The 574,474-nt window shown below is 49.0% G+C and overlaps 3 protein-coding genes, 1 long non-coding RNA gene, 1 other non-coding gene and 1 pseudogene across 7 annotated transcripts in view; 2 read left to right on the top strand and 4 right to left on the bottom strand.

Moving 5' to 3' along the window:
* HEATR3 (HEAT repeat containing 3) overlaps positions 1–38,927 on the bottom strand; it is a 39,462-nt gene extending 535 nt beyond the window's left edge. The window contains exons 1-15 of the mRNA NM_001078021.2: positions 38,647–38,927; positions 38,346–38,518; positions 33,737–33,824; positions 32,411–32,523; positions 30,048–30,157; positions 27,748–27,888; positions 26,023–26,300; positions 21,510–21,600; positions 21,247–21,404; positions 20,894–20,976; positions 19,235–19,371; positions 13,625–13,713; positions 8,565–8,708; positions 4,512–4,688; positions 1–232 (exon numbers count right to left, since the gene is read on the bottom strand). The exon at positions 1–232 is cut by the window's left edge and continues 535 nt beyond it. Coding sequence (NP_001071489.1) covers positions 110–232; positions 4,512–4,688; positions 8,565–8,708; positions 13,625–13,713; positions 19,235–19,371; positions 20,894–20,976; positions 21,247–21,404; positions 21,510–21,600; positions 26,023–26,300; positions 27,748–27,888; positions 30,048–30,157; positions 32,411–32,523; positions 33,737–33,824; positions 38,346–38,518; positions 38,647–38,781 — 2,040 coding nt within the window. The 5' untranslated portion in view covers positions 38,782–38,927 and the 3' untranslated portion in view covers positions 1–109. The remainder of the gene's footprint in view (positions 233–4,511; positions 4,689–8,564; positions 8,709–13,624; positions 13,714–19,234; positions 19,372–20,893; positions 20,977–21,246; positions 21,405–21,509; positions 21,601–26,022; positions 26,301–27,747; positions 27,889–30,047; positions 30,158–32,410; positions 32,524–33,736; positions 33,825–38,345; positions 38,519–38,646) is intronic.
* A 14,633-nt stretch (positions 38,928–53,560) lies between these two features.
* On the bottom strand, positions 53,561–68,227 carry CNEP1R1 (CTD nuclear envelope phosphatase 1 regulatory subunit 1). Its single transcript, NM_001034303.2, has 6 exons — positions 68,074–68,227; positions 66,950–67,021; positions 64,673–64,746; positions 59,867–59,976; positions 59,697–59,751; positions 53,561–54,921 (listed from the first exon to the last, which is right to left on the bottom strand). Exons 1-6 carry the CDS (start codon positions 68,096–68,098, stop codon positions 54,880–54,882), a joined length of 378 nt encoding a protein of 125 aa, NP_001029475.1. The 5' UTR covers positions 68,099–68,227; the 3' UTR covers positions 53,561–54,879.
* Positions 68,228–132,465: 64,238 nt separating this feature from the next.
* Positions 132,466–134,311, bottom strand: LOC786252 (armadillo repeat-containing X-linked protein 2-like; annotated as a pseudogene).
* Positions 134,312–195,016: 60,705 nt separating this feature from the next.
* Positions 195,017–195,883, top strand: LOC112442234 (uncharacterized). Its single transcript, XR_003030264.2, has 2 exons — positions 195,017–195,119; positions 195,535–195,883. It is a non-coding gene; the product is annotated as an uncharacterized lncRNA (long non-coding RNA).
* A 14,180-nt stretch (positions 195,884–210,063) lies between these two features.
* ZNF423 (zinc finger protein 423) lies at positions 210,064–555,911 on the top strand. 3 transcript variants are annotated; one of them, NM_001101893.1, is given in 8 exon segments: positions 210,064–210,265; positions 267,543–267,602; positions 317,013–317,213; positions 405,911–409,125; positions 418,811–418,895; positions 522,202–522,333; positions 523,964–524,079; positions 555,215–555,911. In NM_001101893.1, coding segments are annotated over 8 exon segments (3,879 nt in total). In that variant the 5' UTR covers positions 210,064–210,225; the 3' UTR covers positions 555,245–555,911.
* Positions 367,756–367,828, bottom strand: TRNAG-CCC (transfer RNA glycine (anticodon CCC)). The gene has a single exon. It is a non-coding gene; the product is annotated as a tRNA-Gly (tRNA).
* Positions 555,912–574,474: the final 18,563 nt, after the last annotated feature.

The following is a 574,474-nucleotide window of genomic DNA, read 5'->3' as shown; positions in this document are numbered from 1 at the left end:
AAATCATTAAAAAAAAAAATGACTTTCAGAAGAAACACCCTAAAAGGAAACCATCTAGTATTCTTCAGTGTTGAAAACTCTGGGGTGAGGACTGGTCTCTTTCAGAGGTTCAAGTAGTCAGTCTTTTCTCAACAGTTTCTTGATAAGCGACAAATCTTCTCAAATTCATCTTCACGTTGTCAAGAACACACAGCTGATCTGGACTGTATTTAGTTCTCCCTTCTTTTCGTATCTGCCAAAAAAATATCATATGAGATTTTTGGTATCTACCACTAACTCCTTTAAATAAGAAAGCATTTAATTTGGGGTGTATTTATTTTTAGAACAAACGGTTGCCAGAAATTGGTGGAACATTTTCACTTCCAAGGTGATGGAACACAGTACATGAGCTGTAACCAAGATAAATTAGATCATGCACCTTTTATTTTTTATTTATTTTTGGCTGTGCTGGGTCTTCGCTGATGTGCGCAGGCTTTCTCTAGTTGGAGTGAGTAGAGGCTACTCTCTAGTTGCGGAGCATGGTCTTCCCATTGTGCTGGCTTTTCTTTTTGCAGAGCACAGGCTCTAGGGTGCACAGGCTTCAGTAACTCCAATGAGTGGATTCAATAGTTGTGGTGCATGGGCATAGTTGCCTCTTGGCACGTGGGATCTTCCCAGACCAGGGATTGAACCCGTGTCCCCTGCACTGGCAGGTGGATTCTTAACCACTGGACCACCAGGGAAATCCTGTGCACCTTTCAAATGATACTGAAAAACTGAATTGTAGACTTTAAAAAGAATGAGTATTATGGTATACAAACTAACCCTCACCTCTAATCTTGAGCAGTGGTTCTCAAATTTTAGCATTTGGAAAAGTCAAAGTGAAAGTTGCTCAGTCATGTCTGACTCTTTGCAACCCTGTGGACTACACAGGCCAGAATACTCGAGTGGGTAGCCGTTCTCTTCTCCAGGGGATCTTCACATCCCAGGGATCGAACCCAGGTCTCCAGCATTGCAGGTGGATTCTTTACCAGCTGAGCTACCAGGGAAGCCCAAAAAAATACTGGAGCGGGTAGCCTAACCCTTCTCCAGGGGATATTCCCGACCCAGGAATCAAACTGGGATTTCCTGCACTGCAGGCGGATTCTTTACTAGCTGAGCTACCAGGCAAGTCCATTTGGAAGGCTTATTTAAAAAACAGATTGCTAAAGCTCCAATACTTTGGTTACCTGATACAAAGAGCCAACTCAGTGTAAAACACCCTGATGCTGGGAAAGAGAGGGAAGGAGGAGAAGGGGATGACAGAGGATGAGATGGTTGGATGGCATCACCAATTTAATGGACATTAATTTAGGCAAACTCAAGGAGATAGTGAAGGACAGTGAAGCCTGTCATGCTGCAGTCCATGGGGTCACAAAGAGCTGGACATGACTGAGCAACTGAGCAACAACAAGGCCGGTCCACATAGTTTCTGATTTTTGGTAGGTCTGGTGTTGGGCCTGAGAATTTGCATTTACAACAAGTTACCAAGTGATGCTGGCACTGCTGATACAGGGCACTTTGGAGGATGTCTGCTCTAGAGAAGTTCTTTAGTAAAATGCATTGTGCTGTGTTTAAATGCAATTTGGGGCTAAATATAAACCAAACAGCCTTTAATGCAACTGTGGTTTCATTTACAAAAGACAGTCATATAAAAAACTGCATGCTGCCATTCTGGCTAACAAAGACACTTCATCAGGGCTTTAGAGCTTTGAGAAAAGAAAAACACTCAGTTAAATAGCACCATCACTGCAATGCATACTAGGTAGGCAAATCAATCAAACAATGGACGTGCCAGAGATGAGGGGTTATTCTCCTAGTTCACAGTTTACGTAACTGCTCTCTAAGCATTTGCTTCTGCAGAGTCTGATGACTCTCAACCACATCTGCCTTCCCAGGGGCTGCAAGGAAAGGAGATATTTTCCTTTCCCTTCAGACTCCTTTTTCAGAGGTTTAGAGGGCCTGTGACCTTTAAGAACAATGTGGACACCCTCCATGTACTGGTTTAGAAATGTCTCTAGGAGACAGTGTGAAATGAAAGCGCATGAAGTACAAGGCTGTGAATATATTATGCTATAGTTGGATAATAAAGGGGAAAAATACTAGTGTGCATTTGTCTTTGTGCAGAGAAACACCATTTGGTTTGGTTACCCATGAGGCAGGCTGGGAACACGTGGGAATAAAACTTCTCACTGCTTAAAAAATAAACACCAAGGGAATGTCCTTGGAGGTCCCGTGGCTAAGACTCCATGCTCCCAATGCAGGGGGCCCAGGTTTGATCCCTGGTCAGGGAGCTAGATCCACCTGCTGCAACTAAAGATCCTGCATGCCACAGCGGAGACAGAAGATCCAGTGTGCCCCAACTAAGAGGCCGAGATCCAGCGTGCCCCAACGAAGAGGCCGAGATCCAGCGTGCCCCAACAAAGAGGCCGAGATCCAGCGTGCCCCAACTAAGAGGCCGAGATCCAGCGTGCCCCAACTAAGAGGCCGAGATCCAGCGTGCCCCAACTAAGAGGCCGAGATCCAGCGTGCCCCAACTAAGAGGCCGAGATCCAGCGTGCCCCAACTAAGAGGCCGAGATCCAGCGTGCCCCAACTAAGAGGCCGAGATCCAGCGTGCCCCAACTAAGAGGCCGAGATCCAGTGTACCCCAACTAAGAGGCCGAGCAGCGAAAATAAACAAAGAAAAAAAAGCCACCCCAAAACAAAAATAACCCCCCCAGCGTGTGGGGAGGGTGAAATGGGTCAAAGTGGTCCAGAGGTACACACCTTCAGTTCCAGATGATCCCTGAACACTGCAGGGGTTGGGGGGCCACGTCCCTATCCCTTGTTGAAAATCCAAGTGCAAGTTCACTGCTGGCCACCGATCCAACCAGCTGCAGATCATACAGTACTGCAGCATTTACCACAGAAGAAGATCCATGTGTTTAAGTGCATCTGCACAGTGTCACTCAAGGATCAACTGTGTAAGAGAACTAAGTCCTGAGGATGTAACGCAAGGTGACTCCCGTTAACAACACTATATGTATGGTGATGTATGTTAATTAAATTTATTGTGGTGACCATTCTGCAATATATATACATATCCAATCATTACGCTGCACACCTGAAACTAACACCATGTTGCAGTATGTCAATTATATCTCAAAACAAAACAAAACCCAAACCAACAAAACTAGGGGCTTAAACAAAGCATAATTAAGAGTAAACTGATTAATTTTCCCCCCTCAAGACTAAAGACACTTACTAGTGAAGCTTAACTCAATGTCAGCCGCTATATTACTATATTTTTAAATGTAAGATGTCAAAACATGAAAATGTTACAAGACAAACCAGTTATTAATGTTCCTAAATGAACACTGATATATCTGTGAGAATGTGCATGGCATGTGTGGCTATGTTTTTTTCTTCTGGAAAAGAAAACTATTTTTCACACCTTAAAAAAATTCAAAAAGTTTACATTTCTAGACATAAAATCATTTTACCTAAAAACTTGTCACAGAGTTCTGCCTATGGGAATTGAATTCTGCCTTTGACGCTTCTTAGAGAAAAGAAATACACATTGGAAAGCAACAAAAGTAAGCTAATTTTCCATTAAAACCTCTACTTTCCTGACAGAGATTTAAAGGTGAAAGTTTAATTCAAAATGTAAAGTCAAAACATACAAATATTTTTATTTCTCGAAATGAAATATATGGATTTAGATAAGAGGAGAACTGGCCAACTTAAATTTGTGAATATGTGATCAAAGTCTGTTTTTAAAATTTCCCATTGCTTTCCCCCAACCACCAAAACAGTTGTTTTTAATTGTCTTTTTGACTCCAAGTTAGCTTTGATGCTTCTGATGAATCAATCGATCGATCGATAAAAAGGCAAATGAAGGTAGCTGCATGCTCCATTACAGACCAGCTGGAGTTTGTTTGCCTTTTTGTTTTTCAAAGGACCAAAGGGAAACACATGAAGCCAGCCTACAACATCGGCATTACATGATATAAAATAAATTTAACACTGTCTCTGAAAGTGCTTTGCAGGCCACACTGTAGTGCTTACACATAAGCATCGTTAACATTGCTAAACCACCGCAGAGAGAGGAACCTGTCCACACCATTTTAGCTCAAGTCACAGTGATTCAACAGAAAGGGCTCAGTCGCCCTGACTCAGCCGACAAGCATTTACACAGAACTGGGGCTGAAGTGCTGTATGAATCACCAAGACTGCAAGTAGGGAACCACACACACCCTTGTCCCACAGAATGCTGAGACTTCAGCATTTCTAAATAAACCATTTGTTGTTTAGTCCCTAAGTCGTGTCCGACTCTTTTGTAACCCCACGGACTGAAGCCCGCCGGGCTCCTCTGTCCATGGGATTTCCCAGGCAAGAATACTGGAGTGGGCTGCCATTTCCTTCTCCAGGGGATCTTCCCACGTCTCCTGCGTTGGCAGGTGGACTCTTTGCCACTGAGCCAGCAGGGAAGCCAAATAAAATGTTACATACCTTCATTTTGAAGACTGGCTGGAATTCTTTCAGAGTAGATAACAATTTAATTTGAACTGAGGCCCTTTCAGCTTCTTTACCGTCTGCAAAAACGTCAAAGAGGGCATCCAAGGCCTCCCCTGCTACCACAAGACAGGGGTCTTTGGTGGCAACCTCAAGCAGAGAGTACCCGATGGTCTGGAGAAAACAAAACACAGCAAGGGATCGTCCAATATTCTAAGTCAGTTTTCAAAATAAGTACTAACTCTAAATGTGACAACAATTCACGCATAAAGTTTTACATACAAGTGCTAGGGGAAAAGTTAACATTTTTAAAAGACTAAAGACTTAACATATATTTACAAAAATACCAAGTATAATGTAAGCAAGATAAATTCAAAACCTTAGTTTATATTAGTGAACTAAGATCCATAAATGACCTATGAAAGACTAACACTGGAAATTATTAGATTTTCCCTTCTATCTATCTCCATCAAGAAGGCTTTTCCCATGGTGTCAAATGCATATAAACATTATCAGTAACAAACAAAAACTCTTTTTAAATTATATGAGGAAACACTCCGACATTAAAAAAATAAAGAACATACAATCTCATTTTGCTTCACTGTGATGATTTTTAACATCCACTCATTTTTTTTATGATTAGCTAGCTATAGGAACAAACTATTCCCAATCTGAAGAACTGGTCAAGAGTAAAGTTATTTTATTTTGGTTGTTTTGCTTCACCGTTTACATCTTTAAGGGCAATGTGCACACCTGTTATTATGGGTGAGAGAGTGAAAATGCTGAGTCTGAAATACAGCTCTCCTGTAAATAACAGGGTGACTCTGGGACCTTGCTACTCACTCTGGACTTCCATTTTCTCATCTAAATTTAAGTGGGCAAGACAACCTCTAGGAGAGTATTTAAATTTAATATCCCATTGGGACTTCTCTGGTGGTACAGTGGTTGAGAATCCGCCTGCCAAAGCAGAGGACACAGGTTCAGTTCCTGGTTCGGGAAGATCCAACATGCTGGGGAGCAGTTAGGCCGCGTGCCACAACCACTGAGTCTGCGCTCCGGAGCCCAGGAGCCACAGCTACTGAAGCCCGAGTGCCCAAGAGCCCGCGCTGGGCAACAAGGGAAGGCCCTGCAATGAGAAGTCTGCACTGAAACGAAGAGTTGCTCCCGCTCACTCCAACTAGAGAAAGCCCACACGCACCAACGAAGACCAAGCACTGCCAAAAATATAAATAATAAATACATTTAATATCCTATATAAACATGGAATGTACAGCATCACCTATGAAGTAGTCTTACTGAAAAAGTTGAACCTGAATCTAACCTAGCCTTTAGATCTAAACTCCACTCTGCAGGAAATTCAGAAGATAAAGGAACAAACTTAACGCCACAGGGAGGCAATAGGACAAATCAGCAAGGCTGAACACTAGGAGCCAACTGACCCCGAAGCTGCGGGAGAAAGAGGCGGCGTGTGGGAGGTACTAGACGGGGCAAAGCCCTCAATGAAGAGAGACTGCAGTCAGTTCAGTTGCTCAGTCGTGCCTGACTCTGCGACCCCATGAATCGCAGCACGCCAGGCCTCCCTGTCCATCACCAATTCCCCGAGTTCACCCAAACCCATGTCCATCGAGTCGGTGATGCCAGCTAACCATCTCATCCTCTGTCATCCCCTTCTCCTCCTGCCCCCAATCCCTCCCAGCATCAGGGTCTTTTCGAAGACCCCAAACCAAGCACAACATGGAGACCCGACTTAGATCCTGCTTTAAACAGACAGTCTATAAACAGTTATCTTGGGAACAACTGGAAGAATTTGAATATGGACCACGTATTAAACATATTAAGAAATAATTGTGTATGGCATAATAATGGTGGCTATACAAAAAGAGATCAGCCCTGGGATTTCTTTGGAAGGAATGATGCTAAAGCTGAAACTCCAGTACTTTGGCCACCTCATGTGAAGAGTTGACTCATTGGAAAAGACTCTGATGCTGGGAGGGATTGGGAGCAGGAAGAGAAGGGGACGACAGGGGATGAGATGGCTGGATGGCATCACTGACTTGATGGATGTGAGTCTCAGTGAACTCCGGGAGTTGGTGATGGACAGGGAGGCCTGGCGTGCTGCGATTCATGGGGTCGCAAACAGTCGGACACAACTGAGCGACTGATCTGATCTGATACAAAAAAACTGTGTTTTTAAGTCGTGCATATGGAATAACAGGGACACAATACCAGGATGTCATTAATTTAACACATTCAGCAGAGGAACTACTTTAAGTACATATGATAGAAAACTCATGACTGTTAAATACGCTTGGTGGCTGTACAAAATTCACTGTGCTTTCTACTTTCATTCATGCTTGAAAATGTGACTAAATAAAAACATTTTGGAAATCTTACGTTATGCCTGAGAAAAATGTGCTGTTCCTCTAAAGTGGGCCTTGGACTTGAGAGTCTTAAGGGTTGGGAAGAGACTACACCTACACGTGCTCACTGGTATGTGTGTACATGTACAGACTGATACAGCCGTGCTCTCTCACTTAGGTCTATATGTTAGAATCTCTGGAGTGACACATGAGGAATGGGTAACAGTGGCGGCCTCTCTGGAGTGGAACTAGGGGACTGGAACTTCAGGAGTGATGTGCCTTAGCTTCCCTGGTGGCTCAACTGGTACAGAATCCGCCTGCAATGCGGGAGACCTGGGTTCGAACCCTGGGTTGGGAGATTCCCCGGAGAAGGAAAAGGCTACCCACTCTAGTATTCTGGCCTGAAAAATATAGTCCATGAGGTCACAAAGAGTCGGCCATGACTGAGCGACTTCACTTTCACTTTTCACTTTCATGCATTGGAGAAGGAAATGGCAACCCTCTCCAGTGTTCTTGCCTGGAGAGTCCAGGGATGGGGGAGCCTGGTGGGCTGCCGTCTATGGGGTCACACAGAGTTGGACACAACTGAAGCGACTTAGCAGCAGCAGCAGCAGCAGCAGAGCAACTTTCACTTTCAAATGGTCTGGATGTGCATATATCATCTTTTTGAAACAGGCGTCTAAAAAATACCAGTCACACTGGTAAGCTCTTAGCAAGTTAAGAAGTACTTTAGGGGCTTCCCTGGTGGCTCAGCAGTAAAGAATCTGCCTGCCAGTGCAGGAGACATGGGTTCGATCCCCAGTCTGGGAAGATCCCACATGCCCTGGGCAACTAAGCCCGTGCACCACAACTATTGAGCCCATGCACTGCAACTAGCGAAGCCCACGAGCCCTGAAGCCTGCGCTCCACAAAAGAGAAGCCACCACAATGAAAGCCTGTGCGCTGCAACTAGAGAAAAGCCTGCACAGCAAAGAAGACCCACTACAGTCAAAAATAAATAAATAAATTAAATTAAATAATATGTAAAAAAGAAATAACTTATAATAACCAGTTTATTATCCACTACCAGTAACCCACGCTTTGCCGATTACTTTTAGCACAAAGAAGGGTGACTTCACTATTACTGTCCCTTTAGTTACTAGGCGGTACCTCTGGCAGTGCAGTTGCTGAGCAACTTGCTTGGATCAAGTGCTGGAAGCAAACAGGCTGCGTGAGTTCCTTGTGTGCGGGCACTACCAGAGTCGCCGCTTAAAATTTATGGAGTGGTCTTGGGACGAACTGGGTGGCAAGGTGCAGACTGCACTTCAGCCTGGTGTGCTGGGAAAACTGTTTGGATTGCTCTGTATCCGCAGGAGAATACAACGTGCACACAGTTTACGCAACAGTCAAAGCAGGGTCAACTTGAACAACTTTGAACCTTGGCCTTCCACTGAAGACAAATTTACTTTTGAGAAACATCTCCGGAATAAAGTTAAATGGCAAAATGCGACTCGACTCTTCAGTGTGACTCATGGAGTACGATCAGGCCAAAGGGTATACTTTATAATATATCTTAATAAACAACTTCTTGATATGATTTCATCTCATGAAATCCACAGGAGATTTTAAAATCCACAGGAATGATTTTTAAAGTCACTCTCCTCCCATTTTCAGTGATTTAATGGTTCAGGTTGGAAGCACAGTGTTTTACCTTGAGAGTGTCGAGTGTGCCATCTTCTTTGGCTAGGACGCTGCCTGTGATTCCTAAAATACTGACCACATTCACTCTCACCCCCACATTACTACTGCGGACGCCTGCTGTGCACAGCGTCATCAGCTGGTCGGGAGTCATGCACTGTTGAAAGAGAAGGACAGAGTGTTTAGCGTGTGAAACTCGGCCAATTCCAACAGCACATGCCTTGGGATTGGCGAGAATCTCTTGTACCGGCGGCAAGACTCTGCAAGTGACAAGAACACTGGGTGGGCAAGTTATTAAATATTCTAAACACTCCGAAAAACAACTAATTCTGCACCAGGATGAGGCCTGCTCACGTCACTGTCACCACTTACTCTATCATGGCTGGGAGCCTGTAAAAGAGCCTTCAGTTCCTGTTTGTCTCGTGTGAAGATTTTCGTTCAAATGTAGACAGACCAAAGAGATTCTAACTTCTGTTCAACATTGGTCACCAAAAAAAAGAAAACGTTTTGAAAATGGAAATAGGATCATGCAGCTTTACTAAAAATGGGCTGAACCTACACAAGGAAAGAGCTAACTCTTGAGATTTCTGTGCTATGGTAGATTATTAAAGATTGTAAAATGCTTTCAGTTACGTAGAGTTTCCATCACATAGTGATAACTTGTACTTTAAGCTGATTTGACTTCATTTTTGGCCGCACCATGCAGCATGTGGCATGTGGGATCTTCATTCCTCGACCAGGAATCGAACCCGCGCCCCCTGCATCCCTGCATTGGAAGCATGGAGTTTTAACCACTGGACTGCCAGGGAAGTGCCTTAAGCTGATTTGCACACACTCATGGATGCAGGTATCATAAGAGTGCAAACGTCACTTTCCATTTCACAGAAACTGAAGGTCAAAAGTTTTGTTCCTGGAAAAAAATTAAAAGAATAAAATTTAAAGATATACATTAGAGGCCAACATCATATACTATATTTAATAGTAAAACATGAGCGACTTTCTGTTAGACTCTGAAGGAAGGCCAAGTCTGGAGAGCACTGCTCTAGAGGCGTGGCCATGCAATGACTAAGGAAGGAAGGATGGAAGACAGCCCATAGGAGGAAAGGAGGCCCAAGAACTGCAAAGCCAGGTTCCTGGGAAGAGTCTCCACGTGGATTCTGAAATCACCCAGAATCATATGGGACCAGTAACAAACAACAGGGTCCAACAGCAGGAATCTTCAAGCAATGAGTGGCCCCTGGGGATGGTGGGTGACTGTAACTGAGAGGTAGGTGGCGTGGTCTAGTGACATGTTACTCAAAACTGGAGGATTTTAGAAAGGAAGAAGTGAGCATGCTTTAGATCTGTGATTCTCAAACATCAGTGTGTACGACCGTCGCCTGGAGAACTGGTTAAAACACAGACACTGTTGGGCGCCTCCCTGGAGCTTCTGCTTCAGTAGATCCTGGGATCTACCCTTTAATACAAAAAGGAAAAAGACCACCAACTCAGTAGCAAAGCTGGCAAAAGACAGGGAAAGTCACAGAGAAAGAATGCAAAAGCCCTCAAAAGACATGAAACGATCTCCAACCTCCTCAGAATAAAAGAAATGCAGATTAAAATTGAGACACAATTTCTCGCCCAACAAACCAGTAAAAATCCAACATTTTGACAACATAGTCTTCTGGTGAGGGTGTGACAATACAGGCACTCTCCAACAGTGCTGGTGGAGATTCGAAACGGCTCAGACTTCTAAGGGGGACGAGAGCAAAGCCTGGAGCAGAGCTACTGATGTGTCTGTTCTCTGAGCCGCAGCCCACCTCTAGAAATCGGCCCAAAGACATAATGGCAAAAACACAAGGGAACTTCGGTAGAAGTGCTACTCGTTGTGGTTCTATGTGTAATAGCAAAAGACTGGAGAGAACTAAAAAATCCATCAATGCCAACATGGTGAATAAATATGGAATATGTCCACAATGGAGGGCTATCAAGCTGTAAAAAGAACTGAGAAACAGGTCGACATACTATGATGACTAATAAGAGAGAAAAGCAAAGTGCAGAAGCATCCTTTTAAGAAAAAGGGTGAAATACAAATACACACATATTTTGCTTACGTTGTTCTTTTGCTAAGTTTTCTGAAAAAAGAACAACAGAATGATAAATAAAAACATCAATAAGGATGATTGCCAATGGCACAAAGGAAGGAACAGGGGCAAATGGACAGAAACTAGGCATCCCTCTACATATACTTGTGTGTGTGCATATAAAATATACATAAAACTTACCATTCCAACCACTTTAAAATGTATAGTTCCGTGGCAGGAAGTACATTCACACTGCTGTGTAAGCGACTATCACCACCATCCATCCCCAGGACTTTGTCATCATCCCATACTGCAACCCTCAACCTATTAAACGATATCTCTCTGAGCCCCTGGTAACTACTCTTCTACTTTCCGTCCTTACGAATTTAATTATTCTAGGTCCCTTATAGAGGATTCATATTATACTCATCCTTTTGTGTCTGGTTATTTCACTTAGCATAATGTCTTCATGGTTCGTCCATGCAGTAGTATGTACCAGAACTTCAGTCCTCTTTAGAGCTGAATAATACTTCAAAGTATGTATACACCATGTTTTCCCCTGAATATATCCTGCTTTAGTTTTAACTCTGAAATTGGGTAAATATTTTATATAATTAAAAAAGAAAAATTAGAGCAATCAAAAAATGCTTTTAAAAAAAGCTGAAACTGAAACTAACTTTATAACAAACCACACAAGAGAATTTGTTCAAAGCAACTTTAAAGCACAGTAATTTGTACAGTCCTAGAGGGATTTTTCTTCCTAAGGACAAAAAAAATCACAAAGAAATCTTAAACTGCATCCAGCAGTGTTAATGTTAGTAATAACAGCATTACTTTGAAACTAGTAACGATATGCCATACGATGAAGTAAATAATAATGAGTTCATAATGATACTTAAAAAAATTCACTGATGCTTTTTAGAGACTGCTAGGAAACCAACTCATTTTCTGGGAAAAAGGGTTGGGTGGGGAGAGAGACCCATATCCTACCTTTTTTGGTATGAAGTGTATTCCAAAGTTACCAAAAATTGATGAAATAACAAGTTCTTACTTATGGAAGAATCACAGCTAATCAATGTAAAAGGAACGACAAAATTAGGGTATCTTTATCTTGCAAACCCTGATGAAATAATGGATCTATATAATAATCACTGGTTGCTACAAGTGAATCTATAGATATTAAGATTTTAATATCATTATTTTACAACAGTGATGTATCACTTGTGATATAAAATATACATACACCACAATGAATTTTGTCTAAAAACTCAGATCCTGAATCTAATTAAGGCTCTAGACGTACCCCTCAATTTGTAGGAGGTATGGAAGACAGACAGACCCGTTAAATAAACAGCATTGTTTAGCCAGCCACATGTGAGAATGGGGGAAATTCTTTAGGACCAATGGTAACTTACTCAATGGAAAGATAGTATGAGGAAAGGCGGGCAGGTAGGGGAGATGTTTTAGATTCAGAGATTTAAGAATTTGTCAACATGCGAAAAATTGTTGTCTAGTTGCTCAGTCGTGTCTGACTCTTTGTAGCCCCATGGACTGTAGCCCACCAGGCTCTTCTGTCCATGGGCTTTCCCAGGCAAGAATACTGGAGTGGGTTGACATTTCCTTGTCCAGAACTAAAAATTACTGAATTACATACTTTAAATGTGAGAACTGTATGGTATGTGAATTATAAAAAAATATGTATTTAAGAGACCAAAATATCAACTAAGAACAATATGTGGATACTGCTTAGATGCTGATTTGAACAAACCATTAAAAAAGAGAGACATTTTTAAAGCAATTAGGGAAAACTGAACTCAGACTGCCTATTAAATGATAATTTTAAAACATCTGTTAATTTGGAGGTTTGAGATAATGGTAATGTGGTTAAGTTTTTTAAGTTCATTTTCTATCACAGACAACATAATGAAGCACACAATAGAACATTCATGGGTGAAATAACATGATTTGCCTTAACTATTCCAAGAAGCAAAAACGAAAATGTAGGGAAAGTGAAAGAAACAAGAAAGTCAAGACGGGACTTCCCTGGTGGTCCAATGGCTAGGAATCTGCCTGCCAAGGCAGGGGACGTGGCTTCGATCACTAGTCTGGGAAGCTTTATGTGTCACGGGCAACCAAGCCCGTGCGCCACAACTACAGAGCTCACGCGCTGCAACCAGTGAAGCCCACGCGCCCTAGAACTCGGGCTCCGCAACAAGAAGTGCCAACGCAATGCGAAGAGGCCCGTGAACCCCAACTACAGAATGGCCCTCACCTGCCGCAAGTCGAGAAAGCCTGTGCACAGCCGTGAAGCCCAGCGCGGCCAAAAAGAAAGAAAACAAAGACTGACTTGCTGACACTACGTGGAATGCTTGCAGGTAACTACTATCATCTCTGCTTTTCGTGATGTTTGAAAATTTCCTTCACGGAAAGTAAAAAAATAAAAGCGAAAAGGCACCTATCAGAGAGGCGCAGACAAGTCACTGTGGAGTACCTGGAGGACATGCTTGAAAATTTCTGTACTGCAGTATTTCAAAAACAGACAAATGGCTTTCAGAGAAAATACAACATACATATGTCAAATACATTATAGCAATAAAAAGAAAATTGTATAGGGGACTCCCCTGGTGGTCCAGGGTTAAGAATCTACCTTATAATGAGGCAGGGGATGAGGTTCAATCCATGGTTGGGGAACTAAGCTCCCTCGTGCCAAGGGGCAACTACTGAGCCCGAGCACCACAGCTAGAGAGAAGCCCCTGTGCCGCAAGGAAAATTATTCCACACCCGCAACTGAGGCCTGAGGCAGCCAAAAGCAAAACAAATGGATAAAACTATGCTCTGGTGGCAGAGTGGCGACAAGGAGATTTCATTTTTATGCTTCAAGTACTTTTGTTTTCACTTTACAAGGAACAAGCATTACTCTTCTAATAGAAATGCTTCAAAAAATTATTAAACTTTGCCTCCATTATACAGAAGCTTTGCTAGTTTCATATAAAAAACTTTAAAATCTTACCTGAGGAATGTTCTTGGAGGCCATTGTTTGCAAAAGGGCTCTCAAGGCACTACTTATGGCTTCTAAAAAGTCAACGTGCTTAGCAAAATCTAAAACACAAAAGTGAAACATAAATTTGTCTTTTCCTAAGAAGAGTGAGTTTTTAGAAAAATTCAAAACAAAGCATTGTTAAATGTTAATATATGCTACTATAATAAAAACACTTTGATATTTAAGCCCAAACTTGCAGTGAATAGCCCCCTGTGAACTGAATATTTGAGTCTGAAAGATGACCACAACTGAAAGAATCCTGACAGTCTTCAACTTGTAGATACTGAATTTTCACTTAACTCACACTTTAGCACACAATAAACCTGAGTGGGCCACTGTAGATGGAAGTCAGCTTTTCACTGATCGCTATCACTGTGCTGGGCAGACGGAGGGTGGAGTCGTCACCCAAATCAGAGTGCCGCCTGGCAACCCAAAGCCACTGCCCAGCCGCGAAGTATCGCAAGTGCGGGGCCAGGCCACCATGCTTCTCTGCTTTTCAGTGGCTTTCGTGGTTTTTACTGACCCACCTTCCCCTTCCCACTTTGGTTCATTTTTACTCCTTTTTTATTGTCCCTTCTTCTCATACAGGACAGAACACAACAGCAATCAACAATTATGCGAACAAAGCCATGCAGCAGGGTGAGGGCCACTACGTAAGCTGGCTCCCTCCCTGCTTCGGTGGGAAGGGAGAGTGACTGATGCACGTGATATGTTATGTTTTCCAAAAACAGCCACCACAGTGCTTCCAGTTCTGCATGATTCTGCAGAACCCTGCCACTTCCCACAAAGACATGGAGTCTATTTCCCCTCCCCTTGAACCTGGGTGGGACTTTGTGGCTTCTTCAACCAAAAGAATATGAAAAGTGGCAGGCTGGGTGGTAGAAGGCATGACTTCCACCCGATTCACATGTGTTTGCTCTCTCCTCTCTCTCAGTTCTTGCTTTTGGAAACGCCATCATGTTAAGGTCACATGAAGAGGTCACCTGTGGGTGTTGTGGCTGACAGCTCCACGCTACCAGACATGTGAGCAGACAGACCTCAGACGAGTCTGCCTCTCAGTCTTTCGACAGAGGCCCCGGTTAGGGTTTCTTAACCTCAGCACTGTGGACACTTTGGACCAGGTGACTCTTTGTGGTGTGTGTGAGGTGCCCTGTGCACCAGGATATTTAACAGCATCTCTGGCCTCTACCCTTTAGATACCAGTTGTTGCTGCTAAGTCGCTTCAGTCGTGTCCGACTCTGCGCAACTCCATAGACGGCAGCCCACCAGGCCCTGCCGTCCCTGGGATTCTCCAGGCGAGAACACTGGAGTGGCTTGCCATTTCCTTCTCCAATGCATGAAAGTGAAGAGTGAAAGTGAAGTCACTCAGTCGTGTCCGACTCTCAGCGACCCCACAGACTGCAGCCCACCAGGCTCCTCCGTCCATGGGATTTTCCAGGCCAGAGTACTGGAGTGGGGTGCCATTGCCTTCTCCTTAGATACCAGTAGCACCTCCCAAATTATAACAGCAAAAACTGCCAACAGACATCGACAGAAGTCCTAGGAGGCAAAAACTGCTACTAGTTGAGAACCTCTGTCCTAGACATCGTGGAGAAGAGAAAACCACCTCCACTGGACCCTTTCTAAATCCCTCCCCCATAGAAACCATGAGAAAAACATTATATGTGATTACTGCAGTTTCAAGCCACAAGGTTTTGGGGTGATCTGTTACGTGGCAGGAGACACCGTGGCTTTCTCCCCTGTGGGGCGTGTGGCCGTATAAAGATACTGATGCCCCCTCTTCGGCTGCACGAGAGCGAGGCAGCTTCTGCACAGACTGGAATCAAGGACTGCTATCTCTTTGGGCTCTCTCATTTTCAGATCTATGCCATGCACAGAGGCAGGGAATTCCTATAAGTATCACAGAACAGGTACCAGGATTCTTTAGGGTCAGACAGAACAGGGACAGAATGCAGCCTTTGACACGATGTGACCTCTCATCCTGGTCTTAGCCAGAGAATATTAGAAGCCAGAGAAGTGGTAGCTCCTCAGAAGGGTCCTTCCATACTAACTAACGTGACACCTCATACCACTCTGCTCTGAGTTTTTCCTGTCTGGCCAGAATGACATCAAACCTTTATTTATGTGAGAATGCAAACTCCATGAGCACAGCAACCTTGCCTATCTTGTTCATGCCTGGATCCCTTGGACCTAGCACAGTGCATGGCATTAAGTCAGTCAATAAATAGTTGTTAAAAGAAGGAAGGCCCCAAGGGCTTCCCTCGTGGTCCAGGGACTAAGACTCCAAGCTCCCAATGCAGGGAGCCTGGGTTTGACCCCTGGTGAGGGAACTAGATCCCACATGCTGCAACTGAGTTCACACGCTGCAACTAAAACTCCTGCATGCCACTACCAACTTTGAAGATCCCGAGTGCTACAACGAATACCTGGTCCAGCCAAATAAATAAACAAAAATAATTTTTTTAAATTTAGGAAAAACAAAAAAGGAATGCTCCTGAAAAACTTCCTAAACCTCTAAATCTCAGTGTCCTTATCAGGAAAGTGGGGTGATAATGCCTAGCTCATCAAACCTAGTACTTAACAGGTAGGTCCTCAAAAGCTGGCATAAAATTGTTACTATTAAAGTTCCAAAAGTCACCACACTGGCTCTGAAAAGTAACTTACGTTTGATTAAAGCTGTAAGTGTAACCCTGGATGTTTGTGAGCTGCACAGAACACAACTGAGATTCAAAACCCTAATCTAAACCACACTACTATTTTATATTACATGAAATTCACATGTTCCCTCTATTTGGAAGATTTTTACTTAATTCATATTTCTGGTCATCTACCCCAAATTAGGGGAGGAAGTTCAAATGACTCTGCCTTTCTGACAAATTCTCAGTGAAAGGTCAGCAACACACGATGTTGGCAAAAGAAGCTAAGCGATTCGAAATGTTTTTCACCTCTCAACAACTTTGTATAGGAGCTGAGAATTTGCAGCACACCTAAATGCAGGTAGTCAACCCACAAGTAATCAAGTCGCAAATTATTTTTAATTTTACAGACCTATTTTCAATGTTGACATGGAATAAAAAGCATATCCCAGGACGGGAGCTATGACTATTTTAATTGTAATGAGAAGAAGCTTTCTGCTTCCCAAAACCTAGGGAAACAGGGAATCCTAAATGATTTTAGAACCCATGTAATGGAACAAATGACAAACTGACCCAATCTGAAAATACAACATTGCTAAGAATCTCTTGATGTTCTGAAGATCAATATTTTAAATGGAGACAAAGATACAGGTGTTTTGAATGCAAGGGCCAGATTCTACTAAAAACTTTTTCCTTTTATCTCTGATGTCAGCCACAAAAAGCCTATACAGGTACGTATCACAAATTTTATAACTATTCAGACTGTATTTAAGCATTAAGATGAAAGTAAGTTAAATACAATACAGCTGTACCATCCTCATACATTACTTTCAAACATGGTAACACAAAAATGTAGAGAACTTTAGCTCCATTCTCCCCACCAAATTCCTCAGTAACAGTTCACATTATCCACCCAGAACTCACAGGGTTACATGACTTAAAAATCCCAAATGTCTGGGAGGACTATATAAGAATACTGTCTCTAAATATAAAATTTCACTCTGATAAAATGGTTGTATCAACAAAGCTATGAAAGTGAAATTTATTAAAAGATCAAAGTGTTTAATTATACTTTCCCACAATTCAGAAACTTTTCATTATTTCTCTAAGACTCGACTTGTTATGGTTTTGCTGTGACCTTTCCCGGCAATAAATGGGGATGTACCAGTGACCACAAGCAGCTGGCTGAACCAGGAGAAACACGCCTCAGTGTTTTCTCTACAGCAGAGGGGCAGAACACATCCACTTATTTCCTGTGAAATAAACTCTTCAGGCTGGCAGGAGACGGAGCCAGCGGGACCTTGACTGGACTCTCCTTGAGAAATGGCCCAGAGGGAAGAGATGGCAATACAAGGGGTCACTCAAGTTAAGCAGGTCTTGGGAGCACTAAGAGACGTGGGTAAGTCCTGCTCACCGGGGGCTTGGCTGTGGACCCTCCTGTGTGGCCCTGCTCCCTGCAGGGAGCCCACGGGAATGGGTGGACGGGAGCGGGCATGAGCGGTAGCAGCGCTCTGCCAGGCACCCTCCATAGGACACTCTGCTGGGCTGACAGGAGCCATCCCCTGTACTTCTCATGCCATCCAGGTCTCTTTAGGTTTACTTCCTAAAAAAAATTGTGGCGTTCTTCACATCGTGTGGAATCTTAGTTCTCCGACCAGGGACTGAACCCATACCCCCTACATTGGGAGGTGAAGTCTTAGTCACAGATCACCAAAGAAGTCCCCAGATATCTTAGGTTTATAAGACTGGGAAAGAAATACAAAGCTTTAGTCATCACCTGGCCAGCTTCCACGGACAGTCACCTCTGCACTCCAGAGCTGGCTCAGTCCAGGCTCGGAATGGGAATGGCACTGCTCATATCCTGTCTATGTCCTGTCTTACATATGGATGGGCCTGGTTTTCACATGATGGCACCAGCTAAAGAATACATAGCCTGAGATCACTTGAAAACTCTATCTATAAACTGACAAATGCTGACAACTATATAATGAGTTTCTGAACATTTATTTACTTAATCTTTAAAAATTAATCTAGAACTTCTAAAACAGGTACCATTAAATACACAGAACCTCTTCATAGAGAGCAAAATAGATGTTTTAAAGTATCAGGGATCCGGCTTCCCTAGTGGCTCAGTGGTAAGAATCTGCCTGCCAATGCAGGAGACACGGGTTCGATCCCTGATCCGGGAAGATCCCACATGCCTCAGAGCAACTAAACTCATGCACCACGCTACTGAGTCTGTGCTCTAAACCCTGGGAGCCACAGCTACTGAAGCCCCATGAAGGCCATGCTGCTCTGAAACAAGAGAAGCCACGGCAGTGAGAGGCCTGTGCACCGCAACTAGAGAAAAGCCTGCATGGCAGCGAAGACCCAGCAAAGCCAAAAAAAAAGGAAAGAATCTGGGAACAACTTTTGAAGGACTGTTTATACAGAAACTTGTATTTAGTCAAAAGTGACCTTATTTTGATCTTCTAAGAATTTCAGCTCTTGGATTCAGTGTTCTAAGAAGGGGAAATGTTAAAACAGTTTTGCAAAGAATTAGAGCAGATTCGTATCTCCCATATTAACCCTCACTCCAGACATACATGCAGGGTAAAGTAACATGGAGAATTTTCCTTTACTATGTAAAATACTCTATTTCCTCAGATGTACAAAGAGTCACAGGTGTAGAAAACAAACTTATGTTACCAGGGGGATGAGAGGGGAGGGATAAATTGGGAAATTGGGACTGACATATATACACTACTATTTATAAAACAGATAACTAATAAGGACCTACTGTATAGCACAGGGAATTCTAAATACTCTATAATGGCCTATATGAGAAAACAATCTAAAAAAGAGTGGATATATATATATGCACAGCTGATTCACTTTGCTGTATGGCAGAGACAAACACACTACTCCAGTAAAATTAAAAAAGAAAAAAATACAGCACATTTACCTGGCTGAGAAAAAAGCAGTTGTGACAGGTGCTGTGCAAGCGTCTGAAGGGCAGCAGGTCCTCCCAGATGGTCCACATCCAGAAGGGAGACGAGGCTCTGGAGACACACGAGGGCTCTGCACTGTATAGTGTTCATTCTGGAAAGGAAGAAAGAGAATGCTGTCTGGGCCTCTCACGGTGACCTGACAGAGCTCAGCACTGACGTTGAACCCAGGCATCCGGTTCTGATGGGGACCATCTATAAGCAGAAGGAGGTCTCGGGCAGCTGGCAAGAACGCTTAAGGTGAACTGTGAATCTGACCAGATCAAACTGCTTGAGCACTCAAGGCCTTGGAGGCACAGTAAACTGATGAGTCGTATGGAATCTGCTTGAGAAAAATTTCTGTGTGTGCCAGCATCTTTAAAGCCTATTTTTAAATGTGAAATATGACCCACATAAAGCGCTCAGGAATATATAGAGTTTGATAGTTTACAAAGCAAACACTGGTGCACCTGGATAAGAATGTTAGCGCTATTCACAATACTCAAGACACGGAAGCAACCTCAATGTCCATCAGCAGATGAATGGATAAAGAAGATGTGGCGTACTTATCCAATGGAATCTTACTCAGCCACAAAAAAGAATGAAATAATGCCATCTGCAGCAACATGGGTGGGCCAGGAGACTATCTTACTAAGTGAAGTACGCCAGAAAAAGACAAATGTATTATATTGCTTCTAGGTGAACTCCTAAAAAAAAAAGATACAAATGAACTTATTTACAAAACAGAAATAGACTCACAGACATAGAAAACAAACTTATGGTAACCAACAGGGAAAGGCGAGGAAGGGTAAATTAGAAGTTTGGGATTAACATATACACACTACTCCATATAAAACAGATATCCAATAAGGACATACTGTATAGCCCAGGGATCTCTATTCAATATTTTGTAATAACCTAGAAGCGGGAAATCTGAAAAAGAATACATATATATAACTGAATCGCTCTGCTTATACCTGAAGCTAACACAACACTGGAAACCAACCCTACTTCACTAGGAGGAGGAAAAAAAGAAATGCTTCTCGCACGCTCACAGCCACCCATCCCCTCCCTGTCACACCCACCTCCCTGACCCCCAAAGCGAGGGGGTCTGACCCTTTGTGACCCCATGAACTACACAGTCCATGGAATTCTCCAGGCCAGAATACTGCAGTGGGTAGCCATTCACTTCTCCAGGGGACCTTCCCAACCCAGGGATCGAACCCAGGTCTCCCACATTGCAGGCGGATTCCTTACCAGCTGAGCCACAAGGGAAGCCCAGGAACCATCTATGTATGCACCTCTCAACGAACTACTCACTATTTTGTGAGTGGTTCCAGTTCGGATGCTTTTTACTGCTGTATGTATTCTATTGTATGAGCATGTCGGCACTGACTTATCCATTCTGCCTCCGATGGACACTGAGGTTGCTTCCAAGTTGGGGCAACTGTAAGCCACACTGCTATGAGCATTCTCCTCCCTTAGGGCACATATGCGCTCACTTCTCTAGGGAACACACACAAGATACAGGACTAGAACTCTCGAATGCGGGGGGAGTCGGCATCTTCTGTTTAATGGTCCATCATTTCCGATAATAACATAATGACAAATGGTTTTGGAAGGAGAAATGTTCTTACTTTCTAATCAAAGGTTTCCAAGTGGGGCTCCTAGAGCACACGTCAACTGCAACGCTGTTTGGAAAGGCAGTTTTGTCAAAAATCTAAATTTAAGAAAGACAGTAAGGCAAACGTTACAAGGAAAGGTTTTTTTCTGAACACATGATTCCTTTATAAAATCCCAACTTCTAAGTGAGATGGTTAGGCTTGATAAGCTTCAGCCCACCTCCAGTGCTGTTCACTGTCTCACTTTCCGTATCTCACCCATCGCCCACACCTGGAGGGGATTAACACACTTCCTCTGTGCACAGAAAGAATGGCTTTCTGAAACCTTCTCGATGCTCTAGAGTGAGCCCAGACTGAAAACCGATTACCTTCTTTGGGAGGAGGTGGTGGGTGAGAGCAGTGTGAACCTCATGGGAGAGGCAGAGGGGAGAGAGCAGCTGCCCACCGCATTCACTGAGGGCATTCTCCATAAACGCGTCGCTTTCATCACTGCTAGAAAGCTCTTCCCATTCGTCGTCTGTGGGATCTGGGAAGAGTGCAGATCACAGAGAACTGGACTGTTTAAGATAATCTGCATGGAAGCGCCCGCCCAGTGCTGGGGAGGATATCTAAATGGGAACTGATAACACACCTTCACTGCAGCACATGTTCACAATGATTTCCAGAGCTGTCTGCTGAGCTGTCAGCAATGCTATGGTCTCTCTCAGCTCCTTGTCGGTGGGCTAAAAAAAAAAAGAAAAAAAAGGCAAACGACCAACGCTCACCCCAAGGTTTAGAAAACTATTTTCAGGTGGCTTTCTTTAGTTAAAGCCCACTAAATGGTATTTGCACTTGGAACAGGGGACCTGGTGGCAGGGGTGGGTGAGCAGAAGAAGAGTCCTAACGGGCTGAAGGACACGCAGGCATTACGATTCCGCGCGGCACTGTGAGCCACACCACTGTTCACTGGGTTCCCATCTCTCCGCACGGCTTCTCTAAGTGCTGCTTAGTTAGCTGGGGAGAACAGATAAATATTCAGGAATTCTGAACTGAATTCACCCTGAAACTTGATGTACTGTGTTAAGAAGTAGCTCAGCATACAAAGATTAAAACAAGGGTTCGTTATAGACGCCAGGCACTTATACACAACAAACCTGCCTTTAGATGCTTAGATGTCTTCTCGGAAAAGTCTGCACTAACCAGAATTACTAACAGGCCCTTATGTGACCAACAGAGCTTGGCTAAGGAGCAGACGGGTTTGCTGCATTCTGGCTTTCTCTGAAGACTGCAATAAAGCATTCCTTTAAGACTGAAGAAAAAGGGAGACTTTTTCTTGAGGAAATAAATAATGTGAACCTAACATCAATTAACAGTCTCAAAATGGGTTGCATAAATTTGTATGACCTTAATTCTCAAGTCACCTATGAAAAGCGAAATAGCTATACTGCTATTCCAAAGTAGTGCACATGTGAAAAAATGATGTATATTTTGTTGTCTGGATGATTCCCAATCTCAAAAGTTTCTATTAAAAATTGTCTTTTCAATGGTTGTGCAAAAGTCCCTTAAATGAATGTTTTATAATTTATAAGCATTCCTCTAGTGTGGAATAATTCACATTACTTGGTTATCTTATTTCCTCAGATTTACTGGATCAAAGGTTAAAAACACGTCTACAGATCCTATGACATATTTCTGTTCTCCTTTTCCAGAATGTTCATACTCATTTATAATCCTCTAGCAACTGTGCAATGAATTAACTGTAATTTTGAAACACACTCTTAAAAAATAAAAAAACAGACTGCTAATTTAGTAGATAGACTTTAGGAATCCCTATATTTATGTTCCTTTTATCACGGGCAAGAATGTATCCAAAATTTATTCTTCTGCTGTGCTGTGCTGAGTGGCTCAGTCCTGTCCGACTCTTTGAGACCCCATGGACTATAGCCCACCAGACTCCTTCCTCTGTCCATGGGGATTCTCCAGGCTAGAATTCTGGAGTGGGTTGCCATACCCTCCTCCAGGGGATCTTCCCAACCCACGGATCGAACCCAGAAAATTTATTCCTATTCACTTCATACATGTATGCTGAGACTCTAAATAAGACACACCCTTGCTGGCCTCTCATCCACTTAACATGTATGAAGATCCGGCATGAAACAACTCTGAAAGAAGTTCCATTTCTTTACCTGACTTTCCTGCTCAGAACAACCCCCTGCTTCTTACTGTTATCAAACTGACATAAAGAACCAAGCTAGAGGAAATGTTATGACAGCTGAGATTTGCTTCAAAGTATTCAGTAGTGAGAGGGGAGAGTAGGTAGGGAAGCAGATGAAAGAAAACAGACCATGATTTGATAATTGCTAACTGCGGAAGCCAGGGAAGGAGTGTTCTACTTCTGCGTGTTATGGCAACAACTTGGGTTGGTTCTCTCGTCCCGGTTTGTGATTACACTTGCACAAGCCACTGGGCAGCGTGCAAAGACCTGAGCTGCCTGCCTGTGAATCTGTATTTCTGGCACGTGGCAGCAGGATGCTTAGCACCCTACTGGCACCAAAACACTGGCTGCCTGACCAGCATGTTAATCACCCAGTCTGCTCAGCCACGGTGACAGACTTTGAAAAGTGAGCTTTTGTTAGGAGAAAACACTGCATTTTCTAAGCACCAAAATTCTATCTGTAAGTAATACTTGAGAATGTGTATCTCTAAATAACAGTTAAACACTGATACTTTCAAATAGTGGCACTTCATCTTGGTGGACTGGGATCCCAATCCCCACTCACCCATTCCCTGGAGGGTCCCCCGGAAGCAAAGCTGGAGATGGGGCAAACCCGCAGGGGTGGTTCTTCTCCCACCCCCAGCCAGGGACATCCGATCTCTCAGAGTCCCCAGGCAGCCCAAGTGGAATTCCCACTGCTCCCGATTGGGTTTTGGGGTGGGGAAACGCAGTACAGATGTGTCCATCAGGATAAAGTGACCTGGTCAGCGCGATGCCAGCCCCTGCGGAAGAGCCTCCGAGCGCCAATCTTTTACACCTGACGCTCCACACGAGAACCCCAGATCTGTAACTTACCTCCACGTGGCACCTGAGAAGGTGTTGCTGGGGTTCTATCAACACCCTTTGGGATGAAAAGGCTCACAGCTATGCCTTTGTCTATCTTGTTTACCGACTTTAAACTCTACCCACTCTGACTCAGATGCACAAGAGAGATATGATACAGAGTTGCCAAGCAACTCAAGGGCAGGAGGGACTTTTCATTTTTGTGTTCAACCCAGCACTTAACACAAAGCTTTGCACCTAACAGCCATTCACGGGGACTGAGAAAACAGCTCTTAACTACATTTGAGTGCTTTAGAACACCACCAATTCAGCTTTACAAGACTTCGTGAATGTAAGAAGGTGGTACGCTGATGAGTTTATGCCCATTAAGAATTCTTTAGGGACTTCCTTGGCGTTCCAGTGGTTAGGACTCTGTGCTTCTAATGCTTCTAATTAATGCTCCTAATAGGACTCTGTGCTTCTAATGGGTTCAATCTGTGGTTGGGGAATTAAGATCCCACAGGCCACGTTGCTGTTGTTGTTCAGTCACTAAGTCATGTCTGACTCTTGTGACCCCACGGACTTGTAGCCCACCAGGCTACTCTGTCCATCGGATTCTCCAGGCAAGAGTACCAGAGTGGTTGCCATTTCCTTATCCAGGGGATCTTTCTCACCTAGGAATCAAACCCAGGTCTCCTGCATTGCAGGCAGACTCTTTACCAACTGAGCTATGAGGGAATCCCACATGCCATGTGGTGTGGACAGAAAATAAATTTTAAAATGTTTAAAAAGAATTCTTTAAAAATAAATCTATCCAAACTCGAAGACACTGACTTAAGACACTTCTCAGGTTCAGTTTCTCATACACGAATTAGGACAGGCCACACGTGCAACGGTAGAGAGGGTGAGAGGACATCCCTAGAGTCCTTCCAGTTCAAGCATCACCATCCTTCCCTAGAATGACTTCGGCAGCCCCTGACTGGTTCTCCTGCCTCCAGGCCCCTCAAACAACACTAACCTGCTTTCACCATGCTGTCTGCCCCATCCTTTCAGACAGCTCCGGTCTGCCAAGCCTCTTCTGAGAGTCTCTTCCTTTCTGCTCCCATCAGGGCTGAGTCAGCTGTGCCTACTCACTCAGAAGTCTGGGCACAGACCTATCACTGCTCTTAGCACAGGTACTGTAATAAGTTAAAATTACGTGTCCATCCTTACAAGATGGAAAAGGTCCCTGAAGACAGGAAATACGTCTTATCATCTTTCTACCAGTAGCCTCTGGCACAGTGCCTGGGACTCAGCGTAAGCATAGAAAACGCACACCTCGATGAATAAAGCCCAGCTCGACGTCCTCCCTGGCTTTCTGAGGACTTGCTCTCCTCCTTGGGAAAAATGTTTTCCCAAAGAACAGCTCCATCTCTACCGATGGGCTCAGCTGAAAAGTTGCCTGCACTGGAGACTGGTCGCCCACACCCCAACATCACACCCAGCACAAGTAAGCCGCGATTATCCAGGCTGCAAACCTACAAACCATCATTAATTCTCAGGGTCACCCTACCTCCTCTGCTCAACAGTAGTGACTAAATATAACTTTGGCTTGCTACTTTGGCTTAGTAAGGCTAAACTCTAAAGTAGAAGAGACAAGGATACAAGGGACTATCTGAGCAAAGTAAAAATCCTTTAGTTTGAAGACAGTCTGGGAGAGAGTAGGAAACTTAAGTGAGATACAAATGTTAGGAAGAGGACCACATATTTTTCTTCTTGACCACACCATGCCACATTAGGTATCCTCGTTCACTGACCAGGAACCGAACTCATGTCCCACTGATCAGGAATCGAACCCAGGAGGGGAGCTCAGACTCTTCATCACATGACTGCATGTTTCTCAAATACTGCAAAAGTACTGGTCTACCCATCTTTCAACTTCTCTACTATATAAATGTTTCATCTCAGATTTTTTTTCTCCTTTGGGAGATTTCTGATGTTTTAATGAGAATTAATGGGAAAACATGGCTGTTTTTACGGAAATTCACTTCATAATTAATTGCTACAACATTTTCCTACGAAGCTTAGGATATCTATTGAAAGAAAATAGCTGTATTGATCTATGCTTGAAAGCACCAATCTGACTTACTGGAAGTAAATCTGAAATGAACGTTTTCCTTCTGACTTTCCTTCTGTGCGGAATTTCTTCCATTTCCTCATCTTCCATCAGGTCATCACCATTAGCACTCTGTAGTGTGTCCTCAGTCTCTGCAGCGGTTTTTATCCTTTGAGTTTCAGCCTCCTTCATTTGAATAACCGTTTCGCCAGCATCCATTTCCAGAACTTCAGATAAGATCTTTAGTATGGCATTTATGATTTCTGCCTGACTCTTGGATGGAATAATGTCCTTTAGATTCCAAACTGTGCCTGTGGAAAAAAATGAGCATGAGAACAAAGAAATCGGCTGTGAAATCTTTTATTAAATACAGTGTCTACCATATTGGTTCTATAAGCTCAGGCATAATTTCAAGAAATCTCAGTCCTACTGCCTTTGTTGAGTTCTTATTAAATGTCAAAAAGCTCTGCCCAGAGGCAGCTCCCTTTACTGCAGCGGTCCTTCATAATCGTCTCCCGTTCCTGGCATACAATGCCTTGCCCTGATAGAGAGCCAACAGACCGAAAAAACACCGATCGAGTTTCTTTTACAATGACGAATTAAGTTGCCTCGGCTTTCTTTCATCTTAACCTGAGATGCTCTCCTGAGCAGTTTCTTACAGTCCAAGAGGGGAAAGGAATGCATTAAAATTCCAAGATCTCATGGACAAACCAGGGAGCAGGTTCTTGGTGTTGCACTTGTGAAACCAGAACAACAGCTACTGCGAAGTACACTAATTTTTTAAAATGTGACAAAATAAGAATAGTTCTGCGGTATATTCTGCTATGTTAAAAAAGAACTGAAAGGAGTCAGACAGATCATTTGCAGATCCATATTAGCAGCATCATTCAATAACCAAAGAGTGAAGCAACCCAAGTGTCTACCCACGGACGGACGAACATACACGGGGAGCTGTTTAATGTGCACAGTGTCTCAGTTTTGCAGGATGGTTACACAACAGTGTGGATATACTTAACACAACTGTACACTTAAAGATGCTTAAGAAATATCATAAAGCGATTATCCTCCAATTAAAAAAAAAAAACGGTTAAGAAGCGGGCGGAGCTCTCTGCTGGTCTAGCGGCCAGGGTTCGGCGCTTTCACTATGGAGGCCAGGTTCAATCCCTGGCTGGGAAACTAAAGACCCTGCAAGCAGAGCAGTGTAGCCAAAAAAAGAAAAGCTTTAAAAATGGTAAAGATGGTAAATTTTATTTTGTGTGTATTTTATCAGTTTAGGAAAAAAACAAAACATCTCTCAAGATAAATTACCTTTGAAGACCAAACAAAGGGCAGGAGGAAAATACACAGTAAGTTACCTACTACTCACATGCCATCAGATTACTTCTGTATTTAGAAATTCTGGGGAGAAGCACTGGGGGTAAAGATCTTATAGGAAAGTGAGTGGTCACGTCTGAGATGCCTGCTGTCAACTTCTGAACTCACTGCTTCATAAATAAGAGGGGGTCCTGAGAGCACTATTTCTTTATCAGACAACAGGAGTTTGTTAAATTGAAAACACATCTAATCTTATAAGGCTTTGAAACTATGCAGAATCGCTTGAATTAAAGGTTTCCATTTAAATACTAAAAATTTCAGAACAGACATAAGCACAGAAATTCCCGATGTGGTGAAATGGGGAACTGACTGAATTTTGGCCTCTTCATTTCTGCCTGCTACAAGTCACTAAAATGCACACTATCGCAAGTGGTTAACTTTTACCTGCCACCAACGTCTTCAATAGAAGATACTCCATGGAACTGACAGGAGAAAGCATTGCTGATTCCAGCACGTGCAAGGCTGGGGTACTGAAAGATTTCAGTAGCTCTGGGTTATCTTCGGTCACCGTCTGCAAACAATATGCTAGAGAGACAAAAATCAAATATTCAGAAACAAGTGAATTCCGCTAGGATAATTTAAACCAAAATGACTCAGCAAAAAAAGTTTGCATCCTTAGAACTTCTCTGAACACATTTTGTAGGAGATTCACCCTTTTCCTCAAACATAGTTCGTGCAAATGAGGCTTCCCAAATTATCAGAGCTATGAAAGACTTTTCTTTTTTCTTAACTTATAATCCTTTACAGAACTATACTTTTATAAATTAAAAGGCTCTCAACTGCCGTGACAATGTGGAATTACTATAAACACTTATAAAGATTTGGCTTCAATTTCTGTACTCATCGCAGACCTGTAGCAAACAGCCTGTAGGCTGAACACCAGTGCATGGACAAGTGTTGTCTATGACAAGCCCTAGGTTTGGGGACATTTAAAAAATTCAGCATGATCTTAAAAGTTAATTTATGATACAGCACATTTAAGAAAAAAGGTATTTTATGTAAAAATATGAGTAAATTAAGAGATGGGTAAAGTATTAATAGACGTATGATTCATTCCGCACTTAACTCTTCTCTCGCAATTGAAACAAGATCATGGATTATAACTTGTAAATTAGAAATAATTAACTGAAAGTAGAAAACAACTGGGACTGCACGAAAAGCTTGACAGAAGAGACCTCTGACACACAAATGAGGAGGCCCAAATTTATTTTCTTTGAGATACTGCATTCCATAAAATGCATTTCTTTCCAGGTCTAAAAATTCCAAAGCAGATCATTTCCATCCAAATTAGTAGTCAAAATACATGTTATTATTGTGCTCTAGTCTGCATTCCAAAATACATTTATATACAAATCCATATGTATGCATATATGAACATATACATATATCCAAGTGTAATTTTTTTTTCATTAAGACTACTTAAATTCACTTTAACAAAAAGCCAAGGTAAGTTGTGATTGCTAAGACAGCATGAGCTCAAAGAAAGCTGTATTAATACATAGTATAGAATTTCAGAATTTCACTTTACTATATATAAACTTTGCTTGATTTTCAAAACAGAAGCAATCTGACATTTGCCTTAAAAAAGTTATGAACCTAGCTAAGTGCCGAAGAAAATACTGCTATACACTGTAAAGTTACTTTATTCTGATCCCTTTTAAAAGTTCTTTTTAAAAGTTCTTTAGGAAAAAAACGAAATAACCAAATCTACAAAACTTAAGGCCCAAAAAACAGAAGCGAAGTTTTTCTTTTCAAAGCTATGAACTTTCCTGAAATTCTCTTATTGTCATAAAGACTGTCCTCTGAGACTAAAAGTCATCTGCCAATTTTCTAGTTCAAGTGTTTTTAAAATCCACATTTACTCACAAGTCTCCCCTCTGCCAAAGATTCCATTTTGAGAAACTGATTTAAAAATATTTCCCAATAGTATTTATTCCACTATTATTTTTTCCTTCTCTGTTCTATTTCCACTAGAGCCAAGAGAAACATCGGTAAGGGGAACACACTTCAGTAAGGGGAATAAACTTGTCCTTGCCAGGAGAAAAGTGTAGTTAAATAAAAGGACAGATGCCTATAGTTATGAAGGGTTGAATAAAAAATGCTTCTTATCCATTATTTCTCCACTCGCCCCTCCCCGCCCCGCGTTCTATTGAGATAGAACCCACCCCCTGGTTTCTGCCTCCTCCCCCTGCTGAGTGAGGGCCCCCAGTGGCTTGTAACCCCATGGGCAGAAAGCGAGGGAGCCAAGGCTGCTAACGCTGCCAGACTCTGTTTTCCCTGTCTGGAAGGGAAGCAGGCCTACGTGAAATTCCAATCACTATCTTCCTCTCTCAAAAAAAGCAGAGGTTATCGTCTACATTCCAATTAACTTTGGCTCAAAGGCCTGGCAGTTGTGGGTTACTGCTTCTCCGTAAATGGGAGATGAAAACTTTCAAGAGTTAATAAAAACTTCTAAGAATGCTCAGACATTAGACACCACATATGCTCACATAATCCCTTTCCTCCCTCTTAGAGACAAAAGCAGGAAAACTGCATGAATAATTAAAGAATTAATCAAGATTCAGAATAGAACTCAGCGATTCATTTACATACAATGAGAAAAAAAAAATCACTCCCGTAGAATAAATAAGTTATGTCTGAATAAAAAACCTTGAATAAGGGCACACAAACTTTTCTTCACTTACCTACTGAAATAGCCAGGTCAACATTGGTGGAAAACCTACTTAAATACTTTAATACAATCTCCAAACACCCTTCTTTGTTGAATATAGATACTGCTCTACTACTGCATTCACTAAATTGAAGGGGGGAAAAAAAAGTTTTACTATTCACATTTTAACATTAAGAAATCAACCACAGAAATTCATGAGAAAATAATTAGGCTTTATAAAAGAACCAGAATTGTAGTCAACCCCCCACCATTTTTACAGATGAAGAAATTAATGCCCATTCATAGTCACTGTGCATGAATACAGCTGGCTATCTGAATTTTTATTCCCATTACAGTACAATATATTAGCCAATCTCTTTATCTACATGCCAGCTTCCTTACAGGAGGTTAAAGATGGAAAAGATCTTAGAAATCATTTGCTTCAATTCCTCTTTTTGTGAACAAGGAAACCCAGACCCCCAAAGGTAAAGTGATCTGTCTAATGATCAAACATTTTGTTAGTGGTGAGTCCCTGGATCCAGTCTACCTGTCTTTCCACTATATCACAGTAATAATAAATTAAAGTAAGGATTAAAGGCCTCTATTTTTATCATATAAAAAGCACACATTTAAAGAAAGTAAAACTAAGTTTTAATTATTCCATCTAGACTGTTATAATAATAACATTCTACAATCTTCGACAGAGAAACTGTTACAAAAAATATTTTTGAAATTATAGTATCTTCTAATACAAGAATCAGAATGAATGTAATCAATGCTATTAATTGACATATATGCTAAATATAGGGTAAACAGTTACTGATAACAATTTTATTCATGGTTCCAGAGAAGCATATTCCTCTAGACATACCACATACACACATGACAGATTAACCACTGACAGAGCTGACTAAATGATTAAATCCAATCCTGCTGTCTAAAGATAAACTGTTTTCTGTCTGCATATCCATCCATCCATCCATCCATCTAGTTACTGCAACACTGCTATGAACCTCCCCTCAAGAAGCCCACATCAAGCTCAGGTATAGTCAGGAAAATAAAGCATATATATGTTAAGATAATAAAACATATACATGTGTAAACATAATTTAAACATAAACTATGCAACTAAAGTGTTAAGAGCTATAATAACCAGAAATGATATAGATAGGGCTCACGGGCACTCAGGAAAGAAAGATTACTGGACCATTTTTCAGGCACTTTAAAAAAAAAATTTTTTTTTAATTTCCAAATTCAAAAATTAAAAAAAACCCCTGCAAATTCAACAATTTATATAAGTTAAAGTTATTAGAAAAACAGCACACACTAGCTTGCTTGAATGCCATTTCCTCAAATCTGACCTCTCCTATTTCCCTGGTGGAATGCATCCACTAGTTCAAAATGAAATCACAGGGACTTCCCCGGTGGTCCAGTGCTTAGGACTTTGCGCTTCCACTGCTGGGGGCCCAGGTTTGACCCCTGGTCGGGGAATTAAGACCCCACAAGCTGAGTGGTGCAGTCAAAAAAAGAAAGAAAGAAACCATAGGCAAGTTTGACTGCTTGTAGGTAGTCAAGCAGTGTAGGCAGCTTTCCAGGATCCAACTTAACCTTGTATTCTGAGAGATACCTCTAAGAGGTCAGAAATAACCATGGCTGTTGATGGAAAATAAGGAACTATGACAGACTCCAGCTAGAAATGTGGTCCAATAAAATGGGGCAGAAAAAAAAAATCCAGGTTGTGTTTCTAGCCATCTCCATTCCTAAAAGCATGCCTCCATCTCCAAGCCCCCTTCCACTGCTACAATGATGGAATGGCGCGTGGTCTCCTTTCCACTGGGGCCAAAGGAGCTCTTCTCGGACATCTACTTCCCTGTCAAATGGCACTCACCAAGGTCTGTGGTCCCTGTCTCATTCCAGATCAAAGTATCTATTGCACTGGAGCCTGGCCAGCTTTAAGACAACTGCTGCTTAAGGCACACAGGCAGTGGGGGAGGAAGGGGTGCAGGAACCACTAATGACCACAATTTCTCTTATTTCTGTCGGTAGCAATAACTGGATAGAAGAATTGTAAAGCAAGGAAAGATGTAGTGGGACTTCCCTGGCAGTCCAGTGGTTAAGACTCCGAGAAGCACTGGCACAGGTTCAATGCCTGGTTAGGGAACTAGGATTCTGCATGCCACACGGAAAGGCAAAAACATAAAAAAAGATACAGTGCTGCTACCAGGACAAGAGCTTGGGAAGGACAGTTGATCTTAGGTCACTTAACGAGATCTGCTACCAAGCATTAACAGATTTACAGGCCTATCAAGGAGAACAGAGATTCCTCTGCAGTTTAACAAAGACAGTAGAAGCCTGAGTAGTGTTGAAGCAGGAAGCTGCATCTGGAAAGCATCTTACCATATATTCCACAGCACGTTTATGGCCTCGTTGGCTATGTTTTCAATAGAATTTTTGTTCTGATCTTTTTTTTTCTGAGGAGACATCTCATTTGAATCCAGTCCAGTACTACACTGTAAACAAATACCATGATTAGCACCTTTGTTCAAAAAAATAAACAAGCAGAAATGCAAAAGGCAGTGAAGCATCACAAAAACTAAACATCAAAAATGACAGTTAACACCAGCCCATCAAGTTCTCACAAGTCACTGTACAAGCTGGATATAAAGCATTTCACATCTTAAGTGAAAATGTAAAATAAATACAAAATATTTTATCTAACTTGGTCAAGATAATATATAAGGCAAAGAAAAATAATCCATAATAAGAGCCAACATCTATACGGCATCTTGTAAGTGCGAGGCACTATTCTAAGCATTTCATGTCTATTAAGTGGGTGCTCTGAACCCCTCTGCAGTTCTGCCCCCTCGTACAATCCACGATACCCTCTCAATCAGGCTTCTCAAACTTGGCACTGCTGACATTTTGAACGGGATGATGCTTTGCTGTGGTGCATGTGGGACACTTTGCTGTCACTCCCAGTGCAGGATGCTTAGCGGCATCCTTGGCCTCCATGCACTACCAGGAGCAACCCCTCGTCCAAAGCTGAGACAATCAAAAATGGCTCCAGACATTGCCAAAGGTCCCCTGCAGGGTACATCACCCCTACGAGAATTACTGTTCTAAAGGGACAAGATGTATTTTCCCTTTGATGATGATGTCTCTTATCAAACCTGGATATTCTTCCTACGGCCTCAAGTGAAAATTACCCATCAATACAGAACAGTGGACCAGAGGCATGATAGGGGGAGAATTCCTTAATCCCTGAACTGCATCTTGCAATAAAGGTGGTACATTAGAAAATTTGAAAACTTAATCTAGTCTTCTCAGCAAATTCTTAACGTCCATGCTTGAGCTTCCTCATCTGTAAAACAGGAATAACAAAGAATACCTGCCAAATAGGACTGCTTTGAGGATTCAGTAAAATAAGACACATAATTAAGCATCCAGTAAACACAAATCATTTTCATCCTATGAAGTCTGAAGTCTAAAGGAGGCAGTCTATACTCTTAGGAAGGGTTTTCCAACAAGCAGATAAATAAAGGTAGCGGGGACAAACTAGAGACTAGTGTCAACCATGAGAGATCAGTGATTGCAGGAAAAGAAACACAATTCCTACAGAATGTTTTGAGGGAAGACAAAATGACACCAAAGTACTTAGAAACAAGACAAAACCCCACACTGTTCGAGTGCGTGCACTAACAGAGACTTGGGAAAGCAGCATACCTCTTTCAGCAGTGCAACCAGCGGAGTCATGATATCCTTGGTCACCATGTCATCACAAACTTCGAAACCGCCACAAGCGCTGAGATTTCTACACAAGAAGTTTAAAACACACCAGTTTCAGATCACATGTCATAAAACATACTAAGCACTCAAGTTTATTTCTGTCTACCCATACTTAACATTTCCCGTTTGAAATAGCTTTACAATTTCTGTAAGACACTGCAGAACCAATCCACAGAACTCCACCTGCTCTGATCCTTGCTCTACATGAAGTAAACAGATGACTCTGTCTTGTAACAGTGTAATTCTCAGGACTGAGGCAGTACTCAGGGAGAGGGGAGACTTCTATTTAATGTAAATCAATTACTGCCTGATCTTTTTTTATTTTTTTGGCCATGCCATGTTGCTTATGGAAACTTAGCTCCCTGACCAGGGATTGAACCTGCTCCCTCAGCAGTGAGAGCTCAGAGTCTTAACCCCTGGACTGCTAGGGAATTCTCCTGCCTGATCTTGTATGAAGGGACCTTTTCCTGGAGTCAAGACTTTCAGTGAGGCTACTGAGAATGACCTTCCCTGAAACAATCCTGACTACATTTAATTGTGAAGACACGGCTTACCCTGTGAGTGCACAGCACTGAGCTAGGCATTCAGGCTATGAAGAGAAATGAGAAGACGTCTCACCATCTTCCAGGAGCTCCCAGTGCGTGTGTTGTTTTCTCCATCAACTGGTTAATTCCCCCTCATCCCCCAGATCTTACCTCAAACATCAAGCCCTTAGTTTTCTTCCCCGAACCCCTTCCCACAGCACCTTTTGTAAATATCATTGGTTGTAATTACACACTTACATGATTATTTGCATAATGCTCGCCTCCCTCAATACTGTTAAGATCCATTAAGGACTGAAATTATTTGTCTTGTTCACTCCCACTAGCCCACTGCCTAGCACTGCAGGCCCTCAATATAAACCTACTACATTAATGAATGAAACAGAATAAATACAGAGCTATGAGAACTACTGAATTTAACTCAGATGACCATTATATCTACTACTGTGGGCAGGAATCCCTCAGAAGAAATGGAGTAGCCATCATGGTCAACAAAAGAGTCCGAAATGCAGTACTTGGATGCAATCTCAACAATGACAGAATGATCTCTGTTTGTTTCCAAGGCAAAAAATTCAATATCACAGTAATCCAAGTCTATGCCCCAACCAGTAACGCTGAAGAAGCTGAAGTTGAACAGTTCTATGAAGACTTACAAGACCTTTTAGAACTAACACCCAAAAAAGATGTCCTTTTCATTATAGGGGACTGGAATGCAAAAGTAGGAACTCAAGAAACACCTGGAGTGACAGGCAAATTTGGCCTTGGAATACGGAATGAAGCAGGGCAAAGACTAATAGAGTTTTGTCAAGAAAATGCACTGGTCATAGCAAACACCCTCTTCCAACAACACAAGAGAAGACTCTATACATGGACATCACCAGATGGTCAACACCGAAATCAGACTGATTATATTCTTTGCAGCCAAAGATGGAGAAGCTCTATACAGTCAACAAAAACAAGACCAGGAGCTGACTGTGGCTCAGATCATGAACTCCTTATTGCCAAATTCAGACTTAAATTGAAGAAAATAGGGAAAACCACTAGACCATTCAGGTATGACCTAAATCAAATCCCTTATGATTATACAGTGGAAGTGAGAAATAGATTTAAGGGCCTAGATCTGATACATAGAGTGCCTGATGAGCTGGGGAATGAGGTTCGTGACATTGTACAGGAGACAGGGATCAAGACCATCCCCATGGAAAAGAAATGCAAAAAAGCAAAATGGCTGTCTGGGGAGACCTTACAAATAGCTGTGAAAAGAAGAGAAGCGAAAAGCAAAGGAGAAAAGGAAAGATGTAAACATCTGAATGCAGAGTTCCAAAGAATAGCAAGAAGAGATAAGAAAGCCTTCTTCAGCGATCAATGCAAAGAAATAGAAGGAAACAACAAAATGAGAAAGACTAGAGATCTCTTCAAGAAAACCAGAGATACCAAGGGAACATTTCATGCAAAGATGGGCTCAATAAAGGACAGAAATGGTATGGACCTAACAGAAGCAGAAGATATTAAGAAGACATGGCAAGAATACACAGAAGAACTGTACAAAAAAGATCTTCACAACCCAGATAATCACGATGGTGTGATCACTGACCTAGAGCCAGACATCCTGGAATGTGAAGTCAAATGGGCCTTAGAAAGCATCACTACGAACAAAGCTTGTGGAGGTGATAGAATTCCAGTTGAGCTATTCCAAATCCTGAAAGATGATGCTGTGAAAGTGCTGCATTCAATATACAAGCAAATTTGGAAAACTCAGCAGTGGCCACAGGACTGGAAAAGGTCAGTTTTCATTCCAATCCCAAAGAAAGGCAATGCCAAAGAATGCTCAAAGTACTACACAATTGCACTCGTCTCACACGCTAGTAAAGTAATGCTCAAAATTCTCCAAGCCAGGCTTCAGCAATACGTGAACTGTGAACTTCCTGATGTTCAAGCTGGTTTTAGAAAAGGCAGAGGAACCAGAGATCAAATTGCCAACATCCTCTGGATCATGGAAAAAGCAAGAGAGTTCCAGAAAAACATCTATTTCTGCTTTCTTGACTATGCCAAAGCCTTTGACTGTGTGCATCACAATAAACTGTGGAAAATTGTGAAACAGATGGGAATACCAGACCACCTGATCTGCCTCTTGAGAAATCTGTATGCAGGTCAGGAAGCAACAGTTAGAACTGGACATGGAACAACAGACTGGTTCCAAATAGGAAAAGGAGTACGTCAAGGCTGTATATTGTCACCCTGCTTATTTAACTTACATGCAGAGTACATCATGAGAAATGCTGGACTAGAAGAAACACAAGCTGGAATCAAGATTGCCAGTAGAAATATCAATAACCTCAGATAATGCAGATGACACCACCCTTATGGCAGAAAGTGAAGAGGAACTAAAAAGTCTCTTGATGAAAGTGAAAGTGGAGAGTGAAAAAGTTGGCTTTAAACTCAACATTCAGAAAACGAAGATCATGGCATCCGGTCCCATCACTTCATGGGAAATAGATGTGGAAACAGTGTCAGACTTTATTTCTCTGGGCTCCAAAATCACTGCAGATGGTGACTGCAGCCATGAAATTAAAAGACGCTTACTCCTTGGAAGGAAAGTTATGACCAACCTCGATAGCATATTCAAAAGCAGAGACATTACTTTGCCAACAAAGGTCCGTCTAGTCAAGGCTATGGTTTTTCCTGTGGTCATGTATGGATGTGAGAGTTAAAGAAGGTTGAGGGCCAAAGAATTGATGCTTTTGAACTGTGGTGTTGGAGAAGACTCTTGAGAGTCCCTTGGACTGCAAGGAGATACAACCAGTCCATTCTAAAGGAGATCAGCCCTGGGATTTTTTTGGAAGGAATGATGCTAAAGCTGAAACTCCAGTACTTTGGCCACCTCATGCGAAGCGTTGACTCCTTGGAAAAGACTCTGATGCTGGGAGGGATTGGGGGCAGGAGGAGAAGGGGACCACAGAGGATGAGATGGCTGGATGGCATAACTGACTCGATGGACATGAGTCTGAGTGAACTCCGGGAGTTTGTGCTGGACAGGGAGGCCTGGCGTGCTGCGATTCATGGGGTCGCAAAGAGTCGGACACGACTCAGCAACTGATCTAATCTGATCTGATGAGAACTACAAATATTAACTTTACTCTGGCCCCCTCTACAGTCCATTCTCAGTGCAGCTACCAGCCCTTTGAAAAGGCAAATTAGACCAGTCACTCTAGCTTAGAATAGGTCCTTAAGCTCTGCACCACTGAGTCCTTATCTCCAGTTGCAATCCCTATAATGTGCACCCTCTACTCTGCTCAGCCACATAACCTTCCCTTTCCTTAACCATGCCAAGCCCTCTGCTGTTGCCACTCCCTGTCAGGAATGCTTTTCCCCTTGTGTGTCCACCTCTGGCTCTAGGCTACCTCAGCTCTTAGCTCACAAATGTTATCTAGAGATTATCCAATTTAAAGTAACTCCCCACCTCCGGCTATCACCTCCTTGGTTTCTCCATACCACCTCTTAAAACCTAATATTACGTTCCATCTGGTTACTAGTTCCCTGTCTGCATCAACATGGTTCTGTGAAGGCACAGATCTTGGCTGTCTTGTTCAGTGTCCTGCTTTCTCAAAATCCCTCGCATCTAGAAAATCTGGCACATACAATGGAAGAGTTCACCGAACCTCAGGACTCTATGAGGTCTCCTTGGGGAGGGTACAACGTGCCCTAATAAGCCTTGAGCAGAGGACGCTTGGCAGATGGCTACTGCAGTTGAAGCAGTCAGGCGGACAGATGGAATACGGGTAGTCCGGGGCTCATGAGGTCCTCCGGAATCCGAAGCCTGAGTTCAGATCCCTCCTCTGCAAACAGGAGAGCATAGCCAGTTCTTGGCCCTCCCGAGCTGTGCCTCAGACAAGAGCACTGAGGATGAAATCCATGAGCGACGGTGCCAGGCGCACAGGAGGCGCTGGCTGGACGCCAATGCCCGGATCCGAGGGCACCAGCCCGTATCCCCTTTCCCCGCTCACCTCAGTGCGCCGGTCGCTGTTTCCCTCACCGCCAGACTGGGATCGAGCAGCAGCGGCCCGAGGCGGCGCACGGCGTCCCGGCGAGCCAGGCTCGGGAGCACCGGCCGCTGCTGCACCAGCCGGGCCAGCCCCGCGCAGGCGCACTCGCGAACCTCGGCGCTCGGGTGCTGAAGCTGCGGGACAGAGTAAGTGGTCAGGGGGACAGCAGAGCGCACGCGCAGGGGCGCGCGGCACGGCTGGGGCCTCGGCGCCCCTGCTCCCCCGCCCCTCCCTGCGCGGCCCCGGCGAGCCCTCGCCTCACTTTTTCCAGCAGCTCCGCCGCTGGCCCGTCGTCCTCCTCTGGCTCCGTCCCGTTCGCCGCCGCCGCCTCGGCCTGACAGTCGCCCGTAGGCGAGAACTGAGGTCGCTTGAAGCGCTTCGTCCGGCTCTTGCCCATTGCGAAGTGCGCTGTGGTGGAGTGTGGGGGTGGGAAGACCGAGAGAGGAGGGCTACAGCAAGACGGTGCAGGCGGGCAGGAGGGTCTTGCAACCTAGAGGTTTACGTGCCACTGCTCAGCTGGGCCGGATGACGGCTCGCGCCCACATGGAGAAGCACTGCGCTTGCGCTTGGCGAGTCGGCGGCGGGGGCGGGGGTCAGGCGCGGGGAGCGCGCAGGCGTAGAGGGGACGGCGGGCGGGGCCAGGCCTTGCGGAGAGGCAGGTCCTGGGGACCTGCTCGGAAGAGGAAAGGTTGCGTTTGAACGATGCCACTGTCTCCTCCTCCACTGAGCTAGTGACGTCTATCAAGAAACTGAATCTGCCAAACCTTTACGTATTTCCATAATAATCGAGGGCGATTAAGGATACCTAACTTGCCTAACCTTAGTGTGAGGCTTAAAAAAATACCATGTAAAGCCCCTAACTCCAAACCTGATATGTGTATTATAGTTGGTACTCAAAAAATATTATCCTCTCCTATCCTTTGTGCTCAGTCCTATCCGACTCTTTGCGACCCCATGGACATGGAATTTTCCAGGCAAGAATACTGGAGCGTGTTGCCATTTCCTTCTCCAGAGGCTCTTCCCCGACCCAGGGATCAAGCGCACGTGTCTGGCATCTCCTGCATTGGCAGGCGGTTTCTTTACCATTAGTGCCCCAAAATATTAACCATGATTTTATTCGGTGCCTAGCCTAGGTCCTGTCCTAGACAAGGTCCATGTATTGGTCCATAAGATGGACTCCCTAAGAAGTTGCTTAATCTTCCTGCCTAAGTTTCCTCATCAGTGAAATAGGGGTACCAATAATATATACCCAATGAAGTTGTAATGAGAAAAACTGTTCTAATGTTTGTAAGACACTAAGACAGAGACTGGCACAAAATAAGCATGATATAAATGTTTGGTTGAAACTTTTACTTAACAGAAGGATTCTTTCACAAATATTTACTGAGTACCAGGTGCAGTGTGGAGCATTGAGATAAAGCAATAACCAAGACAGATATGGACCCTACCCTTGTCCTTATGGAGTTTACAGTTTAGTGAGAGGTGTGTTAAATAATATATAATTATATGAATAACTATTTAATTACAATTATGGTAAGTAATAAGAAAGGAGGAAAGTATAGGAGAATCTTACGTACTCTTTTGGAGAAGGCAATGGCAGCCCACTCCAGTACTCTTGCCTGAAAAATCCCATGGATGGAGGAGCCTGGTAGGCTGCAGTCAATGAGGTCGCTAAGAGTCGGACATGACTGAGCAACTTCACTTTCACTTTTCACTTTCATGCATTGGAGAAGGAAATGGCAACCCACTCCAGTGTTCTTGCCTGGAGAATCCCAGGGACGGGGGAGCCTGGTGGGCTGCTGTCTGTGAGGTCGCACAGAGTCGGACACGACTGAAGTGACTTAGCATAGCATAGCATATGTACTCTTTATAATTATGTGTATATATTGAGCACCCAATAGATACATAGCTTGCAGGTCAACAATGTATGGAAGAAAAGTTCCACTCCATGCAACCCTGCCCTCAAAGAGTTGACTTTCTAGTAAGGGAAATGATTAATTACTTAAGCATATTTTGGAAAATAATCATGGAGGTGTAACTAAAGTTGTATAGAAGCTTGTGCCTATCAAAGACCAGGTTTAGGTACAAGGAAAAGTTGAAACCCCAGGCATATGTTGGTAACCTTAACTTCCTAGATCTCTCTTATCTGGTTACTGATCTGTATACCTCTCTAGTCCAGGCTATTGTCTGCTCTTGTCTTGTCACATGGCCTTCTGGCCTTGCTTTCCCCACTCTGCCCATCTATAGAGCAGCTGGAGTGATTTTTTTTTTCAAACTGAAATATCCTTCCAACTTTCTCATATGTACTCCTTTGCTTGAAACCTTTCAGTGGCTTCACTTTCTCTTAAGACAGGGATCAAAACCTTGGCTGGCTGCAGTGTCTCATTCCGGCCTCCAGCTTCATCTCATGTCACCTCTTGGATCCAGTCCTTTAGCCACCCTCCAAAGGGCCAACCTCTCTCCTGCCTTAGGATTTTGGACAAGCCCCAGACCCAACCCGTGTCCTGGTAAATGCGAGAGTCGCTTCTTCATAGGTGCTGCCTCTGATTTTGAAGTCTGAGATGGATCTCTCTTGAAATGACATTTATCTTGTTCCTTTGCTTCAAAGCACAGTTCAAAATTACAACTATACACAAGTAAATTTAAGTTATAAATATGCCCATGCTCTGTCCAACTGCACACTAAACCTCGTGAGGATAAGACTGCCTGTTTTAACACATCACTGTCTTCTCAACACTGGCCAAAACCTGGCACAAAATAAGCATGCCATTTTTTTAAATGAATAGAGACCACCCTGATGCAGGGAGGGATTGGGGGCAGGAGGAGAAGGGGATGACAGAGGATGAGATGGCTGGATGATATCACCAACTCGATGGACATGAGTTTGAGTAAACTCTGGGAGTTGGTGATGGACAGGGAGGCCTGGTTTGCTGCAATTCATGGGGTTGCAAAGAGTCAGACACGACTGAGCGACTGAACTGAACTGAAAGAGTAGGGCAAGCAATCTAGACAGAATAGGGAGAGACAGATTCTTTCTATTTCTCCCACTGTAGGGATGAGCGCAAAAAAAAAAAAAAAAAAAAAGTTCAAAACCTTAAACCCAGGGATAACTTTGGGATCTATTTCATTACTATCTCCAGTAAGAAATTAACATTTCTGCTAAAAAATGAATGCTGAACTATTTAATGAGAGTTGGACCATAAGGAAGGCTGAGTGCTGAAGAATTGATGCTTTTGATTTGTGGTGCTGGAGAAGACTCTTGAGAGTCCCTTGAACTGCAAAGAGATCAAACCAATCCATGCTAAAGGAAATCAACTCTAAATATTCATTGGAAGGACTGATGTTGAAGCTCCAATCCTTTGACCACCTGATGCAAAGAGGTAACTTGTTGGAAAAGACCATGGTGCTGGGAAAGATTGAAGGCAGGAGAAGGAGACAACAGAGGATGAGATGGTTAGATAGCACTGCCAACTCAACGGACATGAATTTGAGCAAACTCCGGGAGACAGTGAAGGAGAAAGCCTGGCATGCTGCAATCCATGGCGTCGCAGAGTCAGATATGACATAGCGACTGAACAACAACAAAAAACTATTTAATGAACTTAGGAGCCCTTCCAGAACCCACATCAGTCTCAGAGGCAGTGCAACCTTTAACCAGTCTAATAATCCTTAAAGTGAAAGTGAAAGTTCCTCAGTCATGTCTGACTCTTTGTGACTCCGCAGACTATAGTCTGTGGAATTCTCAAAGCCAGAATACTGGAATGGGAAGCCTTTCACTTCCCTGGGGATCTTCCCAAACCAGGGATCGAACCCAGGTCTCCTGCATTGCGGGCAGATTCTTTACCAGCTGAGCCATAAGAGAGGCCCAAGAATACTGGAGTGGGTAGCCTATCCCTTATCCAGTGGATCTTCCTGACCCAGGAATCAAACTAGGGTCTCCTGCATTGCAGGCAGATTCTTTACCAACTGAGCTATCAGGGGAGCCCTATCCTTAACCAGTCATTAAAACAAAAAAATCCAGCCAAGCAATAATTGACATGATCAGTGTCAGTGATCCAGTCAACCATCCATACTCCTACAAATTATCTTTGTTAAGAGGGAATTTTTGAATTGGATTGCATAGAATCCTCCTCACTTTTGAGACAATAAAAATGCTTGTAATCAATTATCTGCAGACAAATTGTTTCAAATAAGAATGAGCTGTTTTCTCAGATTCCTATTTCTCACCTTTCACACTGTTGAAGGACAGGGAAGCGTGGTGTGCTGCAGTCCATGGGGCTGCAAAGAGTTGGGCACAACTTAGCAACTGAACAACATTAACACAACTACATTTTGGCAATTATAAATAATGCTGCTATGAAGATTGGGGTGCATGGATCTTTTTAAATTAGTTCACTCTATGTATATATACATATATACACATACATATATACACACATACATACATGAGTGCGTACACATATACATACACGTACACACATATGTATGTGTGTGTGTATCTATGTATACACACCCAGGAGTGGAATTTCTGGGTCTCTTTTTAGTTTTTTGAGAGATCTCCATACTGTTTTTCACAGTGGCTACACCAGTTTACATTCCCACCAACAGTGTGCAAGTGTTTCCTTTCCTCTATATCCTCACCAACATTTATTTGTGTTCTTTTTGATGGTAGCTTTGATGGTATTCTGACAGGTGTGAGGTGATATTTCACTGTGGTTTTAATTTGCATTTCTCTGATGATTAATGATGTTGAGCATCTTTTCATGTGTCTATTGGCCATCTGTATGTCTTCTTGGAAAAATGTTTGTTCAGTTCATCTGCTCATTTTTTAATTGGGTTGTCTGTTTATTGTTGAATTGTTTATTTAGTTTGGGTATTAACCCCTTAGTAATATCATTTGCAAATATGTTCTCTCATTCACTAGGTTGTCTTTTCATATTCTTGAGGATTTACTTCACTGTGCAAAAGCTTTTAGGTTTAATTAGGTCCCATTTGTATATTTTTGCTTTTATTTCCTTCGCTTTAGGAGACAGATCCAAAAAAATATTGCTACAATTTATGTCAAAGTGTTCTGCCTATGAACACAAAATTGTAAAGCAACTATACTCCAATAAAAATTAATTTTAAAATAAATAAAAAACAACAAAGAAAAAAAGGAGTTCTGCCTATGTTTGCTTCTTTCTAGAAGATTTATGGTTTCCTAGAAGTCTTCTTTAAGCATATTTTTCCTCAGTGACTAAATTTCTGTTCCTCCTTTAAACCAATGTTTCCATCTTCCTGGTTCCTTCATTAAGGAACTGACGCATGATCACTATATGTTTATATGATAAACACAAAAATTTAAACTTGTGGAAATCATCCTTTGACAGTGTTTATTCATAAGGCAAGAAAGGTGTTCACCAGATATGAAGTAAAATGGCAGGTTACAGAACAGCATATATAGTAAAATCCCATTTATAGAAAAGCACACACAGAGGGAATATCTCTGAAAGTATATATACCAAGGGCTTCCCTGATGGCTGAGATGGTAAAGAATCTGCCTGCTATGCAGGAGACCTGGGTTCAATCTCTGGTTCAGGACGATCCCCTGGAGAAGTGAATGGCAACCCACTCCAGTATTCCTGCCTGGAGAATTCCATGGACACAAGGAGCCTAATGGGCTGCAGTCCATGGGGTTGCAAAGAGTAGGACACAACTGAGTGACCAACACTTTTCTTTCACATATATACCAAAGCGTAACTTGTGTTTGACTGTGGGGGAACTAAAGGAGATTATCTAATTATCTTACTTTTGAACTATCTTATTTTGGAGGTTTTCTAGAATGAGCAGGTAGTCTTCGCATATATTTTTTAAATCATGAACAATTTAAAAAAGAAATGTGATTTGACTTCCCTGGTGATCCAGTGGTTAAGAATTCACCTGCCAAAGCAGGGGACATGGGTTCAATCCCTGGTCCGGGAAGATTCCACATGCCTTGCCACAACTAAGCCTGTGTGCCACAACCACCAAAGACCAGGCACCATGGAGCCCGGGCTCCTCAACAAGAGAAGCCACGGCAAAGAGAAACTCACGCTGCCGTGAAGAGTAGCCCCCACTCGCCATAACTAGAGAAAGTGTGCATGCAGCAATGAAGACCCAGCACGCCAAAAGAAATTTTTTTTTAATGTTAAAAAAAGAAAAAGAAATGTGACTCAATTTCCTGATGTAGTCCCTATTCCTTTCGTATTACCCAACTACCTGCCACAGATCAGCGGTTGCCCCTGGAGCCAGAGACTCTGCTGTAAAGACTCTGCCCCATTCAGGGCTCCTCCCATGACTCCTGTGTCTAGATCGGCATTTTGTATCTTTTGTTAAGATCAATACCATTAATATGAATATTGTTGAATGTTGTTTCCAGGTTAGTTGTAGCACGAGTCCCACGTAGTACAACAGTCTTATGTTTGTAGAGTTCTTAAAAATTTCTCACTTTAAAAAAATTGTAATTTCCCAAATAAACCCATTTAATTCTGCAGTTCTTTTTTCTCCAGACGGGCAACATTTTCTTCCTGTTGGTAGTTGCTTACTTTCTTTACCCAGCTCTTCATGAATCCATTCTCAGTCTAGGTGCTTCTACAGTCCGCGAGGTTGCAAAGAATCACACGTGACTGAGCGACTGAGTGCAAAGACCACAAGACCAAGCTCTCCAGTGAAGAGCTGGTGTATTCCCACGTGTTTTTTAAAATTCACTTGTCTTTTTTTTTTTTTTTCTGTCTTTATTTGGCTGTGCTGGGTCTTCCTGTGGAACACGGAAATTTCCATCTTTGTTGTGGCACATGGGATCCTTACCTGTGGCATGTAGGATCTAGTTCCCTGACCAGGGATGGAACCCAGGCCCCCTGCATTTTGGAGCCTGGGTTCCCAATTGTAGAGTCTTAGCCACTGGGCCACCCAGGGAAGTCTTCCCATTTGTTTTTAAATGAGCTTGTCAAGCATTAGCTTTAGGGCATCTAAAGATTATTGTATTTTCGTATATGTTTTATTTAACTGATCAGGGGATAATATCACTTAAGTAACTGTGAGTATATAATTTTGCTTTTTCATTACCTTCTAAGCCAGATCAAAATCAGGATTTATCAAATTCTCAAGTAAAACTGAAAGTAAGGAATTTTTTTAGATGACTGACAGTTTTTGTGTATCTCAAATGTTAAAAAATGTTACAAATTGACTCCCTAGGGAATCTGTATCATATGTGATAAAACATGCAAAATCATATGAATTAAAAGATCATGGTTAATGATACCACATTTTACATCCAAAAGAAATATATAGCCTTGAAAACAAGTGGGGCCCTGTGGGGCTCCCAGGCACAGAGGCCTTTCTCTCCCCCATTTCTTGTAGGCAAGACTCCAGCCATCATGACCTTCCCTGGGTTCCGAGGGTCAGATTGGAACAGCTGCTAATCAAAGGAGGAGTAGCCAAGGTAACACCTGATGCAGGATTAAGGGGACCAGAAAAGCTCATCAAGATTAGAAGACTGAACACCTGAGACTCTGCTCACACCCTCATCTTGTCAGAGACCCCACCTTTGACCCACTAACACAAAAGCCTTCATCAAGTTCTCTGGGGTAAGGGACACAGTTTTTCGAGGCAGAGCCTGGTGTGTCTTCCTTGGCCTGGCAAAGCAATGAAGCTGTCCTTTCCTACTTCATTCCAAACTCTGTCTCCAGAATTTGATTTAGCACTGGTATTATAGAGAGGCTGAGCTTTTAGTAATAGCCTCTCTATAAAAAGTTCAGGCTTAAATAGTCATTTCACGTGTTTAGCCAATAGCAAAAGTGACAGAAATAATACCAGTTGCTAATATAGCATTTCAACTTTTTTTATTTTGTCCTAGCAGGTTAAAACTTTCTTCAAATAAATAGCATTTCAATTTTTTAAAATTTTGTCCTAGCAGGTTAAAACTTTCTTCAAATAAATAGCATTTCAATTTTTTTAAATTTTGTCCTAGCAGGTTAAAACTTTCTTCAAATAGAGAACTAATATTAAAAAAAATTTTTTTAAGAAAGCTGAAACCTAGTGGTCTTGCCTAAAATGAGCCAAATCAATTTTGTGTTGTAGGATATTCACATTTCTGCCCTTGAAAGCTATTGCCTGCTTTGTGGGCTGTTTGGCTGAAATAAACACTATGAAAAATACCTAGATTGGAACATACAATTTCTACCTGATAGGATTTAATCCTGAGTCGCCCTAAACTCCATCTAACTCAACCAACCTTTGCTGCTGTTGTTCAGTTGCTAAGTCCTGTGTGTCCGACTCTTTGTGACCCCATGACCTGCAGCACACCAGGCTCCCCTGTCCTTCACCATCTCCTGGAGTTTGCTCACACTCATGTCCATTGAGTCCATGATGCTATCCAGCCATTTCATTCTCTGTTGACCCCTTCTCCTCCTGCACTCAATCTTTTCCAGCAAAGGGTCTTTTCCCATGAGTTGGCTCTTCGCATCCAGTGGCCAAAGTACTGTAGCTTCAGCTTCAGCACCAGTCCATCCAATGAATTAAGCCAACTTTTTCACTCTCCTCTTTCACTTTCATCAAGAGGCTCTTTAGTTCTTCTTCACTTTCTGCCATAAGGGTGGTGTCATCTGCATATTTGAGGTTACTGATATTTCTCCTGGTAATCTTGATTCCAGCTTGTGCTTAAAGCTCAACATTAAGAAAACTAAGATCATGGCATTCGGTCCCATCAGTTCATGGCAAATAGATGGAGCAACAGTGGAAACAGTGGCAGATTTTATTTTGGGGGGGCTCCAAAATCACTGCAGATGGTGACTGCAGCCATGAAATAAAAAGACGCTTTTTCCTTGGAAGGAAAGTTATGACCAACCTAGACAGCATATTAAAAAGCAGAGACATTACTTTGTCAACAAAGGTCCGTCTAGTCAAGGCTATGGTTTTTCCAGTGGTCATGTATGGATGTGAGAGTTGGACTTCAAAGAAAACTGAGCACTTAAGAATTGATGCTTTTGAACTGTGGTGTTGGAGAAGACTCTTGAGAGTCCCTTGAACTGCAAGGAGATCCAACCAGTTCATCCTAAAGGAGATCAGTCCTGAGTGTTCATTGGAAGGACTGATATTGAAGCTGAAACTCCAATATTTTGGCCACCTGATACGAAGAACTGATTCATTGGAAAAGACCCTGATGCTGGGAAAGATTGGAGGAGAAGGGGACAACAGAGGATGAGTTGGTTGGATGGCATCACCGGCTCAATGGACATGAGTTTGGGTAAACTCCAGGAGTTGGTGATGGGCAAAGAGGCCTGGCGTGCTGCTGCAGTCCATGGGGTCGAAAAGAGTCGGACATGACTGAGTGACTGAACTGAACTGAACTTCCAATGAATATTCAGGATTCATTTCCTTTGCGACTGACTGGTTTGATCTCCTTGTTGTCCAAGGGATTCTCAAGAGTCTTCAGCAGCACAGTTCAAAATCAACCTTTGGAAAGCAACAAACCTTAATGGTTTTGATCCAAAGAGAGTGATGGGAGTACATTTTAAGAGCATCCTATATACCCCAAAGTCAACAGAGTCAGCTATCCCCTAAACCAGTATTGTCAGTCTTTCTCATTTTAGCCTTTTTAGTGGTTGTGTAGCTCCTGGAACTCTCAAACATTGCTGGTGGGAATGTAAAATGGGGCAACTACTTCAGAAAACATTTTGGTGGGGACCTCCCTGGTGGCTCAATGGTGAGACATCTGCCTGCTAATGCAGGGGACACAGGTTCAATTGCTGGTCTGGGAAGCTTCCACATGCCTCGGGGCAACAAAACCCATGTGTCACAACTACTGAACCCATGAGCCTAGAGCCCAAGTTCTGCAACAAGAGAAGCCACTGTAGTAATAATTTGAGAAGGATAAAAATAAATAAATAATGAAAAAAAGAAAGATAACATTTTGGTGGTTTCTTATAAAGTTAACATATACTCAGCCTATGATCCAGGTGTTCCCAGAAAAGTGAATATATCCACACTGACCCGTAGATGAATATTCACAGAAGCTCTAGTAATAACAGCCCCAAACTGGAATACCTGTCAACAGGTAAATGAAAAAACAAAAAAGCAACGGAAGGGAATGAATTACAGATACATGTATTAACATAGATAAAAATCTCAAAAACATGTTTGGCAAAGAAACCAGACAAAAGAGAATTGTACTGTATGATTATACCATGATTTCATTTGTGTGAAACTCTAGAAATCACAAATCTCGTCTATAGTGACAGAGCTGCCAAGAGTTGCCCAGAGCCAGAGGTTGGGGATGGGAACTGACTGGCACATGGGTGAGGGAACCCTTTGGGGTGATTGTTCTGCATTTTCCTTGTAGTGATGTTACAGGGGTACTATATTTATCAAAGTTCATCAAACTGTACAGTTAAAATTGCATTTTATGATAAAAATTAGAGTTGTTTCATGTAAATTAACCTCAATAAAGTTGATTTTTTAAAAAGCCTGCAGAACCTATCCCTGGTTTGATCATCTCCCCCATACTCATTGGTAATTATAATGGATTCCATTCCCTATTTGGAGAGTGAGGGTACCCTTGACAGTATTTATTGAGCCATCGCTGTGTGCCAGACAGTGCTCCGAGAGCTCTGAGTGGATTAAGCTGTTTAGCCCATCAACAACCCCACGTGGCACCCACTGCCATGTCAGAGATGAGAGAAGCAAGGCACTGAGAAGTTACTTGCCTAAGAGCACGTGATTTCTAAATGACAAAGATAGGACTGACCCTACTCACACAGACTTGAACTGGCTCGAAATAACTCCAATACATTGTCTCCTAATGAATTTTCTGGTATCTACTGAAGAGCTAGCAAATTGAAAAAAAAACACAAAACACCAAAGTTTTATTGGGTAACACCAGGTAAAAGGAGGAACATAATGACTAAGTATAAGAGCAGAGCAAGGGCTCCCAAACTGGGCAAAATGCTCTAAATGTGTTTCATAAAATGAACTACTGCCCCCAGCAAACTTGTATTTATTTTACTACCTCATTGAAAAGAAGTTTCTTACATAAATGCACAATTTGAAAAGTTATAAAAGAACAGCAGTCCCTTGCTTTTCTTCTCCCCAACCCCAAGCCAATGTCTACTAGGAAGTAGACATTCTCAACTGTTTCTCCTGTTATTATCTCCACATTCCCAAGACTAAGCTATTATTTCTCTTTCTTTCTTGCCTTCTTGCCCTGGGAGGTATAAAGATTTTACTCTCCTGTACCTTCTCCTCCATTTCTACTTCCTCTGACAAAACCATACCACAATTCTTGGTTAAATCAGCTATCGCTATTCAAATTACTTGGACACTGCTAAATGTCTAAGTATTAAGTATTATTCACTCGGTCATGTCCAAGTCTTTGCGACCCCATGGACTGTAGCCCTCCAGGCTCCTCTGTCCATGGGATTCTCCAGGCAAGAATACTGGAGTGGGTTGCTATTTCCTTCTCCAGGGGATCTTTCCAACCCAGGAATTGAACCCAGGTTTCCTGCATTGCAGGCAAACTCTTTACATTCTGAACCATCAGGAAAGTTAAAATGTCTAAGAAGTCCACTAAAACCAGTCTCTTTCTTATACAATCCTTCATTTTCCTTGGACTTAATAATTGCCTTATTTTCATTACTTTGTCAATTGTATTTCTCACATGTTCACACATATCCATTCCAGTTTCTCCCTGTCATCCTTCTCCTTTCCTCCTGCCCTTATCCAGACTAGGAACTGTCTATGCTGCATAGCAGTCATACTGGACTTTCAAGGTGGATTGCATGTGGGTTCTCCATTTCCTTTGAAGTTGTTGATACATGGAAGAGATAGCAGTGGTGTTCACTGTGATAATGCTGTTTACTCTGGAAGCTCTTGACTGGAGTCACTTTACATAATTTATTGAAAAAATATTTTACATGCATGAGTTCACAAACGTAATCAGACATTCAGAAATAGGGATTTCAGAAACCCAGTCCCAGACCCTAGGTTGTTGTTTTATTTTTTTCCCCAAACTGTGGCTATTCAAATTTATCTGATTCTTTTTTAAAATTTCTTCAACAGTACCTGAATCCTACAAGTGGGATTTAGAAAAGGCAGAGGAACCAGAGGTAAAATTGCCAACATCCACTGGATCATAGAAAAAGCAAGAGAATTCCAGAAAAACATCTACTTCTGCTACATTGACTACACAAAAGCCTTTGCCTGTGTGGATTACAACAAACTGTGGAAAATTCTTCAAGAGATGAGGATATCAGACTGTATTACCTGACTCTTGAGAAACCTGTATACAGGTCAAGAAACAACAGTTAGAACCAGACATGAAACAACGGACTGGTTCAAAATTGGGAAAGAAGGACATCAAGATTATATAGTTACCCTGTTTATTTAACTTTTATGCAGAGTACATCATGTGAAATGCTGGGCTGGATGAATCACAAGCTGGAATCAAGATTGCAGGGAGGGAAAAAAAAGATTGCAGGGAGAAATAACAACCTCAGACATGCAGACGATACCACTCTTAACGACAGAAAGGAAGAGGAACTAAAGAGCCTCTTGTTGAGGGTAAGAGAGTGAAAAAGCTGGCTGAAAACTCCACATTCAAAAAACTAAAATCATGGCATCCAATCCTACCACTTCAAGGCAAACAGATGGGGAAAAGTGGAAACAGTGACAGATTTTATTTTCTTGGGCTCCAAAATCATTGCAGAGGGTGACTGCAGCCACCAAATTAAAAGATGCTTGCGTCCTGGAAGAAAAGCTATGACAAGCCTGGACAGTGTTTTAAAAAGCAGAGACATCACTTTGCCAACAAAGGTCTGTATAGTCAAAGCTATGGTTTTTCTAGTAGTCACGTATGGATGTGAGAGTCGGACCATAAAGAAGGCGGAGCACCGAAGAATTGATTCTTTCAAACTGTGGTGCTGGAGAAGACTCTTTTGAGAGTCCCGTGGAGAGCAAGATCAAACCAGTCAATCCTAAAGGAAATCAGCCCTGAATATTCACAGGAGGGACTGATGCTGAAGCTCTAATACTTTGGTTACCTGATGCCAAAAGCCGACTCACTGGAAAACCCTGATGCTGGGAAAGATTGAAGGCAGAAGGGGGCAACAGACCCTTTGTACCTTTGATAGTACAAAATTATTGCTTTACATGGGATACAGTATTGTTGACTATGTTGAAATATCTTTTGGAGATATTTACTGGACTATTTACGGTTTTAATGAAAAATTATCTAGGCTTTACTTCAAAATAATCCTCTGTGGGGGTGAGGAAATAGAACACAAGACACAAATTGGTTACGTTTATGTTGCTAACTGTTAAAGTTGGGCAATGTGTCCGTGGGTGTCCATTATATCACTTTCTCTACTTTTACATTTGTTTTAAAATTTTTCTTAACAATTTGTTAGATTTAAAAAAATGATTTTTTAGGGTAGAGCAGGGGCAAATGTCGAAAATTAGAATACAGAAAGCAAAGATAAACGATGTTTCTTTTGACTTAATGAAGTTATAATGAAGCTATGTTAGTTGCACTATGACTTTTTACATTACAAATCTTAGCATTTAGCCTTCTAACTGAAAATTCCCCTCATGGCTATCTCAACTGAGATATAAATATTAGTAAAGTAGCTATAACGAGGTTTTCTTTCAGTTCAGTTCAGTTGCTGTCGTGTCCGACTCTTTGCAACCCCATGAATCGCAGCAAACCAGGCCTCCCTGTCCATCACCAACTCCTGGGGTTCACCCAAACTCATGTCCATCGAGTTGGTGATGCCATCCAGCCATCATCCTCTGTCGTCCCCTTCTCCTCCTGCCCCCAATCCCTCCCAGCATCAGTCTTTTCCAATGAGTCAACTCTTTCTTTCTTTAGTGTTTAATAACTAGATTTACTGAGCATTGACTCTGTGCCAAGCGCTGGTTAAGTGCTCTCCGTGAATTAGTAATACTGGATATAAGCCTGGATGATTGGCAACACACCTTTATCTTACACACTGTGTCTTTCCCTATCTAGAAGACTGGCATCATGCCCATTTTATAAATGAAAAAACCAAGGCTACATAATTTGCCTAAGGTTACAAAAGTAGCAAGTAGTAGATCTGAGATCAGAATCCAGACAGTTTGGCACGAGAGTGTACATTCTTAACCATACCATTGTAATGGCTGACTTAAGTCACACACACAAACCCGTTCAATCTGAGTCAAGAGACTTAGTGTTGGTTGTCTTCAGTAAGTCAGGTGGATGTAAAGTCACTTTGCAAATCTAAGACTGTCTTTCCCACCTGTAAAGTTAGAGAACTAGTCTCAACAGTAATTTCCTAACAGTGTAGAAGGATATTCAAGAGTGACGGTGCTGGTGGTTAAGAAGCTAGCTTGGCAAGGATCCTTGGGCCATTTCAATCAGAGTAAAGACTTTTTTGGAAAAGAAATTGTTGTGCTAGAAGTTAAGGTATGAAAAGTCTTTGGAACTGTTACAAAAGTTTCTTTCTTGGAGCCACTGGATTCCAAGCAGCCTGGCATCAGGAAATCCCTGGAATCCTCTCCATGTACATGTGAAGTATATGCATTACACAGACACAGTTTTCTAGGGAAGGACAGTCAAGGCTTTTGTTAAATACATGAAGTAGCTTTTGATTCCATAAAGGATTAAGGACATATAAAATCGCTCTTTAGTTTTATACTCTTGGAGGAAACTAGCGATCAGTTTTTGAGAAAACCTGAATTTTAAGAGCCAAATGTTATTAGATAATGATGAATAAGAAATGGGGTTTCCCAGGTGGCACAGTGGTAAAGAATTCACCTGCCAATGCAAGAGACGCAAGAGACCTGGGTTCAGTTCCTGGGTCAGGAAAATCCTCTGGAGTAGGAAATAGCAACCCATTCCAGTATCCTTGCCAGGAAAATTCCAAGCACAGAGGAAACTGGTGGACCACAGTCCACAGCAGACCCAACTGAGTAACTGAGCACATAGCACACAGAATAAGACATATTAAAAGTACTGCCAGCTTGATAAACTGTGCACCTTCAACTGTCACTTGCAATTTGCTCTACTGGACCTACTGACTACAGTTAGAGTGAAATGTCTCATTTGGAACTAGCCTGTATCTGACACACAGTATGTTTAAAATTCTTTTCAGTTACAGACTTACACCAAGGAAAAGCCCAATCACTATGTATATATAAAGTATTTATTTTTATGCACATATTTACCTACAAAATTTACAGGAAATAAAACAATGAAGAATATATAGAATACCCTCTTAAGACTTAGTAGGAGCAGAGGGTTTATTGCTGCAGTTCAAAGAATAAAATTTTGTACATGTGAAAGCCAAGATGAACACATTTAAGATAAATGGCAGCCTTGTTAAAAATTTTTTGTCCTGTCTTTGAATTTTCAGCTTTACATTAAATGAAATTAAAAAGATTGCTCATGAAATAATTTAAACCTTTTCAAAATCTTCTAATAAACAGGTAAAAGGCACCTCCAGTTCTTTAAAATATTTACAGCAATCCCAATAGTTTAATCTTCAGGGTTATTATAGTACATGTGGCTAATATGCATACACAGTATGTCATTAACACTCTCTAAACAGTGAGAATTTTAGACTCTGGTTTGTGGCGCTGCTCCCAAGTGATCCCATGACGGAGTGGATGACCAATCACACCTGCACAATACTAGTGTAACAGCATGTCTACCACAGCATAAAATCCAATAATCTAAAACAATGACGGTCAAATTCCCAGACAATACGTAATTTATAACTAAATCTGTCTACTTAGAAGCCTTTGGAGTGTTCTTAAAATCATTTAAAAAAATATAAAGTATATTTAGCATTAAATGAAAACAATGAACCTGGAAAATAGCACTACAGTGGCTGAAATTCACTATCTGGTTTAACAAAAACTGTTTCTCAAAACATCTACAATTTCTTACAACATAATGGAGATGAATTTTCCTTAGCCTAAGCTCAATCCGATGTTTTTCCTGCATTATGATTAAAAGAGGAGTCTCAAGTGAAAGGCACAGCTATACGTAATAGCCGGTTTTAAAGAGCTGTGGAGATGGCAAGCGGATGTTCTTGAAATACTGGTGCAGGAGAACGAAGTCCACATAACATTTCCTCTTTAACATTGGCATTGATTGGCTATTTACAGTAGTTTGCAAAAATACATTATAAAAACTGGATGAGGTTCTGTTTCTAAGTTTAACTTAGTAACATATTACATACATACTTCATCTGCAAAAACCTTCGCAGGATCTGAAGTACTAAAGTGACACTAATACTGAAACACAGATAATCAAGGTACCACAGCACTGATAACGAGAGTCATCATCATGAAGATAATCTGGGGAAATATTGCACATTTCTTGTCTGTTGTTGCTATGACAGTCACATATCCAACTGTAAAAGGAATCTTTTATGGCTTTTTGCTGTATCACTTTTTGAAGAAAGGTTGTTTTAAGTCCCAAAACAATGAGCGTAGATTGTCATTGAACATGAGGCCTAGGTTTCAAAATTAGCTTTCCTGTCTGTAAAAATAAAAAGAAAAAAAGGTTAAGAGTATATATATATACAATTCTATTAAAACTATCACCACTTTCCTAAAAGCCTTATAAGGCATCAGAACATCCCTCAACATTTAGTCAAGATTAAGCAATTAATAGTTATATTTTCTAAGTGTTCTTTGTGTAGAATTTTCTTCTAAAATCTTTAGTACTTTAAAACACACACACACAGTCTTCCTGAAAATCAGCCAACCAACCCATTGGATAAAATAAAATCCAGACTTGTATAGGCTAATTTATGCTCCTTACCAAGTGGAGTCTAGAAAACATAAATAAAACTGTGTATCTGAACAAAAACTTTCCCATTTTCTAACATCAAAACTTTAATTTCCTCAAGTTAAAATGCACACCTAAGGTTGAATGACAGACACTCATATGCTGCTGGTACTCACGCACACGGATACAACTCTTCTGTTTCCACGTGCAGATGGGTACAGTAGGGCCCGTGCGGGGCCAGTGTCATAGTTACCAAAAAAAAAGGACGTACCATATAATCCAAAGAATTTCATTTCTAGGAACTTATCTGAAGAGATCCAAGTTTAAGGATGCTCATTTAAGTCCTGTTCTTTCATTCAGGATTGACTGAGTGCTTATCACGTGCCAGGCCTCAAGAGATGCTAGAAACCCAGTAACGGACGAGACAGTTTCCTGTCCTTGTGGAGCTTAAGCTCTAATGAAATATGCATAACATATACAACACGCAAAGTGTGGATGAAATTATGATGCATCCATAAAGTGGAGCACTACGTAATTAAACAAAACGGATGACATTAACTGAGATCATGTAAATAAAAAGGAAAAACAGGCCCAAGACCTTGTATACAGTTAATGTCCAATATATGTCAGCTCTGAAATCCTAACACTGGGTCAAAGAGCAGAATTGAAAACCCGGTAACACTGTTTAGAGGTTCTTTACTCATAAGCTTGATTATAACATCTTTCTCTTATAATAAGTACATGAGATACACAATAAAACATAAAACATGGTGATTATCTTTGGTTGCAAGGTTCTAGGTCAAAACTATTGTCAGGATTCTGGTTCCCTCTCAAGTCTTCAGTTCAGTTCAGTCGCTCAGTCGTGTCCGACTCTTCGCGACCCCATGAATCGCAGCACGCCAGGCCTCCCTGTCCATCACCAACTCCCAGAGTTCACCCAGACTCACGTCCATCGAGTCAGTGATGCCATCCAGCCATCTCATCTTCTGTCGTCCCCTTCTCCTCCTGCCCCCAATCCCTTCCAGCATCAGGGTCTTTTCCAAGGAGTTAACTCTTCGTATGAGGTGGCCAAAGTACTAGAGTTTCAGCTTTAGCATCATTCCTTCCAAAGAACACCCAGGGCTGATCTCCTTCAGAATGGACTGGTTGGATCTCCTGGCAGTCCAAGGGACTCTCAAGAGTCTTCTCCAACACCACAGTTCAAAAGCATCAATTCTTCGGCGCTCAGCTTTCTTCACAGTCTAACTCTCAAATCCACACATGACCACAGGAAAAACCATAGCCTTGACTAGACGGACCTTTGTTGGCAAAGTAATGTCTCTGATTTTGAATATGCTATCTAGGTTGGTCATAACTTTCCTTCCAAGGATTCGTGCCTTTTAATTTCATGGCTGCAGCCACCACCTGCAGTGATTTTGGAGCCCAAAAAAATAAAGTCTGACACTGTTTCCACTGTTTCCCCATCTATTTCCCATGAAGTGATGGGACCGGATGCCATGATCTTCGTTTTCTGAATGTTGAACTTTAAGCCAACTTTTTCACTCTCCTCTTTCAAGAGGCTTTTGAGTTCCCCTTCACTTTCTGCCATAAGGGTGGTGTCATCTGCATGTCTGAGGTTATTGATATTTCTCTCGGCAATCTTGATTCCAGCTTGTGTTTCTTCCAGTCCAGCGTTTCTCATGATGTACTCTGCATATAAGTTAAACAAGCAGGGTGACAATATACAGCCTTGACGTACTCCCTTTCCTATTTGGAACCAGTCTGTTGTTCCATGTCCAGTTCTAACTGTTGCTTCCTGACCTGCATACAGATTTCTCAAGAGGCAGGTCAGGTGGTCTCGTATTCCCATCTCTTTCACAATTTTCCACAGTTTATTGTGATGCACACAGTCAAAGGCTTTGGCATAGCCAATAAAGCAGAAATAGATGTTTTTCTGGAACTCTCTTGCTTTTTCCATGATCCAGCGGATGTTGGCAATTTGGTCTCTGGTTCCTCTGCCTTTTCTAAAACCAGCTTGAATATCAGGAAGTTCATGGTTCGCATATTGCTGAAGCCTGGCTTGGAGAATTTTGAGCATTACTTTACTAGAGTGTGAGATGAGTGCAATTGTGCAGTAGTTTGAGCATTTTTTGGCATTGCCTTTCTTTGGGATTGGAATGAAAACTGACCTTTTCCAGTCTTGTGGCCATTGCTGAGTTTTCCAAACTTGCTGGCATATTGAGTGCAGCACTTTCACAGCATCATCTCTCAGGATTTGAAGGAGCTCAACTGGAATTGCATCACCTCCACTAGCTTTGTTCGTAGTGATGCTTTCTAAGGCCCACTTGACTTCACATTCCAGGATGTCTGGCTCTAGGTCAGTAATCACACCATCGTGATTATCTCAAGTCTTACTTTCCCTTAATTTTTGGTAATACTTTTGTATCTTGGTAGAACTTTTACTAAGTTTTCTACAGTTTTACTGGGGTGTAATTCATATAAAATTGTTAACTTCTGACAAATGTATAGACCCAAGTTGCCACCTCTCAAGGCAAGCTACAGAACATCGTCACCACTTAGAAAGTTCCTCCATACTTCTTTCCAAGGTCAATGGAACCTGAGCTCCCGACATAACTGCTCACCATAGATTAACCTGCCTGTCTCTGACCTTTAAATAAATGGAACCTCACCGTGTGTTTTTCTGCTCCTGCTTCTTTCACTCAGTGTGTTTCTGAAACTCACCGGCGCCACTATGTTTCAGCACTTTTGTACCTTTTTAGCCTGCTATTATAAGATATGTAGTATTCCACTGTATAAAAATACCATGGATTTAATAAAAAGTTCAAACAAGACAAGCCAGTCATCCTTTCCATTTACCTCAAATTCTAGTCCTCTTACAGAAGAAAACAGTTTTAGCATGAATTCTTACATACTGTTTTTTTAATGGACTTATATTCACATATATGAATAAAAATTTGGTGCTTCTAACATGCTAATTAAGCGTTTCATTTCTAAATAACCTGATGATGGGGAAGGTGGGCAGGGGTACACATGACATAAGAATGGCCATGAAAACAAAAAAGAATGGCCAAGAGCTGATTTACTGTTGACACCGCTTGAGGATAAATGAAGTTCATTTAGCTCTTCTCTTTGCCTTCTTATGTTTGGAAATTTCCCTAATTAAAACTTAAAACAAAAAAAAGCACCAAACTGAGCATATTGTTTGTTAATTTACTTTTTGCTCCTACATTATGTCTTGGATGCTTCCATGTCTGTATTTACAGATTTACTTCTGATTTCCTATGATATGGCTTTCCCACAGCCTATTTCACCACTCCCTTGTTGAGACACAAAGATTATTTCCATTTTTTTTTTTCACTACTAAGGAGGTTATAATGAACAACCCTGTGTACCTGTGGGATGGTACCCCCAACCAGGGTAGAAGAAAAACAGAATGGTTAGGTCATGAGGCAAGCACATACTACGTTTTATAAGACTGATGAAAACTATCCTTCAAAAAGGGCTTCCCTGGTGGCTCAGATGGTAAAGTTATGTACCTAAAATGCAGGAGACCTGGGTTGTGGGTTCAATCGCTGGGTCAAGAAGATTCCCTGGCGAGAGAAATGGCAACCCACTGTATCAATGTATAGTCCCAACAAGCAGTGTGTGGCTGCATCGTTTCACCACCACACTAGTTATAAAGTATTTAATTTTTACTAATCTGACAGGTGATATTTATAAATGAACTGTTTAACTTTGTACTTCCTCCATGATAAATGAGGCTGTCCAGTCTTCACCTTTATCCATTTGTATTTCCACTTGTGCGATATGACTTAACCTTTTCCCATTTTAAAAATGTACTATTTGTCTTTTTATTATTAATTTTTAATAGGTCTTCAAATATCACGGATACTATCCTCTATCATTCTCTTTCACCAATCCAGTTGTTATCCTGCCCTAGAATTTTTTTGACCTTTTATTCTAATCTTCTATACTGGGTAGGTATTACTAAATAGTTTTTTTAAGTTGAAGGTAAAAATGCTTTTTATAAATAAAATCAAAATTGTGACATATTCTCATCATATTGATATGTGATTAACTTTTTTAAAAACACGGCAGGTTCATATGTCTATAGTCTATCAATTAATCTATTACTCTATTTAAAACTCTATATACACAACAGCATAAGATAAATAACAGTAGTTCATAAAACCAACTCCCAGAGAGTCATTTTTGGCCAATAATGATCACTGTATTTCACCAAATCTAAGACAGCTTCAGTTAGAAGGTGCATCATGACTTTCTGTCATTAAGACAAATTACACTCTCTACCAATTTAACTATGAGACACCACTGTTAGATATATCTCAATTTTCAGGGATGTTACAGTGTTTTTAAAAAAAGTGTCTTCAAATCAATGCTACAATGAATATTCTCCCTATTAATTCCATTGAGACAAATTATCTTTAATGCTTGTTTTACTTAAACCAAAGAACTTCAGTCCTTTCACATGTTGTCTACAGTTTTCTAATGAAAATACTCACATCATCACAAGACATGTTGTATTCCGCTAACACAGTTCGACATCGAGCAGCTATACTGAATAAATACGGTCAAAGGAAAATTTGTATTTCAAAAGTAAGCTTTTAACAACACGTAGAGAGGTGCTTTAGTTTAGTTCAGAGAACAAAATTCAACTCATGATGAAGGATACATTGACGGTGCGACCACTCTCTTGTGAATCCCAGCGAAGAATAAGCCTATTAGAGTGATGCAGCTAATGGTGAAAAACGGATGGTTCCACAAGGATGTGAAGAAGGACACCTGTCAAAACAAGATTTTGAAATATAAAAATGTTAAAAATCTTATAACAGTATTGGTTCCTACTTCTTTACTTGTACATGAACACATGTAACATTTCATTCTCTAAAGTACGAGAATTTGGTGAGTTCCCTGGTGGCTTTTGGGCTTTCACTGCCATGGCCTGCTCCTTGGAAGAAAAGCTATGACAAACCTAGACTGTATTCAAAAGCAGAGACATCACTTTGCTGACAAAGATCCGTACAGTCAAAGCTATGGTTTTTCCCATAATCATGTCTGGATGTGAGAGGTGGACCATAAAGAAGGATCAACGTTTTTGAATTGTGGTGCTGGAGAAGACTCCTGAGAGTCAGCTGGACAAGGAGACCAATCCAGTCAATCTAAAGGAAATCAACCCTGAATATTCACTGGAAGGACTGATGCTGGAGTTGAAGCTCCAATACTTTGACCACCTAATGAAAAGAGCCAACTCAATGGAAAAGACCCAGATGTTCGGAAAGACTGGAGGGCAGGAGGAGAAGGGGTAACAGAGGATGAGATGGTTGGATGGCATCACCAACTCAATGGACATGAGTCTGCACAAACTCTGGAAGACAGTGAAGGACAGCGAAGCCTGGCATGCTGCAGTCCATGGGATCGCAAACAGTCAGAGATGACTTAGCCACTGAACAAGGAACAAGAGGGATCTGGGATTCCGTAAGCTGCGAGGCAAGGCAAAAAAAAAAAAAAGGAATTTGAGGACTTTCCCAAATCCCAATTCTTCCTATTGTTATGCTACACAAATTAATGTCTGTTTTAAATCTTCAATGCAGCAAAACAATATAGTAATATTCCCTCCATTCATTCCAAATGCTTGAACCATTACAAATTCAATTCTATAATTAAAAAAATACCCTACTGACAACATTTACTGAACCCTTCCTAGTGAGAAGTAATTTAAAAAGCGTAAGACTACAAGTTCCGTGGACTTCCCGGGCGGTCCAGTGGTTAAGACTCCATGCTCCCAGAGAAGAGGGCTTTGATCTCTGGTTAGAAAAGATTCCACATGCCAAGTGCCATGGCCAAAGAGAAAAAAAAAAAAGAAAAAAGTTCTGCAGGCAGAGGGATACTGTTCTGGGCATGGCATTGCTATTTTCCCAACACCTGAAATAGGACTTGGCAAATATTGGTGCTCAGGGGCTTCCCCAGTGGCTCAGTAGGTAAAGACTCAGTCTGCAATGCAGGATACACAGGAGACAGGGATTCAATCGCTGGGCTGGGGAGATCCCCTGGAGGAGGAAAATGGCAACTCACTCCAGTAATCTCGCCTGGGAAATCCCCTGGACAGAGGAGCCTGGCGGGCTACAGTCCAAAGGGTCGCAAAGAGGTGCACACGACTGAGCAACCACCCAGGCACATATAGGTGCTCAATATTGTTGAATGAATGGAGATGAAGCCTCTAATCTCAACAAAAACACAAGTCAGACATAATCTAGTTATCTTCCCTGTTAAAAAGCAGAAGTGATCAAACTGCATACACAACCTGGTCTCAGTCTAATCACTACCATTTTCCTTTTCTCTCTTCACCTGGCTAGCTCCTACATATCCTTACAAGACTGAGTTTCAGCATCACCCTTTCTTTCTGAAAGAAACAAAACATGAGTTTGGTTTTGAAGTTACTAGATTTAGATGGCCACAGGACATTCCAGTAGAAGAGAATAATTAGTAGCTAGCCATAAAAAACTACAGTTCAAGAGAAACAAAGAGCTAATTTCAGATATGAGCATAATCAGATGGTAGAAAAAAAACAGAACCATCCACAATTCTGAGACTATGTAGAAGGACAAGGGAACAGGATCCAGAATGGGAACAAGCGTAGGCACTGAAGCCAGACTACTGGGAATCAGAATGCAGATGGAGAAGGCAAGTATTTAGAGTCTAGAAAAAGAAATCAAGTGGACTAGAAACTAAATGGGAGCAACAGAATCAAACTAAGGGCATCTGTGCTCCACTCTCATACTAAGATATGTGTACATGTTTCAAGACAGAGAACTAAACTTAAGGAAGAACAGTGGCCTAGCATGGTACTGCTTAAATAAATTTGTCAAGTGAAGAGATGACAGGTTGAAAACATCAGGAAGGAGAAAGCTCCCAGAAGGATGGGATCTTGAAGAAAGATTAATATTCCAGAGTAATGTCTTCTTAAACCCTTGAGGACAGTTCAATTCCCACAGGCTAGCTGTGTTTTATGAGCCCTGCACAATATTAGCACATACAGTGTTTTAGTTTTAATTAGGTCAGCATCCGCCTTCTTTCCTCCATGGCAACAGTCAACTGCACCCAAGTAACAATTTCCTCCTTTAGTCTGGGCACTCCTGTACTTTCCAGTTTGCCACATTCCCTCTCCCCTATGCCCCTCCACCTAGCCACTGGCTTTCGAGTCTGCAACTCTTCTTACAGACACAATCACTGTTTGTCAGGTTTGAAGTTATTAAATATTGAAATACAAAGTTGACATTTAGGCTAATACTTACATTCTCACCTAATTTAGAGAATTACATTAACTACAGAATTTTGAGCCTATTTCATATTACATTTAATTCTATGTTTTATTAAGATGTCAACTAGCTGAAATCAGCTTATGTTTTTCCCAATTAGAAGTCAGATTCATTTCCCAAGACAGACCTTTTTCTTGCCAGCCTCCTTCACTCTTCCCCTAAGGATGAGTACCAGCTATAAAGGGACACACAGGAGGGTTTCTTATCCATTATAAAAACCCCTCTATTAACGTGAAATCCCATCACCAACCTCCCCTGCTCCTATTCTTTTGTGTTTCCACCTCAGTGGATAAAGTCAGAGAGATTACATGGTAAATAACCCCCTGGTTGTCTGAACTGCCATTTAGACTGCTGACAAAAGTCTTATTAATAAGTTTTTCTTCTATATAACTTAACGGTTGTAAATAAAGCTACTGAAAATAGTTTATCTAGTTATAGTTTAAAAGGGGAAGGTTAATTTTGTGAAAATTACAATATCATTAATACCTAAAGAAAGCTGAACTGGGAGAAAAGAAACTTTGCTGAAAAACTGAAGATGATTACTTCCTTTAACAAAAAAGCTCAAGTTTTAAATTAAGGCACAAGTTGGCAGAAAGAGGTAGAAATTTCAGAAACATGCTATGTTTCATTAAAGGATGCTTCAAGAAATAACATTATGAAATCTGTTACTGCATTTGGCACAGCGATATTCTTGGTGTCCAATGGGAGATCTCTCAGTGTCTCCTATATTAAACTTCAGGCAGATTTTTTTTTTTTTAAAGATAAAATGAAGTTGAAAAAGAAAGGCTCTGACAGTTTAGGGAATTTACACATCTGTTCTCTTCATGATGAAAACCATGGAACTGGCAGTGACTTCAGTTCAGTTCAGTCGCTCAGTTGCGTCTGACCCTGCGACCCCATGAATCGCAGCACGCCAGGCCTCCCTGTCCATCACCAACTCCCGGAGTTCACCCAAACTCATGTCCATTGAGTCGGTGATGCCATCCAGCTATCTCATCCTCTGTCGCCCCCTTCTCCTCCTGCCCCCAATCCCTCCCAGCATCAGAGTCTTTTCCAATGAGTCAACTCTTTGCATGAGGTGGCCAAAGTACTGGAGTTTCAGCTTTAGCATCAGTCTTTCCAAAGAAACCCCAGGACTGATCTCCTTGCAGTCCAAGGGACTCTCAAGAGTCTTCTCCAACACCACAGTTCAAAAGCATCAATTCTTCGGCGCTCAGCCTTCTTCACAGTCCAACTCTCGCATCCATACATGACCACTGGAAAAACCACAGCCTTGACTAGACGGACCTTTGTTGGAAAAGTAATGTCTCTGCTTTTGAATATGCTATCTAGGTTGGTCATAACTCTCCTTCCAAGGAGTAAGTGTCTTTTAATTTCATGGCTGCAATCACCATTTGCAGTGATTTTGGAGCCCCCCAAAATAAAGTCTGACACTGTTTCTACTGTTTCCCCATCTATTTCCCATGAAATGATGGGACCAGATGCCATGATCTTAGTTTTCTGAATGCTGAGCTTTAAGCCAACGTTTTCACTCTCTTTCACTTTCATCAAGATGGTTTTTAGTTCCTCTTCGCTTTCTGTCATAAAGGTGGTGTGCCACTTCAGAGACCCTGGCAATTATGCTGGCCCAGATGGTCTATGGTATTAGTGAGCTGGTTTCCGTCCTGGTTCTGACGTCCTCCTGTTTTTTTCTGGTCTTGGCTGCTTAGTACACTTACATCTACTATTTAATCATAATGCTTACTGCAAAGTTGTCTCAAATGCTTTACGGGGTGAGGAAAGGCATTAACAAAAGTAACTCATAGAAGAAACTGTTGCTGTATAGTTTTTAAAAGTTGGTACTGATGATACTAAACGAACAAAACAAAATATAGTGTTTGAAATATGTAATAGGGAGATACATAACAACTGCATACAAGTTCAGAAATGAAAAGTAATTTAAGGAGTATTTCTTAGACCTTTTTCTTGGCAAAGATACTTGACCCGCAATAGCCAGCTGAAGTTTTTTTCCAAGCAAATTAATATAAGGCATATTTTTAACATGATTAATATCACTACTAGTACTAATAGGAAGCATTTGATTAATACTTTACAAAAAACAAAGCATTGCTATAGCCATTGTCTCACTTAATCTATGAAAGATTTTAAATCAAAACTTCTACCTTTTGTGTCTCGGGATCTATTAACCAGTTCCAGGCACCAGTAGCTGTACAGACAGATACCACTATAAGAAGCACTGATGAAAGATAAACACGAAATTAGTAAGGAAATAAGCCATTAATGTGATACTACTACCAGTTCTTAATAAACAACAGCCAGAGGATGCAGCACTTCACTAAAGGGAAAATGTACTCCACTCAGGAATTAGGGAAACTTGCCACAAGACCTTGGGGAATTCTCTAAAACAATGTGAACCTTAGTAACTGAGGCGGATACTGTCCCCCTGAATTCTTTAGTCAGTATTTCTATAGATTTATGAAATTAAAAGCAGTAAGAACCAAAGTGGTAAAACTTTAATGTAAATTTCTGTTATGTGCTTTATGCTTTCTGCGGATTCAAAACAAAAAACACTCCCCACCAAAACCTCATTTTTTAATGTAAACAAACCAAACAAAGACTCTTTCATGAATGCACTGAGAACCTGGACTAAAGAATTCTGCCTTGCAGACAACCGCCTGTTGTTGAATTAAACAAAGGTCAGTGTTAGGGAGTGTGGAACACACCCATCAGTATCAGATTTTCTTTAAGGGACTTAAGGAAAGTTGGGGTAGAATTACTGACAGTACAAGTTAGAAAGATTCTTTCTCCTCATTAAGGTAGAATTATTTTAGAAATTCGAGATAGAGCATAAGTAAAACCTGAGAATAAATAGTATTACTAAAATACTATTATACTATTAAAAATAATACAGGGGCACCAAGACCTAGTTAATGTTCTAGAGACCAAGACAGTTAACTTTCTTTCAATTGGGATGCAAACATTTTTAAAAATTTACAGATCAAGCTTCAAAGACCAACAGAAATACTGCGAAACCTTAATTATCTAGAACCTCTGGTGATGCACTTTTAGAAGAGGCAAATCACAGAAAAACAATCTCATTTTAGTTATTTAATAATACTCAAAATTTCAAATTTATGCTCTCAGCTCAGAACAGATTAAACTCAGTTTCTTACATTTCTATATTTCCAATAAGAAATATACTAAAGTATACAGATTTTTCTTTTCTTAAAATGAAGCAAAATCATAATCAAACCCACCAGACAGGACCTCATACAAATGGGTATACTAAACAAGCTGATGTCGTTTATATGAAAGCACTGAGACTGTGAACCAGAGAAAAAGTGTATTCATTATATTACATTTTATACTCCTATACATTTAAAAAGATTCCCAAGTAACAGTGAAATAAGGTTTTCGGGATAATTCCTAGGTAAACGGGAGAGCTTGAGAAAAATCATTACTAGTGAATTCTGACCAATCAGAATTCCTGTAACGTATGATTAGCACTTTGCACACAGATTTACTAAAAATTACACAAAAAACCTTGACATAGGAAAAGACCCCTGACTTCAACAGTGCTCTTCAGTTCAGTCCCACCAACTGAATCCTACTTCAAAATAAAGGATGTCCTTCTTGGGCTTCCCTGTGGTTCATCTAAGAATCTGCCTGCAATGCGGGAGATCTGGGTGTGATCCCTGGGTTGGGAAGATCCCCTGGAGAAGGGAAGGCTACCCACTCTAGTATTCTGGCCTGGAGAAGTCCATGGACTATAATAGAGACCATGGGGTCCCAAAGAGTGGGACACAACTGAATGATTTTCACTTTTCACTCTTCTTGGAAAAAATTAGACTTCAGCAATGAACAGCCAAGAAATTAAGACTCTCCCAACATAAGTTACCAAAGTATTCTGCTTACTGATCTTATCATTTATATATTTGTCTACATTTCCTATTTCCTATATATTTCCATGCAGCAGTAACTACAATTCTTTCAAGTCACATTTTACAGTATTGGTGAATATCACTTCCTTTAACAAACTTTACTTCAATAGTTTATAGGCAAAACTGTAAAACTGCTAAACAGATCACTGAAATTTTTATCACGTGTTCTGGTAACCAGATTTGCCATATATGTCTAACAAAATATATGTATTTTAATATAAAAATAAAAATTCAACCACACAAAATAAGACTATCCTTTTAGGGCTGTCAGTTTCTTTTCTTAAAATTTCTTTAAAATGCTGTTATTTACAAAATTAAATAGATCTAAAACTGTCAAAACAAAAGGGAACCTTATGGTTTAATAAAGCAAGCATTTGTTTGCTTTTTAAGCAAGCATTCGTTAATCAAAAGTTTTACGTGAAAGCAAATCACTGCTAGGTAGAATAAAAGTATCAACTGTCAGCTTATTTTCCTTTAAAAAAATGTCTAAGCACTTACTTCTCCAACGTCCAGTGGCAGGTTGCAAACAATGAATATATTCAGTAAGTCTCCTCTCGAAAGCCTTGAGATCTAAGTAAAAAGATTTCAATTTTGAAATTAGCTACTCTTACTAGTCTGAATCTATTACGATGAATTTTAAATACTCTAACTGCTTCAGGTCTTGCACACCAACTTACACGTATGACTGCACTGTTTACTTCTTCACTATGACACCTTTATGCACTTGACAGAAACACTAGGTTTCTATAGTTCCAATTTCACATATAAGAAAACTAGCTGGTTCCTCGTAAAATGGTATGTGGAAAATCAGCAGCAGCCTCAGTCGGCGCCAAAAGCTAGAAATTTGGGGTTGCAAAAAAAGGATCAAAATCAAGTCGAGTTTTAACTCTGTTGGAATCAAGAACTCCGTATTTGGATAATGTCTTTCCTAGGACCAAAGTCTCGATGCCCTTATGTTTAATTAACAGCTACGCTTTCAGTCTGCTCTTACTGGACTGATACAGCTAACGGAGGAGTAATGGAAAGACGCTCCCTTTTCCAGCCTCCCAAGAGCTTACAAGACGATCTATGTGGCACTTCTGGAGCGCCGACGCCTAGTTCTACAAGACAGGGGCGTTTAAGGTGTTCCCTCTGAATGAGCAAGGTAAGGTATCATTTTCAGTTGCGCTTTTCAAACTTTAAAAAGGAGAGCAAGAAGCACTCCCTTACCCCGGCAGTTACCAAAAACCAAGGCAGGAATTAGGGATACAACTCTTAACGACTATCAGAAAAAAATAAAGTGAGTTAGCGCCCTACAAGGCACAAAGTACAACCGTTTGCTAACGAGTAAGAAATAGAAGTAACCGGGCGAGAAGCTCCCTGGTCCACGCAGGGGGAATGAGGGGGGAGCTGACGCAGCGCCTCTCCAGCGCCGGCGGAGGCCAGGCGCGCCGGAAGCAGTGCCTGGCCGTGTCCGGCCGCCCCTTGGCCCCTGGGCCGGCCCCCGCGCCCCCAGCTCCGGGCCCCGTCAGTCCATCCTTCGCGGCCTCCTCTCTCCCGACCAGTTCCCACGATTCCGGCGCCTCGAGAGCCCCGCAAGCTTCCGGGAGGAGTTAGGGAAGGACCCAGGAGGCGCACCCTACCTTCCGCCTGCTCCAGCGAGTTCATGTCGGGCGGCAGCTCCGGTCACCGGCGCGGCCCCGTCCGCATCTCAGCTCCGCGGTCCCTACCCGGCCCGCAGCGCCAACTCCCACCTCTAACCGCTTCCCTCCGCCCCTCTTCTTGGCACCGCCCCTTGAATAGACCCGCTACTCTCATTGGACATTTCCGCCAGACCCTATAACTAAGACGGCTTTCTACTGGCTAGTTCCCTCACGGTCCTCGGGCACCGGCGTTGGACGGTCAGCCAGAGGGACCAAGAGTTGTCGGCGGCTGAGTTGACGTGACACTAGCGCCGCCTCCTGCCCTGGGGAGGAACTGCAGCCTGTCCCGGAAAGTTCATTCATTCGTGTGTGTATTTCTAGTTTCCGGCTTGATTCTTTCATTACTTAAATAAGCCTGGCGTGCTGCAGTCCATGGGGTCGCCAAGAGTCGGATATGACTGAGCGACTGAACGACGACGAACCCTTTAAGTACACATTTCTCCCTTGGTTATTTTTTCTCATGACATCCAATTTTCATAAATAGTAAAATGAGCAAAGTGTTCTGGAACTTTAAAAAAAATCTGTAAGGCATTGACTACATTTATATTTGATTAAAACGCTTTCTTGCTCCTTTCCTTGTGGTCACTCATTCATTCAAGAACTATTGCATGTCTGGCAGGCACTGTATTTATCAGGGATTCAGTTTAGCAAGATAGACAAGATTCCTATCCTCAAAATGGAAGGGTTACAGCAGACAATAAACATGCAAATAGATCGTTAATTTCAGATAATCTTGGTTCTGTGAAGGAAGTAACAGGGTAATAGGATACAATGAGATAAGAGTGGGAGGTGGATGGTGGGGTGGTTGGTGGTGGGAAATGGGAACTAGTTCTGCTGCTGCTGCTGCTGCTAAGTCGCTTCAGTCGTGTACACTCTGTGTGACCCCATAGACGGCAGCCCATCAGGCTCCCCCGTCCCTGGGATTCTCCAGGCAAGAACACTGGAGTGGGTTGCCATTTCCTTCTCCAATGCATGAAAGTGAAAAGTGAAAGTGAAGTCAATCGCTCAGTCCTATCGGATTCTTAGCGACCCCATGGACTGCAGCCTACCAGGCTCCTCCGTCCATGGGATTTTCCAGGCAAGAGTACTGGAGTGGGGTGCCATTGCCTTCTCCGAACTAGTTCTAGGGAAGAGCTATTTAATACATAGGGCGGGACGTTTGATTTGAGAGCCCCAAAAAGCAACTGGCTATACAAAGATAGGTGCTAAGAAGCTCCAAGTGGCACTGGGATTTTTTCACTGTTGGTATTTTATTTACTCATCCTTCAGTTTTCCTCTTCCCCACTTGCTATTAGAACTAACACATTCTTGCCCATTACTTCACTTTGTAGGTTCCTTTACCCTAACACTTCCAGAGCCTTCCTCTGAGCCAAACCCTTTACATACATTATCTCATTTAGCGCTCCAACACAATCTTTTTTTAAACTGTGGGTCAAAACCCCTGAGAAGATCATGAAAGGCATGAAATGAGCCATAATTGTTATTTTGTAAATATGAGCTAAAGTAAAACTTAAAATATTAGCATCACTAGAAGTAAGAATGTGTCATTTCATGATTCTTTATTTTGTTTGTGTGTGTATTACATATGTGCTATGTTCTGATCATAATGTAAAACATATATGTAACTGAGCATTCCAACAAAAAAAAAGGTTGAAAGCCACCAATGTAGGTATTAATAGGCTCATTTACAATGAGAAAAGTAAAACAAACTTGCCCAGAAGTGTGTGTATCAGTCACACACTCATGTCACAGATTCATTTTCATCTGTGTTCAAAAAAAAAAAAAAAACATTGAACATGCCTTTGAAAGGGTGTATATTTTTATCCTGTTATTGGCACCTGCATGTATGGATCACGGGGGCCTGGGGAACAGTGAGGGGAGGAAGAGAGGAAAATAGGGGCTCATAGCCAGGCTAAAAAATTTTAAACCTGAAGTAATGGGGAGACCAAAGGATATAGATTTGTAGAAACATTATATCAATGAGATTTGTCAAGAAGATAGTTAACAAATATTTAAGGAATACATGTTTCAGACACTGGGATATAAGCCGAGAATGCAAAGGTCTCCCTCTGGGGTCTTCTGCCCTGTGTAAAAGATAGTGTTTAGTGTAAAAACAAAAGAACACTGAAGACCCTTAAAACATCAGTGATAAGATGAAGATCTGCTTCAAAGAGGGATAGCCAATACAATAACTAAAGTTTCTTCTATTTTCCTGGAGGTCTGGTGCTATATCTTTTATAGTTCAGGAGTATGTAAACCTCCTTAAACCCCACAGCAGCAATATGAACCAAAAGTTGTTATCAAATCCATTTTAGGGTTGAGTTTAGAAATAGGCAGATGAGTTGATTAGCTCCAAACACTTCCGCTGGGATTATCCTTGACTCTCTCTCCCTCTCTCTCTCCACACGGTGGATCAGATTCTATAGCAAATCTCTTGGCTCTACCATCCACATCGATTTAAAATTTAATCACTTCTCACCACCTCTGCAGCTCCCACTCTAATCCAAGCCACCGTATAGCCTGGATTTACAGCTGTGGCCTCTCACCAGCCTCCTGTTCCCACCCTTTTGCCAAATAGTGATTTGTAAAATACTAAAAGATCACACGTTGTCCTCAGGAACCTCCAATGGCCCCTTGGAGTGACTACAACAGGGATCTTCCTGCCATCTCCATGGTGACACCTTCTAAAATAATTTTGACAAATTGTATGCCTCCTCACATGTTTCAGAAGCTACATCTGAGATTTTCATCATGGACTTGAATCCTTGTAAAAGATGTATTTTATAGTATTGTAAATATTGACATTTGGAAGTAAACTCTTATGTGACTCTTTTAAAGGTATTCAATGGAATCAAAATACCATGGCAATTTGACACCCACCATCATCCCTTTAAAAATACATGAATATCTGCTATGAATATGGACATAAAAATTCTTTAAAGAATTAGCAAATCAGATCCAGCAACATATAAAAAGGAGTATACAACAAGGTGAAGTGTGATTTATCCCATGAATGCAAAGTTGGTTTGACGTCAGACTTAGACAATGAACTTATGGTTTATGAGGGAGAAGGGTTAGGGGGAGGGATAGTTAGGGAGTTTGGGAGTTTGAGAGAACACATTGCGGTATTTGAAATGCATAACTGACAAGGACCTACTTTACAATTCAGTTCAGTTCAGTCGCTCAGTCGTGTCCGACTCTGTGCGACCCCATGAATCACAGCACGTCAGGCCTCCCTGTCCATCACCAACTCCTGGAGATCACTCAGACTCAGGTCCATCGAGTCAGTGATGCCATCCAGCCATCTCATTCTCTGTCGTCCCCTTCTCCTCCTGCCCCCAATCCCTCCCAGCATCAGAGTCTTTTCCAATCAGTCAACTCTTCTTATGAGGTGGCCAAAGTACTGGAGTTTCAGCTTTAGCATCATTCCCTCCAAAGAAATCCCAGGGCTGATCTCCTTCAGAATGGACTGGTTGGATCTCCTTGCAGTCCAAGGGACTCTCAAGAGTCTTCTCCAACACCACAGTTCAAAAGCATCAATTCTTCGGCGCTCAGCCTTCTTGACAGTCCAACTCTCACATCCATAACATGACCACTGGAAAAGCCATAGCCTTGACTAGACGGACATTTGTTGGCAAAGTAATATCTCTGCTTTTGAATATGCTGTCTAGGTTGGTCATAACTTTCCTTCCAAGGAGTAAGCGTCTTGTAATTTCATGGCTGCAATCACCATCTGCAGTGATTTTGGAGCCCAGAAAAATAAAGTCTGACACTGTTTCCCCATCTATTAGCCATGAAGTGATGGGACCAGATGCCATGATCTTCGTTTTCTGAATGTTGAGCTTTAAGCCAAGTTTTTCACTCTCCTCTTTTATCAAGAGGCTCTTTAGTTATAGTTTATTATTATTAACTACAGTCACCGTGCTGTACATTTCTAGAACTATTCATCTTATAACTAAGAATTTACACCTTTTCACCAACATTCGCCCATTTCCCCCATCCCTCAGTGCCTACAACCACCGTTCTACTTTCTGCTTCTATGAGTTCAACTTCTTTAGATCCTACATTTAAATAAGATAACACAGTAGTTTCCATGTCTAGCTCATTTAGAATTATATCCTCAAAGCTCATCTATGCTGTCACAAATGGCAAGATTTCAATCTTTTATATAGTCAAATAGTATTCCTCTGTGTGTGTGTGTGTGTGTGTAGCTCACGTTTTCTTTATCCATTCAACCACCAACAGACACTCAGGTAGATTGTTTCCACATGTTGGCTGTTGTGAATAACGCTATGATGAACTTGGGGGTGCAGATAGCTCTTTGATATACTGATTTAATTTCCTTCAGATATATCCCTAGAAGTGGGGTTTCTTTCTAGATCAAATGATAGTATTTTATTTTTATTTTTTTTGGCCATGCTGTTCAGCTGGTGGGATCTTGGTTCCCTGACCAGGGGTTGAACCCAGGCCACAGCAGTGAAAGTACAGAGCCCTAACCACAGGAGCATCTGGGAATTCCCTATTTTAAATTTTTAAAATTAAATCTCTGTACTATTTTCTAAAATGGCTCTACCAATAGCAATTTTATTCTTATTTTTTCATTATTATACATCTATGCACTGAAAAGAACTTCCCTCATAGTTCAGTTGGTAAAGAATCTGCCTGTAAAGCAGGAGACCATGGTTCAATTCCCAGGTCAGGAAGATCCACTGGAGAAGGAATAGGCTACCCACTTCAGTATTCTTGGGCTTCCCTTGTGGTTCAGCTGGTAAAGAATCTACCTGCAATGTGGGAGACCTGGATTAGATCCCTGGGTTGCAAAGATCCCCTGGAGAAGTAGAATATACTAAGAAGAGGTGGCAAGAATATACAGAAGAACTATACAAAAAAGATCTTCATGACCCAGCTAACCATGATGGTGTGATCACCCACCTAGAGACAGGCATCCTGGAATGTGAAGTCAAGTGGGCCTTTAGGAAGCATCACTACAAACAAAACTAGTAGAGGTGATGGAATTCCAGTTGAGCTATTTCAAATCCTAAAAGATGATGCTGTGAAAGTGCTGCACTCAATATGCCAGCAAATTTGGAAAACTCGGCAGTGGCCACAAGACTGGAAAAGGTCAGTTTTCATTCCAATCCCAAAGAAAGGCAATGCCAAAGAATGTTCAAACTCCCAAGCAATTGCATTCATCTCACACACTAGCAAAGTAATGTTCAAAATTCTCCAAGCCAGGCTTCAACAGTACATGAACCATGAACTTCCAGATGTTCAAGCTGGATTTAGAAGAGGCAGAGGAACCAGAGATCAAATTGCCAACATCTGTTGGATCATTGAAAAAACAAGAGAGTTGCAGAAAAACATCTATTTCTGCTTTATTGACTATGCCAAAGCCTTTGACGGTGTGGATCACAATAAACTGTGAAAAATTCTTCAAGAGATGGGAATACCAGACCATCTGACCTGCCTCCTGAGAAATCTGTATGCAGGTCAAGAAGCAATAGGTAGAACTGGACATGGAACAGCAGACTGGTTCCAAATCGGGAAAGGAGTACATCAAGGCTGTATATTATCACCCTGCTTATTTAACTTCTATGCAGAGTACATCATGCGAAATGCCTGGCTGGATGAAGCACAAGCTAGAATCAAGATTGCTGGGGAGAAAAATCAATAACCTCAGATATGCAGATGACACCACCATTATGGCAGAAAGTGAAGAACTAAAGAACCTCTTGATGAAAGTGAAAGAAGAGAGTGAAAAAGTTGGCTTAAAACTCAACATTCAGAAAAGTAAGATCATGGCATCTGGTCCCATCACTTCATGGCAAATAGATGGGGAAACAATGGAAACAGTGAGAGACTGTAGTTTTTTGAACTCTAAAATCACTGCAGATGGTGACTGCAGCCATTAAATTAAAAGACACTTGCTCCTTGGAAGAAAAGTTATGACCAACCTAGACAGCATATTGAAAAGCAGAGACATTACTTTGCCAAAAAAGGTCCATCTAGTCAAAGCTATGGTTTTTCCAGTAGTCATGTATGGTTGTGAGAGTCGGACTACAAAGAAAGCTAAGTGCCAAAGAATTGATACTTTTAAACTGTGGTGTTGGAGAAGACTCTTGAGCCTCCCTTGGACTGCAAGGAGATCCAATCAGTCAATCCTAAAGGAAATCAGTTCTGAATATTCATTGGAAGGACTGATGCTGACACTGAAACTCCAATACTCTGGCCACCTGATCTAAAGAACTGACTCATTGGAAAAGATCCTGCTGCTGGGCAAGATTGAGGGCAGGAGGAGAAGGGGACGACAGAGGATGAGATGGTTAGCTGGCATCACCGACTCGATGGACATGAGTTTGAGCAAGCACTGGGAGTTGGTGAAGGACATGGAAGCCTGGCGTGCTGCAGTCCATGGGGTTGCAAAGAGTCAATCCACACAACTGAGTGACTGAATTGAACTGAACTGAAGCACTGAAAAATCTTTTTCACAGAAAGAAGTGGATGGGCATGGAAGGAATTTTGTAAAATCAGTGTTACTCAGTTCTTTAAAGTCCTTTTGAGTCATCTGCCAAGATCATGTGATAATGCAATTAGGATGGCTAATGTTAAAAAGCGTTGGTGAGGATATGGAGAAATTGGAACACTTGTGTTGGTGGGAAATTAAGTATAAAATGCAACTACTGTGAAAAACGGCATAGTAGTTCCTCATAAAATTAAAAATTGAACTATAAAACCATGTGACCCAGCACTTCCATTTCTGGATACATACCAAAAGCATTGAAAGCAGGGTCTCAGAGAGATGCTTGTGCACCCACATTCCATAGCAGCATTATCCACAATAGGGGAAAAGGAGGAACATTTCCACTGATGAATGAAGGGATAAGCAAAACGTGGTATTTGTATATACATGGAATGTTATTCAGCTTTAAAAAGTAAGGAAATTCTGACACATGCTATAACATGGATCAAGGTTGAGGATGTTATGCTGAGTGAAATAAGCCAGCCACTAAAGGACTCCGAGAAGGCAACGGCAACCCACTCCAGTACTCTTGCCTGGAAAATCCCATGGACGAAAGAGCCTGGTAGGCTGCAGTCCATTGGGTTGCTCAGAGTCAGATACGACTGAATGACTTCACTTTCACTTTTCACTTTCATGCATTGGAGAAGGAAATGACAATCCACTCCAGTATTCTTGCCTGGAGAATCCCAGGGATAGCGGAGCCTGGTGGGCTGCCATCTATGGGGTTGCACAGAGTCAGACATGACTGAAGCGACTTAGCAGCAGCAAAGGATTAATACTGTATGATTTCACTTAGTGTGAGGCAACTAGAGTACTCAAGATCACGGAGACAGAAAGTGGAATAGTGGTTGTCAGGGGCTGGGAGAGTGGGCTGGGGAGTGAGTGCTTAATGCACACAAATTTTCAGTTTTACAAGGTGAAGAAAGTTCTGGAGATGGATAGAGGTAATGGAAGCACAGCAATATTAATGTACTTAGTGCCACCAAACCACAGCCTTAAAAATGGCTAGGATGATAATCACATGTATATTTTACCAAGTTTTTTTTTTAATTTAAAATCATATAATAGATTATTATCAAAAAGTATTTTTCTTATTCTCTCACTGGATTAGGTCCTAAGTTCTGTGGGATTTTCCTCTTTTGTAAAAGGATTTCTTACTCTGTCCTGAGACCCTGTCACCTCCTCAGTTCCTGGAATATATATCAAAAAGGCTTTACCAAAACTTATCAAATGAGAACTAATTTTACCTGGTTCTCCTTCACTTGGAGACAACTTGTATAACCCAATATGCTCAGAAACAATTGGGAAAATGGCAGTGCTGGTAATTTAAACACAGCTTTGCTAATATTTTTCTTGAAAAATAAAAACACTTTTATCTTCTACGATAAATACATTTTCATGAAAAGCTGGAAGATGCTGATTGAGCTCATTTAATTTCTAGACACTCTTCACCATTTACTGTAATTGGCCAAATCAGTCCTTATTGTCAAAACAATCAGCGAAATCACTCTTCATTTCTGTCAGAAACTTTCCTACCCTCTTCAGCTGTAAATCCCTGAGAAAAATCAACAGGAGCCCAAATTGCTCATGTCCAAACAGTGTTTCACTCTTAACAGAAATCTGACAAGACGAGAAAGGCAAGGGCATAGGATGGGTTTAACGTGCCTTGGTTTAAAAGGCTTCAAAGGTGTTCTATTTTAAATAAGATACCCTGACTGTTCCTGCCACCTACACCCCAGGCTTACCAGTGCCAGGACCAGGCCCCATTGTAATTCTGGAGGGTGGGGAGTGGGCCTTTCCTTTGTACAGTGGGCTTTAGGGCTTTAGATCAACCGTGAGAGAAGGGAGGAGAAGGAAGGCCCAAGGGAGAGGGAACTGGGCATCCTTGTTCTCTAGAGCCTCCCTCCCTCACTTTGTCAGTCCAGGAGGTGGAGACCACTCAGAGGATGTGCACTTACAGGGACTCAGCCCCAAACCTACTGTTTACCCATCTTCACCACAGCAGTCAATGACTCAGCGTCCACCAGTTGCTCAGCCAAGAACCTGGGGGTCATCCTGGAGTCCTTTCCCCACACCCTTTATCCCACCAATCAAGTTCTGCCACCTTACTTCCAAAATATATCTCAGGGACTTCCTTGGTGTTAGGGGAAACACACTGACTGAAACTATCCACCCTGGCCAGGCAACATAGTAAACATCTGCATGAGTTATTTTTCCACAGGAGATCCTAGTAAGGAACATGGAACTAATAAGCCACCACCAACCAGAAGAGTTCTGGAAAGGTCAACAGGAGACACCATGTGTCCTAGCGCCTCCCAGAATCCCTCTCGCTGGCAGCCATCTTGGCTGAGGGATGCGTACGCCACCAGGAAGGACCCTGAGTCAGAATGACTGGCCAAAGACAACCTGGAAACTGATCCCATCACCATAAAACACAAGACAGCTGACCACATGGCAGAGCAGTCCTCCTGGGTTCCCTTACCCTGCTCCTCTCCGCCCGGGTGCCCCTTCCCAATAAAGTCTCTTGCTTTGTCAACACATGTGTCTCCTTAGAGACATTTCTGAGTGTTAGACAAGATCCTCCTTTCGAGCCCTGGAAGGGGTCCCCTTTCCTTCAACAGTGGTCCAGTGGTTACGACTCCACACTTTCAATGCAGGTGTCCTGGGCTCTATCCTGGGTCAGGGAACTAAGATCCTAGATGCCAGCATGGCAGGAAAATAAAGGTGAAAATCCGATTTACATCCTTAAGTGCCTAGAACAGTGCCTGGTGCCTGTCAAGAGCTCAAGATGTGTGTTGAGCATGAATGAAGCTTCATGGTTGCCAGCTACGTGAATGTATCTAATGCCACTGAATTGTACACTTAAAAATGGCAAAGGGTGATATTTGTGTTATGTTTATTTTTGTTGTTGTTCAGTCACTCAGTTGTGTCTGACTCTTTGTGAGAGCATGGACTGCAGAGTGCCAGGCTTCCCTGTCCTTCACTATCTCCTGGAGTTTGCTCAAACTCATGTCCACTGAGTCGGTGATGCCATCCAACCTTTTCATTCTGTCGCCTTCTTCTTATCCTGCCCTCAATCTTTCCCAGCATAAGGATCTTCTAATGAGTCATGGTGGCCAAAGTATTGGAGCTTCAGCTTCAGAATCAATCTTTCTAGTAAATATGTTTATTTTACCTCCTGCCAGTGCAGGAGACATAGAGACATGGGTTTGATCCCTGGGTCGGGAAGATCCCCTGGAGGAGGACATGGCCATTCACTCCAGTATTCTTGCTGGAGAATCCCATGGACAGAGGAGCCTGGAGGGCTACAGTACATAGGGTCGCAATGAACTGGACATGACTGAAGTGACTTAGCATGTACCACAATAAAAATGCACACTGATGTCACATGATATGTAGTTGATAACTTACTTAGTTACCAAAAAAAAAAAAAAAAGAATGAATGAAGCCAAATTCCAGTATCCAGAGAGTGGTTATGCATTTGGAGAGTGGGGAGCCTTGGATAGCAGCTTTCTGGAGCTTATTACAGGACACTCACCTTTTCACTACCTTTCATTGGCAGGCATGCACACCTTCTCTGAGGAGGTTAATGGAGGTGGGGCCTGGGAATCCCAGGAGACCTGTGCAGTGGTTGAAATGCCTGAGAATTCTACCTTCTTCACATAGTACTTCAGGGGTGCAACCTGGACACATTGGGTTTGTCAGTCTTCCAAGGACAGAGTCTCCACAGCTGATCAATACCGTGTCTCAAGTAAGTTATCTGAACTTCCTGTGCTTCCCAATAAATGCCGACAGTCAGAGAAGCTCTCTTTCAGAATTGGTGTGAGGATTGGGTGGGATAAAGTACGTAAAATGCTTAGAAGAGTGCCCACCTCTACATAGTAATTGCTATACAACTGTGTGTTAGTCACTCAGTTGTGCCCAACTCTTTGTGACCCCATAGACTGTAGCCACCAAGCTCCTCTGTCCATGGAATTCTCCAGGCAAGAATACTGGAGTCGGCTGCCATTCCCTTCTCCAGGAGATCTTCCCAACCCAGGGATCGAACTCAGGTTTCCTGCCTTGCAGGCAAATTCTTTACCGTCTGAGCCACCAGGGAAGCTATTATTAATCTCTTTTTATTATCCATCCTGTTAGCTAAAAATAACTATTCATGCCCTTTCTCCACCCCCCCTCCATTTCCATTCTTCAAAACGTATCTTAAATCCATTTACTTTTTCTTCTAAAGGTTCTCAAGTTTTGCCTTTTACACTGATGTATTTAGCCTGTTCAAAGATATAATGAATTTCTCTCCATTTCCATATGGACTACTAGCACCATTTGCTGAATAGCTTGTTATGTCCCTGTCGATCTACTTGGGCAGCACCGTCATTCATCAAGTTTCTATGACCATGAAGGTCTGTTTCTGGACTCTGTTCCATTGGCCAGGCATTACTGATTTCCTTCCTCCTCATCCCTTATGTGTAACCCATCAGCAAATCCCTCCTACGTCTAAAACACCTCTTGAATCCACCTTTTCGACTTATGCCGTCATTTCCTAGCGGGACACTTGTGATGGCTCCCATCTGCTCCTCCTCCCCACTTCCACTCTGCAGCCCCCCACCCTTGGCTATTCTTCTTATTGCTGCTCAAGAGATCCAATCCCCTTTTAAAATGACAAAATGTTTGATTCATACAAAAACATAAAGGACCATGTGTGGAGGTTATGAACCATGGTCACAAAAAACCTTGTGAACCCATTTACTCTCTTTTAGATTCTTTTTCCATTAGAAATTGTTTTGAGGAGAGTTGACATCTTGATGATATTGACTATCCCGTCAATAGCATCATATAGTTATCCTTTAAAGAAATGAGATATAATTGACACATAACATTGTATTAGTTTTAGGTGTACAGTATAAAAATATGATAAGTGTATCTATTGTGAAGTGATTGCCACAGTAAGTTTAGTTAGCATCCATCACCATATATAGTTACAAAACTCCTTTTCTTGTGATGAAAGCATTTTAAGATTTACTCTCTTAGCAACTTTCAAACATACAATGTCACCTTAAAAAAATACACAACTTAAGGGTTGAGAATTATGTTTAATTTGGCAGGTTTTCTGAGGACTTCAGCCCAGAACTGCCTTTCAGATACCTCTGAAGGACTGCCAGGATATATAAGCATTTTTGCAACAAAAACAAGGTAGTCAGAACTTCAGAAATTCAGTTCAGTCGCTCAGTCGTGTCTGACTCCATGAACCACAGCACGCCAGGCCTCCCTGTCCATCACCAACTCCCGGAGTTTACCCAAACTCATGTCCATTGAGTCGGTGATGCCATCCAGCTATCTCATCCTCTGTCGTCCCCTTCTCCTCCTGCCCTCAATCTTTCCAGCATCAGGGTCTTTTCCAATGAGTTAACTCTTCGCATCAGGTGGCCAAAGTATTGGAGTTTCAGCTTCAACATCAGTCCTTCCAATGAACACCCAGGACTGATCTCTTTTAGGATGGACTGGTTGGATCTCCTTGCAGTCCATGGGACTCTCAAGAGTCTTCCCCAACACCACAGTTCCAAAGCATCAATTCTTTGACTCAGCTTTTTTCACAGTCCAACTCTCACATCCATACGTGACTACTGGAAAAACCATAGCCTTGACTAGACGGACCTTTGTTGGCAAAGTAATATCTCTGCTTTTTAACATGCTATCTAGGTTGGTCATAACTTTCTTCCCAAGGAATAAGCGTCTTTTAATTTCATGGCTGCAATCACCATCTGCAGTGATTTTGGAGCCCAGAAAAATAAAGTCTGACACTGTTTCCACTGTTTCCCCATCTATTTCCCATGAAGTGATGGGACCGGATGCCATGATCTTCATTTTCTGAATGTTGAGCTTTAAGCCAACTTTTCCACTCTCCTCTTTCATTTTCATCAAGAGGCTTTTTAGTTCCTCTTCACTTTCTGGCATAAGGTGTCATCTGCATATCTGAGGTTATTGATGTTTCTCCCGGCAATCTTGATTCCAGCTTGTGCTTCTTCCAGCCCAGCGTTTCTCATGATGTACTCTGCATATGAGTTAAATAAGCAGGGTGACAATATACAGCCTTGATGTACTCCTTTTCCTATTTGGAACCAGTCTGTTGTTCCATGTCCAGTTCTAACTGTTGCTTCCTAACCTGCATATAGGTTTCTCAAGAGGCAGGTCAGGTGATATGGTATGCCCATCTCTTTCAGAATTTTCCACAGTTTATTGTGATTCACACAAAGTGGCATAGTCAATAAAGCAGAAATAGATGTTTTTCTGGAACTCTCTTGCTTTTTCCATGATCCAGAGGATGTTGGCAATTTGATCTCTGGTTCCTCTGCCTTTTCTAAAACCAGCTTGAACATCTGGAAGTTTACAGTTCACGTATTGCTGAAGCCTGGCTTGGAGAATTTTGAGCATTACTTTGCTAGTGTGTGAGATGAATGCAATTGCTTGGGAGTTTGAACAATCTTTGGCATTGCCTTTCTTTGGGATTGGAATGAAAACTGACCTTTTCCAGTTTTCCAAATTTGCTGGCATATTGAGTGCAGCACTTTCACAGCATCATCTTTCAGGATTTGAAATAGCTCAACTGGAATTCCATCACCTCCACTAGCTTTGTTCATAGTGATGCTTTCTAAGGCCCACTTGACTTTACATTCCAGGATGTCTGGCTCTAGGCTAGTGATCACATCATCATGATTATCTGGGTCATGGAGATCTTTTTTGTACAGTTCTTCTGTGTATTCTTGCCCCTTCTTCTTAATATCTTCTGCTTCTGTTAGGTCCATACCATTTCTGTCCTGTATCAAGCCCATTTTTGCATGAAATGTTCCCTTGGTATCTCTAATTTTCTTGAAGAGATCTCTAGTCTTTTCCATTCTGTTGTTTTCCTCTATTTCTTTGCACTGATCATGAGGAAGGGTTCCTTATCTCTCCTTGCTATTCTTTGAAACTCTGTATTCAGATGGAAATATCTTTCCTTTTCTCCTTTGCTTTTTGGTTCTCTTCTTTTCACAGTTATTTGTAAGGCCTCCTCAGACAGCCATTTTGCTTTTTTGCATTTCTTGTCCATGGGGATGGTCTTGATCCCTGTCTCCTGTACAATGTCTCGAACCTCGGTCCATAGTTCATCAGGCACTCTGTCTATCAGATCTAGTCCCTTAAATCTATTTCTCACTTCCACTGTATAATCATAAGGGATTTGATTTAGGTCATACCTGAATGGTCTAGTGGTTTTCCCTACTTTCTCCAATTTAAGTCTGAATTTGGCAATAAGGAGTTCATGATCTGAGCCACAGTCAGCTCCCAGTCTTGTTTTTGCAGACTGTATAGAGAGGAAAGTTATGATCAACCTAGATAGCATATTCAAAAACAGAGACATTACTTTGCTAGCAAACGTCCGTCTAGTCAAGGCTATGGTTTTTCCAGTAGTCATGTATGGATGTGAGAATTGGACTGTGAAGAAAGCTGAGCGCCAAAGAATTGATGCTTTGGAGAAGACTCTTGAGAGTCCCTTGGACTTCAAGGAGATCCAACCAGTCCATTCTAAAGGAGATCAGTCCTGGGTATTCTTTGGAAGGAATGATGCTAAAGCTGAAACTCCAGTACTTTGGCCACCTCATGCTAAGAGTTGACTCATTGGAAAAGGCTCTGATGCTGGGAGGGATTGGGGGCAGGAGGAGAAGGGGACGACAGAGGATTAGATGGCTAGATGGCATCACTGACTCGATGGACATGAGTTTGCGTGAACTCTGGGAGTTGGTGATGGACAGGAAGGCCTGGCGTGCTGCAGTTCATGGGGTCGCAAAGAGTTGGACACGATTGAGCGACTGAACTGAACTGAACTGATAGAGCTTCTCCATCCTTGGCTGCAAAGAATATAATCAATCTGATTTCAGTGTTGACCATCTCCTGATGTCCACATGTAGAGTCTTCTCTTGTGTTGTTGGAAGAGGGTGTTTGCTATGACCAGTGTGTTCTCTTGGCAAAACTCTACTAGACTTTGCCCTTCTTCATTCCGTACTCCAAGGCCAAATTTGCCTGTTACTCCAGATGTTTCTTGACTTCCTACTTTTGCATTCCAGTCCCCTATAATGACAAAGACATCTTTTTTGGGTGTTAGTTCTAAAAGGTCTTGCAGGTCTTCATAGAACCGTTCATTCATTCTCTACTGTACAGCACAGGGAACTCTGCTCAGTAATAATATGTAGAGAGGAATTTGAAAAAGAATACGTATATGTGTATAACTGAATCACCTCTGCTGTACACCTGAAACTAGCACAACATTGTTAATCAACTATACTCCAGTATAAAATAAAAAGCTTTTTTTAAAACATCATTCAGTATCTGTCTTCTTGTGTTTGACATTTCGCTTAACATAATGACCTCAAGCTCCATACATGTCCTCACAAATGGCAGGATTTCCTTCTTTTTTGTGGCTGAATAATATTGCATTATATACGTGCATCATTCGCATTTTCTTTATCTATTCATCCATCATTGGACATTTAGTTTGTTTCCATGTCTTGGCTATTGTAAATAATGCTGCATTGAACGTGAGGGTGCGGGTATCTTTTCTGAATGATTTCATTTTCTTTGCATAAGTACCCAGAAATGGAATTGCTGGATCATAGATAGTTCTATTTTTAATTTTTTGAGGAACCTGCATACTGTTTTCCATAGTGGCTACATTCTAGCAACAGTGCACCGGGTTCCCTTTTCTCCACATAATTGTCAATACTTACCTCCTGTCTTTTCAATAGTAGGCATCCTAACAGGCATGAGGTGATATCTTGTTGTCGTTTTGACTTGCATTTCCCTGATGATGAGTGACGCTGACCACCTTTTCATGTACTATTCTTTCCCCACTGTATACTCTTGGCTTCTCTGTCATAAATTAATTGACTGCACATGTGCAGGTTTATTTCTGGAACTTCTTTAATGATTTGTCTTTTTTTCATGCTGTAGGTTTAAGAGAGAGTTTTTTTAAATGTATATTAGATCTCCTCCCTTTTCTGCTTATAACTTGATAATGACCTTTCCCCTGCCCTTAAAGAAAGCCTGAATTCCTTACCTGCATATGCACAACCTGGCCCTGACTACTTCAATTTTGTTATAAATCTAGCACCGTCACGCAGAACTAGACAGTCTCATGGGCTTCTGGCCAGTCCTTCTTGTTTATTACCTTAGGGAAGTTGCAATCACCGTCAGTGTTTACCCTCTACTACGAAGCCTTCATACCTAAAGGTCCCACCCTCTGTCTGTCTATCATTCAGCTCAAATCTCTCTCTTGCCAAGAGACTTATTTTTTGAAAATCCTATGCAGAGTCATCCAATTATGCCCTTTTACAGGCAGAGAGAGTGCCCTGTTCTTTTACCATCCAACTCTTGACAGTTGCTTAGTTCATTTATGTATGTGCTTGCCTAATGTCTGGTTCCCCTAACAGCCTGCAAGTCCCCTGAGGGACCTTGGCTCTGGTTCACCAAGGCATCTGGTGTATTGTTTAGCACATAATAGATACTCAATAAATGCTTGTTAAAGGAAGAAAGGGAAGAAGAGAGGAAGGGAGGGAAGGACTTCCATCCCATAGATAGGAAAGAAGCAATAAAGGGCATTAGGAGTAAAAAAGGGCCGGATTTTAAAAAGGTAGTAATGGGCCTTTTTGGTTACAACTTTAAAAAATTACATCATTAATATAATGTAGAATGCATTTTAGTGGTTGAAGATTCAAATGATACAGAAATATAAGAAATTTAGGTTTCCTTTTACCATCCCGTCTTCAAACTTACTTCTCATCTCAAGGGTAACCACTATTTATTGCTAGTTTGGCAAATATCTTAACACATCTATACACATGTAGACTTTTCTTTTTTAAAATCATGAATAGAACCATAACTTAATAGTTCTTGTGTGAAACCTTTCTCCTTGGCAGAAACCTTCCTTGTTACTAACAATGTTATTGCATTACTATGGTCTGTTCTCATCCCTTTTTACTGCAAGTCAGTAAGAGGAAGTTCCAAGGAAAGAGGATGGATATCTGTCTGATTACTCTGCTCTTATACACTGGCCTACAGGGCTGATCAAGGCTCCAGCTGATTCAGTTCCTGATGAGGGCTCTCTGCTTGGATTGCAGACAGCTGCCTTCTCACTGTGTCCTCCTAAGGCTGTTCCTGGGTGTGTGTGTGTGCACGTGCACACAGGTGTTTGTTTGCACAGGGAGGCACTAGGGGGAAGATGGGTAGCGGTGAGACAGAGAAAGAGGGAGGGAGAGAGGGAGGGAGGACCCTCTGATCTCTCTTCTCATAAGGACACTAATCCCATAGGAACAGGGCCCCATCCTTATAATCTCATTTAAACTCAGTTACCTCCTTAAAAGACCTTCCTCCAAATACACCCACAATTGGGGTCAGGGCTTCAATATGTGAATTCAATATATGAATTTGGGAGAGACATGAATGTTCAACCTATAACACGGCGGAATATTATTCAGCCTTAAAAAGGAAGGGAATTATGACACATGCTAAAACATGGATGAGCTTTGAGGACATTATACTAAGTCAAATATGCTAGTCACAAAGGGATAAACATTATATGATTCCAGTTGTTTGAAATACCTAGAGGAGTCAAAATCATAGAGGTAGAAAGTAGAAAGAGTTATGGTGATGAATGGTAGTGATGGTTGCATAATAATATAAATGTATTTTTTAAATCTTTTTAGTTTTTTAAAATTTTAAATTATTTTTTCTTCATTTACTTTTTTTTTTTTGAATGTACTTTTAATACCTCTAAATTGATTGAGGTGGTAAATTTTATGCATATTTTACCAAAAATTAAAAAAAAAACTCTCACTGAAAGCATGTATATTCTCTTGTATTTGGAGTGCTGAAGGAATAAAAGGTTAAAGTTTTAAAAAGGAAAAAGATCTTACAGATGAATTTAGAATAGTTCTAGGAAGGTAGAGTTCACAATCTATACCAATTGATTCATTCATTAGTCAGAAGCCGGGCTGCAAAAAATTGGGTAGAAAAGTTACAGTGGAAGGCTCGGAGGGTGGCCTAACAAATCCTTTATTGTGCAGGGATTCAGAGGGGTTTTGTAAAGCTGCAGGTGTTGGACAAGTTCTGGAGCCAATATCTTGTGATAGTTGATTGGAGTCATATCCTGACACACAAGTAAGAAAGGTGAAACCTCTGAAATATCAGGGATAGATTCTTTAACACCCTATTTGTTTGTTTGTTTTTAATGGATTTTAAATTGTATTAAACTACACATTGAATTTACTATTTTGACCATCTTTAGCTGTGTAGTTCTGGCCCATTTAAGGACATTGTCTTTGTTGTGCAAACTTCTCATCTTGCCAAACTGAAACTCTGTACCTATTAAATAGTAACTCACTCTCCCCCAGTTCCTAGCAACCACCATTTTACCTTCTACCTCTATGGTTTTGACTCTAGGCTCCTCGTATTAATGCACTCACAGAGTATTGGTCCTTTTGCGACTGATCATTTCACTCAGCACAACAAACTCAAGGTTCATTCATTTTGTAGCATACATCAGACTCTCCTTCCTTTTTAAGAGTGAGTAATATTCCACTGTATGTATATACCCCATTTTGTTGATCCATTCATTACCATTTGTTAACTAGACAACCATCTGAGAAGCCTCAGATTTCTCTAAAGACAAACAATATGGGAAGAAACATAGCTACTCGGTGACCATCAGAGCAAGTGGAGGAAATGGACGAAAGGTAGCTTCCACACAAAAATGTGGGTCAGAACCTCACTCTGTCTTCCTTCTTTTGCTCTTTAAATCTTTGGCTTATTCTTGTCATTCTGCTTTCATTCTCTGCCCACATACGGTTCAGTAATGTAAAGATGGAAATTATTACTTTTTAAAAATTATTTATTTATTTATTGGCCTGGAGTAGGAAATGGCAACCCACTCCAGTATTCTTGCCTGGAAAATTCCATGGGCCGAGGAGCCTGGGTGGCTACAGTCCATGGGGTTGCAGAGTCGGACACGACTGAGTGACTGTCACTTGGCTGTGATGGGTTTTTATTGCTGCCTGTGGACTTTCTCTAGTTGTGGTGATCGGGGGTTACCCTTTGTTGTAATGCAGGGGTGTCCCTTTGCAGTGGCTTCTCTTCCTGCAGAGCACAGACTCTAGAGCACAGGGGCTTCAGTAGTTGTAGCTCGTGGGCTCAGTAGTTGTGGTTCCCAGGCTCTAGAGCACAGGCTCAGCAGTTGCAGCACACAGGCTTAGTTGCTCCATCCTCTAATCCTCTCAGACCAGAGGTCAAACTCATGTTTCCTGCATTGACAGGTGGTTTCTTTACCACTAAGCCACCAGGGAAGCCCCAAAGAATTGCTTTTATGTTAACCTTTTCCCCCTTCTAGGTTTATGAGTGTGTGTGAGTGTGTGTGTGTATGGTAATTTCTGGATATGATATTAATAGCTGGTTACAAGTAGCTTTCTCAATAGCCAATACCACACCCCGCCCCCCCCAAAAAAAAAAAGCATCACAGTGTATTTTCATGTTGCTTTGTTGGGTGGTCACTCCCCATTATTCCCCATTCCATAGCCAAAACAAGTAAAACATCCCTTTCAGAGACAAGAACAACAGTTTTTAAATAAAAGACCTAAGGACTTCTTTGAAAGTCAGTGTAACCATCAGTTCAGTTCAGTTGCTCAGTAGTGTCCGACTCTTTGCAACCCCATGAATCGCAGCACACCAGGCCTCCCTGTCCATCACCAACTCCTGGACTTCACTCAGACTCTCGTCCATCGAGTCAGTGATGCCATCCAGCCATCTCATCCTCTGTAACCATAGACATGAGCAATACCAGCCTGATTCACTGTGTGATGTGATTCACAGAAAGGGAAAACATGTTCAGGGTAGAACGTGCATTTAGGCGTCTATGCCAGAAGGTAAGTTTAACTGCAATGCCCAGGCAATCCATGCAGCCTGCCCGATCCCTCTTTTTTTCTTCAGCTCAGAAGGAAAGAACTCCTTCTTTTCCAAATAACCCAAGTTTGGGGGATTTAAGATGGTCACAAAATCTTTGACATTCCTTACATCAAGAGGTCAGTCTGCATCCCATTCTCTTGCATCTGGGTTCTCTCTACTATTGCTTTCACCTCAGAATACAGCAAAAATGAATCCATGCTCAGCAAGATAAGGCTGTAAACCAATAACTAACTTTAGGGATTTCATCCAAGCCTATTTATCTGGATCGTTTGCTGGATGGGCTCTCTCATCAGGACCTCCATCAGGGTTGGTCGTCTGGGAAAACACCTTGCCTATTGAACAGCGGTTTTACTTATTGAAACTTGCTTTCAGACCTTTGCTTTGTTGTGTTCACCAATCCTAAAATGGTGTCATACTATGTCACGATATTTGCCCGATTTCAATTGATTCCTTTCTTTAAAGACCTGCTTTGAACTACCTAAGTATAGACCCCAACGCTTTAAGTTTCCTTTTCTCACCACCCCCTACTCAGATTGTCAAGATCATGTTCTCCGTCACCGCAACAAGTCTAGCAAAGTTAGCTTTGCTTGATAGCAGGTTTCCTGGTCATCTTTGGAGATGCTGACAGTCTACAAGATAAGTACTGTTTTGTGAAACGAGTTTCAGTTTCATGTATGTGCATATGTATGTGTCTGTGTTTACTGGAAAGTGATGTAAAACGTATTGCAACTGTAGGTGGTGGTAAAAATGATTGAAAGCCGTCTTCCGCTACTAGAATAAATGTTCTTCTCTGCCTTATCCCCCAATGTTTTGAAGAGTTTCTGGCACACAGATACTGGCTGAATGAAAGAATGAATGGAAGAACTATCTGACTGAAAAAAATGAAAGACAAAGGAAACAAAAGAAAAGGAGGGAGGGGAAAGGAGTGACAGAAGACAGGGAAAGGAAAAAGTAACAAGAAGAAGAAAGAGGAAAAGTCATAGGAAGTGGAAAAAACTGGACAAAGCAGTGCGTGGCCTGCGCCTCCCCGCCGGCAGGGGCGCTGTTGGCCGCTTTGCGGCCCCAAGGAGGTTCCGATGGGCGGGGCCGCAGGCAGGCGGGGCAAGGTGGGAGCAGAGAAGCTGGAGGGAAGGAGGCACGCGGAGGCTGCTTGAGGGAGCCTTGAAGCACCCTATGGCCAGGTCAGCGGCCTCCGAGGGCAGGCAGGTCTGGCTCGACCACACTGCAGCCCAGCCCCGGCGTGCCAGTGACCTCGAGGATAGGAGGCCCAAGCGGGGTAGTGCCTCAGAACCTCGGTTTTCCACTCCTTGGTGGCCTCAGTTTCCCCATTTGGGAAGTGGGTAGATGGGCGCGACGCGTTGCCTCGGAGCGAACTTGGAAGCTCCAGCAGCGCCTCTTTTTACACTCCTGGCTGATCCTCTCGACTTCTTGCCTTGGAGAGCCCTTACCTGGTGCAGGCTGGTGCTGTCTGAATCAGCCTTTCCTCGGCCTGCTGCCTCTTTACCTCTTTAGCAGAATTCCTCCTACTAACCTGTTGTGTCTGTCTCCATTCATTCCTTCCTCCCACATTTGAGGCAGCAAATTTGGCGAGGACACCAGGCTTCTGGTGTCAGGCCAGTCATGAGCCTGGGTGGATCACTTGTGCTGTGTGACCCTAGTTGAGTTCCTTTACCTCGCTATGTCTCTATTTTTTTCATACCTAAAAAATAGAATAGTAACAGAACTTACCTGTAGGGTTTTTTGATATTTAAAGAAGTTAATATGGATAGAGTTTTCAGGAGATGTCCTCCTGTTTCACCCCTAGCCTCATGCCTCTGCTTCCTTGTTCATTACCTCACAGTTGTGATTTTGCTTCTGTGATTTAATTACTCTTTTCACTGCTTAATGTTTGTTAATGAATTTTTCCCAGGACAGTGCTCTTATCTTTGTTCACCTTGTATCCCTTGATCTAGGTTGATATCTGCGTGGAGTCTGAAGCCAGCGCTGGCTGGGCTACAAGAGCAGTCAAGACAGTTCTGCCCTAGGTCTGAAAGAGGCATTTGAACAAAGATAGCAGGGTCGACTTGTTTGGGAGCTCGTGCCTGGGGAAAATCAGTTCAGGTCAATATTACTCATGTAGGAACTGGATCTTGAAAGCCCCAAACTGGCGTTTACTCTTTTGGGTCATCTTTGTATTTCAGTTTTTTCCCAGTCCCAGGAAAGTAGAGGCCAAGACCAGTTGTTTTGCAAGATAAATGCCTCCTGCTATAGCTCTTTTGTGATGGAGAAATGAGACGTGAGGCCACCCACAGTTCAGTGTTGGCTTTCAAATACTGCCCTCACTGTTGAGAATGATGGAATCCCCTGCGCTTACATTTGAGTACATACCAGTAACTTCTAGGGGGAGGTGTCATTTTCAGCGTTAAGAGTCTTTTACCTCTTTAAATTTATTCCTGAGTATTTTATTCTTTTTGATGTTATTTTCAATGGGATTGTATTCTTTTCTTTTCACATTGTTCATTGTTAGTATATAGAAGTGCAACTTTTTTTTCTTTTGCAAGTTGATTTTATACCCTGAAACTTAGCTGAATTTGTTTATTAATTCTAACAGGTTTTTTGTTGTTGTTGTTGTTCAATACTTATGAGGTTTTCTGTGTTTAAGATGACGCCATCAACAAACATAATTTTACTTCTTCTCGTCAAATTTGTTGCCTTATTTTCTTTTTATTGTCCAATTGCTGTGGCTAGGACTTCTCGGACTGTGTTGAATAGAAGTGATGAAAATGGGCATATTTGTCTTGTTCCTGATCTTGGAGGAAAAGTTTACAGTCTTACGACTGAACATGATGTTAGCTGTGGGACTTTCATTTATAGCTTTTGTTTTGTTTAAGTTGTTGATATTGTTCAGTCGCTAAGTCGTGTCTGATTCTTTGTGACCCCATGAACAGCCAGAACGCCAGGCTTCCCTGTCCTTCACTATCTCCCTGAGTTTTCTCAAACTCATGTCCATTGAGTCAATGATGCCATCAAACCATCTTATCCTCTATCACCCGCTTCTCCTCTTGCCCTCAGTCTTTCCCAGTATCATGGTCCTTTCCAGTGAGTTGGCTCTTTGCATCAGGTGGCCAAAGAATTGGAGCTTCAACTTCAGCATCAGTCCTTCCAAAGGATAGTCAGGGTTGATTTCTTTTAGGATTGACTGGTTTGATTTCTTTTGTGGTCCAAGGGACTCTCAAGAGTGTTTTCCAACACCACAGCTCAAAAGCATCAATTCTTTGGTGCTCAGCCTTCTTTATGGTCCACCTCTCACATCTGTACATGACTACTGGAAAAACGATAGCTTTGGCTATATGGACTATTGTCAGCAAAGATTGAGGTAGTTTTTCCATTTTGTGGGTGTTTTTTTTTATCATGAAAGTGTGTTGAATTTTGTCAAATGCTTTTTGTATCAGTTGAGATGATCATGTGGATTCTTCCTTCATTCTGTTACTGTGGTGTAATATTTTCCTATGTTGACCCATCCTTATATTGAAGGAATGAATCCCACTTGGGTATGGTATATAATTCTTTTAATGTGCTGCTGAATTGTGTTTGTTCATATTTTGTTGAGGAGTTTTGCATCAATATTCATAAAGGACATTGGTCTGTAGTTGGTTTTTTTTTTTCCTTGTAGTGTCTTTGTCTGACTTTGGTACTAGGGTAATGCTAGTCTTATGGAGTCAATGAGGAGAAATTTGGTGGAATTCACCACTGAAGCCATCTGGTCACAGGTTGTTCTTTGCGGAGGTTTTAAATTACTGATTCAATCTCCTTACTGCTTAGTTACAGGTCAATTCAGATTTCTTTGTTTATGATTCCGTCTTGGTAGGTTATATGTTTCCAGGAGTTAATTCCTTTCATGTTGGTTATCGAGTTTGTGGTGTATAATTATTCATAGTACTCAGATTTTTTATTTGTATGAAACTAGTAGCAATGTGCCTTTCATATTTGATTTTAAGTTTTTCTGTGTATTATCTCTCTTTTTAAAATCCAGCTAAGGGTTTGTCAGTTTTGTTGACCTTTTTGAGGAACCAGCTCTTGGTTTCATTAATTTTTCAAGTCCTTATTTTATTTATCTCTGATCTACTGTTTATTATTTCCTTCATTTTGCTAGCTTCAGGTTATTTGTTCTTTTTTTTCTAGTTCCTTAAGTTGCAAAGTTTGGTTGTTGATTAAAAATCTTTTTAAATGCATTTATAGCTATAATTGTTTCTCTTAGCAACCATACTGTATCTCAAAAGTTTTGGTAAGTTATATTTTCATTTGCCTCAAGTTATATTCTATTTTTCTTTGTGATTCCTTCTTTGATCTCTAGTTGTTTAGAAGTGTGTATTTCTACATGTTTGTGGATTTTCCAGTTTTCCTTCTGTTATTGATGTTTTATTCCGCTGTTATCAGAATTACTATGATTTCAATGTCTTTAATTTTATTAAGACTTATTTTGTGGTCTAATATGATTTATTCTTGAGACTGTTCAATGTGCACTTGAAAAATGTATGTTCTGCTATGCTGGGTGGAATTTTCTATAGTGATTGATTTCTCTTAAGCCTTCTTAAATCTATCAGTCAGTCAGTCAGTTCAGTCGCTCAGTCGTGTCCGACTCTGCGACCCCATGAATTGCAGCACACCAGGCCTCCCTGTCCATCACCATCTCCCGGAGTTCACTCAGACTCACGTCCATCGAGTCAGTGATGCCATCCAGACATCTCATCCTCTGTCGTCCCCTTCTCCTCCTGCCCCCAATCCCTCCCAGCATCAGAGTCTCAGTGAGTCAACTCTTCGCATGAGGTGGCCAAAGTACTGGAGTTTCAGCTTTAGCATCATTCCTTCCAAAGAAATCCCAGGGCTGATCTCCTTCAGAATGGACTGGTTGGATCTCCTTGCAGTCCAAGGGACTCTCAAGAGTCTTCTCCAACACCACAGTTCAAAAGCATCAATTCTTCGGCCCTCAGTTTTCTTCACAGTCTAACTCTCACATCCATACATGACCACTGGAAAAACCATAGCCTTGACTAGATGGACCTTTGTTGGCAAAGTAATGTCTCTGCTTTTCAATATGCTATCTTAAATCTATAAGTTCCCTCAATTTTTAAAAAAGTATTTTGTTATTGTTGAAGCGGATCCTCTGTCCTCTAGAGTTTCCTGAAGCCTAGATTGTGCCAGTTGCATCCTGTGGTGTCATTTAGCCTGTCTTTCTGCCTCTTGTATTTCCTGTATGTTGCATGCAAGTCTAGAGGTGTGGCATGATTTGGGTTCTTTTTTGGCAATATAATTCCATAGGTGATGTTCACTTTTGAGAAGTACTAAGTGCCTAGTGGTCTTTCTGTTTATATTGTTAGCAACTATTTATCTTTGTTTAGGTCCATTAATTCATTGGCTGTTATAAGATGTTGATAACCAATTCTATTATTCTCTCATTTATTAACTGTACAAATTCTGTAATACCCCTTATAAACTGTTTGTTTATTCTATTCTGAGATACAGTTCCAATTGGAGAGAAAAATCATTTATCGTAGTAGCTTTTAAGATGAAAATATACAACATTAAATTTACATATTAGTTCTAAGAAAGATCCTTAATTCCAGACATAAAAAAGAAAAATTGGGGACTTTCCTGGTGGCCCAGTGGTTAAGACTCCACCTGCCAATCCAGGGGACATGAGTTTGATCCCTGGTCCAGAAGATCCCACATGCCATGAAGCAACTAAGCCTGTGCACTGCAACTCCTGAGCCCACACTCTAGAGCCAGGGAGCTACAGCTACTGAGCCTGTGTGTCTGGAATACGTGCTCCACAGTAAGAGAAGCCACTGCAGTGAAAAGCCCACTCACACAATGAACAGTAGCCCCCACTCACTGCAATTGGAGAAAGCCCACATGCAGCAGTGAAGAGCCAGTGCAGCCAAAAATAAAGAAATAAAATTTTTAAAAAGGAAAATTGTAAGTCTTACATTTGAAAAAAAAAAAGTAGCTGATGGTGATAATTGACCTTAAATAGTCAATTAGACAGATAAATAATCAAAGACTATTTCAGCTGTTGGGGTTCCCAGGTGATGCTGGTGATAAAGAACCTGCCTGCTCACCAATACAGGAGGCATTAGAAATGCAGGTTTGATCCTTGGGTAGGGAAGATCCCCTGGAGGAGGGCATGGCAACCCACTCCAATATTCTTGCCTGGAGAACCTCAAGGATAGAGGAGCCTGGTGGGCATACAGTTCATAGGGTCTCAAAGAGTAGGGCACGACTGAAGCAACTTAGCACATACATTTCAGCTGTTAAGAAGGATGGGATGGGTCTGGTATGTTTTAGAAAGGCCCACTAGAAAAAGCTTAAAATGAAACGTTTCGGCACTGTATGTGTGTGTGTGAACCATCTTGTACCCCAATAATACTGGAAAATGAAATGCTACCATATGGGAATCACCTTTCCTAGGTGGAATCCCTAATGGTTTGGAACCAGATAGAATAAAAACGCATAAGTAAAAATTTCCTTAAGTCTATCAGCTTGACTTGCTTGAAGTTTCTGAATTATCTCAGAATATACGTTTGGCAGAGAATACTTCTGTGTATCTAAGAGAGTATTTGCTTTAATATTCTGTATTTTGTTCTTTGGTCATATATTTTCTTTCATCATTTCAATAGAATACATTAATTACCTAGCCCTTGGGGAGGTGAAAGGTATAAATTGTTACGGAATTGATTGAGGAGCTTCCCAGTTGGTGCAGTGGGAAGGAATCCGACTGCCAATCCTAGAGACGCAGGTTCCATCCCTGTGTTGGGAAGATCCCCTGGAGGGGGATATGGCAACCCACTTCAGTATTCTTGCCTTGGTGATCCCATGGACAGAGGAGCCTGGCGGGCTACAGTCCATGGGATCCCAGAGAGTCGGGCACGACTGAGCAACTGAAAACACACTGACATGGGATTGCTTGGTGACCATTAAGCCCCAGTATTTCTGTGGAGTTGCTTAGCAATGCTTCTCATCTTGCTGACAGTTTTGTTAGTCAGATTTCCCTGTGATCATATGCTGATAACTCCTGGAGAAGGAAATAGCAACCCACTCGAGTACTCTTGCCTGAAAAATCCCATGGACAGAGGAGCCTGGTAGGCTACAGTCCATTGGGTCACAAAGAGTCGGACAAGACTGAGTGACTTCACTTTCAATTTTTTATATGCTGATAACCAGGAAGTAGCTGAGGGATCAGGCTATGTTGTGGTTTTATGTGGCATTTGTTGTTGTTCAGTCACTTAGTCACATTCAGTCCTTTGCAACCTCATGGACTGTAGCCTGCCAGGCTCCTCTGTCCATGGGATTCTCCAGGCAAGAATACTGAAGTGGGTTGCCATTTCCTTTTCCAGAGGATCTTCCTGATCCAGGGATCAAACCCGCGCCTCTTGTGTCTCCTGCATTGGCAGGCAGATTCTCTTCCACTGAGGAAGCCCTTATTTCATAATAATGGTTCATTCGTTTTGACAGATGTGCCATACAAGTGTAAGATGTTAGTAATAGGAGAAACTAGGTATGAGTTATATAGGAGCTATCTTATATAGGTACCCTCTTTACAGTTTTTCTGAAAATCTACAACTGTTGTAAAAATATGAAGTTTATTTTAAAAAGGTGTGTGTATGTGTGATAGCAGATGTTGATGAGTGACAAGAAGAAAAATAAAACCAAGTCAGAGGGGCAGGGAGTACAGATAATGGGGAAGGTGAAGGAGGGCCCTGCAGAGAAGGTGACAGTGGACACAGCTCTGGATGGGAGCAAGGGAGCTGCCCGCATGGGTTTCGGGGGTGTGTGTTCAGGACCGGGGAAACAGCAAGGGGCAAGGCCCTGGCACGAGAGAACACGTAGGAGGCATGCTGGCTGCCGCTGGCGGAGCCTGGGGAGGACAGGTCAGACAGGCGGTGGACGCAAGCTGGGGAGGGGGCTGGGCCTCAGGAACCTTCTAAGTCCTGGTCAGGACTTTGGCATCAACTCGGGGCCAGATGCAGGCGGAGCCGCGGACCTGGCCTTCTTCCCTGTGGCAGAGATCCCACATCACAGTGGCCTGCCTTTCACAGGCTTTGAAAGCTACCACTTGAGGGCATCGTTAGGCTTTCGAGCAGGGGTTGGAAAACTACAGCTTTAGGGCCAAATCCTCTCCCACCCGTTTTTGTACAAAATTCTACCAAGTAAGCCCATATCTTTTCCCTCTCTCCCATCAGCAGTTGTTTCATACATTCGAAGTACAGTTTGTAAGTGTTTTGTCACATTCTGTACTCTATCCCGGATCCTCCTGACTTCCTAAATGCAAAATTTGCATATATTATCCTTTATCCTTTATCCTGTATTCAGTGGGTTTTGACAAATGCATTAAGTGTCATGTATCTTGCAGAATAATTTCACTGCCTGGAAAAAAACTCTGTGCTTCACCTTCTCAGCTCCTTTCCTTCCTGTCAAGCCCCTGGCAATCTCCCATCCTTTCCCTATCTCTACAGTTTTGCCTTTTCCAGAATGTCTTAATAATTGGAATAGTACATTATGGAGCCTGTTTAGATTGGCTGTTTTGACTTAGCAATATGCATTTAAGATTCCTCAAAGTCTTTTTGTGGCTTGATAGCTAATTTCTCTATTGCTTAAAAGTATTTGTATGAATGTACCAGTTTTTTTATTCACCTATTGAAGGGCCTCTTGGTTGCATCCAGTTTTGGGGCAATTATGAATAAAGCTGCTATAAATATTTGTGTGGATATTTTTATGTGAACTGATTTTCAAATCAGTTGGGTGTGATTGATAACTTGCATGATAACACGGTTTAGCTGTACACTGACCCTGCTTTTTAGAGTGTCATGGAAGGAACCAATGACTTCTTGGTCCTTTTAACAGTGCCATGTTACTAGGTACTCTCTTCTATTTCTAGCAGCTTCATTGAAATTTCTCTAGAGGAGTGTTAAAATTCAAATTGTTTTCAGTGAAATTTGAAATTATGATGGAACTTCCAAGAGTAGATTCTTAAAAATCTTTTTAATTTTAAAATTTATTCCCAGTGGGTCCTATGCTGAGAACTTAATAGATCAGCTGTCTAATAAGTTGAGTAATTGAGATACAACAGTAAAAAGTTAAAAATAATTGTACTAGCATTTCTAGAGGCCTTGGGAGTGACATGTACTTCTAATTTGAAATTGGGAGGGAAGTGTTTCAACAGACTCTGTCTTCATAGATGTATAAGGTGCTCTCTGTGTAAAGACATCAGAATCTACATGATTTCTGATTGGCACTAAGACCTAAAACACATTGAAACCTATTGATGTTAAAGAAGGAAAAAAATGAAGCAATAAAGAGGCTTGGATTTTTCCTGTTTTATTGATGTACAATTATTAATGTATAATATTGTTATGTAATACTATACTGCACATATTTAAAACGTACAATTTGAGTTTTAACATATGGATGTCAGAGCAGCACGATAAAGATAATGAATACACCTATTACTTTCCAAAGTTGCCTCACTCCTCCTTGTGTTCCCCTTTCTCCATGCACCAACTGATTTTTCACTTTTATTATTATAGATTAGTTTGGACTTTATATAAATTTATATATTATTATATATAATTTACATAAATTATTTAAATTGAATTGTACAGAATGTAGTAGTCCCCCCTTATCTGAAGTTTTCCTTTCTGTGGCTTCAGCTACCTATAGTCAATCAGAGTTCAAAAGTATTAAATGGAAATATTTCTGGAAAATTCCAGAAATAAACCATGCATAAATTTTAAATTACTTGCCATTCTTAGTAGCGTGATGAAATCTCTCACTGTCATACTCTGTGTTCCCTGGGATCCCCAACCATCAATATCTCGCACCTCCATTAGCCAGAATCAACAGAAGCAGATTATTCTCATTTTTACTTATCAGAAGGTCAGGGGTAGCCTGATGCTGTGTTACAAGGCCTACATCATCCACCTCACTTTATCTCATCATGCAGACATATTATCATCTCACATCATCACGAGAAGGGGAGTACAGTACAATAAGATATTTCAAGAAAAAGGTCACTTTCAAATAGTTTTCATTGCAGTGGTTATAATTAATCTGTATTATTACTATTGTAATCTCTGTGTCTAATTTATAAACTAAACATAGATATATATATTTAGGAAAAACATGGTATATATAGGGGTTGGTGCTATCTGAGGTTTCAGGCATCCACAGCGGGTCTTGGAATGTATCCCCTGTAGATAAGAGTAGACTACTGTATATTTATTTGGAGCAGAAGTTTCTGATTTCATTCAGCATAATTATTTTGAGATTCTTCCATGTCAGGTAGATCAGTACTTTCTTTTTTTAAAACATATTTATTTATTTGTCTGCATTGGGTCATGGTTGCATCATGCGGAATCTTTCGTTGTAGTGCGTGGACTTCCCAGTTGCGGCACACGGGCTCTGGAGTACAGAGGTTCAATGGCTGCAGCACGCGGGCTCTCTAGTTGTGGTGTGTGGTAGTACTTTGTTTCTTTATTGCTAGGTAGTTCTCTATTTTATGGTGCTGTGGCCTGGATTGTATCCCCTATAATTCATATGTTGAAGCCTTAACCCCCCAACGTGACTGCAGTGTGAGACAGACAGGGCTTTTAGGATGTGATTAAAGGCTAAATGAGATCAAAAGGATGGGGTCCTAATCCAATAGGATTGGTGGCCTTATAAGAAGAGGAACAGAGAGAGAGACATTTCTCTCCATGTGCATGCACCCAGGAAGGCCATGTGAAGACACAGCAAGAAGGTGACCATCTGCAAGCCAGGAGGAGAGAACTCAACCATGCTGACATCCTGATCCCAGACTTTGAACTTCCAGAACTTTGATAAAATAAATTTCTGTTGTTTTAGCCACCCAGATTACAATATTTTGTTATGGCAGCCTGAGCAAGCTAAGACATATGGATATACTACAGTTTGTTTTTTTTCATTCACATGGATATTTGATGGATATTTCCAGGTTTTGGCTGTTACAAATACAGCTGCTGAGAACAGTTGTGTATAAGTCTTTGCGTGGACATTTGCTATCATTTTTATTGATTAAAAATTTAGGTGTGGACTGGCCTGGTGTGGTTTTACTTTTTAGAAACTACCAAATCATTTTCTGAGGTGATTATACCATTTTATGTTCCCACCAGCAGCATACTAGAGTTCTCATTTCTCCACATTAGGCTTGAGGTTTGAAGTTTGAATTGCTCTTGCTTAGATGTGTGGAGGAAGACTCTTCACCTGCTGTAAACGGCCAGGAGAGGCGTCCCAGCACTGTGCAGCCTTCTCCCTCCTACTCCTTATGTTCTTAAATGAGAAACTTTTCTGTGTATGTGAATTTAGTTTCCATAAAAATATAAGATGACTTATTAATGATATCTTTATTCCTTTTACGCATCCTTCTTTCATTACTTTTCCTAACTTTTTTACTTGCAGACTTCCTGGGTTAACCTTCGAGTTTCTCGACTGTGAGATAATAAAAGGAACATGGTTTCTGAGTCAGACACACATGGATTTGGATTTAGGCTTTATAGCTTAGCTGTGCAGCAAGTCGTATGACTGAAGCTTCAGTTTCCTCATGTGGTTTTTTTTTTTAAACCCAGCCCCCTGGCAGTGAGAGCACCCATTCCTAACCACTGGATAGCCAGGGACTTCCTTCCTCATCTGTTTTTAAAAAGTGTGTGTGGAAAGGTTGATATTACCCAGATTGTATGCTTGTGGTAAGGCTTAGATATAATGCATTGAAAACATTTTCTGGGAACATCTGGGAAACAGTATTCACTTCCTTGGATGTATTTTTAAGTTCCATTTTCTATTTGATAGTGGTTAATTTGCTGCTCATGAAGTGAGTAGGAGAGGACCTGAAGTTTAATGGGTGCCACCAGTTAGACTGAGGCCACGGAGAACGTGGCGAAACACAGTGGCGTTGCCATGGCTCAGGGTGACCTTCCAACACTTAGTAATGCACAAGCCTTCCTTTGGCCATTTGAGTTATAAAGGGGATGTACTTCACGTGCATATTTATGTTCTCCCACAAAGGCAATTCCTGCCTGAGTGTATATCTGCGCGGAAGGAGGGATGTTTCCAGGCCTCCGGGATCCTCGCCGATGTGTGTGCCCTCCTTTCTCAGTGCTTGGCCTGCAGTGTTTGAGCCCCGGCCTTTTGGCCTGTGAAATCCTTTGTCCAGCTGGCCAAGTTGCATGAGGAGAGCGTGAAGCCGTCCCTCCTGTGGAGAAGTGGAAGTTGCTCTTTGATGGCTGGGCCAAACTGCTCATCTGAGGTTACTGGAGTTTGAAAGGTGGTCCTGAGAGGAGCTCTGTGTGGTTGGGTGGTGGGCATTAGCCAGGCCAGGTAGGCCAGAGCGGGAACCTCGAGGGGAATGAGAGGACCCGGGGAGGTGGGAGGTGTGGGTGTCGGCAGGCACAGAATTCGTTTTGCCAGGTGGGGGTATCTGGAGGCCTTCTCTCCCCTGCCCGACCGCTGGGTTCCAAGTATCCTGCAGTGTTTCTCCTCAGAGCCGGCTGGCTTTCTTGGCATCATTCAGTCTAGTTGCTAGGAAGCCGAATAAGGCAAATGCAACTTCCTTTTGACTTACTCACATTGAACCATCTGCTTATTCCTTCTCATGGCCTTCAAACTTGGCTAGGATCGTCGGGGAAAGGGTCGAGCGGAGCATCTGCGCTCCTTATCCTTTCTGGAAACAGAAATCTTTCTAGTAACTCTTTAACCCTCTCAGTCCGAATTGATAACAGTTAATCTTGTTTTGTTCCTTGGTGCTTCCAGCTAAATGATTTGCAGCAGGCACTTTCTTCTTAGGTTTTGCCTTTTATTTTTGTCTTAGTTTTGGACCTACGTTATTCGTTAACCACACAACTTCGAATGAGGAGGGAGGTGTCACTGTATGTTAAAATGTGTTTGGAGTGTAAGTATTTATAAGAGAAGTCTTAATTGAGGATGTTTAATACTTGCAGTTGATACACATGAGTCATTTAGGAATTTTCTTTCATAAGCTCCATTGTGGAGTTAGTGTCAGATACATTAAAGGTGTCAGATAATCCACGAAAATTTACGGTGCTATTGATGGAGCATCTGGCATAGAAAAGCTTTAAAAAAACACAACAGTGATTTATCGTTATTATTATTTTTCATAATTGCCAAACGCCACCAGCCTTGCATACTTACTCTGAGGTTTAGTTCGGCTCAGTGGGGCAAATCAGATTCATTGTGTCGATTCTTTGCTGTCAGTGAGTTTCAAATGGTCTTTTCTTGTGACAGAACCTAGCCTTCCATTGTCAATTCTGCAAACAAACTAGACAAAAATAGAAAAAGGCATTACAAAATAAACTAGGGGTTCTGAAAAAAAAAAAATCTGGAGAAAAACCATTGTTCGAGTTTTTAAAACCCAGCTGAACTGAAGACTTAATCACCTTTGAGTGTACCAGAACTGTGGAAACCAATGTGAGGACGATGGGAAATAATTTCTTCTTAAGTGTAATTTTGTCTTTGTTGGTTTTTTAGCAGTAAAATGTATAAACCTTTTCTGCCGACTTCTTATTCTCCCCAAGAGGGCTACTTAAAGGAGGGTGAAGACATGCTAAGGTAAAATTTTATTGTTGTGGCTCAATTTGCTAAAAGCTTTAGTAATAATTTAGATGTGGTCTTACTGTGCAGACTTATGTGTTTGTTCAAATTGATGTTATTAATATTTGCTTTTTGGGAAGTCCCTCAGGTCAACTTGATCATATTAAGCCATTCTACATTAACTTTTACCTTTTCATAGACCTTTGGGCTCTAGGAACTAAAACAGATGTACAGCCTGAGGGGACTCAGCCCCCAGGCCTTTTCGTTGTGGGTGGGTCCGTTCAGTTCCACGTGGGCGACCCACCTGGTGGGTTTTCAGTAGAGAGGCCCTACGTCTCTTCTAAGACTCTCCCCTCACACGCCTCCACACAGTCTCTCTGCTACCATCCAGCCCTAGGTATGTGCTCAAAAAATACTGATTTGTTCTACTATGAGACAGATCAATACTCCAGAGCCTGGTATAGAACTAAAAGTCACTTAATTTTTTTTTTTAAACCCAAGAAATGGGTAAATAGATGTAAAAGTGTCTGGTAATAAAAAGAGAAAATCCCGTTTCAGAACTCTCCCAGTTGTTTTCTGCTTGCCTGTAGCTTACATGGCTCACACTAGTATAATGTTCTGGAACGTCCTTCACTTAACACTATGTCATGGAGGAGTATTCATCCTCATTGTTTTTGACCACGGTGTAGTATCCCAAAGTAAGTCGACCAGTTCTGAAGCTTACCTTATTTAGTTTACTCTGCCTTACTACACCGAACAGTGGAGTTCTTCTAAGAAACGAAATGGATAAATCAACCTGGCAGCTCAGGATTCCTGGCCTGGATCTACCTCTGTAGTTTTGGTAAAAGCAGACTTCCTTGAACTGTATTTGCATTGATTTTTGAATGTATGAACCTTGACAGGGCTTCTCTCTTGCCTGCATTAAAGATGAGATTTGTGTCAGATTAGATTAATAATTCAAAATTGAAAAATGCTTTCCTCAACTGCAGAAGTGCTTGGAAGTATAGAATTCAGGAGTGACTATTAATGGAGGTTAGCTTCTCTCAGGCAGCATTTCCTGAAAAGGAGACTTAGAATGCTTGCACTGTTACATGCTCCTCTGAAGGAGAGATTTTCTTAGCCTTGGGCCTGACAGAAACCTAAAGGCAGAGGTGGATAATAAGGGCTTACATCTATCGAGGGCCTACTCTGCGTCAGGCACTGTTATATGGGAATTACCTGTATTAACTCATGTAATCCTCATAGCAACACTTAGGGGCAGGGTCTCCAAATATCCCCATTTCACAGGTGAGGAAACTGAGGCGTAACGACATAAGTATTAATATTGTGTTCAGGCTTCCCTGCTTAGTGAGTGAAGGAGCTGAGACTCAAATCCAGGCAGTTACAATTTCACCAATACACCACCTTTCCTGGATGAGGCCGCTTCTGGGGCGCCTCCAAATCCCCTCTAATTACTTAGGGGAGTGGGGGAGGGTGTTTACATGCCACTTCATTAAAAGAAAGTAAGTATATTACGTTTGAGAGAAAGCCAGCAAGAGCACAGTGTAGCAAAGGCTGGAGAGAGCAGACAGCCTAAGGAATGGCCTGTGGAATCAGAGGCAGCTATTGTGAGACAGCAAAGATGGAGTCTGCTGCGGAGTGGGAAGCAGGCTGGTGTAGCTCAGGATTCTTGGGGCAGTACGGGAGGCATGGACTCAGGCAAAGCTTTGCATCGGAAATCTGGAGCCAGAACTCTGCTCTGTTGGGAGGTCAGGTGTGGACAAGAACCCGAATGAAAATCGTCCAGGGGAAGAGCAAAGGGATCGACGCTGGTTGGCAGCTTGCTGAGTAGTCACGGTCTGACTGAGGGGTTCTGTGCCGCTCTGCCACGCAGCCCGAGGCCTCTGGTGAGAAAAGAGCTAATTGCTGCCTGCCCAGGTGGTTCTCTCCCTGGCAGGACATTCCTTGTGGACAGAAACATCGGCACCTGGATGCTGGGGAGCTGCAGTAAAAATGCCTGATTTAGGGGGCATCGTGCATCGAACGCCCCCTTTCTTATTAAATCACAGCAAAGGGGACCACTTTAGATGGCTGATGGATTATCCAGCATCTGTGCACTCTTGCATGCCTTTAGCAAGGGAACACAGCTTGCTCACAGGAGCTGTAGAGTGTTCAGGAGTAATGTGAGCAGATCTCGCTGATTCACTGTGCACCCATATCCAATAAGCGCCTTCAGAGATAGCTGCCCCTTCTTCAAGAGATGAACAGTTCAGATAAAATGATCTTATATCCTTTAGAATCAACACCTTAAAGTGTGAATCGCACTGTCTGCCTATATCTGAGTCTTCCGTGACAAAGATCAATGGCTCCATTTAGTACTTTTTGTTGTAACAGATGAGAAGAAATGAAAAGGGCAGAAAATCCCAGAAAATAATATTAATAGAATTCTAAAATGAGAACAGATTATTGAGTGTTGTTTTACCTCTGAGTTGACACAGTCTTTATTTAAGTGCCTGTCTGTCCTGCTTGGATTTCCCAGGTGGCTCAGTGGTAAAGAACCCACCTCCCAATGCAGGAGACTCAGGAGATGTGGGTTTGGTCCCTGGTTTGGGAATATCCCTTGGAGAAGGAAATGGCAACCCGCTGCAGTATTCTTGCTGGAGAATCCCAAGGAGAGAGGAGCCTGGTGGGCTATAGTCCATGGGGTCATAAAGGAGTCAGAAATGACTTAGGGCTAAACAGCAGCAAATATTTTGCTTGGTGATCTGGTATTTACTTTTTGGCTTTTGGGGACACTTATAGAGGGAGACTGTGTTTGCACAAAGTATTATATTTTCATGCATCCAACAGCATTGAAGAATAATGACACAAGGTGGCTGATTATTCCAAAGGGAATGAAGATAACCATGCGCTATTAAGTAAGAGCCTTGTTGAGAATCTTCTGTTTTCCTTGTCTATTCTTGGTAGACATGCTGTCTTTCATTTACACTTTGGTAAGAAACCACAACTGAAGCGACTTGGCAGCAGCAGCAGCAGCAAGAAACCCTGAAGACCTTTCTTTTGGAGAGTTTATGTTCACCTGTGCACTGCTTTTGGCCTTGCAAAAAGCATGAATATATCAATATATTCCAGATGATGCCAGTGGCAGGAATGCTCTGAAAGGGTGGTTTTTCCAGCTCTATTATCAAGTGATTCAGAAAGAACATGACCGAGAATGGTCTTTAGGGTGCTAATTATTGTTTCTGTCTACAAAGAGCAGAGGTAGATTTATTTCTTTTTAGTGTGTCAAATGAGGTTGTGTAAAACCAAATAACGAAGCCTTCAGCCTTACATACATAAGTTGCTGAGAGTTGAAATTCTCGAAATGCTTTGCTAGAACCCCGAGTTAGGAATTATGAGAATTATGCTGTTGGGTTTACTGAACCGGTGGTAGAGGCATTCAGTAGATGGGGAGATTTCTGAAGATGACGGTCTTATTCAGTTTTTCTGTATTGCCTGAGTTTTCTACAGTGAGCATCTATTAATTTTATAATCAGAAAAAAACCAAAGCTATTTTTAAGGTTGGGGCCCATGTGCCAGGCACAGATCTAGGCTCTGAGGATATTTGGATGAACATAACAGACAAACCCCTGCCCCAGGCACTGACTGTCTAGTGCAGCATGCTGAAAAATTGCTTTCACTGATCTTTCGAGAAGGGTTGTCTTGTTTCTTTTTCTTTTTAAAAATTACTTATTAATTTTTGGCTGCACTGGGTCTTCCATGCTGTGTGCGGGCTTTCTCTAGTTGCCGTGAGCGGGGACTGCCCTTCGTTGAGGTGCACAGGCTTCCCGTTGCCGTGGCCCCTCTCGTCGTGGAGCACAGGCTCTAGGTGCCCTGGCTCAGTCGTTGTAGTGTGCAGGATTACTTGCTGTGCCACCTGTGGAATCTTCCCGGACCGGGGATCGAACCTGTGTCCCCTGCATTGGCAGGCGGATTCTTATCTGTACCACCTGTACCACCAGGGAGGTTTTGGTCCTCTCATTTCTTAACTGCATGTTGAATTCCTCTTAGCCTCTGTGCTGTTTTGGTTTCGACATGGGATGCTGTTCTCTCTTCTCCGCCTGCCTCACTCACAAGGGCCGCTTAAGCACAGCTGCAGCCTGGTCAGTGTCCAGCTTGTACTCTGGGCTCCTGCAGGGCCCTGATCCTGCACACCATTGGCTGGCACTTGAGGGCAGATGGAGACTTAATATGCGAAGGTAACTGTGTCTCTGGATTATGTTGGGTTTCATGGTGCTTGGCAGAGAGTCTGGCTCGTAGACTCGTTGGCTGGAGGTGTGTACAGTTACTCCAGGTTAGGTAGGTACTGAGTAGGTACTGAGAGGGAAGATCCAGGCATGATGAGAACTGATAATTCCTGAACAGGAGCCCAGGCGTACACAAAACATAACCCCTCAGTTAAGGCAGCATTGGTTTTCCTACTTTTTTAAATATGAAAATATGCAATTTATGAGACTTCCCTGGTGGTCGAGTGGTTGAGAATCTGCCTTGTAATGCAGGGGATGTGCGTTTGGTTGGGAAACTTGGATCCCATGTGTCGAGAAGCAGCTGAGCCAGTGTGCTGCAACTTCCAGAGCCCATGTGCTCAGGAGCCCAGGCGCCACACCTAGGCAATCCACCTGATACAACAGGGATCCCATGTGTTGCAACTAAGAAGTGATGCAGCCAAATAAATAAGTAAATAAATAAATATTTAAAAAGCAAACAAACAAAAATGCAGCCCTGGTGCTAGAAGAAAGAAAGAATTTAAAAAAAAGAAAAGAAAGAAAACATGTAATTTAGACTTGCCTCAGAATTTTTATTCTGTGATATCTCCTCTACAGATATCTATTTGTTGGTAGCATCTTTTCTCTGAGTTTGTGAAAGCAAAATCATTTCGTTTGGAGGGTTATTCAGGTTGGACCTTGGGAGACAGCACAGTGGAAGAAATGAGGTCAGTCATAGCGTGCAGAGGGTGGGAGAGGCCAGTTCCCTTTACATTAGAAAAATTATGGAATTTCCCTTTAATAATTGAAAGACGACCAGGCATGCCCTGAATTAATTTGATCATGTAGTAATTTAAACTGATTTTGAACCCAGAGGCAGTAAAGACTCAGCATGCCTCGTAGCTTTGTTTTCCCTCAGCATTTGGCAACTTTACTACCATACTCTGCATCAGCCAGGGAAACTACGTTAATCTTGGACTGCATTTAGCTTTCTCAAAACTTGTAGCAAGAATCATACCCGTCTTGTGGCATCTTGCGCTTCTTTTAGAATCGCGAGTAACTCCAGCTGCTGTGCGATGTTCCCCACCCTGGTATTCTTGCCACCTTCCCATCTCCAGTATTAATTTGAGGGCAGAGTTCTGTGGGGAGGAGGAGTCCCGGGGAGTGCTCTTCTCTCTGTTCCATCTGGAGTGGAGGTCACTCCTCTGCCTGGCACCTAGCCGTGGAGTCGGACCCTGGTAGATGCAGTTGAGGCAGACCTGTGGGGTCTGCCTCTCCCAGGGAACTTGTGAACTAGGCCGTTCAGCTGGCCTGCTCATCTCTTCAGTGTCAGAAAGATGTGTAGTGATCAATTAGTTGGCTCATTCATTCCTTTATATTCCAAAGCAGTAATTAATTTTCAAATCATGTCGTCTAAATGTGAATTGTTTTTGTGATAGTTTTTTGTGTGTGATAATTTTGACTCATGGGCTGTTACTCTGAATATGAACTATGTCATGTTTTCCTTGTTTTCCTCTTGAATTTATTTTCTGAAATCATCCATGGAAAAAAAGAACGTGTAGCCACTCAGTGATGTCTGTCTCTTTGCGATCCTATGGACTGTAGCCCGCCAGGCAAGAATACTGAAGTGGGTTGCCATTTCCTTTTCCAGGGGATTTTCCAGACCCAGGGATCGAATTCCGGACTCCTGCATTGTGGGCAGACTCTTTACCGTCTGGCCCACCAGGAAGACCCGAAATCACCCATATTCTCCTAAATTGCCAGAAAAGCATTTTCCTTGCCATGATGTTACTTTTTCATTTACAAAATGCACATTTTATGTGCTGTTCTGTGTAAAGCTCTGTGCTGGGCACAGAGAGAAACCTAAAGATAATTAGATAACAATCCTTATTTGGACCACATGTAGTCTAATAAGATAATACCTGTATAAATAACAAGCAGAAGATAGCCTATACTCTAAGCAGAATATACATACAGGAAGAGTATTACCTTTATGGGGCCAATGAGTTGAATCAAGATTTCAGGGAATAATTTGAGCTGGGCCCTTGAGGTGAGGACTGTTAAGAGTCTAACAAACAGAATGGCAGGGAAGGCACAGCTGAGAAAAGTGTGAGAGGAGTTGGTTGTCCTGAGATCACAAGACTTTAAATTTGGGAAGAGAAACAAAATGTTTGAAGCTCAGTGGGTTACAAGACCTCTTATGGTAGGATGGAGCCCCCTTTTGCCAGAACTTGGGAAGCAAGCGTGAGAAGTTTAGGATGCTTAACAGTTACTGTGGCATTTTTGAGAGTAATACTCAGATTGATGTGTAGGATGGATTGGAGAGGGAAACAGAATCCAGGCTAGAAGATGTGGTAGGAGGCCATTGCAGCTTCTCAGAAAGTTTTGGGCAGGAATGGAAGCAGAAACACAAGGGAGAGGTCTAGGACAGATTCTTCAGGACTTGAGGACCAAGGCTAAGAAAGTGGGTGATGAGATGACCCTGGGTTTTTTGTTTTTTAAGATTGATTGATTTTGGGCTGTGCTGGGTCTTCGTTGCTGCATGGGCTCTTCTCCAGTTGTGCTGCCTGGGGCCAGGCTGTTCTTTGGTGTGGTGGGCAGACTTCTCGTTGTGGGGGCTTCTCTCATTGTGCAGCATTGGCTCTGGGGCATGCAGGCTTCTGTAGTTGCGGCTCAGGGGCTCAGTAGTAGCACATACTCCATGCATGGTAGGTGGGATGGAACCCGTGTCTCCTGTATTGGCAGATGAACTCATAACCACTAGACCACCCGGGAAGCTCCAATGGCTGGGTTTTGATCCAAGGTTAGTTCTGGGATGATAGTTGATGTTGGATGAGATGGTTAACTGCAGTATCATTCATTTATTCTTTAGCAAGTAATTGTCCAAGTGGTAATAACCTCAACAAGTATTGGTCTTTCCCAGGAACTAACTGTGAATGAGCAGTCTCTCATTTTTCTGAAGATAAAAGTCCTATCGGTTCTTTAAAACAGTTTAAAAATTTCTCTCATGGTCTTTAAATTTCAATTTAAATAATTTTGATGAATACTGTGGCCACCTGATGGGAAGAGCCAACTTACTGGAAAAGGCCCTGATGCTGGGAAAGATTGAAGGCAGGAGGAGAAGGGGGCGACAGAGGATGAGATGGTTGGATGGCATCATTGACTGATATTTTTGAATTTGAGCAAAGTCTGGGAGATAGTGAAAGACAGGGAAGCCTGGTGTGCTGCAGTCCACGTGGTCACAAAGAGTCGAATACTGCTGAGAGCGATCGAACAACATCAAATAACACGTGAATGATTCCATTTTGAAAAATGCCTCCCACATTCATGGTGCTTCCCACACAAAAATAAGGTTTAACATATTCTGCTTTCTTTATAAAATTATGTACATAACCAACCAAATGAGGGCACTACATTTAAAAAAAATGAGTTTTCTTTTGGTTGGGGTTGCCTCCAGTCCTCTTAACAGATCTTTTATCAGATGAATAACACACCCTAGAATGTGCTTACTCCTTGGAAGGAAAGTTATGACTAACCTGACAGCATATTAAAAAGCAGAGATATTATTTTACCAACAAAGGTCCGTCTAGTCAAGGCTATGGTTTTTCCTGTGGTCATGTATGGATGTGAGAGTTGGACTGTGAAGAAAGCTGAGCATCGAAGAATTGATGCTTTTGAACTGTGGTGTTGGAGAAGACTCTTGAGAGTCCCTTGGACTGCAAGGAGTTCCAACCAGTCCATCCTAAAGTAGACCAGTCCTGAATATTCATTGGAAGGACTGATGCTGAAGCTGAAACTCCAATACTTTGGCCACCTGATTCGAAGAGTTGACTCATTGGATAAGACTCTGATGCTGGGAAAGATTGAAGGCAGGAGGAGAAAGGGACGACAGAGGATGAGATGGTTGGATGGCATCACCGACTCGATGGACATGAGTTTGAATGAACTCCGGGAATTGGTGATGGACAGGGAGGCCTGGCGTGCTGTGATTCATGGGGTCGCAAAGAGTCAGACACGACTGAGCAACTGAACTGAACTGAGAATGTTTTCATTGTGCCTGGGAATGAAAACAAGTTGTACGGCATGCATGATTTTTAGAAAAATACATCTTCCACTTCACTTACCTAAATACAGTTAAAATATAGTATCTATCCCCTCACTTAGTTAAATCTGTGGTGCATCAAAGGGAACAATTGCTTTGAGACACAGATTTTTTTTCAGTTGTTTGATTGAAAGTAACTCACATTTTTCTTGCATTTATGGGTGTGTGTGTCTGTGTGTGTATGTATTTTTTTAAAGGGAATATGCAATAGTCATGGGTCATCAGTTGTAGGATCATGGCCTCATGGTGGAAATGATTCACCTTGCCTTTGAGTCAGGCCTCGCTCGGGCACTCCAGAAGTTAAAGATGATGGATCCCCATTTAGTATTCTTGTCAAATGGTCTAATATAAAACTTTTCCCTTGCACCATCATTATGCTTCATGAGTCTGTCAAAAGTAAGTCTAGCTCAATATAGAACAATTGCTTAAAATAGATCCTGCTTTTAAAATGTAATATTTTTTCTTTGTGTGCCGGTTCGCTTTGAAGGTTCACATTTGTCAGTAACTAAACTGAACCCAGTTTGGAAGAAGTGACTTGGACGGTTATCACAGAGTACTCTTCGGTGACTAGAGACAGTTGAAACTTAAATCGTCTTTACTGCTTATTATGTAAGAATCAAAAATATTCAACCAAAATATTATGTAATCCATTCAGTTCTCTTGTGTAGAACTTTTGACCAGGTCCCGTCATCACCTTTTCTACATTTGGTGATAATAAGACCCTCTGTTCATTGTCGCCTTCATTCTCTTACACTACCTTTCTTGCCAACTTTGCTTTCTCTGAAAGTGAAAAGTGAAAGTGAAGTCACTCAGTCGAGTCCAACTCTTTGCCACCCCATGGACTGTCCATGGGATTTTCCAGGCAAGAGTACTGGAGTGGGTTGCCATTGCCTTCTCCAGGGGATCTTCCCTACCCTGGCATTGAATCCAGGTCTCCTGCGTTGTAGGCAGACGCTTAACTGTCTGAGCTACCAGGGAAGCCCTTCTAGGATATCTCAAACATTTAACTATTCTTAGGACTGAAGTGACTTAGCAGCAGCAGCAGGTTCATGAGTCCACAGAAATGAACTCTTTCCCCTTAAAATACCCAGACTTCAGCAGATGCACACATCTTGAACTACCCTCTGCCTCTCCCTCCTGGTCAGAACTGCTACCTCAAGAGAGGAGGAGTGACTTCCCTGGTGGCAAAGTGCCTGCCAACACAGGAGACATGGGTTCGATCCCTGGTCTGGGAGGATTCCACATGATGCAGAGCAACTAAACCCATGAGCCACAACTAGTGAGCCTGCTCTCTAGAGCCCGTGAGCTGCAACTGCTGAGCCTGTGAGCCACAACTACTGAGGCCCACCTGCCTGGAGCCTGTGCCCTGCAGCAAGAGAAGCCAAGGCAATGAGAAGCCAGCGCGCTGCAGCAAAGAGCAGCCCCTGCTCTCTGAAACTAGAGAAAACCTGTGTGCAGCAGCAAAGACCCAGGGCAACCAAAAATATATAAATTTAAAAACAGCATACCCATTGACGATTTTTAAAAATATATATAAATAAATAAATTTTTAAAAAGAGAGGAGGGGGCCGGCTTGTGAAGGTCCTTAGTAGCTTGCCTAGAGCCATACCCCAGAGAACCATGGGTTTTCTGGTCCTCTCATCTTTTCAGGTGCTCTTGGAAATTTTCTGTTTGGTCCTGATGTGTTGAATTCCTCCTGCGCCAGGAGGTCTATAGGATGTCAGGCCAACCCTGCTTGTTTTCTCTGTTCAGGTGAGCAACAACCAGGCCCACTTCTCCTGCAGGCCCTGGATCATCAGTTCCAGCTCAAGTCTCCTTAGCAGTGTAGGGTTTTCATTGCTGAGTCAGGAGAAATTTGCTTTGGACAGAGACCTTGTGGAACACTAGTAGCTGAATTTATATACTGCTTATAGCTCCTGGAGCCTGCAGAGAGGCCCGTGTAGGACTGATGGTCTATAATCCAGCCATAATATTGGGTGTGAAAAGACGGTAGTGAAGAACACTTGCTTCCTGTCTTTGGGGGAAGGCCAGGATATCTTTTACTCTGACCATTCCATTTGCTTTGCCTCTTTGTAGCCACGCACAACCCCCTAGCCAGTTCTTACTCAAGAGTATGAAATTGCAATTTTTCTAAGCATGTGTGCATGTGTGCTAAGTCACTTTAGTCATGTCGGATTCTTTGTGACCGCATGGACTGTAGCCCTCCAGGCTCCTCTGGCCCTGGGATTCTCCAGGCAAGAATATTGGAGTGGGTTGCCATGCCCTCCTCCAGGGTATCTTCCCGACCCAGGCATGGAAACCACACCTCTTATGTCTCCTGCACTGGCAGGTGGTTTTTATTTTTAACCACTAGCATCACCTGGGAAGCCCCTTTTCTAATCATAGGAAATGTCTAATTTATTTTAAAGAAACAGTAAGACCAAACCATATTTGTATCATATATAAGTTCTGAAAATGTAAAAGAAAATTCAAGTTTTAATAAGTTTTTAGAAAAAAATTTTGGTGTGGACCCTTTTTAAAATCTTTTTTGAATTTGTTACAATCTTGCTTCTGTTGTTTTTATGTTCTGGTTTTTCAGTGGGTCATGAGGCGTATGGGATCTTAGCTTCCTAACCAGGGATCGAACAAACATCTCCTGCATTAGAAGGTGAAGTCTTAACCACTGGTCCATCAGGGAAGTCCTGAAAATGCATATTTTCAAAAATCACAAATCCCAATCTCCTGGGCTAGGATGGGGAATGGTGTAACTTGAACAGGTTGTTCAAAAGTCTAATCATATGTGGTTATTTGCATGTTACGTTCCTGCAAGATCGTTTAGAAGATTATCACTCAAGTAGATTGAATAATTTGTTAAATACTAAAATACTTTAAAAAAAACTCCAGCACTCCTTCAAAAAAAGCATAATCTATTTTTTGACATGTAAGAAATTCAGAAGATAGTTTCTTTTTCATGTCCAGAATAGTATGAACAGATAAGTGTTTCATTTCTTATCCATGAATTTAATTCCTGCACACAGATCATAGGTAAATAGAGCACGTTGTTTTCTCCTATAAGCTCCATCTATTTTAGCAAGATTTGTCTTGGCTGGGCTCTCTCTAACGATGCTTTTATAGCCAGCAGCTTGCTTCCTACCTTGCATGCAGCCATTATTCAAAAGTGTGTGGAGCTGCTTTTGCACCGAGACAAATATTTAAAATAGTCAAACAATGAACCTTCAACACCTGAAGAGAAATATATGTTCATATTGCTTCCTAAATGTAATTTTAATAAACATAGTTTAAGATTTAGCCAAGTACCATAATCTCCACTTTAGCTCCGTGGTGTCCCTTGGGTCCTAAATTTGTTCAGAAGCCAGTGATATATGGCAAGATAGGGTAGGGGCCTCCCACTTAAAATTAAACTTTTATTCAGTCTTACTCCCTGTAAATCAGCTTGGGAGAGATCAGAAGATACCTTGCATTGACTACAGCCAGAAAGTTCAGTTCATGAAAGCTATTCTTGGTGTCTAGAATTTATTTTTTATGTAGTAGTTGGAGCTCTGCTGATCTGACCTGGAAGGGCTTTCAGTACTGTTTAAGCTCTCATAGACCTGAGCTGAAGACAGGAGCCAGGTAAAGGATTGCGGTACTTGGACATAACTGAACGACTTCACTTTCACTTTTCACTTTCCTGCATTGGAGAAGGCAATGGCAACCCACTCCAGCGTTCTTGCCTGGAGAATCCCAGGGACGGGGGAGCCTGGTGGGCTGCCGCCTATGGGGTCACACAAAGTTGGACACGACTGAAACTACTTAGCAGCAGCAGCAGCAGCGTCTTCCAGTGACAGAGCCTGGAAGTCCTGCACGGCGTGTCTGTCTGTCTGTCTGCCTTTTCTCTATTGCTTTTACAAAGTTAAAAGATAGACACTAAAAGGTTCATAATGAAAAACATCAGCCCCTGCCTCGCTTTTTTTTTTCCGCCCTACTCTACTGTCTAAAGCCTGACGTTCTCAGGGCCTGGTTGATTCTTGTGAATCACACTCAAGTCATATACCCTGACTGCTGAAACCAAATGCAAACCTTCACATTTAGGGGTTTTGTTGTCGTTTTGTTTCTTACTCAGCTTTTCAAGTGGCCAGTGATGGTTTCAGTTGCATCCTGTCTTAATTTTAGGCTAGGTTTGTTTAACCATAGAAATTCCCATTGACTTGCAGGCCACCTATTCCTCCCTTCCTGCCTCTCCCATCTCTCATTCTTTCTCTTTCTCTCTCCCTCTGTCCCCACCCGCCCTTCCTAGCTCTCCCTTCCTTGCTCTCACTGTCTGTGTGTGTCTCTCTCATTAGCTTAGCATGAAACTACCCAATTATGAAGTAAGGGTTTGCATTCAAACAGTAAACCGAGCTGTCACATTCTGTCTCTTTGTAACAGAATGTACTGTTTGATTTTGAAATCCAACAGGGCACCTGCTGTTGAGGGTCCCAGTCTCTTGAACCAGTAGATAGTCACATCTGTACTGAAAGCTGAAACAGTTTCAACAGTATATCGTTAGGTTAACTATGTTCTTCTCTGATTGCTTTTCCCTTTGTCTTTTAAATGTGTTTTAAATGTGTAAATGTGTTTTAAAAGAAACTAGGGCACCCATTTGATGTAAAGCAGGCTCTTCTTGGTGGCTAGCGGTAAAGAACCTCCTGGCAATGCAGGAGAAATGAGACGTGGGTTTGATCCTTGGGTCAGGAAGATCCCCTGGAGAAGGGCATGGCAACCCACTCCAGTGTTCTTGCCTGGAAAATTCCATGGACAAAGGAGCCTGGCGGGCTACAGTCCATGGGGTCACGAAGAGTCGGACGCGACTGAGTGACTAAGCACACAGCACACGCGGGCTCTTGTCCCTGGTGCGTCGTCATGTGCCTTTGGAGAATGCCCTGGTGCTGACGGCTGAAGGATACAGGAGACTTTTTGCTAAATGGGAGCAGCAGGAACACATTGGCATTTCTCTGAGGGCTGGACATCTGGTAAATGACATTATGGCCCAGGAGTGCCTTACCAGCTACACTGTCCCTTTGGGCATTCAGCATCTTCTCTTCCTGTTGAATGAGGGCAAATATTTGTACAGGAATGAGCTGGACCTACTCATCGACTACCTGGAGACCAGGAAAGGACAAGTGGAAGGTATTTGGCCTTGTCCCTTTTCTTCTCTAATTAAGTAGTTTATTTTTTGAACTTTTTGTTTTGTATTGGGGTATAGCTGATTAACAGTGTTGTAGTTTCAGATGAACAGGGAAGGGACTCAGCCACACATCCACATGTATCCATTCTCCCCAAACCTCCCTTCCATCCAGGCTGCCACGTAACATTGAGCAGAGCTCCGTGTGCTATACAATAGATCCTTGTTGGTTATCCATTTTAAATATAGCAGCGTGTGCATGACCATCCCAAACTCCTTAACTGTCCCTTCTCCCTGGCAACCATAAGTTCATTTTCTAAGTCTATGAGTCTCCCCCCAAATTTCTTTACTACGAATCTATGTATGAAAGAAGAGAAGGCAATGGCACCCCACTCCAGTACTGTTGCCTGGAAAATCCCATGGATGGAGGAGCCTGGTGGGCTGCAGTCCATGGGGTCGCTAGGAGTCGGACACAACTGAGCGACTTCACTTTCATTTTTCACTTTCATGCATTGGAGAAGGAAATGGCAACCCACTCCAGTGTTCTTGCCTGGAGAATCCCAGGGATGGGGAAGCCTGATGGGCTGCTGTCTATGGGGTCACACAGAATCTGACATGACTGAAGCGACTTGGCAATGTATGAAAGAAAAGTAAGAATTTTTCATTCAATTAAGAGAATATACCTCTGTAATACAACGATATCTGATTTGAACATGTTCCAGATGGGAATACACTATTTTAATGTTTAACCTTTATAGGCTAAAATGCTTCTTCTGAAGCTACATTTTCTTTTGAACCAGAGTATAATACACAAATGGGATAGCCTCTTTATATAGATGGGCGCATAGGAAATAGTTCCAATTCTCTATCTGTTTATTTTTCTGATTCTAAGTTTGTTAATTGAGACATTTTGAAGAGTGCCTTGAAGTGCATGGTGAATGTGAAGAAGCAGTTCCTCATTGATTTTAAAAGCACTTCAGCTATAAGCCGAGTCCTTGAAGCAGTGACTTTTCAGATTGCTTGTTTTGAGTTAGGTAGGTGAGAAGAAAATAATACTCACTTGTCCCTTGTAGGGAAAAGTAGCTGAAGTTACAGGACCATGTTAAAAAAGCTTTAAACAAATTGTTATTCTTATTTTTTATTTTATTCATATTTTCATATTTTTATTAATATTTTCATTATTCATATTCAAAGAATATATTTTATTATTATTATTTTATTCATATTTTAAATGCAGAATGTGTTTTATTGAACTCACTTTCTCAGGGTGGGGAGGGAACTCATAAGCTTAAAATGTAACAGTTTTGTTTCTTTCTGAGCAGTTTGTCTTTATTTTACTTGAGATTTGACCCTTAACATTGATTAGTTTCAGCTGAACAACCTGATGGTTCAATATTTGTGTGTATTGTGTGGTGCTCATCTCAGCAAGTCCAGCTAACATCCTGCATTTGGATCACGGAAACTTTGAATTCCAAGATGTGAAGGTCTCCTAGAGTTGCCCGAGCTGTTCCCTGTGCAGCTCGCTGGCCTCTGCAGCAGGTGTTCGCCTTCCGTTTGTTTTCTTCATTTTTCCAGGCTTTGAGATGCCAAATCCTTTGGCTGGCAGTGATCATTCCTCATTTCCTCATACCCCCATCATGGGCAGCCTGCCTCCACTCCTTCCAACCCCTGGAAAGAGATGGTTCCCAGGCTCTCCTGACCTGGTCGCTGCCAAGGCCCCTTTGATAGGTGAGAGGCTGGGAGGTCTCCTTCTGCTGCAGGTCAGTGCTTCCCTGCAGGGCTTCAGTGGAGCGGTAGCTTTCTTGATTCCATGAGAATTTTCCTGAGGAAGTAGGACAGCTTAGAGGAGTTGCAGTGTCTGCTGTCATAGTTTTAATGAATATTACATCTGCAGAAGACCACAGGAGGCACTTTGTAGCTCACTGGGTGCTATTTCTCTTAGTGAGCTGCCTTAAGTTTTAATACAGGTAAGACTTTTAGAGAAGATCTTTGACCAAGGTTTGTAGCCACAAAGTGGGTTCATCAGGCATCTTCCCCTTTATGTTTTGGGTTTTGTTCTCTGCAGGATTGGTCAACCCCAAGGCTCAGCAGGTAAAGAATCTACCTGCAATGCAGCAGAAGACACAGGAAATGTGGGTTCAATCCCTGGGTTGGGACGATCCTCTGGAAGAGGAAATGGCAACCCATTCCAATAGTCTTGCCTGGAGAATCCCATGGACAGAGGAGTCTGACAGGCCACAGTCCATGTGGGGTCTCAAAGAGTCAGACACAACTGAGCGACTGAGCACAAAAGGTCTGTTTCCCCTTCCCCAATTCTGGCAGCCCCCTCCAAGGGGCCTCCTCCTTTGGGATGCCCCTCTCTCCAGCCTGCCAAGTGACCACTACTTGGGGAGAAACCATGCCTTTTAGCACCACTGCCAGACGAGTAGCCAGGTGAGCCGTGAGTGGTGTTCCAGGCCCACGCTGACCAGTAGAACTTTCTGTGATGGGAGGAGTGTTCTGTAGCTGCATTGTCCAACATGGTAGCCATTGCCACATGTGACTACCAAGCACTTGAAATGGGGACAGTGTGACTGACTCACTGAATTTTTAATCTTATTTAATTTTAATTCATTTAAATGACAATACTATAGTAATTGCATGGTAGTCATATGTGGCTGGTTGCTACTGTGTAATGGTCAGCATAGTTCTGGGCTGTCAGAGGTACCAAGAAGATATAGAAATAGGTAAGAAAGTGTGTTGTATTTTTACCAAGTAAAAATCTATTATTTCTTAGTCTTTTTCTTCCTCCCCTTTTAAAAAGCTGCCAATATCCTTAAAAAGGGAAATACTATATCTCTACCGTGAATGGATATCATAGTCAATTGCTATCAAATAGAAGGTAATCATAATGATTCTGAAAGAGATGGGAATACCAGACCACCTCACTTGCCTCCGGAGAAATCTGTATGCAGATCAAGAAGCAACAGTTAGAACTGGACATGTAACAACAGACTGGTTCAAAATTGGGAAAGGAGCACATCAAGGCTGTATATAGTCACCCTGCTTACTTAACTTATATGCAGAGCTCATCATGTGAAATGCTGGGCTGGATGAAGCACAAGGTGGATTCAAGATTGCCAAGAGAAATATTAATAACCTCAGATATGCAAATGACACCACCTTTATGGCAGAAAGTGAAGAGGAACTAAAGAGCCTCTTGATGAAGGTGAAATAGAAGAGTGAAAAAGCTGGCTTAAAACTCAACATTCAAAAAACGAAGATCATGGCATCTGGTCCTATCACTTCATGTCAAATAGATGGGGAAATAATGGAAACAGTGACAGACTTTATTTTTCTGGGCTCCAAAATCACTGCAGATGGTGACTGCAGCCATGAAATTAAAAGATACTTGCTCCTTGGAAGAAAAGATATGACCAACCTAGACAGCATATTAAAAAGCAGGGACATTATTTTACCTACAAAGTTCCATACAGTCAAATCCATGGTTTTTGTAGTAATTGTATATGGATTTGACAGTTGGACCATAAAGAGTTGATGCTTTTTAACTGGAGAAGACTCGTGAGAGTCCCTGAAAAGCAAGGAGTTCAAACCAGTCAATTCTAAAGGAAATCAGCCATGAATATTCATTGAAGGGGCTGATGCTGAAGCCGAAGCTCCAATACTTTGGCCACCTGATGCAAAGAGCTGACTCATTTGAAAAGACCCTGATGCTGGGAAAGATTGAAGGCAAGAGGGGAAGGGGATGACAGAGGACAAGATGGCTGGATGGCATCACTGACTCAATGGACATGAACTTGGGCAAACTCCAGGAGCTGGTGAAGGACAGGGAAGCCTGGTGTGCTGCAGTCGATGGGTTCACAAAGAGTTGGACATGACTGAGCAACTAAACAACAACAACAAATCATAATGAAAAAGAACACAAAACAGTGTCACTAAATTTCTGCTAGGTACTACCATTAATGTGGGTCTCAGGTGAAGCCCCAGGGGCCCAATGGAAGGGCTGACCTTAGAGGAAATCAAATATCTGGGTACCTGGGCCAAGGGGGGTGGGAATCTCCTGTTAGAGACGGACCTTCAGGTGAAAAGTGTTTATGATTCAGTGAGGTGGGCTAGGTGTTTACTGGTCCTTTACAAAATGAGGGCAGTCACCAGGATTCAATGAGATAATATGACTGAAAATACTTTAGGCTGTTAAGAACTGCACGGATGACTGCTGATGTTGCAACTTGGGTAATCCGATCTGTCCTGCAAAGGTGGGTGTGACTGCAGGACTGGTCAAGTGGAGTGTGTGTGTGTGTGTCTGTGTGCTCAGTCGTGTCTGACCCTGCAACCCCACGTAGCCCTCCAAGCTCCACTGTCCATGGGATTTCCCAGGCAAGAATACTGGAGTGGGTTGCCATTTCCTCCTCCAGGGGATCTTCCTGACTCAGGAACTGAACCTGTGTCTTCTGTGTCTCCTTCATTGGCAGACAGACTCTTTACCACTAAGCCACTTATATACGGGTTGTCCCCATTTTAACTTTTTTTTTTTTTTTTTCTGCACTGCACAGGCATGGCAGGTCTCAGCTCCCTGACCAGGGATCAAACCTGTGCCCTCTGCAGTGGAAGCATGGAGTCTTAACCTCTGGACTGCCAGGGAAGTCCCAACCCCCTTTCCAAAAAACAAACAAAAAAACATTTTTATTTTGGAGTAATTTTAGATTTATTGAAAATTTGCAAAGATAGTACAGGGAGTTCCCTTTATCCAACTTCCCCTTAACGTCTTATAGAACCATGCCCATTTACTAGGAAATTGCCATTAGTACAATAATATTAAGTATGTTACAGATTTTATTCATATTTAACCAGTTTTTCTACTAATGTTTTTTTTTGTTTCAGGAACTTGTTCTGGCTACCTCATTGCGTTGAGGCCCCTTTTAATTTTATTATGCTCCAATTTTTTATTATGAAATATTTTATTATGTAAAAAATTTTGAATGAATAGTACAATGGACACCCATGTATTCTATAACTAGATTCAGTAATTGTTAGCATTGTGCCATTTTAAAAACTTATATATATGCTCTATAAATAAAACTTTTCCTCGATCATAAAAATATTAATAAGATGTCGAGTTCATGATATGCCATCTTTAAATACTTCAATGTGCATCTCCTAAGAATAGAGACATTCTCTTATATAATTATGATACTGCTATCACACCTTAAAAATTAGTACCAATTCTACAATCTGTAATATCTGGTTCTTATATTTGAATTTCCAGTTGTCCCAAGAAGGCTTTTGCTTTGTATTTCTTGTGGCTCCTATGTTGGGTTCATTTACATTTATAAATGTCTTCCTTCTTTCTGAATGATCCCTTTATCATTATGCAATGTTCTTCTTTGTCTTTTATTATAATCTTTATTTTAAAGTCTGTTTTGTGTGATATGAATATAATTACTCCAACTTTTTTGTCCCAGGGATCCTTTTATGGCCCTTTTAAAAAATCAGGATTTAATTAAGGTTTATCCATTGCATTTGGTTTTCATGTGTCTTTAGTTTCTTTTAATCTAGAGCAGTCTTTTTACCTCCTTTTTTCCCCCTGCTAGTGATACTAAATTTGAATCCAAGACAGCTGTCTCATAGACCATCCTACACTGTAGATTTCTGTTTTCTCGTGGTGTCACTTACCTGTTCTTCTGTTCCCTGTATTTCTGAATGCTAGAAGTTCGGTCTAGAGACTTGATTAGATTCAGGTTCTGCAATTTTGGAAAGGATGTTTCATAGGTTGTGGGGTTTCATATTGCAATATATCAGAAGGCACATTCATTGTTTATCCATCTAGGGAATGTGTTAGTGAAAACTTCAAAGACTTTTTTGTCAGTGTGTTAGTTTCTTAGGTTTGCCATAAAAAAGCAGCACAAATTGGGTGACTTAAAAGAAATCATCTCACAATTTGGGAGGCCAGAAGTCTGATATCAGGCTTCACAGGGCTGTGCTTCCTCTGAAACATGGAGGAGAGAGTCCTTCCTTGATTCTTCTGGCTTCTGGCCTTTGCCAGCATCCTTGGGGTTCCATCATTCTCATCTCTGCCTCCGTCATCACTTGACATTCTCTCTCTTGTGTCTTCATGACATCTATCACCTCTGTGTATGTATCCTTCCAAAACTTAAAAAAAAAAAAAAACCCTATTTCCCTTTGTCTCAATTTATCTCCCTAGATTGGGGCCTCCCAGGTGACTCAGTGAGAAAGAATCCATATGCCAATGCAGGAGACACGGGTTCTATCCCTGAGTCAGGAAGATCCCCTGGAGAAGTAAATGGCAATTCACCCCAGTATTCTTGCCGGAGAATCCCATGGACAGAGGACAGGGCTACAGTCTGGGGGGGTCACACAGAGTTGGACACAAGCGAGCATGCATGTGAGCACGCATGCGTGTCCTCATCTCCCTAGATTGGATGACCTGGTAGGTCTTTTCCTGCACACTGTGAAGCCTGACATCTGACAGTGAGCTCTTCGGTTTTCCCTAGTACCGTGTAGTGTCCTGTCCTACCAAACGGATGACGTGAAGTGAGGTAGGAGCCCTACTCAGTAGCCACATGCCATGTTGCCGAGGGCTGGGAGGCTGAGACACATCCGTGTGGAGCCCTCGCATCCATCCTGAGGGTGTAGCCTCAGATGCTGGTGTTGGCTGAACATTAGTCACTGAGCCTTTCTTCTGCCTTAGAGAGACTCCCCGGGGGCACTGGAGCCTCCCCTGCACATAAATATACATAAACTTTCTAGAGACGCTCGGTGTTGTTGAATGAATCACTAGCATCTACAGGGGAAAGACTTTTTATTTTCTTATAGTTATCTAAATAATTTAGTAGAAGAAGATTAGAACAGTAACTTGTGTTAAGGTTTTGAAGACAGTTTGTATATTTTTTAAAAGCATGGATTTTTCTGGTATTGGCTTATTTCCTCTTTTTAAAAAAATTAGTCTTTTTAAAAGCAGACGATAGATACATATGGTACAAAATTCAAGAGAAAAGGTAAACAGTAAAAAGTAGTTCTCCCATTTCTATTTCTGAGCTTAACAGTTTCTTGTTTCTTTATCCATGGGCAAGTGTGTATAAATTTACATACAAGTGGTAACATGCTGTAAATGCTATTCTAGTTCTTTAATATTTTTTCCATTATGTCTTAGAAACGATTGTATCTTGATTGGTTGTATTACTACCTGTTTTTAACAATGCAGATTATTCTGGAGTTTTACTGTTTAGTCCCATTCAACTCTTGTGAGCCCATGGACTACAGCCCGCCAGACTCCTCTGTCCATGGGATTTCCCAGGCAAGAATACTAGAGTGTGTTGCCATTTACTTCTCCAGGGGATCTTCCCAACCCAGGATCGAACCTGAATCTCTTGTGTCCTGCTTTGGCAGGAAGATTCTTTATACCACTGAGTCACCTGGGAAGTCCATTCTGGAGTATAGATGTGTATTAATTTATTTCATCAGATCTTATTGATAGACATTTTAGGTCATTTCTAATCTTTTGCTGCTTAAACAAAATAGAATTTATTTTGATTTAAGTTGGTTTGCTCTTACGTTATAGAGTAACTCTATTTTAGAAGCTAATTTCAAATATTGCTAGTTGTTACTCAATAAGAAATAACAAGGACTTCCCTGGCAGGTCAGTGGTAAGGCTCTGTACTCCCCATGCAGGGGGCACAGGCTGGATCCCTGGTCAGGGAACCAAGAGCCCACAAGCCGAGTGGCACAGCAGTTCCACAGCCCCCCACCCCAAAATAAGAAATAACAAAAGTGTGTTTTTGCTATCAGGAATTTAAAGAAAACCTACATTGCAAATTTTATGAATGGAAGTATTTTACACACTCATGTTGGTCTTTAGATCATAAATTAGCATGATAGGCTAGCATTTGGAAAGGAGGTTCAATCAGGTATGCTTTCTGGCATGTAGTAAGACTTTTAATATCTTAAAATAGGCACTGATTTATATTACATGGATTTTAGATAAAGAAGAGGTTTACTAGATTAAACTTTCTAATATTTTTTTTTTCTGTAGTTTGCTAAATATACGTCAAGGCTGTATATTGTCACCCTGCTTATTTAACTTATATGCAGAGTACATCATGAGAAATGCTGGACTGGAAGAAACACAAGCTGGAATCAAGATTGCCAGGAGAAATATCAATAACCTCAGATATGCAGATGACACCACCCTTATGGCAGAAAGTGAAGAGGAACTCAAAAGCCTCTTGATGAAAGTGAAAGTGGAGAGTGAAAAAGTTGGCTTAAAGCTCAACATTCAGAAAACAAAGATCATGGCATCTGGTCCCATCACTTCATGGGAAATAGATGGGGAAACAGTGGAAACAGTGTCAGATTTTATTTTTCTGGGCTCCAAAATCATTGCAGATGGTGACTGCAGCCATGAAATTAAAAGACGCTTACTCCTTGGAAGGAAACTTATGACCAACCTCGATAGCATATTCAAAAGCAGAGACATTACTTTGCCAACAAAGGTCCGTCTAGTCAAGGCTATGGTTTTTCCTGTGGTCATGTATGGATGTGAGAGTTGGACTGTGAAGAAGGCTGAGCACCGAAGAATTGATGCTTTTGAAGTGTGGTGTTGGAGAAGACTCTTGAGAGTCCCTTGGACTGCAAGGAGATCCAAGCAGTCCATTCTGAAGGAGATCAGCCCTGGGATTTCTTTGGAAGAAATGATGCTAAAGCTGAAACTCCAGTACTTTGGCCACCTCATGTGAAGAGTTGACTCACTGGAAAAGACTCTGATGCTGGGAGGGATTGGGGGCAGGAGGAGAAGGAGACAACAGAGGATGAGATGGCTGGATGGCATCACTGACTCGATGGACGTGAGTCTGGGTGAACTCTGGGAGTTGGTGATGGACAGGGAGGCCTGGCGTGCTGCGACTCATGGGGTCGCAAAGAGTCGGACACAACTGAGCGACTGAACTGAACTGAACTGAAATATATTTTTATTTTCCAGGTTAGCCTATGATTTTTTTCCCACATCCCTTGGGTACAAAGCTGATCTGTCTGAGCTGCTGCGTGAGCCTAGACAAGAAGCTGGCTGGAGTCTGTGTCCAGAGCATTCAGATCCATCATTATATGGGTGTATTTGTTTCCTGTTGCTGTGTAACAAATGGCCACAAACTTAGCAGCTGGAAACAACCAGCTTATACATAAATAAATAAAACACATTTATTATCTCACAGTGTCTGTGGTTTCAGGAGTCTGGGTACAGCTTAGCTGGGTCCTCAGTGTCACTAGCCTGAAAAGCAATGTGTGGGCAGGGACTGGGATTTCATTTGAAGCTCAGACTGCTCTTCCTATCTCACTGGTTGTTGGTTAATTAATTTCTGTGTGGTTCTGTGACTGAGGGCCCCATTTGCACACTAGCTATCAGTCGGAGACACCTCTCAGCTCCTGGGGGCCATCCTCAGGTCCTTGTCATGCAGACCCGATCTTTTTGTAATGTGAGTGTCTTTTTTCTTCCAGGCTGGGAGAGTCTGATGCTTCGTCTTTTAAAGGCTTTCCTGGTTAGATCTAGTCAAAGCTATGGTCTTTCCAGGAGTCATGTATGGATGTGAAAATTAGACTCTAAAGAAAGCTGAGTGCTGAAGAATTAATGCTTTTGAACTGTGGTGTTGGAGAAGACTCTTGAGAGTCCCATGGACTGCAAGGAGATCCAACCAGTCCATCCTAAAGGAAATCAGTCCTGAATAATCATTGGAAGGACTGATGCTGAAGCTAAAACTCCAATACTTTGGCCACCTGATGCAAAGAACTGACTCATTTGAAAAGACCCTGATGCTGGGAAAGATTGAAGATGGGAAGAGAAAGGGATGACAGAGGATGAGATGGTTGGATGGCATCACCGACACAATGGACATGAGTTTGAGTGAACTCCAGGAGTTGGTGACGGACAGGGAGGCCTGGCATGCTGCAGTCCATGGGGTTTCAAAGAAAAGGACATGACTGAGCGACTAAACTGAATTGGTTAGGTCAGGCCCACCTGTCTAGGATAATTTCCCTTTTGATGGATTTAAAGTGATCTCCCTTTAATATTTTTTTAAGCTAACACTTTTTTTTTTTTTTCTTCAAAATTTGGCTGTGCCAGGTCTTAGTTGCAGCATGCAGGATCTGGTTCTTTGAGCAGGGATGGAACCTGAGCCTCCTGCATTGGGAGCATGGAGCCTTAACAACTGGACCACCAGGGAAGTCCTTCCTTTTAATATTAATTGGTCTCACCCTCATTCAAGGAGAGGTGATTATGGAAAGCATGTGCACCAGAGGGCAGGAATCTTGGTGGTCATCTTAGATTTCTACCTACCTCAGTGGGTGGTTATGAGCACTGCTGTCACAGGGGACCTGAGCTAGAATTGTTACAATTTTTTCTCTGTGAAAAAATAGTTCAGTTCAGTTCAGTCACTCAGTTGTGTCCGACTCTTTGCGACCCCATGAATCACAGCACGCCAGGCCTCCCTGTCCATCACCAACTCCCGGAGTTCACCCAGACTCACGTCCATCGAGTCAGTGATGCCATCCAGCCATCTCATCCTCTATCATCCCCTTCTCCTCCTGCCCCCAATCCCTCCCGGCATCAGAGTCTTTTCCAATGAGTCAACTCTTCTCATGAGGTGGCCAAAGTACTGGAGTTTCAGCTTTAGCATCATTTCTTCCAAAGAAATCCCAGGGCTGATCTCCTTCAGAATGGACTGCTTGGATCTCCTTGCAGTCCAAGGGACTCTTAAGAGTCTTCTCCAACACCACACTTCAAAAGCATCAATTCTTCGGTGCTCAGCCTTCTTCACAGTCCAACTCTCACATCCATACATGACCACAGGAAAAACCATAGCCTTGACTAGACGGACCTTTGTTGGCAAAGTAATGTCTCTGCTTTTGAATATGCTATCGAGGTTGGTCATAAGTTTCCTTCCAAGGAGTAAGCGTCTTTTAATTTCATGGCTGCAGTCACCATCTGCAGTGATTTTGGAGCCCCAGAAAATAAAGTCTGACACTGTTTCCACTGTTTCCCCATCTATTTCCCATGAAGTGATGGGACCGGATGCCATGATCTTTGTTTTCTGAATGTTGAGCTTTAAGCCAACTTTTTCACTCTCCACTTTCACTTTCATCAAGAGGCTTTTGAGTTCCTCTTCACTTTCTGCCATAAGGGTGGTGTCATCTGCATATCTGAGGTTATTGATATTTCTCCCAGCAATCCTGATTCCAGCTTGTGTTTCTTCCAGTCCAGCGTTTCTCATGATGTACTCTGCATATAAGTTAAATAAGCAGGGTGACAATATACAGCCTTGACGTACTCCTTTTCCTATTTGGAACCAGTCTGTTGTTCCATGTCCAGTTCTAACTGTTGCTTCCTAACCTGCATAGTAGTTAGGCAATAATTGATCCACCTTTTTATGTGAGACAGCTCTTAAATTACAGTGGACAAGTGGGCAGTTCTGCCTATCTCCACCTTAGTAGCCAGTTGCTTCCATGTCATTCAAAAACATAGACTTTCAGAAGGGATCTCTCCTATTCACAGGGTTTTCTCTGTTTCTCTCCTTCAACCCTAAAATGTCATGCTCTTTCCTTTTAACCAAATATCTCTTAGACAGGAAGTATTTATCATTCAGGATCTAGCCGGAGGAAAGTAATAAACCTTCTAAAGTAGTTGAGGAGGTGGCTTTTCTGTCCTGAAAAAAGTGGGTATGTTAGAACCATTGCTGGAGGGTCATCACCCCAAACCTCACCCTGATTTCTGCATTCAGAGGAGGGACGGCTTCTCCTACTTAGAACCCTGTCCCAGAGGAGTTGTTCAGTTGCTCAGTCATGTCCGAGTCTTTGCAACCCCGTGGACTGCAGCATGCCAGGCCTCCCCGTCTTTTACTATCTCCCTGAGTTTGCTCAGGCTCGTGTCCATTGAGTTGCTGATGCCATCCAACCATCTCGCCCTCTGTCGTCCCTTTCTCCTCCTGCCTTCAATCTTTCCCAGCATCAGGGTCTTTTCCAATGAGTTGGCTCTTCGAATCAGGTGGCCAAAATCCCAAGGGAGGGCTGGTGACAGACCAAGGTGAAGTGTGACTTCATTCGGTCTCTGAAGGTTTTGCAGCTGGGTTCCCAGTAGAATGAACGCACTGTGCTACTTTGTGAATGCTGGGAGGACAGGAAGGGAGACTGGCTTCCTTCTGCCTTGTTAACGTACAGCCATTCTCTATGTACAGACTCCCAAGTCTGCACCCTTCTCTGATGAGATGGGAAAGCTCTGGCTTCTGTCATAGGGAACCCTAAGACTGGTCCATTAGTCTGTCCACTGGGCAGCTCAGGAGATGGAATAAGCCTGCTGTGGAATCAGGACCACTTGAGTGTTTCCAGAATGATCTTGGGCAAGATGCATCAGCTCTCAGTTCAATATCCTCTTCTTGCAAATCAGCTTAACCCCACCGTCTTCCTGTGTGGTTAGGAGGAGTTGATATGGCATGAAAAAGAACTTTGGACACTTAACACAGGATTGTATTCCATCACTTTTTAAATTAATTTTTTAAAAGATTTTTTTGATGTGGACTCTTTTAAAGTCTTTATTTAAGTTGTTATATTATTGCTTCTGTTGTTTATGTTCTGGCTTTTTGGCCACAAAGTATGCAGGATCTTAGCTCTCCAACCAGTGATCAAACCTATACCCCCTGCATTGGAAGGCAAGGTCTTGACCACTGGACCACCAGAGAAGTCCCATCCATCATGTCAAAGATGTGTATTATTTCTCATTAGTCTCTCTGACATCATGACGTGTGTAACAGAAGGCATCTCACTGCAATAATTAGCGTTTTATTTCATATTCTAATAAATACTGATCAGTCTCACAAACCATGGTGGTGGTCATTATTAGAACAGAGAGTTACTGTGAATTACAGGTCAGGAATTGACAGGAGAGACTTGAATCTCTCCAAAGATTCCCCTCTGGAGTGAGAAGAGGTGGGAATGAAGCCCGCATCTCTCCACATCTTGTCCAGCCCTCCTGATTGGGTGTTCTCATCTCTCTTTTCTTGCTGTGAAAGTCTGTTCGTCCTCCCCCCACCCAGAGCAGCAGTTTCTGTCTGCCAAAGCTGTGCTCACTTAGCTTCATACTGTCTTTGGCCACGACTCGGGTTGGAATGTTGGTGTTAGTGAAAAGAACAGCAGCATCCTTTCTCCACATCCCCTGCCATACTGTGAACAGTGTGCCTTCTGCACAACCCCTTTCTGACAGCTCTTTCCTCTCTGCAGTCACCTGGGGCAGGAATCCCTGTGGGCTGTACTTCTGTCTTTTTCTTTGCTGGAAGATATGGACATTGAAAGCCTTTTGGCCTGTGATGGGTTCACACTCCCCTGTGGCTTGTCTCTGGGAGTCATTCTTCGTGGCTCACTCTTGTCCTTTGACACTGGTTTCCCCAGTGTGATGTGTGGACCACTGTTGTTTGAGGGGCATGTGGACACATTTTTTTGTGGACACATTTTTTAAATGTTCTTTTAGAATTTGCTTTTTTTAAAAAAATTTGCATATGGAAACATGAAAGACCTTGAATAGCCAAAGCAATCTTAAGAAAGAAGAATGGAGCTGGAGGAATCAACCTTCCTGATTTCAGACTATACTACAAAGCTACAGTCATCAAGACAGTATGGTACTGGCACAAAAGCAGAAATACAGACCAATGGAACAAGATAGAAGGCCCAGAGAGAAGCACACATGCCTACCGGCACCTTACCTTCAACAAAGGAGGCAAGAATATACAGTGGGGCAACAGCATTCTCTTCAATAAGTGGTGCTGGGAAAACTGGACAGCTAAGTATAAAAGAATGAAATTAGAACACTTCCTGATGCCACACACACAAACATTTTGTATTGGGGTACTGTTGACTTGCAAGGTTGTGATAGTTTCAGGTGTACATCAGAGTGAGCCAGCTCTGCATATACATATATCCAATCTTTTCTATACTGTCTTCCCATATAGGCCACTACAGAGTACTGAGTAGAGTTCCCTGTGCTATACGTAGGTCCTTATTATTAATAGTTATCTATTTTATGTACAGTAGTATGTCTTTGTCAATCCCACTCTTCTAATTTCTCTCTCCCCCCTCACCCTGTGGTGGTAGCCATAAGTGTGTTTTCTATATCTGTAACTCTATTTCTGCTTTGTAGATAAGTTCATCTGTACCCTTTTTTTCGTTCCACATGTAAGTGATATCGTGAGATATTTCTCTCTCTCTGACTTGCATCACTCAGTATGACAGTTTCTAGGTTCATCCATGTTGCTGCAAATGGCATTATTTCATTCTACTTTACGGCCAAGTAATATTCCATTTTGCGTGTGTGTGTGTGTGCGTGCGTGCGTGTGTGTGTGTGTGTGTGTGTGTGTGTACACCACATCCTTATCCATTCCGCCATTGATGAACATTTATAATAGTTCATCCGGCAGAAGACATTTAGTGAGCAATCCCCCCAAGCTTTCCAGGGTTGCATGTCCACCTGCGGTGATGTTCTTGGTATATCTTTTATAACAGTTCTCATTAAAAATTACAACCTACAGAAGAATAAGATTACAGTAAATTCCCATATAACTTTCATGCACATTCATCCATCACTGACATGCCGCCTCATTTGCTTTGTGTCTCTCTCACTCTGTGTATAATTAATACATACATCTGTATATGTCTGAATTCATTTGTTTAAAAAAATCTAGGCATTTGAGAGTAAGCTGCAGTGAGTGCCCTTCACACCTAGATATCCAGCACTCACCACCCGAGGATGAGGATTTTAGAGCTTCCCTGGTGTCTCAGTGGTAAAGAATCCACCTGCCAATGCAGGAGGCATGGGTTTGACCCCTGGTCCAGGAAGATCCCCCTTCCTGGTGAGGATGCTGTGGAGCAGCTAAGCCCACACACTGCCACTACTGAGCCTGTGCTCTAGAGCCCAGGAACCGCAACTACTGAGCCCACGTGCCGTGACTACTGAAGCCTGTGCTCTGGAGCAGGAGAAGCTACTGCAATGAGGAGCCAGCTCACTGCAAGGATGAGTGGCCCTCACTCTCCACAACTAGAGAAAAAGGCTGCACAGCAACAAAGACAGCATAACCAAAAATAGTTATTTTTTTAAAAAAGGAATAAGGATTGTATTCTCTTAGCCAGAGTGAAATTGTCAAAATTAGGAAATTTGATATGGATACCATGCTATTACCTGTGTATACATATGTACAGTTGTCCCAGTATCATCCTTAAACAACTTTCCCCCACTCTGATTCAGAGTCATACAAGGTACTCGCTTATCATGTCTCTTTGGTTTCCTTTCCTTTTAAAGAGTATAGGTCTCCTGTTTTGTAGGAAATCCTTCAGTCCAACCAGTTCATTCTGAAGGAGATCAGTCCTGGGTGTTCTTTGGAAGGAATGATGCTAAAGCTGAAACTCCAGTACTTTGGCCACCTCATGCGAAGAGTTGACTCATTGGAAAAGACCCTGATGGTGGGAGGGATTGGGGGCAGGAGGAGAAGGGGACGACAGAGGATGAGATGGCTGGATGGCATCACTGACTCAATGGACGTGAGTTTGAGTGAACTCTAGGAGTTGGTGATGGAAAATCCCATGGATAGAGGAGCCTGGTAGGCTGCAGTCCATGGGGTCACGAAGAGTCGGACACGACTGAGCGACTTCACTTTCACTTTTCACTTTCCTGCATTGGAGAAGGAAATGGCAACCCACTCCAGTGTTCTTGCCTGGAGAATCCCAAGGATGGCAGAGCCTGGTGAGCTGCCGTCTATGGGGTCGCACAGAGTCCGACACGACTGAGCGACTGAACTGAACTGAATGGATACTTAGTCTTCCAGGTACTTTCCTTTTCTAGTGAGTGACACTGGCTTTCCACTTGTGGTCATGTAAAGTTTCCCTTTAAAATAAATTTATTTAAAATTAACAAGGGAGTCAATTTAAAGAAAAATAGGAAGTAAATAACAGTACAAGAGATACAAGGAACCCACAAAAATGGGGACAGTCATATATCAATGACTGAGATTCGGAAAATTTGTACAGGGTCCACGATGTTGCTATCTCTTGGACCCTGGTGGTAGAAGAGACCATGGAAGCCTGTAGCCCTGCTCAGGCTCTGGGTTTGTGAGCTGGCGGTAGTTGTGCCAGCCCCAGGGAGGTCTCTCCTCCCACCACCAGCAGCCCCTTGCCTCGCCAGGCAGAACTCATCCCTTTGTTTTCCACCACATCCCATGGATGGTGTGTTCCTGGGATGTGGAATGGATGGTTTGCTCCTCTTGCTTTAAAGTCTTAAGTTCCATCTTGCCTTGAAGTCTTTCCTGTGGGGGTTAGTCACCTGGACTACATCTGCCCTTAATAGAATCCTACTTTTTCTGATGGACTTTTAAAGTTTTGTTCATGTTTATTTATTTGGCCACAGCATGTGGGGTCTTTGTTCCCTGACCAGGGATCGAACCCGGGCCCCCTGCAGTGAAAGTGTGGAGTTTCAACCACTGAAATGCCAGGGAATTCCATATTTTTATTGATTTCTTCATTTGTGCATGTGTGTATTGAGGTATGATTGATTTATATAAAAAAAGCTGTTTTGTGTTAAGAAACCAAAAAGAAATAAAGAGTACTCCTAATATCTCCTCACTCTTTCCTGATTTATTTTTTAAATTAGAGGTAAATTATATTTTTATTGTAATTCAGTGAAAAAATATTGAACAAAGTGAAAATAAGGAAAAAGTCCAGCTGGATGGCAAAAGTAGCCTTTGGAGAGACATGTATATTTTATAATGGGTTCTGATGAAAAAATATGCAAAAGAAAAAAAATAATGTATATGTTTTAATGAGTTTGAAGATAAGTATACACCCATGAAACCATCACCATACATAATACTCTGAACTTATTCATTAACTCTAGAAGTTTCCTCCTTCCCTCTTTTTCCCCTTTTAATGTGAGCATGAAACATAAGATCTACGCTCTTAAACTTTTTAAAGTAAGCATACAATACAGTATTAGGTATAGGCACTATGCTGTGCAGGAGAACTTCAGGAATTCTTCACCCTGCATAAATGAAAGGACGTACCTTTTGACCAGCATCTCCCTGATCCCCCACATCCCATGGCCCCTGGTAACCAACGTTCTGCTTTCTACTTCCACAAATATGACTGTTTTAGATTTCCCAATAAGTATATTCTTATGTATCTGACTTATTTTACTTAGCAAGTTCATGCATGTGGTAGCAAATGGCAAGATTTCCTGCTTTTCAAAGGGAAAGAAATGTGTGTGTATATATATGTGTGTGCATGTGTGTATGTATATATATATATATTATACACACGTTTTCTTTTTTTTTTTTCAATTGAAACATACAATTTTATTAATGATACACAAATGAAGTCTTTGGTGAATAAATTCAAGTCAAAACAGATGATAGAAGTATAGGCTATTCATGATGAACAGGTTCACTATCAATTCACACAGAGGAATCAGTAAAAATATTCCTATTCAAGCAGCACGATTAAAGTCACAAATGTGTTTTCGGGACAAGAGGACTATTTATTTGGTATTCATAAAATGGTTCAGCTTAAAACTGGAGATAGTCGCAGATAACATCACTCTGATTGATACATTATTCAAAACTGGCAGCTGAAAGGATCCCTTTACTATATGAGAGGGTGAAAAGCAGTAACTTTCAATTTTCATTGCTCCCAGACTGCAAAACCAGACATTTCTTCAAGTTTTCAAGAGCACAGACAATCAAAATTTGTCTACTAGTTTTACAACTTTCACTTTCACCAAGAGGTCATCGTGATCTGCTAAGGCTCGAATTTTCTTAACGCACACTCCAGATGCAGTACATAAGTGAAAATGGGAGCCTTTATTGAATTCTCTGTAGTTGAATACTTCTGCCCTGAGATTGTCATAGATGATCTCAAATAGAGTCAGGGCATTAATAAGAATTTCTGATTCCACATAAGAATTGTAGAGAGAACTAAATGATGATGGCACTTGGCTACTGAGTAATTTTTTTTTAACATATCTGGATTTTCAGCAAAATTCTACAGTATTTTCAAAATCTCAACCTTGATTTTTCCACCTCTCTGAGATAACAAACGGAAAAATTTGCAATAGAATTGACAAGCAGGTGCTGGTAGTCATTAGTAATAGTCATGTTTGTTAAAAATTTTAATCCAACTACCTGTACTGCTGAGTTCAGGTTAGAGGCCATGATGTCATCCATCACTTTATTCATGTATACCTGAAACCGGCCCTGATTTTCATAATTCTCACTCAGGTTATTCATGGCCATTAAGGCTTTTTCCTTAATGTGAGGGTCAGTTTTGTTGATCATGTTGGCAATAATTGGGAGGCCTCCCAACTTGCGAATTGTGTCTTGGTTGCATGAATAATCGGCATTATTGCTCAGAGTGAGCAAAGCTACCTGTTGGATGAAAGGATCATCCGACTTCTGAAGCAAAGCAAGGACTTTCCTGAGATCTCGGACACCCAGAATCTCATCAATTTCATAAGGAAAGGGGCGCTTCTGCATGGGAACAGGTCTCCTCCCTTTCCCTTTCTGCTGGGTCTCAGGCTCAGAGTCTGATTCCGATTCTGTGTCTGTCCATCCAGACTCTCCTTCCTCAGAATCAGGAACCTCTGCCAGGCAAGCCTGGCCCCCATTAGCAGACGCTGCCGCGGCTGCTGCAGCCCCATCTCTGGGCCGGAAGCCCAGCCCCAGTTCATCTACTTCAACCTTATTTTTCTTGCCTTTGCCCTTGCCTCCAGTCCGGGACCTGGTTACACCCTTAGCTCCACTTTTGGGTACAGCTCCAGTAGCTGACCCGGCCTTAGGTATAGCCCCAGTATGAACCCCGGGGGTTGCTTTCTTAGTGGCTACCACTGTTCTAGAGGACCCTGAAGGCCCAGGAGCCTCTGCAGTCCCAGAAAGCGCTACTACCCCTAAAGTCGCTGCTGTCCCAGTAGGCATTGCTGGTATGGAAGCCTCCACTGGCTCTGTAGGTTGTGATGCCTCAGTAGGAATGGGCACCACATGAGGCACCACTGGTGCCCTGGGAGCCTCCGCTGTGCCAGGGGCTTCTGCTAATTTAGGAGCCCCAACCATTGCGGGAGCCTTCGCAGCTGAGGGAGCCTTTGCCTCCCAGAGAGGTGGTGCCACTGCAAAAGCCATTGTGGCTACTGATTCAGCTTTAAGCCCCACCCAAGCCCCTTCTGTCTCCTGGCCCTTATTTCCTGCCCCGCTCTGGGTCTCGGCACTGGATGCAGCTGGGACCACTGCTTCAACTCCAGCAGTGTCCAGAGCAGAGGATTCATCCTGAGCCCTTTCCTCTGCCCCAGTGCGGACTGGGGTTGGAGGACTGAATCCTGGCCCAAGGTCAATTGTGAATCCAGCCCTTAGTCCAGCTCTAGCCCTGGCTCCAGTCTCGGCCACAGCCCTGGTTTTGGGTTTAGCCAGTCTCTTCTTCATCATATGGTTTCATCCCCTGGCATATTTGTAGACACAGTACCAGGCACTGGCCCTGATGACTATCCCAGCAGCTACGCAGCCAGCACCCCAAACACTGCTCATGATGCAGCTGGAATTAATTCTCTGATCCAGACGTGCCCAAGTGGGGTGCGTGCACATCCAAGTGAGACGCTTCAGCTCAAGCTCAAAATTCTGCTGAGGCTGCAAGAAAAAGCAGGACCAACCTGCTGGGAAAGCAGGAGCAATTTGCGCTTTTCCACCAGGCTAACAGTTGTGCAGGGCCCAAAAGGCAGAGAAACCTGCCCGGATCTGGGGGGATTTTCTCCTCCTCCTCCAAGCCTGGGTTAAACGCACGGCAGTGCACAGCGCAATAGAGTTGGTACCCAGAGGAGCTATACACACGTTTTCTTTGTGTATGTGTCTCCTATGTCCATGGAATTCTCCAGGCAGGAATACTGAAGTGGGAAGCCATTCCCTTCTCCAGGGGATCTTCTCAACCCAGGGACTGAACCTGGATCTCCCACATTTCAGGCAGATTCTTTACCATCTGAGCCACCAGGGAAACCCTGTGTATCTACTACTTTTTTTTTTTTATCCATTTGCCCACTGATGACCATTTAGGTTGTTTTTTGAATGATTTATTAGTATTAAATCTATTCTTTGGTAAGACTCATCTCTTGAGTCTCCAAGTAGGCTCCAAGTTCTAGGAGGGTAGGACCCCATTCTCCTGAGGGTCTCTAAAGCTTGGAGCTCCTGGCCTTGAGCGTAGAGGATGTCCAGGAAGGGCCTTTTCTCTTTCTCATCCTTATTGCCTCGCAGGTCTGCATCACTGTTTGCCTGACCCCTGCAGCTATCCCTTCACTGGTGCCCTCAGGCCAGACTCTCCTGACTTGTGTCAGCATCATTTTCTAGAACACTTAACATCTTATATAACACTTAGCGTCATTTTCTGTAACACTGAGACTGTGGAGACTGTGTAAATCTAATTCAGTCACCTTTGTGCTCTTCTGCACCCCAAATACATACTTAAAACCTCTCTTTGCCTACAGGAGTGTTTTCAGAGTAGGGACACAGACCCCTGGGAGTCTTCAAAATTGTATCAAGGTGACGGTGAATTCCACAAGGATATTTCGATCTTGTGTTTCAGTTTTAGTGATAACCTTCAAGACGTTTAAAATGTAAGCTTACACTGGATTATCGAATCACTGCTTTTCACTGATCCTGTTGGGTGACTCCAGGGCCTGCATTTCTGTTTAGTTTCCTTTGGTGACAGAGCACCCAAAGTGATGGGGTTTTAATTGTGCTTGCAGTGTGTTTCTCATACCCTGTGTGTGCTAGAGAGAGAGAGTTTGCCGCTTTGAGAAGCACTGGGCCATGGACTGGGCACGTCCTCCTCCATCCAGCTTCCAGGGACCTCCAACGTCAGGCTCCTGTTCATCTCTCGAGCCTCAGGTCTTACCTCTGCCCATGTGAGTCCTGTGCTATGGCTTCCTCCCTGATCCCCGTCCTTAGGGTGCCCACTGAACTCCTTTCACCTTCTCAGACTCAGCTCAGTTTCCTATCCTCCTGGAAGCCTTCTCAGACTTTGCCTGAGGTGACCTTTCCTCTCTAGTTTCTGTCCCTCAGTGACGACGTTTATCTCATAGATGCTACCCAGGGTCTACCTGTCAGCCTCCCCGGCACAGTGACTATGAGCCCCCAGCTGACAGGACTGTGCCCTCTGCCTTTTTGTGCCTGGAACCCAACAGGTGCCTAATACACACTTGTCACAGCTGTGACAACTGTGTTCTGCACACACAGGTTCTAGCACGTGTGTTCTGCAGCAAGAGAAGCTACCACAATGAGAAGCCTGCACCCCACTCGCCGCAACTACAGAGAGTCCTCGCAAAGGCAAAGAAGGCCCGGCAGGCCCAACAGAACCTTGTTGCAGAACACAGGATTTCACTTAAGCCCAGGAGCCTTTGAGCTCTCTTTTTGCAATATATTTCATCATGCGTCCTAAGGAGCTGGGAGACTTGCTGCTCTGAGTGATTGTCTGGCGTCCTGTCACATGTATGCTAGATACTCAACTAACATTTCCTTATTTCTCTGCTCCAGACTGAGATCGAGGGTAGTTTTCTTCCCTCCTGGGTAAATGTTTTGTAAAAAACAAAAAAATCAAAACTGTCCATTAAGATTCCCAAGAAGCATTGCAGGCATACTATTTTGCCGTTTTCCTTAAAATCTGCCTCACTTGGCTATAGCATCAGGGTGTTTGTTGGAGGACACCGAATAAGTTCCTTACAGACGGTTCTGAAATTTTTCTTGAATTATTTTCTCACTGTAGGCTACTCTTGTGCTCACTTGGCATCGTAACCTTTCCTGTGATGTCTCTGGTTACTCTGATTCACAGTACTTTTTTGTTTTTTCCTTTTTTTTTTCAGTTTTTGGCCCTACCGGGCCTTCTTTGCTTTTGCGAGGACTTTCTGAAGTTGCAGGGAGTGGGGTGCAGGCTTTTCATTGTGGTAGCGTCTCTTGTTGCAGAACAGAGGTGCTAGGCAGGCAGTCTCAGTACTTGTGGTGCTGGAGTCTAATTGCTCCCCGGCATGCGGGATGTTCCCTGAGCAGGGATCGAACCCGTGTCTCCTGCATTGGCAGGCAGATTCTTATCCGCTGCGCCACCAGGGACGTCCCTCCACAGTACTTTTCATGGGCAAGCCCCCAAAGCCTCCGAGTCTGTCCGGCCAGCCATGCTATTTGGCTGCCAAGGGGAACCGCCCCCGCCGCCTCTGTGGCCCACTCACTCTATGATGCTCATGTTCCCCGGGGCCGCTGGGCAAATGAATTGTCTTGAACTTGAGCCCTCTTCTCTCTCCTGTGCTTGTTTGTGTATGATAAACTTTCTGAAGATGTTTGAAAAGTAAATGTTTGAATTGCACATCCTTATTTGATTGACCTTTTACACTCCCCGCACTGTCTGTCCGACAAACAGGGGGCTGCCTGCCTCGCGTGCCGGCGGCAGGAGAGACAAGGAGCGGCTCCCTTAAGAAGGCATCTTACTGGCTCTCTGCATCTTGACTGTTCCCTAATACTCCTCTGGCAGAGGCTGGCTGTTAGGTAGAGATTCATTTCATGGGAGTTTTTGCTAGTGGAGCCCTGCACCATCTCTCCTGAGAATTACAATGCAGGGAACTGTAACCCCCGGGGGATTCTGTTGTCTCAGATTTGATACTTGAGCAGGGTGAGAGTGACAACCATTTTATAAAAATAACATTTCTTACTAGCATAGGAGTGATATACACTCAAGGCAGGAAAGTTGGAAGATTCAGAAAGATCACAAATAAAAAAGTATGATTTCAAGCCCTGAGGTGGTTGCCAGCGCCTCTTTCTTATGTTCCCGTCCACACTTTCCTTCCGCACATTTATGGCTTTATTTTACAAATGTGGCTTACTGAGTCATTCATTTCTCAGTAGAGCATAAAGATCTCACCAGGTCAGTATTTATTGCTTTACTGTATGTAGGTAGAACATTTTATTTAACCAATCCCTTGTTGGACATTTATTTACCTTGGTTTTAATTTTCTGTTGTTCTAATTATCTTGTGATAAACATCTTTATTGATGCATCTTTGTTGGCATCTTTTTTATAATTTCCTGAGGATAAGTTCTGAGAAATAGAATTCTTGAGTCAACCAAAGAGAGTAGATATTTTGTAAACACCAAAAGAAGAATAGATAAATTTAGTAAGTGTCATTCATGTGGAAAATTAGCACTTAATCCCGTAATCAGTGTGAATAGCTAAGTATCCTTTACAGGTCCTTTCTGCTCTGATGTGGACGGCATCATGTCACTCACACTGGGAAGCAAGTGAAAAAATGGGCCTCTGGAGCCTCACTACCTGGGATCTGAGTCCGGTTCCACCACGTATCAGCAGTGTGATCTTGCTGAGTCACTTTAGCTCGCCTCACCTCAGTTTCCTCCTTTACAAGATGGGAACAGTAAAAGTGCCCACCTCATAAAGTTGTAACAAAAAAGTGAAATGAATTGCTCTGGGTCAAGAGCTCAGAATAGCCCCTGGCACAGAACAAGTGCTTGCTGTTATTTCATCATCTAGTTATTCACTTGACAAGTGACTCTGCATGCGAATTAAAGTGGATCCAGTTACTGTTGTTGGTGGTTGTGCTGTATTTCATTATAAGAATGTGCCTTTGTGTGTCTGTATGTTTTCTCCAGTCTTGTACTCTTGCTGGTCTTCCGGGTAATAAATTCCTAGAGGTGGGGTTGACAGGGGTGCTAACTTTTAAGTATATACATTTCCATGTAGTACCTTCAAAGAGGAGCTAGCATGCATATGTGAAGTCCCTCAGTGAGGGCACTCAGGCTCTGCCCGAACAGTGCTCTCTGACCTTGTAGAGTTCATAGTCATGGAGAGATCTGGAAGAGGAGAGGGGAGGAAGGCCTTCTCAGAGCCTGTGCTGTTTTTCCACAGCAGCAAGCTGCCTGGTTTATGCATCTCCATTGTTCTGCTTATCTATTTGGTTTTTTAAGTCATCCGTTGTATTGCCAAGAGAGGCAGCCCATGCTGGTCGCTCTCACCCTGCTACCGACAGACCTTAATACCATACTCGTGAGTCGGTGACGGTTCCTAGGCATGTGTATAAACTGCATTAAGTGCTCATGCATGTCATTTCATTTCATCATCCCAGTTGCCCTCTGAAGTGGGAACATGTTATCTCTTCATAGAGGTTCAGTCACTTGGGCAAGACCACACAGTTCATAAGTAACCAAACTGCAAACCCTGCTGTGTGACCCCCATGAGTGGGGGACCCTGGGGGGGCGTCCCAGGCTCATGTCTCACTTTGGCTTTGCCTGTAAGCTCTCCTGTGTGTCTGAGGGTCAGTCCCTTTCCTTCTGGTTTTCGATTTTCCCATTTGAGCCACGAGTAAGGTTTACATCATCTCTAAGACTCTGACTTATTTTTGGTTGTGCTGGGGCTTCGTTGCTGTGAGCCGGCTCTCTCTAGCTGCGGTAAGTGGGGATTACTCTTCGTCGTGGTGCATGAGCTTCTCATTGCGGTGGCTTCTCTTGCTGTGGAGCACAGGCTCTAGGCACACGGGCTTCAGTAGCTGTAGCATGCAGGTTCAGTGGTTGCTGTGCATGGGCTTAGTTGCTCCCAGGCATGTGGAATCTTCCCGGACCAGGAATCGAACCAGTGTCCCCTGCTTTGGCAAGCTGATTAAGACTATGACTTCTGCTTGTGAGAATCCTGGCACATTTGATGTCAGGACACACATGGCATGTTCAGAGGGTTTTAACTGAAGAGAGATGAACGAGGGGACAGTTCCAGAGGTGTGAGAATCAGCAAAGGATGGTGAGGTTCACGGGTATCATGAAAAATGTGAAGATGTTGCCACCACTGGGCTGGGAGGGACCTGGAGAGGCAGAGGAGTTAGTGGAGCTCAGGAAAAGGAGGAGACAAGGGAGAGGGGTGGCTGGGAGCTGTGGCCTTGAACAGAGGGAGGCAGCCCCTGCCAGAGCCAGAAGTGGCCCGGGCCCCCCGACCCAGCCCCCACATATGTGCTCCACACTACACCACCCAGGAATGTTGGTTGGGCAGTTGGAAATCCAGACAGTGCAGTGTGTTCACTGCTGGCACAGAGCAGGCTGTGTGCAGGGGGCACACAGTAACCAGCAAAAGGATTTTTGTGGGGCTCATGGCCCATCTTTTGAGGCAAGAGTGCAGTTATAAAACTGACAGGCATCTGCTGAATGGTGGCACACCAGGAAGAAGCCACCTGCTGCCAGCCATGGGGCTGGGGAAGCAGCGGGCATCCCATGTCCCAGGCTTTTCTTTTCAAAATGGACACAGAAGTGGGCAGGCTCAGCCTTCCCCTGATTCTTGCGGGTAGTTCAGATGGTCCTGAATCACGTTTCAACCTTTCCTGGCATCCTTTCCTTCCAGATGAATGTGGCTGAATGACTACTGAATCTAGAATTTCCCTAGAAATAAATGTCCCTGCTCATTGAGAATCCATCTGAGGCTTTCCATTCCAGGGAGAAAAGGAGTCTGGACCACTCTGAAAACTCAAGCAGGAGGGGTTAGCAGGGGAGAAGTAACCACGTTGCAAGGCTGCAAGTTGTGGCTGTAGCACAGAGTGACTTGGTGAGTAGTTTGGGGGACCGTCACTTCCTGGTGTTTACCCTGCCTGCCTTTCAAGTCTCTCTTACTCCACCCATGATACAGGCATTGCTTCAGCATCCACCTGGAAGCAGCCCCCAGGACTGCCTGCTCCCTCCTCTCCCAGCCCCACGTGTTTGTCTACACTGCATCATCACCTGCATACTGGGGAGTTGGACACTGAGTTTTTTATTTTATTTTTTTTTGCCAGAGCCTCTTTCAGCAGCAGTGTTCAGCCTGGTTTTGTTTCCAAACACACAGGGGGCATGCTGGGAGACCAGTGCGGCATCTCGCCCTACCTGGTAAGGGAGGATCGATAGTCATAGACTTCCTATTAGGACATATTAGCAGCTTTAAAAACATTCTACTTTGATCCACAATTTCTACTTTTGGGTCTGTCTTTTAAGGAAAAGAAGAATTTGCGCTGTCGATGAAAATGTGTCTGATAAACTGGTAATAGGACTTAAGGTCGGAAACCTGATTCAAACTGAATGAAGCAAACACGGGAATGTATTAGCTCATGTCATATAAAAAGTCGAGGAATTCATTACTTATGAAACAGAAACAGTCTCACAGGCTTCAAGAATGGGAAGGGATCGCTGGGGAGTTTGGGATAGACATGTACACACGGCTTTGTTTAAAATGGATAACCAACAAAGTCCTACTGTATAGCACGTGCAACTCTGCTCAATGTTATGCGGCGTGGATGGGAGGGGAGTTTGGGGGAGGATGGATACATGTATAGGTATGGTTGAGTCTCTTCACTGTTCACCTGAAACGATCACAATATTGTGTGTTAAGCAGCTCTACCACCAATACAAAATAGAAAGTTAAAAAAAAAAAGTCAAGGAGTTCAGCATTAGGCGTAGTTGGATCTATGGGATGACTTGCTGCTCTTCGCTATTTCCTTGGTGGCAAGACACATACCAGCAGCCCCAGGCTTTCATCTTAACATACCAGGACACCAGAGGACAAGACCAGAAGACCTGTCTCTTCACAGAGGTCACATCTGTCCTAGAATTGAGTCTCTGATTCTGACTGGCTACATACTTGTCCTAGACCAGCCCTGTTGCCAGAGGGATGACAGAAGCTGATTGGTTGAGCCTTGGTCACGTGCCCTCTCCCAGAGCTGGGGAATAAGGCTGTCTCCACCTGGACCGTATTCTGAGGAAGGAGGGGCTTCCTGGGGAATACTTGGCGGTGCTCCTGCCAAAAGAAGGGTGAATGGTGGATGGGCAAAGACTGCTAAAGCCCATAACTTCCTCACAGCATCATGTGAAAAAGTGAGAAACAAACAAATGACCAGCTCTGAAAGAATAGCTTAAATTGTGGCTTTTTCATAAGATGGAATATTATGCAGCCACTAAAATACAGGTTAAAATGGAATTTATTGAGGAAAACTTAATGATAGGATTTGAAAAGAAAGGTTGCAATGTTCATAGACAGTATGATTTCCACTGTGGAAAATATGCATGCTTTGGAAAGTGTTGAAAGAAAAACATAGAGAAATGTTCATAGTAATTATCTCAGAGTGATATGGGTAAATTTCATCCTGTCATTTTTTTTTCTTTTTATATTTTAAAGTACTCGTTCTATGCATGCCTAAGGAACAAATGCAAACTTTCAGAATCCAAGCTACAAGGTGACTTCCACTTGACCAGCATGTGGCTGCACTGTGCCCAAGTGGGGACGGAAATGGGGGTGAGGAAGGGGGAAACGAGGAGGGGAGGGGAGGGAGGCAGCTCCACCAGGTCCAAAATTTTAAGCCTTGAAGGAGGCAGAGGCAGGTTTGGACCCAACTGGAAGGATCTGTTGGAGATGTGGCAGCAACTCTGAGCTCCCTTGGTAGGCAGACTGGCTTTTCACTTCTGAGATCTTTTCCATTCATTCATTAGTTCGTTCATTCAGTAGATGAGTGCCCCTGCGTGCCAGGGGATGCATAAGGAAACAGGACCTGTCCTTGTCCCCTGAAGTTAGTCCAGCGTGAGGACATGGCGACCTGCAGATGGCTACCACAGGCTTACCACGTATCATGGGCCTGGCGACCCGTCATCATCGCAGAGGAGCCTTTGGGGGGACATAGCAGCCGACTGTGAGGAGGTGGGAGGACCACAGGACCTCCACACATGAACTGAGGTGAACTCACGGCATGAGAGGGAGACCATAAACTAACCTCAATGCGACCTCCCCGGCTCTGAGCAAGGGGCTGAGGGTACCGGGCCCTGGATGCAGACCGAGCGAGGATATTGGAGAGCTCAGGGAAGACTGAAGGGGGTACATGGGCCAGGGGAAGTAGTGCTGGGGGGTCAAGGGGTCTTGTGGGTGGCCAGCTTCTGCTCAGAGTAAATGAGGCAAAGAGCAGCCCAGAAGTGGAGGCCTCGGGCTCAGGCACCCAGCTTTCCTCTGCAGCACACAGCCCGAGTGGTGAGACCCAGGGCATGCTCCAGTTTTCACATCTGGAAAGGGGAATTCATCCTGCTGTCCTTGGGGTGTTCCTGGGGAGCAGGGCTAATGACCTGAAGCACCTGGGCCCGAGTCAGGAAGACAGGGGTTGCACAGCCCCCGGGAAGAGATGGGAAACAAACCCAGGACCACGTCCCAGCTGGCACCTTGGCCTCGGCCACACCAGAAGGCAGGTCAGTGGGACAGACTGTGTTTTCTAAAGAAAGCCATGACTGTCTCCCATCCTCTGTGCTCTCTTTAACATGACCTGGACACTCTCCGTGCCTTCTGGAGGTAGGTCACGAAGCTTCCACCAGCTTCCATACTGTCCTTCTTCCCTCCCTGTCTGGCCTATTTACACACGGAACCCAGCTGCCGTGCTTCAAGAAAGCCCAGGACGTGTGCAGAGGCCACATTGAGATGTGTGGGCTGACAGCACCTGCTGAAGTCCCAGCGAACCTGAGGCATCAAACGTGAGTGAAGAAGCTGGGGCGGTGACTCTGGCCCCAATCCCTATCTGACTGCCGCCGAACAGGGGACTACAGAGTAGTTCTCTGTAGGAGAACTGCCTAGTGGAGCCCAGTCAAATTCCAGAACCGGGATAGATTCCACAAATGATGGTTGTTGTTGTTTAATAGACTTTATTTTTCAGAGCAGTTTTAGCTTCCTAGCAAAATTGAGCAGAAGGTACATTCCCCACATACCCCCTGCCCCGACATAATACAGCCCATCCTCTATCAAAATCCTGAACCAGAGTGGTACATTTGTTAGTTAATAGACCTACAAGGACATCCAATTATCACCCAAAGTCCATCGTTCACATTACGGTTCACTCTTGGTGTTGTAGATTATATGAGTTTGGACAAATGTGTTACGACATGTATCCACCAATATAGAATATTATTATTCTATAGGATATTAGAATATATTACCACTGCCCTAAAAGTCACCTGTGCTAAGCCTGTTCATCCCTCCCTCCTGGTACCCCTTAATCCTTTTATTGTCTCCATGGTTTTGCTTTTTCTACAATGTCATATCATTGTAATCATATAATATGTATAGTCTTTTCAGATTAATCTCTTTCACCCAGTCATATCTATTAAGTTTCCTTCATGTCTTTCCATGGTTTGATAGCTCATTTCTTATTATTGCTAAATAATATTCCATTGGATGTTGATTTGTTCATTTACCTGCTGAAGGACATTTTGGTTGCTTCAAGTTTTGGCAAATACAAATAGAAGTATTTGTGCATGGTTTTTTATCCCACTTTATATTTCCACCAGCAATGAATGGGAGTTCCTGTTCCACACTGTTTTTTGGCCATTCCAACCAGTGTTCTGTTATCTCATTGGTTTATTTCTCATCATATGATGACATATGATGTACAGCATCTTTCTTTTCCCCCAGATTTAATGAGATACAATTGATAGATAACGTGTGTAAATTTAATATAAACAATGTGATGATATGATACATGTGTGTATTGTGAAATGATCACCACAATAAGGCTGCTGTGTTGTGCTCAGTTGCTCAGTCGTGTCTGACTCTTTGTGGCCCTGTGGACTGTAGCTTGCCAGGCTCCTCTGTCCATGGGATTTTTCAGGCAAGCATAAAGGAGTGGGTTGTCGTTTCCTTCTACAGGGGATCTTCCCAACCAAGGGATCAAACCCACATCTCTCATGTGTCCTAGGTTGCAGATAGATTTTTTACCCACTTACAAAGCATTTTTTTTCTCTATGTTTCCTTCTAGGAATTTTAAGAGTTTAGGTCTTACATAGTCTACAAGTCTTTAATCCATTCTGAGTTAATTTTTTGTGAAGGATATAATACATGAGTCTGATTTCTTTCTTTTTGCATGTGACTATCCAGTTTTCTTGGAGAAGGCGATGGCACCCCAACACCCAGTTTTCTAAACACCATTTATTGAAGAGACCATCCTTTTTCCATTGATTATTCTTGGTTCCTTTGTCAAATATCATTATGTGCATGGAATTATTTTGGGGTTCCAAAGTCTATTCCATCAGACTGGACATATAATGTCTATATGTCTAAATGTCTAAAAGACATTTTATAGGCATATAATGTCTATATGTCTGCTTTTATGGAAGTACCACACTGATTTGACTTCTATAACTTTGTAATACAGTTTAAAACCAGGACATTTGATAGATACCTTTTCATATATTTATTTCCCATTTGTATATTTTTTTCAGTGAGGTGTCTGCTAAGTTCCTCGGCTCATTTTTCAATTGAGTTGTTTGTTTTCTTGTCTTTGAGTTTTAAGAGTTTTTTGTATATATTAGATAACAGTCCTTTATTGGCTGTGTCATTTACAAATATTTCTCCCACTCTGTGGCTTGTTTTCTTATTCACATAACATTGTCTTTTTTAGAGCATAAGTTTTTAGTGAATTCAGTTTGTGAATTATTTCTTCCATGAATTGGTGTTGTAATCTAAAAAATCATTGCCGTACCCAAGGTCACTAAGATTTTCTCTTATGTTTTCCTCTGGAAGTTTTATGGTCTGCATTTTACATTTAAGTCTGTGCTCCATTTTGAGTTAATTTTTGTGAATGGTATAAGGAAGATCTTGATCTGAGTACTGTATGTGTTTCAATCAACTTTTTTTTTTGCATGTGGATATCTGGTTATTCCAGAACCATTTGTTGAAAAGATGTCTTTTCTTCACTGTATTGCTCCTTCATCAAAGCACAGTTGGATACATTTATGTGACTATTTCTGGGCTCTCTATTCTGTTCCGTGGACCTGTGTGTCTATTCTTTTGCAGTTAACACTGTCTTGATTACTGTTGTCTTATAGTATATCTTCAAGTTGAGCAGTGTCAGGCCTCCAATTTTATTCTTCTTCCTTTGATACTGAGTTGGGTATTCTGGGACTTTTGTATAAACTTTAGGGTAAATTTGTTGATATCCACAACATTTCTTGCTAGGATTTGACTGAGATTGTATTGAACATGTAGACCAAGTTGGGAAGAACTGGCATCTGAACAATACTAGTCTTTCTGTCTATGAACATGGAATCATCTCCCCACTTACTTAGTTCTTTTTTGATTTCTTTCATCAGAGTTTCCTAGATCTCTTCATATAGATCTTATACATATTATGTTAGATTCATATCAAAGAATTTCTTTTGGGGGGAATAGCTAATGTAAATGGTGTTGTGTTTTTAATTTCAAATTCCACTTCTTCATTGCCACTAGAAGAAAGCAATTAGCTAGTATATTAATCTTATTTTCTACAATCTTGCTATAATTGTTTATTGGTTCCAGGAAGTCTTTTTTTTCCCCTTGTCAATTCTTTTGATTTTCTACATAGACAATCAGAACAATCACTTAAAAAAATTATACCCTACTTTGCTCCTCATCTACCTAGTGAGATATCTTGTTGGGAGAGAAGGGTCTGAGGAGGGAAAGACCCATCATCCTATGAAAGTGCATGATTATTATAAAAATTTAATATATTTACAGTATTTTGAAAGACAATATGTACCTTAGATCATTCTTTTTCCTAGAAACATAGTGCGCCCTGAACTACTCTTGGCATAGAAGATGTATCTATGTTGGGGCTTGGTGGTCTCAGGTCATCAGGAAAGGGGGCAGTGCTGGGAGCTAAGACCTCGGCTGTCTGGGGAGCTGTGGGTGTCAGGGCTGCCCAGATCTGCATGAGGCAAGAGCCTGATGTTCTGGGGCTGGAGAGTGATCAATGGCAGCTCCTCTCCACGCTGGGTCTTATTCTAGCAGCCAAGACAGGGCCCAGAGAAGTATCCAGTCCACAGGCCCACAGTTTCTCTGTATCTGTTTGGCATAAAATAGCAGCTTCCAGACAGAAAAGAGTCAAAACCAAAATATCCCTCCCCCCAAAACACCTGAGGCTGTCAAAAACATCCATTTTTTTTGCAGCAAATACCAGTTGTTTTCACCTGGGGTGATCTTTAGCTCACAGTGTCTTGATATCCCTTTGAAGCACTATTCTTTCCCAACTCTCAGCCCAAAGGACAGACTTCTCCAGGGTGGCAGAGGTGGTCATGTGACTTTAGCTTGACCAACCAGCATATGCCACTGGCTTGGCCTCTGTGATTGGTCCAAGGATGAGCCTGGCTCTCCAGCTGGTCCAATGAGAGTCTACCTCAGGACTTTTGTTAGAACTTCCTTGGGCCCCCACAAGTGTGCCCTTTCTGGTGGGGTTGTCAAATGCCATCCTCGAGCTGGGATTGGGAGACAGGCACCCGAAGCAGAGGCTGGGAGCCTGCCTGAGAAGAAGATACCACACAGAGGAGAGCATAGACAGGAAGTGGGAGACAAACTGGGGTGTGACAAGGTTGTCTGAAGCCCTGGGTCATACTGTGCTGAAAACACAGCATTTCCAGTGACATAAGCCAATGAATCCCCTTTTATATTTAATCCAGTTTGAGTGACATTTGTCAGTTAAAAGTGCAAGAGCCTTAACGGACATCCAGTGCAGAGGGCTATAGACAGCAGACCTCATTCCGGAAAGACAAACTCCAGAATCTGAGGAAAGAATCTGGTCTACGCGTTTCACTCTTTCCTAGACTGAGTCTCCCTCCAAGCTCCCTACACTCATACCTGGGGCTGACCTGTCAAGCCCTCTGAGCCCAGTGACCTGCCCGCGCCTGCCCTGTGGTAGCACTGAGCAGCACCTGCGTGATGTGCAGCTGTTGGGCATCTATCCGTCTTCTCCAGGAGAATGTGAGTCCCAGGGGGCTGGAGCCAGTCTGGCCCTCCTACCCCTGTAGGCTCTAGCATCCTGCCTGCCATTTACCAGGTGCTTAGTGAGCTGAATGGAGAAAGGAAAGCAGCCCAACAGGAGACAGGGTCACCTGGAAATCTGGACACGAGCAGGCTTGGGACAAGGAAAGAGCACTGGACTTGGAGTCCAAAAATGAAGGAAGGCATCATGGCACTGCAGTTATTCAGGGATTTGCTTGGGCCTCTTTGAACTCTAGCTGCCTCTACCCAGGGCAGGAAAGTCATGGCTGTGCCCCGGAGTGTCAGTGACAGTACTCCTGAGGCCGGCAAGTAGGGCTAAGATAGCCCCCTGTTCCCTGGGCACTGGCTTTGTGCTCCATACTGTATGTGTGCAATCTCACATATTCCATTCTGCTATTGAATTGAGAAGGCTGTGTTATTAGCCCCATTTTAGAGATGGGGAAATGGAGGCACAGTGAGGTGAGGTCACTTGCCCAGTATCACACCAGTCAGTGGAGAAGGCTGCTCTTGAACCCAGATCCACTGACGACAGAGCCTTTTGGCTTAGCTTTTAGGCTCTGCTGTCTCTGCAAATGCAGAGGCAACTCTGAACCTGTGCCAGGCTCCAGACCTCCTTGAGATGAAGTTCCTCCATCCTCACGTCACGGTTGGTATCTGGTCCTGAGCAGCATGCAAGGCCAGGCCATTTCCAGTTTTGAAGCTTCCTTATGTTAAAAAGGGCTTCCCTGATAGCTCAGTTGGTAAAGAATCCACCTGCAATGCGGGAGACCTGGGTTCGATCCCTGGGTTGGGATGATCCCCTGGAGAAGGGAAAGGCTACCCACTCCAGTATTCTGGCCTGGAGAATTCCATGGACCTTACAGTCCATGGGTCGCAAAGAGTCGGACACGACTGAGTGACTTTCACTTTCACTTCGCTATGTTAAAAAATTAGGAAGCGTGAAAACACATTTCTATTATTGTTGTATACTTAATATGAATAGGTTTAACAAACAAATGCTCTTAATACACACATAACAGTGAATTTAACTGTTCCAGGGTAATTAAACATTTTCCTTTAAACATTTGTATTTATAGGTCACTGAAGGCAGCGTGGCCTGGTAACGGGACACAAGTTTCAAAATAGAGAATGTCCTTCTCTCCATCCTGTTCCTGTGACCCTTGCATAATGGTGTTTGGAGAGAAGGTCAAAGGCATGCATTTGTGGCTCTTGTCATGGAAGGGAGGATGGGCCTCCTTCAGTCAGGGCTTGCGAGGGGTACTCAGGAGGCCATGCCAAGATGAATTTAGCCTAACACCTTCACCCCCATCTTCTGTGCTGGAGTTCCTGCCAGTCGGTGGCTTCCTGAGAATTTCCAGCCACCAGAAGGGGGCAGACTGTGACTTCTGAAGCTGGGACACAATGGATCTATGAGGAGGCAGGTGGGAGGGGTTGGAGGTGTCAGGCAGCCACCACTTCAGGACAAACTGGGTCCCCATAGGCTGGGCCTGGCTCCCTGAAAACCTCAGGTGTGGTCTGGCTCCAAGGACCCCATCCCAGGTCTGTGATTTGCATCAGGTCACTGACCAGGGCAGCCAGACAGACTGGGGGTTGGCAGTCTGGCTGGAAGCTGGGGCTGTGGGCTTGGCTTGCAGTGAAAACAGATACACCATCTTTACCTGATTGTATATTGGTGGCTGGAAGGGCTGGTGGAGATTTGGGGTGGGTTAAAGCAACCCTTGGGCTTCCCTGGTGGCTCAGACAGTAAAGAGCCTGCCTGCAGTGCAGGAGACCTGGGCTCAATCCCTGAGTCAGGAAGATCCCCTGGAGAAGGGAACGGCTACCCACTCCAGTATTCTTGCCTGGAGAATTCCATGGACAAAGGAGCCCGCCAGGCTGCAGTCCATGGGGATTGCAAAAAGTCAGACACGACTGAGCGACTAACACTTTTTTTTCACTTAAGCCACCCTTAGGCCTGGCCACTTCTCAGGGACACCCTTCAGGCCTCAGACACCTCCAGAGCCACCACGCTGTGCTGAGAGGAAGGTACAGGGGCAAACCTCTGAAAGGCCCGTGTGTACTGTGGCTCGAGGTGGGCGGTGCTGGGCGATGGGGGTGCCCCTCCTGCTCCCTGACGCCTGGCATACAGATCCTCTGCCATCACCGTCAGTGAAGGGCTGAGGGCTGTGTGAGGTTTTCCTCCTGGGCCTGACTTCAGTGACAGGTTCTCCTTGGGCCTGCAGCCAGCCTCCCAGACCTCAGTCCCCACCCCGACTGGGTCCTTTGTGGATTCCCTGAGCCAGGCAGCCCCCCCACCACCCCCAGCTCTCAGATGGCTCAAACAAAGAGAATTTTAAAGTGACACAGGCTGGACATGCAGTCTCGAGATGGTGTCTGCCCAGATTAAGGCAAGCTCCAGCGTGGGCCTTTGAAGGGCACTTGATCTCCCGGGGTGAAGATGGATTTTCACAATAGCATTAAGAAAAACCTCACCACCCAGACTCATCCGCTGCGACCCTCCCTGCGGTGTCGCTGGAGCTGTGGGGGAGGGTCGGGCACCTGATATTCTCATACCCCCACTGCACACGCCGCCCCAGGTGGTGGCCCGAACATCGGAGTCCTGACCTGTTTCTGCACCCAGTGTCCTGACCCCGTCCCATCCTCCCCTTGCAGCAGAATCGTCTTTTCCCAGCGCTAGTTCCACCAGGCTGATCTGCTGCCTGAAGCCTTTGCATGACCCCGGCTGCCTCAGGACACAGTCCAGGTGGTTACCTGCCTCTGGGAAGCCCCGTCCACTTTTCCTGCCTCTGGTCCCCTGCTGCTTCTAGTGCCTTGACCCCTAACCTTTGGACCATCATGCTTTGCTCTGCCTCTGCCTGGCCCCTCCTCTCCTGTGTGTGGCCCGCTCCTCTCCATCCTTCAAGTATCAGCTTCAGTATGTGTCTTCTGAGAGGCCTTCCCTGACCACTGGGCCCCTCAGTCCTGTTCTCTGAGCTCTGTGCTGTCATAAATCTCATCATTAGTTTGTGTCACGACTGGTCACGGGCTACCTTCTGAGTCCTGCAGCCTAGCTCAGTGCCAGACACATAGTAGGTGCTCCACAAATGCCTTTTCTGAAGAAGTGCAGGAGGAATGAGGGGCAGCTCCGAGCCCACAGCATCTGCTCCCTCAAGGAGAGGCTCGCTGAAGCTGGGGCTGGTCTCTAAAGCCAGGGGCACACAGAGGGCCATCTGAACTGTACCTGAGGCCTCCTACCTGCCCATGACTTGTTCCTTTCCCTCCCTGGAAATGCACCTTCCTCGTTTAACACAGACCTGGGGCCTTCTGCAGGAATTGAGCCCATTTGGCTTCCTGCAAATTCCCAGGCCGGGAGCAGCTGCCACCAAGGGTCCAGAGCCTGACTGAGGAATAAGACTCTGCTTCTCAGGCTCCACCCACTACACCCTCCTCAGCCCTCTGTCCCTGAGCCCACCTGCCTGGGAAGGCAGAGGTCCCAGCCCCACCATTCCCCTGAACCCCCACCTCCAGCCTCTTCTTGGAAGCCCACTGGCCAGATGGAACGGTGTCCCTTTAAGACACAGCCTGGGTCCCTCTGTGAGGCCTCTAGACTTGACATGTGGTATTTGGCCCATGACTCAGTTGCCATTCAGATGGTCCTTTGAACCACGCACAGTGTTCAGACTTGAGGGACACCAAGAGGAATAACCACAGTCCGGCTTCCCTAACCCAAGCGTATCCCAGAAGTTCTCATCCTTTCTGCTCTAAAAAAAATAAATGTTAATGGCTCATGGGAAGGACTCTGAGCAACTCTAAGGCACCAAGAATGACATGTCACCAGCAGAGGTGGGGAAGCAGAGCCCCAGCAGCCTACCTCTCTGCTGTCTGCTCAGGAGGTTCTTTGGTGGCAGGACAGACTCACCCCTGGACTGGCTGCCAGAGTTAACGGGCAGCAGATGCAGGAAGCAGGAGCAAAGCAGTACCCCGACCAGCCCCCACCAGCCCCTCTGCGACCCTGGTGTGTGAGTGTTAAGTTGCTTCAGTCGTGTCCAACTCTTTGAAACCCTATGGTCTGTAGCCGGCCAGGCTCCTCTGTCCATGGGATTCTCCAGGGAGGAATACTGGAGTGAGTTACCGTATCCTCCTCTAGGGGATCTTCCTGACCCAGGGGTCAAACCTGCATCTCTTAGTCTCTTGCATTGCCAGGTGAGTTCTTTACCACTAGTATCACCTGGGAAGCCTGTGACCCTGGACAAACTGTTAGATCAATGTTGCAAGTCAAATGGCTGCAGGGGACAGGCAGCAGCATAAATGAGTCCCTTGTGTGGACTAGGGAGAGCCCCACCTGAAGGATAGTTACTCCAGCCCACTGGTAATTGGCAGAAAAACGAGGTGCCAGTGTTTTAGATCTGATGATTGTTTTCAAGAAAATTATAAAAAATGAGTTGTTTTAGCAGATTTCCCATTTTAAAAATTGGCTCAGTTAAAACAGCACGTCATCAAGGCAACTGAAATATTTCTGTGGGTCCTATTTGACAGGGCAGTATCGGAGCTAAGCCCTTGGAGGGTTCTTACAGTAGAATTGCTATTTCTTGGCAGGGATGGCTGGGGAATCCACAGCTCCTCCCAATGAATCGGCTCCACCCAGAGGCCACATGACCCCTGACCACTGCTGATGGAACCAGGCTGGGCATTGACACAGGACAGCCAGTCCTGGGCTGGTGGTTTTTGCTGTGACTTGGGGCCAGTACATCAGAGATTCGGGTTCCATCCCTGGGTCGGGAAGATCCCCTGGAGAGGCAATGGCAACCCACTCCAGTATTCTTGCCTGGGGAGCCCCGTGGACAGAGGAGCCTGGCAGGCTATGGGCCCTAGGGTCGTGAAGAACTAGACACAACTGAAGGGACTTAGCACGCATGCGTTCGCGCGCACACACACACACACACACACACACGGCCACTACATACAGCCTTGGGCCACCCCATCCCCAGGCCTCATACTCCTGGTTCTCCCAAGCCCACCCCTTTGTCCTTCAGCTCTGATGGTACCTCCTTGCTGAAGCTTCCTCTCATCACTGTTTAAAGGGCCCAACATCCCAGGGAGGATTTTTTTTTTTTCTTTTCCATTTTGTTCTCTGTTGCATCCACAGCACTCAGAGTGGGGCCTGACATATCATAGGCTCGCTAAATAGTTGTTGAAGAAACTAGTAAGTTCCCCCTCCCTTATATGCCTTGTCGCTGCACGATGTCCTGTCCGTCCCCCTGCTATCCGCACCCCCCAACCCCAACCACCACATGGCTTGTCCCGGTTTCATTCTGGCAATCAAAAGAAGTATATTAAAGCACATCCTCACCGACTGTTACGCAAAGTAAAGGAGGGGACCCCATGACAGTACCAAGTGTAGACCCCAGCTTATAGTAGCCTCTCAGTCCACGCACTTATTTGCTTTGGGGGCTTTGCATTGCCTGTCTTGCATGAATGTTTCAATGTGACGGTCCCACAGGCCTCTGTGAGCATTTAGGAAACCCTTTGCGCCGTTCCCTGGTTCCACACTCTAACTAGATTTGGAGGTTTCCTGGAACCCCGCATCTGGGCCTGCTCGCAGTGTTCACTCGTGTAGGATGAGTGTCACCCCGCAGTCTATGGCTGATAAAGAGATCATCGAGCGGCCGGTTCATATTGCATGTCATCCAAAAAGAAAATCAATTTTGAGCATCAGATAAAATACGACAGGCGTTTTAAGAATGTATTTTACAGGCAGTGCGCTGCGCTAGGAACAGGGCTGGCGGACAGGTTGAGGCCTTGCCGCCGAGCCCTGTCAGTAGGATCTGCCGTGGAGCCTCCTAGGAGCGCCGCTGTCTCCAGCTCAGCTTCACGGCCCCAAATACCCAGACCGGAGGGCGCCTGCAGGCCAGGCTGCTGGCAGCCGGGGAAGCCGGCCAGAAAGGGCCTCACTCACCCTTGAGGGAACTGCCACACTGACTCTGGAATCTCTTCCGGATTGAAAGCAAGGAGGCTGGTGCTGAGTGCCATGGGCCAGTCGCTGTGCCTCTCTGGGACTCAGCCTTCTTTCCTAAGTGGGGATAACTACACCTGTCCGCAGGGAGGGGTAAATGAGATTGGGGGAGGGGTAGGTAAAACACTTTGAAAATCAATCGATCAGCTTACGGAAAAACCTGAACGAAGTTTTTGGCCAACCCAATATTTTAAACACGGAGGAACTTCACATGACGAAAATTTTCAAACACTGCAAAAGGCTCTAAGATACAGAGTACATTTCCTTCCTGCCCTGGGCCCCCTACTTCTCCTTTCCTCTCCCCAGAGGCAGCCGCTCTACTTCTTGAGTGTGTACGCCCGGAGAAGGGACACACGCGCATGCGCACTGTTCTGGGCTTGGCTTTGTTTCACGTTAGTTCCACTCCTAGAAGCTTTTCAATGTCCATGTTCAGAAAGCGGCCTCCTCCTTTTTGGTGCATGCCCCTTAACGTGTGGGCTTTGCTTCCAGCCCGCAAAACTATACCATGAGTTTCTTGCCCCTCCGAGGTGCCAAAGCAGGGCCAGTGGGAGAAACAAAGCGGTGGGCAGCGGGCAGGGGGATGCTAAGGAGGGGTAGAAAAGGTGCAATCTGGAGGGGAAAGGAAGGGCTGCCCAGGTAGCTCAGTGCTAAGGGATCTTCTTGCCAAGGAGATTCAGGAGACGCAGTCCGATCCTTGGGTTGGGAAGATCCCCTGGAGGAGGAAATGGCAACCCGCTCCAGTAGTCTTGCCTGGAGAATCCAACTGACAGAGGAGCCTGGCAGGTTACAGTCCATGGGGTCCCAAAGAGTTGGCCACAACTGAGCACCCAGGCTTGGGGGGGAAAAGGAAAGGGCAAATGGAGGGAGGAAAGGAAGAGGCAAGCTAGTGGAGGGGGAAGGAAGGGGCAAGGTGGATAGGAGAGGAAGAAGAAACAGAACGGGCTCTGCTCATATTGTCTGAGGCAGATCCTTGAGAGCTGGGAGGAGAGGAAGGGAAACCTTACACTATAGTGTGAAGAATAATAATTACAGCAGCAGCAGGTATTATTTATTGAAAAAAACCGACTTTGTGGATGCCTCTTGCTCTGTGAGCCAGTTCGCTACACCTTCAGACAACTGAGTGCCACAAACAGTGTCAGTCCATGTGCAAGCGCTTGGAGAGTGGAAAGCGTCAGGGAGACTCAGGTATTATGTCCGGGACCTACACAGCAACCCTCTTAACCTGGAAAGTCTATGCTTTTGTCCCTGATTAAACCACAAGGAAGGGGAGGTTAGGGCTCGGGGGAGACTAGGACCTGTAACGATGGTTTTAACTTTGCTGACTATTCATGATTCTTCTTCCACTGTCCAAACCTTATTTTGCCTCCTGTCTGTGACATGAGCTGAACCACCTACAAAACTGAGTTTTACAGGCATCCAGCCATTAGCCTAGAGAACATCTATGAGGACTCTACCAGCACCCTGGGTGAAGAAACTTCTGGATTCCCAAGAATCCACACTGAGGGGAGGGTGGGTCAGGGCTGCTGAACCCTATAGAGCCTGTCATGCCCTGAGATTCCCTCTCCTTTGGAAACTCCTGATGAGGGTGCCTGGTTCATGAGTGATTTCATAGGGGCTCTGCCCCACCACTTCCCAGTCTTCTGGAAGAGGTACCGCCCTCCCAGCTGTGGCCCTGTTCCAGCCAGCCACCACCAGGCTGTTTCTGGTGCCTCCCTGGGCCCCGCCTCTTCCACAGTTGATTGACAGCGAGGCGGGGCTCATCAAAGTAGAACTGGCTTGCTAGAGGGAGTGTGGCCTCACCCCATGGTGCTGTGCAGTAAACTCAACCAGATGGTCACCATTCAAGAGCCCTCACCACTAGAGACTGGGACAGAGCTGGACAGAGAGTCTATAATGGTTTCTAGTCCCCATTAAGATCCAGTGGAGGCCACTTTCAGGGTATACGGCTAATATTTGATAGGCTATCTGTATTGCTGTTGTTCGGTCTGACTAAGCTAAGTCGTGTCTGACTCTTTGTGACCCCATGAACTGCAGCATGTCAGGCTCCTCTGTCCTTCACTGTCTCCTGAGTTTGCTCAAACTCATATCCATTGAGTTAGTGATGCCATCCAACCGTCTCATCCTGTCTCCCCTTCTCCTCCTGCCCTCAATCTTTCCCAGCATGAGTCTTTTCCAATGAGTTGACTCTCCACACCAGGTGGCCAAGGTATGGGAGCTTCAGCATCAGTCCTTCCAATGAATATTCAGAGTTGATTTTCTTTAGGATTGACTGGTTTGATCTCCTTGCTGTCTAAGGGACTCTCAAGTGTCCTCTCCAGCACCACAATTCAAAAGCAACAATTCTTTGGCTCTCAATCTTCTTTATGGTCCAATGCTCACATCCATACATGACTACTGGAAAAACCATAGCTTTGACTAGATGGACCTTTGTTGGCAAAGTGATGTCTCTGCTTTTTAATAGATTTGTCATAGCTTTTCTTCCAAGGAGCAAGCATCTTTTAATTTAGTGCTGTCATCACCATCCACAGTGATTTTGGAGCCCAAGAAAATAAAATCTGTCATTGTTTCCATTGTTTCCCCATCTATTTGCCATGAAGTGGTGGGACCAGACGCCACGATCTTAGTTTTCTGAATGTTGAGTTTTAAGCCAGCTTTTTCACGCTCGTCTTTCACCCTCATCAAGAGGCTCTTTAGTTCCTCTTCACTTTCTACCATTAGAGTGGTATCATCTGCATATCTCAGGTTGTTGATATATCTCCTGGCTGTCTTGGTTCCAACTTGAGCTTCATCCAGCCTGGTATTTTGCATGGTGTACTCTGCATATAAATTAAATAAAGGTGACAATATATAGCCTTGATGTACTCCTTTCCCAATTTGGAACTAGTCTGTTGTTCCATGTCAGGTTCTAACTGTTGCATCTTGACCAGCAAACAGGTTACTCAGGAGGCAGGTAAGGTGGTCTGGTATTCCCATCTCTTGAAGAATTTTCCACAGTTTGTCGTGATCCACACAGTCAAAGGTTTTCACATAGTCAAGGAAGCAGAAGTAGGTGTTTTTCTGGAATTACCGTAGAAAAACTATGACCCAACAAATGTTGGCAATATGATCCCTGGTTCCTCTACCTTTTCTGAATCCAACTTGTACATCTGGAAGTTCTTGGTTCATGTACTGTTGAAGCCTAGCTTGAAGGATTTTGAACATTACCTTGCTCACATGAAATGAGGACAATTGTACTGTAGTTTGAACATTCTTTGGCATTGCCTTTCTTCAGGATTGAAATGAAAAGTGACCTTTCCCAATTCTGTGGCCACTGATGAGTTTTCCAAATTTGCTGACATGCTAAGTGACGTACTCAGTATGCATACTGAGTGCATACTTTCACAGCATCATCTTTTAGGACTTGAAAGAGCTTAGCTGCAATTCCATCACCTCCACTAGCTTTGTTTGTAGTAATGCTTCCTAAGGCTCCCTTGACTTCAGATTCCAGGATGTCTGGCTCTAGGTGAGTAATCACACCATTATGGTTATCTGGGTCATTAAGACCTTTTTTATGTAGTTCTTCTGTGTATTCTTGCCACTTTTTCATAATATCTTCTGTTTCTATTAGCTCCATACCATTTCTGTCCTTCATTGTGCCCATCCTTGCATGAAATATTCCCTTGGTATCTCCAATTTTCTTAGAGCTCTAGTGTTTCCCATTCTACTGTTTTCCTCTATTTCTTTGCACTGTTCATTTAAGAAGGCCTTCTTATCTCTCCTCGCTATTCTCTAGAACTCTGCATTCAGTTGGTTCTATCTTTCCCTTTCTCCCTTGCCTTTTGCTTCTCTTCTTTCCTTGGCTATTAATGTTTGTAAAACCTCCACAGAGAACCACTTTGCCTTCTTACATTTCTTTTTCTTGTGGATGGTTTTGGTCACTGCCTCCTATACAAGGTTATGAACCTCTGTCCATAGTTCTTCAGGCATTCTGTCTACCAGATATAATCCCTTAAATCTATTCATCATCTCCACTGTATAGTCATAATAGATCTGATTTAGGTCATACTTGAATAGTCTAGTGGTTTTCCATACTTTCTTCAAGTTAAGCCTGAATTTGGCAATAAGGAGTTCATGATCTGCCACTGCTGCCGATGCTGCTGCTAAGTCGCTTCAGTTGTGTCTGACTCTGTGCGACCCCATAGACAGCAGCCCACCAGGCTCCCCCGTCCCTGGGATTCTCCAGGCAAGAACACTGGAGTGGGTTGTCATTTCCTTCTCCAATGCATGAAAATAAAAAGTGTAAGTGAAGTTGCTCAGTTGTGTCCGACTCTTTGCAACCCCATGGACTGCAGCCCACCAGGCTCCCCCATCCATGGGATTTTCCAGGCAGGAGTACTGGAGTGGGGTGCCGTTGCCTTCTCCGTCATGATCTGAGCCACAGTCAACTCCAGGTCTTGTTTTTGCTGACTGTATAGAGCTTCTCCATCTTTGGCTCCAAAGAATATAATCAAGAATATAATCATGTGTAGAATCATCTCTTGTGTTGTTGGAAAACAGTATGTGCTATGACTAGTGTGTTCTCTTGACAAAAGTGTTAGCCTTTGCCCTGCTTCATTTTGCTATCCAAGGCCAAACTTGCCTGTTACTCCAGGTATCTCTTGACTTCCTACTTTTGCATTCCAGTCCCCTATGATGAAAAGGACATCTTTTTTTGGTGTTAGTTCTAGAAGATCTTGTAGGTCTTCATTGAACTGGTCAGCTTCAGCTTCTTCAACACTGGTGGTTGGGGCAAAACTTGAATTACTGTGATGTTGAATGGTTTGCCTTGGAAAAGAACAAGCATCATTCTGTCATTTTTGAGATTGCACCCAAGAACTGCATTTTGGACTCTTTTGTTGACTCTATGGGCTACTCTGTTCCTTCTAAAGGATCCTTGGCCACAGTAGCAGATATAATGTTCATCTAAATTAAATTCACCCATTCCCGTCCATTTTAGTTCACTGATTCCTAAGATGCTGATGTTTGCTCTTGCCATCTCCTACTTTACCATGTCCAATTTACCTTGATTCACGGGCCTCACATTCCAGAATCCTATGTAATACTGTTCTTTACAGCATCGGATTTTACTTCACCACCAGACACATTCACAACTGAGCATCATTTCTGCTTCGGCCCAGTCACTTCATTTTTTTGGAGCTATTAGTAATTGTCCTCAGCTCTTCCCCAGTAGCATTTTGGACACTCTCTGACCTGGTCTCATCTTCCAATGTCATATCTTTTTGCCTTTTCATACTATCCATGAGGTTCACCAGACAAGAATACTGGAGTGGATTGCCATTTCCTTCTCCAGTGGGTCAAGTTTTGTCACAACTCTTCACTATGACCTGTCCATCTTGGGTGGCCCTGCATGGCATGGCTCATAGCTTCACCAAGTTACATAAGTCCCTTCACCGGGACAAGGCCGTGATCCATGACGGGGCCAGTTTCCTCTGCAGACACTGACTATCCCACTGGGGAAAGGGACACATGCAGTGGCTTCTGCCTAGGCTTTGGGGAATACCACATATGAAGACAGTCTCCTCTAACAACTGTCCTTCCATCCTTACCACATCTGACCATCCAGGGCCATTTGGTCTACCCTACTGCCCCCATGGAGTGTAGTAGTGTAAGTCGCTCAGTCATGTCTGACTCATTGTGACTCCACGGGCTATAGCCTACCAGGCTCCTCTGTACGTGAAATTCAGCAGGAAAGAATACTGGAGTTGCCATTTCCTTCTCCACTGTCCCCATGTAGGTGTATACCTAAACCACACGTGGTTGGTCAATAGTCAGTCAAGGTCACCATAGCATTCCCACCAAAGACAATTGCTTCCCTGGACCTCCTGTGAACAAAGAACCCAGAAGGATCCCAGACACACCATTCTTAGTCTCCTTTCCTTCAGTCCATTCCATGGATTTACTTGGAAAGTGTAAATCTAATGAATTAGATTCTCTCTTTCTTTCCCCAAAAGAGAAATGGTAGATATAGTGCTGAACAGTCAAGACTTGAATGAGGGTATGTAAACATTAGGTTCAGATGTATATAATAGAAAACTTCAAAATAACAGTGGCTTAAGGAAGATAAAGCTCATTTCTGTCTTGTAAAACAAGTCTACATGTAGTTAGCCCTGGGGTAGGCAGCTCTACCGGGCTTCCCTGGTGGCTCAGCGATAAAGAATCTGCATGCAGTGCAGGAGATCTGGGTTTGGTCCCTGGGTTGGGAAGATCCCCTGGAGGAAGGCATGGCAACCCACTCCAGTATTCTTGTTGGGAGAATCCCATGGACAGAGGAGTCTGGCAGGCTACAGTCCATAGGATCGAACAGAGTTGGGCATGACTGAAGCAACTGAGCAGCAGCAGCAGCAGCAGCAGCTCTATCACCATCACTGACCCCAAGCTCCTTTTCTTTTGAGCCCTATCAACCTCAGCATTGGCTTCTATCCTCAAGAACATGTTCCAGGATGGCTGCCAGAGTTCCAGCCACCATGATTAGGATCACAGGAAGGTAGAAATGCAGAAGAATGAAAAGGGCTCCTCTCAGCTTTACCAGTTCCTTTTAAACCTCTTTCTCAGAAATTTCACTCAATAGTTACTTCTCATTGAAGCATAATCTCTGGCTGCAAGGGGAGCTGAGAATTGTATCTTTTATGCCAGGAAACAATACGATCAGCTAAAAAAAATCAAGATCTGATAACTTTTAAGAGAAAAGGAAGAATGGATGATGGGGAAAGTAACGGGTAGCTTCAGCCACAAGGAATTTGATCTACATCTTAGGTCAACACATTTATTGGGCAGCTAGAGTATGCCTGGCAAAGGGCGGAGCTGAACCATAAAAGAGATAAGACATGGTCCTTATCCCTCAGGAACCAGCAGTCTAAAGTGGATGGTCTCACGGTTATGAATTGTTTTGGCAACAGAGTGCTAAAAAAGAAAAAGAAATTCTGTTGTTGAATGGAGAATTCACATGTGATCTGGAATTTTGGAGTCTCCTGAAGCATTTGATGCTCCGGCAACACCGGGCCTGATTTAGATCATTGTGGCAACAGCTGGTTAGAGAATCAACTGCCCTCTAGAAAGAACCCTTCTCCTGTTTGTTGTGGCCCCCGAGATACCCGCACAGCCATAGCAGCATGTGAGTTAACCACCACTGCTTAGGAATAGCCAGGTGGGTCGCTGGACAGATTTCAGATGCCTCTGTGTGGACAGCGAGCAGACACCATGGAAATCACCCTGGTAGATGTAAACTTGGGCTTCCCAGGCGGCTCTAGTGCTAAAAAACCCACCTGCCAATGCAGGAGACCTAAGAAACACTGGTTCGATCCCTGGGTCCAGAAGATTTCCTAGAGGAGGGCACGGCAGCCCACTCCAGTATTCTTGCCTGGAAAATCCCGTGGACAAAGAAGCCTGGCAGGCTACAGTCCATGGGGTCGCAAAGAATTGGACACGTCTGAAGAGACTTAGCAGATGTGAACTCACTTGAACTTGTGCCTCTCAGAGAGAAAAATGGCTCTGAAATAAAAAGCCAAACCAAATCCACAGGCTTCCCAGAATTCCTGTGCTCTAAAGGAGAGAAGGAAGATGTGGAAACATCCTTTTTCAACTTCTCCTTTGTTTGAGATGGCGTCTCCCTTTGCTTGTGGAAGCAAAGGGAGGGGTGGGGGAACTGACAGAGACAGGCATGTCTCTCTCCCCAACAGACGACCCCTGTGTCAGGCCGAAGGTGGCCCTACCTCTCCCAGGCAAGAGCAGCTGCTGGAAGCTCCTCCCAGTTCAGCCGGGACCCAGGCTCCCGCCGCGGCTCACCTCGAAGCGGAGGCCGCTCATTAGTGCTCAGAGCCGTCTTTGCAGGCTGCCCCCTGGAGCCTTTCTCCCGAGCCCCGGGCTGGGCCGAGATCTTGCTGGAACCACATTCCGTCTCGCTTCAGAGCGCCCGCCTGGCTGAGACGACCCCGGCGCGGTGCAAGCCGCCCAGAGAGCGGCAGCCCATTCTGGGTGGCCTCCCTTCTGCCCGACCCAAGGGCGTCTTGCAGCTATAAAATGAGTAAATTGAAAATGTTACGAGGGTTGGAGATAAAAGAGAGAGCTGGGTGTCTCCATGAATAAAACATAGGAGGGAGGCCATTTCTTGGAAAAATAGAGAGAATAAATTGTGGCGGATCAATTTTATCTAATTTCTTGGCCAAGCTTCTGACATGCAAATGAATGTGCTCATAATTTATGAGTGAGCTATGGAGATTATCAGAGGGAAGGATTGCCTGGGTTTCTGGTGGAGGAAGGAGGGGCTTCACTAAGGATTTAGCAAAAGTCTATGAGGCTTTTTCTCCCGAAACCTAAAGATTCAGGAACCCTCCCAGGAACCTTCCCAGGGAAGGCAAAAGCTTGGCAGAATCCATTCTGGATGCCTGGGACCATCTTTGGAGTCAGTTCTTTTGGCTGTCAGTGGCTGTCCCAGGCGCACCAATGGCCAGCTTGCCCGCGTGGCCACCACACACACAATCTGGCGACCAGGCGTTTGCTCAGCTGGTCTCCATCTCCCAATACCCCATCTCACCAACCATATTCTCTGTCTTCACTCTTGGCTTCCAGCTTAAGTCCTCCCTGCTAGGCCCCAGGGAACCCACCCTTCTTTCTGTACTCTGGAAGGATGTGACTGCCTTTCTTGCTTTGAGTGACACTCTGATCTGATCCTGTCTATAGATGTGTTCTCCTTGGCCTGAAAATGACTGTAAAACATCTGAATTGGTTGCCAACATTGAGAAATTGGGAGATTTCTCATATATTCAGGATGCCTGGCTCTATTGGAACATCTGGTTACATGGCCTTGTGCTGGCATCAGTGGGCTGCAATTACGAAGCAGCCACTGGGTCTCCACGACAGAGGCGGATGCCCTAATTTGCTGCAGACCCTACTGCTCCCTTTTGCCTGTCTGGCCTGAAGCCAATGTCAGTGGCCCTTTATTATTGGGCCTGCACTATCATTTTATTAAGAATGGAATTAATGGAAGAATGGAGTTAATGGGAAAGTGAAATATCTCTTCTTGTGACGAATAAAGAGGGTAAGTTAGAGGGGCAGAGAACAGATTTCAAGAGGGAAAGGGCACTTTTTTCTTTTTTTTTGATAGGAATGCCTCTTTATAGAGGGCAGTGGTGGGAAGGGGTATAGCAGGCCGGCCAGCATCACTGATTTCCCTGCACAGACCTGCGGGCCCGTGTTTTCATAGTGCTCGTGTCCCTCTAGAAGCATCTGGTTTGCTTATGTTGCTCTTGTGTGTATCACCCCAGCAGTTAAGCTCCACGAGGGCAGAGACCTAATCTGTTCACTGTTGTAGCCTCATAGCCTGCACTTAGTAGGTGCTCAATAGTCATTTAAAGAATGAGAGAAGAGTGGCATATCCGGATGTCTGATCCAGAGGAGCCTTTCGAGAGAAGAGGTGTTGGAAAGAGGGTTCTCTGAGAAGGAGGCACAGCAACAGGGGAGGGGGCACTGGCACAGCTGCCTCTGAAGTGTCAGATGGGGGTGAGGCCTGGCTGCTTGCTTGGAGACTGTGGAAATGTCTGCTGGACCCAGGCTGGACCAGAGCATCCATATGTAGAGTGACGTGTAGCCCACCAGTGCAGGAGCAGGACTGGCAAGACCCTGGGAGGAGAGGTCACTGTGAAGGGGGTGTCATCCACTGGGTGGTCTTCACGTGAGCCCTGGGGTGTCCCCTTCATCACTCCCAGGGCATCAGCAGCAGCAATGAGAATCTGAGCATGTTAGAGCTGGGAGGGAAACTGAGGCCCAGCGTGGGGACTGAGCCACAGGAAGTCTCTGAAGACACAGGAGTCTGCTCAGGCTTGGACTCTGCACCTTGGTCCTCTACGAGTCCAAAGAGATGCAGACACTGTCATTTTGGTCTCCAGATAGATGAAAACAAGTAGCACGTGCTAAGTCATTTCAGTCGTGTCTGACTCTTTGCAACCCCATGGACTGTAGCCCACCAGGCTCCTCTGTCCATGGGATTCTCTAGGCAAGAATACTGGAGTGGGTTGCCATGCCCTCCTCCAGGGGACTTTCCCGACCCATGGATCAAACCTGTCTCTTATGTCTCCTGCCTTGGCAGGCAGGTTCTTTACCACTGAGCCATCTGGGAAGCCCTCAAAACAAGTAAAGAAATGCTCAAATAGGGTTTTTTTAAATGGTGGCATATTTAACATTTTTTGCATTGAAAAAACTAACACTTTTAACTCATTGAAAAAATATCACACAATGTAATCATGTTTTTCAGAAGACGATCACAGTGTTTAGAAATAACAGTCAATTCCTGCGTCCTGCAGGGGTGGTCTGGGTGTGATTGGATGTCCTTATACAATAGAATGGTCTTTATTTAATCCTGCCAGTTGATGTCTGTGACCCTGCGTAGACCCATTAGGAGACCCTCTGTGGCCTGCAATTGTGGTCATTGTGTGTGTATGCTCAGATGCTCAGCTGTGTCCAACTCTTTGCGACCCCATGGAATATAGCTCACCAGGCTCCTCTGTCCATAGGATTCTCAAGGCAAGAATACTAGAAAGGGTTGCCATTTCCTTCTCCAGGGGATCTTCCTGACCCAGGGATTGAACCCATGTCTCTTAAGTCTCCTGAATTGGCAGGCGGATTCTTTATCACTAGCGCCACCTGGTGGGTGGGAAGCAAACGCTGCATGGCCTCCCTGTGGCGGGTGCAGGTCAGAATCCCTCTAAGCCTGTTTTCTGTTCTAAAAAAAAATGAGCACCTTCCTTTGTAGCCCACAGGGCTTGAGCTGAGGATGACTGTGTGGAGTGCTTAGCCCTGCGGGCTGCTGCTTCAGCCATAGAGCCGGATCCTACCCCAAGGCTCCTGCTCTTTCTGCACCTCCCGTCTGTCCCCATAAGCTCATCTCTTGGGGAGGTTTCAGAGGTCTGCTAATAGGACCTATCCCTTGAAAGCAGAAATGGGATTTTTCTTCCCAAATCCGTTCCTTAGGGGAAGTCTTCAAAGAGAGTTCTTGTAATTTCCCGTTATAAAATTTTATGTGCAATTACAAACAATGAACTGTGAGCATTAATTGAGCAGACTGGGAGATTTTCTGTTTTTAAATCAGGACTATTTTAAAACCTCTCAGACCACGAGAAAATGGCCTGAGGAAATAAAGTTCCAGAGGGTGGCCCAAGCAGCATCCCACTCTTGTGGCCCCTCTCGTTGCCTCTGGGACCTTGCAGGAAAGGTGGCGACTGCACCCAGCAGAGCCAGAGGGGCCTGCTGCAGCAGGACAAAGCAAGAGGCTGCCCAGTTCTCCCGGCGGGCAGGGCTACGTGAATAATGGCTTTCACCCACTCCAGCTGCCTGGTGTGTAACTGATCTGTATCCATCCATCCATCCATCCATCCACCCATCCACCCATCTACTCGTCCACCCATCCAACCAAACACTATTAGCTAAGTGCCTGCCAGGTGCCAGGCTCTGAGCACATAGGTCTGTGAGCAAAAGACAAGCATTCCTGCCCAACTTGAGCTGACATTTTAACAAGGGAGACAGAGATAATGAACACAGTAAATAAGAACACTATACAGTATATTAGAAGGTAATAAGTGCTTTGGAGAAAAACTAAATTGGGGATGAGACAGGAAGGAGAGGGTGGGGGCAGGCCTCCTTGAGACCGTGACATTTGAGCAAAGATTAGAAGGAGGCTGGGAAGCAAGCCATGTGGCTGTCTGGGTGGAAGTGTTCCAGGTAGAAGAAAAAAAAGTGTGTTCAAGGGTCCTGGGGGATGCCCAGGAGGAAGGGGCTCTGTGCAGTCTTGCTCACCCTTCTGAGGACATTGAGTTGGCTCTGAAAGAAGTGGGAGCCATTATGGGGTTGCAAACAGAGGAGTAATGTGTGCTTACTTTGTAAAGTTTTTTTTTTTAATTAATTAATATTTATTTATTTATTTGTTTTGGCATGCTGGGTCTTCACTGCTGCGCACAGCCTTTCTCTAGTTGCAGAGAGTGGAGACTACCCTCCAGTTGAGGTGTGCGGGCTCCTCACTGCAGTGGCTTCTCTTGATGCGGAGCACAGGTTCTAGTGGGCTCAGCAGTTGGGGAACACAGGCTTAGTTGTTCCGTGGCCATGTGCAGTCTTCCCAGGCCAGGGATCAAACCTGTGTCCCCTGCACTGGCAGGCAGACTCTTAACCACTGGACCAGGGAGTCCCTGCACTGGCTTACTTTTTAAAGGACTGCCCTGGCTGCTGTGTTGAGATTAGCACTGCTGTCCACCACTGAAGCTACTGGACACAAGGCTGTCAAGTGCTTGACATATGGCCCATCTGATTCTGGATGGTGAAGACTTACCATGCAAGAGAGAAACTGTCTCATTAACTCTTTGAACACATTGATTATACGTTGAAATGATAATATTTTGAATATATCAGCCTAAAATATGTATTATTACAATTTATTCCATTTCACCTTTTAAACTGTGGCTACTAGAAAAGGTAAAATTCCATACATGGCTCATATTCTGTTTCTACTGGACAGCGCTGCTGTAGACAGTATGGGTCAAGGGCAGAAGCTGGGAGACACTTGGGAGGCACAGCCGTAATTCATGTGAGAGGCGATGGCAGCCGAGCCAGGGCACAGCGTGGTGGGAAGTGGTGGAATTCTAGATGGATTGCGAAGCGATGTTTGTGACTGGACTGCAGGGCGTTGCTTCACAGATGTGTGAGGAATGACTCACACATGGGCTCTGCCCGTCACACTGTGGTGGGGAGGTGTGTGGAAAGGGAGAGGGGATCCAGAGAGTCAGAATTCTCTCCTGGAACCCGAGTCTGGAACAACACCCCGGGAGAGACTGTTGGTGGTCGAAGTCAGAGAACTGGCTGTCCGCATGGGGGCAGTGTAGGACCGGGTCTCTTGTAACAGGTGGTTGTGAGAATCCAGGTCTTGATTTCCCCATCTGTAAAATGGGGGCAGAGCTGTGAAAGTTAAGTGGGTAGCCAGACTACGTGCGATCGATGGGGTGCTACTGTTATTACAGATACAGGGACTACGATCTGGAAGGAACTGGGGCTGGGTTCGCCTGCTGCCTCTCTGACAAGTCTGCTCTACTCTACGAGAAGTTCCACAAGAGCTACTTGTTTTATTAAAAGTATTCAGGCAGACTTAGAGAACAAACTTACGGTTGCCGGGAGTTGGAGGGAAGGTCGGGGGGAAGATAGTTAAGGAGACTGGGATGGACGTGTACACACTGCTGTATTTAAAATGGATGACTAACAAGGACCTACTGTATACACATGGAACTCTGCTCAGCATTATGTGGCAGCCTGGAGAGGAGGGGAGTTTGGGGCAGAATGGGTACACATATATGTATGGCTGAGTCCCTTTGCTGTTCATCTGAAACTATCAGATTGTTTGTTAATCAGCAATACAAAATAAAAAGTTTAAAAAATAATCTTATGTATTCAGTTCAGTTCAGTTCACACTCAGTCGTGTCGGACTCTTTGCGACCCCATGGACAGCAGCAAGCCAGGCTTCCCTGTCCTTCACCAACCCCCGGAGCTTATTCAAACTCATGTCCATTGAGTCAGTGATGCCATCCAACCATCCCATCCTCTGTCGTCCCCTTCTCCTCCCGCCTTCAATCTTTCCCAGCATCAGGGTATTTTCCAAAGAGTCAGTTCTTTGCATCAGGTGGCCAAAGTATTGGTAGCCTTTCCCTTCTCTAGGGGATCTTCCCAACCCAGGGATTGAACCCAGATCCCCCGCATTGCAGGTGTATGCTTTACCAGCTGAGCCACAGGGAAGCCCCTATTACATATTAATATATAATAAAAAAATAAATAAAAGCGCTCAGAGACTTCCCAGGCAGTCCGGTGGTTAAGACTCTGCCCTTCCACTGCTGGGAGCACAGGTTTGATCCCTGGTCAGGGAACGAAAGATCCTGCAAGCCTCCAGGCGAAGGAAGAAAGAAAAGAAGTATTGATCCCTGTCTGCCCAAGAGGAAGGAGACCCCCAGGCTCCTCCCAGGTCACTGCCAAGATGGTGGATGGAGGCCTGGGGGCCGCAGAGGAAGCAGTGTGTCCTGCAGCATCCTTGCTGGGTTGAAGGGCAGAATGACCATGAACCGCTGATTGGAGGGACTTCTGGAGACAGTGGTGGTCATGGTTTGGGGGAGCCCTATGGTGTAACAGAAGGAGGAAGCTCAGCTTGAGTAATGAGAGAGCTGCAGGCAGAGGAGAGGCTGGGAGTCATAGCCGCCCTGGACTCAGGGCTCTGCTTCTCTGGTTTCTGCAAGCAGGCTGGGGTGGAAGGGACTGCTGCTTCCTCTGCCACCTCCTTTCAGTCAGCATAGTGCCGAGCCTTGCACACAGTAGGTCCCGAATAAATCATGACTGCGTGGAATAAGCGAGGCTGTATTGGAATGCACTAGGATAATGTTTGTTGAAAGCACAGAAAGAAGAGCATTGGTTGGAAATATTGACCACCCTGCTATTGACTGAGTTATGTGCAACCTACATCAGTCCATCTGTCCACCCACCACTTCCCAGACAAAGGCCTCCAGCACCTCTCTCCTGGACACCCACTGTGGCCTCCTCACCTCTCCTTCCTTCTACTTTTGTCCTCTCAATTCTTCCGCCACATGGCAGCCAGTGGGTAAGATTTACATTTAAAAATGTAAATCAGGTTATGCTCTATCTCTGGTTCCAACCTTCTATGGGGTTCCCTTGCCACCAGCGTACAAGTCTGCAAGGTCCTACATGCTCTGACTCCGTGTTCCTGGCCAACTTCATATCTTAACATTCTTGCTGTCTATACCCTCTTTCCTTTCCTGGAACTCAAGCCAGGTGCCACCCCAGGGCCTTTGCACTTGCTGCTACTCCACCTAGAACACTGTTTCCTCCCATTTTTGCCTCGGTACCATCCTGTCCTATCTCAGTGCAAGCGCCTCCTCCTCAGAGAGGACTTCTTTGAGCCCCTCAGTCTAAGAAATCCTAAATTAATTCTCACTTTAAAATCTGCTTATCATATGTCACCTTCTACTGGTTTCTTGTGTATGTATTTGGTTGTCTGTGTATTGTGTCTCCTCCACCAGGGTGTAAGCTTCCTGAAGATTTCCCATCTTTGTCACCTCTCCTACCCAGCCCAGTGCCTGGAACATAGTAAGTACACTGTGAATACTGTTGAATGAAGAAATGTGAGTGTCTGTGCTAAGCTTGAGCACCTTGTATGTATCATCTCATTTAATCCTTGTAAGCCCCTCGGTTACCAAGGAGACAACTAAACTGTTTGAGGATTGAAATCTCACGTCTGACTCTGCAGTTTGTGCTGTTGATCCCTGCGTGACACTGTCCCTCAGATCCCAGTTCTGCCCTGGCTCTGCCAGTAACTGACTCTGTGACTTTGCTTATGACCAGCTTGGAGTTCCTTCTTACTCCAGTGGGGAGATGCCTGAGTGTTTCTAGTCCCTGTAGCTCTGAAGATCTTGGGCCCCAGATCTTGATGGGACCTGCGTGCCCCCTTGGGAAGGTTTATATTTGGGATATTCCTATGGGAACAGTTACATCCTGTCCCACTGTACTTGCTGCTTTATTATAAATACATGCGCTGATGTTATGCTCAGTCACTCAGTCATGTCCAGCTCTTTGTGACCCCATAGGCTATATAAACCACCAGGCTGCTCTGTCCATGGAATTATCCAGGCAAGAATACTGGAGTGCATTGCCATTTCCTACTCTAATACTGATGTTATATTTTATTTTTCTTCTTAATTTAGGGTAGAACTTAGGTTAGGCTTTAATTTTAGGGGAGTAAAAGGGGTGTTACAAAATACATCCTATAGGGAGTTCCATGGTGGCCTAATAGTTAGGATTTGGTGCTTTCACTGCTGTGGCTTGGGTTCAGTCCCTGGTTGGGGACCTGAGATCCTGCAAACTGTATGATGTGACCAAAAAGAAAAAAGGGCATGTAACAGAAGGGAGCCTTCATCATTGGTGGGGACAGAAATCAGAAGCTGAGGCTGGAGGCGCAGACCAGGAGCAGCATGAGGGGCCTGCTGGGGGCTGGGGGTCCTATGTCTATGCCTGGGAGGTCACGACATGGAGGTGCCCGTGTATAACCTTCATTGAGCCATACACCAAAGATAGGGTCATGTGAAACAGTAAGCCTTACCAGTTTTTAAAATTAAGTGAAATAATAAAGAATGAAATAAATAAATGACATAAAGTGAGCCTGGGGACAGAAGCCACAGGGGTCCTTCAGCCCAGGGGTCCTCCCAGGTCTTGTGAGGGTCTCTTTGATCCTTAGACTTGGCCCCAGCGCCTCCTCCTCCTCCCTGACACCATCTCACTGGGTTCCTGCGGGCAGCCCCCTCCCCATCCCCCATACTCCCTTCTTAGCATTACTCACAGGGTGACCTGGTGACTTGCTGGTGGCCCCTTTGGCTGTAAGCGGCTTGCTGGTGGGGCGTGGCTTCCAGCTTTGGTACCCAGGCTGCAGGCTGCAGGGGTGTTTGCTGAATGAATCAGCACCCAGCCCTGGGGGAGGCTGGTGCTCTGGCTCTCCCCAGGCTCCATACCTTCCAATCTAACAGGGGAGAATATGTACATTCCAGGTCTGCAGGTTCAGAGGAGGAGACCTGGGGAGCCTTGCAGGACATGCTAACGGTGTGAGTAGCAGCTACCACTAGGCTCGGTGTTCAGGCCTCATCTCGGGTGATCCTACCCTTCAGGGGTGGGTACCTGGACTCCACCGTGTTCGAGATGGGGCCAGCAGGTTCAGAGAGCTCCTGCCCCTTCCAGAGTTCACACAGGGCAAGGGGCAGCGTGGGACTGGTTACCCATAACTCCCTGACTCCAGAGCCCAGGCTCACATTTCCCTCTCAGTCTTGCTCCTGTAGAAAGATGAGAAAGAAAGAGGACAGCTCCTGCTTGGTCTCCTGAAACTTCCTTTCCTCCAAATGCTGGGTCTTTGAAAGTCTGGTCTTTATGATCTTTCCTTTGGATGCTGTGTTCTCAGGATAGGCTTTTACATGAAAGCCGGAGAGACAGCCGTCAGACTTAAGAAGGCACTTCCTGACTCTCAGTCATAAAATACTGCTCTGGGCAGGTTAGATGTGGTCAAGCTGGAAATTAGGGCCTGGACCCTGTGATATCTGAGCTCTTAGGCCCAGAGTCTGACTCTCCCTGAGCTCCTGGCTCTGGGGACCTACCTCGGAAAGAGTGAGGTTAGCCAGGCATTAGGCCTCCCAGGACCAGCATCCCTGTGTCCCCCAGAGCTGTGGTGCCCTGGAGGCCCAGAGCAACCTAGGGGGAGAGAGAGAGAGCACAGGTAAACTTTTCCTAGCAACTTTCCAGTGGCCAGAGGCTTCCCTGGAGGACCTGGCCTGCCGTGTCTCCGGGTCCTGTCTCCCATGGGTGCAGGCCCTGGGGAAGGGAGCTGTGGGTGATTGGAGCCTGGCAACTCCCAAGCGAGCCACAAGTCCCTCAGGGCCCCTTCCCAGGAGGGCCCTTGACCCCGGAGCCTCTGTTTCCAGTCCTTTTGCTCAGGGATCTGTTCCCTCCCTGCCGGGGCCCAGGTTGCCGAGCAGAGGCCACCAGAGACCCTGGGGACTGTGAGAAGCCTGGAGGAAGCCCAGAGGAGCTGAAGCTCCTGGGCCCCGTTGCCAGGCCCCCACCCTCCCCTCACTCTTGGAGGGTGGGGCCTCCCCTGGGCCCTGAGAGGCCTGGGTAGGAAAGGAAATATGCGATTAGCTGCAAAGAGCAGAAGGACCAGCCAGGAACAGTTGCTGCTGCTGCTGCTAAGTTGCTTCAGTCGTGTCTGACTCTGTGCGACCCCATAGACGGCAGCCCACCAGGTTCCCCTGTCCCTGGGATTCTCCAGGCAAGAACTTGAAGTGGGTTGCCATTTCCCTCTCCAATGCATGAAAGTGAAAAGTGAAAGTGAAGTCGCTCAGTCATATCCGACTCTTTGCGACCCCATGGACTGCAGCCTACCAGGCTCCTCCGTCCATGGGATTTTCCAGGCAAGAGTGCTGGAGTGGGGTGCCATTGCCTTCTCCAGGAACAGTTGCAGGGCCTCCTAAACACAGGCTTGGTTATTTGGATTTTCAAGGGGCAACTGCCCCTCCCCCACCCCCCAGCACTTTCCTCTGCTTCTCCCATCTCCTCCTGGTGGTCTCAGGTGTAATCACTCATTCATTCACTCAGTAAGGTTTTACCGAGCAGGGACTGGGCCAGCCAGGTGCCAGGCACTGGAAGAACAGTGCTGGACAAGGGGACAGGGTCTTTGATTGCGAGGAGCTGACAGCCAGGGAGCAGGTGAATAACAGACAAGTGACACATCTTCCAGAAGCGATCAGGACCATGGTGACGGTGAATCAGAGTGGTCTGACAGCAAGCGATGAGGTGGGGGAATATGAACGTGGGTGGGTGCACCGGGTCCCCAGGCAAGGGCAAAGACCCAAGGCAGGAAGTGGTGGGAGTTCCAGGAGCAGGAAGATAGGAGTATGGTGGTTAGGGGACACCTGCAAGGTGCGGTCAGTGGGGCCCCATCACGCTGTGCCTGGCAGGCTGAGGATGCAGGTTGACCTGGATTCTAAGTGTCAGAGAGTCACTGGAAAGGTTTAGCAAGGGAGTGATGTGATCAGCTCTGCATTTGGAGAACACTGTTCTGGAAGCTTCGAGGGGAACCATTTGGAGGTGCAAGGGGCTCGAGTGAGACCTGTTAGGGTGGAAAATGGATTGGGGGGACTCCCTGGGGACCCTGGAGTCTCTCCGGGTGCTCTGAGCAAGGCTTGGGTTTCCACTTCAGTCTCTAACAAAAGTGCCACCTGAAGAATCATTTTCAACTGGGGTTCACCCTGAATTTTAATTTACTACTTGTGGGACTTCCCTGGCAGTCCAGTGGCTAAGACTCTGTGCTCCCAATGCAGAGGGCCCAGGTTTGATCCCTAGTCAGGGAACTAGATCCCATATGCCAAAACTAAGACCTGGCACAGCCAAATAATTTTTTTTCAAAAAGTGTGGGCTTTTTAAGAAACAGGAGCTCATCCCCTCTGGGCCCCCCTGGGGGCCAGTGTACAGTGTGTGCCTGAGTGGGCGGTGGAGCTGAGGTATTTATATACCACCTCACATCACCCTTGGTTGAGGGCCACTCATAGGGGCACTAACTCTGCAGCACTTAGGTCCACCTGTGCATAGACAGAGTCAGCGTGGGTGACCTCAGGCAAAGAGATGGAAGTGCCGGCAGTCAGAAGTCCAAAACTCTGGGCCCTAACATAGCTCTGGGAGGTAAGGGTGGAATACCGAAGTGTCTGCTGCAGCAAGTTACTTAGCCCAAGCCTCACTTGCTTCATCCTTAACACTGGAATAATAACAGCAACCCTGTTTAAAAAAATAAGTAAGAAGTCTGGACTCCTAGGGTGATTGTGAGATTTAATGAGAGAATGCTCTTAAAATGCTTGACTCAGGGGTGCCTCATATGTGGGTATGTGGGTGCTTCATCCATTTGCTTGATGGGTATTTGCTGCATGGCTCAGGGTGCGAGGCCAGCCGGTAGGAATACCAAGGTCATACTACCAGCAGCAGTGTGAGGCCTCTTGGACTCCCAGGTAGAAGGACCATTCACGCTGCCTCCAGGGGTCCCTGCAGATGCCCCCGGTGGTCAGGGCATAATAGTGTGCCCTTCCAAGGCTGCCCTCCCTTCCCTACTCCACTAAATGCTTCTTGAGGCATTGTCTCCCAAATAAGCTGGAATCTCCTCTTGGGATCTCCTTGGGGAATTGGGGGGACACCCAAAGTAAAGCAGTTTATAACCAGGAGAGTGGGGAGCTAGCTTAGCTTTGCTTGCTCAGTCCCATCTAGCTCCCTTCACAGCTTCCTTGCCCCCTCTCCGATTGTCTTTCCTCCCTTCCTCCCTTTGGCCAACTTCCTGGCTCTGCTTCCAGGTGGGCATCCCATCACTTTTCCCCTAAACTCACCTGACGGTTTCTCTATCTCTTATTGATGAGGGTGTGCTCTTGCTTACATGATAATTTAGATCAACATTTTAATTGACTCGGTTTTTTTTAACTGTGATAACATATATGTAGCCATTAGAGTGGTATCATCTGCATATCTGAGGTTGCTGATATTTCTCCCAACAACCTTGATTCCATTTTGACATTCAACCAGCCCAGTGTTTCACATGATGTACTCTGCATATAAGTTAAATAAATAGGATGACAATATACAGCCTTGTCGTACTCCTTTCCCAATTATGAACCAGTCAGTTGTTCCATATAAGGTTCTAACTGTTGCTTCTTGACCTGCATACAGGCTTCTCAGGAGACAGATAAGGTGGTCTGGTATCCCTATCTCTTTAAGAATTTTCCACAGTTAGTAGTGATCTGCACAAAGGCTTTAGTGTAGTCAATGAAACAGAAGTAGATGTTTTTCTGGAATTCCTTCACTTTCTCTACGATCCAATGAATGTTGGCAATTTGATTTCTGGTTCTTCCACCTTTTCTAAACCCAGCTTGTACATCTGGAAGTTCTCAATTCATACACTGCTGAAGTCTAGCTTGAAGTATTTTGAGCATAACCTTACTAGCATGTGAAATGAGCACACTTGTACAGTAGTTGAGCATTGTTTGGCACAGCCCTTCTTTGAGATTAGAATGAAAACTGACCTTTTACAGTCTTGTGGCCACTGCTGAGCTTTCCAAATTTGCTGACATCTTGAGATTTGCTGATGATACTGTGCTAATGGCAGAAAGTGAAGAGAAACTAAAGAGCCTCTTGATGAGGGTGAAAGAGGAAAGTGAAAAAACTGGCTTAAAGCTCAACATTCAAAAAAAAAAAAAAAAAAAAAAAAGATCATGGCATCTGGTCCCGTCATTTCATGGTAAATAGAAGGGGAAAAAGTGGAAACAGTAACAGATTTGATTTTCTTGAGCTTCAAAATCAGTGTTGACGGTGACTGCAGCCATGAAATTAAAAGACTCCTGCTCCTTGGAAGAAAAGCTGTGAAAAACCAAGGCAATGTATTAAAAAGCAAAGATACATCTTTGCTGACAAAAGTCCCAATAGTCAAAACTATGGTTTTTCCAGTAGTCGTGTATGGATGTGAGTTGGACCATAGAGAAGGCTGAGTGCCAATGAATTGATGCTTTTGAACTGTGGTTTTGGAGAAGACTCTTGAGAGTCCCTTGGACTGCAAGGAGATTAAACCAGTCAATCCTAAAGGAAACCAACCCTGAATATTTATTGGAAAGACTGATGCTGAAGCTGAAGCTCCAATACTTTGGCTACCTGATGTGAAGAGCTGGCTCATTTGAAAAGACACTGATGCTGGGAAAGATTGAAGGCAAAAGGAGAAGGGGAAGCAGAGGATGAGATGGTTAGATAGCTTTACCGACTCAATGGACATGAACTTGAGCAAACTCCAGGAGATAGTGAAGGACAGGGAAGCCTGGCATGCTGCAGTCCAGGGGGTTGCAAAGAGTTGGACAGGTCTGAGCAACTGAACAACAACATATCTGTAACAAAGTTTACCATTTTAAAACATTTTAAGTGTACAATTCAGGGGAATTAAGTTGTGCAACATCGCCACCATCCACCTCTAGAACTTTTCCACCATCCCAAACTGAAACTCTGTATTCATTAAGCAGTAACCCCCAATTCTCCCCTCCCCCTGCCCCTGGTAACTTCTATTCTGCTTTCTGACTCATGAATTTTCCTTTTCTAGGTACCTCATATAACTGACATCACATAATATTTGTTTTGTGTCTGGCTTTTAAAAAAAAAGTATTTATTTATTTGACTGTACTGGGTCTTCGTTGTGGTATGTGGGATATTTAGTTGCAGCATATGGGATCTAGTTTCCTGACCAGGGATCAAACCCCGGAACTTGGAGTCTGAGCCACTGAGAAGTCCCTGTCTTGTTTCACTAGGCATATTTTCAAGGTTCATCCATGCTGTAGCATGTATTTAACCTTTCTATGGACAACTACTACTCTATTGTACAAATATACCACATTTGTTTATCCATACATCTGTTGATGGACATTCTGGGTTGGCTTACTTTTTTAAAAAGTTTGTATTGGAGAATACTTGATTTACAGAGTTGTGTTAGTTTCAGCTGTACAGCAAAGTGAATCAGTCATACATACATATCCATTCTCTTCCCATATAGGTGATTACAGAATACTGAGTTCCCTTTGCTATAGAGTCTGTCCTTGTTTTCTATTTTATATATAGTAATATATAAATGTTAATCCCAAATTTCCTAATTTATCACTTCCTCCACGTTTCCCCTTTGGTAACCATAAGTTTGCTGGAGAAGGCAATGGCAACCCACTCCAGTACTCTCGCCTGGAGAATCCCAGGGACGGGGGAGCCTGGTGGGCTGCCGTCTATGGGGTTGCACAGAGTCCGACACGACTGAAGTGACTTAGCAGCAACCTTAAGTTTGATTTCAAGATCTGTGAGTCAGTTTCTGCTTTGTGAATAAGTTCATTTGTATCATTTTGTATTAGATACCACATATAAGTAATATCGTGACTTCCCTGGTGACTCAGAAGTAAAGAATCTGCCTGCAATGCAGGAGTCACAGAAGACACAGTTTCGATTCCTGGGTCTGGGAGATCCCCTGGAGGAGGAAATGGCAACCCACTCTAGTATTCTTGCCAAGAAAATCCCATGGGCAGAGGAGCCTGGTGGGCTACAGTCCATGGAGTCACAGAGAGTTGGACATGACTGAGCACACATACCATAAGTGATATCTTATGTTGTATATCTTTCTCTGCCTGACTTCCCTTTGATAGTCTCTATGTCCATCCAGGTCTAGCGAGTGCCTGGTGCCTTACAGATGCTCATTGATTGCTTTAGGTCTGGGGCCAGGAGAAGCCAGAGCTGTGTTCCTTCAACAATCAGCAGCATCCTGGAACTCATGCTTCCACCAACTTGTGCTGAGATTTAGGGCTCCTCCTGGGCTCCTGGAGCCTGGTTACATCATCACCACCTGCCCCTGCCCGTGTTCTGTCGTCTTTACCTTTTCACTGCATCTCAGCCTGACCTCCAGCTGCCAGCCCCTGCATTCCTTAACCTGCCGGCTTTCTCTGGGTGCTAGAGCCCATTTTGCCACCCACAGTGCAGGCTGAAGGTGCCAGAGGATAAATAGCCCCTGGAAATAGCTTTTACCCAGTGATTGAGACTGTTGGTAGATAAAGTCTTTGGGAGGGAAAACCCTGGGGTGGTGCGTGGTCCACACTGGCTCCCAGGGCTCCCCAGCAGGCCTGAGCCTCAGTTGTACTCAGCGGTAACAGACTCTTTGCTGGTCGCTGTCCCCTCCCTGTCTCCATCCTCTCTTCCATGGGTACTTCCTGAGACCACCTCGCAAGTAAATAACTTACTCCAGAACCTTTGTCAAAGCCTCTGTGTCTGGAGGAACACAACCTAAGACACTGGAAAACATTAGATTTCAGCTCATTTTCCATAACCAGGAAACCCATTTTTCCTTTTTGATTGCTTTCAATACAGCAATTTGGGTGGGGGTCGGTTGCAGAGAGGACCAGAAATTGCCTCGATTTCCAGCCGACTGTTTTCCACAGGGGTTACCCCAACTGGCTAGAGCTTCTCAAAGAAATGGAAACATTGTAATTAACATACGAAATCCTTACTTCTGATGTTATTAAATTTGTTACGCTTATACGGTGCAGAGCATATTGAAAAGGCAAATTAAAATGTTATGTGTTAATAAGCTTGGATTAAATTGGGCTTTGAGAACCCCGGGAAGTGGAGTGAGTCCCACATGGACGCTGTGTAGGGTGTTTAAGGAGTCTCTTCCTCCCCTTGAAGCCGCTGCCACTGAAATTACTGGAGAAGACTCAGGATCTTAGGAGGAACCTTACGTCTGAAATCGCAGACTGGTGAATGTGTTTTGGTCAAGTATACGTTCAGAGGTGGGTTTCTCTACACTTTGGTCCCCCGACAGGGGGAAGGAAGGGGAAACTAAGCAAGCTCTCAAAAGAAATGAAAAAAAAAAAAAAAATCCACTGTCGGCCAAGTAAGCCCTAGAAACTGCAGACATGAGGGCCGCTCCACCCCCACCCCACGTACCAGCTCTTGGTGACTGGTGTCCCAAGCTTGGAGGACTTGAATGAACAAGCTTGGCCAGGATGGAGCTGCACTAGTCCCAACCCTGTAGGAACGTGAAAACCCTCAGCTGGAGGGACTCAGGACTGAAGCTGGAAGACTGCTCTCTCCCAGTAAGGTTGCCTAGGGCTCCATCCCAGTCCTCTTTCGGTTTCTTGGAGCCTGGAAAGCTCTCCCTGTTTATTGGCCTTCCAAAGGCTGCTTTCTCCCCTGGTGTCCTCCCACCTCTCTGATGGTTGCTCCTCAGACCCCACCTTGGGACACCCCTCCTGTGGTCATCTTCTCCTCAACCTGCCCCCTACCTAGCCCTCTACCCTCTCCACTCTACACATTCATCTTGGGTGACCTTTCCCACTCCTGAAGTTTCTTCTTTCACCTCCTCTTCTGATGATTCTAGATCTCTCTCCTCTATCTAGATCTTCCTCCCCAAACTTTAGGCCTGGTGCACAGGGGCTACCTCTGCCCAAGACCACCGAGCTCAACAACGGCCAGATGGAGATTACCTTCTTCCTCCATGACAGCTCCCTAGCTTGTGTCTCGTCTCTGCTAGTATCCAAACTGGCCTCCAGAAAGTGAAACAGTGAAAGTGAAAGTCGCTCAGTCGTGTCTGGCTATTTGCGACCCCATGGAACAGTCCTTGAAATTCTCCAGGCCAGAATACTGGAGTGGGTAGCTGTTCCCTTCTCCAGGGGATCTTCCCAACCCAGGTCTCCCACATTGCAGGTGAATTCTTTACCAGCTGAGCCACCAGGGAAGCCCAAGCTGGCACCCAGGGGACTGTCCTAATGCTGTATTAGTTATCCAGTGCTGTGTAACAAATCACCCTAAAAACTTAGCACCATTTTAACACAGTGAATATTTACCATCTCACACATATTTGGGCGGGTCAGGAAGCTGAGTGGCTTGACTGGGAGGTTTTGGATCAGAATCTGTCTTGGGGTTGCAATCAAGATGCTGGACAGGACTGCAGTTGCCTGAAGGTTTAACTGGAGAGGGAGGATTTGCTTCCTTGGTGCTCACACGCATGGCTGTTGGCAGGAGGCCTCAGTTTCTCACTGTGACTTTCTCCAAAAGCCTGCTTGAGTGTCCTCATGACACGACAACTGGCTTCATCCAGAGTCAGTGCTCCAAGGGGGCCCAGGAGACAGCTGTGATGCCTTTTATAGATCTAGACATACACCATCCCTCTAACTGTATTCGATTCGTTGGAAGCAAGCCACTCAGGACAGCTGTACTCAAGGGGCGTGAGTTAGCCTGCACCTTTATCGGGGAGGAATGTCAAGGGCTAATGGACATGTTTTCAAATCACTGCACATGCTTTCCTGCCACGTTTGTCCTTCTGCATCTGACCAGCCTCAAATCCCATTGGTTAACTTTTTAAAAAATTATAAAATACTGGTTTACTGTAAACAGTTAAGGGAATATAGAAAAGTAGAAAGTAGGGAAAACACCTCCAGTCCTACCACCAAAATAATTCTATGGTTTGGGGCACTTCCGTGCAGGCTTTTCTCTCTATAGTTGAACTATCGGGTGGGAGAAGGAGTGGAGTTACCAGGACCCCCAAGTGCTGGAGCAGCGGGTGGGAGCTGCCAGGAGCTGTGCCCTTCAACTGAGCCATTTTCAGAACCGTAGAGACACAGAGAGGGAGCCAGAGAAATAAATACCCTGGCCTCTCTCTTCTCCCACCCTCTGATCTCCCCTGGTGCCCCCTCTTTGGCTAAACCTCAGGAAATCAGAGGGTGGGGCGCTGCGGTGAGGCAGGCTATAGTTGTTAGACTCAGGATTTAGGCAGGGAGAAGGGTGAAGAGTATCCATAGAGGGGCAAACAGAGTCAATAGCACAGTAGACAGGTGCCCTTAAACAAACTGGAGTCATATTCTTATACGATTTTGAATTCTCTTTATTCTAAACGAAGCTTAAAATTACATATTGTAAGAATTTTTCCAAGTTGCTTGATTACTCTTCAAAATCATGATATTGAATGGCTGTGGACTGACACTCCTTGACTTCTCCTTGCAACCATTCCCTGTTCTCCCCACAAGCCTTCATCTGACCCCTTGCACTAACTTGCTGAGTCATCTCCCATCTGTGGCTTTACCTCCTCCAATCCGTTCTCTATCAGTCTCTGGAGGGACCATTCTGTGACACAGATCTGGTCATGTTATTTTCCTGTTTGTGTGCATGTGTGCTAAGTCACTTCAGTTGTGTCTGACACTTTGAGACCCTATGGACTGTAGCCTGCCAGGCTCCTCTGTCCATGGGATTCTCCAGGCAACAATACTGGAGTGGGTTGCCATGCCCTCCTCCAGGGGATCTCCCCAAACCCAGGGATTGAACCCGAGTCTCTTGTGTCTCCTGTACTGGCAGGTGGGTTCTTTACCACTAGCGTCACCTGAGAAGTCCCATTTTCCTGCTTAAGACCTTCAGTGGTTCCCCACTATTATTAGTGCGAACCCCAGACTCTTCTATGCATCTGGCAAGGCCCTGCAGGCTCTGGTGCCTCTCCCTCTCCAGATGCAGCTCCAGGCCCTCCCTGCAGGATCACAGGTCCAGCCACCCTGCTTTTGCTGATGGGAGGCAGAGTGTGTAGTGGTTAGGGCTTGAGCACTGTAGCCAGTCTGCCTGGGTCCACATCTCAGCCCTCCTGTTGCCAGCTTTATGATTTGCATGTTTCTCCACCTGGAAAATGTGAGTGATGATATGCCTTGGGGTGGAAGGACTCTGAGTTAATGCATGAAGAGAGTTTGGAATGGTCCTTGGAGCATCATGACTGTTCAGTATGTCTATATGACATTAGCATCATCGTTATCATTATTGCTCCCTGAACACACCAGAGCACTTCTAAAACAGGCCCTTCCATCAAAAGCCAGGGTCCATGGCTCTTCCTCCTGAATCAAGGTGGGCTTAAGTCTGCTTCAACCAGTAGAATGAAGTGGGAGTAATGGTTTGTGACTCGTGAGGTGGTGCAGCTTCTATCTTTTCCAATAGAATACTCCTTATTACACCCCCAACCTTCAAGTATGACTACCCTCAAGTGGCCATAATATGAGGAAGCCTAAACTGCATAGACAGGCCATGTGCAGGCACCGTGGCTGGCAGTCCTGGCCTTTGAATCATCCTGGCCCGTGCCAGGTAAATGAGTAAACGAGACCAGACAACTTCAGGGCGCTCATCTGAATTGCTCTAGCCTCAAGTTTTCCCGCTGAGGACCCCAGACACTGAGGAGCAGAGATACTCTGCCCTAACTGAATTCTCAACCTGCTATGAACATAATAGAATGGTTGTTTTAAGTGGTAAAATTTTGGCATAACTTGTTACACAGCAATGAATAGATAATCGATACATACATAACGCTCTTTTTCTCCCTTTGGCCAACTCCTACACATTCTTCAAGACCCTGAAAAAAATGTCACCTCCTCTGTGAAGTCTTCTCTGATTCTTCCCTGCCCTTTCTTCTGTTTTCTCACCCGTATCCACCTCTATCATCAGACCAGGCATCCTGGAGGCAGGAGCTTGGGTCCACATTTATCTCCCCAGCATCTGGTCAGGGGTGTACAGTGTAATAGGTTACATTTGCTGAATGAATGAATGAATGAAGAAGCCAGAGCTTTTTCTCCACAGGAGTTGGCCTGCATGGCAGAACTACCTGGAAAATATTGGCATAATTTCCACATTGTGGGACTAGATAAATATTGGTATAGTGAAGAAAAATCCTGACTTGTTCAAATCCTAAATAATCACCTGGGGAGCTCTAAAAATATCCAGCCCCAGGCCCCACCCCACATCAGCTGAATCATACTCTGTGTAGGGGAGGCCCAGGTATCCCAGCTTTAAGAATACTTTCCAGGTGATTCTAACAGGCAGCCCGGGTGGAAAAGCACTGCTGTTTAACCATGACAACAACGTTAGTGATGATGCTGGCTAAGGCTTTTTGAGTACTTACTACGTGCCAAATGTTGTTCTATGGTTTTTTGTGAATTAACTCACTTACTCCGCACTATCACCTTATGAGGAGACACTATAATCATCTCCCATTTTAACAGCTTTATTGAGGATTAGTTGACCTATGATAAACCATGCCTTTTAAAGTATATAATGTGATATTTTGGCATCCACACACTCACATCCACACACCATCAAGACAGGGAGTGTACTCATCTCTCCCAAACACGTCCTTGTGCCTACTGGTAATCCCTCCCTCCTGCCCATCTCTGCTTCCCTCCGTCCACAAGTAGCCACTGATCTGCTCCCTGTCACTACATTCATTTGCACTTTATTGAATGTTATATAAAATCATGCAGTATGTACTTTTGTCATCTGGTTTCATTCACCTGTAATAATCTTGCGATTCATCCACCTTGTGTGTGTATTGACAGTCCACTCCTTTTCACTGCTGGGTAGTATCCCCTTATTTGGGCTCACATCACCCCTGACTTGGATGAAGAGACTCAAGTTCAGAAAACTGAAGTGACTTGCCAAGGTCACTTGGCTGGTAAGTGGCAAACCTGAACCCAGCTGGTTGCCTCCAGGGCCAGCGCACTGAACTGCCACCTGTGAGTTCTCTCTAACTGGACTATGATGCTTTTCCCTTCGGTAGGCAGAATGATGCCCTCCCCCACCCCCCAAAAAAACTTGTCTATGTCCAATCTGTAGAAGTTGTGACGATAGTATGTAAAACGGCAGGGGTGGAATTAAGTTTGCAGATGAAATTAAGGTTGCTGTCAGCTGTGGACTTCTGTGGTGGCTCAGGGGTTGACTCCGAGCTTCCACTGCAGGGGGCATGGGTTTAGTCCCTGGTAGGGGAAGATCCTGCATGCCCCTTGGCACGCTGACCTTAAAGAGATTATCCTTGGTTATCAGGGTGGGCCCAATAAAATCACAAGGGTCCTGAGAGTGGAAGAGGGAGGCAGAAGAAGCGGTCACAGTCAGAAATCTGAAGAGAAGATGCTATGCTGATGGATTTGAAGGTGGAAGAAGGGGCCACGAGCCAAGGAATGTAAGTAGAAGACAAGGAAGCAGAGTCTCCCCTGGAGCTTTCAGGATAAGCATGGCCCTGGTAACACCTCGATTCTGCCCCAATGACTTTACCCTCTTGCAGACTCTGACCTCCAAATCTATAAGAAAATACATCTTTGTTGTTTTAAGCCACTAAGTTTGTGCTGATTTGTTGCAGCAGCCATAGGAAACTGATACAGTGACTGTGACCATTTGGAAGGTATGTCTGAGCCCCGGGAGACCAGTGAGGAGCTGCCCCAGGGGCAGCTGGGGCAGACTGAGCTTATCAGAGAACACAGAACCCTGGCAGAGTATTCATCTGCTCAGCCCCCACCCCAACCAAGCTCAGCCCCAGGCTCTGGCTGAAACATTCCCAAGGTCACACTGTCAGAGGGTCACCTGGGAGGAGGGAGATCCTGGAGCTCAGAGATATCCTTGCAGGTCAAATTATTTCCTAGTTCTTTGCAGGCCTAAGGTGAATGCAGGAGGGAGGCATCCTCTACCGCCTGAACCAGACAGACCCAGGCCCTAGCTGCAGAGGATGCTGGGAGTGTGGGCCTGCTGGCCCAGGGTCAGTCATGCAGCGGGACCTCAGACAACACAGAGGTTCAAAGCCCTCAGAGGAGGAGGGCTTGCGGGAGCCCATGGGAGTTGACAGCGAGTGAGGGCGGTTAGCACCCAGCATTCTAGGCAAACAAGGCCAAAGGCAAAGACCTGGTGGGGAGAAAGAAGCAAGGGTCAGCATATGATAAGGAAGGAACTGGACTTTCCGAATGGCATTTAAATGGATAATCATCAGATTTAAGTGCAAGAAAGCGGCTCTGGCTGTCTTGTGGCTTAGGGTTGCAGGGGAGCAAAGCAGGGGACCACCTAGGAGGGAAAAAGTGGAAACCGTGACAGGCTTTATTTTCTTGGGCTCCAAAATCACTGCAGGTGGTGACTGGTGCCATGAAATTAAAAGATGCTTATTCCTTGGAAGAAAAGCTATGAGAAACCTAGACAGAGTGTTAAAAAGCAGAGACATCACTTTGCCAACAAAGATCCGTATAGTCAAAGCTATGGTTTTTCCAGTAGTCATGTACAGATGTGAGAGTTGGACTGTAAAGAAGGCTGAGCACCAAAGAATTGAAGCTTTTGACTGTGGTGCTGGAGATTTTTGAGAATCCCTTGGACAGCAAGGAGATCAAACCAGTCAATCGTAAAAGAAATCGACCCTGAATATTCATTGGAAGAACTGATGCTGAAGCTGAACTCCAGTACTTTGGCTACCTGATGCAAAGAACCGATTCATTGGAAAAGACCCTGATGCTGGGAAAGATTGAGGGCAAGAGAAGTGGGTGGCAGAGGATGAGATGTTAGATAGTGTCATTGACTCAATAGCCATGAGTTGGCGCAAACTCCGGGAGATAGTGAAGGACAGGGAAGCCTGGCATGCTGCAGTCCATGGGGTTGCAAAGAGTCGGACACAATTTAGTGACTGAACAACAACAATCACCTAGGAAGGGAACTAAGAGTTCAGGTGAGGGAGATGGTGGCTGGCGCCAGAGTGGTGACAAGCTGGAGAGAAGGGGACATCGTCGGGGAAAGAGAGGGCAGTTGACAGCCCATGGGAAGCCCCCTCACCCAGAATGAATCCAGACCTAGCTGTGATCATAGCTTCAGCATTTGCCTCCTGGAGGCATTAAGGCCAACACCATGGGCTGCAGTCATCCCACGGTCCAGACCTGGCCAAACCCAGCCAAGTGCAAGGCTGGATGATGCTGAGAAGTCCTAAATCCTGGAGTGAGGGAGCTTAAGGAATCTTCTTACAAGTGTCATTGTCTCTGGCAGGCATGATTCCCAAGGAAGTTTAAGAAGGCCTTGAGGGGCTTCCCTGGTGGCACAGTGGTAAACAATTGGCCTGCCAATGCAGGAGACCTGGGTTTGACCCCTGGTCTGAGAGGATCCCATATGCAGTGGAACAACTAAGCCCGTGAGCCACAGCTACTGAGCCTGTGCTCTGGGGCCCAGGAGCCGCAACTACTGAAGCCCTTGCACCTAGAGTCTGTGCTCCAGAGCAAGAGACGCCACCACAGTGAGAAGCCCACACAGCGCAACTAGAGTGGCCCCCGCTCACCACAACCAGAGGAAAGTCCGCGCAGCAACGAAGATTCAGTGCAGATAAATGAATAAAAAAAAATGTTAGAGCCTTAAAAAAAAGAAAAGCCTTGAGGAAGGGCAAGAGTTGGAGGAAGCATCCTGGCCTGTGAGCAAGTTCTTGGTCCACGGTCCATCTGGGCAGGGGTGGGGAGGACTGATGAGCTGTCCAGGTGGTAATTGGGGCCCAGATGTGCTTTCTGGCCCTGGAGATGATGCCCTCCTCAGGGCAGGGTCTGGAGAGTGCCATCCACGGTGCTGGGCCACCAACTCCCATGTGAAAGGCTGAGTGTGTGAAGCCTGGCGGAGGGGACCCTACCCTCGAGGCTCCATCCTCAAGCTGGGACCCCTAACACCATGTCCAGGGCCCAAGCCTGCCCTGGCCCTCCTACCACTGACCAGGGCTCCAGGGAGCTGAGGGCCAGCCAGACAGGGCCAGGGGCCATCTGGGCAGCCACCACCTCTCCTTCAGCCCCACCCTTCTCTGCCCCTGCCATGGAAACAGATCCCCCATATGTCCCACTGAAATGGGCTGAACTGCGTCCCCTTAAATTGCATATGTTGAAGTGCTGACCCTCAGTACATCAGAAAGGGACTGTACTTGGAGATGGAATGTTAAAGAGGCAATTAAGTTAAAAAGATACCATAATAAAAAGGAAATCTGAACACAGTCACATGCAGAGGGGAGACAAGGCAAAGATTCATGGAGAAGACAGACAATCTACAATCCGAGGACACAGACCTCAGAAGGAACTGGCCCTGCTGACACCTTGACCTTAGATTTCTGGCCTCTGCAATTGTGAGAAAATACATTTCTGTTGTTTAAATCGTGAAGTCCCTGGTACTTAGTTACAGCAGCCCTAGCATACTGAGGTACCTACCGTCATGGCATCAATGGCAGTGACCATGTACTATGAGCTGCTGTGTGCCAGGCATGGTGCCAAGACAGAGCCACGTGTCATCACTCTTACTCCTCACTAACCCAGGAAGGCAGAGATTAGGGACCCCTGTCGGAGCAGCCTGGCTCTGCCACCTACCAGCAGTGTGATCTCAAGTGAATCGCTTTGTCTCTCTGGGCTTTAGTTTCCTTGTCTGTCCACTGATGGTGGAATAGTACATCCCACGGTCATTTTAAGGACTGATTTAGCTCCTGCAACATAGTTGGTGCCGATTAAATGTTGGCTATTATTGTTTTTTTTTTTCATTTTAAGCTAAGTCACTTCAGTCGTGTCCGACTCTGTGCGACCCCATAGACAGCAGCCCACCAGGCTCCCCCGTCCCTGGGATTCTCCAGGCAAGAACACTGGAGTGGGTTGCCATTTCCTTCTCCAATGTATGAAAGTGAAAAGTGAAAGTGAAGTCGCTCAGTCATGTCTGACCCTCAGCGACCCCATGGACTGCAGCCTTCCAGGCTCTTCGGTCCATGGGATTTTCCAGGCAAAAGTACTGGAGTAGGGTGCCATAAATGGAGGTTTGGAGAGGTGGTAACTTGCCCAAGGTTGTACAGCTGGCAAGTGGGGGTGGGGGCCAAGATTTTTTTTTTTAATTGGAGTATAATTGCGTTGTGTGGTTGTGTTGGTTTCTGCTGTAAAATAACGTGAATTAGCTGTCAGTATACACACATCCTTTCTCTCTTGTGCCTCCCTCCCACGCCCCCATCCCACCCCTCTATCACAGAGCACCGAGCTGAGCTCCCTGGGCTACACAGCAGCCTCCCACTAGTGATCTGTGTCACACACGGTGGTGTGTATATGTCCGTGCTCATCTCCCAGTGTGTCCCATCCTCCTCCTCCTCTGTGACACACGTCCATTCTCTACATCTGCGTCTCTATTCCTGCCCTGCAAGTAGGGTCATTTATACCATTTCCCCAGACTTCACATAGATGTGTCAATATACAATATTTCTTTTCTCTTTCTGACTTACTTCACTCTGTATGACAGACTCTAGGTTCATCCACATCTCTACAAATGACCCAATCTCATTTATTTTTATGGCTGAGTAGTATTCCATTGAATATATGCACATCATCATCTTTATCCATTCATCTGTCGAGGGACATTTAGGTTGCTTCCATGTCCTGGCCATGTAAACAGTGCTGCAGTGAACACTGGGGTACATGTGTCGTTTTGAATTATGGTTTTCTCAGGGTATGTGCCCAGAGTGGGGTTGCTGGGTCACGTGGTAGTTATCTGTCACATGTTAGTTATATGGTATCACACAAGTGACTGAGCAAACTCTACTCTGCGGCTGGCTCCCTTCCTACCCTGTCTGCAGCCCAGAGCGCACAACGGCCACCTCTGCGACTCAGTCTGCCATACTACCGGAAGTATGCTCGCACACTATGAAAACCATCTGTTTGGGGTTTGCCTTCTCTGCCACACACTGAGCCTGTCTTTGGGGCCGGGCCTTGTCTCGTGTGCAGGAGCACCACGGCTCTGAATACAGGCCTCTGCGGATATTTGGGAACCAGGCTCAGGTTGCACTCAGCCTAAGGTCTCCGGATCGTTTCTCCTTGCCCATCACTGCAGCTCTGTGTAGCGGGTGGGGCAGGGGCAGTGAGGTCGAGAGCAACCTGCCCAATGACACACAGCAGGGAAGCAGCAGGGCTGGGAGGAGAGCCCTGTTCTTCCTGTATCGCATCCTCTGGCTCACATACCAGGCAGTCCCAGAAGGAGGTGACACTGCACCTGGGGTCCTGGGAGGGGACAGAGCCTCTTGACTCTGAGTCGTCTACTGTCCTGGGCATGGGTCTGTACCAGCCAGGAGTCAACCTGACCTCAGAGCCCAGAGACCGGTAGGACAAGGAGGACTTCAAGGGACCTATCAGGGGATCTGTGGCCCTCACTGGTGAGATCTGTGTCTAGAATTGACATTGATCTGTCTCTTTGCCTGTTAAGGGGTGGTCCAAAATATATTTCCTGCATCCTCCATGGGGCCTAACTGTAACCTCCGCTCTCAGTGCAGTGGTTTCTGGTGCGTATTCAGTCGCCCAGTCGTGTCCAACTCTCTATGACACCATGGATTGCAGCCTGCCAGGCTTCTCTGTCCATGGAATTTTCTAGGCAAGAATACTGGAGTAGGGTACCATTTCCTTCTCCAGAGAATCTTCCCAACCCAGGGATCTAACCAGCATCTCTTATGTCTCCTGCATCGGCAGGGAGGTTCTTTACCACCAGCACCACCTAGGAAGCCCTGTTCAGTTCAGTTCAGTCGCTCAGTCATGTCCGACTCCTTGCGACCCCATGAACCGCAGCATCACCAACTCCCGGAGTCCACCCAAACCCATGTCCATTGAGTCGGTGATGCCATTCAACCATCTCATCCTCTGTTGTCCCCTTCTCCTCCTGTCCTCAATCTTTCCCAGCATCAGGATCTTTTCATATGAGTCAGCTCTTCACATCAGGTGGCCAAAGTACTGGAGTTTCAGCTTCAATATCAGTCTTTCCAATGAACACCCAGGACTGATCTCCTTTAGGATGGACTGGTTGGATCTCCTTGCAATCCAAGGGACTCTCAGGAGTCTTCTCCAACACCACAGTTCAAAAGCATCAATTCTTCAGCACTCAGCTTTCTTCACAGTCCAACTCTCACATCCATACATGACCACAGGAAAAACCATAGCCTTGACTACATGGACCTTTGTTGGCAAAGTAATGTCTCTGCTTTTTAATATGCTATCAAGGTTGGTCATAACTTTCCTCCCAAGGAGTAAGCGTCTTTTTTATTTCATGGCTGCAGTCACCATCTGCAGTGATTTTGGAGCCCAGAAAAATAAAGTCTGACACTGTTTCCACTGTTTCCCCATCTATTTCCCATGAATTGATGGGACCAGATGCCATGATCTTCATTTTCTGAATGTCAAGCTTTAGGCCAACTTTTTCACTCTCCTCTTTCACTTTCATCAAGAGGCTCTTTAGTTCTTCTTCACTTTCTGTCCTAAGGGTGATGTCATCTGCATATCTGAGGTTATTGATATTTCTCCCGGCAATCTGGATTCCAGATTGTGCTTCCTTCAGCCCAGCGTTTCTCATGATGTACTCTGCATAGAAATTAAATAAACAGGGTGACAATATACAGCCTTGATGTACTCCTTTTCCTATTTGGAACTAGTCTGTTGTTCCATGTCCAGTTCTAACTGTTGCTTCCTGACCTACATACAGGTTTCTCAAGAGGCAGGTCAGGTGGTCTGGTATTTCCATCTCTTTCAGAATTTTCCACAGTTATTGTGATCCACACGGTCAAAGGCTTTGGCATAGTCAATAAAGCAGAAATAGATGTTTTTCTGGAACTCTCTTGCTTTTTCGATGATCCAGCGGATGTTGGCAATTTGATCTCTGGTTCCTCTGCCTTTTCTAAAACCAGCTTGAATATGTGGAAGTTCATGGTTCACGTATTGCTGAAGCCTGGCTTGGAGAATTTTAAGCGTTACTTTACTAGCGTGTGAGATGAGTGCAATTGTGTGGTAGTTCGAGCATTCTTTGGCATTGCCTTTCTTTGGAATTGGAATGAAAACTGACCTTTTCCTGTGGTCCAGTGGTCCTTTTCCAGTGGCAGTCCTGTGGCCACTGCTGAGTTCTCCAAATTGAAATAGCCTGTAGTGTACAATTAAAATGGGGGCCTCTGTGTTCTGAGAAATGGGGTATTTCCTGCCATATCAATAAACAAAGGATGTCACGGTCATCAGCGATTGCAGCCACCATGGACAGTGAGCTGGTGAGCCCTGAGGGAGCTCAGGATATGAAAACACAGGGCACTAGCTCCAGACAGGTGAGGTGCAGTGGTTTATAGCAGAGCTGAGAAAACTGAGGAAATCCTGCCTGCTTGGAGGGTCCCCTGCCAGCCTTCCAGCCCCCAAGGCCTGCAAGTGGGACCTGGTTCTCTAGGTCACAGACTGTAATAGGCCCGGGCTCTTTGTGTGCCTCTTGCCCCCTCACCCACCTCGGCTTTGGGCATTTTGAAGGCTGTGCCTTTATTTTTCCTTGAAGGAGAGCTGAGGACCAAGACAGGGTTAAGCTGCTCCCAGGATGACATGGAAAGATAGAAGACATCAATCTCAACTGACCACCCTCAGATCCCTGTAACCTGGCCTGGGCTGGGGTGAGGGGGGTCCCTGGGTCTTCTTGTACACCCTATCTTTGTCCTAGTGCCATCATCTTTGGCCTGAAGAGCTGGGACGGTTCTTCACCAGTCTTGGCCCTTCTCACAGCCTGCACGAACGAGCTCTCTGGCCTCAGTTGGTCCTTTCCCTCTAAAATCCTGTAGAGGGCCCCAATTCCTCCATGGGCCCACCTGGAGACCCCATGCCTTGGGCAGCAGTACCAAACAATCATGGATGGCACATGAGATGAAACTCACCTGCCACCCTGAAAGTGTTCAGGTCCCAAGGTGTCTCTAGCTCTCACCTGCTGCTTTCTAAGTCAATTCCAGCCTCCGTTTGCCCTTCTGTAGGATGGGAGAGGAGACCTCTGCCTACTCCATCATTCTAAGTGGCTGAGAACATGAATCAGACTCTCCATCTTCACCCAGGCCTCTGTTTCCTCTGCCCCAGCTCCCACCCCATAACATTACCTTCCACTTAGGGATTTCCACTCAGACCCCTGACAGTTCCCAACAGGCAGCTGAATCCAGCTTGCAGTGTACCTACCTGCTATTATCAGGATATTTAAATGATCTATGTAGAAGCGGACTCATTTGCTGGAGTCTCTGAGTTACACTGTTATCCTGCAAGCTTTTGAGTCATGAAATAGGCACCTGGCTGAGGGTGCTCAGAGCAAGGCCTTCCCAGGCAGATGTACAAACACATCACTTCTGCTTCCAAAGGATTAAGGGGTGTCTTTCACACCCATAATGGCCTCATCTGAAAATGACTCAAGACTGTTTGTGGGGTCAGGGATGAGCACAGACTGAAAGCTGGGAGACCTGGTTTCTTTCCAGTCCCAGCTCTGTCTCTTGAGCCTGACCTGTGGGTATCCAGACAATCCCCTGCCCCTCTGACATCCGGTTCCCATCAGTGCAATGAGTGAAGTCAGAGAGGAAACACAGCCCGTGTGATGGAGTGGATGGGGCCCTGGTGAACTGGGTGCTTGTGCCAGGCCTGAAGCAGCTCCATGCTGTCTCTCTGCTCCAGTCAACTGTATCTCTGGCTGCCTTGTATACATGCATTCTACGTGGTCTAGGTCTCCAATGGTTGGAGAAGTGAAGAATATGGATTTTGGTGTAAAATTTCCTGATTTTTACCTGCTAACAATGAATTCAAAAGTTTATGAAACACTGTGAGGGCCAAAGAAAACATACCAGGGACTTCTGCTTGCTAACTTTGGACTGGAAAATCTTCTGACATTTAGTGCTGTGGTTCATCTGCGTTATACACCAAAATCACCTGAGGATTAGGAAAAAGCTGACCCTCCTCCCCCTCCTCCCAGAGATTCTGATTTAAGGTCTGGGGTGGGGCACCTCAGTGCACAACAGGCACCAGATGAAGGGCTGAGTCCTGTCTGTGCCATGCCCGGCTGGCGACCTGGGTAAGTTACATCACATCACCGCTGAGCCTCTGCTTAGAGATCAGACCAGTGGGGCTTGTGGACAAGATAGGAAGGATTCATTCGTGGAAAGGTCTTGGCACATAGATGGCATGCAGGGTGAAAAAGCAATTGGTAGCTGCTTTCGACGTAGTACCTTGAAACTAGCCTTGGAAAACAAGTTCATCTGCTGAGACGATGGAAGGTTGCCCAGAGTTGGAGGCTGTGGGACTGGGGTCCCAGCCCCACCTCTGGCTACCAGTGGAGTCTGGGGAGAAATTCCCAGAGCTAGGTATCATAATGTGTTGGCCAAAGCTCTCTTTTTGTTGTGAATACCCAAGTTCACTCAAACTGATTTGGGGGTGAGGCATGGACTGACTCAAGTCCAAGCTTCCAAGTGTGTGGAGGGTAGGCACTGCCCTAGGGAATCCTCCGGCAGTCTCAGAGAGTAGAGATAATCTGCCCATTTGACTGATGAGAAAACTGAGGGTCAGGTAGTGTGATTCCCTCAGAGAGACATGGGCTGGGAGGATCAGAGCTAGTTTCAGACCTTAGGATAGAAGGATATCTGACCCCCAAGAGTAGGGTGGGAGATGCCCTCAGGGGCTGGACAGATAGGCAAGTAACAGAGAGAAGAGCTGGGTTCATAGTCAGGGTGTGGAGATGACAAAGATTGTCTCCAAGACCAAACTCTAATCAGGCTTTTCCAGTCTCTTTTTAAACTAGGGCTCGACTTTTGCACTTCTGTGCTCCCCTAAACCAAAGGAACCAGATTCCCAGCTTAAGGGACTCGCATTAAAACAAACAAAAACATCTTAGGCAAGTCTCCTGGCTTATGCGGGTGGTGAGCCCTTGTATCCCAGTGAACCTAGCCAGCGAGGTCTCCATGGGTATATTTCTCCGACCCCAGGGAGAAAGAGAGGAACTTAAGGTCCTGCGGAGTCACCGCCCACGGTCAAGCTACGGGGGGCGGCGCCCGTGCAGTGACCACTGGTTGTCGCTCCCTGCATCTCCAGCCGCCTGCCCAGAAGCGTAAGATCAGGTCTCTGGGGCTCGGCTCCCAGCGACCCTGAGCAGCGGTCCCAGCCCCGCGCCGGCCAGGCTGCACCTAGACCCCTCCCCTCCCCCCGCGCAGCCGCCTCTCGGTCCCCGCCCGCTGCGTTTGCCCCCCGACCCTGGGATCTGGCTCTGGCCTCCCGCTGCCAGGCCTTCCCTCCCCCACCCACCAGCTGGGCGGCCCCTCAGTGGGGGGCCGGGGCCTCCATCTCCTGCCCCTCCTCCGCGACCTCTATCCACCCGGCCCCCTGGCCCCTTGCCCTGCTCTCCCAGCTCTCTGGGGCGCCCCTCCTCTCCCCGCCTCCTCCCCTGCGGCGGCGGCTTCCTTCTCCTCCCACCCCCTGTGGCTCTGGAATTCCTGGTGGAACCGACTCCCTAGGCCCGCCCTGCAGCCGGGCGTGCAAAAGCGTCCCCTGTCGCTGCCGCCGAGGGGCACGTGGCTCGTGGCGGTCGTGGCGGTGTTTAGACCTAGCTGGGGTTTTTGCACGTGGGCACGTGTTTCTGCCTCCAACTGTGTTTATCCGTCGGTGTATTATTTTTGTGTGTGCACACACCCTCAGTCACACTTGGGGAAACTTCTCTGAAAATCCTGGGCTGGCAGTTTAAATATAAAAAGGCTTTGTTTAATGCCAGAAGCATTTCCCCCACGCGCTGAGAATCACGGAATACTCACCTGCTTCCCCCTCCTCCGTAAAGACCTGGCGGAGGAGGCTCTCTCTTTGTTGGGGTAGACTGAGGTTTCCCTGCATCAAGGAAAAGGTTCTTTTTGAGGTCCACCGATCCCCTCACCCTTCCATATCCGTCCCCCAAAAGGCTTTCTCGGGACCCTAAGCTCCCTAGTCTGTCTCTCTCTCCTGGGGCTGTTTAACTCTGAATCTTACCCCCTCAAGTAGCTGGGAAACGATGCCAGCATCACTCTGGCTGTGGAATCCAAGTTGAAATGTGGCCAGTACATGGAGAAGGCTGAGGAGCAGGGCGGGTGGGGGTTGTTTGCAGGGGAATGTGGGCAAAGGGAAGAAACAAAGGGGAAAGAGTGAGACCCTCAAGTCGATGACATTCCCTCAAGTCGATGACAAGTGGGGATGCTAACACCTGTCTCATGAACTTTAGCGTTTCATTCCTTTATTGTACGTTTAGCGGCTATACCTTTCTTTGTACGCATAGTAGGTATATAGACAACTGCATATTAGTTTGTTGAGGGTTTGCAAGAGGAGGTAAAGAATAGTGCAGAAGGGCATCCACTCTGGATTCTGGATTCAAATCCTGACCCCACAGTTGTACAACAGCCCCCCCCCCGCCACTATGCGCCTCTTTTTTTCTGTTTAGCAGAGTCAATGGCAGTGACAGACCTTCCAGGGTTATTATGAGAATGAAATGAGTTAATTTACATAAACACGAGAACAGTCCTGGCACTTACATTTGCTGTGTGAGTTTCAGTGTTTATTATTTAGAATAGGGGCTGGCACCACCTGTTTTTACATGCCCTCCCTCAAGCTCAGAATGGTTTGTATATTTTTAAATAGTGGTGCGGGGGATGGGGACAAAAGAAGATTAATATTTCAAGATGCATGAAAATGCCATGGGATTCAAATTCAGTGTCCATAAAGAAAGCTGTACTGGAGCACCGCCACGCCCTTTTCATATTGTCCGTGGCTGCTTTCACGCTACGAAGTAGTTAAGTAGTTGTGACAACTGTCAGTGCCACAGGTGCAGAGATTTTTGCTTGTTTGATCTTTAGTGTTTCCCCAGCGCCTGGGACATCATAGTTGCACAATAAGTTGTATGAATGAGTTTGGCCTCAGGCAAAAATGGGGTGTGACTTCAACATTCCTAAACTGGACCTGGGGGTCCCCACTAATTCAAGCAGATGTTTCTTTTGGAGATCAAAGGGGGGCAGATTTCCCTCGTTCACCCTTCTTAAGGGGAAACAAAGAATCAGACTGGCTGCCCAGACTGGCTGCCCACAATAGCCTTCCTTTAGGCAAGTCACTCACACACCTGGTTCAAGTGGACTCTTTTTATGTTGCCAAACCATGTGAGCAGGTCCTGGGGCCGGTGGTTGGGGGGAGGCAACTTGGGGCCATCACTGGGGGGGGGGGCCCATACCTTCCTTCCCACTCTGACCCACTCACTCACAGCAGACAGAAGTGTGACAATGGCTTCCTGAGAAGAATTTGATGTTCCTGGGCCAGGTGCTCCATGGCAGAGGTGTTGTGGGGTGGAGGAGGGAGGGGGATGGACCTTCATCCCCTGAAGGAAAGAGGAGCAAGGATACAGCCAGGCTCTTTGGGAGCACTCACAATGAGATTCCACTTGGCTTTTCCAAGGGGCTCTCCGAAAGTCCAAGTGAAAAGTTCCTATCAGTCAGCTCCGAGAAACAGACAAATAACCCAGGATAGGAACACATATAGGTCCGCATCCTGGGAGGACACACCAGGCTGCCCAGGTGATTGGGCTTGAGGGCTGCATAATGGAGTCTCCCACAGCTGGTAGAGGCTCCTTCCTTCATCTGGTGTTTCCTGAAGTCCTGCTGTGTGCTCGACGCTGGTGTTGTTGCTAGGAATAAGACACAGATCTTTCCAGGTGGAGCTCACAGCATTCTGGAACATAAATAATTATGATGCACTGAGATATGTGCGAGGTCACAGAGCTCCTCGAAGAGTGTAAGGGTACAACCAGACATTTTACAGAAAAGGAAACCAAAACAGCCAAAAACATGCAAAGAAGTTTGTATCTGGTTTCAGAAAAATGCGAGTAAGAGCCACATGAAATGCCTTTTAATGCCCATCAGATGAGCAAAATTAAAAATGGGTGATGTCACTTAGCTCTGATTCATAAACAAAACAAAAACCATAGCCTCTGTCCAGCAACCAGACTCCTGAGATTCCATCCTGGGACCTAAGGATAAATATACAAGGATACTTACGTTTTTTGAAGTGATAAAAACCTGGAAACATTTACTTCCAAGATGAAAGGTTAAGCTGTGATATGTCTACACGTGGAATATTATGTGATTGTGAAAAAGGATGAGTTGGCTTTGTTCTAAGTGCCCTGGAGGACTTCCATGGTATATGGTTAAGTAAGGAGAGCCAGAGGTGCACAAATGTTCCGTGTCTATGATGTGATGCACATTTTGATGCTAACAGCAGTCCTGCCTCTTCCCATGTAGGTACTTTTTCTTTGCATATGACCTGTAAGCATGGAGCATCCTTCTGAAGGCTACACACCAGACTACCAGCTTTGGAAGTGGAGACTAGAAAGAGGTAGATAATAAAGGAGAAATTAACTTGGTCAACAGCAAAACCAAGAGAGTATACACTGGCTAATGTTGATGGAAAATATGTGACTTAATGTTTCTACAGGCTACAATTGTAAATCTGTGAAAGCTAATTTGTACATGGACAATGAGAAGCTTGTGTTGTAGACGAAAGAAAACATTGCTTTAATCTTGGGTGGGTCTGTGGGTAATTTTCTTTCTGGAATTCTGTAGTTTCAATTATAATGTTTCTTATTCAGTCTTTATGATCATGTAATAGCAACATTATCCCCAGTTCCAAGCTAGGCAGTTAATTTGTCTGGGGTGTGGGAAGTTCAGGGGTTTCAACAGAGCCTCAGAAGAGAGATAAGATGGGACGTCCTTCTTCTCTGGGAAACTGGCTAAAAGTTGAGCCGGTTAGGGAAAGAGAACAACTGTCTACCCACCCCCGCCTTCTGGGAGGGTAAAATTGCATTCTTCACCCAGAGTAAGTATTTTAGTAAGTATTCTGGGAGGGTAAAATTGCATTGTTTACCCAGAGTAAGTATTTTAGTGCCTAGGCTGTTCTAGTCCAGTACTCTTGCCTGGAGAATCCCAAGGATGGAGGAGCCTGGTAGGCTGTGGTCCAAGGGGTCGTGAAGAGTCTGACACGACTGAGCAACTTTGCTTTCACTTTTCACTTTCACTTTTCACTTTCACGCATTGGAGAAGGAAATGGCAACCCACTCCAGTGTTCTTGCTGGAGAATCCCAGGGACGGGGGAGCCTGGTGGGCTGCCGTCTATGGGGTCGCACAGAGTTGGACACGACTGAAGCGACTGAGCAGCAGCAGCAGCAGGCTGTGCTAGGCTTGCTTTAGGCACTTGCTTTAGGCTCTTGCTTTAGGACAGGTAGTGAAGAAGATACAAAAGGTCCTTGTCCTCATGGAGCTTATAATCAAGTGGGAAAGACACATTAAACAAAAACAAATACATTGTTGTTGCTGTGGTTTTCATCCCCCTGCTTCCATTCTGTGGCTTTGCTGCAAGACCAAGTGAGGCCAAGGACCTGCCTAAGAGAAGAGGAAGCATTCCTAGCTTTAGATTTCCCCAAACCTTGGGATTGGCTTGACAGATACATTGGCATGAGGAAAGTCCCCCAGAGGTGTGTGTCTTTCTGTGCATGTTTCTGGATGTTGAAAGACGCCTAAACACAAGAGCCAGAGTCTACCACCTAACCCGGTGGACAGACCTCCATGATCGGCAGGCTGTTCATCATGCCTGGATATGCCAACTTGCCTGTCATCCCCAAAGTGACCTGAGATCACTCCCTTTCAACTCCCAGATGCCCTGCTGGCTGTCTCTGCTCCCTCCCTGCAGGAGCCCACCAGCACCCTGAGGCCCCAGCGGAGCAGGTAGAGCAGCTGGCCTCCAAGGGCCCTGCAGCCCTCTCCCTGGGTGGTTAGGCACAACCTGGCCCCTTTCCTCTCGTCAGGAGCTTTGCCCTCCCAGGGCTTCCCTGCTGGCTCAGCTGGTAAAGAATCTACCTGCAATGCAGAAGACCCCAGTTCGATTCCTGGGTCAGGAAGAGCCCCTGGAGAAGGGAATGGCTGCCCACTCCAGTATTCTTGCCTGGGAAATCCCATGGACAGAGGAGCCTGGTGGGCTACAGTCCATGGAATGGTAAAGAGTTGGACAAGACTGAGCGGCATTTACTTTCACTCTGGCCTCCCAGCCCCTCCCTCTGAAGGGGCCCCTTCCTTTCTGCACCCACTCTTCCAATGCAAGCAGCAGGCAAGCAGGGAGAGGGAAGGGAAAAAGAGAGCAGAGCTTTGGTCTTGAGCTTCAGATGGCATCCTTGCAAAATGCAGCCCTTGCCACCTCCACTGCCTGTTCACAAGGTCCCTCCCCTGGGGTCAGATGGTGCTGAGGTCTTCAAGATCCCATATTTCAGCTAAAGCCCCTGGAGCTGCCCTCCTGAAGTGTGAATACCTATATAATGGAAGCTTGTCCAGCCCTGCTGGTTACCCAGGGAGCCCCCTTGACCATGTAGCAGCATTTTTAAAGAAGAGCGACTTGAGTCTAGTTAAGGGCTTACCCGACAGTTCAGTGGGTAAAGAATCTGCTTGCCATGCAGGAGACACAGAAGATGCGGGTTTGATCCCTGGGTCAGGAGGATCCCCTGGTGTGGGAAATGACAACCCACTCCAGCATTTTTGCCTGGGAAATCCCATGGATAGAGGAACCTGGCAGACTACAGTCCATAGGGTTCCAAAGAGTTGGGCACGACTGAGTAAGCAAGCATCCATCCATTCAAGAAGGTCTAGTTGGAGAGGGCAGAGGGTACGTAGGACATCTGACTTGAAGCTACATTTGAGTAAGATCGCACAAACATCAGTTGTCCCTATCAAAGACCGTCCCCTCTCCAAAGCGGTGAATTTTATAAGTATTGGGGGCATATGGATATCTCCTATATTATTTTCTGCTTGTTTGGAATTTTCCCTAGTTAAAAATTAAAACAAAAGGATTTAGGAGTTGATGAAGATTTAGGGGAAGGAGAGAAGGCAACCTACAGTCTTCTTGCCTGGAGTATTCCTGAGGAGCCTGGAAAGCTACAGTCTATGGGATCGCAAAGAATAGGACACCACTGAGTGACTAACACATTCAATCCCTCTCCACAAACTTGACACCTGATACAATTGTCTGAAGTTCCCAGATACCATCTTTATCTCTGTATCTGCCTATGTCTTTCTAAACATCTATCTATCTAAAATCAACACGTCAACACTCCGCTTCAGGCAAGGTGTAGAAACTGAAATTAACTGACCGTGCAATGGAAAGCGTCCAGCTTTGGAAGGAAGTCCACCTGGATTTCCATCCTGGCTCTGTCCCTTAAGGGCCGTGTGACCTTAGACCAGTGAGTGACACAGCCTCTCTGAGCCTCTGTTCTCACCTGTAAAGGGAGATAATCACAGCATGTGGGCATCAACATGGGCACTGAAGGAAGAGCTCTCTGCAGGATGTCCTGGTTGGGCCTTGGGAGTGGGTCACTCGAGGAAAAGGTGTGGCAAGGGGGGTAGCTTGTTCCTGCCTTAGGCCAAGGGGAGAATGCTTCTGAACCCTCACCCCCATGGCCCCGCTCCTTTGATCTGAGGCCAAGTTTGTGGGAATCTGTGGGGTTTGGAGGTCAGAGAGGAGGAGAGTTTGTCCACCCTCCCCTCCCACCCCGCCATGGGGACCAGGGCTCCCTCTTGGCTGTGTGTCACCTCTGCCTCCATGGTACCTGGGAGGCAGCAGGGGCCCGGGGCTCTTCTGAGGATGTATCAGACCCACCAGGCAAAGGAAGTCACAAACTCTCCACCTCGGGCCCCATCTCACTTAAAAACATAATTAAAATACTTAAAACTCGTCAACATTCATGAACAGGGGCACACAAAGCTGTGTGGTTAAGCGTCTCACCTCTTTGCAAGGGTCTTCTCAGATCCCCTTGGGCTCTCCAGTCTCCTGGCCTCATCTGCCTGTCAGTTTTGCTCTGGAGACAACAATCTGTGACTCCAGCTACACTCTCCCCCTGGAGAACAGAGGAACTGGGGTGTGCTGGGTGACCTGGGCAAGACAACCCGCAGTGATCAGTCCTCTTACTTCCCCTGGACTGGACGTTTCCATAGCTCAGAGACCTTTCTGCCTTCCTTTCTGCTGGATTCCCCACCATGTGATCCAGAGCCCATCACGGAGCAGACCCTAGAGGTTGCAAACAAATTTTCATTGGGTGAAGAAAATGAATCTTTACGTTTACAAGTAATTGAAGCAGACTTTTTTGAGTACTCTTCTAAGCGCTTTACATATTGGCCCCTTTAATTCTCTTGTAGGCAGCCCTACAGGGCAGATACTGGCATAACCCCATTTTTCATAGATGGGGAAACAGAGGCACAGAGGAATGAAATAACTTGCTGGGAGGCAGAGGAGCGGAGAGGCCAAACCAGGTCGTCTGTTTTGGGGTTGTCCATGAAAGGACACCCCTACCCCATCTGGTAACCTCAGGATATTAAGGCTCCTCATGTGACCACCCTCCCCCATCCCCCCACCCCCACCCCCACCCCAACGAACATTTCTTCACTACCTAAGTCGGAATTGGGAGCCTTGGTTTCAGGCCAGCTCTGTCATTACTCGGGAATATAACCTTGGGCAAGTCTATTCCCATCCAGACATCAGTTCCCCCATCTTTCCAGCCGGGTGGTTGGACTAGATCATCTCACAGGGCCCTTTTCATTCTAAAGCCCTGAATTCTGGGACTGTTGAAGGGGGCCCCATCCTTTATTTTCTGCCCTAATGAACAGGCTCTCCAGAAGTCCTTGGCTTGGCCGGATGGCAGCTCTGCTTCCCGGGGCAGGAGAAGGTTTGGAGTGCTGGCAGAAGCTTCCCGAATCCTCCCCTCGCTCCTGCTGTGGCCTTGGCTCAGGCTGGGGGCTCCAGTGCCTCTCCCAGTGGGTGCCGGAGGCTGGAGCCGCCTTTGTCTGCCGCAGGAGGCCAGCCAGGCGGCTGCGGATGCAACCGGCCCCTGCCCAGGCCTGGGAGATGGTTTTTTTTCCCCTGTGTGTTGCAGCTGGGACCGTTTATAATAGAAAAAAAAAAAAAGAGAGAGAGAGAGAGAGCGAGAGAGAGAGAGAATGACCAGGCCAGCCGGCTGGAAAATAAAGAGACTTAAAAAGAAAAGGGCTAGGCTGTTCTTCTCCTGTGGAGGCTTTGGTTAAGCAGAAAGTTTTAGTTCCTTTCTGAAAGGCATTTGGGCTTTTGAAGTCCCCTGCGGGAGCTCCCTCTGGCCCCTGGGAAGCCAGGCCCTGGCATGTCCCAATGTGAACGACCAGGATGGGGCTGGGGCACTCAGAGGAGGCGACAGCAGGCGCTGGGAAATACTGCCCCAGGCCAGGTCCGCTGGGCTCCCAGCAAAGCCTCCCTCTGCTTCCAGCCTAAGCCCCACCAGCTCTCTTCGTGGTCTCTCTCTGCATTTCCTCTGCCCCTTCTGCCTTTGCTGTCTGGCCTGGTGCTGGTGGGGCCAAGGGAGGGAATATACCGAAACTTGCGTCTTCATCTAGTCAGAGAACCAGAGACATTTTACAAACGGGGAGACTGAGGCAGAGAGAGGGTTTGTTTGAGGCCACCCAGAGAACCTAAACGTACTGAGCAGTTATTGTGTGTGCTTTGCCTGTACTAACAGTAGCTGTGCTTCCCAGATGGCTCAGTGGTAAAGAATCCACCTGCCACTGCAGGAGATGCAGGAGACGCTGGTTCAATCCCTGGGTTGGGAAGATCCCCTGGAGTAGGAAATGGCAACCCACTCCAGTATTCTTGCCTGGGAAATCCCAACCCACTCCAGGATTTTTGCCAGGCTCCTGGAGGAGCCTGGTGGACTACAGTCCATGGGGTCGCAAAGAGTTGGACATAACTGAGCAACTGAGCATACACAGCATTGACAAAGCTGACGTTTATTAAGCCTGTACAGTACGAAAGGACCTGGGAATGAATTTAGGAAACAGGCAGATATAAGAGAGCTCCTCTTAGGCAGGCTGTCTGACCAGCTCTCTTTTCTGGCCTTTGCTGATTCCCAGCCTCGCCAGTGAGCTCTCCTCCCCATCAGCCCACCACCCCTCAGCAGGGTCATAGTCATCACCCTCACTGAAGAAGAACCACAGTCAAAATGTAACATTTCTCAAGCACCAACTGTGTCCCGTGCTGTATGCCAGGCGTGTGATGGCACTGCTCATTTCATGCCCTCCACACATGACTGAGGCAGGTCAACGGTGAGATTATCTTACGGCTCACAACCACCTATGCCATATTGGCATTACTCTCTTGATTGCTTTACCCTGGGATTCAAATCAAGGCCTGTCTGGCTCGAGAGGCTGAGCCCTTTCTCTGAGACCAGCCTCTATGGTTGTGGTGGCCCGGTGTGTCTTAGAGTCTGCCTCTGGCTTCTGGGGTCATCTTCCTTCTCCAGTCACCACCATTCACTGGGCATGAAGTGGGCACTGTGGCGTGAAGGAGATTCTTGTCAAAACCTGGGGATCTGCCCTGAAATAGCTTTCAATTCGACCTAGCTGGGTAGGCAAAGGTTTTTACCAATTGGTCTCCGTTGTCCAGCCAATGAACCATGTGAAAATGGTTGACTGCACAGAGATGTAGTGGGTATCTCTTCTGTATGCTGCACAAATTGAGTTTTCCTCCCAGTGTCCTAAGTTCTGAGCACTTGTGGGGCACCAGAAACATAATGGGGAGCATGGCAGCCTTAGCCCTGATGATCTCACTTCCCCCCTTCCTACCTGGGCTTTGGGTTCTTAATTGGGTGTGCCCAATGCAGGGGCCAAGGGCTTCCCAGGTGACGCTAGTGGTAAAGAACCCGCCTGCCAATTCAGGAGACATAAGAGACATGGGTTCGATCCCTGGGTTGGGAAGATCCCCTGGAGAAGGAAATGGCTACCCACCCCAGTATTCTTGCCTGGAGAATCCCATGGACAGAGGAGCCTGGCGGGCTACAGATGGTAGGGTTGCAGAGTCGGACATGACTGAAGTGACTTAGCACAGAGCAGGGACCACACATTGCTGATGCTCTTCTGAAATCTCCATGGTGTTTCTTTTAGGCCTGGACACCTATTAGGTTTTTTTTCTTGATGCTGGTGGATGGGAGGGAAAAGGGTGCGTGCACAGGAAACAACCCAATATTGTCTTTTTTTCCCAAAATTATCTTAGTGAGTTTGGTCCTGCACACTGTTAGGTCTTCTTCATAAATAATAGTGGTCACAAAAGGGGTTGGAAGTGGGTGAGCATTTGTTTTTCTTGTTTTGAAAGTTGTGTTTGCTCCTGGCTGTGCGGATCCTCGTTGCAGCACGGTCTTCTCTTCAGTTGCGGCAGGTGGGGAGGGGAGCTCCTCTCTAGTTGTGGTGCTTGGGCTTCCCGTTGCGGTGGCTTCTCTTGTTGCAGAGCACAGGCTCTAGGGCTCTCGGGCTTCAGTAGTTGTGGCTCCCAGGCTCCAGAGCACAGGCTCAGTAGCAATGGCACACGGGCTTAGTTGCTCCACAGCATGTGGGAATCTTCCCAGACCAGGGATCAAACCTGTATCTCCTACACTGGCAGGTGGATTCTTTACCACTGAGCCACCAGGGAAGCCCCAGCGTTTGCTATTCTTACCTATCTCTGCCAGGTGATGGTGAGCACAAGTCTCTGGCCAAATTCTGCCTTGTGAAAGTTGTGAAAGCAGGATCACCCCAAGACAAAATAGGCCCTCTAACCACTTCTGATATGAGAGATATGCTCTGAACAAGCCCCATCTCACTGACAGGCAGGATGCTGTATCCTCTGCTGGGTACCCTGCGGTGAGACATTATTTCTGATGGTGAGACCCAGGACCCTGAAAGGATGGAGCCTGGGGGTTGGGAGGAGAGAAGGGGTTTCCCCTAAGGGGACAGATTACCCCAGCCTCACCAGATTCATTCTCCCTGTGCAGGCAAGTTGGGGAGCATCTCTAGAACACTGTGCTCAACTGTACCTTGAATGCCTTGAATTCCACCAGTGAAAGCCCGTTTCTAAGTCTATCACTTTTTTGGACATCCTGTTTGCCAATTAGTAAAACATTGGTGGCTGATGGAGCTACCGACAGCCAAAGGCCTTGTGACTAGTTCTGAAATGTGCCCCTGCCTGATATAACCACTCTTGGTCAAGCTTAGAAAGCTGGACATTTATCACATTCATCATACACTGGATTGCTTTTTTTTTTTTTAATCAAAGTGAATCACAAAAACCTTGGAAAAGAAGCATTTTGAGAGTGACCGCAGGTTTGCATGTGCCACACACCCTGGGGCAATCAGAAGTTGTCTGGGTGGAGGTCTCAGGGTCGGGTCAGGAGTGTCAAGGTTTACCAGGGCGTGAGTCTATGGGGATCCTCATGTCAACTTGGTTTCTTTGCTGCCTGTGGGTGTTCTCTGCAAAGACTGCTGACACTTGAAGAATTAAATAATTATAATAATAATGATAAAATAGAAATGGCTTTCCCAGCTGAACAGAAACTGGAGAAGACAAGGAGGTTCCCACACCCGACTTATTGTTTTTGGCCCTCTACTCCCTCAGCTCCAGGGACACAGATGTCTGGGCCTGCCGCTGGCCACTTTGAATTGTGGTCATGGGCGGGGGACACTGGGGACCCTTGGGGAATTTCAGGAGCATCTGTAGGGATTTCCCTCCCCAAAACTCCAGGCTGAGAACTAAGAGCAGAGAAAGGGACTCTTTCTATTTTGACTTACTCTGTTCTGAAGTCTCAGAAGCTTCCAGACCAAGCGTTGGTCCTTCCAGACCAAGGACTCCTCAATGTTGCAAAGCCAGCTGTGGAGGCAGGAACACCTGACTAGTGGGTAGTGGCCAGTTCATAGTCAAAGTGACAGATTCAATCTGACAATCCTGACAGATTCAACCATGGGGCATAGTCATTGCTTCCTGGGTATCCCCAGGACAGGAGTGCCCAGGAAAACCTGGGTTCCACAAGTAGTGGGTCATTATCATGAAACAAAAATGCAAAAGAGACAAAGGAACAATCAAATTCTCTTGAACACAGAGCCTTCTCCGCAGACCTAAAGATGCTAGAAAACTTCTAGAAACCAGCAGCCCAGGGAAGGAGGCACTTGTCGGTGCAAGGAGAGAATTTGTGTAATTGGCTTCTCTCTCTAGAAATATTTTTGAACTTGAGGACTGGTAAAGGGGAGAGACAGGAAGGGAAAGGAAAGAAGCCTCGTGACCTTCCCTTGGTCACGATGGCCAGACCAGCAACACTTAACCAACAAGAAATCTTCGGGACAACCCCATGAGATTCACATTCTCTATAGTCCCATTTTTCACATGAGAAAATGGAGGCACAGGGTCCCTTCTCGAGGTCTCCCTGGAGGTAATGAGACTGGACCAGAAGCTGGATCAGATTGGTTCCTAAGCCTGGCAACCCCTGTTTCCTTGGGCCCTTAGCTCTGAACCGTGACAACTTTCCCTTGGAATCACCCCGTTCCTTTCCACATCTGGCCCTTAACGCACTGTTCACCCCATCAGGAACTCTGTTCTCTGTCCTTTTCCCTGACTTCTTCCTCCTCCTCCAGACTCTTGGCCAGACCACCACTGGGACCCTCTGATTTTTGGCCTCATTTGCACTATAGTTTTCCTTCTCAGGATTGTTCAAAATGGTAATTAAATAATTATTTATGTGGCCATTTAGTAAAAAGTCAGCCTCCGCATCATAGAACAAGACCCAGCAGGGAGAGACTGTGGTCCTTCTTGTTCACTGTCTTATCCTCAGTTTGGGCACACAGTAGGCATTCAATGAATAAATGATGGTTGAATAAACCAACAACAGAGGAGTGAACTTACTTCCTGGGGGGAAACTAGGGGTTCGTCTTCCCTCTCCAAAATGACTGTTTCTTACAGGCTGATGCAAATTTTTCCAGTGGAGAGTGTGATTCTCAAGTTATTAAAACGGTAAACAGGGACTTCCCTGTGGTCCAGTGGTTAAGAATCTGCCTTCCAAAGCAGGGAACATGGATTGGGTCCCTGGTTGGGGAACTGAGATTCCACATGCTGCGGGCAACCTAGTTGGAGCACTGCAACTACTGAGCCCACGCTCTAGAGAGACTGTGCGCTGCGACAAGAAAAAGTCCACGGGCCGAACAGAAGAGCCTGTGTGCCCCAAGGAAGACCCAGAGCAGCCGAAAACAAACAAACAAAAAAGCTAGCAAACAAAAGAAAACAAAGATCACAAATTCCAAATTGTAAACATTCAGGTGTCATTTAAGTGTATGCATGTGTGTGTGTGTGTAGTGGGAGAATTTGGTCATTCGGTCACTTATTGCAAAGTAACTCTAGAACAACTCTGGAGACTTCTCGAGGATACCAGTGTAGAGGTCAAAACGAACCCTATCTCATGTTACTTTATTGCCTTACCTTGTTTTTTTTGTCACCCACAGCCCCTTTTGCATTCACCAGACTGTTCTGGAGTATGCTTGCTGCTTTTTGAAGCTCAAGGAGGAACCTCATTTGCTGTGTGTCTGGGGATACATCATTAGAAGCAAGCCGAATTGGAGGGGAAAAGGTAGCACCTTGGGTGAGAGGCGCCTGTTCTCTGGTGAAGTTGCCCATTTATGTGAGCAAGGTCTTGTGCTGTGCTGTGCTATGCTTAGTCACTCAGTTGTGTCTGACTTTTTGTGACTCCATGGACTGTAGCCCACCAGGCTCCTCTGTCAATGGGAATTCTCCAGGCAAGGATACTGGAGTGGGTTGCCATGCCCTCCTCCAGGGGATCTTCCCAACCCAGGAAAAGAACCCAGGTCTCCCACATTGCAGGCGGATTCTTTACCATCTGAGCCACCAGAGTCAAGAATACTGTAGCCTATCACTTCTCCAGGGGATCTTCTCGACTCAGGAATCAAACTGGGGTCTCCTACATTGCAGGTGGAGTCTTTACCAGCTGAGCTATCAGGAAAGCTCTGAGCAAGGTCTTACCTGTTTTCAAAAAGGTTAACTTGTATTTTCTTTTACATTTATGATGGCGGCTCCTTACGGTTTACAAAGGGTTTTTCCCAGCCTCTTCTTTGGGTCGGGCAGAAACAGCTGCCCCTTGGCAGATGAGGAATTTCTCATGGCAGGAGGGGCCCAGACTCTTGGATCCCCTGTAGGAAGTTAGGCAGGTGGGACACAAACCATCACCTGAAAATGACCTTTTTCTGCTCTCAGGTCTCCAAGGCTGATAAGGAGCAGAGCCCAGGCGGCAGGCAGCTGGCCCTGCCCTCAGCTCAGTGCCCCTTGAGACCCTTTCAGTAGGAGTTCCCGGAGTTTTGCTGCTCTGGAATTTTCCTTAAAAGATCATTATTTCTGGAAGGAGTTAAAAAATGAAACAAGCTGCTCAGAAAGCGGGCCGGGTGAGGCAGGGAAGAGGTGGGGCTCCCTTGGCACCCTGACTGCCACTGAGCTGGGAGAAGGCAGCCAGGTCTTCGGTGGGGGGGTGGGCGTCGGGACACGAACGTGCGCGACAGCGACGCTGGGGACGGTGATCAAAAAACTTTGTGCACGTCTCCAGGACCCCTAGCCCTTGTGCATTAGTGCCCTCGTGGATAGACTATCGCCTGCCCGCCCCTCCCCCCCGCCCCGCTCCTGTTACCCCTGCCTCTGCCCTCTGGACCTTCTGCAGTTCCCCAGGGTGGAAAAAGGGAAGCGCCGCGGGTCTCCAGCCAGTCCTCCCTGCCCGGTGACCCCTCCTTTCCTCCAGCAGCCCCTTCCCCACCGCGCGTTCCTTTTGTCCACCCCCTCCCTCTCCCGGCTCCCGGCTGGGCACTATCCGCAGTCTCCAGCCCCCCAGAGAGCCCGGGAGGGCGAGCCGGGGGCTGTTCTCCGCCCCCTCCCGCTAAGAGAGGCAGCCCGCGGCGGGGGCACCCCGGAGCCGCGGCCAATCGCCCCCCTCCCCCAGCGTGTGCCATCTGCCGCCTGTCAGCCTCTCTCCGCGGGCCGCGATCCCAGGCGCCGGCGGGGGTGGGGAGCTGCTGCTTCGGCCCCTCCTTCCTGGCTCCTGCCCAGGCGCCTCGCGGCCTCTGCCCTCGCTGTGGCCCTTGGCACCTCTTCCCCTCCTCACCCCGGCCGTCCCTGGGCTGCGGGAGGCGGCTCCCGTTCCCCTCTGGGAAGGCCCAGAGATGCTGGACGCTCTAGGACGCAGGAGCTGGGGAGGCAGCGACCCGGGGCGGGGGAGGCAGCCCTCATGGAGGGAGGGGCGGCTCTCAGGGCCTGAGTCCCAGTCAGGGGACGGCTCTGCCCTGGCCCCTCTCGGGACACTCGCTATGGGTCTCCTGGTGGCAGGGTGTATGCCTCGGAGGCGTCGCGTTTCGCTGGTCGCCCGACTCTACCTCGGAGACGGCCTTGAGCGCGCTAGCTTGGTTTTCTCCCTGGATCCTGCCTCAAGGCCCATCCCAGCTAGCCCCCCAGCCGCTGGGGAGGTGGGGGTGGCATCTATCTCTGCTATCAGCCCAGCATGGGGTCGGGACCCGGAGGCCCAGAGAGGAGAGCGGGGCTGAGCGGGACTTCGAAGCTCGCCGAGGGGGCGCGGGCCCGGCTGGCGGGCGGGCTGGGAAACTGCGGGGCGCAGGCGCCCTGCTTGGGGCGGGCGCCGTTGCCCGGCCGGCCCCGGCGCGGCTTTCGGCGGGCAGCAGGTTCTTCCGTGAAAGGTTGCCCTGGGTAACTCGTCTCCGAGGGGACACAGCCCTCCCCTCTCCAAGTGGCAACTTATCGATCCGCGAGATTGATAACCCTCAGCGCCGCGCCGCGCACTCGCTCCGCTCTCCCAGCTCTGGGGCTCGCCGGCCCAAGGTGGCGCCACTCGCCCAAGGAAGGGCGGGGTGGGCTGGCGGGAGATGTCAGGTCCTTTTACCCACCCTGAACCTGGCCTCCTGCAGCTTGTGGGGGACGGAGGAGGCTAGGAAACGGTTTAGGGGAGCCTCTTGGAGATGACTTTTTCTAAATCTGAGCTTTTCCCCTGGAGGCTCCGAGACCCAAGCCTCGACCTGTTCAAGAGCTGCTAGGACCCGAGGCGCCCCCTAGTGGCTGGGGCAAAACTTTGTGTCAAGTAGGAGCTGGTCTATTTGTCAATCTCGGGAGGAGGAAGTGCTACTGCAACGTTTCGGGGCTAAGGTGTTTCTTTACAGTATTAGCGAAGAAACGTGCAACCAGACGCGGGAACTCTACAGATTCAGGTGTTGGGGTGAAAAAGATTTAGCCCAGTAGAGTAAGAGTTTCTGGGTATGGGGCAGGAATGGTCTTCAAACACCGATTGATGGGCAGAATCTGAGAAGGAAAAATCAGGTTCAGGGATAATGCATATGCGTGGGGTACAATTTGCAGAGCTGGCAGTGCCAGGGCAATTCACCCCAGTGTGCTCCCTTCCCCCCAGTTTCTTCACTTTTTGCAGTTTGTGATGCAAAGGTATCTTGGCGAGCTTGACAGCACGCGTGGGCCCTGTATGTGTTCCCTCCTCCCTTCCCCGGGGCCGCCAGCGCCGGAGTTGGGGCCCCGCGTGCGGGTGCGGTGCCCGCGCCCGCGCCGTGCCTGCCGCCGCCGCCGCCGCGGTCCGGGTTTTGCGGGCGGCCAGAGCTGTATTTCCAGCGCTGTCCATCGCTCGGTGCTGTTGGCCCTCTCTCCGTCTGATCCGAGCCGGAGCAGTGCGGGGCGCCCCACGGGATCAGAGCGCTCCCCCGCCGGGACTCCGCTCCTCACATCCTCCTGCTGGGACCCGGCTACATTTCCAGCCAAGCCTGGCTTTATTATGTGTCTCTGCAGTGCAGCCCCAGCAGCCGGATCGGGAGGAGGAGAGCCAGCGACCACAAAGAAGACAGGAGCGCAAGGGAGGCTGGCGGGCGGGCCGGCGCCGGCTGGAGCGCGGAGGAGCCGGGGCGCAGCCGCCGCCGCCGCTGCCCGGGAGGACGGGAGCCCGGCCGCCGCCTGCTCGTCCTCCTCCTCCGCCGCCGCGGCCGCCGCCTCCCGCCTCTCCGAGCCCCTGGTCCATGGAGGCAGCTAGCGGGGCCGGCGAATTGGCACCGGCCTGGGGATCGGCTGCGCGCCTCGCGCTGAGCACCGCAGCCCGAGGGCAGGCAGCGGCGGCCCGGCGCACGGGCTGAGCGATGCCCGGGGCACGGGCGCGCCTGCCTGCCGCCGCCTGAGCGCCCCCGCGCGCCCCTTCCTCCTCCGGGAGGCCGGCGCCGGACCGAGCCGAGAGCCAGAGAAGGGGGCGTGAGCCAGGGGCCCCGAGCTGCGGCTTCCTAGCGGCTGCGGCCGTTTCGAGCCCCCCAAGTAGGCTGAGTTGAGGGATCCCCGTCCCCATCCATCATAATCTCCAAACCCGGCGTTTGGGCATTTTAAAACCATTAATATTTATTATTTTTTTGGGCGGCAGGGGATAATTTGAAGGCTTTTTTTTTTTTTTTTCCCGGGGGGTACTGAGCTTCCGCGCTCCAGACCGCCTCTCGGTCTCCTCCCCTCCTGAGACCCCCTCGACTCCAGCCCCGTCCCCCCTCCTCAGATGGGTTCATTGTGAGCTCCGCACCGGGCTGCGTAGCCGGACGCCTGCAAACTTTGCACAAAAATCCGGCAAGGGGCGGAGGAGGAGAAGGAGGAGGAGGGTGAGGGTGGCGGTGGGGTGGGGGAGGGAGGGAGGGGGCCGCAGGGGCCGGGGGCCGGCGGGGGTGGGGAGGAGGAGGGGGGCGGCTTTTTTTTTTTTTTTTTTTTTTGCATAACTCGGCTCGGCCGAGTGGCCTCCGGACTCCCCGCGCCGCTGGGACCGCCGCTGGGACCGAGAGCCCCCGGCTGCCGCATTGCAACAGGCAGGGCCCCGGCGCGCCCCCCGGGCCTCCCCCCGCCCCGGAGCGGCCTCGGCCGGCCCGGGCCGCCCCCCCCAGGGAGGCCGCCCCGGACCTGCGATCCGCTCCCCACAGCTGCCGACCCGGCTGCAAAAAAAAAAGTTTCCGAGAGGCAGGAGGAGGAGAAGGGGGAGAAGGGCAGCCCGGAGCGGCAGGGGGCGGCGGGGGGAGCCGGCCGCGGAGGGCGACGGAGCGCCGGGAGCCCCGGACATGTCCAGGCGGAAGCAGGCGAAGCCGCGCTCGGTGAAAGGTGAGCGAGCGAGGCCCGGCGGAGGCGCGAGCGAGCGAGGAGGGAGGGAGTGAGGGAGGAGGGACCGGCGAGCGGGCGGGCGGCCGGGGACCCAAGCGAGCGAGCGGAGAGGAGGAGGAGGCGGCAGAGGAGGCGGAGGCGGAGGAGGAGGAAGAGGAGGGGGAGGAGGAAGCCGCGAGCGGGAGGCGGAGGCGGCGGAGGGGCACACCGCGGACACCCTAGCCGCCCGGACCCTCCCCGGGCCCGGCGCCGCCGCCCGCGGGGGACCCGGGCCTGGGGGCGCAGCCGAGGGGCCCTCGCTGCTCCCTCCGTGCGGGCCCCGGGCCCGCGTGGCCAATCAAGGGGTGCGGGCCCGACTTGGCGGGGATTGCGAATCTCGGCGGCGGCGGCGGTGACGGCGGGCGGGCGGGCGGGCGGGCGGGCGGCGGGAGGAAGGAAGAGGCGGTGAGGACCGGCGCCCAGGAGGCCGGTAGCTCCGAGGCCGCTCTCGCTGGGCCCGGGGCCTTGCCGCTTTTCCTCTGTCCACGCCTTGTCGCCCCGGGACGCCGTGGTCGTCGGGCGTTGCTTGCGCGCGCCCCGGGTCCCCGCCCTGGTCGCCGGGGGCCCCCTCCCTGACCGCTGCCCAGGCCGCCCTCCCGGCCCGGGCCCCCACACTTCCTGCCTCCTCCACCGAGGCCAACCGGGCCGGGAGCCTCCGCCAGGAGTTCATTGTCTGAGCAGCGCCGGCGGGACGCGGGTCCCCAGGGGAGCGCAGCGGCTGCCGCGCGCGCCCCTCCGCCGAAGCTCCCGGGACGCTACCCCGGGCACCTACATTCTCGACACCTAGGCCGGCTTCTCGAATCGGATCCCCAGAATGCACACTTTTGAGGACACACACACACGCGCGCGCGCGCGCGCGCGCACACACACACACACACACACACACACACACGTCTTCGTGTCCTTGCCTCGCTTTCTATTTCTACCGAGCGGGCCCCCTGGAGAGCACAGGCCCCCGGGGAGATGCCGCGTGAGGGCAACTGAGCTCCTCCCTTGCCCTTCTTTCCCCACCCGCTGGCCTCTCCAGGCCTCGCCTGCTGCTTTGTCCCGATTCCAGTGCCCCCGGGTGGGTGCCCGGCCTCCCGCCCGCGCTGGGAGATGATAGAGGAAGGACAGGATGAGAGCCGCTACATCTCTGGAGCCAAAAGTCCCGAGGCCCTTGTCCTCTCCCAACTCCCTTGATGACCTCTGGCCCGAGCCCAGTTCTGCTCTGAAAAGTTCATTTCCTGGAGGCCTGCGCGGGAAGGCGCAGGGGCCTCTGCTCCCTTCCTGCCAGCCTTGCTCCAGGCTGGAATGGCTGGGACTGAATCTGGCAAGGAGGGTCGTGGGACACCCGCCATTGCTCTCCTTCCAAAGTCCCAGGAGATCGCGGGCACTCAACAGAGATTCTCCTTGTCATGTGAGACGCGGGCCAGCTCAGTCCGAACTCAGCAATCTGGCTGCTCTCTTTTCCTCTCTTTCCTTGAGAGAAGTTGGTCTTGTTCCCCTCACCCTGGCAGGCATCCTAGTCCTGGATAGCCAGACCTGTTCCACAGAACTGGAGGGTCTACAGGGTGTTCTGGTTGAAACCAGAAGAGACAGACCTCAAGAGCTGGATAGGAAGACGGTAGATGTTTGTTCTTGTGCTGAATAGAAGGGTTCTCGGCCTGAAATAATATTTGATTTCTTTTCTCTTTCCCTGGCTCACTGCTCACTCCTTCAAGAACCACTTAAGGTGGCCCAGAAGAAAATGTACAATTGGAGTCTTGTTGGAAAAGGGATTTCTATCTAACTTGGGCAGTTGATTTTGAATTAAATCTGTGTATTGAAGCAGATTTTTCACAGAGGAAGATGCAGAACTTTTCCACCTCTAACCCGAACCCAAGCCTCCATACCTCCTTATTTCAGAAGGCAAAGGTAGAGCAATTTGCTGGGAGCAGATGGGTGGGTGTTTCAGAGTTGCTGGAACCTAATTCTAAAACCACTCTGTGTATCTCTGAGAAAGACTCAAGAATCAGACTGCAAACATTCATGAAATGAGCTTGGACGTGATTTGTAATGAATGTTTCTCTCGATGTATATATATATGAACGTATATAGCAGAGAATTCAAGCTGATCGTTGTTTTGTTGTTTAGTCACTAAGTCATGTCCTACTCTTTTGCGACCCCATGGACTGTAGCCTGCCAGGCTCCTCTGTCTATGGGTTTTTCTAGGCAAGAATACTGGAGCAGGTTGTCATTTCCTTCTCCAGGGGATCTTCCCGACCCAGGGATTGAACCTGCGTCTCCTGCTTGGCCGGCAGATTCTTGACTCAGTTGGTGGTGGGGAAGACAGCAAAGTGGGAACAAGGCCAGGGTAGGCATTTTGAGAAGCATTGTAAATATCAACCACACAGCACTGGAGTCTGAGATCCTGTTTCTTCCCTCAGTTCTTTGCATTTTCCAAAAGCAGCTCCAACTCGTGCCTCTCACCATTTCGCCATTTATTGAGTTTATTGGGGTGAATAGGGTGGAGATGCAGCCACTTATTCAGGGAGGAATTAAGAGAGAAGATAATTTGAATAGATAAGAGTTACAGCACATGAAGGATTTATTGCTTTTCAAGAACTGCCTCCCCTCTCCCCCCCAAAGCAATATTCAAAAGTGTTTGCTTGAGTGTGGACAGCTCCATACCAAGTGTTTAAAATGACAAGGTCTTCACCCTTAAAGATGCTTCTTAAGGAACAGTGGTGCCTTTTAAATTGTATTTGATTTTATTTTGCCTCCATCGCTGTGTGTCAGGGTTAAAGTAGAGGCATTGTGGACTACCCTAGCCCGCGCATTCTGCTGTGAAAGTCGCTTGACGGTATGGTTCGTAATTGATCTCGGAAATGTGAAAGCCCATAGCAGGAAGGAAAGACAGAAATATAACAGTTTCTAATGGATGCTCAGAAAGTATGATTTGAAAGCACGGCATTGCTGCTTTGAAAATCAAACAGGCCTTGGTGGGGGGGTTTCACTTCCCACTCACAGACACAGCCCCCCTTCTGGAGTGGGGTCACTTATCCCCCTCGGGATGTTTGTCCTTCTTTGGAAAACCCGGGGAGCATACCCAACAAATAGGGAAGGGGGCCGGGCAGTAGGGCAGTGGGGGGAATAGCCTCATTGGTTTTCAAAAACCTTGTGATTTAAAAAAAAACCCATACATACCATAAAACCTATGAATGTTACAAAAGTCACATTTTCTGACCGATTTTCCCCTCCGACACTATTCTCTCCTTTTCTGTTCCCTGATGGTGTGGTGTGGCTGTTGTGAGATGATTTGTTCTCTTTGATAATTTTGGCCTCATTCTCCGGGGCTGTTCCCATCGCATCTCACTGATGTTATTTCGGCTGATGATATCAGGTGGTTTGTTAACCTGTCTCCCTGTACCCACACTGCCTCTTCAGATCCACAGAACAGCCTCTCCATTTATATGGAAAATTAGCACATCTTTTTTTTCCCAGGCTCTGGCTTAAAACTTTTGAATAATTGGTAATGCTGTTGATTTTTCTCCATTGAGCAACTGCCTCTTAATTACAGTTCTTAATATTAATTAGCACTCAGGCTGTGTCCACGCACCCCCAACCCTGACATCCTAAAACGACCCCCAGTGACTTCTCTGTGCTCCCTTCCCCTGGTCTATCTTCCGCTCCTGCCAGCCTGTAGCTTCTCCAAAGTCCATCTTATAAATTTGGTGGTCTAAGGACTTGGGAACAGTGTAGTTCGACACTGCTTGTGTTTCCATGGAAATAATTGAGTTGTAATAAATAGTGGCATTCTGAGGTTACAGGTTTCTTGATTCAGCTGAGACCGTACAAGTGTAAATTGTTGAGATTTGTTTGGCTAAATGTACATGATCTTGTAGGAAGGGCAAAACAAATGCTTTATAGGTTCTTTAGCTTTCTATGTGGATTGGGACAGCTAACATTTAATCCTAATATTTAATTCCCCTCTCCTCAGTGAGATCACTAACTTCCAGCTTTGGAGGGACCTGTCTTAGTCTAGAAAACATCCTTTATGTGTAGTAATTGCCATTTAGATTCTTCCACTTCTTTCATGCAAAAACTTAATAAGCGATACAGTTTAACTATGTGTCTTGGACAGGAGTGTCCTGCTAAATGTTTAACCATAAGGTGCCGAGTGTGCATTGCATGAAAGGTGCAAGATGCCGGTGACTTTACAGTTGTGAAGAAACTGGGTAAAACCAGCCTGGCACTGTGGTGGCCTGCTACAGCATGGTAACAGAGGAGGAGGAGGCAAAACCATGGTAGGAGGAAACTCGAGTGCAGCGTCTGACATAGCATTCCTAGCTGGAGACTAAAGCTGCAGGTCTGGTTCAGTCTAATAGAAAGTTGCAATAATTGCTATATCGGTAGCCAACTCTTAAGCTGGTGGCTGTGGAATTCTTCCCCTGATGTAGGATTTAATAGTCTGGCAATTAGATGCATTGATTTCTCTTAACTGTTCATTTGGATGTGTAAACCAAAGAAACCCGCCACTGCTGCAGACAGCTGCCTGGCTCTTGGAAAAAAGGCTGATTTAGGTCATGGTGGTAGGAGGATGGATTCTTCAAGGCGGTGTTGGGGCCAGTTCCCTCTTCTTTTGGCATTTCAGCCCATTTTGCAGTAAAATGAAGAGCACCTGTTGTTCAGACAGTGTTTAAAAACCAACAGCGGTGTCCCGTTCTGTCTGAAAAGTAAACACACCCTCTTTTGCTGCAGACACGTATAGAGTAACATTTCTGTCTCTGAGTGATTGGACTCACTTGCATATTTTTGGCAGATGGTCGGTTGGGTACCAGAGGGAAAAGTCAACAGAACACCTTGGCTCCAAGTTCCAGAGGGACCTCTTGCCGGAAACGGAGTGAGTTCTCTCTCCCCTTCCTAGGGGCCTGGTGTTCCCTAGACCGCAGTGGCTCTGTCAAGCCCTGAAGAGATATGGGACATGGTATCTTGGACCCCTTGGCATGGTGGCTGTGACTTCAGTGGCTTGGCGAGGGGGTAGATAATGAACCCTTGCAAACGTTAACACCTCTTAACTCCCTGCTCCTGGACTTGCAGGTTTCTGTAAGTGTCACTAACTTCTTTTTGCAGGCATCTAAAACTGTCTTGAGGAGGGCTCTCTGTCCTCATGGCCCTATTTTTTTTTTTTCCCTTTGTTTAAACTGAGGTGGATGGGTGGGTTTAGTTAACTCTTTGTTTGTCCGAAGTTAAGATGGACTTACCGTTCCTGGACCTTTGGTATTTGTGAAGAATATTATCTTCACATCTTGAAAATGTTTGCAATGGATATCGGGGTTCCTTTCTTATTTCTGGGTCCAGGTAATTACAACAGAATATCTTGAAAACTGTTAGTGGGCTCCCTGTTACCGTGAGTAGCTGGGGAAAGCCTTGATACACCTTGATTGGTGAAGCTGACAATTTCTGCAATTTCTGCAAATGTTCGAAAGGGCATTTTGTGTATAAGCATGTTAGTCGGTAATCAGAGTAGTTTTACACCCAAAATGGACTAATTAAGTCTGGATTGGTTATATTCTGCTTGAAGTTTTTGGTACTGTCAGCTCCCCCTGACTGTGGGAGGGGTGGGGAGGACAGTGAGGGAAATGCTGATGGAAACTTTTGATTCATTGCTTACCTGCGGGGATCGGTGGCAGCCAACGATTGGGGTTGTACACTCAGTAAATAAAAATACTTTATCTCTTTCAAGGAGCGCCAATTAGCTGATTGCTCCATGTGGCTGTCTTTAAGGAGAATGCTGTCTTACCTATCTTCTTGTACAAAGGTTTGATTTTTAATGTCTTGTGAAAAGGATTCTCTTTGTCTTGATTGATGTCAGGAATAAAAGCATGATGGTAATATCCCTTTGAAAGCTATTGTATTGTCAGCCCTGGCTGACAGCGGGAGGGCCTCCCAGCGTTATAGATTAGCGCTGTGAAAACACTGACATTTTCTTTGTTACGTTGCTGTTGTTCTACTTGCAAAGTCAATTACACAATGTCGGAGCTCAGTTACAGAGTTGACTTTGGAAGTAGCAATGTCTTTTCATTCTCTTCTTAAAGATATAATTTTCCTGTGTGGTTGTTGTCATTGTTTTTTTTCTTTCTCTCTTTCTTTTTGACCTGCTTCCCTCTGGTGACCACCCCCTCTGCCCCTCAAGAGTCAGAACGCATTAGCTAGGCAAACACATTCTGGCTTCAGTTGTGACAAGTCAGATTCTAAGATTGCCACATCATTATCCCTGAATTCTTCTGCTCATTCACATTTCAGTGGCTTCTTATTGATATAGTGACTACAGCAGCCAAGATACATAAAAAGCCCATCAAATGAGATTACAGTATTGATAATCCCTTATCAAGTGGGTTGCTCTGGATTTAGGGTCCTTGCGCTGAGTGTGTGAGTATACTTATTCTCTAAGTTCATGTCCGACTCTGTGACCCCATGAACTGTAGCCTGCCAGGCTCCTCTGTCCTTGGGATTTCCCAGGCAAGAATACTGGAGTGGGTTGCCATTTCCTTCTCTAGGGCATCTTCCTGATCCAGGGATCAAACCTGAGTCTCCTGCATGGCAGGCGGATTATTTACCACTCAGCCATGGGGGTAGCCTTTGGGGTCCTTAAGTTTGGCAAATTCTGTTTTTTTTTTTTTTTGCTGACCCAGGTTGAACCAAGTTCCTGGGCTTTTGGGAGCACCCCTTCTGCCCCCCAGCAAATAGTTTTTTTTTGCTGCAGAAGATTTATAATAAACATTCTGATCTCACAGGCCAGGGCTGGTGAGTTTTGGACGTAGAATCCTGGATGACATCTTTATCTCGTAAGAGAACCTTGTAACCCACCCTTCTCCCATTACAGATGGCAAATGCGAATTATAAGGCTCTCCAAGGTGCCTTTACTCTGGGTACCCTTGAACTCAGGAGTGATTTTCATCCCTGTGTGAAATTCTGCTGCTGAAAGGGAGGCAGCCTTGACATGTCCAAAGCTAAAAGTGGTCAGGGTGGAGGTTTTTATTTACACTCCCCCTACCAGCATCCCTGCCTTCTTCAGGAAGAGCAAACTGGATCTCTGAACTTGGCCGCCAATGAGGCAGCTACCTGAGAGTGGACAGGACTCGCCACTGACTCCAGATGACACAGGTGCATCGGGAAACTCCGGCCGAGGACTCTAATTGTGGGCCCCCAAAGTTGTTATTATGAACCGCCAGACAGGAGACTGTGTTCGCCAGCAATTTGTCAGGACTAATTTTGTTTTTCTCCAATAATTGAAAATTAATGTCTTGAAGTGAAAGCAGATGTTCATGTCATCTTCTGAATTGGGATATAAAATGGGGCTCTGTAGATGGGCTCACTAATTTAACAGTAATTTCCCTCTCGCGGCTAATGGGGGTGTTGGAGCTGACGTCACCTGAGGCCAGAGTTGGGGGGTGAGAGCATCAGCTGTACCAGTTGTGCTGGCTGAGGTGTGGGAGCCTTGGTTTTGGAGGGAGAGCATGTAAATAAACTTATTTCCTGGGGCTGTGAAACTTGAGAGAATTCATTAGTTTGAATGCTCATGCGTGCAAGAGATGTTTATTGAGATAATTCAAGGCTTTATGCTGGAAAAGATGAGGAAGCCTGGGTGTAGGAAGACAGTGGATTCCTATAGGTTAGAGGATCCTGGGTTCATTACCATCACCTGGAGAGAGAGAGAGAGAGAGAGAGAGAGAGAGAGTGTGTGTGTGTGTGTGCATGCGTGTGCACGTGCAGTTGTGTCTGACTCTTTGCAACCCCACGGTTGCCCCACAGGCAACCCCCTGTAGCCCACCAGGCTCCTCTGTCCATGGAATTTTCCAGGCAAGAACACTGGAGTGGGTTGCCATTTCCTCTTCCAGGAGATCTTCCTGACCCAGGAAGCGAAACCACATCTCTTGTGTCTCCTGAATTGGCAGGAGAATTCTTTACCAACTGTAAAACTGGTTAAAATTGTAGATTCCCACTTTCAGAGCCTAGAGATGCTCGCCTAGCTGGTCTGCGGTAGGGACTAACCACTTTTCATTTTCTTCCCTTAAAAAAATTGAGGTAAGATGCCTGGTGACTCAGATGGGAAAGGATTTGCCTGTACTGCTGGAGACTCGGGTTTGATACCTGGGTTGGGAAGATCCCCTGGAGGAGGTCATGGCAACCCACTCCAGTATTCTTGCTTGGAGACTTCCTTGGACAGAGGAGCCTGGCGGGCTACAGTCCTTGGGGTTGCAAAGAGTCGGACACGACTGAGTGACTAACACACACATGTGCTGCTGCTGCTGCTAAGTCACTTCAGTTGTGTCCGACTCTGTGCGACCCCATAGAAGGCAGCCCACCAGGCTCCCCCGTCCCTGGGATTCTCTAGGCAAGAACACTGGAGTGGGTTGCCATTTCCTTCTCCAATACATGAAAGTGAAAAGTCAAAGTGAAGTCGCTCAGTCGTGTCCAACTCTTAGTGACCCCATGGACTGCAGCCTACCAGGCTCCTCCGCCCATGGGATTTTCCAGGCAAGAGTACTGGAGTGGGGTGCCATTGCCTTCTCTGACACACACACATACGTGATGTAAAATTTACCATCTTAACATTTTTAAGTGTCAGACTCAGTGACTTTAAGTACATTCACATCATTGTGCAGCCATCATGAACATTCATTTTTAGCCGACAAGCAGGTGGTGGTGGTGGGTTGGGGGGATCTTAGCCTATCACCCTCCGAGGAGGCCATCAGTTCAAGGTGTCCGTTTTCCAGGGAGAGAGGAGAAACAGAGGCTCCGAAGATGCAGTGACTTGGAGAACTGGTGATGTTTTTCCTTGCTCCAGTGAGAGAGGGGGAGACTGGTGTGCTCAAAGCGCACATCAGGGCTCCATCAGGGCTGAGATCCGGGCAAGACGGGGTGCTTCGGAGCTGTTGAGGGATCTAGTGACAACTCTCAGGATAAGAACATGCGTTCTCTCTCCTTGGGGGCACCATTCCTCTGGAGACTGAGACTGGCAGATGTGAGGTTGGCCCATGGCCCCCACACCTGCCTGCCAGGACCCAGACAGCCCCTCTGACTTAGCAGCCCTACACACTTCAGGCTGGTTTGTCTGTGATGGCGCAGGGGAGGGATAGCTGTTGTGGAATGGCCACTTAGTTGCCTTGGTTTGCAGTCCTAGAGCGCCTACTGCCTCTGACCCGCTGGCTTGGGTGCTACAGATTCTTATATTGTTCTCCCTGAGGTGCCAGCCACCTTTCCTCCCCCACTTTTTCCTGTAATTGAAATCTGCCCTTTCGTTACCTGGGCATGAATTATTTTTTTGCAGCGTTGTCATTCCCTGTCCTGCTGTGAGGTTTATCTCTTCTGTTGATCCTAATTAAATAAAACATACTGTTCACCTAACTCCTGTTGCACTGAATTTTACCTGCCTGAGGCAGAGTGATGGCCATCTGGGCTGGGTTAGGGAGCAGGGCATGGCTGGATAAAGGAGCTGGCATGGTAGGGGCTGGTACGTAAGGCCTGGGTGTACCCCCTTGGCCTGGGGGTGGCTGGCAGGACCCCATAGCTGCCAGCAACATACAGCATACTTCTGGTTTCTGAACTTGAGCTATTGCTTTGTCCTTAGCCCCATGAGGCTGCAGGTCTGAACCTGGGAAGAGAAGAGACAATCACCAGCTCCAGAGAATCCCCAAGGAGAGGGTGAGGAAGGAGACCAGGCTCCCAGGGTGGGGGGGATGAAGAGAAGGGGCAGGCTCTGGTCGCCTGGGGTTGAGGCTGCAGTGAGCGCTGGGTTCCCTGGGGAAGCAGGAGCAGAGTGCGCATTCTCAGTGCTCAGGACCGCTCTGCAGATGCCCTGTCTCCTCAGGGAGAGAGGGACAGCCAGGGGCCTGGCACATGTGATGCGAAGATTCAGACCTTTACTATTTTTGCCTTTGAACTTCTCAGAATCTTGAAAATCCCAGGTTGAAGAGGAACCTCGGAGGCCACTTCCTTCAGCCTTCCCATGTGTTTGTGGCATCCTGAGTCCATCCAGCCTGGACTCACACATTTCAGTCTCTGGGAGCTCACTACCTCTATGGCACAACTTGTGCCTTTTTAGCTTGAATTTCCCATGTTTCTCTTTCCATGAAGCTGCAGTCCGCCTCCTGTAATTTAGGTGCGATGGTCCTGGGTCTGTCTCTTGGGGCCACAGGGAGTAGCTCAAAGCTCCAGTCCCCAGGGCAGCCCTGTTAAGAGTCAGCAAAGCTGGCCTTGGTCTACTGGCCCAGGGGGAGAGTAGCTTTGCATGGGATGCAGTCAGCCTGGTGGGCTTCCGGGAGACCATGCTCACTTACAGATGACTGCAGATGACCTTGTCTTGGGCTTCTGAGTCCTTGTGTTTAAATAGATTTGTTAGGTGAATGAGTAACTGTGTAAGCTATTGAAGGAATGAATGAATGAGTAGACAGGTGAATGAGTGAATTGTGAACAAATAACTGGTTAAAGACTAGATGAATTCCTAAATGAATGAGTTAGTGAGTGAGTGGGTAAACTCACAGGAACATGTCACAGTCCATCTCTATGTAAAGAAGGCTGAGCACCAAAGAATTGATGCTTTTGAATTGTGGTGCTGGAGAAGGCTGAGAGTCCCTTGAACAGCAGGGAGATCAAACCAGTCAATCCTAAAGGAAATCAACCCTGAATATTCATTGGAAGGATTGATGCTGAAGCTGAAGCTCTGATACTTTGGCCACCTCATGGGAAGAACCTCTCACTGGAAAAGAAAGACGCTGATGGTGGGAAAGATTGAGGGCAGGAGGACAAGGGGGCCACAAGGGATAAGATGGTTGTATGCCATCATCAATCCAATGGACACGAGTTTGAGCAAGCTCGGGGAGATGGTGAAGGACAGGGAAGCCTGGCGTGCTGCAGTCCATGGGGTGGCAAAGAGTCGGACACGACTGAGGGACTGAAAAGCAATATCTTGATGGGTGACTTCGGCTCCTGGCTGGCATCTCTGGTGGTCTCTCCTGCCTCCTTCCCCTCCTCCGGAGATGCTCCTCCTGGAGGACTGGGAGCCCTCACACCCCCCTGGGGCTGGGATGCTCTCTGCCTATTCTCCCCCTTCACCCTTAGCCCAAGGGTGGGTGGGTATGTAGTGCTCTCCTACATGTGAGATTGTAGCTACTGTGGCAATCATTGTGCTAGTTTGTAAACCACTGTTTTCAAAGAATAAAAGCAATATGAGATTTTCATACTAACTTTAACTACAACAGAACTTTTAACTGAATAAACTACTCCCTCTTCCCTCTTCCTGCCACAATCCTAAGGGGGCTTCAAAGCCCCAGCTCAGTGCTGGCCAGGACTCTGCGGTCCCGTCTCCACTAAGTGGCCCTCGGGTCCTTCAGCATCTTTCAGGGACGGTTTGTCCCCACATAGCACTAGGAGTGAGGGATGGGTTGGGAGAAGGAAGGAGGAAAACAAGATGTGTTTGCAGGGAAAACTGCCAATAAAATAAAGCAGCATGAAAAAGAAAGACCCCTGTATCACTGAAGGTCTATGTTAAGATTGACTTATTTCTCTCGCATGGGAGGGTTGTGGTTTGGAGGAAGCATGCTCTGTGATCTTGGGCAGGACAGTGCCCTCTGTGGGCCTCAGTTTTCCCATCTGTGAAATGGAATGGAACTGGTGGGGCTAGCTAGCTGTCTTACATGGTTTAAGATTTTAATCCCCGGAACATAAGAGTGGGAAAGCACAAGATGCTTTGGCTTTAAAATAATACAAACTAGAAAGATATTTTTAGGTCTTTTCGTGGTATTTTTTTAAATGCCTTTTTAAAAAGCTATATATTTAATTGTTGACTGTGCTGGGTCTTGGTTGCTGTGCGAGGGCTGTCTTTACTTGTAGTGAGCGTGGGCTGCTCTCTAGTTGCTGAGCGCCGGTTTCTCCTTGCCGTGGCGTCTCTTGCTGCGGAGCACAGGCTCTGGAGCATGCGGGCTCAGTAGCTGTAGCGCATGGGCTTACTTGCTTCTACATATGGAGTCTCCCTGGACCAGGGACTGAACCAGTGTCCTCTGCATCGCAGGCAGAGTCGTAACCATGGGACCACCAGGGAAGCCCCTTTTCAAGGTACTTTTTAAAGCGACCTGTCCACAGGGTGAGAAGTCTGAAGAGGCAGATCTGGGGGATCCTCCATCAGGGCATCTGGATCCTTTCTTGCTCCCTGGGTCCTGTGGTGGATTGAAGGGAACGTTGGATAAGAGAAGACATGTCAAGGGCTTGACTGTGATGTCAGTGTCTTTTCACGTGTCTGACAGTTCAGCCTGAGGTGTCCCTCGCTCTTTTGGCCCCAGGGCCTTTGCCAGGCATCCTTGGAGTAGGCTGTCTCGTGCTCCTCTAAGCCAGGGGGCAACGTGGACGGAGAATGTCCAGGCCCCACATATGCCCATCAGAGCCACCAGCACGGCTGGCCCGATGCTGGGGAGGGTGTGGAGGGGCAATCGTGGCCAGGCACTCGCCTGTGCCAGGCCCTGCTTTCAGCTCCTCCCGCCTGTCCCCCTACTGGTTTCCTGATTTATCTCCGTTTCACAGATGTACAAACTGAGGCCCAGAAGTCCCTTGCCCAAAGTCACATGGCTGGAGGCGGGCAGAGCTGGGATTAGCCCAGGGCCTGAGTCAGTAACCATTACCTTATAACTGCCCAAGGATCCCCAAAAAGACAACAGTGAAACTCATGCTTTCTCCATGGGCTGGAGGAGTCCCTGGACCCTGGGAAAGAGAGAGGGTCACGAGTGAAGGCAGGAGGTCTGTCCTGCTCCCCACCCATCCGTGTTCTCTCCTTGTGGGCTGTCAGTATCCGCATCTTTAATAACTGATTTACACATCTTCAAAAATAATTTAACCCCCTCCTCCCCCAGAGATGAGCTCTGTTATCCACAGTTCTCTTTCCTCCCAGACCTCTTCTGTGGTGAATTTATGTGAAAACATATGTATATGCACCGATGGATATGCAATTTTAAACTTAGATAGTATCATATACTGGTTGGCTATGCTTTCTGTTATTTGTTGTTTTCATGAAGCAGTGAGTTTTCAGTCTTGGTTGCACATTAGAATCATCTTAGACACTTGAAGAAATAACATTACCTGGGACCCACCATAGACGAAATAAGTCAAACTTTCCGAGGATGGTCCCCCGGGTGTTTTTTTTTTTTTTTAAGCTTCTAGGGTACTTTGGGTGTGCAGCCAGAGTTAAGAACCATTAGTCTAGGAGACATCATCATGTTAGTGTCGCAGACTATTCCACTTTAACAGCCATAATGCTGTAGGGTGGGTTCTTAGTCCTCTATTGATGGATGTTTAGTTTTTTCACTGTTATAAACAAGGATGCAGGTAACATTCTTGTTTATAAATCTTTGTGTTTCTTAGGCTAGATTCCTAGAAGTGGACTTGTTAAGTCAAAGAGTGGTCACTTGTAACTTTTGAAGGATATTTCTAAATTGCTCTCCACAAAGGATGTACCTTCAGTACCAGTGTGTGAATACATGTTTCTCCTAATCCTTGTCACATATTATAGGTCCCTTTTTTCTTTTTCTTTCGCTCTCCTTCTCCTTCTTTTCCCTACTTTTCCTTTTTGCCAATCTGGCAGGCAAGAAATAGCCCGTTGTTTTAATTTGTACTTTCCTGATTACCAGTGAAGTTGACCATTTTTCTTATCTTTATAGGATACTTCTTATTTCTTTAGGAAGGGGAACTGACAGCACTCTGAATGTGGAGCATGGGGGAGTGAGCTTTCCTTTCCGTCAACTAGTCCTGTAGTCGTGTCTCTTCTTTCTTCCATCAAACATCCATCTACTCATCTGTCTTCCATCCATTCTCCATTCATCATCTATCCATCTTGTCATCCATCCGTCCTCCTCTCCCATTCCTTTTCTTCCTTTCCATTCCTCTGTCCCATCCATCCACCCATCTTATCATCCATCCATTTTCTCTCCATTCATCTGTCACTCATCTCTTCTCCACCCGTAATCCTTCCATCCTCTTCTCTCCTCCCCTCTTTTCCTTCACTTTCCTTTCTTCCCTTTCCATCCATCCATCCATCCATATCCCGAGTGTCTTACCCTAGTGAATATGTTAGCCTGGGCTCCAGGGAGGCTGTAGAGATGAACCGGTGGAGGCCATGCTGTCAGGGAGCCCACAGTTTGGAGTGGACACAGAACCCTGACCAACCACAGGACCCGACAGGGCAGCCCAAGACAGAGGTGCAGGTTGAAGGCCAAGAGAGGTTGGAGGAGTTCCTTTGACAGGAGGAATGAGGCAAGACCTGGAAGAGGGGATAATGTTTGATTTGGGCCCAGAAAGATAGAATTACAACACCCAGAGCAGCTCCCGTTTCATGAGCCCCCCTTGTATGCAGGCACTGGGCTATGTACTTTTCAGGCAGTATCTCATCTCAACACTCATTTCTCACCACTCAGTTGGGGGCCTTAGGCTATTTTTTTTTTTAATCACAAGACATAACAGATTTAGAGAAGCATCATCTGAACTCCCTTGTCATGTGAATGGTCAGACTTTCCCAGAGAGGGTGAATCAGATATCCAGGGTCATACAATGACCTTGTGGCAGAATTGTGCCCAGGGGCAGGACAAGAATGAGCTGGGGAGATCTTGCTGCTGTCACTGACCAGGGTGTCACTAACCAGGCCAGGGTCTTTCTTGGGAACCACCTGGACCTCCAAGCTGTGGGGAGTGTGGGGGGATTCTGAGCTGGCGGACCTTGACTTCCACTTCTTATCCCACCCACTTCTTCACCATGTGAGCCTCAGTTTCATGTTTATGAAATGGGGGCTCCCCTCCCAAGAAAGGTGTGAGAAGGAGCTTTGTAAAACTGAAATGGCCATCTGGATGGTTGCTGTTGGACTCACACTCTGGAGCGGCCTAACCTGGCCATTCTCTCTCTCACCTGTATGTGTGCTTAGAATGCAGTGCCAGAGAACATGTGCGGGAAACACCAAGCTTTTAATCTGTCCCCTGGAGGTGCCAACAGGTTGTGAATGCGGTTTCTGTATGCCTCATTCACCCCACCTCACCAAGGACAGCTGCCTTTTTAAAGGGGTGCACTGGCCAGGCACATGGAAGGGGACTGTGTGGGCTGGTATATGCCCCAGAGGGGGTGTGCATGTGTCTGTATGTGTGCCAGTGGGTATGTGTGTGTGCGCACACATGTGAGTCTGCACATGTGTGTACAGGTACGCACACATGTATGCATGTGCATGGACGTGTGTGTGTGAGCCCCAGCCTCCACAGTGAAGAGATTCTTGTTATTGCTTGCATGGTTCAGACCATCAGCACAGGGATAGAGAAAATGCACATCGATGACAGACTTTGCTCATGAATTTAGTTTATATCCATTCACTGGAATACTTTTGGAGCACCTATTAGTATATGCCAAGCACTGTGCTAGACTTGACTTTGCTGAAAAAAAGAGGCAAGTTCTTTCTCCTTGCTAAGATTCAGTTGACATCTGTAAAATCCTGGTTGTGAGTGTGAGAAATGAGTTTATATTCTTGTTTCCCAAAATGTATTCCAGGATTTTGTTGATGTTCCACCAAAAGAATAAAAACTATTTTTTCTGGCCAAATACATTTGGCAACCACTGCGTTCAACAGAGTTACACGTTTTAAACACTTTTCAGGGCTTCTCAGAGTTTTAAAATACTAACGTGGGATTCTCTCAGACCTGTCAATAGTTTCTGACTTTCAAACTTGCTTGTTCACTTGTCCTGGGATCGCGTGACCTGGGTCCAGTTTGGGTTTCTAGGCTTTGAAGGTCTGCTGTCGTTTACTAGTTTGCTCATTCATTCGTTCATTTATTCACCTAACGCAAGTTTACTGAGCACCTACCATGCACCAGCCACTCTTTGCAGTGCTTGAGGCCACAACAGCGAACAGACAGATGTTTATTCTAGTGGGGCGAGAGGCCACCGACAAGTCCATGAGTCAATAACAAGTTCTGGGAAACAAAGCAGGTCCTGGGATAGGCAGGGAGTGGTGAGGAAGGCTGTCCAGACAGGGCCATCTGGGAGGTGACACTTGAGCCCATGGTGATGGAGGGGGACGGCAGGCTGGAAGCCTTGCAGCTGGTGCTTTGGAAGGGCTGAGGGATGTGTAGGGGGGTGGTCCTTCCCTGGACCACTTTTCCAGAGAGGGTGAAAGCTGGCAGGGCACCCCACTGGCCTAGCCCTCTGTGGTTTCTATGGCACAGTCAGACCTCAGAGAGATGCTTCTCTGAGTGGTGAGTCAGTCTGATGGGGCTGTTTCTGAGCAAGGGCGGCTTCTGCCTCCCTATCTCCCCTCTAGGAGCTTCTGAACCACGGAGTCCTGTCTCAGTGTAACCCTGCCCAAGTCACCACGGAGGCCTTGGAGGGTCCTCACCCTGCTGGCTGCCTGGCTGCAAGCACCACCTGGCAGAGCTTCTGCCTGTCCCAGTCACTGCCGGGTCCCCAGTGCCTGGCACTGTACCCACATTCCCATCCCCATCTGACAGATGGGAAAATGAGGCCAAGAGGCTCCCACAACCCGTTGCCTCAGAGGCCCAACCCTTTTCCAAGCCAAGGTTGTGACCTCAGGCTGGTGGGGTGGGCAGGGCAGACACTTCTAGGAAGGGAGGTGGGATCTGGGGGCCTTAGGCACCCTCCCTCCTGGCATTTGTCTGCAAACCTGCTCGGTGTGACTTGGGTCCCGGGAGATGAGAGAAGGGGAATTGGAAATGGAGAGTAGCGAAGGAGAAAGAGGTCGGGTCAGTAGGGGAGGGCCAGGAGATCCGGGGGGGTGGGGGCGGAGGCAGGAGAACAGATGGGGAGGGGGCATGAGGGAGGGACCTCGGGGCCCGTCCCGCCCAGCGAGCCTCGCCAGCCGGCCAGGCGCTTGGGAACGCGGCCCCTTCCCGGGCCCTCGTCTGCCTGCCCCGCGGGGCGGCCCGGGGACCCCTTTGAGGCGGCCGTCCTGGGAACGCGTCGGGCCGCCCCCCGCCCGGGAGGGCTCCATGGCTGCGGCGCAATAACTCAGGCCCAGGTTTGGGCACAAAGCGGCCGCGGCGGGGGGCTGGCTGGGAAGGCGCGGGCTGCGGCGCTCGCTCGCGCTGCCCGGGTGGGGCCGGGGCTTGTTCCGCACCGCGGGCCGCCCCCGCCGCCCGCCCCTCGGAGTCTGGGGCTGGCCAGGCCCAGCTGGCGCCCCCAGGACTCCTGAGTCCCCGGCCCAGAGCGCGGGGCGGGCAGCAGGCGGCGGCGTCTAGCCCACAGCCGGGTGCCACCGGTGGGTGGGCTTCGGCCCCCGCTGGCCAGATGTGCGCCTTGGAGGGTTGCGGGGCGGGGGCATCGGTACCGACTGCGGCGCAGATTGGCTCGCTGCTTTGGGGCGGAGCCGGGAGAAGGCAGTCGATCGCTGTAGGGCCAGTCCTTGGATGTATATATACAATAAATAAATAAGTGTCCTTGATTGCTTTTGAGCACTTCACTTTTAACTTCAGAGCAGCCCTGTGAGGTGGTACTGTGATTATCCCCCTTTCACAGAGGAGGAAACTGAGGCACACGGTGGCAAAACTAATTGCTCAGTGTCTCACAGCTGGGACGAACAGGACTTGTACGCAAGGCCCCAGACCCCATCGCCGGGGCGCCTGTGTGGGGATTACGGGCGTGGGAGTGCAATTCTGAGTTTACTTATATATGTTGAAGAAATTACAGACACAAGCTCTACAAGCACAGGTACTGATTCTGGGTTTCACTCACTCTTTCACTTACTGAATGGGTACTTTCTGACTTCATTCATTCCCTGGATGTGTGTTTCTGATTCTGGGCTAGATCTTATTGTTGGGTGCTCAGTGCCAAGTGAAAAGGGCTGGGTCTTTGCCTTCAGGGAGCTTGCAGTTTAGTTGGAGGTGGGGTAGTGAGACTGACAATAAAGAGTGAGCAGTTACACTCACTCTGCAGGTGGGGTGGCCTGTAGGTCCTTTCTGGGGAGTCCCCTGGCAGGCCCCTGGACCCTGAGCTTGAAATCCCTGGAGGTATGCACGACCTCTGAGCATAGAGTGGCTCTAGAGGGTCTCATGGGCACCTCCAAGTACCCAGGGAAGAGGTGGGAGGGGCACCTCCTGATTTGCCAGATGAGGAAGGGTGATCCAGGGAAGCCCGTGACCTGGCCTTGGCTCACACTGCACATCTGTGGCAGTAGTTATTAGGCTACTGATTTCCAAGATCCCCGTGTTCCACAGACAGGGGTCCTTACCCCCAGGCCCTGTCTCTAATATTAGGGCCCATGTCCTCTGCACAGACTTAGGGCTGGAAGTGGAGGTACGTACTGATGCTTCGTCGCTGGCACCCAAATCCCTGAGCTGTCCCCATCCTTCTGGCCTCCAGCCAGGCCAGTAGAAGATAGCTGCCTTCACGCACCTACTGCATCCACAGTGCGGTCTGAATCGGATAACTGAATGGGCTTTATTCTGAATTTTGTGTCTCCACTGCCTCAAAATATCTGTTGTTCTGGCTTGCCCTGGGAGTGCAGGCCTGCTGTATGTTCCGGGTCTGAGCTTGGTGTAAGGTTAGACCTGGCCTCAGACCTCTCTGTGCATTTCACCCTGTCTGACTTTTGTTAGGAGAGTTCCAAGTGTGCTCTGTTCTATGGACAGAGGTCTGGCAGGAGGGGGTAATGTTTACTGAGGCTTGGTGCTTGCTGAGCGCTTTATACATGTTTTATCATGAATACCCTCAACAGCCCTGTGAGCCTGGTCCCATTACACTTGCCATCCTACAGGTGAGGATGCATGGTGGGTCAGCCTGAGCTTCGAGATTTTGTGTCATAGCCCGGCTGCCTGACACCAGGTGCCCGCCCTCATCACTCCCAGAGCCACCTTCCTTCCATACTCTTCCCCAGGAGCCGGGCTGGGAGACAGACCCATAAACAGTGATGAACTCTGAGGCTGGTAACACCCAGCTGGTGGCCAAGTCCACACTCCCCCACTCTCCTCCCCAACTCCTGCCTGCCTGGGCCTTCTCCTCAAGTTCAGCCTGGGGAGAAGCAGCTTGCACAGGCTGGGGCGGGAGGATGGGGCCAGCCCCTGGGAACACTCGGGGTGGCTGGCTGGTGGACAGGGCTGTACCTGCTTCCTGGTTTCGTCGGAACTGCACAGCCAGGCTGACCCTCTGTTCTGTCGGGTGGGAGGTGCTTACTTGCCGCATTCAGGGTGGGGAGTCCTTCCTTCTGCTGTCCCCCACCCATCCCCAGGCCCCAAGAGTCCAGCTGGCCCAGCCCAGAAATCTGGGATGTGGTGGTTTGGCATGGATGGCCTTGCTGAGGGAACTCAAAGATTTAAAGGGCCCTGTCCTCTGGACCTCTCTCTGGTTCCAGTCAAACTGCCCTGTAAGCCCAGGACATGGCTGGTGGGCCTGCATCTTCCTCCCCACCAACGTTTTCCCCAGAGCTTGGGTTTGAACCCAGGGCAGGAGCCCCTCTAGGGGTGGGTTTCCAGGCAGCCCTTTAGCAGATACCCATCGTAGCCAAGAGGCCCAGGAGCAAGCAAGCTTGCCCTCCCTTCTGAAGTCCCTCTCTCTGGGCACCGACCCTCTGCATTCCCTGCCCTCCACCTCCTCCTGCTCAGGCTTCCTGGAACCCAGGGACCCTGGAGGTTTCTGGGCCATATCGAGTTGCCTGGGTGGTTGTTTCCTTTTTTTTTTTTAAGGCCACGCAGGGTGGAGGAGCTGGGAGAGAAGCCGATGATTGGGCCAGGGCCAGCCTGGGGTGGAGGCTGTCTAGAGCCCGTGCCTCCCAGAGTTGGGCTGTGGCCCCCAACCCCTACCTCAGAGGGTCCCAAAGCCTGGCCTCCCCTCCAAGCTGGGACCAGCCCTGCCTGGCATTTCCTGTCTCCCTTCCTTTCATTTTGCACCAGGCTCCCCAAGGGCACCCTGGGGGGCGGGCGGTGGGGCCCACTCTCACTCTTCTCCCTGGTGCCCGGGGCCTGACTTGACCTGATAACGCCACAAACCTGCTGGGCTTCTAAGGGTGGGCTCCGCTGGATTGCTTCTCCCCAGGTTGCCCCTCCTGGCTGGACTGTTGGGCCAAGCTGGGCCCACCTTCAGGTCTGAGCCAGGAGGCCAGGACTGATGGAGAGCCTTGTAAGAGGGCTCCTTACAGACCCCCGGTGGGGGGTGGGGCTCTGGCAAAGGCCGGGGGATTATGGGGAAAATGGAGCCCTTGAGACCAAGGGGAGGGGGCAAAGGAAGGACCTCTGGGGGAGTAGGAACCTGGGCTAAGGCCCCTTGGAGTTAATTCTGAGATGATTTTGAGAACCCCCAAACCCTTGGCAGCTCTGCCCTGCCCGCCCCCAAGGCCCACCACACACACGGTTCTGCTTTTCCAGGCATCCTCCCCTGGTCGCCTCCCTCTGGGTGCCTCCTGAGCTCCTCGGGCCCCTCCCCCAGGCCTCCTGGGCCCCCTCCTTCCTCCTTGACCCACTTTAGTCCCCTGTTGCTGGGGGAGGGGAGCACGCAGCCGGCGGCTCTGATCCTGGCTGCCTCCCCCGGCATCCCTTGGGGCGGGCTGTGGATGGAGCCAGCAGGCTGAGCCGGCCTGGCCCCAGGGACTGGCACACAGCGTGCTCCGAGTGGCAGCTCCCTGCCCCCTCCCTGGACAGATAGTTCTGGACAGCTGCCCCTGCCCCGGGCCCCTGGGAGGCCCTGCCAGGGCCGGGCTCCGGTTTCCCCCAACCCCAGGGAGCTGTTGCTCCAGAGGTCCCTCCTACCACCGCCTCCTTGCTGAGCGCACTTCCCAGAGGGGCCCTGGGGCAGCGCCAGGCCCTAGCCTCCTCATTCTTCTAAAATCTCTGCTGGAGAGACTGGAGCTGGGGGTCAAGTTCCCTGTCTGTTGTTGATCTGTGTGAGGTGGGGAAAGCCACCAACCTTCTCTGGACCTCCTCTATGGGACAAAGGATTTGGACCAGGTAGCTAACCTTTATTGAGCATTTACTATGCTCCAAGGACCTGGCTAAGCATTTTATGTTTATGATTTCAGACGGGCATGGCAACCCACTCCAGTATTCTTGCCTGGAAAACCCCACGGACAGAGGAGCCTGGCGGGGTCGCAGGAGTCAGACACGACTGAAGCGAATGAATGCACACAATGTTGTTACAATGATATCATGGGGCATGTTTTCCTACACTCTGTTTTAGAGATAAGGCAACTGTTTTACAGAAAGGGAAAGTAACTTGCTTAAAGTCACACAGGCTGTCCATGGTGGAACCACAGGGGTCAGAGCCCAGGTAAGCCTGATGAGATGAGTTTTCATTGCCCTGACATTTTAAAATCCATGCTGATACTAGGCTGTTAACTCTTTCTGGGACTCTTGCATGGCAGTCTAAGGACTTGAGATCCTCCTCCAGGGGTCCTGCCTGAGCCCCGTCCCATCATTTCATCCTGCTCCGGTGTTGCCTGGGTCCCCAGGCCTACCCCCTGCCCTGCAGCAGGCTGTGGGAAGCCAAGGCCCCAGTATGCCCGCCAGCTGGGATCTCACTCCATCCTGAGTCGTCATTCTGTGGTCCAGGGGCCTGGCCCCATGTGGGATCGCTCCCCGCACAGAATGTGTCCTGGCTTCCGGCGCTGCCAACTGTAGGAGCCATGAGCCAGCGGGAATTTCCGCATGCCCGCCCTGCTTGACCACTGGCCCGGCCTTGCAGATCCCCCTGCACCCTGCCCCTCCTCCTTTCCCATGGCCCCACTGAAAAACACAAATGTGAAAGATGGGGTGGCAGACCCTGCGGGGTGCTGTTCAAATGTGGGACCCGTGCTTCTCTCATCTCTGCATTTTTTTGCCTTTTCCTCCTTGAGTCTTGACATCTGTCGGACCTCTGGGGATCTTTTCATTTCATTGTCTTGCTAAACAGAGGAGGGGGTGGGTGGGTGGGGGGCTCTGGAAGCAAAGTCAGGATATCTATTCTTATTTGCCTAATTTCCTCACTTAAATGTATCTTGTGATTAAACATTTTCTTAGCGAGCTTGGTCAGGGCTGCACTGAGTTTCTTTTCATAAACATTGGCAAGTGAATTTAACAGCCTTGTTTGTATTAGCTGGAGGTTTCATTTGCATAGTGATTGTTCTTATGAAACAAAATAATCACTTGCAGTTTATGAAACTGTATAAATACTGGGGTCTGGAGCCGGGTGCGTGTGCAGGCCTTTTTCTTCCCACATGGAAATCCATCCATCCGGTTCAGGGAGGAAACCCAGGCTTCAGGAAGAGGATTTTCTTGCTGGAGAGGTGTTTCTAGGGCTGTGGGCATTGCCTGGTGGGTGGAACTTGTGGAGCCCATTCAGGGGAGGGGCATGGGAGGGAGGGGGGCCGAGGTGAGCGCAAGGAAATGTCCAGACTCCAGTATCTGCTCCTTTAATGTTATATTCTTTCTGCCTTTTTGATTAAGGTTGCATTCTGGTGGCCTGAGGCCCAGTGTTGCCCACAGATATGTTTTGATTGGGTTGTGCTGTGTCTAAAAGAAATAAACCAACATTGAAAAATGTGGAGATTTCACAGAAGCATTCATTCAGATTTCTTGCTTCTCTCTCCTAATAGCTGGGTAGACTTGGGACCGCTAGGCCTGCTGTCCTGCTTGGTGACAGTCCCGGTGGTGTGGGGGTGGAGGCTGCTCCAACAGGTGGGGTATATTCATCACAGCCCCTCTGCTCACGTCATCCATTTACGTGCCTGCTGGCCCTCGGGGATTAGGGATCCTGATTGCAGTGGGTCTGTCCTCTCAGTGTCCTGCAAGCTTGAGGCTCCTGTGTTTTACTGAAACGCTCTGTAGGCCCCTGCTGATCTGTTGTGAGATGTCTGCTCAGCCTCGGCCTATTTGAGGAGCTTCCCCTGGGCCCCCTGGCTCTGCCCCAGGGGCTCTGGGTTCCAGGCCTCCTGATGTCCATATTGGCCAGGGGCAGAGATCTGGAAAAGGAGCCACTTTGGGAGGTCACACCCTTATTCCCAGGAGCTTGCCTTTGCTCAGAACATTCCTGGCCTCCTCTTCAGCAGCTCCCTTTAGAGCCTACTGCCCCCAGAAGACAGGCGTTTCATGATCTCACGCTGTTTTTTAGACTCAAGCAGCATCGCCCAGCTTGGTCAGCAGGCTTGGACCGAATAACTTCTTAGCTGATTCTAATACATTTTCAATCTACTTGTGTTGGGTGGGCCCAGAATAATACCTGTAGAGTTGCAGATGGTTTGACAAAGGATCTGGGCTGCAGTTGGCTTTAGAGCTAAGGAATGGTGCCTGCTCCCCACCCCCCAGATGACCCAGCAGAGCCCTCAGCTATCTGGTAGCCTTTCTGAAGCCCCTTCACATTGTAGGAGGAAAAGTCAGAAGTAACAGAGAAAGTGGGTGAAACAGATTAATGCCAGCAACTTCTTCATTCTGCAGAACTCTGTCCCTTAGCCTGGGTATCTTGAGCACTGGTTAGAAAGTAGCTCCTGTAAATCCCATTGTACCTCCAGGCCTTCATCATGTATATCCCTGGTTGAAAACTATACTCTGGGTCTGGTGTCCTTTATATAGTGTCTCATGTTATCCTCACAGTAGCTCTAAGTGGTAGTGATGTTATCCCCATTTTATAGATGAGCAAACTGAGGCTCTGAGGCCCAAGGTTACACAGCTGTTGAATGGAGGAGCTGAGATTTGAACCCAGGCCTCCTGGCTCTAAACCCCACTCTCCTAATGTCTATCTACCTATCTATATATCTATATCTATCTATATATATATATACACACACACACATATAGTATATATGTAGATAGTAGATATATATATATATACATATATAGTAATACATATATATGTAGGTAGTAGATATATATACACATGTATAGTATATATGTATGTATGTGTGTGTGTGTACACACATGGGAGTATTACAAGGATAAAATGACCTAAGATCTTATTGTTACGTCTACTGAGACTTCCCAGGTGGCTCAGTGGTAAAGAATCTGCCTGCCAGTGCAGGAGACCATGGAAACACAGGTTCAATTCCTGTGCAGGAAGATCCCCTGGAGGAGGATACTCCAGTATTCTTGCCTGAAAAGTGTCATGGGAAGACGAGCCTGACGGGCTACAGTCCATGAGGTTGCAAAGAGTCAGACATGACTGAGCACACACACAACCTCTACTGATTAGAGCAGGAACATGGACTCAGGCATGGTGAGGTTTTTCTTTTTTTAAACTATTATTAGATGGTGTCATTAAGCATGATGCTTTCTTCACTTTTCTATTTTTGATCATTTCACTGCTCTGAACAGAATTTTCCCCCAAGATCCTGAGGTTATAAATTTCCTTTGGAGAGGCTTGTACCTCTAACTGTTTGAGGCAGGGAGGAGCATGGAGAAATCTGTAGGGTCTTCTGGAAAGAGAAAGAGCAAACAGCTAAGCCAGACATTCTGTTTTGATAGAACTGGCTGGCTGAAGAGGAATCCTATCAGTTGGGATGGAAGACGTGAAATACAGGTTCAAAACAGCTCAAGCATAAAGAGGATGTAGTATCTTATACGACCTGAAGTCTGGAGAGAGTGTGGCTTCAGAGTGCTTAGTGAGGCATTGAACACTGTCAGCAGTAACTCAGGTGCCTTCTGTCTTTATGTTCTGTCCTGCTTAATATATTGGCTCTTGCCCACAGATGTCTCCTCATGGTGAAGAAATGGCTGCATTGGTGCCAGACATCACACCCTCACTCATCAATGTCCTAAAACCAGAAGAGAGAAGCTCCCTTACACAGGTCTGTCTTTAGAGGAAGGATACTTTTCCTAAATGGCCTTCTGGTCCCTCCCTTGTGTCTCATTGGTAAGAATGGCCTCCCCTGCAGATCCGAGACCCACACAGGCTAGAGTATAGAGCATCACTCCTGGGGCTCATGAGAGCCCCAGCTTTCCTTAGATTTAGTGACTTCTGGAGATAGACAACAAGAAAGAAATGGATGTGGGGAGGTACCCAGTGCTGTTTGGGGACAAGCAGTCTCCAGGAGGCCTGTGCCAACGCCTGTGTCTCTTTCCATGCAAGGTTCTGGAATACCTCCCTCATCTCACTATGGCCCTCTCCCATATCCTAATCTTCCTAGTCCTTCTTTCCCTACTTCCTGTTCTAGGACTACATCATTCCTTTGTCTGTCTTTCCCTCTGATGGAATCACTCGCCCCTCTTTCTTGTCTGATTGGTTCATTCTCATCCTTCTGGACTCAGTGCAGTGCCGCCTTTCCTAACTACTTATCTCCCAAACTGGGTCCACTGCTCTTGATCTCTATTTTTTTAAAAATTGTCATGTTAGTCTCAATAGGAATTTATTTTTGTGTTTAGTTGTGTACAGTCTTCCTTTTGCACTGGACTCTCAGCTCTATCTGGGACAGGGACTGAGTTTGACTTGTCCACTCTGTGTCCCTAGGCTTCAGGAGAAGGACCAGTGGGGAGGAGGAGGGATTTAGCAAGAGCCTGGCATGGAGCAGGCATTTAGTAAATATGCAGTGAATGGAGGACCTACCCGAATCCCCCGTCTCTTTCCTCTGCCTCATCTGTTTCTGTATCCCTCTCCCTTGGACTCCAAATTCCTTCCTGTGTTCTTGGCTCTTTGAGGAAGCAGAGAGACAAAATATCTCCATGAGTCTGTGGACCATTTTCTCTTTACAGTGGCCAGGTTGCTGACGCCTGTATAGATGCTTGGCCCAGTGGCTGAAGCCAGTGGGCAGCATGGATGCACGTCTGGATGTCTGGATCTGACCCTTGCCCACGTGTGTCCCGAGGACTCATGGCTTTGCCCCAAGGAGGCAAAGGGGGTTATATTTTGTGGCTGGGAGCTCCCTCACCCGTGAAACTGAGGAGCTGGCCCCTTTGCAGGGGCCTATTGGGTCCATCCCATTCCTGGCAAAGCCATTTAGTTATTAGTCTTGCTGCTGTTAAATTGTAAGGCTGGCATGGGAGCCAGCTCATTATTTTAGACAAGTCAAAGGTGGAGATGGTTGGCTGTGGTTCTTTGAAGTTTAAAGACAGGGAATCTGAATACTTTTGAGGAATTTTTTGACCTTTGACTCAGATGAAGTGGATTCTAGGGGACACTCCCATGATGTGTTACCATAGGACTGGGCGGGAGGAGAGAAGAGGGCAATCCTTGGCTAGGTTGGCCAACACTGAGGTTTGGGTGAGGGCACAGCAGGGGTCTTGACCCAAAGGTGGTGGGTGGGACAGTTTAGATGTGCTTGAAGCTCTTCCTCATTTGTGTCCTCAGAATGCCAGAGACATCACTCAGTGCTTTAGGCTGAGGTCTCTCCTGCAGGGCAGAGAAAGAACCTGCCTGCGGCTGCAAACCTCTTCTCCATGGCTGGTTGTACAGCAAATCATAGCCTTGCTCCTGTGTGCAGGCGAGACCCAGCGTGTGTGTACATGGGTCCACGCGGGCCTTGCCTGGGGCCCGGCGCCCACCCCAGGGACCCTCTGGGGAATGCGTTGGCTGCAGTTTGAGCCTAATGAGCAAAGTGTTAGGTGGTGGGGCTGCAGGTTCCCTGCCGGAGCTTGGTCTCCCCGAGGCCCGCAAAGTGGAGCCATTGAAGACGGCGGAGGCTTTCCTAGCGCCTGCTGTTGCTTTTAGGGATCTTGCTTATGTTGCCTTTTCTTTTTCAGTGGGAAGTGTCAGTGTGAGTAATTATATATATTTTCACAAACTTGAACTATGCTTCATTTAAACTTCTATAAACATGTCTGTATAATTCTAATTAACTGCTCGCATAAAGCCATCAGAAAGTTACACGGGGAAAGCTCATTTGCCAGACTGTTGCCTAAAAGCCAAGGAAAATATTATGTTCTTCCAACAAACGGACTATTCATGTAGGCCGTTCCCAAGATAAACAGGAGATATTTGAGGACAAGTGAGATTTGAATTGAAGCAGGGATGGCCGAGCCTCTTGTAAGTGGTGTTCAGCAGTGTTGGCAGGGTGGGTGGCTTGATTGAGTGATAAATGCTCTTCAAGAAAAATGCCTCGGACTTGGAATGTGGGGTCAGGACCCTGGAGATGGGCCATCTTGTGGTACTCTTGTTAAAGTCTGTGGGCAGGAGGCCACTCTGAATTAGTGAAAAGTCTGAATCAGAGAAGAGTCAAGCTCTTTCGGTAGTTTGTGCTTAGGTTACTAAGAAAGTGTGGGCAAAAGAGAGCCTTGGGGCTGCTTTAATAAGGGGGTCGGGATGACTTAAAGTCAACCTCATTCATTCCTTCTTTCATTCACTCCTCCAGTCGATTATTGCTGGGCACCTGGGCACCTGACCCAGAGCCACAGTAGGGCTCTGGGTGTGACAGCCGACAAAATGTCAACATCTGTGCCCTCCTGATCCCATGTCTGGTTGTTGGTGGTGGCGGAGGGGTAGTGAACATGGTAAGTGAGCACCCATTGTGTGGTGTGTTAGTGATCAGGGCTCTGGGAGAGAGTGAAGGGGGAGAGGGCTGGGAGCCCGACTTGGTGGGTGTGGTTTTTGGTTGAGTCAAGGAAGGTCTGCCTCCCTGAGGAGGTGACTGTGAGTGAAAACATGAAGGAGGTGCAGACTTTCCGGGTAGTGGGAACAGCATGTGCAAAAGCCCTGTGCAGAAGAGTGCTTGGGTGTCTGAGAAAGGTGAGAAGGCCCAGGTGCCTGGGGCTGAGCAGGTGATGGGGAGAAGTGGGTGATGACGTCGGACAGCTGATTGAGGGGCAGGGAAATGTAATCCAGTCTTTTGTTATATGCAAGAAGACACTTTTTAAAAAAACTTTTTGGCTGCACCTCTTGGCACGTGCAGTCTTAGTTCCCAGACCAGGGATCGAACCTGCTCCCCCTGAATTGGATGGCAGAGTTTAACCGTTGGACCATTCCAGGGAAGTCCCAGAAGAAGATACTTCTGAACTGCTTTTCCTTTACTTCATAAGATGAAAAAGACTTCAACATTTTGCCACACTTGCTCTATTGCAGATGGTGTGAATAATACACAAAAATATAGAGAAGAAAATAAAATCCTCCCAAATATCCCTTTGCAGGGAGGCAGACTGTTTCATGTCTGGGATGCTCCTTTCATGCCTTCTCATTTTATCATCTCCTCTAGCTTCTTTCCTCCCAGCCTTTGCGAAGGTTGTTGAGAAATGCTCAGTCAAACCCCGGCTTAGTATCACAGGTGACTATTTTGAGATGGAAGATTGAGGAGTTTTTTTTTGTGCCCTTAAAAAACTTGAAATTGGAGTCCAGGTAGTTTTTTAGGTGGTTTTCGACAGCTGAAAAAACGGTTGCAAAGGAAGCCTCTGGAGGGCTGAGGGTTCTGTGTAGACACAAACTTTCAGCGGTAACAGTGAACTTTCTTTGAGTCCTTACTAGGTCCTAGGTGCAAGACATAAGTATTTTTCGCTCAGTTCTCTTATTTTTGCCAATATTTTACTGTGGGTAAAACACACACACACACACACACAAAGAAAAAAAAACAAACAGATCATAAAACTTCCTCTTTAGACCATTTTTGAGTGCACAGCTCAGGGTATTAAGTGTGTTCACGATGTTGTGCAGCCTTCTCCACTATCCCTCTCCATAATTTTTCATCTTGTAAAACTGAAGTTCTCAACACGTTAAACAATGACTCCCCACTTGCCTCTTCCTGCAGCCCCTGGTAACTACTATTTTCGTTTCTGCCTCTATGGATTTGACTACTCTCAGTACCTCATAGAAAAATGGAATCATACTGGGGACTGCCCTGGTGGCCCTGTGGTTAAGGCTGCCTGTATCCATGGCAGGAGGTGAGGGTTCCATCCCCGGATGAGGGTCCTACAAGCCGTATGGCTTGACCAAAAAAAAAAGAGAAAAAAATGGAATCACACAGTATTTGTTTTTAGCACAGTGTCCTCAAGGTTCATCCGTGATGCAGCATCCACTGAGGAGGTACGCTGTTATTTTGCTGACCATTCATCTGTCAGTACACACTAGGTTATCTCCATCTCTGGGCTGTTGTGAACAATGCTGCTATAAACATGGGTGTGTGTGTGTCTGTTTCGCACCCTTCTTTCAGTTCTTTTGACTATATACCCAGAAATAAAACTGCTGAATTGTATGGTGATTCTACTTTCAATTTTTCTGTAGTGGCTACACCATTTTATATTCCCACCAACAATGGGGAAGAGTTCCATTTTCTTCACATCCTTGACACTTGTTATTTTCTGTTGTCTTTTCTAACTTTTTTTTGATAGTAGCCATCCTATTGTATGAGGTGGTGTCTCGTTGTAGCTTTGATGTGCATTTCCCTAATGATCAGTGATGTTGAACATCTTTTCATGTACTGTTGACCATTTATAGGTCTTCTTTGAACAAACATCTATAGAAGTTTTTTATTTATTTTTGAATCAGATTTTTTTTTTGTTGTCGAGATTTTGGAGTTTTCCATATATCCTGGATATATAATTTGCAAGGGCTTCCATGGTAACTCAGACGGTAAAGAATCTGCTTGCTTTGCAAGAAACTGGGGTTCGATCCCTGGGTCGGGAAGATCCCCTGGAGAAGGGAGTGGCTACCTTCTTCAGTATTCTTGCTTGGAAAACCCCATGGGCAGAGGAACCTGGCTGGCTACAGTCCATGGAGTCGCAAAGACCTGGATACAACTGAAGTGACTGAACATGCACGATTATTTACAAGTCTTTTCTTTCAGTCTGGGTCAGTTGTCTTGTAATTTTGAAATAATCTCTATGAAGTTGTTGTGATTATTATTATTGATAAGAAACTGAGAATCAGGGAGGTTCTTGACTTTCCCCAAATCACACAGATAATCAGAGCTGATAATGGGACCTCAACATTTGAATCCTAATTCTGGGCAGGAGTTGGGTTCCAGGCGTCACAAGGCCATCTGCATGGAAACCCATGTGAAGGCATTCGGGGCATCCTTATGGTGAGGAGCCTGGCTCCCCCCCCACCCCCAGGCTTACCATGTGGGCCCTGCTGCCCTTCTTCCCTGGGCCATGTCAAGGTGCTGCCTGTCTGCTGTGTACTCTCAGGAGAGGCGCCTTGGAAGGTTCTCTCTCGGTCCTGTGGGCTGGGTGGATCAGAGGTGGATGCCTTCACGCATATCCGTTCAGCCCAGCCCTTGGCATGTGGCAGCCCTTTTTAATAAGCAGAGCTTTTATTACTAGCAAATTCTTCTAAAACCCTGTCGGGCCTTAGAAGAGGGATACCTGTAGCCCTCTGTGTCTCAGGGGCTGAGTGAATTAGACTTGGATGTGAGGGTCAGTTTGTAGCTGCTTCATTCATTCACTCCCTCATTCATTCATATCCTGGTGTGATTTTTTTTTTCCAGCAAGGAGATTCCCCTGGTCTCAAGTTTCCGGAGGCACCCGGTACAATCTAGATTCCAATTAGCTTAATTGCTTCATATTAGACTTCTTAGAAAAGATTTTTTTTTCCTGCTGATGGCTGCGGTTCCAGGAATGTCTACCCCCACCGCCTTCCTTCCTGTCTCCTCCCAAGCTTGTTTCTTTCAACTTTATTTCTCCAGGACTGGCCTATACCTACTAGTCTCAGGGCTATAGCGTCAGTTCATGTTGGAGAGGCCAAAGCAGGGTGGAGAAATAGAAAAAATAGAAACAGCGTGGACACCAGAAAGAAATTGTATATAAGATACATATATATATATAAAATGTATAAAACCTTAATATGAAATTTATATGTATCATACACATATCTTGATACATTCATGTATCTCTTTAAACAGAAAATTCCTCCTTAGTTGTGTGTGTATGTATGTTTCAGTGAAAGAACTTGGACACAGACTCTACCCTGAGTTCTGACCCTCTCCCTTTTCCTTTTGCCATCAACACCAGATTTTTTAAAAAGTACTTTCAACAACCAGAGGAAACAGTTACATCCTGATTGACACACAGGATGTTGGAGCAGCATTCTTGCTGTTAAGTGATCAGGATTTCAGCCAAGGGAATATAATGAAATCCACATAAAAATTTATTTACCTAATGAAAATCCTGGAGTAATGCATAAGTGGTTCTCTGATAATAAAATGCAAATCTAAAACTATAACCAGGAGGACAATAATCTTCATTAAACGTATTGTCTAGAGGAAGCCCATGACATCCACTTAACAGTGATTTGATTTGTTCAGTAATTTCCACGTAATATTTAAACTTTATTTCGAGCCTTAAAAACCCACCCATGAGTTTCTTTCCCATCGGCAAGGAGGGCGGCTGCTGGTGGGTGAGGGTGCTTGCCTGGCGAGTTTCATGGCCTCTGCAGTGGGCACCTAGAGCACAGTCCTTTTCTAGGCGACTCAGTGTCTGCTGGAGAGATGGGGTTCAGGGAGAGACAGCAAGGGGTCAGGTTTCCTTCTGTGGAGGAGACCCAGAAAAGCTCCTCCTATTCTGTAAAAAAAGTAAGATCAGATGACTAGAAGGGTTTGGGTGAGCCTCCCAGGTTTCTCCCTGAGCCCAGTGCTCCTGCCTCCTGGAGAGCTAACCAGGGCTGAGGACTTCAGTGATGCTCTCCCATCACTCGAGTGCTGGTGGACATCTCTGCAGATGCTCCCAGGACCACCTTGCAGCCTCCGTCCTTTAGGATTGAAGTGAGTGGACATTGGAAGCAGGTTAGAAGCGCTTTGGAAGCAGGCTGACCTGGTTGGGAGCCTGGCTCTGCCACCTGTAAGCTGAGTGACAGTGGGTATGGTCCCCAACCCCTGGGAGGTGCAGGGTCCTTGTCTGGGAAAGGGGAGCTCTAGTTCCCACCTCCAGGACCAGAGCTAGAAACATGTGCAGAAGCCTGTATAGTGTTGGGTTGGGGCCTACGGTACCTTGCTCAGAAGCCTGTTGGGTAGCTTAGACACAGGATAGGAAAGAATTTGTGTCTGGGTGCGTGCATGCGTGCTCATTTGCTTCAGTCTCGTTGTTGCCCTGTGAACTGCAGTCCACCAGACTCCTCTGTCCATGGGATTCTCCAAGCAAGCATACTGGAGCGGGTGGCCATGCCCTCCTCCAGGGGATCTTCCCGACCCAGGGATCGAACCTGCATCACCTGCGTCTCCTGCTTTGCCAGGCGGATTCTTTACCGCTGAGCCACCGGAGAAGCCCTTGTGTCTGGGTCCTTTTGTCCGATTTGAAACTGATGATCTATGCCCTAGAGGACCGAAATGAACCTTTGAGACTTTGAACAATCATGAAATCCCAAATAAACAGCAGATTAAGGCTACTGTGTGTGTATGTGTGTGAAGTGTTCTCATCAAAGAAAATGATATTAGCATTCTTCCAAACCTTTTTTTCCTCCTCTTTTCTTTTCTTATCAAGTTGCAACTTTGTTTCCCTTTGACTTGATGCAGTGTGCCGTGAAAATCTATTAAAATGAAAGGAAGAGAACAAAATCAGCCGTAATCTCTTTCTAGAGGGAGCATGGGACCGCGGCTAAGAACGGAGACCTTTTCAGATGCCGGCCAGCTTAGGGCTCACTAGCCGTGTGCCCTTGTCCTTCCTGGCCTCAGTTTCCTTGCCTAGAAGGCCGCATTAACATGGTTTTTCTGCACAGTAGTGAAGATTAAACAAGATAATGTTTGTAAAGTGCTTGGCAGAGTGCTGGCACTCAGACAGCGCTTGATAAACGGGAGCTGCTTTGTTGTCTGAGAAAAGGTTGCGCTGAACAGAGGCCGGTGAAATGGAGAAGTGAGGCTCTTATCCAGGTGGTGCTGCCAGCGGCCGGCAGGCCGGCCAGCCCTAGTGCCCAGAGCTTCCATCCAAGGGCTGGCTCAGGTTACTCCCGGCCCATTAACAATGCTGGTCCAAGCTTGGAGCCTCTTAAGTTCAAGGTCGATCACAGGCCTTATCCCCCACCGGGCCTCTCTGCTTTGCCGAGTCATTAGTCACCAGGGTGGCCTGATGAGAGCGTGGGGATGACTCAGTGAGGCTGATCCCCTCTTCTGGGCCACACCCCAGGGCAAGGCCTTGCTGGCAGAGGGTCCGCAGTGTTGGCCATCCAGAGAGATTGAGGTTCCATTCACATTCCTGGAAAAGTAGTTAAATCCTGGCTTTGCATATGACTAGCCGGACAAGTCATTTCTCCCATCTGAGCCTCAGTTTTCTCATCTGCTAAATGGGGGTAGCAGTAGTATTTTATCTCAGAAGGTTGCTTTGAGGAGGCTAGGGGATGGAACAGGCTTACTAGCCTGCAGTGAGCAATCCTGCTGTTATCCTCCCAGGCAGACTTCCTGGAGAAGGAGGGCTCCGACCCCCTAAACAATGAAAGATGGGGATAAGTGATGGATAACCGAAAAGAAAGGAGAGCAAGGGAGAGCTGTGGGCTGAGGGGTGGGGGCAGAGGAAGCAGGGAGATGAAAGGTGCGAGAAAAGCTGTGCTCGCTAACAGTGTGGGTCTCATCCCTCCTGACCCGATGGGGGGCCTAGCGAGGGGCCCTGCCTTTTGCAGGAGAGAAGATGAGGCAGCAGCAGCCTCTTGGCCTGGACTAACTTGTCTTCAAAAATTCCTGGAGGAGAGACTTAGGCAAACGAGTCACCTTTTAGCCCAAATGCACCCATGATTCTTGTGTATCGAGTGCTGGCCCCCAAACCACAGAGTTTCTGCCCACACTCTTGTTGGGGTTAATTTATCAGCTGGCCAGCCAGGGAGATGTGATGCTGATGGGTTTACCCCATGGGACCATCTCTGGGGTAGGGAGAGAACCATCCAAAGACACTTGGTGCACCCTCCAGTGCCCTTTTGTGGGTGTCAAGGCAAACTCGTGGCCAGCCGCCTGGCTTTGAGTGCAGCCTCCTTTGAGCACAGCCTCTGAGGCTGCAGAGGGCCTGGGGCTGTGGGGGGTTGTAATACCCTGAGGCCTGTGGAGCCCACAAAGGGGCCTGAGTGACAGCCAGACGAGGGCTTCACACACCGGCAGCCAGGGGGAGGGAAAGAGAGAGAGAGTGCGGCAGGGGCAGAGGGGGGCTGCCAGCCAGGGACAAAGGCAGAGAGGAGAGAAACAAAGGAAGGGAGAAAATCCCCTCTCGTTACAACCTGTGAGTTAAAGAAAAATGTGGTCCGTTACCCCACCATGCTTTAGCGTGAAACTCAGTTCATCCGATAAAAAAATACCCGGACCTTTCAACTTGCTGCACCTCCAGGCCAGGTGTGACAGCCTTGTCGGATGTGCCCTTCTGGGCTGGAAACTTCCCCCACCCATGCATGGAATCAGTTGAAAACAAGAAGAATCAGAGGCAATCAGCTGCTGCCAAATTTCGGAGCAAACATTTTTCTTTCTGGATTTAAATAATTGCATTGCATCCCCAGCTCTGGTTCTCCTCTAAAACCAGCCCCAAATGACATTTGGCAGGCTGTCGATGGTCTGGTTTTCTCCCCCTCCGCCCTGTGGGGCTTTCTCAGAATATTTTCTTCAACGTCTGGGTAGCTGGCTTTTAAACCAGTTCATTTTTTTGGGGGGGGGTGGTTCGGTCTCAAATTTTATTAAATTTAAATTTTATTCCATTTCAGGCTATAAAATCTCCAAAAGTGGCTTTGAAAGTGAACAGGTTTTGGCATGTTGGAAATAGGTTACCTCCAATGCAAATAAAAGCGTCTAGCTTCCGAGGAGAACAAGGCTCCAAGGGTTGGGAAAATGCGTGGAATGGTTAGAGACCATGGCAGAGAAATGGTCAGAGACCAATTTAAAAGCACATATATTTTAAATGGAACATTTTGTGGACATATGGAACCAATAGCTTTGCCAAAAGCTCAATTCTGGGGATCAAGTCTTAAGAGCTAAACTTCTCTTCAACTATCCAAGGTGATTTTTAGCAGACAAATGAAAGCTCCTTTTCGCTTTCTAGTCTAAGGGGAATCTTAATACATTTTTAAATTATTTGGCATTTTGAATTAATTTTCTTAGAATGAAACGAGATTCTTAAATTGGGATCTTGTAGGGAAAAGACAGCCAGGTAATTAGTGAGCTGATCTCCTTTTCTGACACACGGAGGAGAGGGGGGAGAAGTTGAACTCCAACCAAGGTGCACACAAAATCTATTTTAGAGCAAAAATTTCAAAGTAAGCAACACCATCTGTTCTTTAATTATTTCTCCTTATAAAAAAAAAGTCGCTAAATTTATTTGGGTTACTTAGTTGGAAATGTCTTTAAGACACTCAGAACTGGGGCTATTAAAGGCAGGTTGTCAGCGCATGTTTACTAGGCATCCAGGAACTCAAAATAGTAAGGGCCGCTAAGAGCTGACTTTCTTTTCCGACACAGCTTTGCTTTTGGTTAGGCATGGTCATCTGGCACCTGGGGGACCAGTCTTCTGCTGCTCATATCTGGGGACACGGGCTATGGGATGGAGTAGAGGGTTTATGCTCCACCAGGATAATCAGAGAAGGCAATGGCACCCCACTCCAGTACTCTTGCCTGGAAAATCCCATGGATGGAGGAGCCTGGTAGGCTGCAGTCCATGGGGTCGCTAAGAGTTGGACACAACTGAGCGACTTCACTTTCATGCATTGGAGAAGGAAATGGCAACCCACTCCAGTGTTCTTGCCTGGAGAATCCCAGGGATGGGGGAGCCTGGTTGGCTGCCTCTATGGGGTCGCACAGAGTCGGACACTACTGAATTGACTTAACATTAGCAGGATAATCAAGGGTGGCAAAGTGTAATGGGAGCCTGCCCCCCAGCGTTGTTCCTGCCCCTTCCAGAGTCCTCACCAACAATCCATCCATCCATCCGTCATTCATCTAATATTAGGCCAAGTCCTCATGGAAGGTACAGTCCTGTGGAAGAGATGACAGTAATCAAAGCCTCACACAGAGGAGCCTGTGGTTAACAGAAGTACGTGCTCTTTGGTGTCTGTGCTATAGAACTTTCGGTGATGCAGGGAATGTTCTAGGTCCGTGTTGTCCAATATGGTAGCCACAAGCCACAGGTGGTTATGGAGCATTTGTGCCCAGTGTGGGTGAAAAACTACTATTTTAAATTTTATTTAGTTTTGATTAATTTTAATTTTAAATAGCCACTGCAGGCTCGTGGCTGCTGGATTGGATAGCACAGGATTGGCAGCAACGTCTCCTGGTAACTTGTTAGAAACGCAGACTCTCAGGCCTCAGCCCAGAGCTGCTGCATCAGAAATCTCTGTGCATGGAGCCCTGGACTCTGAGATTGAACAGTGCCTCCAGATGACTTTTATGCGGCTTTGTTGAACAGGGACGGTGACCGTGGGTGTGAAGCTACAATGCGACTCAGCAGAAGTATGTCAAGGGATAAGGAGATTGGATTTCACATTGATAGGATTCCCAGGGAAGGGTTTCCCTGGTGGCTCAGCTGGTAAAGGATCCGCCTGCAATGCAGGAGACCTGGGTTCAATCCCTGGGTTGGGAAGATCCCCTGGAGAAGGGAATGGCTACCCACTCCAGTATTTTGGGCTGGAGAATTCCATGGACTGTATAGTCCATGGGGTTGCAAAGAGTTGGACATGACTTGGTGACTTTCACACACTTGCCAGGGAAAGGGGTGGTAGAGCTGAGAGTGATCTGTGAGGAACTTGGTGAAGATGGTGGGTTGGCCATGGGGAAGGGTGTTAGTGGTATTGCTAATAGTGCACAGCTTGTCATCCCCAAGAGAGTTGGGCACGTCTGATGCACACTGGAATGGCCAGTGTGTTGGAGCACAGAGAAGGGAGGTTTGTGAACTATAGTTAGAGAGGTTGGAGGATAGAGGACCTGGTACTGCCAGCTGTGTGATCTTGGATTAGTGTCTTAACCTCTCTGAACCTTGATAAAAATGGAGATAACCATCCTTTGCTACTTACTTATCTAATAGGGTTAGAGGACAGATGGATTATAACTTCCTGTGCAGGTAACAGCTACTGGGATAGGTGGATGGCCTTGTGGTCTTCTTTTTATTTTATTTTCTCTTGCTCTTGAACTACCCTTTCTCCAATTCTCCTACCTTGAAGATCACAGCTCAGCTTGAGAATCCTCTTCCTTGCCAGAAGAGCTACTACTTACCTCTTCTCATTCAGCCTAAGTCACATGGTAGTCCCTGTGACTGTGGGGTCCAAACCCCGAGTTGTTATTGGGGAGCCATGTTCCGATTTCTGCTCTGCCTCCTGGGAGATCCTCTCCTGGCCTCTTTGTCTCTTTATGGAGTTGATAATCTTGGAGACCCTTCCCAGAGTCCTCATCTGGAGGCTTAGGAGGGGCCAGCCGAGAGAGTGGACCTCTGCAAGTGTGTTTTAAAATCAGATGTACCCAAATGCCTTTTGGGGAAAGACTTCCTAGTAATTTTAGCAGCATCTTTTCTGTTGTCTAGACCTAAGATCAGCATTTTAGGGAAAAATGTCGAGATAAACTTGCCCCTGCCTCCCTCTGCCCTCCCCTCCCTGCTGCCAGGACTCCATGCACACTCCCTTCCCCACAGAACGTCAGGTGGCCAGAGCCTCGGCCGTGCCCCAGCTATTTGGCAGCTGAAAGTTTTGTCCCTGGAAGATGCCAGACTTATTTTGAGACAGCAAATGTGGTGGATGCTTCTCTTTTGGAAAGACACCAAGTGTCTGATCTCGGCTTGGGGTGATATTCTGGGGGGCACCTTAAATGGCTACCCGCTCCAGTATTCTGGCCTGGAGAATCCCATGGACAGAGGAGTCTGGTGAACTACAGTCCATGGGGTCACAGAGAGTCGGACACGACTGAGCGACTTACACACTTAGCAGCTCCTTATCTGAAATAGACCTGTGCTTTTCTTCGCTCTCAGAAACCTTTCCAGACAGCTGTGTCCCCCAGTACAGGGGAGAGTGCCTTGAGCATAGTTATTGCTCAGTTTCAGTTCATTATTGCTATTGTTTTTATTGTTGATGTGATGATTATTAATTTGTTTTTCCGGAACTGAAATGTTGGCTTAGGTCCCTCCTCTAGACAAACACTTGGGTTCTTCTTTAGAAGACTATCCTGGGAAAGCCCTGTTGATTCAAAGGAATGAACAGCTAATGGTAGAATTTTAGCCATCCGGGTGTGACACTGATTTGTAGGGGAAGATACCCTCCAAGCACCTCTCATGTCATTTCGACTCAGTGCCAAAAATCATACTCAGGACCTGTGCTGAAATACCAGAATGGAGGCTGCAAACTGGTTATCCAAGGACCATATCAAGGGCCAGAGTGTTTTGCTTATTGGCTGCTCAGGCTGCAACTTTGTTGGGAAATAGAATGTGACACTTAAAATTCAGAAACATTTGTACAATGATCCAGATTTATAGCGTTTGTTCAGAGTAATCCAAAGATGTGGTCTCATTGGCCCTGGTTCCTGCACAGCAGGGATCGGCTGGCTCTGCCTGTTTCCGTGAGGCTGTGGAAGGCCACGGTTCCCATCGCTTCCTGTTGTGTCACGACCAGCCCTCCCCTCCTGTCTGTTATCTGTCTGGCCCTGGAGGCCTCAGGCATTGCCAGCACTCCGAGGGTTAAATGAGCTGCCGCAGTGATAGCGCCTGGTCCAGCCCTGTTTCCTGTTGGCTGTGTGGCTTTGCCCTCGTTGCGCCACCTCCCTGTGCCTCAGCTTCCCCATCTGTCCAATGGGATGTTAGCTTGGATCAGTAGTCTCTCACTGTTCCTGGATGACTAGCCAGACGGAGGCTGAGAAGTAGGATGCTGGGCCCCTAGTTCTCTTTCCCCTTTTATGAATTAGGGTTATGCATTAGCCTTCTCATGGAAAGGTCAGGGAGCCCCACTTAGCAAAGTTTGGGAAACCCCGGAGTGCTTCTGGTTCTGCCCGTTTGTCAGAATCTGTCTTTGTCCAGTTGCTGCCCAGGGACTTCTTATTTTTTTCCTTTTCCAGGAGTAGTTGCAGGTGTCAGGGCAAGAAACATAATAATATTAATAGTTTTGTTGATAATATCTATATGGGAAAATAACCTAAAAAAGTGGATATATGGATATGTATAACTGATTCACTCTGCTGTACAGCAGAGACTCACACAACATTGTAAATCAACTGTACCCCAATAAAAATTAATTAAGAAAAATAATGGCTACCTTTATTAAGCAGTGTTATTCTCCCCCTAAGGTAGGTGCTCTTCGGTCCTCATTTTGCAGATGAGGAAACAGGTTCAGAGAGGTGGGGTAACTTGCCGAAGGTCACCCAGCTGTGGGCCTGGATTTGTCTCATTCCAGACCCCGAGGCCCTGACAGCATGCTGCTCCACGTGCTGTGGCTCGGGAAGGGGGGCTTGCATGTGCGCAGAAGGATGCTGGGCTGCAGAAGGGAAGCCGGCGCCCTGTGGCCGCTTCATAAGAGGCCCAGCCCCCTCCCGTCCCTTCTGTCTGTCTGGCCGTCCACACTCCCAGGGAAGTCTGGTCTCCTCCTGCCTCCCAGCTCACGTGCCTGGCTTCCCTCCCTCAGAACCCCCCGTCTGGGGCCGTACTCCTGGGTTCAAAGCAGGTGGAGAAATAGCGTACTGGACCTGTCCATCCGTGAGCTCTTTGTGTGTGTGTATTTTTAAAAAAATTAAATTTTTTACAGTATTGGCTTACAAAACTGTCTGAATCAAATTGTATAGCCAGGCCAGTTAATTTGGTTGTTTAGGGGAAATGCAGAGGTTTGCGGGGAGATTCGGGAGGTTCTCAGGACCCGGCATGTTTCCTGTCTGAGCCTCAGTCTGCCCACTCGAGACAGGGCCTCCCCACTGTGTCGTGTTTGCCCTTCAGATCCTACACCATGTTGACCGAAGTAAGTATGACTTAGTGGGGCTCATGGCGTGCCCGGCCCTTCATTTACCCCTCGAGGATTGGTCACGTCCAGGTTCCAGGTGGTGCTTCAAAGCGCTGTGTTACTGGCCTGGCCCGAGGTCTCACAGCCGCCGAGTGCCAGGCCGTGACCATGGCCCAGGGCCTTCTCTGCCCCGGCTCTTGGCCCCTGGCAGCCTTCAACTAGACCCTGGGCACAGCTGCACGCCTTTCCTGGCCGTGTTGCTTCCTGCCTCCTCTGGGGTTTCCAGGAGGAAGTGGGGGTTCGGCTGACCCTGCTGATGTCCTTGAGTGAGGAGGTGTTTGCTTCCTGCAGCTTCTTCCTGGGAAGCCCAAGTGAGGACTTCTTTGAACTTTATGAGGAGTTTAGGTGGGGGGAATGGGTGTGGAGCCCTGGTTCCTGCCTAGAGAGCTCTTGGTCTGTTCAGGGTGGGTTTCTGGGTGGGGGATGTTGGTGGGACCACCCCGATGATCTCAGCTACTGTATGACTTTCCTGTCCATCAGGGTTCAGTGGTCACACAGGACAGAAATGAGCTCTGGACAACTCAGGCTAGGATGAAGTTTGATGGGAGGATAAGGGAGACCTTAAAAAAGGCTGAGTGCTGAAGAATTGATGCTTTTGATCTATGGCGCTGGAGAAGACTCCTGAAAGTTCCTTGGACTGCAAGGAGATCCAACCAATCCATCCTAAAGGAAATCAACCCTGAATATTCATTGGAAGGACTGATGCTGAAGCTGAAGCTCCAGTACTTTGGCCACCTGATGGGAAGAGCCAATTCATTGGAAAAGACCTTGATACTTGAGGAAATATTGAAGGCAAAAGGAGAAGAGGGCGGCAGAGGATGAGATGGTTGGATGGCATCACCGACTCAATGGACATGAGTTTGAGCAAGCTCTGGGAGTTGATGATGGACAAGGAAGTCTGGCGTGCTGCAGTCCATGGGGTTGCAAAGAATCGGACAACGAGTTAGTGACTGAACAGCAACAACAGGGGAGAGCTGATGGAATGAGTAGGAAGAGAAACAGGACCCAGACAGGGTAGCTTCGGAGATGAGAGGAGCTAGATGGAATGGCTGTTGTCTTCAGGGAGTTGCCCCTGCAGTCAAAGAGCCCCCGCCGGCTCTGTCTTCTGTGTTACTTTGCTCAAGGAGCCATCTCTGGGAAGGTCTGAGCATCTAGCCTGGCTGTGTCCGGGGGAGGGCGGAACATTTTGACTGACGATCCATCAAGGTCCAAGTGGATGAGAGATTGTTCCTTAGGGCACAAGGAGGGTGCTTAATCAGAGGTTGGGGCGGTGGGTACCTGGTGGGCAACACCCTGCCTGACTGTCATGTGGCCCTGTGGGTTGTCCTGTCTTGGAAGGTCCTGAAGTCTGGGATAAGGGCCAGGGAGGGCTGAAGGTGGAGGAGGCAGTTGCCCATTAGGCTAGCTTTGGGCCATGGAGTCGGATTCTTCCAGTGATGACATCCAGGGCACCAGGATTGGAGGGACCCCTTGGGAAACCCCGTGTGGCAGTGCCCATGGGGACACGGGTGCCAAGAAACACAGGAGTTTCCCCAAACTTTAGTCCCTCAGCCTAGCAGGGCCAGACCTGGGAGGGGACCGAGAGGGGCTGACATAGCACTGCTTCCCAAAATGCACCTTGGGTACCCCTGGTGGTATGGCAGGGGACTTTAAAGTAGAATACATATAAACATTAAAAAAAATTGCTAAGAAACGCACAAGGCACAAAATTAAATACACCTCCAACCATGCACTTCCCCTCCCTAGAGGCCGCTGGTGTTACTCGATTCTTGTGCCTAGTTCCAAAGCAGTTCCATGTACGTGCACACGTATGAATAATGTGTGTTCTCTCCCCTCTCTTTTTCCAGTCTGTTAGACGTGACTTCAAATTGGTTAATTTAGTGCCTCCTCAGTGCTTTTAAAGTTAGCTTTTTATTGTTAGATCTGCAGCTGTGGTGGCTCAGAAGGTAAAGAATCTACCTGCATTCAGGAGCCCCAGGTTCGATCCCTGGGTTGGGAAGATCCCCTGGAGAAGGGAATGGCTATGCACTCCGTAGACAGAGGATGCTGGCAAGCTACAGTCCATCGGGTCGCAAAGAGTTGGACACGGCTGAGTGACTAACACGTGCTTTTATTGTTAAAGTTTCACGTACCAGTCATAAGGGTTCAGCTCAGGGAAGTTTCATAAACTGAGTGTATCTGTGTAACCAGCATCAGATGAAGAAAAAACCCAGCCAGCTTCCTAGAGCCTGCTCCCGGCCCCCATGGCTCTTCCCAAGGGTAGCACAAACATTTTAGGTTTGAATACCTGTGTATTTATTTTAATGTGTTTTTGAAACAATGAAACCAGCCCATCCAACTTGAGATTTCCCAGGTATGATTGCTGTGCTTCAAGAACATTGTGCTGGGCCCAAGCTCTTAACTTGGGCGTCAGAATCACTGGGGTGCTCAATTCCAGGAACAGTGATGGGACCAGTCCTGAGGTTACCCCTGGGGCCATGGGGGTCTTGTCCAGCAGCTGGAGCTGCTAGCCTTAACCCCTGCCCCACCCCCCACCCCCCATTTCTTACAAGACACTGGTCATCTGCTGTGGATGCCCCTGTAGGACTTGCAGCTCAACATCTCAGTCTAGCACATCCCACTCTATGCTAGTACACTGACTCTGTCCTCTCCCTTCCCGTAGCCAGTCAGGCCCCAGGGACCTGGACCCCATAGAGCATAACCAGGTGGAGAGAGTATGTGGACGCCTGGGAGCCCAGTGGTGTGATGTGGGGTTTTAGAGAGTTGGATAAACCAGGTTTGAATCCTAGCTCTGCCACTTGTTGGCTGTGCGACCATGGGTGAGTGTCTTGACCTATCCAAGGTTTCCTCGCTTGTGAAGGGAGGATGGTTAAAAGCGTCCCTGCAGGGTGACTGTGAAGATTACTTCTGCGAGGGTTATATGAGCCCCCGTCGTGTGTAAACACCCAGTCCGGTCGTTGGTGTTCATGTCAGTGAACAATCATACTTGTCACCGTTTCGGTGATTGTGCCTCTGGAGGTCTTCACCCGTTCCGCAGGCCAGGAGCTGTAGGGGGAGAGGGAGAGGAGACTGGGCACAGGGGTCTGCTTCTCTGCCCCTGTGGCATCCATCCCAGATGAGCAAATGGTTCTCAGTGGGGCCTGGGGAACATAATCTCTCCCTGGCTGGCTGTGGCCAGCTAGCCCCAGGGCAGCTGTCCTGTTCCCAGATCTGGGGTTCCAGGCTTGGTGGCAAAGGCAGGCAGTTTGGGCGGGGGCTGGGCAGCTGACAGAGCCTCCAGGGGGGCTTGGAGGCCAGCTGCAGCCCTGGAGTGAAGCAGAGAGCCAAACCATGCCTTAACCCATTCTGTCCCTGCGAGGATGGCTGCTCTTTGAGGCCCTTCCCTTTCAGCTGCCTCATGCGTCCTGTGAGTTCCCTGTTAGTCCAGGGGTCTCCAGCATGCAGGGCAAAGATGCTGTCTGGCCTGTGACAAGTTTACAGTTGTTCAGTCGCCAAGTCGTGTCTGACTCTTTGTGATCTAGGCTTCCCTGTCCTCTGCTATCTCCCAGAGTTTGCTCAAGTTCATGTCCATTGAGTCAGTGATGCGAGTCAGTGAAGAAATTTACTGGGCTTGTTTAAAAGTTGCAGTGATTCATATAAATAGTCAGACCTCTGGCTTTCTCAGAGAAGTCAGAAGATCAGAACTACTGAGCATACTCTGGGTGGCAGCTTTGACTGGCTGCGGGGTGGGTCACTGACAGCCCAACTCTCTCGCCCTTCCCCCTCCATATTCACCTCTGGTCCTCCTGAGGCCGTTTGAGATTCTGGTCTAGAAAAGCCTGTCAAGGTCAACTGTAACTTCTTCTAGCTGAGCCTTGAATTTCCCTGGTGTCTCCCTATCTGCTTGACCCCCTCCTACGCTAGCAGCCTCACTACCTCCCGAGTGGACCTTCCCTTGCAGCCTCTGCTGAGGGAATCCTATCTATTCCTCCTTGAAATCTCCTGGTAGTGACTTCTACTGGTTGGTCCCGGTTTGACCCCTTGAGGCCACATAGCAAGCTCTGTCCCTCTTCCCCATGACAGCCCTTCAGATGCCTGAAGACAGCTGTGGTGTCCCCCTGAGCCTGTCCCTCTGGGCTGAACACGTCCATTCCTTTGCTTTCCCTCCTAAGACGTGGTTTCAAGACCCCCCCATCACCCTGGTACCCCTCCTTGGCCACCTCTCCCTGGGCCCATGGATTTTTTTTGGCCGGTTTCCAGAGCTGCCCTGCACACCGGGGTGCCATAACAACATAACTGGGATCCCACTTTTGTTTAAAGAAAAAGAAAACGTAATGCATAGAAAGTGTTCCATTAGGCCAGCCACTCCAGAGTACCTGAGGCATGTCCAAGGGGGCATCAAGGGACAGTTTTATATTGCTTTGTGTGCCCACCTGGGTTTAAAAATTTTTTCCCCCTCTACAATCTGGGGAATTAAAAAAGTTAAAAAGCCAGGGCTTGGGATGAATTCACTTTAACCAGCGGTAACGAGTGCTCCCTGGCTAGAGAAGGAGGTAGGGTGGGTCCTGGCTTGGAGGAGCTCACAGCCCAGGGCTGCCTCACGTGCTCAGGGACCCCAGCTGAGTCGGGCACTGAGAAGGGAGGAGGAGGAGTAGGGGGGGAGGGGATCTACTTATGCAGGGGTCTGCAATGGATAGTGGAGATCAGGTGGGGCCTCCAACATGGAGAGGGGCGTTTTAGGTGATGGCTGCACCAGTAGCAATGGCCTCGAGGCAGGAGGGCCTGCAGATGCATGGGCTGGAGCACGGCTGTGTGAGCTGGGAAAGGGTCCCTGCGGGCAGAGGGGCTGGGGGTGGGGGGTGGACGCAGGCAGAGGACGCTGAAGGTTGTTCTGAAGGTGATGAGCGCGACAGCAAGAGTGGTGAGGACTGGAATGGCAGAGCTGGATGACTGGCTTCCCCAGTCTGCAGCTGCGTGACCGTGAACAAGTCATTTACGATTCTCAAGCCTGCATGACTGTGAACAAGTCATTTATGATTCTCAAGCCTCAGTTTTTTCATGGTGATTGGGATGAAGGGGCTGTGGAGAGTAAACAAATGCCCTCAAAGTGCTTAGCCTCCTGCCTGGCACCTGGGGTGCCCCCATGAGGGCGCCTGCTCTCCACCTGTCCCAGGTCTTCAGTGTGCTTGTGGACGCTTTTAAGCCTTATAGTGAAATGACTGCTGCCCAGTTCTCCGTTCCGGTACCGGTAAGGAAGTACCGACTGCGTTAGCTTCTTGGGGTGCTGCCTCTGTCCCCGACACACCCCTAAACTGGAGTTCATGATCAGCAGTGACTAGCACAGTAGGCCATGCTAACAGCAAGGGTGATCTGGCAGGACTGTGGAAAGAGCCCAGCCTTGGAGTCTGGACTAGGCTGGGGGACACCCAAGTGTGACCTGCAGGCTCTTTACCCCTCCGACCTCACCTTTCTCTTCTGTGACACGCGACACACTGTTGCCCATCCTCCAGAAACAAATATGATTCCTTCTGGCTGAGAATGTGTGTCGAATGCAGTAAATCTCCACGTGAACGTTCCTGGAGGGACCTTGGCTGGCCTCTTGAGCTAAGACGGCCACTACCAGTTCCCCTGGGTGGGCACCATTTACGGGCTTTCACTGATGCTGTGCTCCGCATCCTCCCACATCACCTCCTTGCATCGCAGTACCTCCCAGGGCTTGATATTCATGTCACCCCATTTGACCTAGAGAAACCCAAGGATGGCAGTAAACCACTGCCTGATTTTGCCCGCCTCGTTAGTGTTGGAACCAGGCCTTGGAGCCCAGGTCTGCCCGATTACAAAGCCTGCGCGCTCAGCTCTTGGAGTTTCCCAACAGGGAAATACAGGGATGAGCTTCCTTGCAGAGGCGTGAAGAAGAGTGCAGACGGAGGCACCCAGACCAGAGAGCTGGGTGTGGCAGGGCAGGACCAGGGTTCTGCGCTGAGCTCCGTGTTACGGAATCCCCTCAGTGGCCGTCCACAGTGGGGAGAGGAGCCTGTGAGCAAGGGTCATGCCCCGGCTTCCAGGCTAGTCTGCAGGTCCCCAGGACCCCCCTGCCCACGTGGCCCTGGCTGCCCGGGGTGTCTGTGGGCCTCTTCCCGTGATGGGTGGACGGGTCTTCAGGATGTTCCTCTCCAGGGGGCGGGGAGTGCTGTTTGCAGGAGGTGGGGCCCAGGAAGGACTTGGCTATGTGGGTGCCCCTTCTCAGCAAGGGAAGGGGCTGAGGGTGAAAGAGAAAGTGGGGTGGGCTGTCGGCTGGGGGCAAATGTGAGAGGAGGCCTGAGGGAAGGCCTCGATGCCTCAGCTGCATGGCTGAGCCTGCCTGGCGGGCAGCGGGGGAGCTCCTGTGTTTGCCCTGCGGTGGGCCCTGGTGGCCACTCCTGCTGCAGGCTCCTGGACCTTACTGCCAGCCTCGGGAGATGCTTCAGGGGCCAGGGGCCTTGGTAGTGGCCCTGAAAGCAGTCCGCAGGAGCGGGGGGCATGGGTGTGTGAACCGTCCCTGAGGTCGCCCAGGAGCCAGGGCATGTGTGAAGGTCTCCTGTGGCCACGTCTGTACGTGCAGGTGCAGGACGGGCACCTGGGCCCTCGCGAGCCTTCCTTGAGGACATTCCTTTCTTCCTGTCGTCCTCCATCTTTTTCTCACCTTCCTCAGGGCCTGGGGGCAGGGAGGGGCCTGGCTGTGAATTTTGGTTCCCCTCCCCAGGAGCTGCACCATGGGTCACCTGAAAGCTCTCTGAGCCTTTGGGCCTGGTTGAGAGTGCGACAATGGATGCTGCGGGGCGCCCGGCCCTGGCTGGCCAAGCCGGGCGTGTGTAGCAGCTCAGCCGCCCTGCTCTGCACGGAGCAGCCTTCCGAGAGCCCGGGGCCAGCCCCTGCCAGCAGCGGCCCAGATGTGTTTTTTCGGATGGTGCAGGGGGATCTTCTCTGTGTGGGTGTCCTCGCATGATGTGTGGGCTGTGATGTTTTGATCCAAGGGAGCCAAACTGATTTTCCTGGCCCATCTCCTCTCCATCCAAAGCAAAAAGTTAAATAAACACAGCCAAGTATTATCACAGGACGCGGGGAAAATGAACTCGGTCCCCATGGGCGGCCCACATCTGGCAGGCTTCGGGCCTCTCAGGACTGTGGGATGAGACAGATGTGGTTGGGGTAGGAAGGGCTCAGTGCACCCCCTCCCCAGCGCTGCGCTTCCTTCCAGGGCTCTTTACCAGCCTCGGGGCCTGGGGGCTGCAGGCCGCCTGCCTCCAGCTACATCCCTTGCCGTCTCCCTGGCCCTTTCTGGGGCCTTGCCTTTGGTGGGGCTCCCTGCTGCGACTTCCTGAGGCTGGTTGCCCCCCGGCTCAGCCAGGTGCTTGCACTGGGCAGTGGTCCCAGGCTGGTGAGGCCCCTGTGCTCGGGCCCTGCCTCATACAGGGAGGTGCATGCAGGCACACTTGGGAAGCTACTGACTTGCCCAGATTTTCCATCTCCTGCTCAAGGCACTGGTGGGCCCATGAGCTCCACCTTGGGCGGTGGGGGTTTGTAGTTGGCGTGTCTCCTTCCATCCTCTGGCTTCGCTGGTCGCTCAGTGGTAAAGAATCTGCCTGCCAATGCAGGAGACATAGGTTCGGTCCCTGGCTTGGGAAGATGCCCTGGAGAAGGGAATGGCAACCCACTCCAGTATTCTTGCCTGGAAATCCCATGGACAGAGGCGCCTGGTGGGCTATAGTCCATGGTATCTCAAAGAGTCGGATACAACTTGGCAACTAAACAACAACAGCAACGGCCTTCCTCTGCTCAGCACTACCCTTAAGTGAACTTAAATGGGCTGGGTGGATTTCTGGAGATTCTGTATAGGACAACTGTGATGCAGTTTTGGAGTGGGAGGACGTGAAGCGATATGCCCCCTCCCCATTCATTGCTTTATCAGAGGTCACCTAGCACCATCCAAGCCTGTTTTCCCCAGATGTGACCTTCCACATCCCTGAGTCCTGTGGCGATACAGCTGGTTGATAGGGGAATGACATTTTTTTTTTGTTTTGTTTTCCCTTCATTCTGTATATATTTATTCTACTCTTAGGAAAATGTTACTTTATATGTTTGTTCTAATAGCTATTAGAAAATTTGTTACTACCACACCAGAATGTGTGACTTCGTGAGTAGCACTGCTTAGAAGGAGGTTAGAAGATAAGGTATTTAAGTAGAAGGAGGAAGTTGATGTGAAGAACAGCGTCTGTCACACTTGGTGTAGGAGTGTGAACCAGCCAGGCTCCTGGGGGAGGTCTGGGGAGGCCCTGCCAGTCCTGGGGACCTCCGAGAGCTGGAGAAACTACCCCCCTACCCCGAGATGCTCATCCCCTCGGGAACCTTGGGCAGGTTTGGGTGATGTGAGGCCTGTCTTGGGGAGACCAGCTGCCAGATGGAGGTGCTCAGGACCTTCTGGAGGCCTCCACGTGTGTTATAACCATGGTGGGTGGGCAGTGGGGCTGAGCTGGGGGCCACATCTGTGCTAATGAAATACCCCGCTCCCAAATCAGACTTATGAAAAGCATCGACTCCTTAAACTGTAAAGAGTTACGATTGCCCCTACCCCTGGGACATCCCTATGGAATTACAGCATGTTTGGAAATGGTCCTTACAGTTCATTCCTGGGGAAGGCTTGGGGCTTTTGGTATGAAGAAAGAGATGGTCTGTGTGTTGAAAATGAAATGAAAACACTAACGCACACACGCATACCCACATGCATATGCACACACACACCAGTTTTCAATAGCAGACTCAGTTTCCTCTTTGCTTGTGTCTAAGATAAACCACATGTGTGACAAGGTACTGATGTTTATTTATAGTATGTTAGCACAGAGAAGAAGTTGTTAAGGGGTCATAGTCTCTTACTTATGGTGCTTCTTTTTAAATGCAAGTAGAAACAAGGCAAGAGAGTGGAACTCTGGTCTACTCTCTCTTTTCTCCCCACACTAAACAGTGAATAGATCTGGGCGGGTGCTGTCTGGGGGGCAGGGACTCCAGGCTGACGTTCCCTGACCCGGGGGCCTTGGTGCCCACCTTCATGTCCCTAGCACTCAACAGGCCGCTTCCACGCACCCTTTGTGTGGGATGTTGTCACGGCCCCTCTGTGCATGGCAGAGCGTGCGCTCGGCTCGGTCACCTTCCATCAGAGCTGGACAGCTGGTGGGTGAAAGCCAGGCTGGCCACTGAAACAGGATGTGGGAGCCAGACCCCGTCATAAATTCGCATTTATATGCTGTGTGTTTCTGGTTAACGAGTCTGTGCAGGGGAGACTGTATGAAATGAAATATATATATACAAACAGGGACACTAACCTCAGGGAGAGGCGGGATTCAACATGAGGGCATCCTGGGGGGCCTGGGGCCCTCCAAGTGTTTAGGCGCAGCAGGTGGGACCCCAAAGGGAATTTACAGGAAACCTCCCCACTCCGAATGGATTTGCTGGGGGCACAGACACGATAGTCCTTTTCAGTGTTCTCGCTGTATGCCAGGCACCGGACTAAGCTCTTCATATGTGTTATTTCACTTTGTCTTCACAACAAATGGAATTTTATTACCCCTGCCTTAGGAGTGGGGAACCAAGACTGAGGCAGAATCCAGGCCCTGGGGAGCAGGGGAGTCTGCCCTAGGCTGGCACACTCAACACTGACTTTGCAGGCTGGTCTCTGGAGGGTTCCAAAAGAGGAGTCATTTCAACCCCACCCTTCCCCATCAGCTGTGGCTTTTCTGAGAGGGCACAGAAGGCCTGGGAAGCTCAGGCCGTCAATTACCGTGTATTCAGCACAGGCTGAGAGGCAGGTGGGTTGGCGGTAGTGTGCAAGCTTTGGGGCCACGTGAGATTTGGCTGCAAATCTGAGCTCTACTCCCATTGCTTGTATAATTTAGCTCAGTTTTTAGAAAAATCATTTAGGCCCTGGTTTCCCCTTTGAGATGGACACCATCACCCTTTGTCCGGCCATCGGGAAGATTAAACATAAACATGGAAATGTGCATGAAGAGCATAAGTGTTTGTTGTTCCTAGTGTCACTGATACATTGCCTCTTGTGTCAAAGGAGCTGGCGGATGGGAGGAAGAGGAGAGGTGGGGGGTCTCCCTAATGGGACTGAGAATACACTGGAAACAGCACATTATGCTATACGGTCATTTTTCTTTGCCGGGCACCTTGATATTGGGCTCAGGACCGTGTGCTTTCTTAAAACCTTCTTATTTTATGCTACCTTGCAGGTAGGTTATGTACAGAGAGGTTCCTTCATCTGCCAATGTCACACATCAGTCCGTGCCAGATGGGGATTTGATCCTAAGGCATCTGTCTTTGGCAAACCGCTGCTGCATGATGAGGCTCATTGAAGGCCAGGCCAGGGTGTCAGGGAGAGGGTCTTGAGGAGGTGGACGTGGTGGTTATGTAGCTGGTGGTCAGGATGACCCTGGGAGCTTGGGCAAGAGGCTTGAAGCCCTGGGCCTACAGGCAGGATCCAAAGTAGGGCTGGGTGGGGCCAAGTGGAGCTGCTTTAGATTCCCCCAGGTTTATATTGGATTGGCCAAAAGGTTCTTTTGGGTTTTCCCATAAGATTGTATCAAAAACATGAATCAACTTTTTGGCCAATCCAATATATTTCTTTGCTTTGTTGTTGTTCAGTCACTCAGTTGTGTCCGACTCTTTGCGACCCCACGGACTGCAGCATTTCAGGCTTCCCTATCCTTCAGTGTCTCCTGGAGTTTTCGCAAACTTATGTCCTTTAAGCGGAGCAGGCAATGCCAACCCACTCCAGTACTCTTGCCTGTAAAATCCCATGGACGGAGGAGCCTGGTAGGCTGCAGTCCGTGGGGTTGCTAAGAGTTGGACATGACTGAGTGACTTTATTTTCACTTTTCACTTTCCTGCATTGGAGAAGGAAATGGCAACCCACTCCAGTGTTCTTGCCTTGAGAATCCCAGGGACGGGGGAGCCTGGTGGGCTGCCGTCTATGGGGTTGCACAGAGTCGGACATGACTGAAGCGACTTAGCAGCAGCAGCAGCATGTCCTTTGAGCTGATGATGCCATCCAACCATCTCATCCTCTGTCACCCCCTTCTCATCCTGTCTTCAATCTTTCCCAGCATCAGGGTCTTTTCCAATGAGTTGGCTTTTTGCAGCAGGTGGCCAAAGTACTGGAGCTTCAGCATCAGTCCCTCCAATGAATATTCAGGGTTGATTTTCTCTGATTGACTGGTTTGCTCTCCTTGCTGTCCAAGGGACTCTCAAGAGTCCTCTCCAGCACCACAGTTCCAAAGCATCAGTTCTTTGGCACTTGTCCTTCCTTATGGCCCAGGTCTCACATCCGTACATGACTACTGGAAAAACCATAGCTTTGATTATATGGACCTTTGTCAGCAAAGTGATACCTCTGCTTTTTAATAAGCTGTCTAGGTTGGTCATAGCTTTTCTTCCAAGAAGCAAGTGTCTTAATTTCACTGTCTAGTGATTTTCGAACCCCCAAAAATAAAATCTGCCATGGTTTCCACTTTTTCCCCATCTATTTACCATGAAGTGATGGGACTGGATGCGATGATCTTAGTTTTTTGAATGTTGAGTTTTAAGCCAGCTTTTTCATTCTCCTCTTTCACCTTCATCAAGAGCCTCTTTAATTCCTCTTCCCTTTCTGCCATTAGAGCAGAAATAGATTGCTTTGAGTCCTAGACCTGTCCTCCTGGTGGTGAGGTGCTCAGGTGGCCGGGGTGTGGTGCATAGAGTCTCACCCCTCCTTGCGCCCTGGCTCTGTGTGAGTGCTCATGGAGGACCATGGCACCATTTGAAGTGTTAGTTTCTTCTCTTTTCAGGAAGTGGCCAGGGAATCATGAAGTTAAATAAATGGGTTTGTGATGTGACCCTGTCATGACAACTGGGCTCCTCTGAGGGTCTGACCTTCGTGCGGGGGCTGGCGTTGGGGGCTCAGGTGGCTTTAGCTTTGGCTACAAGGAGCCTATACTATTCCATTCCGTGACACCCCCACCCCCATCCCCAGCCCCTCCCCATCCCCATCCCCACTGGAGAGGAACCTGGAGAGTGTGGGCCTACTGGCTGGATTTGCTTGCCCCCAACCATGGTCATTTGGCCCCAAGCCTTATGCCAGAGCTGGCCATGGGCTATGCTCTATAGCACATCTGTGTGAATTAGAAAAAAGGCCAGCAGTGCCTTTGTGTGGAGAAGGCAATGGCACCCCACTCCAATACTTTTGCCTGGAAAATCCCATGGATGGAGGAGCCTGGTAGGCTGCAGTCCATGGGGTTGCGAAGAGTCAGACACAACTGAGTGACTTCACTTTCACTTTTCACTTTCATGCATTGGAGAAGGAAATGGCAACCCACTCCAGTGTTCTTGCCTGGAGAATCCCAGGGATGGGAGAGCCTGGTGGGCTGCCGTCCATGGGGTCACACAGAGTCAGACACGACTGAAGCAACTTAGCAGCAGCAGCAGCAGCAGCATGCCTTTGTGTAAAAGCAAGGGGTTCCGCCTCCTCTGGGCATTCATAGCTCTGCACCAGGACACACTGCTTAGTGGACAGACTGCGGGCTAAATTCAACCCTCTCTCCCCACCTCTGGTGGCCCGTTTGTGCAGTGCACAGCTTGTCCATCCATATATAGTGGTCTTTTCTGCTTTTCACTTTTTTGTTTGTTGAGTTTGTTTAGTATCAAGGCAGGAGTGATGCTGCATTTTATGCCTGATAAGGAGAGTCTGGGCTCTCAGTGTGTCCTTTACTTTCCTGGGCCCTGGCCTGGTGTGGGTAGGAGGGTCTCCCTAGGGATGAGCCGAGGCAGCTGTGTGCTCCTTGCTGGGCTCCCCACCTCCACTGGGCAGGGACGCCTCTAGGGAGTCTTTGTCAGGCCAGGGTGGGCCCACCGTTTCCTAAGGATAAGATGGCCCTGGGGCCAAAGACAGAAAGCATGGAGTGGTCGCTTAAGACCCTGAGAACGCCAGCCAGAGGTGAGGCCAGCTGAGAAGCCTCCTCAAATAAAATCTTTTTGGCAGGGGAGGGGCGGTTGTTCTAGATCTTTGTGATGAAAACTATGGATCCTTTCCCCAGAAAAGTGCCCAGCTGTGTACATATCCAGAAACTTACAGCCAGGGACAGGGCCTTCTCAGATCCTCAGACAGGCTGAGCAGCTGGCCTGGTGAGGATCTGGGGGAGGGGCGGGGGCCTTCTGGGCCCTGCTGGCCCTGCTGGAGGCCTCCCTGGCCCTCGGCTCAACGCCCGCTCCGTTTGTCACTCTCGTTCACTCCCGACACTGCCTGCCTCGGTTCTCACACTTGAACGTTCTTGCCTCTTCCCTGCACCTTGTCTGTCCGCCCAGGCCCGGCCTGATTTTGAGCAGTCCCACAGCACTGCCCTCGGCCAGGTTGTTGCCAGCCCTCCCCACGGGCCCCTGCCTCCCTTTCTTTCCCCTTCCCCAGCTCCTCCTCATCTTCAAGGTAACGGGGCGCCCTGGGGAGAGCTCCCTCCTCCCAGGCCAGCAACAAGTGCCCTTAGCACCACCTGCCCCTGTTGCTGGCTTCCTGAAGTCCAGAGGCCCAACACACAGGCTTTGGGTCTCACTGGCATCTCATCGACGGTCATCAAGATGCACAGAGGGCAGGCTACGGGTGCTCCCAGAGTAGGAGGGCTGTGGTCACTTACGAACCTGCTGCTGAGCTGGGGAGACAGCATCTGGTGGGGCTCACAGGTGTATACACCCACGGGGCAGTCAGCCATCTGCAACTTGTGACCCTAGAGCAGAGAGAGAACACGGAATGTTGATTCCTCAGAAGCCCTGAGACAGCCTCAGAAGCTTTCTTAACACACTCAAGGAACCACAGTGAATGCTCTGTGTCCTCTTCCATGTGAGCATAAGCCCTATACCTCTGTGCCTTGCAGGCAGACTTTGCATGTGTCCCCGCCGTGTGTACACACTTGCAGCTACACCCCTGCCCTGTGTGTTCACACTTACTGTGTGCCCCCTCCCCATGTTTACACACTTGTCCCCCCTCCTCCACTCCCTTTGTGTACCCACTGGCCTTACATGGCCCACCCCATGCTTGCAGATGCCCATCACCCACAGGAGTGGGTCTCTCTGTGTTTCCCTTGAGACTGGGCAAGGCTGGGAGTGTGTGTTTTGGCCTCAGTGATGCCAAGTATCTTATAAATTAAAAAGTTAGAGTCTGGAGTCTGCGGAAGTCCCCAGAAAGCGCCAAGCTCTCCTCACCAGCTGGGCAGCCCCTCTGGGTGTTGTCTGTACTGGACGTTGAGCTGATCAAATTTTCTCTGTGATGCTCACCCCTCCGTGTTCATTGTGCTTCTCTAGTGGAACTCCGCTTTGGGGATAGCTCGGCCTCCCCGCCCCACTCCCCCAGCAAGTGCCTGGCTCCAGCTGTAGGGCAGGCCTTCCTTCCTCTGTGCCTGCTGCCCCTGCCAGTTATCTTGTTGTTGAAGAGACCTGCCTGGGCAGAAAAGGCCAGCTGGAGGGGAGGAGAACCTTCTCACGTTCAGTGTCGGCTAGTGCACGGCCGCGTGATGGTGGTGGTGGAGTTGGGCGTTCCTTCTTCTCATCAAGAATCTATAAAGGACAGTGTATTTATACCTTCAAAAAGATGTGGGCCAGCAGTTTTCAGAAAGCGCGTTCGTGCCCATGTCACTAGGCGAGTTGGCCTGTGGGCTCCTCGCTGGGAGGGGTGTGGTTCTGGGGGTGCTGGTGCGTGATGCGGCTGTTTGCCTGTAATGACGTTCGCCACTTTGAAACTCCCCAGCCAGGGCATCGATCTGCTCTCCCCCTCTTCCCACCTCTGCAGGCTTATTGTCCCCAGAAACAGAAGCTTGAGTCCTCCCAAGAGCTCCAAAAGAGCAGGTGTTTTCTTCTTCTCTTTCCCATGAAGATGGAAGTCAGATCTTAGGGAGGGAGGGACTGGGCATCTTGGGGACACCCTCCAGTTCAGTGACTCGGGAGGTCACACTTCCCAACCAAGGAACACTGAGTTGCCCAAACGTGGGGCCTTTTGCCCTGATACTGGGAGTACGTTGAGGGCAAAGGGAGAACTGGGAACCTTGCATTCAAGTCTTGGAGCTTGTGGTTGACAAGGTCTAGGGACCCAAGGCAGGTCTTGTCGAAAGTGTCCTATGAAATGGTACCATGGTGACCTTACACATTGGCAGCAACCTCTTAATAGAAGCAATACCTATATTCCATTTTAAAGTGAATAAACAGTGAAATGTGAAAGAAACTGATTTTTAGGTGTAGCCATGAAAACTGCTGCTCGTCTCATGCACGGCCTGCTTCTGATTGTTCTAGCGTTATCTGCCTGTGTTTCGGAGGCTATTTGGCTGCAATCAGCCTAGTGAGTAATATCAGTTTTGTCTGACTCAAGGTCTTAATTCATATTTACAAAGCTGCATATTTCAAAACCCCACCCCAGCTGTAACTGGCTAAGTCAAACAACCCAGATCCCAATCCAGATCATCTCTGCATTTCAGTGTCTCAGCTGCTGATTTCTCCTCTTAGGATGCAAATCTGGGAAGGAGGGCTCTTGGTTAGCAATCCTTGGCCTCTGCTCAGTGACGTGGATGTGCCCTCCTGGGCAAGCTGTTTCTAAAGGTTAAAAGAAAACCTGTCCTGCGAGGCTCTGTGGGGAGGGGGAAAGATCAGGGGTAGAGGATAAAATAGGGGTGGGGCCGTGCTGGGCTGGACTTGTTAATTCCAAGAGTTGTTGTAGTCTCGGCAATAAACCCACCTGAGTGCTTGAGTCTCTGTTCCAGTGGATGACAACCATCATCCCATGGAATTTTCCCAATAATCTGTGGCTTAGGTACCATTTTTGCCTGTGTTTTTGAGATGAGAGAACTGAAGCCTAGAGAGTAAACAGTTTACTCATGGTCATACAGCTAGGGGCTTCCCAGGTGGCATGAATGGTAAAGAATCCACCTGCCAGTGCAGTAGATATAAGAGATGCGGGTTTGATCCCTGGGTCAGGAAGATCCCTTGGAGGAGGAAATGGCAACCCACTGCAGTATTCTGGCCTGGAAAAATCCCAGGGACAGAAGAGCCTGGCGGGCTACAGTTCATAGGGTCGCAAAGAGTCAGATACGACTGAAACGACTTAGTGTGCACACATGTATACAGCTAGTTCGAGGCAGGACTGGGATTTGAACCCAGCGTCTGACCGTAAGCCAGCCTGCTTGTTCCTCCCCCAGGCCGACTGCCCTGCATGCTGTGTCCCTGCCTTCTGAAGGGTGGGGTGGGCTGCTGCTCTCTAGCCCCCAGTTGCTAGGATTCTGGATAGGGTCCTCTGTGTCTCAGGTGGAAACATGAGCAGCCTTTGAGATGGGCAGCCGTGGGTTTCAGGCCCAACTCTGTAGGGACTCTTTCTAGCGTAGGACCTCAGGCCTGTCCTGTCACCTCTCAAAGTCTGATGACCGGGAGTAAACACCCTGGGTGCAGGGCCTGGCTCACAGTGTGTGCCCGCAGAGAGACAGCGACATTGCAAAGAGAACTGGGGGGTACGTGGTGGCTTCAGCACGCACGTGTGCAGAACTTCAGAGCCCGTTAAATCTGAAAAATACTACGTATGCACATTTTTGGCTTAAACAGAGTTCCATTTTACAAAGTCTATAACCCAGCTTTAATATTATTACATGCCCCAGACTGGGATTAATTCCAGGATGAGAGTTTTATTATGCTGTATAGAATTTCTCCCGTGTTCTCCTAGTGCGTGGCCACCACCTCTACCCGCCTCGTCTCACACAGCAGGATGTGGGGTGGTGGGGACACTCCGTCCCTCCCCAGCTTGGTTCTGTGGGCTTGGGGTAGAGTGGAGAGGTGAGTTGCACTGTGGCGTCGCTGGCCCAGGACTGCTGACCACGGGAGAATCGACTCCAGCATGTCCTGAGGTCTGTCTGTCAGCACTCAGTGTAGAGGATAGCACCCCACGCTTTGCCAACCTCTGAGAGTGTCTTGTTTGTTTCTTGGAATAATCGAGAAAGCCTTCACATCTCAGTGGTGATCTGAGGGGCTCTTGGTAGGAGGTCAGTGTCTGGAGGACCGGGGGGAGGTCTGGGTCTTCACTCTACTTCTGTGAGGGGTACATGGCTTTATCTCAAGTGGATACTCTGATTATAGACAGTAATGGCCTGTAGCTCTGTGTAGAGAAAGAATCTGACTCTGCATCTGATTCGAGGCAGTGCTGTGATTGATTTGTGATGTCTGCTGGGGGCACAAGGATGGGGGAACCATACAGACACGGCCCTTATTTGCTGTTTAGGTTTTGTTCTGAGTATTTTACATCTCTGTGAAACCAACAAAAGTCTCTTTGTAGACTTGATCCTTTCACCCTTGATCATGGGTATCATAGGGACTCCCTAGGGACTCCCCCAAAGGATTCTTCCTCTTTGCCCTGTGTCCTGCACATACCACGCCCCAGCCCCTGCCCCCCAGCACCAATGACCTGTTTGCACAACTTCAAAACTCATAGGCCCGTCTCTGTTCTCTCTTTCAGTTGAAGAGGGGGAGGCCTCGGACTTCTCGCTGGCCTGGGATTCCTCCGTGACAGCATCAGGTAAATGCCCAGGGGCCGGCGGGAAACTTGGTGGGCGTCCTGGGGGGCTGGCTCAGGAAATTCAGAAAGCCACCCAGCTGGTTATGGAAGTCATATTCTTCCTGTCACATTCCTGTCTCCAGTCCAGATTACCCCGTGCAACGTGATTTTTATATCAGTTCCATATGGTCAATAAAATCTATTACATACGGAGACTAATATGCCCTTATTCCCCTGGGGGCCATGTTCCCCTCTTGTGGGCATACTCAGTTGGGCCACCGCACCCCCACTACACAGGCTCTGAAGCTCCCTGCCATGGGCGTCGCTGCACATTCATTCCAGCCTAATTGCATAAAAGCCACTCTAATAGGACCTTTAAACTCCAATCGAAATCAGAATTCCTTTATTTGCTTTCCTGGAAGTGGCCCCATTGCATTCTCGGGTGGGCAGACCCGAGCCCACCCCTCCAGGGGGAGGTAAGAAGGAGCGGTTAGAATTACGGGGGGCATGGCCTTTGGACGGAGAAGGCAATGGCACCCCACTCCAGTAACTCTTGCTTGGAAAATCCCATGGACGGAGGAGCCTGTTAGGCTGCAATCCATGGGGTCGCTAAGAATCGGACATGACTGAGAGACTTCACTTTGACTTTTCACTTTCTTGCATTGGAGAAGGAAATGGCAACCCACTCCAGTGTTCTAGCCTGGAGAATCCCAGGGATGGGGGAGCCTGGTGGGCTATGGGGTCGCACAGAGTCGGACACGACTGAAGTGACTTAGCATGGCCTTTGGAGGGTGATGGGGTGACTAGGCTGTCAGGGGACTTGGGTTTTCCTGCTCAGTTCTGCCCTTGCCTAAGTGCCTTCTGGTGCCTCAGTTTCCCCAGCTATATAAAGAGGTGGATGAATGAGGTTTATCTCCCTATAAAATTCTAGAATCTGGAGCTGCCCCTGGAGCTTGGGGTTGCAGCTGGCTTGGGGTCCTTGGGAGCTCCGGAAGGGAAGGCACCACTCTCCCATTTGCTGTGCAAGTTGTCAGCCTCTGTTGACAGCAGGGCCCTTGTTCCCGGTCCAGCAGGCCCCAGACTCTCCCGCCTTGTCCCCTGTCCCAGGATCCTGGCCATCTGTCTCCAATTCCACGGGGGAGAACCTTGGGCCCGAGAAGACCTGCGAGGGAGCCATTTAGTTCAGCCTCCTTGTCTTTTAGGTGTGGAAATTGAGGCAAAGAGGGAGGTATGCTCTGGGTTAGTCATTGCAGAAACGAGGCGTTAGGCATCAGGCGTACCAACGCTTAACACTTGAACGGTTACACATCGAATTTGTGATTTTATGGCTGCGTGTGATTTAAGACGATGCTGAAGTCATTTAATTGAGAAAATTGTGTTGACAAAGTTTTTAAGTAATAATGCTTGGATTCAGGAAAAAATCATGAAGATGGTTCCCAGGTGACTGAAATCTGGGGAATGCTGGTACAGACTGAGCTGAAGGCAAGTGGGGAGCCAGTGCCTGAAACCAGGTTCCGGGACTCCTGGTCCAGGGCTCTCTGTAGCGGGAGCTGTGCTGCTTGGAAAGTCCGAACAGTCCTGGTTGGGTCCTGGCTGGCTCAGGTTTGGGCACTGTGGTGTCTGCAGGTGCCTGGTCCTTGGTGGCAGGGGCCCCCTCCAGGGCAGGGGCCAGGTATGAAGCCAGGGTGGGGTGGTGCTCAGGTTCTCAGGAGGAGAGCCCTGGGTTAGGGCAGGCCTTGGGGGCTACACTTTAGGCAGGATAGGGGGAGGTGCTGGATGGCCCGTGCCCTGTCTCTTTCTGTGCGGTCGAGATGCATTCCCCACAGTCGGAGGAACACAGCGAGGTTGTGAAACTCCATATCTCATCCAGGTGTCCTGACGGATGTGGGGGTGCACATGCTCAGGCTTGCAGGGTCTGATGAGGGCCCCCGCTGTGCTCCAAAACCCCACACCAGAAAAGCGCCCAGCCTGGTCATGTCCGTATAAGGGCCTCCCTCCCAGCTGTGTTCCCAGTGGTGCGAGCGGCGACGAGGACAGACCAGGACAGCAGCAGCATGTGGGAGGGCGCCGACGGTGTGGTGGGCATGGAGCTCTGTGCAGGGGGTGTCAGGGCCCGGGTGTATCTCCTGTAGAAAGCAGGGGTGATGCCGAGGGCTGTGTGCGGGCCTGGGGTCCACAATGCTCTGATGCTACAGTGGGACCGCCAGCCTTAGGGCCTTCGGGCACTCTCAGGAGTGGTGAAGGTCGTGCAGTTTGCAAGTTTCCAGTCAAGAGCTGAGCGCACCCTACATGCACAGGCAGGAGGAGGTGCTCAACTCCTCATGAGTCCCTCCGGCCCTCAGGGGACTGGTGCCTGTCAGCTTTCCATCATCCGCTCGGAGGTGGGAAAGGGAGGGCCAAGCATCCTGGGCATTGGATAATCCACAGCCGGGCAATGGATTGTTCTGTTTCCTTTGGCCTGATTCTGATTATTTCTTTTTGACAGTGCATGTACGTGATAGATTTTCCTTCCCAATCCTGTTGGACTCGGGCTATTAAAGTCAGCTTGTATTCCCTGAGCACGAGACTTGTGAGATGGCACAAGTCCCTGGTGGTAGGATGAGGCTGGTGGCAGAGACAGTCCTGGACGTGGGGCCTGGCGTTTGGTGAGCACATACTTGGTCTGTGCCAGGACACAGAGCAAACGTGTTTTACCCCCCAGGGTCTCCCTGAGCCATCATGACAACCCTGGGAGCTGGGTGGTATTTCCAGCAGCAAGTCCACAGTTTCTCCATGGGCTGGTTCGGGGCTGCCATCTGGTAGAGGACGGGGCCAAAGGCCTGGCTGAAGCTGCTTTAGAATAACGCTTCTCGTTAAGCTGAGAAAATGTCACTTGGCTGCATCAGAGAATGGGGGCAGGTGCCAAAGAAGATTATGGGGGAGCAAAGCCTCCCCAAGCCACCCTTGGCACCATCACTGAGAACTGCTGTCCTCATTTGGTGGATGAGGGAAGGAGGCTTGGAACGGTGCAGTCGCAGATCCGCCGTCCCCAGCCAGGTTGCTGTGGAGCAGGGACTCGAACCTGAGTCCTCCTGCCACCAGAGCCTGGGGTGTAACCTCCATGCTGCCCGCCACTGGGAGGTAGATAGCTGAGCAGAGACCTGAGGCCTCATGGGGGCTCTACAGTGGTCCCTGGAGGCAGAGGGCCCAAGGGTGGCCATGGAGGGCCTTTTGGCTCATCAGACCGGAGGAACGCAGGGTGCGGCGAAGAGGGAGGCAGAGGGCATCTTACTGGGAGTGCAGAGCCGTGGACACCGGGCAGCTCCGCCTCCTCTCCCCAGGGTGCCGGCGTCCCCTCGCTGGCTTTTCCTGGCTCTGGGAGCATGATGGAGAGCTGCAGTAAAGAAGCAGGAGGCACAGTGGCCTCTGCTGCCTGTGGGGACCCGGTGGCCACCGCCCCCAGGAGCAACCTGACCTGCTGTCTGTGCCCTTGAGTCAGGGCCCTGACAGTGATGGAGAGCCCCGCCTGGCAGGGCGGCGAGCAGTCTCCCTGCAGTTCTCCCTTCTGGCCAGGGCGTCATGGGAGGAGGGGGCCTGCCCTTGCCTCTCCTCTGGCAAAGATGGGGCTGCTGGTGGCAGAACCTGGGGGAAGGAGACTGTTTAGAGCTGAGGTATGGGGGTGCCTGGTGGATGTAGGGTTTAAACTCATTTCCCATTGCATCCTGTTTTTTCTGATCCATAAAAAGGGGGATGAAGGGATAGTATCTTGTGTGTGTGCTAAGTCACTTCAGTCGTGTCTGACTCTGTGTGACCCTGTAGACTGTAGCCTACCGAGCTCTTCTGTCCATAGGATTCTCCAGGCAAGAATACTGGAGTGGGTTGCCATGCCCTCCTCCAGGGGATCTTCCCAACCCAAGGACTGAACCTTGTCTCTCCTGTCTCCCGCATTGGCAGGCGGGTTCTTACCACTAGTACCACCGGGGAAGCCCCAAGCATCCAGTGGAAGGAAGTGTAGATTCTCTTCCCAAAGGCACAGAGCATTGCGCACGTGATTTCAGGGGCGGGGTCATAGATTACTCTCAAGCTTTTCTTCCTACCTTGCCAGGCCGTGAGTTCAAATTCCTTAGGGAACTGTGAGGGTCCTTTGTGAAAGCCCACAAGGATCCCAAGCTCAAAGGCTCACCTGGGGCAGGCTGGTGGCACAGGTGAGCGGGCAGGTGGCAGGGAGGCGGTACTGTGCACTGCACCCCAGGCCTTGCCACCGGGACAGCCATACCTCAGTGCCAGCTGATTGTTGACAGGGCACCTGGGCCCAGAATCCCCACGTTCTCTGAGTTTTAAAAAGAGAAGCCAGAGAGCTGGATTTTTATGTGGTGTTCTTAGATTAAAAAATTAGCAACTCACGTCTTTTTAAAACAGCTCATATTGAGAGATGAGGGTTCCAATGTTTCCACATCCTCATTAATATGTGTAATTTTCCTTTTTTTGTGGATTCTAGCTTTCCTAGATGTGAAATGCTATCTCATTTTGGTCAATCGGTATATTTGAAAAAACACTGCTCAGGCCAAAGAATGTCCCTCTGCCAGCTGATTTCATTCTGGCCACCATTAGAAGGTTGCCAAGTGCGTCTCTACCCAGGGGCCACTTTCCAGGCCTCTCTGCGCCCCACCGTCTGCCTCCAGCCCAGCTCAGTGGGGAGGTCCTTTTTCCCTCAGTGCTTCTTCTCTCTTCCCCCAGGCCCTTTGGAATGAACCATCTGAGTGGCAGGCACCAGGATGATAGTAGCCTGCAGTGGGGGGTTTCAGGGAACCAAACCAACCACGCTCCGCTTTGCCTCCCTTCTGCCGGTCACTAAGTCTGAGCTGGGAGACGAAGGGGCTTACCTCTGTGTAACTGCCTCACCAGAACCTCCTGCCTCCCTGGATCAGGTTTCAGGGCAGGCTGGGCTTCCTTCCAGCATGGCTGCCCTGGACCAAGCTGGGGATGGAGCACGAGGAAGGTCTGGGGCAGTCTGGTGATGGAAAACAGTTTATTTGCTGACAAACACTCACTGTCAATGCCGGGACAGGTGAGTCAACTTCACGTCTGGCACGGTGACACACACACTTGCGGTTGGAGAGAAACAGTATAATCGATTGTGTGTGAGTGGCCCAGCAGCCTGAGACCTTGCTGGTGTGATCAGAGTTTCAGGCCTTCCTGCCCCGTTGTAGGTCTCATCGTCCTGGTTAACGAAACCATCACTCCCATGCATGAGTCGCTTCTAGGAGCCAGTTCTCCTTCTTGGTGCCTTTCACATACAGAAACCGGGGCACGTGGATGCTAGTGACTTGCTTCAAGGTCACACAGCTAGGAAGTGGCAGAGCCGGGATTTGAACCCAGACAGGTGGCGCAGTTGGTTAAAGAATCCGCCCTGCCAGTGCAGGAGATGCAAGAGATGCAGGATTGATCCCTGGGTTGGGAAGATGCCCTGGAGGAGGAAATGGCAACCCACTCCAGTATTCTTGCCTGGGAAATCCCATGGACAGAGGAGCGTGGTGGGCTATATAGTCCATGGGGTCGCAAAGAGTTGGACACGGCTGAGCGTGCGCACACACACACACAGCTCCAGCATCACTGTGGCACTTAAATTGTAAATGGTAGGTCTGCCTGTGGAATCTTGGTCCAGGCTCTTTGTGTCAGAGGGGAACCAGAGGCTCAGGGCTAGGGTCAGCTTAGTGTGCAGGTCCCTCCTGGGTCAGGTGGGAGTCTTACGAGGGCCAGGCCTCCCGGATCGCTGCCGGAAGGGAGAGGAGGTGCCTGTTTAGAAGGCCTTGAACACACTTCCCATCTTCAAAGGCCAGATCTGGAAAACACTGTGGGTCATGCTGTCCATAGAGACTCCCACCGCCTGACCCCAGCCCGCCTGCCTCTAGGCCCCCCTGCATGTTGGGTGTGTGTGCAGTTTGCAGTGGGGTGGTGGGTCTGTGTTAGGGCTGCAGGCTCAGAGACCTGCTCAGAGGGGGAAGATTAGAGTGGCATCTGGATGTCCGGTGCCTGGGGGCCCCTTGGCAGAGGGAGGCTGGAAGCCTTTCCTTTAATCTGACTCCGGTTAGCTGTGGGGTGGGGGAGTGGTCAGTGCCCCCATCACAGACAGAGGTGGCAGCCTCCTCACCCGCTGCGGTCCTTCACCTCCACGTTTCCACCGTGGAGTGAACTTGACAGAAATGTCTGGAAGACCGGACCTTTCTCTTCAGGGAGTTGAGGCTCCTCGGTGCAGCCCAGCCTGCTCCTCTGAACCTTCTCGGGGCTTCCTTCCCACCCTGCCGGTGTTGTCCTAGAGCACGTATTTATTATTTCAACTACTTCACGGAGACTCCACCCACCACTCTGTGCTCCTGCTCGCTTGCTGTTTACATTTCTCTTGGCCCGCTTTCCAGCTCCATCCCTTCTCTCGAGGTGAAGAGCAGACTGAATGCACTGGTGGGCTCCGTGGAGCCCCCGTGAGCCCCGAGCTTCTTGGAGACCTCTCGATCCACACACCCTGCCCTCAGTCACCACATCGGCATCTCTGGGAGGATGGGCAGTCATTGCCTCAACTGCCCTTCCCCGCTGGACACTTGAACCGCGTTCAGTTTTGAACTCATGAACAACACTCTTACTAATGCCTTTGTGTCGGTGGTCTTTTTCCCCTTTGGAGTTGTTCTTAGGGGCTCCCAGGACTTTTTGACTTCTTCAATCCTCAGATCAAGGCTGGAGAGACTGTCTCCCTCTCTCCTCTCCTCTCCCCCAGGGTTCCCTCACCCTGAATTTTCTCCTGAGTGACTGCCTTACCCTGGCTCATCGGTGAGGGTATCCTTACCCCTTCCCGCGATCCTGGGGCTGACGAAGGAAGATGCCCCTGACTCCCGGCTGGCTCGGCTGGTGCTGCCCACCTCCTGCGCTTGAGCCCCCAACCCAGTCATTTCCTCCACAAGGACCAGGGGACATTTTAAAGGAGCAGGAAAGTCCTAAATAGATGGAGAATTTCCTAGCATTTTAAAGACTTATGAAATGCGTTTTTATATGGGGCCAGCTGGGGAGTTTCTCATTAGCTCTGCTGGGGCGTCTGTGGGGAGTTGAGCTGAGTGGAGCCAGGCAGGCGGGGTAGGAAGATGCGGTGGCCCCGAGCTCACCGGGGGAGCGTGGCAGGCATGCGCCGACTGGTCTGTACCGTGGACCCCTGGCCAGGCGGGCCTTTGTTAGCGCTGCTTCCCCCAGCTCAGGAGGCCTCGGAGACCTTCAGGTGGTGACTGGAGCTGAGAGGTGGCCACTCTGTTACCATGGTGAGCAGTCCACGAGGTAGGGCATCTGTGCCCCGAGTGCACACGGAGGCATGCACTTGTGTGTGTGTGTGTGTGGTGTGTGCGACTGTGCCCAGGTGCCTCGGCCCTGACTCAGACTCTTGGGGGCTCTGTGGCCTCCGCACCCCTCTGTGCTGCATCCCAGGCCCTCGGGGCTGACTTGGCCCAGCTCTCCGAGGGGATGTGGTATTTCCTGCCCACCCTTTCCTCTGGCTCTGGACCAGCCAGGGGCCCCGCTGGGCTGCACTGTACATTGCTTCCTCTGTGCCACGTCTGTCGTGCACGTGTGTGTGCACATGTATGCTGGTGCCCGGGGTACGTGCAAGGGAGTGTGTGTGTGTGTGTGTGTGTGTCTCTCTCTCTCTTCTGACTCTTTTTTTCTCTCCCCCGTGGCCTGACTGATGGCTTCGCTGGAGGGGGGTTTGTCTTGCTGAGTTCACCTCCAAGGGTGGACTTGGAGCTTCCTCGGAGGCAGGGCCTCTGTGCCATTCGTCCTGTACCCGCAGGCTGGCATACAGCAGCTGCTCTGCCATTGTACCCTTGCTCTCTGCAGTGAAGTTGCAAGCTCCCAGCCCTGCTGACTGGGGACTGTCCACTCCACGAGCCCAGTGTATCTGCCCTCGCCTCTCCTGGGGCTCTGGAATTTTTCACAGGCACCAATGATGAGGGCTGTCCTGACGGAGGGGCTGGTCCTACTTTATCCAACCTTGGGTGCTCCCTAGGGTCTGGGCCCCCACTGATGGATGTTGGAAATCAGCAGTTATTTTGGTGACTTGAAGCCTGGCTATACACCAGGGCCACAGTCGGGCGTGTGTGTGGGTGTGGGCCCCGGGAGTGATGATGACATTGTTCCTCGGGATTTGGGGGAGGTCTCACCGTGGTTTCCAGGCGTGGTTTACATTGGCCCTGCTCAAACTTGACCATGTAGGCAAATTTGGTGATCTTGTTAAAACGCAGGTGCTGACTCAGCCGTTCTGGGGGGGGTCTGAGATTCTGCATTCTAAGCCAGCTCCAGAGTGGTGTTGATGGCCCACCCACCACCTGGAGTAGTGAGGGCTCAGAGGGTTTGATGAGTTAAGCCCTTTCACCCACTCCCCTTGACTCCTGTTCTGGCGGGGGCCGTCTGCCTATGGAGCTCCTCCTTCAAAGCTCAGTCTACATGACGCCTCCTCCAGGAGGCCACCACGATTGCCCTGCCATAATTACTGTGCCTGCTCCTGAGTCTTGGGAGCTGACTTCCTCCTGGTCCTCATTGCTGTCTGCTTGGTAACGACGTTCCTCCTGTATGTGCCTGGTTCCCTTCCTGTTCTGCTCACTCCCTCAGGCAGCGACCATGTCCGATTCTCCCAGAGCTGGGCCCTGTCTTTGTCACTGACAGTCACTGAGCCAATGTTTGCCAAGGTGGAGAACTTCACTTCTGCCTCTTCATCTGTGTTTTCCCTTGGCAGCACAGGGCCAGATTGTTGTTCCCTTTGTTAAGAGCAAGAATTGGGTTTGAGGTTGAAGATACTACTTGTGTGACCTTGAGTAAGTTACTCAACCTCTCTGTGCTCTCCCTGTGCTCATCTGAAGTGGGGATGCTTATCCTGCTTCCTGGGACCATTGTGAGGACGATATGAGGGGATGCACGGAGCTTAGCCATAGCCCCCAAGGGTGGCAGCTGGTGCTCTCCCCTCTTACTCTGTAATATATTGACAGCACGTTGAGGGAAGCTTGGCTTGGAGCTTAGCTCCGAGCCTTGATCTGTGTGGGCCACAGAAGGCTCCGACAGGCCCCTCCCTTCCTCCTTTTCCTTGTCTCGATCGGCAGTCTTTAGGCGTCGCCACAGTGGGCAGGGTACTCACGCCTTCACCCCCATGCAGGGTTGGGGTGGGACTGAGCTCTCAAGGGACCATCCTTTCTCACGCTGACCTTGGAGTGGGGCACTGCCTGTTTCCCCTGTGGAGAAGGCCGGGGTGGGGTTGAGGTTGGTAGGGGGGTAGTGGGCAGGGTCTGAAAGCCAGAGGCTCTGAGGCTATCGTATGATCAAGCTCCTTCCCTGGGTGGGGCTTGATGCACCCACCGTGTGGCCATGGGTCGGTGCCCGGCAGGAAATGGCCAAGGTCAGCCCAATCGTGCAGCCTGGCTGGTCCTGGCTTCCTGGGCGGGCACTCTGCAGGGCCCAGCTTCTGGGATGGGTATGTTTAGCACCGCGTCAGTCACAGTCCTGTTGTAGGCTGTGGGAGGCCTGCAGGGGTTAGGCGGTTGTCCTCTCTGCTGATCCTCTCTTAAAATTCTTGAGCGTGAGGCATGTGTGGGTACGTGTATAGGCTCTCTCTCCCTCTCTCTCTCTCGTTCCGTGTGTGTTAGGTTGAGCCTGGCTAACTGATGCCTGTCTAGTTCAACAAACCCATTACCTTGCCCACACTGATAGATGGCTCCTCTCTTGTTGTTGCGCTTGGTTGCTTCAACGGATGGCTGCTGGCTGTACTTAGTAATAGTTAGCACATCAGACTGACACTGAATCGAGTAAAAAGGAGACACTTTTGCTTCTGCTGTTCTATTTCTCTGGGCTAAATGCGATTGTGGAGGCAAGGGTAGTGCCTGCTTTGCTCACCATTGTATTCTCAATAACCATAATTATAAGCAACTGTAATAACAATAACCATGATAAAACCCAACCATCTAGTGAGCATTTGCTGGGGCCAGGCAGGGGCCATGTACCTGACATGCATCTTTCATTTAACCCTCTTAACCACAGGTGGTAGGAAGTAGTATCATGCCCATCTCATGGATGAGCAGCTGAGGCTCAGAGAGGTTGAGAGATGGATGTAGGCTTTCACAGCTGATCCGGGCCAGGGCAGGATTTGAACCTGGGTTGGTTTTGTCTGAGTCCAGGGTCTGTTCCTCTGGAGTTGCTACTTCACGGTGACCAGGACCCAGCGGAGATGTAAGGCATCTTTGTCGGGGGGACATCCCCAAGGATGTGCTAAGAACCCTAGAGGTCATGGTGGTGACACACACTTCCAGGGTCAGTGTGAGGGTGATGACTGCTGATGGACACAAGCCCAGGAATGCTCTTCAACAGTGATGTGTAACAGTGACAAGTCATTTTGCCTGCACGCACACACACTCATATACACTTGTTCACAAACATAAGTACACTGTGCCTACACATTCTAGACACACGTACATGCCCACTTCCCCACACAATGCACACACACATACAGTGCACATATACAGACATTCACATGTTCCTCCATACCTCACATGCACACACATACACTCAGTGCAAATGTGCACACCCCCGTATATGAATGCTCACACACACATACACAGGGCACATATGCACACACTTCCAAACATGAGCACATACCCAGACATGCACACACAGGCACCACACACCCATCCACACCCCTAGGCTTGCAGATGAGCAGAAAGAGCTGCTTCCGGGATCTCTTTTCAAGGATGAGGACAGTTCTCCCCACCCGAGGAGGCTCCCGAGATGTCCAGGTCACCCGTTACTCTCACTCTGCTTTCCCTTTGTTGTACACTCAGGGCTTCAGACATTCTTTCCGACCAACGATCCACACCCCTGCTGTTGGGCCCGGCGCCGGGCAGACCCGGGTGCAGACAGAGACCCCAGTGGCCATCTGTCCGCGTGCCTGGCCCGGCCTGCGCTGGCCCACGTGCACCCCACCCCTAACTTGGACGTGACTTCATTTCCACTCTGCACCTGCCGCTTTAAGAGCCCAGGGCCGGGTGGGCCTGTCCCCAGGGTCGGGCTGGGGGAGGCTGGACAGCTGCGGGTTGGGGGAAGCTTTGTTAGCTCCCAGGGGCCTCCTGGAGTCCGGGCTAGGCTGGGGAAACTGCAACAAAGGCCGACAATGGCCTCCTTCCCTCCCTGGGCGGCCTCGGAGCAGGGCCTGGCTGGGCGGCCTCTGGGGGCCCCTGTTATTTCCTGTGCTGGCTGCGGGGCTCCTGGCCAGCCGCAGTGGGCAGGAAGCGGGGCTGGGCATCTCCTCCCCACCCGCTGGGCTGGCTCTCTCAGGCCAGAGGGGCTGCTGCTGTGAGCCGGGCTAGCGCGGCCCGCCCGCCCCGCCATCCTCTGCTCGGGTCTGCTTGGAGGCCAACCCCGCTCATGTCTGCCCAGACTTCCCCGGACGGGAAACCCGAGCCCATCCCCACTGCCCTGACCCTGCTGCAGACCCCACGTGCTCCACCATCTGCCCCCCAGCCTTTGTGGTCGCAGTGCTGGCCCCACAGAACTGAGGATGGGTGGGGCTGGGAACACTGGGTTGGTTAATGCTGAGTTCATCTGGGATTGTGTTAGAAGGAAGCTTAGATTTAGTGTTAGGGTTAAGGTTAAGTAGTCGATTTAGTATTAGGGTTAAGGTGAGGTTTACCAGCCCTCAAGGCCAGAAAGAGGAGTTTTGCACAGGGTTGAAGCAAACAGACCTTTACATCAATCCTGGCTTCCCTTCCAATGTGTTCATCACCTAATCCTCAGGGGTCTTCGGCCACAGACACGCAGTGGTGACCCACCCTCCAGGCTCATATTCTAGAATGAGGAGACTGGGGGGCAGCTGAACACGCATGGCATCACTCTTGGCTTCTTAGCTGTGAGTATGGGCTTGACTCAGTTATTCCCCAGGGCTCAGTTTCCTGATCTGTAAAGTGGGGAGCCTGAAGCCCTACCTTTTGACGTTGTTATACGAATGAGAGAGGGCAAAGATGTGTGTTCACACAGTGCCTGGCACATAGCAAGCATCCAACAAACACCAGCTCTGGTGATTGTGTTTTATTCGGCTGTGCCGCATGGCGTGTGGGACCTTGGTTCCCTGACTAGGAGTTGAACCCGTGTCCCCTGCATTGGAAGAGCAGAGTCTTAACCACTGGGCCCCCACGGTAGTCCCCAAACAGGAGTTAGTTATTGTGTGTACCTTATTTTTAATTAGTTTATGACATTTTGGTCACACTGGTTGGCATGGGGCTTGAGGATCTTAGGTTCCTGACCAAGGATTGAACCTGTGACCCTGAATTGAGAGAATGGAGTCTCAATCAGTGGACCACCAGGGAAGCCCACCACTTCTGGTGATTATTAATGAAACAAGATGAAGTGCCCAGGTGTCATTGGGCAGTTAGTAATTGATGAAAGAACTAATTATGTCAGCAGCCAAGGGTCAGGGTCACTGCCGGTGAGCTTCCTGGCAGCTGAGGCCAAAAGAGAAATAGGATGAAGTAGACGCCTCTGTCTCATTCAAGTACTTGGGACTGACGACATTTATCCCTGGCACTAAATGCTGAGGAATTTACCGCGTGGATCCTCATTAATCATTGAACAAACAATAGCTCTGTCTCAATAACAATTTGGCACACAATGCAGAAACATCGTTCCTCGATTTCTTTCTTAAATTGACCCTGGAAAATGCTCCGGGCCTAAGTGCACAGCACAGCCGTGGAGTTACGTGCAGTACAGCCTGGAGGGCATGCGGCAGAGACGGGGCGTCTCAGCTGGCTGCGTCCTGGGCAGCTGCTCAGGTTACCTTCCTAAGTGCCTGGTTAAGCGCAATCAGGCGGCTTCCTTTAAGGCAGAGCCCTTGGTCTGCAAGTGGTTGCTCTCAATCTTGGGGAAGACTCATCAGATTTTTTTTTAATTGAAGTATAATTGCTGTACAATATTATATAGGGTAGGTGTACAATATGCATGTGTGTGTGTGTGCTCAGTCGTGTCCAACTCTTTGGAGCCCGCCGGGCTCCTTTCTCCATGGGATTTTCCAGGCAAGAATACTGGAGTGAGTTGCCATTTCCTGCTCCAGGGGATCTTCCCGACCCACGGTTCAAACCCAGGTCTCTTGCATCTCCTGTATTGGCAGGCAGATTCTTTACCCACCTGGAAAACTGTAGGTGTATAATATATAGTGATTCATAATTTTTTAAAAGTTCTATTCCATTTATAACTATTATAAAATATTGCCGTGTCCCCCATGCTGTATAAGATATCCATGTAGCTTTTTTACACCTAATAGTTTAAACTTCCTAATCCCCTACCCCTATATTGCCCCTCCATCCTTCCCTCTCCCCCCGTAACCACTAATTTGTTCTCTGTATCCGGGAGTCAGCTTCTTTTTTGTTATTTGTGTTTGTTTATGGCTGCACTGGGTCTTTGTTGGTGCTGGCGGGCTTTCTCTAGTTGTGTTGAGCGGGGGCTGCTCTCCGTTGCGGTGCACAGGCTTCTCCTTGCATTGACCTCTCCTGTTGCCGAGCAGGGCTCCAGGGTGCGTAGGCTCAGTAGTTGTGGCCTACTGGGGTCTTCCCAGACTAGGGGTCGAACTTGTGTCCTCTACACTCGCAGGCAGAATCTTAACCATGGACCACCAGGGAAGCCCTTCTTCTTTTTCTTTTTTTTTAAAATTTTAACCTCAGCAACTCCTCTCCCATTTTTGAGGAACATGTATCCCTAGCTCAGGGCGTCTTGGAACACATTTTGGGAAGCTCTGTTTACATATTTATGTTTTGAGGTCAAAGCCCAGGAGACACCTCGCCCACTGGGTCCCCACCTTCTCAGCTTGGATTATCATCAGGCTGTGGTTAGCATGTGGGGCCTGAGGGCTTTTCAACCAGCGGAGCCCACCCCTTGTTCACTTTTTGCCAGATTACTGTATTTACTTATCTGAGCAGAGCTCAGCCTTCAGGAGGGACACAGCCAGGGAGAATGAGGCTCAGAAAGGCTAGGAGGGCACACGGCTGGGGCTGCTATTGCAGGATCTGTCCATAGACGCACACGCCCAAATGCACACACGCATACCGAGACACGCTCACACTCAGCCGCTCTTTGCTTTGCACGTAAAGTGTGAACAGTGTTTTGTGCCCGAGATGGAGAAAGTCCAGCTGCAGCCCCCTCTGCCCCCTCCCCTCCCAGCTGGCAGAGTGGTGGGCCTGGCCCCGGGAAGGTCTGCCAGTGGCCACTCGCCCCTGTGTCTGGCGGGCGCCCCGTGGAGTTTCCATGGTGAGCTCTCCTTTGGGGGCCCCTGGGTGGGACTTTCCATCTGGGTGGAAACCTGACCCGCAGGCCCCGGGAAGGAGGAAATGCCTTCCCCAAATGTGGAGAGAAAGAACAGAGAGGCAGCCAGCCTGGGACTCCAGCCCGAGCCCCCGACTCCTGTGAAGCCGCAGAGCTTGGGGACCCGGTGGGATCTAGGGCCCGGCTGCTTGGGACCCACCCCCAGCGAAGGCACAGCCTAGGCGGGGTCGCAGCCTCACACACTGCGATCTGCTTGGGGGCTGACAGCCCTGTGTCCCTGCGGTTCCGGGGGCCTCGAGTGTGTGCGCATCTCATCTTCCTGGAGAGATCCAGTAGCCGATTGGTAAGTGGCTGGTCAGGATTCAAACTTGGCTCTCTCTGTCTCCGAGGTCCCCTGTACTTGTCACTCCGCACCCCCTGGACTCCCTCAAGCAGGCATTTCCACAGGTATCATCTCACTGAATCTTTGAAGCAGCGCTTTGACATTGGTATTGGTATCATTCCTATTCCCCTATGTGAAAACTGAGCCTCAGAGAGGCTAGGGGTCTTGCCCAATGTCACACAGCAAGTTTGTGGCAGAGCCGACAGCAGTCTGTGCATGCGTTCAGATCACGACTAGCTCAATTCTCCCACTTTGTACGTGCTGAGTCGCTTCAGTCATGTCCGACTCTGTGACCCTGTGGACTGTAGCCCGCCGGGCTCCTCTCTCCATGGGATTCTCCAGGCAGGAATCCAGGAGTGGGTTGCTATGCCCCACTCCAGGGGATCTCCCACGTTATATGCTCATTTATCAGGAAAAGAGGGCAGTAACAATTTAAAGAGAGCTGGCAATTGCATCAATGGGGGGCTCTGTAGGTGAGTCTGGGATGCAGGTGAGGGTCTGCCTGGCCCCTTGCAGGGCATGTGGCTGTGACCCTGTCGCTTTAAGATGGGTGTCTTCAGGTCTCACGCCTGACCCAGGAGCCAAGCCCTTCCTGGCCAGCATCCTTGTGCGTATCCCATGTCATGGCATCTGCATCTCAGGGCATTTTCACCTCATAGGCTGACTTTAGAGCCTGGCACCCCCTTTCCCCTCCCCAGCCCACCCCCAGGCTGAGACACCATCCAGGGGCCAGGGACGGGCCTGAATCTGACCCACAGGTTTGGGAAGGGACCACAAGGTGAGGGTGGAGGATGGAGCCGGGTGCTGAGTTGTCTCCATCACGGGTGTTGTCTTTGGTCCTCCCCGAGCACCATCCCAGACTGTGTCTTGGGGCCTGACCGGCTGGGAAATGCCTGTTTGGGCCCTGACAAAAGTTTCCCTAAAGGGAACTTGTCTGGTGTCAGGGAGAGATTGACCCCCCGCTCCTCCACAGCCAGCCGGTACCCTCCATCTCTGGCCTGGGAGAGGGCAGGGGGGTGCTGGGCACCTTGGCCCCCTGCTGCTATGGGGGATGGGCTCTTGTCCTTGTGTTCTGCAGCACAATGGCCTCCAGGGTTCAGGTCAAGGTTTGGGGATGCAGATGAAGGGGGAACTTGGGGAGTGCTGAACGGCAGGAGCACTAGACTGGGAGTCCAGAGCTCCTCGCTCCAGGCCCAGCTCTGTGGCTGGCCGCGTTTAGGGGCCCTCAGCAGCCTGGGCGATTGTGGTACCCTGAGGCAGGTGGTCCCACGGAGGATCTCGCTGGAGCATTTTGCTGGGAGAGTCGAGGCAGGTGGAGGACTCTACAATCCCAGATACGTTCTCTTACATATAATTGAATAGAGGTTTGAGTCCTGTGTCCTCATTTCCAGCCCTGTGCCCTGGCTTGGGCTGTGTCCCCATCCTGCAATGCCCTCCTCATCACCTACCCCAAAGCTGCAAGCCCTTCAAGGCCCAGCCCATTGCCCGTCCTCTGTGAAGCCTTTGCACATGTCTCCCGGGGGCCTGCTCTTTCTGTGAACTCCCGTCCTGCCCTTTGCAGTCTCTGAAGGACCACATGACAGCTTGTCCCTTTCCCTTAACTGTTCATAGGCTCCATCTCCTCCATTACTCCACCTCCTCTGACGCTTTCTCTCCCTCCCACCCCTAGTAATCCAGCCTGAGGCTCAAGTTGGGCTTTATTCGCTGATGGACAGTTTCTCAGAACATACTTCACCAGGAAGTTCCACTGAATGTCTAACCACCGTCTCCGTTGCTGCTGGAAGAACATCAGTGCTGGAGCTGCAGGACCTCTTGGTGGCCAGTGATGGCTGTGAGCTGAGCCAGCTCACAAGTCACCAGCCGAATGACTCAGCTCAGCAGCTGAGTCACCGCTGGCAAGGTCCCAACAGGCTGCGCTCCATCCGTCATAAATGTCACTGAGCACCTACTAAGTGTCAGGACTGTTCTAGGTGGTGAACAGGGCCAACGAAGTTCCTGCTGTGGGTCTAGTTGGGGAGATGACGCAGGCACAGTACATAAACCAGTAAATAGATCATGTGTTCTGTATTTCTGCTGGAAGGGCACCAGCAGGGTTGCCAGTTAGAGATGATGGGGTGATGGGGAGCAGAGGCCTCTGCCGAGGAGGGGGTGTTTGAGCAAAGGGGGCATGTGCCATGCGGAGTGGGTAGGAGCAGTGTTCTAGCCGCTGTTCTTCATGGGAGTGAGCTGGGCTCATTGAAAGACAGAGAAGGGAAATAGCATCACTGTGGCTGGAATAGGGAGAACCAGGCGCAGCGGAGCATGGAGTGAGGTTGGGGAGCTGAGAAGGGAGGCAGGCAGCAGCACTCACAGAGGGAAGCCACGTGGGTTTTATTCTGAGTTGAAGGGGAGCTGGGGAGGGGCCCACTGCTGTGTGGGCAGTGAAACTTACTTCATACCCATTCCGTTGAGAGACGGAGGGACTGAGACCAGGGGCAGGAGGTGAAGAGTTCAGACTAGGAATTTCTTTTGGAGAAGGTCCAACAGAATTTGCTCCTGAGTTGGATGTTGGGGATGAGAAAAGAAGGGGACCCATGGACAACTCCAAGGTTTTTGGCTGAGTGGCGGGATGGCCAGAGGGGCCCTTCACTGTGATGGCAGTCCTGGGAAGAGCCGCTGGGGTCCAGATGGTGGCCGTGGGCTCAAGAGTTAGACGGTGGCCTTAAGTTTGAGATGCCTCATAGATATTGATGAGCGATTGAATCTGTGTGGTCCTGCGATCTGGGGAGGATGATTCCAGGGGTGCGTTTGGGTGTCATGAGTGTGTCATTAGTACCTAACCCTGGAATGGATGCACCTACCAGCAGCGTGAGCCTGGACTGAGCAAAAGAGTTGAGATCTGTGTCCAGGAGGCATCAGTATCGAAGGCTGGGGTGAGGAGGAGAGACGGAGGAGAGAGATGAGTGGTCAGGGAGGTGGGAGGAAACCCAGGAGAGGCTGGGTCCTCACCACACAATGAAGACGGAGTCCCTGGGCAGGTTCAGAGCTTTACAGAGCGGGGTCCTGTGACCTTGCGGGGACCAAATCTTCTTACAGATGTGGTCAAGTTGCTTGCGATTTGTGCGAATGGGAAGGAAGACCCGCCTCGCGACTCTCACACTTGGTGGGAGCCAGAGCTGCTAAAAACAGCCTTTGCTTGAAACCATTCTGGGGCGAGCAGAGATGGGGATCAGGGGTTAATGAAATGAACTCTCGTCTGCAGACTGGCCCATCTGGGGGTGTCAGCACTGAGCCCCCCCCCTTCCTGCCTCCCGCTCGGGAAATGTACCCACGGCTGGACCAGAGGTGGTGTCTGGGAGCTGCAGACTGTCCGCGGCGGAGTCCAGCTGTGAGCGAGCCCTCAGCGCTGAAATTGCCAGCCTTGCGCAGCCCAGAGCCAGCCCGCGGAAGTGGGCCAGCCGCACCTCCGTACAGGATTAGAGGGATGTGTAATGGATTAAAGATCAAAAATGTTAATTAAGAAATGGTCTTTTCTAATAAGATGCCTTCAAGGGCACAGGCCTGAAAAGGAGGGGATTTCTCATTTTGGCAACACAGTTTCTGTTGTAATGAAATTGGTTCACAGACAGTGGGGAGGACCCGACGTTAAGTCTCGTTTTAAAGACGTCTCCATCCAAATTAATTAGCAATAAAAAACGGAGGCCCGAATGTCAGGCTGGCAGGCAGGCATTGTGTGGTGGCTTGGCAGGAAGGCTGCATGGACTCCAGAGAATTTCCTCTGTAGCCCAGGGCCGCTGGAATGTTATATCTGGGGGCACATTCCAGGAGGCTTAGTGCGGTCTGACCGTCTCTGGGGTCGAGAAATGAAGCCTGGTTGGATGCTAGGTCTAACTTGATGGGAGCTTGCTGTGTGACTTTTAGCTGCCCATGGCCCTTTCTGATCATTCCTCTAAATTTCCTTTCTTATCAACTGTGGATGACAATGAAAACTCTCTTATCTACCTTCGTGGTCTGTTGGAGCAGAAAGATTCTTAGATTTGAAAACTCTAAACCCTCTATGTGAATCAATGAGATTATTGCTAAAGGAAGGTTTATTCTTTGTGTACCTGGTTCAGCCCTGGCCAGGCCACACATTTTGTTTGCTCATTCATTGGTCAGTGGAGACTTGGGCTATGGAGTCCCTTAGGTTGCTTGCATGTCTCAGAAGGGCGCCATAGCCTGATGGTTAAGAACTGGGCTCTGCCTGTTATACAGAGTGAAGTAAGTTAAAAAGAGAAAGACGAATATCATATATTAATGCATATATATGGAATCTACGAAAAATGCTATGGATGAACCTATTTGCAGGGCAACAGTAGAGACACAGACATAGAGAATGCTTGTGGGCCTCCCTGTGGCTCAGCTGGTAAAGAATCCGCCTGCAATGCGGGAGACCCGGGTTTGATCCCTGGGTTGGGAAGATCCATGGAGAAGGGAAAGGCTACCCACTCCAGTATTCTGGCCTGGAGAATTCCGTGGACTAGTCCGTGGGTCGCAAAGAGTCGGACACGACTGAGCGACTTTAATTTCACTTCACTTCACTGTGGGAAGTAGGAGAAGGAGAAGGTGGGGCGGATTGGGAGAGTAGCCTTGAAACATATACATATATGTAAACATTTACATATATGAAAAATGGATTCTCAATGGAAATTTGCTGTATGGCACAGGGAGCTCAGCCCGGTGCTCTGACAACCTAGAGGGGCAGGATGGGGTGGGAGTGGGAGGGAGGTTCAAGAAGGAGTTTGTATACCTATGGCTGATTCATACTGATGGACGGCAGAAACCGAGACAACAGTGTGAAGCAGTTATCCTCCAATTTAAACAAATGTTAAAAAGAACAATAAATTAAAAAAGGAAAAAAAAAAAGAGTTGGGCTCTGGACTCTGCTGGGTCATCAACATGTACATAAGCTCTGCCTCCTGCTTGGGAGCCCAGCGGAGCCATTCGCCTTCTGTGAGCGTCAGTCTCCTTGTCTGTGAAATGTAGCCAGTGTCTCTGTCTGCTCGCACTGCTGTGATGTGTGAGGGGAGAGAGCCTGCAGTGAGCCTGAGCGCTCGGGAGGTGTGGTGTGGTGAGCGGTGCTGGGCGCTGGGGCTTTTCTTCTTCAGAAGCCTTGGGATCTGTGGGTCGGTTCCAGACTGATCCTGAGTTGGAGACCGGCTGTTTTTGAGTTTCCTGGACCCTCCGCTGTGCAGAACCTCATTTTTACAAGAAGCCAGAGGAAGGAGAGTCCTTCGGAGCCTGGAACTTGCTCTGAAGGTTCCAAGACTTGAGAAAAGTGTGGACCCACACGTCCAGGGGAGAGTCTCCCCCTGCTTCTGATCAGAACTTGCTCTGTCTGATGAAATCGCGTGTGTTTTCTTGCCTACCACACATCTTGTTTTCGGTGGCAGTGATGTTGGGGGCAAGACAGAGAAGGGAGAGAAGTTTTTTTTTTTTTACTGTCTTCTTTTCTCTGGTTGGAGATTGTACACACTTCTACTTCTTGTTGCCACTTTAATCTTACTGTGGCTGCAAACTCTCACTTTATTTTTTAAAAAATATAAAAAAGTCTCATTGTTTTATTTAATGGTAGTTGCCTGAAACTGAATTTTTTTCTCATATTAATACCATGAATTGTTTTCCTTTTTCTTGCATCTGCCTGCCTTTTTTCAGGATTTTACTTTTTTTCCAAAAAAAGTTATGATAAAATATACACAACATACAATTTACTGTCTTAGCCATGGTCGAGTGTCCAGGTGTTGTGTCCAGGCAACATGTGACATTAGGAGGGTTCACACTGTTGTGTAATCGTCACCCCCATCCATCTCCAAAATTCTTTTCACCTTCCCAAACTGAAACTCTTGAACAGTTTTTGTCCTTTTGTGTCCAGATTGTGTCACCTAGCATGTCCTCATGGTCATCGAAGTTGTAGCACGTGTCAGAATTTCCTTCTTTTTTAAGGCTGACTAATATTCTGTTGTATGTATACTCCACATTTTGTTTATCCATTTATCAGTCAATAGAGACGTGGGTTGCTTAATTTTTTTGGAAAAACTGCCAAGTGGCTTTACCATGTTACAACACCCACCCCTAAAGCTCTGTCTGAGAAGGAATGTGGAGGGCATGGACCTTTCTCGTCTCTCACCTGGATAAAGGACGCCAGTGGCAAGAGGCTCGTTGGGTGTGGCTCTCAGCGGTGAGGGGACGATGAGGTTCCCTGCGTGGAGTGGAGCACGCTCCCCAACCCTCCCAGCTCTGGCGCAGCCTCCTACCCGCCACCACCTGGCCCCAGGAGCGGGTGACCCTCAGACACAGCGTCTTCCTGCCCTCCCCGTCGCACCGAGGCAGACCGTCTCAGCGCCCGTGGCGCTCGGAGGAGAGCGGGAGCTCTCTGCTCAGCGAAGCGTGCTTGCCACTTGTGGGCATGGAGCTGCTTTAAACCTCAAAGCGGCAACTGGACAAGGACAAGTGGCAGAAATACTGGGATGAGCTGCCCTGTGGTCTAAGGTCTGCCCTTAGTGACACCGACCGCGGAGAGAAAGGGCAGGACTGGACCTGACCTTTAAGAAAGCAAAGCTGAAAAGTATGGCCCCGGCAATGAGGACACGTGGCCGAGTGCGGTCCCCGAGTATTGGATGAATGGCCCAGACACAACACGGAGTGAGAGGAGCCAGACACAAAAGGAGCGTGCTGCATGCGCCCGTTATGTGGCATCCAGAACTGGGCAGCACGGTGTCTGGTGACCGAGGTCAGGCAGTCACTGGCCTTGGGGCACGGCTGGCAGGGGGTGTGCCGTCTGCGGGGCCTTGGGAAGGTCTTCTGTAAAAATGTGCCTCCCAGTTTGCTTAAGATTTAAGCACATTACTGCATCTAAGTTGTTTCAATTAAAAGGGGACATGAAAATAAAAATAAAACATCTTCATTTCAGAGATGTGGAGGCTGTGGGCTCTTTACTTAATTTATTTCCCCATGAGTTTATTAGGGTCTGTATTCCAAGATCCACTGCTGGGTTGGACTCAGCCAGGCTTTTACGCTGAGGGTGAAGTTCCTGAGGGCGGAGGGTACTGGGGGACCCGGCCTGTCCTGTTAACATCCTGTGTCACAGGGGAGGGGGCTGCGAGCCCTTCACGGCTCCCTACCATTCTTGGAAAGTAGGGTTCAGACCTCAGGCCAGGAAATTGTTCTAGCATGGGATCCAGGATGCCCATCTTTTCTCTTCCTTCCTGGCCTGACCTCGGGTGAATTGCCCGCCTCCTGTGAGCCCCGGTTCTCTGGCCCAGATGCCAGGATGGCCTCAGTGTTGGGAAAGCGTGTGGGGCATCTGTGCACCTCTGAAGGGCTGGGCACAGGCTGCCGAGTGGGGAATCCTGTCCTGGCACCTGTGTGCCTCCCACAGCCAAGGTGGGGGGAGATGCGGGAGGGATGCCGCCCAGGCGGTGTTCTCAGTGGGGATCACTTCCGTGACGGGCAGGGCTGGGGGGGAGGTTTTGATTCACAGGGCTGTCCTGCCATAACTGTACCAGCACTGCCCCTGCAGGAGTCAGGGCCCCGAGGCTCTGCTTCTGGATCTCAACTCCGTTGCTTAGTGGTTTTTCAACAGGGGTTTCTCCATTCATTCATCTCCTCATTAAGCCTTATATGAACACTGTTTCAGTGCTTCCGGGTGGGGGTTGTGTCCCAATGAATACTGTTTGGAATTAGCCAGTCATGGGAGGAGAGGAGGGGGGATCATCTTCTTAGCGTCCTCCACGTGCCCAGCTGAGCGCCAGGGGTTTCTGAACCCGCGTTGCCCCATTTAATCTGAGTGACTACTCTGTGCATTGGTTGTTATCGATTCCACTTTACAAGGGAGGAGACCAGGTGTTGGACTAACTGCTTGCTACTCAAAAGTGTGGTCCACGGACCGGCATCACCCATCAGCTGGTTTGAAATGTCAGCATCTCGGGGCCCTCCCTAGACCTGCTGAGTCAGACGCTGCCTTTGAACAAGATCAAAGGAGGTCTGTGTGCATGCCCAAGGCCCTTGTTGACGAAGCGTGAGCAAGCTGGGGACACACTCGGCTTTGCCTCTGCCCTCTTTAGCTATAACGATGGCAGTCAGAAGGAAGCTTTTTGAGGTGACAGTAGCCAGCGCTGCGCTGAGCTCTTGCCGTGGTTTATGGTCTGTTATCCTCTGATAGCTCTGTAATTCAGGCCCTGTTGTCATCGTCTCCCTTTCACCGTTGAGGAAAGGCCTCAGAGAAGTTAATAACTTGGCCTAAGTCATGCTGCATTTGGCAGGCCAAGCGCCTTCTTGGGGTGTGTGTGCGCGTGTTTTGGAGGGGAGGTGGTGATCCTGGCATGATGTGAGGATTTGGGGATGTGACTCCTGGTGGAATCAGCAGACAAGGCAGATTCTTTGGGGAGACCCTGGACACTTCCTCAGAGGTGCTGCTGGCCTCCCAGGGGGGAAACTTTCTGGCTTTTCCTTTGAGAATCAGCTCCGTGTCCTCTCTTCTGAGAAGCCCTTTCTGATTTCCCCCTCCTTTCACCCTCCGCTTATTTTTGGCCGTTGCCTTTATCACATGGTCTGGTTTGTGCCTCTATTTGCTAGATGAGGAGGTCCTTGATGGAAGGACCATGTCATGTCTTGGTCAACTTTGTATCCTCTATCCCTAGAACAGTTTTTTTTTTCCTTCATTTATTTTATAATTGGGACCTTCTGTGTGCTGAGTCCTGGCTTAGACACTGATGTGTGCATGGTAAGTAAGGCAGGTGTGGTTCCTGATCTCTGGAATGTAATAGGGGGGAAAGCTCTTGTGGGAAGCCTGACTTATTCATTCATTCATTCATTCAGCAAACACCAGACCCTGGCAGGGGGTTACAGTGCATGCAAGTCAGAGTGATCCAGGCCCTTACAGAGCTAACAGCCCAGTGGGGTGTCGCTGCCAGAAATCTGTCTTTATAGACTCAGCACAGTGAAGAGAACAGGGCTAAAGGGCAAGGCTCCCGGCCCCACCTAGGCAGGCAGGGCACCTTCCCTCGGGGAGCCCTGAAGCCTAAAGGGACACGTGAAGGAGATGTTTGGCCCCTCATTCTTTCCAGACCAACATACTTACCGAGTTTGGGGATCTTAACTTCAAACGAGCACAGTGAAAACAGGCAGGTTTGCTATAGCAAAGGTGTGCGTGTTTGTGAAACTGCAGTTCCAAGCCTGAAAACAGCCAGTGCCCAGCAAAGCTTGCTCTGAACTGAGGCCTCTCACACACCACACGCTGGTGGCGAGTTTGCAGTGATCCCCTGTAAGTCGACCCAGGGACGCCTTCTTGTCACCCTCCAGCCATCTGCTGGTCCTTGGGTTGCATCACCTCCAAGGCATATCTCAAGCTTGCCTTTTTCATTTTTGAGCCTATCTTATTGTAAAATGAAACACAGACACCTCGCAAAACAAATGTGGAAGTGAAAGTCGCTCAGTTGTGTCCGACTCTTTGTGACCCCGTGGACTATACAGTCCATGGAATTCTCCAGGCCAGAATACTGGAGCGGGTAGCCTTTCCCTTCTCCAGGGGATCTTCCCAACCCAGGGATCGAACCCAGGTCTCCCACATTGCAGGCGGATTCTTTACCAGCTGAGGGCAATCACAAAGCAAATGTACAACTTAGCAAATTCTTATAAGGTGAGATATCATTGAAACCCCCCATCTGTGTTCTCCATCCGAGACACAGCCCCCTCCTCCTTTTAAAAGTAAGCATTCACCTGACTTTTATGGCCATAACTCGCATTTCTTTAATGTTGTCACCTCAGTGTGCACTCCCTACTGCTACAATTTAGACTTGGAGTGTCATTCTTTAAGGAATTGTTGTGGTTTAGTCACTAAGTCATGTCTGACTCTTTGTGACCCCATGGACTGCAGTGCACCAGGCTTCCCTGTCCTTCACCATCTCCTGGAGTTTTCTCAGACTCATGTCTATTGAGTTGGTGATGCTACCCAACCATCTCATCCTCTGTCGTCTCCTTCTCCTCCTGCCCTCAATCTTTCCCAGCATCAGGGTCTTTTCTGATGAGTTGGCTCCTCTCATCAGGTGGCCAGAGTATTGGAGCTTCAGGTTCAGCATCAGTCCTTCCAATGAATATTCAGGGTTGATTTCCTTTAGGATTGATTTCCTAAAGGTTGATTTCCTTTAGGATTTAGGATCACCTAAGTGTGTACCCCCTGCCACTACAATTTAGACTTGGAGTGCCATTCTTTCAGGAATATGAGGGTGTAATGTTGTTAGAAAGGATGCTTATTTTAAGCATCCTTTAAAACAAGCCCCTGCAGTGGATCCTTCTGATGTTTAGGCTCCTGGATAAATCATTTTCCACCACTGGCAGGTGAAGGTGGAGCCAGAATAACATTCTAGTGTCCACCACCTAGCAGCTGTCCCCTGAGGGTTTGATGAGTGCCTACACAAGCCACCAGAGTTTGCGGTCTTTAGGGGAGGGGGTGACCCAGTCCTGTACCAGGGTGATGACGGCTGGAATGACTAACGTTGTGGAGGGGAGGAGCTGGTGAACTGTTCTGAGTGAGGAGTCATCCATCAGTCTTTCCTTGACTTGTCATTTGTAACATATTTTCTCTTCTGAGCATTTGGGGAATTAATCTCCTCACACCTGCTGCAGCAGGTGAACCCGAGTTTGCTGTTGGGGTGTCCGGGGTGTGCAGGTGTGTGTCTTTGAGACCATTCTTCATTAAAATTAATGGCAAGGGGGCTTTTCCTGCTGTGTCAGGCTCCTCAACACTCCCTCCAAGGAGGGACTCTCAGGCAGGTGGTCACACGTCTGGCTTGGTTTGAGTTCCCAAGAGTCATAACTTGCAGAACTGTGTTGAGTTCTAGAATTTACAGGCATGAGTTCTATGGGATTGGGCTAAGGTGATTTAAAAATAATGGTTAATTAAACAGTGGGCTTCCCTGGTAGCTCAGCTGGTAAAGAATCCACCTGCAATGCAGGAGACCCCAGTTTGATTCCTGGGTCAGGAAGATCTGCTGGAGAAGGGATAGGCTGCCCACTCCAGTATTCTTGGGCTTCCCTGGTGGCTCAGCTGGTATAGAATCTGCCTGCAATGCGGGAGACCTGGGTTCGATCCCTGGGTTGGACAGATCCCCTGCAGAAAGGAATGGCTACCCACTTCAGTATTCTGGCCTGGAGAATACTGAAGTCACAAAGAGTCAGACACGACTGAGCACCTTTGACTCACTCACTCAGCCTTTGATGTGGGCCATGCAGTCCTCAGCATGTAGGGCTTCCTCATGTCCTAGAAACTTACCTCAAGCAGGTGGATGACAAAGCCATCCTCTGACCAGGAGCTGGAGCTGTTCACTTCACAGACACTTGCGGAGCCGGCATGGTGACAGTGAGTGCGTGAACATCTCATAAAGGCTCCCTTGGCTGCAAATTCATGAACTCCTGAGGGTAAATAGAAGGAGAATGTGGGAGGTGTTAATGTAGCAAGTCAGTAAGCTGAGTGAATGGTAAGCATCACAAACCCGTGGAATCTGAAATATGATATTGAAAGTCAAGGAAAATGTGATTTTTGAGACTAGAAATTCTTGGCCTTGTTTGTTGACCCTCCTGATGGGGAGTCGGTTTTGTCTTTGGCACCGAGGATGCTGCGGGGCTGGATTTGGTCCCTCAAGGGGCCACGTGCCCCTTGCCCGTTGTTACACAGTCTAAGAGGAAAGAAATAACAGTCATTGTACAGTATGGCAAATACTTTAGAGAAGAAAAGCAAAATACCCAAGCACAAGATAATTTTGTTGTGTGTTGGTGACATGGAATGAGAATTGTCCTCTACCTTACTCTGGAGCCTAGAGCTGTGCTGTCTTTTGGCTGGACTTAGGCTTTTAAAAAGTCTCAATGTTTTTTAAAGTTTATTTTAAAAATATTTATTTACTTATTTTTGTCTGTTTGATTGTGCCAGGTCTTAGTTGCGGCATGTGGAATCTAGTTCCCCAACCAGGGATCGAACCCGGGCCCTCTGCATTGGGAGCCCAGAGTCTTAGCCACTGGACCACCAGGGAAGGCAGGTCTTACATACTTTAGAAGAAAACTCGAGAAACTGAACAGCTCCATGGATGAGGGCTCCGAAGCACGTTCATGCCTGCCCCCACCACTCCCCATCTGTCAGAGGTGCTCACAAGTATCCAAACTCAGGATGGATGTTGTCCCCGTGTTCCCAACCCATCCGTGCCCCCTTTCCTCCATCATCACATTCCATTGCCTGGCAGTGCCCTGGGAGGTGGTGACTGCCCCAACCACCTCCTTTCCCTGGAGGTGTACCAGCTGGCCCTGGAGAGCTCTCAGGAGGGATGCTGGAGGGTGTGGTGTTGACCAGGTAACAGATGGGTTGGATGAAGTAGTTTCTGAGGTGGATGAAGTGGTCTCCGAAGAGATGGGCAGGGTTATACAGCTGGAGGGGAAGATGACCCTGGGATATGGCTGTACCCAGAGATGGCTGTGACTGCCTTGGCCATTGGTAGGGTATGGGGATGGGGAGTAGGGAGCTTGCCTGCTTCTGCTTATTTCAGGTAGGGTCTGGCCTCCTGCAAGACTGTCTTCTGAACACTTGATTATTAAAATGCTTTGATTCTAAGACGTGCATTTTATCATTGTCTAACATTTCTGAAGTTGGAGGGGCATATTAATATCCATGCTGCTGTTGCTGCTAAGTCGCTTCAGTCGTGTCCGACTCTGTGCGACCCCATAGACGGCAGCCCACCAGGCTCCCCCGTCCCTGGGATTCTCCAGGCAAGAACACTGGAGTGGGTTGCCATTTCCTTCTCCAATGCATGAAAGTGAAAAGTGAAAGTGAAGTCGCTCAGTCGTGTCCGACTCTTTGCGACCCCGTGGACTGCAGCCTACCAGGCTCCTCCGTCCATGGGATTTTCCAGGCAAGAGTACTGGAGTGGGGTGCCATTGCCTTCTCTGATTAATATCCATGTGTATGTCTAATTCAGTGACTCTCCCTCCTCCCAAGAAAGCTATCACTGAGTTCATAGGTGTCAGGCATTTGGTGGCCTCTTGGACCTGAGGGACTCTGGTAATGGTGGTGGATGCCCTTGTCTGATGCAAGCAGATTCCTGGAAACCAGGGTCCGAGAACCTAGGCCTTGCAGACGTGTATGCCTCATCCTGGACCTGCGTGCTTCTAGGCCTGGCGTTCCTGGCCTCTTACCTTCCCACACACAGCTGCCCATACCACACAAGGCAGAGGGAGCCGTCAGCCATAGGCTGCAGGTCTAGTCTGCAAATCCTCCAGCCGCCTCTGTGGACTCTGCCTGGACCTTGCTTAAATGCTGCCTCCACTTCTTCCCTCCCTTACCCGCTCTTAGCCTTGCTGTTTCTTCCACCTCAAATGTTCCCCGGGTTCCTTTGCAATCCTCCTAACCTCCTCCGAGGCAGGCCTGTCTCTGGCTCCACTTCTGATCCACGGGGTACCCAGACAGGACCTGGCTGGGTGCAGGCTCTCCTGTAACACTCGTTGCCTGATAAATTGAGGTGACTACAGCCCAGCACTGAAATCTTGCAGGCATTTTATTACTGTCAGCATCTGGGCAACACAGCTCGAGGATCAAAGACAGTTACGGGAGACAATGAACTCTTAAGAATGGCTAATTATTATTATTATTATTTTTAACCAAATGCAATTTACTAAAGGGTGTGGAGAGGGAAGGAGGCACAGAGAGCACAGCCTCTAAACGAGGGTTAATTAGAAGTCTTCCGGATAGCTAGTGCTTCATCAGCAACAGAGCAGCATGTAAATAAATCTAATTTCCCTCCAACTCAACTCGTCACAGGCTTAATTACAGCAGTCACAATGTGTGCATGTGTGTGTTTTTTTCATTAGCGCAAGAGGGTCATTATTAGCCACGTCTGCTAAGAATTTTTATGAAGAGCCTGGTTCCACCCTCGATAGGTGTCCTCAGAGAGCAGAGAGGAACTTTCCGTGTGAACGAAAGAGTTTCCAATTAAGGTGGCTTGGAGGAAGCAGGAAGCGGCAACGCAAATTAGAAAAAGATTACAGAAAGGGAAAAGACTGCGAGTGCCTTGCTTGCTGGCGGAAAGGTTCTGGGAACCTCGGTTAATTACCGAATGGAGGAAGAGGTCCTTCCAGGGGGCTGGACTTTCTTTTTCCCCCCATTGTCTCTGTCCTGTCCTGAAATCTTGGGGCTGCAAGACCCCTCTGGGATCCTTTCTTACATTCTGGCCCTAGAGAGCTGAGAATGAACTTTACACTTGGGGAGGACAAGGCTTGACCACTTTCCCCCACCTCTTTGAGATGACTTTTCACACCCCTCACCCCCCACCTCGGAGCAAAGCAGCGGAGACCACACTGTCCCCGCCGCCAGGAAGATTGCCGCACTGGACGGCTGTTGCAGTGGGCGGTATTGTTCTAGAAATAAATAGCCGAAAACCCCGAGTCAGAAATTAGTTAACACAAAGGAAGTCGAACCCAACAGGCTGAGTTCCAATTGTCTGCAGGAAGTGCCCTGCCCAGGGGGGCCTTTGAGGGAGGATTTCAGTCCATTTCGCCTGGCACTCAACTCACAATGTTGGCAAAAAAGTTTTTCTTCCCTTGCGACCCCTGCCTGCCCGCCCCCAGCCCCCCATAATGATTACGTTTCTCATTAAGCATTGTAGGGGCTGCGCTTTGTGGTAGTTAATAAATCTCTAGTGACTTCGAAATCAAGGCGGCTGTCCGAATTCCAGGCACACGTGTCCGGCCTCAGAGACCACATCTGTCCTTGGCCGTCCAGCAGTGATGGGAGCTACTGCGCTCCCTGCCGCCACCCAGGCACCCAGCAGAGGGCAGATCCAGCAGCTCTTGGTATGGGAGGGAGCCCAGAAGCTCCCATCATCTAAGCCCCTCTTGGAGTCAGTTGTCCCCAGCATGTTTTCTTCCAGGCTCTGCTTGAATGCCTCCAGGAATGGGAGGCTCACCTCCTTACAGAGCAGCCTAGACCCTAGTGGCAGTCCCAGCCGTCGTGTGTATTGAGCACTTACTAAGGGAACCTGTTTAGTTTACTTAGTTAGAGTGAGTAACCATGAACTAAAAGTAGATAGGGTGAGGGGTGAGCGGTGCCGTGTCACTGTCCCGTTGGACAGGGAGGTTCAGAGAGGTTAAATAATTAGCCTGTGGTCACACAGCTTATGAACTGTGAAGCGGGGTACATCTCCAGCTTGTTGAAGGTCAAGCCCATGCTCCCAGTCCTCGCGATGAACCGGCGCCGGTTTCTCCCCCTGTTCAGCCCCGTGGGCTCGGGTTCTGTGCCTTGTGATCTCCTAGAACAAGCCTGCTCTTCTGTATTCTCCTCTTGAGTGGTCTGGGGACAGCTTTCCTGCTCTGCTCCCCCCCGCTTTTTTTTAAAGGACGAGATGCTTGGATTGATATCCCTGGCTAGAGTTCTCTGATGATGGTGCCACTGTCAGAGTGGGGACTGGTTCTAGCGGGGACTCCCAGGCCCTTGGATCTGTCAAGCAGCTGGTGCAGGTACTGAGAAGGCCAGCACAAGCTGTGTGGACAGGAGCAAGCATTGCAGCTCCTGATTCAGGGCTGCTGAATGCCCACCAGGCCCGAGCCCAGTAGGGCAGGGTCAGGAGGGGCCAGCGATGTGGTCCCCCACGTGTACAGTTGTTGGCTGGGTGGATGCTGGGTGATGCACCAGGTCATCTGTTTTAAAGGCTTTCCTGGGCTAGGTCACCCCCACATGGCCCCAGTTGTTAGATTCCTGGGCTAATGAATCGTGGGCAGAGGGGCTGACACTGTCACACAGTCATGGCCCCCTCAGTCCACCTTTCTTCTCCAGGTGCCCGATGTGGAGGCGAGCATCCTGATATGGGCTAGGATCGCTTGAGGGGGCAAGACGAGGAGTCCCACAATGAGCCTGCTGCTCTTAATTTGCTCTCTCCTTGCTGTGGGGTCTCGGCGAAGACCCTTGCCCTTGAGGAGGGGCAGAAGCCTGTTCACTGCCCTTCTTGGGTGGCACCTTGGCACTTTTATCTTTCCAGGGCTGAGTCAGTGGTTGAAAAGCTCAAGGTTGGGCACCCCCTCTCCACCCTCCTGTCTGGCACAGTTGAGCTGTTGAGGCCCATCCTGTCTTTGTGTTGGTAAGCAGAGGCCGTGTGTGCAGGGTCTGACACTTGCAAGAACCAGCATAGTTTTGAATATATTAATGATTTCATCTTTGATAAATCAGAAGACTTGTCTGGCAGTGGTGGGATTCAAACTCAGATCTGACCTCATAGCCTGTGTCCCAGCCATGGCAGTTTGCATGCTGTTGACATGGCCCTCTGATGTTTGAAGTGCTCATCAGTAACATCTGACCACGTTGAATTAGTCCGGAGGCTCTCACACAATCTTTAATTTGTACATGATCACCTTCATTCAATCTGAATCCACTCTGGATTTCTCACGTTTGCTTTGAATCAAGGGACTCACACTGACTCTGGGCTCCCTCCAGTCTTGGTCTGAGTTAGGATTTGATGGCTGTCCTGTGCCTTCCTCAGGCCCAACGCTGAGCTGCCTGCTTCCACTGTAGGTCCACTGACGTCCTCTTGCTTCTTGGAATGGACCCGATGCTTCATCAGAATCCTTGGTGTTCACTCTCCTTGCCCTTTTCCACGTGTCGATGGGCTGGTTCCTTCTGGTCCTCCAGAGCTCAGCTCATGTCCCCTGCAGAGGGGCCCTCCCTGCCACCCTGGCTAAAGCTGGCCTCCTCTAGTCCCTGCCCCGTCACCTGTTTTATTTCCTTCAAAGTCCTGACTTTGTTTCTCTGTGTATCTGCTGTCTTTCTCCCTGATGAGAGGGTAAACTCCCCAAGAGGGTCTGCCCGCCTCCGTTCCCGCTGTGTCCTAGGACAGTCCCTGGTGTGTCGTGGATCTTGGTAAGTGTTTTGGAAATAAGTGGATGTGTCTTAAATGCCCCTGTGTCTCTCTTCTGGAAAGGAGTATGAGGCCACCCTGGGGGCTTTGACCCTCCTTCCTGTGACTGTCTTCTGTGATTCAGAGCCGGCAGCTGGCAGACAGAGGGGAAGGTGTCTCCCAGGGGGCCTGTTTCCCAGAAGCATCCAGCTCACTTCCCTACCTGGGCTCCTCCAAGGGCAGAAGAATGAGGGCCTTCCTGGAAGCCCTTGTGGCTTGGCCTTTGGAGGGTGGGAATGACTTGGGTCCCATGCTTAGCCATTAGTGACGAAACCCAGGAAGCATCCTGATTTCGTGACGAGAAAGGGAAAAATCTCCTCTTTCTATTTGGTAAAGAGAAGAAAGGAAGCCGCCAACTGAGAATTCCCAGAATGGGAATTTCCTAGACTTTCCCTGGGATCAGTGGGTGTAGGAAAAGGCGCCGACTCCACCCCTCCTAGGCAGGAGTGTGATGGTCAGTGTGTATGAGTGTGTGTGTGTGGGCACACACATGAGTGACACCCAGAGACGGGGCTCGTGGGCCACAACACAGGCTTACAGGCTGAGGGCACCGTTCCTTTCAAGGTCAGCTGCCCAAACTCGGCAGCGCACAGCCACTGTCCTCCGCACAGGTACGGTGGGTAGTGGTGGGCCTAGATGGTGTGGAGAGGGGAGGGCTGGGCGCCGGGGAGCACCCCGACTCTCAGCCTCAGTGTTGCTGCACTGAGCAAGTTCTTTTTCTTAAGAGTCATGGTCGGCCTTTGGTCCAGTGTGGTGATTGAAAGACTGTGTTAGCGAATCAATATTACTTCCATTCTATTTAAAAGACATTAGGAGAGTATCTAGCGGGGCGGCATACAGAGGCTTGTTAGGCACAGATTTCCAGGCCTCATATTCAGAGAGGGGTGGCTGGTATATCATCTGGGATCCCCCTCCAGGCGATGCTGGCCCAGGTGGCCCTTTCACCCGCATCTCCAGAAACTCTGCTGTTAACCCGAAGACTTCAGGCTAAACCCATTTTCAGAGCAAGGAAATTTTCCAAGACAAAATAAGCCCACCTCTCCCCACTTCTTTACCGGGACCTGTTTCCACGTACCGAGAAGCTGGGGACTGTGAGATTTCCCTCTAGACGAAGCTGTAGAGGCAGACTCAAAGAAGTGGTCCCTGGAAGAGAGGATCTCGGCACAAAGTGCAAAATGGTTCCAAGCGGGCGTTCGGCTCAAGATCCCACTCTTATATTGCTGCGTGAGTACGGAAATACGTGATCTTGTTCATCAAAATGGTCACAGCGCAAACGTCTGCATGTGAGATTTCAGGTGATTTTTACTATTTTCCTTGTACTTTTCTGTGTGACCCTCATCGCAGTTATCTCTGTGCTCAGAGATAATAGTAAAAGCTCATTTTGTGGAAAAGAAAGATATTCAGAAACACAGAAACAGACCCAGGGAGAAAGGTAGGTGGGACCACTGGCTGGTCTGACACGTGGCCAGCCAGTCCCCCAGGCAGGCATTGTGGATTTCTGTTGGAAATATGGGCAGAGCACCCAGCTTGGGCATTTCTGGGCCGGCCTCAGTCTTTCTTGCCTCCACCCGGGGCCCCTGTGCCCTTTGTAGTTGAGGTCTCCCATGGGACCTCACTCCCTGGGCCCCCTGCCTTTAGTGGATCTTGTTGCTACTGCCCTTCTGGGGTAGTACCTTGGCTTGGGAAGGAGGTGACATTGCACCTGCCTCATCTCTTTATTTAAAATTAATTTTATGTATTTATTTTTCGCTGCTCTGGGTCTTTGTTGCTGCGCTCCCACTCTCTCCAGTTGTGGTGAGTGGGGGCTAGTCTCTAGTTGCGGTGCACGGGCTTCTCACTGCAGTGGCTTCTCTTCTTTCAGAGCACAGGCTCTAGAATTCGGACTCAGTAGTCATGGCGCATGGGCTTAGCTGCCCTTCAGCATGTGGGATCTTCCCGGACCAAGGATTCAACTCGTGTCTCCTGCCCTGGCAGGTGGATTCTTTACCACTGGATCACCAGGGAAGTCCTCGTCTCTTTATTTAATGTGGCAGAGATGGGATGGCATCTTGGAGCTCGGTGTTCTCCAAGTGGCTTGGGCTTCTGTGTTCAGCAATTTGTGCACCAGAGGAGTGAACCCAGGGGAGCCCAGACCCGGCATGCTGGGAAGCAGGTCTGTGCTCGGCAGGAGCTTCTTGGAGACTAGGATCCCTGCTATGTCACCCTCTGGCTGTGTGACCTCACCCTCTCTGTGTCTCCGTTTCCTTATCTGTAACTGAGGCCGCCGAGTCCATACCTCATAGGGTAGGTGTCACAGAAGGTCCCCAACAAGATGGCTCCTTTTCCTGCCCTCCCTGTGCAGAAAAGGGGATTTTTGCTGGAAAGATTTCCAGAAACTGTTTTGGACTCTGACCCTGGCCATATCTTGCCTGTAGCAAGTGATCATCTGACGTCGCCCGGTGTGATTTCTTAGCAACCGGTTCCTTTTGGTCGGCCCAGCCATCAGACGCTCTCCAGCAGAGAGAGTTTGAGTAATTTTTTCCATTCAATGTGCATTCATGGAAGAGGGGGGAGGGAAGGGATGCATTTTAGGCAGTACCTGGCTCCTCCTTAAATTAGACTGGTTTTCATTCTCATCTCTCCAAGGTGGCTTTCCAGACTCAGCCGTGACTCACAATCTCAGCCTGCCCACGGGAGGGTCAGAAAATTGGTGAGAAGTCAGAGTTGAAGCATTGATTTTTTTTTTTTTTAAGACACGAAGGTGGAAAATCAGCATTTGCTTAAAAACGACTGCCGTGGTGTGGTACGGCAAAGGGATTCTGTCCAGGAGGGTCTGCTCTAAGGAGTGGATGTACATGACTTCGGTTCATCTCAGTTTGTATTCATCCATTTATCCATCCATCCATCCATCCATCCATTTGGCACATGTGGTTGTTACTGTGTACCTAATATGTGCCAGACACTAATTGCTGGGGATTCTGCAGTGAACAAAACAGAAATTCCTGCTCCTGTACCAAGTCGTGGGGTACCATTTATTTTCTCAAGCCAGAAACTCCCTTCTCTCCTCCCTCTCCACCCCTGTCACATTGGATGAAGGGGGCGGAGCCCAGGGATGAGGTAGAATCTGGGGACCTGAGGACTAGCCCTGGCTCTGCCACCAATTTACCACGTGGCCTTGGAACAGTACCTTGAGTCTTAAATTCAAAAAACCTGGGCTTTCCTGTCCTTTCTCTGAAGGCTTCTCCATCTAAAATTCAGTGCTTCCTTGTGACTCCCCAATTCATTCACCATCTCCTCTTTTAAACATTTTTAGTGGCTCAATGATAGTTTTTTCTATCATGAAATAGTTCAGATACATAAAAGAGAATAATGACCACTCAAGTACCCTTCAGCAAGAGAAACAGAGCTCCGTTCATCCAGTGAAGCCCCCAGTCATCTTTCTCTTTCTCCCCACAGGGCCTGGCATTTATCATTTCTGTATTTGTCTTTCTTCTTGAAAAACATATGGATGGTATATCGATACTATTGCTATATATGTTTTAGATGTTCTGTAAATGTTCTATAGATATTCTAAAATGTTGTATTTTATCGTATCACCACAGTTTATCTTTTGCAACTTGTGTTCTATCTCTGTCTCTGTTATGTTTGGGAGATTAATCCTTGTTCATATGTGTAGCTCTGTTTTATTGGTTTTAATTGCTGCATGGTGTCCACTCTGCGAATGTACCACTGTTTATCTATTCATCTCTTATTCATGGAAATGTAGATGTGGTCTGATTGTGTGTGTGTGTGTGTGGCTATTACAAAGAATTCTGGGGTGGATATTCTCACAGTTAACTCTCAGGTACAGTTTTCTAGCAGGTAAAACCTTGATGTGAAATGACTGGGTCACGGGGCATGTCTCAAACACCATTTGCTCCCTCTCTCCATCTCTCAGCTCTGCTTGCCCCCATTCTAACACTGCAGGTAACTGCTCTCCCAGTGGTTCCAGAAAATGTCTTGAACTGTGTCTCAGTAGCCCCACTTGGGTCACACGTCCATCCTTGGATGGAGCTTGGAGGCGAGACCAGCCCCAAGTGAGCCTCAGAGTGGGAGTTAGGGAGGGTTGGCCCCATGGAAGATCAGGGTGCTATGGCTGGGGGCAGGAGAGCTAACTGTCGGCACTGCCCAGGGTAGCTTGGCCCCATGGTGTTAGGGGAAGGTAGTTCCTTTGCCTTTTGCCCTGAGTTTTCTTAGAAAGCACCTGTCTCTTTGGCAGCGACAGTGGGCAAGCAGATTGAAGAAGCCTCGGTTTGTATTTCACACTTTGATTTCTGAGCACAGCCCAGGGCAGTGATCTTCAGTGTTTCCTTTTTAAAGATGGGGAAGCTGAGATTCCAGGGTCTCAGCAATCCCCCGAGGTGTCTGTGGGACCCAGCAAACTGGGAAGACACTCTGCTCTCCTCCCCATTCTTTATCCCCACACTCAGAGGTCAGGTGGCTCCTTCAGTGGCTCCAGACTCAGTCTCGCCATTTCACAGGTGGGAGAACCAGGCCCTGAACAGGACGGGGGTAAGGCTTCAGCTTCTTTGTTTCTAGTCACTCAGTTAATATGCTGAACACAGTGTTGATGCAGGATGGTGTTACAGATGGGGAAACTGAGGCTCAGAGAAGGGAGGTGACTGGACTGGCCCAGGGTCATGCCAAGAGTTGGGCGTAAAGCCCAAACAACAGTGTAGGCTCCTCCTTGGTCCTCTCCAATGCTGCATCCATGAGCCCTCCTTACTTCTCCACCCCAGAGGGATCTGCGTTCGCCACCCAGACCCCAGTTGTAAATTCAGTGGTGGGAGGAGGTACTCCACTGGGTGTCCTCAGCTTCATCCCTGTGGACTCCCCACAGAGAGTCCTTTCCTGCCTTCGATGCAAATTCTTACACTTTCCTGATAATATTCTGGGCTCTTCTTAACGTGAGGGGGTCAGCTGCGAGGCATCTCGGCAATTTATAATTCTTGAGAATTCTGTTTGGTGACATGAGTTAGCATTTAACAGACACCCTGCCACCTCCTCTCTCCCTATTGTGACAGGCTCCTGGCAGAATCCTTTTGAGACTCAGGGTAATTGCACCACGCTGGGTCTGGGAAGACCACGTTGCGCTTGAGTGCGTCTCAAAAAACGTCTCCACAATAGACAGTCAGGTACGCGTTTGCTTGGCTTCAAGGTAATGATTTAAACTTAATTTGACCCTTGATGAGGGAGCCCAAGCTTCTGGTCGGGCGCAGCCTTTCAGTGTGGGCTTGCCTGCCATGCCTTCAATGGTTACACAAATAATTCCTTCATAACAAGTGCCTTTCAGAGGATGTCTGCTGCTGACAGCTAATATAGAATTATTGCCCCTGAATGCATTTCTGTAATTACTTCCCAGAGATCTGTCTTTGTGTTAGAAGACATTTCACACTTTAGTAACATAAGTGTTTGGGGAGAGTACGAGCAATAATTATGAATAGTCTTTCCGTGAAAATAAACCTAAAAAAATTATAAAAGCAAATGCTAAAATTGGTTAGAGTCAGGGAGGAATTTCATTTGAATTTGACTCATGGATATTTATTCCAAGTATAATAACCCTTCCTGTATGGAAACCTTTTTTTTTTTTTTTTTAAACAAAAGCAGTCATGATACAGAGATCCCACTTTCTAATTTTTGAGCAATACTGAAACCAGCAACCTGATTAAAAGTGACAAGTTGCTTGAGACTGAATAAAGAAGCGTAATCGTGGAGCGCTGATAGGAGACGTTTGTGGTAATGGAAAATGAAATGATTCACAGTGTGATCAATAAAAAATTAGCAGCATTTAATAAAAGGTTTCTGCCTCATGTTGACTAAAGAACATCGCGAGCAGTTTGAAATCCGAGTTAAGTGACGGTTTGAGGATGAGCCGGGGGTGGTGGCCGTGCGGAGTGTGGGTGTGCGTGCGCATATAGATCACGCGGATATTGGCCATCCGAGGAGGCCACCGGGCCCCTGGGGTGGGTCTGGAAGTTTCCTTTGCGCTGCCCACTTGACCTTTGATCTGTGGCTAATCCTCTCCAGGTCTGCGCTCCTCCTGGGCTCCATGCAGCCCTTGCTCTGATTGGCGGGTGTAGATCCGGCCCACTCGCCGCTTAAATCCATCCCCTGGGAGGGGGCTCCCGCCTGAGGGATGGCGGGGCTTTCTCTGAGGTCCCTCCAATGCTCTGTGTAGGCTGTTGGCTTTGTCCTGTCAGCTGAGCACAGGTTTAGATTTCTGGAGGCTTCCGGGATGCCTCAGAGTCCACTTGTGGGACTGGGCACCCTCCCGGAGGCTGGAGGGAAGCGGGCAGAAAGCAGGCGGGCTAGCGCGGGCAGATGCAGTGAAGTGGAGTGAAGGGTCTTGCAGGGGGCGGGGCATCCGCGCTCCGGCGCGGGGTGGGGGCGCTCTGTGGAAGCCGCTTTTGGGGAGCTGGCTGTGGCCCGCCCTGGCCCCCGCTTCTCCCTCAGCAGCCACAACGCGGTGAAACAACTCCATCAGACATGCTCCCTTCTCTCCAGACGCCACTTCAGTGTTCCCCGGGACGCACCACACACCAGGCCGTCTCCATGCCCCGCCGACCGCTAATTTTTAAAGGCTCTGCACAGCTTCTCCGCTGTGGCTGGAGGCTCCTGGGCTCCTGGCCTCCCAGGCCCTGGGTGCGGGAGGCGGCTGGACCGGGAGACCCTGGGCTGGAGGGTTCCGGCAGCGGCTCCTGAGGACCAAGGGCAGCGAGTCCTTCCTACTCCGAGAGCCCTGGGCCGGCTTTCTGTCTTTGTTCCCACTGTCTCCAGTTTGCCCAGAGATGTCCAGACCCATGGCTGGACCTTTAAGTGTTAGGGTGGGAAGGGCCGTTTCAAACTGCTGGGCTCATAGACATTTATTGAGCACCTGTTGTGTTCCAGGCTCTATACTGAGGGCTCGGTGGGGGAAGGGAGCCGGATGAGCAAAACCGATGCTGATCCTGCCTGCACGGAGCCGGCTCACTGGCACTCGGACAGTGGGATGTTCTCTGAGAGAAGGACCAGGGCTGCTGTGGTAAGAGCGAGAAAAAGGGGTGCCTGGCGAGCACCCAGAACGCCATGTGGGGCCAACCCTGTGGGGTGAAGATTCCTTGGGCTGAGCCATGGGCAGCGAAGAGGAGTTGTGAGGGTGGACTTTTGCCCACTTCTTGCTCAGTGGTACCCCAGGGTCTACAGCAGAGGAGGGCTTCCTTGGTGTGGAGGTGACCCTTGGCATTCTGCCCTCGGGCCTGCCCCTGGTCCAGCAAGGAGTCACTAAGGTGCCCTGCTTTAAAAGCAGCTGCTCCATGGCCCATGCCTTCATGGGCAGATGGAGCCATGAGGCCAGAGAGGGTGGGACCTGCCGGTGTCCCGAGCGACCCTGGCATGGGCTGGGGGCTGTGGCTTTCATCTGCACTGTTTGCGTTTGCCTTTGGCCCTGAGCCACTCTTACTCAGCCCTGCCTGGGGGTATGCTTTGGTCCCCGGCCCCCTTCTCCACCCCCACAGGGCTCCTCTTTCTGCCATGGCCCTCCGGGGGTGATTTGCGCCCCAGCATCCTCACCCTGAGTGCTGCTCCTGGACCAGGGGCAATTAGGAGCGCCAGGCCTCAGTGCTGGCCACAGATTAGCTGGATTTATCGAGCTCCCCATGCCACCCCATGGCTGCCCTCCACTGCCTACCTCTGGTTCGCTTCTCCATCTTCTCCTCCCCAGCGGCCGTCGGAGACAAAACATGACAGCAAGGAGAGGGCAGTGTGGTCACAGCCTCAGGAGGTCACAAGGCGGTAACAGCGTACAATTTTCATGGTTCCAGGGTGGCTTTGTCCGACTGTTCTTCATTACTGCATGCGGCGAGATCAGTTTTATTAAGATTGTGAGGCTCGGAGGAGCGACACTGTTCAGGACTGACTAGAAAAATATAATTTTTTTTTTTTCCTTTTTGGTGGGGGTGTTTGTTTCTCTCCCCTCCTCCTGCTTTCCCTCCCTCCCATCCATCATCTTTTCTTTCCTCTTCTTCGTTACCCATCGTAGCTGGGAGCCGGGCGCGGAGAAAGCTGCCATCTCTCTCTGCCTTTATGGCTTGAGCTAGGCACTTGGGAGGGGAGAATCATGCTTTTGTTCAGCAGGATGTGCCCACACATGGCAAGGTGCTCGTAACCCAATGTCAGCCTCAGCAGCATGAGCAACTTCGCTTTGTTCTTTGGTGCATCTACAGTGCCTGGAGCAGTGGCTAGCACATAGGAGGTGCTCAGAAGAATGTTCGTTGACTGACTGAGATGTGGAGAATTTGTGTCTGATAATGGCTCCAGTCTGGGGGGACCTTATTGCTCACCGCGGCTTGGGTGGCAGAGACCTGGGGCAAGGTCACCAGAATGACAGTCCTCAGAGGAAGCTTTTCCAATCAGAACTTCAGGGAGTGATATCTTCTTCATTTTTAGGCAAGGAAACCAAAGTCTAGAAGTATAAGCAACCAGAATCATGCAGGGAGGAACTTGAACCCAGCCCTAAATCTCCAAAGAAAGGGACACTTTGATTATTGCACAGCTAAACTTCCTGTCTGGGTAAGGGGCCCCAGAGACTCTTGCTGGGTGTGTCCCACGGCAAAGACCCCCCACCGCCCCCACCCAGGTTACCTCCAGCCCTGCAAGGCCTATTGTTTCATCCACACCTGATTTCTTAAAATTTGAAGTCAACATTCAAAAGTCCAGAAACGTCACAAAAAATACGGATTTCTTAATTGTTTTTCTTTTAAAAAAGAACAAATAATGTCTGTACTGAGCCTCACTTTTCTGTATGGTGATTTTGTCGATAATTTGAGCAGGGACCACCTCCTTGGGTGGGTGTATAGTCTCCCCGTAGACTCCCTCAGCCCATTCTACTCGTTTGTGTAAAGGTGGGGGCCTTGGAGTTGTGCGCTTAGGCCCACTCATAATCTGAGTGACAGAGTGAGCTGTCTGAGCCATCTGAGCCTTGGTTTTGCCCTCTTTAAAAAAGGTCTAATGTTATATCTCCCTTATGGGGACATGGGTCAAGGGGTGAAGGATGCAAATTAATCGGAAGGCCTGGTCTGACAAAAGTGAGTGCTATTACATTTTGCCATCAAACTTTGGCCTTGGCTTCTAGAATTCCTGTCCACTAGAGAGACGTTCTCTGGAAGGTTCTTGTCATTTTCCTGGTCAACTGTGGGCCTGTGGAGAGGGGGGCCCTGTACCCAATCTGGCATCATCAGCCAGGATGGACCATTCTGGCAAGGCTTGTGTGGTGCAGCCTCAGGTTCAGTGTCTGACTGACCGTGGCTTTGAAAGCCCATCCGCAGAGCCATCAACACTGAGAAGGGAGTGATAGGCACTCCCCCCGAACCCCTAAGACAGCCTGTGGAAGTTGCTTCCTTATTTAAGAAGTGGAACTTGGACAGCAAATTATGTGTTAAAATATTTGCCTACAGCTCTGCTGTCAAGGGGACCCTTTAGGCTGAGTGTTAAATGTTACCCTGCTGCCTGCACTGCAAATATTCTAAACCTGAAGATAAATAGTGGCTGCCTTGTGGAATTTGGGGCCAGCAGCGGATGCACAAGCAGAGTGTCTAATTGCGGTTGGCAGGCTCCTTGCCCAGCCCCGGCCCAGTTCCTCCATTTCTTCGTCCCACCCGCCCAGGCGTGCGTGAGAAAGTGTTCACGGAGACGTGTCCTCTACAAGCCGGGCCCGAGCGCCGAGCTGAGGTTCAGCCAGGGGTTTGACCTCTTGCCCAGGTTCCGAAAGTGCTTCCTCCCACGCTGGCCCTCAGGAAACATGCTGCTGGGGAAACTGTTTGTAGGAAACATAACGGGCTGTTAGGATGGAGCCTGTGTTTGCTATTAAAGGAAAATGTTGCTCCAGGATAAACACTTTGGAAGTGGTAGACACCTGCCTGGACTGTGAAGTCTGTCTGGAGGCTCCTGAACGGCGTACAGGGGGAGAGCGCAGGACAAGCGGGCGTGTGAATTGTAAACACGTACACATTGCCTGCCCCTGGGGCAGACCCTCGGCAGAGGTCACGCTGTTTCCTGGAGGAGGTGGGCTTGTCATTTACTCAGGGTCACACAGCGTGGAGAGGGGGAGCCTGGACTCAAGGCCAGGACTTTCCTCTCCTGGTGCAGTGGATTCTTTTGGACATTTTTGTGTCTTCCATGGGGCATGTACCCTGACATTCTCCACCCTCAGGAGTCTGTGAGGTCTCCTTCCAGAGTCTCGTGTGGCATGGTGTCTCCACCCTCCTGTCTGAGCAGTGATGCTGCCTGTGTTTGAATGATGACAGCAAAATAAGACAGTAACTGTGGCTACTGTTTTCACAAGCTTCCTTGTGAGCCGGGTGCCAGGCTTTGTATATACTATCTCGTTAAAACAGTAACGTTATTAAAATTTTTCTCAGAGGGCAAGTGACTTATCCAAGGTCTCCCAGCTATGAAATGATGCCTGTGGATTTGAACCCAGAAATGCTGGCTCCAAAGTCTGGAATTCTTTCTGTTGTTTTTCTATCATCCCATCAGGCCCTGGAACATGACTCCAGCTCTCTGCTGCTCGTGTGTGTCGTTGCTTCATAACCATCTTTCTGCAGGAACAGCATGGTTGCCTCTGCCCTGCTGATTCCTCTGCACTTGTGCTCCTGGTGCTCCCTGTGCAGTTGGGTTTTCTCGTCAAGCCCTGGACATGCCTAGAATTCACTGTCTGCTGATTTCCACAGAGATGGGTGGTGTGGTCTCCTGTCCAAGTCTGATTCGGGTAGGAGATGGGGAGGCTGGCCTCCAGGGATGACTCTCCGCCTCCCACTGTCATGGGGCACCATCCTGGCCCTCACACCCCTCTTTGCCCCTCCCTGGCACCCTTGTCTTGCAGTTTTGCCCACATCTTCCTCTGCCCATCTGCTCCTGCTCCAGCCTCCCCTGAGCTCCTCAGAACCCTGCAGGGCTCTTGGCTTACCTGTATCTGTGTGTAGCTGTAGGCGCAAGTCTTCTCAAATCAATGGCCGTTCGTTCATCTCCATCTTGTGAAGCAGGAGAGGACCGTGTCCATCACGATCAGGCTTATTGACACGTAGGGACTCAGCCTTGGATGGGACAAGTGACAGAGTCAGAGTCACTCATGGGCTGAAGTGGGTGGTCCTAGAGTCAAGACTGGAACCTGGGGTGCTGAGTGACCCCAGCCCAGGCTGCAGCTCTTAACCACCTATACCTCCCCTCGGGCATTCCATTTCTTCACTGGGCACTCTTTCACCCACCTCATGTTGATTAACTATCTTTTCTGTGCCAGGCATTATATGGCTTTCAGGCCACTGAGATGAAAGAGACTGTATGTTGTTGCAAATACATGTTTGTTATGCCTGACCCACAGTAGCTGCCTAATCAACGTGTCTCAGGTGGATGAAGGAGAGCAGAGATGAACGGGTGTGATTCCCTTGTTTTCTGTATCCTGGGCATGTGGGGGCTGCTCGTGGCCCTCCGCCTCCATTGGGTGGGTCCTCAGCCCTGGGACCCCTGAGGCGGGACCCTCAGTGGCCCCTGGTTGGCTTTCAGGGTGCCCAGGACCCTTGATGGCGGGTTGTTCCCCGCAGTCGGTCCCAGGAAGGAGAAGAGGCAGCGTTGTTGCTGAGGTTCTTTCTGACTCTCATGCTGGCGGGGACTGGGGCCAGAGGGAAGAGACCCTCATGGGTGTTCTCAGGCTGAGCCTCTCTCGGCTGGCCCTGGGGAGCGCTGAGGCCCTGACAGTCCTGACTCATGAGCTCGAGAAGCCTGGCTGAGAAGGTAGGAAAAGTCCTGTTCCCAGACCTGGCAGCCTGTGGGCAGCCTGGCCCCCTGGGGCCTCTCCCCTTTCCCTTTTTCTGGCAGGGGACTCAGCCAGCTGTCCCCTGCTCAGCGCTTTCGCAGGCAGTCTCTTTTTCACCCTCCCATGTAGTGGTTAAGAGTCAAGATTATAGGCAGAAGACCTGAGTTCGAGTCCAGGCTCTGCTCTTCCCAGTGTACGTGATTGTGTGTGGTCCTGAGCCTTGGCTTCCCCCTCTGGAGAGGGGAGATATCAACTATATCTCCCCCATAGGCTTACTGTGATGATGGGATGGGAGGATTCAAAGGTAGAAGGTACCTGAGGTGACCACCATCACTCAGGGTGCCAGGGGAGGCAGCACCTGGCTTGGGTGGGGAAATGCACTATTCTCTCATCATAGGCAGCAAAGATGGAGTGTTTTGTTACTGCCGCTCTTTGCTCATAGAAGGTTCCCCAAGCCCATATCTTGGACTCAGGGACTGGTGTGGTGTAGAGGGATTAGCCTGTGTAGGTGTACCATCTTCCTCTTGCTTTGAAGAAGTTGGCAGAACAGATTGGTCCCATCATATGTTAGGTTGAACCATTTGAGATTGCCAATATTTGGCATTTTTGACCCACAAAGATGGCAACTTCATATGATTGAACTCAATACTTACCACACAATAAACAGCCCTGTAACCACTTCCTCTTCCCTTGCTTCTATCTGTATTGACATTCAGAGTCTTGTTTCTTTGAAATCCATTCATTCATTCACCATTTACTGAGTGCCTACTATGTGTCTGTACTAGGAGCTGGGGAGATAGTACCTAGCGAAACAGACAGAGCTCCTGCCCTCATGAGCTTATGGGGACGTGTTGCAGCTATCAATGGCTATGTCACAAGGTACCCCCAAACTCAATGACCTAAAGCAACAGTTATTACTGCACACAGTTCTGTGGGTGACTGGGCTTGGCTGGTGCTTTCACTTCGTACAGTTGTTATATGATTGTAGTCATGTGGCTCTTGGGGCTGCTGCCTTCTGAAGGCTTGTCTGGGCTAGGTGTCCAAGATGCTTCATTCCCGGGACTGGCAGTGGGTGCTGGCAGCCTGGAGCACCCACCCTTTCTTCATGAGGCTTTGGCTTCTCATAGTAGGTTAGCTGGGTTCTCAGGAGACCCAGGGGAGGCTGCATTCTAGTTTCTGTGGCATTCTAGCATTTGGAGGAGCCACCAAGGCCAGCTGGGCCAGAGGGGAATTGTGGAGGGGACGTCAATCCTGCTTCTTCTTTTTTAACTTTTATTTATTTATTTATTTTCGGCTGTGCTAAATGCTGCATGGACTTTTCTCTAGTTGCGGCGAGTGGGGGCTAGTCTCTAGTTGAGGTGCATGGGCTTCTGGTTGCGGTGGCTTCTCTTGTTGCGGAACATGGGCTCTAGGGCACGTGGGCTTTGGTAATCGTGACTCCTGGGCTCTAGAGTACAGGCTCAGTAGTTGCGGTGCACGGGCTTAGTTGCTCCGCGGCATGTGGGGTCTTCCCGAATCAGGGATTGAACCCGTGTCTCCTGCCTTGGCAGGTGGATTCTTGCCCACTGAGTCACCAGGGAAACCCTGGGTCCCTCTTTTTGATGGGAGAGGGCAAGGTCTTCCTCCGTAGTAGCACATGGGATGGGAGTTGTTGCTGCCGTCCAGGACAAGTGCAGCTGCCATGGGAGGCGGAGAGTGAAAAATCAGCCTGTGAGAGAAGTTGGAGCTAAGTGTGCTGACAGGGAAGGAAAGGGGACCTTGGGGAATGGATGATGGGGATCTGAGTGGCCTTGATACTCAGGCCTGTGGGGAGTGAGGTGGGTAAAGAGTTACAGCGGAGCAGGAGTGTGGAGCCCTTGCCTAAATACACTTGAAGTTAAGGGATGGAACAAAGCTATGTGGCTGTTGAAACCATTGGAAACAACCAGAACCTTTGCTGGGCCTTGGGGGCCGCGAACAGGACCCTGCAGGTGACTCTGGAGGGTAGGACGGTTCCTTGACACTGAGACTCACTTTTCCACTGAGGCTCTGCTGGGGGGAGACCATGTAGTGGAGTGGTTAAGAATCAGGCACAGCTGGAGAAGACTCTTGAGAGTCTCTTGGATAGCACGGAGATCAAGCCAACCCTGAATATTCACTGGAAGGACTGATGCTGAAGCTGAAACTCCAATAGTTTGGCGACCTGATGTGAAGAACTGACTTATTGGAAGGTCCATGGTGTCGCAAAGAGTTGAACGTGACATAGTGACTGAACAACAACAATAACAGCTGTCTTTGAAATCTGCCCCTGTGGCCTTGGTGAAGCATCATCATCTCCCAGAGTCCCAGTTTCGTCAGCTGGAAGATGGGGCTGTGATGGTGCCCAGTTCATAGGGCACCAGGTCGGCTGGTAATGCTCGCTGCTGTGGGTGGACCCCTGGGCAGAAAGTTGGTGGTGTGTGCACAAGAAAACACCCCGCTTGTGAGCTAGCCGAGGTGCAGTGTGTGCCCGGCAGGTCGGGAACTCTGGCAATGGAGGGAAAGGCGGCCTGCATGGTGCCGATTCTGTTTTCTGTCCCAAGCTCATGGCCCTGGGAGAGGGCCCTGTTGGAAACTGTGTAGTTTAGGCCTTCCTTGGCTGTCCCCTAGAGAACTTGGGTGAGGCTGCAGGGAAAGGCCCAGCGGCCCATTTTTGGGAAGTCCTTCTCAGCTCCGGGTGGGGATGGGCAGAGAAATGAGCTGTACTGACCTTGCTTTGGGGGCCCTGGGGGTTGCAGGGACCTGGGGTCAACTATAGTTTAGGCTCAAGGTTTCCACGATGGAAACCCGAGGCAGCCCTTGGGGTGGGGGATTGGGAGGGCTGATGGCGGCTGCTGGGCCCTGCGTCCCCTGTGAGCTCTCAGTGAGGACCCTCAGGGGCCTCTGGCTGGATGAGGGAGGGACATGGGCCAGCAGGGCTGCCCCCGAGGAGCCAGGGCCGGGTCAGGGGAACAGGGCAGGTCCGCTCCTGATGGCCCCAGGGGCTCTCTGAGCAGCTGCTGAGGGTGGGCCTGGAAAGAAGAGACCCAGAGTGTGCCCCAGGGGCACTGGCAGCCTCAGCACTCTCGTCTCCTGGCCTTGGGCGTCTGGGGTCCAGGCCTGGAGAAGGGCGCGTGACACCACGTCAGAACTTGTAGGTTCAGTCTCTTATGTGGCTCTGGGTGGCCTCTCAGAGCCTCAGTTTTCTGAGGAAAGCTGGAAAAATAACACCATTTTTCCCGATTATGAGGCTCAGAGGCTGGGTCACACGAGATTGCCTTACAGAGTAAACCTTCGAGCAGGATGGAGGGCTTCCTGCTCTCAAGGTCTTGATTCTGTTGACGCAGCAGAGGGGCCCCCGGGGACTGGGTCTCCAGGGAAGTCCTGCTTCTAACAGTTCTTCAGGCTGTGTATGAGGTCCCCATGTCGCTCACCTCCCGTCTCCTGTCCCTTCCCATGCAGCCACCTTGCCTTCCCATTTAGGACACAGCGGCGGGGAGGTGACAGTTCCTTAAAACAGATTTATACTCTTGGATGACTTTATGGGTTTTTGCCTTATAAAAACCCACGAGTTGACATTCTGATTTATCTGCTCCTGAGTCAACAGGATGTACCAGATTTAAAGAGATCAAATGCATTGTAATGTTTGTGGTTCCAGTTGTGGATTAGATGAGCTATTATGGAAAGTGCTGCCAAGTAAATATGGCAAAAAAAATATAACAAGGGGATAATTTAAATATGTCTATTAAACTGTGTGTTAAGTAAAGTAGCACCGGCATGCTGCTGAATGTAACTTATTATCTGGAGACTTGGTGTAGTAGATAAAGTGGGAATTATGGTTCTTTTTTTCCCCCTTCAGAACATTTTTTTCTGTTAAAGGAAGAGACTGTAAACTAGGAATTTCAGAGATGGGCGCTTGACTGTGTAACCATGGCTGTGTGATGACTTATAATATTGAAGGCTCCAAATGATATTTCTCATTTCTTTGCTTTCTATTTCTTGCCGTCGCCGCAGCAGCAGATCAGATTTCCTGAGATAAATATGCTGCCTGGCTTTTAATGGGATTTCTGTATTGCCGGGAGTTGGCGTGTTCTAATAATAAAAGAACCTAAAAATTGTACATCCCTTAATTGGTAAGAAGAGAGATGTTTTGATGGGCCACAAATGGAAACATTGATTTTTACTGCCTCCGCGCAGCTCCAAGCGGTGTGTCACGCCACGTTCCCCGCCACGGAAGGCGGCAGCTGGCTCTCCAATGAGCTGATTTGTGTTTGTAGGTTCTCGATGTCGGGTGCTTGGAAGTGCGCGTTCTGTGTGGACAGGAGAAACGGAGCCCTTATAACATTATCTATTTCTAAATTGAAATATTTGTAGGACTGTGGCTTCCACCTCAAATCGAATGCATTTTTGCTTTGTTCCTCCTTCTTCCTTTGGCGACCAATCCTTGGGGGTTTAAAGGCTGTGTGCCGAAGGCTTTTCTGTAACTGTGATGTTATGGGCAATATACACACACACTCATGCACACACACATACATGCACATACACATACACACACCTCTGCATATGAGTGTATGTTTGCATCAATATCTTTACATGTAGTAGAGATTTCTCTCTCTAGTTTAAATAAGCTCTAGTTTCTGCACAGGTTGATCTGTTTCCCAGAACAGACTGTGGGAAGAGATGACAGGCACTTGGATTTTTGGTTCCAAGTCTCTGTATTTTAATGGGCAATTTTAATCCACTGACATTTATTGGGATGACTGATATATTTCGTATGTAATATTTGCCATGGATTTTTTTGCACTTCAGTTTACAAGTTCATGTTGGGCCCTGTTTATCTCTCAGATCGAGTCTGCTCTGTGGGGAAGTGCATGGGGCAGGAGTCAGGATGTCAAGGTCAACATCTGTCGGGGGCTAGGGATGTTACAGCCCCCTGGCTGGAGGCCAGGTGTCTTACCTGTGAAAGGGGAATAACAAAGCTGTCCCTCTCTGCAGGGAGGGGCGGTGGCAGAGTGGAGCCAGGTGATCACTTGAGCCCTCTTTAGCTCTGGGATGTGTAAGACTGAAATGGGGCTACATGTGTGTATTTGTTACTTTGAAAATGCACAGAATGCTATGCAAAGCCAAAGCATTGTTATCATGATCATTAATCATGAGTTCAGTTTTCTGTACAGTTTATCTACTGGTTTGCATGGTGCTAAGCATAGAATCAGAGAAGGCAATGGCAAGCCACTCCAGTACTCTTGCCTAGAAAATCCCATGGATGGAGGAGCCTGGTGGGCTGCCGTCTATGGGGTCACACAGAGTCGGACATGACTGAAGTGACTTAGCAGTAGCAGCAGCAGTAGGAAGCATAGAATTGGTATTTTATTTTAAAGAAGTTGGTCAAATGATTCCAAGGCTGGTTCTCACTCTCTAGGCTGATACTGGGGTGCAAGTGAGGGCTCAGGTGCCTTTTAAGCAGCAATTTGACTGTCCTTGGTCCTGCAAACACATGCACTTCTTTGATTCCAGAATCAGGACATCTTTACAAAGAACTGAGCCAGCCTCTCACCACATTGACAGGCATGTTGTGTGGAGGGTTAGTCTGGCTAAGAGATCTCTCAGCTCTAAACCACAGGGCTTTCGGGGAAACTTAAAGCTTGTACATTAGGAATAGCTGATCAAAACACTGGAGAGGTGTGTGAGAGAATTGAGTTTTTAGGAGACAAAATGCTAAGGCATTTTCACCTCCCTGATGGGTCACGACCCCCAGTATCCACGCACAGAGGGAAGATGACAGGAAATCCCTCTGGAAGATTTGCACCAAGAATTAAATAAGCTAGCTGAGAATTATGGCACCACATGCTACAAAAACCCATATATTAATATACTGAGAGGTGTCAAGGATAATGGACCCTGGGAGGTAGAGTAATTAAATGTATCTTCATAAATGCGGGGCGATTTCTTTTACAATGCTTTCCCCAGACCCCGTCAGCTGACATGGACTGTATTCTTCCTGTTGGCAGGAGGCCTAGAAGGAGAGCCGGAGTGTGATCGAAAAACCAGCCGTGTGCTGGAAGACAGGAACAGCGTGACAAGTCAAGAGGAGAGGAATGAGGACGATGAAGACGTGGAGGATGAGTCAATTTACACCTGCGATCACTGTCAGCAGGACTTTGAGTCTCTGGCAGAGCTGACGGACCATCGGGCCCACCGCTGTCCTGGAGGTAATGTTAAATAGCACTGGGATTCTGACAGGTGGTTATACGGGTAATTGGACATAGCAACAGCTTGAAGCCTCAAGTGAGATTAAAGAATTAATAATGTAATTTTACAGTTAATGTCATTTTATTGTGGTGTCTTGGGTACCCTCTTCAATAAAATTAAAAATAAAAGCAACAGCTTTGCGACAAGCAGGAGTTAGGTGGAGGAACCCTGTCCTTGCTCCCCGAAACTGCCGTCTGTGGCCCGTGACCCATAAGTGGGTGGGTCTGCACCCTGGATTTCTGGAAGGCCTTTTGGAAACCCAGCAATTAAGAGGTTATTAGTGCAAAGTTAAGCAGCTTAAGTGTGGAAAGCTGCGTGAAGGAGTGAACTCTGAGGCAGGGCTAACGATGGGATGAGGAGAATTTCAGAAGCCAAGAAGTACGCCTGCAGAAAGGGACCCAGTTCTGCCTCTGCACTTGGCCTCTGCTTCCCTGGGTAGGAGAAGGGTGGCTGGGAGCAGTTTTTGCTAGGCCTGACGATGGCCCTGTGTTCTGTTACCAGCTGCCTCAGAGAAGGTGGACAAGGCCACAGTTTCTAGGAGCGATTTAAGACTTCACGAGTCAAGTGTGTCCGTGTGTCTGGGATATATGGGGTGTGAGGGGTAGGGGAATGGGGACATGTGTATTCCCTGGAGTGTCGCAGCCATGCTATCCCATTAGGGTTGACATCGTTCCAGACTTTGAGCAAGGAGGTCAGAGCATCCGTATTCCTTACATAGCTATCCTGAGACACTTCCTTGTATTGTGACTGTTGATGCAGCCCCTGGGGTGCCAGTTTGTGGAAATAGGACCTAAATCTCCAACCAATACTCAAAGGAGGCCCTGACGTCTGTTTGGGGAGGGAAATTTGCTGGTAGGAGATAGGCTGGGACTCAAAGTCTTATTTCCTCTACCTGTGAGGCTGTCTTGGAAGTTTGATAGCCAAGTGTTTGGGGAACTTTGCTATGACTTTTCCTCTAGTGACATCTGTACCCACACAGCCCTGGATGAGCCAAGTCCTCATTCTCAACCTCTAAAGGGAATTGATATCAAAAACAATGGACCCAGAAAGACTCAAAGTTTTGAACTGTTTGGGAATCAGCAAACCAAACCCCAGTCATTTTGGAATTTGTTAATATTCCCGTCATTGGCAGAGGAGATGGCCAACTTAGATGCTCAGAAGGGATTTATGCGGTTGGCTTTTCCAGTCGTCTTATTTCCTGGGGGGAAATATTGAGGGAGACAGAAAGGTGATTACTTAACCCGGGTCACATAGCAGTTTGGTGATGGAATCAGGACCTCCTCAGCCTTGTGGGCTACAGACTCTCATTCTCCTTGAGAAAACAGTCGATGCTGGTGTAGTTCTTGATTAGCTACAAACTGAAGTGAAATCTTAACTATAAGAGAGTGAACTATTGGTGCATATTTTAAAAACAGTCAATCGATCTTCTACTTAAAAGCTGTTCTCTTTATGTCCTATCACACTGCTCCTGTGCTGTTGTTAAAGCAGGGCTTCTCAGTTCCACTGTGGAGTGATGCTTTGATGGGTGTCTGTAGCTCTTGGAATGAGGTGCCATTCCTGGCACTACAGCTCTTCAGCATCAAGGAGATTCTTTCGTCCGTTACCACCCTTTTGAGAATGGTGGTGCTTCTAGGTGGAGAAGGGAGATTGGGAGGCTTTGGGGCTCTGCGTGGTAGTCTGTATTGGAAATTTTAAATGGTAGCTATCTGTCCTTTGGTCCTGGGCAGGACTGTCTTCCCAGTGGCAGCCTCTTTTCTTCACAGCCTCAGACTTTGGCTGAAATCACGGCAGCCCCATTTGCAGGGTCTCCAGCCATCTTTATCGATGCATCTTTATCCACCAGCTCCTCTGCCTGCTTCCTGGCAGGACCCCACTAACGACCTCCACTGGGACATGGGAACCAGGAATACCCCCAAACCCTGGAGCATTGGACAGGAGTCAGAGATTCCTTGAAAGAGTACAGGAAACAACCTCGCCTAATAGCATCCCTGAGAAATTCATTACCACCCAGTAAAGGCATGACCCAGCCTGGGCAAGTCCCCCGAACATGGAAGAGAGATGTGAGGAGTTATTTCCCCCAGTTCTTAGGACTACTCAGGGACAGGATACACTATTGGGAACTGTGTGCATATTATTCAAAACAGGGCTTCCCTGATAGCTCAGTTCGTAAAGAATCTGCCTGCAGTGCAGGAGACCTTGGTTCGATTCCTGGGTCAGGAAGATCCCCTGGAGAAAGAATAGGCTACCCAGTCTCGTATTCTTGGGCTTCCCTGGTGGCTCTGCTTGCAAAGAATCCACCTGCAGTGCGGGAGACCCGGGTTCGATCCCTGGGTTAGGAAGATCCCCTGGAGAAGGGAAAGGCTACCCACTCCAGTATTCTGGCCTGGAGAATTGCATGGACTGTATAGTCTATGGGGTCACAAGGAGTTGGACACGACTGAGCGACTTTCACTTTAACTTATTCAAAACAGGTCCCTACCTAGGACGCCTCCAAACATCCTTAGATTGTGTGGTGGTTTTCAAACTGTGGCCTCAGAGGTGTCTCTGGGGCTGTCTGACTGAGGGGCTCTGAAACCCACTCCAGACAGAGCTATTACCTTAAAAAGTTTGTTTTATACATTGAATTAGTTTAACATCTTCAAAAATTGGCTTCTGCTTTAAAACTTTGAAACTAGTACAAAAATGCAACAGCAGGCCCTCCTAGGCCAGCCTCAGGGGTCTCTGCTGGACGCTCATCCTTGGTCACCTGGTTGCAGTACTAGGGACAGTGCAGGTGGGCATCGCTGCCCCGTGGAGCAGACTCTGGAGGGAAAGGTGGACACTTTTCAGCCCAACGAAGACGGTTTCAGACAAGGATTTCAGAGAGGACCCTGCTCTGTGAGGCCCGGCGGGCTCTGGGTGCTCCGCAGACGCTTCTGAGGGAACAGATGAGTCTTGTTTTGAGAAAGGGTGGAGCTTCCCTGCTGTTGAGGATCTGGGGCCTGAGGGCAGTGCACCTGTCCATTGGAATCCAGCTTTGGGTGTGAACAAGAAGCTTTCCTGCAGAGGGCTGTCTGTCCTCCTGGAATGCTGAGGCAGCACAACCCTCCGCAGCCAGGGTGCCTGGAAAGCCCAGCCCAGGGGGCAATGTTTGTGGGGTTCATCTTGAGTGTGGCCCTTTCTATTATTATTATTAATTTTTTACTGAAGTATAGTTGATTTACAATGTTGTGTTAATTACTGCTCTACAGCAAAGTGACTCAGTTATACCTATATGTGCATTCTTTTCCAGTATGGTTTACCATGGGATATTGAGTATAAGTTCCCTATACTGTCAAGTAGGACCTTATTGTTTATGTATTCTGTATGCACGAGTTTGCATCTGCTAATCCCAAACTCCCAATCCATCCGTCTCTTGGCTCCTACCTTGGCAACCGTGAATCTCTTCCCTAGGCCCATGATTCTGTTTCTCTTTCATGGAAGGTTCGTTTCTGTCATGTTTTAGGTTCCTCGAATGTGGTCCTTCTTTGAACTGCTCTGGCAGAGTGAGCTCTGGGCTCTTGCTATGGCAGTTGGGCGTGGGGGCACGGCCTTGTTCCATCAGACTCCGGGAGAGTGGTGTGAGGTCTGGACAGTTTCTGGGGTGGGGATGCTCCTCATGGAAGGGGAGCCTCCTACCAGAATGGTGGTGATGGCATTCACCAGGAAGCTCCCAGATCCTCCACCCCGGAGCCAGAACCGTCTACACCGAGGAACCCTGGCTTCCAGGGGCTTCCTTGTTCCTCAGCAGAAGAGGCAGTGCTGGGTCCAGGAGGGGTTGCTGAACCGTGGACTTCCAGAACCGAAGGCAACTCCATTGAGACCTGTTTGTATTTCTCTCTCCTTCTTTCTCGCTCTCCCTCTCCCTGCTTTGTGTCTGCAGAGAAACCGACTTTTAAACACACACGCCAACAGACATTGCATCTTTAGGACACCAAGTGAAACAAGCAAAGATCCGGTCCTCTCTGCCGATGCTCCCACGCCCAACAGCTGTCTGAATTCTCTTTGTTCCCCTCTAGTCCCTGCCCACAGGATAACAAATGTTTACATGCTTGGAGTTGTGGGCACTTACCACCTTATATTTGGCATTTGTTACTGAACATTTTCTGAACGGATTCCCAATTTGCCATGTCGTCTTCTGCATTATCCTTTCTGGGGAGCCCTTCTTGTGAAACTGGGTTGCTGGTACTGGGTCCATATACTGTAAAAATGTAGACCAGTGTGCCAGTAGGTGAGGATTTTTGCAGCAGAGTAGATAGAGGCTGACTCAATTTGTGATGGACTTGACTGTTACTGATGGAGTATCCTTTGTGGGCTCCGAGTGGGGAAACAGCTGGAGTGTTGGGTGGCCGTCTGAACTGATGATAGAAAGTCCCCATTAATTTCGGTCCCACCACAGCGAATAACATGGGGAACAGGGAGTAAGCTGAAGTTTACGTTATGCCATTTCTACAGTGTTGACCAAGCATGTCTGGGCCCTATAAATGGTTGAAGGGCGGTGATTTCCATCATTTTTTAGGAACCAGGAGGATATCAAGTGCCTTAGAAAGTATCTCTAAGAACTTCCTGGGGCACCATGGAAGCAGGCATGAGGGGTTTGATTTATCCTGGGGGCTGATTCCAGTTTTTTATATGCTCATTGAAGCAGGTCACCCACGGACCTTCAGTCTGGATTCAGGTGGAACGTTTCACTGCTTCCTGACAGAGAAACTATCCCGATACTCTGTGACTCAGACTAACCGCTCATCAGTCCAAATTAATTAGGTTGACTGCCCAACCTAATTGGGCATCTGGGTGCTGGATCAACACGGTGCAGTGCTTTAGATCCGCCTTCTCCAACCGTGTCAGGAGTAGGGCTGTGCTGTGTGTCCGTCTCAGGACAGGTGGGTCCCCAGGACTAGAGCACCCAGTGGCTTTTGCGGCTTGCCAGAGGCTCCTCTGGCATCATTTGGGGTTTCATTATAGGTGGGGAGTGGTGGATGGAGTCTCTCTAGAAACTGAGGCTTTTTGCTCTGGGCTCCAGGCACTTGCTCCACAGAACAGAAATTGCCTTTTAGGACCAGGTGGACGCCTTGAAATACATGGGGTTTCTGCTGCTCTCTGGGAGCTCTCAGGGGCTTCAGTCCTGACACTCTTCATATATTGAGCACCTGTCACATGTCAGGCCCTGTGGGACTCACCCTGGAATGTGGCCCCTAGATCTCCCGCCACCTGCTCTCTCTGCAGCCCCTGCCCCATTCAGCCCCCAGCACTCACCAGATTCTAGAATTATTCTGATTCTTTTCGAGGTGTTTCCCTCCCATCTCCCCCGCTACTGTCAGGCTTCGTGAAGACAAGAGTCATATCTGTTTGATTCCCTCTTATGTCCTAGCCTGGTGCCTGGTCCACAGTGGTGCTTAATAGATGCTTGCTGAATGCAGGGCCTATCTCACCTCATCCTCACAACAGTTCCTGCAGGGAGGTCTTGTTTTTCATCGTTCCTCCCCACTGTACCCATTGGACGACTGAGGCTCGAAGTTAGGGGGATCTTGCTCAAAGTTACAGAGCTGAGCTAAGATTTGATGTCTGAACACTTTGTGGTGGGAACACAGACAGTGAACAGTTCCTAACTGAACTCCAGACGACACAGCCTTTTTGAACGCTCAACTTCAGAAAAAATTAGAGAGGGGAATTTGTTCAAATAGCAACAGCAAAAAATGTGCTCCCTGTGGGTTAATTTCACTGCTCCCTGCCCCTACCCTCAGCTACCCCCCTTTCCTGGGGATTGGGACCAAGGAGTGTTTCCTCAGCCCTTTTGGAAAGGCAGACCCTCCCTTTCTGGCAAAGGTGAAATGCTGCTGTGTAAAAAGCCGGGTGGAAAGTTAATTACACCCTGGTTTGTTCAGCTGTGGCCAGAGTGACCTGTGGGCCCTAATTACAGGACTGGGGCTGCGTGGAGGCTGGCCACCTTTGCCAGCCTCGTTCCTGTCCACCGGCTGGCCAGAGCTTGCCTTTGTGTGCCGGCTCAGGCCCTTTCTTGCTCCAACAGCATGCGTGGGGCCCCTCCCTGCCTTAGTGCTCGCGGCACCCCTTGCACTGGTTCCATTTGGGCAAAACGGAGTGGGCGCAGGCCAGCCGCTGGGCGATGCAGTGCCAAGTACACAGGTGCAGGGCGCGGGTTTCTTCTGCCCGTGGGGGTGTGCACAGCGCCTCGGTGTCAGCCGGCATCACGCAGAGCAAAAGGCCTGGGGCCTGGAGCACAAAGAATACCCCCACCTGAAGAGCTTTCCTGCACGCGAACAGCATCCGGTCACAAAACACAGAGCAAGAAAGAGTCCGGTTTACGCTAGCCACAGAATGTATAGGGCCAGGAACGAACCCACAGGGCATCTCATTCAAGTGTTCGGAGCGAGCAAACAGAATCAGCGACTGGGGGACACAGAAGAGTCTTAATTAAGTGAAAAGGCAGACCTTGTTCTTGAATGGAAGGATTTGATATCATAAATACATCAATTTCTGTGAAATTAGTCTATTAATGTTAGCCAGTGAAAGTAACAAAAAGCTTTGTTTAGACATGGACAAGCTGATTCTAAAGTTCATGAGGTGGAACTTGCCTGGCGGTCCAGTCATTAAGACATCGTACTTCCACTGCAGGGGACACAGGTTTGATCCCTGGTCCAGGAACTAAGATCCTGCATGTCGTGCGGTCAAAAAATAGAAAAACAAATGGGCATGCAAGGATAGGAAAGACAGTTTTGACAAAGAGGCCTAACAGGAGGGGCTGGTAACTAGATATGATTTTAAAACATGTTCTGAAGCGGTAGGATTCTAAGTAGTGTGGGACAGACCAGAGGAATGAAAAAAAGACCAAGAATGGACCCGAGTCGAGCTGGAGATAAGGTGCATGAGAAAGGTGTTATTGCACGTCAGCAGAGGAAGATGGATTGGCCAGTCAGTGGGGTTGGGAGGGCATGGTGGCCATCCTGAAAAAGGACATTGGATCCCTCCTGCATCCTAACGCCAAAACAAATCCCAAATGGATCAGAAATCTAAACAGGAAAAGAAAACTTAAAAACACTGAAAGAAAACATGAGTTTTTTTTAAAAAAAAGATTGTCAGAATGGGGAAGCCTTTTCTAAATATAACCCTAAACCCAAAAGCCATAAAACAAAGGACAGAAATGTTTGACTACACAAAAATAAAACACTTCTGCATTGCCAAAACTGCAATAAATCAAAGATATATATCACAGGCAAAAGATATTTTCCTTAATGTGTGAGGTGCTCCTACCAACACTAAGAAAATACCCAATAAATCAACCGCAAAGGGGGCAAGGGCCAGTCTACCCAAAGCCAGCACCCACTCAGACTGGTTGGCGACACACTGCTCATTAGGTATTTTGAGTATCTCCCACGTGCCCAGAACAGAAATGGAACCAGAGAAAGAAAGTTGAATGGGATCTTAAACAGTCAGAAGATTCAGAACTACCTTTATAGTAAGAAAACTGTACATTTAAATCACAGGAAAATACCACTCTTAACCCATCCGATTGGCAAAGACCAAAGTGTTTGCCAGCCCATCACGCTAGTGTGTCCTTGATGCCCAGGCTTGGGCCCTGTTCTCTCTGTCCCCAGGGTTGCCTTGGCCTCTGGCTAGACCACATAGTAGGTGCTCAGTAAATGTTTGAGCTTGTCCTCAAGGAGGCTACAGCCCCCTTGAGGTAAGATGTAGACGGTACAGGTTTCATGAAGGAAGGATTCTGAGGTATCAGATAGCAAAAATAAAGGTTCCAGGAAGCGTGCTGGGACGTAGTAGGTCTTCAGCTAATATGTCATCAGAAGGGGGAGTTAGAGAAGGAAGAGATGATTTATTCATTCAGCAAATATTTATTGAGCATATATTGTAGTTGTTCAGTCACTTAGTCATGTCTGACTCTTTGTGACCCCATGGACTGCAGCACACCAGGCTTCCCTGTCCATCACCATCTCCTGGAGTTTGCTTAAACTCATGTCCATCAAGTCAGTGATGCCATCCAACCATCTCATCCTCTGTCTCCCCATTCTCCTGCCCTCAATCTTTCCTAGCATCAGAGTCTTTTCCAATGAGTCAGCTCTTTGCATCAGGTGACCAAAGTATTGGAGCTTCAGCTTCAGAATCAGTCCTTCCAGTGAATATTCAGGGTTGATCTCCTTTAGGAGTGACTGGTTTGCTCTCCTTGCAGTCCAAGGGACTCTCAAGAGTCTTCTCCAGCACCACAGTTTGAAAGCATCAATTCTTTGGTGCTCAACTTTCTTTATGGTCCAACTCTCAAATCTGTACATGACTACTGGAAAAACCACAGTTTTGACTGTATGGACCCCTGTCAACAAAGTGATGTCTCTGCTTTCTAATGCGCTGTCTAGGTTTGTCACAGCTTTTTTTCCCAAGGAGTAAGCGTCTTTTAATTTCATGGCTGCAGTCACCATCTGCAGTGATTTTGGAGCCCAAGAAAATAAAGTCCGTCATGGTTTCCATTGTTTCCCCATCTGTTTGCTATGAAATAATGGGACTGGATGCCATGATCTTAGTTTTTTGAATGTTGAGTTTTAAGCCAGCTTTTTCACTCTCCTCTCTTACCTTCATCAAGAGGTTCTTTAGTTCCTCTTTGCTTTCTGCCATTAGGGTGGTGTTATTTGCATATATGGGGTTATTGATATTTCTCCCGGCAATCTAGATTCCAGCTTGTGCTTCATCCAGCCTGGCTTTTCACATGATGTACTCTGCATATAAGTTAAGTAAGCAGGGCAACAATATACAGCCTTGACATACCCCTTTCCCAATTTTGAACCAGTCCATTGTTCGATGTCCAGTTCTAACTATTGCTTCTTGACCTGCGCACAGATTTCTCAGGAGGGAAGTAAGGTGGTCTGGCATATATTGGGTTGGCCAAAAACTTCATTTGAGTTTTTCATAACATCTTATGGAAAAAACAGGACAAACTTTTTGGCCAATCCAATACTATGTGTAGGGACCGTTCTGGGTGCTGATGGGGGTGGAATGTGGGAACTGCTTATTTAAATAAAAATCAACTCATTAGAGAAGGCACTCATTTCACAAAAGCATTTTTTGACTTGTAAGATGAAGTACTGTAGGTGCCCTTGAAAGAGTGGCCTTCCCCAGTGCCTTTAAAAGGGGTTTCCCTGTCTAGAGATGTCACTCCCACGACACTTAGGCAAGATCCTGTGTGTGTCTGCCTCCTGGCGCACTGCTATTTGGGGAGATGGGTGACTGGCCAGCCTGGGTCTGGCTGGCTGTTGGCGAGGGTGAAAACTTCCCTAAATTGCCTGCTCCCTGGCCTCCTAGTTCCCTTAGAAGGGTGCCTGGGGAGGCGGCAGGCTGCCTGTGGCTGTGGCTCTGTCTGGACAGCTGTCCCTGGCTCCTGGTGATGACATGGAGGGAAGTGGTTTTCCAGATGCCAGTGCTATCATCCACCTCCCATGAAGCCTGCAGGTTTACAGAACGTGCCCCTTTTGCTTCGATTATGTAGAGCAAGCATGGCTCTCGCGTGGTTGGATCTGCAGGTCTCTCCAGAATTAGACACCAAATCCGACAACGCAGAAGGCAGGGGTCAAGGTGGGAAGAATCTACATTTCTTTTGGTTTTCATGGGGAAATAAGTGTCTCTGTGTATGTCCTGAGGTTTCGGAGGACTCTGCAAAGGGGAGGGAGTCTTTTCCTTTTTTCCCACGTAGCCAGCTTGATCACTGTGATGGTTTTGTGGATCACTGTGCCCACAGGTGGGCCAGCGTGGAATCCAGGTGTGGTGGCTGACACTGGGGTGTTTCTGCTACAAACATCTTTGGGCTGACCTCTGTGTGTAGACCCTGGAGCCGCACTGGGGGAGTGGGGAAGACTGGGCTGTTCCTCCCAGGCTGGACCCTTGGCTTTTGCACCTTTCCTGGCATCAGCCAAAGCTTCCATTGGCTTCCTGTCGTTGGGCCCAGGATGTACACCCAGCAGGATGTCAAGGTCTTGGGAGGAGAAAAAAAACTCCATGACCCTCAAGTTGGTTGCATATGTATTCCTGATCTGTCTGGGTCTGGCCTGCCGCCATCCATTGCAGCTTAGATGATTCCAGGGGGTACATGTCACGTCATCAAGTAGTGATGCCATACCTACTGTATTGCCAGGGCAGTGTGTGTGTGTATGAGAGAGAGAGAGAGAGAGAGAGAGAGAGAGAGAGGAAGTTCCTATCAACAAAGAATGTGTAATCTAGCTGGAAGGTGAAGTAACCACGGTCTTTTTGGCTGCCTGGCACATAGTAGGTCCTCAGTTAACATGCTGTCTGCATAAAGACTCAATTCAAACTGACAGGCAGAGAAAAGCAGATTCACAGGCTGAAGGAACTGAGAAGTAAGGCCGGCTTCAAGCATGTTCGTCTAGACATGCCCGGGGCTGTGCCCACAAACCCTGTCACTGAGTGTGCAGCCGCAGAGGGGCCCCAGAGCCTGTGGGCTTCCACCCTCCTGACTCAGCCTCACCAGGAGAAAGAGTAGCCTCTTTCAAATTGCCAGGACACAGTCCTGAAGTGGACTGCTGACGACTCCCCATGACCAAGGCTCACCTCTGGAGTCTCTTGGGGAGACAGACGTGCCTATTAGCCAGGCCCCGGGTGGGAGTTTCAGGGGTCAGATTCATCCAGACCTCTGTACTGAGCGCTTTGAAGAGGTTCCCCAGGATGATGGCCAGGAAGCATGGATGTATTTTCTAGCAGAAGGGAATATATGCAGGCACATATGAGGGAATGAAATAGTCTAATCAAATACCAGATTGACAGCTACCTATGACCAAGTCCATCCACTCGGCTTTTGATAGTGTCTAGTCATCTCATCCCAGAGTTTTAGGGAGGCAGATTCCTCAAAGACCAACTACTCAGTGGTTTCAAACCTTATTTTTAACCCTGTGTACTCAAACATGAGCAGTATAGTCAAAAACAACCAGTATATAAAGCTGGTAGATGCACGGCGCTGTGTTAAGAGTTGGGGAGAGGGACCTCCCTGGTGGTCCAGTGGCTAAGGCTCTGCACTCCCAATGCAAGGGCCCTAGGTTCGATCCCTGATCAGGGGACATGCCACAACTGAGTTCACATTCCGTAACCAAAAGGTCCTGCATGCCACAACTAAGCCGTGATGCAGCCAAACAAATAAAAAAAAAAAAAGAGTTGGAGAGATTCTGAGCCCCGCCTACTTGCCTAGCATCCCCTGTCCTGTCCCCTTCAGTCTCCTGGAAGCCCCAGGGTAGCTCTTCAGAAGCCCTGGGCAGCCTGAAAGTACTAATTGGGCGCCCCTTAATGACAGACACTTGTCCAGGGTCGCATGGGGAGGTGGTGGCTTGTCTGGTGGCTCCAGGGGGTATGTGATAGTTCCTAGGACGCAGTGCAGCCCTAGGGACTAGCTCCTGGTCACCCATGTGTTCTCTGACGTGTGGCCCTTCCTGCAGTTCCTGCCTGGCTCACTGGCTATCTGTGGGGCTGTCCCATAGTAAGCTGAGTTCTCTTCCAGGTGGCGCAGTGGTAAAGAACCCGCCTGCCAATGCAGGAGACAGAGGTTCAACCCCTGGGTGGGGAAGATCCCCTGGAGAAGGAAATGACAACCCACTCCAGTATTCTTGCCTGGGAAATCCCATGGGCAGAGGAGTCTGGTGGGCTTAAAAAGCTCAAAAGCTTTTTCGGTGGGCTCAAAAAAGTCCATAGGGTCACAAAAAGTTGGACATGATTGAACATGCATGCATGCCAGACTCACAAAATTCAAAATTTGTTTGGACTAGATGTTTTCTTTGCTTCATGTGGAGTGAGTTTGGCCCTTGAACTGTGACAAACTTTGTGGAAGTTGTGCCCCTACTCTGGAGGTCCCCACAGAAGCCAGCTCACCCAGACCTCTCCCTCTTGGTCCTTTGGGGATGGAACTCTGGGATAGAGGCAAGTCGCGCCCTGGTGTCATTCGCTGGCTGCTGGGCCTCCTGAACTCTGTGTGCAGGCCGCGGCCAGGCTGGAGAGAGGTCGGACCGCCTGTGGCTGAGTTAGATGGTGTGAGGAGGCGGTCATGAAATCAGTCCGCCGTGCTGTGTCCCTCTACAGCCTCACCCGGGAAACCCAGCATTACCAAAAGTCACATTGACTGCCAGCATCAGGGGGAAGGAGGGTGCAGCCAAAGTATTCCAGAGTCACAATATCAAGGTATTTTGTGTAGGTATTTCAGTTTGTTTTTTCTCCCAATGTGTACGTGTACAGCCCCCAAATCTCAGTGTTATTGAGCAAACTCAGGGCCAGTTATGTGGCGCTTTTGTCAAGAGTCACAGCTTTTCCTGTCACATCAAGATCCACAGTGTCATCGGCCTAGCACGCCTTGCCCCCTCCTGTCACCTTTATTACCGATAGGCAGGATACACAAAGACCAGAGCCCTGGGAGAGACCCCGTGCTTTTCTCCTGGAAGTGCTGGTGCTAATTCCAGCTCCTGTTGGGCATAAAGATCTGAAAATTGCGTTCCCCGAGTCATCAACTCCGTTTCCTCCAATTTGAGATTGAAAAGCTTTGAGAAGTGCCTGTGGGTGAAGATGGGAACAGCCTCCAGCTGAATCCTGACCTGGTTTTGGGGTAAAAGAGACAACTAGAGGGGAATTGTTCTACGAGAGTCCTTTATTGTAGCTGAAAACTATTGATGGTTTAGTCCACGTCCCTTAGTTTATGACTCCAGGGACCCCAAAGAACAAAGCGAACTACCGCTCAGAGGAAAAATATGTTCCTTAGAACCTTAGCAGCCCTGGCACATGCTCATTCATTCATTGAGGAATTTTTTTAAGCACCTACTATGAGCCAGGAACGCGTCTAGATGGGGGGGATAGAGTAGTGAGTGAAACAGACACTCACTCCTGCCCATCTGGAGCGTATATTTTGGGGGGTCATTTTAGTAAGTGTTTTTTTGTTGGGGGGGCTGCACTGGGTCTTCATTGCGGTGCACAGACTCTTCCTGGTGGTGCCTGGGCTTTCTCTAGTTTCGGTGTGTGGGCTTCTCTTTGTTGCAGAGCACAGGCTCTGGAGTGTGTGGGCTCAGGAGTTTCGGCATGTCAACTCTCTAGTTATGGTGTGTGGACTGAGTTGCCCTGAGGCACGTGGGATCTTATTAATAGTTCTCTGACCAGGGATCGAACCCACACCCCCTGCATTGGAAGGCAGATTCTCAACCACTGGATCCCCAGGGACGTCCCTGGAGCTTACATTTTATGACACCTAGCTCTCACTGACTTTGGCCAGGAGATTCTTAAACTGACGGTTTGTAGTTATTTTGTTCCAAGAACCTGTTGGCGCCCTTTGTGGTTCATGGTGGTGTGAGGAGTGTGAGAGGGGAGCTGTTAGCGTGCTCAGAGGCTGTGTCAGCAAAGCAGGATGAGGAGGTGACTCCTCTGTCCCACGTGTGGCTGGAAAGACCATGATTGGAGAGGGATGCAGGGGAAGAGGGAGAAGGGGAGACCTCAAAGTTACGCTTGAAAGTTGGCAGTTAGCATTCTTGGTGGCCAGTGTCAGAAAATCAAACCCTAATTTGCTTAAACCAAGTAAGGGGATTTATTTGCTCTTGGAAATAGACATTTCAGACACAGGGATAGCTTCAGGTATGGCTGAATCTAGGAACTCTGGCAAAAGCCTTGGGACCTAATCTTCTTGTATCTTCTGGTTCTGATGAATGCTGTATTGGCTTTTGGCTCAGGGCAAGTCAAGCGCTCTGAATGGCAGACCCAGAGATGTTCTCCAGAGGAAATCAGGGTGCTGCCAGCATAAGATGGTGAACTGGATGCCATCAGGCAGAAGCAGCCCCAAAAGGGAAGCAGCTTGAATCATTTAATCCTTGGCAACTAAGATCCCAGACTAGATGACCTGACCTCAGGGATAGGGAGGGCTTGGCCGGTGCCACTAGTCCAGCTGGTGTCTCTCCCTGTGACGGTGGCCAGTGGTTGTTTTTACTGTCACCTCTGGGTAAGATGCATTAATGGAGAGGGCTGTGCACCGTAGCAGTGGGGAATGACGCAGCCTGATCTCTGTCTTCATCGATCTTGGTACTCCAAGGGACAGAACCAGGACCAATGCAAGAAGCCACGGGACACCCATTCTGGTCCGCATACAATGAGCAACTTCCTGATGGCAAGAGCCTTTAACAGCCTGGAGATGAACACATCGGATGATGTCAGGGGGGTGGATGGCGGAGAAAAGGGGCTGGCACTGATCTATATTTCAGGTCCCTCCAAAGCCCATGATCCTATGACTGGCATCCTTAAAATGACACCCTAACACAGAAAAATAGAGAACATCCCCAACAAAATGAGAAGGCAACCAAATTTACCTCCTGCTGGCTAGGGCCTGCGGTTCACGGAGAGCAGCCAGCGGGAGACCAGCCTTTCTCTACTCAGGTTCAGACCACTCCCCCCTACCCCCCTACATGTAGCTGGCATAGTGGGGAGTGGGAGAAGCCGCAGGGGTGCTGCAGCAGAGGCTCAAGGGGATTTGAGGGCTTCGGAACAGGAAAAGAGCAAGGAAATCTGAAGTTTAACTCTGGCACTGGTCTAGAATAAAGCTCAGCTATTGGTTGAGCATTTTGGCAGTGTTTTTAAACACTGTATGTGCCAGCTCGGGGGAAAAAATGTACAGGGGATTATAAAATGCTTCATTTTGTGTTAAACAGTTTTATTTTGGAGCTGACTGGCTAGAATTTGGCTGCCTTTGGAAATGACATCATTGCTCTGGGGGGAGCATCTGGGAAGACCGAGGCTGCGAGGCAGCTGAGCAGGTGGGGGGCGTCTGGCTGTAGGGGGTACACGCGCCCTGGCCCCACCCCACCCCCGCGGGCGCTGGAAGTCTTGGCCTCGCCGAGTGGTTGGCTGTGCGTGTCAGCTCTGTTGAACGACAGGGTGATAAGGCCAGATCTGCCCGGGCCGGGGTGACCCCTGTGCGAGCAGGTGGGGACTGAGTGGTGAGGAGATGGGGAGAAGGAGGCCGAGGGGCAGGTCTAGATGAATGGCATCCGCCTGTGGCCTCCCAGCCTCTTCCGCACATCTGTCTCCAGGGCCGCTGCAAACTGTGCCCCTCTCCTGCCGCGCTTGGAAAGAACCCATCCTGCAGACCTGGCCCTACCTCTCCCAGCCGCGCCCTTCCTCTCGAGCCGTGAACAGGGCTCCCACCACAGGGCCTTTGCATCACTCTCCCCTCCCCCTGGAGGTTCTTTAACTTTCTTTTGGGCCTCAGCTCCAACATCACCTACCCAGGGTGATCGTCTTTGACATCCGAGGCCCCCAGCTAAAGTTGGTCTCTTTCACTCTCTATTGAATCATCCCGTTTGATATCCTTCAAGGCAGTTCTTGGTATTTCAGATTTTCCTCCTGACATGCTTTAGGATTAGTGTCTCTGCCACTGTTAATAGACGGTGACCCCCTTGAGAGTAGCAACCTGCTCTGCCTTTCTGGTGCCTGTGTCTGTCTCTGACGTTACACAGGGCTGGCACATAGTAGGTGCTCAGGAAATATTTACTGACGTTATTGCTTTGTTGGAAGCAGCTCAGGTGGTGCCACGTTGTGCCAGTGGTCACTCCCTTGAGTGGCCGAGGACCGGGAATTCTCGAGGGTAGTCTCCTCTGGTCTGGAGAGGAGCCTCCTTCCTCTCAAACACCACCAAGCCACACCTCCCTACCCCTTCCCTTCCTGCCCTGGAAACTTCTTCCACCTGCTTCCTGGGACCATAGAGCGAGCCAGAGGGCCCCTTCTGCTCTTCCAGAAGAAAGGGACATTTCGCATTTTGGGCCTTCAGGCTGTGGTTAAGTCCCTACTACGTGCCAGGCCCTGGTGTCAGGGACGTAGCGGCTTCCTGCCTGCAGGAAGCTTTCATTCTGCAGGGGAGATAGATAATGATGAAGTAAGTAGATAAATACATAATGACGGCCTGGGGTGCACACCCACACAGCGGGGGTGGATAAGTACAGCTGGGTTCCTGCCCTGGGAGCCCACTGTCTCCCAGGGGGAAGAGTAGGTGTGCAGAGGGTGGGAAAGTCCTTGGGCTCCTGGGGATGGGATTTGAGGAGCCCCAGTGGAGTGACAAGTAGGAGGCCTGGAGGCAGGTTTTAGAAAGGTCATCTCTTGTGGGGTTGTGCCCCTGTGGAAGGAGTGACAGAGTTGTAGGGAGAAGGGCAGTGGCCACTGACACCTGGGCGGCCAGGTCACAGAGGGTTGGGGCTGGGGACCTCGGCTTGGGAGGGAAATAAGGAAGGACTCTGACTGCCTTTGCTGTGCGCTGCTTGTCTCATCAGTGATTTTTAAAATTTCTCGTCACCCTCGTTGAGGCCATATTCTACACTGCTCCCTTTGAGGTCTTTTTATCACAGTCTTAACAAACACCTTGTTGACATACTTACTTAAAAATTGTTTAAAGAATACCACCTTAGTCAGGGTCCCCACAGAAAACAGATGGCATGCTCAAACAGGGTGATTGAGGAGCATCTAATAAAGGGCTGTTATGGAGCTGGGCAGGCTTCCCGGGTGGTACTAGTGGTAAAGAACCAGCCTGCAATGCAGGAGACCTTAAGAAATTCGAGTTTGATCCCTGAATTGGGAATATCCCTTGGAGGAGGGCATGGCAACTCACTCTAGTATTCTTGCCTGGAGAGTCCCATAGACAGAGGAGCCAGATGGGCTACGGTCCGTAGGGTTGCAAAGAGTCGGACACGACTGGAACAGCTTAGCGTGCACGGAGCTGAGCAGGGCGAAGGGAAACCAGCCAGCATCAGGAACATTGAGGACATCCCAACGACCTCAGAGAACCTAATGGGACAAGGGGAGGAGCGTTTGCCAGGACATGGAGAGAGAGGCTGAAGGACAGGGCTGCCCTGTAGAGGAGTGCCCACAGCCCGACTCTGCCCCTTCCCAGCCTGAACCCAACAGGAGGCAGAGCAGCCCGTTGGTCATGCTCCTGAGGCACAGAGCTGGTGGAGGAGTGGGAGGGTGGGTTTGGAGGCCTGATGACTAGCATGCTTTGCATCACTCCTGATAGGGGCTGACTTATATGCTGCTGAATGGCCGTATTTCAAAGAGTACCCCCATTTTGTAAAAAGGGAAAATGTCCTGTGTGTTGCTTTGGGGATTTTGAGCAACATGTTTGTCTTGGAGCCTGGGGCCTTGGCTGGTTGCTGTGGGGGGTTCAGCTTCTGGTTTTCCCTTTTTGCAGGATGTGGTGCTGCAAAGGGCATCAGCATTGTGGTGCCCTGTGATGCCACGGATCCTGGGAACAGAGGAGCAGATTTGTCAGACCCAAGGCCCGGCTCCCAGCTCCCGGTGTAGCTATTCCAATCATGTCTCTAGCTGCCAAAACTTTGTTCTTTGCATAGATAGAGAATTGAATAGGTTATCATTACGATCGACGCCATTTGCTTCTTAAGTATTGGAGAAGTTGGCAAGGAGGGCACTCTTGTGGCCATCACCGCCCTTGACAGTGCCATTCCACTTACGGCTTCACTGGGGACAATGGCAGGGGAGAAGTCAAGGAAAGCAGGAAGGTCAAGGATGCTTCAGAGGAGCCTCTTTGTTCATTATGTATTTATATCGCACGTGGTTTCCATCCACCGGCTGCTCCGCTCCCGGGACCCCAGAGGATAAGGCAAAGAAACCTAGGCTCTGAGCACCAAAGCTATTTTTATTTGTGCGCAGGGCGAGGTGACGCGGCTGCTGCAGGCCGAGGTTCAGCTCTCCCTGACACACAGAATTGGATATTAAGGTGGAATTAGAAGCTTGAGTCCAAGGCGATCCCTTGTGAGTGATGCATTCAGGATGGCGTTATGACTCTCCAAACTGCTTTTGCAGAAAAGCAGCCAGGGCAAGATGAAGGAGCCATTCTGGGGGACAACTCCAGGCCCCCAAGTAGTCCTTATCTTAGGGTGTGCATAGATGATGAATCGTTCCTGCCCCCAAATCCAGTCCTCTTCCTGTTGTTTCCTCTTTCCATGACACTTTCCCCACTGGACATTTCATGAGCGCTTCTGTCTCTCCACAAAGCTGTGCAGCCTCACCGTCACTTTTCCACCCCAGCCCTGCCCTGACTTATCACTGTGGAAAGTCCCTGTTTCTGCGATGACTCATGCACTGGTCTAGCACTGTTAGCATTGCTCCACCTTCGTCAGGGGCGGAGGATGCTTTCTGTCACTTTTTATTAAAAAAAAAAATGTGGACATGATTAGGGTTTCCAGGGTGGCACTAGTGGTAAAGAACCCGATTGACAATGCAGGAGACTTAAGAGACACGGGTTCGATCCCTGGATTGAGAAGATCTCCTGGAGGAGGAAATGGCAACCCACTCCAATATTCTTGCCTAGAGAATCTCATGGACAGTCCATAGGGTCGCCAAAAAAAAAAAAAAATGGACATTATTAAATATCCCTAACACATAAATGTATTCTATTTGTGAAAATTACAAAGATACTGGTAAGACCAGATCTCCTTCTTCCTGTCCCCTACCCCTAGGTTAATTGCGGTCACCATTGTGACTTGCATGCTTCCAGACTGTCTACTGCAGATTTACATTATACCGTATTTCAGGGATTCTGAGACACACTTTAACATCTCTGAAATCGAGATGAATCTTACCATTCGTGGCTTGTCATAGTTTAATTGACAGTGTTTTTTGTTTTGCTTTCTTAGTGGAACATAAAATAGTGGTGCATTTTATAACCTATGGTTCCTTAGGTTCAGTGAAATATAGTGTATGTGTATCCATAGAAACAATGTTGTATTGATTTTTGATTAAAAAAATAAATGACACCATATTGGATCTATCATCCTGCAACTTGGTGGGTTTTTTCATGTAGTACTATGCCTTGGAGGGTTTTCCAGACTGGTGTGTAGATCTCCTTTATTCTTTATTAAATGCCGTGTGGCACTGCATAGCATGGATGTACCATGGTTGTTTCCAATTTAGGATGGGCATTTAGGTTGTTTGCTGTAGTAAACATTCTTATATATGTCTCCCTATGGGAGCATTTTTCCATGGTCGGTAGACAGAAGGGGGCATTGCTGGCTCCAAACTTCCTTCCATTTCATTCTATTCTGTCCCATCGCACCCAACCCCATCTCATGCCCTCCCACCCTCTCTCATTCCATTCACAACCATCACCCCAGTACTTCGTGGGTGCCACATACTGTGCACATCAATTTGGGGTCTTGAGGTGTCTGTACAAGAGAGTCATAGTCCTGCCTCCCCGGAAGCTTAGAATCTACTTGGGAGTTCCAGTTCCAGTTCAGTCATTCATTCATTCCAGTTCAGTGTCCGGCTCTTTGCGACCCCATGGACTGCAGCATGCCAGCCTTCCCTGTCCATCACCAACTCCCAGAGCTTGCTCAAACTTATGTCCATCAGGTTGGTGGTGTCATCCAACCATCTCATCCTCTGTCGCCCCCTTTTCCTCCTGCCTTCAATCATTCCAAGCATCAGGGTCTTTTCCAATGAGTCTGTTCTTCACATTGGGGGGCCAAAGTATTGGAGCTTCAGCTTCAGCATCAGTCCTTCCAATGAATTTTCAGGACTGATCTCCTTTGGGATTGACTGGTTTGATCTCCTTCCTGTCCAGGGGACTCTCAAGAGTCCTCTCCAACACCATAGTTCAAAAGCATCAATTCTTTGGTGCTCAGCTTTCTTAATGGTCCAACCCTCACATCCATTTCGGCCTTCATTTTAACTTATTCCAGGATCCTTTCTGGCTGGCAAGCCTCTCAAGAATAACAAAAAGAATGCCTTTGTGCTGACATGTGCCACTCCTTCACTAACTTGGGGCATAAATGGGAATCTCTCCCAAGTGGACCCCTTAAGGCTGACATGTGTTTGAGCTGTGATGGGGGTTCCCATTCTTGTTTTCCTACCTTTGAGCAGGGAGAAAAGAGCCCCTACCTGTCCTGGGACACCTGGCCTGCTCTCCAGGAAGATGCTCTGTCTACTGCTACCAGGGTTGCAGGAGACATGTGTCCAGGGCTTAGAGGTGCTAGAGGTAGGTGGAGCCTGCCTGCCAACTGCTGCCTGGGGATTTCTGAACAGAAAGTGCTGGAAAGTTGTCCTGGAATGGCCTCAGGCAGTGCTTTTCAAACTTTCAAGTGTATAGAGATCACTTGGGATCTGGCAAAAGTGTAGGTTATAATTTAGCAGGTCTGGGAGGGGCCAAGGTTCTGCCTTCGTTACGAGCTCCCAGGGGATGGAAATACTGCTATCTGGGGATCATACTTGGAGTAGCAAGAACTTTAGGACCACTAAGCAATCTCTAGAGGCAAAGAGGTCCTTGGGAGCGGGGATGGAGAGGTTTGATGGGAGCTGGGTCTTTCTAGGGGCCAGAGCTGTGCACGTGTGGCAGATCTCAGTCCTCAGGACCTTCGGTTATCTTCCTTTGTGCTTTGGCACCCTGCTCTCCAGCAACTGTGTACAAGTCAAGGCAGGGCTTGTTGCTTTGTTTACAGCTGTTAGATTTGTGCTAGTGGGCTTCCTTGGTGGCCCAGTGGTAAGCAACCTGCCTGCCAACGCAGGAGACATGGATTTCATCCCCGATCTAGGAAGATTCTACATGCCATGGGGCAACTAAGCCCATGCGCCACCACTACTGAGCTTGTGCCCTAGAGCCAGGAGTCAAAACTGTTGAGCCCATGTGTCGCAGCTACTGAAACCCAAGTGCCCTAGAGGCTGTGCTCCCCAATAAGAGAAGCCACCCCAATGAGAAGCCTGTGCACTGCAGCTAGAGAACAGCCCACACGCCCACAACTAGAGAAAAACCCATGCAGCAACCAAGACTGGGCACAGCTAAAAATAAACAAATAAATAAAATTTCATATATAAAAAACAAAACCAAAAGATTTGTACTAGGATTTCCAACCTCAGGGAGGCACTTAGAGTAGGATAATTCTTCATTCTGGGGGACTGTCCTTTGCTTTGCAGGACAGTCAGCTCCCCTGGCCATGCCCACTAGATGCCAGTAGCAACCTCTCTGATTCTTGCAGCGCTGGAAGGCCAGGCAGTGCTGTACCTCAGTGAGCCACTGAGCTGGACTCGGCCCTTGTTGCGGGCAGGGACCACGGCCTGATCTCCGTGTCCCCCGTGGCTGGCACCATGCCTGGCACGGAGTAAGAGCTTGGATCAGTGTGTGTTGTAAGAAGGAGGTAACGACCTGGACGCAAGTTCTAATCGTCCCTCCCTGTTTCAAGGAAAGGGAACCAAGTGGTGTGCCCCCACTGCACTGGGCAGTGCGGGCGCCGCTGAGGGTGGCAGCATCCTGACCTCGTGGGAGAGCATGGGGAAACAGGACCTGGAAGTGATGCAGCATTCCAAGGTTCGTGTCTGTTTCCTTGGCTTTTCCCCAACACTCTGAGACGCTGCTGGATGGAATGGATGAAACAGCAGCTGAGCGCTTACATTTTTTTAAAATTCATTTTTACTGGAGTATAGCTGCTTTGCAATTGTTTAAAAAATTTCTACTGTATAGCAATATGATTTGGCTGTAATATACCTATATCCCCTCCTTTTTGGACTTCTTCCGATTTAGGTCACCACAGAGCATTGAGTAGAGTTCCCTGTGCTATACAGTAATGTTCTCATTAGTTATCTATTTTATATACAGTATCAATAGTGTTTATGTGTCAATCCCAGTCTCCCAATTCCTCACACTCCCTGCCTTTCCCCCTTAGTATCCATATATTTGTTCTCTATAATTGAAGTATGCCTCTGCCGCTGCTAAGTCACTTCAGTCATGTCCGACTCTGTGCGACCCCATAGACGGCAGCCCATGTCTCCCCAGTGGAGACGGGAGTCCAGGCTCCCCCGTCCCTGGGATTCTCCAGGCAAGAGCACTGGAGTGGGTTGCCATTTCCTTTTCCAATGCATGAAAGTGAAAAGTGAAAATGAAGTCGCTCAGTCATGTCCGACCCTTAGCGACCCCATGGACTGCAGCCTACCAAACTCCTCTGTCCATGGGAGTTTCCAGGCAAGAGTACTGGAGTGGGGTACCATTGCCTTCTCCGATAATTGAAGTATAGTTAGTTACAATTTGTTGTTGTTCAGTCACTAACTCATGTCTGACTCTTTGCAACCCCAAGGACTGTAGCACGTCAGGCTTCCATGTCCTTCACTATCTCCTGGAGTTTGCTCAAATTCATGTCCATCGAGTCAGTGATGCCATCCAACCATCTCATCCTCTGTTGCCCCCTTCTCCTCCTGCTTTCAGTCTTTCCCAGAATCAGGGTCTTTTCCAGTGAGTCAGCTCTGCACATCAGGTGGCCAAAGTATTGGAGCTCAGCGTCGGCATCAGATTTACAGTGTCATTGTACATCAGTTGATTTACAATGCTGTGATAGTTTCAGTAGAGCAGAGTGACTCAGTTATACATACATATTTATATTATTTTTCAGATTCTTTCCCATTGTAAATTGTTACACGATATCAGATACAGTTCCTTGTACTAAACAGAGGGCTTCCCTGGTGGCTCAGATGATAAAGAATCCACCTATAATGCAGGAGTCCTGGGTTCGATCCTGTTGTCTATCTGTTTTATATATAGTAGTGTGTATTTGCTAATCCCAAACTCCTGATTTACCCCTCCCCCTATTTCCCATTTGGTAACCATAAATTTGTTTTGTCTGTGAGTCTATTTTGTGAATAAAGTCATTTGTTTCATTTTCTGGATTCCACATATAAGTGATCATATGATATTTGTCTTTCTCTGTCTAGCCTGCTTCACTTAGTATGATAATTTCTAGATCCATCCATGTTTCTGCAAATAGTGAACATTTGGGTTTTTGATGTGTTTGTTTTTTCTGGGTTGAGCTGTTGGAAGATAAGGCCTGTCTTATTTATCCTTATGTCTTCAGGGCTTGGCACATAGTAGGCATCTTGTAAATGTTTGCTGAAAGACCTGTTTAAGTTCACGGGGGAATCGTTCATCCCAGGAGCTCACTGACGCCTCCTTTCAGCTGACGATTGGGTTCATAGTGTGAACTGTGGTCCCTGATTCATTCATGCAATTATTAGTCTATTCGTTCCTTCAACAAGTATTTCTTGAGTACCTGCTATGTTCTGGGCACTCTGCTAAGACAGGGACACACTGCTGAGCAGGGCAGGTGTTATTCCCTTGGTGGTGCCGATGGTGTGCTGGGGGATAATGTTGATGCGAGAATCATCCAGAAATGAACAAATCACAGCGGTGGCAGGGACTTCTGGGGGTGCCGTGAAAGTGCTGATGGGGGCGTCTGTGTCTTGTCTTTGTGTTGGTGCTGGCAGAGGTGGGCTGTCGCGGAGGGCGTCCTGGAGGCGGCGACATTGGGGCTGAGATCCGAACTGTATTTCATCTAAGTTCTTAGGGTATCAGTAGGGCAGGGCTACTCCTACTTGAGAAAAACATTTTTTTTCCTACAAGAATTCGATGTGGGGTATTTTTTTAAAAGCATTAAAAGATGCACAAACGAATCAGTTTTTCAAGACTTCTTGATACTTTATAGTTTCGGGTCTTCGGCGGCTCGATTGCGCAGGGCCTTGGACGGCATGGGAAGGAGTGACGATTTTATCCAAAGACTTGTGAGAAGCCATTGGAAGGGATGAACTGGAGGATGACATGATCAGATATTTGTTTTTAATAGATCACTGAGGCTGCTCTGTGGAAATTGGATTCATCTGTGGCTCATTTGTGTTTTGATGATGAGTTTTGCTTTGGGGACCTGAAGTCATGTGGCCTGGGGCCACCTGTGCCGTGAGGTTTGAAGGTGTCATTGCCTCCTTGGTGTCCAAGCTGTAACCCCACTCTCTCTGCATGGCTGGACTCCCTCTTCCCTTCTGGGCTTGGCAGACCTGGCCTCAGAAGCCAGTTCAGTCACTCAGTTGTGTCTGACTTTTTGCAATCCCATGGACTGTAGCATGCCAGGCTTCCCTGTACATCACCAACTCCCGGAGCTTGCTCAGACTCATGTCCATCGATTTGGTGATGCCATCCAACCATCTCATCCTCTGTTGTTCCCTTCTCCTCCTGCCTTCAAACTTTCCCAGCCTCAGGGTCTTTTCCAAAGACTCAGTTCTTTGCGTGAGCTGGCCAAAGTACTGGAGCTTCAGCTTCAGCATCAGTCCTTCCAATGAATATTAAGGACTGATTTCCTTTAGGATTGACTGGTTTGATCTCCTTGCAGTCCAAGGGACTCTCAAGGGTCTTCTCCAACACCACAGTTCAAAAGCATCAATTCATCAGTGCTCAGCTTTCTTTATAGTCCAACTCTCACATCCATACATGACTACTGGAAAAACCATAGCCTTGACTAGACGGACCTTTGTTGGCAAAGTAATGTCTCTGCTTTTTAATATGCTGTCTAGGTTGGTCATAGCTTTTCTTCCAAGGAGCAAGTGTCTTTTCATTTCATGGTTTCATTCACCATCTGCAGTGATTTTGGAGCCCCCCAAAATAAAGTCTGTCACTGTTTCCATTGTTTCCCCATTTATTTGCCATGAAGTGATGGGACCAGATGCCATGATCTTAGTTTTCTGAATGTTGAGTTTTAAGCCAACTTTTTCACTCTCCTCTTTCACTTTTATCAAGAGGCTCTTTAGTTCTTCTTCACTTTCTGTCATAAGGGTGGTGTCATATGCATATCTGAGGTTATTGATATTTCTCCTGGAAATCTTGATTCCAGCTTGTGCTTCATCCAGCCCAGCATTTCGCATGATGTACTCTGCATATAAGTTAAATAAGCAACTTAAATTTATACTTGTTAAATATAACAAGTATAAATACAGTTATATTTAATTGTATAAGCAGTTAAATAACCCTGCTTATACAGCCTTGATGTACTCTTTTCCCGGTTTGGAACCAGTCTGCTGTTCCATGTCCGGTTTTAACTATTGCTTCTTGACCTGCTTACGGATTTCTCAGGAGTCCGATCAGGTGATCTGGTATTTCCATCTCTTGAAGAATTTTCCATAGTTTATTGTGATCCACACAATCAAAGGCTTTTGACTTTATTGGTGTAGACAATAAAGCAGAAGTAGATGTTTTTCTGGAACTCTTTTGCTTTTTCCATAATCCAACAGATGTTGGCAATTTGATCTCTGGTTCCTCTGCCTTTTCTAAATCCAGCTTGAACATCTGGAAGTTCATAGTTCATGTATTATTGAAGCCTGGCTTGGAGGATTTTGAGCATTACTTTGCTAGTGTGTGAGATGAATGCAGTTGTGTGGTAGTTTGAACATTTCTTGGCATTGCCTTTCTTTGGGATTGGAATGAAAACTGACCTAGCGTGTGAGATGAGTGCAATTGTGTGGTAGTTTGAGCATTCTTTGCCATTGCCTTTCTTTGGTATTGTAATGAAAACTGACCTTTTCCAGTTCTGTGGCCACTGCTGAGTTTTCCAAATTTGTTGGCATATTGAGTGCAGCACTTTAACAGCACCATCCTTTAGGATTTGAAATAGCTTAACTGGAATTCCATCACCTCCACTAGCTTTGTTTGTAGTGATGCTTTCTAAGGCCCACTTAACTTTGCATTCCAAGATGTCTGGCTCTAGGTGAGTGATCACACCATTGTGGTTATCTGGGTCATGAATATCTTTTTTGTATAGTTCTGTGTATTCTTGCCACCTCTTCTTAATATCTGCTGTTTCTGTTAGGTCCATACCATTTTTGTCCTTTATTTTGCCCATCTTTGCATGCAATGTTCCCTTGGTATCTCTAATTTTCTTGAAGAGATCTCTAGTCTTACCTGTTCTATTGTTTCCCTCTATTTCTTTGCATTGTTTACTGAGGAAGGCTTTCTTATCTCTCCTTTCTATTCTTTGGAACTCTGCATTCAATGGGTGTCTTTTCCTTTTCTCCTTTGCCTTTAGCTTCTCTTCTTTTCTCAGCTATTTATAAGGCTTCCTTAGACAACTATTTTGCCTTTTTGCGTTTCCTTTTCTTGGGGATGGTCTTGATCCCTGCCTCCTATACAATGTCACAAACCTCCATCCATAGTTCTTCAGGCGCTCTATCAGATCTAATCTCTTGAATCTATTTCTCACTTCCACTGTATAATCATAAGGGATTTGATTTAGGTCATACCTGAATGGTCTAGTGGTTTTCCTTATTTTCTTCAAGTTAAGTCTGAATTTGGCAATAAGGAGTTCATGATCTGAGCCATAGTCAGCTCCTGGTCTTGTTTTTGCTGACTATATAGAGCTTCTCCATCTTTGGCTGCAAAGAATATAATCAGTCTGATTTCGGTATTGACCATCTGGTGATGTCCATGTGTAGAGTCATCTCTAGTATTGTTGGAAGAGGGTGTTTGCTATGAGCAGTGTGTTCTCAGGGCAAAACTCTGTTAGCCTTTGCCCTGCTTCCTTCTATACTCCGAGGCCAAATTTGCCTGTTACTCTAGGTGTCTCTTCTTATTTTTTCATTCCAGTCCCCTATAATGAAAAGGACATCTTTTTTGGGTATTAGTTCTAGAAGGTCTTGTAGGTCTTCATAGTACCGTTCAAATTCAGCTTCTTCAGCATTACTGGTTGGGCCATAGACTTGGATTACTGTGATATTGAATGGTTTGCCTTGGAAACCAACAGAGATCATTCTCAGAAGCCAGATGGAGTCCAAAGACCTTCGGGGGAGATGTTTGGATATCTAAGTCCCTATAAATTTCTTTGAACTGACCTATTTTTCTTCCATTCTGCTCTTGTATTTTTTATGAATGGATGATAACAAACGTGGCAGGGTCATTTGTTTTAATTTTCTTCCGACACCTGGTTCAGTGGCAGCTGTCCCTCCAGCAGCTGGAAGCCTGCCTCCAGGGTGTGGGGCCCTGGGACTGATCACACCTGCTCTGTTAGGAACATGGAGGCAGCTGAGACAGGGCCCGGGCCCTCACCACACGGGTCCCTTTAGAATACGGGACGGAGGCTCAGCGCCTGTGATGGGACGGGACTGGTTCCAGTGTCTGCTTGGCAGGCCGTTGTGACAGTGACTGGCTTTGGAGGTGAGAACTTGAAGCCTCCACCTCATTTGAGACTGCAGCCCCACCGTTCTTAGGAAGGCTCTGCTTTTTTGATGCAAACCAGATCTTCAAAGGCAAACGGTGGCCTCATGTTTGATGGAGCGTGGTGATGGGTCAGAGGTCCAGGGGACTCCAGCCTCCAGTGCCCATGAGGCCAAAATTCACCTCTTTACTCAAGTGGCCATTTGTGGTGGAGTCTGTCCTTCCTTTCTAGCCTGCCTCTCCACTGTCCACCTTGTCTTTGTCCTTGAAGTCTTGGTGTCCTCGCCCAGGCCATTCTCTGCCTGAAATACCACGCTCCAGTGTGCCCTCTTGGCAAAGCCAGACCCATCCATCCCGCCTCCCCGGAAGTCTTCCCTGACCTCTCAGCAGACATGGCCTGGCTGCTCCCCTGGGGCTCCCAGGAGCACTTGGCTTACTCCTTTGTTTTTAAAATACATTTTTCTTATTTCATGCTTGTGAGACAGATTTGTTGTAGTGCATCTGTGAAATAAAGACAAGCCAAAATAAGAGAGTCAAATTCACCTGTAATTCAGAAATCCAGTACAGTCATGCTGGCTTTCATCCTTCCTGATTTTGTTCTTCAGTCTGCTTCCTCCACCCCACTACAGATTGTAAACACTCGTGCTGCTAAGGATCGTCCCAAAGAACCCTTTAACCGGCTTGGTGGTGTTCCATTATCTTGCTGTGCTCAGGTGTGTTACGGTCCCCTGTGGCTACACTGGACACACCCATCCCAGCAATCCCCACATCTGCCTTGGGAAGGGAAGGGAACCTGTCTTAAAAAAATAATAATTATATATGGCCTCACTGGGTCTTCACCGCTGCATATGGGCAGTGTAGTTGTAGCGAATGGGCTTCTCACTGCAGTGCCTTCTCTTGTTGCAGACTCTAGGGTGCTCAGGCTTCAGTAGTTGGGGCTCGTGGGCTCTAGAGCTCAGGCTCAGTAATCGTGGCTCATGGGCCTACTTGCCTCACAGCACGTGGAGTCTTCCCGGAGCAGGAATTGAACCCGTGTTCCCTGCATGGGCAGGTGGACCTCCAACCACTGGACCACCAGGGAAGTCCGACCTTGAAATTTCACTTTTGTTTGCCCAGGGCCTGACTTTGACTGGAGGGCTCATGGAAAGTGTTCCTGGAATGCATGTACCCTCATGCATTTTCACTTCTCTCCTGACAGTGCCAGAGCTAAGCCTGAATCTGAGGCCACTTTGTTCTTACTCTGAATACCCTCTCAACTCTCCCAGAAAGGAGACCCCACAACCCATCAGCTCTTGTTTGACCTTTAAAAGTCAAGTCCACAGGCTCAGGTGGAGAAGAGGCTAGAGAGGTGGGATGGGAGAGGGTAGATAGGAGGCTACCTAGAAGTCAGGAGTAGCATGGGTGCATGCTCATATGTGGCTTGCAGGCCAGGGGGGAGCTGGAAAGTTCTAGGGGGTCAAGGGGCTGCTGCTGCTGGTGAGCAGGAGGGACTCCATGGCGGGGTGGAGGTTCCTGCAAGCTGGCTTCCAGCTCTGGCAGCCATGTTTAAAGGCCCCCAGTGCAGGCAGGGTGGCTGCTGTCTTTGTGCCTGGTGTTTGTGTCTGAGGAGCGGTCGGCTGGGACTGGAGCTTTGCCATGAGTGATGGGGCACAAACCTTCATACTCCCTCAGACCTATTGGAACCCGGGAACAAAAGCCTTGATTCATTCATGCAGGGGTTAAGCAAATGTTTATTGCACACCTATTTTGTATCAGAGTCTACCCTCATGGACCCCACAGTTTAGAGGGTGTGATGTATACAGGGGTGACCAATTGGCCTGGCCTGCGGGGGACTGAGGGACTTCCTGGAAGGTAGGATTTTCAGTGCTAAGGTTGGGAATGTCCCAGACAAACTGGGGCAAACTGGTTACTGTATTCAGATGTAAACACAGATTCCTGTTATCCAGGGTCAGGACTAGGGGGTTGGTGGGTGGGGGACTCCAGAAGGGATCTCGAATTGCAGGCCTGGCACACTTAGTGGGAGCTTTACATGGAGTTGTGGTGTCCAACAACATTTCTTCCCTGGTGGCTCAGAGGGTAAAGTGTCTGCCTGCAATACAGGAGACCTGGGTTCCATCCATGGGTCGGGAAGATCCCCTGGAGAAGGAAATGGCAACCCACTCCAATACTTTTGCCTGGAAAATGCCATGGACGGAGGAGCCTGGTAGGCTACACTCAGTGAGATTGCAAAGAGTCCTACACGACTGAGCAGCTTCACTTCTCATGTGGTGGCCAAAGGGTGAGGTCCTGGAAGGGTTTCTACCATAGGTTTCTCTCCCCTTCCTTAGTTCTTCAGGCCACTCCCCTACCCAAGCGGTCTCCCTCTTGGCACATCATAGCCAGGTGTCAGGACAAATGCAGCTGCCCAACTGATGCCTGGGGCCTGTGTCCAGCCTCTTCTATCAGGTCAGCTCTGTGGGGAATCCTTGTTCTTCCTGCCTTGGAACTGAACCAACGAGAGAGTGTACCTATGGGGTCGATTTGCAGTCTGTGCTTATCATCCACCCATTTCTTCACTCGACATGTGGTTCCTGATTATCCATTATGTCCTGCGTGATGCAGGGCTGGGCACATAGGAGCTGGTAGATAGACAACATGCCCTCCCCGCCGCCCCCCCCACCATGTTCAAGCAGCTTCAGGGGGCCAGCCTGCTCCAGAAGCATTAAGATTTCTCACCAGGACTGCTGGTGGGAAGGACTGCATTAAGTCACAGAGCCTTATCCCCAGCTTCCCACCACCCCCCACCCCACTCCCCCACCGCATGGGCTTCCCCCAGGATTGACACCTGGGCGCCCAGGCTCCCCTGCCAGGCACCTCTCTGGAGCCTTTGTCCCCAGAAGTCCCTGAAAGGGCTTGAGAGAATGGAATCTTACACCCTTCTCTTGGAAAAGCCATTTGTCCATTGAAATGCAATTTACTTTTGAAGAGAGGAAAAAGACTAGAAGGGCCACCAGGGTGAGAAGGTGTTTGTGGGAACTACAAGCCAACTTGGAAGGTCAGTTTCCAGTTTGGAGGTGAAGTCCCGAAAGGGACAGGGCTGGGCTGGACATACAGTCGCCGCTCCCCATGACCCTCCACACCCCTGATTCTAAATGCCATTGTGCCAAGCAGAAATCTTTATTCCTTAACATGCTCTACGAAAATTCAATAAAGGAAACTCCCAAGCTGACAACGTAATAGGCAGTACGGTTCAAAGAGAATATTTTTTTTTTTAAAGCCATGAAATTTCTCGAGGAGATTTCTTTGTGTGTTCCAGCGGCCATGGCGTAGTGAAGCAGGCCGCGGCTCACCCTGGCGCGCGTGTGGGGAGGTCCTGGAGGCAAAAGCAGAGCCATGGCACAAGGAAAAGGCCCTGCCTTCTGGAATGTGCGTGCATGTGTGTTGGTGTGTGTGTTCCTATCAACACATGTACACGCTGATCAAATTACATCTGCTTTTACCTTTAAAATTTTATGAACATGGGCATATGGTGCATTATTCTGCCATGGCATGTGTATGTGTATGTGTGTGTGTGTGTGTGTGTGTGTCTACGTGCATGTGTGCACAGTCAGGCCTGCTCGGCACTCACTCCTGGAGTGGCTGAGAAACTCTTGTGCAGAGGGGAGCCCTGGAGCGCGGGGCTGTGGGTGAGCCGACCTCCCCAGGGCCCCAGCCTGGCCCTTGGCCCACCAGGCCATGAATACATTTCCATCCATCTCCGGGCCCCCATCACCTAGGCAGCTAATTCCTGTGAGCCCCTCTGCCTTATTAAAGTCACAGATCACTTTCCCAAGCTTAACGCTGTCAAGACCAGCGCGCCCCAGTTCAAACCCCCTTGCCCGCCGCCACTGCGCACAGCCGCTCCTGGCGGGCTGGGGGCTGGAGGTGTAGGTCCCCGCCGGCCCCCCACCCCCACCCCGCCGCCTCCTCGGTTTGGTCGGCCCGACGCCTCGCAGTGATCAGTGAGGTCGCCTCAAGATTCCTTCAGTAAAGCCCTTGGCAGGGAGACAAGGGCCGTCACAGCTGTGCTGCACAGACTGGCTTCCAGAGGCGAGGACGGGGCTGGCCCGCTCGAAGTGGCTCCTTGGCGGAGGGGTGCGAGGCTGGCTGCTGGTTCGGAGAACACTCCTCCTGTCCCCGGCTGCCACAGCCTCCCCTGTTATGAAATATGGATGGTACCGGTTCCAGCGTTGGGAGACTCGCTGGCAGCGCCGAGCGTCTCCAAAGGCCCGCCTTGTGCATGCACCTAAACACTTCACTGAGCAATCTGTCAACATGTCAGCAACACATGTTTTGTAAAAAGCTTCCAGTGGGAGTAATGACTCCCACCAGGACTTCCAAAATGCTTTGAATTCAGCAGATTTCTATTGCGGGCATCCCCTGGGGTGCCTTTTACAATGCCTACATTTCAGAAATTTGAGCCACAGACCCCTGGGGGTTTCCTTTCATAATGCCTCAAAATGTAGGGTTATATTGTTGGAAGTCCCCATGGGGTCTTTATTAATACCTGAATTCTGAGGAACTGGAAATTACACAGGGCACTGCAGGGGCCCAGATCCACACCAGGAAGAAGAGAAAAACTCTGTGGGGAGATTTTTTTTCTTCATGCAAGAGTGAAAGAGAAGAATTTGCTAAAGGACAAAATTGAGTGTGTTTGAGCTTCCTTCATTTAATCTGCCTTCTAGAACGCTACAGTAAAATCTGCAACAGGGAAGGGGGGAAATGACTTTTCTATTTTTAAATCGCACTTTGATATTTTAGGGGCTGGAATATATTCTCTTTAAACACCCAGTGTCGAGGGGGATTGTTTAAAAAAGAAATTATTTTTCTTTTTGGTAATTGAACACACCTCTGCCGTCATGCCCTCTCCCGGGTCTCCCCTCTTCCTCAGAGCTGTTAAACTCCTGTAGCGCTCCGGCTCATTATCATTAACCGTTTGGGGTCGGTTTGAGATGTTGGCCCGCCTGCCCCCCTCCCCTCCCCTCCCCTCCTCTTCTCTCTGTGCATTAAAGATGAGAAAATCAACCTTGGAGACAGTCCAACCTCGTGCAAACTGGTTTCAAACCCTCGCTCCCAGTTGGGGCCATCAGAACAGGCAATATTGAGGTTGCCTACTACTTTTTTGCATTTTGTTGCTGAAGCCTTGAAAACACACAGGGGTGCCCTCCTGTCCCCCAACACACCCACCCACACACCCACATGCCCACACCCACACACACCTACACCAGCTTCTGCATGTGACTTGTTCCCAGCCTCTTCCATCAGCTTTGGTACTGTTTTTTAAAAGTTACAAGACTTCAACATGTTAAGCCTTAGGGTTAATTTAAGCTGCCTCTTTTCCCTTCTAAATCTGGCACTCACTGGCTTGCTGAAAAGAGGTCCCTTGCTCTCTGTATTTCTATTACAGTCTCATTGACTGGGATAAGAAAATAACATTGAGAGTGCTAACTTGCAACAGCCAAGGCCAAGAAATTCTAAGTTGCTGATAAGACCCTCCCTCCTCTCTCCACCCTCCACTCTCCTCCCACCTCCCTCCTCCCCCTTCCCTCCTCCCTCCTTTCTGCCAGAGTGACTGGATCACACAGGGGACTGGGGAACTCACATTTTTCCCCCCTCGGTGAGACTCCCAGACGGTGCTCAACCATCTGTGGTCCCGTGGGTCTGGCAGAGGGGCCCGAGGAGGGGGGTTTGCCCGTCAGGAGCTGGTTGGGTCAGACACTCACACGGATCCTCTGCACCCACCCTGAGCGGGCTGATTAATTAAGCAATTGCATCACTGATTCAAGGTTTGTGATTTGGTATCAGGGCTCTGGCTGGCGCATTCCTGAGCTCTGCTTTCCTCCCTGGGGCTGTCCGTTGTAGGATCCCCCCTGTTTTTCTTTAGTTGGATTTTCCTTCTCTGTGCCAACCCTGGGTGGGCGGTGAGGAAAGGAACTGGGCCCCTGTATCCCAGGCGGCCCCAAGCTGTAGCCAGGAAGCTCTGGTGGCTCCTGCGGCGTCTTTATGGGGTGGGGCTGTGGGATCTCAGCCTCGGGCAGACCCCAGGAGGGGCCTTTTCTCCTCCCAGCAGGCCCCATGGGCTTCAGCAGGGGCCCGGAGACTAGAGGGCAAGGAGCCCTGTGGCGCTGATTTGACATTTTTAGCTGAAGACCTTTGTTCAGACCAATTTCCAAGTGGCTTTGGGTTGGAGTGCCTTCTGCTTTTTTCTTTCTTCTTCTTCTTTTTTTTAAAATCCTGGGCCTATTTTTTCTTTTTCTTTCAAAGCGATGAAATAGAATCTGACCCTGGGAATCCCATTCTTGCCATCTCTTTCCCCAAGCCACCACCCTCTCCCGCTTGACCATGGAGGCCTGAATTTCCCAGCAGCCTCTGGGCCTCAGATCATCCTCTCCCGCCCCCTCCGTGGGTCTTCTGAGGGCTCCGGAGTCCCAAGGGAGGTCATATCCTTGCCTGGGGCCTGGTTCTCAAGCTATAGGGTGAGAGCCGCCATTTTTTCTGTCCTCCTTCCTCGAGGAGACTTTGGCCTCGTTTTGGGGGAGGCAGTGACGTCTGCTCGGATGCTTCCACAGCCTCTGACCTCAGGACTGAGAAGCCCTGGCTGTGGGTGGGAGAACCATACAGGAAGAAAATTAAACCCGCTTCCCAAGAACACAGACATTTTCCAGGGGAGGCCTGGCCCATGTGGCAAGAATCTGTAAAATTTTCACTGAATGAGGGTGGCATTATAACAGCATCCCCTTTCTCAAATAACCCCAAACCGAAACTGTTAAAAACAACAACAACAACACAAAGCCCCAAACAGAACAATAGAAATGCGTTCTCCTTGTACGCCTCAAAGCCTTAAAGCCTACGTCACAGACACTGCCTTTGGGAAAGAGGACGTTGCAAACTTAGGCTCTTTAGAAAACCCACCCTGTTTGCCAAAATAAGTGGCAAACCTCCTTCCAGCGCTACAGTCCCTGTGGTTCCAGAAAGGAAGGGTTGGGGAGGGAAGGAGGCGGAGTCTGCGAGCCCCTGACAGATGTCCAGGGAAGGGAGGCCAGAAAGCCTCCTCTGTGCAGTGATTTATTTTATTTTTTAGATCTATATGCTTTGGCCACATTTATTTATTTATTTCCAAAGGGCTATTTTTGTCTGCCCGGGTTCCTTTGTAGCAAAGCCCCCTTTTCTAGAATTTCCTCTCCTTTATTAGAGTTACAGCTCAGCTTTGTGCGGCCCCGGGGGAGCCGGCCAGCCGCTGGCAATTTCTCTCAGACACCCAATTACCCCCTGACGTCAGTGCCTCCTCGCCCTGCTCCCCTGGGTGCCTGCATTTTTTCCTTTGTAACACTAATAGCTGACTAGCTAAGTGCCTGTCGGTTCCTTGGCAGAGGAGTTGATTGTGTTTTCGGCTGGATACTAAATCCAAAAACTATGTAAAAATGTCAATAGGTGAGTGCACATTGATTTTGGTTAGTCACAGTGATATTTGAGCCCCTTTGGGAACTCTGTCTGGGGAAGTATTTTACAAGAAAGATAATATAACAGAAAATTACTGGAGCTCCGCGGGTCTCTGGTGGGTTTCTTAGGGGCCTGCTAAATTGCTGTAGAATCAACAAATGCTTTATTAATCTAAATTTGTGGTTTTGTTCTTTCTTCTCTTCAGAAGGTTGGAGTTTTAATGATGCCGGCGGTGAGGCTGGGCGGCGCGGCCCGCACCTTGGCTGCCGGGCTGGGGTACCCTGGCTGGTAATGAACTCCCAGAGGATTCTGGGAGCAGGGCGGCTGTGTTCCCAGCCGGCTTCCTGGGGAATGTGGAGCAGGCGCCGGGCCCACCGCTTGCCAGGCAGAGGTCTGTGCGAGCAGATAAAGTGAGGGGCTGAGGGCCTGGAACAGCTGTGCCGGGCCAGGCTGACTGGGAGAGGCTGATAAGGGCCCAGAAGGAGCCCAGACGGGCGGCGTGGCACCGCCAGAAATCTGACGGGGTATCAGGACTGCCAAAGAAAGTTAAACACGGGGCCGGTTCCGGGGGATGCTTGGCGGACCTGTGGAGAAAGATAATGGTAATTGATGGAATCAAAGTCACAGCACAGCCTTGTGTTTTCTTGGCAATTAATTCCCCCCTCCCCCCCATTTCTAACCCCCCCGGCATTCTCAGAGCCCAGGATGCCCCCGTGAGCAGCCTGCTCGCTCAGATAATCAGCCCGTGCCCTCCTAGCTTTGGGGAGGGGGGTGGGAGCCAGGGCGATGCAGTGGAGAAGAGACGCAATTAGAGACCCGGTTTTAAAATAATATGTTACAAACAAACAAGTTGGAAAAGAAAACCCCACTGAAAAGTTAAGGATGTGTCACTCCGGGAGCTCATCTGATCTTGCTCTGGAAAGGAAAGGAGGAAAATCAATGTCTTTGTAAGAGCGCCGCGTGCTGCTTCTCCTGGCTGGACAGGACAATGTGAGTTGGGCCAGCCGTGCGCGCGCGCGCGCGCGCGCGCACACACACACACACACACCTCCTGCACGTTGCTGCCGGGAGTCGGCACCGATAATGGGACAGCAGTTTTTGCTGCTTACAGATGTGCCTGCCTCTCCCGTGCGTGTCGTCCTGCCCCTCTGTACCTTTTTTGTGCCTTGAAAGGCAGCCCTTCCCAACAATGGGCCAACCAGGCTATTGCTGCGGGTTCCTGCTGCCAGCCTGCTCTGTGGGTGAGGCGTTCAGCCGGCCTTTTGTTGTGCGCACACTGGGACACAACCTGCTTGCAGAGATACGCGTGAACGCACAACTCTGAACTGCACCCACTCCTCTGCATGGCCCGGGCGAGGCCCACAGTGCCCCAGGGAGCCCCTGTGTGGCTCTAGGATCTTAAGCAAAATTAAAAAAAAGAAACACTCCAAAAATTTACCCTGGAGTCTTTTGAAATTAAAATCAGTGCACAATAAAACGGTGTGTCAGTCCAGTGTGCAAGGGATACAGCTGGAAATCAGAGAAGGAAGCCGGTAAGCCCACCTGGTACCTGGCATGTACCCCAAGATGCTACTCAGTAAGTACTTAGTGTTAAGGGTGATGCTGTAAGTTAGAGGGACTTTTGTCTCCCACATTTTCTGGCCTTCCCTCTTTCTGAGAGCTGCTCTGCTCCTGGGCTTCCCAGGTGAAGCTAGTGGTAAAGAGCCTGCCGGCAGTGCAGGAGACACAAGAGATGCAGGTTCGATCCCTGGGTCGGGAAGATCGCCTGGAAAAGGGATGGCAACCCACTCCAGTGTTCTTGCCTGGAGAATCCGGTGGACAGAGGAGCCCGGTGGGCTACGGTCCATGGGGTCACAAAGAATCAGACGTGACTGAAGCGACTGAGTATGCACGCCCTGCTGCCAGCCTATCTCTGACCAGGGGACGTGAATTTTATTCCAGAAGCCAGGTGGCAGAGGGGCCCAGTGGGACAGGACTGAAGACCTTCTGATTTGATTCTGACCCCTGGTCAGGCCTATACCAGCCTGCCTTGCTGAGGGGCTGACTTTGGCCCTCCTGGAAGCAGTCAGAGAAAGAAAGGTGCAGGGGGCCCCGCCTCCCCCACCACCCTGCCAGGACTGACTGCCAGCATTCCTGCATTGGCCCTGGCAGCTCCCCTGGGCTTTGTCTTCCCCACAGAGTGGGAGGAAGGAGGTTTGGAGAGGAGGCCCCCTGGTGACTTCTGAGCCATCAAAGCCTGGGACCGCGCGCCTCCAGGCCCCTCAACTCCCCTCCTGAATGGGCTCTGCAGGCCAGCAGCTGTTTTGGGGCCTGGAGAGGAGGAAGGGGGCCGGTCCTTTGTCCCTGGAAGGAGGCCTCCCGGAGGCCCAGGCCTGCATGGCGGGCAGCCACGTTAACCTTCCACCCTGGGGGGAGGGGGCTTGCCTGAGGTCAGGCACATAATGAGGCCGGGTCCTGGGCTGTCCCCTGCCCAGGCTCCAGCAACAAAGGCCCAGTCAGGCTGCACGAGGAGGGGGAGGGGTCCGGGTGGGGGCGGGTAGGTGCCTCCTCGACCGACCGGCCTCAGCAGCCCAGGGTTTCTTTCCAGCTCGCCCCATGCTGGGCACTTCAAAGGGGCAGAAGGGAGAGGCCAGCCTGGCCGGGCAGGCCTGGGCCTCCTGCTCCCAAAGCCGCCACCAGAGGTGGAAAAACACCTTGAGAATGTGGCCAATGGAGTCAGGTTTTTGGAATCTGGCTCTGTGGGGAGCCCTTGGTATGGGGTCTTTCTCTGGCAGCCTTGTTTCACTGGCTTTGTTTGGAGCTGGAGCTCAATATGGCCCAGTTATTTAAATCAGTGTCTTTCAAGTCAGTAATAATAATAATATCCCTTGTACGAGGACATATGTTACTGAATTCAGAGACTGTCCCCCACCCACCCTGCCCCCAGTGACTTTTCTATCTATCTGGCCAGGTGGGAATTTAAGCAGGTATGAGCACCTCTGTCTTTCAAGTGGGAGGAAGCAAGAGAAAGAAGAGTTGCTGGGGCACAGCTCGTAGCTCTTTTCCTACTCTCTAAATTCTCACAGTGACACTAAGAGTTGGGCGTTCGGTCCCATTTTACAGATGAGTACACTGAGAATCCCAAGAGGATAAATAACATAATCATGAATATAATATGTTTTGTTATATTTATCATGTATTATATATTTATTATCTATTAAATGAATAAAGCAAGCCTGCCCAAGATCACCCAGTACTTCCACTTGCAGACTCTAATGTTGTTCAGCCATTCAGTCGTGCCCGACTCTTTGCTACCTCATGGACCGCAGCGCACCAGGCTTCCCTGCCCTTCGCTATCTCCCAGAGCTTACTCAAACTCATGTCCATTGAGTCGGTGATGCCATCCAACCATCTCATCCTCTGTCACCCCTTTCTCCTCCTGCCCGCCACCTTTCCCAGCAACAGTGTTTCTTCCAATGAGTTGGCTCTTCGCATCAGGTGGCCAAAGTATTGGAGCTTCAGCATCAGTCCTTCCAATGAATATTCAGGGTTGATTTCCTTTAGGACTGATTCCATTGAGAACCTCATCAGACTCTGACTTTTGTTAATTTGCTGGACATCTCCATTCCTCAGTTTCCTCATCTGGAAAATGAGGCTAATAGTAGTACCTACCTCATGGGAGTTTTGGGAGGATGCATTGCAATCCCCGTCAAGGGCCTGGAGCATGCAAGTAACAGGAGCTGGTGCTCTTGTGAAGGTTGTCTGGTCTGGATTCTGGTCCAGACTGTCTTGACTCCAGAGCCTGCTCTTTTGCTTCATGATCAAATAAAGTAAAACCCTATAGGGTTGCTGAGGAATGATTAGTCCAAACTGCCTGTATAGATTTGGGGAAGGGATCCAGGGAGCGGAAGGGTAGGGGTATTAGCTGCAGGTGAGTGGCATATGGCTATAGGAGCCAGAGATGTCTCTGAGGGCCGTACTCCCCTGTCTTCAGCAGGTGTGGGGGTGTGAGGAGCTGTGGGTGTGTTTTGCTAGGTTTTGCCTAATTGTGGCAGAGAAGGCAATGGCACCCCACTCCAGTGCTCTTGCCTGGAGAATCCCAGGGACGGGGGAGCCTGGTGGGCTTCCGTCTATGGGGTCACACAGAGTCAGACACGACTGAGGTGACTTAGCAGCAGCAGCAGCAGCAGCCTAATTGTGGAGACCCACTTCCTCACTTGATACTGGGCCATATTTTGTATCTTCGAAATACTCTCAAGGGTTTCCCAAGGCCCTACTAACACTACCCCACGTGGCTCTTAGGAATGACCTAAAATTGGCTGCATGGTTGCTTTTGTGTTTGCAGTGACCCCGGGTACCTGCCCTGGCCAGAAGGCATCAGAGTCTTTCCTGGAAGGATGAGGCTAGGGGTAAGGGGGCACTCTCCCTTCCCTCGAGGCCAGCGTGAGTCCTGCATGGGGTTACCCCTTGTGGGAGAGGAAGGTGTAGGGCATTTAACCCTTGGGAACCCACGGGGTGTAGAGAGACAGGACGAAAAGGCACGTCACAGGACCTCTCAGTGCCTGGCAGCACAGCTTGTCATCCCATCTGCAGAGAAACAGAGATTGGTTATTTTTACCACATGGGCAAAAAAGTGCTCTGAGAAGTGGCGGGAGGTACAAAACCGTGTGTGCAGTTGGGCGTTTTGCAAATCAAATCCTATTGAAAACGTCCCTTGCGGTCAGCTTTAGTGGGACCCCTCCATAGCCATTTGGCAGAGCAAAGACTCATACTTTGTGATGGGCACTTGCTGCTCCACTCAGTGGAACTACTCTGCCAGGCATGCGGTGATGCCGAGCTGGGTGAGATGGTGCTGACCCTCCAGGGGCTTAGTCACCACCCCCGCTCCTACTTTCCCTCCCTCCTTCCCTGCTTTCCATTCATCATATATTAAGCATCCTTATTCCCTGTGCTCACAGTGGGCACAGAAATGAACAGGGCAGGATTCCCATGTTAGAGATGAAGAAGCAATGCAGGCAGAGGGGTGCCCGTGAAACTTGGCTATAGCCTTGGCCTTGATACTAACTGACTGTGAGCCTGACCAAGTAATCGACCTGTTCTGAACCGTCATTTACAAAATGGGGACACTGAACCGAACCATGGCTTTGGTCACAAGGCGTGGAGGCACATCTCAGACTGGCTTGGGGATAAACCTTCAGGCATGGCTGGAGCCTTAAGGGTTCCCCCTCTCATCTCTTCCCATCTCTGCTTTCCTCTTGACTTCATTCTCAGCCAGGCTCTTCCTAAGAGGGGGCAAGTTAATCCCCCTCCCCTCAGGGCTCTACACTCAAATCTTCCTTGCTGAGGTGGAGCGTCTCTTTCCTGCAGTGTAAGAAAGTCTCAGGGCTTGCTCTGATTGGCCCAGATTGATGACGTGTCCATCTGTAAACCAGTCTCTGTGACTGGGAGATGCCATCTATTTGGCCAGGACTGGGGAATCTGAATCACACAGAAGGGTGTTTGCTCAAGGGAGATAGGGTTTTTCTTACAGAAGGTGGGCATGGGTGCTGGACAGGCTAAAAAGCCTGGAGCACTCCACCTCAATCGTTGTTGTTGTTCAGCTGCTCAGTCACGTTTGACTTTTTGTGACCCCATGGACTGCAACATGCCAGGCTTCTCTGTCCTTCGCTATCTCCTGGAGTTTGCTCAAACTCATGTCCACTGAGTCGATGGTGGCATCCAACCGTCTCATCCTCTGCTGCCCACTTCTCCTCCTGCCCTCAATCTTTCCCAGCCTCAGGGTCTTTTCCACTAAGATGGCTCTTTGCATCAGGTGGCCAGAGTATTGGAACTTCAGCTTCAGCATCAGTAAGCACTCTTTGAACTTTGCTCAGGCATCACACATGCTCTGGAGCCCCACTGCCTGGATTCTAATCGCAGTTCTGCTTCTTACATATTATGTGACATTGGGCAAGTTACCTACCTCTTTAAGTTTCTGTTTCCTCATCTTTGAAGTGGAACCAACGATAGTACATATGCCTCACAGGGTTGTTATGAGAATCATATGAGTTAACCCATAGAAGGCACTCAGAGCAATGCTTGGCACATAATAATCACTTAAATAAGTGTTAGCTGTTATTGTTTTCAGCTTCCCTGGTGGCTTAGCCGTAAAGAATCTGCCTGCCAATGCAGGAGACATAAGTTTTATCCCTGGGTCAGGAAGATCCCCTCAAGAAGGAAATGGCAACCCACTCCAGTATTTTTTTGCCTGGAGAATTCCATGAACAGAGAAACTCAGTGGGCTATAGTTCATGGGGTCTCAAGAGTTGGACAAGACTTAGCGACTAAACCACCACCACCACCATTACTGTTTCATTCATTCACTCACTTATTCATTAAGTCTTTTGCACTCAGATAAGTGAATAAATCATAGTCTCTGTTCCATAACAGAGCTCACTGAGGTATTCTATGATAATTTTTGGCTCATTTATTCAGGAGATAGTTACTAAGCACTTGCTATGTGCCAGGCACAGTGCTAGGCTATGGACACAGGGGTGAGGTATCTTTAATAATTCTTCATTTCCCATCTAAACAGCACGGACAATAATATTTTCTACAGAGAGATTGCATAAAGAAAGTAGACGTGGAAATGTGCTAAAAATCTGAATGTAGCCTTTTATCTCGTAGGTTGCCAGTGGGTGGGCATCTACCCACCTGTCAGTGGTTATACACCAGTGCTCAGCCCCCTCCTTGTCCCTTTCTGGAGCCTTCTTCCCTGTGAGGCTAATCCCTTCAATTTCTGTGCTTGCTGCCAGCAAGATGGATTGGGTGGCTGCAGGCCTTCTCTGCTCTGGAGGGAGTTTCCAGGTGCCAGTTCTTGGTGGGCACCACTGGATCCAGTGGATCCGGTTTGCTGGCCCTCTGGGGCTTGCTTCCTTGTGAGGTCTTAGGCCTGGTTCCACTGTGGCCTCACTGGATCGCTTCCCGCAGCTCTGTGCTCCAGAGGTGCCTGCCTGGGTTCTGAAGGAGAGAGGATGGGGAAGAAGAAAGCCTCTCATTTTCTCCCTTCCAGCTCGTGGGTGGGGCTGCTCACACGTGAAGTGTTCTGCATAAGAAATGGGGCAGTGGGGCAGCAGGACCGTTTCTTTAGCATTAGGAGAAACGAAGCAATTATTCCGCGCCTGGCTTCAAGCTGAAAATCATCCCAAAGCCCCTTACCTTGTGCCAGCCACCCTGCCAACCCCTTCTCAGATGCCCCTCTGACCCCTTCTCAGATGTGTCATGTTGTAATACCCTCAACTTCTCTGTTGGATATGTACTTTTGGGATCCTTTATTTTCACCCATCAAGAAACTGAGGCCCAGAGATGGTCAGTAACTGGCTCAAGCACACCCAACCAGGTGGGAAACCATGTGTGTCTGACCACAGAATCAACTCTTGGCCACCGAGTTGTACTCTCCTGTGGAGAGAATGTTTGCATAGACTCAAGTGTCTTCCCAGCTCTTTGTATGGTTAGAAATTTCAGAATTCAGAAATTGCCGAGAAGGCGAGGGCCCTGGTAAGACTAGAGTATATCTTTGTAGTACAGACTCTATATATGCATGTACTGACCCAGAGGACATCTTTATGGGCCATGTTCACACTTCTTTCTGAAGGACACCTCTGTCCTGGTCTGAGCAAATCCCTCCCCACTAAGGAGCTGCCACTGCAGACCCCCTCCTGGTGACCAGAGGCCCAGAGTCAACAGCAGTGGGCCTGCTTCCGAGAAGGAAGTAATCAATGACCCTGGTCAGATACCTGGGTCTCAGGCTGGAGCCGTTGGCTTCGAGGGGAGGTGGCTCCTCCTGTCTGCACACAGTCCCCAGTGGCTGCATCTGGCAAGACAGGAATTGGTTAGCAGGAGTTCATTACGTTTGCCCGCAGACCTCCTGGCCCCTCTCTGCAGTCCCCTCCTCCCTCCTCCGCTGCCCTCTCCAGCCGAGCAGTGCTGGGGAGTCTGCCCCCACCCACCCTTCTGGCTGCTCTCCTGGGCCACAGCTGGTTGCAGTTCTACTGGGTCTTCCCCAGGCCTGGGCCTGGCACACAACTCAGTCTTGGGCTGTGGGGAGTAGCAGGGGAGGAAGCTCCCTCGCTTTTCCATTTTCCTTATTTGAAAGCTGATGGCTGACATGTCCTGTGCTCTGGCAGGAAGGACGAGGCCCTCTCTTTGGGCCCCCTTGTGTCACGGCCTCCATCTCCCTCTCCGCAGAGCCTTGTTCTTGCTGGGAAGGATGTTTAGTGCCGTGGTCTGTGTGCCTGTGCTGGGGATGGCTGGGTGCTGCCTAGAGTTCTGTTTGGGGGCATGAATAACTCATCTGCTTAAACCAACAGGGCCTCATTGCTGCCTCCTCCAGAACCTCTCTGGACTGCATTTTCACTAGAGCTATTTATTATTATTATCATTACAGCTCTTATTAATGGTGATGGAGTGGGAGCTCTGAGGAATCTTTGGGAGACGACATCACACCGTGGAAAGGAAAGCAGATCAATGGGTCTCTTCAGTGCTGGGCTCAGGTTCTCTCTCTGCCCAAAGTCTGTGATCTTTGGCAATGAACCTATTTGTGAGCCTTAGTGTATCCTTCTGTGAAATGGGGCCATTGAAGACTCACGTGTGTGGTGATGGGAGATTCAGAGGGGTCATGAGTGTGAAGGGCCAGCACACCACTTAGCACTCTGGGGCTGCAGCCACTGAATAGTGGTTCTGTTTTTTCTTAGCCTGGAACAGGGCACCCCAGAGGGACCAGAGGGAGTGGGGCAGGGTGTGGAGAAAAGGGAGCCTTCCTGGTGGATGGTGGATGGAGCTGCGCAAAACAGTGCAGCCTGCAGTTCCTGGATGGACCCCAGCGAGGTGCCACCCACGGACCTTTAACTGTCGAGCCACCTTGTGTCAGAGCTGAGTCACTGCCCCAGGAGTCTGTGGGGCCTTGTGGGGTCCAGAGATGTGGCCACTGTAAGGCAGGACCCACCCCGGTTTTCTGTCTAGGGAAGGACACCGCCCAGCTGGTCTGCACAGACCCATCTCCAGCTGGCCACCTCCTCCAGCAACACCCTAGCCTGTTGCTGCCCTTTGTCAAGTTATGTAAAGATGTCAGCCATGGTGCCACAAGCCTTTGGGACCCCTGCCGAGTGCCACATGCAGTTTGCTCACTCTTAGGGTCTTCTGGCCTCTTCCAGGGCATTCTTGAGTGAAGGGAGAAGGACCAGGTCTTCTCTTATCTCCCTGATACGGTGGGCAGCTCCGAACCCCTGCAGGTCACAAGGAGGAGTCATCCTAGGGAAGGGAACATTGGATATTTCTGAAGACACTGTAGGAAAATTCTCTAGGGAAGCAGCATGTCCTTGCCCAAATTCTTTGTTATACAGCACCAGCTGGGACCCCTGTCCTGACGAACAGGAGTAAATGCCACTAGTCCCACACCCAGGCCTCCAGGTCCTCCTCTTGTGTCTGTGTTCTCAGCCAGGATCTCTTGAGGTCCCTGGGTGCTGGCTGCAGGAGCCCAGTGACAGCCAGCTCAGGCTCACCCTCATGTCTGTAGTGCAGCCACGGTCAGGCTCCCGACCCTCTGGGAGCCACAGGGCTACCCTGAAGGTGTTGAAAGAAAAAAAAAAAAAAAAAATCCTACAACTTACACTTGTCTTCTGCTCCCATCTGCATCACTTGTGAGTTTGTAAGTTTTTTTTCTATTTCAGTGAGTCAGGCATTGATCACGTGAAGAACACAATTACACCCCATTGTTTGAGTACAGGCTTTAAGAGCGTCATTGCTTTTGCCACCCCGTCCAGGCATTTCTTCATCTATGAAATATACCTGGATTCTCATACCTAGGGAAGACCCAAGCCTCATTCAGCCTCCGGGGGAGCCACCTCACCTGGCCAGCAAGGTGTCTTCGGAATGGAGACCTGCTGTCTGCCTCCTGGGCCCCAAACTGGTGGACTTCCCTCCACCAAGCAAGAGGGCGGGCTCCCATGTGTCTTTTCTGTGGCAATTACCTCCCTGACTCCTCCCCCTGATACAAAAGGCCCAAGTCTGGGTCCAGAGTAAGTTATTTGTAATGCATTTTCAGAGTCCATATTGCAATATTAGCCATGACTGTCTGCTGTGTAAAAAAAGGGGGAGTTTGCGTTTGAAGTTTAATCCAGCTTCTACTTAAGCTCAGTCCCTGGGCAATCCTTTTTTCTGCCGCTGAGCTCAAACAGCCGGTCCTCAGGTTTGATCTGCTGCCCCACGGAGCCCTGCCCAATGTGAATTTGAAGAGTTTTTTTTCCCCTCTCAACCAGGGAGACTTGCAAAAAAAAAAAAGTCGGTGTGGTCTGCAGTGACGGCCCACCGTGGGTCCCTCCATGAGCCTCTCTGCTGCTGGGGGCTGGGCCCACCTGGCTTCCAGCCTTCCGAGGTGGGACCTGAATCCCCTCCTGGGGTCTCCGAGGAGCCCCTTTGAGCTCTCGCTGCTGGTGGACGGCAAGCACTGGGGAGTCTGGGAGTCCTGTCTGGCATGTGGGGGGCAGAGAAAAAGGAGGGAAAAAAGAGAGGAAAATGAAAGGCTCGAGTTTGTCGGGAACTGGTGCTGGCGGTGGAAACAGGAGCCGCAGCAGGACGGAACCTGGTGGCCTTCAAAACTTCTCTTCTCCCCTCTCGCCACACGACTCGGAGGATGCAGGCAGTAATTAAAGGCCCCCCTGGCTCCTCATTTTCTGTGCCCATGTCTTTGATCTGGCTCATGTTGGGCGGCTATTTTCATTGTTCCTGCCTTTCTTTCATTCTTTTTTGATGGCAGAAATGATGATCTTTGATTCCAGAGTCGGAGGTGGGCAGGAGAGTGTTACAGGTCTTACATAATGCATCTTTCACATCTTATTTTTAAACGTGGGCATAATCAGGGTTGGGCAGAGGCTGGGCTTGATTTTAACCCATGCTCGGGGAGAGGCGGTTGCCTGCCCCCGTGGCGCTGGCCTGCGGGTAGGTGGGGACAGGCAGTCGTGTGCAACTGAATGAAAATTACTAGAGGAAGCCTTTCCCCCTCCACCCCTTTCTAAATATAACCTGAAGGGAGTTTTTCCTAATTGTTCCCTTATGGCCAAAGATGTGCTGAGAGTGAGCAGGACAAGGGAGGCTTAGCCCGCAGAGCCCGGCTTCTCCTGGTGGCGGTGTGGGAGGCCTGCACCCTGTTTATTGGTGGATGTTAATAAACTATAAGAGACAAGCCACAGGAGGAGGTATATGAGCTGATAGCTCAGGTAGCCGAGATAAAATGGAGATGTCTGGCCAGAGGACGGGAGGTGGGAGGCAGAGGCTGGGTGTCAGAGTCTGGCCTGTTTGCACATCCTTTCCTGCTCATCTCCTGAGCACACTCGGAGGGTTCCCAGCAAGGGCCCTGTGGCATGGACAGAGATGAGAAGACGAGGCCTTGGTGATAAGAAGCTTGTGATCCAGGCCTGCGAGGGGGATGTGTGTGGCTGGTGCCGGAACCGCAAGCTCAGATGATGATGCTGGGGGTCGGGCAGGTGAGGAGGCCGGGTGGGGCTGGGTGATGGAGATCATGTGCCTGTGGAGGGGAATGGCTGCTCCCCAGTTCCTGTCGCTGGCTGCCTTGCTGGAGGCTGGATCTGGTGTGGCCCATGCTTCCAGATTTCCACGAGAAGCCGGAAAGTCAGGTCTTGATGGGAAGTCTCTCAGAAGAGATGAGAGGAAGAAGGCTTTCTTGATCAGAGGACAGTGCTGGCAAAGGCTGGGAGCTGGGGAAGGCCTGTGCTTGGAAGGAGTGAGAGTGTGGCTGGTCCCCAGGCTGCCAGAGCAAGGTGGGGGCCAGCAGGTCAGGCTGGAGGGTCCAGGGCAGACTGGGAAGGAGAGTGGCCCGAGAGCACCCAGCTTCCAGGAGGATGTAGGTGCCTTCCTAGCGATGAGTTCTTTGGGGCTGGGAGAGTTCTGCACCTGGTATCTGAGGCCAAGTGTCACCCCACTGGGTGCTTAGCGTTCATGAGGGTGTGGGCCCACCCTGCCAGCAGTGGGACAGGTTCCTATGAGAACCACCTCATACTTTGGCTGGTGCTGACGGTTCATTCCTGGGAGGGTCCGAGGCTGGCCTTCCTGCCCGTCTACTCCAGGCTCCAGTAGCAGGGTTTTCACACACTGAATGCTTCGCAAGGTATTCACTGGGTGCCTCCTGTGTGCTAGGCTCTGTGCCAAGTGGTGGGTGTCCTTTGTGGGGAGCAGGACAATTGACAAGTCCCCACGTGACTACATATATCATTAGGGGCCCATATACATCCAGAAGGAAGAGTGGGAGGCATGAGAGAGAAGCAAAAGCTTTTCCCAATAATCGATGTTGAAAATGAGGGTGGAGTGAGGAATAGGAATAACAGGAGATATAGCCCAGAGAGAAGGTTCAAAGTCCTGGAGGGAGGGGATGTTTGGCGAGCTGGTGGACTGTCATCAGGCGGTCTTGGGAGCGTGGTGAGCACGGGAGTGGACTGTGGGGATCAGGCCCTATGGGGCCTCATGGGCCAAGGTGGAGCTAGGGCCGGGGGTCTCGGCATCGTCAGCTTCGCTCTCTGAATTGCTCTGAGGCGGGTGGGTGTGGGCCGGTTGGGGAAGCCGAGGTGATGGTGCAGGTGGTGGGAGTGGAGAGAAGGGGATGTCCTAGATGGTGAAATTGACAGGACCAGGAAATGGATTAAGCAATGGCAGCCAGGGAGTGTGGGGTCCAGGGTGATCCATGGTTTCTGGCTTGGGCACCAGGGTGAGCAGAGAGTGGGGAGGCCTGGAGGAAGACCAGATCCTTCCCCCGTTTTGATAGCACTGGGCGGGACAGGGGCCTGGGCAAAGCTGGTGGGGACAGTGGGGCTCGAGTGCGAGGAGCCCCAGCCTGTCGGCCGCTCGACCCCAAAACCCCCCCCTGCGAGAGGACAGGGCGTCCCCTGAGCCATCCCCAGCTAGGCCGACCCAGTCCTGTCACACACGTCGCCTGTGGTGAGGGGACATGTTCTGTGAGACTCCAAAGCAGTTAACACATGTTGGGGTTGGGTGCTGCCTGGCCCTTGAAGATCTTGCCCTGGGCTCCCTCTTTGCTGCCTTCCGGAGGCCCCCTGCCAGCCCTGGGGCTTGCGTCCTGCCCAGATGGAGGTGGCCTGTCCAGTGTGGTTGTTCCCTTGCAAATCCTCTTGGCTCGCCTGGCCGGGCCTCTGAGACTGGGACAGCCAGCAGCTGTGGGAATGGCGTGTGTGCCTCTGCCTTTTCGGATGATGCGGGAGGGCTGTCTGTTTCCTCCTGCCGTCCAGGCTGCACGCAGATCTGCTTTGCCTGGTGTGTGCACAGCCTGGCGGCCAGCCCTCAGACTCCCCTACATGACAGGGCCCGCTCATTTATGACCGCAGTCCTCGGTAGCTCCCGCTTGCAGCTGGGTGGGGGTGGGAGTGCTTCCTGCCTAGCCTGCGTGGAGGGGCCTTGAGGAGGCTCGGGTTGGGAAGGACTTTCGTATAGCTGGAATTCTGGGAAGACAGAGCTCCCAAGGGGGCTCCATAGTCCTCATGAGCTGGATTTCTGCTGTCAATCCGCAGCGGCTCCCCTAGATTTGCTCCTGCGGGTCGAGGACCCTAATGTCACGGGACCATTCACCTCCTGACCAGCACTTTGGAGGACTCAGCTCCCCCTTTCTTCATCCTCATCCTGAAAGCAGGCTTTCCAAGAGAGCCGTGGCCAGGTCTGAGCTGGTGATGGGGAGGCATATGCACCACTATGTCAGATGGTTTTTCTCACAGCCTGGGGTCTTTTCATTTCTGCCCTGTTCTCTCACCATCCAACCTGTGGGCTAATTAATGGCATGAACTTCCTCACAATAGTTTAGAAATGTTCCCTTGATCTTCCCCATGGTGATTGGAGAATCTAAATATCCCTGATAGGTCTGGCCCTGTTACTGTAGTTTGACAACCTGAGAACTCAATAGATGAGGCAGAGACAGCAGTTAGTAGAATTTGGGTAACAAGGATATTTTTTCCAAAACACTCTATCTCCCTGTTTACATCCGTTCTCTGGGCCCTTATTCATGCACACGTGGGTTTGCAGGATTAGAACCAGAGGGACTCTAACACATTCTGCTTCTTTGAGCAGCGAGTTCATGGCCTGACCAGCCTCCAGAGTCTGTGGTCCGTATAGCATCTGCTCCTAAGGACCATGTGAGGGCCCAGCCCGAGGTGTGGAGAAAGTGCTGGCGTCATGCCTGGCACACTGGAATTTCCCAGGAGGCCTCTCTTCTTTGTGGACCTTGGTCTGGTCTCCCTCCGCAGACCCTTGTCTTTGTGCCTGGGCAGAGAGGAAAGAATTCTGAATGTGGGGTCAGGAGAACTGAGTTCTAGCCCTGGGTTGCCAACTGGGTGGCTGTGAGTGAACATGGCCCTTCATCCCTTGGGTATCAGTTCACCTGTCTAAAGGTGAGGTCCATTTCACACACCACTGACATGTCAAAATTTGCGGCTACAAAGAAGGAATGTCCTCATGTGAAGACTGAGTATTAAGTATAAGAATATTCTACTTATGCGAAGTTCTTCCTTGTGGCTCTCATCCCATCTTTAAAATAAGTGTGAAATAAGTGAAATAGGTTTTACACTTGGTGTAATTTTCTTATATTGTCTTGTGTCCCGAATGACATGGTCAGCTCCATGGGGGGCCTTCTCGGCCGCGGCCAGCACTCGCTGCCCAGGGGTGGCACACGAGAGAGCTCAGTAGGTACTGTTGAGTGAGAGGTCAGAGGGCAAAGTGAGTGGCAGGCGCCAGGCACGCCTCTGCTCCCATCCACAGGGTTATAATTGGAGAAGAATACAGATGGATGGCCAGGGCGATTCTCTGGTCCTCTGGGACTAAAGCTCTGTAGCCTGGAGTGTCAGAAGCAGGTGGACAAACTGTTGGGTACGATGCTTCTCAGCTATGACCCTCCCTTTCCTGGGTGAGAGGGGGAGCTCAGAGTCGGGTGGGGGTTCTGGGGGGATTCATTTCCTAGATGGCCACTGTGCTGAAGTCCTTCTCAGAGGCACCAACACGGGGCTCAGCTGTAATCATCAGTGTTTACAACAGGCCACATCCCCTTTCATCATCGCCACAGCCCTGTGAGGTGGGTATTGGGACCTCATGCCCATTTTCCAGATGAGGAAACTAAGGCCCAGAGAAGTTCTCATTTGCCCAAGATCACACAGCCAGGAGGAGGTGATGGAGTTAAGATTTGAACCTTGCCACCCTCCCTCGGGTTCCCGGTTTCCAAGACCGACCCCTGCGGTTTTGGGCAGCTCAGCTCCTCCACAAGCTTGGCTTTCTCCTCCCATCTCTCAGGCCCTCCTGCCGTGCTCGGTGACATCCCATCTGTCAGAGGTTCTGTTCTGGCCAGATGCGAGGCCCCTCCTGGGACCCCAGGCCGGGGCAGTTCTCCAGAGGGAGGGGAGGGGGGCGGTCCTCAGGCCTTGCGATTGCTCCAGACCCTGGCTTGGTACGTATGGCCTGGGAGGCTCTGGCAGCCCAAGGGCTCTTCCCCATGGCTGGGCCTTCTGTGCATGGGTTCACCCTTCTTCCCCTGAGCAGGTGGGGTGGGATGTGCTCGGCCAGCCCCGTGAGCTCCTGCAAGCCCCAGCAGCTCCGCCCGTTCCCTGGCTCCTTTCTCCCTGGTGGAGAGAGGGGCCTGAGGACTGGGATGGAAAGGGGGGATGGAGAGAAAGAGGCTCAGGAGGAGGGAATGAGGGGGAAGCAGGCAGGGGAGGCGGGACAGACCCTCTGAGGGTGAGGAAGAGAGGATAGGATGAGAGCAAGCAGACAGGGAAGAGGAAGTGGAGATGGGGGACAAGGGGTCCCTACCTTGAGAAACAGGAGGGGGATAGAGGGGGCTGGGGAGGAAGGGAGCAGTCAGCCATGAGCAGAGGTGGAGTGTGCCGAGGGGGTGCAGGGTAGGAGAATTCTTTCTTTTAATGTTTGTTTATTTGACTGCCCTGGGGTCTTAGTTGTGGCATGTAGAGTCTTTAGCTGGACATGTGAACCCTTTAGTTGCTGTGAGTGGGATTTAGTTCCCTGACCAGGGAGCGAACCTGGGTCCCCTGCATTGGGAGTGCGGAGTCTTAACCACTGGACCACCAGGGAAGTCCTGGAAAGAATTCCGATATTGGAAGATGAGACAGTGTGTGGGCTGGAAGCCCAGCTCACAACCCTCACAGCCTCCAGGAGCGCCGAGCAGGCTTGCGGGTGGTGGCAGAGGCCGCGGGGCTGCGCGTGCCCGTGGGCTTCTCTCACTGCACAACGGGCCGGGAGCCGTCACTTTGAAGTCCCTGACATTTGTGGTGGAACAATCTGGTCTGAGGTCTCATTAGCCTCCGCTTTGCTGCACACACTCTGCCATTTAATCTCCCTGTCCGTCAGTCCTTCCAACGCCAAGGTTTGTAAATCTGCACCGTTTGCTTTATGAAGCCTGTCGCTGACGTGATCTTGACAGTGTTAATACACACATGAGTTTTTCTCTCCTCTCCCCACCCTCAAAAGCATCCAGGAACCAAAGCTTTGCTGCCCAGGGGGAAAGAAGGTGCCGAAAGAGAACCATGTCTCTTTTCCCACTCAAACTTGGAAGCGGCTTAGTCTGGATGCTGGTGGGTTTCATTTTCCCCAAACCAGCGCAGCTGCTGCCGACGCTTAAGACAAAGAAGGCCTTTTGTGCTTTGGCCGTTTCCCCAAACCCACCTTCATCACTTGCTTCCCTTCCCGCTTGTACTGAGTCCCCCATGTGGTTTTTCTGTGTTGCTCTCCTGATGCCTGAACCCCTGACTTCCAAAATCTGGGAAGCCTTTTGGTCTTCTTACTGGATAGGCCTGTTGTCCCAACTCTGGGGTTCCTTGGAGCTAAGGGACATGAACATTTCTTAGAAAATTATTTCTCTCCACTAGCCTTGACAGACACTGGCACTTGTCTGGCTTAAAGTTTGTGCTTTTACAAATGAAGATGGCTCCAGACCTGCATATTGACAGCTCCTGACCCGTATACTGAAGGCTCTGACCTATATACTGATGGCTCCTGACCTATATACTGATGGTTCTTTACCTGAATATTACTGGGCAGATTTGAGACCCAGAGGGAGACCCAGTGGGCTCTGAAGCAGCTGGGGATGGCATCCTTCAACCAGTATTCACAGGGATCTGTGAACATTCGTATGGAGTGAGGATTCAATTTCGTGTCTCAGATTCTCCTAATGCTCCTCGTTCATTTATTCATCCATCCATTCATTCAGTAAATTGATCTCCCCAACTTGTGGGCCAAGGCAGAGCTCATCTGTCAGAGCTCTGTGGTATATTTTAAATTTTCAAGGGGAACACAGCAGTACTCAGCATCTACTGCACATGATATGAGCTACTAGCTTGAGGTTGTCCACCATTTCAACATTAGATTGCTCTGTATTCCTGTTGATGACTTCACATCTTTGCAAAGCTGGGCTTTTGGTGGTTGCTGTGGAAAAATAGCAGGTTCTGTGTGAAAAGCAATACGGGAAAACAAATGAGGATGGCAGGTCCAATCTGATTCCAAGGCTGGAGAAGTTGTGAGTTGCTTGGAGCAGTGGGAAGGTCTCAAGGGGATTTTAAGCAGGACAGCAACGTGAGTGGACCTGTGCTCTGCAAAGATCTGTATCTGGATTGGACTAGACATGGGGAATCCTGTTAGGGGCCAACGAGGTGGTCCAAACCAACCAAGCAACAACCGAAAAACCAGCCAGCCACAGTGGCTTGGGCTCAAGCGATGGTAGCAAACTGGGGAGGCTGGTGGGTAGATTTGAGACCCGGCTGAATGCAGGATGGACAGGACTTGGTGACGAGCTGTGTAGGCATGAGAGGAGAGAGAGGAAAGGTGTCTGGTGTGGGGACATGATGACAGGGAGAGGACAGAGCCGGAAAGCCGGGCTCATGCATGTTACTTCACTCTGCTTCACTTTTTTGTTCATTACTGATGCCTAACATCTTACAGGATGATTTGATTACCTGCCCCCTTACTGTCCATCTCTCCCACCAGACTGTCAATCCTAAAAGGGCAGGACTTTGCCTTCTTCCCTGTTGTGTCCCTGTCACCCAGACCACACCCTATACAGAGTTCAGAGGTTCCCAGCTTTCTTGGATCATAATACCTTAGTGTCTGTGATTTTTTTTTTTTCAGGGTACCTCTAAGCCAAAAGAATTACTTAATAGTTCCCTTTGTTCAAAGAGTCAGGTGCAAATAACAAGTACTTATGTCCTGAGAACTTAATAGCAGTTTGAACACATAAATTTAAAGAAAGAACTATATTTTTATTTTGCTTTTAGATAATCACAATTACTAATTGTTGTTTTTGTTCAGGTGCTCAGTCATGTCTAACCCTTTACGACCTCATAGACTGCATCATATCAGGCTTCTGTGTACCTCACTATCTCCTGGAGTTTGCTCAAACTCATGTCCATTGAGTTGATGATTCCATCCAACCATCTCATCCCTTCTCCTCCTGCCCTCAATGTTTGCCAGCATCAGGGTCTTTTCCAGTGAGTCGGCTCTTCACATCAGGTGGCCAAAGTCCTGGAGCTTCAGCTTCAGCATCAGTCCTTCAAATGAATAGTCAGGGTTGATTTCCTTTAGGATGGACTGGTTGGATCTCCTTGCAGTCCAAGGGACTCTCAAGAGTCTTCTCCAGCACCACAGTTTGAAACCATCAATTCTTTGGTGCTCAGCCTGCAATGAAGCAGACCTGGGTTCGATCCCTGGGTTGGGAAGATCCCCTGGAGGACGGCATGGCAAACCACTTCAGTATTCTTGCCTGGAGAAGCCCCAAGGACAGAGGAGCCTGATGTACTACAATCCATGGTGTCTCAAAGAGTCAGACACGACTGAGCAACTATGAACACACGCACAGCCTTCTTTATGGTCCAACTCTCACGTCCCCACATGACTACTGGAGAAATTATAGTTTCGACTAGATGAACCTTTGTTGGTAAAGTGATGTCTCTGCTTTTCAATATGCTGTCTAGGTTTGTCATAGCTTTTCTTTCAAGAAGCAAGCATCTTTTAATTTCATGGAATGTTGTAAAATGCAGGTTCTGATTCAGCAGGTCCAGATGGGGGCTGGAATGCTGCCCTGCTCATAAACTCCCAGGCAATGTTGAGCTGTTGGTCTGGGACCATAATTTGAGTGGGTGACTGAGATGTCTGCTGGGCCACTGTCTTCACTCTTTTCCAAACACCCTTTCAAAAGCTATGTCTGTATTCTCTGCAGAGAGCTTTGCCAGTCCCATGGCATGAATTAGATGACCTGTTGTCCATGTGATGCAGTTTGAGGTACCCAACACAGCTGCCCCCTTCTCCTTGAACAGAAATCCTTGCCAGGCCTCATCCAGGGCTCTAGGTGACTGAATTCTTGCATGACTGTCAAACCCTCATCAAGAATGTGATTGTTCCTGGTTCCTACCAGCAAGGTGATCTTGGTGGACTTGGAGTATGCTAGAAATGCATGCTGGGGCAGATAGCTAGCTGTTTCATCCTGGCTGTTTTATCAGCTAGAGTCACCTGCCTTCTGATGGCTGTGGACCCATGTTAGGCCCAGAATGCTAGGAAGTCTCATGGACCACCAGACACTCTGCTGCCTTTCTTGGAGCTCAGTCCCTTTGAAGGGAGCTGCTTTCCATCTCCTGGCCTTGATGGTCAGATCTCTCTCTCTCACCAGCTCCTGGTTGGTTTGGATGTCCAGATCTGGGAAGGTGAGTTTTCTGGTGACATGGGCCGTACACGTCACAGGTGTACTCATACGTATGTCCGTGGGTCCTGGTTAGTGCCTGGCAGAGCTCCGCAGTGTAGGTGAAAGTGCAAGAGATTATACCCTCCTGGATCCTCTTTCCCTGGGGAATTCAGTCTATTCTACTGATCCAGCGAGCACCCAAATGGGGCTCAGGGCCAGAGCTGTGCTCTTCCTGATTGCTGGAGGCATCGAGGATCAGTTGAGTCATCTATCAGTTCATGCATCCCCTCCTGCTCTGAGTGTTCATGTATTAATTGTGGCTGATGTTATGAGTTGGAGGGTCAGTGTAGCTGGAGAAGACTTCCTGGAGGAGGGAGCCCTGTGGGTGTGTGCATGTATGTGTGAGCATGTGCACACACGTGTACATAGGTATATGTGTGTCACACCCTGCATACATGCGTGTAAGGAGCAAGAATGAGTCTGTGTGTGTGCATGGACACACGTGCGCCTGCACATGCCTTGTATATAAGCCTGTGTGCCCAGTAGGACTGGACAAGCGAAACCTTGGTGCCAATAACAGCAGCTTGGGAAACCTCCCTTGCCGGTGTGGATCCCAGGCTGGAGAAAAGAAGCTGCAGTTGGGTAGAGCAGATTTTGTAGCTTGGCTTCATGTGCGTGTGAGCACTTGGGTGTGTTTTAATTAACTAGAACATTTGCCTGGAAATGAGCAGCGGCGGCAGCAGGCGCAAAGGCAGCTGGCAGGAGGGGGCGGGGCGGTGGCAGCCGTGGTGGCGGAGGCCGTGGCAGCCAGGCTCCCCAGCTTCTACCTGACCCGTCCCGGCTGATGGAGCCATGGAGTGGTGGGGCGGCAGGCTGCCCCTGGTGCTGGGCATGGGCCCAGCAGATAGGGGATTCTGGGAGTGGCTGAACTTTCTAGAATTCCCAAGACTCCTCCCCACCCCCACCTAATCACAGATGACCAGGGCAGTCATTCCAGCACATGGGTGGGGACATGCAACTCCTGGCATTGTATCCAGGGCGGGCTTTGGCCCCATGAGTCGTGTAGGACAGACTGTCCTCTCTCTACTCCCAACCCAGCACCTGGAACATAATGGGACATGTGTACATGCTTATTGTGTGTGTGACTCAGTAGATAAAGGCAACCGAGGCTCAGAGAGGTTGAGTGATGTCTCCAGGGTCACACAGCATGTTAGTAGATCCGCTGGAAAGGTTGACTCTTGTTTCTAGCACTCTTCCCACAGTCCTGTAATGTTGGCATGAGGAAGTGCATGGCATCATTTCAGGGGAAGATGAATACTCACACCACAGGTACACCTCCCCCTCTGCCTTGAGCAGTTCTAAGTTGTCTATCCACCATCCTGTCCATGTGGGTGGTGGGAAGGATATTCTCAGGATTTCTTGGGATGATAGTGTTTTCTCCCATCAAGAGAGAAGTGGGGAAGGGCTGGTGGTGACTGGTGGGGAAGGACTGGGGCGATTCCTTTCTAAGAAAACTTCGTCACCAGTAGCTCACAGATTGTAGTTTATTGAAGAAAATCTCTTCACTTAGATGCTAGACCTCCTGCCACCCCTAGATACCCCTCTCTTTGCCATCAGTCTGTTCTGAGGCCTCATTCTTAGAGTCTACCCCTTAGCACCTCCAGGCTGGGGTGTTTCATTGGCTCCCCTGGGTGTCTGTTCTCTGCTTTCTCTTTGCCCCATCCCACTCATGGGCTGTTGACTGATGAATCTGTTGAAATACCACTTTATTCATGTTGCTCTCTGTCTAGTGGTCCCGAGGTTGGACTCTGGGGCCACACTGCCTGGGGTCAGACGTAGGCTCTGCCCCTCTGTGATTGCAGCAGAGTGGCATCAGCTCTCCAGACCTTGCTGTCCTTACTTGTAAACTGGAACAGTGCTCTGTATGCACTTTGGCAGGAAGTCATATACACACGGCAGGACCACTGACGCTTGTTGGAGACATGAATTGGGCTGCTACCCACCCAGGTGGGCTTCCCTGGTGACTCAGCGGTAAAGAATCTGCCTGCCAAGCAGGAAACACAGGTTGGACCCCTGGGTCGGGAAGATCCCCTGGAGGAGGGCATGGTAACCCACTCCAATATTCTTGCCTGGAGAATCTCACAGACAGAGGAGCCTGGTGGGCTACAGTCCATAGGGTCAGGAAAGAGTCAGACATGACTGAGCTACTTAAGCAGCAACAACCCAGCCGCGAGCACTCTGTGCACTGGTTGTATACACACCGAAAGTCCTGTGGGCACTCTGACTGAGGTGCCCGTGGTAGGAGAGGGTGATGGGACACAGGCTGATGGATGGAAGAGCAAAGTTACGTTCAACTTGACCCTTCTTGGGTGCCTGCCTGCTCTCAGATAACGTGGAATCACAGGCTATTTCTGTCTTTTTGCTGAATGCATAGCTCAATTTACATAAGATAAAAGTGCATGTAGTAGGTAATATTGACATCTACCTATTTTCTATCTATCTCTCTAACTATCCATCCATCTGTTGGAATAACTTCCATTCTCGTGCCAGCTGTCTTTCTTGCCCTTATTTCCTCTGCCCAGAATGTTCTGTCTACCTGCCCCTTGGCTTTTTATTTTCCCCCCATAAATTAAGACCCAGCATGAGGTCTGGTCTGCCCCATGGTGGCACCTATGATCAGCCAGCCAGACCTGACTTCCGTCTAACGACACCCTTTTTATGGTCCGCCGTGGTCTGCCTTGTCTCGTGCTCTTTCCTCAGTCTCCTTTAAAGAATAAACTCCTGAAGGCATGGGCTCGGGGTTGTTTCCTCTTGGTCATGTGCTGTGCCCAGAAACTGGTGAGTCCTCATGCCTGGAGAATCCCATGGACAGAGGAGCCAGGCAGCTACAGCCATGGGGTCACAAGAGTTGGACATGACTTGGAGACTAAACCACCACCGCTACCACCATCCGTGCTGACTGAACGGAAGACTGGATCGGGATTTGCTGCTGAGGCAGGAAGGAGGGTGGGTGCCTGCACGTGCGTGTGCGAGTACACACGCGTGTCCTCATGTGTATTTGCACACATGTGCTTGCTTTGGCCCATCAGTTTGATGCTTCTCTCTAATTGGATTTCTGAAGAAAGGTGCCTGCTTTAATTTTTAATTAGAAATCAGAGCACAGAAAGAACGGGCCAGCACTGCAGCTGGGGGTCTTTCTCAACGCTGGAGTTCTCTTTAACAAGCACTCACTGTCCGGGGCGGCCTCTGTTCGGGCTGGACACCATGGCTTGCGCCGGTGGGAGTGTCTTAATGCCTACGAAATTATCATGTAATTATTTGGTAATAGGGCATCAGGATTTGGCTTATACAGCAGTCTTTCCCTGCAGCTGAAAAAAGTCGCCAAGGAAGACAAGCCAGAGACAACCAGGGCTCTACATGGGGAGTTGTGGGGCTCACACATCTTTAGAAGAGATGGGGTCCCTGCCCTCGGGGAGTCCAGCTGGAAGCTCTTGTACTTTTCTGTGCTCAGTTGCTTCAGTCGTGTCCGACTCTTTTCGACACCGTGGACTGTAACCCACCAGGCTCCTCTGTCCATGGGATTCTCCAGGCAAGAACACTGGAGTGGGTTGCCATTTCCTCCTCCGGGGGATCTTCTGGACCCAGAAACCCTGGTCTCTGTCAAATGGGATTACCGTGTGACCCATTTCTCCTAGACAGGAGATGTGTTTAGCATGTTTGCTGTAGGTAAAATGATCTGTGCAGAATGTGTCACGTGGGGAGTAATTACCTGGGCACCAGGGCAGGGTGGGGAGTCTCACCTGCTGGTGGAAACCTACCCTGGGCTTCTGGGCTCCAGCAAGGACCCTGGCAGGTGTGGGATGCCCTCAGGGTCTGGGTAGCCTCCAGGTAGGGCGCCTCCTGGTAGGGTAGCCCAAATACCGCACACATAGTGGGGTCGACTGGGGACGTTCACATATGCTTGAGTGTTGTTTTTTTTCAGGAAGCTTTTAAACTGCAATTCAGTACTTTGGTCAGGACTTTCTGGGGTGGAGAGCACAGACCCTTAGGCTAGGCGGCTGGCTCCCCTACTTACTGCTCTGTCACTGTGGGGAAATTACTCTTAACTTCCCTATGCTTCACTTTCCTCTTCTGGAAAGGAGGAATGGCAGTGGATTCTCCCCTATAGTGTCCCTAGGAAGATTAAAGACAGCTGGTAAAGAATCCGCCCGCAATGCTGGAGACCTGGGTTCAATCCCTGGGTTGGGAAGATCTCCTAGAGAAGGGAACGGCTACCTACTCTAGTATTCTGGCCCGGAGAATTCCATGGACTGTATAGTATAGGTCCTGAATCCCTTATTCACTATTCTGAATTCCAGAAAGCCTGAAACCAGAAGTTTTGGTCCATCTAGTCAAAGCTGTGGTTTTTCCGGTAGTCATGTATGGATATTAGAGTTGGACCATAAAGAAGGCTAAACACTGAGGAAGTGATGCTTTTGAATGGTGGTGCTGGAGAAGACTCTTGAGAGTCCCTTGGACAGCAAGGAGATCAAACCAGTCTATCCTAAAGGAAATCAACCCTGAATCTTCATTGGAAGGACTCATACTGAAGCTGAAGCTCCAATATGTTGGCCACCTGATACAAAAAGCTGACTCATTGGAAAAGACGCTGATGCTGGGAAAGATTGAAGGCAGGAGGAGAAGGGGACGATAGGGGATGAGATGTTGGATGGCATCACTGACTCGATGGACATGAGTTTGAGCAAACTTCTGGAGGTAGTGAAGGACAGGGAAGCCTGGTGTAGATGGGGTCACAAAGAGTCAGACACGACTTAGTGACAGAACATCAACAACAACCACCACTCATTTGGCAGCCAGATTTGACCTGGCTGATGTGAGCCATTAAATTACAGAGTTTAATTTATGGTGGTGAATTACGTTTTGTTGTGCTCAGTTGCTTCTGAGGTGTTGCCAGATACCAAGGAAAGGCAGTTTGTTACTTTTCTAGAACCTGAAGAGGTCTGGATTCTGGAACACATCTGGCTTCGAGGGTTTCGGGTAGGGGATTGTGGACCAGCATGTGCAAGATATATGAGGCTTCACACACAGAATCCTGCTCAGTCAGCACTGGGCAGAGCTGTCCTTCGACCTCATCAACAAAACAGCGCTGCTCGACCTCTGTCCCTCACAGCACGACTGGTGCACTTGGGTAGGAGGTGGGATGCCCCGTGGCAGGTTGATTTGTGTTTGGGACACACAGGAAGGGCTGACTCTTGCCGGCTCCAGGTGCTGGCCGCTGGATTCCCTGCTCGTGGTTTGTGTCTGTTTCGGAGGTGGCTGCTGCCAGTTCTGTAGCTCCCTGAAAGATCCTGGGCCTGAAGGAACCCCTTCACACATCTTCCTCCACCTCCCCTGGGGGGCAGCCGTCCTCCTGTTGGAGGGGCATTGCCTGGTGCCTGCTGACACCATTTCTCTGGTGCCCCCCAAGCGGCCCTGTGTGGCTAATGAGGATGCTCGGCCTTCCTAGTCGTGGGAATCCTATTGGCTCTGACACCACCTTCCGAAGGGGCTGCGGGGTGTGGAACAGCATGTGCCTGTGAAGGAAGGCAATTAGGAAAATTGGAGGTGAACCTCCCTTTATTTACACATTTCTCTTTTACTCCCTGATAAGACGCGGTCCTTTGAGATGCTCGCCCCTGCCTTCCCCCCTCCAGTGTTTCTGGCCTGACTCCCTAAGGGAATTGAACATTTTTCTCATGGGGCAGTGCCTCAGCTTGGTCCTCCAGGTGCAATCCATTCACACCACACCAGCTTTTCAAAGAGCTCCCCCTCCTCCCAAACACAAAAGATGCTTTAACTGTCTTGCCTCAAGCCAGTGTTGTCAACTAGCTGTACTTTATCTCTTCTGTTTGGGTTGTAAAACCCAGCAATTAAGAAAATTCCTGCTTCAGATTAATTGTAGCCTACTTGGCTGGGAGCGAGGCAGTGTGCTGTGTCACCGGAGTTTCACGGCTTTTGAGGCAGGGGGAGCTGGAGCGCTCAGGGAAACCGAGTCTCAGAGAAAGGAGGGCCGTGGTCGCCTACAGCTGGCTCATGGGGCAGAGTGAGACAGGCCTGGAATTCAGGGCCCAGAGTCTCGTCCCCCTAGCTAGATGGTTTCTTTCATCTGAGCCTCTCTGCTGGGCAGAGAGGGAGCTGAGCAGAGAGGAGCATCCCTGGCGGCCTGTGAGTGGGCAGACACCCCCACCCCATCCTTCCTGGGCCGCATGGCCCGTGGGGTCTGATGTCTGAGTGTGGATGAGCGCAGATTCCGTGTTCTGTCTTTGCGGGGAGCCCTTGAGGGCATTTGCACTGGTCTCTTTTGCAGAAGCAGGTTGTCCGAGGGCTAGAGGTTAGGAAAACCCTGACCAGTTGCCTACTGTGTGCTGTGTGCTGTGTTGGGTGGCTGCTTCTCTCTGCGCTGGCCAGGATGGAGGCAGACAGCTGAGCAGCCGCTGACTGCATGCTGCCTGCATTTGGGGCCCTGGAGGGAGCGCCCCATCCTAGCGCTTCTCCTGTGGCCACAGCCCAGGTGTAGGAGGGGTGGGCAGGTCGTGCCTGCCCTTGGCCTCTCACGCAGTCCTCGCCGGTGATCCCACCTGTGGGCCCGCTGGTAGCAGTTTACAGGGCATCCACACAGGGCTCTGGAGAAGGAACTGGCAACCCACTCCAGTGTTCTTGCCTAGAGAATCCTGTGGACAGAGGAGCCTGGTGGGCTGCCGGCTATGGGGTCGCACAGAGTCAGACACGACTGAAACGACTTAGCAGCAGCAGTAGCAGCACACAGACTCTGTTCTCCTCTGACCCTCACTGCAGCCCTGCGAGTGACCAGAGCCCCAGAGAGTGGAAACAGGGGCTCAGGGTGGGGAGTGTAGGGCCACATGGCCCAGAAGCAGGAGGCAAGACCAGCCGGGCCGCTGCGTGTGGTGGGACACGGCGGCAGGTGGGGGCAAGACTGCCAACTCTTTTTTTTTCCCTTGTGGTTTTCTTCTGAGTCCTTATCGTAAGAGAGTGAAACCCGGGGCTCTCTGAGGGGCCTCTGGGTCCACCCTCCTGTGTCAGCCTGGCTGGGCTGCACACTCCGGGCCGCCTCATTAGCTGCCTGCTGGGCTTGGTTCAGGGACCCTGGAGGGGAGTGTGAGCCTGAGTCTTTGGGGACACCTGTCCTGCTGAATCTGAAAGAGGAAGGGTGCCCCTTATCCTGCCCATTGTGTGTGATGGCCTAGGGCTCTGTGGACGCCCGTGGAGGAGATGAGTCAGATTTGAGGCTCTCCTTTTTACCCCCCTACCACATTCCCTGAGCTTATTTCTCCCCCTACCACACTCCCTGAGCTTACTAAGGGTTACCAACTGGGCCCGGGGGCAGACGCTGAGCTAGATACTTTCCAGACAGCATCCCCTTCCATCATCAAGTCTGGGAGGGAGGCATCCCTTTTCACTGTCTTCATTTTACAGTTGAGGTTTGTGGCTCAGAGAGGGGAGATCACTTTCCCCAGGTCACACAGCATGCATGTGACAGGGCCAAGCTTCAACCCAAGCCCATGCATTTGACCTCCACTGCCCATGCTTCTTGTCTCCTGGGTGGCCTGGGGCTTGACGGGGCCAGGGCTGGGGGAGCCTGCAGGATGTGGGATCTGTAGGCTTGGTGACACCGGACCTTGTTTCCCAGGTTTCGCTGCCCATGCTGAGGCTGCCTCAGGTGGTTCTGAGTCTCCTGGGCCTGGACCCTGCCAGTCAGATGGAGGTGGGGATTTCTATAGGACTGGTCACAGCCACTACCAACGCAGTGGAACCTGCTGGCTGGACCCATGTCGAGGTCCGTTTTCTGAACACTCCTTGGGGGTCCTATAGAATAGGTCTCAGGAGCTGCCTGGATGAGGGCTGGGCCAGGAAGGAGGGTAGGAGTCCCAGCCTAGGATGACTCCAGCCTTGCAGACTCAGCTCCCATTGGGAGTCACCTGGGAGCTGTGGCAGCTTGGGTCTCCCACCTGCACCATTTCTGGGGCTCAGTTTCCAAGTCTGTGACATAGGCAAGGGCGGTTCCTGATCTCTCCTTGACACGGGACGTCCGGGGGTATTGAGGCCTTCATGAGCCACTGTGGGGAAGGGCTGCCCTCCTGGGTCTGGGGTGGATTGAGTGGCCTGATCCTCCTGTCCCAAGAGCTGCTCTCTGGAGATGGTCCTCAGGTGTCGGTTTCCTCCATGGGTCTTCTGGGTGGACTTTGCGGTTTGGAGAGCAGGCTCTGCAGAAACTGTTGCCACGGGAAGGGGCAGGGAAGCGGCCTTGATCCAGGCAGACTTGTTTGCAAGCCGCTTGCCACAGAGAGCCCAGTTTCCATTTCTGTGACTTGAGGATAACATTGGCACAGACCCAGGTTGCTGCTGTTCAAGTCAGAACCTTCCCAGACTCCCATCGTCCTGGTCATTTACTCCTTGCATACGTGCTAAGTCCCTTCAGTCGGATCCAACTCTTTGTGACCCCATGGGCTGTAGCCCATCAGGCTTCTCTGTCCATGGGGTTCTCCAGGCAAGAACACTGGAGTGGGCTGCCGTGTCCTCCTCACTACACCCTGTTTAATGTCTTTGATTTACTTTTTAAGTTCTCCCTCCTTCACTTGAGGGATTGGGGTTGGGTAAGACAGTGAAAACTACGAGACAACTAGCTGTCTTCTGGTTGCATCACTAACCCACCGTCCGACCCCCTCCTGGGTCACCAGGCTCTTGGATATAAAGGAAGCGGTGCCAAAGGCTGATGCAGCTTGTTCTGTGCTGGGCAGTGTGCTGCACTCTCCAATTTAGTCAGCATGGCGTTTCCCTGGGGCTGGAGCTTCTTCCCATTTTATGGAGGAGGAAGTGAAGGCTCAGAGCTAGTGAATGGTGGAGCCAGGGCTGAATCCAGACTAACTGATGACCCACGGGGCTGAGCACCAGGGCTCTAGGGCTGCATGTCGGCCGGCTAGGAGATAAGCTTGGCATTGGCAGAGGAGCCTTGTTCCAGCCTCCCCACCAGGTCTGGGAGTGGCCGCTGGCCCAGGCTTGCCCTGGCATCACACACCCCCTTTTTCCCCTTGGCACCGGCCCCTCTTCCCTGGCCTTTTGCTCCCCTTCCTCAGTTGCCCTAATGACTTAGCCCAGGTGGCAGGTTACGTGGAGAAACCACTCCAGGGAAATAAGAGTCCTTGCTACCAGCCTGGGCCTCAGGTGTGTGCACAGCGGCCCTCCCTGGGGGTCCGGTGAGCTGCGCCTCCCACCTCCAGCTGTTAGGAACCTGAGAGCGCTGTGGCTGCGTGTGTGGTAGAGTAACTGTGTGCATGTAATTGTGCATGCATAGAACTGCACACATAGAACTATGTATATGGGACTGTACGTGACGTGTGACTTTTTGCAGAACCATGTGGGTATGTGACTGCCGTGTGTGTAGGTGTGTGTGTCTGTATGTGCGTTTGTGCCTGCCTGGGAGGCTGGAGGTAATGGGGGAGAGGAAGATGTTGCGGGGGGCCCCAGGAACGTATGGTGGGGGCAAGTGTTAACCTCCTTTGCTGGCTAAAACACACTTTGTAGAATAGTTACACATATGTTTGGATAATTAGAACAAAAGCCGAGAGAACAACTCCATTCAAAGGGACAAAGTGGGGAGGTGGGGCCCACCAAGATCTGGGGGGCCGAGTTCTGTCTCCCCAGCTCTCCCCCGGCTTCGCTGCATTTTGATCGCGCTATTTAGAAAATCCCTTTGTTGTAGGATAAACTGACATTGGCCCGTGCATTTCTGCTGTGAAGTTTGCTGTGTTCCAGGGCCCACTCGGGACAGCCAGGCCATTAGGAGCTGATTAAATGAGCTAATTTTAATTTGTTCAGTGGTTACAGATGCAGAGACCTTTCCATGCCCTTTTCTTGAGGCTCTATTTATTTATTAATTTTTTTTCTGAAAGTAAAAGACCTTCAGGACTCCCTTTTCTCTTCCCATCCCCCTTCAAAAATAAACATGTGAAAACATTTCAAATAGGAACTTCAGCTGGGAGAGAAGGCCTTGAATATGGGCTTAGCCGCCAGAGGTGCCAGTGGGGGTCTCCCCGGTCTGGAAGTGGGGAGGGGGTTCAGAGCTGCTGGGATGGGCCACCCACCAGGGCTGGGAGAGAGGAACTTGAGGTTTAGTAGAAGTGATCCAAGACTTGAGTCTCACCGCTAGGCCTTCGCGCGTGCTGGCGCTGCTGCCTGGACCTCTGTCCTCATCCCTGCGTCCTTTCCTTGGCTGATTCTTACTCATCCTGCTGGTCTCAACGCACAGGTTGCTTTTTCTAGGAAGCTCGTTGCACCCCAGTCCCCATTCTCCCACCGCCCCCGGGGACTTCTCCAGTCGTAGCAGATGTCAGCCCGTGGAGAACGTCTGTCTCTTTCAGGAGGCTGTGAACTCCGTAGGGCAGGAACTATGCCTGCGTCGTCTCCCCTCACACCTCCAGCACCAAAGTGTTCTAAACACATCCTCAACATCTGTTGAAGAGATGAATGGATGAATGGGTAGATGAGATCTGCACTAACTGAATGCCACTACACACCAAGCTCTTTTTTTTAATTTATTTTTTATTGAAATGTAGTTGACTTACCGTGTTGTACTAGTTTCTGGTATACAGAAAAGTGATTTGGTTGTATATATATGTTCTTTTTCATATTCTTTCCCATTATGGTTTATCACAAGATATGGAATATAGTTCCCTGTGCTATGCAGCAGGACCTTGTTGCTTATCCATTCTCTCTGTAGTAGTGTGCATCTGGTAATCCCAAACTCTCAATCCATCCCTCCGACCCCTCGGCCACCACAAATCTGTTCTTTATGTCTGTGAGTCTGTTTCTGTGTTTTGTAAATAAGTTCATTCATTGCTTGTTTTAGACTCTGCATATAAGTGATATGTGTCTTACTCTTTCTGACTTGCTTCACTTAGTGTGATAATCTCCAAGTCCATCTATATTGTGGCAAATGTCATTACTTCATTCTTTTGTATGGCTGAGTGATACTCCACCATATACGTGGGCCGCGTCGTCTTCATCCACTGTTGATGGACATTCAGGCTGTTTCTGTGTCTTGGCTGTCGTGAGCAGCGCTGCTGTGGACATTGGGGTGCACGCATCTTGAATCAGAGCTGTTTTCTGGATATATGCCCAGGAGCAAGATTGCTGGATCATATGGTAACTGTATTCTTAGTTTTTTGAGGAATGTCCATGCTGTTTTGTATCATATCTGTACCCGTTTACATTCCCACCAACAGTGTAGGAGGGTTCCCTTTTCTCCACACCCTCTCTAGCATCTCACTGCACACCAGGCTCTTGATGTCAGGACCCTGGGGTCCGACCAATTTCAAATTGTCATCCGGAGCTGCGTGTCCCTGGCCCTCCCCCTTCCGGTGACCTCTTTTCTCACTGATGAGGGCTGAGGAGTCAGTGTTGAGGGCCGAATCTTGAAAAATGAGCGTGGTGGGAATCCACGCTCACCCGTCCCAGCATGATGCTGATTTCCAGGGCCAGGATGAAGCTCTGGCCCAGCTCTGCTGGAAACCTGACCAAAGGCTGCAGAGGGAGGCGAAGGGAGGAAAATTGCTCCGTGACCTGGCTTTTTACAGCACTTGCGGGCCAGCCGGCCTTGGAGGATAATGGGCCGGCCCTGGAGGTGCTCGGAGCATAGAAAAGGGGGGCTTGTGTGGACTCAGCTGACGGCCACCCCCACTCTTGCCTCAACTCCTGGCCCCCTCCCTGCTTCTTCATTTTTTAACACGTCTTTCTCTGGGGTTGGGGCACCTTTCTGAGCGGCGGGGTTTTCCCTGGAGCTTGCAGCCGCTGTGGCTGGGCCAGTTTCTGGGGCCTGGTTTCCATTTGCTGAGCACTCCTTTCCGCAGACGGCACCCCACCCACCCCACCCAGGGCCTCTGAGGGGCTGTCCCCCACCCTGTCCTGGCAGCCCTGCGTTCCTCCTTTAACCCCAGCCTCAGGGACAAGCGCTTGAGCAGGACTGTCCCGGCCCCTCATCTCTAGAGGAATCCCAGGGCTGGCGGGAGAGTCAGAGCTTCCCCGGGTGCCCCTGGGGTCTGGGGCCCTCAACTGGGTCAGCATCTGGCCGAGTGGCCCAGCCTTTGGCCTCCTCTGTCTCCTCCCCCACTCCCTCCCCGAGGCCCTTCCTCTCCCCACTAGCTGGATTCCCCGCCAAGGCGGCGGGAGCAGCCACGCTGGGCCCATCCTTTCCCCGGCTGAGGCTGAGGGTGGGGATGAGTCCTGGGGCTGAGGTCACCAGCGGGGCAGTGGGAAGCGCTTTTCCAGCCCTCGCCTGCCCGGCCGCTGGGTGCCCAGAGCGGGGGCATCAAACAATTTATCCTGGGATGTCCCGGTGAGCAGGGGGGAGAGGTAAGTGAAGGGGCGGGGCTGGAGGGGGAGAATGGATAAAACAGGCTGGTGTCTGCACTGGAACGCCAAGAGTCCCCTTAGAGGCTCCTGGCTCCCTGGGAAGTTGAATGTCTGAACATTCGCTCAGAGTGGAATCTAACCCAGAAAGAAGGGAGCTGTTTTTCCTGGACTGGGGGAGAAAAGTGAGGGCCTCAGAGGCACTGGTGGCTGGGGTGTCAGATCTGTGTCGGGTCCTGCAGTGTGGGGGTGGAGGGTGGCCCTCTTGGGAGCACCCTGCTTTCTGGGTCTGGCACCGCTCTCACTTCCCCCCTGCCCTTCTCTGTGTCTGTCTGGTGGCCTCCGGGCTCCCCGTCTCTGCTGAGGAGGCTGGCCGGCATCCCCGCTGGTCTGCGTGCCCTTTGGGCCGGAGTGCTTGTGGGCCACTAGGCACCTTGGCTCCCGTCCCGTCCCAGGGCCTCACCTCTGCCCCACTTCCTGCCCTGGTTCCTGGCTGTCGGCTGGGAGGTGGCCGCATGCCGCCTTCTGGGCCTGACCTTGCCACCCACGAGGCCAGCGTGGCCTTGAGCTGTCACCTCCCAGGCATCGGTCTCCTCTTCCGTCATTGGGAGACTTGCCAAGAGGACACCGAGACAAGCCTCTGACTATGGATCACCGGACCGTGATTCCCGATGGATTGGCGTGGGGCCTGCCGGTGGGGCAGGGTGGGAGGGGGCCTCGGTGGTAAGCGAAGCGGCTGTTTCTTGTGGCCAGCCACTTGTTCTCCGTGGGAAGGAACCAGCGCATTTCTCTCTGTGTCGTAACCAAGCTACCGAAATGGCAAACTTGGGTTCTGCAGTTACACAGCGTTTTGGAAGCAAATTGATAGGATAATGTGTTATTATTGGCTACTGGGTTAATAGCCGTTTTGGCAGGCGTGCCAATCCTGTGTGGCTTTGCTGGCGCGGGCGTAAGGATGGCATGGTGGGTAGAGGGGAATGGTGGGTGTGCGTGGCACCGAGTGGCAGGCCGGGGAGGACCTCAGGGGTGGATGCTCAGCCCTGATTAGCTGTTGCCACCGCCAAGACCAGAGAGGTTGAGAGACCAGCGTCGGGTCCCACAGTGAGTCGGTGCTCGAGTTGGACTGTGGGTCTCTGTGGGAAGGATAGCTTGGTCTGCGATCTCTGAAGGCAGAGAAGCGCCTTCGCTCTGAGCCTCGTGTTAGCATCCAGGAAGATGGAGGTTTGGAACATGCCCAAGGCAGCTCGGTCAGGATTCAGGGCTGTCGCACGTGCTAATGCCCGCTCCCGGAATGCGCTTCCTCCACGTCCCCTGGCTCACTTGCTTGCTTGCTCCAGGTCTGTGCTCAAGTGTCACCGTGTCGTCGCCTGTCTGGAGCAGCACCCCACCCATTCCCTCATTCTCTGTCCTTACGCTGCTCCGTATTTTCTTTGTTGTGCCGCCTGACTTACTACAGTTGGATTTACTGCTGTATCGTCAGCCTCCTCTCATTCCACTGTAGGCGAGGACTGTTGTGCTCGCTACCCTGTCCCCGGAGCCTGGAACAGGACTGCAGAGTAGACACTTGGTGACATTTGTTGAGGGAATAGATGCATGTAAATTACAATGTTGTTTTAAAAATGCCTGCCACGTGACAGGGGACCGATTCCGTCTCCTCTCAGAGGATGGTGGGAGTCGGGGATCCTGTTGTTCCTGTCCCCCAAGAGGTGGTCAGCAAGCCCTCTCTATGGGCTCGTGGTGACATCATTTCTTTTTGCTAAGGAAGCTCAGAAGGGAATGAGTTCCCCATCACTGGAAGGAACCAAACCTGGCAGAGGGCATGGAAGTGCTGGTGGGGAGTGAATTGCATCCCCCTGAGGGCCCTTCTGTGTTTGGGTTCTGTGATGGGCTCAGGGGTAGGACAGCGGGGTCCGCTGTCTCTATCACACGCAGTTAGCGGCTCCTACCCTGGGGTGGCGTGTGAGGATTTGGAAAATTGTAAAAAATGCTCATGGGAAGGGTAAACTAAGAGTGGGCGGTATGGCCCACTGTGGGTGGGGAGCCGTGCGGTTAACCAGGGGTCTGCCCAGCAGCCTCCGCTCTTGCTGCCTCCGATCTGGAAACGACACAGTGATACATTCACTGAGCATTATTTCCCGTGTGCCCGGCGCTGGGCCAGAGTTGCTTAACCTGGATTATCCGATTTAATCCTCACCACAGCCAGAGGAGGCAGAAGGTTTTCTGTGTCTACTTTCCCCCTTGGTGGGGCTTAGAGAGGTTCAGTAACAGATCCCAGGTCACCACAGCTGGTCAGGGGTGGAGCCGGGCTGGGAACCTAGCTCTCTGGCTCAAGAGCCGTCCTGGACAAGCTCCTGAGGCCCCTGGAACCAGGCTCCCTTGGCCAGTGTGTTTGCTGCCCCAGCACTTGGAGACAGCCTGGCACGGATGGAGTAGATGTCAGTAAGTATCCGGAGAAGGAATGAATGAATGCAAGGAGTGTCCTAAGATGAACAGGAAGTGATCAATTCCTGTTTGGGCAGGGGAAGGAGAAATGCAGGGCAGCGGTGGCCAAGAAGGTGTGATAGCCGCGTGTGCTTGGCTGGCCTGACTTCCTCTCAGAAAAACTTACAAGGGGGCCACTTGGCTGTGTGTACCTCGTGGGAGGGCACGCTCATTTGTGGGTGGTTAGTAGGGAGATTTGAGGTGAGTTTTGGAGACACACACACACACACACACTCTCTCTCTGTGTGTCTCTCTCAGCCCCGGTGTGCTGTGTGCAAAGATACTCATTTCCCTAGTTTTACCAGACAAAAATGCAAACCTTTCAGCCCACCCCAGATCACACTGCTGAGGCTGTACCTTTAAGAGCTTGGACTCTTTGCTCATTATTTTATTAAATCTATTCATTTATTCTGCTTAGTCTGAATAAATAGAAGGCCCGTACCCACCCACCTCTGACTCTTCCCTCCTGTCCATTCCCAGTGTCTCCTTGGTTTGAATGTGGCTTTTTCAGGGGCTCGGGCTGAGGCTGGGTCACTGAGCTCTGCCTCTGTCCCTGCCACCCTCTTTCCACCCTACATGTCCTTTCTTCCTCTCTGACAAATGAAGGCTGCACTGAAGACTGAACTAGTTGCATTCTGCCACAATATGTGAACACCCCCGGGACCTGGTGACACGGGACAGGCTCTGCAGGGTGACCCTCTGGGCTCAGGTGGCCAAGCAAGTGGTCAAGCTCATTAACCCCTCAGCTGCCAGCGGCAGCCTCTACCCACCAACCCCTGGGCCTCCATCAGATGGGGGCTTCCTCGAGTGGCTCCTGGCACCATCTTTGTGATTCGCTTTGTCATCCATCCATCCATTCATTCTCTCATTTATGCCATGGATAGGAAGGCATTCTTTAGACCAAGCCCTGGGGCTTCAGTATTCCATCCCTCCATCCTTCCATCCCTTCATGCATCTTTCCATCCACCCAGTCATTCATGCCAGTTACCAACTGCTTCCTCTAGGACAAGACCTGAAATGTACCCTTTCATTCATTCACTCATTTATTCAATCATCCAGCATATAGGTATTGGCAGGTATCTTGTGGGGACTCCCAGGGATCCACAAATTTGGGGCTTCTCAGAGTTGTCTCTAGGCAGTTCTAAGGCAAGAGCACCTGTGGGGAGACCCTTACAGAATAAATAACCCAAGAATAACATTCTTGGAAGATGGTGAACAAGGACAGCTGAAGTGCTGTTTAGATGGAATGTGAATGGAGGCGTAAGGAATACACAGCTTGTTCACAGCCCTGCACCCAGCACTGACGAATGACCTGGCTGAAACATTCATTTGTCCCTCGTTCACTCAGGGAAGATTCAGCAAATGTCAAGGACCTACTTTGTGCCCGGCACTGAGATGAGATGGTAGCCACCCCTGCTGGGGACAGTGGCCCCCAGCCGGCCATGAGCATAGCACCCTCACCCTCAGGTATGCTGAGCTGGGGGCAGTGTCTCCTCTTCCTAGACACCCTGTGGGCAGATGTCATGGGTGGCACATTGCGCCAAGGCTCCTGGATGATCCATCATTTTCAGTGGGTGGACTTTCTCGGCTTACCCTTTTACATTACACTGGCTTTCTTAGTCTCCTCTAAGGTGTGCGTGTTGGCGTGCAGGGTTTCCGGTGGGTCAGGCAGCCACATCCTCCAGGCTCTGCTGGATTCATTCTTGGGGCAAGTCCCTCCTTCAGACCTCAGGGTTCTCAGTGTCCCTGTGTGCACAATGGGTGGTGGCTGGGTGCCCCCAAAGGTCTATTTCAGCCTGTGAATCTCAGGTTTCTTATCTGTCAAATGTGTTTTTGGTAACAGTGTTGCTGCTGCTGCTGCTAAGTTGCTTCAGTCGTGTCGGACTCTGTGCGACCCCATAGATGGCAGCTCGCCAGGCTCCCCCGTTCCTGGGATTCTCCAGGCAAGAACACTGGAGTGGGTTGCCATTTCCTTCTCCAATGCATGAAAGTGAAAAGTGAAAGTGAAGTCGCTCAGTCGTGTCTGACTCTTAGCGACCCCCTGGACTGCAGCCCACCAGGCTCCTCCGTCCATGGGATTTTCCAGGCAAGAGTACTGGAGTGGGTCGCCAGTTTACGTGTGGCTTAAAAGGATTAAGACATGCAAAACATTTATGCCTAATAATATAATTAAATAAAAAAGAGCCTAGCATATAGTAAGTGCTCAGTAAATACAGTTAATGATGATTTTTCAAGTCTTTTTAGGACAGCAGTCACAATGCAGGGTAAGATGAGGACCTGGTTACAGCGTAAGGAGGTGGAGGTCATTCAGGCTGAGACAGCAAAGGTGGGGGCTGGGGGTAGGGTGCCCAGGGAAGGGTCAGTGATGCCGAGGAGACACCAGGGGATGACATGCCCCAGTGCCTGGGACATCAGTTGCCTTGTTGTCACTTGGAAGTCAAATCAGGGGACTGCCCCTGGCCACAGCTGCTCCAGGGGGGATCCCGTCATGCCAGCTCAGCCACGTAGGGCTCCTCCATGTCACTGTGGTCTGGGCCAGGTGACTGCCTCCCTTGCTGCTGCCTCTGCTTCTGCGACTTCCCCTTCCCCTTCCCCAGGCCTGCTAAGCTGCTCTAATCTCCTCCCTCTCTAGGCGGGGCTGGGGCGGCCTCAGTATCTAGGGCTGACAGCTAGGCAACAAAGCCCATAGTGGCAATTTTTCTGGAGACTGGAACATGAAAATGCAGGGAAAATTGAAATTTTCTCTGCTGAGTCGTAGCTTTGGATGAGTATAAAGGGTGAGTAGGGCCCGCAGAGTGGCTGTGTTGCTGGCCCTGGCACATCGTGGGGGGATCCTCGGGTTCTTCCCCTGCCGGGCCAGCCCACCTCTTCTCCCCTGCCCACGTTTGGCCAGGCACTGTGCTGGGCACATAGCTCCAGTGTTCCCAACAAGCTCAGAGCCTGGAGAGGAGGAAGGGACACACCAAGCCCTGCAAGCCCTGCCCAAAGTGTAGGCCAGAGCAGGGGCTCACAACGGATGCCTGAGATACTTTGAGGGATTAGTAGCCCAATTCTAGACGGTTCAAGCAATTTCTCCTTTACTAAAAATTTTTTTTTGGCCATGCCATGCAGCATGCGGGATCTTAGTTCCCTGACCAGGGGTCAAACCTGCAACCCCTGCATCGAAAGTTTGGTGTCTTAACCACTGGGCCATCAGGGAAGTCCCATGGTTTGTGCAATTTAAAAACAAATTTATTGATTTAGACTGTGTTGGGTCTTAGCCAAGGTATGTGGGATCTTTGTTGCAACATGTGAGATCTTTTCTGTGGCGCGGTGCATGGGCTCAGTAGTCGCAGTGCACGGGCTTTGTTGCTCTGTGGTGTGTGGTATCTTAGTGGCCCGACTGGGGATCAAACCCATGTCTCCTGCATTGCAAGACAGATTCTCAACCACTGGTCCACCAGGGCAGTCCCAGTTCATGCAATTTTGATAAAGGTAATTATGTATGTCTTTTAATGGACTTTACAAAACATTATACCCATGATGATGGAGGTGAGGCCTCAGGCCCTGGGGCTCAGTACATCCACCGCAGCTGTGGCTAAACCGAGTTACGGGCTGTGATGTCCTCACCTGGAGTGCCTGCCATGGAGGCCCCTTTGGCTCCCCATCCCCAGGGTCCTCTTCTGTAAGGTGGGACCATGCTGTGACTGTCTGGCAGAATTGCTGCGGGGCACATTATGGGGCAGAGAGAGTGAGTGTTTTGGGGGAACCGCTGTCCCCCCAGCAGTGGGAGGCTCCTCAGTTCTCCAGGTGCTGGGGGCACCATCAAGTTGGGCCTTGGAGGGACTTGACTGAGCTGAAAAGCAGCAGATGCGGGCTTCAAGGTCAGACAGCGTTCCTGCCTTGTCCGTGGAGATCTGACCCCCTGAGCCAGAGGAACGCATCCCTTGCCAAGAGGTGTCTGAGCTGAAAATGAGGACATGACCTTGACATCCTCCCAGGGTTCTTGGGTGGGCATCTAGCCTGGGCTCTACGTGATGCTGCCTCCATGGTAGGGGGTGGGGTTGCCCACTCAGTTTCCTTCCCTGGCATCTGGTGATTCACACACACAGCATCTCAGGGTGATGAACAGCTCAGACTTTGAGGTCAGGTAATCCACATTCAAAGCCCAGCTTGGCCATTTCTAACCCATAAGATCTGGACGTGCTAATTAACCTCTGTAAGCCTCAGTTTTCTCATCTACAGAATGGGGACTGGCGCTAACTGGTCAGACGGTTGTGAATATTAAATGGGACAACATGTGGCAATTGAGCAAACAGGAAATGTCTAGTGCACAATAAATGTCATTTAATATCCATGTGTTGGAGGCACATATAAAATGTATATATAATATGAAATATACTTGTTAATCGTTTTTCTCCGTGTCTCTAAACTCTGGGTTAGAGGCTTCAAGTTTGAGGTTGGGGCTCCATGTGGTTTTCTCTGATACTGGGTTTTGTGAAAATTGTAATATGAATCTGGTCATTTTGTTCACATTCTTTACCCTCATGGAGCACTTCCTCTGTCCACACCTCCAGTGAGAAAGTCAAGGTACAAGCTGCATTCTATAGTTGAGGTGGGGAGAGCCTGGGGGCCAAAAGTTTGCCTCAAGGTCACCCAGCTGCTTGGGCTACAACCAGCCCCAGAACCTAGGTGCTGGTCAAGGCCCCGGGAGAGGACTAGGCCTGGTTTAGTTGCATTCTGCCTGGACCCAGGCCGACATGGGGGGAGGCGGTGGCTCCTGTGTGGATGAGCTCTGATTCTCCCCGGGGGCCTCCCTTGGGGAGCCCCAAGACCTGCTGAACCTGGCTAAGGCCCCGCCCAGATGCCCTGCCCGTGACCTCCCCCAGCACCTGCCCTGCGTGCTGTGAGCTAGAGCTGAGCCCTGTCTCTGGGGACTAGGGGCAATGCCTGAGGTGGGGGGCTGCCGACTGGGCTGGGTGTGGCAGCGGGCTCCTAGGACTGCTGTTTCCGAACCTCGGCTCCCAGGCCCTACCTGGCACTGTCTCTCGTGTCTACTTCCTGGGACAGCTGGGCTGCAAAATCATTTTGGGGGCAGAGCCCAGGAGTGACCATGCAGACTTCAGCCTGCTGTTTCTGAGTTTCCCAGCGTCCACACTCACTTCTTTTTTTTTTTTGATGTGGAGCATTTTAAAAGTCTGTTGAATCTGTTATACTACTGCTTCTGTTTTATGTTTTGTGTTTTTGGCCACGAGCCATGTGGAATCTTAGCTTCCCAACCAGGGATCGAACTCACGTCCCCTGCATTGGAAGGTCAAGTCTTAACCACTGGACCACCAGGGAAGTCCCTTTAAGCTCACTTCTACACTGGGTGTCCCAGGCTTTATTCTGTTGAATCCCTCTGCCATGACTTTTGCAACACTTGAGTATCACTGGTGCTATGATTTACCTAGTAGTTTTAAGTCCTCTTTTCATACTTTAATTCATTTACTTAATTCTGCAAATGGAAAGTCAGTATCATTTGCTGTAAGTAGGCAGGAACCTTAAAAGTAAATTGAAAACAGACCCAAAGAAAAGCCTACGTTCAAGTTATTCCTGCCAGAAGTTGTGGCATTCTGAAAACCCTGAGCCTTGGGGTCTGTTCTTTCTTTGTTGGAACGTTAGAGAGAAATTAAAGACACAGCACCAAGTTGGAGGCCTTCTCCTCGGCCTGATGGTTGAAAAGGAATTGAAGGGGCACGGACTTTCTCACTTTGTGGATCAGTGTTAGGCTGCCCCTGAAATCATCATAGGTTCTAACCGTGGTGCACAGCCCATGTTTGAGGGAACACGGGTCGGCGGAGGGCCTCCTCCCCCAGCTTGAGTGCCCCCACCTCCCAGCATCTCTAGATGAGGAAATGGCACCCCCGTCTAGTACTCTTGCCGGGATAATCCCATGGACAGAGGAGCCTGGCGGGCTACAGTCCTTGGGGTCGCAGAGACAGACACGACTGAACACACACACATGTGCACACCTCCCAGCATGGCACCCCCTCCTGCTCATACGTCCCTGATTCTGCCCAGGAGTGAGCTGTCTGGCATCCACTGGCTTCCCCCAGGGCAGAGCTCCCTAGAGCCCCACAAATGAGCGTGAGCTGCTCCAGGCAGACATACCCACCCCCTCGCCTGGACGCATCGACCTACTGTCTCCTTAGGCCCAGATGAACCTCAAAATGTGTGCCTGACCATACCCATGAGGGAGACCACTACCCCCGCCCCCTGAGATTTGCTGGGAGGTGAGGGAGCTGAGTGCTGAGTAACAGGTTGGTTTAGGTGGCTGATAGAGGGACATCTTTGGTGAGCACCATGGCCTGAACAAGGGCTTGGAGGCTGGGCTGGGTGAGGCCTGCTCTCTGATGACAGGAGGTGGTTTTGATGGCTTTCTGGAGAAATAGGGAGTCATTCTAGGCTCCTCCCACTAACTGCTGTGAAACTCAGGGCCCTTCCCCTCTCTGAGTCTCAGATGTCTGCTCTGGAAAATGGGGAAATGATGGTGGGCACCATGTAGGATGGAGGTGGGCATTTAAGGAGATAAAGCTTATGAGGAGCTTGGCACTGTGCTTGGCACTCACGGAGGGCTCTGAGGTTGGTGGCTGCAGAGTGGGACTAGACCATGGGGAGTGGGAGGTGATACGAGCCTGAGGTTCAAAAACTGGCTCAGTGTGGCTGTGCCTCAGACCTGAAAGGACACAGGAGACACAGGTTCCACAAAACCTCAAAATACCAGTGATGTCAGATCCACAATTCAGGGTGAAAAGTGGCCTCATGGAAGTATCCCCAGGGTTGGGGAGGGGCACTGATGGTGGCAGAGGGAGTCAGGGAAGGCTTCCGGGAGTCAGTGTCTTGGAGGAGTACCTGCTGGGCATGCCTTGGTAGCAGTACGGGCTTCTGAAGGTGTTGCTCACTTACCTCCCCACAATGCAGAAAGAACAGCCTCCCCCTTTCAGAGCCTCCGCTCCAGATGCCACACGCTCTCTTCACTGAAGTTGGCAGAGGAGATGCCCAAATACTTCTCAGGAGCTTCGAGGACTTGCAGACTATAGCTCCGACATCTGCAGCTAAAACTTAGGAACGGGAAGAATGCTATCCAAATAAACTTAATCCTAATCAAAGGATTATTTTCTTACAGAAAAGCCTCACCTATACTTAATAGTTTTAAATTGTTCCGGGTACCAATTAGACTTTTAATTTTGCTGTTCCCTCCGGCGGCTGGAGGATGTGTGTGGTTTGCGTTTAATCAGAGTTGATTTTTTTTTTTTTTTGCTGGTTCTGGGAGAGGGGATGAGATGAGAAGACTGTTTCGGGGTTTCCTTCTGGTCCTACCAGGGCCCGGTCTAGGGGAGAGTTGCTGGGACCCTCGAGTTTGGGGCTGTCTGCTGGGGCAGTGTGGACATCTCCAGGGAGCAAACCAGAGTCCCCTTGTGCCTGCTTAGAGGCAGCTGGGAGTTTCTGCCTCTGCATTTCTGCCTGGAGAACACAACGCTAAGTTAAATGTATGGATTATCCAAAAATTTCTGCAGCAATAGGGTGAGTTATTATTGATTCACAGAGCACGACAAAACATCGCTGCATGAATTAGCAAACAGCTGTTTCTAATTTGAGTTTAGAACGGTACACAGAGGAACTTGTTTCTCTGTTCACTCCTTTCATTTATAATGAATTTTAATCACCGCTACAGGTGAGAAAAATGTAGAAACAAGCTTGTATCTTGTGGAAGAAACAAAGGAGAGACAGATGCTAACAGATTTCCAGTCTGTGATAAAAGGGATGTTTTGGTACACTTTACATGTAATTAGAGCGCAGCTGTTTCCAGTCCCAGGTCCACGAACACGGCCGAATGTGGGCTCCGCCGATCTCCAAAGGGAGTAAAGAAAAACAGTGATTCAACCCTGAAAGCATTTCGCTTTCTCTTGAGTTGAACAGAGAGCCCTTCGCTCCGGCCCTTGGCACTGTTGTTCTGTAAAGCCTGATGGAGGTGACTTCAGAGGTGCTGCCTCTGCGCCTGTGACCGTGGGAAGCCGGTGGGCTGAGCTTGGGGTGTGCAGGGAGCCCTGGCCAGGGGGCTGATGGGAAAGCCCTCCAGAGCCCCTCTGCTAGCTGCAAGTGCCCCATCTTTGGGGAGCCTCTGGTGGGGGAATATCAGGCCCTCCTTTCCTGGCAGGAGTTGATGGTGACACTCCTCCACATTAGCTAGTTTGATCATCGCCAGCTCTCTGGTGAGTTGATGAGCTCTGGCTTTTTTCCCCCCCTGGTCTGTTTAATTTCTGCAATAAAACTCAAGCTCAATTGCATTTTCAATATCAGTGCTAAGTAAATTTATCTAAGGGATGGAGCAGCCAGGCAGGCTGTGTGTTCTGTGAGGTCAGAGGCTTCAAGGGGAAAGGCGCATGTCTCCTTTCTGCCCTGCATGTCCAGCGGTCCTTTGGGGATGGTGGGCCTAGTGGGTGAAGGGGGCAGGGATGTCCTGGGAGTCAGACCTCATTCCCCATCCCCTCCATCATGTGCCTGGAGACCCAGGTCCAAGTTCCAACAAGGCTGCTGATGCCCGAGCTTCTGTGTTTATATGACGAGAGGATTGGCTGGGTGCTCTTGAAGGCTTCTCTGCTCTCTGATGTCCTGGGATTGTAAATGCAAGGACCCAATGGGCCTCTATGCAGGTTGGGTGTCTTTTGCTTTGAAAACCACCTTCTGAGGTGGTAACTGCTGGTCCTTAACTTAGACCTTCCTGGTTGTTAAGCAGAACTCAGGAAAATGGGGCCGCTCACTGTCTTGTGCTATCCACACCCTCATGGCTATTGACTGTCTCTCTTCCCCGCCTCTCTCTCCATTTCTCTGCTCTGTGACCTTATGTTGAGCTGGGAGGGAGCCAATAGCCAGTGACTATTTTTATTTTATAGAACATTTCTCATATATGGGGGCATGCGTACGTGCTAAGTCGCTTTAGTCGTGTCCATCTCTTTGCGACCTTATGGACTGTAGCCTGCCAGGCTTCTCTGTCCATGGGATTCTCCAAGCAAGAATACTGGAGTGGATTGCCATGCCCTCCTCCAGGGGATCTTCCCGATCCAGGGATGGAACCTCCATCTCTTACATCTCCTGCACTGGCAGACAGGTTCTTTACCACTAGCATCACCTGGGAAGCCCTTCTTTTATATAATGTGTTACAAATATTCACTTATTTCCTCTGCATAGTAATTCTATAATTGGGACTGTTATTATTCCCATTTTACAGATGAGAAAACTGAGGCTGGTTTCTTCTTCTGTGAAACTGAGATTTATTAACTTGATGGAGCTGGGAATCTGAGGTTCTAAAGTCCAGCTGCTGGACTCAGCCACCAAGCAAACACAGGTGCCTTCAGGGCCAGGACACCTTGAGATGGGGAAGGGAGCCCTGTGGGTCTGGACAGACAACAGAGGAAGCGCATCTGGTTCTAAGTGGGAGCCACATTGCTGATCCATCATGGAGGCACCAGACGCAGGTCCCGTGCCTCCAGGTCTTTGCCCCTCCTTTTAGAAAACGTGGACGTGATTTAAAACACTCAAGTTCTTGATTTCTAACTGTTGGCATTTTTACATAATAACCGATGGCCAGGTGGTCCCCAGACTGTCTGGCAGGAGGACAGCCACGGTGGTCTCTGCCCCTCTGCTCAGGTGATCATTCTTCTCAGTCCAGCTGACTGAGTCCAGTCCCAGCCTTTTCATTTGCCATTGCTCTGTGACATCGGGAAGTGATCTAACCTCTCTGTTCTATTTTCTCATCCTTGGAGCTGACCTCACAACTCACAGTGTAAACGCAGATACTTTGTGAAAGAGGGATACAGGCTGGGTGGGAAGCTGGGTTCCCTCCGGGGTACCTGGGATTGTGGCACCCTGCTTACTTGTAATATGGGAATAACCACCGCCACCACCACCTCAGCCATGAAAAGCTGCTCCAGTGTCAGAGGGATAACGGGTGTGAAAATGCTGTGTAAAATTTTAAATGCCAGGCAGTTGATGGGATTTAGTTAATGAAAGTAGTACATGTTACATTGGTAATCTTGTTCTGTAGCCAACATTTACTGAATACTTAGCAGCATATGCACATTTTTTAAGGTAGACACTTAAAAAAATAAGGTAAATTGTTTTTTTTCTTTTAAATTATTTATGTGTTTTTATTTGGCTGCGCTGGGTCTTAGCTGTGGCACACACGGTCTTCAGTCTTAATTGCTGCATGGGGAATCTCTTAGTTGTGGGAGCTTCAGTTGTGACATTCAAACTCTTAGTTGCTGAGTATGGGAGTTAGTTCTCTGAGCAGGAATGGAACCTGGGCCCCCTGCATTGGGGACGTGGAGTCTTAGCTGCTGCAACACCAGGGAAGTCCCAAGGTAGACAGTATTATTGTCTCCATCCTCTGGATGAAGAAATAGGGGCTCAGAAAGGTGCAGAGATTTGTCTGTGATCACACAGCTAATGAGTGGCAACTTAGCCTAAGTGAGCCTGAACTCTCAAACCGTGGCTCTGCTGTCTCCCAATGGCTGGTATGTCCCTGATATTGACTGCGTCTCTTTAAAATAACGCCGGTGGTTTTGACTCCCCAGAAGATTTGTTAAGGGCCTGGATGGCAGTTATTTGTTGTCAGGTGGCATTTCAGCAGCTCCCAGAGACAGCTAGAAAAAGGCATGCAGAGCCATGGCTTTCGGTCTGTTGGGCGGTCTGCAGGCTTTCAAGGCTGTGTGCCAAGTGTCCCTTAGAGGCAGGTCAGAGAATAGGACCCGACCCTTCCCCACCAGGGCAGCTGGGGAAGCAGCCCCTAAGGGCAAGAATGCCTTGGTTCTCCTCAGTTTGGGGTTGCTGACCTCTGCATCCCAGCCTCCACCCCAGCGCTGTCTGTTGACCCCTGAAACCACCACCCTCCCGCCCCACCCGCTTATTTTTTATATCCAAACTGAAAGAATGATCCCCAATTTCCCTGTCTGTGGCCTCACTGGGCATGAAGAGATTGTATCCACGAAGGCACTCTGCGCTCCCTGGAGCAGAGAAGGGTGTCTATGAGTTGCTGTTATTTTTATTAAAAGCTTAATTCTAATTCATGATTTCAGTTGGAGCCATGTCAGTTCCTGGTAACCTCCATGGGGCTCCTTAACCTACCTCTGAGCAGAGACCCTCCAGCTGCCTCATCTTTCTTCTTTCCAGGGTGGACTCCTGATTTCTAAGGGGTTGGGCCTCCATCCTTTACACCATACCTTCAGATGTCCCTTTAAGAAAATCAAATACCTAGATGCAAGACTGACTGCTTACATGAAAGATTTTTTTTTTTTTTTTTCCTCTTTCAAAGTGCTTCAGAGTAGCAAAGCATTGGTTGAGAGTTGAAACTTGAGATAGTAACTAATTGACAGAGAGGCTGGGCAGTCAAGAGCAGAGAAACCTAAGAATGCTGGGAACCTTCTGTAAACCCTTAGAGGTCCAAGCATATAGAGCAGGCTCAACAAATATGTGCTGAGGGAAAGCCAGGAGATAGCCAGCAGAGAGCTAGGATACCTACTATCTGCCATTCCTCATTCCTGTACCCAGGGAAGCCATTACTAGCTGATCACAGACTCTTAGAGCTACAAAGGCTCTTAGAAGACCAATTCATCTGATTCATTCTCTCTGGAGTTGGGAAAAGGAAAGCACGAAGAGGGGATGTACTTGCCTATGGTTATTTAGTGCCAGAATCTGAACCTAGTTTAGCAGTGATCTCATCCACTATGCTTATGGTTTCACCCTGGGCTCATGGCCTCACCCTCTAGGCTCAAAGTTCTACACTCTGGCGTTGCCCTCTGTGTTATCTTTTTTTTTTTAATGAAAAGTAGCACATGTTTGCAGCCAAGTAATTTTATTAGCCTATTTCCTGCCTGTAGAATTTGGAGGCTCCACAGCCTGCTTTCACCTCCTTTTTGGTCCAGGCTGGCAGCATTTCTGCTGGTGTAAACTTTCCAGAAACTTGGTGGTCTCCTGTGTATGTCATGGGGAATCTATTCCATTGGATAAGAGGTCCCTATGTAGATTTTTTCCCCCCTAGATAATCCCATCTCCACTTTCGGCTTCTGCTCTGATGGTTCCAGGGCAATGCCCTCAGATTTCCTAGATGCTCTCTGGTGAATCACATTCTTAATCTCTTCAAAGAGCCTTTTGTGTGACTGAGTGCTTCAGCCTTTTGCTTTTTCTGAGATACAAGCAAACTGCATAGTCACACTTTCAGTCTTTTCTCTAGAGCATGCTTTGCTGATAGTGAATCTCTTAATTATAATGTCTTTTGCAATCTGGTTAAGCTGAGAACTTCTAAAATCATCAATTCCTTGTTCCTCTTTGCTTAACTGTCTTCTCTCAATCCATCTCTTTCCTCTCTACTATAAGAAGCAAGAAGAAACCGGCCATACCTTCAACAAGTTGTTTGGAAATCTTCTCAGCCAAATATCCATTTTTAACCCATTACAAGTCCTGCTTTTCACATAAGTTGGGGGGCGTGATTCCATTAAACTTCCTGACTCTATATAACAAGGATCCCTCTCTTCCAGTTTCCAATATCAAGTTCCTCATCTTCTAAGCCCTCACCATCAATCTCTTTTATGTTCCTGTTTCTCTTATCAGTCTGTTCATGATATTTATGTATTTTTTATGGTGACTTAGGTTTTTTCAAATGTACTCTTCCTTCTGAGTCTTCTCTGAGTCATTAATATCTGTATTTCTATGAATAATCTTGTAAAGGCAATATAGGCATTTTTCTATCACACTCTTGAAAATTCTAGTCACTGCCCACTGCCCAATTCCAAAGCCACTTCCACACTTTTCTGGTATTTGTAATATCACCCCCTGCTCCTGGTACCAATATCTGTTTTCATTTCCTACTCTTGCTGTAGCAAATTAGCATGGACTTAGTGGCTTAAAACAAGAACAGATTATTATCTTACAATTCTGTAGGTCAGAAGTCTGGCATGGATCTCACTGGGCTAAAATTGCAGGGCTGTGTTCCTTTCTGAAGGCTCTGGAGAGAATCTGTTTTCATGCTTTTTCCATTTTTAGAGGCTGCCGGCATTCCTTGGCTTGTGGCCCCCTTCCATCTTCAAAGCCAACAGTTGTATCACTCTGACCTCCTCTTTTGCCTCCCTCTTCTGCATTAAGGACCCTTGTCATTACATTGGGCCCTCCCAGATAATTCAGCATAATCTCTCTATCTGAAGGTCATCTAATTAGCGATCTTAATTCTATCTACAACCTTAATTCACCTTTGCCATATAATATAACATATTCATAGTTTCTGGGGATTAGGACATCAACATTTTGTGGAGAGGGGGGAGTATTATTCTGCCTACTACAATCTCACAGATGGGTTTTGCCCAGACTGTTTGAGCATCCTGCTGTATCTGCCACCAAGTGAGGCAAGAGGCCAGCTACAAGGGACTTCCAGTGGCTACAGGGACCACTACGTGTCGTCCAGTGGCTAAGACTCCATGCTCCCAATGCTGGGGTCCCGGGTTCTACCCGCGGTGAGGGAACTAAATCCGACATAATGCAACTAAAGATCCCACATGCTGCAACGAAGACCTGACTCAGCCAAGTAAATATTTTTAAAAAGGAGGGCAGCCACATTCAGTGGTGCTTGGCATCAGAGCCAGCTTCTGGTGATCCACCGCTGACTTTGCCTGCTTTGGGACACATCTTTGTGGCAGGTGAGCTTGTAAAGTGTGAGAGCTCTTCGTGGCTCTCCTTGAGTTACAGTGCTTGGCACCAAGCAGCTTCTGCAGTGGGGCGGGCTCCGAACTGGGCCTGGAGAGGCAGCGTAGTCTAACAGTTAGTGAGTGGCTTTGGGGTGGAGGTAGTGGTACATTTGCTACTTGCTAACTCCGTGTGCTCAGAAAGTTTCTTTCCTTCCTGGAGCCTCAGTTTGCAAGTTATAAAGAAGGAGATGTAATAATAGCGCCTGTCTCATAGTGATGTTGTCAAAACCAAATGAGAAAATGCTGGCAGAGTGTCTGGTTTATACGAAATACTCCATAAACAGTAACTACAGTGGTTTTTGTGAGTTTAGTCCTGGATCTGTCTGCTCCTGCCTTGTGGCCTCTATCTCCCCACCTGGGAGGTAAGACGAGCGATGGCCCATTCACTTCCTCTTGCCTCCCCTCCCCCTTGCACTGATGTTGATTCTACGTGCGTGCATGTAGTTGAGTCAAGGAGTGTTCTGGGATGGATGGCCAGCTTTGCCACCTGGTAAGAGGTAAGGAGCAGGGCAGGCACTCTTGTCCCACGTCTCTCACTGGACTCTATGTCCAGTGTTCTTTCCTCTGCCCCAGTGCGTCTCCCACAGGCGCCAGTCCACCTTCTGTGTGCACCCTGGACTCTCCACGGGGCAGCGTCCAGGGCAGCCCCCAGCACAGTCCCCTGTACTGGGGGCACTGGTGGATCTGGTGGGAACTTCACTCCTGGGGCTGCTCAGCTTTTTTCCCCTCGGGAGCCTGGCGGGCATGTTTATTCACCTGAACGGAACTGCCCATTCCAGGAATGTCCTAGAAAACCTGGAGCTGCCTGGGCATCAGCTGTTTTCACTTTCGCGCCCACGGCAGCAAGCCCTTCAGTGTTCTTTTCAGAGCCATCTATTCCTCGTGCAGAGCTTCAGTGATGGACGGCTCCCCCCACCACCTTCCTAACCTGTGCCCCTCGCTGCAGGAAGGGCCCCTTTCTGTAAACTCTCGTGGGCTAGCTACTTCTCTCTGGCATCCCAGACTTCTTCTGCAGCTCCGACCTTTATTCTCTGTGACAGGAAGCGCATGGAGCTGCGGGTCCCAGCTATCCTGGGTGGTGGCCACTTGACTCCACCCAGTCCAGGTGTGTCTGAGGCCATGTTGTCAAGGCTGCAGACTCAGCCCGCAGAATTGACCCAGTGTGGCCACGTGAGCTTGGGGTCGCCCGCCTCTTCTTCCGCTGATATATCCTGAAGCCCAGTTAATGTTCTTTTTACTACCTAATTCAGTTTTTATCGAAGTTTCTCCCCACTTTTATGCTTATTTTTGTTCTCTTCCTGCAGCCGACAGCAGAAGACCCATATAACCCATTTCCTATCAGCCCTTTTTGAGGATTAGTCATTTTTAAATGACTGCAATTTCCTTTTTGAAAGTGATTTTTATACTCATTTTTGTTCTGTTTCTTTAGCTGTACTTACTCTAGGTGAAAAGGGGAAGCCGAGGATCTGATATTAGTCACTGGGTTTCCCTCTTGATCTTCCGCTGTGACCATACCCTCTCCCAAAAGATAGAAGCAGGGTAGCATGGTGGATCAAAGAGTCGGACACAACCGAGTGACTGAGCACACACACACAGCCTGGTGGGTGAAAGCACCGACTCAGAACCGACTAACTAGGTTTGAACCCTGGCTGTCCTGCCTGCAAGCTGTGTGGCTTTAGGTAAGTTACTCAGCCTCTCTGTGCCTCAGTTTTCTTATGAACAGGGAAATAATAAGAGTAGTACCTATCTCGTTGGGCTATTGAGAGGACTGAATGAGTTAAAGGAATGCCTGGCACATAATAGAATCTATCAAAGCACTGACTTGGAAATGAAAAGGTGGCTGGTACAGCTGGTCTTTCCTTGAATCTACCTTCTCCCTGAGTTCTGAAACGTTCAAGCTGAAGGGGGTCTTGGGATTGCCTTCACCCCGTCTCTGCACCCCTTCCCTTTCTGTAGTCTGCCCAAGGGCATGTGCTGCACTGGTTCCATTTGTGTGATGACTAACAGCACGAGGGGAGCCTGGCTGCTGTAAGAACCCCCTTCTGCCAACCCCTCCCCTACGCATCCATCCTGAGTGCGCTGGCCCTGGCCCTCTCTCCAGCCTGCTCCTAGAACAGTAAGCTAAGTGCCCCTCACACAAAATGCATCTGGAGGGATGGGACGGATGGCAGCAGCCAAGGTTAAATGTTGTGAGAGTAAAAGGCTTTGAACAGGGCAATCTGAGTTGGGTCTTTTATTTGTCAACATGCCCATTTCCCCTGATTGGGCCTTTTCAGTTTAAGGAGCCTTATTTCAATTCAGATGATTATAATCTCAGCAGTTGCTCAGTTTGTTGCTCCCAAAATAATGTGCTTTGCTGTAGTTTTGAGACTTGTTTACAGAAAAATAAAGCCAGCTGGGCAGCCCCGTGATGAACCTCAGGGGGCTGTGGTGCTGGGGCAGGTTGACCCTCCTTCTCAAAGACTGGGTGGATGAGGGGGTGCAGGGGAGAGTAGACCCCGAGATCCTGGCCACACACTGCTGGGGCTTCTGGCTGTGTGACTGAAGGCAAGTTCCTCACCTCTCTGAGTCTCAGCCTCCTCATCTCAAAAATGGGATGTTACCGATGGGAGGATGAAAGGAGAGTATTAATTGCGGTAATAGAAGCACTTAGCACAGTGCTGGCACTCGGGACATGCTCACTAAACGTAGCTGCTAATTTTATTAGCGCTAGTGGTACTCATTAGTGCTAATTATGATTATTGGCCAAATAGCGCTTTTGTTTATCAGCTTTATTGAAGTGTAATTTGCATACCGTAGCACTCCCTTGTTTTAAGTGAGCAGTTCAGTGACGTTTAGTAAATTCACAGAGCTGTGCAGCCCTCACCGCAGTCCAGCTCGCAGGCATTTCCATGATCTCTGAAGGACGCCTCTTGCCCATTTGCAGTCAGTCCCTGCTCCCTCCTCTGGCCTCAGGCAATCACTAATCTGCTTTCTGTCTCTACAGATGGGCCTGGTCTGGATAGTTCATGTGAATGGAATAAGAGTGCTTCTTCACGTTAAATTTTCTCAGCCACCCCTCACAGCGCATCTCTGTTTCAGCTGTGTGAGCTGACTTAAGAGTTTAGAGGAGCGCTCGTGGGGTGACAGGTGAACGCAGGAGCAGGGCTCAAGTGCAGGTGTCTGCTCTCATCCTTGGACAATGTGAATGAAAGGCGTGTGCAGGCTTGGTCTTTCGGGTCAGGTGTCTTCCTTGCTCTCCTCACCCATGAACCGGCTGGCTTTTGAGCCTGGATCCTCCACTTGTCAGCCAGCTTTGATGCCTCCTGGGCCTCGGGGGCCCCTCCCCACAATGCAGACAGTGGGCCATCCCAATGGCCCTGTCGGGCTCAAAGAAGAGTCAGACCGTGACTGCTTGGGAGCTTGTCATGGAGCCCCCTCTCTCAGTCTCACCTATGCAGGTGTCTTGCACGATTGACCTGTGTCAAGGGCCCTGACAGTGGACAGGCCTGGCACTGTTCTTCCCTGGGGGGGGGCTCACGTGGCTGTGCCTCAGTTTCCTTGTCTGTCCAGTGGGAGGGGCCTTGGTCCCCACCACTTCTGTGCTGGAGACAGCCTTTAGTGATGCATACAGGAAAGGCTCCATGGCAGTTTGCACGAGTCTGAACTGAGACATCAAAATAATAAAAAAGCCAGTGGAGCCCGACCAGGGGGCAGGGGCGAATGGGTCCCCCAGCTGCCCCAGCTCCAGCCATCTCCTCCCTTGAGTCCCTTTGTCTGCACCCCGAGGAGCCAGCTGGAAAGAGCCAGGAATTACCAGGCAGGGGCTGGGGCGCCTCTTGCCACATCTAATCCAAGGATTCGGCAGTGCTGGGTCCTTCTTGTCCAAAGGCCCTGTAACATGAGGCCCCCAGGGGAGTGGGTCCCTCATTCTGGGAGGCACCCCACACTGGGTTGGGTGACTGGGTTTCGGGGGTGGGGAGACTGCAGGGAGATCGGGACTCCAGGCCAGGAGCTTCCGAGAGCAGCATCCTTCCAGGCAGAGCTCTGCCAGTCATGCCAGCTGGGGTCAAGCACATCTTCACGGGGCCGGAGCCAAGGGCCCCGGGCGGGCACCAGGGTGGGGGTGGGGCCTAGGAGCAGGCTTAGAGCCAGCTCTGAGGGGCCCTGGAAGACCCTCCAGCAGGCCTTGTTGTCTTTTCAAGTCTTGGGACTGGCAGTTGTGAGAGCCTGGGGTTGCAGTACCCCCGGTCTGAGCCACGTGCCTCCATGATGGTGTGTGTGTTTGTGTCTGCAGGTGAGTGTGTGTGTATGTTCAAGCCTGTGTGTGTACGTGGATGTGATAATGTAGGAATGGACGTGTGTGCATATGAGAGAGACAGTACGTGATTGTATGGTTGTGTTTGTGATGGTGTGTATGACTGTGTGTGTGTGTGTGTGTGTGCAGGCGTGTGAGTGGTACTTGCCCAGCCTGGGAGTGAGGTCCCCTGCCTTTCCCTTCTAGAGGATCTGGGCTGCCTCTAGCCAAGAATTTCTGGGTTACATCTGTGAGGGCTTTTCTGAAGACTCAACCAGGCTGGCTGGGGGCTGGAGAGGCGGGACAGTGGTCTCTTTCCTCGGGGTTAGAAGAGCAAGGTCAGTGCAGCCGAATCAGAGCTTTCATTTGTCTCTCTCCTGTCTGTAGCAGCCTGAGGTCCCTTTCATTCATTATTAAGTCTTAAATCCACCCAACACGAAACCTGAGCCACGGAACTCACTCCCTGCTCAGGCTGCTTTGGTTCAACCCCCGCCGCTTCTCAGGAAACTTCACTGGTTTAAGTTGCTGGGTCCAGTGTGCCTTTGTTTTTTCCAGAAACGGCCAATCCCTAGTTGGTTTCGTTTTCCTCTGAGGCTGGCCTGGCCAGCCAAGGCAGGGGGTGGGGGGCCCCTGTCCCTGGGGAGGGTGGGCCACACCAGTTGTTTGTGCAAAGCCCCACCCACGACCTACCCACCCCCCACCCCGCTGCCCCCTGCACTGCCCCAGTGGATTTAAGGGCCCATGAGGCTCTGAGCTCTGAGGCCATCTGGGTCCTGGCCCCAGCTCTGATCACTGCCCCTTCGGGCCATCTCCTGGGGTTCTGAGTGGACGTGGGGAAGATCCAGGGGTGGAGGGGAACAAAGAAGACCACCACCCTTGGGGTGATTTGAGCTGGGAGCCCCTCGGATCCTTCCCAAGTCCCCTGCCCCTGCTTGTCCCTTGGGCCTGAGGCCCTTGCGCCTCTTATGTCCGTGTGCACCTGAAGCAGCAGTCCCATCTCTATCAGTCCCCCTTCCCCATGGGATGTAGCAAGGCTGAATTCACTAAAAATGCATTTTACTTTCTTGTAAAGTTTTGCCCACACCCATCGCACCCAGTGGGGTTTCCCACCCAAGCTACAGGCTGCAGGGGGGAGTCAAGCCCCATGTCTGGATCAGGTGATGGGACTGACTTACCTCCTTTTGGCCTGATGGTCTGTGAGGTCATGTCTGGTGACTTTTTTCCCAGCCCCCTGCCCACCCTCCCCGTCAGGGAAGTGGCTGAGACCGCAGCTCCTGTTGCGGGGTGGTTACCACATTCAGCGAGGCCCGGGCAGGTGTTGCAGAGGGGAAAGGCACCTCCCCTCCGAACCCTGCCGCCCCTCTGCCACCCCCTCAGCAGATTGGAAGGCCCACATGTCCACATGCTTCCTGCCCGCCCCCTCAGACTCCCTCCTCCCACTCCCCCGTAGCAGTTGGCCAGCTGCACAGCCTCAGCCCGCGAGCTGTCGAAAAGCTGGCTCCGTCCTTGTTTCTCGCGGCCCTGGGAATTGCCTCTAATCTCCTTTCTGCCTTCCACCCCCTCACCCCCCGCAGATGGTGACGACGACCCACAACTCTCCTGGGTGGCCTCGTCTCCCTCCAGTAAGGATGTTGCGTCACCCACGCAGATGATCGGAGATGGGTGTGACCTGGGCCTGGGTGAGGAGGAAGGGGGCACGGGCCTGCCGTACCCTTGCCAGTTCTGCGACAAGTCCTTCATCCGCCTGAGCTACTTGAAGAGGCACGAGCAGATCCACAGCGACAAGCTGCCGTTCAAGTGCACCTACTGCAGCCGCCTCTTCAAGCACAAGAGGAGCCGCGACCGGCACATCAAGCTGCACACGGGCGACAAGAAGTACCACTGTCACGAGTGCGAGGCGGCCTTCTCCCGCAGCGACCACCTCAAGATCCACCTGAAGACCCACAGCTCCAGCAAGCCCTTCAAGTGCACGGTCTGCAAGCGCGGCTTCTCCTCCACCAGCTCGCTGCAGAGCCACATGCAGGCACACAAGAAGAACAAGGAGCACCTGGCCAAGTCGGAGAAGGAGGCCAAGAAGGACGACTTCATGTGCGACTACTGTGAGGACACGTTCAGCCAGACCGAGGAGCTGGAGAAGCACGTGCTCACCCGCCACCCCCAGCTCTCTGAGAAGGCCGACCTGCAGTGCATCCACTGCCCCGAGGTCTTTGTCGACGAGAACGCGCTGCTCGCCCACATCCACCAAGCCCACGCCAACCAGAAACACAAGTGCCCCATGTGCCCCGAGCAGTTCTCCTCTGTGGAGGGCGTCTACTGCCACCTGGACAGCCACCGGCAGCCCGATTCCAGCAACCACAGTGTCAGCCCCGACCCCGTGCTGGGCAGCGTGGCCTCTATGAGCAGCGCCACACCGGACTCCAGCGCCTCCGTGGAGCGAGGCTCCACCCCGGACTCCACCTTGAAGCCGCTGCGGGGCCAGAAGAAGATGCGGGATGACGGGCAGGGCTGGTCCAAGGTGGTGTACAGCTGCCCCTACTGCTCCAAGCGGGACTTCAACAGCCTGGCCGTGCTGGAGATCCACCTGAAGACCATCCACGCAGATAAGCCGCAGCAGAGCCACACGTGTCAGATCTGCCTGGACTCCATGCCCACCCTCTACAACCTCAACGAGCACGTCCGCAAGCTGCACAAGAACCACGCATACCCCGTAATGCAGTTTGGCAGCATCTCCGCCTTCCACTGCAACTACTGCCCCGAAATGTTTGCCGACATCAACAGCCTGCAGGAGCACATCCGGGTCTCCCACTGCGGCCCCAACGCCAACCCGCCCGACGGCAACAACGCCTTCTTCTGCAACCAGTGCTCCATGGGCTTCCTGACCGAGTCCTCCCTCACGGAGCACATCCAGCAGGCCCACTGCAGTGTGGGCAGCGCCAAGCTGGAGTCCCCGGTCGTGCAGCCCACGCAGTCCTTCATGGAGGTCTACTCCTGCCCCTACTGCACCAACTCTCCCATCTTCGGCTCCATCCTGAAGCTCACCAAGCACATCAAGGAGAACCACAAGAACATCCCGCTGGCCCACAGTAAGAAGTCCAAGGCGGAACAGAGCCCGGTCTCGTCGGATGTGGAGGTGTCTTCCCCGAAGCGGCAGCGGCTCTCGGCGAGCGCCAACTCCATCTCCAACGGCGAGTACCCGTGCAACCAGTGTGACCTCAAGTTCTCCAACTTTGAGAGCTTCCAGACCCACCTGAAGCTGCACCTGGAGCTGCTGCTGCGGAAGCAGGCGTGCCCCCAGTGCAAGGAGGACTTCGACTCGCAGGAGTCCCTGCTGCAGCACCTGACCGTGCACTACATGACCACGTCCACCCACTACGTGTGCGAGAGCTGCGACAAGCAGTTCTCCTCGGTGGACGACCTGCAGAAGCACCTGCTGGACATGCACACCTTCGTGCTCTACCACTGCACCCTGTGTCAGGAGGTCTTCGACTCCAAGGTGTCCATCCAGGTGCATCTGGCGGTGAAGCACAGCAACGAGAAGAAGATGTTCCGCTGCACGGCCTGCAACTGGGACTTCCGCAAGGAGGCCGACCTGCAGGTGCACGTCAAGCACAGCCACCTGGGCAACCCGGCCAGGGCCCACAAGTGCATCTTCTGCGGGGAGACCTTCAGCACCGAGGTGGAGCTGCAGTGCCACATCACCACGCACAGCAAGAAGTACAACTGCAAGTTCTGCAGCAAGGCCTTCCACGCCATCATCCTGCTGGAGAAGCACCTGCGGGAGAAGCACTGTGTGTTTGACGCGGCGGCCGAGAACGGCACGGCCAACGGGGTGCCCCCCGCCGCCGCCAAGAAGGCCGAGCCGGCCGACCTGCCGGGCGTGCTGCTGAAGAACCCCGAGGCGCCCAACAGCCACGAGGCGAGTGAGGATGACGTGGACGCGTCGGAGCCCATGTACGGCTGCGACATCTGCGGGGCGGCCTACACCATGGAGGTGCTGCTGCAGAACCACCGGCTACGGGACCACAACATCCGGCCGGGCGAGGACGACGGCTCGCGGAAGAAGGCCGAGTTCATCAAGGGCAGCCACAAGTGCAACGTGTGCTCGCGGACTTTCTTCTCGGAGAACGGGCTCCGGGAGCACCTGCAGACCCACCGGGGCCCCGCCAAGCACTACATGTGCCCCATCTGCGGCGAGCGTTTCCCCTCGCTGCTGACGCTCACCGAGCACAAGGTGACCCACAGCAAGAGCCTGGACACGGGCACCTGCCGCATCTGCAAGATGCCTCTGCAGAGCGAGGAGGAGTTCATCGAGCACTGCCAGATGCACCCCGACCTGCGCAACTCCCTCACGGGCTTCCGCTGCGTGGTCTGCATGCAGACGGTCACCTCCACGCTCGAGCTCAAGATCCACGGCACCTTCCACATGCAGAAGCTGGCGGGCAGCTCGGCCGCGTCCTCCCCCAACGGTCAGGGGCTGCAGAAGCTCTACAAGTGTGCCCTATGCCTCAAAGAGTTTCGCAGCAAGCAGGACCTGGTGAAGCTCGACGTCAACGGGCTCCCCTACGGCCTCTGTGCCGGCTGCATGGCCCGCAGCGCCAATGGACAGGTGGGCGGCCTGGCCCCGCCCGAGCCTGCAGACCGGCCCTGCGCCGGCCTCCGCTGCCCCGAGTGCAGCGTCAAGTTTGAGAGCGCGGAGGACCTGGAGAGCCACATGCAGGTGGACCACCGTGACCTCACCCCGGAGACCAGTGGGCCCCGGAAAGGCGCCCAGACGTCGCCAGTGCCCCGGGTAAGTACAGCCCTCCCCAGCCTGCCCCAGCCTGCCCCACCCCCGCTCCATGGGGCTCCGCGCATGCCCACAAGAGGCCGCTTGTCGAGCTCTGCGTTTCCCTTCTAGTCGCGGACCGGAGAAGCAGGGTTCTCCTCCAGCGGTTAAGCACATCTGATGATCGCAGTAAGCTCCGAGTTCAGATCCCAGTGCATGCCATCTCCCTTCCAGCGGCACATGGCATGTATCACCCTGGGTCTCATTTGCCAAGTGCTCTTCTGTAAAATGGGAATAATAATTGTCTCAATGTCATAGAATTGTTGTGGGGGACCCGTGGCATAGTGTAGGTGAAGGGTTGACACAGTGAGTTCAGACCCTGCAGCTCGCTGGGCAGGGAAGCTGGACAGGAGACTCCTTAAGGGGCCCACTGCGGATTCCCCCTTCAGCCTCTCCAGCCCTCCTTCTCTCTCACTCTCTCCCCACTACTCCCACCCCCAGCAAAATCCCAGAGTCCCAGGCCCCCGTCTGATCCTGCAGTGAACACCTTTACAAACATCCCTGTCTTCCAGGGGCACCCCTGGCGGGTGGTCCTTTCCCAAAGCCCACCTCCCTGCCAGTGGCGCCAGCAGTGGCCCTCGAGGGACAGATGCCCCCGAGATCGGCTTGGCACCTCCTCGGTCTGGAAACAGATAACACAGACTTGATGGGAGTCCCCAGGCCTGCTCTGTCTGACACCAGGGGCCTGAGGCCTCTCAGATGCCTGCCTGGAGCAGAGAGCTCCTTTCAGAGTGGATTGATTGATTGAATTTGTCCTGAGCACCCATTATTTCTGGGGTACCTGGCAGCCAAGGAGAGTCAGAGATGGACCACTTTCTCAAGGCCTTTGGACTGAGCGAGGCCACTCGGTAAGGATCCACTGGGTCACCCTTCAGGGGTCCTGAGCACAGTGCACTCACAGCTGCCCAGCTCTGTTCCCCCATGCCTCAGCTTTCTGACTGGCCAGTGTGGGTGGATTGGAGTTTCAGCCCTGGAGGCAGAGGGCCTGCCTCCCCATCTGTGATTTGACCTCTTTGGGCCTCTGTCTCACCTGTAAGCCAGTACATGCTAAGTTGCCTCAGTCGGGTACGACTCTTTGTGATCCTATGGACCGTAGCCCACCAGGCTCCTCTTGTCTATGGGATTCTCCAGACAAGAATACTGGAGCGGGTTGCCATACCCTCCCCTGGGGAATCTTCCCGACCCAGGGATCAAACCCGGGTCTCTTTTGTCTCCTGCACTGGCAGAAGTGTTCTTTACCACTAGCGCCACCTGGGTAAAGCCAGAGGGAAATGGTAATAACAGTACAGTGGTAGTAGTCATCGTAGTCTTGGTGGTGTCTGTCTCCAAAGCCAGCATCACCTGGGAGGGACCTGGGGGCTGTTCTGTTTCTTAACCAGCATCTGCTCTGGCCGCCGCCGCTGCTGCTGCTAAGTCACTTCAGTCGTGTCCAACTCTGTGCGACCCCATAGATGGCAGCCCACCAGGCTCTCCCATCCCTGAGATTCTCCAGGCAAGAACACTGGAGTGGGTTGCCATTTCCTTCTCCAGTGTGTGAAAGTGAAAAGTGAAAGTGAAGTCGCTCAGTCGTGTCCGACTCTTAGCGACCCCATGGACTGCAGCCTACCAGGCTCCTCCGTCCATGGGATTTTCCAGGCAAGAGTACTGGAGTGGGGTGCCATCGCCTTCTCCGCTGCTCTGGCTAGCTGGTGCCTATTCCTCCTCAGTGTCAAATACTGTGAATGTTCCCTGTGCTAACCTTTGTGTTTTGCCCTGGGATTAAATGAGTCAAGACGTGCTGGGCACGTAGTAACCATCACTTATGATTTTCTCGTTTATAATCACAGCTCACACTGATTGAGGAATAAGGATGTGCCAGGAACTTTCTATCTATTTATTCCTTATAATACTCACTCTCCAGATGAGGAAAAGGAGGCAAGGAACTGTTAGGTAGTTTGCTATGAGCCCCTCGATTTCAAGAGGCAGAGATGGGGGTTGATCCTGGGGAGAGTGTGGCACCCCAGCCTGAGCTCTTGACAGGCCTCCAGCCAGCACCTCTGGAGCCCATCCTGGTTGCAAGGTTGGGGTTCGGGGTGGTCAGCCCAGTGCACAGGTGGTGGGACAGTGTGGCAGGGCCGGGCTTGTCCTGTTCCAGGTGCTCCCCGCTCCATTCCTGCCCACACTCTGTTGGTCACGGGGCTGCCTCTAGCCCCCTCAAAGCCTTTGGCTATTGCAGCCTCCTCCTTCCCAGTCTCTGCTCTGTGCCCAGTATCTAGCACCACTTCGTAAAGCCCCTACTGTGTGAGCACCCACTCTTATATTGTTTTCCTGGCAACACCCTGGACCTTTGCTGCGACCTTTGCTTTGGCAAAGAGGGGGCCCAGGCTTAGAAAGGTAGAGCCACATACCCAGGGGTGAGCAGCTGTGCGAGGCAGTGCAGGACTTCAAACCTGAGGGGGCTTGTTTACAGGGAGCCTGGCCGGGCTTCCTATTCCTGTCCCTGGCTTGTGAGAGAGGAGGGAGCTGACATTCACGTCCAGAGGCCTGGGCAGATGGGCCATTTGCAGAAAGGAGTTAGACAAAGCCTGGGCACCTCCCCAGCAGAGGCATAGCCTCTGGGGCCTTGCCCCCTGCCTGGGCACGCCTGGGGGCAGGGGCCCAGCTGTCTGCTCGCCCACCCCTCTCTCCCCCAGGACTCACGCATGTGAGAGCAGACTCTGGGGGCTGTACAGGGGCTTGGGGGCTGGCAGGCTGGGACCCTCGGGAGTGTATCCATAGCAACCGGCTCTCTGAGGACTGGGTTCCCGTGGGGCTGAGGCTGCTGTCGGCTGGAGCGTGAAGCACTGAGGTTTCTGCCTCCCCCTCTATTTATGGGTAATAACAACATCGCCCCAGCTCTAGCCCCTTGTGGGCAGACCCCGGCCCTCATCAACTCATGAGATCGCCACAGTGCCTCATGCTGCTCAGGGTGGGGGGCTAGACTGGGTGCTCACTTGCTATACCTTACTGCAGGGCAAACAGACAGCTGGGTTCAGGGGCTTGTCCAGGTGACAGCTTTCTGTCACCCCGATCAAGACTGTCTGGGGTGGTCTGGGGCATGGAGCTAGGAAGGCAGCCCAGACAGTGGCTCCAGAGGGTGCCTGCATGGGGTCGAATCCCCTTGCCACTGCTTATCAGCGCTTGAAATTCTGCTTTCTCCATCCCTGAAGGGGAGCTTGCAGAGTCATTGTGAGTATTCAGAATAAACAGTGCCTGCACACAGTAGGTGCTCAGTAAGCTTGGGCTGCAGTCATGATCAGGGAATTCAGCAGCAGTGGCTGTCTCTGCCCTCTCCTTCCTGCTCCTCTCCTGTCTCCACATCCCCGGGTGTGTGCTCTTCCTGCCCTGGGCCCCTCTGAGGTTGCTCGGGGCCACGCGAGGGGAGGCAGCCCTGGCCAAGGTCCCAGGGCTCAGCTCCGGTTCTCCTGGGCTGGGCCCTGCGGAACGGGTTTATGTCAGAGGAGGCACTTTGAATGCCAAGTTCTACCTTTCTGTGCTTACATCTCCTGGTGGGAGCTGAGGCTCCAGAGAAGATGGGGTCTTTCAGGGATAGAGAAAGGGAGACGGGCCAGGAGAAGGTGTTGAGGTGAGGATGGAGGGCCAGCCGGGGTTGCAGCAGGAGGGAGAGTCCTGATCGGTTCTCTCCAGCCCAGAGGACCACATTGCCCCACCAGCTGCATGATGGACCCTGGGCATCCCTGACCTCATGTGCTTGGCTGGAAGGGCCATCTGTGGGGACAACTGACTATGTAGTGAGCCTTACTGGGTGTTGGTGCTGGTGAGCCCTTTTGTGGACAGGTGTGTGTATGCCTGTGAGTGTGAGTGTGTGTACCTATGTGTCTACCTGCGTGTTTGTGAGGGCTGGTGTACACCCTTGTGCCATGAGCTGCTTTTGCATCTGTGGGTGCATTTGGGAGTGGTGGGTGTGACTGTGAGGGTCCAGGGAGAGAACTGAAAGCCGGTGTGTCACTGGGGACGCTGTGCGAACTTGGGGTCCATGACGATGTTTCCACTTCTCTGAGGGTGTTGCACTTATGTGTCCATGTTACAGGGAGCGAGTTGGTGTGTGTAACCTGTGGGTGTATCCATGAAGGTCTTGTGTGTTGGTGGTGAGTTGGAATGAGGTGTGTAGGATACTTGCAAGTATATGTGTATGTCCTCACACGCGTGTCTATGCCTGTGCATACAGGTCGTGTGTGTGTGTGTGTGTGCGTGTGTGTGTGTGTGCAGGGGCCTGTGTGTTTGTGTGAACGCCCAGGCCCTTTGGTCAGCAGTTCCTGTGATCCCTCCCTTGGGCATCCCCAGGAGTCTGCTTCCCCACAAGGCAGGGTCCATTCCTTTTCCTGACACCAAGGGGTGGCCATATGGTTGGGGGACATTTGGGGGGTACCCTCTTGTCCTGCTCAGGCTCCTGGTGACTTATCTGTCAAGCCCAGTGAACCCACTTCACTCACTTCCTTGAAGAGGAACAGCACTTTTGGACCAGCCATGGCTGTGGCTTCCAGAAACTTCTAGCCAGGAGGCGGGGGCACCATGTTCCTTGTCCAGCAGTCTCCTCTGGGCTTCTTTGGCATGGAGCTTCCTGCGCTGTGCTTCATCCTTGCATTTACTTGTTCATTCACTCATTCATTCATTCAATCATTCATTAAGCATCAAGGACTCTTAAACGGGCTAGACAGAGTGGTGGGGGACACGTATGTGAGGGGATGAATGATTCTGATGGTGGAGAAACTCGGGGTCCTTCTTTTCTGTGAGCACAGACCAGGAGTTGAGCCATGGCAGGGTGTGCCCCTTGGAAGTCCTCAGTCCCTGCTGTCTCTCCTGGCTTGAAATCTCCTCTGCCCATTGTGAGACTGACTCCCAAGTTCCGTCCCCTCCACCTCCAGACTCACCCATCTTCCCGGGGTGTGTCTGTGCTGAATGCCTGCTTCTGGGACCAGCACTATGGCTGCTCCAAGGACATGCTGAACGCCTAGTTCTCCGGAAACACCTAGGGCAGGGCCCTCTGGTCTCATCAGCGGGGGTCCTGCAGCCTGAGCAGGGACCCTGCCCAGAGCCTGAAGCTCCCAGCACCAGCTCTTCCAGTTGGTTCTCCGTTCATCTGTTCAACAGCCTCTCGGCAGTTGAGAGTCATGATGAAAGTTCAGTGCTTATTAGATGCTCACTGGGCGGGGCCCTGTGCAGGGTAATGGGGGTCCAGGATCCCTAGTTACCGAGGGATGGCTTCTCTTTATCCCTTCTGCCCTAATAGAGGGCTTGGCACATATTATTTTGCAACTTTGCCCATCTGCTCAAAAATTCTTCCCAAAGCGCTTGGTCTTTGCTGGGACCTCAGAGGTGAACAGAACATATTCTGGCCCTTGGGTTCTCATGGTGCAGTGGGAAGCAGACAAATCAATTGGCCATGGCAAACTCTTTGGGGCTCAACTAGGTGGTTTCAGCACTAACTCAGGGGCCTGGGCAGACCCTAAACTCACTCTGGGTTGGGAAGAGAGGGCTTCTCAGAAGAGGTGACATTTGAACAGAGACCTTGAGGATGGAGAGGATATTCTGATGGAGGAAACAGCATAGACAAAGTCCCAGAGGTGAGACCAGGCAAGTTCAGGTGGGGCTGAGACAACTGAGCCCCCTGGTGGTTCACCCTGGCCCTATCATTGAGGGATGGGCCTCAGTGCTCAACTGAAACATCCAGTCTTGCCTTCTTTTCCAGAGGTCAAGGGAGGCCCCATTATTCCAGGACACAAAGTGGTCTTCAGAAAACTTGGATGCTGTGAATTCCTCTCCCTTCATAGAAACCCACAGTTACATCCCTTCCCCCCAGTTAAGAACAACACCATCTGTGTCCACAGTGGGCTAGTTTCATACTGTGGAGCTCCACTTTTTGGAACCAGTCTTCAAGAAGCTTTGAAACTTTTTATGTTCTCCATTTTTCTGCCCCCTCCCCACAAAAGTACTTGGTCATAGCTCCCCGTGTGTGGAAGCCAGCTCTGGGATGACGTGGGGCCTTATGTGTCTAGGGCAGGTGAGGAATTCTTCAGTCATCCTTGAGTGTCAGAGCTGATGGGAGCACTCTCGCTGGTTGTCCACTTGGTTCTTAGGGCAGGTACTTAGTTAGATGCAAAGGGACATGGGTGCATAGATGGATGGATGCGTGGATGTGTGTGAGTGTGTGTGTGTGTGTGTAGATGGATAAATGGGTAAATTGGATAGGTAGGTGAAAGAATGGGTAGATTGATGGATAGATGGATGGACGGATAGATAAATGAATGGGTGTATGGGTATATGTCAGTTCAGTTCAGTTCAGTCACTCAGTTGTGTCCAACTCTTTGCCACCCCATGAATCGCAGCACGCCAGGCCTCCCTGTCCATCACCAACTCCCGGAGTTCACTCAAACTCATGTCCATCGAGTCAGTGATGCCATCCAGCCATCTCATCCTCTGCCGTCCCCTTCTCCTCCTGCCCCCAGTCCCTCCCAGCATCAGAGTCTTTTCCAATGAATCAACTCTTTGCATGAGGTGGCCAAAGTACTGGAGTTTCAGCTTCAGCATCATTCCCTCCAAAGAAATCCTAGGGCTGATCTCCTTCAGAATGGACTGGTTGGATCTCCTTGCAGTCCAAGGGACTCTCACGAGTCTTTTCCAACACCACAGTTCAAAAGCATGAATTCTTCGGTGCTCAGCCTTCTTCACAGTCCAACTCTCACATCCATACATGACCACAGGAAAAACCATAGCCTTGACTAGACGGACCTTTGTTGGCAAAGTAATGTCTCTGCTTTTGAATATGCTATCTAGGTTGGACATAACTTTCCTTCCAAGGAGTAAGCATCTTTTAATTTCATGGCTGCAGTCACCATCTGCAGTGATTTTGGAGCCCAGAAAAATAAAGTCTGACACTGTTTCCCCATCTGTTTCCCATGAAGTGACGGGACCAGATGCCATGATCTTAGTTTTCTGAATGTTGAGCTTTAAGCCAACTTTTTCACTCTCCACTTTAACTTTCATCAAGAGGCTTTTGAGTTCCTCTTCACTTTCTGTCCTAAGGGTGGTGTCATCTGCATATCTGAGGTTATTGATATTTCTCCCGGCACTCTTGATTCCAGCTTGTGTTTCTTCCAGTCTAGTGTTTCTCATGATGTACTCTGCATATAAGTTAAATAAGCAGGGTGATAATATACAGCCTTGATGTACTCCTTTTTCTATTTGGAACCAGTCTGTTGTTCCATGGCCAGTTCTAACTGCTGCTTCCTGACCTGCATACAGATATCTCAAGAGGCAGGTCAGGTGGTCTGGTATTCCCATCTCTTTCAGAATTTTCCACAGTTTATTGTGATGCACACAGTCAAAGGCTTTGGCATAGTCAATAAAGCAGAAATAGATGTTTTTCTGGAACTCTCTTGCTTTTTCCGTGATCCAGCAGATGTTGGTAATTTGATTTCTGGTTCCTCTGCCTTTTCTAAAACCAGCTTGAACATCAGGAAGTTCACGGTTCACGTGTTGCTGAAGCCTGGCTTGGAGAATTTTGAGCATTACTTTACTAGCGTGTGAGATGAGTGCAGTTGTGCGGTAGTGTGAGCATTCTTTGGCATTGCCTTTCTTTGGGCTTGGAATGAAAACTGACCTTTTCCAGTCCTGTGGCCACTGCTGAGTTTTCCAAATTTGCTGGCATATTGAGTGCAGCACTTTCACTGCATCATCTTTCAGGATTTGAAAGAGCTCAACTGGAATTCCATCACCTCCACTAGCTTTGTTCGTAGTGATGCTTTCTAAGGCCCACTTGACTTCACATTCCAGGATGTCTGGCTCTAGATGAGTGATCACACCATCGTGACTATCTGGGTCGTGAAGATCTTTTTTGTACAGTTCTTCTGTGTGTTCTTGCCATCTCTTCTTAATATCTTCTGCTTCTGTTAGGTCCATACCATTTCTGTCCTTTATCGAGCCCGTCTTTGCATGAAATGCCCCCTTGGTATCTCTTAATTTTCTTGAAGAGATCTCTAGTCTTTCCCATTCTGTTGTTTTCCTCTATTTCTTTGCATTGGTTGCTGAGGAAGGTTTTCTTATCTCTTCTTGCTATTCTTTGGAACTCTGCATTCAGATGCTTATATCTTTCCTTTTCTCCTTTGCTTTTCGCTTCTCTTCTTTTCACAGCTATTTGTAAGGCCTCCCCAGACAGCCATTTTGCTTTTTTGCATTTCTTTTCCATGGGGATGGTCTTCATCCCTGTCTCCTGTACAATGTCACGAACCTCATTCCATAGTTCATCAGGCACTCTATCAGATCTAGGCCCTTAAATCTATTTCTCACTTCCACTGTATAATCATAAGGGATTTGATTTAGGTCATACCTGAATGGTCTAGTGGTTTTCCCTACTTTCTTCAATTTAAGTCTGAATTTGGTAATAAGGAGTTCATGGTCTGAGCCACAGTCAGCTCCTGGTCTTGTTTTTGCTGACTGTATAGAGCTTCTCCATCTTTGGCTGCAAAGAATATAATCAATCTGATTTTGGTGTTGACCATCTGGTGATGTCCATGTATAGAGTCTTCTCTTGTGTTGTTGGAAGAGGGTGTTTGTTATGACCAGTGCATTTTCTTGGCAAAACTCTATTAGCCTTTGCCCCGCTTCATTCCGTATTCCAAGGCCAAATTTGCCTGTTACTCCAAGTGTTTCTTGACTTCCTACTTTTGCATTCCAGTCCCCTATAATGAAAAGGACATCTTTTTTGGGTGTTAGTTCTAAAAGGTCTTGTAGGTCTTCATAGAACCGTTCAACTTCAGCTTCTTCAGCATTACTGGTTGGGGCATAGACTTGGATTACTGTGATATTGAATGGTTTGCCTTGGAAACGAACAGAGATCATTCTGTCGTTTTTGAGATTGCATACAAGTACCGCATTTCGGACTCTTTTGTTGACCATGATGGCTACTCCATTTCTTCTGAGGGATTCCTGCCTGCAGTAGTAGATATAATGGTCATCTGAGTTAAATTCACCCATTCCAGTCCATTTGAGTTCGCTGATTCCTAGAATGTCGACATTCACTCTTGCCATCTCATGTTTGACCACTTCCAGTTTGCCTTGATTCATGGACCTATGTATGTGTGTTTAATGGATGGACGGGTAGGCAGGTTAGGTAGATGGATGGATGGGTGGCTGGACAGCTAGATGAATGTATGGGTGTGTGTAGATGGATCAGTGGGTAGATCGAGGGTAGGTTGATGGACAGGTGATGGGTAGACAGATGAACAGGTCTGTGGATCTGTGCAGTGGATGCAGCAAGCATAGATGGGTGGGAGATGAGTAGGTGAATCTGATCATGCTTCAGGCAGATCAGCCTGACTCAGCTTCAGTTCCATGGTTCTTCCTGTGTGCCCTCACTTTGGGATGGTTCAGTTTCCCCAGGGCCAGCAGAGAAGCAGCTTCCTTCAAATGGAGCTTGTCAGCCCTTTCCCTCTGCGAGGCTGACTCGCAGAGCTGGAGTCAGAGGCAGGTGGGAAGATAATGGCCTGGAGAAACCTGGGAGCAGGTCAGAGCCATTCTAGGCAGTCTTGAGCTGTGACCTCCAGGAACTTTTGCTTTCTGCTCTGTTCTGCATCCTGACTGTCTAACTCCTTTCCTTTTGGTTTCCATGCAGAAAAAGACATACCAGTGCATCAAGTGCCAGATGACCTTCGAGAATGAGAGAGAGATCCAAATCCACGTTGCCAACCACATGATTGGTAAGAGCACGTTTCCTCCCACCTGGGCTGCGGCCACCCCTCAGGGCTGAAATGTGCGGGTCCGGTCATCATTTTTCTGGCTTTTAGCTCAAAGGATGGCGTCACTGCTGCTACTGCTGAGACATTTCAAATGAGACTAAAAATGTCAGAGCTGGAGCACTTTCTCCATCCGGACCCTCTTTTCGCGACTCTGTTCACATTAGAATCAAACTTTTGACAATCTCTCCCATTTCTCAGCACAAATTTCCCTCCATTTCTGAATCAAAGTGCTTTCCAGTTGTCAGGCACTCAGGGGCAATCGTGCTTCAATTGTGTACGTCATGACATTGAACAGATTTAACGGCTCACATTTCCCCACCAAACGCAGGCAGTTCCTCAGGCACATTGTCAAAACAGAATGCTTACAAAGTTATTTCGCTACTTTTTCTATTCCTCTTCAAGCAGTCTTGGACTTTGGAAAATTCAGCCTTTTTTAAAAGGGAGCATCCAAGGTCCCATTGTGTTCCCACTTGGCCCAAGGGATGGAGGAAAGCTTTGAGGTCTTCCTTGTCTTCTGTGGGTGGGTGTGGTCTTGCTGGCAGCTGGGAGGGCACAGCTTTAAGAGGGCATAGCAATTTCTGGTGCACAGGGCTGGCCCAGGGCATGGGTTTGGCAGTAATGGCCTTGGGAGCTCCTGGAGTTTTGGTGCTCTGGGTCTTTGGTGGAAGCGTGATCACCTTTGCCAAGACCTCCACAGTCTGAGTGGTGAGAGGTCCGTCCTGGGTTGAGCATCCTGACCCTTACTTCCTTTCCACTTTTCTGCCTCTGATATCTTTTCATTAAAGTTTTAACGACAGCCATGCCAACTGAGTACTTTTTTCCAAAACCCTTGATCTCATAGTTAAAAAAAAGTCTCCTTCACGCTCTTCACCTATAACTATCACAACATTGTTAATCTGCTATACCCCAATACAAATACAATGTTTTTGGTGTTTAAAAAAAAAAGTCCATTTAAATGTCCAGCTCAGTGGATCCTCACAAACAGAGCACTCCAGGGTAACCAACACCCAGGTAAAGAAACAGACCATTCCCCAGTCTCGGAAAGCCCCCCGCTCGACCCTCTCCAGGTCCTTCCCCCAACAAAAGGGTGTCACCATCCTGTTGTCTAACAGCAGAGGTCACTTGGGGTGGTTTTGCATTTTATATAAATGAGATCACACAGTCTCTGCTCATTTGTGTCTGGTGACTTTTACTTGTTCATATTATTGACTGTGATTGGATTTTCTCACTAGTGGATGCTGTTCTATCGTGTGAACACATTACCGTTTATCTATTCTTGATACACATCCTAATGGGCATTTGGGTCGTTTCCCTTGTGGGATTATTTTACATAGTGTGCTGGTGTGAACATTCTTGTGCGAGTCATTGGTGAACATGTACATGCAGTTTCAATGGGAATATTCTTGGACTCAGACTGGGGAGTCATAGGATGTGAGTGGGTACTCTTTCAGTAGATACAGACAAATACATTTGCAAAGTGGTCATATGAAGTCTTGCTCTCACCCCAGCCTGTGAGAGCTGCATGTCTGTGCCATCATGTGCGTTGTACATACCAAGAACCACGGCAAAGGTCCTTCTGTAGTGTGTCCCTGCCAGGGTCCGTGAGTTTGGATGCCTAGCATCCCAGTGACTGACTCGGGGCAGGTGTCCTGAAGGTGCTGACCCTAACTGGGTGCCTGGTGGGGCTCCCTCAATGATGAGGGGACATGAGGAGCACAGGGGTGGCAGGTAGGGCCCTGGGAGTTCGGCCTGACAGGGAGACTGCTGACTTTTTAGTTTCTTCTGTTTGAAAGTCCCCCCGCTGAAGCAGAGGAAGGAAACCGCCCTGTCAGTCACAGGCTGCAGAGAGCGCTTTCACTGCGGTGTCGGGGAGGTGAAGATGAAGATATCTCAAAATGTTTGCTTTTGTAGCAGGTGTTAATGTGTGCTCCTGTTTGTAAGCACGAAGGGCGAGAGGCTGGCTAATTGGACCACAGTGGTTTCAAAGGTGTTTCTCCCTGCTCCTCTCTCTTTTCCACCTATCCTTTCCGCGCAGAGCTGGGGAGCTGCAGTGTCCTCAGATGGAAGGCGAGGGCCGGCGCCTCACTGGAGTGGTGAGAGATGTGAGGGGAGGGCTTGATTGGCATTCATGGGAGAGGGGGGCTTGATTGGCACCTGGGTCTTTGTGCGAGCCGGGGGCGGGGCTCCGGCTAAGGAAGTGGCTGGACAGGGCCCCTCCCCTGAGCCTGTGCAGTGCCGTGAGCGGGGCTGTTCTCAGGCCACGTGGAGGTTGGGGGCCTGGGAGTCGGCAGCAAGGAGCTATTGGTCTCAGAGCCCAAGCGTCTGGGCAAGACGTTTATGCAACTGCACAACGTCTCACAGGCAGGGCCTTGGCTCATGGCCATGAGGAACGGGCTAGGACCCCGCTGGCGCCACACCTCTGGTGCCGGGTGGTACCTCTTCTTATTCTGTCCGGCCCTCCCCACCTGTCCGCCCTTCACTGGCCTCGTCATCTCCGTCCATCAAGGAACAGCAAGCACCCGCTGCACGTGGAGACCTGGGGTGGTCCCTGTAGGTGACAGAGGGTGAAGGGGACTTGGGTTGTGCCCTCAGAGACCTCCCAGCGTCCTGCCGAAGCCCTCACAGTGCACACCCTGTGGGGTGGAGGGACGTCACCTGGGTGAGGGCGCACACAGCTGCCGTGTACTGAGCCTACCACAGGCCGGCTACTCTATGTAGCTGCTAGTTCTATACCTCACAGAGGAGGGTTAATGGCTTTCCCAAGTTCTTCTACCCAGGAAATAGCAGAGCCAGGGTCTCCATAAAAGCCAGTCTCTCTCCACTGTGCATGGCTCCCCCACCAGGGCCTGTGGTGGGAGAGACACAGCCCTACCCTCTGCCCATGGGAGAGGCTGATGGGTGTCCAAGTAAGCACTGTGCAATGAGGTTGATGCTCCCAGAACAGGGGCTGCTGGGTCCAAATAGGTCCGTCAGGAAGGCCTGGGTTTTGAAGGATGAAGAGGAGTTTTCTCTGTGGTTTAGGGCCATCGCTGGCAGGGGCAGCAGCCTTGGCAGGGAAGGACAGTCAGAGAGAGCAGGGCCCTCGGAGAGCTGATTGTAACAAGGAGGCAGGTCCTTGAAGGATGGGTGTTGTTAGGCTGAGAAGGTGGGGAGCAACATCTGGGGGAGGACCCTGGGTGAGTGGAGCTCAGAGACAGGAGCAGAGGAGGTGACTGGGGACGGGGGACCCTGACCTGGCCAGGATGGAGGCATTGCATGTGGTAGCCTTGTGGGCAGTGAAGGTGGGGAGGTGGTGTGGGGCTGGACCATGGAGGACCTTAAGGCCAGATTAAGGGATTTGGATTTGGGAGCCCCAAATCTGGGGACCCCTTGGCAGATGCTTTATTTGATTTCTGCTGAACCCCAAAGAGGTGTCAGACAGGGCCCACATTCCCACACGAGCTGGGCAGTACTGGGACTGTGTGTTCTCAGGCTCCCCTGGGCCTCCCAGACCCTATTGTGATTTGAGGAGACACTTTGTTCATCTGTGTCCCTGCCTGGTTCCTGTAGACACATGAATGTGTGACCTTGGGCTTACCCACTAGGGAGCCACTGAAGGTTTTGGAGCAGAGTGTGGCCTAGAGCAGCTGGGTGCTTTAGGGAGGCTCAGGGGGGAGAACGTGGAATGAGGCAGCACGGTATGGTCAACTGCGTGGAAAGGTATTGGAACAAGGTTTAGTGAAATCCTTGAAAAAGCAAGCCACCAAACAGAAAACAACAGTAAAATTCAGCAGAAGAAAAGTAATAGACTCTGATGAAGATGACGAATATTGAATTTAAGATGTCTGGAGACTGGAACTTAATGGAATGATTCTAACACAGATAATACTTGGCAGAAGTTAAGATCTGATGGAGTGTTTACTTTGTTTATTATTGTCTCTATGCCTTAAAAAAAAATAAACTTGTTATGCAAAAACAGAGACCTGCCTGGTCTGGTCCAGGGGTCAGGGAATGAGGCAGGGAGAGAAGGCAGGCCATAGGACATCCATTTGGCTTGTGCTGTGGGCCTGTGGGCCCTGGTGGCTTGGGGAAGGTGGTGGGGGTGACAGTGGGAGGTGTGAATGGAAGAGAAGCAGGCCCAGGAACCCTGGGTGGGGGCTGGCACGGCAGAGCTGGTAAAAACTGCCCAGTGTCCCTGTGGACAGCTTCCCCCTGCTAAATGACCCGAGCCCAGAGTGGCTGCCTGGAGCCAGCGGGGGTAAAAGCCCCCTTAGTGGCACCAAGGGGACTCGGCAGATAGACGTGATGCTGTTCAGCTCGGTGGCCTTCTCATCAACTCGGGGCACAGGGGTTCTGAGGCAGGACTCCCCGGGGACCTGGACTGCAGGAGCCCGCCCCCGGGGGACGCTAAACTGGCCTTTTTATAGCGGGGGGCCGCATCGTGACTTTGCAGCCTCCAGACCCTGGGAGTTATGATGACCCAGGGACACGTCTCCTTGGAAACATTTTCCCAGCACCCCTCTCCTGGCGGCTGCTGGCGAGGGAGTGATTTGGAGCTGATAGAAAGGCGAGGGTCTTTTGAAACCTTTCAGCGGCAGGGTCTCCTTTGAAATCCCCCCTCCCCACAGAGAATGAGGCCCCCTTCTCTGGGCTTCCTCCAGCTTTTGAAATGGTTTTAGACACCCCCTCCCCCAGTACATCAAAACCTTGGAGCAGTCTACTGCTCTGATCTGCGGCCTCCTGGAGGGTCCGTCCCTTCCCCACCTCCCACTGCACCCGACCCCCCCCCCACCCGCCAATCAGCGACCCCCTTCCCACCCTCACCCCACACTCTGGAAGGATTGCCTCCCCCCTGGAAAAATGGCTCTGCAGGAGGCCCTGCTTGGGCTCCCTGGGGCCTGCTGAGGGGAGAGCTGAGGAGGGCTTGTGGGGGGCCTGGCCCAGAGACAGGCAGCCCCGTGGCCGGGGACAGATGAGTGTCTCCCCATGTGTGTTAGACAAGTATGTGCAAGGACATGACGTGCACGGCCCCAGGGGGCCTGGGGCACGCGGGACCTCAGAGGCCCAGAGGCTGGTCCTCTTGCCCTCTCCTCGTCTGCTTGCAAACCTCTCTCTCAGTTCCTCTCGGGCTGATGGCTGGACGAGGGTCTGAGAACTTGTCCTTGAAATAGCGAACTTGCTATGACCCAGGTTGGCCCCAGGGGAGTGACTCAGCCTCTGGGCCCTGATGTCCTAACTCAGGGCTTCATGGGCCCCTGGGGGGAGCCCTGAGGAGGGGCCGGGCTGGGAAGGGACGGTCCTCGGGGAACCTTGTCAGGGACGTTTGCCCTCCGTGTCCTTGAAAAGTGGCTGTGGACCCTCTGGCAGGCAGCCAGGCCAGAGCTGGCCTGTCCCGGTGGGGCATTAGTCATTCTGAAGACGTTATTTTCTTGGTCACGTCAGCCTCTTTCCCTGGGTGCCTCTTAAGGCCTGGGCTTTGCTGTGAAGAAATGAGGCGGGGCAGGGGGGCAGCATTTGGAAAATTAGCCTCTCCCACCTCCTGCTCAGGTCTTCAAAACGCCCCCCATGCTGGTCAGGTGGTCCTTGTCTGTCCTCCCTGACAAAGCACCTGGAGGGGAGGGGTCTGCTCGGGGTATGCGTGTGTGTGTGTGTGTGTGTGTGTGTGTGAGAGAGAGAGAGAGAGAGAGAGAGAGAGAGAGGGAGAGAGGCTTTCTGCCTTTTTGTCTTCAGAAGCATATCCCAGAAGACATCCTGAAAGCCACCTTGCAGACAGGGTACCCCCTCTTTCTGCGGCTGTTGCCTTGCGGAAGACCTGGCCTGCAGCGTTTTTCGAGAGGAAGGAAAGGCTGGTGTGGAAATCAGCATTTCACCCTCACGCCAGGAAAATACAAAAACTCTCAAATATAACTGAGGAGAAAAACACGTGAAAAGGAAAAGGAAAAAACGGTTCCTGTTGACTTTCTGTTGGGAACACATGTTGCTGAGTGGGGCTGTGCTAGCTGTTTTCTGGTGCTTTTCATTCGGGTAACACCAGACCCAAAACATCTGTCTAACCTTAATATGTGATAAAACTGTCTCCCTCTGCCCCCAGAGATCACGTTTCAAGTTCCGGGACTGTTCTGTCAGGATAACAAGCTTGTGCAAAGAGCCTATAATCCAGTTCTTTCCTCCCTTCCCCTCCCCCCTCCCCTTCATCTCCTCCCCTCCCCCTCCCCTCCCCCTCTTTCTCTTCCTTCTTCATCTCCCAAGTAGAGCACAGTCACTTCCCTCCTTAACAGCCCCTGTAGATGAGGACTCAGTTTCCCTGATTTTGAATCCCATTGGTCAGTTTAAGGAGGCTGTTGATCAAGTACTTGGTCCCTGAAGAATCCATCAGTTCTGAATTTTAAAATAGTGAGTTTTCTCATCTCAGGTGGCACAGTGGTAAAGTATCTGCCTGCAGTGCAGGAGGCACACAGATGCACGTTCAGTCCCTGGGTTGGGAAAAATCCCCTGGAGTAGGAAACGGCAACCCACTCCAGTATTTTTGCCTGGAGAATCCCATGGGCAGAGGAGCCTGGCGGGGTGCAGTCCATGGGGCCACAAACAGCTGGACACAGCTGAGTGAGCACAAGCATCTCATTTTCATAGATTTTATTCTTTTTTAAGAAACCTGTAGGTGAGGTTTTCTCGGAATAGTAACCTCTGTTCAATAAACATGATTGACATCCTCAGTGAGGAACCTCTAACCAAGTTAGGGAGGTGATAACTTAAAAGGATAAGGTAAAATCATGTCACAAAGTCTAAGATATAGAAGCTCAAAGGACAAGCGTGTTGTCCAATCTGGGCATTCCAGGAAGGCTTCCAGGAGTAGGTGACACCTAATCAGGCTCTTATAAGGCAGAAAATAAGGTGGGAGGGGCCTTCCAGGCAGAGAAAATGGCATAAGCCAGTTCATAGAGAAGAGGCCCATGTAGTATGTAGATAATTCAGTATCTACATCAGGTAGATTGTCTAGAGCAACAATTTAGTGTTGCTTCAGAATAAATTTTGAGGCAGGAGGTGGGTGAGACATAGAAAAGACAGAGTACAGGGTAGGGTAGGTGAGAGAAGATGAGGATATTGGTTAGGAGGGTATGGATTGGAGAACCATTTAAGAGGCAAAACTGGCAGGATTTGGGAAATGAATGGAAATGGGAAGCAAAGCCCTAGCAGAAGATGACATCATGCTGAAGAAGAGCTGCTGGGGCCTGGCAAAAGACGATGGTTCCAGCAATGATCAGTGACGTCTAATGCAACTTGTTACGTATAGGCCCTGCTATCAAAATCTACAGGTATTACCACACTTAACCCCACAGAAGCTTATGAGAGAGGGGCATTGCTATTCTCCCCATTTTGTACATGGGGAATTGAGGGGATGTGTCCAATGTCAGTGAGTAGCAAATGTGAGATCTGAACTCAGGCAGTGTAATTTCAGAGCTTGGAATCCTCCTAACTCCTACAACTGGAGGCCCATCCCACTTGGTTAGCTTGAGTTTGTTGGCGATAGGCCTTGGAGGAGATGCCTGTTGGCCGATCTGAGTACTGGTGTCTGGCTGGCGGTCGGCTGCATGGATGGGGAGCTCAGGAAGAAGACCTGGGCTGGAGGAGGGGTTTGGAGGCCTCAGCACAGATGATGGGGCAGCTGGGAGAAGTGAGGGGCATGAGGAACATGCGGTCATCCATGCCCAGACAGTAAAGTGCTTCTGGGCAGTAGTGCGAGAGGCCACAGAGAGGCCCAGAGAGGCAGGCTGAAGGGGGTCTGCTGGACCGTCCAGAGCATGAGCAGCAACAGCGGAAACGGGGGGAGGAATAAGTGGAGGGGAGGTGGGGAGACCAGTGCTGTAGACTTAACTTCCCAGGTTCCAGACTGGGAAGGGAGTGCGGGAAACAGGGGCCGAGGGGCCCCGGGGTCAGAGGATGCTTCTGTATTTTGAAGAGGGAAAGATCAGAGTATGTCACTAGGCTGAGGAGAGAGCCAGTGGGGAGCAGAGGAAGGATGGAGAGGAGACAGCAATGGAGCCAGTCCTGGCGGGGTGGGGCCTGGGGCCCTGGCACCATCTTGGTGGACCAGCCCACAGGCACAGCCTTCTTCTCTGCTCTCCATGCCATGGACTTGGCCGCCTGTGTTATTGAGTTGACTTTGTTGAATGCCCTTTATGGTCATTTGGCTGCTTGGGAGCAGCTGACACATGAGCAATTTCCCTTGCATCTGCTTCTGGCTGAGCCTCGCTGGAGTAAGGCAGAAAACAAGGACCCTGCAACCCCAGGGCTTGGCCTGCTCTGCCCTGAGCTCCCAGTAGGTGCCAGGGCCTCACACTGGGCTCCGCGTGGCGGGTCAGGTTCCTTGCCTTGTGAGTCCCCGGGCTCCAGTGGGGATGAAGTGGGAGGCTTCCCCTTCTGACTGCAGATCTCTGCCCTGAAGGAGTCAGGGTGTCCCTCACTGGCTGACACCCCTTCTGGTATGGTTTCCAGCTCATCTCCCTGGGCAAACCAAGGTAGGGAGAAGGGAAGTGGTTCTCCAGAGACACACTGTGCGTTGTGCATCTGACTTGGAATAAGAATCCAAGGTTGCTGATGGAAGCGTTTTTAAACAGAGATGCTTTGTTAGGGAGTTACTGATTTTAGTTCATCTTAAAGATCTTTATGAAATACCAAGTTTGCTTAATCTGCTGTAGATATATTAATGAGAAATAGAGTGTGCACATGTACATGTGCACACACACACACACACACACACAGAATGTCGAGCTCTACAGTGAATCATAGTGGTTAAGAGTACTCCCAGCTCATAGTTAAAGTTATTCCACCTTTGTATGCTTCAGTTTTGTGTCTATAAAATGCCCCCATCTTAACATACCTGTACTAACACAGCAGTTTAGGCAGATCTCTTTCAGTGACGAATCTGAGATCCAAATCACACTGACCAAAGCATTCAGTTCAGTTCAGTCCAGTCGCTCAGTCATGTCCGACTCTTTGCGACCCCATGAATTGCAGCACGCCAGGCCTCCCTGTCCATCACCATCTCCCGGAGTTCACTCAAACTCATGTCCATCGACTCAGTGATGCCATGCAGCCATCTCATCCTCTGCCGTCCCCTTCTCCTCCTGCCCCCAATCCCTCCCAGCATCAGAGTCTTTTCCAATGAGTCAACTCTTTGCATGAGGTGGCCAAAGTATTGGAGTTTCAGCTTTAGCATCAGTCCTTTCAATGAACACCCAGGACTGATCTCCTTTAGAATGGACTGGTTGGATCTCCTTGCAGGCCAAGAAACTCTCAAGAGTCTTTTCCAACACCACAGTTCAAAAGCATCAATTCTTTGGTGCTCAGCTTTCTTCACAGTCCAACTCTCACATCCATACATGACCACTGGAAAAACCATAGCCTTGACTAGATTGACCTTTGTTGGCAAAGTAATGTCTCTGCTTTTGAATATGCTATCTAGGTTGGTCATAACTTTCCTTTCAAGGAGTAAGTGTCTTTTAATTTCCTGGCTGCAATCACCATCTGCAGTGATTTTGGAGCCCCCCCCGAAAAAAGTCTGACACTGTTTCCCCATCTATTTCCCATGAAGTGATGGGACCAGATGCCATGATCTTCGCTTTCTGAATGTTGAGCTTTAAGCCAACTTTTTCACTCTCCTCTTTCACTTTCATCAAGCGGCTCTTTAGTTCCTCTTCACTTTCTACATAATGGTGGTGTCATCTGCATATCTGAAGTTATTGATATTTCTCCCGGCAGTCTTGATTCCAGCTTGTGCTTCTTCCAGCCCAGCGTTTCTCATGATATACTCTGCATATAAGTTAAATAAGCAGGGTGACAATATACAGCCTTTATGTACTCCTTTTCCTATTTGGAACCAGTCTGTTGTTCCATGTCCAGTTCTAACTGTTGCTTCCTGACCTGGATATTAAAAAGAGAATTATTGGCTCCTGTACCTGAAAAGTCTGGGGGTACGGTGGGTTTCAGGCATGGTTGGATCCAGGAGCTCTAACAGTGTTATCACTAATCTAACTTTCTTTTACCTCTCAGCTCTGCTTCCCCTTTTTTGCCTTCATTCCCAAGTAGGCTCCCCTGGTGCTAGTGATATCCACTCAGCGGCCCCAGCAGAGAAGGTCATGTGCTTCTTCATCAAAAAAGGTTTCAGGACTGGGACTCAGTGCCTCAGAGGCGTCCTACAACTGCCCAGGAGGTAGTCATTGTAGCCAGGGATTCAAGTGGGTTGACTAGTCAGACTGGCACCACCCACCCTCCTTGGATGCTGGGGTGGGCAAGTATCTGTCTCTCATCTGCCCACAATGGGAGGAGGGAGGGGGTTCTTAAAAATAGAAAGGGTGTCTGTTTTCCACAAGGAGGGGGCAGCACTGACAGTAGAAGGTCACAAACCCCTACCTTTTGGGGGATGTTTGGAGGATTAAATGAGTTAAAATATATGACAAGTGCCCAGCACTTGTAAGTTCTCAGTAAGTGATAGCTATTAACATTAGTATTATTATTATTAGTCCCTGTGGCAGGGACTAATTAAAGATAATGATGATGCTGCTGGAGCCCTTGTTTGGAGAGGACAAACTGAGCCTCTCTGTGACCATGCTGAGCGTACAATCCCAGGTGCCAGCCCACGGCAGCTCAGAGGATGTTACTGAGGGCCAGAGGAGGAAGACTGACCCTCTGCCTTTATCAAGCTCTGCAGGGTTCTGCCTGCAGAATAGCTCCAAAAGGGGTAGCTTCAATCAGAATGGTTCATTCGTTTACTCCATTCATTCAGCACTTTTTTCTTTCCTGAACACCTACTCTGTGCCAGGCCCTATGCATAGATGTGGCAGCAAGCCAAAGTCCCTGGAATCCTGGAGCCAGTGGGGATCAGCTGTTAAACAAGAAAGCGGATTAAAAATCCCAGCTATTTCAAATCATGATGTGTTTTATGAAGAAAATGAGGGCTGGTCATGGGGTGTCCAGGAGCTGTGTAAAAACGTACTATTGGCAATGGCCTGGCCAGGAGGTGACTGAGAGCGAGAGCTGCGAGTAGTTTTAGTTTTGATCAGACGCATGACTGCTCACCGACCTGGACACTTGAGCCTGTTAGTTCGTGTGCCCTTCTCCTTAGGAAGGGGAACTCCTAGAGGTAGAGATGGGGCTGCATCATGGTGAGAGCAGTCCCAGGTGCCGAGGGGGCAGGCAGCCTGAGGTTAATTGGGTGCTGCTCCTCGTGCCTAGAGGGCACCCTCCCCCCCCCACCCCCGCCATGGCATGTCAGGCTCCCTCCAACCTGGAGATGCTCTCATCCACTCTTTCGCCCTTTCTCTGGATTCTGTGTGGACCACCCACAAAGAATCTCGGTTCACCAGCACTCCATAAACCCAGCAACTTGGGGACCTCCCGTGCTGGCATCTGCCTTCCCTCTCCTAGGGCGCTGTACAGTCCAGGGCATCTTCGTGGTCCCCCAGCACGCCCTTTGCCTGTGCTCTGGCCGCTCTCCTCAAGTCTGCTTTGCTTCTCCCTGGGTCCACCCTACCTCTTTCAGTCTATAGCCCTTAGCCAGTTCCAGATGCCTGTGTCGTGTTCTTCCCTCTTAGGTTTTACAGAATTAGCAAATAAACATACAGGATGGCTGGGTAAATTTGGGGCTTCCCAGGTAGCACTAGTGGTAAAGAACCTGCCTGCCAGTGCAGGAGACGTAAGAGACACGGGTTCGATCCCTGGGTTAGGAAGATTCCCCTGGAGGAGGGTAATACCACTCCAGTATTCTTGCCTGGAGAATCTCATGGACAGAGGAGCTTTGGAGGCTACAGTCCCTAGGGTCGCATAGAGTCGGACATGACTGAAGAGACTTAGCATGAACTCAGATAAATTTAAATTCCAAATAGACAACAAGTAACTTTTCTAGTCTAAGTGTGTCCGCAATATTGCCTGGGTTACTAAAAGGTTATTTGTTATGTGAAATTTAAGTTTAACCAGCTATCCTGTATTTTATCTGGCAGCCCGTCCCGTTTCCCCCAGCCTCTGAGCTTGGGGAAGAACGTTGGTGACCCACCCCCTTCTTTTAAAGCTGATGGTCCTTTTGTCATCCTTACAAAATGTTTAACTAGCAAAATTAAGCTTTTAAGGTTGAGATAATTGTAAATTCACACAGAGATTCAGTTTCCTCCAATGGTAGGTTTGTAACATGAGAGGACGGTATTACAATTGGGATATTGACACTGGTACATTCAGGCTACGGAACCGTCCCAGCACCACAAGAATCCTTCATGCTTTCCCTTAAAGCCACAGACACTTCCATCCTGCCTCTGCTCCTTCCTTAACCTCTAGAAGTCACTAATCTGTTCTCCACTTCCATAATTCTGTCACTTCAAGAATGTTGTATAAATGGAATCAGGCGTAAGTTTACATCGTCTTTGGGATAAATTCCAGGAGTACAGTTGCTGGGCCTGTGTTTTACTTACGCTGTATGTATGTTTTACTTTTAAAGAAACAGCCAAATGTTCCCAGAATAGCTGTTCCATTTTATATTCCCACCAGCAAGTTTCTCCACATACTTGCCAGCATTTAGTCATTATTTTTTATTTTTATATATTTTGCCTCTTTTCTAATTGGATTGTTTGCATTTTCTTAGTTGTGTTTTAGAGTTCTTTATATATTCTAAATACTAGTCCTTTGTCAGATAGGTAAGGTTTGCAAAGATTTCCTCTAGGTCTGTAGCTTGTCTTTTCATCTTCTTAACTGGATCTTTTGTGAACTAAAAGCTTTAAATTTTGATGAAGTCTAAATTATCAGTTTTTCCTTCATGGCTCTATGTCTTTGGTTCCCAGTTTGAGTTCTGTGCGTGCATGCTAAGTAGCTTTAGTCATGTCCAACTCTTTGCAACCCTATGAACCCTAGCTTGCCAGGCTCCTCTGTCCTTGGGATTCTCCAGGCAAGAATACTGGAGTGGATTGCCACACCCTCCTCCAGGGGATCTTCCTGATCCCTTCTTCTCTTACGTCTCCTGCATTGGCAGGCGGGTTCTTTACCAGTAGAGCCAACTGCGACGCCTCTAAGAGCTCTATGCCTAACACTAACACGCCAAGGTTTTTTTCCTACTTTTTGCAAAAACGTTTTAAAGTTTTACATTTTGCATTTAGGTCTGCGATCCATTTTGAGTTAATTTTTATATAAATTTGAATTGAGTACCACACACCTCCCCATGTCCAGCTGCGCCTGGATCATCTTTTGAAAGGAGCTTCCTAGGTGGTGATAGTGGTTAGAAAAGATTGTAATTCTTTCACTGAATTGTTAATTATCAGTTGGGCATATTTGTGAAGATCTGTTTCTAGGTTCCATTGATCTGTGTGTCTATCCTTCTGTCAGTGTGACAGTCTTAATTACTAGAGCTGTTTAACTCTTGAAATCAGGTAGACCGAATTCACCTTTCTTTTTCAAAATTGTTTTAGCTATCCTAGGTCCTTTGCCTTTTCATAGAACTTTTAAAATAATCTTGTCTACATATACAAATGATCTTGCTGTAATTTTAATAAGAATTGTGTAAACTTGTATGTTGATTTGGGGTGAAATGATATCTTCACCATGTTGAGCTTTCTAATCCATGAACACGGTGAATCAATTTATTTGGATCTTCCTTTCTTTCTTTCATTATTGTTTTATAGTTTTGTTTTGTAGTCTTGTACATATTTTGACAGATATACATCTAAATATTTCAATTTTTGAGTGATTATAAATGATTTTATATTTTTAACTTCAATCTTCACTTGTTCATTGCTGGTATCAAGAAATACAGTCAGTTTTTGAATGTTGATTTTGTACTCCTTGATTTTGCTCAACTCAGTTGACAGAGGTTTTTGGTAGATTTCATGGGCTTTTCTATATAGACAATCATGTCATCTGTAAACAGGAACAGTTTTATTTATTCTTTCCCTATCTGTGTGCCTTTTTGTTTCCTTCTTCTTGCTCTGATTAGAACTTCCAGTGTTTGTTGAATAAGAGTGGTGACAGTGGACATCCTTGACTTGTTTATGAACTTAGGAGCAAAGCATCAGACTTTTACCATCAGATATAATGACAGGTATAAGTTTTTTAAATAGATATTCCATTGAGTTAAGGAACTTTTCCTCTATTTCTATTTTCCTATGAGTTTTTAATCATGAGTGGGTATTGAATTTTATCAATTTATTAAAAGTAATTTATATGACCATGTGATTTTTTTTCCTTTGGTTTGTTAATATCGTGCATTATATTGCTTGGTTTTTGAACCAAGAAAATAGCATTGCATCCTTGGTATACACCCCCCTTAACCATGGTATAATTTTTTAACATTTGTTGTTGAATTATCTTTGATAATGTTTTGTTAAAGTTTTTTCTCTGTATTTATGAGGGATGGATATTGGTCTGTAGTTTTATTTTGTTCTGTCTGCCTGGTTCTGGTATTGGGTAATATTAGACTTATAAAATAAATTGAGAAAGTTCTCCTTTTGTTCTGAAAGAAATTATGTGATTATGTAGAATTGGTATTGATCTTTCTTTAAATATTTGTTAGAATTCTCCAGTAAAATAATCTGGGCCTGAAGGCTTCTTTTTAGGCTGTTTTAAATTATGATTTCAAGTGTTTGGTAGTCAAAGGACTATTCAAATTATTGATATTTCATGTTGGCTGAGTTGTGGTAGTTTGTGATTTTCAAAAAATTGGTTTGTTTTATCTAATTAGTCAAGTTTATAAGCATGTAGTTTTCGTAGTATTATTCTCTTGTTTTCCTTTTGATGTCTGTAGCGTCTATAATGATACCATCAGATTCATTCCTGATATTGGTAATTTGTGTTTTTTGTCTTTATTTCTTTGTCAGTCTTGTTAGAGATTTGTCTATTTTATTGACCTTTTCAAAGAACCAACTTAAGAAAATTGATTTTCAATAATGGTTTTCTGTTCTAAATTACATGATTTCTGCCTTTATCTTTATTATTTCATTTCTTCTTGTTTTGGGTTTATCTTGCTCTTATTTTTCTAGGTCTTTGAGGTGGAAGCTTAGTTATTAATTTGAGACTGTTTCTGTTTTCTAATATATGCATTTGGTGATATGAATTTTCCTCTTAGCATTGATTTAGCCAGGTCCCACAAATTTTAATATACTGTAGTTTAATTTTATTTCAATTTTTAAAATATTTCCCTTGAGCTTCATCTTTGACTTGTGATTGTTTAGAAGTGTCTTGTTTGGTTGCCAAGTGTTTGGAAGTTTTCTTTTTATCTTTATTTAATATATGGTTTGATTCCATTGTGATTGGAGAAAACACTATATATGTCTTTCTTTAAATGTGTTAAGATTTGTTTCGTGCCCTATGATATAGTGAATATTGATATATTGTCTCTGGGCACTTGAAAAAAATGCATATTCTTCTGTTTTTTGGGTGACGTGTTCAATCAATGTGAGTTAGATCTTGTTGATTGATGGCATTGTTGATTTCTTCTTTATCCTTGCTGATTTTACACCTAGGTGATTTATGAATCACTGAGTGAGAGGTGTTGAAATGTTCTACTGTAATTGTGAATATGTCTATTTCTCCTTTCAGGTTTATGAACTTTTGTTTCACATATTTTGCAACTATATTATTTGGTGCATACACATTTAAGTTTGCTATGTTTTCTTAGTAGATGAACTTCTTTATCAGTGTATAGTGCCCTTCTCTATCTCTGGTATTTTATTTTTTTGCTCTGAAGGCTATCTAATATTAATATAGCTCTTCTGCTCTCATTTGATTGTTTGCAGTGTAATTTTATTTCTTTTACTTTCAACCTGACTATATTGTTATATGTTAAGTGAGTTTCTTGTAGATAGAATATAGGTGGGCCACTCCCCATCCTCATTCTGCCAAACTCTTGTCTTTTTAAAGTTTGTATTTTGACCATTTATATTTAATGTGATTAATTAAAGGTTAGAGCTTAAGCCTGCCATTTTATATTTTATTTTCTGTTAGTTTTCTCTGCTTTTCTTTTCTGTTTTCTTCTTCCTGCTTTCCTGTGTGTTACTTGAATATTTTCAGGAATTTCATTTTGGTTAATTTGTAGTGTTTCTTTTTGTACAACTTTTAAAATGGTTACTTAGACATTACATTACATAAACATAGCTTAGCAAAGTCTTACAATGTCATCATTTTACCAGTTGAAGTGAAGTGTAGAAACTTAACTTTCATTATCCTCCCCCATTTATGATCTGTTTAGAATATTTCTCCTATATATATTTAGAACCACATCAGATAGTTTAAAATTTTTGCTTCAAACACCAAACATAATTTAGAAAACTCAAAAGAGGTAGAGAAAGTATTATATTTACCGTAATTTTGCTTGCTGTGTTTTTCTTCCTACTTGCAAGAATTCCTTTATCATTTCCTTTCCATTTAGAGTTCCTTTAGTCTTTCTTCTTTTTTTTACAGTAGGTCTTCTGGTGATCAGTTTTCTTAGTTTTTCTTCATCTGAGGTTGTCTTGATTTCTGCTTCATCCCTGAATGGTATTTTTTGCTGGATATAGCTTTTGGGTTTCCAGTTCTTTTCTTTTAGCACTTGAAAAGTATTGTACCACTTTCTTCTGGCTTCTTTTGTTTTTGATAAGAAATCTGTCACTTGAATTATTTTTTCACTATAGTAAGGTGGCATTTCTCTTTCTCTGCTATCAAATTTTTTCCTTTGTCTTTTTTTTCAACTACTTTTACAGTTTATCCCCTTACTCCTCTCCTTCTAGGACTCTGATCACATGCCTGTTAAAATGTCATCAATTTCTAAGGGTCGTTTCATTAAAAAAAAAATCTATTTGCTCTCTTTTGTTCAGATTGTTGTTGTTTGTTCAGATTGGGTGATTTTTTTTGTTCGTCTTCCAGGTCACCAATTCTTTCCTCTGTCTCCTCCCTTCTGATATTGAACCCATCATTGATTTTTAGAAAAGTTTTGTTTTTTACATTTTTGATTTCTAATATTTCCATTTATTGCTTCTTTTTATGTTCTGTTTCTTTGCCAAAACTATTTCATTGCTGAGACTTTCTTTTTCCATTAGTTTCACACATGTTTATAATTGTTGGCGTATTCTGTGACAGCTCCTTCATCCTTGAGAGAACTGTAACATCTCAGTCATCTCAGTTTTACTATGTATGGATTGTCTTTTTCCACTCAGTTTGAGATCATCCCGGTTCTTGGTGGGGCAAATGACTTTTAATTGAAATGGGAAGAATTACAGGTTAGTCTCCTATTAGGTCTCCAATGATGCCTCTTTGAGTAGAGGGAAGTGTGCCTTATTCCCGCTCCCCACCTGGCTTCTACAGACACCGGGAGGATGGGTGTAGCAGCTTGCTACTGCTGGAGGTGAAAGTCTAGGTTCTCCAGATGGTCTCTAGTGACACCATGGGGAGGGGCCATGTTACTGCCCAGGAAGTATGAAAGTCTGACTCTCTACTGGGCTTTTTCTGCGTTCCATGGAGAGGGGGTGTTAGGTGCCCTGTTATAGCCTGAAAAGCCTGGAAAACTAGATGCCCTGCTCAGCCTTTGCTTGAATGGGTAGGGTGAAGGTACAGCTTTTTCTGTGGGTTTGGCTGGAGCAAGCTGTTATTGTCTACAAGTTTTCTGTCTTGCCAGGACATACCTTTTCTGGGCCTTTGGCTAAAGAGCCCAGACTTTCCCTGGGGATTTTAAAGTTTTCTGAGATACATGAAGCAAAAAAGAAAACCCAGGGTACTCACCACCTTGTCATTTCCTGGATCCCAAGGTCCCTGGCTGTACTGCCTTCTTTTCTTTAACATACAGAATATTCTTGTTTCTTTCATATATAATGTCCAGGGTTTATATTTGTACTTATTGGAGGAATAGAGAAAATTGTGTCCAGGGGAGAAATCTGGAAACTGAATAGGCAACTATGAGTCTCAGGAACATTTAGAAAACATCGCTTTATTCCACAGTGACTTTCATGCAAGGTTGCTGGGTCTAAGGTCTTGTGGGGAAATTGGAGCTTAGACTGAAGGTTTGTAGCTCAGACCTGGGCCAAGGTCATTTCAAGGACCCCTTTTCTTCTCTTCCCTTCTCTTCCTTTGCAAAGGGAGAGAACAGGGGCTGTGCGAGACCCTTGACTCACCTATTGGTGGCAGTCATAAATCAAGCCTGCTGCTGCTGCTGCTAAGTCGCTTCAGTCGTGTCCGTAGACGGCAGCTCACCAGGCTTCCCGGTCCCTGGGATTCTCCAGGCAAGAACACTGGAGTGGGCTGCCATTTCCTTCTCCAATGCATGAAAGTGAAAAGTGAAAGTGAACTCTCCCAGTCGTGTCCGACTCTAGCGACCCCATAGACAGCAGCCTACCAGGCTCCTCCGTCCATGGGATTTTCCAGGCAAGAGTACTGGAGTGGGGTGCCATTGCCTTCTCCGAAATCAAGCCTAGGAGCACCCAGTGTAAAAGGTGATACTGATGACACCTTATTCCTGTGTCTGGCCTTGCCTTTTGTTTTCTTCCCCCTAATAATTCTTCTTCTCACTGGGATTTTATCTCCTGGGAGCTGATGAGGCAAGCTGGGGTGGGGTCCTACCGAGCATATCACCTAAATGCACTGATGGTGTGAACCCAAAGCTGGCAAATGCAGGCCAGTACTAGTGCCTGAGGAGGGATGCAGTGAGGCAGTGTTGCCAATGTGGGGTGGTAGAATGATCTCAAATCCTCGAAGCCAAGAGCTGGAAGCTGTCCTGGGAATCGGGAGGGAGTCAGACCAAGATCTGACTGGTCATCTGGCTGTCTTGTCCCTTCAAAGGATACAGCTCTTGCACAAGCCCCACTTTTCTCACCTGGAGGCATTCTGAGTCCCCTCCCTTGTCGCCCAGGCAGGGTCTCAGGAAACTGTAAAGGAATTGTAGCGCTTGGGTGAATATTGGAAAGTGGTGATGTTTCTGGGATGGGGAGGCAAATAAAACCATGACATTGTTTTTGGAGGATCGAATGCAGATTGTCAACACAAATACATTTCTGGACCTAACAGTCAAATGTGTGAATTAATTATGGACCTATTAAGAAGCAGGCTTATTCTTCCTTTTGGTGACTAAAACTTCTCCTCTGCCCAACCCTTTCACTCTGGAAAAAGGATTTTTTCCATGACGTGGCCTGTTCCTTTAAAGTTTTAGGAGCTGGAGTAAATACAAGAAACTAGCAAAAACTTGGCTTCTAGCAGCCACTTCAGTTTTGATGATCTGTGCCCGGAATCTTGGTTAGGGTTGAATTCTTATCACATGTTAATAAGCACTGTAAAGGACCCATAGCTTTAGGAGGAATAATTGTTTCTACTGGTAATGTGAGTCTTTAGAAGATGCTGAGGGTGAGGTCATCTGTGCACTCTGGGCCCCGTTATCTCTTGTGTCCATGTGCTCTGAATTCTGTGGGCTGCTCTCCGCATACAGGGCTACGGTGAGCCACAGAGGCACTTTCATGTATACAGGACCTGCAAAAACATTTCACTGAGTGACTTATCACAAAGGATTTCCAATAAGGGAGAGCCTCCTAAAAAATACCCACACAGACACACACAACCTCCTCACCTATCACCTGCATGAAGAGCTTCGACTATCTCAGCACATGCCCTCAAGATCAGTTTTACAAAAAACAAAAACAATCAAAAAAATATTTAGCATCTCACTGTCAGATATTTTGGAGCTTCTATCTGCAGGATCAGGTATCTTGCTCTCTCACTCCTGGGGCAGTCCAGCTTTTTCCTGCTGACCTGTTGGCAGTCTTCACCCGCTGCAGAAGCCCCCCATGTGAACCCTGCTCGGGTTTGAATGGCCTTTGCAGAGTTTGCACCATTTCTGCATGAGGAAATCTCTGCAAGGCAGGAACATCGCTTCCCAAAGCTAATGAATGGATAAATAAAACGGTAGTGAGAACACATCCCTCACCCTGTTTTGTTTTTTTTTTTAATAGATCTTTTAAAAAACATTTGTTTGACTGCACTGGATCTTAGTTGTGGCACATGGGATTTTAATTTAATCTAGTTCCCTGACCGGTGATTGAACCTGGAGCCCCTGCATTGGGAGCTCAGAGTCTTAGTCACTGGACCACCAGGAAAGTCCCCTTCACCCGGTCCTAACCCAACTCAGGGCACCTGTGTCCAGGGACCTGGTGGAGGGTTGGTTGATGTTTACATGGTATGCACCAGTACCACTGTCCTGTTGCTAAAAATACTGAAATAGTTCCTGAGCTGCTGGCAAAGAGTTTCTGCCCTGAACCTCTGCTCACAGATCTTCCCCTGTGCCTGAAGCCTTGGCCCTTCCCTAGGTCCAGAGCACAGGAGGAAAACTCCTGGTCTGTCAAGGCCACCAGGCTACAGCCCAAGATGATTCAGTTGGTGGGGATCGAAGTGCACCGGTTGTTAATGCATTGGCTTCCCAGCCCTGCTTGTTGATGCATTTTGTACCCATTCTCTTCCTTTGCACTCAACAGCAAGTGTTTCCTGGATCCGAGCCGTGTGCTACTTCTTTGCTCTGCAGCCAGCTTCTCTTGGCCAGTCTCATTTCCCCCTGAGCACATCCCCTACTTCTGAGCCCGTGTCCCCACCGTCTTTCCCTTTTATACAGCGGCAGTGTGTATTGCCCGTGTGTTTGCTGTGAGGAGATGATCCAAATGAGGCCTTTCTTATTGCTTGTCATTCTGACCCCCCACGTGATGGGACTTTCCTGTAGAAAGGTTACTCACATTTATGCTTTTGCAGTTTCTGTTCTGTTTACAACTTGCAAAGTAACTGCCTGGTTTTCTGTGACACGTGTGTTGCTGCTATGACAATAGCAGGGGCGTGTCAGCTGTGAGAACAGCCCTCTGCCTCTCCCCCAACTCAGAGTGGTGCTTGGACCCCGCTCAGTGCCCTCACGCATTTCCAGGGAGCAGTTGTGACCTTGTTCAGCCTTTGGCTGGTGTTTCCCTTCTCCCTCCCGTTACAGGGTTGAGGTTGAGGAAACACCTTTCGGAGGCTCTGTTGCTCACTCTGCTGGTTTTCCTTGAGACCAGCTCTGAAAGTTTTGTCATCAGCACATCTCTCCTTGTTTCACAGCCTGCAGCTTGTGTTAAGCTGTGAGCTGAAAGCTGACACTTGTCAGTCAGCCTTGAGTTTAGCTTCCACTACTTTCAGGGGTGACTTCCTGCAGTAATCACGTTGGGCTTGACAATGACTCCGTTTTCAGAATGGCAGCGTAGTCACGAGTGAGTGTCTGTAGGAAGGCACCCCGCCCAGCTCGAAGGAGGCTTCATTTATTTAAAGATCCCTTAGTGCACCCTCTCTTGGGCCCCACTCCTTCCAGAGAGAGGCCCGAGGGTCTACTCTGGGGAGTGAAAGGAGGCGGGACAGGCTGCATTCTGTTTTGGGAGGGCAAGCTGGAGTCCTCTCTTTGTTAGGAAACAGCGTCTGGGAGGGCCTCCCTGTTCTGAAGAAGCCACGAAGGGGTCAGAGCTGGAAGCTTCCGAACCACCTGACCATTTGACTCATCAGGAAGCTGAGGCTTAGGGGCGGGTAGACACTGGCCCAAGGTCACACTGATGTCCAGAAACTGGAGTGACCTCCAACCAGGCCTGTGTATGACCGGGGGCCATCTCTCTCATCTGTTAAGTACTCGCTGAGTCTGCACTCCACTCGCATTGCCCCAACTCATTCATTCAACAGGTGGAGCCCCCAAATTGGCCTCTTGAGTAAGAATTTCCAGGGGAGGAGCCTGGCAGGCTGCATAGTTGACAAGCACCCCCAACACCATCCCCCAGATTTGTATCATCAGAAGTTTGGGAAATTCTGGTCTACACTGTACCTGCTGGTGGTGGGTTCAACCTGATGAGAATTCTGGAGCTGGGATTCTGGGGGACTGTGGCTTGTGCCTGGAAACAGGACTGTGTCTGGAACCATCCAGACTCTTGGCCAGGTGAGAGAGGAGTCGGCTGTTGTGGGCACTGGGGCCCATGGATCAAGCCAGGCAGCATCCAAGGTAAAAATAATAATTTTTTTGAAAACTTACAATGCCTTATTCCCTAGGAATCTGGGAAGCTGGGGATTAGTAGTAGGGGGAGGGTCCTGCTTTGCTCAAACCAGTTAGTGTAGGGTTCCTGGGACTTCCCTGGTGGCTCAGACAGTGAAGAATCCACCTGCAATGCAGGAGACCCAGGTTCGATCCCTGGGTCAGGGAGGTCCCCTAGAGAAGCGGATGGCTAGCCACTCCAGTATTCTTGCCTGGAGAATCCCATGGATAGAGGAGTCTGTTGGGCTACAGCCCATGGGGTCAGAAAGAGTCAGACACAACTGAGTGCCTAACTTTCACTTTCCTGGGCACCCGGAGATGGGGTGGATACACAAGGCTCCTTGGTGCCGGTGGTCAGATTTAGGGGAATAGCTGCTTGTTGTTCTACGGCTTGAGGATGGGAAAATAATCTCAAATTGCAGAACCAGGAGGCTGCTGACGTGATCAAAGGAACTGAGTGCTCCAGTATGCCTTAATGTGGATGCAGAAATGGAGTGAGACTTAGGGACCCCCTGAGGTGACGCAGGTGTTTAGTGTTGATGGAAGGTAGACACGAGGCCGTTAGATGACTGGGTGTCAGATTGCAACCTGAGCAGCCCTGGCTTTGCATGCAGGTGTGTCCTGGGTGCGAGAGGCTAGAGGTGGGACAGGGGCATTGAGAGCAACTCTGCTCTGTTCCTCTGTGTAAGCTGGTGTTTTGTGTAAGGTTTCACTGGGAAAATCAGAGGCTCTATCCCTCTGTGGGTCACTGCGTCTTCAGACCTTGCTCCAGGACTGGAATTAGGAGAGCTGTATGTCGGGCCTGGCCTGGTGGGTGATTCTGGGTGGTTCTGCAGACCTCTGTGAACCTCAGGCTCATCATCTTCTAGATGGGGTGGATGCTCTGTCCAGGTTGTCGGCAGATCTGATGTCAGTGGCAACTGACGTTTCAAGTCTGGGCTGAGGGTCAGTGGTGGGGGACTTGGGTGCCCAGTCAGTGGGTTGCTGAAGCGGCCCCGACTCCTGCTTTCATTCTCTGACCTGCTTTTTGTTACTTACCCTCTGCCGAAAACCAGATTTTCTTGCAGCTCAGATGTCAGTATAATATGAAAAAACCCAAGGGCCTTCCGTCTCAGATGGGTTCCTTGCTATCAAAAGCTTCTCCCTGTATTAGGGCACAAGCCTTTAAGGCTTTCAGCACCCGTGTGCCCTTGCCCATCACCAGGGCACCTCTGGCCCTGGCCTTGCTCGTGGCAGGCCTCAGAGGCAAGGCCCACATTTGGACGATTTGTGGGATGAGGAAGGACAGAGGCTGGATATTTCCTTACTTTTTTGTATCAGTTACTCAGGAATGAATCTGCCGGATAATTGCTCTTCCTTTCTCTCTATGTCCACACGTTGGTATGGCCCTGGTGCTCTCCAACATTAAGGGAGGACCAGCTCTAGCTCTGTAACTTGTGCAAAATGAAAATTCAGAGCCCCGAATTTTCTCAAAAAAAGTTTAAAATTCATTTTCTAAAAATGAAGAATCTCAAGATGACAACCTCAGGATATCAAACCTCGGCAACTGTACCGGTCACGTGCCCATGAAACCAGCGCTGTATAGGAGCAAGATGCTTTGAATGGCAGGAACCCCACAGGACTCAGGCTGGAAGGGTATGCTCATGCAGGTTGTATACTGCACAACTCTGGGGAATACCATTCACACTGTGGCCCACATGGCGGCCTTGCCAGAGGTCACCCCAACCAGCCCTTGACAGTGGCCATGACCCACAGCTCTGGGACAGAGAGGCCGCCTGAAGATGGGCTGGGGTCCTCACGCCCAGATTCTCCCCTCCAGCCAGGGTTCTGGAAGCTCCTTCTTCGCTCCTCCCATTCTCCTTGGCATTTCAGAGACACGTTTCTCCGCGAAGCTGAGGTGCCCGGGCTCCACGCGGGCGCTGCTGGGGAAGCTTCCGCTCCTCCGTGCGGATCGCCCGCCGGCGGCTCTGCTGTTAACCTTTGGGGTTTGCTCATAAAATAGAAACTCTCTTTGTAGGTCAGTTTGTCAGTAATTTTGGCAGCCGCGGGGCCACCGAGGGAATGAGGCTTGGTTCCCACTTGTCTCTCGTGCTCGGTTTGGAGACTTTTGCGGAGCCCTTCCCCGGGAGGAACGCTCACCCCTGCCGGAAACGAGAGAAGGTTTTCTCTGACCTGGTTTTGAATCGGCAGGAACGATTCCTGTATGCTGGAAATGTACGGCCGCTGAGAAGGAATTTGGTCCAACCCCAGCCTGCGGAGTCTTCTCCTTGGGGCCCTGTCTTCCTGGGCAGGGGCCACTTGGGTGGGGCTGCTGGGTTCTGCTTCTGCCCCCATGTTAGATGAAGTGGAAGGGTCTGCTGAGAATGGCACCCACCCGAGCCTCACTGAGCTCGCCGTGGTCTGCAGGATGGCATGGTGGCCTGCCAGCTGGCCCACCTGGTTCTGTACAACTGCTCTGACACCCTCGCCCCCAACCTCAGCCTGGGTTGCTGAGGCTCTTCTGGGCATCTTCCGTTGCGATAACCTCCCATACTCCCTGATGGAAGGGAGGGAAAAGATGAACAAGTCTTCATCAGACCCTGCCTTCAAGGGCCCAGTGGTGGGACAGGGATGAGCGTGGTTAGGGAAAGTGCAGGCTGGCAGAACTGGTTGTCAGAGAGAGTGGTGTTCAAGGTAAAATGAAACAGGCAGCCTGGAGAAGTCAGGGAGGGCTTCCTGGGAGAGGCAGTGATGAACTGGACTGTGACCTCTCTACCTATTACTTGAGGCCTCTAGGGAGTAAGGTTGAGCATCTCTAGTCCTATACAGGAAGCCTGGAGCACCTAGGTTGGGAGAGTATTGTGGCCTGGAAATTCAGAGCCATTCAAATAATAATAACTGAGCATTGGCAGAATCAGAGTTGATTGAGAGGTAGAACAGGACTCAATGACCAAAGCTAAGGTTTGCAGAGTGAGATCTTCAGATCAACCAGAGAAATGGGTTGAGTGCCATGGGAGGGGATGTGGAGGAAGGAGAAGAGGGCAGGTTGGGTTTGGAGAAGAGGGCAGCTTAGGGTCTGGGAAGAGCCCCAGGAGTCTCAAGGAAAGAGACCCTGGCTCCACCCTGCTCCAAGACGGCAGGCAGGCTGAAAGGATGCTTTCCAGTCCCTTATGTGTTCCTGCGTGTCACCTTTAGATCCCAAGGTCTGAGCATGGACTCATGGGGCAGCAAGGCCCAGACAGAAGCCTGGAGCTCTCCCCGGGACTCAGGTCTGCTCATAGCTCCTGGACAGAGAGCCCTGTTTTACTGATGTTTGTAGAGAGTGCTGCCTTTGGAGACTGTGGGGTCAGAGCCTCCATGGGGATGAGCGGCAGCTGGGGAGATAGGAGACCTAGATTCCAGTCATTGCTCCCCTCGTGAGCTTTGTGACCTTGAACAAGTAATGTCCCCTTCCAGGAACCGTACTCTGACCATTGTATGACTAAAGCGAGCACGGAGTAAATGAGCATGCCACTCCGTTAACCAGACTTCCTTCCTGTTAAAACTTTCAGAGTTTTAACATGATGATGGTTCCAGTGATGATAGTGATCATAGACAGTTCTATAGCACTTACTGAAGTGCCAGGTCCTGTTTTAAGCACTTTATATCAACTGTTCCACTTAATTCTCACATCAGCCCCCAGAAGGATTCACTGAGTGCAGGAACTCCTCAGCACTCAGGTCTGCAGGGCGTGGTTGGGCAGGTTGTACACTGCACAAAGTTTTAACAGGAACACCATCCACATGTCTGCCAGTCCCTGTCAGTGACAGGGATCCAGAACTTTGGGGCAGAGAGGCCCTTCTATTCTCTCATTTTATAGATGGGAAAATCAAGAGGCGAGGTAGCCTGCCTGGGGCTACTCTGACTCAACCAGCAAGAGTCAGAGCCAGGTTAGGACCCAAGTGATCTGGCTACAGACTCCATGTGCTCAAGCGCCATGCCAAATTGCACCCTTGCAGTCATGGAGTCCCCTTTTTAATGGAGCATCTGTCTACAGGGAGCAGTGTTCCCTGGAACACACTTTCCAGATGCATTCCGTGGGCACTTCCGGCTGCCAGCTCTGGACTGTCAAACTCCTGGGGGAATCTCCAATGGAGATTTTGTTCCAGTCTCCGAATCTCCACCAGCGTGGACTCCTGCAGTGTTGCATAGATTAATAGTCATCCGTTCTTCTTCTTTCCATCCTTCCTTTATAAAAACGCCGTATCAGAGAAATTTGCCGATGGTGTGTCCACACAAGGACCTCCTCACCAAGGCAGCTGCACGTTAAGGGGAAATTCGTAAAATGAAGTTTGGAAGCCGCCAGCCCGGCCGGAGCCCCTTCTGAGCGATGGTGATTTATTTCGGCAATGTGGTAGTCATTAGTATCTTTGGCCTTGGAGCCCACGAGCTCGGGCCTGGGTCTGTGGCCGAGGGAGCCTTCGGGGCCATTACGCACTAACGGCTCCGTGTGAGCAAAGGAGGCCCGCTGTCAATCTTGCTGCCGGCGGGTAATAAACGTCGGCCGGCTGCCTTCCTGCTCCTGGAGAAGGGGTGGCGGGGGCCTCGGCACACGGTGGCCCGCTGGGCCTCCGAGAGGCCTGGCCTTGTCTCTACGGCTGTGGAGCAATCACGTCTTATCTTGGCTCAGAGACCGGAGGTGAGAAGTTGCCCAGAATTTTGTCTGACTCACCCAGATTTTAGAAACCTGAGGTTGGTTTGGGGACTCTTGGTCCTGCTGGTTTGGTTCTGGGTGGCTGTCTTCCTGCAGGGTGTCCACGTCCTCTTGGAGAGGGTATGGGTGACGTAGGGCCGGTGCAGAAACCACCCCAAGGGAAGGCGCTCTGCTGTCTCTGCCCCTTGGGATGACCTCTCCATGTTGCCCCCCTTAGAATGGAGGCCTCATTTATACACAGTCAAGGGCGTGGACATACTGAGTGTCGCTCATGCCCTTTACATGTGCCCGCCCAGCCTGCATGCACATCAGCAAGTAGCCCCCTTCCTTGCCCCCAGCAGTTCCCCAGGGCAGTCGCTCCTCTGACTTCTACCACCTGTGGGTGGTTGGACCTGCCTCAACGGAACCCTCCAGGGTGTGGTTTTGGGGTCTGGCTTCTATAGCTCACTGTTAACAATACATTTGTGAGGTTCATCTTGTTTGCGTATTGGTGGTGTGTGCCTTTTTGTTGCCGTGTTCAAGCCCCTGTACGAACATGTTCCAGGTGCCTATGCGTTGCGGTGTTGGGTTGTTCCTGGATGGGGGTGCTGCTGTGAATAAGCGCTGTTGAGGCCATCCGCAGAGGGCCTTGTCTGCGGAGGGGTTCGCTGTGGTCATACGCATGCGCGTCTTTGCTTTCATAGCTGGTGGGTTCCTGAGCTGCTGGCTGGTGGGCGGGGAAATGTTCAGCTGGAGTTGACACAGCCAGTTTTCTAGGGGCCTTGTGCGGGTCTACCTGCCCACCCTCTGCCCGCAAGGTCCTGTGTACCCCACGACCTCTGCCCCCACACCCTCTGCTCCCACCTCCTGCTCACACCACTCTGGCCGCACCTGACTGTCCTGTTCTCGGACAGCCTGTGCCTCTCTGTGGAATGTTCCTCTCCAGCTCCCTACACCACTGCCGCGCTCACATCCAGGTGTCACCTCTCGGGGCTGAGCCCCACTGCGACGTTGTCCCTCTAATCTACCCTCTGTCTTGTTTCCTTCATAGTGCTTCTCTTAATCTGTAGTCATCTCACTTACTCATGTGTTTGTCTGCGTGGTATTTGTCTTTCCAGGTGGACCAGGGACCTTGTCTATGTCGTTTTGGCCTGTATGTTCAGTGCCTGGGCCAGAGTCCAGCACATAGTAGGTATGGGTAAGGAGAAGAATGAATGGACTTGAACTTTTCAAACCCAGATGCCACGTGTATCTTGTCTTGCCATCGTAGTCACCTTCCTATGAGGAGGATGAGGTCAGGTCATGGTCTCCATCTGACAGTGGAGGCAGTGAGGTATGAAGAGTGACTGATGAGCCCCGACGGGGACCCCAGTTCCAGGCCTGAGCCTGGCGTGTTGTTTGTGAGCTGTGGCTCTGAGGTCTTGGGATCTGGCTTCAGATCTGGCTCTGCCACCCATTTGCTGATCTTGTGCGGGTTCCTTAACCTCTCTGGATCTCGGTTTACACATCTGTGAAGTGAGAGGATTAATGTACCCAACATCAAGTGCTTGGCCCGTCAAGGGAGCACTCGGTGATGGAGCCTCTTCTTTTATCAGTTGGTTTTACCTGGACATGCACTTCTGGCCACTGATTGCCAAGGGGAATAGTGTATGGAGAAAGGGCTTCCTTGCTTTTTAAAGACTGCCTGGTGAGCCCCAGCCTTTTTCTTTGTGCAGTGAAAGTATGCCATTGCATGGGCCTGATGAGTTGGCCTCCTCCCTCCTCTTTTCTTCCCTCCTTTCTTGGTTTGTTTATTCATAATCTGTAGGTGAGTTCAGAGACAAGTGAACTAATGCGTGTGCATGTCTGGGTGTCTGTGTGTCTATGTGTGTACACAGTGGGGTTTCTTTTCAGCCCAAGGTGTCCAGGGTAGAGTTTGGAAACTGGGGCTTCCTTAAAACAATGCGACCTTGTGTTCCCTGCAGGGGGACTCCCGGCTCTCAGGTCTTAAAGCTATTAGGTTGAACGTCCAATTTTTGACCTACAGAAAATGGCAGTTTCACATGGCCCCCCTAATATCTGAAGGCCCTCTGGAAGTGACCATTTACAGCAAAAAGTTGCCACACTGATTTTAAACAATTTTCATCAGAATCCTAATATTGCTGTCCCTCACCCTGGTTATTTCCCTGGCGACACATGATCAAAAATGCTTGGAAGTAAATCAGTGGGTTTCTTTAGCAAACAGCTCTCCCTTTGAACTTGCTGAGTGTCTCTGCACACCCAGGAGGGTGGGCCCTGAGGCTCTGGAGGGTTGGACACCCCTCCCTGAGTTTTTTGTGCAGTGGAACCTCTGCCCAGGGGTGCATTCTGGCCTCACTGAGGTCAGGTCCTCCTGGTGCCCCCCACTTTCTCCTCCACACAGGCCTCACTCTGCCTTTGCAACCAGTTACCCACCCCTGCTTCTGCCTCAAGAATGCTGGTTCAAGTATCCAAGGACTTTGAGTCATGGAACAGCTCTGGAATGAAAAAATGATAATAACAGGAAAAATAGTTAGAGCTACTATTTGTGGCTGCTGCTGCTGCTAAGTCGCTTCAGTCGTGTCCGTAGACGGCAGCCCACCAGGCTCCCCCGTCCCTGAGATTCTCCAGGCAAGAACACTGGAGTGGGTTGCCATTTCCTTCTCCAGTGCATGAAAGTGAAAAGTCAAAGTGAAGTTGCTCAGTCGTGTTCGACTCTTGCAACACCATGGACTGCAGCCCACCAGGCTCCTCCGTCCATGGATTTTCCAGGCAAGAGTACTGGAGTGGGGTGCCGTTGCCTTCTCTGTGTGTACTATATCCAGGCACCTTACCTGAACTATTTCAACCCCCCCCCCCCTAATTTTATAAACTAGGTGTATTGCTCCTATTTGACAGATCAGGAAACTGAGGCAAGAAGAGATTCAGTAATGTGTCAAAGCTTGCTGTCACAGCTGAGGAGGGCACAGGCTGGAGTTCTTCCCAGGCCGTGCTCGGGCATGCTCAGTCACTTAAGTCATGTCTGACTCTTTGCGATTCCATGGACTGTAGCCCACCAGGCTCCTCTGTCTGTGGGATTGTACAGGCAAGAATACTGGAGTGGGTTGCCATGCCCTCCTCCAGGGGATCTTTCCTGACCCAGGAATCGAACCGGTGTCTCCTCCATTGCAGGTGGATTCTTTACCCACTGAGCCACCTGGGAAGCCCGTCTACCTAGGTCGCTTAGCTCCAAGTGCGCCCTTCTTACCACCCCCTCTGCTTCTTGACTGTTTTCTTCAAATGCACAAGTTTGAGGAGAAGTTGAGGAACGGTTTTCAGGAGGCGGATAACACACGGGGTGAAAGCTGTGTGTGATTGACAAGCTCTCCCAACAGGACCTGTTCTGCATTCTGGGCAGAGAGAGCTGGGGAAGGCCGGAGTCGTGGGGGAGGCTCCTGAGGGCGTGGAGCAGGGAAGGGGAGCTATGTTTCCCCCTCCTGAGAGTGTGGGGGAAGGGGGCTATGACTGCCAGTACTTGAGCTCTTTTTGATCAAGCACTGGGCAAGACCCAGGCCAGAGGATTGGTGTCGTAAAGCCTTTGTTAAATGCTGGGGAGCAGTAGTAATAGACTCTCTTAGCATCACAGTGCTTTCTTACAACTATAGACATACGGATTTATGGAATCATAGCATCCCAGACTCTGAGGACTGTAGAGCTCTCAGATTGTAAAGCTGGGGACCTCTTACTCATGCGGTGTGGAAGAGAGCTGCTCACACACGTGAACGCAACACGGGCTGCTGGCTGTCCAAGGGAAACAAGACGCAAGCCATGTGTGTAATTTTAAAATGTTTACAAGCTGCGTTGAGAAGAGCTAAAAGGAAACAGATGGAATAGAATACTTTTATTTAACCCAATATATCCAAAATATTATGATTGTACTGTAAAATCAACTTAAAAAGTTGTTAATGAGAGTTTTTTACACTCGCTTTTTCATGCTAAGCTTTCGAAATCAGGTGTACATTTTGTGCTGGGATCGAGCCACGTTCCAAGTGCTCCAGCAGGCGTATGCGGCCAGTGCAGGTCTGGGTGTGTTCTGATGGGATGTGCGTGTGAGGTGTGGGCTGTGGGCCTGTGAGGGAGCACGGGTCCCTTTGCTAGGAGGGGCTGGCTCTTGGGGAATCTCTGGCAAAGACCTTCATCTCTCTTTGGAGTTTGCAGACATGCATTCCCCACCCCGGCCATCTTGCCAGCCACTCCTGTTCATCGCGGCAGCTTCCGGGCGGCCTTCAGAGAGGCCTCTCCTAGCCCAGGAGGAGCTCTGAGATGGTCAGAGGGAGCTTGAGGCCCAAGCAGGGCCACCAGGGGAGAGAGAAACCACGTGGCCAAGGCTCCTGCCTTCACTCAGCCTCGGGGAACAGAAAGCCAGGCAGTGCCTCTTGGCACGGGGCCCCTCTCTGCCCCTTCCTGGGGGGTGCACAGAGCTCAGTGCCCGACGTCCCCCCTGCCTTCATCCGAGGCCGTCTTCCCAGGCTGATGCTGTGAAAGTGTCTCCATCTCTCCTCCTGCAGCCACGGGGAGATAAAAGCCAGGGCTGTGGGGATGGTAAAGAGGGAGCCAAATTATATTTATAATATTAAAGTGAGTGCATTTGTGCTTGCTGTTCTCCAGGGTTTTTCATAAGTAGAAAAACACAAATTAGCATTTTCCATTTCCATATATTGACTAGAAAAATCGCCTGCTCTCAATTAAGACCTATAGCTTTTGGGATGTATGCAACAATTTTATAAAATATTTACAGCGAGATTTGCATTTTACATGGTGTTACAGTTTTTCTTGTGTTTAGGAGAAAGAGCTGAGGCCTGCAAGAGGAAATACATTCTCTGGAATCGAGGGGAAAGAAACCTGCAGGCTGTTTTTCTTGCCTTCGCTGTGTTTCTGACGTTGTCTCTGGTAATTACCTAAGGCTGATCCACCCATGAGCTATTTGTTAGTCTGTCCTCAAAGCCCTCACTCCTTTGACAAATCTATTACTTTTCCTTTAAAACTTGCCGGAATGGAGCTGTTTGTGGCTTTGTACGAAGAGACCAAGAAGGAGAACATGTTTTTTTTTCCGAATGTAAAAGCATGCCGTAAAGAACATAGCTATTTCCTGGATAATTTGCAGTTGTATATTTTATGTTAATTTCACCGAAAATACTGCACCCCTGCCAGGTTTAGTAGCGGCTCACTGTGATATGAATAATTTCTAGTGAATCATTTTTTTTCTTCATTTAAGATTTGGCACCTTTTTAAGATTTTAATAATAGCAACAAGGAGGAAGATTTAGAACAAGTGAAACATTAGTGCCAAAGAAATTCACGTTGAGCGCTAATGTAAAATAGCAAGAATAATTACATGGAAAGCAGTTTCCACAGATGTTTTTCCTTGTAATGTAATAACTATTTACTAAACTGTTTATTTTAGGCCTTTGGTTTATAATAAAATATTTATACATTCTCTGCTGTAATAAAAAAAAATATTGACAAAATACTATAGAGGTTTAAAAAGACAATTGATATGTTTATTTTCCAGGAAGCGAGTGGGGTATAAAAGTTTGGTGCTCTTTTCAGTGGATGTTTCAAGATTAGTGAAACTGAGTTCGGTGTTGGAGTTCCTTCCCTCCTTTATTTGTTGAGAACTGACTAGTGCAAAAATTAAAATACTGTCAGCCTATTGTTGGGTAGGGATATTGGTAGATATTGTATTTTTAAAATAGAATTCTTAGCTGTGAATCCTACCAGTGGAGTGTTGAGAATCAGAGTCTCTACTCTCCGATCAGATAGGCTAAAGGGGTCTGAGGGCAGGGAGGGCGTGAAGACGCTCTGGAGTGCTTTAGCAGAATTCAGATGCAGGTGGGATTCAAGGCTACTGGGAGGTCAGGTTAGTCTTGTGGTTTATGAAGATTTGACCTTGATTCTCACATTCTGTCTGCAGTCAGTGAGGTGTGGGTTTGCCCCATGGGAACCTCCATCTGGAGCCTGGGTGGCAGGGAGCCCTCCTTTTGTACAGTCCTTGTTTGGGAGAGAAAACGAACAAGAGATGCAAGAGGAAGTCTCCACCCCTTCTCCCCACTGTCACCCCCCAACCTCACCCCTGCATCACTCTCTGCCCTCCACTGGCCCCTGTGACGGGAAGTGTCTCTGAAAATGGTCCGGATTGGGACGGGGAGTTTAAGGACCTAAACAGGAAAGAGGTCATCAAGGAGCTCCGAAAGAGCCTGTTGGGTCTTGCCTGCATGCATGGAACAGCTGATCGAGGTCCAGTCTTACAATAACTAGCCCGCTTTCAACCTCCTGGCTCTCCCAGACTTCTGCATTGACTGCCTTATCTGAGGGTGTGTCTCTGAGCCTGGCTGTTGGTTTCTGTATGTCTGCCTTGCTGTTGAGGGTCTATGTGTAGCTTGTATTTATCTGAGTCTGTACATTTGCATGCCTGTGGGTTTCCTGCTGCATCTTCCGTTTATGAGTTTTGGTGTCTTAGTGTGTGTGTTTCTTGGGTCAGTGTATTTGCTCTCTGTGGGTTTGTTTCTGTGTTTTGGATTTGGGTATGTTTGTGGCCTTATGTATTTGTTGATTCTGTGTATTTGCATCTGTGGGGATTATTCTGTTTTTGTAGGTGTCTGTCTGTGTATATGTCTATATTTCTTTGTGTGTGTGTGTGTGTGTTTGTGTGTGCTTGAGTGAGTGACAGGTAGTTCCCTCTGTGTACTTGCATGTTTCTAAGTTTGTGAGTATGTGTGTGTGCGAGAGAGAGGCAGACAGACAAGCATCCCTCTGTTGAGGAACCAGCCCTTTCCTTGGGAGAGGCCTGGGGGCTTCCCAGCACTGAGATTGCTGGCTGGGCTAGTGCAGGTGTGTGAACATTTCTTTGCATCAAACTTTCTGGTGGAAGGGGAGGAGAGAGGAGGCAGGGAAGAGGTTCCAAAGGGAAGGGAAGTGTGGAATTTTTAATAAAGAGAGAGACAACTGGACCCTGGTCTCAGAACACCCAGAGCAATCTGCCAGAGGAAGTCTGCTGCTTTTGGTTCTTAATCCAGAAAATATCTCTTTTTCATGCTCGGGGAGGCCAATACCAGGGCCTCTGCCTGAAGGCCCCCGTCCCTCTGCTAAGGGCAGGCAGCAGGGAGAGGGGCTTTTTCAAGGGCTTACCTTGTGCTGCTAGTGACTTAGGTTGGGGGGTGGGGGGGGTGGGTTCCTCTTCTCCCAGCTTGGCCCATACCCAGTAATCTAGGACAACATTTTATACTGATCTCCTGAAGGGGAAGTGGGGGACTGCCTCTGGGGGCCCCTCGGGTGCTGTGGGAGGCCCTCCTCGCCTGAGTCCAGTGATGAGATCACCACCCTTCCACCAGGGATGCTGGAGGGCATCGCAGATAGAAATTGCTGCCTTCTGAGCTGCTGGCAGAGTTCTTGTTCGCCCCTCTTCTTGTGCTTTGCTAAATAATCTCCACCCTTTTCTGAAGGAAGTGGCCTAGGTGGCATGTCGGCAGGAGCTCCTTGGAGATCCAAGGTCCCCTTGTGACCCAGGAGTGTGAGCTAGGGCTCCGATTTGGTTTTTCCACTTGGCACAGGGAGAAACCAGCACAGAGGCAGAGCAGAGTCTGGGAGCTGACCTGCAGGAGGTGCTGCAAACCAACCAGAAGTCTCTCCAGATGGGCCTTCTTGGAGTGAGGGGCCCACAGAGATCCGAGCAGACTTGAGGGACCAGCTTCCCTAACAACTTCCCAGAGGTGGGGGCTGCTCCCGCCAGAGCTTTTGTTCTGCTGTGTGCAGGTGAGTCTGGGGTCAGAAGTGGATTACTGGGGACAGTATCAGAGAGCGTGCAGCCGCCACCAGGGGTCCCCCGCTTCTTCTCTCTCTCCAACTGCAACCTTCCCTTCGCCCCTCAATAAATCTTGATTAGGTATTTAAAGGATACTGGCTTGGGTTGCGGGGGGCAAATGATTAGTTGGCCTGGATGACTGACTTCTTCCCCCACAAACGGTGTCTAGTCTTAAAACCTGGCTAACCTTCTATGTCTTCTCACCTGGTTTTTGAACATCAGTGGGAAATTGGGCTTATGAACCAGGGAATAGAAGGGTTGAGATCAGGCTGTTAGATAATGATCTGAAATCAGCAAGGAGGGGAAGGGATAACCCGGTGATGGGTGGGCCCTGGTTGAGGGCGGGGCGTCTGTGTGACCTTTGCCGAATGGATCTTAACTTCTCACCTGCTTTGCCTTTTGTCGAACTCCCTTCCGGTCGCACGTGGCGGCTCCTGCAGCGTGGGTGGCCGTGATGAGCTTTGCGGTCGGTGGCGGCTCCTGCGGCGTGGGTGGCCGTGATGAGCTTTGCGGTCGGTGGCGGCTCCTGCGGCGTGGGTGGCCGTGATGAGCTTTGCGGTCGGTGGCGGCTCCTGCGGCGTGGGTGACCGTGATGGGCTTTGCGGTCGGTGGCGGCTCCTGCGGCGTGGGTGACCGTGATGGGCTTTGCGGTCGGTGGCGGCTCCTGCGGCGTGGGTGACCGTGATGGGCTTTGCGGTCGGTGGCGGCTCCTGCGGCGTGGGTGACCGTGATGGGCTTTGCGGTCGGTGGCGGCTCCTGCGGCGTGGGTGACCGTGATGGGCTTTGCGGTCGGTGGCGGCTCCTGCGGCGTGGGTGACCGTGATGAGCTTTGCGGTCGGTGGCGGCTCCTGCGGCGTGGGTGACCGTGATGAGCTTTGCGGTCGGTGGCGGCTCCTGCGGCGTGGGTGACCGTGATGAGCTTTGCGGTCGGTGGCGGCTCCTGCGGCGTGGGTGACCGTGATGAGCTTTGCGGTCGGTGGCGGCTCCTGCGGCATGGGTGGCCGTGATGAGCTTTGCGGTGAGGAACTGCCACCTATTTTCCTTTTGATTCACAAGGCTCCCGGGCCGGGCCAGGGAAAAACAATTCACTCCGCAAGTGACTTCTGCAGCAGGATTCTGTCTCTGTATTTGTAGGGGCGCCTCCATCCAGAAGGCTCTGGCAGAACAGGCCCCAAACTGCTTTTGAGTCTTTTCTTTGTTAAGCAAACAAGGATGTTGTGGTGGTTGTTATGATTTATTTTGCTAATTGGTGATGTTCCTTATTATTTTGGGCAACTCATACCTCTCTTTTTTGTTTTCTTTTTTTTTCCCCTCACCTTTTATTTCCTTACAAGAAAAAAAAATGCTGATAAATAGAAGGGAGATAGCAATCACCCTTACCCTCACCTCTGGAGGGAAAAGTGCTGTTAACAACGTATGTTTACCATTCCTGACTCTGTTCATACACATGTAAACACTGTTTTAAAAAACCTATTGAAGTTTGATATTTACACAGAGAAGTACACATAGCAATAAATATGTAATGACTTGTTACTGATGCATCACTTGCACACAGGAAAGCTCGCATGCCATAAGCATATAGCTCGCCGCATTCTCCCAGACAGAACCCATCACCACGGACCATGCTGGATCCGTGACCCAGCGTCAGCTACACCCCACAAGACCACCTCCTGGCCCCTGTAGTCCAACTCTCCAGAATAACCATGATCCTGACTTCAGACAGCCGAGACCGCAGTGCCTGTTTTTGTTCCATTATACGAATGGAATCACCACGTAGTTTTTTGTACACGTGTTTAGTTTTAAATGGGTTTATCATGTCCATGCTATTTGGTAACCATTTCCTCCAATGAGATATGGTGATAACACCCCACATCAGCCCACGTATACCTCTACACCATCATTTTTGGTGGCCACTTGGTGTTCCCTTCTCAGAAGTGCCACAGTTTAAATTCCCCTTTGGAACTTTACCTTTTCGCTATTATAAACAACTTCCTGTGAACATCCATGCTGGATGGGTGACTTTCACCTTCTCTGGGGACAGGGTGGCCAGAACAGCCGTGCAGGGAGGGGCCCTCGCTGGGGCCCGGCTGGAGGAGCCCAGGTTGTCGAGTGGAGGATGCTGGCATCGCTTCAGTTTGCCAGCTGGACCTCATCAAGTGCGGGTGTTAATTACTGGGAGGCCCCTGGTTCTGTGAGCAGGCGGGGGACGCTGAGGCTAACTCGCGAAACAGGGTCACCTTGAAACAGACGCTTCCAGGGGAAGCACAACCAAGGAGAAGACCATGGGGAAGCACAGGACCAGGCCCTGGCTTCCCAGCAGTCTCCTCTAAGTCACCCCCACGCCCGGGAGCCTCTGTGTGGACGTGCATAGGGTCCCTCTGGCGCTGAATAACAGCATGTGCGTCTTTGTCCCCGACTTCAATGGGGGTGATTGGGGAGCGAGAATACCCATGTCTGTGGCTTACCCCCTTCCTGCAGACCCTTGGACTCTGAGTCAGCGGCTCTCCCTTCGTGTTCTAAGAACGTGGCCTGAGTGAGCATGGTGTCTTAGGGATGGAGCCGGGGTTGAGGAGGGGGCACTGCCTGGCAGTGCCAGTCGGAAGTCCAGGAGGCGCCGGCCCGGGGCCCTGGCCAGGTGGACTCAGAGCTGCGGGCGCGGCTTGGCCAGAATTAGGTTATTGTATTTCCTCTGTGATTCTTCATCAGGGCTGCAGCCCGGATCTGTTGCGGGAAAATCAATGTGTTCTGACTCCATAATTTCCCAGGTTGCCTTACTCCAAGTACATTGTGCATGGAAAGGTGACATCTCTGGTCACGTCTGTGCGGACCAAATAGGGGTGTGTGTGTACATATACATGTGTACACACACACACACACACACACACACACACACACACATTTCCTCTCCTCCCTTCCCCCCATCCCTGCCCCATCTCCACCTCCCAGCACAGGATTCACTGGAATTTCACAACCTTTGCAAGCTTTTGTGAAAACACTCATTTGTGTTTGCGCCAGGCCGCTAATGGCGGACGCCAAGGTCTGCAGAGCTTACCTCTGTTCAGCTCTCGTTATGGCGAGGAATGTGCCGTTAATAATGCATCTATGGAACTCAGCTGTGTGGGAGCCAAGTAATTATCCCACTGTAGCGTTCCCGGCTTCAGTGTCATCACAACTGGGGCTTCATTAAAAGTCCTACCAGAGACGGTGTTGTGTGCTGCAGCCTGTATATATATTTTTTCATTTAAATTATCAGCCTTGCTATGGCTCAGAGGTAATTTGACTTTTTGAAACCGCTGAGCCCCTGTGAATTCCCCTCCCCTTCTCCCTCTCGCTGCTCTACCAGCTGATCAGCCCCAGAAGAACAAAAGGTTTATCTGAAGCTATGAAGCATATATTCACCAGCTTCTGGCGTCTAGATAAAAAAAAAATCAAAGTACTCCATTGAACATGTTAATACGGAGCAAAATGCACACAGCTAGATACTAAACCTTTGCAGGGATTTGGGCATTTGAAAAGTGATACCCAGATCAGGTCTTGAGCTGCGTTTCCTAGCCCAGAGAAGAGCAAGTAGCAAAGGAGGAAGAAAGAGTGTTTATAAATGAATATTAGAGACAGCCAATGAACCGCGTCATAGTTTCCCCACCTTTCGTTTTATCTCTTTGTCTGATTTTGGTTGTGTGGGCAGCCAGAAGCCTGGATAAGGGTACATCCCAGGGAGATGGGGTCCTCTCTCCCCTGGTGCTCTGGACTTTGAGCTGCTGAAAACTAGAGTGTCGAGCTGGAGGAGGTCCTGCAGTACTCTGGGTAGAAATGTTGAGAATTGGGATGGTGGTCCTCTTTGTTTCTCCTGATTCTCTGTGACCTCGTCAGCTTTCAACAGGGGAGGGCTGGGGAGAGCCACAGAAAGCGACGCCTTCTGAGCACATCGCACTCTGGGCCGTCCCTCCTTGGGGCCACCCGGAAGTCTGCATTCCCGCTCCTTCTGTTTTGCATGGAGGGCAGTCACCAGGTAAGATTGGCAGGAGTTATCAAGTTCCCTGAGTGAATCACTCATCACAGAGAGCAGATAGGCACTTGATTGGCAGTGTCTGCCATGGGTAGTGAGGTGGCCTTTGCCCTGTTTGTTGGCCCTTCTTATCCATGGTTTCCACGTCCACAGATTCAACCAAACTGTGGATCAAAAATATTTGGAAATAAAAATTCCAGAAAGTTTCAAAAAGCCAAACTTGAATTTTCCATGCACTGCCACCTATTCACTTAGTATTTACAACTATTTATATAGCATTTGGGCTTCCGTGGTGGCTCAGATGGTGAAGAATCTGCCTGCAATTCTGGAGATCCAGGTTCGATCCCTAGGTCAGGAAGATCCCCTGGAGAAGAGAATGGCAACCCACTCCAGTATTCTGGCCTGGGAAATCCCATAGACAGAGGAGCATGGCAGGCTACAGACCATGGGGTTGCAAAGAGTCAGACACGACTGAGTGACTAACACATACACACACACATACAGTGTTTACATGGCATTAGGTATTTTACATAATCTAAAGATGATTTAAAGTAAAAGGGAGGATGTATATAGGTCGTATGCAAACACTGTGCCATATCTTACAAGGGGCTTGAGCATCCTTTGATTTTGGTGTCTGCAGGGGTTCTGGGACAATTCCTTGGTGAATACTGAGGGATGGCTGTCTATCTGATACTTGTCTATCAACTATACTTAGTGAACTCCTGTACTCCTGGACATCAAGGAAGATATTGGAAAGGTGTAGGAAGCTTCTGACATCCTTGGGAGGCAGCCAGAGCTACAGAAAACATCTCATGGTGTAAGCAATTTATAATTAAATGCTGGAGTATGCTTTTTCATCAGGAAAGAGGATACGGAGAATGGAGTGACCTGAAAAGACAATGAGAAGGATGAAGCATATTTGAGGACTGATGAGACCAGCTTGGGTGGAGTTGAGCAACCTATGAAGCCATGGGAAAGGTGTAGCCCAGTGTGCACAGATATAGGAAAAGGGAGAAGAATCCCATTTTTACTTTGTGTGGCCCTATGGGACCCTAAGGGAGTTCTATCCTTTTGTGGTTAGGCTTAGCTCCCATGTGGGCAAGGTTGGAGCTGGTTACCACCCATCTGGGTAGAGGCCAGGTGTGCTCAGGGTAGGAAGGTGTTCATTATGCAGGATTCCCATGGCCTTCTAGTAACTGACCTCTTTTGTTTGGAGAATCAACACCAGACACAACCTCTTCAGGTAGCACCCCTGCCATAGGGAAGATCTATGAGATCTCAAACTCTGACCTAGGCTTGGAATCTATTTCTTCTGCAGTCTTTACCTGCCAGTTCTCTGCCAGGCTTTGCACTCAGTGCTAGAGACCCTGATCCAAGGCAGTCAGAGCTCCCCCATTCCCCTGCCCTGCCCCACTTAAGGGACTTTCCAATCCAGTGGGAGAAGTAGATGTGGAAAGTCCTAAGTAGTATGAATGGGTTGGGAAATTATGCATGAGTACAGTAGATATATGAGGATAGGGAGTGGTCAGTGGAGGTTTGAAATAGGGCATTTGAGCTGGGCCTCTGAAGGATGAGTAGGAGTTTGCTAGAGGGAATAGAGAAAGATAATTCTAGGTGGTGAGTGCAAACAAAGCTTGGAGGCATTAAAGAAAGCATGATGCTACTTGAAACTCTTTTTCCAGGGTCACCAGTGACTCCTGACTGTGGAAGCTGATGACTTTTGTAGTCCTATCAGGCCACCGGATCCTGTTGACTACTCCTTGAGCTTTGTCCTCATGCATATCTGACCCTCAAATCTATGGTCTCCAGCCCTAGATTCCTTCTCTTTCATGTTCAATGCTCACAGCTGGCTGCTTGCTGACCATCCAGCTCAAGGTGCTTGAGAGTGTTCTTACCCTCTCCCGCACCCCAGCTTCAGTCTCTCATCTCAGCCCTCAGCCTCAGCAGCAGCTCCTTCTGTTCATCCCTTCGACCCCTACCCATTCAGTTGTTGGACCCCTATTGCTTGTAAGCTGGCCAGCCGAGCTCCAGCTCTGGTCCAGCCCTGCCGCTCTGTTGGTCAAGGAGGCCGCACCCTGGGTGGCTTGCACATTTGCGAGACCCGAGGCCAGCGGTGCTCCATTCTTTGCTTTTGTTTGTCTAAAGCCAGGGACCATTTCCGGGGCCTGTCTGCCATGATCAGGGTCTGGGGAGCCTTGTGGGGAGGGGGATTCAAACTTAAAGGAACACTATGGAGGCTGAAGGTGGTCTCTTGAGTTGTACACATGCTTGAACTTAGCAGCTCAGGTCAGAAGCCTCTATCCATTTCTGGGAAATTGGGTCTTTGCCTTCTTTGGGGACAGTGAGTTTGTGCTGTGTGAACCATCTTTTGGAATCATGTTGGTGTTTAAGCCTCTACAAGGGCCGTCTGTCCCCATCAAAGCCAAAGACGCTGTGCCTGGCGATGCTACACCCACCAGGAACGAGGTCACCCCTCCTCCTGGGCAGCTGGGGCTGGGGTTTCAGAAGACAAAGTGCCTCACCGCGCTTCTCTCCAGCAAGGGCTCAGGGCGAGCAGGAAAAAAATCAGCCATGCACATTTCAGCACCCGGGGACCAGCTCAGAGGCCCCGGGTCCTGATTCTCCCTGGTCTGGAGCTGAAAGAAAGAGGCAGAAGAAGTGTTTGAATACTGTGCTGTGAAGGGAACAGTCCTGCAGCGAGGCAGTTGTGATATTAGAGCAGGCGTCCTAAGAGATCCCCTGGCTCTGAGCTGTGATCCACACACCACATTCGCAGACAGCTGGTCGCCCAGCGTGGGCTGCGCCTGCCGCTCCGAGCTGGCACACTGGCGGGGACCAGGTAATGCTCTAATTTCCCTCGTGCAGATGCGGCCAGGAATATCTTAATTTATTGGTGTGCTGGCATGCAAGAGGGAATGCTGCCGGTGCAGCCTTGCATAACTATTAGCAAAAAATGGAGCTGAATAGGGGCTTGACTTTTCCTAAAGTGGGTTTGAAATAATCATCGCCTTTTGTTGTGTTTGGAAGGGCTTGAACAATTCTTAATTATTTAATTATAGATATGCAAGTAATACACTGGGAATGGCCCTGCCATTCCAGGGATACTGAGCGGAGGAAAATGTTTAGTTACCGGAGGGGGAAAAAAAAAGGTGGTAATTAAATGGAAGTGTGGTTTGTATCATGCCACGCTACTCCATTGGTGACGTGGGCCTCACTGTGGAAATCCTGACGTAATAATTGTGACAGAGGCAGCAATCGCCACCTTCCTCCGGGTGAGGCCTGCGGAGTCAGCAACGCTGTTTCTTCTCGATTTGCTCGTGTTGTGCCAGGTTAGGGTTCTGAGAGACGGGTGCTCTTCTGCCCATTTTACAGATGAGGAAATGGAGTCTCAGGTTTGCCCAAGGTCTTCCTTCATTCTGCATTTGAAACCACAGCTTATGTGGCGGCCAGCCTTCCTGCCCTGTCGCCGGCTAAGCCTGGGGGTTCACAGTGGCCATGCGATGACTTTTCTCTCTCCGAGTGCCCTAGACCAGCCTCTACAACTTGGGTGATTGTTTGCCTGAATTGTGTGTCTGACTCTATGGCAGCTTCTCTTGATGGACACCTTGTAATTATCCCATATAAGCACTCACTGTATTCATATCATTAATTTTGTTTGGGCTATTACATTTGATAGATACATTAAGCATTATATAGTTCTCTTTATACATGAAATTGAACTGCCTTTGAACAGTCAGCCAGCTAATTGCCGGTAATTTGTGTTGCTAACGAGAGCAGAATAGTGGTATAACATTAGACTCAACAGTCAGTTAACAAATTTGCCGATTCAGATTGCGAAGCATGCCCTCCGTGGCAGAGGCAGGCTGCATCTCACACGTGAATAGACTTTTAAAAATGCCTACGACTAAAAACCAACCACGGCGAAGTCGCCCCCCCCACCCCCGACTGTGCAACACTGCCTGGCTGCTCAGGAGCGATGGGGTGACCGTGGGTGCCTGGGTCTGAAGGATGGGGGATTTCAGTTTTTGACTGCTCCTTCAGGGGGCTTCCCAGGTGGCTCAGTGGTAAAGAATACACCCGCCAACGTGGGAGATGCAGGTTCAATCTTGAGTCAGGAAGATCCCCTGGAGAAGGGAGTGGCAACCCACTGCAGTATTCTTGCCTGGGAAATCCCATGTAGTCTGGCGGGCACAGTCCATAGGGTCACAAAAAGTCGACAGGACTGAGCGAATAAACAGCGGAGGCTGAGAAGCTGAGTTCTTACCTCTGTCTTAAGTGACCTCCCATCCTACTGAGGTCTGTGATCTGGGGGCACCCATGCCCCTGTCCTTTTGACCACGATTAGATTCTTTCTAAGTTGCACTGGGTCCTCCACGTGGGCTTTGTTCCTCCTGTGGGGCTCCTCTTTTGTTGTTTAGTTATGTATATTTATCAGGCTGTGTCGGGTCTTTGCTGTTTCACGCAGGACCTTCTGTTGTGGCGCATGGACTCCCTAGTTGTGGCACACGGGCTTAGTTGCTCCGAGGCATGAGGGGTCCTAGTCTCCCAACCGGGAATCGAACCGGGTTCCCTGCATTGCAAGGCAGATTCTTATCCAACGGACCACCGGGGAAGTCCCCTGAGGGGCTCTTGGTAGGGCGCTGGGTGAGGTTATTCTCAAGTAGCTTCAGATCAGATCAGATCAGTCGCTCAGTCGTGTCCGACTCTTTGCGACCCCATGAATCGCAGCACGCCAAGGCCTCCCTGTCCAGCACCAACTCCCGGAGTTCACTGAGACTCACGTCCATCGAGTCAGTGATGCCATCCAGCCATCTCATCCTCTGTCATCCCCTTCTCCTCCTGACCCCAATCCCTCCCAGCATCAGAGTCTTTTCCAATGAGTCAACTCTTCGCATGAGGTGGCCAAAGTACTGCAGTTTCAGCTTCAGCATCATTCCTTCCAAAGAAATCCCAGGGCTGATCTCCTTCAGAATGGACTGGTTGGATGTCCTTGCAGTCCAAGGGACTCTCAAGAGTCTTCTCCAACACCACAGTTCAAAAGCATCAATTCTTCAGCACTCAGCCTTCTTCACAGTCCAACTCTCACATCCGTACATGACCACAGGAAAAACCATAGCAAGTAGCTTCAGCCACAGTCAAAAGGTAATTTGGACAAGAGGGTAGCAGGTGTGTCATCCTCCCTGGAAATCCACCGCTGTTTCTGATGCCCACCTGCAGAAGCCTGGGGAAGGTACATCTCGTGGGTGAAGTGGTGGGAGTTGGGCTGACGTGGATGAGAGAGGCGACCTCCTTCTTTCTGGAACGACAGAGACCTGACTGTGTGTGTTAGTTGCTCAATCATGTCTGACTCTGTGCAACCCCCTGGACTGTAGCCCACCAGGCTCCTTGTCCATGGGATTCTCCAGGCAAGAATACTGGAGTGGGTTGCCATGCCCTTCTCCAGGGGATCTTCCCAGCCCAGGGATCGAACCCAGGTCTCCCGCTCCACTAAATTTGTATATTGAAGCTCCAACCCCAAGTGCTTCAGACTGTGCCTGTATTTAGAGACAGCTTTTCAAGAGGTGAGCAAGTTAAAAGGAGGCTGTTTGGGTGGGCCCTGATTCTGGATGACTGTTGTCCATATAAGAGGAAATTTGGACACACAGACACACCAGGAATGTGTGTTCATAGAGGGAAGCCCGTGTGAGGACACAGAAAGATGGGGCCATCAGTAAGCCAAGGAGAGGGGCCTCCGAAGAAACCAACCCTGTTGGCACCTCGATCTTGGACGTCTAGCTTCCAAAGTGTGAGAAAATACATTTCTATTGTTTAGGCCACCCAGTCTGAAGTGTTTTGTTATGGCGACCTGAGCTGATTAATACGGATAATCCCAGCAGTTCCATTAGAATGGGTTGGGAAGGGTGTGGTATGGATTTGCTAGAAAAGTCCAAGAAAATCAAAGGTCAGCTGCTTCCGTCAAGTTTGAAAAATATAGTTTTAGGACAGAGACAGGGATGCCCCAGGCTTATGCAGTAGATAGCACCACTCAGAGTTCATTCTGTGGTAGACGCCCAGGTCCTAATATGTCAGATGTTAACAGACCTGTGCCATACGACACCCACAACTAGTTACTAAGGGACGGGGGCTGCTGGGGGGAGGGGGCGTCTTCTTTGTTATTTGAAATAGGCCGCACAGAGGCCTCTTGCCACCCCCCTCACCCCCCACCCCCACTAGCCATCCACAGCCTCATTGCCATGATTGCATTCCTGTGTCTTACTTTCCTGGGCATGTGGGTGTTGGTGCCTCCAATCCAGTATCTAAGAAAAGGATTGTCTAAGCTTGCAAGCCAATGCACCTGGTCATGTACGGTCTTCCAGCCTCCTTCTAGGCCTTGTCTCTGCTCTGAACAAGCCAGGTCTGGGACGGACTTAGCCCTCGCCTCCCCGGGCTCTAACTTCCTCCGGCCCATTATTCTAGTCCATAATTTAAAAAATTTTCATTTTCCTTTAACTTACAAAGCAAAGTAGCAGAAATCATTTGAATCCTCAACTCCCAGGCAAATTGTTCCTGTTCCCAGGAAGCCTGAACATGATGACTGTATGTTACTGATTGTTCCCTAGTGCTGTGTCACACAATGCTGGCCACCTTGGTGTTCCTGGGCGTGGATTCGGTGCAGTCTCCAGCCTCAGCTACCTCACCCTCTGGACGGTTGCATTAGAGTTGCATTAGATGTCTCTGTATGTACATGTGTGTTTGTGTGTGTGTGAAATGCATATAGTGTGTGTGAGCTCTTTTGTAAGTTGGATATTTGTTAAGAGGCTTCCCTGGTGGCTCAGACTATAAAGAATCTGCCAGCAATGCGGGAGACCTGGGCTCGGTCTCTGGGTGGGGAAGATCCCCTGGAGGAGGGCATGGCAACCTATTCCAGTATTCTTGCCTGGAGAATCCCCATGGACAGAGGAGCCTAGTGGGCTACAGTCCGTGGGGTTGCAAAGAGTCAGACAGGACTGAGCAGCTGAGCACACACATACATGTTTGTTAAGACAATTTTGTCATAAGAATAAAATTGTTAGGTTTAATGTTTCTGTGCTTAAATGTTTTCAATAATTTTGGTCCGCTGACATGCATACAAAACAGAAACGGTGCCACTGTGCCTTTTTTCCCATTTAGGGTATAATTCACTAATCACAATGTATTTTTCTAATATCAAATGGCAACTTTATCTGGAGAACCTAAATGTCTGTGCCCTGACAGTTTTCCTGGCCCTATTGTTCTAGCTAGTCTTTCACCCAAGAGTGGCAACATACAGGATATGAGGTTAGTCAAAATGTTCCAGAAACTTGACTGTTTGTGGCCATCAGGTAAGGCCCTTTGCTGTTGCCCGAGATCATAGTTCAGGGATGGCCTCTGAGGTCACACTGTGGTTCTTCTTGGCTCATCTTTGCTTCTGTTTTCCAGCCAGCCAGGGGTAGAGAGTGGACGTCAGAGCTTAGTTTTGAGTAGGGCGTTAAGAGACTCTTATCTTTAGAGTGTTTCCATTAGTGAATTAGTGCTTGTAATGTTGGCGAAACATTTGCGTGTAGATATAGACAGGGAGTGTGGTCCATTGCAAAGGTTGTGTGATAAGACTTTTAATAAGTGATGGTGCTTGGTCCAGTGAGTTAAATTTACAAATTCAAAATGGTGCTATTGAATTCCCTGGCAGTCCAGTGGTTAAGAGTCTGCACTTCTAATGCAGGGGACATGGGTTCAATCCTTGGTTGGGGAACCAAGATCCCACATACTTACTGTGAAATGCAGCCAAAAAACAAAATAAAATGGCACTACTAAGTCTTTTTCATTAACATGGATGGACTTTATTATTATTTTAAATCAGAGAAGAAATCCCTGCTCATGGAAAAAAGACTCAGTGTAAAAGAATTCTCTTCTTTGTTGCTCCTCCCCCAATTTCCACTCCCCAGAAATCACTCCCTCCCCCCACCCTCACTAATTTTTATGTGTTGTCCAGTTTTCTATGCATATGTACATGTATTATTCAAATAGGATCAACTATAATTGTTATTATGCATCTTTCCTATGTCACATTTAGCATTTTACTCTGGACTCATTTCCATATCAACTCATTTGATTTCACTCCATAAAAAAGAAAAAAAGAGTATACATAGTGTTTTATCAGATTGCTGCACCATAATTTATTTAATCACATCTTTCTGGATGGAGGCAAAGCCATGGCAAAGTGTAACAGAAGCTTGGATGCCTTTGGGTGCTGGGGAGGACTTCAGGGAGGAGGTGACATTTGATAGTCGGTTTTGAAGAGTGTGCTAGAGTTTGTGAGTTGAACTGCCTTTGTTGATGCCAGCAGTGTGGAGGGAGGTCACATAGGATGGGAAGAGGAATCGGGGGACTCAGCGGATTCAGGAAGGAACAAGAGCAAGATCTCATGTCCTTTTCTTCCTAGAAGGACTGGCCTAGGGAGGGAGTCCTGCAGTTGGAGACAGGGCCAGAGCCTCTGTGTTTGAAGGCAAGTGTCGGGAAGGCTTAGGAAACGTGAGCATGGTGAGCTGCACGGGTGTGGGGAGACAAGAGGATGTGCAAGTGACCAGATATTTGAGCCAAGGAGCCCAGTGTGGCAGCTGAAAAAGAGAGAGAGAAGGAAAAAACCCACTCCGCTTGCTGGGAACCCCAGTTACTGCTCTGGAAATGCAAGGCTCCAACGCCCGGTGACATGTCAACTCCTGAAGGAAACCCGGGTTGGCAGGCCCCATTTTTTAAGCAGAGAGCCTGACTGCCAGATCGCATTTGGATTGAGTGGCTGGCATTCCTCGAGCCTCGCTTAATAGGATTGAAAGAAAAGAAATGTTACTTTTCATCACACAAGACAACAAAGAGAAACGGGGAAACGAAAATATTATTTCGTTTGAACAAATTACAGGGCGACTCTCTGGGGCGCTTTCAGGGAGTTAGATGAGGAAAAGCACTTAAATATCATTCCATCAAACTAAATTTTTAACTACAATTTTTTTACAGATAAAATGTGTTGGGAGGATTCAAAGAAGATTAGAGCTCACCTAAGAAACAGTATTCAAATTTTACCAGCTAATGGAGGCCCGGCAAAAATTGTTAATGCCTATAACTTCCCTCCAAGGGAAGAGATTTCAGTATTCTTATAAAAACACATTGAGCTGATTTCATTTCTGTGTCTCTGCAGACTTCGTTCGTGTAATTTCAGTAAGTGTTATAAATGTTATTTTAAGTATTATAATGATAATCCCTACTGACGATGGGGCTGCGCATCTTAGCCTCCATTCCTCAGGTAATGTTTACCTCGGATAGCACATAATTGTTTGCTTTTTTCACAGTAAAGTCTCTGCTCCCAACTGCTTAATCAGCCACGGAAAAAAAGAGGAGACTTTAGAAATGTTTAATGTTCTCTGATTACATGGGAGTAATGGGTAAAGCCACATCAGCAAGGCTGGAGGAGCAGATAGCCTGTCTTCCCCCTAGGTTTTGTTTTGTTTTGTGTTTCGGGGCGGGGATGAAGATGTGTTTGTTTTTCGCGCATGGTTTTTAAGGGGGACTGTGGTGGGCTGTGGCAACTGTGAGACTCATTTATTGTTATAAATATCACGGCCAGGGTGTAGCTCTGCTCAGTTTATAAACTCCTGGGGCCCTGCCTCCGTGCGTGCGTGGGACTCGGCCAGGCCTCAGGCCCTCCTCCTGGCAGGTCCCTTGGACTCCTGTATTCCGGTCACAGTCCAAGCATCCACGCTTTCAGGATCCAGAGCATCCCGTAGGCTGAGTACCGTCTTCGCTGCCGGCTCGGTAGAAGCAAGATTTTATTAGGCTTTATGAAAGTGAAACTTTTCTATCCTTGAATGCAGAACCTCAGGGGCTTTCTCAGGGCACAGTATAACATTTGCTTCTCTAGCTTCTTAAATATCTGAATCCAAATGTGATCAGGAATTAAGATGGAGCAGAGAACGTTGGTATTCATGGCAGGGTGGAAGAATGTTTGCTTCTCCCCGGCTGGAATGGTTAGAGCCCTACCTTTCTTCATCTCTGGCTATATGGAAGTTCCACTTTGAGCTGACTCACAACCATGTATTCTCTGATTCCTCCAATAAACATCTACTGAGAGGCTGCTTTGCTCCAAGCATTGTGCTGGGCTCTGGTGAGTGAAAAAAATGCATTCCCCCCACATTCATGAAGCTTACTGTCTGCATAGGGGTATTTCTCAGGTGGCTCAGTGGTAAAGAATCTGCCTGCCAATCAGAAGATGCGGGTTCGATCCCTGGGTGGGGAAGATCCCCTGGAGAAGGAAATGGCAACCCACTCCAGTATTCCTGCCTGGAGAATCCCATGGACAGAGGAGCCTGGCAGGCTACAGTCTAAGGGGTGGCAAAAGCCGGATATGACTTAGCAATGAAACAACAACTATCTGGATGAGAAAGCCAAGACCGAACAGACAAACAAGTCAATATATAATCACGATTGGAGAGATGTGTCATTAGTGTGGGGAAGGAGAAGACTGGGGAGGATGCCAGTTATGCTGGGGTTTAATGGATGAGAAGGGGCCAGCCCGGTGAAAGAGGCTGGGGCAAGAACACAAGTCCTGAGGCTGGAGATGCTTCGACATCTTCCAGGCACTGAAACTGGCCGTGTGGGCTTGGAGGGTGGTGAGGGATCAGGACTGTGGCTCTAACGAAGTGAGAGGCTGGACAGTGTGGGGCCTTATGGGTGTGGTCAAGAACAGGAACTTTATCCTCTGCAGTAAGGAACCCGTGCAGGGCTTGAAGTCACAAGTGACATTTTCCCATTTGAACATTGTAAAAAAAAGATGGCTCTGGCTGCTGGATGGAGATGAGATCACCAGGGAGACAAGTGGACACTCAGGGTCCGGTGGGTGGTCCCTGCTGTTGTCCTGGCTAGAGAAGGTGGCCATGGCGGTAGCGAGGGGGCAAGATGAAGGAGCTGATTCAAGACACGTTTTGAAAGGTAGCCAGATACACCAGCTAGTAAAGTGCATGCCTGGCAGGAATTTGTGATGAACATGAATGGCTCTATGCCACCGAGTTCCTATAGTTGGTCAGCCTCTACCTGTGACCCCCGTGTCCTCCCGTGGCGGGGGCTTCTCTCGATTCCTGGGGCTGACCCCCCAGGGTGTTCATCGTCTCACCGCACAGTTTGGAACCGTTCATGGCAGTCCCCCCAGGAAGGATGGGGCGGGGCCTCCAGGATTCCCAGCCTCCCTGCCCCCATGCTACTCCTTCTCTGGCCTCGGTTTCCCCAGCTCCTCTCAGTGTGCCGGACCCTTCCTTCCCCTCCCCCATGCCCACCGACAGCCCTTCCTCCAGCCACCACTCTGGAGATCCCCGAGGTCTGCAGGATAATTGAGCTCGAGCCTTTAGTTAAAGACCAGGGCCAGTAGGTAGCTGATTTCCTGTCCTCAGGGTGGACGCTTGACAGGTTCCCGTGATGGGGGCTGAGGAGGGAAGGGAAGGAGGTGGAGTGACTGATAATTAAGGCAACCTGCGGACCCCAGTCTGGTCCAGTGGCCCAATAGGGGTCCCGGTGGGGGCCCACTCAGGGAGCACGTGTGCACCTCTGGAAGGTAGACAGGCTTTTTGCTGATGCCGGAGGTAGGGCAGTGGGTGGGAGGAGGGGCAGGGATTAACTGCTTGGACAAGATATTCCCAGGGCCCAGCTTGGGGTTGAATTAACTTCCAAGAAAACATCTACTCTACCCACCCTTTCCCTTGGAGAGGCAACAACTGGTTGAATCCATCCATCTGTGTCTCTCCCACTCTCTGCATCCTCCGGAACCATGGTGGAATCTAAACAAATGTTGCCAAAATCAAGGTGGACCCTCTCCCAGGTGGGCTGGGGAGCAGAGGACGAGGTGAAAATCAGTGCTTTTGTTTCCCTGAAACACACACACACACACACACACCCACACACACCCACACACATACATACAGACACCTCCATCCCAACCAAAACCAGATGAATATTTTAACACCCGAGCATTTTGTGCAAGCCAGGAGCACACCGCACTCCTGGCAAGGCCAGAGAATGACCTGAAAACCTGAATATTTCGGGGAACAAAAGGTCCTCGGGTCTGCTTTCCTGAGAAGGGACTCGATCCAGGGTTGTTTGAAGGCCGCGTGGTTCGGGGCGCGGGAGGCAGCCGGAGGGGTTTTGGCTGCTTCTCCTCCCCGTCCAGGGCTGCTAGCTGTGGGAGCCCCTGCCCTGCTGCCTGGCACCAGGCAGCCGCGTGGAGCCACGAGCCCCCCCACACCTTGCCCTGCCTGCTCCTCCAGCCGCGAGCCAGGCGGAGAGGAGCAAGGAAGCTGGAGGGAGGGCAGGCGAGAGGCGCAGGGGGCTGGGAGATGGAGAAACAAACTCTATTTTCTGCTTGTCTGTGGCGGGAGGGCTCCCGCGGCCCACGGGCTCGCAGAGTGAAGCAATTTCAGACAAGGATGAGTGTCTGTTTTTCCCTGGAGCGGAGACGAAAAACCCCGAAAGCCCTCGGTTTCTCTTCCCTTAATATCCTGTTCTGGAAAGTGCCGTGCGAGGAGGTGGAGGAAATGAAGAGGCTTCACGAATGCAAGAGGCCCTTCCCCAGCTCAGACAGCAAGATGGGGCAGCCTGGCTGGGGCTGGAGAGAGGCCTCCTCCGGGGGAGGAGAGGGGCTTGTGGTTGAGGCGGGTGCGGGGGTCCCAGGCAGGCGGCCACTTGCAGACAGAGATTCAGATTCCTGTCCCGTCCCAGGGGCTGTTTGCTGGGACTGGTGCCTCCTGGGTGGCTTCACAGGCCGTGGACAATGGCATGTCCGGCTCCTTGCCCGGAGAGGCGGGGAGGTTTGGGGATTCTGTTGCTTTGTCTGTGTAGTTCCTGCCCTCCCCGAGCTCCTAATGTTGACGCTGTTCCTCCCAATGCCTGCGCCGGGACCCCATCTCTCCTGCTGTCTCTTCCCCACCATGGTCTGTGCCAGGCCCGTGTCCCGGCCAAGTAGGCAGAGACCTCGACTGTGATCTGAGTGCAGTTTCAGGACCAGCCCTGGTCCGGGGTGGCTGGGAGCTGGGTCTCTCCTGGCAAATAGAAACCAGAGACCTTATGCCTTAGAGGGGCCACTCTTGCTCACCGTGGGGGAAGGACAAAGAGAACTGCTCCTACAGCAGGGCCGTCATCGGGGCACAGAAGAAACCCCCTCCCTAACGAGGACAGCTGGGGACTGCCAGGGGCTGCTGACAAAGACTTCCAGCCAAGCCTCTCAGTCACCTCTGGGCCTTGGACTCCTGTTCTTACCTGCTGCACGATCTGCCAGGCGTGGGACTGCCCTACCTCTGCCTTGCCAACGTTGCCCCCCACTTCACTTGGGTCTCGGCACAGCTCACGTAGGGTACCAGCCCCACTTTCCGTTTCTGGAGATGCTGGCCTCTAGGGGCCTTGGCCTCTGTACAACCAGATGGTTGAGAACATGGACTCTGCCTGGGCTTGCATCTCTGTTTTGCTCCCTACCTGCCAGCCGGGTGACTGTGGGCAAGTCGTGGAAGCTCTGTGGGGTCAGATAGTGGTGATGGTGGTACCGTCCCCTTCAGGTGGTCCTGAGAATTGAACAAGCTAAGTAAGGAACCTGCTTAGAACCGTGTGACACCGAGTGGTGATGAGTGGATAAAGATCTGATGTTATGAGTGTGGTGGTTACAGATCATCCCCATTCCTGGAGACGGCCCAAAGCGCCCCTCGGGCAGAGAGCCTTCTCAGCTGGCCTGCTCCCAGGTCTCATTGTCTGCCTGGGTGGCTTGGTACTCAGTCACTTATTGCTTTTACAGTCTATCTGTGTGGTCTCCAGGGGGTGTTGAGTAGAACTGGTTTTGATGGGCTGGTGGCCAGTTTACTGAGGGCTGACCATGGGTTAGAGGTTGCTATGGGCCAAGTCCCTTTAGCCAGAAGCTTGATGGACTATTGAGTCCCCAAGTTTGTGACATGTGCCCACCCTAATGAGTGAAAGTGTCCAACTCTTTGCGACCCCATGGACTATACAGTCTATGGAATTCTCTGGGCCAGAATACTGGGGTGGGTAGCCTTTCCCTTCTCCAGGGGATCTTCCCAACCCAGGGATTGGACCCAGGTCTCCCGCATTGCAGGTGGATTCTTGACCAGCTGAGCCACAAGGGAAGCCCACTCTCATGTCCAGGATAAAACAATAAATAAAATAATAAAGCGTCCCCTGTGTCTAATATTAAATGGACTTGATTCCCCCAGGGCCCAGGGTGACTGGCAGTGCCCAGCCCAGCCCAGCTTGTGCTCTTGCCTGTGTGTCCCTGATCCCCACGGTGAGCCTACCGAGAACCTTAGATGGCAGCAGTTCCCCCTTGTTCACCGGTTGGTGCCTGTGGACAGGTGCCACAGCCTGCCCCATGTTCCCACAGCACCTGTCTTGCTTCATAGTAGGTGCTCAGCGCAGGCCAAAGGGAATCTGATGAGCACCAAGCCTGGGGTTGGCTGGTGCTGACAGCTTCCTTCTGAGAGCAAAGGTGATTTCTTGTTCTATGGCTGGGCATGGAATTTGAGAAGCCAGAGGTAGGGTGAGAATACTGGTCTCTGAAGTAGTGCCCTCTCCTCTTTCTCTCCTGGGAGTTGGGGCTACCACCTGGGGTGATGGTCCGAGGGACAGGAGAGAGCCAGGGCCACCAGCCCAAGACTGAGCTGCAGGAGGAGGCCCAGCACTCTCAGGCCTCGCTTGGCTTCTCCGGTCTAATGATGCAGGGCGCTGGCCTAGGCCTTCCCTGGGCCCTGCCTCCCAGAGCCTTGCCCCTACCAGTAGCATCTGGATCACCTAGGAGTGTTCTAGAAACAACATCCCAGGCCTTAACCCAGCCCTACTGAACTGGAACCTGCATTTTTAAGAGTCCCTGGCGATTCACATACTTACCAAGTTTGAGAAGCTCTGGCCTAGAAGACAGTTCATGCAGGGCCAATGCCAAGGAAGGACAGTGCCCTTGCTAAAAGCACGCCCGCCTGGCTCCCCAGCCTAGCTCCCTGGTGCTGGCAGGACACCTGGCGGGGAGAGCCTCTCTTGGCTTCGGTATCCTTCTGAGTAAAGCAGGGATCATACTAATAGTTGGGTCTTTCTACCTGGGCTGCTGAACACGGATCCCATGTAATAACATATAACATGGGTTTGGCCCTTTAGCACACAGCCCAGGCATAGTGGGCACTGGATAAATGCAATGTTAGCTGGCTTTAAGAATGAGAGAGAGAAGGGGGCTGCGGCGACTGGAAGGAAAAAACACTATGATTTGTGACGCCACTCTTGCACTGGGCTTGTTTAGTGGAGCTTAACTCAGGAGCTAAATACCAGCTAGGACTCCCTGTAGAATTATTACATGGAGTAGCAGGGAAAGGGGAAGCCAGAGTTAATGCTTGTGATAGCAATTTTTTTTAATTTGAAAAAAAAAAAGGTGTTAAAAGCAAGTAAAACCCCTGGTGATCACAAATGAATTGCCTAAGTTCTCTGAGCAGATCCACTTTCCTGAGTGATGGCTGTGTTTGCGGGAATGGGTGGCTTTTCCTTTCCTAAGGCGGGAGCAGTGGGGGCCGGTGATGACTCCTGGCTCGGACTCCCGAGGGTGTGCTCCACCTGGGGGGAGCCACACCCATGATGGGTGGGGCAGAAGCGCTCTGTGGGCAGGGCTGGGCATCTGGGCCTCCTGGCAGCTTAAATGCCTCCGATTAGCAAGTCGGGCGGGAAGAGGTGCTAAAAAGAATCCTTCCCGCCTCCTCTGCTGGCATGTTTTGAAGGGAGTTCAGTTATGAGACTATTAAAATGTTATTTTGATAATTAAGCCCACAGCTGTTCTGAGGGCGGCGGGGGCAGGCAGCGCGCAGGCGGCAGAAGGCACAGTGCTCTCACAGGCTCGGAGAGGGACGGAGAGAGAGAGAAGGAGGGAGCTGGGCGGGGGCACCGTGGAGAGAAGATGGACTCAGGGATGACTGCAGGGCTGTGGCCGGCCCCCTCAACCTATCTTGAGCTTGTCCCTGGGTGCCCTAATGGGACAGCGCTCCAGGAGGCCCCATGCGTGGGGCAGGGTGAGCAGCCCCCAGGTGGGATACCTACCAGGTTTCAGCACAGACTGTCAGGGAAGTAGCCCACAGGGATGCCTAGATAAATGCATATCAGAGAGAGTTTCCAAGACCAGCAGCATCAGCGTCACCTGGAAATTTGCTAGAAATGCAGGATTTTGGCCCCACCCAGACCTATTGAACTGGAAACTCTGGGGTGAAGACAAGCAATCTGTGTTCTGATGGATCCTCCAGCTGATTCCAGTGCTTTCTAAAGTTATAGAACCACTGTCCTTCAAGGTCACCTGGCAAGTAGTGCTCAGCTTGCAAATGAAACCTTGTAGATTGGCGAGGCTTGGCTTATAAGGCATGAGAGAGGGCGTGAGTGAGGGCGGGGGGGATAGAGGGCACACAGGCATCCTAGACCCAGTCCTGTTCCTTTGTTGTGCTGAGTGACACAGAGAAGTCCAGAGAGGGGAAGGGCCTGGTGTAAGGCTACACTGCAAGTCAGAGCGAAACTGGAATTAGTCAGTAGCCAGGCTTCCCGGGTGGCTCAGACTGTAAAGAATCAGCCAGCAATGTGGGAGACCCAAGTTCAATCCCTGGGTTGGGAAGATCCCATGGAGGAGGGCATGGCAACCCACTCCAGTACTCTTGTCTGGAGAATCCCCTGGACAGAGGAGCCTGGTGGGCTACAGTCCATCGGATCGCAAAGAGTCAGACACAACTGAGCGACTGACACTGCTCTCTTGATTTCAGAGAGTGAGAAATCTGAATGTTAGACTTTCAGATTAGACTGTCTCTCTGAAAGCTGAGGGCAGGGCTCGGAGAGAAAAGCTTTGTATTGTAAGTTATGAATAAGCTAAGGGGAGGCCCGGAGAAGGCGATGGCACCCCACTCCAGTACTCTTGCCTGGAAAATCCCATGGATGGAGGAGCCTGGTGGGCTGCAGCCCATGGGGTCACTAGGAGTTGGACACGACTGAGTGGTTTCACTTTCATTTTTCACTTTCATGCATTGGAGAAGGAAATGGCAACCCACTCTAGTGTTCTTGCCTGGAGAATCCCAGGGACGGGGAACCCTGGTGGGCTGCCGTCTATGGGGTCGCACAGAGTCGGACACGACTGAAGCGACTTAGCAGCAGCAGCAGCAGCAAGGGGAGGCCCAAGGGTTATCGTCCCAGAGTACCTTTGCCAGTCTGGAGTCTCCCAGCATCCACTAGCTGTGTTCTGCCAGGAATTACTGTCAGCACACACATCCATCTACCCACTCATGCACCCACCCACCCACCCATGTATCTACCTGTCCACCATGCAGCCTCTTATCCCCCTTCCTTCCCTCCTGCCTTCTGTCATCTCTCATCCTTCACTTCTCACCCTGGCTCCCTGATTTTGGACTTCAGGTTCCAGAAACGCAGCTGAGATCAGTGGCTGTAGCTTCCTTGTGATCCCTGTACTTCCAGATTTCCTGAAAGAGATCCCAACCACCATCCTTCCTGCAGCTTTTCCAGAGTTACGAAAAGCTCTTAATTCCCTGTATTAAACCCCTTCCTCTTTGCATGACAAGGCTTCCCTTGTGTCTCAGCTGGTAAAGAATCTGCCTGCAATGCAGGAGACCTGGGTTCGATCCCTGGGTTGGGAAGATCCCCTGGAGAAGGGAAAAGCTACCCACTCCAGTATTCTGGCCTGGAGAATTCCATGGACTGTATAGTCCACGGGGTCGCAAAGAGTCGGACACGACTGAGCGACTTTCACTTTGGCTTTGGAAACTGAGAGCTCTTCAAGTTCCACATATCCGTGCATCCATCCAAGTGTTCAAGTGGCCATCTACTCACTCATCTGTTTATCCATCCATCCCCACCCATTCATCATCTATCCATTTCATCACTCATCTATTGACCCCACCCTTTGGCTTCCCAGGTGGCTCAGTGGTAATGTATCCACCTGCCAATGCAGGAGACGCAGGAGCTACAGGTTCGATCCCTGGGTCGGGAAGATCCCCTGGAGTAGGAAATGGCAACGCCCTCCCGTATTCTTCCCTGGAAAATTCCATGGACAGCGGAGCCTGAGGGGCTGCAGTCCATGGGGTCACAAAGAGTTGGACATGACTGAGCACACAGCCAGGCGTACACACTCCCAGCTTTATGAAGAGCCTACCATGTACCAGGCCTTGTCTGTCATTCTCATAGAAGTTTGCATATCATTTTATATCTGGTCACGTGAGCTGGCCATGCTCTTTAAGACACTGTTGAGATGCAACTCTGACAGTGATCTAGGCCCCCCACAGCTCTGCATGGGTCCTCCTCTCCCTCCCCTTCTGGTGCCAGGCGTCCTCCCCACTGTGCCTTGTGAGGAGGCTGGACTTCCTGCTACCCGCTCCATCCACACTCCCGTCTGTGTCCCTCTGAGCTGTGATACTGCTAAATCCCCTGGTCTCTGCTCAGTCTCCTAGCTCTGTGCAGTGATTCATGTTCTGAAAGTGTGCCACACCGAATCGTGCCACTTCTCCACTCAGAACGGCCCCCCACTGCCTGCAGCACAAAGCCCACGATTGTAGTGGTTGTAGTCCATGCTTGTTCCCAGTCTATTCATCAACCTTAAGACCCTCTGGTTCCCAACCTGTGCTCCAGCCTGAGCAGGTAATTTGCTGTCTCCAGACACCTTGACACATTTTTGCACATGCTGTTCTCCTTGCCCAAAATGCCTTCACCATCACGATGCTCCTTAATCCTCATGGAAACCCTTCCCACACTCTGTGCCTCGCTCTAGTATCCCCCACTCCCCGCTCCACCTCACTCATGAGATCTCCTTCTGTCTTCTACTGGGGAGGGGTGTCCTTCTGCAGAACTCTGTGTTGTCTCTAGTCTCACATTATCACATGTCTGGCTCTTGTTTGCAAGGCCCATGCTCAAGCGGGTCGCAGGCCGCAGCAGGCCTGCCTCATCTTCAGCACAGCTCACTGCATGGGACCTGACACACAGTAGGTCCTGCTTTGGAAGTGGACAAATTCATCAGTTAGTTTCATTTGCGTAAGGTCCATGTTACGAGTGAAAGGCCTACAAAGCCTATTGGGGCTGACTTTGGTTAAGAGGCCTTAAACCTTGTTTCCACCACGGGACACACAGGACTTGGCACATAGTTGGAGAAGGAAATGGCAACCCACTCCAGTGTTCTTCCCTGGAGAATCCCAGGGATGGGGGAGCCTGATGGGCTGTCTATGGCGTTGCACAGAGTCGGACACGACTGAAGTGACTTAGCAGCAGCAGCAGCAGGTGCTCACTAAATATTTTTTGAATGAACCAGAACGTTAATCCTCCTCTTTAATGTTGTTTGTGATTTCAAAATAAATATTGACCAGATAAAGCAGGAAATAATATTATACATTCAGAAACCAAATTGCCCCATGAGGTGCTGGTCTCCCAGGATTGCAACCACCTGCTGACTTGTTAGTGTGTTTGGAGTGACTGCTGATTCTAGTGGGAGGGGCCAAGTCTTTTTCATTTCTGAACCCCCAGCGCCTGGCACAGAGCCTGGCATCCTCCTTGCTCTTCTGGAATTATTCTGTTCCCCCAACTCCTAACTTGTTGTCTATGTTGGACTTGATGAGGCCTTCTGAATGTGACTCCCCATCATCCTTAGGTAGAGACACTCAGTACAGCCCCCAGGCCCAACCAGGTCAGCAGCCTCCCCCTGCCCCTGCCCCGTGCACACCAGCTTGTCTCTGAACCCGCCCCCACTCTGTCCCCATTCCAGCCACGCTGGCCTTCTCTCCTCTTCTGGGGCAGGCCTTTGGGTGGCCCGTCCCTCTGCCTTGGGGATTCCCGCCTCCTATTTAGCACCTGCCCTCCCTGCTCTGAATGGTGTGCTTGGTGGTGTTCTAGCCAGCTCTCTCTGCCCTCATGTGCCTCCACCCCTCGGGTTGCACGGAGGTGGTATCTCATTGCATCCAGTGATGAACGTCTTCCTTTCTTCTGGACTGTGAACTCCACATGGGCAGATGCCTCCAAGACTCTCTGCACACTGCAGAGACTGAGAGTCTGCACACTGCAGGCTTCTGATACCTCCTTACTGAATGAATGAATAAGAAGAGAGGCAGTAGATCTTCAGTAAATGTTTAATGAATGAATATATAAATGGCACATAGTTACCGTTGCTGTTCAGTCACTAAGTCGTATCTGACTCTTTGCCACCCTGTGGACTGCAGCATGCCAGGCTTTCCTGTCTTTCACTATCTCCCAGAGTTTGCTCGCATCCAACCATCTTACCCTCTGTCACCCGCTTATCCTCCTGCCTTCAATCTTTCCCAGCATCAGGGTCTTTTCCAATGAGTTGGCTATTCGCATCAGGTGGCCAAATTATTGGAGCTTCAGCTTCAGCATCAATCCTTCTAATGAATATTGGAAGGTTTGATTTCCTTTAGGATTGACTGGTTTGAGGTCCAAGGGACTCTCAAGAGTCTTCTCCAGCACCACAATTGGAAAGCATCAATTCTTCGGCACTCAGCCTTCTTTATGGTCCAACTCTCACATCCGTACATGAATATTACAAAAACCAGATGGACCTTTGGTTTGGTCCTTTGTTGGCAAAGTGATGTCTTCTGCTTTTTCATATGCTGTCTAGGTTTGTCTTAGCTTTTCTTCCAAGGAGCAGCAAATGTTTGTTGAATAAACAAATGGGTGACTACTAAAGGATGCTCAGAGCCTTCCTGGGAAAGCTCTGGCCAATTAGAGTCCCCCCAGATAAGGGAGAGTGTGTATCTGCCCTCTTAACCCTCCTGTGCTCATCCCATCAGCTCCAGGAGACTTTGCACAGCCGTGTCTCTGACCCTCTTGCCTGCCTCTTGCTCAGCTGTCACAACCAGCAGTGTGAGGGGTAGAGATGGTGGCCCTGGAAGCCACTGCTGACACAGTTGTGGTGCAGATCAGGGATAGGGAATGCGGTGGGGGTGCGGCTTTCAGATGAGAAGCAAAGTGAAGCCTGCCTGCGCCTCAGGCCCCTGGTGTCACAACTGTCTCTGCACTTGTATAATCCTTTCAACTCTGCAGCCGTCTGGTCCAGCCCTAATCTGGAAACATCTTCCAGAACATCTGTTTTCCTCCTCAATCGATACACTCCCCAAAGAGGGCTAACTTGCAAAATATTATATATAACATCAAACATGCTATCTGAATTCAATTAGGTGATTTGGTTGGAGAAGAGTTTGTGGTAATTAAGCATACTGTTTTGGAGCAAATTGTAGCAAACTATTTCACTCTTTATTAACAGGCATCTCGCTTGACTCCCCATGAGCCTGAAAAAAAAGAGGGAAAAGAATAAATAGTCAAGTAACCCCCTACTCAGATGGCATGATTTACTGGAACCATTACAGGCTTTGATTTCCAACTCTCCTGTACTCTGTGACCACAGCAAAGTCATTTAACCTCTCTGAGCCTCAGCCTTCTCATCTGTAAAGTGGGATAGTAATACCCATGTCACAGGGCTGCTGTGAGGATTAAATGAGATCATGAATGAAAAGGCATAGTTCCCAGCAGCTTTTCTTTAAAGGGTCACCATGGCATAGAGGTACATTGAGGCTGGATGATTTTGTCCCATTGCTCAGGGCCTTTTATTTTTACCAAGTATGTGTTAGTCACTCAGTCGTGTCTGACTCTTTTCAACTCCCTAGGCTGTCTTCCACCAGGCTCCCCTGTCCATGGAATTCTCCAGGCAAGAATATTGGAGTGAGTTGCCATTCTCTTCTCCAGGGGATCCTCCCAACCAGGGATCAAACCCAGGTCTCACATTGTAGGCAGATTCTTTACTGCCTGAGCCACCTGAGAAGGCTGGGCCTCAAGTGCCTCTCAGAGTGATCTTTCTTCCGAGCATATTTTCTGGGAGCACGGGTGAGGAGCCTCTTGTTGTATTTCGCTTCTCTGTCACTTTCAGTCCATAGCTCAAGAAGCTCAGAAGGAGAGGAAAGGCAGTGCACAGGCTGGCTTCCGGTCCTGGCCGCCGCTGCAACAGACCTGGGTCCTGTGGGCCTGTGCTTAATTCCTTCTCTGTAAACTGGGATAATAAGAATTACTACTCTTCTCCTAGGATTAAGTGAGTTTAATAAATGGAAAGCACTTAAACAGTACCTGATAGATAGTAAGCACACATTACATGTTGGGTTTTGTTCTTCATGTATTTAAGTTTTCAGTTTAGAAAGGCTCATTTAAACTGCTGGTGTTTTCTGTAGTCACTTCCCTTGTCAGGCTGGGGACATTCACAGCCACCACGACAGTGATAGCAGTTGCCTCTTATCAGGTGCCTCTGTGTGTCATAGAAAGCCCGGAGCAGGTACTTCACACCCATTTTTCCTGATTGTCATAACAAGCTTACTATTACTTGTATCGTCAAGGTTTGAGAACTTTTTTTTTAAACATAATTTTATTTATTTACTTATTGGCTGTGCTGGGTCTTCATTGCTGCTCAGGCTTTTCTCAAGTTGCTGGGAGCTGTACTCTAGTCGCGGTGCATGGGCTTCTCACTGCAGCGGCTTCTCTCGTTGTGGAGCACGGGCTCTAGGGCGCTGTGGGCTTCAGCAGTTGTGGCTCCCGGGCTCTAGAGCACAGCCTCAGTAGTTGTGGTGCATGGGCTTAGCTGCTCCGCAGCATGTGGGACCTTCCCAGATCAGGGACTGAACCCGTGTCCCCTGCATTGGCAGGCAGATTCTTTATCACTGAGCCACCAGGGAAGCCCTGAAATGGAGGCGCTCAATGTCACCCAGCAGAGGCCATATAGGGAACCAGAACACTTGGTGGCTGGGTTTTGTATGCAGGCGTGTGGGACTCCACGGCTACTCTCTTTTTAGTTGCCATGCCAGCACTCAAGAAGGCACGCCTTCCCACCCTGCCCTTGTTGGGCATCTGCTCTGTGCAGACCGTGCTCTCATCTACAGTCTCATGGGATTGTCCACAGGTCTGGAAAGTCTCTATTGTGCTTCACCACCCCCACCCCCACCCCCGCCGGCAGTCTTACCCTTAGCAGCTCCCTTCTCCAGGAAGCCCATAAAAGTTCATACAGGACAGGCTCATAGCCCCAGTTAGGAGGCTGTTGGCGTATAGACCAGAAAAGATGGTACCTGAAGTGGGGTGCTGGCAGGTGGAGGTGGAGGGAGTGAGTGAGTTCTGGAGAAATTATCACTTACCAGTGGTATGCACAGTAAAAGCTAGAGGAGTGACTCAGAGGGAGCAGTGTCTTGGGAGGGAGTGTATTCTGCAAAAACTTTCCAGAAGGTGCTGGTGAGGTTCAGTCTGACTCCCCTGGTCATTCCAACAGGGGACATGGAGAGCAAAGGTTTGGACATGGGAAGCCCTGTGACCATCTGTGGGGACTACAGGAGGAGACTGTGATGAGGTCCCTGCCTTCAAGGAGCTGCCTGTGTGTTTTGGGACACGAGGCCTATGGCCCATAGGGGCTCAATCAGAATGACTCCAATACCAGCTCTTCCGCCATCTGGCAGGTTGTGAATTTCAGTGTTCAGGAGAGGCCATCAGGGACAGAACTGGGGGTGGGAGGTGGTTGGGAACCATCAATGAACCCAAAGGATTTGCCTGAGCAGGGAACGTTGTATTCATTCAGGCATTAGTTGAGTCTATAATTGTACTTGATACTGTAGGGCAGGGGGAGGGAGGGAAAGAGACAGATTCTGGGAGGAATTGAAGGCTTGAGAAGCACATTTGTCAGGGCTTTTTTGAGTTGTTTGGACCTTGAGAGTCGGGACCTTGCCTTATACTGGCTTCAGAAGGAACCAAGGAAATGGGCTCACTGGCCTCAAAGGGGAAATTCTCAAGGCCCAGGTGGGCGCACTCTCAGGACATGGCTTCACCAGGAAGAGAAAAATGGCCACCAGTCCCTCCAGACTTACATCATTGTAAGTCAACAACCTCAGGGGCAAGAGTCTTTTATCCTTAATCTGAAGATTGGCTTGATTGGCCAGGCCTGGGTCACATGCTCATCCCTGAACCAATTATTTTATTCTGGAAAATGGAGTACTCTGATTGGCCAGGCCTGGGTCACATGCTCACTTAGGGCAGAGCTAGGAGGTAGAGGTGGGGGTAGGGTCAAGGTCAACCTCTGGTGGCGATTCCTCGAAGGACATCTGACTAGTTGTTCCCAGAAGGGAAAATAGACACCAACTGGGGATAAAAGCAAACTTTGCTTTAAGAGGAGTAAGGGCCATCTCTCCCTTGCAGGTCATGAGTCATTAGAGCTCTCAAGTGAGAGGTCAGAAGCTGGCCACCCACAGAGGGGTGGGTCCAGGGAAAGAAAGATCTTCTGAGTCAAGAAATGGTGAATTCTGGTGGAGACCATGTGGGCAGAGGCAGCCTCTTCATCCTCTCTAGTTTTCTGACATCTCATGCATTGATTTTCTTGCATCTGGACTGGATGTCCACTCTCTGCATCCTCCCTAGCTGTCCCTGGAGACCATTCCAGGATGAGAATGGGAGCTTTGCTCCAAGCCACCAGTGGTCTGATTCCTGTCTGGCCACCATGAACAGTGACTTAGATGGCAGGTCTTGCTTTTCCTTTTGAACCCTGCGGGCATCTGTCTAGCCTGGCTCTGTCTGGGTAGTGGATGGTGTTTTCTGGGCAGAAACCCAAAGCTCACCCCTGTTCCCTCTTTGTGGAACTGTTTGTCAGCATCATGGGGCATTGCTGTGGGAGCTTTGTACCTTCTTTTTCTCCCAAGAGGGAGACAGGTTGGTTTGGGAAATGAAAGGATCAGCTAATGCCATCCTGGGTCACATCAAAGCCAGCTGAAGCCAGGTGAGCTAGCGCATCGCAGCTTCCCAGGTGTGGAAGTTCAGGTTGTCAGAGGCCTTGGCCTGAGTCCCAGCCTGGCTTTGACTTGCTGCATGGTCTTGGGATACATCTCCCTTCCTTTCTGTGCCTCGGTTTCCTCGTTTGTCCCCACTGGAGCAAGAACACATTCCAGAGGTAGAGGTGTATACCTGAGTGATGTCATCAAGGTTGGTCCTATTTTTTTCCTGTCCCTGGAGACTTCGAAACACCCTGTGATGCTTCCCAGGTAGCTGACTCTATCTTACCCTCTGTCTCCTTGTTTCCTTTGCGGGGGGGCTTCACGACATGTCGCCCTCATTTTAGGACCGATGCTTCTATTTCTCTCTGCTGGGAGAGTCAGCTGTGAGGTCTGTAGACTGGCTGCCCCTGCTCGTCTGTTGCCTCCCACCGGGCCCTCCCCTGTCCTTCTCCTGATCCTCCCCGCCCAGTCCTCCCTCCCATCACCCCTCTTCCCCCCTGCTCAGTCCTCCCCACCTCTCTCCCCTATCAACCTTCCCCCCAGTCCTCTCCCTCCCCACCCAGGCCTCTTCATTTCCTCTCAGTACTCAGCCTTCTCTCGGCCTCCCCCACAATCTCTGACCCCTCCAGTCCTCCCCCCAAGCCTTCCCTAGATCTCCGCCCCACAGCCCTCCCCCGCCCCCCCCCCCGCCCCCACCCCGCCTTGGAGGTGAAGCTGGTCGCTGCCACCACCTCCCAGTGCTGGCCGCTGAGCCATTAGCCTCACTTCTCACTGGCTGCGCATCAGCACAGTAATCATTTTCAGATTTACAAGCATTAAATATTTTAATTTAATGCCTTGGCTCTCTTGTAATTCATGCACTTAATTATATGATAATTACTCAAATGAAAGAGATACAGCTGCTGCCGTATCAGTTCTGAGAGAAGACTGGGTTTTGAGCCGGACTGAGTTTGGAAGGTGGACCCACCTCCCCTGCCTGCACCCCCTCCAGCCCTTGTCTTCTCTGAGTCACATCGTCTGGAATGGCCCCTCCTCCTCCAACCAGTGCTGGAGCCTGGCTGGGGCTGGGGGGCTGGGTGATCTGCACTCATCTGCTCCAGGCCCAGGGTGTGGGGACTGCCCTGACTGGTGACCCAGACTCCTGTGGGTGCTGCTCTGTGAGCAGAAATCTAATGGCCAATGAGCAAGGAGGGAGCCGCCTTGGGCTGTCCTTGGGTGGTAGAGGGGATGTCCCTCTCTGTGTGCCTGCTTAGGGAGCAGGGGCTGTGAATGCCCTCCGGGCTCTGTGCCTGGTGCCAAAGCTGGGGCACCTTACCGATGTCTCCTCCTTAGCGATTATTTCTAGGGGTGAGGGCTGGGGACTGATTGCTCCTTAGAACGTCTTCACTGCAAATGGAGAGAGGGATGGTCTTTGTCCATTGATCACCGAGGGGTCTGTAGAGACAGAGTTGGGGGATGGTGGGTGGGTGTGCTTTCTGGTGGGACCACCTTCCTTGTTCTAGTCACCCATCCCATCCCCTCCTCTCTGTCCCACTCATCCTTCCCCTTTCCTTTTTATTTTCCTATTTCTCTCCCTTTTTTCTCTTTCCCTGTGGACATCTAAAATTGTATTTAATGCCTGACGGGTACTGGCTATTCTGTAAGAACGGGAACTATTCATATTTGGCAAGTGTTTCAACTCCTGCCTCCCTACTGTGTCTGTGGAACCCGCTGGGTCCGGCGCTACTGAGGGGATCAAGTAGAGGCGCTTTACAGTTGGCAGCACCAGCAGACTGAGAATCAGGTGGCGTTTCCTTGGGCCTGGCCTCCTTGGGTCTAAGGGAGCGCAGCCCTTGGGAGGTCCCCCGTAAATCTGAACCTGCTTCATTTGGGAGGAAAGCCCCTCCTCTCACCAGGCGTCAAAGCCAAGGACCAGGCAGAGGAGTCCTGGGGTCCAGCCCTGGTGACCGGGTTCCATGGTGCTCTGGCCGAAGCTTGTGAAGAAGTTGAGTCAGGAGGGTAGAGTTTCCAAGCCAGTGGGTTCAGGCTTCTGAAAGTGTCGTGGCTTTCAGGGTGAGGAAGTTCCTGTTGGAGAGGGGAAGACCTTAGCCTCTCTGGATCCGCACAGTTCCTAGGCATGGGAGATCCGGGCCGTGCATCTCTGCTGAAGTGCACGCTTGCACTGAAAAGGGTTACAAACGGTTCGCCCCGTATGCAGACAATTTTCAGCTAGCTTACAGCAGCTGCGGCGCCGTGCTGATAGATTAAAAGCAGCAACCAGCCCCAGAATGAAGTGTATTAGAACTCCTGCTGGGTCGAGCTGGGGAGAGGCCCACACAGCTGTCATCTAGGCCAAGTTTCCAACCGAAACCTCAAGAACAGGATGGAACTCGGAGAAAAGTTCGCTTTCTAAATGAGGTGGCCGGCTGTTAATCAGGAGAGCTGGGAGGGGGACTGGCGGAATGCTGGGGATTTAGAACAGAGGAGGAGGCGGTGATGGGCGAGGGTGTCCCTCCCAGACCAGAAACTGTGCAGAACCGTAGCTCCTGGGGCCAGGAACACAGAGGCTGCTGCAGGTGTGGGCCACCGAGTGGGGCTCAGTGTCCCAACCCTGTCTATGCCTTGCTCCAGACAGCTGGCTCGGGAGTCGGGTGAGTAAGGACATTCAGGGGTTATGTACAAAAGGCCCCAAGAGCTCAGTGCCACCACTCCACGCCCAGGGCTCCCTGGCTAAAGTGACAGGGTGGTTCTTGGGGTTGGGGGCTGCCCCTGTCTTCACCCAGGAAGCATTTGCTGTCAGGTCACCTGGGACCAGTTTCCCCTTTACTGTAGCACGGAGGCCTGGCTTTCAAAGTTCAGTTTTGAGGCCTTTTAATAGTGAAGGACAGGGAAGCCTGGCGTGCTACAGTCCATGGGGTTGCAAAGAGTTGGACATGACTTAGTGACTGAACAACAACAGGAGATGTCCTCTTGTGAAGAGAAATGCTCTTGACAGGAGTCTGGCTCTGGCCTCTGAGTCTAACTCAAGGCTGGACCCTGGTGGGCCACTTGGGGGTCCATCTAGACCACCCCATTATTAGAAAATTTAGAATCTCAAGGTTAGGAATCTGTGTGTCATTTCCTTCTTCCTCTTTCTCCCCTTCTTTTTGATATGTTTTTATTTTTGCAAAAGCAAAATGCTTCCCACTGCAAGGGCCAGGTGAGTCTTTACTGCAAAGAAAGGAAGGTATCCAACTACACACTTATTACCATTATGATTATAAATAGGACAGATACACCCACAATCCAGTTGCATTTGTGTATGTGGTACATCCCGGTGAATTCATGCTTTTGATAAACATGGACAGCATTCTCGTTTGGGCAGGCGATTGGCCGTGTGTGTGTGTGTATCAGGAAAGGTTAGGGGCTTGTGTAAGTATCAGATGCTCTTAATTATTGGGAAAATGCAGACCTTGGTAAAGAGCCTGCTGGTAAATACCACTGTGTCACGCATCCACTGGGATGGTCCTCTGCTGGGAAGAGGTCTGGTCTCTAAAGCTGCCGTGCTTTCCCTCCACCCATCAGATGGTGGGGGATGAGCTTGGGTTGTCCGGGGCGTGATCCGAGGCTACTGAGCCGATGTGGTGGTTTCAAGGGTTTGCTTGGATTCCTGAGTTGACCTTGCTGGTGAGATGGATGGGTCCAGTGGCAGGCCAGGGGAGGCTGCTGCTGCTAAGTCACTTCAGTCGTGTCCGACTCTGTGCGATCCCACAGACGGCAGCCCACCAGGCTCCCCCGTCCCTGGGATTCTCCAAGCAAGAACACTGGAGTGGGTTGCCATTTCCTTCCCCAATGCATGAAAGTGAAAAGTCAAAGTCAAGTCACTCAGTTGTGTCCGACTCTTCACGACCCCATGGACTGCAGCCTACCAGGCTCCTCCGCCCATGGGATTTTCCAGGCAAGAGTACTGGAGTGGGGTGCCATTGGTGCAGGCAAATGCCAGTGGATTGATCCTCTGTCGTCCACAGCTATGGGTGGGAGTGATGCAGACAGGTTCCTAGGCTCAGGACCCGGCTCTGGGAGGAGATCACTTCGTTTGAGTTTTGACTCTGCCTCTTGCTGCCTGCATGACCTGGACAGGCTGCCTAACCTCCCTTGTGCCTCTTGTGTCCCGTGTCCTCATCAATAAAATGAAGGTAATGAACATCTCTCTCATAGGGCCATTGTAGAGGTGAAGTGAGAAAACATGTAAAATGCTGACAACTACAAGTGGTTATAAGTATCCAATGAATTGTAAGCACTCAATGAATGTGAGCAATTTGATCAAATTCCTCTTTGAAAGTGAAAGTGTTAGTCACTCAGTTGTGTCCGACTCTTTGCAACCCCATGGGGTGCAGCCCACCAGGCTCCTCTGTCCATGGAATTCTCCAGGCAGGGATACTGGAGTGGGTAGCCATTCCCTTCTGCAGGGGATCTTCCCAACCCAGGAATCAAACCCAGGTCTCCCACATTGCAGGCAGATTCTTTACTGTCTGAGCAACCAGGAAACTCCAGTTGACAAGAATCCTAGAAAAGTAAATTGACAAGAATCCTAGAACCTCAAGTCATCTAGTTTGATCCTAGAATCCATTCACAACTCCATTCATGAGCCTCTTCCACAAATACTCAGCTTTCCTCAAATGCCTCCCTTGGTGGGGAACTCACCCCTGGTTGCCATGACAACCACAGACCTCTTCTCTCCAAACTCTGTACATTTTGATAGTTCTTACCTGATACAAAGACTTTCCTGGCTTCCTTTCCAGTGTGGAGTTCCCGAAAGGGTCAACAGCTGCCACCCACTGGGTGCTTAGCAGTTGCCATGCTAACATGTATAATATCACATACATGATACTGTATGTATAATACATACAGTATCTCATTGATCCTCCTGAGTCCTAAGGGGAAGGTATTATTTTGGCTCCATTTTACTGATGAGGAAACAGAGGGTCAGAGAGTTGACTTAAGATTACATGGATCTAGTGGGCTGGCTGGAACCGAAATCAGGTCTGTCTGATCTCAAAACCTTGTTCTTAACTATCCGAGCAATTTTAAAGCCAACCGAGAAGTCTTTGGTCTTTCTTTTGTTGTTTGTTATAGTGAACTTCTGGATTATATGGTAGTTGTAATTTCAGTTCATGTATACATGACTGTGCCAGGTCTTAGCTGTGGCTTGTGGGATCTAGTTCCTTGATCAGGCATCAAACCTGGGCCCCCTGCACTAGGAGTGCAGAATCTTAGCCACTGGGCCACCAGGAAAGTCCTGAGAACTCTCTGGTCTTTTCCTTGCTGCTCCTCTCTCCATCTCACTCAGCCTACTTCCCCACCATGCTTTATTCCCATTCACCTTTTATCTGCATGATTTTAGAAGAGTGTGTTGAGCTGTTACTTTTAGCGACATGTTCCAGTTCCTCACGGCACCATTAAGCTGGCAGGGTAACTTCTGTCTGCAGGAGACAGAAACCACTCACCAATGTTGTATAGTTTCTTAAATTAATAAAAGTAATAATCGGATAAACTGGTTATTATAATTTATCCACATAAAGCAGAGCCATGTGCCTGAATTGTCAGTCGGGCCTCAAACCAGTAGAAAATAGGCAGCAATTACCAGAGGCAGTGAGCAGGGAGGCTGCAATCCCGTGGTCTTCAAATCAGGAGAAATAATGAATGCATCCAGAACACATCCATTTCAGCAAGTGCTGCATGGATTATAAAATTTATTACCAATAAAATTATTCATTTGTGCCCTATACCACACTTAATGCACCTGAAGTGAGAAATTAGAAGTGTGTTTAATTCTGGGGATGGAAGAAAATACAAGTACAGCAAATTTGCAGTCAGGAGAAAGTTAATGCCTGGCGAAAAGGATTCAATTTAGCTATTGCTATTGTGTTGGAGGAGAACAGGTTGGTTTTTCTTTTTTATTATAAAAACATACAGATTCATTTGAACCCCTGGTTTTAGTATTGTGTTCAAAGAATATTTAAAGAGAAATTATGAATTAGGGGCAACAGACATTCGTGGTTAATCTGTGCATGCAATCTTTCTCTGTCCGTGTGTATAGATATATGCATGCATGCATATATTTTGTAGATAGACATACGTGTGTGTGCACGCTCAGTCTTTCAGTTGTGTCTGACTCTTTGTGACCCCATGGACCATAGCCCGCCAGGCTCCTCTGTCCATAGGATTTCCCAGGCAAGAATATTGGAGTGGGTCACCATTTCCTTCTCCAGGAGATCTTCCCGAGCCAGGGAATGAACTCTTGTCTCTTGTATCCCCTGCATTGGCAGGTGGATTCTTTACCACTAGTGCCACCTGGGAAGCCCATATGTGTATATCCATCTAAAAATATAGATACACATGTGTGAAGTAAAAGTCACTCAGTCGTGTCCGACTCTTTTCGACCCTATGGTTTATACAGCCTGTGGAATTCTCCAGGCCAAAATACTGGAGTGGGTAGCTGTTCCCTTCTCCAGGGGATCTTTCCAACCCAGGCATCGAACCCAGGTCTCCCACAATGCAGGTGGATTCTTTACCAGCTGAGCTACCAGGGAAGCCCGTCTACGTATTTATCTCCATCCATCCATCCATCTATTTATCCATCCATCTATACACACAGTAATGGAATATACTGATAAATATTTAATAATGAACTGTCTGAAAAAAAAAAAGGAATTGTGTTCACCAATTTCTGTGGTGTGAATGCTCCCGCCAATCCGACTTCACTGAACTTGGGTTTCGGAAGAGAAGCACGTGATCTGCTCTCAGGAGCCAATAAGAGCTGGCTCCAGCACGGCACTGGTTTATATACCTGCCTATACATATCATGGTTTAAAGGGACAAAAGAGACGTAAAGCATCCAACAGTTTGGGCCCTGAGTGTCATCTGTGTGTTTTTCCAAACCATCAGCCTCCTTGGGTGAACTTGCAATATATTATAAAATATAATAAGTAAAGAGCAGCCCTCCTCCCTTAGAAACGTGGTGACTTATTTACATTAGCTTCCAAGTGCAAAAGGAGAAAAGAGAGACAGAAAAGAAGGGGTGGAGGGGGGCAGACTCTGGGCTTGGCCTCCCCTTGCATCTGCAGCATTGGTTTGTCTTCAGCGTGCTCAGTGGACTTGCCTCGGTTTTTATCCAGCCATTGTTCTTTTTTACACTGGGTTTGCGCACTGTGGCGCGTCTGGGGAATTTCATTAGTTGGAATATACGTGCAAAGAGTTCCGTTCCACTTTCATAAGGTCCCTGGACGGCTTGGACGAGGCCTCCAGGCCCCATGGTAGAGCCGGCACCGCATTCATATTCCTTCCCATCACCACACACATGATAGTGTGGAGCCCAGACCAATCGAAAACTTGACAGTAAGCCTTTTGATTTTGCGGGGAAACCTTCATCACGCTGCGAGAGGGAAGGGAATATAGCCCAAACTGGACTTCATACTGTGGCAAGCTTGAAATCCCAGCCCCACCGCAGAGCCGGCTGATTGGAATAGTTGGAAACTGTATCCAGGAATTCGGCTGCAAGAACTTGGCTCACAGCAACTTCTGCCTTTTTGAAAGAAAAATTGTCAACTGGGGAAGCCACTTGGGGCCTGGGTTTAATCTGTCCAGGCAGTAAAGATTCACGGCAGTGATTGGCCAAGTTTTCCTAAAATGTTTAGAGCTCCTGCCTACGCGGGGACCCTGGTGGGGGGAGAAGCAGGCTTGACGCTCCATGTCAGCACTGTCACAACCATGGCAGTTGTCCCCGGCTACGACCCTATTGCTACTTTGCTAATCGCCAACCTGCTGCTTGTGAGGTAGCTGAGTCGGAGGTGCAGCCAGAGCCATCCAGAGTACACGTTTTCCTTGGTACCCCCATCCCAAGGCTGTGATGGGGTGGTATTTTTCTGAGAACAGCTTTCACCCGGACAACTGCACCATGATATTTAGTGGGGCAAGGCTCAAAGAGAGACTGATGTTGAAGCTATGGTCGTTCACTTGTAACTTACAATCAGAGACACTGTTTCTACTCCAGGGGAAGGTCCACGGGTGCCTTGATTTCACCCAGAGGAAGATGAGTAGTGAAGGAAGATGCAGTGTAGGAAGATGTTAGTGAATGAGAGACCTGCTATGAAATACCCGTGAAGTTCCAGGGGCTTTGGTGTCATTGCCCAGGAATGCCCCGCAGGTCCTGATACTGGAGACCTCGTTCATGTGCACAAATGCTGGACCTTGGCAGAGGTAAGCGGCACCAGGAGTCAAGGTCTGCCATCCGTGGGAAAACATACCACTGTCTACTCTTTTTCTTCCGCAAGGATGTGAAGTCCTAGTCTCTTAGGCAGGGCAAGAGGAAGCCCTTGGGAGAGAGGTAAGCTGGTGATGGTGAGGTGTGACTGATGAGAGCATGTCTGCAGACAGAACCTAATGACGAGGTGGGCTGGGGCCTCTCTGGAAAGCCAGGGGAGTCTCGAGCCGTCTGACCTGGGCTGATGGGCATGCTCCTCTTACCTCATCACCAAGGAAGGCCTTCTTTATTTTTGTTTCCCATGCTCTGTTCCCATTCCCTGGTCCCCGAACTCCGAAACTCCTTCCCTGACTGGCCTCGCTTTTCCAGGTGACCTGACACAGAGAGTACCAAGTGGGGCAGCGCAAAGCAGGAAGTGGGAGTGTCCCAGGTGGAGTCCCAGGGCAGGTCTCAGGCCTCTCTGGCCTGGGCCTCAGTTTCCTTATCCATGAGATGGGCAGCACCCCCACCCCAGACACACAGCTGCCTCCCAGGGTGGCTGCAAGCGGCCAAAGGATGATGGAAAGTGGAAGAGGTGCTTAGTCCTCCAGAATTATCCATCCTGTGGGCAGCTGGGGCTGGGAGTGGGTTCTCCAGGCTCCCAAGGAGCTCAGGACTTGTCCCCCAACTTGGAAAGTCCATGCCCCCAAGACCCACTTTCCAAGTGGTCACGACAGCCACTGCCCAGCCTCACCAAGTGGGTCCCCCTTCCTCACTCCCGGGTTCACCTTGGTGCCTCCTGATGCCAAGATGATTCAGGGAGGAACGGGAACCTAGTAATTTCTCAGCTGGAGAGCGTTGTAAAAATAAATGTCTTCTTGGAGGTTGAAAGGTTGTCAAATACACACTGAGCCTAATTGGGTCCTCAAAATGTGCAGTTCCTGCTGGTTTTCATGGAAGATGTGGATGTGGGATGGTGTGTGTGTGTGTGAATCCACAGGCAAATTTAGGTAACTGATAACTTTTGTGATGTGTAGATATGTGTGTGTGCCCAAATCTGATAGATCCACTGTTGAGCAAAGGAATACTGTCCCCTCCACCTTGGGAAGTGTTCCCTGGGCCCCATCTGAGCCCACTCGTCTCTTCTGGGATCAGCCAAGTTGGGACGGGACCCCAGAGTGAGACCAGCTTGGTGCGACGACCGTGAACCTGAGTGTGCCATGAGACTTTCTCCCCTCACTGAGTGAACATCACCACACCAGTTAATACTTCTCAGGTGCCCATGAACCAAGCGCAGTTTAAATGCTGTACACACGTTCACTCATTCCAGTTGTGAGGATCAAGTGCAGTACAGATGTGGGCTTTGTCTCCCCAAGGTCCATCCAAGAGCCCAGGTTCTAAGCACTTAAGTTCTGAGTGGGCCGCAGGGCTCGGAATTGATTTCAGGAACAGCTCTTGCTTCCCACTTACAGAAGGTGAACTGACATCAGAGCCCCTCGTGCAGCCAAGAGACCCTGTGTGACTCTGGTCCTGGCTGACCCATTCCCTCTCTCTGTGACCGGACACACACCCCATCCCCTCTCTGGGACGTCTCCCCATTTGATTATTGACCCTTCTACTGCTTTGGGCCTCCCAGATTCCCAGATCTGGGACCCTTCTCTCAAATTTAGCATCCAGCCCTTGACTTAGTTCACTGTAGGGTGGCCCTGTCTGGGTGGTCGTGAGGAACTGGTGCTCAGGGAAGCTTCAGGGTGGCACATCCTCCCTTCGGGCCCTTCCCTGGAACTCCTGCTTGCGGCCTCCATTCATCTGGTGGTTGGAGAGGAGGCCCCTGACTCCCGTGTGTCCCTTCTGGGACATTAGGCCCCGCATTTTGGTGAATCCAGTGTCTTTGGAAGGACTGGGTGCCCGCTGCACCACCACATCGCCTTATAGCTCCCCTGCCCCTGAAAGAGAGACACCCCCACCCCACCCCCACTGCCTTGAGGTTAATGGACATCTCATTCCATCCTCTGGTCCAACCTCTGGCCATGCCGCCCTTTGACGTCCTGGCTTGTGTCCCCACTGCCAGACGATGGTGTCAGGGTGCTGTCTGCCCAGCCCTGGGGTTCCCCCAGCCCACCGACCTCTCCACCGTCTCCGATTGTTTGTGCAGCTAAGACAGCCAACCCGGGAAGGAGGAGCAAGCGCTGGGCTGCAGTGTCTGGTCGGCTCCTCCTGCCAGGCACTCATTTGTATGCAGAAGGGATTAGGCGGAATTTACCATGGCCTCACCCTGGGGAGCTGCTCGCGCCCTAGGAAGACTCTCCGAAGGCGGCGTGCAGTTGGTAAGATTAGAACAGGCCCTTCTGCCGCCGCGCACGCCCTGGTCACTCTCCAGGCCGCCAACATCGAAATCATTTTCATTTATAACCTTTTTGATCATCCAGCCTCAAAGAGGGCCCGCCTTGTGTGACAGTGGGCACCAAAATGGCCCAATTATTTGGAAGAGGAGGGAGCCGCTGCAAACAGTCAGATGTGAGAGACAGGGCACTTGATCTGGGCTCATGGCTTTTTTCCTGGCTTCTCCCACCAATATTTTTACAGCTGTTGACATATATTGAGTTACATGTGCCTGGCCTAGATCCCCGCGGTACTGTTTCAAAGATCTGTTCACCATAAACTGTGCTGTTCCCAAGTAAATGACTGACTTCAAGAAAGCACAGTAGTTTAAATGTTACTATAAATACAGGAGCTAAGACATTTTAATTATAATTTTTGAGTTATACAGTGTTCTGTAAGTACACCAGGCATTTACAAAAGAATTTGTGTGGAACTCCAAGACTGTGCTCTCTTGTGGATAAAGAAGTAACTGCAGGTGGTTAATTCTGCAGCCTGGTGACCAGACTTGTTTACTTATGTCCAGGAGCGGTGGAGAGAGGCCAGAGTCCTTGAAAGTCTCAATTTGGGATGTTGGAGTCAATTGCACATGTAGTTATTGAGCCCCTCTAGGTGCAGAGTGCTGAGTTGAGGGCCGTGGGGGCCTCGGAGTTGATGGGGCAAAATCTCCCCTCTCCCATTTGTAACCCCTTGGAAGAGGACAGCCAGCACATCAATTGAGAGAGATGTTAGGAGAGAAAGATGTGTGTGGGGCGCTGAGAAGGAGCATCTGAGTCTGTCCTGGGGAAGAGAAGGACTTTGGAGAAGAGGTGCCACTTTTGCTGTGTCTTGAAGGGTGAGAAGAGCCACAGGGAATATTTATTTTATTTTATTTTTTTGGAGGTTTTTTTAAAAAATTAATTTATTTTAATTGGAGGCTAATTACTTTACAGTATTTTAGTGGTTTTTGACATACATTGACACGAATCAGCCATGGGTGTACATGTGTTCCCCATCCTAAGCGCCCCCCCCCACCTCCCTCCCCATCCTCTCCCTCAGGGTCATCCCAGTGCACCAGCCCTGAGCACCCCACAGGGAATATTTCAAAATGAGCAAACCTCCAATCAGTCTTCAGTGTGAATATTCTGAGCAAGGTGGACTGGCTGCCCCACCCCTGTGCATGGCTTGCTTTCTCCTTAATGCCCTCTAAGTCCCCTACCCCCCACAACTAGAAAGCTTCCAGAGGCAGGGAGATGCCAATGGCCTGGTAGGCTTGAAAACTCAGCCCTTAGGTGTGTTGGGTAAAGGTAATTCCTACATGAGATGAGAGGGAAACAGCAGGTTGTTGAAGTTTGGATGGGAGCAGTCTTTGGGTCCTTGTTTATTTTCTTGTGATGAGGCATCAGGTTAAAGGAAGGAAGCAGTCCTGGCCTGGTGCATGACTGGTGTCCATCTGCCATCCACCCCCATTCCATCCATCCATTCATCTGTTTCTCCACCATCCATCTATCCATCCACCCACCATCTATCTGCTGCTGCTGCTGCTGCTAAGTCGCTTCAGTCATGTCTGACTCTGCGTGACCCCATGGACTGCAGCCTACCAGGCTCCTCTGTCCATGGGATTTTCCAGGCAAGAGTACTGGAGTGGGGTGCCATTGTCTTCTCCACACCATCTATCTACCTATTAACCTACACATTTATCTATCCATCAACTTACTCACTCAGCTTCCATTTATCGTCCACTCATATGTCTGTCCTTCTACCTACCATCCAGTTAACTATTCATCTGTCCATCCACCATCTATCCATCCACATATCCATTTATAATCTATGAGATGTTATAGTGTAGGAGTTAAACGTAGGGTTTTTCTTGAATTCAAATCCATAATACTTGTTAGCATTATGTTCTTGGGCGAGCTACTCAACCTGTGAGTTAATCCTTTTCATCTGTAAAGTGGGGAAGATAGTAAAAGCACATTGCTAAAATTAAATGAGATAGTACATGCAAAATGCTTGGCCTGGGACCTGGAAAACAGGGAGAACTCAGTAAATGCAGGTTTTGCTTACTGAGGAACACCTGTGAGTCTGATTCTGCCTGAACTCCTTAAGAGCTCCCGGCATAGGCTGGAGAGTTTCTTCCTGGGAATAAGAGGCTTCTGCCTCATAGCAAGGCCTGGGATTCCAGCAAGAGGGGCCTGTGATGTGGGCAGTAAGGACTATTATGAAATGGCCAGTGTATTTTGTTTTTGTTGCTATTTTTAGGGGAAATTCTTGTCTCATATATCTGCCTCTGCCCTGTTTTTAATGTAAGCATGTTTGCCTTGCGTCCGTGAGGTCTCTCATAATTTTTTAAACAATTAAATATGAAAGAAACATGAAAACACCAAAGAAAATAAAACTCTTATTGAAGTATCTAAGATCCCAATTACCATCTTGCTATTCTGTGCTAAGTCGCTTCAGTCGTATCCAATTCTTTGTGATCCCATGGACTATAGACCGTCGGGTTCCTCTGGCCATGGGATTCTCCAGGCAAGAATACTGGAGTGGGTTGCCATGCCCTCCTCCAGGGGATCTTCCCAACCCAGTATTGGCAGGTGGGTTCTTTACCATTGTGTCACCTGAAGCCCTTACAAAGACAGCAGTAAAGGAGAGAAGAGGTCATTGTTTTGAGGGGGGACCTGGAAGCGCAGAACAGGAATGAGCACTGGAGATGGGGGCCAGTCACTGGAAGGTTTGGGGGTCCTCCCTGCCTCCAAGACGGGATGGAGGCATCACTTTCCTGTTGCTGGTTTGGTTCATGTCCTTGGTTCAGTCCCATTACTTTTGGGGGCTTTAGAGTCCTGACAAATGGGGAATCTCTCTCACTTCATTTTGTCAGCATCACTCAGAAAAAAAAAAAAAATAATGGAAGCATTTTGTAATCTGGGGAGCCCTGTACTAGTGAATGACAATATTTTATGAAAAAACTTAACAGTCTCAGCTGATCTACTAAGAGTAATTGTGGTTACCATCTAAGATGGTAATGTTGTAATGCTTGATAATTGTTTATATTTGTAATACTGATCATAATATCGAAACTGTATCAAGACTCCGTATTGTGCCAGACACCAAGGTACCACACCTTACAACACCCCCATGAGGCAAGGTAAGTGTTATTACCATCATCTTCCCAGGGTGGGGCCGGGATTTAACCCAGTTTCTCCGTCTTCAGAGCCAGTGCCCTTTCTGTTGGGTCTTAATGCTTCCTAAAGCATGTTTGTTTGTTTGTTTGTTTTTAATTAATTTTTGATCTTGTAACAAACCCAGGAGGAAGATGGGACCACTATTTTCTGCCCATTTTATAGCTCGGAATAGACCTGGCATCCCAGGCTAAACCTCTCTGTTCTCGTCTCCTCCATATACACTGGTTTCCAGGACTGAGCGCGTCCCAGAATGATCGGGGAAGCGGGCTTCTCCTGCGTCCTTCTCCCCTCTGGGAGGGGCCTCAGGGAACCCTTGGGGGGCACCGCGGGGTTCTGATTGCCTGGTGGCCTCTCGGCCCCGCGTGAGAGCCTGCCAGGCGCCTTCCGTCCCTGGGACGTCGAGGGCAGCTTTTGCGTCTTGCTTCCTGCCCTTCCAGAATGACATACTTGAACTTGTCCCTTTGGTTTTTAGCCAGAAAGCTGAAAGTGTGTCTTCTCAAATGCAGACTGACGTGCTTCTTTTATAAATTCTTGGGCATTACTATTGATTTTTGGCCGAGGATTTCGAAATCCTATCTCTAGGACTCAGGAGATTTCCCTGCTGCAGTAATAATGCATTGTCATTCTTAATATCTCCAATCTCTGACACAATATTCATATCAAGCTGCCGAGGAGTGGCGTCAGCACCGCCTCGGGGTTGGCGCCGGGCCCGGCGGGGCTGGCTGCGGGGGCCGCCCGGTCCCCCAGATTGGCTGCCCACCAGGAAACCGCACCTGGCTCACCCCTCTGAAGGCGCCTGAGACTGTGTCCTGGGGGCACCGAGGGAGCGAGTGGTTGCATTCTGCCTCCTTCATTGCTCAGCTTTCTCTGACGCCCAGAGATGGGCAGGACCTGGCCCAAGGTCACATAGGGCGTTAGTCGGGGGGCAGGGCGGGCTGGAACCCCCGTTTCCTTTTCCCTCTTAGCACCTGGTAGTTCAAGTGTCACAAAAGCAAGTGACACAGCTGGTGTGTGAGACAGTGGGGGCTCCAGTGACCCCGCAGAGTCCAGCCTTGACGTTGTTGTCCAGGGAAATTGTATCTTGTGGAGCCCAGATGTCCCGAGTTTTCAAGAGAAACCAACACTCCAGATTTTCATAATATTTTCAAACATTTCTTTTTTTTTTTTTTTTAATGTTGGCAACTAATTACAAAAATCTCCTGAATACTATGACCCCTGAAAGAGAATAGAGCCACTGCTGTGGGCTGAGGGTGATACTGACCATGGCTTGTGCCCTGACCCAAGCTAGAGGCCACTTTGTCCATCCACCTGCCCTAGCACCTCCCTTCCAGCTGGCCCAGAATCAGGGGTCCGCCTGCCTGTCTCCCCCACGCCCCCAGCTTCTCACGCTCCCGAGGGTCTCCTCACCCTGCCAGTGGAGAAAGTGTCGGCCTTTCCTAACCTATTCTGCCGTCTGGATTCCAGCTCAGGTGAGCGCTGTGGGTTTTGAAGTGTGGGCAGGCCTGACCCCAGCCCTCAGGCCTGACTGTCCTTTGTCCTCGTGCTGCTAAGAAGACAGTGCTACCAGCTCGGCCTGCAGGACTTGCCGGGCGAGTCGCTGAATAGGTTCCCACTGAGGGATTGTTTTTCTAGTTCTTGGAATTGATGCTGCTTAGACCATAAAAATAAAAAGACCGTGTCCTCAATACTGAGAGTGTGTCTTGTGAATAAGCTGATGTGCGGGGCAGCGGATAGAGTTGTACTCTGAGATGCAGCTGGCCAAAGGGACTGATGTCCCTGGGGTTGGAGGAAGGGAGAAGCTCTAGGAACTTTGGGGTGGGAGAGCTGATGGCTGGACATTGCAACTGGGATTGTTGAAAATCTGCAAACGTTGGAGCAGCCAAAAATGTTGTTTTCTGAGTTATGGAATCATTTTACCAAAATGATAGGAAGTTGTGAGCAGGAAGAAGGACTGAACCATGCCTCTGGCCCGTTTTCCAGCCTGAGGGCCTTCCTTTGGGGACCCACTCGGAAATGGGACACCATGGTCCCAAGGGAGAGTCAGGCCCTGGAGAGATTGTGCTGGTTTTGCCTGTGTTCCTGCAAGGATCACCTTGCTCCCTCCTCCCTCTGTGTCTATAGCCCTATAGCCAGGTCCCGCACATACCTAGCCAGGAAGGCTTCCTGTAGGAGGCAGCAGAAGGAACACTACCCCTGGTGGAGGATACCGGTGGGCCAGGCAGGGTGCCAGCCCTCTCGGTGGATTATCACCTGACTCTTCCCTTCTGGCTTGGGGGCAGTGGGTTGTCACCTTCAAGGGTAGACCTATTGGGTCAGCCCTGCCCCCGAATTGTTGACTGAATGAACTTGGAGCCCCTCTTGGGGGCCTGTCCTCTCCCTGCCTCCTTGACCCGTCTGTTTCACCACATACACACACAGTGCTCTCTCTGTCCCCAACTAAGAACAGAGATCTGACAGGTCCAGAGCTTGCTCGTCTTCACTGTGGCCAAAAGTGGGTGCTGGGGAGCCCAGGAAAGGCTTGGGATGACGTGGACTTTACAGCGTCTGGTGGAAAGAGGGCTGGAGGCCTGGGCTAGACTTCTGACTTGTCACAGACCTGTGTGGCTTGGGCAAAATGGGTTCCCTTCTCTGAGCCTCAGCTTTCCTTCAGTAAAACGAGGGAGTTGAAACAGCCAGTGTTTTTCAAATTGTCAGCTGCGACCCGTTAGCAAATCATGGAGTCAACTTGGATGGTCACAGCCAACAAAATAAAAGAGGAACTAGACGGAGCAGAGTCCAGCAGCAGAACAGAATAGAAAGGAAGGGAAGGAAAGGAGAGGAAGAAAAGCAAAAGGAAAGAAACGGCCTGAGTACATCACACTTAGCGAGCTTAAGTGGATTTTCATTAATGGGGGGCAGCGATTCTGTGTATGTGGTAGTGTGTGGCTAGGTCATGGTATATATAATTCTTGGTGTGGGTTGCAGTTTAAAAATTTGAAACACAGGTCAGATGACCTACAAACATTCTTCTAAACCTTGTGTTTTATAAGCGAGGTTCACTAGATGAGCTGATCTTGGGTGAGTTCTAGAATCTCTCCTGGATTCAGTGGCTGTATCTGTAAAATGGGACTAATTCAGTCCCCAGCACAGTGGTTAGGAGGATTAGATGAGGGAATTGTGGGAAGTGTTCAGCCCATGATCAAAGGATCTATGCTCCTCTGTCAGTCTCTGGAGGGCAGAGAGTTGTCATGGTCAGCAGAGCCCAAGGACAGTGCCCGGGAGCCACAGCTGACATGGGGTTGACCAGAAGTCCTTGCCCCAGAGTGGAGCCCCGAGACTGCCTGGGGTGGGCCCTGGGCAGCACTGGACCCATTTGGCTGCATCACTGGGAAACCCGCTGGGCGGTGGGTGCCCAGAACCATGGCCTGCAGTCTTGGTATATCCGTCTCATCTGCTGGTTGCAGCCTGTATGTCCCGGCTCCATTTGGAACTCTGTGAACTGGGCACACTCTTCTCTATGACTATAACTACTTCCTTCTGCCGTCACCACTGCCCCACCTTTTCTTAATGCAAGATGGGTCTGTGCAGAAGTACTAAAATTCCAAAAAAAAAAAAAAAGAGCGAGAGAGACAGAAACAAGACAAGAAAAAGGAAGTAAAGAAAGTTGTAAAGGAAACCGCCTGGTGAGCCTGGTGCTGCAGTGAATAGGACTCAGAGCTGGAAGCCCAGCCTCCTACGAGGAAAGGAAAGGAAAGATGACACCCGAGACTTTCTGGCGAGGGGACAGGAGCGTGGGCGCCAGACGAGCAGAGGGAGGACCCTTGGGTCTTGGGGACCTTTGCCTGATCCAAGCTGGGTTTGCCTGCGGGAGGAGCAAGGTCATGGGTCCGAGGTCGGGGCAGGCTTGGGGCTTCCAGGAGGCGGCTCTTCCTCTCTCTCTGCTCCGCCTCCCGCCTCTCCCTTCTCTTCCTCCCAAGGTGCAGATGGCCACATTTGCAGGTTAACTGGAACAGCTGGAGATGCATTATTAGTTTCCCGCTGCTCCTTCATATTTGCTTGGATTTTTTTTTTTTTTAACGGCAACATAATTTACAACTAGTACGCTGGTGTCAGGGCTGGCATGTTCTAAATCCGCATCAGATTTATGTAATGCCGTTGCTTATCAGTGAATGAAGTCATAATTATTGCTTTGTACCATTAAATAGCATAAATATATAAACTGTTATACAAATTGCCACAAACGTTTCCTCTGGGGAGCTCTAGACCAAATTTTAATGTCGTGCATTTGTCTGGGATGGCAGTTTCTATGGTATATAATAATGTTGATAAATTTTACTGTAGCAAGTGACATTTTAAAGCATTAATTTTGGTGCTAAAAAAAAAATTCTAAAGAATGCTCAGACCCAATCGGGAGGTGCTCTGAGAACCAGCTGGTGAGGTCGTGGGAGGGGTGGGGTTTTGCTTTAGGAGTGCATCAGGGGGACGTGTGTCACCTCCCAGGGCTCCTCTCTGCACAAGATCACCCCCTTCTTCCTCTCTCAACTCCCGATGGAAGGCCTCAGATACATTTTCCATGGCAAGGATGATAATTAATTTCAAAAAATTCAAATCGATTCATTTCTCCCTTCGATTTGAAGTGTGCAAGGGAAAATGGAAGGAGGGCCTGCAAAACACACAATCGGTGGGGAGGGGCCATGTCGTAACCTCCTTCCCAATTATGTAAATTCTGTGTGGGGGTGAAAAAAAAAATCCCCGTCCTAATTAGAGATGCAAAACCTGCCTCCGTCGCTGGCGTTCAGATGCCAGGCGTGCAGTCGCATCGCCTCTGAAAGCCATTATCATCAAGAGCGACTTTTGCCGAAAGCCCCAGGACAGCACCTGGCATTTACCTGGGCTCTCTTTGGAGAGCCAGCGGCCGGAAGGATAACATCCCCCTCCACCTTCAGGAGAGGCTGCAGGGCCCAGAGAGTCTCTGTCTGGCCTACCTGCCACTCCAGGGCTCACCCAGGGGAGACAGCGAGCAGGGTGCACATTTCTTGCTCCTCTGAACCCTGGGCCCTGGGCGATTGGAACGTTCTCTGAGAACCTTTGTCACCACTGTGAGTTTCCAGGCTGCATTTGCTTTCTTCCCTTCCTGAGTCCTGTCTTGAGATTCTTGGAGCTCTCTGCTGGGCCTCCTGGCTCTGCTTGAGAACGTGGCAGTCATTCGCGTCCTTTGGAACGTGCTGGAGTCACACGGACTGGCCGTTTTGTCTTGGGTGGGGAGATGAGTGGCTGATTCTGGCCAGAGAGCTGTGAGTGGAGGTGCCCGGCACTGCTTCCAGGCCAGAGCCTTGCCCTGCCTGGGTGAGACCCTCCAGCGTTCCCTTTCCTCGGGGTACAGGGACTCTCAGTGTCAGAAACAAAGGTGCTTCTTGTCTTGTCTTGCGGTGCCGAAGCGGTTTCCATGAGAAGAGTCCCCTGCAATGGACATGGAGGGCAAATGAGAACTAAACCTTTGTGGTTTGCAGCCCTTGTGATATGGGGCTTATTTGTTACTGGGCATTTCTTATCCTGTCCTGACTGATACAGGTTTCCACTGGGGTTCCCGAACTTGATGATTTGCTTTAGGGTGCTGGGAGTGCTGGAAATATGGTTGATTTTTTTTTTTCCTGGAAAGAATATTAAATAAAGATACAGGTGTGTGCCCACTATTGGCTGTGAGGAAATTGAGGCTCAGAGTACTTAGGTGACTTCCCTAAGGGCACACAGCTTGTCGGCATCGGGCATTCATGCCTCAGATATGCTCCTTCCTTCCTCGGGCTTTGCTTTTGAAGAATGAATTCTCTTTAACAGGGCCTTCGAGGACCAGGACAGTAACGCTGGGCTCTGGAGTATAAAACAATAGGGATTGGTGGGGACTACAGAGAATGTTCTCAAAGCATTAAAATTCGGCTTTTTGCCTACCGGTTTTGGCATCTCAGTCTGTGCCTTCTAATGACGTCGCAAGCTTCCAAGGCCGCTTTCTCTGGCTGCTACTGTGCGTTCACTCTGAGTGTCTCTTTCTGATGTCGTGCCCTCGAGTTTGAACCTTGAACTTCTTAGTGAAATTCTCACATGCTTATTCGTTTGTATCCTGCAACTGCCTGATAAGGTCCTCTACAGTTAGGATGGGGACTGGCCCTAGCCTCCTAGTACTCTAGACCCAGAGGGACTTTATGAGTAACCTGATTCCACCTTCTTTCACAGAGGGGGACGCTGAGCTCAGAGAGGGAAAGCAACTTACCCAAGGACACACTGCTGTTTCTTCATCAAAGAATCACTGATTGCAAGTGGAGGAAGTCACTGTTTGTGTGGATGTAGGAGGTTTTTGGAAATAGAATGGAGAGTAGCCAGGAGGGACGCAAATGTGATCTCCCTAAAAACAGGTTAACTGGGCCTTCCCTGGTGGTCCAGTGGCTAGGACTCCGTGTTCCCAATGCAGGGGGCCCGGGTTCGATCCCTTGTCAGGGAGCTAGATCCCATAAGCCACAACTAAGAGTTCACGTGCCATCTGGCACAACCAAAAAATTTTAAAATATTTTTTTTAAATGCTAACTATTTTCCTTAGAAGACATTTACTGTAGACTTACTATGTGCTGAGCAGGTGCTTGATCATTTAAAATAATCTTAACGAAAAAATTAATAATAGTCTTGATGGGTTTAACAATTTAAATCTCCTTGCAGATAGTTTAGTTCTTATCATGCTTAGCGTCCCAACCCCAGGCCCTAGGCTTTGGCCATAACAGAAATTAAGTACTGAATTTAATTGCCTTTATCCCTCTTCTACCAATGGTAATCATTAATAATGGTAAGAATGTTAGTGCAGCTCAGGCGGTTAAGAACACAGTTCAGGGCTGAAATGCCTGGGCTGTGTCACTTCCTGTTACCTCCTCTTACAGATCTTATCCGCTCATCCTACATGGGACGTGGTTAGCATAATGCTTGGCACACAGTCAGCCCTTAGTAAATGTTAATATTTATTAGGCCTCCTGTCTCATCTGGGAGCTGAAGCGACTAAGGCTCGGTGAATCCAGCCATGGCCAGTGTCTGTGCGGGCTTGCTGGGGCTGCAGGACTGCAACACAGCACGGGCAAATCCATTCTGCCCACTCCCCGTGTGCTATGGAAAAGAATTTTGCACCCCAAACTGCAAAATTGCCATTTAAAGCAGCCATGTCTGCTCACAGGCAACTTTGGAGAATCGTTTCAGCCTGAGCTACTGCTCCAGCTGTGGCTGCTCATCTCAAGGGACCAGAGGCAGTGAGTGGATGGAGTAGGGGGCGGGGCTCCCCCTGGCTGGCACAGGGTGGGCCAAGCTGGGATGATGCCTGTGTAGTTCATTCAGTACCAGTTTCCTCATCTGTAAAATGGGAAGTCCACCACAGGGCCCCTGGCACTCCCCTGGAATGCCCTCCCTGCTTCTGCATCTCAGCACCTGTTCCTGCAAGGCCCCCTCTTCAGCAAAGAAGTCATTCATTCATTTCCTCACTCACTCATTCAGCAGGAAGCTATTGAACCCCTAACCATGCCCGACACCCGCTGAGGTCGTCCTCACCTCTCACAGAAGGAATCTCTTCCCTCTTGATGTTGCCCCAGCTCTCATCCCAAATATTTCATCCATCCTTCCTTAGAAGCTGACCTTCCTGCCTGGTGCTCTGCACACCTGGCTAATCTCCCTCCTTATGTAGACAAAACATTACAAAAAAGCTTTATCAAGATATAATGTACATCCAGGAAAATGCACAAACTGCAAATGTACAGCTTGAGGAATTTCTGGAAATGGAACACAACCAGACCAAGAAGGAGGACCTGTACTGGCCCTCCAGTAGCTCCCGTGTGCCCCCTTCCAGCCCTGCCTCCCCCAGAGAGCAAGCACTGCCCTTGCCTTCAGACCCTTAGAGCGATTGTGTCACTGAGGCCATGCAAAGAGGGGATGGGTATCTTTGTGCCTCCTGGCCTGCCCAGCGCCATACCTGGCATTGCAGAATTAGCAAATCGACGGATAGATCCAGTAATGCGGAGGTGAGAATAGTGATGATATGACTGTAATAATGGCCGACGGTTGTTGCATTTTACCAGCCCCTTCTCATCAGCGCTTTACCGGCTGCCTTGTCCGGTCCTACTGAGATTCCAAGAGGTCAGTGACTCACCCAAGGTCAGTCAGACAGTGAGTGGCGGTCACTGTGACCTGGGTCTGTCCAGCCCGAATCTGGAGCTGGCACTCAGAACCTCACTTCCTGCTGCTTTACAGCCCTGGGCAGTCCTTTCTCTGCTGGGCCAGCTGGACACAGGCTCAGCAGGCGACAGAGCTGAGTTGTCCTTGGCGAGCGAGCCTGCGGTTGCTCGCCGCCCCTGCCCACCCGCCGGGCGCCCCATTCCTCCCGGGCTGCACAGAGCCTTCTGTGCGCCTCTCCAAAGGACAGGGCATATTTCTTCCCGAGCCTCTTAAGACCCAGCCCGCACTGGAGGGCTTCATCATTATGCAAATGAGCTGGATTGGCTCTGCTCCTGCAGAGGACTCGGGGAGGGGGGGTGGCAGAAGGACGGGGCTGCCTCTGGAGCGTGGGGTTGAGCCTCAGATTAGGCCAGTAGATGGGTGGGGGGCAGGGAGGGTGGGCATAGAGACAGAGATGGTGCCAATGCTTTGCCACCCTGGGGAGGCTGGCGACACAGTGTGGGGAGCGGGTTTCAGGCTGGGCGAGACCCACCTTCCAGCCTTGTTGCCGAAGATGCAACCAAAGAAAGACATTCTTTTTGGATTTCCTCTTTGTGTATTGAGCCCTTTTATGATTCATCAGTAAGTAAATATCAGCTGAGGGGTGATTTGTTTCTAACAAGCTTATAAAATACTGGCGTCGTTTGTGGGCTTATTGGAGTGCTGGTTATAAACACTCCCCCATGCCCACTCCTCTTTGTCAAATTAGCATTCAAAATACAAATATTGGATCTTTGGATCACTTTCTGCTGTCTCTTTGGAAGCTGGCGGGATGGGAAGGGGCGGCCATAGGACCGTGGCCTCGGACAGGGCGCGTTTGGAACTTGGAGGGTTGAGGGCTGAGGGGAGGCCCCTGCCAGGCCCTCCAGAGGGTGGGGCGCAAGGCTCTGCGAGCCCAGCTGCTCCTTTAGCCCTTCTCTTTGCCAAGTTTTCTCTGACCCGGCTCGTCCCGGCCCCCCGGAGCCTGTCATCCTCAATCTCACGGAGGGTGCAGATCTGGGCAGGCTGCATCTGGCCTGACAAGCCTTTGGAGCTGCCGCCTCCCATTCGGGCTGGGCCCAGCCTAGACCCAGACTGAGGCAGCCACAGCGAAGAATTGCTGACCGTTCGTGGGGGGCCGCCACACGCCACCTCCTCATGAGAGGTCAGGAGGCCCCGGCATCTCTCGCACACTTGGAACGTCACTTCCCATCTTCCCACACCTCCCGGCTTCCGCTTTTGTGGTCGTGAGTCATACCCAGTATGTGGCCCTGACCTCCGAGGCCTGAAGGCTGCAACATACCTTTGGCCAGCTCACCTTTGGCATGATGTGCTCTGTGGGGATGGAGGGGCGCTCACGCCTGTCAAAGCGCCTTCACGGCCACGGGAAGGAGCTGGTGCTCCTGAGAGTCCAGGGGATGTGTGCAGAACTCTGTAGATGCCTCTGCGGCTCTGTTCCCATTATACAGATGGGAAGACTGGAGCATAGATAGGTGACTTGCCAGGATCCCGTGGCAAAGCCTGGGCTTGGAAAGTGGCCTGCCTTCCCCACTTGACAGATCTTGGAGCCAAGCCTAGCCGAGAGGGTCTGATTTGCCCCCAGGGAAGCAGGGACCAGGCAGGAACCAGCAGGCAGTGAGAAGCTGCCTGAGTGAGGGTGGGGCTGCTGCCCTGAGTCCCTGAGGGAAGAAACCACAGACCAGGACCTGAGTGGGGCCGTGGAAATCTCCGGCCCACCTCAGCTCATAAATGGGGACCCAGGGGCCAGAGAGTGGACGCTGTCGTTGCCACCATCGTCTTAATTGTTAATTGGTATAGTTTAAAATTTTTTTAATTAAAGAAGCTTTTATTCTATTTATCACAAGAGCTGTTCACGCTCATTGCAGAAAAACTAGATTGACCCTCCGTATCAATGGGTTCCATGGATTCAGTCAACTGGGGATCAAAAATAATTGAGGGGAAAAATTTGAAGGCTCCAGAAAACCTGAATGTGTTGGGCACCAGCAGCTATTAATGCTGACACATACATGGCCCCCCACAGGCGTGTGGGCTTCCTGCTTTTTCTCAGCTCTGGACTAGGAGAAGGGAGCCATCGGAGGAGGGAGGCTCAGACAGGCCAGGCACTGTCCTGTTGGAGACGTGCTCTTGATTTTGGGACCGGAATTCAAGGTACTTGGCTACACTCCAGCTTATGGTTTCAAAATTGTTGTTGGAGTTGGGCCTCTGTACCTTCACGGTGTGATTAAAGGGTGAGGTGAAGGCAGATGTATCGGCTTTGGATTTCTTGTCTCTCCCCCCATTCCCAGATTCTGAGGTTAACATTGTGGGTGGAATTAGGGCTGTGGCCTTTACTGTAGTGGGAGGTTCTGTACTGAGATCTCCTTTAATTTGTGGGAACTGGAAATCGGTTCTGGATTGGTGTGTGTGTCTCCAAGCCCAGTGGGGATGGAGGTGTCATCTTCCCAGACCAAGCCTTTCAATGGCAGGGGCATCCTGTGTTCTCACACCGAGCCTCTGCCCTCTGGTGGAATGGCTCCTGCATCCTGGGTGCTGGGTTGGCGAGGCTGTGACGTCACCCGTGGGGAAGATCCAGGGCTCTGGTACTGGCCTGCTGGGCCGTGGGACATCTGATTCCTGCCGGCTCCTCCAGCTACAGAGGCCGCCAACCATCTGTCTCCCCTAGAACTCCTCTGCCCCCACCCCAGGGGTCCTCTTTAGGACCCGATTTGGAGTGTTTTCAGGGTTTCTGGGTGACTGCATCATCACGTGCACCAGGTCCCTTTACCAGACCTCCCAAGCTCCTCACCCCTAAGCCAACCTGGGGGCCAAAGAGCGTGTCTCATTGACCTGTAACCCCAGTGCCTCACCCAGCACCTGATACAGTCAACAATAGCGATGGTGGTGGTAATAATAATGATGACACTGGCGCTCTGAGGCCCCTTCACCATGACAGCAGCCTAGTGAGGTCAGTACTGTGATGATCCCCCTTTCACAGGTGGGATGACAGTGGCTCAGGGAAGTTTGATCATCATCCAAGTCCCCACAGCTGGTAGGAGGCAGCTGGGGTATTTGAACCCTGACTCTGAAGCTAGACTTCTCTCCAGGCTCTGTGCTGGCTGAGGGCACCAAGGTGGCAAGTCAGGGCTGTGTCCAGCCCCAAGAACAACATTCTTCTTAGGGTGGGGGTGGGGGTCAGAGGGCAGACTGGGTCCTGCTCTGTCACCATGCAGATACTTGGGGAACTGGATCCTAGGCACGTGGAGGGCATCTGTGGGCCCAGGGCCACGTGTCTGAGCTCCAACATCTGGGATGGCATTGAGCACTCAAACCCCTAGCCTGCAAGCTCCAGTGCAAGCTTTGCAGCCTCCAGAGCCCTGGAGGGCGGGGGCAGTACTAATCTATCAACCAACTGAAGTATTAGCATTAATCCGGCACCTGATGTTTGGCCCAATAGAAACAAGCCGACAAGTAAAAGAATTACTGTTTTCATCCACAGAGAATTTATTGGCCAGAACTTTGGGTTGCAAGTGACAAGAAGTCAAGTTAGCTTAAGCAAAATGAATTTTTGGAAAGACCGTTTTTTTATTTGACAAAACTATGGATGAGGTTTGGTGCAAGTGGAACCAGAGACTCAAAGGCCAGCGTAGACTTGCTCTTGGAAAATCGTGGTTGGAAGGACAGAGACAAAGCACAGAGAACTGTTTGAATAAAGGTGCAGAGTCAGAAATGAGCCAGGCCGCGAGGGTGAGGAGGCCCATCGGGCAGAGGGGTGGGTGTGGCTGAAAGTTGGGCGCTGGTTAGGTGGGCTGTCTCCTGGGCTGTCATGCTTTCCCCGGGGAGAAAGGGAGCCACCGCAGGCTCTCACGGAAGGGCGTGAAGTGATGGCCATCGAGCCTGGGGAGGATTATCCAGTCACTGTGTGTGGGGTGGGATCAAGCTGGGAGAGACTGGGGCAGGCCTGGTGAACTAGGGCAGGGGCAGGGAGCAAAGGGTGAATTGCCAGGCGTTGATGTGCTTTTTTTCTTTTTTTACGAGGGTGTCTATGAAGCTGTCTTTTCCAAGAAGCAGAAAGGCTAGACGCCAGCCAGAGCCGTACGGAGGGGTGTTCTCCTGCCGAGGTGCGTGGGCCTCGGGCTGCCTGCCTCTCATCACGGCTTAATGGCAGCTGTTCCGCTTGCTGGGCCAGCGAGGAGAGTGGAGGGCTGCATGGGGGCGGCCCCCACCCCCGCTCCCCAACCTCTCAGCAGCTCTCGTGCTTCCTCCGCCCACACAGGCTGCCCCCCGCCCCGTCCCCTGCTCTTCTGATGCGGGGGCATCAGGCGCTGTCAGTTAACTGCCCTCTGGGGCTCGGGGTGGTGGGTGGGATGGGAGCAGACCCGGGGCTTCGGAGGCCTGGTGGGCCGGGGAAGGCACGGCCAGGTGGTGAGCAGAGGCAGACTGGCTGGCCCCTGGGAGCTGGGCCGTGGCTTGTAAGCTGCCTAAAGATGTCAGACCCCCATCTTCTCGGGGTGCTGGCCCCAAACCATCCCAGATAACCGTGTGGGAGACTCGGCGCTGGGAGCTGAAGAAAACCGCGTTAATGTCAAATGTGAGCCTGGAGGATCCAGTAGGCCTCGTTTAGGCTCTGTCTGGGTCTGCTGGAGAGAGAAAGAAAGGCAGGGGTGCTGTGCTCGCCGTCAGCAAGGTGCTGTTTTGGTGTTGATGGTTGAAGAGAGGGAGCGGGGAGGAGAGTGGGCCGGAGGGAAGTCCCACCTAAGAGAAGCAGGCCAGGCTGCGACTCCAAGCTCAGCCATCTCCTGGGGCTTCTCAGCCCGACTGAAGGCAGGACTGCTCCTCCAGCATGGCTCAGCGCTGGTATGATATAGGATCATGTGACGAGGTGAAGAATGGATTGTCCTTTTGAATGCAATCATTTATTCCACGGGGCCTTTGAATGTCCAGTTTACATTTTACTCGGGTCACGGCAGAAACCCGGTTCTTCAGGATGCCGCCTGTAGGAGCAGAAGCAGGAGACCACACAGCACTGGGTTGGGGATTACAGTCTCGGGCAGTCACTTCCTCCCTGAGCAGCAGGGCTGAGCCAGTGTAAAGGTGAGAAGTCCCTGTATCAGGCATTCAGGTGTCCTCTGTCGACTGACATTCTCTGGTCTCTTGGGGGGACACAGGGAGATGTAGGGAGCAGGGGGTGCAGGTTGCTCAGTGGTGGGATGCCAGATGGGCCTCTGATGAGCTAGTGACCCCTGGTTAGTGACCTGCCTCACAACCTATGGGTCCAAAGTTACCCACTTATCTGGGTTGTGCCCTTCAGGGAAACCTCGTGACTCTGTCTCAAAGTTTCCTGTGTTCACTGTATTCTTATCTCAAACGTTCCTGCATTCACTAGCTTCTTATCTGCCCCAGGGAACCTGACCACGTAATTATCAAGTGGAGGTTTAAGTTGGAAGGTCAGAGAAGGAGCGTTTGCTGTGCAGGGCAATCGTAATAAACGCTGTCAGGCAAAAGGGACGAGGCATTCTTTACAACATTTGCGAACGCATACATCACAACTCAATGAATATCTATCAAGCTTCTGCTGTGTGCCACACACTGTTGTCGATTCTGGAATTACAGTGTCGAACAAGACAGAGAGCCCCTGCCCTCGCCCCGCTTGCCATCTGCACAGCGCTGGCCAGTAGTAGCCGCTGACCACATGGCTGCTGAGCACTGGAACTGCAGAAGTGAATTTTTAATTTTATGTGACTTTAGATTTAAATAGCCTCTTGTGCCTAGTAACGGCCGTTTTAGACACCTCGCATCTAGCAGGTGCATACTTTTGAAAACTTTGCAATAGCCATCAGTCGTTACTTTCTACTCTTGTCACTTTTTTTTTTTTCACCCAGGATATTGCTGAGGATGAGAGATGCCTGGCTAATACGGTCAGAGGGGAGGAAGTGGTGAATTGCAGTTTCCAGGCTGAACACTAGGTCTTCTTGCTTTACGTATGAGGAGCTGCAGGGGCAGGTCCGTGTCTACCTGGATGGAAAACTTTTTAAAAAGTGGCAATACCTGCCTTCTGCACGGGTGCCCTGGGTTTGTGCGCACGTGTGTAGCTGTCTGGTTTTTTGACGCATTGCTGTTGTTCATTTTTAAAAAATGATCTCGGTAGGGGAAAAAACGATGTCAGCCACAGAGGAAACCCTTGTTGTGGAAGCATGGGTAATTCATGTGTCCCTGGCAGGGTTGGTGACAATAAGGGTTTTGCAGCCTGCCTGTCACGTTAATTGTATGTTATTAGAGGCCATTAATCTGAGGATTATTAGCATGATGGATTTTTAAGCAGTCGCCTTGTTGTGGAAAATTTGAATCTGAAGATCAGGGATATACATCAATAGGTGTTTTTTTGTGTTAAGAAGAATAAGCTATTTGTTTTTAACCCAGTGGGTCCCTGGGGAATGTAGCCAAATCTTCACTTTCTGAGCATCTTGGTCTTTTGCAGGTAGGGGCAGGGTGTGAGACGGGCCATGGAATGTCATCATCGATAGGATGTTTCAAGCCCTTAAAGTCTCAAGTTCTAGAAGTTTGGATTCTTTAGAACTCCAAGAGTTCTCTTTCCCTTGAGTTCTCATTAGTCTGTGGTTGATTTAATCATTCACTGTTATATTGGCTTTCTTTCCTTATAGTATCCTTCCCTGGTGGCTCAGACAGTGAAAAGAATTCGCCTGCAATGCAGGAGATCCAGGTTCGATCCCTGGGTCAGGAAGATCCCCTGGAGAAGGTATTGGCTACCCACTCCAGTATTCTTGCCTGGACAATCCCATGGACAGAGGAGCCTGGCAGGCTACAGTCCATGGGGTTGCAAAGAGTTGGACACAACTAACACTTTTCACTGCTTCACTTTTTTTTCCTTAAAGTAGCTGAGATCACCTGGTCTCTTGGAGGACCTGTCCTGGGCCTGGTTGGTGACTTTTCTTTTGCCAAAGAAGTTTGCAAGCAGAGCCAGTTTACAAAGGTGGTGCGTTTTCTCATTAACCATCCAGGGCTAGGTTCCCTAGCAGCTTGGAAGCAGATCCTAGCCCTGGAAGGTGCCTCCTTTCATCGAGGATACGGTCCAGCTGGGCCAGGCTCTGTTTGAGATTCTTGCTTGGAGCGATGGGGCCCTTGGGGAGCTCTCTGCAGGAGCCCAGCTATGAGGAAGGGCTGACCATTCCGTGCGGAGGGGGTCACCTGAACCTGAGTCATGTCCTTGTCTCAGGCTCCGCTTTGACCTCCATAGATATCCCATTGAGTTTTAAAACAAAGGAGCTAGGAGAAGACCCAGGAAGAAATATGAAACTCTGGTAGCAGGAGCATTCGCGGGATGGCGAGGTGAACTCCTATGGCTGCAAGCAGGAAGCTGCAGTGAGCCACAGTTGAACAGAAGGGTTTGAGTCTGAACACAGCTTTTGCAGTCACAAATATGGGGGGTGGTGTGGAGGCGGAAGAGGATAGAGACAAGGAAAATTGGTCCAGAGCTATTTTGTGGGTGGATGTAACATAGACTGCATACCTGCTATTTGCCAGGTGCTCCAGGGACGGGGGAGCCTGGTGGGCTGCCATCTATGGGGTCGCACAGAGTCAGATATGACTGAAGCGACTTAGCAGCAACAGCAGCAGCAGCAATGGCTCTTTAAAGATTCAGTGGAGGTGGATTCCTCTGCCCCACTGACCCTGGCAGAGGGGTTGTGTTATAGGACCTTGGGCGTGGAGTTTCAGGGTCAAATCAAATGGGAAAGACCTATAGCAGTGATAGTAGGTAGCGCTGGCAGTGATGTTATAATCCTACTCCTTCTTTAGTCTTTATAGCAGCCCTGTGAGGGAGGCAACTTTCAGGGAACGTGCTCAGCCCAGAGTCACCCCGTGGGTCTGAGGGGAGCCAGGGATATCCTCCAAGCTGCCTCATTTGCAACTGTGTTCCCCCTGCCCCAAAAGAAGAGCACCTTGATGAAACAAGGGTGGGTCAGAGGAAGTCAGCTCAAGTGTCCTGTGGGCTGTGATGGGAAATCTCAAGGGCAGTTTACCCAGAATCATGCTCAGGCTTAGCTGACCCCGAGCTAAGATCCATCTGACCTGGCTCCTGGGAGCAGTCGGTCAGTGGAACCATCTGGAGTCTTCTGATTTGAGCTTTGGAGGAGGAGAGAGTGAGTGAGCTCTTGCAATGTGGGATAGCAGTGTCCTGGAGACGAGCCCTGGCCAGATGGCCGTCTTGCCACGGGAACCCTGGGGTGGATGTACGGGCGACTGAGCCAGCCAGTCTGTCCGGGGCGTGGGCGAGGAGGGAGGGCCTGCAGTTGTCCCGCCTCAGCCTATTTTCCCCAGACCCCATGTCGACACCTCCCCTAGGTGCAGAGAGCAATGGACAACTACCCAGTATCCCCGTCCAGCCTTGAGGCTGGAAACACGCCTCCTCTGACCCTGGAATAAAGCCAGGCAGCCTAGTGACCTAGCCAGGCTGAAATGACACGCCTGAGTAGCAAATGAGAGGAGAAATCTCGGAGTCCCACTCCTTTGGTGGACTTTTACTGGATGGCAAGAGGGCCCAACGCTTCCAGCGCGGATGATGTGCAGCACTAAGGAGGGTAACCCTTTCCACCAGCGTCTGCCTGCCAGCGTGCGGACAGAGGTTCCTTCTGCCAAGATGAGGAATTCAGCCTCCCCTTTTTCTGCCATCCAGTAGCCTCCGTGTGGACATGCCACATTGGTTTATTGTGGCGTCAGCATCCTTGTCGAAGGGGGATGTTGGTGGGTACCTGGGTAAATAAGTATAAATAGTTTTCTTTCTGATATGTGACCGGATTATTTTCCAGTTGATTTCAAGCCTTGGCCCCAAGTGGCCCACAGATCAAAAAAAGATAAGGGTCAGTTACAAGGTTGAGCTCATTCTCGGTCGCCATGGCAACTGACCTCAGGCAACCCTCAGAGGACTACACCCAGCTCCCCAGGTGATATTTTTACTGTCCACGCCATCAATCCCAAGCCTTTCAAAACTCAGACTGCCTAATTGTCTGGGCTCTGTTTTGAAGAGGCTCTGGGTCCCCCGTGGGGCCCCAATTCAGGCTGCCAGAGCTCATTTATAAGCCTTTCTGAAACACGGGGGACTGTGGAATGGGTCCCTCCTGGCCAGAGAGGCCTGGGAAGGTGCTCCTGAGCGGAGGAGGAAGGGCACAGCCCATCCTCCAGGATTAATTAAGAAAATGGGGGCCCAAAATGGGGGCAGTGGTGGTGGGGCATGCCTTCATGCCTTCAAGCCCTGGCTGCATGTTCTGGAGTGATGGGAGGTGCTGGGCAGCCCCGAGCACCCTGGCACTGGGGAATCTGCAGCCATGGGGGTGCTGAGGTAGCCTGGGGTCTGTCAGCCACCCACCCACCCCAGAGTCTTCCGTCCAAATTCACCCTCATCGTTTTCATCCCAGTCATGATAACAGGAAAGTGTTTCCCATTGTTGAGGATTTCTCAGCCTTCTGAAAAGCGTGGACCAAAAGCAACTTTGGAAAACCTTCCTCCTTTTTAGAGATCCGCAATATACCATTCTGGTGAGAGCTGCAGCGTGATGCTTACGAACCTACAGCTTCATGACAACAGGGTTCCAAGGAGTCAACATCCTCAGAAACCCTGTCATAGAGCTCAGAGCTCCTTAAACTTGAATGCACACTCAGATCATTGGGGTGCTTTTAAAATGCAGGTTTTCATTCTGCACGTCTTAGGGTGGGGGCTGAGATTCTGCATTTCTGACCAGCTCCCAGGTGATGCCAGGACCGCACCTTGCCCAGCAGGGATGTAGATCCTCCTGGGCAGTCAGGACCTAGGGGGCTGGGGATCCCAAGTTCAGCCCATGACCCTGCTTACAGGGTCCCGGACCTGTTTCCTCCTTTGCCCCTTGTCAAGCCCAGCCCAGATGTCACCCTTCCCCTTTCCCGTCGGCTTACCTCAGTTCATTTCTTGTGGTATTTAATGACTCATCAATAGATAAACAGCCTGATCTGGCTGCCCTGATATCATTATCTGCCTGCCCTCTTCTCTTCTTGCCAAAAGGTCTTTGTTCTTTATAGAGAACAAAGGATGGAATTCCCCATCAGCCCGTGTTTCTATTACCTGTTTGGTGTCTATTTCCGGTTAGTTATTTATGGGGGTGGCATCAGTGGGGTCCTCTCCCAGGGTCCTCCTCTTGCCTTCTCATTGGCCTGGCTGAGTGCTGGGCTCTGTGCCCCTCCCCTTCCTTATCGCCATGTGCCCTGCATGGGACTGAGCCTGGGCCCCGGGACCTCAGGGGTCTTTACTGCAGCTGATTCTTGGGGTGGGCCTGGTGCTGTGGGATTGAAGCCTGGTGAAGTTCATTACCCCAGCTGGTGACAGAGGATTTCAGCTCAGCCAAGCAGCCCGTGCACACTCTGCAGCTCCTTCCGTTTGCAGGGATGCTGTGGCAGGGACAATGCCAAAGCCCAGGGCTGGCCCAGACTGTGTCACTGTGGGCCCTGCCTCCTCGCCTCACCTGGGAAAAGTCTCCAGTGCTCCTGTCACCTGGAGCTGGCACCGGCACCAACAAGGGGGCCCGCCCAGCTCGATCATGGAAACATGGAGGGTGGGTCTGTCTGCTGTCCTTCTTACCGGAAGTTTTGGGGTGATCGAGGAACATAGAGTAGCTTGCTGGCTCCCAGGTCTCAAGTCCCGCGGCCTTTTTGGTATTTTCTAAAACCAGAGAGGGCTGCTTGTGGTGACCAGCATGGGTCCCCACCCCCGCCTCACTCTGCCACCTCCCTGGGAAGGCCCTGCCCTCTAAGCTTCCTTTCCTCTTCTGTCTGTTGAGGGACCCCGTTGGTGCCCATAATCCTGGACCAGGCCATCTTCGGAGGATCCAAAAAGCAAGTTCCTGAAGGCAAGAACAGCTTTTATAAGCCATAAGTCCTGAGAGTTTGGGGGGAACCATCGGTGTCTGGTAACTGGCATTTACCAGCCCTCCCACCCCATTTTCTAAGCACTGTAGTAAGTGCCTTATGGAAATCATTAATTCCCTATTTACTGAGCACCTACTAGGTACCGGTCCCCGTCCTAGGCACTGGTGACAGCAATGAGCAAAGTAACCTGCGTGGAGCTTATATTATTCTGTGTGTGTGTGTGTCTGTGTTTGTGTTTTGTGTGTGTGTGTGTGTGAAAAATAGTCAGTGAATTAAAAAACACACACACACAATCAACTCTGTACTATGCCAGATGGTGGTAAGCACTCTCAAGGAAATTCAAGGTGATTAAGGTGTTAGAAAGGATGGGTTGCATGTGCTGTTTTGGGGTGGGGGTCTGGGTAGGCCTCTTGGAGGCGGCATCGTTTGAGCAGACCCCTGGATGCAGTGAGGGGAGGGGGATGAGGAGATGGTCTCGGGGGAGGGTCTCAGTGAGGGCAGAGGTCTTGTGGCAGAATAAGCCTGCTTGGCCACCTTCCCAAAACCCTGGGATGATTCTTCCCCTTTTCTAGCAAAAGTAGCTGAAGCTCAGAGAGGTTCGTGAACTTATCCGAGTACACACAGAGTGAGTGAGTGATGAAATGGGATTCAAACCCAAGTGTTCCTGGTTGTAACTTTTGTGTCCTTCATCACTGCTTCCTGAATGGAGACGTCTTTTTATGTGCCCTGTCCAAACAGGCAGCAGTCACTGGTTCTCTTCCTGGAGAGGTATATGCATGAACATTCCTGCTTTCATGGTGGCTTTTCCAACTGGGGTCCCTGCTTAGAGAAGGGCCAGGCAGGGCCCACGGCTCTGGCGGGAACAGGTCACACTCAGTGCGTTGTAATCCAAGAACAATGCCCTGTCCCCTCCCCACTGCAGCCGGCTGCCCCTCCCTCCCAGGCAGCAAATTATGGCCTCCGAGTGTGTGCCCAGGCCTGCCTTTGACTTCACTGGGGCCCACCTGAGCTTCACCTTCAGGATTCTGATAATCAGCTCTCTCTCCTCCTGGCTTCCCCCAAGACCTGTATGGAAATAAGTATGTGTCTGCCAGGGATCAAATGCTTTTGGAGACAAAAGTCGGTACCGAGGACATTACAGGGAGCTATCATCTCGGCACGATGCTCTTCCACAAAGCCCTCCGCTCCTCTTTTGGGCTGACACACTTTCAGCCTGAAAGGTTCCAGCAGGCTGACTTGGTTTTAAGCAAAAGCACATCCTATTATTTTTTTGAGAAATGAAGTGTAAAATTAACACTTATTATTCCTGAGCAGAGGGAAAAAAAAAATAGAAGGGAGAGAGGGACTCTGGGATTTTCGTGCTTGTTGGCTTGTTTGTTTGGCAGTTTGGGTTTTTCTTTCTTTCTTTTTTTTTAATCATAATAAATCAATAGATTTGCCTGCACCAGCCCTGACTTAGGGGGACTGGGAGACAAGAGCCAGTACGGTGAGCAGGTGAAATCTGCGTTTCACTTTACAAATGAGTAGGGCTGCATAATGCACCTGAATTGTGTGGGTCTCTCTTATGGATGTCGGTCATGTGTTCTTAAAAAAAAAAAAGAGGGAGCGATTGTGCATCTTCACTCACAAAATCCTCCAGCCCCACGCCGGGGGCAGAGGGGCCCGCGGGCTCCCAGACAGCGTTGTCATTCTGCTCCGAGGTATCGCCGAGCCTGTGTGATCTTGTATAATTCAGGGAAGTTAACTCTCTGAGCGTGCCTCTATCTGCGGACCCCGCAACTTGGGATGGAATGAGAGGTTGCCGGCACTGGTAGGGGTGAGAGGGATGTGGCAGTGAATTCTTTCTGTTGCTGTGGACTGGATGGTATTAGGTCATAGGCATGCAAAGGGGTGTTTGCACAGTAACTAGGGCAGCCCCCAAGCCCCCCCACCTTCTCTTGGATGGTTTTACAGGCAGAGGTACACGTAATGGACACCCCCGGGAGCACCTCCAGCCCCTGCCGGTGGGGAGAGGGTCTTCTCCTTCGGAAGAAGATTTACAGATCAGAAGGTGGGAGAGATTCCTAGGTCTATGGGAAGCCTTCATTCAAGCTTTATTATTTCTCCCCCACTTTTTACTTTTTGCTTGTTTTATCTGCCTTCTGTCTCCCAGATTGGACACTTTAGCACGTTAGATGGGGAGCGAGGAAAGGGAACAACCCTCCTCAACTTGTCTACCGACTCTTTATCTCATTATCCCGGAATCTCACATGGGCGGTGGTTTGGGGCTGCGATTTGCTCAGATGGTGGCTGTTCAGGCCCTGGAACCGGCTTGCAGCTCCAGGACTGCCTGACGGTGCACATATTTATGAACGTGGGTGCAGGCTATAGCTGTGTCTGGGAATCGGGGGACCAGCTGATGAATTGCTCGGCGCTCAGAGAACGGAAAGTGACTGTCAGACATGATTTTTCTGATTTATAAGTTGCGGGAGCCTTCTTTGTCCTCTCACTATTTGTGTATCAGATGGGCAGGTCTCCATTCACAGCCAAGTGGATAAAGGCCCCCACTCGGCAGAGAACTGTAAATCCTCCTTTGCTGTCTCAGCCCAGGGAGCCCACTCTGGCCAGGGCATCTCTCGTCCCTGAGTATTTTCTGAGCCCCTCCTTCAGGCCTATGTGTAGCCTGATGCTTTGGGGACCAGAGGAGAAGACATTATCTGTGCCCATAGCCTCGTTGCCTGGAGAAGAAAATGGCAACCCACTCCAGTGTTCTTGCCTGGAGAATCCCAGGGACGGGGGAGTCTGGTGGGCTGCCATCTATGGGGTCGAACGGAGTCGGACACGACTGAAGTGACTTAGCAGCAGCAGCAGCAGCAGCCTCGTTGCCAGGATCATGAAGACTCTTAAGATGTGTCAGATGAACCTTGCCTGTGCCCAGGAAGGGCCACCTGTGTGAGCTGGCATAGTCCAGAGGCTGCCTGGAGGTGATGGGCAGGTGGGATATGCACGAATAGGGAGGGCTTTGTATCCTGTTCAGAGTACCACCCCTAGCTAGCTGTGTTACCTCAGCAAATGGTCTCATTCTCTGAACCCATTTTTTTCTTGCCTAGAAATTTTGCCAACAAGCAGGGTGATTTCTGAGATTCAGTTGGTTATAAACCTAAACTTCAGTTAACTGCAATTTAAAAAAAAAAAAAAACCTCTACACAGCCATCATTTTCACATAACCTCTGCCTCATTAATGTGCAGGCAATGTCCGCATCCTAACAGCGAGAGCGTGTATAAGGGTGCTATCTCTCATTCATTCATTCACTCATTCACTCATTCCCTACTCTGCGCCAGGCTCTGAGAAGCATTGTTTGTGCGGGGCGGGGGTGCACTGGGGGGTCTTCTGAGGCAGTCCCCCACACTGGAGGCCATCTCTAATTATGATGAGAAGTTCCCCGAGGGAAGTGGCGGACGTGCGTGGGGCCTGTGCGGCGAGCGTGCTGAGCCTGCCCTGTGTCCCAAAACTTGTCAATGAATTCCTTTTCCGCCGGTATAAATGGAAGATCAGCTTGAGTCTCTGTCGGGTGCATGTGGCCTAGTTGCCGGGGCTCCAGGGGCAGGACAAACACCCGGTAGATTGCAGCCAGTGGGCTATGTGGGGCAGGCCCACCTGCGCACGCACGTGTGTGTTTGCCTCTGCCGTGGGGTGCCTCGGGGGGGTGGTGGGGGACGGCTGGGCCAGAGGGATGCTTGCTGTCCCCGCCAGCCCTGCCAGGGCCTGGGGGACCCAGGGACTCGCCAGGAGCCTCAGCCCATCTGTGACTGTACCTTGCCACTGGCAGAGCCCCTCTGCTACCTAATTCTTGCCTTTGAGGGCAGATCGCAGCACCTGGCACCTTTGGTGAGGCTGGTTCCCAGGGGGAGCCCGAGGGGGAACCTGTGTCCTTGGCTGTCCCAGATAATACTCTCCTCCTTACCCGCACGCTTGGCAACAAACACCTTATTGAGTGCTTGCTGTGTGCCAGAGACCGGTCAAAACCCCTTTTCGTGTGTTAAGGGAGTATTAACTCATTTAATTCTCACATCAGCTGTTAGAGGAAGGCTGTTTTGATGGGGGCGGGGATTGACTTTTTTTTTTTAAGAAATTTTTTCAAAGGTTTTTTAAAAGCAGTTTTTAAAAGTTATTTATTTGGCCATGTCGTGTCTTAGTTGTGGCACTCGGGTCTTCATTGCGTCACGTGGGGTCTTCTGCTGTGACCCATGGTGAGGCGTGTGGGCTCGGTAGTTTGGGCATGTGGGGCTAGTTGCACCCCAGCGTATGGGATCTTAGTTCCCCAACCAGGCATGGAACCCACGTCCCTCCGTACGGCAGTCAGGACTCTCAACCACTGAAACACCAGGGAAGTCCGCTAAAAAGCAGTTTTAGGTTTACAATAAAGTTGAAACATACAGACAGACCCCTTCTATCCCACTGCCCCCCACGTGCATAGCCTCCCCCATTATCAACATCACTCACCAGGATGGTCCTTTTTTTTGCAAAGGTGAACCTAAAGTGAAGCAATATAGTCACCTGAAGTCCGAAATTTTCCTTGGGGCTCACTCTTGGTGTTGTACGCTTTATGGGTTTGGATGCATACACTCCAGCGTTCTTGCCTGGAGAATTCCAGGGACGGGGGAGCCTGGTGGGCTGCCGTCTATGGGGTCGCACAGAGTCGGACACGACTGAAGCGGCTTAGCAGCAGCGTATAGCTATTAGTATAATGTCACACAGAATATTTTCACTGGCCTAGAAGTCCTCGGTGCTCTGCCTATTCATCCACTTACTCACCCCCCAGTAAACACTGAGCTTTTTATTGCATACATGGTTTTTCCAGAATAGTTGGAATCATGCAGTATGTAGCGTTTTTCAGATTGGCTTCTTTCACTTAGTAATATACATTTGAGGTTCCTCACTGTCTTCTTTTTAGCACTGAATAACATTCCACTGTGGGCTTCCCTGGTGGCTCAAATAGTAAAGAAAGTGAAAGTGAAAGTCACTCAGTCGTGTCCGACTCTTTGCGACCCCATGGACTATACAGTCCATGGAATTTTCCAGGCCAAAATACTGGAGTGGATAGCCTTTCCTTCCTTCCCAACCCAGGGATCGAATCCATTTGGTCTCCGATGGAATTCAGTCCAGGTCTCCTGCGTTGCAGGCAGATTCTTTACCAGTTGAGCCACAGGGGAAGCCCAAGAATACTGGAGTGGGTAGCCTATCCCTTCTCCAGCGGATCTCCCAACCCAGGGATCGAACTGGGGTCTCCCACATTGCAGGCAGATTCTTTATCAATTGAGCTATGAGGGAAGCCTAGACAGTAAAGAAGCTGCCTGAAATGAAGGTGACCCAGGTTTGATCCCTGGGTTGGGAAGATCCCCTGGAGAAGGGCATGGCAACCTACTCCAGTATTCTTGCCTGAAGAATTCCTTGAACAGAGGAGCCTGGCAGGCTGCATTCCAAAGGGTGGCAAAAAGTCAGACACAACTGAGCAACCAACACACACACATACACACACACACACACACACACACACACACACACAATACTCCATTGTCTGGAATTGTCCCAGTTTATGAATCCACTCATCTACTGAAGGACATCTTGGTTCCTTCAAGGTTTGGCAATATTAAATAAAGCTACTGTAACGATCCGTGTACCAGTTTTTGTGTGAACTTAAGTTCTCAGCTGCTTTCAGTAAATACTAAGGAGTGAGATTACTAGATCATATGGTAAGAGTATGTTTAGTTTTATAAGAAGCTGCCAAGCAGTCTTGCAAAGACGCTATACTATTTTGCATCTCACCAGCAATCAATGGGCGGTCCTGTTGCTCTACCTCCTCACCAGCATTCGCTGTTGTCGGTCTTCTGGATTTTGGCCATTCTCATAGGTGTGCACTGTTAAGGAGAACTGCTATTATTTTAGCAAAGAGGAAACTGAGGCCCAGACAGGTTACGTAACTTGTCCAAGGTCATGCAGTAAGTGGCAGAGTCAGACTCTAACCCTGGATGAAGTGACACTCAAGCTGGGTCGATTCCCCCACTGACCAGCAGGCCATGCTGGTCACAGGTGCACCGCACTCATTCTTGCCAGCCCTGTGAGGTGGGGACTCAGGTGGCCACCATCTACTGAGAGTGAACTGATGCCCAGATTATGTGGCTGGAAAAAGCAGCCAGGATTTGAACTCCATCCTGCTGGTTCCGGGCAGGGGCACCAGATCTCGGCTCTGCTGGCCTCGGGGCACGCTCCCTTCTCTGGGCGCCTTTGAGTGAAGGTTTGGGGTCATAGCAGCTCCCAGGTGAAGGGATGGAGCCATGTTCTGATCTGGAAGCAGCATGGAGTGTCTGCCCATTGTTTGCGAGCACTGGTTAGACCATCTGTTTCAAAATGTTTAGAAGAGCACTTTCTTGTGTTTTTCAGTATCTTCCGGTGGCTGCCCAGACCTTTTAGAGTAGAATCCCTAAGCCCTCTAGTGTCCACCAAGGCCCTTCTTAAAGTGCATCCCTGGGTTACTACTGTCCCCGCCCCCTTGCTACCATCCAGGTGGCCCCACATGGACCCACATCAGGGCCTTGCTCTGACTCTCACCTCTGGAGCTCCATGCATTCCCTCCCCACTTCTTGACACTGAGTTACATGTTGATCATCTGTCTCCTCATCACTGGAATGGGGACAAGTGCATTATCCACTTATCTCCCCCACAGAATCCCCAGCTCAAAGTACCTGGCACACAGTACATGCTCGATAAATGGTCTGTTGGATTTTGAAAAATTCTAGCTGGACCCCCTCCTCCAAGCCGACCCCATCCCAGCCCCTATCCTCTATGATACAGTCTGAGACGCAAGCTGCTGCTCATGGCTCGCACACTGCATGGCTAGACCAGCAAGAAGTCATAGCAAATGACACATCCAAGAGCCAGCTATTCAGGTCTGGCAGCCTCTGGAGGCTGGAGCACCTGAGCTGGGGTGGGTCTCAGCATCCATGGCGCCCCTCCCTGGTCTCTGGTTCCAGTGGGTCATGGAGGGCTGACCTGGGGTGTCCTGGGGGCGGCGTGGCCTCCAGCAGGAGGATGTGGCCCACAGGGTTGCTGACCGGCCGTGGTTCTTCTTGCAGAGGAAGGCATCAACCATGAGTGTAAGCTGTGCAACCAGATGTTCGACTCCCCGGCCAAGCTCCTCTGTCACCTCATCGAGCACAGCTTTGAGGGCATGGGCGGCACCTTCAAATGCCCCGTGTGCTTCACAGGTAGGTATGCCCGGCGGGCAGCAGGTGGGGAGAGGGAAGGAACCCAGGAGCCCAGCCCTTCAAGCCCTGGCCTTCAGTGTCGGTTCCTGGCACAGTGTGGCTCCGGAGTTCATGGGGGGACACCCCGAGGGATCCACAGCCCTATGGCTGCAGGTGCCTCCTCTGTGCCCAGCTGACCTGGCCCTCCTGACCTCAGCCTCTGCGCTTTGGCAGCGTGATCTCCTAACCCTCCTCCCACCCTGCGCTGCCAGGCATTCCGCCCCTGCCCCAGCCTTGCTCTTCTGCAGTGGGGGCTCCAGGCTCGTTTCTGAGCTGCGAGCTCTGTCCAGCACCAGTGGGGCTCTCCCTTCACCTCCCTCCTGCCCACCCCACCCCCTAGCTCCCTGGCCTGTCCTAGCCCCTGCTGCATCCGTGTTCCAGGCTGGAGGGGTCAAGGGCAGTTCTGCCAGCCAAACTCCCCAGCCCCCAGACTGGCTGCCGGCCCAGGCAAGCGGCTGCCCTGGCCCAAGGCGAGTCTCAGGGGCTCTGCCGGGCCCCCCTCCTGCCGCCCAGATGGCAGCCGGTGTGCGTGGGGGAGCCTGGCCTTCCCCTGCCTCCCCCTGACATCTGTTGTCTGCCATGGCGGGAAGCCCACCCTGGGGAGGGCGCCTGGTGGGAGGGGATCTCTGAAGGGCTCACCTCCCAGACACACAGCTGCTTCAGGGCCACCTCCTGTGTACGCCCAGGGCCAGGACTGCCTCGTGGACTCCTGCTTCGAGAGGTGGGGGCTGTGATCTGTGGGAAGGGGCTCCGCTATTGGGAGGACCCCACACAATCACACCCCCCTGGGGTTCCCAGGAGTCTTGGCACACACTGGTGCCCCTTACCCCCGAATCCCTCAGTCTCAGGACCCCCCCACCCATCTGTTACCAACACACTCCATGAGCTGAATCGGGGCTGGCACCGAGGGGCCCCAGCTGCCAGGTCTGCCCACCCAGGACACGGGGCCCCCCCATGTAGGGATGTGAGGATGCTGACAGCCTCAGCAAGAATAGCGGTCCTGGTCCATTGAGCACCTCCCTGTGCCAGACACTGTGTTGAGTTTACTTAATACGGACCTCAGTTCTGCCATCTGCAGAGAGGGACCTTGGACAAGACGCTCAGCACTCCCAGTGCCACAGTTTTCCACCAAATGGGGGTAACTAACAGTGCCTGCCTTACAGGCCTGTGCTGTAGTCAGGGACTCCACACGTGGAAGGTAACCAGCAAACGGTGATGATGACAACGATGACATTCATTGGGCTAATTAAGTGCCAGGCCATCTTCTAAGTGTTTTGCAAGGATTAAACCATTTGATCCTCCCAGCTACCCCAGTGAGCTGCCTACTTGAATGGTCCCCGTTTTTCAGATGAGGAAAAGAAGCCCAGAGAGGTTAAGTGACTTGTCCAATATTACACAGCCTGTGAGTGGCAGAGCTCAGCTTCACTGGCTTGAGCCCTCTCCAGTGGGTGCCCGTGATGCTCCAGATAGCCCACAGGTTGGCCCCTGTGTCCATGCCTGGGTGGTCCCCACTTGCGAGTGGTGTGGGACAGCTGCTGTGGGTGGCCGGGCCGGTGTCCCCAGTGTCCCCTGACACCATGTCCATGTCCAGTCTTCGTCCAGGCCAACAAGTTGCAGCAGCACATCTTTGCTGTGCACGGGCAGGAAGACAAGATCTACGACTGCTCACAGTGCCCACAGAAGTTCTTCTTCCAGACCGAGCTGCAGGTGAGTGCCCTTGCCCGCTGCACACACCCCTCCTGGTGCTCTTTGGGGCCTCCACTGGCACTGAGGGTCTTGGGGTGAATCCATGATGGTGGGGTCTTGTACTCAGCCACAGCCTAACCGAAAAAGAACAGGCCCTCTGCACTTGTGTTTGGGGGTCTGGAGCCAGTGCTTGCCCTCGTGGCTGGCTGGTGGCGGGTGTGGCCTCCTGGCCTTGCTGGGCCAGCATTCTGAGCAGAGCTGGACTGAAGCTGCTGAGCCTGGAACTCGAGCCAGAGGCTTTTAACCTTTGTGTGTTTCTGTGGCAAATCCCCTGCCCTCTCGGGTTTCATTTCCCCACCGGTGTTCCGTGATGATGTTCCCTGAACGTTGGGTCTGTGGCTGGTGGCCCGTGTAGCTTGCATGGCTGGGTCCCGGGGGTGTGGGCATCCAGAAGCTGGATCTGGTGTCTTGGAACCTGCAGTGTGCTCAGGAAAGCCAGAAAAGTGAGCAGTGGATGCCGGGTTGAGCCCCAACTCAGAGAAAGGGATACTTGCCATGGGTCCCCGAGGCTGATGTGGCCCTCAAGTGTGGCACACAGCCCTCAGCTTCTTCAGCACCTGCCCCCCATCCATCCAGGGTCTATAGTAGCTGAGAGGGTGGCCTTGGGAAGGGAAGATGCTCTGGTGGCCCTTCCTGGATACCCACAGCCATTTCCCTCAGTGTCCTCTGGGACTCCTTCCCACCTGTTGCTGGTTTTTAAGGACCAAGATCTGTGTCCAGGTGAAACCACCTTCTCACCCACTGGTTTTTGCAAGAAACTCTCATAACACCTGGGAGCCCATACACCATCCCAGAAATACCAGACATACAGACACACACAGAGAAAAATCATATATACACCGTATAATAGCATCACACACACAAAGCACGTTTCTATACATACAGAAACATCATTTTCATTGGTTAACATCACAAATGCACCGCATCACACAACAGCATCATACCACACCCCAAAAGAAATAACACACAGGCGTCCACAGAAATACCACACGTACACACTGATGCGTGGAAATACCGCCTACTGGGGATAACACGGTTTTCAGGTGGGAGGCAGGTTAGGTTCTGCTGCAGTAACAAATATCCCCTAGCTCTGTCTTCAAGTAACAAAGATTTATTTGCTGCTCACATTACATATCCAGGCAGATGGCCTGGGAGGGACTCTGCTCACGGTAGTTAGTGACCTCAGCCCATGGCAGGTCCATCTTCTATCACGTTTGCATGGTCACTGAGGCAGGAGGGGAGGAGATGACAATTGGCAGGCCAGCTCTCAAAGCTTCACTGGGAAATGACTCACATCTCATTCACACATTGTCTTGACCAGATCCCATCACGTGCCCATGCCCAATTTCAAAGGAGCGAGGGAGGGAACCCCCAGTGTCTGTAAGAGGAGGGCTGGCTTCCTCATGCCCCCAAGGACTAGGGCACACCGAGGCCCACAGTATCTGCCCGCCCTACACACGCTGCCTGCACACTCATACAGATGGTGGTCCTGCACTCAGCAGCTACCCTCCCACCCCCACCCCAGGGGAGGGGGACAGGGCTGCGGTCACGGCAGAGTCATCATGTTGCTGGAGCTTTTCTGGGGCTGAAGGGGTGCAGCCATGCCTGTTGCAGGGTGGCCGACTTCACCACGCTGTAGCCCTTGCACTCAGCCGGGCCCGGATAGGCCTATGTGGCTCCTGACAGCCATCGCCCAGAGAAAGTGAAGATACTCCCACAGAGGGCACAAGAGGGATTCACCATCCGATAGTTAGGGTCCTGCTCCCATGGGCTGGCCCTGCACCCGGGCTGGGCAGGCAGAGCTGACAAGCCTGACCTCTGACCTTGAACTGTGCCAGATGGTTTGCTGGAAAGCCTATTTCTTTTCCGCCTTTGGGCAGCCCTTCTGAGTTCCTCTAAATCCTCTATTACTCACACAGCCTTTATCCCATCTCAGTGTGGGGGAGAATTACAGACCCAGGCCCAAAGGGGATTCTACTTCCAAATGACCACCAGCAAGGTTGCAACCCCACCCAGGGCCCCACCACTGTCTCCCCATTGATCCACAAACTGTGTACCTCTGGGCTGAGCCTGTGGGGGGACAGCTAACTGCCCCTCTTCTCATTTGACCAAGCGGGCTGGTACCAGCCCTGATCAGTGTCTGTCTGGGAAGCCTTGCTTGTGCATGGGCTGAGCACCCAGCACCCTACCTCCACTTGCCTTACCTGCCTGGCCAGCTTCCAAGATGGGGCCCAGGTCCCCACACAAGTGAACCCTTTTATGGCCTAACACATGCGTGCACGCTAAGTTGCTTCAGTCGTGCCTGACTCTTTGCAACCCTGGACTGTAGCCCGCCAGGCTCCTCTGTCCATGGGATTCTCCAGGCAAGAGTGGGTTGCCATGCCCTTCTCCAGGGGATCTTCCCCACCCAGGGATTGAACCCACGTCTCCTGCATTGGCAGGCAGATTCTTTACCACTAGCGCCACCTGGGAAGCCCCATAGCCCAACACGGCAGGCCTCTCTTAAATGCACCAGCTCATATAAACTGTGATTTACTTAAACTTCGGGCTCACTCAGCCCTCTGGTTCCCCCACACTGTCCTGAACACCAAAAGGGGGATGACTGTTTTATGCGTTGGCTTAGAGGTTTTCCCCAGAGAAACTTCCCAGTCCTGCCTTTTACGAGCTTCATCAGCATCCCTGTGCTAGAGACCAGCTTTGCGATGCAGAGATGTAGGGAGCTTTGGTTTCAAGTCTTGTCTCGCTTTGACTGCACCCACCTGGGGCTGCAGACGTCCCAGACTCCAGAATGGTTTGTATGGGCTGGGGGTTCCCTGGGTCACCCAGTCGGTCTTTAAGGCAGATCCTCAAATGCCGAGAACCTCACTAAATTATAGCCTTAACGAGTCACTATTTTCTGCAATTAATGATTTTAATTACAGACCATTTAAATGTGGAAGTGTTGTAGTAACGCCAAATGTATGCAAATAATGGCTTTCGTTAAGTAACTCAAAGAGCAATTTTCTGGTTTTTTGAGAGGAGAATTTTTCAGGCATTGAAAATTTCATCATCATTACACTGAAGCTGGAGCTGGCAGACACATGGGTTATTTCCCTGGAGTGACATGTGGCGGTTTGGGGGTGCAACAGAAGATGGGGCCTGGTCCTTGCTGAGGCCTTGACTGGCTCCCCAGGCTGTATGTCATGTTGGTTCTATGGAGAGACCCAGGGCAGCTGATGTTTTGAGGCACAAGCAACTCTGGGCTGAGAGGTCTTGGGAAGATATGAAATCTAGAACTGTTCTCACTATTGGAGCAAAATTCCTGCTGTGCATATAGAGGTGGCTTTGGGCTCTGGAAGGCTTGGTCTGTGTCAGAATGAAATGTCTGCCTCCAAAGGGAGTGTTCTCTTGGGCTGCATTAATAGGAACACAGTTGCCAGAAAGAGGGAGGTGCAAGTCCTATTTGATTCTGAGTTTACCTGGCTTTGCTCAAAGACTGAGATTAATTTAAAGGGCTTTGGACAAACCAGGGCATATTCATTGATTAGATGCATGAGAGGGAACTTACATTGCTCTTTATTTGTTCAGAGCATGCAGGCGGAGAGGTGGAGTGTCTGTTATGTACAGACACTAGATCTAGAAACCAACAGGACAGTGGTGGTGAGACAGAGAAACACCCATAAGGCCTCCATTCTGGAGGGGGCTGATAGACACTTTCCAACAGTGGTCAGTGACATGGAGAAAATAAAGTCAGGTTTTGGCTGGAGCATAATGGGGTATGAGATTGGTTACAGCTTGGTGAGTGTGGTAAGGAAGGGGCTACTCTCTGAGGAGGTGGCATTTGAGGTGAGGCCCGGAAGATGAGAGGGAGAGAGGGTGTGTGGAAAATAGCCATGAGTGGCAAGGCCCTGCAGCCACTGTGAGCTGGGTGTGTTGCTGGGATGACAGAAGGTGATGTGGAGCTGAAGCATAGTGGGGTGGGGGGTGGTAAAGGGAGCTGGGAGTGGAGGCCAGGTCTCAGCAAGGTTCATAGGACAGCAAAGGCATTTGAATTCGATCCCCACTGTGATGGGGAACCAGGCAGGGAAGAGATACTATTGGATTTATATCCTGAACCCAAATTTAAGAAATTTAGCCTTTGAGAGTCACTGACTATTAAGAGACTGAAAAATCACAAGCTGGGAGAAAATATTTGCAAATCACATATATGATAAAATACTTGTATCTGGAACATATTTTTAAAAAACTCTCAAAACTCAATAATGAGGGGGGAAATCAACAACAACAACAAAGAAAAAATTTCAACCCTTCACCAAAGATGTAGGATGTTCAACATGGTTAGTATTTAATAACTGCGTGAGTGCTCATTCGTTCAGTCATGTCCAACTCTTTGTGACCCTCATGGATTGTAGCCCACCAGGCTCCTCTGTCCATGGAATTTTCCAGGCAAGAATACTGGAGTGGGCGGCCATTTCCTACTCAAGGGGATCTTCCCAATCCAGGAAATGAACCTGTGTCTCTTGCGTCTCCTGCATTGGCAGGAGGATTCTTTATCTCTGCGTCACCTGGGAAGCCCCGGTTAGTAATTAGGGATGAGCAAGTGAAAACCATGACATAATACCATGATACGCCTAGTAGAATGACCAAAACAAAACCAAAACTGACAAGTGCCAGCCAGGGCCTAGAGGAAGGAGCAGCCAGAACTTTCCTAAATTGCTGGGGGAATGCAAAATGGTACAGCCGTGTGGCAAAATAGTTTGTAAGTTTCTTACAAAGTTAAACATACAGTTAACCTGTGACCTAGCAAGGCTACTGCTCGGTGTTTATCCCAGAGAACTTGAAAACATACCCATCTAGAAACCTCTACATGACTGATGTGAAACTTTATTTATAATGGCCCCAAACTGGAACACCCCAATGATCCCTTCCCTGGTAAGTGAGCAGACAGGTATCTATTCATACTGTGGACTACTACTCAGCAATAAAAGGCATCTGCTCTTACATATAACAACATGTATGAACTGCATGTTGAACCAGACTCAAAAGGCTCCATACTGTGTGATTCTGTATACATGATGCTGTGGAAAAAGGCAAAAATATGGGAATAGAAAACAGACCAGTAGTGGCTAGGGGCTGGGGCTGGGGGAAAGAAACGAGGAAGCCTGAACAAGGTTCATCTAAACACACAAACGCACACACAAGCACGCGTGCCCCGCTCAGCCAGGCCGAGTGCTAGGCTGTGAGCATGCGGCCTGGCTTCAAGGAGCTTTCAAGGGATAATTCACCAGGACAAGGCTTGACTGGACTGCTGGGGGAGTGTGGGGACAGTTGCCTTCAAGTGTTGTAAGCTCTGCCAGAATGAGGGGTGCTCAGCATGCTTCTGGTGGCCCCCAGACTTTCAGTAGTGGGCGGAGACTCTGGATGAAGATTTTCTTCTCTGACAGTCATGATTCAGGCATCACTCTCTGGGGTTAGCTCGAGCAAGATGGGAATGAAATTGTAGAGCCGTGGGCGTGACTGTGAATGCCAAGAGCAGGAAGCGCCATTGAGTTTTCAGCGGTCCTGTTCCCAAGAACCAAGTGCCCTTGATCAAGGCAGTGACACTTGCCTCTGCATCTTGCTGGCTTGGAGCGTGTTCTCTCTCTACTGCTGACTCTCCAGGCTCCTCTACACGTGGAAGGAGGTGGTCAGCACTTCCTCCTGTCCTGTCTGCTGAGACAGACACACCTGGGTATTTCAACAGAGGGGCTTTAGTGTGCAGATTTCGTTAACACAAGTAGCCAGAAGGAACACCCAGCTAAGCCAGAAATGGTGACTGCAGCTAACAGCCAGTGTGCAGACAACAAGTTACAGATTCCTGGAGTGGAAGTCTGGTGGTTGTGCTCAGGTGTGCTGTCCAGTCCTGCTCCGGTGAACTGTGGCCCTGTGGGGCCGATGATGAGCACCAGCAGGGGAAGGGGAGCTGGGCAGGTAGACACACAGAGGCCCACGATGTGGGCAAACTGTCTACACATGGAATAAATGGAAGGTGCTGAGGCGCCTGTCAGTGGAGGTGTGCAAACAGAGCACTTGTCTCAAATGCTGCAGGGGGGCAGGCAGGGAGCACAGACTTTGTGAGAGTCGCTATGCATTTGAAGCCTTAGAGATGGTGACTGCAGCCATGAAATTAAAAGATGCTTGCCCCTTGGAAGAAAAGCTATGACAAACCCAGCTGCTGCTGCTAAGCCGCTTCAGTCGTGTCCGACTCTGTGCGACCTCATAGACGGCAGCCCACCAGGCTCCGCCGTCCCTGGGATTCTCCAGGCAAGAACACTGGAGTGGGTTGCCATTTCCTTCTCCAATGCATGAAAGGAAAAATGAGAGTGAAGTCACTCAGTTGTGTCCGACTCTTAGCAATCCCATGGACTGCAGCCCACCAGGTTCCTCCATCCATGGAATTTTCCAGGTGAGAGTACTGGGGTGGGGTGCCATTGCCTTCTCCATGACAAACCTAGACGGCATATTAAAATGCAGAGACATGACTTTACTGACAAAGGTCTGTCTAGTCACAGCTATGGTTTTTCCAGTAGTCATGTATGGATGTGAGAGTTGGACCATAAAGAAGGCTGAGCACCAAAGACTTGATGCTTTTGAAGTGTGGCGTTGGAGAAGACTCTTGAGAGTCTCTTGGACTGCAAGGAGATCCAACCAGTCCATCCTAAAGGGAATCAGTCCTGAATATTCATTGGAAGGACTGATGCTGAAGCTGAAACTCCAATACTTTGGCCACCTGATGCGAAGAACTCTGACGGAAAAGACCTGATGTTGAGAAAGACTGAAGGGAGGAGGAGAAAGGGATGACAGAGGATGAGATGGTTGGATGGCATCAATGATTTCATGGACACGAGTTTGAGCAAGCTCCAGGAGTTGGTGATGGACAGGGAAACCTGCCGTGCTGCAGTCCATGGGGTCAAAAAGAGTCGGACACAGCTGAGCGACTGAACTGAACTCCGTCATTTATCAGCTGTGGCCCTCAGTTTCTTTATCTGTAATGTGGGTATTAATAGTTCTTGCTAACTCATGGTTGTGTTGTAAAGCCCTTGGCACACCTGCCTGTTACTGTTGTCATTTACTAGTAGTATAGTTAGCATTAGCCATTTGAGGTTCAGATGACTTGGTAGGGTCCCCTCTGTTTGGGCTTTGCTGTGATTTCATGATTTCTGGTCTGAGGTGGAATAAAGTGAGACTAGATCTTTCCCTCTGTGACACCCAGCCAAGTCTCAAGGCCACGGGCACTGGGCCGTGGGAGTTGCTGGGTGCAGAGCAGGGAGGCGAGGGGGCAAGGGCACAGAGTGGGGGCCTGAGGCTGGGCCATCACTTCCCGCTTTCTACATGTTTCCAAGCGCCTTTGGCCTGGACCTTTTCTCTGGACACTTTCCTCAGCTGTGCTGGGGCTCAGTGGAGGGAGGCGTGCAGATTTGGTTGGGGACGTGAGATAAGCCTGTAAACCACACACCCCAAAAATGTCAAGGCTGTTGGCCTTGCGTTTCCAGCCTCAGGCCTCAGCAGATGAAGGCCTGGGGCCCTGTGGGCCCTTTGCCAGGGGTGAGCTGACCTGAGGGGAGAGGTGCACTCCGCCCGCCCAGCCCAGCTGTCTCTGATCCCCGCAGACACCTCTCTGCTCACAGACACTGGCAGAGACGGCACCTCCTTCTCGCCATCCTGAGAGCCTCACTGCATCTCAGTCTTCGTTATCACCAAGGGGGTCTGTAAGGGGGATCACCGATTCCCAGCCATACACAGCAGGCCTCTGACAGGTGGACAGGCTCCTTGCAGAACTGGCCAGGAAGTAGTTATAACAGTCGCCCCCTGGGTGGATGCCTAGTGTGGGCCAGGCCCTCTTCTAAGCGTCTTGCGTGGACTGTCTTCACTGGGGTCCTTCTCCCCATTGACTGATGTGGAAACTGAGACTCCTAGAGGTTAAATGATTTGCCCAGGGTCATTTGCCCATGGCAGAGCCACAGACAAATTGTCTTCGCCACCAAGGCAAACAGAAATCCTCCAAAGTTTAAATGAATTGCCATTTATATGAGCTAATAGATTTAAATGAGGCCTGCGGTGCTGAACTATAAAAAGCCTTGTGTCAGGGGACCCAGAAACTATTTTAGTAGTTGGGCCAAGCAGGTAGCACAAATAGCAGTAACAGGGGATGCAGAAGAACCTGCTCGTGGGTGGGCCCCAGCGGAAGCACCCTGGGGACTGTTCTGCGGAGCCAGTCCTATGTAGCCATGTTTGCAAGGCTGCAGCTTGAGGCCAAGAGCCTGCAAATTTTCTCGCAATGAGCAGTCAGCTCAGGCCAGGCTTAGGGAGAGAGGAAGAATGGGGGCCAGGTTTGGGGAGAGGAACCTCACAAGCTCTCACGCTTCCTGTGATGCATCTTCACACTCATGCAGCTTTGCCGGGTGCTGTCACAGGAGGCTGAGCCGGAGAAAGGTCTCTGATGCTGGGATGTCTGACATCCCAGACCTCTGTGGTGGGGCCAGGACTGGGGAGTGGCGGGCCTGCCCTGTGCCCTGGAATCTAGACTCTGTCACCAACAAAAGCCTGGGGCTGCAGGAAGCACATCCCAAGCTGGCCCGCAGCAGCAAAGCGGCCAGCCTGGCGTTGAGCGGGCACATTTAAAGGATTAGCTCACGCTGTTTGCTTGTGTGTGCCTAATCACGCCGCTTCCAGCTAAATGATTACAATTGATTAAAAGCAGAGCTAGGTATTCTAACTAGCAACCTGGAGCCCTTCCGACGGGGCCAGCTGGGTCCTACCAGACGGAATCCTGGTACCCAGCCAGGGGGACGTGTCTGTGAGCCAAGGGCATGGTCTGAGCCCCAGGGGGACCCCTCCTTATGAACACTGACTGACCTTTTCCTTCATTCCATTTCACAGACATTTACTGAGTACCCGTTATAGTCATCATCATGGGGGCTTGGGCTGCGGCTGTGAATGGGTACATAGGTCCCTATGCTCGCGAAGCTGACGTTCTGCAAGAGATACCAATGATAAGTCAGTAAATATGTGAACAAGGTCGTTCCAGATTGCAGAATTTTGAAGACAGTAAAATACTGCTTTGGGACAGAAAGTGAAGTGTGTGTGTGTGTGTGTGTGTGTGTGTGTGTGTTGGGGCAAGGAGGAGGGACTGACGGCTGAAAAATCAGATCAGGGGTCAAGGAAGGCTGGCATATCCACTGAGTCCTGGAGGTTGAGAAGGAACCAGTCGGGGGAAGAGCTGGAGGAATATCCGGGGAAGGGAACAGCCAGTGCAAAGGCTCAGAGGCATGGACAGATTTGGGGAGTCTGAGGAACAGAGAAAAGGGCACTCAGGCTGGAGAGGAGTAAGGCCCCCTCTTGCTTCACTCTTCTGGCCGTGCTTTTCTCAGCTTCTGTGATGCAATGCACCGCCGAGCCTTCTGCTTGAACGCCCTTCCCTTCTGAGTCTTCGGGGCCCCAGTCCAAGTGGTCCGTTCTCTGAGAAGCCATCCCTGATTCTCCCTCCTTGGACTTCTCCAACCCTGCATTTAACTCCCCGATCCCTTTGCATGTCTACACCTGACTTCCCTCTCTAATGTGAGTTTGGGGAGGGCGAAGCCTCTTTCTGCCTGCCATCCATCCATCCATCCATCCACCCACCATATGTTTCACCATATTTGTTTTTAGCTCCTGGAAAGTAGGGAACAAAGGGAAGAGAACACACATAACGAAAGGAGTAAAAGAAGAACTGCAACTGCAGATTCTAGGAGCCCATTTTTAAAATCCCTGGTCCTTATAAGATGGGTAACCAAGGAGCCAGTTTCCTTGCCTCTTTGCACTGCTGCTATCAGATCTAGCCAGATAATTATAACTAATAATAATTAAAAACTGAAAGTGCTCTAGGCATATACTTAGCATTTGACTCTTTGAGCTTTCCGCGAGCAGCAGCATCTTCCTCCTTCCTGTTTTAAAAGACGGCCCGTCTATGCCAGCCACCACTACACAGAGAGCAGGGCCTGGCTGGGCTTGGCCAGGGGAGTGAGAGGGAGGTGCCAGTGACACCCAGCCGTGGTCCCAGGCAGCGAGTGCCTGTTGCAGGCCTTGGAGCCCTTCCCGGGTTGCCCCTCCTCCGTTGTCTCCTATTGCAGACACTTGCCCCTTGCTGGCCTCAGCTGTACAGTGGTTTGTACCGTGGCCTTGTCTGTACAATGGCGTGGGACCTACTGCCTCGGGTTTTGTGAGGATGGACAGTTCTTCAGAAAAGCACTTGCTGAGCACTTAGAATATAAAGCTTCCTGTCGGTAATTACGGCACATTTAGGGTATGAGCCCTGCCTTCCCCACTAGGGCAGGAAACCAGAGCCCAGCACAGCCCGATTTCTATTCACCTTGGCGATGTGGTGCAGTGGTGCCCACAGAGCCTGGCTGCAAACCCCAGCCCCACTACCGAGTGGCCCTGTGACCCTGAGAAGTCACTGACCCTCTCTGGGCCTCAGCGAATGGGGCGGGCAATGACAGCGCCCGAAAGGCCTTCAGCCCCAGGTCTGGTCCGAGTCCAGGTTTGCTGAGCATCAGCCACGTTGTTGTCACTGTCGTGACCTGTGGGCTTCGGTTCACTCCTTCACGGCTCTTTCCTTCAGCCCGTCATGCGTGGATGCGCTCAGTGCAGCCCACGAGGTTTGCTGAGCACCTACTATGTGCCAGGTGTGTACACATTCTAGGGATACACAAAGGCCTACGTCTCTCAAGCGCTGCCCAGAGAGAAATAGGGAACTGATGAGGCCAGACGGACAGAGTACGGGATCCACATTCACGGGGTAACCTAGTGTAATATATGCACTAGAGCACGGCGTCACCGCAGTCGTGCCGTGTGTGAGTCTCACAGCAGGACTGCCGCGCCCTGCGGAACCCCAGCTGGCCCCACGTGACATCGCAGGAGGCCCGAGCGTGGCCCCTTCCTCTCCGTGTCTGCAGGCCTGTCTGTGTCTCTTGGTTTTTTACTCCTGGGTGGCGCAAGACCTTGCCTGCACATCGTCGTCCTCTGTCACCGCGGCCGCCCCTTGGGGTGACTGAGCCTCCTGAGGGGCCGTGTGTGCAGATCTAGGATCTGCGTCTGGAGAAGACTGAGGGGTGGGCAGTGACTCATCCTTGTCCTTCTGACGCCCGGACACAGGCCTGAGCCCCTCACTCCACCGTAGGCAAAACGAGGCAGACTACCTGAGTGTTGTCGGGGGGCCTGACTCCATCTCTTCACACGTACGGTCTTTTGAGGCCTCTCAGTGTCCCCTCGAGTGTGGCATCTTATGACCCTCACAGCATCAAGGGGTAAACCGAGGCTCCCTTGGTCACACGGCTGCTGGAGTTGCAGGGCTGTGAACACAGGCAGGCTGGCCCTAGTGACTATGCTCTGGGCCCCGAGGTTGGGGCAGTGCAGGCCTCTGGGTGCTGGGTGCTGGGCGTAGGCCTCACGTCCCAGGAGGCCAGAGTTCCAGAAGGTGACTCGGAGGTTGCCAGTGGGTGACTGGAGCCCGTGGATGCCTTGCTCTGGGAGGGGGTGCTGTGGTTGCCGTGGTCACTGCAAAGAGGAGCAAGGGAGCGGCAGGCCCAGGAGGAGTCAGGCTTGGCTGTGCTCGGATGCCCTCGTGGCCCCGGGGCTCTGTCTGCATGAGCGATGGAGTGTGTGGCGGCCCAGGTGGGGACTGGGCGGTGGGGGGGTGCCCCGGAGGCCTGGCTCCGGGCAGAGATGGCACTTGGAATCGGCCTCGGGCTGCCCGTCTGCCCATCGGAGCCTGTCATTCATGCCCTAGGGCGGGGGGCCAACCAACTTTCGAGGGGCACCATGCCATGGCGACAGATGGGTGTGGGGGAGCTGCCAGGAGCTGAGGCCAGCAGCCATTGTGTGTGTCGTAAGCCCAGCCCCTCACCAGCCCTCTCCCAGCCGGGACCAAATGCCTTCAGTTTCTTAGAAACAAAAATGCAAAGAACAGTGGGTGCCATGTTGGTCCAAGACCCCCAGAGGTTGGCACCGTACAGAGCCCTGCCCCCTCATTGACTTAGAGGCGCTCGACGTCCTCTAAGACACAGGGCCTGGGGCACAGGGGGCACGAATCTCAACTGCTTCTTCAAGGTCCCTGTGACCTTGGCATATGACCTCCCCTCTGAGATTCACCATCACTCACCGGACAGTGGGCCAATATGCCTCTCCTGGACCGTGAAGTCACTGCCCCACTTTGCAGATGGGAGGCTTCATACTGTGTCACAGAGCTACTAGGTGGCAGAGCAGAACCCGAGGGGCGGGGAGGAGTGGAGAAAAATAGAAACAGCAACAACCCCAGGCACTGCGGGGAGCCCTTTGCACTGATCATCCTGTTTTATCCTTAGGATGATCCTTTGAGGCCAATGCTGCTGCCCCCATTTTGCAGAGGGAAGACTGAGGCACAGTCAGCAGTAGTGGGATTTGAACCCAGGCAGTCTGGCTGTGGCGCCTGAGTGTTGAACTGCTGCCCGAATACTGTGGGAGGCTCTCTGCCATTGCAAAGCCCCACACTTGTTAAAAATGAGGCCTGCTTTGTCTCAATACCTCGGTTTGTCCACTCTACCTGTTGGGAGTGGGCTGGCTGCCCCCTGCCAGGATGCCAGGGTCTGGGTGTCTGACGGCGGTGGGGGAGTTGTTCAGCCCCCTCCAGCGGAAAGATGAGAACTGGTGCTCTCGGCGGAAGCCTGGATTGCGCTCTTTGGTCGAGCAGGAACAATTACTAATGACATTTAGAAAGAAATTAATGATGAGAAATGCAAGTTGGCATTTCAGGAGCACCAGTCAGCAGCCGCGCGTCAGCGCTCACAGGAGAGGTGAAGGGCGGGGGCCGGGCGTGGGGGGAAAGGGAGGAGACAGCAGAAATTAATTTTGCTGTGTCAATAATGAATGTGGCCCCACTAGCTCTGCTTCTGGAGTTTAGGCAGAATCAAGCATGGACCGCCTGGGGCTCGTCCAGGGGCGCCAGGGGATTCTCTTGTGTGCTGTGATATGTAGGGGCCAGAGCTGGTGCGGGTCCAGTTCCGTTTTCCTGCTCAGCGGCATCAGGGCCAGAGCGGGGCGGGCAGGGGACAGTGAGCCGGGAGGAGGCAGCCTTAGGACCAAGCCATGTGGGCTCAGCCAGCTGCATCACTTAGCAAGCTGCTTTGCCTTTCGGTTGTGTTCATTTTTTGTTTTGTTTTTTTTGTTGTGATGCGTGGCTTGCAGGATCTTAATTTCCCAACTGGAGATTGAGCCCGGGCCCTTGGCAGTCAAAGTGTGGAGTTCTAACCACTGGACCATCAGGGAAATCCCTACTTGGCCTTTCTGAGCCCTGGTAGAATGGGGACAATGGAGACATGTGAAGATAATGTATGAAGACCAGGCAGCCCAGTTTTGGCACATAGCAGGCACTCAACATATGGTCATTGTTACCACATTCCACTGACACATTTTAAGATGCACAGCTTTTCTCATTATAACATCTCTTACATTGGAATACCTCACTCGGGTGTCATAGTGTAACTGGTCTTTTTTTTGTTTGCTTGTTGTGATATATCAAATATGGGAGCATCTTATACTCTCTGGGGTTTTAGAATAGATAAAATATGCCTTTGGTAGGAAGCATGGCAGAGGGTAAGGAGGAACCAAGATGCTGAAATTGTCTGAGAGAGGGACTGGGGTTCCCAATGGGAGCATACCAGCCCCTTCATTCTCATCAGAATGACGGAGAGGGGTCCCATCCAGCCTCCCCTCACATAAAAGGAAATGTCATTATCATGGTAACGTTGAACATTTTTACAGAGTGGAGGGTGAAAACTCATAGCCCATGGCCCTGGGATTTTGGAGACTTTAAAGGGCACAGTAAAGGACAGAAATGGTATGGACCTAACAGAAGCAGAGGATATTAAGAAGAGGTGGCAAGAATACATAGAACTATACAAAAAAGATCTTTATGACCCAGATAACCAGACGGTGTGATCACTCACCTAGAGCCAGAGATCCTGGAATGTGAAGTCAAGTGAGCCTTAGAAAGCATCACCACGAACAAAACTAGTGGAGGTGATAAAATTCCAGTTGACCTAAAAGATGATGCTGTTAAAGTGCTGCACTCAATATGCTAGCAAATTTGGAAAACTCAGCAGTGGCCATAGGACTGGAAAAGGTCAGTTTTCATTCCAATCCCAAAGAAAGGCAATGCCAAAGAATGCTCAAACTAGTGCACAATTGCATTCATCTCACATGCTAGCAAAGTAATGCTCAAAATTCTCCAAGTCAGGCTTCAACAGTACATGAACTGTGAACTTCTAGATGTGCAAACAGGATTTAGAAAAGGTAGAGAAACCAGAGATCAAATTGCCAACATCCACTGGATTATTGAAAAAGCAAGAGAGTTCCAGAAAAAGATCTACTTCTGCTTTATTGACTATAAAAGCCTTTGACTATGTGGATCACAACAAACTGTGGAAAATTCTTCAAGAGATGGGAATACCAGACCACCTTACCTGCCTCCTGAGAAATCTGTATGCAGGTCAAGAGGCAACAGTTAGAACTGAACATGGAACAGCAGATTGGTTCCAAATAGGAAAAGGAGTATGTCAAGGCTGTATATTGTCACCCTGCCTATTTGACTTACATGCAGAGTACATCATGCTAAATGCCAGGCTGGATGAAGCACAAGCTGGAATCAAGATTTCTGGGACAAATATCAATAACCTCACATATGCAGATGACACCACCCTTATGACAGAAAGTGAAGAGGAACTAAAGAGCCTCTTGATGAAAGTGAAAGAGGAGAGTGAAAAAGTTGGCTTAAAACTCAACATTCAGAAAACGAAGATCATGGCATCTAGTCCCATCACTTCATGGGAAATAGATGGGGAAACAATGGAAACAGTGACAGACTTTATTTTTTGGGTTCCAAAATCACTGCAGATGGTGACTGCCACCATGAAATTAAAAGACACTTGCTCCTTGGAAGAAAAGCTATGACCAGCCTAGGCAGCATATTAAAAAGCAGAGACATTACTTTGCCAACAAAGGTCTGTCTAGTCAAAGCTACGGTTTTTCCAGTGGTCATGTATGGATGTGCGAGTTGGACTGTAACGAAAGCTGAGCACCAAAGAATTGATGCTTTTGAAGTGTGGTGTTGGAGAAGACTCTTGAGAGTCCCTTGGACTGTAAGGGGATCAAAACAGTCCATCCTAAAGGAAATCAGTCCTGAATATTCATTGGAAGGACTGATGCTGACACTGAAACGCCAATCCTTTGGCCACCTGATGCAAAGAACTGACTCACTGGAAAAGACCCAGATGCTGGGAAAGATTGAAAGAGGAGGAGAAGGGAATGACAGAGGATGAGATGGTTGGATGGCATCACCAACTCAATGGACATGAGTTTGAGTAAACTCCAGGAGCTGGTGATGGACAGGGAAGCCTGGTGTGCTGCAGTCCATGGGGTCACAAAGAGTCAGACATGACTGACTGACTGAACTGAACTGAAAGGGTTGTCTATGTTTCAAAATTCAGATTTCCTATAATTACAGTGGTTAACATTAATATAGTCCTTATTACATGCCAGTCAGTGTTCTTAGCACTTCTATACATTGAGACATTGAATCCTCACAATGCCTCTATTATTAAGATAACTGAGCTGAGGCGCCGAGAAGTTAACTAACTCCGAGGCCACAGAGCTCGTCAGTGCTGGACCGAGGCCACCGGCCCCAGATTCTGTCTCTTTACTGCCACACTAAATTGCTAGATTTCTTGATTTTTCTGCAAATGAGAACTGACAGCCCCTGGACCACAGTCCTGCATGGCAACAATCAGCTGCCCTCTTTAGACACGGGAATGTGAGTTCTGGTTCAATACCACCCCCCACGTGGTCAGCCTCACCTGGTTCATTACCCACCCGGGCTCTGAGTTTGGGGCCCTGGAGCAGCACTTCACAGTTTGCAAATATCTCATTGGTGCCTCAACAGCTGGGAACCACTTGAAGCATTCTTCACTCTCACCATTTTGCAGACCTGAAAACTGAGGCTGGGAAAGGGCAATAAAGCTGGGAGAAGTGGGCCTGAGGTGGGAGAGGGGATGTCTTCCACCCACCTGCCTTTGGGTGTTTGAACAGGGAGGCAAGTGGGGCTCCCTGCTCTGCAGCTCAGTGACTGGCCCCTCCTAAACCCAGATGTGGACACACAGGTCAGTAGCTGCACCTCTATGGCCCATCTCAGTTTCCCCATCCTTTCTGAAGCTGCCAGCTCAAAAACGTGGGCTCATCCATGCTTTGATGTTGACAGCGATGGCAAACCCTTGTGATTAGTAGTAACTGTGATAATATTAGACATCTGTGTACCATTTCACATATTGTAAGCACTTTTCTATATATTACCTAATTTGAAACTCATAACAAGGCTATGAGGTAGATGCTGTTTGTCCCATTTTTCAGATGAGTATATAGGTGCTTAAGTGAAGTGACTTGCCTTGGGTCATATCCATATATTAGGTGGCTAAAGCAGAGTTTGAACTCCAATCCTTCTCCCTCCTTCCCGCTTATTTGTCTCTGCCCTCCTCTTTCTCCTCCCATCCACTCATCTGCACATTTGTCCATTCATCCATCCATATATCCATGCATTTATCATTCACCCACTCATGCACCATCCATTTCTCCTTCCATCTAGCTGCACATCCAGCCGGCCAGCCATCAGTACTGAGTGCTAAGTGCTAGGAATTACACAGCTTTCATGACACGTTTCGGAGAAGGCAATGGCAACCCACTCCAGTACTCTTGCCTGGAAAATCCAATGGATGGAGGAGCCTGTTAGGCTGCAGTCCATGGAGTCTCAAAGAGTCATACAGGACTGAGCAACTTCACTTTCACTTTTCACTCTCATGCATTGGAGAAGGAAATGGCAACCCACTCCAGTATTCTTGCCTAGAGAATCCCAGGTATGGCGGAGCCTGGTGGGCTGCCGTCTATGGGGTCGCACAGAGTTGGACACAACTGAAGTGACTTAGCAGTAGCAGCAGCATGACACCTTTCTCATATGCTCTTAATTCCATGCTTAACTGCTCTCCATCCCTCCTCTCACCCTAGAGCTGGGCGTGTTCCCCCCCAACACACACACACATGCACACACGCACACACACCCCTCTGATGAGTTGAGAGGAACAGGACAGACTGGGGATCTAGACGGTCCTTGGTTTGCCTCGTGGAAATCAGCAAGTTCTGGTGGTGGAAGGGAAGGCAAAAGGCTGACCTACAAGATCAAGAGCAGAGCCACTTTGTGTGTGGGCAGTGATGATATGCCCACAGTTCGGTTGGAAGCTGAGTGTATACAAGGGCAGACGAGGCCTTGCAAGCTGGGCCACAGTGTTCATCCACCTCGTCAGCAGGCCCAGATCCCAAGGAGCCCTGCCTTTCTAGGTCAGTAAAGGTCACCCTTACCCCTCTGCTTTGTGCCAGACTGGACATCCTCTCCAAATGGATGAGGATATACCCCCAAGTGTTTTCATAAGAACCTTTGAGATCATTAAATATAATCGGTCTCAGCTGCAGTTTTGATCGCTGGTGCATGCACACAATTCATCACAGCAAATTAGGTCCATCTTCAGAACTTCTGGCCCTACAGCCTGGGGGTCTGTAGGCGAGAGGCTGGGCCATGTGGCTCTGGAAACCATTTGCGGGGGATGATAAGCCATGCTTTCCAAGGAGGACCACCCTCAGAATAATCTGCCAGGATAGCTTTCCCTCTGCAGGGGTTAATCTTCCAGAAATTTTGAGGATGCAGGAAAGTTTTCCTGTTAGCCAAGGTTTGGAAGAAAGACGAAATGGATATGATCAAAGTTTTAAAATACCATTTATAAGACCTGAAAACACTGGGTTAGTTAAGGGACCTGAACATACATGTTCTGTATAATTAGTGACCGTGTGACCTAGATTTTCCAGAACAGTCCTGATTTCAAGTATTTTGTCCCAACTGTTGGCTATTTGTCCTGATTTTTGGGCTTGTAAAATATGATGACTATCTATGGAGCTGAGTTTGCTCATCAAATTGATTTCAGAAAAAAATTACAAGGAAAAATTCTCCCCCACTCTTTTTCCCCCAACATGGCAAAGTATGCCATAGGCGTACCTCATTCTCGGCTTCCCATCTCCCTCACTAAAGGAGCAGAGGAACACGTCCATCCAGCAGGGTTTGAAAATTGTCAGTGCCCCAGTCCTTTGGACTTGGCGGTGACTGCACGGGAAGCCTGTCTGCAGTGTGGCTCAGGGCATGAAGGTCTACAGGTCTCACAAGGTACTCTGTCCTGCGATCTGGCCCCTGGAGCCAGGCCACTGGTGGTAGCCATAGGGCACTGCAGACGAACCCCTGTGCACCATGGGGGTGGAAAAGGCCTTGGTCTTGCAGCTATGTTGGCCAGTGATGTGTCCCCTAGATGCTGCAGCTCCAGCTGAGGCCTCTACAGGCTGCATCCCACTGCTACAATCCATGCAAGTTCCAGCCTCCAACCTAGAACCAAATAGGTGAGGGTTACAGCTCAGGATCAGCCCTGGCATCTTAGCTGTAGAATGCAAAATCTCACACTTCCAATCTGCCTGTTTACAAAATAAGATCCCACTCATTTTCTGAAAAGATTGTGGTGAAATACACTCGGGGCTTCCCAGGTGGCGCTAGTGGTAAAGAACCTGCCTGCCAATGCAGGGGACATGGGTTCAATCCCTGGGTTGGGAAGATCCCCTGGAGAAGGAGATGGCAACCCAGTCCAGTATTTTTCCTTGGAGAATCCCATGGACAGAGGAGCCTGGCGGGCCACAGTCCATGGGGTTGCAAAGAGTTGGACACAACTGAGCGACTAACACACAACATAAAATACACTTACATAAAATTTATCATTTTAACCACTTTTTTTTTTCCAGCTGTGCGGGGTCTTCATTGCTGTGGGTGAACGGGGACTGCTCTTTGCTGTTGTTCACGGGCTTCTGATGGCGGTGGCCTCTCTTGTTCTGGAGCATGGGCTCTAAAGCACAGGCTTCATAGTTAGTGCACGGGCTTAGTGGCTCCGTGGCATGTGGGTCTTCCCTGACCAGGTTTCGAACCTGTGTCCCCTCCTTCGGCAGGCAGATTCTTTACCGCCAGACTACCAGGAAAGTCCTTGCCCGTTTTTAGGTAGACAGTTCAGTGGCAGTAAGTACCTTCTGTGAACTATCACCACCATCCACAGTTCTTTTCCATCTCCCCAAACGGAAACCGTGTCCCCGTGAGTGAGTGACTCCCCTCCGTCCTCCTGCAGCCCCTGGAAACCACCATCCTCCTTCCTGTCTCTCGGAACCTCATAGAAGTGAGTCATGCCGTCTTTGTCCTTCTGTGACCAGCTCGTTGCACTTAGCGCAGTGTCTTCAAAGGATCCCCCAACTTCTAAGGGAAAAGTATAACATGCCCTGGGCGGGGCTGGGGACACGGGAAAGAGGAGCAGCCTTGCGTCTTCTCCTCTCCCTGACCCTGTCAGTGGAGGCTTCGCCTCACTACCGTCTCTCACTGGCTGTTCTTACTGCATTTTTAGCAAACACAGGCTTGGAGCTGACACCGCCCAGCAGAGAAGGGAGAGACAGGGTCCCTGCCTGCAGCCCACAGCCTAGGGAGGGCCAGGGAAGCAGCCTGGTCATGGCAGGTTGAGGAAAGTGCTAGAGGGATACCTGTGCAGGTGCAGAGCTGAACCAAAACAGGGGTCTCTCATCACGTGGGCAGGAAGGGCTTTCCCAGGGCGCAGAAGTCAGAGGCAGAGGAGCTTAGGGAGACAGGAGGGAGCCTCGGGGCCGTGGAGTGGCTGCCAGGAGGGCTGAGCAGGGAAAGAGCGTGGCCTGCTTGGGGAGCTGGGAGAAGGCAGTTGAGGCCTCAGGGCCAGCAGGCGCCAGACCTTGTAGGACTGTCAGGCCTGGGGTCCAGGGCCTGGATTTCTTCTGGGTGTGGTTGGAACCCACTGGGAGTTAAGCAGAGATCTCGCCTCCCTGCTCCCCGGAAGAGAGAATTTGGGACGTGCCTCTCACAGCTCTTTATTCTCCCAGCATCCCACTGCCATGAAGAGGGAGCCAGAGTGGAAACCAGGGCCACTGGCAAGTGGGGGCTGACAGGTGTGTCCCCGAAGTGGTGTGAGTCAGGGCGGGTCAGCTGCGCTATGTGTTAATCGCTTCGGCCACGGCCGACTCTGCGACCCCTCTGTCCATGGGATTCTCCAGGCAAGAATACTGCAGTGGGTTGCCATTCCCTTCTCCAGGGGATCTTCCCAACCCAGGGATTGAAGCCGAGTCTCCTGTATTGCAGGCAGATTCTTTACCATCTGAGCCACCTATGTGAGGAGACAAAAAACCAAAATAACAATAACCGACCCTGAACCATTTTCAGCATGTTGTCAGCGTAATGTCTCTGTGTGTGTGTGTGTGTATGTGTGTGTGTGTGTGTGTGTATGTATGTGTTCACACCAGCACACTGGGATTGGATGGTGTTCATGAATGTGTGTGACTGTGGTGTACCTGTGAGACTGTATGTGTGTGGCTGTCCATGAGTGTGTGTGTATCTGTGGGCTTCCCTGATGGCTCAGCGGTAAAGACTCTGCCTGCAGTGTAGGAGATACAGGAGATGTGGGCTTGATCCCTGGATCGGGAAGATCCCCTGGAGGAGGACATGGAAACCCACTCCAGTATTCTTGCCTGGAAAATCCCATGGACAGAGGAGCCTGGTGGGCTATAGTCCACAGGGTCACAAAGAGTCAGACACGACTGAAGTGACAGCATGCATGCACACACGTGTGTATCTGTGTGCATTTCATTTGGGGGTACCTGTGTGTGTGTGTTTGGAACCCAGTGGGGGATCATGCAGAGATCTCCCACTTCCCCTCTCCCTGGATGTGTGACTGCAGGGCATCCATGAGTGTGTGTGTTTGGGGGTGGGCAGAGCAGCCCATCATACCATACTGAGCTCATAAGTGCCCCCAAGGGCAGTCCCCCCATGATGCCTGGCCCTCTCCTTTCCCATGAGGCACAGTGGGTGATGGCTGGGATGATTCTCAACTTCTTTAGAAGAAAGGGAGGTACGAGGGGGATTATCGTCAAGACTCTTGAACGCCATGGCAAACTGGTGCTGTTCTCTCAGAGTGCTTGAGGGAGGGGCTGCCTGGAAAGATGGACATTTTAGCACTTCAAAATGTGACCCTAGGGAAGGCGGGTTTCCCAGACTTGCTCCCACCTGGCATACCTGGAAACCCTCAGGCTGCGCCCCTGGAAGGCACCCATGTAGCAGCGGTACCCAGGACCTGGGGGACTGTGCCGGCCTCAGCAGAGCTTCCTCTTCTGTCCTCCATCCTAATGATGGGCCACGTGCCACCTAATAGCACTGCCTGCCCTCCCCACTGCCCTGGGCATCAGCCACTCCGTGTACCGGGAGACACCTCAGGTGTCTGGAGGGCCTCTCAGAATACCAGCAGCCTCAAGCTGGCAGCCCTGGGGGCCAGATGTGACCTGCAGACATGTTTTCATTGGGTGATCATGCTTTACACATTGAGATGTTTTGTATATATTTTTTAAAAATCTCCCATTTTTCAGTTTTTCCCACAGAACCAGACATGCTGGCCACACTGGGCCTGCATTCCCACAGGACCGCAATTGCCCGGAGCCCACGAGGGCTGGCTCTTTCCGGTGAGGCTGGGGTTGCTGGGAGGGCACAGTGCTCGCCGTGCCTTACAGCTTTGCACCTGGCCGGCTTGCTGGTGGACCTCACAGCACCCTGAGCAGCAGGCTGCGGTCCAGTCCGGGCGTGGCTGTGCATGGTCAGGGAGCCCTACCCACACAGCCATGTCTCCCCAACATCAGCCTCTGTGTTTCAGTTTATTAACTCTTACTGTGAGTTTAGCAGTAGCAGTGTTAGTCGCTCAGTCCTGTCCGACTCTTTGCGACCCCACAAACTGTAGCCCGCCAGGCTCCTCTGTCCATGGGATTCTGCAGGCAAGCATACTGGATTGCCATTCCCTTCTCCAAAGGATCTTCCTGACCCAGGGATCGAACCCAGGTCTCCTGCATTGTAGGCAGATTCTTTACCTTCTGAGCTACAGGGAAGATCTAACTGTGAGCTTGGAGCCCACTAATAGGGTGTTCCGTGTGCGTGGTGTGTGGTCTTCTTTGACCATCACTAAGACCAGCAGACGTGCTCTTGGGGAGGAGGAGAACACCCTTCCCTCTCGTGGTCTTGGGAGCCCACTCTTCACACACCTTTTTTTTTTATATATATATGTTTTCTTTTCTTTATCTGGCTGCCTTGGTTCTTAGTTGCTGCACGGGGCTCCTCGTTGTGTCAGGCGGGCTCTCCAGTTTGGGTGCACAGGCTCAGTAGTTGCGAGGCGTGGGCTTAGTTTCCCCAAGGCATGTGGGATCTTACTTCCCCCACCAGAGATCGAACCCTCAACCCCGGCACTGCAAGGCGGATTCTTAACCGCTGGGCCACCAGGGAAGCCCCCCCGTGCCATTTTTAACGGAGCGTCAGCGCTGCTGCCTACGCCTCTCCTCACACTCTGGTGGCCTGCGTGACCCGATTCCCGCCTTGCTCCAGCAGGGCACAATCCTATCGTTCAGACACCCGACTCAGACTCTCTGCGGGCAGGGGGCTGTGCCTCATTCGTATTTGAGATGAACCCCAGGAGCTCGTTCCAAGCAGGCGCTTGGCTGTGTTTAGCGTGGACTTCCCGGTGACCAGGGTCAGGCCAGCGTAGTGTCCCCACCTGGGAGGGGCCCGAGTCCACACGCAGGGAAATCGTGGCCACCCGGCGTGTTATGGCCGAAACCCTCGGTTCTCAGCCCTTGGTCCCAGAGTGTGCTGGGTACCCGGCCCCCGAGGGACCCCACCTCCCTTTCGAGAAGCAGCAAGAGTGGCAGCCACATTAACTCCGGACTCGGGGGGTCAGGCTTGTCGCCGAGGAGAGGCGGATTGGTAAACAGCCCTGGAGAGATTTCACCTTCCTCTGCCCATGACACGGCCATAAACCCTCGTTTTCCCTTGCACAGCTGCTTGGTAAAAGTCTAGTGGCTTGCCTGTGATTCTGTGCTCACAAACAGACCAGCTGGGCCCATTTGCATGCTGAAGTGCAGCTCCCCGGAGCCTGCGGGCCCTCTGGGCAGGTATTATTAGCTCCCTTGTTTTGTTGGGTGACTCTGAATGGGAGCCTGTTTACGGGCTGAGTTCCTAATAGAAGGCTTCAGTTCCCTGCTAATAATCTATTCTCCAGTGGGTTTTATTTCCAAAGCACAGCCGTATAGAACCTGACCCCTTGGGAGTTCATTGGGCTTTTTTTTTTTCTTCTTCTTCTTCTTTTTCACAACAACATTTTCTCCCACATTTTCACTCGAAGATATTTTTCCCGCTCCTGGGACTGGTTGTTGGTCACGCTCCCTGCTTCGGGCTCTTGGGTCCTGGGTGCTGGAGAGAAAGGTTTAGAGGGGGTGCTCTCTTGCCCACCTGAGGTCCTTAGAGCAGTGGAGAGGATGAAAGAAAGTAGACGTTCAGCTCCTTTGGGGATATGAGCAGCAGCAAAGGTCAAAGGCTCTTTCTCACATGCCCCCAGGTGACTTGAGGTCCGCAAAACTGCTCCTGTTCGGGGTTCTGCCAGAAAGTGGCAGACTCCCCTCCCCGGAAAGCTAACCCCACTGTTCCCCGGAAGCTGGAATCCCCCTCCATGCCAGGAGATCTGGATGAATTGAGGCAGTCACATGAGAGACAGACTTCCCCAGATAAACGGGTGCGACGCTCACTTCCCGCTGTTCCGGAGTGGCAGACGACAGCCCGTCTGGCTGTCTGGGAGGCAGGGCCAGGGAAGCCCCACACACGTCCCCACGCACGGAGGGGCTGCCTGGGCCTTGTAGGACATCTCGGGCTTTGTCTTAGACTGGCGGGTCACCAGCTTCACTCTGGACCCTCCTGATGCTGAATGGTGTCCCTTCCACACCAGCGAACCTCTCCACGCCCTCTGTGCAGACGGGCAGCTGTCAGCCAGAAAGGTGGGCCGGGAGCGGGGGAAGTGGGGCGCAGACACGTCAGAGCTGGGGCCCCCAGGAGAGCGACTGCGTCACCGGGCAGGCATTTAGAGGGAACCTCGGCCATCACTCACTCCTAATTTTCATGACGTGCATTAGCTAAATTGTGTTCTGAGTATTCATTCAGCTCTGTTTATGGCGTGCTCTCGAGTGCGCTTACCGTTTGTCAGAAGTGCAAACTAGCGAACATACGAGCCTTTAAGACAGGCCATCTGTTCGTCTTAGACCCTTGGACGATTGTCAAACGCTTCTAAAAATAAGTGCTCACTAGCAGAGAGGGGCTGCCTAGGTGATGCGCAGCGGAGAGGGAGGCGGGCTGCCTGCGCCTGAACCCTGCCCGAAGGGAAAGATACGTGCGGGTACCAGGGGCCGGGAGGGGGTGTTACGGGAAGGGCCGAGGGAGATGAGAGCACGAAGGTCCTACCGGAGGACCCTTCTGGCTGGAGGTGTGTGCAGCTCCCTGTTCCTTGACTCTCGTGTAACTCCACAGCTCAAATACCTTCGATGGCTCCCCATGGCCCAGATTTAAGGGCAAGCTGCCTCGTCTGGCATCAAGGAACCTCATCAATAAGGCCCCCGCCTTCCTTTCCAGGCTTGTCTCCATGGCACATGCCCTGTGCTTCTGCCAAGCTGAATTATTCATTGTTCCCCCAACATATGCTGCACTTTTCACATTTTGCAGACAGACGAGGGCTCTGCTGAAGAGTGGGCTCTGTATACAAACTGCACGGGTGCAGCCCCCGCACCGCCATTACCAGCTGTGGGACCTCCATGCTGTGCCTCAGTTTTCTCATCTGTGAAATAGGGATAGAGAGTACTTAGTCCCCGGGGTTGCCGTGAGGCTTAGCTGTGATTGTTGTCAGGATCCTTCACACCATCAGCCTTTGTCTGAGTGGTCCCATCTCCCTGGAAAGTGAGCACGTGCCCACACACACACGCACACACACGCGCTCGCACTAATGCAAATCCTAACCTAAGCAATCCTCAAAAGGGCAGCTTGGAGGCCAGCTTTCTCGTTAAACTCCTCCCAATCAGAAATCAGCTCTCCATCCTTCAGCCATGAGCTGGTAGAAGGCCAGGATACACCTCACTCTGTCTCCTCTGTCTCTGTCCACTGCACACGGCCAGGCTCCATGTTTGCTAAATGAACCAATACCAGAACCTCTCTTAGCCTGAACAGGCCTGCAGCATTAGCCCGAAGGATCTACCTTTTTCCTGGAAACGAATCTTCCCGTGGCTAAGGCAGGTTCTTGGACTTGATCCCCGCTCCTGAAGTCTGCTCTTTGTAAAGCCAGCCTTGTGAGAGCTACTGGGTCGGAAGCCACCAGGGACTGGCCCATCGGTGGGGAGAAAGGGGACGGATCACAGCCTCTTCCCCAACCAGAGGCAAGTGATGTGGTCAAGGTGAGGCCAGCTGTGATCTGCAGGTGGGGCTGGGTGAGTGGGCAGGTGGGATGTTCTCGGGTGCGGGGCTGTGTCCCTGCACCCTTACATCTGCCATGGGGATGTGAGGCTAAGCCCTGGGACTTCTGCTGTGCACTTTGGGAGTGAGGCTCTTTGAGTTCAGGCCCCTGCCACACTGTGGAGCTGTGAGCTCCTCAAGGAAGAGGCTGGGGCTCCCCCAACTCTGTGTGTCCAGGGCCTCTGTGAACAACTGTTGGAAGGGGTGCGTGAATGACCGGGAGAGGACACGCCTCCTCCCTTCCTTACAAAGTCTCTGTGAGGTTCCCCACCTCACCAGACATCCGACTGTTCCCTGGCGGGAGGGAAAGCAGTGGATTGTGGGTGCAGAAGTTGTAGCCAGGGGGCTGCGGGGAGGGGGCCATGAAGAGAGGGCCTTTATCAGACCCTGCTGCTCCAGGGATAGGACTGTCCAAGGTGCTGCCTTCTCCGGAGTGGTCCTGAGATCTCGCCAGCCCTCTTGGTGCCATGGGGGTACCAGCAGGAGCAAACGGCCCCTTGCTCCCAGAGCTCATGACACTCCCAGAGCATCATGAACACCGTCTGTGGGGTGTATGGAGCACGTCCTCTTAGCCAGTCTGCAATAACTACACTTAAACTATCTCCTGAGGCCTCAGGGCATCTTAGGATGTGGGCTTGGTTATTGCTGCTCCCTCCACCCCAAGTACCCCAGAGGTCAAGGTCACATGGCTAGTAAGTGGCAGAACCAGGATTCAAACCGAGGAGCCAGCCCCTCTCAGCCCATAAGGGCTCGCCGCCTGCCTTGCCATCCCCCTAAGCAGGGGCTAGCACGAATGGGGCACGTGCGAAGGACCAGGCGAGGTGCCAGGACTTTAGAGATGCTTTGTCATCAGCGTGGCGGGAGCACAGGAGGGGCAGCCCATAATGACCAGCAGTGCGGAGAAATCCTCTCCAGCCCACGCCCGTGCATCTCAGGGGGTGCAGAGCAGTCTCTTATTGCCTCGCAGGCAGAGTTTTCCATGCCACCAGGCACCCAGCATGTTTAAGCATCGCTGGTCTTTTCTACTTGACTCTGCGGTGGGTGGGCATCAAAGGGACACCAAGCAGGGTCTCAGACCAAGGGACAGAAAACAGAACCACGACCTGGAGAAGAAATCCTGACCAGGAAGGGACACACCAGTGTGTGTGTGTGTGTGTGTGTGTGTGTGTGTCTGCATGTGCATATGTGTGTGTGCACATGATTCGTACGCATGCCTATTGTGGGGCCCTGTTGAGCCAGGGATGCCTCCTGGAACAATGAAGCCAGAACAGGACCCCACCTGGCGTGTGCCAGTGTGTGTCTGCGCTTTTGGGAGGACGGTCCAGCCACAGACTCCATGATTCTGATGCTCCCTCACTACCCAGACCATACCCTGGCTTGGGCCCTGGATCCGGGTTATTTTACTGCCGACTTCCTAGTGACAAACAAGGCGGCTCTCACCTAGCAGGGTATTTAGTAAAAAGGTTTGTTGAAAGAATGAATAACTATGTAAATGAATGTGAGGGTGTGACCGAGGGATCCTCCGCGGCCACAGTCCTCTGGGGATGACTTCCACAGACACAGGGTTCACCAGGACCCCAGCCGGGGCCCGACCGGCCCCTCTCTCGCTTCTATCCCAGGGAGCTGACAGCTCTGGGCACCAGGCAGAGGCGGCCGGCGCCGGCCCTTCCAGAAACCTCCGGCACCAGAGCCGCACAGAGCGGATGGATCTCCGCTGCAAACCAGGGCCACCCACCACCTCCCTCCCGTTCTCCCGTTTTATTTTTCTCACCTGCTCCTCGGCCCACACCTGCGTCTCCCTGGCAGGCACCGAGGCCCGTGTGGATGCCAGACCCCCCTGTCTCTCGGCACCTTCCCCGTCCTTGCCGGCTGCCACCCCCGCCCTCGCCCCGGCCTTTATGAGGCCGGGAAAGTGTTCTTCTGCGGTTCGGTAGCATCTTTAAAAAACGATTTTCTTGCTTCTCGGAAGGGGCTAAATATAGCACAGGCATAAACAGAGAAATAGACATTAAGCCAAAATGCCCTTGTGAGAACCATGCCGGGTGCAAGGAACTCTAAGAAGACTTGATGAAGCTCCCCCATCCCTGGAACCGACTGCAGCTCCAAGCCGTTGGGGTAAGCAGCCCGGCTTTTTAGGGTTATTGAACTGTGCCGTCGGCGGAGCTGCTCAGCGCACAGGTGCGTTAGTGGTTGGTGAGTCCTGGGGACGGTCCCCGCCACCCCTCCGCCCTTCCTGAGGAGGAGCTGGTGCCGGCTTGTCCTGGCACGTGGGCTTCTCGGCACCCCCACCCCCATAATTACTGGGCGGCCTTGACCCGGCTCCATCAGAGCTATCATACTGCACCCAAGTCTGGGTGTCTCTTGGCACATCCCCGCTTCCGCAGTCAGGATTGCGGGCTGAGCCGAGCTGGAGTCATCCCCTCCCTCCCCTATGCCCGTCCCAGGGCAGAGCCTCCAGCAGGCGCTTCACTGCTCAGTGCTGAATGAATTCTGGTGCCTGGCCCCGTCCCTGCATTGAGTTTCAACATTTCCATCTGCTGGGACATCCTGGGCTTTTTGTTCCTGGAGAACTTCAGGAAAGGAAGTTTCACCCCACTGTCTCAGGACCCTCTTTGAGGAAGTTCTTCCTTGAGTCTAACCGAAAAGCCACCAGCTCCTGCTCCTTAAGAGAGAAAGCTGCTGTTGTTTTCGCCTGAGAAGTGGCATTTGTTCCTGAACTGTCCTCATCAGCGGTCCTAGGCGTAGGTTCCCCCCTCCAGGATTTCTGTACCTGGCTGAGCTGCTGTGGACCACGTGGGTCACACAGGCCCTGCTCTTGGCATCTTGGCAAGAGGCTGCTTCATTATCCAGAGAGCCCCGGACACCGCCTTTTCCCTTGTTGCTGCTGGGTAGCCCTGAGGAGTCTGTGAAGATCAGACATCATCTGGTTTTCTGCTGCTTATGAAACAGAGTCCACGTTCAAGGGCATTCAGGGCTCCCGGCAGTCCTCTGTGACCTCTGTGCTGGGATCACCCCACTGGTGCCTGCACTGGTCGGGCTTATTCCAGCCTCCATACCTTCCTCTGTGCTGTGCCCCCGCTTTGGACTGTCCTCTTCCCTTACCATGCATCCTCCCTGTACACACCTTCATTTATTTATCCTTCCACTGATGCAAAAATATTTACTGTGTCTACTTGGTATCAGACTCAGAATCAAAATTTGAGAACAAAGTCAGAGCTATACATGTTTACCTTCTTAATACCCCCCTCCCCCCACAACCCCGTGCAAATCAAGAAGGACCTGACCGCACCCAGGGAGCCCGGGCAACAGGGCACTGTTAACTGACTGGCTGTTGGCAGGGTGGGAGAGTGAAACCACCACATTGTTCTTTGCTGGAAGCTGCACCTGTGACACCGCTGCTGGACGTGGTGGGCCCAGGGGTCCGATCAGCACAGTGAGCAGCCCTGGGCCAAACTCGGTGGGACTGAGAGAGGAGATGATGCCATCCCCCCCCCCCCACCGTCTGCCGCTCAGCAGAGGCAGCCAGCCTGGCACCTGGGAGGCACTTGCACGTGTGGGAGGTGGGCTGGAGATGCCTTGAGTGGCTCCTGGGAGGGGAAGCAGAGGACTTCAAGAGGAGCATGGTTGGGAGGAGAGAAGGGGTGGGAACTGAGTGAGCAAAGGCCCGGGAGCTGGGAGGATGGTTTGATGTAGGGTGGGCTCCGCTCCCTGCAGGACCGGCTGCCTGTCCCTGCACAAGTGCAGGGAGAGGTGCCTTGGCTGGAGGGTGGGCGTTCCCATGGAAACCGCCGCATCCCATCTGTGGCCTCAGACAACCTGCCTTGCGCCTCTGGGTCCCTGACACCCCCACCGAGGTGCCAGGCCAGGATGGCAGAGTTGTTGCTCGTGTCTGGAAAGGAGTTTGGATGATCCACAGACTGGGTGCCCATGGGGAGGTAAGGTGCTGTGGGAACCCTGCCATCTCGCTCAAGCCCCTGGCTCTCTTGGATCCGTTGCCACCCCCTCCTGCTTCCTGGCTGGGTGTATTTTAGCCTGTCTGAGCTTCAGTATCCTTTTTACCATGTCCTACCTTGTAAGCCCGCATTGGGGACTGAAAGAGGTGTGCCTTCAACCACACAGAGCACCTGTGCTGGTCAGAGTCCGGCCATGTGGCCTGTGCCCCGGAGCACAAGGAAGGAGGCAGCAGGGCTTGGTAGCTCCGAGCTGCTGGAGTCAGCAAGCATCTGCCGTGTGTGGTCGGGGCGCTGCCTCTCCCGGCCAGGGTGCTGCCTCTCCCGGGCCGTGCGATTGCCGGAGGGGTTGGCGACATCACCAAGGAGACAGCAGCCATGCCCGCCGTGGGAAGCGGCTGCCGCAGGGGCCCTGGGCTGGGGAGCGGGGGTGGCCCCAGGCCTCCCCGCGAAGCTGCGGGCATCCTGTGGTCGCCTTCGCAGTCCAGTCCTGGAGCCCAGGAGAGAGATGCAGAGCCGCGCCTGACCCCTGGTGGTCATCGGCAGAACTGCAGGAGCGGCTCCCAACCCTGGAGGAGTCGCTGCGCTGGAGGGGCGCCCAGGTCTGCGGAGGCAGTCCATTCTTGGGGAGCTGCTTCTGTACGGGGGTCCTGTGCTGCTCCCCACGGCGGGGCTTCTCTGGCCTGGGTGGATTCCGCTTCCTTTCTCCAGGTGCCATGAGATTGAATAGCACCTGAGGCTTTGATGAGATTGGTCTGGATTTGGAATACAGACCACTGAAAAAGAAATAAAAAGATAGGCTCTTAAGAGGCCAAACGCCAACCCCAGCCCCAGGCCACTGGCTCCTGGGGAAACACCTACACTGCCTTTCTGCTCTGGCTGGCATGAGGGAAGAGCTGACTTGGGCCATGGAGAGACGGAAGCGTTTAGCCAGAGGGTTCCACCCAGGCCCTCTATTCCCAGGCAGATTCGAACTGTACACAAGGTCCTTCTGGCCAGAGCACTGTCATATGACGGCACAGGCAGGCTCCCTCCCCCGGGCCCTCCCGGCGTGGGTGGGGGGTGACCTGGCCCCTGCCTCCGCCATAGGCACTGCGGCCGCCCACTGTCTGAGCACATCGGCGCCGCTCTGGCGTTTCTTGGCTGAAGAGCTGCATGGCACACATGCTGTATCCCTCCACCAGGCTCCGAGCATCTCCCCGGAAGGACCGTGGAGGGGATCTGGGGGAAGCCTGCAGGCGATCGGATATAATTTCCTCCTGATCATTAGAGCAAAAGGGAGATGGAGAGGTGAACAGGGATGTTTTCAATAACCCCTGCCTGCGCAGCCTTTCCCCTCTCCCTCCAGATAGCCAGTCCCTGTGGTAAGACCTGAATGGTCTAAAAACAAAAATTCACAGGGAGCCCAGGTTGGCAGCAACAGGAACCCATCCCCAAGCCCCGAATCAACTTGGCGTCTTGGCTGCTGCGTCGCCAGAGCACTTTTTCGTTCTTGCATTTTGTTTTGTCATAATCGAGATGCTTTTCTGTGGCTCTCGGCTTAAATGCACCGAGTGGGAGGGGATGGGCATGCTCTCCATTCTTCTGCCTTCATGCGTGTCTCCTTTCTTCGCCTTTGCAGAACCACACGATGAGCCAGCATGCACAGTGAGGGACCGCTCGACAGGACTCCTCTCCGCAGAAGGCTTGCCGGAGACGCCGTGGGGAGGGCCATTTGAACATTACATCCAATCAAAGTGTCATTTGCAACCCAGATGTAAAACTCTAATGATTTGGCCATGAGGCGCTGCTATTATAAGCAGCTGGAAATGAATATTAATGGCAGAGATTAAAAGTATTCCATGCTCAGTATTTTTTATTGTCCTGCTACAGCTAGTGTGCTTTTAGAGTTTCCGCCGCAGACTACATTTCTAGAGTTAGAGAAACCCGCTTTTGGAAGCGATTGTCCTTTGTTCCTTCATGTATTATATTGATAGTTTTTTTTTTTTAAAAAAGGATTAGTGTGATTTTTTTTCTTCGCTTCTTATTTTTCTTTCTTGTTTTTCTTTCCCCCCCTTCTGTTAACTACTTTTTAATTGCAATTCTAGGTAATTGTGCATCGTGATGTGATTGCTTGGCTATTGTCTGAATATTTCCTTTTAATTTTTTTAATTAAAGACTAATGCTTTGATTGGATTTGCCAGTTCACCGGACAGTGATTAAAACTATGTAATGAATATAATCGGTTTCAGTGCAACTGGATGGTCTGCTTTTAAATGTGACTTAATCTGACTGCAGTAACTAGTACAGTTCAATAAAGGGAATCCATGCGATTAGCATCCGCCTGCCTGGTTCTCTCCTCCCCAGCCCAGGGCTGTGTGGGGGCTGTCGTCACCTACAGGGTACGTTCCTGTGGATCACACATGCTCATGGAGTGTGCTTGGACTCAGTCACTAAGTCATGTCCAAGTCTTTGCAACCCCATGAGCTGTTGCCTGTCATGGCTCCACTGCCCAGGCAAGAATACTGGAGTGAGTTGCCATTTCCTTCTCCAGGGGATCTTCCCGACCTAGAGATAGAACCCAACCTGCACACATTAGACCCAGCTCCTCTTGAGAAGGAAGAAGCGTAGCAACCTAATGCACACAGACCAGATGAGCTAGTAGGGGGCACCGAAGTCAGAGCAGGAAACACCTTTGACTGCCCTGGTCATCTCATTTATGTGTGGGGAAACTGATGCCCAAGGATAAGTGAGTGGCTAAGCTGAGTATGTTAGTAGGGTGGCTCACATTCATCGCTGCCCCTTGGGTCTGGCTTTCCTCAATGCTGGATGCAGCTGGTTACGTGCATCCTTACCTAGCCAGGACTCCAGGCAAGCTCCAAGTAGGAGCAGCAGTTTTCCAATCACAGAGGTCTGTGGGATGTGGAAGGTGCTACCAGTGGCTGGACCGGACTCTACTGGGACAAGTGAAGTACCTAGGATGCAAAAATCTCAGGGGGGCCTGCTCTCAGGGGCCCGGACAATGGGTGTCTCCTGACACTTCGCACCCTTAGGTGCCTTGCTTGCCTCACTTCCTCTTGGTCCTGCTGGCACCCTAGGGCTCGCAGCAGCCTTAGCTTCCCACAAGCCTGTCCTCCCATGCCTCCATCATGCTGGTGCTCAGCCAACTTGTCAATCAGAGCCAGGGCTTTGGAACCTGCATGGGGAAGCCCTTCCTTGTTAACTTTTCACAAGGGGCAGGAAAATCGGTTATTACCCTCTGCAGAGCAGAAATGAAACAGGCAGACAGATTGCACCTAATTATAATGAATACTAAGTCATGGCATGGAATTTGGAGCCATTATACCCAGCATCTTCTGACTCCCATATTGAGGGGCTTCTGTAAGAGTTCCGCTTGTTGTCACCACATGTAATGTCTGACATGAGTGGAGCTGTTAGTTTTTCTAGAGGTATTGTACGCCTGAGAATCTCAGATTGATTGGGCTTCTGCCAGTATTGGACAGAATGGAGCAACAGCTTTTTGATTTCAGGGCTTCTACCTCCTGGAAGCCAAACATGGTGAACTCTAGTTTTCAGTCATCTGGAAACTTGACCATTTTAGGGGGAGACCTCACGGTAGGCATCAGTATTCCCCAAAGTGTGGCCGGCCACAGCCTGGGGCTGGGGTAGGCTTCCCTGAGCCCCTAGCCAAACCTGCCTTTTGGACAATGATGTGACTGTGGGCAGGATCAGCGTGTCCTCGGGGCTTGCCAGATCACTGTCTCTGGGCCCTCCCAAGTCTGGATTTATCCCGAACCCCATGGAACCCAGGTGAGTCTTCAGTAAGTACCAATACAAGATTTGATTTGACGGTTGGTGGTGTAGGGCTAAATTAGTCACTGCCCCCATTAAAACTACAGCGGGGGGTTTAAGAGCTTTTCACGCCGTGTGGGAATCAGCAGCGAAGCCAGAGGATGCCTTGGGTAAGGAGAGAGGCAGCCTAGGGGACTGCGAGGTAATGAGGTTTATGGCGATGACAAGGCAGCCAGGGAACCCCACCGACTCCCCCCTCACCCTGGCCCCATTGTTCTCGGGTTGGCTCTGCCCCCGCTGCTTCGGCTGAGAGAACCCCTCGTGACTTTGTGCGGGGCAGGGGCTGGTAGGGGGAATGGGGCGGTCCTTGCTGGGACTGGTATTTGTCACCACTGGGCAGTGTGGGGTGGGGGTAGTGCAGGGCTCTAAACCTGTGCTTTGGCCCCCACCCTCCCCTACTTTCTTCTAGTCAAATGATTTAAAGCTAGGATGAGCCACCTTACCTCTCAGCTCTGCGGGATCTGGGAGAGTCATTGGGAGGCTCATAGGAAAGGGTGCTACAGCAAAGAAGGGCTGAGCACAGAGAAAGACCTGGAAGTGGCACGGTTACTGTTAGGAGGACAATGAAGCCCAACACAAGGTGCTAGGGATAAAGGGATGGATGGGTGATGTGATGCTTGCCTTCAAGAAGCTCACACTGGAGGGACCCCTTTCAACAGAGGGTGTGAGGAATCAGCCGCGAGCAGTTTGGGTGCAGGAGTAGGGCGTGACAGTGGAGAACAGGTGGGGTGACTGGAGGCCTGACTTCACTGGTGCTGGGTTTACATGTGCAAATCATCAGTCTAGTGGCTCTATGAGCTGGAGAAATTTAGCACAGGCTGAGAAATGGACCAGGACCCCGGGACCACCAATCCCTGCTATTAGGTACCTGCCTAGAGCTTTTGGAAGCAGGTGAATAAGGGTTTTGGTCTCAGTGGAGAAGCCACCATAGGAAGAATCTTCTCAAGTTGCCCCAGTCATGGAGAGTGTTCCTTCTAAACTCACAGTATATTTAATATTGAACTTTCTGCTTGTTTTTTTTTTTATTCCCTTCTAAAATGTACATTCTTAGAAGTGGGATCTGCACTTACAAGTGTTCAGTAAATGGACCAAGACTTTTTTCATTCATTCATCCAGCAGACACTTACGGATCTGCTCTTGTGTGCCAGGCATCGCACAAGGTGCTAGGGATAAAGGGATGGATGGGTGATTCGATGCTTGCCCTCGAGGAGCTCACAGTCACATGACAGTCATTTAATAAACGAGCATGCCAGTAAACACCGGCAGTGCACGCTCACAAGCACTGTGATGGGAAAAGGCTGGACTGTGAGGTACGTGGGGGACCCATGTTAGAGGCAGGCCTAGCTGAGGAAGTGACTTGTGTTCCGGCCTGAACAATGAAAGGAACTCAGCCATCCACAAGCACTGGGAAAAGAGTGCAGTGAGTGTAAAAACCCCAAGCTGGAAATGGCTGGAAGTATCCTTAGGGATCTCAGGTCATACCAGGTTTCAATTTTAGATGGATTAATACAAGCCCACAGAAATTCAGAGTCTTTTCCAAGGTCACACAATTCAGCATAGAACTGAGACTATAATTTGGGTGTCTTGCCTTCTAGCCTTGGGTGTCTGACTCCCCTCTGCAGCCATTTCTATTTGTTGAAGGGAAATTTGATTGAATAATTATTATTATTATGAATAAAATGACATACTATGTAGGAAAGACTGCTGGCTCTCCTTCTTTTGCTTAATAAATTAACTCTGATTTTTATCTGAGCACATGTTACCTCAGAGAGGAGAAGAGTCAAATAATATACGCTATCTGTCCTAGAAGATGAACATGGCCATATTACTACTGGTGATTATATTGGGCTATAAATGGGGTAAAAATATGGTAGTATATGTAAATTCTAGGAATTGTCCTTAAAGAGAAGAAATGAGCTCACCCTCCTACCTTTCTTGATGGCTGGAATATTGATGCAATAGCTGGAGCCAGAAGCCATTTTGAACCATGAGGTAAACTAGACATGGAAGCCTCACATGGGTTGAGCAACAATATAGAAAGAGCCTGGATCTCTAACACTGTCAAATGCATACTAACTCTGTCTTGCTTCCCCAAAGATTTCTTGACCTTGAGAGAGAAATAAACTTCTCTCTCATTCAAGCCATTATTATTTGGGTTCTTCATTATAGTTGAATCAATTTGTAAATACAACAAGTTGAATATATATATATAAATGGCTTCCAAGTAGCAGCAAATTTAGAAGTCAAGGAAAGGATATGGGATAGTTAACAATACCTGAAGTCTAAGAAATCTACCTCAGTGACCTACTACAATCAATATCTATTTGGGTCTTAAGTTCATGGGGTTGGGCTGATCTGGGCTGGGCTTTGTTAGCTTGGCTGATCTGATGTGGGTGTCTGACTCTTGATTAAAGTGGGATGGCCTTGCTGGGATGACTGAGACACCTCAGCTCTGCTCTGCATGTTTCATCCTCCGGCCAGGTAGCTTGAGTACGTTCTTCTCATGGCATTGGCCAAAGAAAAGAGCAGAGCAAGCCCACTTGTGCAAGAACTTCAAACCTCTGCTTGTGCATGGTGTTTGCTCACATGGCCAAACTAGACTCAGGAGCAAGGAAATAGACCCCACCTACTGATGGGAAGAGCTGCAAGATCCCAGCAGCTGGGATTCAGGGAGGGATGGAGAATCAAGGTCATTAATACAACTGGTCTACCACAAAACTGAAAGGCCTCCCTCTCTCCTCCCAAGGCAAAACCTGTTGGTAGTTATTAAGTACCATCCATGACCATAGCTTAGGAAATGAACAAACTGAGGTGGTCTACCTTAGCCTTGCTTTTGGAGGAAAGAGAGGCACCCTCAAAGAACTGGCCACCCAATTGCTTGTTAGTTATCAAAGCAATTTCACAGGGTCACTATTTTTACAATTTACAGTTGATTTCGGTTCACTCAGGCTTGACAGGAGTATGAGCAAAGATACATGGCATCCTCAATTTCCCAGAAGAGAGAAAAACTCCCACCACTTAACAAAAGCCAAGCATTTACAACTCTGTCTTGTTAGACACCGTAGGGTGTACTTTGCCATGTACACCCCTGGCTGTGTCCTTCCATGCCTTCATTCATGCCGCGCCTCTTCCTAGAATGCCCTTCCCTTGTTTTTCACCTGGTTTACTTTTAAACTCAGTTCAAGTGTCTAACTTTCAGGGTTGAGACTGAGTGAGGCGAGTAAAACACTTCCCTTGGGTACAAAATATAAGGGAACCAGAAAGCTTAGTAATGAAGATAAACAATATTTAACACAATATTTTTAAAAAATCAAATTGAAAAACTACAGCCAACAGGCCTGGGATTAAGGTGGGGCAAGTGAGGCAAAATTGTACAAATGCACCATTGGATCCTGTCACTATTAAAATTTTTGCTGTTTTGTTTACTGTGGACTTTTTGCATTTATTTTGATTTTTTAAAAGCATTTAAAGTGTTATTCTGAGGTTTTTTTTTGCCATTCATTTAAATTTTGTGCCCAAGGCAAATGCTTTACTCATTTCACCCTAGTCATGATCCTGTTTGTCTTCCAGGCACCCTACTCTGACCTCCCACAGGAAAAATGTTCTGATAATAACAACTCGGATAATAGATGGTGTATAAGTTTATTTCTAGACATCTATACACTTTTATAGCTGTCTGTCTCTGGGACTGTGTAGCAGTCAGGGTAGGTTAGGTTATGGCACAATAACAAAAAGTCCCCAAATTGTAGTGGCTTAACACAATAATGACTTATTTCTCACAGATGACCTGGTCATCCTTCATTGTAGTCACTTGGAAAGTCTCAGTCACTTGGAAAGGCTCAGAGAACAGACTACCATAAACGTGGTCAGTAACCAAGCCAAAGAGAAATAGAGAACTTGGGAGGGTCTCATGTTGGCAATTAAAAGCTCTTGCCTGGGAGTCTCATACACACAGACACACACACACACACACACAGCACTTTAACACACAATTAATTGGCCAACAGTTCTCACATGGCCCCACCCCATCACCAGGAGCCAGGAAGTGCAATCCTGTCATGTAACTGGTAGACGTAAAAACGGACAAGATTTGGCTAATTGTACTAATGGCTCCCACCACAGACTGTCTTCATTGCCCCTCCACCCATCCCTGACTATAATCTCTTCAAGAGCAAAGCCTGACTCTTAGTAAATCTGGGTATATGCAGCACCCTTCACGGTATCTGGAACAGACAAATATTTAGTGACTGTATGCAGATATTAAACAGAAAATAAATAAATGACAATTGAAAAGGTCCAGGGGAAGATAAACATGTATATGAAAACATCTTGTAGCCTAAAACCGAGGTGCATGCCAGACCTGGATTCAAACCTCACCAGCTGTGTGACCTCCGCAAGGCACTTAACTTCTCTGTGCATGGGTGTTTTCACAGGTATGTAAAATGGGAAGAATAACAAGTAAAGTTTTTCTCACAAAGCTGTTGTGAAGTTGAAATGAGATAAAAATGATGATGATGTTAAACAACATTATCTGGCATTATTCTAAGACCCGCACACAACAACAGTATCACGTGGGTACTCTTATCTCCTTACATATGAGGAAACCAAGGCAGAGCAAGGCTACTTCACACTCCAATTCTAAGGCTCCAGAGCCCTTTTCTCAGCCCGCCAGAAGCATTTTTTTTAACAGAGTGACTCAGAAATGGTGGCTTCTGATGCTCGCATCACTGGAGCAGATTCCAGGTGTTGGTCGCCCAGTGTCTGCCTTTGCCTGGAAAGAACTCGTGGCCGGGTGGTCCCCAAGTCCTGGGTGGTCCCGGAGAGCCTGGGCGGGTTGGGAGACCAGCCCTTGACCTGAGCGGTGGAGGCCGCGGCTCCACCCGCCGCCTCCCTCCCCTGAGCCCTGATTGGCCTGACTCAGCGCCGGCCCCGCCCACCCGGCGCCCGTCCTGGGCCGCGGGCTGAGCAGGGCTGAGCAGGGCTGAGCGCGAGGAGGGTGCTGTGTGAACTTATTTGTGGAGTTATTAATTACTGAAGGGCGCAAACCGTGCTTCTGTGCATAAAAATATGTTTGAGCAGTTTCTACTTAAACTTTAAAGAGAACGTTAATCAATTTTATTTTAACAAAATGACCTTAAGCAGGGAAAAAAAAAAATTGGTGTTATTTGCCCAAACAGGCAAATTAATTTCTCTCTCTTGAGAAATCTGATAAGTTTCCAGAAATAGCTTTGCATAATTTACACCTGCCCTGGCCGCTCCTAGTTTAACGCCAAGCCCAATCACGGGCCCTACCCAGCCCCAGGCCCAGAAAGAACTGAAAACAGAAAGATCCTTTAAAGGCCCTGCCACTTACTGCCTGTCCCCTACTGCTCCTCGGCCCGCCCGGCCATGACCCTGAGGGGAAGGAACAAGGTAGCCTCTGAGAGGCCAGCCTAACCTGGGTCAAAGTCCTTGGGAGGAGGGATCCACTGCCCAGTATTAGGGCCTGGGAATTCTCAGGAGGCCTAGAGAGGCCCTCCATCCAGCAGATAACCATTCTCCACACCAGTTTTCCATCTCTCTTCTGAGCCTTGAAAGCTACAGGCACCAGCTTCATCCTCAATGCCTCTGGCCTCCCACCCTCGAAGGATTCCCAGGATGGCAGGCTCCAGAACTGTCAGAAGAGTCTGCACCACCTTCTAAATCCCTGCCTGCTGGATCTCAAGCTCCACACACCCAGAGGCCACACCCCAGAGACCCTGCTGTACTTCCCTTGGGGCTAGGGGTGGGAGGGGGGCACACACATCACCCTCTTGAACTGTGGGGCTTAGAGGCAGGGCCAGGGAGCTGCTGGAGCTTGTGCTACCTTTGCATCTATCAGGCTGCTGTGGGGAGGGAATAGACTCTTAAGAGAACCTCAACTTCAAGAGGGTAGAGTTCTCAGTCATTTAAAAAAAATAATAATAATGAAATAATGGCATTTGCAGCTACATGGATGGATCTAGAGATCATCATGCTAAGGGAAGTGAGTCAGAGAAGACAGATTCTGGATGTTTTCACTTATATGTGGAATCTAAACTATGACGCAAATGAACTTACCTATGAAACACAAGGGGCTTCCCAGGTGGCTCTAGTGGTGAAGAGCCCGCATTGACAGGAGATGTGAGAGATGCAGCTTTGATCCCTGGGTTGGGAAGATCTCCTAGAGAAGGGCACGGCAACCCATCCCAGTATTCTTGCCTGGAGAATCCCATGGACAGAGGAGCCTGGCAGGCTACAGTCCATGGGGTCGGTCCCAAAGAGTTGGACGTGACTGATTTAGCATGCCTGGAATAGAAATACACTCATAGAGAACAGGCGTGTGGTTGCCAAAGGGGAGCTGGGGCAGAGGGAGGGTTGGATTGGGAGTTTAGGGCTAGCAGACACAAACTGGTATATATAGAGAGAATAGGTAAACACCAAGGTCCTCCTGTGTAGCACAGGGAAGTCTATTCAATATCCTGTAATAAACTATAATGGTAAAGAAAAAAAAAAGGCCATAGTTTTGTCTTTTTGTTTCTGCTGTAACCCCAGCCCCTAGAACAGTGCCAGAACAAAGTAGTTGCTCATAAATATTGAGCATTGAATAAATGAGCAGATGTTGAATAAATGAATAGATAAAAAGTGCTGAATGCACTAGTTATTCCACTATTACTACTACTATTATTACTACGAGTATAATTGTTGCAGATTTTTAAGTTTTAGCAAATATAAAATTAGCTCATAATACAGAAAATTGTTTTCCAAACTGCGTTTACCTGTTAGCTACCCTCGCCACCCCTGAGATTCTGATAGGATGAGTTGAATGAAGAGTTCTCTTCCTTCTCTCCCTGTGAAATCACTATTTGTATCTAGTAAATGTTCGTTTTTGTTGAACGAGTGCATGAGAACCCACGGCAGGAGCCACAGACTCAGGGCAGGAGTCCAGGTGAATGAGTGAAGTGGGCTGGGCGTAGCGGGGCTAGGTGGATTACGGGGCCATCCATGCCCATCTCAAGGAGGTCCAGCTCCTTGTTGTCCTGTGAGAATGCAGACCCCCGTTGTCAGATCTTCCAGTCTTTCAAGAGGGGGAACTCCAGATTTTATTGTGAAAAATCCCAATATTTCAGTGCTGGTAATTACTTCAGAAGTTTAATTAAATAAAAAAAAAGCAACCCCAAACAAAAAATACAAGTGTGCCAGGGCGGACACTTTTGAGGACTAGGTTTGGTGATTGGGCCACCAGTTGGAGGCCTCTTGAGAGCATGTGAGAGAATGCTATAGGCCCTGGAACTTCCGTCAGCAAATGGAGACGAATGGGTCACCGCCCCAGGAGCCTGTGAAAGCCTGTGGAGGCTGAAGGAAGCTAGCCGCCCCTCCCCCGGGGTGGTGGGCTGAAGGCAAAAGTGGAAGATCACAGCCCCGCCTCTCTTCTCATTGGATGGATTTGTCTGTTTTCCTTTCTAGCAATAGAGCTGGATCCTCAGGCTTTCCGTGCCTCAGTTTCCTCATCTATAAAATGGGGATAAATAATTGGGCCTGTCTTTGAGAATTTGAGGAGATAGCATAGTAGACTTTAGCACAGTTCCTGCTGACACGTGTAAGGTATGCATAGATCAGGTGGTCACCCAACATCTGCAGATAGCCTGGGGCTCCAGAGTCACCTGGAAGTCTCTTCTGGAGGGAAAGAACCTACGTGGAAACCAGGTTTCTGTCCCTGAACCTTTTAGGGATGATCTTGCTACTGATGTGAAACAGACAAGCCCAGAAACAGAGGGGATTTCACAGCTCTGGGATGCCAGGCCCTGCGACACAAGGCAGACAGGACCTGGGGCCTGGCCGTGTGCATCCTGTGCAGAGCAGCAAGCAGCAGGCTGGGAGTCCACACTCGCTGCTCTCTGTTGCCAGTGCCCTGTGTGACTTTGGGCAAGTCCTTTCCCTACCCTGGGCCTCGGTTTCCTCATCTGCAAAGTGAAAGTGTTGAATCAGAAGCTCTCCAAGCTAATCTTGGCTTTAGCTTCCTACGTTTATGAGAATTTCTTGGGAAGGCTGGGGACCTGGGACAGGGCACAAGAATGGCTTCTGAGTGGGGACAAGGATTCCTGTACCCGGGAGAGCAGAAGGTCTGAGGACAGGCCACATTTGGCAGCACTCTGGTGGCATGTCAAATACCCGGGGGACGGTTGTATTAGCTGATGGTTCTTAGAGTCCCATAGAAAGCAGTGGAAAAAATCAATCCTGAGAATATTAAGAGGAAAATATCCTAGCTCTTCTGATTTTTGAACAGGGTAGAGTTCTGATTTGCCCTTGGCATGCGAACTTCCTGCTCTGGCAGCCTGAGGGCACCTGACTCTGCCCTGCACCCTGGTACCCTGTCCCCAGGCATTGAGGGTTTGTGCTGCCTTCTGGCATCTCTGTAATAGCATTCGTCCCTCCCCTGGGGCCGAGCCGTCCTATAGCTCCTTCAGGGCTTAGCTCCTTCAGGGCTTAGCTCCAGAACCACCATCTGACCTCCCCTCAGGTACCTGCTTGGCTTGCCATTACAACACCCAGCACAATGCAAGGCACGAAGGTGCTGTTTGCTGAATTCAGAGTCCCGATTCTCCCAGACAGTTATCCTCGTTATCTTCATTCTCATTGTGGTGTGAGAACACACTCTGTAATTTAAATTCTTTTAAATTTGTTGATTTCTTTTTATGGCCCATAATATGGTCTGCTGCTGCTGCTGCTGCTGCTAAGTCGCTTCGGTCGTGTCCGACTCTGTGCGACCCCATAGACGGCAGCCCACCAGGCTCCCCCGTCCCTGGGATTCTCCAGGCAAGAACACTGGAGTGGGTTGCCATTTCCTTCTCCAGTGCATGAAAGTGAAAAGTGAAAGTGAAGTTGCTCAGTTGTGTCCGACTCTTCGTGACCCCATGGACTGCAGCCTACCAGGCTCCTCCGTCCATGGGATTTTCCAGGCAAGAGTACTGGAGTGGGGTGCCATTGCCTTAATATGGTCTATCATGGTATAAATTCCATGGGATTTAAAAGAATGTGTATTCTGTTATTATTGGGTAGAGGGTTTTATAAATGTCTCAGATCCTGTTGGTTGATGGTATGGTTGAGTTCTTCTATATTTTTGCTGATTTTCTGTCTAGTTGCTCTTTTAATTGTTCAGAGAAGCTTGTTGAAGAGTCCAAATGTAATTGTGGATGTGTCTATTTTTTCCTTTCAATTCAAATAGTTTTCGCTACACATGTTTTGGGGCTCTAATGTTTGCATATACGTTTAGGACTGCTGTCTTCTGAGTAGATAAATCCTTATATCATTCTGTAATATCTTTTTTGTTTCTGGCAGTTTTCTTTGCTCTAAAGTCTACTTTATCTAATAATAATATGACCATTTGTGTTTTATTTTGATTAATGTTTGCTTTATATATTTTTCCATCCTTTACTTGCAACCTGTTTATACCATTATATTTGAAGTGAGCTTCTTATATTAAACAGGTAGCACATAGTTATATCATCTACTCTCCCGATCTCTGTCTTGTAATTGATGCAATAGATTATTTACACTTCATGTAATTATCTCACTGTTTTTCATTTCTCTGATTTCTTTTTACTGCTTTCTTACCCTGAACATTTTTTTTTCAAATTTCATTTCAGTTTGTATATGGTCTTTTTGAGTGTGTTTCCTTGCAGAGCTTTTTAAAATAACGTTAGATATTACATTATATATGCATAGCTTATTAAACCTACTGATATCATCATTTTACCAGTTTTGAGGTGCACAGAAATCTTACCTCCGTTTATGCTTTTACCCTCTCCTGTTTATAATAGTATATTAGTTATTCTTTTACACACATTTACAAGCATACCAGACAACATTAAAATTTGTGCTTCAATCATTAGGTGTAATTTAGAAAACTCAAGAGGAGAAGAAAAAGCTATTTTGTTTATTCCTATTTTTTCTTATTGTCCCCTTCCTTCCTTCCTCATGTTCCATGGTTCTTTCTAATTTCTTTTTTGTTTAGAAAACTTCCTGTAGCCATTCTTTTAGGGTAGGTTGTCTGGCTACAAATTCTCTTAGTTTTCCTTCATTTAAAAATATCATAATTTTCCCTTTATTCCTGAACAATATTTTCACTGGATGTAAGGTTATGGGTTGACAGTTCTTTTCTTTCAGCATTTGAAAAATGTTGTGCCACTTCCTTCTTTATCATTTCTGATGAGAAATTCACTTTTATTCAAATTGTTTTCCCTCTCTAGGCAAGATGTTTCTGTCTACTTTCAAGATTTTTCCATTATCTTCAGTTTTTAGAAATTTGACTATGATGTGTCTTGCTGTGGATTTCTTTGGGTTTATACTGTTTTAAGTTTGCTTATCTTCTTGAATCTGTAGGTTTACATATTTTGCCAAATTTGGGATTTTTTTTTTCAACCAGGTACTTTTCTTGACCCTACCATCTTTTTCCTCTTTTCCCAGGATTCTAGTGACACAAATGTCTTGTTATAGTCCCATATATCCCTAAGGCTTTGTTAATATTTTCCAGTTTATTTTTTGTTTGTTATGATTGAATAATTTCTATTGCTCTATCTTTCAGTTCACTGATTCTTTTTCCTGCCCCTTCCTTTCTGCTTATGAGCCCATTGGGTGTTTTATTTCACTTACTGTATTTTTCAGTTCTAAAATTTCCAATTGTTTATTCTTCGTATCTTTTACTTCTTTACTAAGACTTTCCTTTTTTTTTCATTAATTTCAGGCAAGTTTGTAACTACTCATTAAAGCATTGTTATGATGGCTGCTTTAAAATCCTTGTCAGATAATGCTAACACATCTGTCATCTCAATTTTATATCTATTGGCTGTCATTTTTCATTCTGTTTGTTACTCCTAGTTCCCAGTAAAACAACTTATTCTTTATTGAAATTTTCACATTTTCATGTTATGTAATGAGACTCTGGATATTACGTAAACTTCCTCCTTTAGCTCTTTTCCTCTGTGTTGGTAGCTGGTGGTGCGAGTGTCTTCTTAATATTAGGTAGGAGTGGGATTTCAGTTATCCACGAAGTCTCCATTGATACCTAAGGAGGGTTACCTAAGTCTCCACTGATAGCCCAGGTTCTTTATTACAGCTGGGTGGCGTGGAGCTCTGCTCCCCATCAGGTTTCCAGTGATGCCTCTCTGAATGGGGAGTGTCAGGACTGCCTTGTTACTGCCTCCACTGTGGTCTCCATTGATCCCATAGAGGGGTGGGTGGCCTCATTACTCCTGGACAGAGGCACAGGCTCTGCCTCTCACTAGGCCTCCTCTGAAGCCTCCCCAGTGGGCAGGGAGGCCGTGAAGCGCCTCACTACTGCTGCTGGGCAGTGGAAATCCAGATTCCCATGCACAGTGGAGTAGGAAAAGGGACTTGTTACTGAACTGCAAGGATGGAAACTCCATCTTCCAGCTTGGCTTCTCTGATTCCCCATTATGCTGGTGAGTACTGGGGAATGTCATTACAGACTCGTGACAGTGGAATGGTAGGGTCTCTACACTGTGGGGGTGGAGCCACAGTTTTTTCTGTGGTGTTCAGCTAGGGTAGAATTGTTATTTTCCAAAAGTTTTGTATGGTATGGGCCTAACAGAAGCAGAAGATACTAAAAAGACGTGGCAAGCATACACAGAAGAACTATACAAAAAAGATCTTCATGACTCAGATAACCACGATGGTGTGATCACTCACCTAGAGCCAGACATCCAGGAATGCCAAGTCAAGTGGGCCTTAGGAAGCATGCTGCTGCTGCTGCTGCTGCTGCTGCTAAGTCACTTCAGTCATGTCCGACTCTGTGCAACCCCATAGACGGCAGCCCACCAGGCTCCCCTGTCCCTGGGATGCTCCAGGCAAGAACACTGGAGTGGGTTGCCATTTCCTTCTCCAGTGCATGAAAGTGAAAAGTGAAAGTGAAGTCGCTCATATGAACAAAGTTAAAGGATGTGATGGAATTCCAGTTGAGATATTTTAAATCCTAAAAGATGATCCTGTTAAAGTGCTGCACTCAATATGCCAGCAAATTTGGAGAATGCAGCAGTGGCCACAGAACTGGAAAAGCTCAGTTTTCATTCCAATCCCAAAGAAAGGCAATGCCAAAGAACGTTCAAACTACTGCACAATTGCACTCATCTCACATGCTAGTAAAGTAATGCTCAAAATTCTCCAAGTCAGGCTTCAACAGTACATGAACTGTGATCTTCTAGATGTGCAAACAGGATTTAGAAAAGGCAGAGGAACCAGAGATCAAATTGCCAACATCCGTTGGATCATAGAAAAAGCAAGAGAGTTCCAGAAAAACATCTACTTCTGCTTAATTGACTACACCAAAGCTTTTGACTGTGTGGATCAAAACAACTATGGAAAATTCTGAAAGAGATGGGAATACCAGACCACCTGACCTGCCTCCTGAGAAATCTATACGCAGGTCAGGAAGCAACAGTTAGAACTGGACATGGAACAACAGATTGGTTCCAAATTGGGAAAGGAGTACGTCAAGGCTGTATATTGTCACCCTGCTTATTTAACTTACATGCAGAGTACATCATGTGAAATGCCGGGCTGGATGAAGCACAAGCTGGAATCAAGGTTGCCGGGAGAAATATCAATAACCTCAGATATGCAGATGACACCATGCTTATGGCAGAAAGCAAAGAACTGAAGAGCCTCTTGATGAAAGAGAAAAAGGAGAGTGACAAAGTTGGCTTAAAACTCAACATTCAAAAAACTAAGATCATGGCATCAGGTCCCATCACTTCATGGCAAATAGATGGGAAAGCAATGAAAACAGTGACAGACTTTATTTTGGGGGCTCCAAAATCACTGCAGATGGTGACTGTAGCCATAAAATTAAAAAACGCTTGCTCCTTGGAAGAAAAGCTATGACCAACCTAGATAGTATATTCAAAAGCAGAGATGTTACTTTGCCAACAAAGGTCCATCTAGTCAAAGCTATGGTTTTTCCAGTAGTCACGTATGGATGTGAGAGTTGGACTATAAAGAAATCTGAGCACCGAAGAATTGATGCTTTTGAACTGTGGTGTTGGAGAAGACTCTTGAGAGTCCCTTGAACTGCAAGGAGATCCAATCAGTCCATCCTAAAGGAAGTAAGTCCTGAATATTCATTGGAAGGACTGATGCTGAAGCTGAAACTCCATGCTTTGGCCACCTGATGCAAATAACTGACTCATTGGAAAAGACCCTGATGCTGGGAAAGATTGAAAGGAGAAGGGGACGACAGAGGATGAGATGGTTGGATGGCATCACCAACTTGATGGACATGAGTTTGAGTCAACTCCAGAAGTTGGTGAAGGACAGGGAAGCGTGGTGTGCGGGAGTTCATGGGGTCTCAAAGAGTTGGACACAACTGAGTGACTGAACTGAACTGAACTGAAAAGTTTTGTGTCTTGGTAGGGTGCTCCTTTACTGATTCTTTGGCTAGAGAACTCAGGCTTTTGTTGGGGGAATTTTTTTTCTATCTGTGCCCGTTGGTGTTTCCAAGTCTGAGATATGTGAAGCAGAAAGTAAACGCAGTGACTTCACCATCGTGTTGTTTCAGGTCCTGAGGTTCTTGGTCAATCTGCCTTCTTCACCTTTTTGAGTCTGTACTTTAAAAACAAAAAAAAAAAATAAAAAACCATAAATGTCCAGGGGTTTTAGTTGAACTTAGGATGAGAAACGGGGGGGGAATGTCTGTCCCAACTTGCTGCAAGTGGAAGTCCCTTCTGATAGTTTTCTTTTATAATGGCTCCAATGTTTCCTGTTAGATAAATAAATCCTCATTGATTGAACCTATTCCCTGTTGTTGGGCAGTTATGTTGTTTGCAGTCTTTGTGTTATAAACAGTGCTGCTGCTGCTGCTGCTCCTGATAAGTCGCTTCAGTCATGTCCAACTCTGTGCGACCCCATAGACCGCAGCCCACCAGGCTCCCCCGTCCCTGGGATTCTCCAGGCAAGAACACTGGAGTGGGTTGCCATTTCATTCTCCAATGCATGAACGTGAAGTCACTGAGTCTTGTCCGACTCTTAGCGACCCCATGGACTGCGGCCCACCAGGCTCTTCCGTCCATGGGATTTTCCAGGCAGGAGTACTGGAGTGGGTGCCATTGCCTTCTCCAAACAGTGCTGCAGTGACCATTATATATTTGTTTAATAGGTCTGTGTGGTAGGGGGCTTCCCAGGTGACACTAGTGATAAAGAACCTGCCTGTCAATGCGGGAGATGTAAGAGTCGTGGCTTCAATCCCTGGGTCAGTAAGGTCCCCTGGAGAAGGGAATGGCAGCCCACTCCAGTATTCTTATCTGGAGAATCCCATGGACAGAGGAGCCTGGTAGGCTATGGTCCATGGGGTCTCAAAGAGTTGGACACAATTGAAGTGACACATGCCTTGGTGTGAGCAAAGAACAATTTCAGAATTTGTTGAACTAAGCAGATTGGACTTCACTTGGTGGGTTGGTTCTTATAGACCATTTTGGTGGGGAAACATGTGGAGGGACAGGAAGAGAGGAATGGGGGAGGGCAAGTTGGACTGGGACCAACCAGAGGAAGCACATGCCAGGCCCCGACCAAGGAGCCTGCCCCAACTTATGCAAATAGTGTAACCCAGATCCCTGGAAAATTTTCAGCTGGTCTTGGCCCAACCTGGTCCTGCTCTCCTGGAGGTGCCACCTTCTGACTGCCATTTCTTGAGGGCTAGTCCCTGAAGTCAGTTTGGGAGAATATGCAACCTTTTCTCTGCTAGTTGATCTTGCCGCCCAGGCACGGCCCTGAGAAGGCTCTCGGTGCCTCCTCTGCCTGCTTCCTATTGTGACAGAACTCCCCTGGCTACACCGTGCAGTACAGAGCACACTTTCTATGCATCATCTCAGTCGCGGCTCCCTACCGGTGGGAAGGCAGGCTGGGCCAGGAGAAGTGTCTGGTCTAAGGCCACACAGCAGCGGGGAGGGACAGATGTAAGATTCAGACCTGGGTGGTCTGACTCTGAAGTCGGTGGAGGAACTTGGGATCCAAAGTGACCTTCTAGAACGAGCATGGTGGAAAAATGACCAGAAAGAGGGCTGCCCAGGTCTCGGCCTGTGAGGGAGAAGCCCTGAAAGAAGGAAAGTGGGAGGAGGAGAGAGGTTGGAGCCTGCTCCTGCCTTGATCACCTGCAAAGATTTGCACAGGACGATGGGGCTAGAAGAGATTCCTGCGGTCAGGAGGTGACTGGCAGGCCCCAAGGGGCCCCTGTTGGACTATGCTATAGAGCAAAGCTGTGTCAGATGATGATTTTGACCAATCCTCTCTTAACCGGGGGCCTGGAAAACTCTGTTTATCATTAGTGGCAAAACTGCTTTTAGCAGCATGACAAAGGCAGACAAATAGAGACATACAGAGGCCCACGCAGACATGCATGGCCCAGACACAGTCACCCACACACACACACACCAGGCACATAAACCCAGCTGTCTGCTTGGACACACACACGCATACATGGAGACAGGCCCCCCGTGCATGAGCACACACGTGCACGCACCACACACACCCACACGGCAGCATATGGAGCAACCCTGCCTTCCCCCATAGTTTCCAGGAGGCTCAGCGGGGGGTGCGAGTTCCACATCTGACTTTCCTTGTGTTCGTTAGACTCTCGGTGTAATTAAACGTTACATTGAATAATCCAGCACGGGCTCAGGGATGGCAGAGGCGGCTGTGGTGGGCCCGGCGATGGGGGCCTGGAGGGCTGTCTCAGCGTCGCCCTTCTCCTCCATGCTTCTCCTGGCCTAGGACCCTGGAGCGGAGGACCCCTTGGCCGCAGGGCCACGTGGCCAGGCCTTGAACAAGGATGAGAGTGGGATGGTGGTCCTGGGAGACCCTTGGGTGTCCTTAGCTTAGGAGTCCCTTGTCTTCCTCTCTAGTGAGGTGGAATCCCCTCCTGGCTCTCAGGGGCAGAGGAAGGGTACCCAGACATTGGGGAGGCCCTCTGTCCAGCAGAACGGCCAACTTGCCCACTTCTCCTGGGGAGAGGAAGCAAGAAGGCCTCCCATTTCCTCCCTCTCTTTCCTTTTAAATGGGCCACTGATGCTCGCAGCCTGCAAGGCAGGAGCCCTGTGTGGTGGCTCATACCACCTGCATGAGTATTACTTGCTATCTGTGTGACTTGGTGTGACATTCTTCCCATCTGTGAGCTCGGTGTCCTCGTGGGTAAAATAGGGGTCATGGGAGGACTCACCTCATGGGTTTCTTGGGGGATGAACCTGGCTCCTAGAGCAGTGTTCCTCAGATTTGCTAACAATCGTACCTGGCCCAGCAGTTAAGCCACAATCTGTGCGTGTGGCTCTTTCCCACAAAGCTGATTTGGGTCATACCTGCTCATCTGCTGAAGGTGAGATTTTGGATCCAGTGTGGATGACATCATGGTTCCATCTTGGTCCCCACTCTGAGCCTCGACTGCCTCATCTGTGGAATGGGGTTGACAGCTGTGGTACCCAGCATGGTGGCAAGGATGGATCGGGCTTCTGCAATGCCAAGAACCAGACAAACTGCTGGCTGCTGTGTCCAGGGGCAGCTTGGTCTCCTCCCCTCCCCTCCTTTTGTTCAGATCTCCCTTCTGGAGCCATAAGCGCCCCCCTCTGCAGCCCTCTCCAGAGGACAGAGATGCGGCTGCCCTGCACCTGGCTCAGAACCCAGCCAGCCCCCCCAGGCAGGTTGCCTACTGGGTGACGAGGACCTGGTGTGGAGAACCCCTGGGCCCCCGCCCCAGGTCCAGGTGGTGCTGGGGTGTCCAGCGTGGTATCCCAGGGCCAGCCCCTTTCTGGTGAGGACTTTGAAACATGTGCCAGCCCCTGGTGTGTGCCAGCTGGACCATGGGTGGGGTAGGCTGAGGATAAGCCATGACGGAGGTGACATGGCTGGAAAAGAACCATGCGTCCAAATCCTTGCTAGAAGCCGGCTCCCGACTGCCACCAACGGACCAGCTCCCAGAAGCGGTGAGTCCGGGGGTGAGAGCTGACTCCCTCACGTCACGCATGTGTACTGGGGCCCACTCAAGCCTCCATAC

Source organism: Bos taurus, chromosome 18, assembly GCF_002263795.3.
Source record: "Bos taurus isolate L1 Dominette 01449 registration number 42190680 breed Hereford chromosome 18, ARS-UCD2.0, whole genome shotgun sequence".
Classification (NCBI taxonomy): Eukaryota; Metazoa; Chordata; class Mammalia; order Artiodactyla; family Bovidae; genus Bos; species Bos taurus.
Note: the sequence above shows the minus strand (reverse complement) of the source record. Positions and strands in the feature narration are given on the sequence as shown.

Excerpts from the sequence above, each read along its gene's own strand:
- CNEP1R1 (NM_001034303.2), bottom strand. The coding sequence starts at position 68,098 with ATGAACTCGCTGGAGCAGGCGGAAG. Across the intron at positions 67,022-68,073 it reads CTCGCTGGAGCAGGCGGAAG|ATCTCAAGGCTTTCGAGAGG; the intron begins GTAGGGTGCGCC and ends CTTTTTACTTAG. Across the intron at positions 54,922-59,696 it reads ACAACATGTCTTGTGATGAT|ACAGGAAAGCTAATTTTGAA; the intron begins GTGAGTATTTTC and ends TTATTTTTACAG.
- ZNF423 (XM_059876574.1), top strand. The coding sequence starts at position 405,985 with ATGATCGGAGATGGGTGTGACCTGGGCCTGGGTGAGGAGGAAGGGGGC. Across the intron at positions 409,126-418,810 it reads AGACGTCGCCAGTGCCCCGG|AAAAAGACATACCAGTGCAT; the intron begins GTAAGTACAGCC and ends GTTTCCATGCAG. Across the intron at positions 522,334-523,963 it reads ATGCCCCGTGTGCTTCACAG|TCTTCGTCCAGGCCAACAAG; the intron begins GTAGGTATGCCC and ends GTCCATGTCCAG.